Source organism: Bubalus kerabau, chromosome X (assembly GCF_029407905.1).
Source record: "Bubalus kerabau isolate K-KA32 ecotype Philippines breed swamp buffalo chromosome X, PCC_UOA_SB_1v2, whole genome shotgun sequence".
NCBI lineage: Eukaryota > Metazoa > Chordata > Mammalia > Artiodactyla > Bovidae > Bubalus > Bubalus kerabau.
In genome coordinates, this window is record NC_073647.1 from 142931336 (window position 1) to 143370975 (window position 439640).

The 439640-nt window shown below is 42.3% G+C and overlaps 2 protein-coding genes across 18 annotated transcripts; both read left to right on the forward strand.

The window, feature by feature from the left end:
• The first annotated feature begins 5958 nt into the window (after positions 1-5958).
• Positions 5959-61760, forward strand: BCLAF3 (BCLAF1 and THRAP3 family member 3). 11 transcript variants are annotated; one of them, XM_055562900.1, is made up of 14 exons: positions 9725-9896; positions 12089-12241; positions 24373-24447; positions 26871-27440; positions 27813-28469; positions 36691-36866; positions 38381-38495; positions 39235-39298; positions 40762-40877; positions 46636-46750; positions 48643-48735; positions 51135-51290; positions 59906-59934; positions 60722-61760. In XM_055562900.1, the coding sequence occupies exons 3-13, from the start codon at positions 24407-24409 to the stop codon at positions 59909-59911; spliced, it is 2109 nt and encodes a 702-aa protein (XP_055418875.1). In that variant the 5' UTR covers positions 9725-9896; positions 12089-12241; positions 24373-24406; the 3' UTR covers positions 59912-59934; positions 60722-61760. The 11 variants fall into 11 exon arrangements, with proteins under 11 accessions (XP_055418870.1, XP_055418869.1, XP_055418873.1 ...); XM_055562893.1 differs by lacking the exon at positions 59906-59934 and adding an exon at positions 10296-10342 and having other exon boundaries at positions 9726-9896; XM_055562895.1 differs by lacking the exons at positions 9725-9896; positions 59906-59934 and adding an exon at positions 5959-6112.
• A 25675-nt stretch (positions 61761-87435) lies between these two features.
• Positions 87436-423697, forward strand: SH3KBP1 (SH3 domain containing kinase binding protein 1). 7 transcript variants are annotated; one of them, XM_055565562.1, is made up of 20 exons: positions 87436-87793; positions 129499-129656; positions 216505-216628; positions 253565-253668; positions 265207-265336; positions 265874-265933; positions 273472-273546; positions 277122-277327; positions 323216-323291; positions 338356-338450; positions 359804-359911; positions 370690-370741; positions 373416-373496; positions 376283-376442; positions 390507-390592; positions 410126-410235; positions 413645-413773; positions 418464-418732; positions 421579-421642; positions 422646-423697. In XM_055565562.1, exons 1-20 carry the CDS (start codon positions 87790-87792, stop codon positions 422685-422687), a joined length of 2133 nt encoding a protein of 710 aa, XP_055421537.1. In that variant the 5' UTR covers positions 87436-87789; the 3' UTR covers positions 422688-423697. The 7 variants fall into 7 exon arrangements, with proteins under 7 accessions (XP_055421537.1, XP_055421533.1, XP_055421531.1 ...); XM_055565558.1 differs by lacking the exons at positions 265874-265933; positions 273472-273546 and adding an exon at positions 97533-97610 and having other exon boundaries at positions 87438-87793; positions 129499-129630; XM_055565556.1 differs by lacking the exons at positions 265874-265933; positions 273472-273546 and having other exon boundaries at positions 87438-87793.
• Positions 423698-439640: the final 15943 nt, after the last annotated feature.

The following is a 439640-nucleotide window of genomic DNA, read 5'->3' on the forward strand; positions in this document are numbered from 1 at the left end:
TCTAAAAAACTTATTGGAAAAAAATTTTAAATCCCGTGTGGGTGTCCTTTCCCTGTCTAACTCATGAATCCTCTATTACCAGTTCCAACTGAAGCCAACTGTGGAAATAAGCTTCAGTGATGAGCTGTGCCAAGACATGAGGAACTTGTAAGTACAGTAAAGTTGCTCTACTTTCATACCAGTGATGTGAGGGATTTCTAGATGGCTAAGATGCAGTTAACCTTAGTGTAATCTCCAAAAACATTCCACAGAGCAATCTGGCATTTAAACAAAATTATAATGGAAATGATGACCCCTTTTTTCCAGTAAGCTGAAACCCACACCAACTTTTTTGCATCTAAATCATGACTTGTTTACATCCTGGAAGGCAGTTCCAACCAAGACCAGGAGCCGAAGGGCCAGGACTGAAATAGGGATGTTGGATCTTTGTGGTAACTTCTGGGCTGCCATCTCTGAAGCTGAGGGCTCAGTCAGTGAAACTCTCCTTAGTTCTGATGACAGAGCCTCTAGTGAGGGTACAGGAGTGGACATCCTATTTTTTTTCCATGTGCTGGCCTTAGCCTGTGGCATTATAAAGTAGCTTCTGTCATCATGAGGTCTGACCCCAGAGGGTTGTAGTGGTGGCTAGTCATTCCTAAGAGCAATTTCTGTTTTGTGACATTCTAAATCTTTCTTAGTAACTACAGGTTTTCTCTTAGTCAAAGGCTTTCATAATTTTTTTTTTAATTTGGAAAGGAAATGTAAAGAAATAACTTGTTTCTAGAGTTATACCCCGACTCCAGTACTCTTGTCTGGAAAATCCCATGGACGGAGGAGCCTGGTAGGCTGCAGTCCATGGGGTCGTGAAGAGTCGATACGACTGAGGGACTTCACTTTCACTTTTATGCATTGGAGAAGGAAATGGCAACCCACTCCAGTGTTCTTGCCTGGAGAATACCAGGGACAGTGGAGCCTGATGGGCTGCTGTCTATGGAGTCGCACAGAGTCGGATACGACTGAAGCAACTTCCAGCAGTAGAGTTATACCCATTACATTGGGGCACAACGCTGAGTGACATCCATCCCCACTCTTTAGTGTTATTCAGGAAGCACAGTTATGTAAGAAAATGGAGCAAGAGCTCTTAAGAACATTAGAAAAGAGAAGCCTTTACAGGTAGTCTTTTTGCGGGGAGCCCAAATGAAATAACTAGGAAACTCAGGATAGTTGCACGGGGAGCTGACCACTAAGAGAAGAAAAATTGATTGTTTTCTTATACACTAAAAACAGACAGGAAAATAATCCTAACAAAGCTTATAAAATTTCTAGAAAGAACAAACTTTGTCTAAAACTTGGCCAGAGAACATTAGAATAGATGCAAATAGAAAGACATGCCATGTTCCTGAAAGGGAAAGCCTACATACCTGATAAAGACAAATAGGTGACTCACTCTCACATTCGTGTAAATTAAATGAAGTTCTACTCCATGAGATTTCCGTTTTGCAACTTAAAATATAGTGGCACAGGGAACCCCTGAAAGTCCAGTGATTAGACTCAGTGCCTTCTCTGTCAAGAGCTTGAGTTCAATCCCTGGTCAGGAAACTAAGATCCCATAAGCCATGTGGGATCTTAGAAAATGAAAATATAATTTGTACATTTCATGTAAGAAAATGAACACAAAGCTAAGAAATTTATAAAATAAGTCTTTAAAACAGAGACTCCCCCCCCACAATAGACAGTAAAATATATGGTAAAACTTCATAACTAGAATAGTATAATCTAATAGAGAAATATCAATAACCTCAGATATGCAGATGACACCACCCTTATGGCAGAAAGTGAAGAGGAACTCAAAAGCCTCTCGATGAAAGTGAAAGAGGAGAGTGAAAAAGTTGGCTTAAAGCTCAACATTCAGAAAACGAAGATCATGGCATCTGGTCCCATCATTTCATGGGAAATAGATGGGGAAACAGTAGAAACAGTGTCAGACTTTATTTTGGGGGGCTCCAAAATCACTGCAGATGGTGATTGCAGCCATGAAATTAAAAGACACTTACGCCTTGGAAGAAAAGTTATGACCAACCTAGATAGCATATTGAAAAGCAGAGACATTACTTTCCCAACAAAGGTCCATCTAGTCAAGGCTATTTTTTTTCCAGTGGTCATGTATGGATGTGAGAGTTGGACTATGAAGAAAGCTGAGTGCCGTAGAATTGATGCTTTTGAACTCTGGTGTTGGAGAAGACTCCTGAGAGTCCCTTGGACTGCAAGGAGATCCAACCAGTCCATTCTAAAGGAGATCAGCCCTGGGTGTTCTTTGCAAGGAATGATGCTAAAGCTGAAACTCGAGTACTTTGGCCACCTCATTCGAAGAGTTGACTCATTGGAAAAGACTCTGATGCTGGGAGGGATTGGGGGCAGGAGGAGAAGGGGACAACAGAGGATGAGATGGCTGGACGGCATCACTGACTAGATGGACATGAGTCTGAGTGAATTCCGGGAGTTGGTGATGGACAGGGAGGCCTGGCGTACTGCGATTCATGGGGTCGCTAAGAGTCGGATGCGACTGAGCGACTGAACTGAACTGAACTGAATAGAGAAATAGAATTTGAAATAGAAATCAGCAACACACCCAAGAGACATGAGAATTTAGTGCATCATGGGACCAGGGTGGGTGGATGTGACTTAGTGTCTCCTGAAGGTCAATCAAGTTTAGGATCTCTGATGGGGTGGGGATAAGGACCCAGAAGTGAAGAAATGATCAGGTCAGGAGTGGGGTCCAAGGTGTGGGTGTCAGTTATGGTTCAAGGTTTAAGTCGGGAAAATGGAGACAGGCTTGGTACCAACCTCTGTAGACCCAAACTGATGCTTCCCCCAATTTGGGATATGCCATGATCTCAGGAGGTGGGAAGCAGTGGCCTCCATTCACCGTGGCTTAAGCTTCTCCTACAGGAATGGACCAGAACAGTCAGCATATCCCTGCTGTATGAGAGGTGGTCCCAAGACTTGTCAAGGATGTGAGGTAGGTAGGAGAGGGTTACTTTCCCAAGGACACAGCTGGAACTTTGCAGAGCTGGGATTGACCCTGAGTCCCCTGCTTTGGTGCCCCCAGGGGAGTTGGCGGGCTCTCTGACCCGGAGAGCAGCAGAAATGCTTTGCTAGAGCAGGTGCTTATAGCGGAGAAGGGGCAGAAGCCCCATGGGGAGTCATAGTTCTCATTCTTTTTATTAAAAAAACTATTGTGATATCATTCACATACCATAAAAATACCTTCCTTTTAAAGGATATAACTCTGTCTGATTTCTTCACAGTCACACAACCATCACCACTATCTAATTCTAGAACCTTTTCATCTGAGTGTGCTATTCAAGGGTTACTTATCCATCTGTCTACTCACAGTAGCAGAGTTTATCACCAGTTCAAGTTCCTATTGTACCTGGAAGCAAGACCATGGGATTTGAAAATAATATTCCCTGAACCAGTCGTTCCCCCTTTCCCCATAATTTCCAACAGGCCAAATTAGGGTTGTGTTTATGTAAGTCAATTCATGTTGGCTGTTTTGTTTCACATTCTCTGTGCATAAATATTGCATCAGATGCCAAAAGTGGGCTTTCTATCAGATGCCCAGCATGGGCCCTTTAGGCTGATGGGAGACATGGAATGGTGAGCCTGCCTTTAGCTCTGTGGTAAATAAGCAAGAAGCTTCTGTGCAACAGTTAGGAAATGCCAAGTTTGATTCTTCCCGTTGGCCCTGAGAGATGATTGATGTTAGGGGAAAGATTTGAAGTGGCCAGCCTTCTGGACTTCCAAGAAAGTATGAAGGCAGGCTTCCCCCATCTCGCGAGATGCAAAATGTAAGGAATATAGCCCCAAGGAATTAAACTTTTGCTTAAGGGAACTTCCTTTTTCGAATCAGCCCACAGCTCTCTGTTGGCTGCACTTGTCTTTGAATCACATTTTCCTAGTAGTGCGCGCAGGCTCATCTTTGAGAGCCAGAACATTGTCACCATAGAGATGATAGCTAGGGAGGTGCTAGGTTCTGCACTGTAGATGTTGGAAGAGCTTTTGGGGTTGAATGCAGCCCCCGTGGCTGGTCTTCCTGGTTGTTTTAGAACAAATGGGATCCTACTTGCATCACTGAGAGGGAAGAAGCAATTCCATTTGCACAGTAGACCTGGCCTTCTGAAGACTTCTCAGGGGCCACCCCTGTACAGTGACAGCTCCAATGGCTGGTATGAGTTGTTCAATGTTCACTGCTAGTGAGAAATGATGCAGAACGTGGAAATAGGCTGAAAGATAACCGCCCTTACAGAGTCCTGCAAGAGTATGGTTTCAACAAGGCAGCCCAAGGGGCTGCTGAGTCTTGGGGCATGTGACTTTGCATGACTGCCTGTGTGCTGTGTACTAGGACCTCATCTCTGGAGTTACTCACTTGTAGCCAGGAAGTTGTAATGACTTTTGTCCCATAGAAAAGCTAATTCCAAAGCTTACGCCTGTTTGTCCCTGTAGGACACCAAGCAGTTTTGTATCTAACTTTACAGTTTTATCCAGCATTCTTTGTCCATTAAATATATGTATGTTACTGTGTGTACACTTAAATCCAAGGGCATGTCACAATCAGTTCCGTATCTTCCCTGATCAAGTTTCATTATCCTGCTCCTTAATGAGTTAAACACTGTCAGGAGGGAAGAAAACTTAACCGTACCCTTTTTGGTTCTTCTGGCTCATCTAAGAAATCAACGTTGAGACAGACTAACAGGAGATAATCAACTTTAATTTCATACAATGGGAACTCCACATACATGAGAGGGTCAGAGACCCCATGTTTATAAGAGGTTTGGAGACAGGTAAAATGAGGTCTCTGCTGTCTGAGCTGAGGAATGGAATAGGGGCCAGGGGCTTCCAAGGACAAGGGTGTCACCCGAAGGACGATAAGAAGAAAAGCAGATGTTTGGTAATTGGATGTTTGTCCTGCCATGTAGATGGTGCCACGTAGATAAAATTTATTTCTGCTAGTGAGTCTTCTCTGGTTTTAAAAAAAATTCAGTTCTTCTAGATAATCAAAGGAGGGCAGTAGTTTCTCTTGAATATGCAGAGTCTCAAAATAATCCTCATGAGAATGTGGCACGTTTGGGGGTGGCTCATTCTGAACCCTTACAACACAGGTGTAACACATGCTCACTGAACATTTATATCACAATTACGTTTGTAACCTTTGGGAACTTAGACTTTGACAATGAGGACACTAAGCCCTCAGCAGCCTGTGGGAAAGTTTAAGCAGAGGCTCTAATGGCTTTGAAGGTCACATTGGATGCTAGTGTCATGGATGTTGTGGTACACCATCTGGATGGACCTCCCCTTTAGGACCAAGGTGTTTGTCCTTCTGGATGTCTCCTTCCAGATGCTGGAGGTAAGTTGCTGAGGCTTGTTGGTGGAGTTCTTTTCCAAGAATTACCCTTGACGGAAGGAGGCTGCTTCACCAACATTAAATCCTCTCACTTGGGCAGCCTGAGAGGCTGGATCCTGACTGAATTATTTGGGCCTGTGAAGACCCTTGCCTTAAGGTAGGACAACTCAGAAAGGCTGTCCCAGCTTCGGAGCTCCCTGGGAGGAGCATCTGAGGCCTTTGTTGAAAATGTATTGCAGCCCAAATTCTGGCTCCTCCTTCCTTCACTCCCCCTTCCTACCCACCCACCCCCAGCACTCCCTGAGCCCTTCCTCTGTGCTAACTTGTCTCAGAGCCTGTTCCTGGAAGAACCCCACCAGAGCCAGCTAGGCATGGTGCTATTTAAGAAGCAGCTATGGGGTGCCTAACAAATACAGAGTTAAACAAAGCAAATTGATCATGCAAATGAAAGTTCTGAGAGCTTAATGACTGGTGTCTGGGTTGTGTCAGGACACCAGACCTGCTTGTGATAGGAAAAGATAGGTGAACTCAGTTTATCAAGGGTTTGGGGGAAAAAGGCTGCCTTGGTGATCCACGGGTTAAGACTCAGCCCTTCCACTGCAGAGGGGATGGTTTCAATCCCTGGTCGGGGAAGCTAAGATCCTGCATGCCATGAGGTGTGGCCAAAAAAAATTTTTTTTAAGTATTTAGGGGAAGAGCTTCAGGGAGAACTGTAAAGATATAAATAAGGTGAGTAATGAATTTTTAAACAATTATTTTGCATTGAAATTAAGTTTTAAACCTAACTTCACCATTACTTTTTGCCTTGCATCAATGTAGGTAGTTCACATCAATAAAAAAAATTTTTTTTTCACAATAATTGCTGACTTTTGACACACTGTTTGAAAACCACACATATTGTATTGCTTTCAGAGCCAGGGCCAAGCTGCTTCACATATTGCATTACAAAGGAAATAATTTATGGAACCAGAGAGCTGGTAGCGGCTACCAAATCTTGTTTAGGAATTTGTCCTCTATCTCAGTAGGAAAACAGCCATAAAGTCAGTGACTAGAATGAGCAAAAAGAAATCTGCAGCATAAGCCTGTCTAAAATCATTTTCTTCCAAATGTTATAAATCATTTCTGTTTGTGCTCTACTGTTGATGATGCCCTTTAAAAAGTAAAGGTAAAGGACAGTGTCCACCAAAAAAGTGCCTATATCATGGAATGGAAGAAAAAGAGGAGGGATCAGGGCCAGCTGAGCATTCTACATTCAATTTCACTGACAGTGTTAAGGAACGTAACCAAAGCCAGATGGTTAAGGAAAGAGAAAACTTACCTGGTTCTGTCAGTCCTGGGTTATAAGGACCAGAGTAGACTAAAACTGAGAAAAATCTGGGCCAACAGCATTGTCAAGGGATGAGAGAGTGATTTGTCCTACTTCTTCCTAATTACCTTATTCTCACATTAGCATTTAAAAAAGAAAGCTATCCAGAAGGATGGCTGGAGGTACACATCAGGGCAGCTGACAGGTTTGCCCCGAAGCAGTGTTCCTCCAAAAAATGACAATGACAGTTGACACTTGGTCTATGTCAAGAGCCTTGATTCTCTCTCTTTTTAATTTGACTTTTTTTTTCTGGTTTAAGAATCAGTTTAAAAACTAGTGTGAATTTTATCAAGCCTCTGTGTTTATCTGCTGGTTTACAGAAAATGCAAGTAACAGAGAAGTAGTTCTTGGGCTTGAGCATGGTTTAGAATCCCATGGAGGGCTTGTTGAAACTGTGCTGGGTCCCACCCCTAGAATTTCTGATTCGGGTTTAAAGCAGAAGCCTTAAGATCCAATGCATGGTCCCACTCATGGTCCTTTTCTTTGGATTTGACACCAGTAATGTCTCATGTGTGTGTGCTAAGTTGTTTTAGTCGTGTCCGACTCTTTGTGACCCCATGAACCTGATGTAACCCATCAGGTCTCAGATAGAACCAAAGCTGACCTGTGGTGGACTTGAAATATAAGTGAAAAATAAGCATTTGTTGCTATAGGCCACTGAGATCTGGAGATTGTTATCACAGCATAATTTATTCTCACTAATATAGAACTCTTATATTAAGCATACTTGGCATTCTACAGTAGATTTGGCTTGCCTGAAAACCAAAGAAAAACAATATAAATGGAAAGGCAAATAACATTTCACTTCTCTTAGGCTGGTTCTATATATGCGTTCTAGTCATATACACACCAAGAGCTCTGAGACCTTATGCAAACTACTTCTTTGTCCACACAAGCAGCATTAAGGGCAAGGGCCATCTACTTGTGCTTATTATTAATCAGTAATAAGTCTGAACAAAAATCACTTTGTTCAAAGATGAATCAATAGAAATATATATATATATATTAATTTTGTATACTTCATTATATATATACACACATATGTATTTGTGAAGCACACAAAACCTAATCATGGAAAAGAAAGAGCATACTTATGAAAATGACTCACTACTGTATGCCAGACATTCTGCTAAATGCTGGTAATAGTAAGCAACAGATTTGGTCTCTGCCAAATTAGGTTTACAGTGAGGTAGGGAACAGAGAAGGAAATGGCAACCCATTCCAGTATTCTTGCCTAGGGAATCCCGTGGACAGAGGAGCCTGGTGGGCTGCTGTCCATAGGGTCGCACAGAGTTGGACACGACTGGAGCGACTTAGCATGCATGCATGCATGCACTGGAGAAGGAAATGGCAACCCACTCCAGTATTCTTGCCTGGAGAATCCCAGGAACAGAGGAGCCTGGTGGGCTGCCATCTATGGGGTTACACAGAGTCAGACGCAACTGAAGTGATTTAGCAGTAGCAGTAGGGAACACAGATATTTAAAAGTAATAACAAGTGTCATGCAAACATTCTAACATCAAACCACCACCTTGAAACACTCCAGTTATCTGCATTTTCCATTCCTACACCTATGTTTCCAAGCATTGACCAAAAGAGGAGAGCAACTAGAGAGGTAAGTATGAAACACATAATGCAAGGGCTTATACACTCTGCCGGGAAATTCTCTCTGCAAAACAGGAAGCAAAACTCATGTATGAAGAGAGGAAAATGATCATTGATATGGGGCTTAAAGAGAGTGGTAAGGATTAGGAACAGCTATTATGGAAATGAGAGAGGTCACATAAAAGGATTCCTGAGAGGCACCGAGGGGGTCTCCATATTAATATTATAGTTGTGTGGCTTTTTCCTCCCAAGCAGTGTTTGGAAACCTAGGTGTAGGAATGAAAAATGCAGATAACTAGAGTGTTTCAAGTTAGCGATCTAATGTTAGAGTGTATCGAAGGGTGATTCAAGTGTTCTGCTTACAAGGGTGGTTGAAGTCAAAGGCCATGGGCCTGTCAGGGGATGTGAGGGCTCTGTGGATTTTGAAGAACAAGTATATTGGGACTAAGGGAGACACAGGACTGCAAGAATGAGGATTGAGTCCAAATAAATGGGGTTTGTAAACTTAAGGTTTTAGCTACAACAGAGTATGAAGTGATGGATATCTAGATTTTATAGAATGGGTACCTGGGAACGGATGGATTAAGTAGAATAGAGGTCAAGTCATCTGGACTGAGGAAGTTAAGGAAGCATGCCTTAGTCATGGGTGTTGGATTCATCAGGTTGATGGCAGTAATTCAGGTGGAGAGGGAAACTTATGCAGGAAGTAGATGATAGTGGCAAGGCAAGATAAAATGTCCACCTGATGGAGTGGACCCTGAAAGAGAAATCTTGCAAGGGGTAAAAAGAACATCAAAGTGTCAAGTGAGAAAGCTTCAAGAGTGAGGACATACTACCTTTGGGGTGCTGGATGGAGTGTGGAAGGAGGGAAATCAAGAGAGCTGGCAAAAATGAGTCAATATTTTTAATTGCATGGTGGAGAGATAATGGTATCATTAACCTGTTTGGAAGGTCTAGAGGGGAGGTTTTGTTTTTTGGGTAGAAGCTTAATTTAAGGCCATGGCGAATGGTTAGAAATTGAGTAGGCAGGAAAGAGGCCACAGCCATTGCAGGTTCGGGTGGGCTGAAATCCACGGCACCAAGCTCCTGCTTGTGACTGAGGGGTGAGCTCCTACCCCTGACCTTTAACCTCCAGGATCCGCGAACCATTGCACCCATTGTGGTCCTTCCTTCCCAGAGGGAGCGCGGCAGACGGCACATGCGCCCTGGACAGAGCTGCAGAGGTGGGAACGGCCGGCAGAGGGCGCAGGAGCTCAGGCCGGAGCCACTCAGGCGGGGCATCCGTCACCGGGAAAGCGTTGAGAGCAGAGGTCGGTGGGAGAGCGCGCTCAGCACGAGGTACCAGGCAGTGGGCGTGGCCAGGGCGGGGGCGGGGCGAGGCGGTTCCGGAAGGAAGTGGTTCCGGGTCCCGCGGCCCGGCTGAGGTAGCCGTGTTGCCGTTTCTGTGGGAGGCGGCGGCCGTGTGAGGGGCGAGGCCCGAGGGGCCGGCAGCGGCGGCGGCGGCAGTCGCGGCGGCGGCGATAGCGGGAACTTCTCGGTCCGGTGAGCGGCCCTGGGGGGCGGGCGAGTCGAGGAGGCTCCGGGCCGAGGGGAGGGCGTGTCCGTCGCCTTAGAGAACGGTTCTTGTGGTAACGGGTGAGACGGTTGAGGCGGTTGGGAGGACGCGGCGGCCCAGCTTGGGATCCCGGGGGACTGCTCCCTTATCTCTGGACACTAGATCGGTGCCTTATTTTAGACGCGGCGACCCGGGCACCTGCTGCCGGGGCCCTGACCCTCGCCCGTTGTCGGGCAGGCTTCGGCCCCCAGCGGTCATGATCGTCTGTCTTGGGGATGGGCGGGGGGAGGGGGCGGTGCCCAGGGACAGAGCCCTTTCCCAGAGGCGGCTGCCGACGCGTCGCCGGAGGGACCCGAGCTGAGGAGCCCCCGCTTTGTCCTTCTCAGGAGGCTCTCCTGCCGGGAAGCGGCGTCTTCCTCTGCTAACGTCCAGAGTGAGTAGTGAAGGCTGCTCTTTATCCTGCATTGGAAAGTAAAACTTGTCTTTTTAGAAACATATTGAAAATTGAATCTTCTGTGGTTCTCTGAGGTGTATTTAGGAAACTGGGCCGACTCCTGTCAGGTTTGCCCTGTCCGTAGGTCGGGAGGGAAAGAAATCTGAGAGAAACTTACCCTCTCACATATTTTCCTGCCGAGGTGCTTTTCGAGCTGCCTCTTAGGTGATTGCTTTTCTTTTCTGAAACAAACTAAAAACCACAGGTAGAAATCAAGAAGGTCTCTCAGACTTCTGGCCAGGCAACCTTCTTAACGTTTTCCTGAATTTGAAAATAAAAGATTTTGATGTAGAGTCATGATGAGTGTTTTATTTTTCGATGGTGTTTTAATGCTAACGGTGTAGAATGCTTTATTTTTTCACGTGGTATTTTTAAAATGGCTACTAAAGTGTTCTTTTGAAAGCCCTGCTCTTTCACACCCTCCCCAGAAGCCTTTAAAACATTTGATTAGAAATATTTATGTAGCGAAATATTTAATAATATATTTATATATACAATTTCTAAAATATACAGAACCACAGTGAGGAAGATAACTCTTCTTTCACCGTTCAAATAACCGTTGTGAGTGTTTACGCTGGGGATACACCTTCCATCTTTTTTTTTTTTAGAGATGAATATATGAATTATGAAGTAGATTCTCTTTGATAACCAGTTTTTTCGTTTTTTTCCTGACTACATAGCATGCCGTTATTTGGCTGCAGTAATTTACTTAGTTGGTTATTCCCAGTTTGTCACTACTTAAACACTTGGTTGGAGAAATGTAAAATCTGCACATCCATGATTACTGTTTTAGTGTACATTCCTAAGTGATAGAATTGTTGGGTTGTTTTTTTTTTTTAATGTGAATTTCCCTCTGGAAAAGATGTGCTATTTTGCACTCCCACCAACAATCTGTGAGTGTCCTTTTCCCCACCCTAACAAAAGGCAACAGTTAAAGGATTTCTATAGGACCCCTTCAGGGCCATTTATGTTGTTCTGCAATCAAGTACAGGTATCCTCCTCTAGAAGTCCTGTTCTTCCCACCCCGCCCCGCCCCGCCCACATTCCCCATGCCTCTTATTTGTTGATGACATTCTTCGTGCCCGCCCCCCACGCTGCTTATTGGTTGATGGCAATTCTGTTTCTCATCTTCTAGTCTTCCTTCACTAGTTTCCTAAAGAAGGGTTATCTTGGTGAGGCAAAGGCATTATAAAGTGAACAGATTTGAAGTCAGGACTTCCTCGAATTCCAGTATATCTGATTATCTTGAACATGGACAGTTTGCTCAACTCTGAATTGGAGGTTATAGTGCCTTTACCTTGCATTTCTTGCAGGGTGATATTAAGGGTCAAATGAAAGTACATTTAAATATACTTTGTCTCATTGCTAATTTTTTACCATATTGTAAAAATGTCAGAGCACATGAGCATATTGATTTTCTAATGTTAATTTCTGAATTCAGAAAGCTGTTCTGTGATACCCTTTGCCCCCACTCTTTCACCTTTAAATTTGAAGTTTTACACTGATGCCCTAGATTATATTGATAATGATATCAGAGTTATGAAATTGAATGAATGAATCTGCTAATGTTGAAGGAGAAAATAATTAAAAGCACTATATATAAAGCTGAGGGGGACAGATAAAAAGCTAAATAAAACACAGTCCTTGAGATCATGATGAATAAAACATAGTCTTTGTGTCCTACAGGCTACAGAATATCCAGGCAGCTAGAGGACATAAAAGCTGCTTTCCAAATTTAGACGGCAATTTTAGATGTGATGCAGGATGTCAACTATTCTCAAGTGTGCTAAAGTCCAATTCTGCTGACCAGGCAGTCACTTCAGAGTCCTCTTTCTGAAGGTAGGAGTTGCAAGGCGGGGAAGTGTTAATGTTGGGAGTCCCTGGATTCTGATTTTTCATCCTTCTCTTGGGGCAGGTTGGTTAACTTTTCTGAGGCTTGATTTCTTCATCTGTGAAATGGAGGTAATTCTGGCTTCCTCAAAGGCTTATAAGGATTAAATGAGATAGTGTTTGCAAAACAACTTAGTGAACTAGGAAGTACTGGTACCTTGGTGATCCTTCTTATCCAGTGAAGACTGAGCTTCTGCAGTAAAGAAACTGGGTCTCTTCTGACTTTGTATGATTTGCCCCTAGCAGTTGCTAGCAGTGAGTAATATTTGCCAAATTAACATAAAATGTGCCTGCTGATAAAAATTCAGTCTGGACATTTGAAGAAGGTAATATATAAATGTGAAATATTGAGAGAAATTGACTACGTTATTTGGAGTTGATAGTAAGGAATCAAAGGAAACACTGAACTAATTGGACCTAGACAGATTTCTACTATGACTGTCATTCTCCATTATGTCCCCAGTGCCATGCACATAATTTTTCCTTATCAATAATAAACCTGCTCAAATTGCTCCCATTTCAAAACCTCCTGCCTAGACCCCTATCCCTCAACTGCAACCCAGCTTCTCTCCTCCCGTGCCAGACAGACTGTTAGAAAATATTGTTAATAAGTGGCTTTCTCAGCCTCCTTACCTTCCTCAAGCCATATATTCACACTTTTCATTCCTTTTATTGGGTCTTTATATAGCTTTTGCTATGAAAGTCTCTTTTATTGAAACATTCTTCTATGCCAAAGGGTTCCAACCTTCCTTAGAGGATGTTCGTTCTCAGTCTTGGCTGGTTCATCTCCTCAAAAGGTTAATGTTCCTGTAGGCTTGATCCTTATCTCGATATACCAGCTCTGGAATAATTTATAGAGCATTGAGGCAATCTGATGTTTGAAAGTTTGGTAGAATTCCCCTGTGAAACAATCTGGGCCTGCTGCTTTTTCATGTAATGTTTTCTTAATAACTTTCTCTGTTTCTTCTATGGAAACTGGTCTGTTCAAGCTTTTTAATGTGGTCAATTTTAGTAATAATCAGTTTTTCTAGAAAATTATCCGTTTCATCAGGGCTTTCAAATTTATTGGATAGAGGGCTATAAAATAATCTCATGATTTAAAATGTTTCTTCTATTTCATTGGTTATTTCCCCTTTGCTCTTTTTTATTTTTTCTAGTCAAGTTATATTATTTTTCCTAGTCAAGTTATATTATTTAGTGGTTTATCCATTTTAATTTTTCCCAAAACTACAGAATTCTGATTTATTACTTAGATCTACTTTTCTCTTCCTCTACTTTTATCTTTATTTCCTTCCTTGTGCTTTCTTTTGGTTTACTTTGCTGCTTTTAGTTCCTTTTTTTTATCTTGGAAGTAAATGTATTTACTTTTATTCTTTCATTTTTATTGATAAATAAGTTTAGTGCAATGAATTTTTCTTTGATGACTACTTTAAATGCATCCCATAGAATCTGATATGTAGAGCTTTTATTGTCATTATTTCTTTAAAGATCTATGTTAGAGTATCCAGGAGTTGTTTAATAAGAGGTTTTAAAATTTCAAGGTGAAATTTGTTTTTTGTTAGTAAACTAGTTTTATTGCGTTATGATCAGAAAGTTTTGTTTGTAATGTTTCTATTATGTGCAGCTAACTGATGTGTTCTTTGTGACCTAATGTATTTTTGGTGAATGTGATGTGGAAACTTCAGAAGAATATTGTCAAATAGTATCAAAATGTAGAGTTTGATAAATATACTTAAGATTTACCCTGTTGATTTTGCTGTTTAGATCTTCTATCTCATTTTTGTCTTAACACCACTAAGCATGTTATATGAAAGTCTCCTATTGTTAGTGTTTCTATGTCTGCTTGCATCTATTGTAGTTTTTGTTTCATGAAGGTGGTTGCAGTGTTACTTGTTGTAAATATGTGTATTTTTATTTGTTCTGTCTTCATCGAGGATTGTGACTTTTAACATTGAAGTGTCTTTCTTTGACATGATGAATGCTTTGGGACTTGAATTCTGCTTTGCCTGATTCCAGGTTTCCCACCCCTGCTCTCTTTTTATTTCAATTTGCCTTGTATAATTTGGCCATCGTTTTATTTTTAACCTTTCACGACTACTTTGTTTTAGTTGTGAGCCAAATTGAACCTGTTTATTTTAGTAGGTGAGTTAAGCCCATCACATTTACTATTAGGACTGATATGTTTGGTCTATCATAATATTTTATAATCATGTGTATTTTGTTATACTTGCTATTTCTTTATGCCGTGATGTGTAGTTTTTGCTCTTCTGTTTTAAAAAGAGGAAGGTTTTTATTTTTGTCTAATGGTTAACCTTTGTACTTATACCTTTGCTCCCCATTTGTGTGCTAAGTCGCTTCAGTCGTATCTGACTCTCTGCAACCCCATGGACTGTAGCCCTCCATGCTCCTCTATCCATGGGATTCTCCAGGCAGGAATACTGGAGTAGGTTACCATGCCCTCCTCCAGGGGATCTTCCCAACCCAGGATTGAACCCACGTCTCTTATGTCTCCTGCATTGGCAAGTGTGTTCTTTACCACTAGCGCCATCTGAGAAACCCACTCCCCTATTTATTTAACCTTTTTTGTGTGTGAGAGAAATATAACTGTGTCCATGAAATCAGAGTAGAATAATAATAGGCAACGCTGAGGTTCTATATCCACTTCCAGCTCCTCGTTACTGTGAACTGGTGACAGCACCCAACCACTGTAGGAGAATAGACTGTGACCTGTTCTCTTGAGGTCTGACTTCTCTGATCTGATGATTGCCCTCTTGTTCTGTGGGTTCTGAGTTGACCTGGTTCTATGCTGGCAGTGTGGCGTCTTTGTTACAAAGGCTTTCCTGGTCAGTTTTTTTGCATTTGTAAATGCTGAGTTCACATTTAGTATGGAATCTCTGTCAGTTGTTGTTTTTTTGTAACAGCTTTACGGAGTTATAATTAATATACCACACAATTCACCCACTTAAAAGTCTACAATTCAGTGTTTTTTTAATACATTCACAGAGTTGTGTAACCATCATCAGTCTAGTTTTAAAACATACTCATCACACCAAAAAGAGACCCTGTGCCCATTTCCCCCAGTGCCTCCCCTCCCCCTACCACACTCAGGCAACTGCCAGTCTACTTTTTGTTTCTATGGATTTGCCTATTCTGGACCTTTCATATAAATGAATCTTGTGATATGTGGTCTTTTGTGACTGGCTTCTTTCCCTTAGCATAATGATTTCAAGATTCATCCCTGTCTGACTGTGTGTCAGTACCTCGTTCCTTTTTATGGCCAGATAATATTCCATTGTATGGGGGTACCACATTTAGTTTATGCATTCATCTCTCAATGAACATTTGATTTGTTTCTGCATTTTGGCTATTGTGAATAAGGCTGTTATGAGCATTTGTGTATAAATTTTTATGTGGATGCATGGTTTTATTTATTTTGGGTATATACCTAGGATTAGAATTGCTGGGTCATATGGTAACTACTATGTTTAATTTTTTAAGAAACTACCAGACTGTTTGCCAAAGTGACTGAATCATTTCATTTATTTCCCCTGGGGCACCTGGTAATTTATTCTTCCCTTCTGAGATAATTTTTGGGCTTCCCTTGTGGCTTAGTTGGTAAAGAATCCACCTACAATGCAGGACACCTGGGTTCCATCCCTGGGTTGGGAAGATCCCGTGGAGAAGGAAACGGCTACCCACTCCAGTATTCTGGCCTGGAGAACTTCATGGACTGTATAGTCCATGGAGTTGCAAAGAGTCAGACACGACTGAGTGACTTTCACTTCTGAGATAATTCAGCCATTTTCTCCCATTCTTTCCGTTTAGTTCAGTTAATTTTTTTCAGTCATATCACTCTGTTTTTTGATATGTTTCTGTTCTTAGTTTTTAAATTTCTGATTCAAGGTGAGTTTTTAAAATATACATTCCTAAATGCTTTGGGATATATTCTGTTTGGTGTATAAAGTTAAAGTTTGCTTCTGCTTCATGTTTTTTGGAGGACAAATTTTCCTCAGTTGAGAAATTGTCTTTTCCTGCTTTCTTGTAAACATATGGGGGTCATCAGATTAAAAGTTTTTCAGATCTAATGAGTATGAGATGGTACTCCATTGTTTTAATTTTATCTTCCTGAGTAGGTAGTGTTGGGTATCTTTTTGTATGTTTATTGGACAGTTATGTTTCCTCTTTGTTGAAAACTCTTAAGGATGGAGTTGCCATTTATTGAGGTGGGGCAAACCTTGAGCAGATTTTGGAAGAAGGTGTGGAGTTTGCTTTTGGACATGTTTACAGCGTCCAGCAGTCTGTTGGATGTGGAAGGCTGCAACAGAGAGGATAGGTGAGGGCTGGAGATGTCAACTTGGGGTTGTTAGTATATAGGGAGTATTTAAAGCCATGAGATTGAAGAAAAGTGCAGACTGGGAAGAGAGTGTAGACAATGAAAAGTCAAAGACTGAAGTCACTATTTAGAGGAAGACTGGCTTCACTATTTAAGGATCAGGATGGTGAGATAAGGAAAAACCAGTTAAGGAGACAGAAAGCATTGTTAGAGGAATGAGGAAAACCAGGCAAGTGTAGTATTTTGGAATCCAGGTGCAGAAAATGTTTCTGGGAGGAAGGTGTGATTAACCATCTGGTGCTGCAGGTAGATCCAGGAAAAAGAGGGAAAAGAACCATTGGATTTAGCGTGGATTTTGTTAGTGACCTTGACTGGAGCAGTTTGGTGGAGTGGAAAGGTAGATTGGTGAGGGGACAAGTAGAATGGGAGGAGAAGAATGTGAGAATGATTGTGGTATACAGGCAGCCCTTTGAGGATTTTGTTTGTAAACGGAGAGAGAGGTTGTATAGTGATGGAAGGGACCTAATGGGGAAGGGAAGTGATGCTATGGAAGGAGAGAACTGCTGGAGCCGGGCCTTTCAGGCAGGTGAGGGGATGTGTCCAGTTCTGTCCTGGTAGGAATGGCTTTGTTTGGCACCAGCATCCCCTTCAGCATCCTCCTGGGAGTGGATACCCCTGTTGTCCAGTCATCTTTCTAAGTTCAAGGGCACACAGATTCATTCACTGCCCTTAAACAGTTCACTCTGAAGGAACAGTATAAATGAATTTCTCTTTTGTTATTGATACCTCCTTCTCCCCAGTCACAAACCCTGCTGGTGTTTCTTTTTCTTTTTTTCCTCTCCAGTTCTGTCCTTTGCTAGTCACAAGTGTTTTGTTTAGTCACTAAATTGTGTCCGACTCTTTGCGACCTCTGTCTTTGAGGTTTCCCTGGCAAGAATACTGGAGTACATGGGGGAGGGATGGACTGGGAATTTGGGACCAGCACATGCAAACTATCCTGTACAGAATGGATAAACAAGAAAGTCCTACTGTATAGCACAGGGAACTATATTCAATAACCTGTGATAAACTATACAGGAAAAATTTGAAAAAGAATATATATGTATGTATAACTGAGTCATTTTTCTGTACAGCAGAAATTAAACACAACATTGTAAATCAAGTATACTTCAGGAAAATAATTTTTAAAAAAGATTTCTTCATGTCTTTTCATGACTTGATTTAAAAAAAATACTGGAGTGGATTGCCATTTCCTTCTCCAGGGGATATTCCCAACCCAGGAATCAAACCCACGTCTCCTGCATTGGCAGGTGGATTCTTTATCTCTGAGCCACTTGGGAAGCTCAGCAGAGCATGCAAGGACCTGCTGCCCTACCCAGTTTCATTCAGGGATTGGCAGTCTTTTTTGTAAAGGACCAGATTCTTGCCTGGAGAATGCCCATGGACAGAGGAGCCTGGTGGGCTACAGTCCATGGGGTCGCAAAGAGTCAGACACAACTGAGCAGTTAAGCTCAGCAGCAAATAGTAAATATTTTAGACTGTGGGCCACATACAGTCTCTGTTGCATATTCTTCTTCTTTCTAAACAATGCTTTAAAAATGTAAAAACCGTCTTAGCTCTAGAGTTTAAATGAACTCTCTTCTCTTATGCACTAAGTCCCTGAGCCACTACTAATTATTACTAGCTGATGAACCCAAAAAAGCAAATGCAAACAAAGTTACCTTAAAAAAACCTTTATTGAGATATATTTTACAGGTTTAAAATGTACAGTTCATGATTTTTGATAGTATAGTTAGCAGAATTGTGCAATCATCTCCATAATATCTGGTCTAATCTTACAGCACTTTCATCACCCCAAAGCTTTTTTTTTTTTTTTTTTTTTTGCAGCTTTGAGGTATAACTTATATGCAGTAAAATTCACTCATTTTAAGTGAATAGTTTGAATTTTAATAAAGCTAATTTTCATATTGGCAGAGGAAAATATTCTAAGTAATACTTCTTTTTGTCACATAACCAGTAAATCTCACTTGTAAACATTTTCTCCCAAGTGACCTATACCTTAACATTTAAGCCAGTAGTTTTTCTTTTTTTATTAATGAATTTAATTGGAGGATAATTTCTTTACAATATTGTGGTGGTTTTTGCCATACATTGACATGAATCAGCCACAGGTGCACATGTGTCCCCCCATCCTGAACCCTCCTCCCACCTCACTCCCCACCCCATCCCTCTGGGTTGTCCTAGAGCACCAGCTTTGAGTGCCCTGCTTCATGCATCAAACTTGCACTGGTCATCTATTTTGCATATGGTAATATACATGCTTCAGTGCTATTCTCTCAAGTCATCCCACCCTCACCTTCTCCCATATATTCCAAAAGTCTGTTCTTTACATCTGTGTCTCTTTTTCTGCCTTGCATATAGGATTATTGTTACTCTCTTTCTAAATTCCACATGTATGCATTAATATACTGTATTGGTGGTTCTCTTTCTGATTTACTTCGCTCTTTCATCCACCTCATTAGAACTGACTCAAATGTGTTCTTTTTATAGCTGAGTAATATTCCATTGTGTGTATATTACCACAACTTCCTTATCCACTCATCTGCTGATGAATATCGAGGTTGCTTCCATGTCCTAGCTATTGTAAACCATGCTGCAGTGAACACTGGGGTACATGTGTCTCTTTCAGTTTTGGTTTCCTTGGTGTGTATGCCCAGCAGTGGGATTACTGGGTCGTATGGCAGTTCTGTTTCCAGTTTTTTAAGGACTCTCCACAGTGTCCTCCATAGTGGCTGTACCAGTTTGCATTCCCACCAGCAGTATAAGAGGGTTCCCTTTTCTCCACACCCTCTCCAGCATTTATTGTTTGTAGACTTTGTGATGGTGGCCATTCCGACCAGTGTGAGATGGTACCTCATTGTGGTTTTGATTTGTATTTCTCTGATAATGAGTGATGTTGAGCATCTTTTCATGTGTTTGTTAGCCATCTGTATGTCTTCTTTGGAGAAATGTCTGTTTAGTTCTTTGGCCCACTTTTTGACTGGGTCGTTTATTTTTCTGGTATTGAGCTGCATGAATTGCTTGTATATTTTGGAGATTAATTCTTTGTCAGTTGCTTCATTTGCTATTATTTTCTTCCATTCTGAAGGCTGCCTTTTCACCTTGCTTATAATTTCCTTTGTTGTGAAAAAGCTTTGAAGTTTAATTAGGTCCCATTTGTTTATTTTTGGTTTTGTTTCCATTACTCTGGGGGGTTGGAGAAGGCAATGGCAATCCACTCCAATACTCTTGCCTGGAAAATCCCATGGATGGAGGAGTCCATGGGGTCACAAAGAGTCGGACACGACTGAACGACTTCACTTTCATTTTTCACTTTCATGCACTGGAGAAGGAAATGGCAACCCACTCCAGTGTTCTTGCCTGGAGAATCCCAGGGATGGGGGAGCCTGGTGGGCTGCCATCTATGGGGTCGCACAGAGTTGGACATGACTGAAGTGACTTAGCAGCAGCAGCACTCTGCGAGGGGGTGGGTCATAGAAGATTTTGCTGTGATTTATGTCAGAGAGTGTTCTGCCTATGTTTTCCTCTAAGAGTTTTATAGTTTCTGGTCTTACATTTAGATCTTTAATCCATTTTGAGTAAACCAGTAGTTTTATATTCCCCGGACCAGCAGAATCTCCATCACCTGGGAACTTGCTAGAAATAGGGCCCATCCCAGAGGAGGGCTCAGCATTCTGTGTTGTAACTAGCCTTGCAGGTAACTCTTCCTCGAACTAAAGTTGGAGAACCACTGTTCTAAGCTCTATCCCTGAGTGAAATTGCTAGTTCATGGAATATGAGCATGTTGAAGTTTAACGGGTACTGCCAACCACTTCCAAACTGGTTATAAGCAGGTTATATACCTGCTTAGCTGTGTACGACAGTCTCTATCATTCCACAGCCTCACCAACACTGTGAAATATGCAACTTCCATTTTTTTGTGGTCATTCTGACAGGTGTGGAATGGTTATGATCTGAATTGGTATTTACTCAGTTACTAATTGAGGTTGAACATCTCAGATGTCCATAGGTCATTTGAGTTTTGTGTTCTGTGATGTGCCATTTGGACTCTTTTGCCTATTGAGATAAATAGTTATATTAAATAATCACAATGTATTGACAGAATTGTAGAATAAACTCAGAATTCCCAAAAAGAAAGGAACTCAGGGGGAAAAAAAGAAAGTCAGGGAAAGAATTTCAGGGAGATGATGGTCAAAGAGTCCTGAAAGAATAGGGATTTGTCAGGCAGAGTGAGTGAAAGCCATCTATGTGGTATGAACAGAATGGCCTGATCAGGGAAAAGCAAGTCATTTGCTCTGGTGAACTAATAAGATATGTGAAGGAAAAGACATACAAGGCTAGGAGAAAGGTAGGGAGTGACTAGATGTATGTATTTTAAATTTGTTTAATCTTTTATTGACTGTTGGGCATTTGCATTATGATTAGTTTGAGTGGATTTTTTTCTTTCCTATTTTAAATTAAGCTGATATAAACATCTTAGTATATATAGCTGCTTTTTTCTTTTAAATTACTATCTTAGAATAACACATTTAGACAAATTATTAGATTAAAGGAAAGTAGGCATGATTAGTTTCATAATTTCTTACATATTTTGAAGTTACCCGTCATTAGGGAAATGCAAATCAAAACCACAGTGAGGTACCGTTTCACCCTCACTAGGATGACTATAGTGGAACAGACAGACCATAACAAATGTCGATGATGATGTGGAAAAATTGGAACCTTCATACATTGCTGGTGGGAATGTAAAATGATGTAGCTGCTTTGGAAAACTTTGGCAGTTTCCCAAGAAGTTAAACATTGAGTGATTGTATAACCCAGGAGTTCCATGCCTAGGTTTATGCCCAAGAGAATTGAAAAACTGTGTCTACACAAAACTTGTATGCAAATATTCATGGTAGCATTATTCATAATAGCCCCCAAAATAGAAACAACCCAAATATTCATTGAGAGATAAATGAATCACAAGATGTGGTATACCCATAAAGTAAAGTGGGATATTATTCAACTGTGAAAGAATGAAGTACTGATAATAGTAAAACCCTTGAAAACATTATGCTAAAGGAAAGACACCAATCACGAAGAATCACATATTCTAAAATTAGATTGTGGTGGTGGTTACAGATCCCTGTGAATATACTGAAAAACACTGAACTGTACACTTTAAATAGGTGAGTTGTATGATATGTGAATTGTATCTCAATAAATGTTTTACAAAAAATAAAATGGATTAAAAAATTACCCTCTGGGAAAATTATACTTTTTTTATCACAATCAACTGTGTTTGGTGTCTCCCGTACAACCTTTAGGCTTTATTATTTTTGTTCAATTTAATAGGCATGTACTCAAAACTTCTTTAATTAAATTGTAAGTTCCCTCGGTAGAATGTAAGCTCCAAGAGGGCAGGAACTTTCTTCTGTTTCTCTTCACTGCTCTCTACCTTGAACAGTGCCTGGCAAATAATATGTACTCAGTGACATTTGTTAAATGAATACATTTTTATATATATTTTTCTTTTGTTAAACTTTTTATTTTGTATTGGGTTATAGCTGATTAGGGCCTTCCCTGGTGGCTCAGTGGTAAAGAATCTGCTTATAATGCAGGAGACACCGAAGACATGGGTCCAATCCCTGAGTTGGGAAGACCTCCTGGAGGAGGACATGGCAACCCACTCCAGTATTCTTGCCAGGAAAATCCCATGGACAGAGGAGCCCAGTGGGCTACAGTCCATAGGGTCTCAAAGAGTTGGACATGACTAAAGCGACTAAGCACTCATGCATAGCTGATTAACAAACAATGTTATGATGGTTTCAGGTGAACCCTGAAGGGACTCAGCCATACATATATATGTATCCATTCTCCCCTAAACTCCCCTCCCATCCAGGCTGCCACATAACATTGAGCAGAGTTTCATGTACTATATCGTAGGTTCTTGCTGGTTATCCATTTTAAATATAAGCTTTGTGTGCATGTCCATCCCAAACTCCTTAACTATCCCTTCCCCCATCCCCCCCCCATTTTTATATTTTTAGTTACTAGGAAAACACTGGGCTTCCCTGGTGGCTCAGATGGTAAAGCGTCTGCCTGCAATGTGGGAGACCTGGGTTCGATCCCTGGGTTGGGAAGATGCCCTGGAGAAGGAAATGACAACCCACTCCAGTACCCTTGCCTGGAAAATCCCATGGACAGAGGAGCCTGGTAGGCTACAGTCCATGGGGCTGCAAAGAGTCGGACATGACTGAGAAACTTCACTTTCAGAAGAAAACACTTTCTGCTTTAGTGTCTTAATTTCATAGTACATTTTGTTTTGAAAAGAACCAGTGTATAACTGAATTGAATTGAATGTGATTCTGGTGAGTGATCTGGTTCAAGTCCTTTGACCTTACATGCTTTTACTTTCTTCTGAAATTTATTATAGCAATAGTTTGCAAATGTTTGACTATGAGAACTCCATTTGCAAACCTATGTTCACATAGTTAACGGTTGTACTTTTTATATTAGTGATAAAACTTCGTAGTGACAAGAAGTCATTTATATTTTAACAGTGGCTATAGTATCTTCAGAAATTTGCAAAATAGAGGTTCTAATATGTGAGACATACCCTTATTCATTCTGTAGTCCGTTTTTGGTAGCTGTGTGTATTATTCATGGACCCATGGCAATAATTTTGAAAGCCATCAGGGAGTTGGGTCCAGTTAATTGGGCACTACTTAACTACAGTATCAGAACTGAGGAAGATTACTGAAATGGAGAAAGGAACGGCTTCCAGTATTCTGGCCTGGAGAATTCCATGGACTGTATAGTCCATGGGGTCGCAAAGAGTCAGACACGACTGAGTGACTTGTGCTAAAAACAACTTATAAAAGATTATACCCAAATGTGTTTTTTTATAAAAATTCAGTTCCTAAATCTACCAGTTTCTTTTAAAGACTGAAATGTATTTTTAAAACCTAGTTTATATGTTTTCTAAAATTAACTTATTTGACATTATTTGTTTTAGAAAACAGAAGCAAATTAAATGTCTAATCATGCTTAAGTTTTGGTGTATTTATCTGGTGGAAGTTAGGTGATAATTGAGTATGATAATTAGGCATTGTAATTCTTATTATCTAACAATTTTAAAAGTGGGATATATCATCAAGTATTCCTAAATATTTTGACTGTGATTGTATGAACGTAACTGCAGTTATATGTATGTGACCAGTGGTGAAAGGTGGGGAGGAAGAGTAGTGGTTGTGCTCAGAGGAATTCTGGGGGAGTGTTCCCTCTTTTTGAAACACTTATTTAGCAGTTGCTGTGTGCCAGGCAGTATTCTGAGCTTTTTTCATGACTTAATTCAGGGATCATCAAACTACAATGCATTTGGCCTTTGGGGCCTAGTTTTGTGTGGTCCTTGAGCTACGAATGATTTTTATATTTTTTAAAAAAATTTTTTGAAGAAGATAATATGATGAAGACCTTATATGAACTGCAAAATCTGAAATAGTTATGCTCTGGCCTTTTACAGAAAAAACTTTCTTATCTTTGATCTAATTGATTTTATGTTTACAACATTCCAATAAGGTGGGTGCTATAAGGAAATTGAGGCACAGAGGGCTTAAGTTACTTTTTGTCAGTGGCATTCACTGTTTTTGGAGCAGGTTACAGGCCCTTTCTACAAACTTGCTAATCCTGTGTTTCTTTGCAGTGTAAAAAGAGGATAGTGGCTCACGTGTCAAAGGATGGCACGGTCACGCTCTAGATCCCCCAGGTGGAGGCACAGGTGAGCAGTCCTTAGTTAAGCAGAGTAAGCATGGGTTTGGAACGTGCTTCAACAGTTTTCATTTTGTCACTTTCAAGACCAAATTATAATGTGGAAGAGCTTCAGAAAGAAAAGGGAATGCAAAGAAGTAAATGGTTTGAACATGGAGGGCCTCACAGAGGTCATTTGTTTCACCCTTTTGTGGTAGGCTCTGGTGAGGTGGCACAAAAGACCCTGCCAAGCTTAGTGCCTGATTTCTGGGTGCCTTCTCAGAACTCTTTGTCACCAACTCTAAAGGGTCTGCTATCGTTCCCAGCTTGCAAGCTAACAGATTAGCGTGTCACAAGGCACTCTTGGATCAGAGACAAAAGCCTTTATTACTCACGTGCAGCAGGCGGCTGAGCTTCATGTTCCTGTGTTCCCATTACCTCTGGCTTTCAGACAGTAAACAGTCTGCCTGCAGTGTAGGAGACCCGGGTTTGATCCCTGTGTTGGGAAGATCCCCTGGAGAAGGGAATGGCAGCCCACTCCAGTATTCTTGGCTGGGAAATTCCATGGACGGAGGAGCCAGGTGGGCCCCAGTCTATGGGGTTGCAACCATGTAGTCACTCATAACTGAGCGACTAACACACACACACATATTACCTCTAGTCCTCTGAGGGTGGGAGCTGCTGACACAGCTGAGGAACCCAAGCCCCATTAAGGACAGTAGGGAATCCTGCCCGGCCTTTTCCTTGGAGGAGACATTATCTTGTTATCCTGGACAGCAAACACATTGGCTCTCTGCCCCTTAGGGAGGCCCTGTCCCTATCTTTCCAGGGAGTTTGCCTTGAAACAGAAGCTCAGGAGGCGTGCAGAGCACTAGAGACCTATGGAGTCTCCCAACAGACTCCCTGGGTCTCTTTTGTCTCTTTAGGAGAACTGTAAATGATAGCCACTATTTCAGCAGTCTCCTTCAGAAGAAAGGGGCTCTGTGCAATAGAACCCTGATATGAGGTATAACACCAAAGCAGTACTCATTGTGAGGTAAGGATTGAAGTAAGAGATTGAGTATTTCATCAGTTTGGAAGACCTCAGCCTCTGGCTGGCAGCTTTTCTCCTTAGCAGTAGAAAAGATGGAGTGTTCCAGGAAGTCCTCAGGGTCTTCAGTTGCTTCTTCCTGTGAAGAGTTGCAGCCAGCTGGATGACAGAGTCTCTGCTTCAGCTGAATAATGCACTTGCCAGTGCATCTAGCTTGGTGACTCTAGAGGGAGAGATTGTCAAATCCAGTGTATAAGTCATGGTATGTACATGAGGAAGATAAATCAGCCTCCTTTCTTGTAGGGAGAACCCAGACATGTCACCAAATGGAAAGAGTTTTACTTGTGGTTGTTTCAACTCCGTGGCAGCTGCTGCAGAGGGGGGCTGATAACAAAAACTGCAAAGGTAGCTGCTGCATTGGTTAGAAGACATTAAACTCTCAGGGAGGAAGTTGGGAGATTGGACAAGTCAGATGGGAGGAAAGGTCCCCAGGTGCAAATTTGAACCAGATGGTAGTACTTCTCTTCTCTCAGACTGGTTTCCTCAGATACAGAAGGCTTCCTCCTCAGTTGGAATGAAAGGTTCCATGTTGGCAGTGCTCAGGTGTTGAAGAAGGTAGTTACAGAAAGGACATGCTGTCCCTGGAGATCATTAAAGCTGCACTAAAGCACATATTCACAGAAATAAAAGCTCTGATTCAACAGCACTTCCTTCATTTTATATATAAGGGGACAGGTCTGGGAAATAAAACTTATTTATGTCAATAGTAATACTGGAAGGACTAAGCATGAGGTCCACTTCTTAAGGTCCTCTTCCTCCCACCACCTCCACATGCTATTTTAAGATGTAGTTTTTGCTACTTGATATAACCTTAGTAGAGAGAATAGATAATCAGTTAGGGAAAGTGTGGGATCAGTTTGGGGTCTGAGTTTGGATTTGATATGCAACATAAACTCTTAGAATCTATTTTGATTTCAGAGATTATGTTCGGTTTTCCAGAGACTCTCCTGCACACTTAATTGTGTGACTCTAACCCTCTTTCTCCTTATTTCTTACTTGACCATGGAACCTGACGTAAGCTTTGTTGACGGGCCCTTTTGCCAGAACTTTGCTGTGAGCAATCTTCCAAAATGGATCCTGCTGAGTACCTAAGCTGGTCCTCCTCTAGTAGGATGTCTGTGCTCAGCCCATTTTGATATGTACATGGGGTATATCAGTTTAGGTGAAAAGAGTATGCGTGTTGAATTGGGCAGAAGCATAGTCAGGCTCCCAAGTGAACAATTTAGAATACAGATATCAAATACTGATGAATCTGAGTGGAAGAGGCAGGGGAAAGCAAACGTTTTATTTGGATAAGTCACTGTAATACCAACTTAGTGTATTGTCTTTGAATGGACTAAACTTTTCTGTATTTGTTTACATAGGTCTTTATCGCCAGTGCCTAGAAGTTCTGAACACTACAAGCAAAGATATGAGCATTATGGCTACGACTATAGGAAGGATCCCAAAAGACCCATCACTTGGAGAATGGACGATGAGAAATATGGACAGAGTAAACCAAGGATTTCTTCTCATGAAAATATACATTACCGATCTTACGAGCATAGATCACCTTCCCCAAACATAAGAGGAAACTCTTCAGAAAAGTTTTATACTTATAAGCCTCCCCAAGTATATTTACCAGAAAGAGGAGATGATAGTAACAGAAGAGCTCAGTATGTGCCCAGACACTCAGAAGGTATGTTCTACAGAGAGCACCAGAGGAGTTGTTATCCCCAGAAAGCACAAGGAAGATATATTCCTGATGACCGCAGAAATAGAAGAAGTGAAAAAGGAGGGACACCATCTGTGAGATCAACAACAGATTCTTTTAGATTCGAAGGACATTGGCATGAAGATGAACCGAGGTACCAGAGGATACAAGATGAAAAATACTCTCAGTCACTTAGAAGAGGCTCTGAAGATTTTGAGAAAAGGAGCTCTTTTCAGAAGAGGTATAGAAAAATATTAAACTAGCATAATTTGATATAAAGCCTCAAATGAAAAAGTCTGTTTACTTTATGGTTGAAGATAACCTTGAAAATCTTTTTTCTAAAAGATTAAAAGCATTGCAATGTAGTTTTGGTCTACTGATAGTAGTGAAGTGTTTATTTTTAGAGTAAATCATGTAGATGGCTAGAATATATTTTTTTAAAAGATGCTATTTTCTGTAAGTAACCTTGTGCATCTATGAGCTGGCTTAAGGGATTGTAGGTTAACTTTCCACTACATTTTTCATTTAAAGCCATGCTGCCCAACATTCCACACATATAAATTCTCACTTTATTCTTTCTAGTGCAAATGTAAACTGTTTTATGTCAACACAGGTATCCTGAGGATCATGATTTCAGAAAATACGGACACACATCAAAAAGACCTCACGATGTGGAGAGGTATGAAAACAGAGAGCCTGCCAGGAGCCCGCAGTGGAAATCCAGGCATTTTTCTTCTCCTTACCAAGAGAAGAAAGATCAGCGGAACCTTGAAACCCAAACTTATCGATATGCTCCAAGGGAGTTCCCAGAGACCAGTTCAGCAGCCAAGGTATCCTGTGATTCTCGCCACAAATATCGGAAGACCTCAGATGGCGACAAGGACTTTTATGATGGAAGAGCTCAGAAGTACCCTAAGGAGGAAGATAGAAAATTGGGTTCTCAAAAAGGCCCTGTGAACAGAGAGTCCAGTTGTTCTCATGCTGGAAGAGGGAGAGAGACTGAAGGTGGGCAGGTCAGAGAATCTTCTAAGCCATCTAAGAAAGACTGTGCTGCCTTAACCCACTCAGATAAAAGTGATGTTGATTCGAGATCCTGTAAGGACACACGGAAGGACAAAATAAAGAAAGAAAGGGCTGGCAGTAAAGAGAGCAACTCTTCCTGTAACCAACTTGATAATAGTGATTCCGACTTGAAACCTTCATCTGTCTTTCTTAAGGAGAAGTCACTCACAGTTAAAGTAGATGTGAAGCAAGGACAGAATAAATCTAGGTATTATCTTCATTTTTTCTTAATGATGTGTAATAACTGTTTCTGCCACCTTTTTTTAGCTTTGAAAATAGAGTTCATAGTGTGTTTAGAGTTCATCAAGTGAGGGGGTGGGGATTGCCAGATTTTTGAAAAAAGCCCTGTAATGGGGATTAATCCCGTGATTTAGTAATATAGGATGATGTCATGTTTGTTTCCGTGTTTGTATCTGACGATGCTTTTGGGGTGCAGAGCATTCTATGGAGTTGGTCCTCTTCATGAATTTACATGTTTTTATGTTTCCACATTTTCTATACCCACAAATAGGCCAGGTAGTGTTCAAGGAGACCTATTCCTTGCTCAATTTCTCAAAGCCTGTTTTCCCTATTGCATGAAATTCAGAGAATTTTTGGCCTGGAAGGGACCTTTCAGCAGGCCCTGATATTGTAGAGAAAGACCATGAGGCCTTGAGAGATGAAGTGACTTAGATCTGAGTCTGTGCCTGGGGATCAAATCTATATGTCCCCTTGTGTCTCAAGGAGGTGGATGACTTAACGTGGTTCTTGCTACCATCTCAAAAGGAGTGGAGCTCAACCAACTAGCTTCTCCTAGGTAGAGGAATTAGGCTAGAGTCTATAAAGAGGCCAATTTGTAAGACATTTGGTTTAGCGCTTAATGAGACTTTAACAAAAAAGACTACTTTCGTAATAGGTTTTATTCCTCTAAAGTGGATTGCATGCTTTGTTCTATTACCTCTGTTTATGGATTCTGAGAATAATAAGGCACTGACACTTGGATGCATCAGCTAGTTTGTTTGTTGTCTTAATACACTACCAGTATGTGAGTTAAAAAGTGATGGACCATGTTGATTTGGTGATTTATGTTCACAGTTGACTCGTATCTGTATTTGAATAAAAAACTAGAGGGAACAAAATCCAAGGTTAGAATGTAAAAGTGAGGGTGGTAAATCCATAGTCTTTTTTTTTTTTTAAAAACAAAAAACAAAATACATTTGTTTCTTTCTTTAAAGTTAGATTTAACTGTCCCTTTTCCTGATTTTTTTTACGGTCATTATACTTGCAAAAATATCTTAAAATATACATATGTATATTTATATGTACACAGAAAGAATTTATATATATGATTATATTAAAAGAAGTTGGACAAATAGAAGGGAGGGGGAAATCACCCATAATCCTACTACCCTAGGACCATTTTATTAATATTTTGATACAGCTTTTTGGGGCTACTTTTCTATATGGTTGTCATAACTGTATATAACTATATATATGGTTGTCATAACCCACTCCAGTAATCTTGCCTGGGAAATGCCACGGACAAAGGAGCCTGGTGGGCTATAGTCCATGGGGTCGCAAAAGAGTCAGACATGACTTAGTGACTAAACAGCAACATTCTATTTCATATAATATGTCTTAAGTCACTTTGTGCTATATTTCCTACTCGTTCTTAATCTTAAGAGTATAAAGGCTCTGCTGCTGCTGCTGCTGCTAAGTCGCTTCAGTCATGTCCGACTCTGTGTGACCCCAAAGATGGCAGCCCACCAGGCTCCCCTGTACCTGGGATTCTCCAGGCAAGAATACTGGAGTGGGTTGCCATTTCCTTCTCCAATGCATGAAAGTGAAAAGTGAAGGTGAAGTTGCTCAGTCGTGTCTGACTCTTCGCGACCCCATGGACTGCAGCCCACCAGGCTCCTCTGTCCATGGGATTTTCCAGGCAAGAGTACTGGAGTGGGATGTCATTGCCTTCTCCTTAAAAGCTCTACTAGTTCTTAATCTTAAGAGTATAAAGGTTGCTCTGAGCATCAAGTTTAAGGATCTTACCTTAAGATTTTTCTCTTTCTAACCTTATATTATGAAAATGTTCAAACATACAGAAAAGTTGAAACATAATTGAAACATAATTGAAAGTTGAAATAAAACATACAGAACTGTACACTTGACACCTATATACCCACCACCTAGAGTCTACAATTAACATTTTACTCTACTTCTGTAATCACATCTGTTCATCTATCATTCCATCTTAATTTTTCACTGCATTTCAAAGTGAAGATACAAGTACACTCACCTTTACATATTTCAGTATTTAATATTTGTTTACAGTTTTTTTCTTTTGAGGTAAAATTACATGCAATCAAATCACAAAAATCTTGAATTTTTACATAAAAGTAAAATCACAAAAACTTTGAATTTTAAAATGATAGTAAAAGTAATTTAAAAATAAAAGTTAAAATCTTGTATTTTTTAAATATTTAATAAATGTTTTATACTTAAATTAGAATTAATAAATTGGCTGTAACATTTTTAAAGAATGCTAAAAGTAACAATTTTGAAGTATTTTATTTTAGTAGACCTTATTAGAGATAAGGTCCTAAGATAAAAATCTTAAGGTAATATCCTTAAACTTGATGCTTACACTGTTAATTTTATAACTTCACATTGAGAAATAGAAGCTCGCTCTTCATCATGTGTCACAAAAATGAGCTTCCAAAAATTGAGGCTGCTGTACCTTTTGTTTTGAATTTATAAACTGTCTTGTGAATTTCATGGCCCATTAGTGGGACCTGTTAGTACATGTTTGAATTACCTGACAAGGACCTATAGAATGGTTTGTGTAATAAAGAGCTTCACTGTAAGTTCTTTCTAAAGACTTGAAGAATCTTGGTTCTTCATTTTATACATTTGTTTAAAATGTATAAATGGTGGTTCATTTTATACATTCATTTCCTTAGCTTGGGTCAGGTTTTAATACATGTTCTTTGAGTTATCAGTGCAGTTGAAAACAAGCAGATGTCACCTAGTGATTTTTCTTAAATATATGCATCTTTTCAGTATGGCACTGCATCATAATCAACAAAAATCTTTCTCTCTGATTATAATTATTAACTGATGAATGAATGTGGAAGAATTTTGTGGGGTTGAATTTAGTTATGTGTGGACTGATGAAGTGTCCATAAAACAAAGGTATTAATAGTTAATACCCTCAACAGAGCCATGTTCTCAACTCCCAACATAAATTAGATTTTCTTCTGCTTAATAAAACTGAAATAATCATAGAGTGCAGAGAGGTTATTTGTTGGTTAAAATCTAGAGTATCCACTTTTTTTGGAGATACTAATAAGGCAGTTCATTTTATACATTCATTTACTTTCTTAGCTTGGGTCCGGTTTTAATACGTTGTCTTCCAGTTATCAGTGCAATTGAAACCTAGTGATTTTTCTAGGTATTAGTATGTATCTAGAATAGCAGTAGGTGACACTTCCTTGAATGTTCAGTGCATAGTTAATACTTCTGTCAACAAAGTCAATAGAAGTAACAATTTTGAAGGATTTTATTTTAGTAGACCTCATTAGAGATGCTGAACACTGTTAATTTTATAATTTGATGTTGAGAAATAGGAGCCTAGTTGACTTAGTAACCTTCTAGTGACCTACTTTGTCAGAAACTGCATTATCAGAGGTAGAAGTTACATATGAGTCATAACTATGTTTCAGAATGAAGTTAAGAGCGTCACAATATGAAAATCTGTACTAAGGTTGTTATGAACTCCAAACACTCACTGTTGTAGACATCTGAAAGTCATGGGGCAGATGAAGGGAGTTTGGGTTTACTATTGGACAGAATAGGTGAGAGACTGAACCTTGGTCAGGCTAGGAAGATGGTGAGAGGAGGGAAGGAGGGCATGCCAGTCTCCAGAGAAGAGTAAGCTGGGGCAGGTGGGCCTGCACTGAGGCTCCTTTGACTTCCCAGGTGCTGGCACTAGGCATCTAGAATGAGAAGGTTGGCTAGTGAAGGCAATGTTGGACTGACTGCCTCAGCCATATTTGCATTTAATCCTTTTATTTCCCAGTGAAGAGATACAGAGAGGGCATCCCTGACCCTACCCATTTTTCCCCATTCTAAAAGGGGAATGTGGTAGATGATGAGCCCCAGAAAACACTGGAGCCCTGATGCTCTGGGCAAACAGGTGCTGCTTAGGCTGGGGAAGAGTGAAAAACCACAGCTAGGATAGAAGGAAGGTAACCTAATCACACAAGCTTACCTGTGATGGGCACTGTTCAGCTGGAGGCAAAATAAGCTGGATGGAGATGTTTTTGTGATACACAAACCTGCTAACTTGCTGCTAGGTATCACAAAAATCTACACGTTTTTTCCTTCTAATATTTCTCATATATATTTTCTAAACTAAAAAATTAATTGAGAAAAGATTCCCTTTCATTCCTATGTTTCACTCAGTCTTCTCTTAGTACCTCTTGGGGGTCCTAGTATAGGGAGGTAAACTTTCTGTTTGATGTCGGGATGTATAGGTCTTTGCCTTCCAGTAGGTCACTGCGCAGTTCTGTAACATTGGGCAGGTCACCTGGCTATGCCTTTTGGGGCCCAAATTAACTGGGTGTTCCTCTTGGATCTGTGAGTCTGCTTCAGTTGGTCATGTGTTGGTACCTATTGAAGCTGACTTACAGGCTCATCATAGGATTCTCTGAACTTTTGAATATATTTGAGATTTTCTCTTATAAAAAATGAAAAAATTTAAATTTATCTAAATTAAGTTAAAAAAAATTTTGAAGTAAGCCAAGAAAGTTAAAAAACAAAAATTGATCTCAGAATTTTGAAATCTGTCATCTTTTAAAGTGAAACTTACCATTTCATATTGTGCCAGTCGTTTTCCATTTTATCATTTTTTTATTCAGCAGATATTTTTTGAGGACCTACCCTGTGAGACAATCTGTTAAGGAGCCCTGGGACTATGGACCCACATAGGATTAGGTTTCTTCTCCCCTGGTCTTAGAGGCAAGAAGATGATGTTGGTAATACTATGGCACAGTGGAGTGATGTGTGAGGTGGTGTGTGATGTGTGATTCAGATGATCCCAAGCTGGGGGATTCAGGGAAGGCTTCTTTCAGGAGTTGACATGTGAGCTAGGCTTTGAAGGTTGGTGTGTTTTAGACATGTGGAGATGAGATGAAAGACCTTTTACATTTATAGGTTAACAAGGCAGAAAACACACCCAGGAACTTTGAGCTGTGCCATTCTGAGCAATCTAGGGAAAGGAAATAGAAGGGCAGGAGGTGTGAAGGTAAGACTGCCACACTGCCAGCCTGATGTAACAGGATTAGCTGCTGGGAGAGGGCTCAGTTTTGGCCACCTTCTATCAGGTGTCTTGAAAGGGCACTGAGGTTGACAAGGCCAGTTACGGGACTTTTGTGAAAAAGTAATAATGAGATGTTGAATTAAGGGAGTAGCAGTCTCCCTAATCCATTTCCCTCAACTCCAAAAATTCTAAATGTGTTCTTAGGAAGACAAGAACAAACTTATGATTTGGAAAGTGCTTTGTGATAGTTATTAGCTAGAAAAAAACTGAGAAAGGAAAACTTTACATGTGTCATATGAATTTTGTTACCTATTATAAACTTCCAGAGAGCAGGAGATTATCCGTTCATTTTGGTGGTTCGGTTTTTGTTACTGTTGTTTTGCCAGGCAGTTGGTTTTTTAACTGTGGAGAAGAGGAAATTAAGTTTTAATGTAGTTTTTTAAAATGTTTTGTTAGTTGTTATGTGTGACACTCAGATGAACATCAGGGGAAATATCCTTAAATAGAGAAGGAAAACCGGGGTGAAGTGGGGGGAGGAAACAGAGAACCCAGAAGATTTAATAGAATACAGGTGATGGCTATATTTTAATTTTTAAAAGTGTCTAAAATGCATCTCAAATGAGAACATTTGGTCTTTCCAGTTTAACTACTTGTTTTGGGGGTATTTTGTGAAATTGTAAACTTGTTGATCAGTAATGTCATAGGAAATACTAAAATATAAACGAGGAGGTGATTAAATTTGCAAATGAAACTACCTAGAACATTTTGCATTTTGAAGTCTCTAGAAGTTTTTGCTTATAGCAACAGTATAGTTATTTTTAAAAAACAAAATTTCAGGTTATATTCTTTTCATGTATATTTTCTAGAAAGATGGTCACTTTTATATTTTTTATTAAAAATCTTGTGGGGTATCTCTAGAGAAAATTTTTAAACTGGTAAATATCAAGAATTACGTATAGCTTCAAAGTATACCACAGCATTCCTATGAATTGAGAGTTGGACTTGGAGTGGGAAGATAAGAGTTATGACAGTAATCATAAATTACAAGTAAATTTTAATAATTATCTGGTGAAAAACTGGAAGCCTTTATCAGCTGGTTTTGTCTTGGGGGAAACTGAGACTGCAATGAAAACCATTATCAACTGATTTCCCCTTATAGATCATTTTTTTAAAATTTTATTTTATTTTTAGACTTTACATAATTGTATTAGTTTTGCCAAATATCAAAATGAATCATTTTTATTATTCTATTTAAACATCTTATTTTTCTCCTGTAAAAAAAAAATGTAAAGCTGTTATGGGGGTATGGAAGAGCTTTTTGTACCATTAAACCCCTTTGAACAGAAAGCATATGTAATTCTTTTTTTAAATTTATTTTTTATTTAAATTTATTTATTTTAATTGGAGGCTAATTACTTTGTTAGTAGAGGTTGTTACAGGTCCATTCTAGCTTCTAACATTTATCACTAAATGTCTTTTACTAGTTACCAGATATAGAATGAGAAGCTTGGAACAAATTAGGAGGAGAAATGGGCCCTCTAAGAAAAGTCTCTCTGATTAGTCAAGGAAACCATAGCAGTGGCATCAGCCTGTGGCTTAGTCACTCATCCATGTTTCTGCCGTGGTCAACAGGGCTGATTTAAGAGGGAGCATGAAAAATCAGATGGAAGGTTTTCCTCTGAGAAGTTAAAAATAAGCACTTAAAACCATCTTGCTAGAAGAGTTAAAATTTTCAGTTAAGAATATCTTTAAGCCCTTCATAACCTTGGAGCAGTTTTAGATATATGGCTGTTAAGTGATGTCAGTAAATAAATACGTGCATGTGTACACCCACAGCCCCAAATGTATCCATCCGATTGATTTTTGTTGTATGAAGAGATATTTTTTTCTAGTGGTGCGGCTATTATTTAAAATATATTTCAGGTCTCTCTTTTGGATTTATCTTTGGATTCTGAAACATAATCATAAAAAACCCTAGCAGTTGTAAATCTTAATTCTTTGGATAATGAACTTATTTTTTAGGAAGAGCCAGAAGCTATTCAGAGTTAAATGCAGAGGAGTGAGATGGATATAAGCTGGTTAGTGCCGTTTTGGGTCCAAAATGAGGAATAAATATAAATAATGAGGCATTTTCTTTTCTGATGCATAAACTGCCTCCAGATGAAGAATTTGAGTGGTTTTAAGCGGGAGTAGCATTCTTAGAATAAAGTATACTTTCCCATTATGACATTTGGAAGGATTACATGCAAATGAATGCTTAACCTCGGGGATGAAAAGCAAAACAAATGACATCTATTGTCTCAGTATCATGACACCTTCTGCATAGAGGTATTGCAAAGATTAATATTTGTAAGCTCTGAGCCCCTTTGTTTGGCATGAATAATTGTTATATGTCATAATCGTGAAATTATAATGGTACTTGAAGGTCAGGAAAGTGCTTAATGAAAGTTATTAAGATTCAGAAAGTATTAAAATGGTAAGATGGTTGGGGTTATATTATAAATGGTAGTATATCCTTAAGGATATATTTAGGGTGAACAGTATCATTGCTTCTCATGATCATAATTTTGCTAACAACTAAGGCTATTTTCTGAGAGTTCAGTGAGACTTTGTAAGTGATTAAGCTAAACAGAATTTGATTTCAAAATACTAGTTTCAGCTCATTACTGACATAGAGGTTTAAGGATTTTTATGAAGTCAGAAACATTATTATGTTTGATATCAGCTTGTAAAGAATGGTAGTATTTCAAGATAGTGTCAGCTTGCTGGCTTTATAGTTTTATGGACATTTGGGAGTAGAAAATAATCTGATTATATTTTGCATATTGAGTGTCTTCAATGCCATGCTGTATTTTTCGAAGTAAAAATTGTTTAGCTTAGAATTTTGAAGATTTTATTATTAAAGTGGCAAATATTTGACGATCTCTGATTTGAAAAGGAGAACTCAAGACTGTGCCTATAGCTGTTTTCTCCTACTCATTATTGTACATGTTTATGGCATACAATTTAGTGCCTTAATTATAAGAAAAAAATAAACATATTTTTAGTTTTATAGTTATCTTGATTAATTTTAATAAGTTATTTTCTCAGTGAATAGTCTCAAATTTAGTTAAACATTTACAAATTATTCTAGGGTTGCTTCTAGCTATTCCACAGAGAGACAGATGTCACATGATTTGGTTGCTGTTGGCAGGAAAAGTGAAAAGTTTCATCCAGTGTTTGAACATCTTGACTCAACTCAGAATACTGAAAACAAACCTACAGGAGAATTTGCTCAGCAAATCATAACTATAATCCATCAAGTTAAAGGTTGGTATATTTCGCACATACATTAGGGATAACGCAAAAATAATGTACTGACTTTTCACGAGATATAGGTAAATATCTGATATTGTAATAGTAATTAATATTTCATTATAAGTTAAATCATTAATTAGGAAATCTGTTGAAGAAAGTAGCACATATTAATTCAAGCCAGTTGTTCTTTTTATGTAGTTCCAATAATCTGGTGCTTCAGCTCATAGTAGATTACAAATTGAAAATTATAAAAGAAGAGGTTGGCTGCTGCAAAGGACAGGTGTACTGAGAGCAGAAAGAAACAATACCGATAACCCAGTAGAAAGGAGGAAATAACAAAAGCCAGATATGAAACTCAAGAAGCTCGAGAAATCTGGAAGTGTAGGTCATTTGGTCATATTCCTAAAGCCCCCAAGGGTGTTACTGGGACTTTGTGCCATAAGGGTGATGCTAAGTGATCAGTAAAAGACTCCAGTATTATTTGTTTTACTTTATGACGTCAGGGAATTGCATAATTAATATTTTAAAGGTTTTCATTGAGTTGTGTTTTGCTTTTGCTTCTGGCCAGTTTCCATTAATTGGAAAATTTAGTCATGTAGAATAACTTTCTTTTTGATGCTGTATAATTAAGGCAGTTTTGCATATTATAAGCTAGGATCTTTCATGAATTTCAAAATTTTAATTTTATATTTCTTACTAGATGATTGTGTTGATCTTTTTTACTTTCTTAAAACATTTTGCAAATGAATTATTTTCTCTGCAGCCCTCAAACTATGGCATATATTTACTTTAAAGAATGCAGTTTGAAACAGTTCACCTTCTCAATTCCAGCCCCTCTCACCCAGAGGAAGTGTGGTCCTTGGCAAAAAGGAAGCTGGTATTGCAGAAAAACCCAGGAGATTGTCCCAGAACAGGAACAGTACGTTAGGGAAAAGGATTGCTAAAGTAGCTTTCTCATGGGTCAAGTGTATTATCTTACTCTCTATTCTGTTCAAAGCTTGTAGCATAGGCACTTTGAGAATGTCTTCATGAACTTCCGTTAACACTAAGAAAAATGGCATTAGGAAGCCTTCTGTGATATGTAACCATAGCATTTAGCATTTGTTCAGAATTGTTTTGATGTTTTAGGGTTGTTTTTGAAATTATTTTTGCTCTAAGTGAACTGTAGAGCTCTATGCCAGCTTTACTTCCCACATATAGTAACAGTGAGGAAGCTCTTACCTTGGAGAAGAAAGGTCCTCTCTCTGAAAAAGCCAATATTTTTTTTTCCCTCTGGCAAGTAAGCAGGAATGCCAAATAGGAACAGAATCTTTGCATTCATAAATCCATTTACTGTTGCTTGAGCTTGGAAAAAACATGTGAGCACTACACATTAGTCTGTGAAATAAATTTAGGTCCCATATTTTTAAGAGAAAGCAGTTTGAATGTTTTTTTAATAGTCCCTTACTCCTGTGCTTATTGTATATATAACTTTTTAAGTGGAATCAGTTTTACACTGAGATAAAACTTTTTGTTTCCTTTTGCAGCAAATTATTTTCCATCACCTGAAATAACTCTGCATGAGCGTTTCTCAAAAATTCAAGTTAAAAAAGCTGCAGATGTAAATGAAACTAAGTTGAGCTCGGATCCAGAAATTCACAGGTAATGACTGATTATTGTACGCCCATATAACTCATGGGAATAAGCCTCAGAAAAGATGTGGGAACATGCTGCCTGCCTCTTGGGTTTACTGTAGACTCTAGAACAGCATTTCCTGCCTAAAACAGGACTGACCCAAGTAGGTACTAGGCCAGTGCACGTTGATAGACTAGGTTGTATTAAAGCCATGACTGCTGCTGCTAAGTCGCGAAGCCATGACTAGCATTGTTTAAATGTGCAGGACTTTGAAAATATTTACCTATCTAACTTTGATTCTGCTGTGTCTATAGTAATTGCCTACTGAAGTTATCACTGGAAGAATGAAAGACAGTTGTCGAGCCATTGAAATCATGGGTTGCTTCATGTCCTCAGAAATGACTGTTCTGAGGGCAGCCGGATGAAAACATATGTCTTCTTCTGCTGGCACCTGTCCAAGCAGGTGGTGCGCCCTGTCTTGTGAGCTGAGTTGAATCAATGTTAGAATGCAGTAGATCACCGGAGCCAAGTTTAAGGTTACACAGACTAGTGATTTGAGAACTACTAAGGCTTCACTGTGATGTTGTTTACAGGATATGTGTGTCCTGGGAGGCTGCCACATAGATGAAAAACCACCTGGTAGCAGATTTCTTTTTCTTCCTTCAAGACACACCAGCTTTATTTCAAATTCCATTCTGTATTAATGGAATCGAGTTATCAGTGTATAACATAATTATTTAATTGTAATATGCCTTTATTATTTTAGGAGAATAGATATGTCTTTGGCCGAGCTTCAGAGTAAACAAACTATGGTATATGACTCAAAACAGGTAAGTGAATATGGTTTTTGATGGGGGATTATCTTACTGTTGACAAACTAACGGGAAAGGGAACTGGTCATTGGGAGTAAAAAAGGTAAAGTGGGTGAGGAAGGATGATTGAGACCCAGGAATCTGAAATTTACAAAGCTCTCCAAGTGATTAGTTTTCAGCCAGGTTGCAAAGAGAACACTGGCAAAAGACAAAAATATTCCCTAAGAGAGACAGTCCCTAAGGATTTTACAGCTTTGTAAAATTGACATAAAATTATAGTGTTTAATATTCATCCCAAAACTTCACAGTATAAATCTTGCAGAAAGTATGTTTGATACCTTTTTTCCCCAAAGCAGTCATGTGGGATATATTTTAAGTTGTATGTGGAATGCATGCAAAAGAACTTAGTTTCATTTTATACTGCCCTTCTGTTTACTGAAGATTATATGAAAGATTCTATGGAGTATGAACTAACAAAATAATGAAAATAATACTTTTTTGTATTTTTCCCACCCCTGCCACCTCTGCCTACCCTCATTTCATTGCTATTAGAAAAACTATCTTAACTAGCCAAGGAGGAAGAAAACTGGCTCTTGTTTTAGAAAAAGTATATCAAGTTCTAAAAACCCTGCTAATTATTCATTGAGAGTGAAGAGTTTTTGTAGAGGAGAGATTTTAATAAATACATTTGTGATAAAATATGTAAATAATTTTTTTCACATGTATGGTTACAATTTTACTGAATTTATAGAGATAGGTTAGTTTATTGAATTAATGATATTTTCAGGAAATTTCTGTTAATCAAAATACTATAATAAACTTATAGGAAATTTGAGGATTTTTTAAATTACCTTTAATTCACTTAACACAAAATATTATTTGATTGTCTTTCCTTGCAGTCTTATGTCTGAAATTTTAACATAGTCACTGTCACAGTACATGCAATTTTGGATGCTTTTTCTTTTTACATAAGCTATAATAACATTCCTTTTATGTAAAGTCTCTCAACTCCCAATGACCTTTTTATAATTGAGACTTTGCAAGTTTTAGTAAACTTTTCAGTGTTTTTCCATGTTTACTTCCACATAGTCTATATCATCATAATTTAAGTGGTTGTACATTATTCCTATGACTTAAATTTGCCATAAATTTTTCTTCCCTTCTCCTTTAAAATTTTTTCACACTCAAGTTACTTTCATTTTTTTGTTATATTTTAAATAAAACATTTTGAATATACTTGGATAGATAGACTTTTCTTTGGTATAGAGGCCCAGAATTTGGATTCCTGGTTCAGTGTTATGAACTCTTCTGACTGTGTTTTGTCAATTGTGTCTCAAAATACTTCTATCTGTTTATACTACCATTAACAAGATAAGTATAAGATAACTTATTTAGGACTTTAACTTAAGGTTCTTGTTCAATATGGTCTTTGTGCAACTAACAGTAATGTGAATGGTTTGTCTTCTGTCAAAATTCCTCAGACTCTGGTCAAAATAATAGATCCAAGTGACCTACGACATGACATTGAAAGAAGGAGAAAAGAACGGTTACAGAATGAAGATGAGCACATTTTTCACATAGCTAGTGCTGCAGAGAGGTAATCAGTAGATGAAAAACATCCTCTTATCAGAGAGCTTTTGGTTTTAGCATATTTTCCAATTTTGTGTGTGTGATGGTAATTTTCACTTTAGTGTAGGAATTTAATCCTTCAAATCCATGTCATATGTTTATTAAAATGTTTCAGAGTTATTCAGTGGTCATCATGTGCTATTTCACTGAAACAATAAAAATTATGGGGTAGGTGAGTATTTGAGATCTTTGTGATCTAGAGAGAAGTGTAATAGCTTTTTTAATATCAGCAGGAGCAAATACCAGCAAATATATGGACTATTTGGCTCAAGCCGATTGAAACTCTGACACATTCTGCCTTTTAGATTCTGGTATTCTTTGAATATTGCAAGATTTCCTGAGGTTATTGCTATCGTCTTTCAGAACTCTTCATGGGTGTCTGTCCATGAAGCAGAGGCAGGTGCAGTAGATAATGCAGAGGAGACCTGGGTTTGAATCCTACCTCTGCCAGTTTATAAACTGTTTGCTCTTGGGCAAACTTGCTTAGTTTTTGGAGCCTGTTCCTCTATAAAGTGAGAATAACCAATTTATGTTGGACAGGTTAGAAATATCACATGAACTAACACATGTGATGCACTTAATGCCATGAGTGGCACATTGACTGTCAGTAGATCCTTGTTTTTCGTTCCCCACCCTGTACCTCTTTTTAGGGCTTCTGAGTGTTCTAGAGTGGTCGCAGTTAATCTCTAGTTCTGAAAACTATGTAGAACTCATGGCAACTCTGGGACCCCATATGATTATGAGGTGTAATTGAACAGGACAAAATTTCCAGTTCACTCAAGGGTCCTTAAGTTATTTGGATCTCCCAGAAAGTGGGAATGTGTGAATAGAAAAGGCTGGTGCTAATTCTATTTCCACAGTCCTTAGTTTCAAAAATTAATATATTTGACTAGACTTTTAAGTCATGTCTATGGGTAACTAGGTCAAGATACTAGAGCTTGTTTAAAACTGGAATTGATACTGACAGTAAGTTTGGGATTAATTAAAAGATAGCAAAACTGCATGTTGAGGCATATGAAATAATTGAAAATAAAATAGTTAAAATCTTGTCTCTTGGTGGGTGATCTCCAGTTTCCTATATGACATGGCATGACTGCTCTTTAGTGACACAAGCTCTGTCATGCTATTCTTGACTCAGCAAGTGCAAAAAACTCAGGGTACCAAGAAAAAAGGGTTTTAAAACAGATTTTAGATAATCAACATACTATAAAGACCATGTGAGGCTTTAGAATATATCTTTACCCTTTGAGGTGATGAAGAACTTGAGCAATGGAGTTTTACCTGAGTTCAATACCTGGCTCTGTAGATAACCTAGCTGTGTGACTCACCTTGGACAAGTTACTTAATCTCTGTTTTCTTAAGCTGTAAAATAGAGATAAGAATTATACTTACCTCATGGTGGTGGTGAAGATTAAGTAAAGTGATGGATGTAAGCTGCAGAGTAGTTAGTCAGCATTAATGTTAGCTTTGAGGATAGCATTGTGTGCAAAAATGTCTTCCGGCAAGTTGTCTTTTGCTGGATCTGTTAAGCTGTTTTATTTGTATTAGATGGCTAGTGTGTCTTGGTGGAGCCACGAGAATTTTTTTTTAGATATTACTTACCATAAAAGTCACCCTTTCAAAGTGAACAATTCAGTACTTTTTAGTATAATCACAAAGTTGTGCAACTGTCACCACTATCTAATTTCAAAACATTTTCATCACCCCCAGAAGAAACCCTGTACAATTAGTTGTCACTCCCTATTTCTTTGTCCTTCCAGCCCCTGACAGCCATTAATCTACTTTCTATGTGTATGGATTTGCCTATTCTTGACATAATTGCAGTTATATAATATGTGTCCTTTTGTGACTGGCTTCTTTCATGTAGTACAATGTTTTTTATGTTCCTCCATGTTGAGCATGGACTTCCCTGGTGACTCAGTGGTAAAGAATCCACCTGCAATGCAGGAGCTGCAGGTTTGATCCCTGGGTTGGAAAAATCCCCTGGAGGAGGGCATGGTAACCCACTCCAGTATTCTTGCCTGGAGAATTCCATGGACAGAGGAGCCTGGCAGGCTGTAGTCCATAGGGTCACAAAAGAGTCAGACACAACTGAAGTGACTGAACACACACACACACACACACTGAGCATAAATAATCCTTTTCTGGCTGAGTAATGTTCCATTGTATGTATTCACCCCATGTTTATCTATTCACTGGTTGATGGTTATTTGGATTGTTTCCGCTTTCTGACTTTTGTAAATTATGGTGCTGGAACATTTGTATGCAAGTTTTAGTGTGGACATAGGTTTTCACTTCTGTATATACCTAGGATTGGAATTGCTGGTTCATATCATTACTATGTTCAACTTTTTGATGAACTGCCAGTCTATTTCCATAGTGGGTGCACCATTTTACATTCTCACTATCAAGGTGTGAGGGTTCCATTTTCAACACATCCTCACCAACAGCTGTTATTGTTCATCTTTTAAATAAGATAATATAGAACCTTTAATCTCTCATTTTATCCTAATTCAGTTTCCTTGTTAACATAAGAAAAACTTTTTATTTTATCCTTTTATAGAAATTCAGTTTATTGAAATTGACCTCACTTATATTTTTCTATAAGCCTTTTTAATCAAGTCAGTGTATAGATTTCCATAGAAATTTAGAAGAAATGAAATATTACAAAATTATAAGTCATAGGATATAACTGTTTCTCTCCTATGCAGTTTTTTTCCCTTAAAAGTTGTATGTAGGCTCTGCATCTGTGTTTGCTCACCACTGTATCCCCACTGCCCTGGGCTCAGTTCATATTTGTTGAATGAAAGATTTTCCAAAGGTATAGACAGGACAGAGACACTGAAATCATAATGCATTTAGATCTGGATCACTTTTTATTCCCTGATACCTTAAAGTCTTTCCCAAGCAAGCCTCACATCAGGGCATTCTGTCTTATCTCTAAGACCCTGGTGTTCTCTGTCTTTTCCTACTTGCAACTGGCTTCTTACCCTAAAGTCTCTATGTGTCCTTCTGACACACTATTTCTCCCACTTGTCACCAGCATTAATAAATTCCCTACAGTGTCACTGAGGTGCTGTGTTAGAGGGGCGTGGTATGTGTGTGATAATGCAGCTTCTAAATATTATCAGTAGACTTCAAGAGAACATCAAACTGCCTAGATTTTCTTTTTATCTAGGCGGGTTTTAGAAAACATCAGTTTTTATTTTTGCTATTGTAACAGTCTGTATCTACTGAACTAGAGTTAACTTTGTAAAGATCTTTTATTCATATATTCAACAAATATTTATATATTAATGTCTATGTTCTAGTCACTGTTCTGAGCACTGACTTAGAACACTGAATTTTACTGTTTTAAGTATAAGATTCATTGGAATTAAGTACATTCACAGTGTTGTGCAGCCAACACCTCCAGAACTTTTTAATCTTCTCCAACAGAAACTCAATACAAATTAAACAGTGACACCCTATCCCCCCGACTCCTAGCCCCTCATGCCTGTATTGACATCTCTATGAATGTGCCTATTTTGAATACTTCATACATATATAAATAGAATCATGCAATAATATTACCTTTCAGTCTGACTTATTTCACATGGCATAATGTTTTCATCCATGTTGTATCCTGTGCCAGTATTTCATTAAAATAATTTATTCCTTTATAAGGCTGGATAATATTCCATTGTATGGATATGCCACATTTTGTTTATTTTTTGATGAACATGTGTCTGTCTTTTGGCTATTGTAAACCATACTGCTGTGAAGATTGGTATTATCATATTTTTGATTATAGCCATCCTAGTGGGTTTTAGGTAGTTACTTGTGGTTTCGACTTGCATTTCCCTGATGACTAATGTTGTCAAACATTTTTTTCACGTGCTTTTGTGTGTGTCTTCTTTGAAGAAATATCTATTCAAATCCTTTGCCCATCTCTAACGGAGAAGGCAATGGCACCCCACTCCAGTACTCTTGCCTGGAAAATCCCATGGACGGAGGAGCCTGGTAGGCACTGAGGGTCGGACACGACTGAGCGACTTCACTTTCACTTTTCACTTTCATGCATTGGAGAAGGAAATGGCAACCCACTCCAGTGTTCTTGCCTGGAGAATCCCAGGGACGGGGGAGCCTGGTGGGCTGCCGTCTATGGGGTCACACAGAGTCGGACACAACTGAAGTGACTTAGCAGCAGCAGCAGCCCATCTCTAAACTGGATTATCGTATTTTTATTATTGAGGAGTAAATTCTTTTTATATTCTGGGTAATACCCCTTTATCAGATACATGCTTTGTAAAGAGGATTTTTTAAAGTCCATTGTTTTGTTTAAAGTAGTAGTAGTAGTACAGGTATGATTACTGTTAATATTTAGTACATTTCCTGTCATTTTTTTCTGGGCATATACATGTATATTTTAAATAAGTGAAATTATCCTCAGTATTTTACTTCACCCCTTGCTCTTGACTTACTATCATATCGTGAGCATTTTGACAGAATATAAGGTTTCTTGACATTTTAAAAAATCCTATGTGGCTATTTCATGTCAGGTTCTAGGATCAGAGCTGGGACTATAAAACAAGCTATTGGCAGTGTCTCCTCTGAAGAAATTGTACCTTGCTTGGTGAGAAGGCACATCAGTAGTTACAAACGCAAATGATACTTGTGAAGACCCCAAAGTGCTGTATGTGCACAGAGCAGGGACCCCTAGTCCACTGCAGAGGGGACTGGGAAAGCCTTCTTGGAACAGGTTCAAATGGGGCTCACTCTTGAGTTTGATCTGAGTTGGAAGGAAATTGCAGCAGAGGAACCGGATGGGCCAGCGTGTAGAGGCAGACGATTTTGTGGTGTGTTCCAAGGGCCGCGTGGAGCTGATGTTCCCACAGTTTGGTGTGGGTGTTGGGGAGGTTAGGATGAAGCAGCTGGCCGAGGCAGCAAGGGTGTGACCGGAAAGGCCTTGGTGGTCAGTGAGGGGGAGTGTGGATTTTGTCCTTGTGTCAGTGGGGTCCTGTAGCAGAACTGCAGTGAGGCCAAGGCTGTGAGCTCTCTGTTTGCCACAGAGCAGGAAGGGTCTGAGGAGCACTGTGGGAGAGGCAGGATGTGACAGAAAGAGAACCCCTTGAAGGCTCTGGGAATGAGGCAGGGTCAGAGGAAAAGCCAGGGAAGGACCTCCCTCCTGGGTAGAGCTGGTCAGGAATAACCCTTGGGAGCCTCCAGAACTCACTTCAAAAGGAGAGGGGAGCCAGAGTACAGAGGCCCCAGCTCTACCAGTGAGAAGGCCCAAGTTGCTCACCCGCCTCTTCTCTGGAACTTTAGCCACTGAGTCTGTTGGCCCAGGGAGGGCCATACAGTGCTGCCAAAGGCTCAAGAGCCGTGACTGTCTTCCTTCAGAAAACATACAGTCTGTGTATGATTTCAAGAGTTACAGCCCTAGGAAGCCTGTCCTTGGATTCCAGATTAAGAACCCTGGTCCTCAGAATACTATTTTCCCTTGTTGCTAACTTCCAACTTGGCTAAATAACGTTCATAGAAAAATGAAGAAATGAGGGTTTTAGCCCTCGTAACTATTATTTGTAATTTTAGTAGTGATAGATAATTGAGGGGTTTTTTTGTTGTTGTTGTTGTTTACTGTCGTGCTGGTTTGTTTCCGAAGGGTGTAATTTGATTTCTCTTGTTTATTTGTTGGATAAACATAAACTAATAAAAGATTCTTATTTTCTCTTTCATTTTATTAGGAGTGATCAGCATTCCAGTTTTTCAAGGTCAAAGGATACTCATGTTGATGAATTCCAAAAACCTACATCTTTTGAAAAATCAAATTTTAGAAAATTTATTCAGAAACCTTGCTCGGTAAGATTGTATTCCCAACTTTTTTATTTTTGTATGTTCCATTTTCCTTCTCACATGTATCTTTAGGTACATGGACCACCAATGTTTTTCATGTTTGTAATTGTTTATTAATAAGTGTTATGATTCTGTTGTTCAGTGTTAAGATTCTGTTAAGGCTTATAGTTATTATGACCAAAGAAATGATCATCTCATTTGATTTAGCAGGATTTTACTGCATGTATTGTAGAACTAGGTTCCTTAAATTTTTTGTAACAATTTTATTAAGGCTTATTTTACATACCATTAAATTCACCCAGGGAAGGCATACAATTTAATGATCTTTTATTAATTTACCAATATGTGTGCCATCACCATAATCCAGTTTTAGAACATTTTCATCACCCTTATTAGATCCCTCAAGCCTGTTTATTCCTTGTTCCCACCCCCAGCTAACAACTAATCTACTTTCTGTTTTTAAAGATATGCTTTTTCAAAGGGCACCTCACAGAATGGCAGCTGCCTTCCATAAGAGCAAGCAGGTGACAGCTAGAAAGATGGAAGCAGTGTCTATTTGTAACCTAATCTCAGAAGTGATATCCCATCACTTCAACCATACTCCATTTGTAAGAAGCAAGTCACTAGATAGAGCCCATATTCAAAGGCAGTAGCATAGGGGCCTGGATACTGGACTCTGGGGATGATTTGGAGCCTCATCAGAAGCCGCCTGGTATAGTCTTCCCACTGGCCCCTTCATGTACAGAATACGCCTCCTCGCTCTCAAGGTCCCCCACAGTCTCATCTCATTACATGTGTCTTTTTGCACTTATTCAAATATATAGACTTAGTATAAACTCAAGATGACTACTAGGAAAAGGATTTTATATGACTTTTCTTAAACTGGGGAGAGAGATAAAGATGTGAAAGAGGAAAATTTGTGAAAAGTAGACTCCATAGCAAATGGAATAAATAGAAGGTTATAAGACTATTGATTATGGAAAAAGAAATCCATCTTCAGAATGGGCCCATCTTCTATGTTCCCATCAAAGGCTTCAAGTTCTTTGTAGTTGCAGTCTTAATACTCTGCCTTCTGGAGAGGGAAATGGCAACCACTCTAGTATTCTTGCCTGGGAAATCCCATGGACAGAGGAATCTGGTGGGCTACAGTCCATGGTGTTGCGAAAGAGTCAGACACAACTCAGTGACTAAATAACAACTATAAACATTAAAGCAACTCCTAAAATAAAACAAAAAATGTATTGATAATAAGTGGAAAAATAGAGAATATAAAAATCACACACACTCTACACACACACACACACACACACACACACACACACTCTCTGCTTTCTGATACTTTCTTAGTCATGGCAGGAGCATCTACTTAAAGCAGGAGCCTGAGTCAGCAACAACTGCTTCATACAACACTGAGAATTTATGTTCTTGGTCAGTGGGAACTTTAGCAATTCCTAGTAATAATGAGTTTGTTTCTCTTCTGGATGCCTTGAGTAAATACTAGATTTACAGTCCCCTTTTCTAAAAGTCACAGACTGTGTTAATGCAAAAGTGTGTATTTTGTTAACGATTCTCACATTCATGAATTAAACTAGTCCTTCACAAACTAGCATAGGTTACATAAAGGAAGATGTGTGTATGTTCGTACAGCTAAGCTACATGTTCTGTGTTCTTAATCCCATGCATTTAAAAATGTATATTTTGGGGGCCTTCCTGGCTGTCCAGTGATTAAGACTGCACTTCCAGTGTAGGGGGGTGCGGGTTTGATCCCTGGTCAGGGAACTAAGATCTTACATGCCATGGGGCACAGCCAAAAAAAAATTGTGTATTTTTTTAATGTTGAACTTTTAAAAATAAAATTTAAAATATATTAACCCATACTAATAACTTTTTTCATGCAGAGTGATACTATGCAGAAAAAAGATGTCATTACTCACAGACCATTTGTTGAGGAAAACAATCAAAATACAAGAGGCTTTAGAAGACCTTTTAAGGTAGAGTGCTATTTTCCATCTAATTCCTGCTTTAGGTTTTTGCTTTAGAACATAATGTTCTAAGTGCTAGTAAATTAAAAGTTCTTTATGTGATTTTTGAAGTAATAGCTTTAGTATTTCTGGATTATAGTTAACTGTAATCAGTTTCATGATGACCCCTTTCCTCAGAATTTGATTTTCAAATATATTTTACCAGTGGAACCCTTTTTCAGATATTACATGGAAACTCAAATACATAAAACAGATCTAGATGGAGTGGCTCTAGGTGGAGAGGCAGACAAGATCCTGCCCCTTTACCTCTAAGATGTAATCGCATAGTTATAGAACCTTCTCCAGGATTCACCGATTAAGAAACCCTGCCCTTAGACACACAACCCTCACAGGTCTTCCAGATCATCAGAGAAAGTCTCTGGTCCCACATGCTTTGTTAAAACATATTTCATCACATTACAATTACTTGTACAGCTATGTCTGATGTCAGTGTTACTTTTAATCAACTGACATGTTTGTTTTTCAGGAACAATTCATGCCTCAAACATGGAATAAGAATTATAGTGCAAAGTATTATATTTCTCTCTCCTTGCTTTCAGAAGTTGGGGTGCTTTTAAAATCCATTTTGACTGAATTTTGATAAATCCTTTTTTCATATTTTTTCCACTCAACAGTGTCTCTTTCCCCTCCCCTAAAAAAGAAAAGAACCTGAGGTTTTTTTGGTGAAAGTAGCAGGCAGTTTGTCTAGAGCAGTTAGCTCACTAGGAGGAAGTTAGTATGACCAGAAAGGTAGTATAAATGATCTCCAGACCATAGACTAGGAGTGTACTTGAGTGATCTTCTGTTAATACCTTGGCTTCCTAAGTCAAAATTTCTAGATGTCAAATTTTTTTCAGTGGGAGTAACACAATTTGTAGCCATTGCCTAGATAAAATTTTTAACTAATGGTTCATGTACCTAAAAGCATGTGTGACATTAGGTTTTCAAAAATAAAAAATAGGGGACTTCACTGGTGGCCTAGTGGCTAAGACTCCACGCTCCCAATGCAGGGGACCCGAGTTCAATCCCTGGTCAGGGACCTAGATCCCATATGCTGCAACTAAGAATTCTCGTGCCACAACTAAAGATTCCACATGCTGCAACTAAAAAGATCCCACATGCCATAATTAAAAGAACCTGCTTGCCAGCAACAAAGAGTGAAGATCCCGTATGCTGCGACTGAGACCCAGCACAGCCAAATAAATAAATATTAAAAGATAATAGCTAGGGCCATAGAATATATAAACATGTTTCATACCATCTTTTAATCTGTTGAGCAATGAGGTATAAAACTAAAAATGTAATGTCTGCATAACTCAGAGACAGTGTAGGAAGACTTTCAGATTTAAGTGTTTCCTACATGTTGCACTTCTCATTGGTCATATGTACTTGATTGTAGTAATTCTTCTAAGACTTGTAAGATCTTTTTCCTGTTATCCATTCTCCTTAAGGGAAAATTCTTTAACATTAAAAGGAGATGAAATAATCCTTCCTAAGAAAAGGAGCTATTTCATTAAAATTTACTTTTTACAAAAATTGGACTAATTCAGAGTCAGATAGTAATTACCTTATTAGATGTGTAAAAATGGGAATGTAAATCACAAGATTAGCTCTGATGTATCAAGTTATAATTCTGTTTCACCTGAAATTGTTTGTAGCCTTAAGAAAATAATAGGCCTGGCATAAATACTTTTTAATAAACTATTCTTCATTATGCATAATGTACCCATTTGTGAAATCATCGCAGAAAGAGGAATCTACTTAATTTTAAAAATTACTCCTTTGTAAGATACCAGTTGTATATTTCCCACATGAGACATACAAATACTCATTGTCCTCTATGTCTGTTGTAATACTGGACAGTATACAGGCCAGGAAATGTCTTGTTAAGCATAGCTCTTATCTTGGAAATATGTGCAGTAGTGGGATTTTTATGGTAAAGAAAGATTGACTCAAAATTACTGACAAGGATAAAGTTAAGAGAGTTTTTGATTCTCAAGTAGATGTTGATACTTCCTCCACCCATTTGGGATTTGATATATTTCACTATGAATCAGAACAATAATTCTGAAGTTTTTAAAGTTGTGTTTTTCTTAGTATGATAAATTTCAAGAATTTAAAAATTTAACTTAGTAGTTTAAAATATTCATTTTATATAAAATATTTTTAAAATTATTACTACAAAATGAACTAAGAAGTTAATTTGAGGAAAACATACTTTATTACTATCATTAACCTTTTCCCTTTAAATACCTGTAATACCTAGAATTAAGGGCAGCCTAAGTTCCAGACCTTTTGCCCTTTCTTATACTAATAAAGTAGATTTGGAAGCTGTAGTTTTAACATTTAATTATTTTTTTCCTTTACAGACCAACTTTAGAGGTGGCAGATTTCATTTCCAACATAAATCAGACCTAGTACAGAAGAGCTTGTACATTCAGGCTAAATATCAGCGTTTACGGTTCGCTGGTCCAAGGGGATTTATCACTAATAAATTCAGAGAAAGATTACTGAGGGGAAAAAAGGTTAGTTGGATTATTATCATTTAAAAATGTTGAGTGACTTTAGAACTCCTAAAGTATCTATGTTTAATAGATAAATTCAGGTTTTTAAATTAAATTTTGACCTAAGAAGCAGCCTACGTATCAAAGTCTTTATTGCATGATAGTTGAAGAAAAACTTAAAGGAATAATGGTAAAAGATTTGTGAGACCACTTAATTTTAAAATGCCTTGGCTATTATACCTCAAATACTTTAAATATGCCAGCTGTTTGAACAGTTTAGAATTTCTGTCCTATGGTTAATCTTTGAAATGGAAATTTGGGTAAAGACTTAGTATCTGATACATTTTAGCCTAAAACAATGTGAATTTTCTAAGTACCAAAAAATATTGAATTGACTACATAAAAATGGCATATAATTACAAAATACACTAACTTTTCTTTTTCCCCATTCATTTGTTTTTTTGTGATAAAATACATATAACAAAATTTGCCATTTTAACCATTTTTATACAATTCAGTGGCACTACTTATATTCACAGCACTGTGCAACCATCATTACTATATGCTAACTCTTACTATTAATAAAAAGTTTCACTACTTGATAATTTGGATTGTATACTCTTTAGTTGTGGATTGATTTTATTTAAACTTGCCATTTTGGCATTTGAAAATGCAGCATGCTGCTGCTGCTAAGTCGCTTCAGTCGTGTCCGACTCTGTGTGACCCCATAGACGGCAGCCCGCCAGGCTCCCCCGTCCCTGGGATTCGCCAGGCAAGAACACTGGAGTGGGTTGCCACTTCTGTCTCCAATGCATGAAAGTGAAAAGTGAAAGTGAAGTCGCTCAGTCGTCTCCGACTCTTCGCGACCCCCATGGACTGCAGCCTACCAGGCTCCTCCATCCATGGGATTTTCCAGGCAAGAGTACTGGAGTGGGGTGCCCTATATAAAAATAACTTTTGCAAATATTTGAAATGAGAACAATAGCATTTTACTGTTATGTGAGGCATGTTTGTCAATTTTTGACTCGTTTTTGTTAATTATTTGGGGCTAATATTTTCTTTTGAGAAGTAGATGTATATCTAATGTTACTATCAAATAATCTAGTTGTAGCTTTATAAATTTTCTAACCTTCAGTGTTCCCATAAATATTCATGCTGGTAAAGCCTTTACACTGAGCTTACTTAGTGATTTTAGTAAAACTTATTTTTCAAAATAAGTAGACCAGTAGAATGGAGTTAACAATTGTTTTTTTATTGAAGTTTTCGAGTTGAATAGAATATCTTCTGTAACTTCTCCCACCCTTCAATTTTAACTGACTACCTTAAAAGGTTTTTAATTTCACTGTGTCTGTCACTCTTAGTGTTATGAAAGCTATCTCTTGTTTAAAAATGTGAGAGTGACTGAAGTCATTTTCCCCTTTCAAACACTTCCCATATGTTGGATCAAGGTGCTGCTTCTCTTCCTGTCTCATGTGACAAGTTTCTTTGCAGCAGATCTTCTAGGCATGCGTCCCCAGTCAAAGGTGGCAGCCTGGCTGTTCTCAGGGAAGCTGGTCATTGATCCCCACTCGAGAAGGAAGGCTGAGGCAAGCCTTTTCCTCAATTGCAAGGTTGGGTTTCATGTACATAGCATGTGTTTGTCTTTTGTTAGCTCTGTGCAGAACTTTGAGTGTTAGCTTCAATTAGTTCCATTTTTACCTGTGTTTTTTAGATGATTTTGGGCTCCTGAGTGCTCACTTGACTGTTTGCCTCAGCCTGCAGTGTCTGTATGCTCAGTGAATTTGCCCCATTTCCTCATCCTTTTCTTTGCCTCAGCTTGTTTCACTCCTGCTGGCCACCCTGTTCTTCCAGACCACATTGCCTGCCAGCTTTACTTAATAGCCTGTAGAAACCAGATATCAAGCCTTCATCTTAGGACATAACAAGTTTGTCCTGGAAAGAGCCACAACCTGCTATGGGTCTCCAATCTTTAGGGATTAGGCTTTTTGTATTATCTAGGATATAGTGGTTGTAGTTAGGGTCCCAGGCAGATCGTGGCTTTACCTTCTTCTTGCATTTCACTGCCAACTGAGTGCTTTAGAAGTTGTCCCCATACACTAGATTTTTTAATAAAACAGTGTCTACTACTCTTTTTCTCGGGCCTACCATTCTGGGTACTACTTCAAAGATGTTTGTTTAGTAGCTACTTTGACATGAGCTTTTCTAGCCTGGCTACTGTCAATGCCTGCAAGTCATAGCCAGACTTTGTATCAATTTTTGTTTGAACTTATGTCCACCTCTCTGAGCATGGCATGAAATCAAGCACCCTACTATTAGCATCCTTCTTGACAGTTGGGCTCCACACTCTCCTGAACTTTAGGGAAAGGAATGAGGCATCACAAACTGCTCTGTTTCTGTCAGGGTCTGAACTAAGGTACTTAAGACTAACTTCGCCTTAGGGATGTCCTAGTAATATAGTGCTACTCTGGAATCCCACTCCATAGTACCAACTGGTAGTGTAGACCTAGTCTTCCATTTTACCTTGACTTTCATGCCCTACAGAAAAGAAGTGAAGTCCTGGAGTCTTTGATTTCTTCCAGTGTTGCTTCATCCCAAGCTTTAGCATTGGGGGTGGGGGGGGGTACTTTGAAGCTCCTGCCCTGGAGAGAAACCTTAGTCCAGGCAGCATCTGTACCCTGCTTTGGCTTTTTTGACCTACTAAGCAGTTCATTATTTTCATTATTAGACCACCAGCTAGGTTAAGGATGCTTGGTTAATTAATTAATCTAGGTGTCCTGGAGCTTCTTGATTCTGAAATTAGATATGATCCAATGTGTTCACATATGCCTCAAAGTCCACCAGGAAGGTTTACAGTGATCTTGTCTGGATTCCTCACTTTCCGACCATGTTGAATTGTCGAGGCTGATCATTCATAGCTTGACGTTCTTATCATGTTCATCTGTAGTACAGTCTGGTTACTGTGCCATCAGACATGTGCTTCTTGTGTCCAGTACCAAACAGTTTCAGGGAGGAGTAGGGGAGATCCTTGATGTGCTCCTAATATATTTTGTCCATTTACCAGAACTGTCATGGCTTCCCTAAACTACTTTAGCTTCCTAGCTGCCTACAAAGTAGTGAGATTCCAAGGCAGTGTTAGGAACATGCAAAACTAAAATGCTTCCTCCTCATTCATCATGCACTTGTCATATTAACCCAATTCTGGCACCCAAATTCCATTTTATTATGTTTCCTTTGTCTTGGATTCTGTGCTTGGGCTAGAAGATGAGGAGATAGGAGAAGTGTCTGTTACCCCCTGGAAAGAGACTTTTATTCACTGTCATTCATAAGTGCCCCCATGAAATATTCTCTGCTCATCATAAAAAGTTTCCAGAAACTCTTGAGGGTCTGTCTGACTATGTACCAGAGTAGGACGGAGAAGCTATTCAGAATTCATGAAGCCCCCTCTGGGAACATTGCCTCTGAAAAACTGCATTTGGTCAGGAAAACATGCAGCTCCTCAGCGTCCTAGACTCCAGGAGTCCCCAGGTACCTGTCAGCTCAGTGCCTACCAGAGCTCTTCTGAAAATGGATAGGAAGAGGGGAAGGAGAGAGCAGAAAGAAACACTGTGGGGAGGAAGCTAGAGACTGAGATTCATGGGTTTGGGGGTTGGAAAAAAACACAGGGGTCATGAGGTACAAAGATAGAGCAGGAACCAAGATCAGATGAATCAACAAGAACCTATTATGCTCCTGCTGTATCCCTCGAGTTGAAGGATGCTGGGGCACAAAAGAAGTAATGATTGTGATGGTTGCACAACTCTGTGAATACACTAAAAACCATTGATTGTATTTTTAAATGGGTGAACTATATGGTATGTGAATTATATCTCAAGATGTTAAAAGTAAAATCACACTTGCTCTTCTCCCCAGACCACTGATTTCTCCTCAGGGTCCATAGCTCTCACAGCTAGCCAGCCAGGCTAGAAACTTGTCCTCCTCACCCTCCTAATTCTTTGACTACAATTGTCCCAGGTGTTCCTATTTAACTCATCTATTGTTCCAATTCACTGCATGTCATTCCACTCTGTGGATGTCTTATTTACTTCAGTGTTTTTCAAACTTCTTTTGCTTACATACCCTAAAAGTACAAAAAATTATCTACCTCCCTGTACATTTTTAGGTTGGTATCTAATACGTTTTTATCATAATTTTAATTTGTTATATAGGATATAATTTATGGCATATTATAAATAGAGAATCTTAAGTAAAATTGTTACATCATCATTTTAAATCTCTTTGGTGAACCTACACACCACAGGAATTCGATAACTAGCATCCATTTTTTAAAATATGCAGACTTTTTTTACCTTGAATTTGGATCCCATTTTCCCCATAGACTTTTAACTTTGAAAGTCTTTTAGTGCTCAGCAAATAAAATTTGACAGATAATATTAATAGATTTCTATGACTATTAGTTTGGATTGAATTAATAATATAGTTGATCACAATATTATAAATATATTACAGATTTTGTTAAGTAGTGATTAAACAAAAGTTTTATTGGAAATGCATTTCTCTTTTCAATTAGTTTGTGTGTTCATAGATAAATATTACTTATTACTAGTAGAGTGTATAGGATAATATTGTTCAATTATCGATTCTAATGTATTTTTTCTTTTTGTAGATATAAGTCCTGAGAAAACTTGTTTATAGGATTGTATAGCTGGAAATGAAAGGACTTTTATTATAGCAGTGCCACTCAGTTCTTTGGACTCACTCTCAATTATAGGCCAGAAAATCACTTAGTGATCTGTCATCAAAAAGTATTTGAATATTCTTTTACTGACAGGTTGATTTTGTCCTCCTACAATTAAAATAAGGCAAAAAAATGGAAAGCATCTGACTTGCAGAAGTATGATCTTTATTACTAGCTACTAGGGTTGATTCTGGAGAAGGCAATGGCAACCCACTCCAGTACTCTTGCCTGGAAAATCCCATGGGCAGAGGAGCCTGGTAGACTGCAGTCCATGGGGTCTCGAAGAGTCGGACACAACTGAGTGACTTCACTTTCACTTTTCACTTTCATGCATTGGAGGAGGAAATGGCAACTCACTCCAGTGTTCTTGCCTGGAGAATCCCAGGGACGGGGGAGCCTGGTGCGCTGCTGTCTGTGGGGTCGCACAGAGTCGGACATGACTGAAGCGACTTAGCAGCAGCAGCAGGGTTGATTCACTTTCTTTACACCATCACCAGTATTTCCAGGTGCCCCTTTTTTGGGGGAGGGGCCCCAGGTAATGCAAAGTACTAAGATTCAGGATAAGAAGGTGTATCTTTCTAGTATAAAAGTATATCTTTCTAGTATAAAAAGGAAGGGAATCAGCCTTAACCCATTGTACAGGCAGATTAATTATGGAAAGCAAGCATTGAGCATTTGAAGGTCTGGAAATTAATCCCCTCCAAACTATCTGTATCCACATACACTCTGGAAAATCATCATATACCCCTAAGAGTATGTGTTACCCCAGTTTGATGATTGCTGACTTACTTAACCATGCCTCTGTTGATGACTTAAAAAAGTTAAAGTCACTCAGTCATGTCCCACTCTTTGTGACCCCATGGACTATATACAGTCACATGGAATTCTCCAGGCAAGAATACCGGAATGGGTATAGCTGTTTTCTTTCCAGGGAATCTTCCCCACCTAGGAGTCGAACCCAGGTCTCCTGCATTGCAGGCGCAGGATGCATTGTTGCTGTTGATGACTTAGGGATAGTTTACAGGTTTTTTCTTCTGTAAAGCAACTGAGCACATTGACATTTTGGTATCTTGCCATGGCTTCATTTTTCCTCATTTTTGTTTTCACCAAAAGCACATGAAAAGGCCTGTTTACCTATGCCTAGCTAGCACGCCACATTATTAATCTCTATTACCCGTTGTCAGTCTAATAGCAGAAAATAGTTCTCATATGCCTTTCTTCAGTTACTAATGATGTGAACATATTTTTTATGTGTTACTGGTCATTTGTATTTCTTCCCTCAGTTTCTTTATTTCTGTGCTCTACCAGTGTTTCTGTTGAGGGTTGGTACTTTTTCTTACTGCTTTGTGGGAGCTTTTGATTTACTGAGGGCATTAACCTGTCACGCATTTTGCTGCTATTTATTTTATATTTGTCGGCTTTTGTGTGTGTGTGTGTGTGTGTGAAATTTTTTTTTCTTTTTTATTTTATTTTATTTTTTAACTTTACAATATTGTATTGGTTTTGCCATATATCAACATGAATTAGCTTTTATGGTGGCTTTTACATTACCGACCTGGTAAATTTTCATGAATCTATCAGGTTAATCCTGTATCTTTTAGATTTCATATCATGTTTGTGCTTATAAAAAAATACCTTACTGTGTTTCCTTTAAGTAGTTTTATGGTTAATTTTTTCAATATATAAATACTTGTTCCTTTTAGAATTTGTCTTTATGAAACAATATAAGGTCAGGATCTAATTTTTTTCCCAATGGATGGTCAGTTTTTCTAACACTGCTTATTGAGTAGTTTGTCCTCCCCTCCCCAACTAGAAATGCCACCTTTGCTGTGTGTTGCATTCTTAGGTATTCCAGGGCTTTTCAGGGAATCTTTAGAGCCTCCAACTTGCTCTCTCACCTCCTGTGATTTGTTTATTCTGTCCCTTTGCTAGTAACACAGTTAATTGTCCCAAAACACAGCCTGAGTCATATCACTCTTGTGCAAACATCTTCCAAGGATTCTGTTGCCTATTAAAAAAAAGAGACCAGACTTGTTAGCCAGGTCCAGCTCTAAGCTGCCTTTCTAACCACATTTTCCCATGTGCCCTCTGTTTTTTGGAGCATAATATGTTTCATGTATTTTTATCTTTATTCATGCCGGTCTCTTGACTAGAAATTGCCTCCAGATCCCCATTCTTTTCTTATTAAACCCCCTCTTTCCTTTTAAGATCCACTGTAAAGTCTTATGAAAGCCCCCTCTTTAGCTCTTGCTTCATTTGGTCTCTAACCGTTGCTTCTTACCTTTCTATTTCCCCAAATAGTTGATCAACTCCTTGAGGATAGAGGGAACCTCATTAGTGTCATGTCTCCCCCTACTACCTTTCATAGTAGTCTGTCTTTTAAAATGCTTGTTGAATGGAATCTAATCACAACACAGACAAACACATACATATACACATCTATAGCTCTAAAAAGTTAGTGTACAGCAGCAGTTGTGTCAGGGATCCCGAGAACCACCCCAGGTTCAGTGATTCACTAGGAGGAATCAGAGGATGCAGCCTGTGGCGACACTGGTAGCTGTGATGTTCAGCGGATGCCGCACAGCACAGTCAGCACAGAGAGGTGCACAGACGAAGTTCAGAGGACAGTGGGTGCAGGTTTTCAAGAGTCCCATCCCAGTGGAGTCACACAGGATGTGCCTGAGACCCCGAACAGTGAGCTGTTAAGGGGCACGCGTGAAATGTTGCCAAGCAGGGAATCTCGGTAGAGACTCAGGGCCCAATGGTGGTCATGTAGGTAGCCCCCGCCAGGCACATACCACATTCCAGACTCTGAGCTAGAAAGCAGATGTTCAGCATAGACCATGTTGTTTGCACAATTTATGCACTCATCGATGGTGAGAACTTCCCGAAATCTAAGTTCTTAGATGCCAGCCAAAGGCCAGCTTTATAAGCAGGCCTTTCAGAGGATAGCAGTCAGGTATGCTATGTTCACTCTTTTCTGCACAGCCACATTTTTGAAGAGCTTGTTTCCACAGGTGGAAGTGCCTGGAGAGAGGTGGGAAAGATCAGGATGTTAGAAATGGTCAGGGAGTATATGCTAAGTATTGTGATTTCTACTGTCTTTACCGAGGAGGGAAGTTGTAAGCTGAGCCTTGGAGAGCAGGACTTAGAAGCAGTACAGCCAAAGATCCATTTTTGTCAGTAGAATGTAGAGTTGGATAGAGACAGGGGTATGCAAATTATAGAGGACCTGGAAATCTGGGTAGAAAAGAGAGGACATGAGGTGGTAGCAGTAGAACGTCTTCCTAGACTGAGAAGGAGAAAACTGTCTGAGGCTGAGGGCTTGGTGGGCAGGTTCCAGGAGGAGGCAAAATGGAGGAAGACCAAAAAGGAAATACTTGCAGTGACACAAGTGTCAGGTTATGAACACCTCGACGAGGGTGGTTCATCTAGGTCTAACTAACTCATATGTCTAGTTCAGCATTCTACTTAACATAGGTTTTCAAATAATTGGAAGAATGTAGGGATCAATCTGAGAGTGAGTGTAGAAGAAGCCATGTCAGGGGTGAAGGTGATGCAGAATAATTACACATTTTTACAAACAAAATGTTTAAGTTGAAGTTTTTCAGAATTATTACAGTTAATGTTTATTTTTAAAGTTGTTAGTAGGCAACAGATAGTTTATTTGAAGATCAATGTAAATGCTATTTATATTATATAATGAGTAAAGAAATAGGATACAGTGAACTCTGGCTCTATTTAAAGGAATGATGTTGACAAAAATATATATGTATGTATTTTGAACATTTCATTAATCAAAATAGAAAGAATTTTCATCAGTACTGTTTTTGTTTGGAATTAGACGTTTCCATACAAATATAAGTGCCAAAAAATAAATAAACTTTTAAATTTTTTTCAGTTTTAATAATATAAGATCCTAGTTAAAAGGTAAGGCTATATGTATTAATAAGTTTTTTAATGTCCCAGAAAAACATGCCATTCTACCATTTTTGCTCTTTTATTAATTGCATGGTCCTGTGTCCAGTTTGTGGTTGGTAATTTAATATTTTGCATAGCATCACAGTATAGAATTCACATTTGTTAAGTCATAGTCTTATTGTTATTGTGAATTCCTTTTCCTGTGTTTATTGAAACCATACATCTTCGTACAATGTAGGTAACCATCCAAAAGCAAGAAAGCTTTAACCCCTCTAATAGCTTTCTCTGCTGTTATCAGTTAAGCTAGAAGAGTCCATATAGTTTTAGAATTAGATACCATATGATGACAAAGATAAAGGTTGTGTGCGTGTCACATTGGGGTCTGTTTTTGAGAGACTAAGGTTTAAGAGTCTTGATTTTTCTGTCAGGGATGTCCCCAATGAAACTCACCTAAGTAGCAAAATGCTGTTTTCATTAACTTACTAATACTAGCCTATTGAGTGCCATATATTCTTTGTCCTACTGACACCATTTGATAGCTGCTTTGATATGTTTTGTTGTTACTTTCTGTCTTTGGGTATATGTGTGTGTGTGTGTGTGTGTGTGTATGTGTATATATATATATATATATATATATATATATATATATATATATAGCTTTGTGGGGATCTTGAGTACAAGTGGTAATATATTAATTAAAATATTTTGAAAATTGGAGTGTAAACAAAACTCTAGCTCAGATGTTTGAACCGACAATTCTTTTGAAGACCGTATTTCTCCTGTTTTCTCTCAATAGGAATATACAAACATTGACCCAGCAATCTAATCGGAAATTGTTATAAATGGAAACGACACTACAGGACGATATTTGGGAGCATCTTTTTATCAAGAGTTAGAATTGGCACTAAAGCACTAATACTGTAACTTTCTTGATAAAATAATTTTATTTTTCTGTAGTGGAATGCTGCAACTTTTTTACACCTAACAATTGCTTTTAAATTACAGTATTCAATTTAAAAGTTGTATTAACTACAGCTTCTTTTGCAAAAAGTCTCAAAGGGGCATTATTTGTTGATGCATTTTTCTCTGAGCATGGTTTCATAGAGAATTGAGTTATATCCAGACATTTCTATGTTGAAAGTTTTGCTTATGAAATAAAACAAAGTATAAATTGTATAGCGTCTGTACATGAAAGAACTTTAAACAGTGGCCTTACATAGCAATTTTTATATCAGATTTTTCTTTTTCTGATGACATTTTGGCTTACAACTTGAAGTTTTCTTAAGCTTCTGAAGATCGAGGTCTATATACTTCATACATTTCATATTATGACATAAGAAAGCGCAAAAAAGGTGCTTCAAATTTTCCATCAGGTAGTTATGAGTGCACTGAATTTTTAGTAATTGGTTAATTCAATTTTTTTTCCACAACTATTTGTTCTTTTCCAGTTTCAAAATGCTATTGTGAAAAATACATAAAGGTTTTATAATCTATATATTCCATCTTACTTTCCCTCAGGGTAAGCTTGTGCGTATCATATTTTTAAAGGCTTTTAAAAAATTGACAGACAAAAATCTCATATTTGGAAATTGTACTTTACTACAGCATTACACATTTTGCAAGCACATATTATAAAGTTTTCAGTTCAGTTGTATTGAGTACCTACAATGTGTAAGATAACATCGATGGGACTTTCAATGATATTTTAAGTCTCAATACCTTGTTTCTTTGTTTTCTGTGTTCTGCTTAATAATAATATACATTCCCACTTACATTTTTGTCAAATGTTTAATTGTAATGAAATAAAATACTATTGCTCCTTCTGCTTGAAGCAATTACTTGCCAGTTTGTGAGAACATTAATTTCGTATGAGAATTACAGCCCTAGGTATGACCTGTTGATGTTTAAACCACTTCTTTGTACTTAACAAAGACCAAACATAATATACTAAAGGTTGAGAGAGAAATTGGCATTCCTGGTTGAGCATCTCCTGGTCACATTTCTTTCTTACTGGTTTCACAGACCTCAAGAGGCACTATTCTGTTGGTGGTTTTGCTGCTTTTAAAATCTGATGGGTTGGCGAAATCTGGGTAAAGCGTACATAGGATCTCTGGATTATTTCTTATATCTACATGTAAAGTCAATATAAATTTCAGTTTGTAAAAGATCAGCCATAATCTTATCATAGAAAACTACTATAAATATTTTGGAGGATATATTTTTTCAATTAGAAAAACTATTATGTAGATACATAGTACGGACCATATTTTATCCAATAAACCCTACATTTTTCAGTGGTTTTTAGAAAAAGGTTGGGGATAGTTTCAGGTGGAAGGAAGGAGGAAAAAGTAAAGCAGGATCAGAAACTCTCCTTTTCTATTATCTAGCAAACTCAGTGACTGGCAACCACAGATTCTCCAGCAGCAACCAAGCAAGGAAATGGGGAAGATGTCAGTGCAACAGGGCGTGGTGTGACTTGCAGCTCCCCCCACCCCTTGAGTAGTACTGAGCAAAGAAACTGGAGTGATAGGGAGCCCCAGTATGGATGGGGGTACTGATGCTGCGACCAGGTCATGTGGAGGAGACTCAAGGAAAATCCTTGGGAAGGTGAGGGATTTGCTACTGTCTCAGGACCTCAGGGAAAGGGGAAAGATTCACCAGGACAAGGCACTCTCCAGGTTGCAAAGTAGCCTGGGGAAGCCAAAGCCCACAGAGTAAGATACGCCTTTGGGTCCAGTGAGCACCAGTTCTGGACACTTAATGGGAACCCAGACAAGAGAGGATACCAGGTTCCCCAACAAAGTCTTGGCTAAAGGAATGGTTATTATTACTAGCTCTGAATCCAATAAAATACACAACTAAGATTTTAAAACCGAGGAATCAGAGTTGTAGAATAGAATGTTAATGTTATAAATCTTGACAGAAATGAAAGTACATCAATCAGTTTGGACATGGTGGGGGTGGGGTGAGGTGGTGTGGGGGGAAAATGGGATGAAGACTAAGAACCAACCACCTCATCTTTCATGGGCAGGTGTCATGTCAAGTTATGGTATCTAAGATTGTGATATAAAATAGAAAAAAATCTTGTTTTTCAGTCTTTTTCTTGACCTAATGCAGTGGTTCTCAAAGCATCATTCCCCAACCAACAACATCAGCATCACCCATGAACTTGTTAGAAATGCAGATTCCTGGCTGCACTGTCAACCTGCTGGATCAGAAACCTTGGGGATGGCCCAGCAGTCTGAATAACGCCTCTAGGGGCTTTGGATGCTCGCTCAAGTTTGAGAATCACTGACTTAGTGCTTTTAGGAACCTAGCAGCCCTTGTATTTATCAGAAGTTCATCAATACCTTCAGTTTCATTTCTAATTTTTTTTCTGTAGCATTCAAATAATGAAACTTTTAAAAATAGCAATTTTCACCATCAGTCCTGTCTGTGCATGGATAGAGAGAGGTCAGGACACATGCCCACCCACTGTTAACTCAGATGATTTTTGTAAGTGGTGGGATTATGAGTGACTGTGCTTTTCTGTATTCTGGTTGAATACAATGAATGTTGTATCATTTTTATAAAAGGAAGCCATTTTTTTAAGTAGTAATATTTCATCCTATCCATTTTATATCTGTTACTAAAAATTTATGGAAACAGGTTTTACCTCCAAGGGCTACCCTACTTCTCCTTAGTTCAGAGGGGTTTGCTCCCTGTGTCCCTCCCACATCATCAAATGTGGATAAACATATTTATGTGTTGCATTAGCTTTTAATAAATTAATTTATAATATTTGATATAATTATATATAATTTAAATTCATTTAGAATAGTATATAAAAGGAAGAAAAATTCATTCAACAGTCACACTGCTCATATATATTTAGTGTAAACTAACTTTTGCTATTTTTTATTAGTTTTTTTCTGAGCTTTATCATTTTCGTAGTTGAGATAATACTTTATGTATATTCAGCCTTTGTAGATAGTCACACACATATTTAAAATGTGTTTGCAGTTTGTATGACATTCAACTTTACATATTTTAGAGGACAAGGAGAATCCTGTTCCCAGAAAGCAAAAAATGTTTTCTAAAACCCTGAATTATTAACATTAAGAGAGCATGTTTCTTTTGCTGTACATATCATTTATGATATTAAAAGCTAGATTAAATTTTACAGGTAATTTTCTGAAGCAAATTCTTACCTCAAATTCTAATCCCTTCTAATGATACTTAACATAATATTTCATAAAGAAGAAATTGACTCCAATGTAAAGTTCTTGCTGATGAGAATTTTCTACAAAGGACTGCAGAGAATACAGTGTGACTTACTTAATGGTCTCTTAAGGACTATGGTGAAAAATGCCCAGAAGTTCCTCAATAAGCTAGACATGGAATTACCATAGGACGTAGCAGTTTCGCTCTTAGGTATGTATATACCCACGGAAACTGAAAGCAGATACTGAAAAACTACTCACTGGCATTTTTTGCAAAAGCCAAAGGTGGAAACAACCCAAGTATCCATCGACAGATGACTAGATAAACAAAATCTGGTCTATCCAGACCATGGAATCTTATTATACAGCCATAAGAAGGAATAAAGTGTTGATACATGCTACCTCATGCTTGAGTCTTGTCAACATTATGCTTAGTGAATAAGCCACAAAAGAAAAATATGATTCTATTTATATGACATATAGAATAGATAGGAAATAATTTTGCTTTCTATTTTAAAAAATTTCTCCATTGCTTTGGCTCCTACTCCCGCATATGTGAATATTTCTAACCTCCAGGAAATTTAGAATTTTGCCTTTTTTCTCTGTTATTATGAAAGTTATCAATGATGGGTCTTTTCTATGGCTCCTTGTTTATCTGAGCTCCTGCTGAGCTCCTTCTGCCTGGAGACTTAGGTCTTTCCATTCTGTGGTAATTTTCACCTTCCACCATCTCTCTTGAAGCTCTGTCCTTACCTCCGAACCCTCAGGGCAGCACCTGGCAGCATTCTTATTCATTTGGTTTTTTGAATAGGCACAATATTAACATACTTCCACAAATCAAAACTATAAAAAAAAGATACACTAAGTGTCACTGTCTTCCATATTCCTGCAACACTATTCCCTCCCACTCCTTGTAGATAACCAACTTCTGGCTTCTGCCTGTGTTTTTGATAAAGACAAGCAGATACATGTCTGTTTTCTTATTTCCTCTTATGCAGAAGGAAGTATCTTCTATGTCCTCTTCTTCACTTTTGCTCTTTTCACTTAAGAAATCCTAGAAGTCACTCCATGTCATTTTGTAAGGTTGTCCTCTTCCTCCTGTACAGATACACATCCTCCACTTGTCCCTGTGCTCTTATGTTCAGACATTTGGGTAGTTTCTGATATTTGGCAATTACAAATAATGCTGTAATCAATAACCTTGTGCATATTTAGTTTCATTTTGTTGGAGGTGAATCTTCAGGGTAGATTCTAAGAAGTGAGATTGTTGGGCAGAAGGGTAAACTGTATGTGCAGTATTCCTAGATACTGTTGGCTCTTCTCCATAGGAGTTGTACCAGTTGGAATTTCCTCCAGCAGTGCTGGAGACAGCCTCTTTTCCCACTGGCCTGTGGCATGTATTGACAAGGTTTTGAACTTTTGCCAATATGACCCATGGAAAACGCTATATTGGTGTTGTTTTAATTTGCATTTCAACCAGAGATATTTTAATTAATTAGAAATACAGTTGATTTACAATATTAGTTTCAAGTGTGTAGCCTAGTTATTCAATGTTTTTTATAGATTATACTACATTTAAAGTTATTACAAAATAATAGCTTTGTTTCCCTGTGTTGTACAATACATCCTTGTTGCCCATTTATTTTATACGTAGTAGTTTGTATGTATCTCAATCCTCTCCCCATATCTCCCTACTTCCTCTCTCCACTGGTAACCACACTAGTTTGTTCTGTATTTCAGCCTGTTTCTGTTTTGGGGCAGATTTGATCATCAGGTACCAAAACACATTTTACAGATTCTCAATTTGGTATTCTGTAAACCACTTCAGTATACGTGCCTTGAGAACACCATGAACTGTATGAAAAGGCAAAATGATAGGGTACTGAAAGAGGAACTCCCTAGGTCAGTAGGTGCCCAATATGCTACTGGAGATCAGTGGAGAAATAACTCCAGAAAGAATGAAGGGATGGAGCCAAAGCAAAAACAACACCTAGTTGTGGATGTGACTGGTGATGGAAGCAAAGTCCGATGCTGTAAAGAGCAATATTGCATAGGAACCTGGAATGTCAGGTCCATGAATCAAGGCAAATTGAAAGTGGTCAAACAGGAGATGGAAAGAGTGAACGTTGGCATTCTAGGAATCAGCGAACTGAAATGGACTGGAATGGGTGAATTTAACTCAGATGACCATTATATCTACTACTGCGGGCAGGAATCCCTTAGAAGAAAAGGAATCACCATCATAGTCCTAAACGCAGTACTTGGATGCAAGCTCTGAAATGACAGAATGATCTCTGTTCATTTCCAAGGCAAACCATTCAATATCACGGTAATCCAAGTCTATGCCCTGGCCAGTAATGCTGAAGAGCTGAAGTTGAATGGTTCCTAGAAGATCTACAAGACCTTCTAGAACTAACACCCCAAAAAAAAGATGTCCTTTTCATTATAGGGGACTGGAATGCAAAAGTAGGAAGTCAAGAAACACCTGGAGTAACAGGCAAATTTGGCTTTGGAATACAGAATGAAGCAGGGCAAAGACTAATAGAGTTTTGCCAAGAGAATGCACTGGTCATAGCAAACACCCTCTTCCAACAACACAAGAGAAGACTCTACACATGGACATCACCAGATAGCCAACACCAAAATCAGATTGATTATATTCTTTGCAGCCAAAGATAGAGAAGCTCTATACAGTCAGCAAAAACAAGACTGGGAGCTGACTGTGGCTCAGATCATGAACTCCTTATTACCAAATTCAGACTTAAATTGAAGAAAGTGGGGAAAACCACTAGACCATTCAGGTATGACCTAAATCAAATCCGTTATGATTATACAGTGGAAGTGAGAAATAGATTTACGGGACTAGATCTGATAGAGTGCCTGATGGACTATGGATGGAGGTTCATGACATTGTACAGGAGACAGGGGTCAAGACCATCCCCAAGAAAAAGAAATGCAAAAAGGCAAAATGGCTGCCTGGGGAGGCCTTACAAATAGCTGTGAAAAGAAGAGAAGTGAAAAGCAAAGGAGAAAAGGAAAGATATAAGCATCTGAATGCAGAGTTCCAAAGAACAGCAAGGAGAGATAAGAAAGCCTTCCTCAGTGACCAATGCAAAGAAATAGAGGAAAACAATAGAATGGGAAAGACTGGAGATCTGTTCAAGAAAATCAGAGATACCAAGGGAACATTTAATGCAAAGATGGACACAATAAAGGACAGAAATGGTATGGATGTAACAAGCAGAAGATATTAAGAAGAGGTGGCAAGAATACACAGAAGAACTATACAAAAAAGATCTTAATGACCCAGATAACCACGATGGTATAATCACTCACCTAGTGCCAGACATCCTGGAATGTGAAGTCAAATGGGCCTTAGAAAGCATCACTATGCACAAAGCTAGTGGAGGTGATGGAATGTCAGCTGAGCTATTTCAAATCCTGAAAGATGATGCTGTGAAAGTGCTGCACTCAATATGCCAGCAAATTTGGAAAACTCAGCAATGGCCACAGGACTGGAAAAGGTCAGTTTTCATTCCACTCCCAAAGAAAGGCAATGCCAAAGAATGCTCAAACTACTGCACAATTGCACTCATCTCACACGCTAGTAAAGTAACACTCAAAATTCTCCAAGCCAGGCTTCAGCAATATGTGAACTGTGAACTTCCAGATGTTCAAGCTGGTTTTAGAAAAGGCAGAGGAACCAGAAATCAAATTGTCAACATCTGCTCGATCATCAAAAAAAGCAAGAGAGTTCCAGAAAAACATCTATTTTGCTTTATTGACTATGCCAAAGCCTTTGACTGTGTGGATCACAATAAACTGGAAAATTCTGAAAGAGATGGGAATACCAGACCACCTGACCTGCCTCTTGAGAAACCTGTATGCAGGTCAGGAAGCAACGGTTAGAACCGGACATGGAACAACAGACTGGTTCCAAATAGGAAAAGGAGAACGTCAAGGCTGTATATTGGCACCCTGCTTATTTAACTTATATGCAGAGTACATCATGAGAAACACTGGGCTGGAAGAAGCACAAGCTGGAATCAAGATTCCCAGGAGAAATATCACTAACCTCAGATAGGCAGATGATACCACCCTTATGGCAGAAAGTGAAGAGGAACTAAAAAGCCTCTTGATGAAAGTGAATGAGGAGAGTGAAAAAGCTGGGTTAAAGCTCAACATTCAGAAAGCTAAAATGATGGCATCTGGTCCCATCACTTCATGGCAAGTAGATAGGGAAACAGTGGCAACAGTGGCTGACTTTATTTTTCTGGGCTCCAAAATCACTGCAGATGGTGATTGCAGCCATGAAATTAAAAGACGCTTACTCCTTGGAAGGAAAGTTATGACCAACCTAGACAGCATATTAAAAAGCAGAGACGTTATTTTGCCAACAAAGGTCTGTCTAGTCAAGGCTATGGTTTTTCCAGTAGTCATGTGAGAGTTGGACTATAAAGCAAGCAGAGCATGAAGAATTGATGCTTTTGAACTGTGATGTTAGAGAAGACTCTTGAGAGTCCCTTGGACTGCAAGGAGATCCAACCAGTCCATCCTAAAGGAGATCAGTCCTGGGTGTTCACTGAAAGGACTGATGTTGAAGCTGAAACTCCAATACTTTAGCCACCTGATGCAAAGAGCTGATTCATTTGAAAAGACCCTGATGCTGGGAAAGATTGAGGGTGGGAGGAGAAGGGGATGACAGAGGATGAGATGGTTGGATGGCATCACCTACTCAATGGACATGAGTTTGGGTATACTGCTGGAGTTGGTGATGGACAGTGAGGCCTGGCGTGCTGCGGTTCATGGGGTTGCAAAGAGTTGGACACTCTGGGGAAATAGTTTTCATCCTTAAAAAATTTTAGCACACATGCTACCCAAATGGACAGAAATGACTTCGAGCCTTTCTAGTTTTTTTTTTTTTTCATGCAATTTGGTCTCTTTCTGTTCATGTTTTAGCTAGCAGGAACTATTCTAAAGCTTTCTTGCCCCACCTAATGGGCAAGGAAGGAAATTGAGCTGCCTTTTTTTGATTGCTGCCTAGAAACCAGTTGAGATTCAGCACCTCCTATGATGTCCTAGCCTAGCAGTAGTAATGTATGAGTTTTCAGTTGTGTCTGACTCTGACCCCATGGACTGTAGCCCGCCGGTTCTTCTGTCCATGGAATTTCCCAGGCAAGAACTCTGGAGTGGGTTGCTGTTTCCTTCTCCAGGGGAGCAGACCTTAGCACAAAATAAGATTTGAAAGAGAACAAGATACGGAGATTTATAGTCATGGCTTCAACATACTCCTAGAGCATGGATAGCTGCTGCTGCTGCTAAGTCACTTCAGTCATGTCCGACTCTGTGCGACTCCATAGACGGCAGCCCACCAGGCTCCCCCGTCCCTGAGATTCTCCAGGCAAGAACACTGGAGTGGGTTGCCATTTCCTTCTCCAATGTATGAAAGTGAAAAGTGAAAGGGAAGTCGCTCCTAGAGAGTGTTAATTACTAAGGGTGGTTGACATTTTTTCTTAGCCGTGCTATTGCTAGTTGTGTTATCTTTGGTCACTATAGCTGTTGCTATAGTTAGCCTCTGAAGCCTCAGATGCTCATTTTAAAAAGTTATTTATGCAAAATGAAAATAACATTTTTACTGGTTATAAGAGTAATACACACTTGAGGGGATGAAATATCCTAGAAAGTAGGAGAAAACATAAAGAGAAAAATTAAAATTGCATTCCCACCACTCAGTCGTAACCAGAGTTAACAGTTTGGTCTCAATCCTGTGGGCCTTAGGCACATATATACCCACCAAGCATGCACATACACGCTCACACATTCCCATTTTCCCACTCTCTCTCTCCCTATATAAACTCTCACACACACACATATATGTACACATATATATACATAACAAAAATTTTTTGTACACATAATACACTCACACTTTTTAAAAATTCGATAGTTGTGAACTTAACATTTTGTATTTTTTTGTTCACTACAGTCAACATCTTTTTGTATTCATCATAAAGCTCTATAGCATGATAGTTAACTGCTACATAGTAGTCTTTTTATATATGTGTGCATGCTAAGCCACTTTAGTGGTGGTAAACTCTTTGTGGCCCTATGGACTGTAGCCTGCCAGGCTCCACTGTCCATGGGATTCTTCAAGCAAGAATATGCTATGCCCTTCTCAAAATATTGTTCTGGTAAGGAGCCCACCAGGCTCCTGCTTCTGCTGCTCCTGCTGCTGCTAAGTCACTTCAGTCATATCCGACTCTGTACGACCCCATGGACTGCAGCCTATCAGGCTCCTAGGTCCATGGAATTCTCCAGGCAGGAGTACTGGAGTGGGTAGCCATTCCCTTCTCCTGGGAATTTTCCTGACCCAGGATCTAACCCAGGCCTACTGCGTTGCAGTAGGATTCCTTACTGTTCGGTTCAGTTCAGTTCAGTCGCTCAGTCATGCCCAACTCTTTGTGATCCCATGGACTGCAGCACTCCAAGCTTCCCTGTGCATTGGGTACATCTTTACCATTGCTGTACCTTAAATCTTTTTATCATGAAAGTGTATTTTTTATAATTTTTTAGCGTAATGAACAATGTCTGTGAACATAAATTTTTATACACATGACTTTTCCACTAGCATTAATTTCTAGGAGGAGAATTGTTGGGTCAAAGAGTGCATGTTTTAAAAAATATTTTTATTAAAGTAACACAGGCACATTGGGGTAAGCCGAATAAAGCCACGCCACTAACGACATCCACGTCCTCATCCCTGGAACTAGGACTGTGTTCCCTTCCCTTCCCTGGCCAAAGGAATTTTGCAGGTGTGATGAGTGAAGTTGATGCTCTTGCACTAGAGAGAGTGTTCTGGATTACCTAGGTGGGCCCAGCATAATCACAAAGGTTGCAGCAAAATGGGGAGAGAAGATAGTCCCAGAAGGAGCTGAGATGTTGGGAGCAGAATTCAGAGAGATGTAACTGCTGACGGGAAAAGGGCCACAAACTCCCAAACACCCACAGCATCGAGTCTCTAGAACTGGAAAAGTCAGGGAAATAGATTCTCATATAGAGCCTCTGGAGGGAGTTCAGCCCAGTGACATCCATTTTGGACTTCTAACTTCCAGAATGGTAAGATGATTAGTTTGTGTTGCTTTACGCCCCTCCACTCATGGTACTTTGTTACAGGATGACGGGAAAGTGGTATACACATAAACAAGTGTCCTAAATAAAATAAGGCTTCTTGCCTTATTTTGAGAGTTGGGGCAGTGGTCCCCCACTCTCCTCCCTCGTATTCCTGAGTTCCACTCCCCGGGGGGATTCACTTTCAAACTCAACTCTTTCTTCTGGATTTCCCTCCCTATATCTAAATAACATGCCTATAGTGCTATGTCTTGACTTATTAGTTTTAGGCACTACCTCTGGAGCTCCTCTTAGAATCACTTCTGTTATTCTCCCAAACTTCTCTCCCAAAGTCTTCCAGTATATCATATTTTTTTGTTAATATTTATTGCTTTACAGTAAATGACCACTTAAATATTGTTCCAGGTAGTTTATACTATAGATTGTTTTTTCTTCATGCAATTTATTGTTTTTCTTGATGTTAATAGGTGTCTTGATTTTCTTACTTGCTTAGTTCTGAGGCACTCATTCAAATCTTCCTTATTTCCTATTGCTGCTATCATAAGACCAGAAGTCCAAAATGTGTCTCACTGGGCTAATATCAAGGAGTTGGCAGGACCACATTCCTTCTGGAAGCTCTAGGAGAAAAGTTATCCCTTGTTTTTCCAATTTTTAGAGGTTGCCTGCATTCTCTGGCCACTTCCATCTTCCAAGTTTGAAACAGCTGGTCCAGTCTTTCTCTTCTTTCTCTTTCTTGTGCTGCAGCACTCTCTTTTTTTCCTTTTTTTTTTTTTTGCTGCCTCCCTGCTGCATATTTCCCACTCCAGTACTCTTGCCTGGCAAATCCCATGGACGGAGGAGCCTGGTAGGCTGCAGTCCATGGGGTCATGAAGGGTCGGACACGACTGAGAGACTTCACTTTCACTTTTCACTCTCATGCATTGGAGAAGGAAATGGCAACCCACTCCAGTGTTCTTGCCTGGAGAATCCCAGGGACGGGGGAGCCTGGTGGGCTGCTGTCTCTGGGGTTGCACAGAGTCAGACACGACTGAAGTGACTTAGCAGCAGCAGCAGCAGCAGCTGCATATTTAAGGAACTTTGGGATTACACTGGGTTTACATGGATAATCCAGCCTCCTTGCCGCTTCCCAAGGTTGGCTGCAACCTTAATTTCTCTTTTCCATCTAACCTAACATATTCAGAGGTTCCAGGGATTAGGACATGGGCATCTTTGGGGGGGGCATTAATTTGTCCACCATGTCCTCCACCAGGTTTGCTCATGATTATCAATAAGATGTTGCACAAACTCCCTCCTCAAGCTCTCCATGCTGTTTCAGCTAAACTGGTTGCCCTGTGGTCTCGTCACACAGCGTCATCCAGGAACCATCCTGTTGCTGGTGTCTTCAGTGGCACCCCTGGTTTCCTAGGTCTTGTGTCTTCTGTGTTCTTAGTGTACTCCTTTCTCTGCTGGGGCACATCCTCTCGATGCTTCTGAAGGAAGAGTACATGGGAGGCATGCATTTGGAGTCCTCACATGTCTGCAAATGTCATTCTTCACATTCATACTTGATAGATGGTTTGGTTGAGTGAAGAATTCTAGGTTGAGGGTCAATAACTCAGAATTTGGAAGGTATTGTTCCATTATCTTCCAGCTTCTGGAAACCTTATTGAGATGTCTCATACTGTCCTGATCCCCAATCCCTTTGTTAGACAACTTGCTGCTTCTCTGTGGAAGCTTTTAGGATTATCCCTGCTGTTCTGAATGTCATGAGGCTATATCTTTTTGTGAATCTTTTTTTTATTCATTGTCCTGGATACTTGGTGGGCCCTTTCCATGCAGAGACAATTGTCCTTCATTTTAGGGACATTTTCTTGTATTATTAATAATTGCAGTTCTTCCATTTATTTGCTTATTTTCCTGGACTGCTTATAAGTTGGATACTTGACCTTCTGGAATGATCCTCTATATTTCACATCCTTCCTCTTCTGTTTTCCACTTCACTGTCTTTTATTTTACCTCCTGGGAGATATCCTTGACTTTATACAACAGCTCTTTTATTTAGTTTTTAAAATTTTGGCTATCCTATTCTGTATTTCCAAGATCTCTCTCATTCTTTGATTGCAACAACTTTGCTTCCTCTTCTACCCACTTTTTCTCACTCTCTCTTATCTCCCTCTTTGTCTCTGTTTTTATTTGTGACATGGATGCATAGTCTCTTCACATTCTGAAAATTTTTTAGTGTTTGGGTTTTTTTGGTCCTTGTATAGTGTTTATTTTATTTTATTAAAATTCTTAAAATTGAGCTAACAACACTTTATAGCATTACATAAGTTTCATTCATACAGCATTATGTTTTGACTTGTGTATGACCCTGCAGCATGCTCCGTGGGCCACCATAGAGTTGACCCCCTTTACCTATTTCACCCTCCCTCCTCCCACTCTGGTAATCACTCTTCTGTTTTCTGTATCTAAGTGGCTCTTTTGGTTTGGTTTGTTGATTTTTTTTTGTTTTTCTGTTTGTTTTTTAGATTCCACATATGAGTGAAATCAGACTGTATTTGTTTTTCTCTGTCTGATTTATTTCATGTAGCATAATACCCTCAAGGTCCCATCCATGTTGTCACAAAGGGCAAGATTTCATTCTTTATTCGGCTGAATAGTATTCCATTGTGTATATATAACATATCTTCTTTATCCATTCATTTGTTAATGGATACTTAGGTTCTTTCAACGTTTTAGTGTTTGGTTTTTGATGAAGTCTTATTTTGTTCCCTATATGCTTATCTTTTCCCCTTAGTTTCTTTCTTTTTTTTGGTATGTTTTTGTTACTTCCTTCACAATGGAAATATTTCTCAAATGTCTGGTGATCTTTGATGGTTGGTACTGAACACCGAGGCACCTACAAGCCTTTTGGCTGTCCTGTGAGCCTGGTAGGGTCTTTGGTGAGCAGTGATGGAGAGGGGTGTCAGTTGGGGCATGGCAGTAAACATGCTACACTTCAATTGGGCCATTTAGAGGGTTTAATAAGGGATCATTTATGAAGATGTGGGCAGGGTGCAGGGGAAACAGCAAAGATTATATCAGTATGCTGGGGCCCAAAGGGCAGAAAGAGGAAGTCATATTTGGAACTCCATGAGGGTCTCCACACAGGAAGGGCAGGGGTGGGAGCTGAGGTCTTCAGCACAAGGACATAGCCAGTTGGTGACATGGAAGGGAGAGAGTGAAGGGACTTAATCCCCTAACTTCTCTCTCCTCCTGCCATTCACCCCTGCTAGTGCTGTCCGCTGGGTGAACCTGACACGAAGCTGTGCATGCTTCCAGTGCCCAAAGTGGGCTCGAGGAGAACTGAGGGTGGCAAAAGAAGGCCTCCTGCACAGCCTGTCCCAGGCTGGGTCCATCAGAACAGAAGCCGTTCCGCATGTTTCAGGGATAAAAGGTCAAATGTAGAATTAGGGTCTTGGTTGTGGGTAGGAGCAGGCTGGAGGGAGTGGTGAGGTCAGGGTTGCTGCCGAAAAGGTCAGAAGAGCTGATAGTTAAATGCCTTGGTCCAGAGCTCCAGAACTGGATGCTGCGGCAATTCTCAAGAATCTCCAAGAAGATTGTCCCACAAGTCACCCCAGTTTATAGTGGCAAAGTGTTCTCAAAGGCTTCATGGGCAACGGCTGTGAATCCCATCTGCCCGTGTGTCTTGTTCCCAGGGAACTGGTGTTTGGTTTCAGTTTCCTCTCAGCCTCTTTGGTTTTCTAGAGAAGGAGACTCCTAGCCCCCACCCATGGCAGGGAGGATGGCCAGGCTTGGTCACTAGGGTTCTGGGAACTGGATCCTCTTGGGGTTAGTGTCTGACAGAGCAGGGTCAGGAGAGGACCGAGGATCCAGCCACTCAGTATACAGACAGCAACACTGTTCCCCTGATCACAGCCCTGAGCCTCGCCTGAATTTCACTCAGCCAAGGTGCTCGCTTCCTGGGGTTTGCTGCAGACCCCTATTTGCTGGCCTCCTTCTAAGCCTGAGGGCTTCCCTGGTAGCTCAGCTGGTAAAGAATCCACCTGCAATGCAGAAGATCCTGGTTCGATTCCTTGGTCAGGAAGATCTGCTGAAGAAGTGATAGGCTACCCACTCCAGTATTCTCAGGCTTCCCTGGTGGCTCAGATGGTAAAGAATCCGCTTGCAATATGGGAGACCTGGGTTCGAACCCTGGGTTGGGAAGATCCCCTGGAAAAGGGAAAGGCTACCCACTGCAGTATTCTGGCCTGGTGAATTCCATGGATAGAGGAGCTTGAGGGGCTACAGTTCATGGGGTTGCAAAGAGTTAGACACGACTGAGTGACTTTTATTTCACTTTGCTAAGCCTGATACCCTCACCAGGCTGCTATCTGAACCCCAACAGTGCCTTGAAATGCCTGCTGCTGCTGCTGCTAAGTCGCTGCAGTCGTGTCCGATTCTGTGCGACCCCATAGACGGCAGCCCCTTGAAATGCCTAGCCCTGTGCTGTTTCCTCTCCTGTTCTCCTTGTCCTTGTGGGTGGTGAGTGCATGCTAAGTCCCTTCAGTCATGTCGGACTCTTTGTGACCCTATGGACTGTAGCCCGCTAGGCTCCTCTGTCCATGGGATTCTCCAGGCAAGAATAGTGGAGTGGGTTGCCATGCCCTCCTCCAGGGCATCTTCCTGACCCAGGGATCGAACGTGCATCTCTTACGTCTCCAGCACTGGCAGGCAGGCTCTTTACACTGGTGCCAATTGTGGGTGGAGTTCCTCTTTATTCCTTTATCATCATTTTCTTGGGATTTGAGAGGGAAAGATGGTGACACATGTTAGTGTGCTAGGATGGACAGAAGCATGTGTTTAAGACAGTGGCAAATTGTCCAAGTAGATGCTCACTTTACAGTCCTGTGATGATTTTTAAATGTTTGTTTGCTCAGTTATTTGTTGTTATTGTTCAGTCACTAAGTTGTGTCCAACTCTTTGTGACCCCATGGACTGCAGCACACCAGGCTTCTCTGTCCTTCACTACCTCCCGGAGTTTGCCCAGATTCATGTCCATTGAGTCAGTGATGATATCTAACCATCTCATCCTCTCCTGCCCTCTAATCCTTTTGCCTTCCATCTTTCTCAGCATCAGGGTCTTTCCCAGTGAGTTTGCTCTTCGCATCAGGCGGCATTATGACTATATGACTGTAATTACTCAATTATAGTCACTGTTTATTCTAAGGTATTCAATAAGGAAAACATCATCAAGGTATAACAACCTTCAAAAGCAACCTTTTTCATTACTAAAATTATACTCATTCTACAAAATCTGGAACAGTGTCAGACACTGGGCTAAGCACTTGGCAAGCATTAGCCCATTATAGTCTCAGGCCAACCCATTTTCCAGATGAGGAACCTGAGGCATAGAGAGGTTCAGAAAGCTCCCAGTACTGAGAGCCAGTTAGTCCCCGGTGAAGCCTGAATCATTCATTCCCAGGCCAGTGGCTGCACCCCCATCCTCTTCTGGCTCAGAAAATAGAAGGGAAAAGGACCAAATACTGCCATGTGATTCCTAGATGACCTCTTACTCTTTTGGACTATTTACTGCCAGAGTTTTAATGTATTTTCTAAGTTAAAAGGCAATTATAAGTAGAGGACATGTGAAGATATGGATGTATTCTGTGTTTTGTCACTTGCTGTTATGTCATAAGCATTTTGTATATATACAAACTTCATACCAAGCAAAGCACTCTCAAGAATCTATTTACATTTTATAGGAAGGCCATTGCATAGGAATTTTAAACTATGAAAAAAATTGGATCGTTTCATTCAATTTCAGACAACTCTAGTTTCTAATGAAATCAGAAGCTGTCTTTACATTGCCAGACCTCCTTGCTAAGGGACATGAGGCATTTAGCTTCTCTGAACTTGAGTCTCCTCACCTGTAAAGCGGGATAGTAACATCTTACACTGTTGTCCTAAGAATGTAAAAGAGGATAAAAGAGTATCAGCTGCTGCTGCGTGCATGGTTAGTTGTGTCCAACTCTTTGTGACCCCATGGACTGTAGCCTGCCAGGCTCCTCTGTCCATGGGCTTCTCCAGACAAGGATACTGGGGTCGGTTGCCATTTCTTACTCAAGGGGATCTTCCTGACCCAGGGATTGAACCTGCATCTCCTGCATTGGCAGGCAGATTCTTTACCACTGAGTCACCTTGGAAGAGTATCAGAGCTCCCTGCTTCTCCATAAGAGGTAGTGATTATCTTAAGCCAGGTATTCAAGAGGTAGGTAGCGCACTGTGTTTTTGTGTAAGGTTGAAACTTTTTTTAAATTTATTTATTTTAATTGGAGGCTAATTACAATATTGTGGTGGTTTTTGCAAGGTTGAACCTTTTTAATCCTTTATTTGGGGACTGAGAAAGGTCTAGTGTCTATATGATAGGCTACTGGTGGTGTTTACAGTTAGGAGAGACCGAGGCATATATAAAACTTTTCTGAAAATTTAATTATGAACACAAGGAGAAGTTTCAAGATTCCCCTTTTTTCAGGACATTTTCTGGGAAACAACTGGTTAGATAGATGATCATCATTAGATCCTGCGGTGGTGGTGGTTGGGGGGAGAATGTCAGGCTAAAGATTACTAGACTTCTGACCTGAGGTCGGTGGAGAGGGTGGGTGGGCAAGGAGGTAGCTAGTTTCCCCGAAAAGAGCTTTGCTCATTGAAGAGAATCAGAGAATTCCTTAAGCATTTTCATCAGGAATTCTAACTTATTCCCAGAAGGTTATGAAATATGTTCTCAAAAAGTTCTGTTCCAGACAGGTTTAATATTTCACAATCAAATTTATAAGAAAAATAAAAGGTGTTTTGGGACTCATCCAAGAAAAAAGTCCTCCCTTCCCAAGGTTCTCAGTTTCTATCATTAGAGCACTAGAGAGTTACCAACTCAAAAAAAAAAAAAAAAAAAAAAAAAAACAGTTATAGTTTGGGAATTTTCATATATCTTAGTATCATTATATGTTTAGAAAATGCCAAAAGGAACATTCCATCAGAAGGTAAGTGATGATCAATTATCTCCATAGTAACCAATAACTGTGAGCGTATGGAAGATTTTCACCTTCTATACTATATATTTATCACAAAAAATTAAAAAAAAATAATGAACAGGCATTACTCTCATAATGATAAGAAGCACCACATCTCTTTTTCTGGCTCAGAGGTGTGTGTCACTGGTAGCTCCCTTGAGCCCCCTCTCATCTCTAAGAAGCAGTAGTCACGTGACCACACGCGTCATCTGGGCTCCAGGATGCTGAGGTCCAGTGAGGTTCTCAGATTTGAGCTGCAACAAAATTCCCTGGAGGACTGGTTCAAACTCAGATCACTGGGGCCCCTTGGAGTTCCTGATTTGGGAGATCTGGGGAGGTGTCCACGGTGTGCATGGTTAACTTCCCATGTGCCACCACGGCGCTGCTCTGGGAACCACACCTTAAGATGTAAATAGACTTATTTGACATATTTTGTTAGATTTCACATAGAAGTAATACAATATCTGTCTTTGTCTGACATATATATATATATATATATGTACATATATTTAAAATCTAACATCTTATAGCAATTGTCTGTTGATGAGCATTTGGGTTGTTTCCATATTCTGACTATTGTAACTAGTGCTGCTATGAACATTGGGCTGCATATATCTTTTCAAATTAGAGTTTTCCTTTCCAGATATATACTATATACCCAGGAGTTGGATTGCTGGATCTTACAGTAGCTCTATCTTTAGTCTTTTAAGGAACCTCCATACTGTTTTCCTTAGTGACTGCATCAATCCACATTCCCACCAACAGTGTGGCACCTCTACACCCTCTCTAGCATGTATTTTTTGTAGACTTTTTGATGATAGCCATCCTGACCCATGTGAAGTGGCACCTCGTTGTGGTTTTGATTTGCATTTCTCTAATAATTAGTGATGTTGGAGCATCTTTTTATGTGGGGTCTGTATGTCTTCTTTGGAGAAATGTGTGTTTAGTTCTTCTGCCCATTTTTTTGATTCAGTTGTTTTGTTGATATTGAGTTGTATGAGCTGTTTATATATTTTGGAAGTTTGCATTGTTTACAAATATTTTCCCCCATTCCACTGGTTGTCTTTTTGTTTTCTTTTTTTTAAAATTTTATTTTATTTTTAAACTTTACAAAATTGTATTAGTTTTGCCAAATATCAAAATGAATCCACCACAGGTATACATGTGTTCCCCACCCTGAACCCTCCTCCCTTCTCCCTCCCCATACCATCCCTCTGGGTCGTCCCAGTGCACTAGCCCCAAGCATCCAGTATCGTGCATCGAACCTGGACTGGTGACTCGTTTCATACATGATATTTTACATGTTTCAATGCCATTCTCTTTTTGTTTTCTTGATGGTTTTCTTTGCTGTGCCAAAGTTAAGTTTGGTTAGGTCCCATTTGTTTATTTTTGTTTTTATCTCTTCTGCCTTGGGAGGCTGATCTAAGAAATTATTGCTATGATGGAGAATGTTTGCCTATATTGTCTTCTAGGAGTTTTATGGTGTCATGTCTTATATTTAGGTCTTTAAACCATTTTGAGTTTATTTTTGTATGTGGTGCAAGGGGAGTGTTTTAATATCATTGATTTACATGAAGCTGCCTGGCTTTCCCAACATCACTTACAGAAATATACTCACAGATACAGAAAACAAATTTATGGTTACCAAAGGGGAAGGGGAGGTGGGAGGAAGGATAAATTAGAGTAGTATGGGATTAGTAAACTATTGTACTATACATAAAATACATAAACAACAAGGTCTACCACAGAGCACAGAGAATTGTATTCAATATCTTGTAATGACCTGTAATAGAAAATAATCTGAAAAAATACATGTAACTGAATCACTTTGCTGTAAACCCGAAAGTAACATGACACTGTAAATCAAGTATACTTCAATCAAAAAGTGAAAAAAAGAAAAACAGACAAAAAGCCAAGCAAAGATGAACTTGATATACTTCCCACTTTTGCCTCTGGCTGGCCTATAATTATTTTTGAGGAGAGGAACTTGATTTGATGGGCTCTGTATAACAAGAAGTTGTGCCAGAAAAGGGTTTCATGCTACCTTATTACAGGCAGACCTCAGAGATATTGCCATTTGGGTTCCAGACCATAGCAGTAAAGTGAATAGTGTAATCAAATGAGTCACACACATTTTTTTGGTTTCCCAGTGCATATAAAATTATGTTTACACTATCCTGAAGTCTATTAAGTGTGCAATAGCATTATGTCTAAAAAATGTACATAACTTAACTTAAAAATACTTTATTTCTAAAAAATGCTAAACATCATCGAGCTTCCAGCAAGTCCTAGTAACATCAAAGATCACCATAATGAATATAACAATAATGAAAAAGTTTCAGTTATTGTAATGATTTCACAGATGTGACTGCTGCTGCTAAGTCACGTCAGTCGTGTCCGACTCTGTGAGACCCCATGGACTGCAGCCCACCAGGCTCCTCTGTCCATGGGAGTCTCCAGGAAAGAGTACTGGAGTGGGTCGCCAGTGCCTTCTCCAACAGATGTGACACAGAGACATAAAGTGACCAAATGCTGTTGGGAAAATGGGGCCAATAGAGTTGGTTGAGGCAGGGTTGCCAAAAACTGTCAATTTGTAAGAAACACAGTATCTGTGAAGCATAGTAAAGTGCAATAAAGTGAAGTATACCTGTAACTGGGGGCCTAGTTCAGCGACTTTTCCACTAAGTCTTATGGTGTCTGGGGCTTGAAGACCCATCTGGGTTGGCTGTGTGCACTGGGGGCTTGACAACCTGGTGGGTGGCTATGGCTCATCACCCTCAGCTCAGGCCTCTGGATGTGGTTTCTCTGAAGCCTGAAGAAGTGACGCTGAGGGTAATGGGGTAGCAGTTATTGCAGTACTGATGTTCTGTTTGGGAAGCAATGTGGAGTTGTTAATGGACAGGACAAAACACAGGGGGAACCATCCCTATCAGGCTCTACAAATGCAGTAACACTTTCTTTTCTTATTGTGGTAAAATATACATGAAATTTACCATTGTAACCATCTTTAAGTGGACAGTTCAGATGAACAATGTGAATGCACAGCACCTTCACATTGTTCCCTCCATCTCTGGAACTTTTTTCTGTTCCCAAACGGAAACTCTGCCCCCATTATCACTCTTATATATATATAAAACAGTCTTTGTTGGGATATAGTTTATGTACTATCAATTCACCCATTTTAAAGTATATAATCCAACAGTTTTCTATTATCTTTGTAGAGTTTAGTGCAATAATTATAGATGTTGTTTTTGAGTCAATAAGTCGTGACTGACTCTTTGCGACCCCATGGACTACAGCATACCAGGCTTCATGTCCATCACCATCTCCCTGAGTTTGCTCAAACTCATGTCCATTGAGTCGGTGATGCCATCCAACCATCTCATCCTCTGTTTCCCCCTTCTCTTCTTGCCCTCAATCTTTCCCAGCATGAGTCTTTTCCAATGAGAAGGCTCTTCTCAGGAGAGTATTGGCGCTTTAGCTTCAGCACCAGTCCTTCCAATGAATATTCAGGGTTCATTTCCCTTAGGATTGACTGGTTTGATCTCCTTGCTGTCCAAGGGACTCTCAAGAGTCTTCTCCAAAACCACAGTTCAAAAGCATCCATTCTTTGCTGCTCAGCCTGCTTTATGGTCCAACTCTCACACCCATACATGACTACTAGAAAAACCGTAGCTTTGACTAGACAGACCATTGTCGGTAGTGTCTCTGCTTTTTAATATTCTGTCTAGGTTGGTCATAGCTTTTCTTCCAAGGAGTAAGCATCTTTTAATTTCAGGGCTGCAGTTGCCATCTGCAGTGATTTTGGAGCCCAAGAAAATAAAGTCTGTCACTGTATCCATTGTTTCCCCTTCTGTTTGCCATGAAGTGATGGGACTGGATGCCATGATCTTAGTCTTTTGAATGTTGAGTTTCAAACCAGCTTTTTCAGTCTCCTCTTTCACCATCATCAAGAGGCTCTTCACTTTCTGATTCATATCACATCACATCTTCACATCAAGGTTCCTCTTCACTTTCTGCCATTAGGGTGGTATCATCTGCATATCTGAGCTTGTTGATATTTCTCCTGGCAATCTTGATTCCAGCTTCTGATTCATCCAACCTGACATTTCACATGATGTACTCTGCATATAAGCTAAATAAGCAGGGTGACAATATACAGCTTTGTCATACTCCTTTCCCAGCTTTGAACTAGTCTGTTGTTCCATGTACAGTTCTAACTATTGCTTGTTCCGCATACAGGTTTCTCAGGAGGCAGGTAATGTGGTTTGGTATTCCCATCTAAGTCCAACTATGACCACAATCAATTTCAAAACATTTTTGTCACTTCCAAAGGAAACTCTGTACCCATTAGTAGTCACTCCCCAATTCCTCCAGCCCCTCATCATCTTTCTGTCTCTTTAGACTTGCTTGTTCTGGACATTTCTTGTAAATGGAATCACATGATTGTATGTCCTTTTATATCTGACTTCTTTCACTTAGCGTGATGTTTTCAAGGATCACCCATGCTGTAGGGTGGGTGACTGCTTCATTCCCTTTTGTATTCCAATTTGAACTCAGAATCTCCTCCTCATCCCCAATGACTTCCTCCTGCACTTGGCTGATCTTTTCGTCTACTCCAAACCAGCTAACAAAATCTTTCTTTCATATCCTCATCTGTGTTCCCTCTATGTGTGTGTGCTCAGTTGCTCAGTCATGTCTTGACTCTTTTGCAACCCAGTGGACTGTAGCCTGCCAGGCTCCTCTGAACATGGAGTTTCCCAGGCAAGAATATTGGAGTGGGTTGCCATTTCCTCCTCCAGGCGATCTTCACAACCCAGGGATTGAACCTGTGCCTCTTGTGCCTCCTGCACTGGCAGGGGGGTTCTTTACCACTGAGCCACTGGGGAAGCCCCTATTGTTGATTAGCTCCCATTATAAAAAATTGCCCTGTCAGGATGATTTATTCTGATGTCAAACTCCAATTACTCTATTTAAAGTTGTATATATTTATTACAATGTATATTTCACACAAATGATCTTAAATTAATGCCAAGTGCCTTTGGAACTTTTTGGGAATGCCACTTGATTCACTTTTTAATTGTGAAAATGCCCTTCTTTACACAGAACCCCTTGTAATCTTGGGGGAAAGGGGGCCAGGTAGAGTAGGAAGAAAATAGTGGAAACCATATTGTGTGTTAATCTCCTAGGACTGTCTTCCCAATTTGCTATTTTCTTAGACAAAGTGATGCTGTGAAAGGGATGGAAAATGTTCTTGGCAAGTTAGTCTACAATGGGGCTCCTCTTGTGTGTTTCAGATGCAAGTTCCTCTCACTGATCAACTTTGAAGTCAGTTAAGCAGGCATTCTTTGGATCTGTTAACAAGAACACCTATTCCTGTTATAGCCTGATGGGATAGCACATTTCATCTCCTACTTACTTCCTTTGTGTTTCCCTTTACTTTCTTTGTGTATTCCTTTACAAAGCAAGCCTTTCCTACAAACTTTGTAAAAAATAATCATAGTTTAGTTTTTGTTAAAAAATATTTATTTGGCTATGTCGTGTCTTAGTTGTGGTATGCAGGATCTTTAGTTGCAGCATTGCGAATTCTTAGTTGAGGCATGTGGGATCTAGGTCTCTGACCAGGGATTGAACCCAGGCCCCCTGCATTGGGAGTGTGGAGTCTTAGCCAGCGGACCCCAAGGGAAGTTCCAATCATGGTTCAGTTTTATAAATGATCTGCTTCTCTGAGTAGTTTTTATCTTTGTAGAGCTGATAAAACCAATTTTGTTAGATTTGTTGCAAATAATTCAACGAAAAAGATAAAATGGGCAATGAATGGGTCAATCTATGCGTGGTTATCAAGTGGAGTCAGCCACATAGAGAGAGAAGTTATTTCTGTGACTTGATCTGGGCAGGTGACCTTTAACCCAGCGTGCATGATGCAAAGGAAGGTGGGAAAAGCCTACCTCAAAAATGTGAGTGTAGGAAAAAAAAAAGAAAAAAATAACAAAAAAAGAAAAAAAAATGTGAGCACAGAACTCTGACTGCTCGCTTACCGTGCTATCTACAGGGTTCTTTCTTAAACCTGTACCTGCTCTTTTGAGAATTTGAGGGGTGTTGTGTGCACTGTAAATGTTAATGTGGTGTTCTCAATGGTGATTTTCTCTTTCCCTCATTTCTTTCTGTTTATTAACTGGAATTCCTCAGTAAGGAAGATTTGGCCGCTCTCTCTGATGTATTTACTTATTTTGTCTGTTATTTATATCCTTAGGGACTTAAAGATAAGACTTTTATTCTTTGGGTTATAATCCAATAAAATTGTTATTTATTTTGTTACTTGGATTGTTCCAGCTCTGGCCTTTGGGAGCTCTTTCAGAGCCCTTTTGACTTGCCCCATCATTTTTATTGACCACTTCCTATTTTCTGGCACCATGAAGTTTTTACATCTCTCCATAAACCTCATCAGAAGCACAGGATAATGACTGTCTTTTGTAAAGCACTTTGCATGTAAGTTATATTTAATGTAAAGTTGATATTAAAGGTTATCAAAGCAAAGTATCATTCATCACATGCAAATTACAGATGTCAAGTCCAAGAGTGTGAGCAGGACAGGCTGTGAGCACTCCATGGGCAGAGGCTCAATGCCTTCTACTGCACCCAAAATGTTATCACCACCGAGCGACACAATGGGGCCTTTTCAGTCTATGTGTGACAGTTCAGCTACTCCCCATTCCCCCAAATGCATCATCTATCCTGGTAGAAATGGGAGTTCAGTGGGACAAAGATGTGGTATGAAATCTGATTGTATTTCTCTAGTCATCTTCATGGGATGAACTGACATAATTTGAAATAGTGCACTAACTATTCTGTTAAAAAATACTCTTGTAAGAGGGAGGCAGGATGAGAAATTACATATCTACTCTTGTCAGCAGCTGGATTCAAATCTTGATTTTAACTTCCCTTATGCTAATCAGCAAAAGTTTCTCAAAGGAGAAATAAAAGGACAATAGGGACAATTTAGAAGAACCAAACAATAGGTGTGTTTGAAAGGGAAAGTATGTCCATCTTTGTAATTTAGAGCAATTGAAAATGGAAAAAGTCTGTAGTGTTATGGATAGAACTGATACAACTTAGTTTACTTAAGGCATTAAAATTAGAGCACAGCTCAGGAATTTTCAAAAACGTTGTCTTGCTATCAGTTTTTCTTCTGTGATAAAATGACAAATTTGTTCATGCAGGAAACATACCTAGATCAAGGAGTCTGTCTTGACGTACCTAGAACACAGGACTCTGGTTCAAGAAGGCAAACATGTCTTGAAATAGACCAGAACCAAAACAAGCCACAAAAGTTCAGGTCATCTGTCTTTGCCTGTGTGAACCTGGGAGAAGTAAAGACTGTCTTCTCTAAGTAGGACAGAAGTGAATAAAATTAAGCAGGGCATAAGACACACTGCTGTTTTGTTTTTTTTTTTTTTTTTCAGCCCTACAGAGTTCAACCACCAGTTTGCTGTTTAAGGGTAGGGTTCAAGAAAATTCCCAGTAACTGAGTTTTAGCCAGGCTTTATGAGTTTCAGTGTTTTGTCAACTCTAAGATCATATCAAAAGGTCTCATCGCCCTGATATGCCAAGGCATGCAATGAGTGAGATGCCATGGTGCCTGGAGCAGGTCTAATTGAACATTCATCTGTGCCCTCAACACTTCAGATTCTTAACTTCCATGTTCTTTAATCCCTTTCATAGGAGTCTGTCACTGATGTCACTACCACTTCTCAGCAGCTGTGTTGGATGGGTCTTCTCCTTGATTAGTCTCTTGTCTAGATTGCTCTGATATACACAGAAAGTATTAGAAAGATGAAGCTACTGATTTCTTGTTGGTAAGACCCTGACTTTGAAAGGTTTTTTGGTTTGTTTTAAGCTAATGAAACAGTTATAAGTACATCTTTCTGTAGAAATCCCAGGATGTAACCAATTTACAAGAGCATCCCCAACATTATTGTTGAGGCATGAAGACAACTCTGTATTTGGTAAGGGGTCTGTTTTTGTCACTTGTGGATCCACTAGCCCTCGGTCTCCTCCATTTTTCAGTGGTCAATTATTTAGTTTCTTTGAATGTAATTTCTTTATTGTCTTTATTTTCTCTCTTCCTGAATGTCTCCCATCTATTTCACTATCTCTTCCTACCACCAGATGGTGGAAAGGGAAAAGGAAATAACGAGTTGGTAAATGAATGTGGTGGATGTCAGAGTATGGTGAAAGGTGTGGTAGTGAAAGAACTCCAGAAAGAGCTTGTGAGTTACCTGTGAACTAACATAAATCCACTGTTTTCATTTTAGTGCCCACTCAAGGGTAGGCTGCCCTGATCTGGGGACCAGCTCAGTATGGCACAATGTTGCCTGTTGGTGGGGAATTGGCTCAGTGGATTCCTGGGAACATGAGAACCTGGGAACATTGCTGAGCAGTGAATCCCACCTGACTCAGGCAGGGGGTGCTGGGTTAGGAGCCGTATGAGGGTCGGTGTGTGGCGATGCAGCCCTCTGGCTTCACTTCTCTTTCTGCATCTCCATCCCACCACCTCCTACAAGCCGAACTCGCGCCTGGCCTGCCGTTCCCACGCTGCACTGAAGGGAAACAGCGTTTCTCTCCCTCCGTAGGATAAACCCCTTCTCCTTCCCAACAGCCCCCTCTGTGAAGCCTTCTGGGTTGCCGCGACACCCCAGGATTACCTGTCATCACCCTCAGCAGGTGTTCAGCCCCTCACCTGCCCATGGTCTCCCCTCCCCCAACCTGTCCTCCACCTCACGTCGCACCTTTGGGATCGGCTTTTTCCATCTCCTTTCCACGTGCCCCTCCACCTGGACGCCCCCTCCCCTCAGACCCTTCCTCCCCTCCTCTGGTCTCGAGGAGTCTCGCGGCATTTCCCGGGGCGTTAGCGGAGCCGCCAAGGGTGGGGGGCAGCCTCGCAGAGCTGGGTCCCTCCCCAGCAGGCGGTGAGGGGGGTGCCGGAGCGTAGCAGTCACCGAGACGCCCCGGGCGCCAGCCCGGTCCTTCGAAGGCTCCGCCCCACTGGCCCCGCCCCTCCAGCCCCGCCCCCGCCCTGGCGGCCGCGCGTCCCCGGCAGGCGGAGCCGCAGGAGCGGCGGCGGCGGCGGTGGTGAGGAGGAGGGGAGAGCGGGCTGCGCGGCCGCGACTGCTGGGCGCTGGGCTGGGTGGCGCTTTTTTTTTTTTTTTTCGCAATTTCCACTAGCGGGGAGCAGGAAACCCGGCGCAGCCGGGCGCAGCGGGTCGCGATGCAGCAGCAGCAGGAGTCGCCCCGGGGCAGCAGCAGCAGCAGCAGCAGAGGCAGCAGCGGGCGGCTTTGAGCCGCCGCGGCCGCCGCTACAGAGGAAAAAGCCGACCCAGCCGCCCGACCCCCGCGCCCATATACCAGCGCCCCGAATCCCGCGCCCAGGTCCCGGCGCCTTGACCCCCGCGTCCGCCTCCGCTAACTTTCACGCTGCCTCGGCGGCCCGGCCCGGCTCGACGCCAATGGGTGAGTGGGGGGCGAACGGGTGCTCACCGCAGCCTGGGGCGGCGCGCCTGTCCCGGGACCGTGGAGCTGAGGAGGGCGCCCTAGGGGCAGGGCCCCGGCGGGTGACACCGGGGTGGGCACCCTGCCTGCCTCGCGCGCTCCTGTTCACTCCCACTCGCGCCCGCGTCCCTGCCGAGCCCGCCCGGCGCCCACTGGAACCTCGCGGGGGCCTGGGTGGAGGAGCGCGGGGGCCGGCCCGGGGCGGCTGGCGCGGAGGGATGCAGGGGGTGTGGTTGGCTTTTCGGGTGGGCGGGGAGAGTTTTGTCTTGGCCATTTTCTCGCCCCCAGCGCGCCTTCCTTGCGCTGAGGGCGGGGGTACAGGGAGCTGGTGGGCTCCGGCCCTGCGCGCCGCTTGCGGTTCCCGCCTGGCCCCGCTGCAGAGGCGGCGGGGGCCCGGGTGCCTTTGCCGGGGGCTGACGTGGTGGTGGGGGGGGCGGGAAACGCCCCATTACCCGGGCTGGCGTGCAGTCCTAGGGTCTGTAGCGCCTTGACCCGCCTCCCTTGACGTCCCTTTTCCTCCCAGCCCTGACCCCTCTCTGCCAGCCTGACTCCCTCCAGTCTGGCAAGCTCTCTGCTCGGTGATGCTCAAAGGCCACTTCCCACACCCTCTAAGTCTGCAGGGTTGGGGAACTGGAAAGGGTGATATAGTCCTTGATTTACTGGTCAAAGATCAGTTCTAAGTAGCCAACAAACTCTTAGGTCCCCTGGGTCCCATCTGGTATAGACCCCAGAGTATTGAAGCCACGTTGTCCAGATGAACTGGCACTTTATTGGGCAATGGACTTGAGATTGCCAGGGCTATTAAACGTTTGGGCCACCCAGGTAATATTCTTGGTGGTAGGCAGTCTGTTTTTCATGCCTCTGGCACATTACTTTGAGGTGTTTCTAGGCCAAGTATAGGAAGACTGTAGATTTTAATAAATCATAATGAAGTGAGACCTTTCTGGGTTCAGGTCATAGTATTTAGGTAGGTGAGTCAGACAGTGAATGGCCAGTAGTTAGTGGTGAAGACGGATGCACTGGAAAAGGAGAGGTTTAACCCCGGCAGTTGCTGAGAGTTCAAATCCCATTTGTGGTCATTTTCCAGAAATGGGTTTCCTTTTCCAAAGTGATGACGATCTGATGGCTTCTCAACTTCAATGTCACTTTTTTCTTAGTGCCCTTCTCTGATCCCTGCACCACTCCTAGTTTAATTTAGTTCCTTTCTGTTACCCTTTCTCCTATAGCACTTTTTAAAAAATAGCACTATTAGGTATTTATTTGAGTTTAACATTCTGTCCCCTACAGTAAGCTCCATGAACATGGGACGTTGCTGTGTTGTGCCGTTTTGTTAAGCACTGTTTTCTTTGGTGCCTGGCACAGCGTAGTCCCTAAATAAATATTTAATGAATGAATGAATGAATGAGGGGTTAGTGGAAGGCAAAACACTTAGCTTGGCACTCTTGTTTTGCTTTGGCACCTAATAAGATAATTTAGTTCATTAACAAAGTATATACTTGAAACATCACCCATTACTTTCACAACAGATTGGTTTCTCCTGAGGTAACCCCAAATGCTATTTTGATCATCTGTCCTTTTGGGTGGGTCACCTAAAGGATTGCACACACACACACACAAAAAGATGTTTGATCCAAGCATCTTCTTTCATGGCTGGACTGTGTTTTCTGTATCTCAGTGGGAAGAGGACTGAGTTCTTTTTAAGAAACAGACCTGTAATTTATCTTTCAAGTCTGAACTATTTTCATTATCCAGAACCTCCTAAGAAAATAGAAAGTGCTGCTGCAGTTTATAGCCCTTTAAGGCTTAATCTTTTTTACTGTAATCATTACAAAAGGGAGAGGGGGCGCTGAAAGTGATTTTCAGTTATTTCAGGTGTTAATACTTAGCAGTGCTAAGAGTAAAATGGACACTGTCATTTAATTCATTAAAATGTTTAGAGTGAGATTTGAGATGCTGAAAGTACTTTGGGGGTAAAGATCACATGCTGTTTTCTAAAGTTTTTTCAGCAGTGTATTTGTGATGAAGCAGAGTTATTTAACAATTGATGCTGTATGTCTTCTGACGGAACCACCTAACAATGTTGTTTCTGAAGCAGGTGTGTGTACACACAGGCACATCCCCCTTTCCAGTCCCCCATATCACTTTGGTTTTCAGAAGATTTGTCCAGTTTATTAATTTGATACACTTCCATTCTTATCGAGTCTGATAATGATTTTTCCCATGATGGATAACACAATAAAGCTGTATTACATAGTCTTTGATCTGAAAAACAACTGGAAAGCATCAAATCCCAAACCCTGAAATGAAGCCAGGTAGTTGTGAAATGGCCTCTTAAAAAGTGCACTCAGAGTGTGCCATCTGAGTTTGCAGGAAGATGCCTTCAGTAAATGCAGGGAAAGGCTCTTGTAATTACAACTGCACAAATATTATTACAGCCCTAATCTGTGAGTCCTGGAGGATCTGCAAGCCCCGTGAAGGATTTCTGTTTAAAGAATCCCAGAGTAACAACAAAGTGTGGACTGTCGTTAGTGTATTGTATTGGTGTTGGTAGACTGCTTTACGGAGAAGGCAATGGCACCCCACTCCAGTATTCTTGCCTGGAAAATCCCATGGACAGAGGAGCCTGGTGGGCTGCCGTCTATGGGGTCGCACAGAGTCGGACACGACCGAGTGACTTCACTTTCACTTTTCACTTTCATGCATTGGAGAAGGAAATGGCAACCCACTCCAGTGTTCTTGCCTGGAGTATCCCAGGGACGGGGGAGCCTCATGGGCTGCTGTCTATGAGGTCGCACGGAGTCAGACACGACTGAAGTGACTTAGCAGCAGCAGCAGCAGACTGCTTTATGTTAAATCAACTAAAGCTGAAATGAATATAATAAGTTCAATAAATAGGCTCGAGTTAGAGATGGAAGACTCCACCTCTTATCTATAATGACCTTTACTTTATCCTCTTCTAGCCATCACAGCTACCTCCTGGTTGCACAGATCTTGCTTGTTTCTTCTCTGACAGCTCTAGTTCTTACTGTGTTATTGATATTCTCTGGTCACCATTTGTATTTGTAATTGTTTTAAAGCCAGTTGCACACAGTGGTCAGTATTTGTCTATTTATCCATCTATCCCTCCGATATTTATTGACCTCCTGCTTTGTGCCTAGCATTGCGCTAGGAACAGACACACAGCACACAGACCTGCCAGCTTGCGTTTCTCATTCTAGTGGGAGAGGTAGGCTAGAGTCCAACACTTACAGCAATATGTAATTATAAACCCTGGTAGGTCTTGTGAAAGGAGATTAGAGAGGTGGGATCTGAATTAGGTTGTGGAGGGTTAAGGACAGCATCTTTGAGGAGATTGAGTTGAAATCTGAAAGTTGGATGGGAACCATCACTGCCCTCCTCTCCCTCACCCCCCAGGACCACCTGCAGTGAAACAGCCCTGCGCTGTGGGCATGCCAGGGGTATCGCAGTGAGAGAGGTTTCCTCTGGATTAGGAGCTGTTAGGAAGCAGGAGTGAGTCCTGATCGGGTGCCTTAGTAACCTTACTTAGAAGCGGGGAAAACCAGAGTAAGGCTGGGATTGGTGAAGAAGCCAGAGTTGGTCCTAGAAGCCAGGACCCAGGGACATTGGGTGACTTTGGTGGCTTGGACAAGTTCCTGCTTCATCTGTGTTCTCACTTGATTACTGAGTGGTCTTGTCAACTACGTGATGAGTGGGGGCAGGGAGTAGGACTTGGTGGTGGGGAGATAAGAGCCATCTAGGTATATTTGGGGGTGACTTCCTTAATATCAGCCCATCTGGGGGCTGTTGTTTAGCCTTTACAGAGTGGACAACTTGCACACTCCACCTGGAATCATTCCGGGGGGATAGAGCAAACTGCTGAAAACCAAGAAGCAGCACAGCTGTTAATGGGAGAGATGGAATGCAGGAAAGTACTGGAATCCTTTCAATGTGAGAGGAGGAGGATCTCTCATACAATGGTACTCAGAGTGTGGTCCCCCAGTCAGCAGCTTCAGCCTCCTGGGATCCTGTTTGAAATACCAGTTCTCTGGCCCTCACTGAGTCAGGAAGGCGAGAGCATTAATGCATTAATGAGCCCTCCAGGGGTTTTGATGCATGGTCAAGGTCAAGTGTAGAATCTCATTGCCTTGCAGATGAGAAGGCTGAGCTCCAGAGTACATGGGTTTGTGGGCGCTCTGGTCATAAAATAATATGCCATTATAACTGATACAGGACCTCAGAGAAGGAGGAGAATATGCTCCTAGTCTGGAACAAACCTCTCCTGGAGTTATGACTCAGTTTTGAGAAATGAAATCATTCCCCTGCTTTTTCCAGCTTCTAAAGACAGCCTGCATTCCTTGGCTTGTGGCTGCATCACTCTCACCTTTGCTTCTGTCCTCATGTCTCCTCCTCTCTTTCTCTGACCCTCCTGCCTTCATTTTATAAGTACTGTTGTATTATACCATGCCCACCCAGATAACTGAGGATACCCTACCCATCTCAAGATCCTTAACTTAATCACATCTGCCAAGCCCCTTTGCCATGGAAGGTAGCATACTCATGGGTTCTGGGGATTAGGATGTGGACCTCTTTGGTGGAGTATTAGTCAGCCTACCACCCTCTTATTCCTCTTTTGAGGCCTGCTCCAAAGGTTGTTTTACAACACTTCATCTTGTGTTAAGTCTGTTCATCTCTAGCTGGGTGTCCCCAACTGCATCGTCCTGGCTCATTGCCTGGCATAGGGTAAGTGCCATATGTTAGTGAACGAATGAATAAATGAATAACCCTCTCACCCAAGTGCAGCTACTACTTGAAATTCTCTGAGGCTATTGGCTGCCAGGAGTATGTGTGCAGTTCTATAAAATCCCTCAGGCACAGGGTGCTGACAAGGTCTATTTGCTGACAGTTCCCAGTGGCCTGCACAGCAGCGAGTGAAGAACAGTAATGCCGCATGTGTCACATGGCTTCAACAAAGAGCTACAAGTTTAAGATAGCAAGTTCTCTCTGGCAGTGGTTCTCAACTAGGGGCAATTCTGCCCCCAACCCCTGGGGGGACATTTGGCAGTGTCTGGGGGTGGCAGCTGGTGGGGGAAGCCAGCCTGCTGGCATCTGGTGGGCAGAGGCCAGAGATGCTGCTTCACTTCCTGCAGCGCATCACAGTCTCCTCCACACTTATTCGGCCCCAAGTGCTGGGGAGGCCGGCTCTGGGTGTTACACAGATGGTCAAACACTGTTCCCTTCCTTCATCCTAACCGCTCTGGAACCTAAGATTTTCCTCTCTGGCCACAGCCTTTGTTTTATGGATGGACCAAGAAGTCGATGGAGAGCAGGACTCTGGCACTTCGTCACTGTTTTGTCCTTTGAGTGGAAAGTGTCTTCACACAGCTTACCCGCTTCTGTCCTTACCTGGATTGTGAAGTTGTTGAACTTCCCTCTCCCATGTGTGGCTCCTCTGATGTTTTGCCTTCCTGCTGGGATGTTCTTAGATGCCAGGTGACAGATAATGGTCCTGCTGCTGCCCACCTATTGGTGCCTGGTTCTGGAGTGCTGGGGGGGCCTTTGGCAGCCATCGACCACACCATCAGATGATGGAACTGAGGCTCCAGGAGGCAATGTGACCTGGGCCCCCAGGTGCAGAACCCAGCTCTCTTTCACTGAGAGAGAACCAGCCACCTGTATCGGTGCTCAGTAAATATCAGGCTACTGATCTCCCCTCCCCCCAGCCCTGCTGCCCACCCGCCCAGCACTGTGAGGAGCTTTCTACAGCCTGTTTCCTTGAGAAGTTTTTTAAAACAGCTTTATTGAGATATTATTCACATATCATATAGGTCACCCATCTAAAGCATGCAATTCGGTGTCTGTATATCATGTTATTTGTGAAATTATGGTGTAACATATGTAACAGAATTTGCCATTTTAACCATTTGTGAGTGCACAGCTTCATGGCATGAAGTGCATTCATGGCATTGTGCAACCAGTGCTGCTGTCTGTTTCGAAAACTCTTCATCACTCCTCCCTGTAAGTTTGTGACTGGAAGGTTAGAGTCCATGCCCCATCCTCTGGAGGGGTGTTCCTGGACCACGCAGCCGTTTTGGTGGAACACTTGGTAGAAGCCAAGGATCCCAGCTAAGATTCCAAAGAAATACAGGAAAAGAGAAAGTATGGTTTTGTTGTTTTTTATGATGGTTTTTGCTGATATTTTCTTTGGGGGGTGGGGTACTTCAATTTTGCTTTGTCCCTCCAAGCAGCTCCCTTGGATCCATCTCTTTCATCCTTTGGGAGAATTGTGACTTTCCTTCTGTATCCTGAAGCACTTGTGAGTCAGTGGCTTGGGCAACTTCCTTTGCAATTACTGGGGTCCATTAAGAGTATTTCAGTCATGGGAGAATACACTGTAGTGCCACACTGGTCTCTGGAATCCACACGTGAGGGTTTGATGGAATGCCACATTTCTTTGCTTATGTCCCTTCAGCTGGCAAAGGTACACTGGCAACTGGTTGGTGATAAGTGCTTGTTTTTCAACTTGATCATTATTTTATGGATAAATACCTTACAGGCAGTCCTGTAGTTCACATTAGGGGGCACTTAAGCAAAGCAAAATGCAGTTCGTGAGCCTTACCTCACTGGTAAACTATGCTTATAGTTAGGCTCAGGAGGAAAAAACACTGATAACAAAAAAATCCTGGGATATTTGTCCTCCCTGAGCAGTATTCACTTGGCAAGAAAAGCTCTGTAAAGGCCTTCACTTATTTCCTTACAGGGGCCAGGGAAGTGGTGGGGCCACTGCAGGAGGCTGGTCTGTGCCTAGACGCAGGGGATAGAGAGCAAGATGAGTGCTGTTCAGTTCATACTGCTGTTTCTTCCTTAGTGTCTTGGATGAAAGACTATAAATATTTCAGTGCTGATTAATTACTCATTTTGCATAACAAATCTAAGCCCTTAAGCACCCAAGTGTAGCATATATAGACAGTTGAAAATACTGGGTCTTTAAACTTCCACTTCTTAATAGTCAGTGCTCAAACATCAGCCCTGGTGTTTTTGCTGGATTTTTCTGGACTCTTCTAGACTTAGAAAACTTGGGGCCCAGTTCTAGGTCTGGTCCTCTGGGGCTGCACCAGTTTTATCCATCGCACACCCACTCCCCGGGTGAAAAGTCTTTAATTAGCTTAGTGTCCTCTCTAATTATTCCAGCTAGTTCTCCTTTTTGTGCCTGGGGCTAGAAGGAGGTGCTTGAACCTTGTTTTGGGTGAGCACTGGGAAGGTCTGCTCTGGCTTTGCTTTCCCCACTCCGTAGCCAGCTTCTCTGTGGATCTGCATCTTCTGTGGCAGGCCCTTCTGGATGCTGCCTTCTTCTGCTTGGGTAGTTTACGTGCTCGCCCAGTTAAATCCCAATTCCGGGTTCCCACAGGGTGACTCTGAGTCCCTGGAGTTGGTGTCACCCTGGAGACACATGAGTGCATGGTGTGTGCCCACATCTGTGAGGGGAGGGAGTGCCTGGTTCCAGTCCCGTGTGAGTTCTTAAGGAGGGCCTCCTTGGTGCCAGGTGAATGCTGGGTGCTGGGACAGTCCTGACTGGGGTGTAGCCCCGCCCCTGGGATGGGGTGCCTGGGGGCCACTCTTGGGGCAGGTACTATAAATGCAGATGCGCGAAGGTGCCCCATTGACCGCACTTCCTGGCTGTCTTGACCAAGGGACCATGGGCGTGAGGTGTGGTGCCAGAGCCGTCAAAGATGAGCCCGCCCCCCCCACCCCCCTGAGGGACGGCTCCTGGCTTTGCTGGGCACCCTTATGCTTCTGAGTGAGTCACGGCTATTTTTACCTTTTGAGACCCAGAGTTGTCTAACTGAACTTGGTTTCTCCTTTTGAGTTGGCACCACTTAAAAAGTGTGGATGTGACTGGGGGCACTTGGAGGGGTTGATGATAGTGCGCCGTGGGGGCAGGGTGCAGTTGTGACATTGTCTGAGTCTTTTAGGGAACCTGTGGGTTTTTAAATGGAGGAAGAGATGAAGACGTTGTGAAAAGCAGCCACCGCCTGGCCGGGCGAGTTAACCGCCGGAGCCAAGTGATGTCGGGGAAGGGGCAGGGGACTGTGGCTGCTGTGTGCTTGGGCTCCCTCTCTCCACCCTCCCACCCTTTCTCTTCTCTTCCTCTCCTCTCTTGCTCTCCCCCTCACTGGGTTGCCTTCCCTTCTCTCCCCCAGCCCTCCCCACACCTTCTCTGTACCCCACTCTCATCTCTCCCCAGCCTTTCTCTTCCCTTGGCCCTCTCTCTCCCCTCACTGCCCACCCACCCATTCCAGACCCGCCTCCTGCTCATTCCCCGTTTCCCTTCAGGCCTATTTTGTTGCCCCCTCCACTTCTTTCCTTCTCTCTTCCCCACAGCCTCCCCCACTCTGTCCCCCCACCTTGTCTCTCCCATCCCTGGGTCTGTCCCATTCTCCTCCAGGTCCCTCTGTCCACACCTTCTCTCCTCCTAAGGGGACCTCCCCTTACCCTCTGTTTGTGCTTCCCCTTCTTACCCCGCTTCCTTCCTCCTTCTACTCCCTTTCTTCCCACTCTTCAGCCTCCCCGTCCCCTAACTCTCCCCTAACTTTCTCCCCCTCGAACCCTCTCTTCTCTCCCCTCCCCCGTTCTCTCCCGCCACTCTGTGGTCTCCTCCCCTCTCGGCCCACATTCTCTCCCGCAAGCCCCTTTCTCTCCTGAAATCCCGCATGTCTCACGGCCTTCCCGGTTCTTCCCATAAACCTTCCCCATAGGGTACTGCCCCTGCTTCAGCATCTTCAGCTGAGAGCAACACCTCTTTCGTGGATGAAGCCATTGTGTATTTAGTGTCCTCTAAGGTCAAGATGGTCACGTGAGGATGTGTAGAAATGGCTCCCACTCCACCACAGACACTGGGAACCGGTTCGCTGCCAGTGAGGACAGTCGTCTTAAAGGATAACCTCTTCTCCAACAGTGGTGCAGGGGGCTCCATCCCTGACTGAGGGGAGAGGCAGGTTCTAGGATGGATATGTCTTCTTCTAGTTCCAGCATTCTGTAACCCTGAAAAGTTTTTTTGTTATAAATAGTAACTCTATAATAGAGTTCAGAAAATAGGAAGCAGGACAATTTAAATTGAGGGCTCATACAGCACCCCAATACAAGCACTTTCATTGTATCTTTGTGTGTGTCTTTTTAGGGGCTTCCCTGGTGGCTCAGTGGTAAAGCATCCATCTGCCAATGCGGGAGATGTGACTTCGATCCCTAGGTCCGGAAGATGCCCTGGAGAGGGAAATGGCAACCCACTCCAGTATTCTTGCTTGAGAAATCCTGTCAACAGAGGAGCCTGGTGGGCTACAGTCCATGGGGTTGCAAAGAGTCAGACACGACTTAGCTACTAAACAACACCAACATACATATCTTTAGACTTTTTACTATATACTTGTAGATAATATTAATATATGTAGTATATATAATTGTACATCCTGTTTTTTTTTTTTTCTATGCCATAATCATCTCCAAAGCTGGTGTTTGTAGTAGCTGAGTATGTGAGTTCCTGAATCCTAGCTTATGGAACCATTTCCCTACCATTTGAGCATTAGGTAGCTTCCATTATCTTGATATTATAAATAAAGATGGGATGGACACCGTTTTCCTTTTTATCATTTAAGGAAACCAGATTGCAGGCAGGGTGACATTCCACATCCGTTCTTTGTTTCCATAGCCTCCATGTGACTGGAATGGCCCATGCTGATGATAATGACGATACGTCCATGAGGGTCAATTACTGCGCACTGGCAAGGTGCGTGCCATCCCTGTGTTTGCTTTCAATTTTAGTTCAAGAAACTGCTCACGTGGCTTATCACCCCTTCTGTGCCATATGTGCTGTGTGTGTCTGTGAGCGACACAGGGACGGGGAGAGAGGGAGGCGTCTCTGAAGGAGACTGCCGGTGGGACTTTGCTGTTCCACAGCGTGTGCCTGTTGCACTGTGCCATTTGGGGACGATGAATCCTGGTTCAGTGCTCAGGCACGAGAGAACGGGATATACACAGCGAAAGGTAAAACCCTCGGAGACTTGCTTCCTTCTCTACTGTCTCTTTCTTTCCATCCTTCCTCTTGCCCTCCTTCCACTTCACGCCCTGACTGACTTTTTAAAGGGTTTTAGTGTCCCAGAACTGCAGGGGAAACGGGGTCCTGAAGGCACTGGGTCATCAATGGGCCTTCTCTTTTGGCTGGGCTGTGGGTCCAGGTCTCATGCTGACAAGGGAAAGGTTGTGACTGTAACCTGCTGTAACTTCCTAGCTTAGCTTTATGTCATTGTCATATGCTCTCTTGAAAAAATTGGACTTTTAGCTTCAAAGGACATCAGATAAGGGTGGCTAGAACCCCAGGGTCCAGGCTGGATGAACCATCTTGAACTCTGCCTTCTTGATGCATCAGTATGAGTGAGTGGACAGCACTGTGTAAAGCATTTGCTCCCCAGCCACCCAAGTGCATGTCAGATGCTAGCTCGTGGGCGGCCAAAAAGAAGCTGAACATTTATGATGCCCTTTCAAGGCCAAGTGTCCAGTGTCTGTGAAAGTTCTAAACTTCATGATAACGTATTAGGAAGCCTTGATCACTAATGGGTACCAAATCCTTTTTCCCTTTGTTTCATTTTTAAGTTATGAACATAACCAGACTGCACTGCAGGACAGACAAGACAGTTGATTCATTACTGCCATTTATATTGGAATTTGATTAGGTTCTACAAGTCTTTATTTAGTGCCTTTTAGGTGTGAGAGCTGATATAACCAGAGGGACACAGATATCTAAAGTTTCCCTCAATGACACATTTTGGTTAATTCTCATTTCCCTAATTACTTGGGAGATGTGATGTGATCATTTCATGAACCACACAATGAAATAAGCAGTTAAAACTGGACACTGTTAGTTTGAACAAGTTTTGTTTCGCCCCAAAGAAGGAAAGGTGTCCATATGAGGAACGCACATCAAGTTAGAAGACAACTCTTGGAGATAACAGTTGTTAGTTGGTCTCTGAAACTCCCTCCTTGCTGGAGGCTTAGAGAAACCAAATAGAACAGGGTTTCTCAGATGAGTAAGGCTGGAGTTCCTTTCAGGGAGGTATTTCAAGACTCCCTCTTTGCCTTGAACTTTAAAAAATGTTTATTTATTTATTTGGAGTAAAATATATATGACAGAAAATTTACCATCAATTTTTTTTTTATCGTGGTGACATACACGGAATGTGAAATATACCATCTTAACTATTTCTAAGTGGACAGTTCAGTGGCAGAAAGGACCTTGACCTTGTTGTGCAAGTGTCACCACCAGCCATCCACAGAACGCTTTCTTTCTTGTAAAACAGAGACTCCACACCCCTTCAACAGCCACCCCCATTTCCTGCTCCCCCCAGCCCCTGGCAACCAGTGTTCTCCTTTCTGTCTCTGTTGGCTTGACTACTCCAGGGACCTCATTTAAGTGGAATCGTACAACGTTTGCGCTTTTGTATCTGGCTAATTTCAGCTAGTGTGGTGTCGTCAGGGTTCACTCATGTTGTAGCATGTGTCAGAATTTCATTCTTTTTTAATTGTCTAAAACTTTGTAATAACTAGATATATGCTCCTTTTGCTTTTAGCTCATTTGGAAATATAAACCTGCAGTATCAACCTGAAGCTCATTTGGAAGTATAAACTGATTCACAAATGAAGGATGAATTAACCCAATAAAGCTCAATCAACACTAATAGGAGACACAATGACATGTTTCAGAGATGCCATTATTGCTCGCAAGGCGGCTGGGTGCGCACACTTGATGTGGGGTGCAATCTTTTGACTTTACTTGGTCATCTCATCTCTTCCCTCTTCAAACCAATGTGAGAATCCTTCCTTCACACAGTGCTCTCTGAGGCCTTTTCACGGCATGCTGTGCATGAGAACCGATTCTGAAAGTTGAGAGGATATTTGATCCACATAGACCACGTGTGGGTGTGGACAGTGTCAAGCATTGGTAGAAAATAAGTCCTCATAAGCCCATCCCTCAATGTGCACTGTGGCTCCGTCCTGTCCCCCTGCCTTCTTGAGAGGAGATGAACATCAGGAGCCTTTTAAAACATCATATTTCCCTTCTTTTTAAGAACTAGTTTGATCATTTCCATATGTATCTCCTAAAAACATTTTGTCTGGTTTTGCTTGGTTTTAATTTTATGTAACCAGCATGCAAACCACACAGAGACTTGTGACTGGCTGTTTCTCGTTTTGTACTTCATTTCTTTTCCCTGTCTGATCTTCCATTGTTTGAATGTGCCATTGTGGCTTTTTCGTTTTACTTGTGATGGACTTTTGCATTGCTTCCAGTTTTTGCTACTGTGAATGGGTGTCCTGTCACCATTCTGATCATTGTCTCCAGGTGCCCATGTGAAATACGTCCTTGAAAGGTGTATGACGAGGAGTGATTTTGCTGGGTTGCAAGTTGGTGGATTTCCAAAGTGGTTGTACCAGCATGTTCCCAACAAAGGACTGAACAAACAGACTAATAATGAAGGAGAGAACACCGTATTCATTGAAGAGAGGATGTGAGCTTTAGAAGAGAATGCCTAATTGGTTTTCACAATGTGTGTTCCCAGAGTATAAACATTTCTGCAGCTCCCATGTTGCTCAACATTTGGCCACCTCTGTGTCTATCATCACATCTCCTTCTCTATCTCTTGAGCCTCCCTCTTCCATCCTTTAAAGACCCTTGTGATGATGCTGGTCTCCTCCAGATCATCCAGGATAATCCCCTCATCTCAAGATCCCCTCATCTCAAGCTTAATCACATCTGCACAGTCCCTTTTGCTAGGTTAGATCACATACTCACAGGTTCTGGGAATTGGGGAGGGCATTATGATGTCTACCATGGACGGAGGGAAGGGCTCCATTTCTAAAGGAGGAAGGGGATGTTTGGAGATGATAGTCTCTACTGTATCACATGACTGCATTTTTTTCCCATCTCGTGCCCATGGATAGATTTTAAAAGTATTACATTGTCAGAGCTGGTGAACTTGCTGAAGATGGGACTTTGTTTTCTTATACTTTGTGGTTCTTGGGGTTTGCATATCTAAATAATCACAAAAGAAAACTTTTTGAGGTCTACGTCTTCTCTCACAAGTGAGTGTCCTCTGTCCATCTTCTGTTGGCCGCATTCCTTTCCCGAAGGCCACTTCCCTGTTGTTATGCTTGTAGTTTCCTCAGAAAAGCTAACAGCGCCACTAGCATCACTAGGATTAAATGCGTGCTGAATGTTTGTATTGGCACAGAGTAGAGGCTCAGATGAGTTACAAATAGACAACAATAAAAGGCCACACTGGCACACTGCCACAGCCCGCTTGTGTCTGAAGACCCCCTCATCATATACTTTGTGCCCACAGTAGGTGCACTGATCAAATACCTTCCTGGTATCTTTTGCCCCTCACAGATTTTTTGGGCATGTGCTATGAACTGAATGTTGAATGTTTTTGTTACTACAAAATTTGTATGTTGAAACCCTTGATCCCAAATGTGATGGAATTTGGTGGCAGGGCTTTTGGAAGGTTATTAGATCATGGGAGTGGAACCTTCATGGGAAGGCAATGGCACCCCACTCCAGTACTCTTGCCTGGAAAATCCCATGGATGGAGGAGCTTGGTAGGCTGCAGTCCATGGGGTCACTAAGAGTTGGACACGACTGAGCGACTTCACTTTGACTTTTCACTTTCATGCAATGGAGAAGGCAATGGCAACCCACTCCAGTATTCTTGCCTGGAGAATCCCAGGGATGGGGGAGCCTGGTGGGCTGCTGTCTATGGGGTCGCACAGAGTTGGACACGACTGAAGCAACTTAGCAGCAGTAGTAGCAAGAAGAGAGAGAGAGCTTGCTTCCTCTCTCTGTCCCCAACCCCACTCCACCATATGAGGAAACCAGGAAGAGGCTTCTCACCAGAATCTGACATGCTGGCACCGTAATCTTGAACTGTAGCCCTCCAGAACCTTCAGGAATACATGTTTGTTTAAGTAACCTAGTTTATGGTATTCTTCTTCTAGCACCCCAGACTAAGACAGCATCGAGAGGAGGAGGGACCATGAGAACTATGGTGGGATCTATTTACCAGTCCTTGAGTTTGTCTCTCTGGTGGAAAACTGCAAATATTTATATCAGTGTTAAGAGATACACAGACATTTTGGAAAATAACCCAGTTTGAATCATCTGAAATTATAAAATTTATCTTCTGTCAGAATGTGGAAATAACATAAATCAATACTTATCTCTCCAGTGAATTCAGAGCATCTTAAAATGGAGCACTGGACTCAGTCGTGTGGACCGAAAGCAGGGGCTGAGAACACTGGGCTAATGAGTAAGAAGGTTGTGGGAAGGATCCTTGCTGTGGGGGGTGTCCTGGAAATTCAGTGTAGAAAATAATCTCAGGATCTTTGGAGCTGTGAGAGTCATACCAGCTGTCTCAAAGTGCCCTGAGGTGTTTTACAAATCTGGAACCGCTCATGTCATGTTTGAGACTCAGTTTGAGTTTTCTCATGACATTTTAGATCCCCAGCTGCTCTGAAATGCCGGGTCTTGGGGAAACCTTGGCTGCTGTTCTTGTTTTGCTGCAGTCGTGGTACGTCTGTTCAGATGGGCCAGCATGGGGGTTCAGTTTGTCATGTTCCCTACCATGCCCTGTTGCCTCCCAGACACAAGCGGGACTGACAGTCCATTGCTAATCAGGCTTGTGTCTTTGTTCTCATGCTCTTGGGTAGCCTGTCTCCACCCCAGGAGACCACTGAGTGGGCCTTCAAACACCCCCAACCTCAAGAGTTTGAATTCTCTCCTGAAATTACAACCAGATTGTATCTGCTTGATGGGGCAGAAGTACTTTTACAGACAAAGTTGCTAAAACTTTGCAGGTCACCAGGACTTTGAACCTCTAGATGGAACTGCTCTTTAATGATGGACTCCAGGTCACTGTCCTTTGGATGTCCCAGTTACACCCCGCACGATTGATATGTTGGTTTTCATCTGATAACCTTGGGCCCATCGTGTGTTTGCCTGGCCCTCGAGTGAGAAATCCCAATAGTTTCCAATATCCCAGGCTCTCCCTACTCATCAGAGATTTCATTTGAGCACCAAACACTACCAGCGTCTGCTGCACTTTCTTTAGACCATTGTTGACCTTGGCTGCTGACACGTGTGTGTTGGCTCTTGACTGGATGTACCGTGGGAGTCGCTGTTTTAAAATCAGTGGTCCTGTCAAGAGCACCAGGTGGTGGAACTTCCATAGCAGGAAAGGATATTTAAAGGTGCAGCATGACTGGAGAGTTCTGAGTCAACCCTTTTAGGGGTGGGATATAGAGAAGTAAAACCAGGGCCAGTTTGGGGAGTGCTGTGGAAAAGCGAACGTCCTTGCTCCTTGACAAGGTGGGTGAGTGGGGTGCAGGGGGAGGGGCAAGGGGAAGGGTAGGGCCTCATCTGATTTCTGTGTTAGCTCAGGTCCCTGTCTAAAAGTTTTAGGAATCTTCTTTGTTTTCTCTCCTGCCATCAAATGCTTCCTTCTGATAATGGGAGGGGAGTTGCTAAGTCGATAATATGTCAAATTTCTGTGCACCAATTTTGCTATGTGAGGTAGGGAAGACTTTGTGTGGTGCTAGCTGAGGAGCCTGCCAGTCTCATGGCCCCATGAGACTCAGTCTGCTGGCTCCCACAGCACCATTGTGGGCACCTTCCTATCGCCGCCCTGCCCTCCTTGGTCTCTGCTAGGTCTTTGTGTGGTCTCTTCTGTACGTATTGTCCCAGGCGTGGTCCTGGGGAATCTTGGCTCTCAGTCTGGAGCTGATGAGTTCTTGCTTAGGAGGTGAAAGGGAAGAGCACGCTGGGCTGGACTAATCCACGCATGTGCCAGTCAGGAGATCACTTCCCTGGGTTTATAGTTATGAACGGGAAGAAGCTGCCAGTTGGGCATGAGTAATTTATTTTTGAGGAGAGATCATGAGACATCTTATTTATCTTTGCTTTACTTGATCTGGAAAACACAAGGACATCCGATTTGTTGTAGCTAGACATCACCCTCCTTCCCCTTCCTCCCTCCTCCCCACCCCTGACTCAAATATGAATGCTTCTGGATGCGCAGGAGAAGGGTCACCATTTGAGGAGAGGGCACTGGGCATGTGCTGGCTCAGGAGGCCCCACCAAGGACCGCAGGGACCCAATAAATCTTGCTCCGTGGACTGTCATTCCTTCAGTGCCAAGTTGAAGACCATGGCCGTCTCCTCCATGCTGGTATCCCTGCACCTGGCTGTTGTCTCAGCCAGAATGAGCAGTAAAAGAAAAATATCTGTCAAATGACTATAAACAAGGGATGATGTATGACTCTCAGGCCAGAGTCTCGTTTCCCCAAACTGGGCCGGAAATTGATCTTTAACGGCATCGCTTATTCCTGTCTCCTCCGCACATTGCATGTGATCAAGTGCCAGGGAGAGAGTCAGTGCCGCTTAAGAGTCTTCTCTGCCATTGGCCTATTGTTTTGTAAGGTGTATTCATGTTTTTGAAAGCATTTCTCTTTAGAAAGACCTCAAAAAATGGATAATGATGATCTGTGACGTGGTCTCCGTAGAATCTAGCCAGCACGACAGCCCTCAGGCCCAGACCCCTTCAACTGCACACACAGCATGCATCTTCCTGGGGTTCTAGATCAGCCATTAGTAGACACTTGTGTCACAATGAACTTGTCAAGAGAAGACCAGTGGTGGCTCCTGGTGCAGGGCGTGTTCTGTCTTTGGGGCAGCTAGCAGGCTGGCTTGCTCTACTGCTCCTCCGAGGTTCCTTGCCCTGGGTCCACCCCAGCAATTTTCTCCTTGATCTTTCTCAGTTGTGGTCTGCATTCAGGCTTGCCACACTTCCGTCCGGGGACATAATGAAGTGCGTGCAGGTGCCCTGGGCTGTGCAGAGTCGAGCTGCGATAAGGGAGCCTGCAGGCTCATTTCTGCAGGGCTCTCATCCTGCATTTTAGGGAAGTGTCATTGGTCCCCTGTACGCCCTGAGCCACACAGTGTTTTTCTTCTCTTTTCGTCTTGCTGGACTTTATTGTTAGCCTGACCCCAGTCTCTGACTTTTTGCTTCTGGATGCTTTTCTTCCTCCCTAGGGAGTAATTGCTTAGAAAATGCCCTCTTGTCAAAAACATAATATCTCCAATATCATAAATTGGTGGTGAAAACTCCCCTCTCACTTGGCTTGATAGTTTCATCATGGCTAATGGAGAAGAGATGGCAGCATGATTTCCAGTCCCTGTGGAAGCCGAAGGGGTCAAGCGTGAGAACACTCATTGGGGGCCCAACCCACTTTCCGCAGGCACTTTAATCTTTTAATGCGTTCATGCTTTGGAGAATTATAGGGGCCATATGCAGCTTCCCAGGTAACCAAGACTTGCTAAAAATAGAGCTTAAATGGCCTCACTTTTCTGGCATTGGAAATCATGGCTTTTTATTTTTAGGCCAGCTGTTGTTAGTCCTAACTATTGTCAAGCCTGGGGAAGAGGAATCACTGAGCAAGACCATTGCCAGTTGGATGCTGTTAGAGTTTGAGCCCTCACTCCCAGCCAGTTGGAAGGAGGATCCAAATCTATGGAAAGATAGAGACTGACTGCCATGTGGCTTCCCTTCCTTACCCCACCCTCTATTCGGGAGAATTCTGCTTGCATTTAGGGTATTTGTTACAAGAAAAATAGGTTGAAAAGAGTGAATTCTGGCACTTGGTAAATTTATAGCACTGGTTAAACCAAAAACTGGCACAGATGGGAATGCAGCAGTTTTGAGGCCATTGGGAAGCCACACTGAGACTCCCACCCTCGCACTGTGGCATTGGGGTGGTCGCAAATGGAAATTGTTATCACCATACTTAGTTGTGAATTGATGAATTCAGTTATAGGTAAGAATAGGTTTAACTTCCATTGCTCATTTCTTAAGTAATCTCATTTTACTATCCCCATTCTTGCCCACCTTCAGTTACAGAAATAACTCTGAGTGGGTTTTCTTTTTAGAGATCTGTGTCAAGCAGATACCTCATAAAAATGGCACAGGCGAACTGTTCCATTTAGAATGGCCCTGTGACACAGGACCATGTGTGTTTGCCATCCCTGGGCACTGGTTTATTTGGAGGAAAGGTCTAAGAGAATGGAGGCCAGTGGCAGCCAGGGCACGGAGCCAGGCCTTCCAGAGAGGCAACTGGAAAGTGCTGTGGACTTTGCATGGACAGTTTACTTAAGTTTGATAGCCAGTTGTATTTATTTCCTATCGCTGCCATAATAAATTTCCACAAAATTAGTGGCTTAAAGCAACCCAAATTTATCGTCTTACTGTTCTGTAGGTCAGAAGTCTGATGTGGCTCTCACTGGACTAAAATCAGTGTGTTCCCAGTTCCTTTCTGGGAACTCTAGGGGAAATTCCCTTCCCTTGCCTTTTCCAGGATCTAGAGACCACTCCTCTTCTTGGCTCATGGCCCCCTTTCTCCATCTTTAAAGCCTGCAACAGTGGGTCCTGTTCTCCTCATGTTGTGTCACTGTCACCTTCTCTTTGCCCCCAGTTTAGACTTCTAAGGAGCCTCAGGATTATATTCGGTCCACTGGTTAATCTGGGCTACTCTCTGTATTTTAAGGTTAGCTGATTAGGAACCTTAATTCCATCTGCAACTTGAAGGTCCCTCTCAGGTGTTCTCAGGTTCCAGGGATAACAGTGTGAGCGTCCAGGGGGGAGGGTGGGCACTGCTCTGCTGACCACACTGGGTGCATTGTTTTTCCTGATTTCCACATCCGGTCAGGCCAAAGGGCAGTCATTTTGGTGGCAGCCTGTGTGGGAGATGGCTTCCATCTTTGCAGAGTTTGAGGAAGTTGAGAAGGAGATTTCTCTTAGCCTGGCAGGCGGTGAAGGTTCTCAGATACCTTGTTTCTTTGTAGGCCTGCCCTGGAGTCTTGATGATCCAGCTAGGACTGTCACTTAGGGCTACCCTCCCAAGGGTGCAGGGGTCAAGGGTGGCCTCAAAGGCAAGCAGGGAGTTGGGATGGCTGGGAACAACTGGGCTGAGTGAGAAGAGAGTAATGAGGAAGCAGGGGGACGAGGACAGGAAATGACAGACGAGTTTGCCCCTTGGGAGGAAGAAAATAGAAGATGGGGTTGATTACATCTGGCCCGAAAGAAAATAAAAGTTTGGGCTTTTTTGTCATGTGTTTTGTGTTGATTTCACTGTTGAGTCAGCTTGGAGACCTGGGTGACGTTTTGGGCATCCAGTACACTCTAGCCCTGAAACCCCCTAGGGGTTCACTGTGGACACTTGGTGGCCCAGGGGAGGGTTGTCACTGCCCCAAGGGCTCTCTCTGGAGAGCAGAGTGGCCCAGCTCGAGACCCCATCCCAGCGGTGCTCCGCCCTGGGGAGTGTAGACGACCCGGCGCATGTGCAAGGGACCGCAGATGTGTTCTCAGCAATCCTAAGAAATGATCTTAGTTGTAAACTGACCTAGACTGGTTTGGCATTTGAAGACTTGTCAGATTATTTTGGGAAACAGTTTATGGGAACCTTGTGTGTTCTTTCCCACAGTCACATGACTGGGAGGTATGTTACAGGGAGAGCAAGTCTCAGACTGACTTGGGCCGCTCGCGTGGCCGCTTGTCAGCAGGCAGGCTCACAGAAAGCCCGCCTGTCCCTTAGGCTCGAGCTCGCTGGTCAGGCGAGAGACAGTCAAGGCAGATGTCGTGGTCTCCACTGGGAGGACTCCCCCAGTGCACCGGGAGGGGACAGGTCCTTCTTTCATGGGCAGCATGAACCCTGATGGAGTCTTGGCCTCCCTTCCCACAGTGGGTGGACTGTTGGTCTTCCTCAATTCTTATGTGTGGTTCTTGCTAAGGTTCACGTGCCAGCACATTTTCACTCCATCCAGAGAACAGGGAGCTAGTAGTGTTCAGTTCACTTATGTTAATTGGCTAACTCTCAGGTAGATGGAAAATCCTGTGGACGGAGGAGCCTGGTAGGCTGCAGTCCATGGGGTCGCACAGAGTCGGACACGACTGAAGCAACTTAGCAGCAGCAGCAGGTAGACTCTGCTAAGTTTTTCAGGTGCTACCCACCCGTCCCCCACCCCACCACCATCCCTGGAGTGTTCTTTTCTCTTTTTTTTTTTTTGGGTCAGATTTATTGCTGATTTGCAGCTCTGGTTTATTTTTTTTATATAATTTTATTTTTGACTGTGCTGGGTCTTTGTTGTTGTGGGCTTTTCTCTAGCGAGTGAGGGCTGCTTTCTAGTTGCAGTGTGTGGACTTCTCATTGTGGTGGCTTCTCTTGTGGAGCATGGGCATGGGCATGTACGCTTCAGTGGTGGCGGCTCCTGGGCTCTAGAGCACAGGCTCAGTAGTTATGGTGCACGGGCTTAGTTGCCCCGTGGCCTGTGGAATCTTCCTGGACCAGGGATTGAACCCATGCCCCCTCCATTGGCAGGCGGACTTTAATCCACTGTACCACCAGGTAAGTCCTGAAGTATTCTTTTCTGATTTGGGTTCTTCACATAGGAACTGACCACCTTCAGGGTAAGGATTTGTGTCCACACATCTGTATGTTACACTATTTTTTTTTAAATGAGGTATTGATTAAGCAGATTTTTTTTTAACTCCTAATTTCCTTTTAGACTTAAGGAAAGGATACAAAAATAATATGGTTTCCATATACCTCCCACTCAGCTTTCCCTAGTGTTAACACCTTGTATGATACAGTATTGTTATCAGAACCAGGAAATCAACATTGGTGTAATACTGTTAATATTTACTAAAGTTTTATTTAATTTCACCAGTTTCCACTGATGTCCTTTTCTTGGGTTCTAGGATCCTATTCAGGGTCCTACCTTGCCCTGAGTTGTTACTTCTCCTTTGTTTCCTTCAATCTGTTGGCAATTCCTTGGTCTTCCCTCATTTCTCATGACCTTGACAGTTTTGAAGAGTATTGATCAGTATTTTGTTGAACGTCCCTCATAGTGAATTTTCTCGTGATTGGACTGAGGTCATTCTTTTTTATGGTGGCAAAATATCAATAACATAATGATGGCCATTTTAGCCATTTTAAATGTAGAAATCAGTGGCATCAAGTACATCCACAGTGTTTTGCCACCATCCCCATTCTCTATTTCCGTTATTCTCCAGTACCTATCCCCCCAACCCCTGATAACGCCTATTCTACTTTCTGTCTCTATGATTCTGCCTGTTCTAGCTCCCTCGTCTCAGTGGAATCGTATAATAATTGTCCTTTTGTGATTGGTGTCTTTCATTCGCCTAATGTCCACAAGGGGCATCCATGTTTAGTACGTGCCAGAACTTCATTCCTCTGTATAGAGAGACTGCACTTTGCTCATCCATTCACCAGCTGACCGACGCTTGCTTCCACCTTTGGGTGTTGTGAATATCGGTGCTAGAAACATGGGTATTTAAGTCATTGGTTCACATTTTCCAAAGGAATATGGCGAAACTGGAAAAGATACAGCTGGAGCTGGCAGGAGAAGGTACTCTTCTGTTTCTCCTGTGCCCTGTGGGATGAAGGCTTCCACAGGAGAGAGATTGGGATGGGGCTGCGCAGTGAAAGGGCAGGGGACTCAGAGGCAGGTGCTAGAAGGTTGAGAGGCCAGCAAGAGAGAGGAAGCCAAGCTGTCATACTTGGCCAGAGGTGCCACCACTGAGGGATGGCCTAGAAGGTTCCAAGCAGGAGCATTGGACAGAGTCAAAGGCCAAGGGGAAGTGGGGGTAGTTCATTCCTTACCACCTGGATCCAGGCAGGAGGGAACAGGCACAGGCCAGGCTGGAAATTCAGTTCACTTAGTATTTCTTTTGCTCTTTTTCAGATTTTAAAAAATATTTATTTATTTGACTGTCCTGGGTCTTAGTTGCGGCATGTAGGATCTCTGATCTTCGTTGCAGCAGGCAGGATCTTTAGCTCCGGCATGTGAACTCTTAGTTGTGGCATGTGGGATCTAGTTCCCTGACCAGGACTCAAACCCGGGCTCCCTGCATTGGGAGCTTGGAGTCTTAGCCGCTGGACCACCAGGGAAGTTCCTCTTTTTCAGATTTTTGTGACCTTATCTCCCAGTAAGGAATATGTTTTACATTGCAACCTGGTGCACACACTCATCCTTAGTACAATTGAAATACTCATTTCACTGAAAACATTTACTACATGCAATGTTTTCTGATATTTTTTTTCAACACTGTTGCATTAAAAAAAAAAAAAGGCTTATTATGACCTGGTTTGCCCTTGGCTTGAAAACACAGTGCTGTATGAAGCCCCACACACAAAGTTCTTTGTGCCAGTTAGTTTTTCTTTGGGTCCCCCCAGCCCTGCCACCGCTTCTGTGAATACTGTAAACTATATAGTGTGATCGTGTTTCCCTTTTTGATTTGGCTCTTAGAAAACTAAAAGCCAATTGGCTTGACCAAGTGGTTGGTCTCTATATGATAATCATATACCATACCTACTGATACCTTAACTTTTCCTGGCTGTTTACCTTTTAACTGTATTTTTTCTGATCCTAATTATTCAATATATTTTTATTTTACTACATGAATTCTCGAGAGCTGCTCCAACCTATGTGGAATGCATTAGGATATGATGATGGAATACCTAGGAAATCATTGAGAACTTTGAGAAAAGCTTTGGAGGCATCTTCCTCTTTAGAGACTTTTTCAAAGCAAGGTCTGAACTTATTTTCCTTTAGCTCTAAGACTATCTGATTTGTTTTTCAGGCCTTTGATTCTTTGTTTCAGATTATCTAGAAAGCATTTCCACCCCCCTCTCTTTTTTCTTTAAAGAAATTTACTACAGTTACAAAAGTAGAATTCAGGAAGTTTAGTATTGATGTGGAGAAAAGGTGTCATTTTTTTCTTTAAAATGGGAATATTTTTACTTACACTCACATTTCTTAGAATGGTGTGTGTTTATGTAGATGTTTTTATTAGAGATTTTAGCCTCCTCTTTAAATCAGTAAAGTATTATGAACATTTTGTTTCCATTCTTTAAAATAAATTGAAGCGTAATTGATTTACAATGCTGTGTTAGTTTCAGGTGTACAGTGCCGTGACTCAGCTGTGTATTACATATATGCGTGTGTGTGTGTGTGCTCAGTCATGTCCAACTCTAATGACCCTATGGACTGCAGCCTGCCAGACTCCTCTGTCCATGGAATTTTCCAGGGCAGAATTCTGGGGTGGGTTGCCATTTCCTTTTCCAGGGGGTTTTCCTGACCCAGAGATTGAACCTGCATCTCCTGAATTGGCAGCTGGATTCTTTACCACTGTGCCACCTGGGAAGCCTATATATATATATATGTGTGTGTGTGTGTGTGTGTGTGTGTATTTTTTTTTTCTTTTTCAGATTATTTTCCCTTATAGGTTATTACAAAATATCGAGGTCCTTGTTTGTAGACTTTTTTTTAATCCCAGAAATGTCTCTTAATCAAGCACCCTATTCCTGTAGAGATTCCCCTGCCTCCTCTCTGCTCCTTATCCCCCTTCTTGCTTGGCCATCTAACTGGTTTGTCTGCCACCTACAAACTCTGTCCATGGATCCCGCTCCTGCCACAGGTGTCTTCCGAGAACCTTTGTGTATGGTTGTATCTCCCCTCTGCTCCCAAATCTCTGGTCCCTCCCTGGGCTTGCGGATCCCACAGTCTATTGAGCTTGTATCAAGGCTGGAACCCGCCTTACCCCATGAGTAGCAGCATCACTTTCACTGCGGTCCCCTCCACACCCCCAGATCAGAAGGCTTTGAAGGAGGATGAAGCGAGCAGCCCATCTGATGCACCTGGAGCTCTCAAGAGGCTGTGAAAGCAGGGGAGGACGAGTTTGGAGAAGAGTCGGTTCCTGGATGAACTTTTCACTAAGCAGATGAGGGCTGCCCATGCTGAGCTGCTCTTGCCTTTGTTTGAAGTGGTGAAAGGAAGTAAGAACTGTCTTGGCGTGGAAGGTCACTACTGCCAAGAAGAGAGGTCTCAGGCTTTCTGAGACTTGTTTATCATTTCATTCTGAAAAAACATCATTACTTTTTTGCTCTATATATGGAATCTACCTTAACATAATCAAAAGCAGGGGTTTTTTTGAAGGGGGAGTGATATAGTTGATTGAGTATTTGAAATTCCTCAGAAGATGTCTCCTTTCTTTTCTTTCTTTTGGCAGTTATCGATTTAGAAGTGAGCTAGAAGCATCTGACAGGAACTGTCACTAACCCACAGTGAAGTTAATTTTATTTTGGTTACATGTAATTATTTCATGTTTGCTTCTGTGCAGAACAGTGGCAATAGATTTCATCTCCTTCCCCCTCCTCCTCCCGCCCCCGAAAGCTTTCCTTTTAGCTGTGCAAATCTTTCTCTCTCTGTGTTCCTGTGATATGATGAGGGAAACTCTGAATGCTTAAGTGGGCATCTACAGAGAACCTGCCTAAATCCTGCTGCTGCTGCTAAGTCACTTCAGTCGTGTCCGACTCTGTGCGACCCCATAGACGGCAGCCCACCAGGCTCCCCTGTCCCTGGGATTCTCCAGGCAAGAACACTGGAGTGGGTTGCCATTTCCTTCTCCAATGCATGAAAGTGAAAAGTGAAAGTGAAGTCGCTCAGTCGTGTCCGACTCTGTGCGACCCCATGGACTGCAGCCTACCAGGCTCCTCTGTCCATGGGATTTTCCAGGCAAGAGTACTGGAGTGGGGTGCCATTGCCTTCTCCACTAAATCCTGCTACTGATGTCAAATAGCTCATGCAGTGTGCCAGTCTGATTAAGTCACTGGTAGAATGAGGGTATTAAGTCATCTGTAGAAATGACTAGAAGAAAAAAAAAATCTAGCAAAAGAGCAGACTGGGAAAATTAGAAAAAATACTTTCTGGCACATAATTCAGTTAAGTTACTCCTTAGAAATTTATGTTTGGACCATCAGTGTACATGCTTAAATGCCAGAGTCCAGGTGTGATGTGTAGTCCATCGTTCAACATATACTCAAAGGCTTTTTTAGAAAATGTGTCTATTCCTTCCGTGTGTAGCACTGTGCCAGATAGGGACTAAGAGTAAATGAAAATATTTATGCTGGGTCCCTTCCTTATAGGAACTTAAATTTGATTTGAGGTGGCAGGACATACAATTTAAGAGCTAAATTAAAATAACAATCCAAGACAGGGGATGGCAAACTGACCTACAGGCCAGTCTGGCCTGCTGATTCTTCTTGTAAGTAGCTTTATTGGAGCATACCGTGCCCATTCATTTATGTGTTGTTCAAGACTGCTTTCTTGCTGTATTTCACTTGAGTAGTTGGAACAGCATATATGGCTCACAAAGCCTAAAATATTTACTATCTCACTCTTTAAGGAAAAGCTTACCAACCCCCAGTTGAAGACAATATTTCAGAAGATGTTAAAGGCAGTGTCTGATAGACGTGATTTAGGCGGTTAATGTTGCAATTAGTGAGAATATATTGGTATGTATCTCAAGATGGGGCTTGAAGTTGACCTCAGGCCATGAAGATGGAGGATGTTTTGTTTTGTGGAGAGTAAGAAACAGGGTTCATGGGTGAGACTATAGATCATGCCCTCTGGGGAAGAGTGTGTGAGTGATGGCAACCAGGACTGTCCACTTGCGCTTGGGGCTAGGGGTTGGGTATAAATGCATTTGAGCTTGTTAATGTAAAACCTGTGCTACATAGTGGTGGCCTTTGAGTTCTAGAATCAAGGATGGGAGCCTTCCCAGACATCTGCTTTCTTTCAAAGGCAACATTCACTTTCACAATTGATGTTGACTTCAGACCTATGACGTGGTTGGCTCCAAGGGTGTGTTCACATTCATGGAGGCACAGTCCCCTCATGGACTGGTAAATTCAGCTTATTTGTTTTGTGTAGTGCTAGTTCTTGGTGTATTTGGGGAAATAGCTGTCATTTCCAAGAGAGGTTTAACCTTGGGATCCTCTGAAGGCCACTAACACTAGGAGACTTGTATGGATAGACAGTCTCCCATTCCATGGTGACAGTGTTCTGGAGAGTCTTTTGAGAAGGGAATTCTGGAAAGAAATGTTGTGTAGATGAGAGATGTTGGGAGGGGAGAAGTAAGGAGGAGGAGCCCCTATCCTTGGTTACTTCCTTGTCTCTTTCCTTTCGCGCTTCGGCACTGTCTGCCATTTTGCCTGGCTCTGCAGCGCTCCTGCAATGTGTCCTCACAGGCTGTGCACTTTCAGCTTCTGGATCCCCAGCCTTGTGACATCTTCATCTTTCCACTCCCATCATCTTTCCCCCCCAGCCATCATCATCTTTCCACTCGCTGCCATGTCCCCTATTCCATGACCCCCACTCCCAGCCTGGATCCTGCCATCTTGGCTCCTGGTACACACTGAACACCCTCCCCGCCTCCCTCACACACACTTTGCCTCGATTAGTTACTGGAGGCCACTCAGCTCACCTCTGATCCCTTTTCTCCTCCTGGGGCAAGCCCTGGGATGCCCATGCCACGCTTGCCTCTGGCCCTGCCATTGGCTCTGGAGCCACCCAGTCAGTGCTTCCACTGGCCTCTCCCACTCCTTTGTTTTCTTCTGTGAATTAACACACACACACACAGTGCAAAAGAAAATCCCATGTGCATTTTGCACTGAACTCATCCTAGATTGTTTTCTCACGCTCCTCAGATTCCCTCCTCACCTGACCATCACCAACAGATGACCTTAATTCCTGTGTTTCCCACCTTTGAACAGGATATCTGACCTCTCTGGGAACCAGATTCTTCATAAATTTGATACCCCAATAGACACCTCATAGAGTGTGTGTCAGTTACTACTGCTGTGTAACAAACTATTCCAAACTTGGCACCTCCAGACAGCCATTTTATTATGCTCATGGATTTTTGTGGGTCAAGAATTGAGACAAGGCATGGTAGGGATGGCTTATCTCAGCTCCACAGAGTCTGGGGCCTCAGCTGGAAAGACTGGAACACGGGATGACAACACTGGAAAAGCTGGAATCATCTGAAGCCGCTGACAGGTCCATGTTGGCCTGGGCTCGGCTGAGTCAGCAATTCTGTGGTGAATGCCTACATGTAACATGTATGCCTAGGCTTCCTTATAACTTGACCATCTCTTTTCAAGCCAGCAAGTGGCTTGGAAATTGCATATTAGCCTTTTGTCACTCAGCCTTAGAAGTCACACAGCATCATTTTCCTGCACTCGCCTGGTCAAAGTGTTTACAAGCCTGCCCAAATTCAGAGGCCCAGCAATTGAGGTTAGATTTCCCCTGTTGTTGCCTGGGGTCACATTCTGGAAGAGCATGAGGGATGCGAAAGTTTGCTGTAGCCATCTTGGAAAGTATAATCTGCCACAGAGTGGTTGTTATAGTTAAATGATGTGATGAGGACAAAAACAACTGGCACCAAGAGATTGAGTATATTTTCATCCAGCAATTGTTTGTTCTGTTCCTACTATATGCCAGGGGTTAGGCCAGCACTGGATCTCTAGGGGCAGACACAGCCAATGTGCTCTCTGCCCTCCTGTGGCTTGCACTGCAGTAGGGGACACAGGCTGAAATCCAGTGTGATTAGATCTGTGACAGGGACTCGGGATTCCAGCCCCTTTCAGGGAGAGGGACTAGTTGAGCATCTGGATTTGTTTCATTTGACATGAGGATGAAGTGAATTTCCCCTCATGAATGCTGAGGAAGGGCAATCTGCCTGGCATTAATGATCCTGCTCACTCCTATCGTGCTAGTGGCACTTCTGTGGACCTGTAGGCTCGTAGCCCTCAAAGGTACCTCAGAAATCATCAGGCCCAGGGTCTGCCAGCACCCCCTAACCCCACTGTTCAATGTAGACTTATGTTCCGCCTTCCTAAAAGGGGTGTTGAGGAGAGTGGTGGTGTGGAGTCACCTGGGGGACCATCTTCAAACTAGACGTGCCCCCCTGCCCCCAATTCTTATGTGGCCAGGCTGGGAGGAGAGGCAGGGGGAGGCTGCATGGGTGATTCTGACCCCCGGGTGAGGATTCCATGTGGTTTTAAACCAGCACTTCTCAAATGACACTGAGTGTGTCAGTACCCTGGGAATCTCATTACACTGAAGCTTCTGGTTCAGTAGGGCTGGACAAGGCCAGACCTGGCAAGGCTGTGGGCAGTACCAGCAAGGGACAGACAGAGATGCCTATCGAGGCTTTTCCATACCAGGTGAGGGCCAGCTCACAGAGAGAGGGAAACCTCAAGGGCTAGGCAGGTGACCTACCACATTCTGCCATTTTTCAGCACACATTTCTTAAAGATGAGGACTGTATCAAAAACCGTAATCATGTTATCAGTTTTACACCTAAACAACCAAAACCACAGCCTTCTTTATACAAAACCCATCTCAAGAAACCCAAACTCAGAATGTAAATTGGTATAACCACTATTGGAAACACTGTGGAGGGGTCCTCAAAAGATTAAAAATAGAATTATCATGTAATCCAGCAGTTCCACCCCTGGATATGTATCAGAAGGAAATTAAATCATTATCTCATAGAGATATTTGCACCCCAGTATTCATTGCAGCATTATTCACAGTAGCCAAGGGAATAGCTTAGGTGTCTGTCGGCAGGTGAATGAATAAAGAAAATGTAATAGATGTGTACAGTGGAATACGATTCAGCCATGAAAGGGAAATCCCATCATTTGCTACACCATACGTAAACCTCAAGGGCATGTGCTAAATGAAATAAGTTAGACAGTTCAGTTCAGTCGCTCAGTTGTGTCTGACTCTTTGCGACCCCATGAACTGCAGCACGCCAGCCTCCCTGTCCATCACCAACTCCCGGAGTTCACTCAAACTCATGTCCACTAAGTTGGTGATGCCATCCAACCATCTCATCCTCTGTCATCCACTTCTCCTCCTGCCCTCAATCTTTCCCAGCATCAGGGTCTTTTCAAATGAGTCAGCTCTTCGCATCAGGTGGCCAAAGTATTGGAGTTTCAGCTTTAACATCAGTCCTTCCAATGAACACCCAGGACTGATCTCCTTTAGGATGGACTGGTTGGATCTCCTTGCAGTCCAAGGGACTCTCAAGAGTCTTCTCCAACACCACAGTTCAAAAGCATCAATTCTTTGGTGCTCACACAGAGAAAGATAAATACTGTATCATATCACGTTGTGGAATCTGAAAAAGCTTTAGTCAGAAAAAGGGAATAGAATGGTGGTAATCAGGGGCTGGGAATGAGGTGGAGGAAATGAGATGTTGGTCAAAGAGGACAAATTCCCTATAATAAGATAAATAAGTTCTGGAATATCTGGATGACTGTAGTTATGAATACTGAATTATGTACTTTAAAATTGCTAAGAGAGTAGGTCTTAAATGTTCTCCCCACTACCTTACCACCACAAAATGTAATTATGTGAGGAGACAAATATGTTAACTAACCTTACTGTGGGACTCATAGAAGTATATCAAATCATTACCTTAAACTTATACAGTGTTGTATGTCAGTTACGTTTCACTGAAGCTAAAAAAAGACATGACACATGACAGATAAAAATACTTATACCCTTACTCTTCATATGCATCCACATACAAAGCAACCAAAAAAAAAAAAAGATTCAAATTAAGAAAATGTTCCCAGAGGTTGCCTTGAAGCTTTTTCCGGAGGTCCATGCTTGTAGACGTGTGGTATAGAACAAGCATACATTTGATTGTGCTTGTTGCTTATTGTAGTTTTAAAGTAGCTGACAGTGTACCTTAACAAAGCAATTAGGATTAAGCATTGTATGTACACCTTCCAAGGTAAACAGTTTACATCCAAGCTGCCTTGAGATTTCTGTTATAAAGCATGTCTTACAGAGAGATAACCACCAGTTTGGTTATAAATTATTCACAGAGAATAAAGTACAGCACCAAAAAGAGAAAGTACTTTTGGTTTAATTGTTTATTTAAAAATATTTGTAGATACTTAGTGCCCTTCATGGCTTCCCAGATGGCTCAGTGGTAAATAACCCAGCTACCAATGCAGGAGACTCAGGTTTGATCCCTAGGTTGGGAAGATCTCCTAGAGGAGGAAATGGCAACCCACTCCAGTAGTCTTGCCTGGAGAATCCCATGGACAGAGGAGCCTGGCGGGCCACAGTCCATGGGTCACAAAGAGTCAGGCGCAACTGAGCACAGCACACACACAGTGCCATTGATAACAACCTTAGGTACACACACATACACTTTTAGTGACTTGCTGCCTTTGTAACGCCCATCTCCATTTTCAGGTGCCTTGCTGTGTATAACACAGTTAGCTGAATCACTTGTGAAACAACTGATTACACCAGCGTAGATTACGCCATCATTAAGACTTTTATCTTAGGTTTTTCTCTTAGGTTCAGTGTAGAATTCTGTTCTTCTCCATGCATATTTAGAGCATTTTAACAATCCGGAAGTGTTTCAGCATGTATTTCTTAAAGATAATGATTCTTTTCAAAACCATAATCATAATATCATTTTTACATCTACAATAACTAACAGTGTTTTCTTATCATCAGGCATCCAGTCCAAATGGCCAGTTATTACACATAGTTAAAATATTTCAAAAGGCATTTGTTTGAATTTGAAAGGTCTGAACTTTCTAATTGGTTGTTTGTCTCTGAGTCTCTTTTAATCTCTCTCTTTCTGTTTAGTCGCTAAGTCATGTCCAACTGTTGCGACCTCATGGACAGTAGCCTGCCAGGCTCCTTTGTCCATGGGATTCTCCAGACAAGAATACTGGACTGGGTTGCCATTTTCTTCTCCAGGCTCTCTTAATCTAGGCTCTCCCATATCTTTTTTTTCCTTTACAATTTTGTTGTTGTTGTTGAAGAATTTGCTTGTGGAGTTTCCTACAGTCTGGGTTTTGTTGACTGTACTTTCGGGAGCCATTGACCATCTTCCGGTCCTCCCTATCAACTGACAGTAAATCCAGACGCTGATTTGACTTAGGTTCGTTCCCCTCATTGGCAAGCGTGCTTCATGGGACTATGCGTACTTCCATCATGAGGCTCTCAAAGCCTGGTTGTCTCCCTTTTTGTAACATTAGCAGCCGTTAGTGAGCATTGCCCGTGTCCCTGATTACACTACATGTTGCAAAATGTCGATTGTCTAATTCTCTCATTCGTTCTTCATTTATTAGTTAGAATATGCCTGTAAAGAGAAATTTCTCATCAACAATTTAGTTATCCTGAATTCATATGGGCAAAGCAGGATATATGTTTGGTTCTTTCCCTGAATTTACCACTTTTCAGAATAGGAGTTGATTTCCTAGCTTTGATAAAAAAAAAAAAAATCACTCTGAAACATAGATGCACATAACATATATCAGTTTGAGGCATCGAACCTGTTTGATGTGTTTCAGTCCACTGCAGTTCTTACTGATAGTCATGTTGTCTCATCTGTGTCCTTTTCTCATTCAGTTCTGAATCCTTTTGGCATGACTATTAATCTCTGATGGCTTCCTTGATTTGACAAGATGTTTGTCTGATAAGATGTTTTAGGCTTGTCATCTTTCCTGCCCCAGACCTGAAATCAGCTATTTCTCCAAGGTTACCTGGCTTTTTTTTTTTTTTAAATGATATCTAATGACTAAATGTAATTATTTCTGAAAAAAAATTACACATTGGTCTACTCAAGTCATCCTAGAAGTCTGTTGATATGGGGCTGTTGATCCTTTTAGTTTTTTAATTTTTATGAACCTCATGTTTTGGTTTTGGAAAAGGTTTCCATAGTTTTAAACCTCAGTCCAGTTTATTTAGGTATTATTTTGTTTGTCCAGCTTTAATTTATAACCTTCAAAGGAAAGAGAAATGTTGGGTTTTAGCTCTACTTCCGTTTTTTGTTAATCTGTCTAGATGCATACTTACCAAGTGGTTTTCTGATACTGTGACAAAGTATAATTTAGTTGATTAAGAATATTCGCGAATTGGATACTTGACTAGCAACTTCAAGTTCAAATTGTTGCCCTGCTATTAAACATGCCAATCAAAAAGATTTGAAAACTGTTGGTAGTTACTGTTGATAGACTCAGAATTACTGTATAACATCAGGTATGAAACCATGAGATGCAACAGCCCAAGTAACCTACATGTTATGGTGTTATAAATGCTGTGGGTTTTATATCCCGTTTGGCTGTTGGGGAGTTCAAAGTAGTTATGCTTCTGACAGTTTGAAACTCGCGATTGCTTTGAAAAGCTGCTGTTGTGCTGTTATTTTCTGCTCTCAGCCCTGTGCATTTGTCTCAGATCCCATGTTCTTGGATTCTCAGCTTCTTGACAAAATCATCCTGGTAAATTTCTCCCCTCAACAACAAGCATTTCTTGAGTGCCTGGAAGGGCCAAGCAGTCAGCTCAGCGCTTGAGGCAGGAAGATACATTGGGCAGTGTGACTTTTCTTTTAGAAGTCCCACAGCTTCAGCTTTACACTTTTCTTCTGCCTTTTAGGGGCTCTTAGCAGGATTATGATACCTGGGATATAAAGGCCTGAAAAGGAGCACTAAATCTGCTGGGAAGGGAAGCAAAAAAACTGTCTGTGGTTTCCTGTCACCTCTCTACTTTCTCCCTTCCCAGACAGGGCACTTCTTGTTAACAGAGGGCCAGGCAGTGACTCAGTCCTTGTATCCACTCTCCCCACCCCCACCCTCCCGACCACACTGACCATGTGTTTCTCTGGAATCTTCTTCACTTCCCTCCTTTTGACCTTGTTCTCCACTCTTCTAAACATTCTTGCCTCTTAAAGCTGATTCAGCTTAGCTACACTGACATCAGCGGAAAGGCTTCTGCCTTTCTTCTTTCACACGTGTCCAACTTTAAAGCCAGTTTCCCATCTGCCCCATCGTGTATTCTTTTACAGTCCTTACAGAGAATCTTTCACAACAGGGTTCTATGAATTCATTTTTAATAAAAAAGTTTTAAGCAAACCTTTTAGATACCTTATCCATAATGGTGTTTCAACCATCTATGTAGTATCTGTTGAGTAAAATTGGTTCCTGAAATGACTGGGTGTTGGGGGAAAAGCAATATTTTCTAATTATTTTATTTTACAGAATCTCTAATTAAATTAATACATAGTAGAAGCAGACATCTGACCGTTTGTTCTCTTTTACATTTTGATTGGCCTCAAACTTTTGGGATTTTTTTTCACTGAGAAGCATAGGGGATCACCTTCTAATCAGGCACCTAGCTTCGAGTCTCCTTTGAGTCCGAGAACCAGGCTGTCATTATAAAGTCCAGGGAAAAATACCATCTCTACTTATCCTCAAGCCATTTTATTACTTAAAACTTTATAAATATTTATGTAGAGCAATATTCGTGTGCTTTCTCTCTTTTACTTAAAAAAAGGTTCTGTTTTAGGTGACTAAGTCATTTTGACTTAGCTGACTTTTTACTAAATTGGTGCTCTAAGATGCAGTTTATTTTCCCCTCCATAATTGTTACACAGAATCCTTTGTACAGGCTTATCTAACTCTGATCAATTGTATTTAGTCTCCTTTTTTTATTAACCTGCCAAATCATCTGCATACTCTCTCTCTGTTTCCTTTTTCCTTTAAAGAGGCTTTTTCTGTCTAAGGTATTCTTATCCCATCTGTCAAATGCATGTTCTTAAGAGAGCTGTGCATGAGGTTTGCAAGGGTTAATTTTAGTCGGGAAGTGTTTAATAACTCATTGTTCTTAGCTTCTTGGTTGAGGCCCTGGCGAGGTGAAGGCTTCCTAGTGCAGGCTGCAAGGCTTTGTGAAGCACTTCCCCATTGAGGGAACGGCCCTGTACCCCATTCTCAGCTTGAATTCAGTGCCCCTCTACTGTCAGGGGCAGTGGTCCTGTCATGGCAGGGGAGAGCATGAAGTCAAGGTTGATCCCAGTGCACTCGAGAGGCTCAGCCCAGGGCACCATTCCTGTTCTGTGACTGTCCATTCATCCTGATCTTTGACTTTTTCCAGCCTTCTGGCCTAACAACTAGGCTCCCAGTGGCAACTGCATTTCATTGTGCTGAGTGATAAGCTCTGGTTTAGGGGTGACACTTCCTCCAGACGTACTCAATCATCAACATTTGTTGAGCACATAACGTGTGCCAGAGACCAGATAAGGGGAGGGAATGGTCAGATCTGTCCTTTAAGGGCTCCCATTCCAGGGGGCAGACCGGGAAGATGGGCCCAGGAAACCCTCCCAGCATCAGGACCCATAGAACTAGTGGCTGTCGTTCATGGAGCAGCTTCTGTGTACAGGAGTTCACAGGCATCGTCCCCCTGCCTCGAAATGATCTGGTGGAGAGATCATCTCCCAATTTTAAGCACAAAGGAAATGAACTCAAGCAAGGTATCTGGCCTCAAGTCACACAGCTACTGAATGTCCAAGCTGGAATTCACCCCTGGGCATCCCAGACTCCAAATCCTGTGCTTTTTCTCCTCTTCCTCACATCCTCTGTAAAGATGCTTAGGCAGAGGTGACAAGAGCAGGGAGATGGGCTGGGAGGCTGGGGTTCCTCGGACCATCTTAGAAAGCTGCGTGACAGGTGTTCTTAAGGCTGTCTGAGGAAGCCAGTGGTGGCCCTTGGTTTATCTCTCCCACCTGGGTTTCTTCTTTCTCATCTTGTCTTTACCACTCATCTCATCTCTTTACCACTTCCCTGCTGATGCCCAGTTCTGGGAGTTGCTACTGGCTGCAATGGTTCACTGCCCGCTACCTGGGGAGAGAGTTCAAGCCCAGTGGCTCTTGGTTCACTGAGATCTGTGTTCTGAGCATCTCTTCCTTGGGGGAGCTAGTGTGCAATTTGTAAGTTTCAAGGCTTAGGCATGACCCCCTTGTTGGCCTGGTGCCCCTTAGTGGTGTGTTTGTAAAGATACCGAAGGAAAACGTGGCTGGTGTCAAGGTCAGCTTTGTTGGACTTGAAAGTCCCTGCGCTGCCTGAGGTCCTCACCTGGGAAGTGCGGGTCCCCAAACCGTCAGCCCAAATGCTGCCGGGAAAGCATGAGCTGATGAGAACCGGGCCTCATGCATACTTGTGCTGGGAAGAGTCTGTTTATTAAAAACTTGATGCTTGGACTTCCCTGGTGTTCCAGTGGTTAAGACTTCACGCCTCCACTGCAGGGGGCACAGGTTTGATCTCAGCTCAAAGACAATCCCACATGCTGCTTGGGGCAGCAAAAAAGTTTTTTAAAAAGTTGATGCTTGAGTGTACCCATTAGGGTTCTCTGGCTGAAAGCAACAGAAACCAATTCTTCTTTCACTAAAATAGGGAAGAAGATTTACTGGAAGGCCATGGGATGGTTTATAGGGTGGAAGAAAAAACTGGAGGCTCAAGTCTGGGAAAGATGGCAACCAGTCAGCCCTGGAGTCCCCGCCTCATCTAGGGGCCCTGCTGGGGGATCTGCTGCAGCCCGTTCCAGCCTTTGTCACAGCTGCTGTGAGAGGTAGTTGAGTCCTGTGCTGGCAGAGGGCAGGGCCGGCCTGTGGGCGGACGGTCCCATCTAATGGTATCTCCTCGGGGAGGGGAAAGTTCCCCAAATGGCTTCTCCTTCCTGGGTGGGCAGTGGTTTCTCCTTGGGACACACACAGGCAACCACCTTGATGAGCAAATTTCTGCCATTGTAAATTCCAAAACTCACACAGACTGTCTTTTTAAAAACTATGTTGAGGTATTAAATTCTACCCTTTTAAAGTTTACAATTCAGTGAGTTTAATACATTTATAGCATTGTGAAGCTCTCATGAGAATTTAATTTTAGAACATATCTGTCCCCCACTAAAGATGTCTCCTAGCCATTTGCAGTCAGGCCCTGTTCCCACTCCAGCCCTTAGGCAACCACTCATCTGTTTTCTGTATCTGTAGATTTGAACATAGGTTCTCATATGTTCCTGGCTGGTGAAATTTTTTCTGGGTATCCTGTTAACTGTGCTTTAGGTGAAAGAAAGAAAGAAAGAGAAAAGGCCAGTGCTGTGGAAGTGTGTACATTACTGGTCTGTTTTCCCCCTCCCTTTTTTTTTTTACTTTCGATTTTCCCTTCTCTCACCTGGAGAGTAAGGCAGGAGAGCTTAATCCTAGTCTTGATGATGCTGCCATTATTTAGCTCTGTAAGCCTTGGTCACGGAACATTCCGGGCCTCAGTTCCTCATCTGTAAAGTTAAGAAAAGGGTGTGACAAGATGATAACGCGTGTTCTTTCTATCTCTAATGACTGGCAGTTGTGATCTTTTTTGGTGAAAACTTTCTTGGTGAAAAAGTACTTCTTGATCTTTATCTGTTCTCTTCAGTCAGGGCTGGAACACAAGTTGATGCTGGGCAAGGGAGGTGGAGTCCTGAGAAGGAGCAGGGCTTTTCCCAGAGGGAGCTCGCTGTCTGATTGGCGCCAGCCGCCCTCGAATGCTGGCAGGGCGTGGTTAGCACCCACATCGAGTTCAGCGCAGAGGTAGGGAGGGGCCGGCCACAGAGCGGGGCCTCCGAAACCCCACCGCCACCGTGAGAAGTTGGTCGCTGTGAGAAGCTGCTTGGCAGCTGGCTTAGCCAACCGACAGTTAAAAACCACCCATTTCATCTTTGGGGGGAGGAGACATCCCAGCAGGTTTGAAGGCGGAGATGGGGAGGTTTTGCCTTTCGAAGCAGATCTCTTATCTCCTCTGGCTCTGCTTCTGTCTTTCTGTGCACTCAGGTTAACTGTAGATTTGGCTTTTGCAGCGATGGTAGCTTTAGCAGACGTGTGGAGGCTGGCTTTTGGCACCGCAGGCAGCTGGAGAGTGGTGTTTTCTGACAGGGAGACGTCCTTAAGTTTTATAATTTATGGTGTCTTTAAATACAGGATTTTGTTTACTGTTGGCCTAATTATACCTCTGATATATTTTATTTAGCTTAATGTTTTAATTTTGTGCTCATGCTCAGAGGTAGTTTCCCAAAGGGTACTGTTTAAAAAAAAAAAAAACTTAGGTTTTCTCCTAGTGGCAGCTTCCTGAAGACAAGGAAATGGGTTTTAGGGCCACAGATTTTCTCATGGGCTTCTGTGCATATTTTAACTGTGTTTGTGCTCTGTGAGATCTAGAGATCCTGTCTGCCGAGTATTATCCTACACTGAAATATCCTACACTAAAATAGAAATATAATACTGGCTGCGTATGTGATTTTAAATATTCCAGTGGCCACATTCAGAAAAGGGAAAGAAACAAGTGAATTTTATTTGAAAAATACTTGAAATGAAATTGAATAATTTTACCTAGCACATCTAAAATGGTATCATCTCAACATATAATCAATATAAAAATTAGTGAGATATTTTGCATTCTTTTTTTTCTAATAAGTTTTTGCCACTTGCTGTGTATTTTATGGCACATCTCAATTTGGACGAACCACATTTCAAGTATTCAATCCATGTGGCAAGTGACACTTTAGTGGACAGCAAAAGTTCTAAACCTTTCAAAGGCTTTACAAGGGACATTGAAAGAGCCCTTAAAAGGGGTAGGAGAGACATAACCACATGTTTTGTGAGCTCTTAACAAAGCCATACATAGGTTTCCTCCTGTTAGAGAAACTTGATATGTAAAAATTCTTCTTGACAGGAAAGGTAAAGCAGGAAGTGATTATTCATGTTACAAAAGAATTAACCACAGGATCCTTTAAATAGCAAGCTCCCTTCGTGCACCGAAGATCTGACTCAATTTGCAAAAATGTGATTGACACTTGGCATTTTAGTAGCATCTTTGTTGGGCAGAGAACTATCTGCCATTATAAAATGCAAATGCAAGCTGAGCCGTTGGTTTCTCACAGCTTGGTTGAGTACCTACCTACTGTATGTTATGGGTGCTCATAGGGACCACGACAGAACTAAGGGACCTCTGTACCCAGAAGGTATTTAGAGGCTTACTGGGAGGATAAGACACACATGCAGCCGCCACAGCATGGAATTGCCTCAGTGCCAGAGCCCAGGGAGGCTCGGGGGGCCCCATGAACCAGAAAGGGGGCAGCCAGAGTCCGGTTGGGCCCAGAAGGAAGGCAGAGTGCATGAGATTAAGTGTCTGGGAGTTTAAAGGAAGGGTAACTCAGGAAAGACCAGCTCAATAGGATGTTGGGAAGACTTAAAACTTACTCAGTTATGCTTTATAGTTCCCTGAGCCCCCAGTCCATCATTCTCAGCCTTATTCCTAGCAGCCGTTGGTAAAGCTGTGTTCTTTTTGGGCTCCTCATAAGAAGGAGATGGAAGGAAAACCAGGCTATGCTTCTCTCCAGTTTTCAACAGCAGGCAGCAGCTGTTTATTTCTTTGGACTCATCTTCCTGAAGCAGATCCCTTTGTCCTCTTCCAGCTTTACCTTGATAAAGCCAGTGTAGAGAAGGCAGAAAATGAGACTTGCTGTTTAAGAAAGAAGAAGCACAGTTGTGTTCTCGAAGTTGATGGGGTTCTGAGTTCCCCAAAGTACACACCAATTCAATTTAGCATCAAGATGGACCCTTGAGCAGCTTCCTTCCCCTCTACATCAGGCAGGTCCCATGTGTTGCTTCCCCCCAACTCCGCTTTGGGCGATACTCTGTCCCCATCAGAAAAGCTATGAGTGGGAACTTCCCTGGTGGTCCAGTGGTTAAGACTTTGCTTTCCACTGCAGAGGGTGAGGATTTGATCCCTGGTCAGGGAGCTAAGAACTCACATGCCTCATGGCCAACAACCCCAAAACATAAAACAGAAGCAATATTGTAATAAATTTAATAAAGACTTTAAAAATGATCTGCATCAAAAAATTAAAGGAAAAAAAACCATGAGTTTTAATCTGTAAGTACTGCAGTAGGATCAGCCTTGTGGAGCCTAGGTCAGTGTTCTAATCCTGTTCTTGTGAAAAAGAATAATACCTGTTATTTAAAAAATTACTATCTCCATATATGTATTTATTTATAGATTATGTATAAATATATTGGTGTACTTGTTGATTAAGACAACCCCAAAGGAGCTTCTAAACATTTATTATTAGGTTTAATGAACTTTTGGAAAACATAAGACTGACTATTGTATGATTTTAGACATTGGTAAAAAGTGAAGACATTTGTCTTCATGGCTCAGGTACATCATTTTAAATAACTTGCTAATCCCAATAGTTCCATATTATAATTAGGTAACTTAAACCTGTATCAAGAGTAGGAGAAAACCCGAATTACAAATTGTCATGATAACTTGGAGCATGTTGTGGTGATTGGCTGGTCCTTGTCTTCGCCTCCTAACATGGCTGACAAAGAGCTCCCACCTAGGGGCTGAAGTGTCAACACCTCCACATTTGTTTGTTGACATGGTTGTGTGTCAAATATTATCTCCATCCCCTATTTTCTTACAAACTCTTCTCAAGCCTCTCATCCATTTAGTGAGGGTGATTTTAGTTAAAAGGGGTTATAGTCATACAGAGGCTCTACCAAGAGGCCTCTCAGAACTGTGGGGTGCCCGTGAAGCTGAAAGCTGGTGCTGACTCTGGCAGCCGCTCTTGTCAAGGGACACAGCTGTCCTGCAGACTGCTCTGTGCCCTTGGAGCATCCCTGACTGCCTGACCTAGAGGCTGGATGAAGGAGCCAGTGTCAGTCTGCAAATGGAATGTTAGAGATGTTGAATTTTTCTCTTTCTAAAATTAAAAAATGAATGAACTCATTTTTTTTTCATCTTGTCAACTAATTCCTCAAGTAGTGAGTGCATCTCAGTTTGGAGAGCACTGGCTCAGAAAATAAGCTTAACTACTTTGCTAAGCTTCAGGTTCTTTAATTGGGAAGATGGGCATCAGAGGATTAAGTGAGATAATGCAGGAAAAGTGTCTGGGGCATAAACAGTGGTTACTGTACTCTCAGTTCTGATAGCACAGCTTCAATAGATCCTTGTCTAGGTAATTTGAAGAAAGCTGCTTTTTGATCGACCTGGTTCTGATTGTTATGATGGCTCATTTTAACTGCTGGTGTGAGCATACGATACAAGAAAATTGGAGTGTTTCTGCCTTTGTATTTGTCAGGAACCAGGAGAAATCTGAAAAGGTTGCCTTGTTTATGCTCTTACACTTTTCCTTTCTGTTGATAAGTGATGAAAATGGTTCACAGCTCAACTTCAACCTGGGCAGATTTATGACAGCACAGTCAGCCAGCTAATTTTGGAATGAAAAAATAATCTAGGAAAGGAAATTCTGCTTTGAGTTGCTTATGAACTGTCTGGCTTAGCTGATATTGCAAGTGGATGAGATGAGGCACACCAGTCTGGGTGGATGGGCTTGTTTCATCTGCAAACACTTTAGGAATTTATCCCCAATGGATGTATATGCAAAATGTATTTGACAAGGAGCCCATTCACCTACCAGTCTTTTTCCTGGAAAACCTACCGCTTTATATTAAACTTGTAAAAGTCATTTGCGCTTTTTTTGGTATTCTATTGAAGAAATCTTTGCCAAACCCAAGATCACTAAGATTTTCTCCTGTGCTTTCTTATAAAAATGTTATGGTTTTAGTTCTTACATTTAGACCAATGATCCATTTTGAGTTCATTTTTATATATGGGTTCCTTACAGAGCTCATTTAACTTTTCCATTCTTTTTTTTTCTTTTTTAAAAAATTTATTTATTTTTTAATTGAAGGGTAATTGCTTTACAGATTTTTGTTGTTTTCTGTCAAACATCAACATGAATCAGCCATAGGTGTACATATGTTCCACTCTTTTTTAAAAAAATATATTTATTTTTATTTATTTATTTGGCTATGCTGGGTCTTAGTTGCAGCATGCAGGCTCTAGTTCCCTGACCAGGGCTAGAGTCTAGGCCCCCTGCATTGGGAGTATAGAGTCTTAGCCAGTGAACCACCAAAGTCCCTCTTCTATTCTTTTACTGTAATTTCTAAGTTGCTAATTTACCACTTGTGATTTCACCTAATTTTTACTACCCTTGTATTTATTCATTCACCCTTTGTTCATCTGTCTATCCATCCATTTATTCATTCATTCAGATCAAGCTGCAAGTAAAAAAGGCAAAGGACAGGAGACTGAGGTGGGCATGAGGTGAACCCTGAAGAGCAGATGAACTGTTTAATCTGTGTGTGGATAAATTAGTCAACCTCTGGGTTGATTGGCTCTGTTAATTTGCATGGGTACCAGAAGACCTCTCTGCCTCATTTTTTGCCTGCACTTATTACTGTGTGTACAAATCACTGTGGGCTGGGAGAACAGTTGCAAATGGTATTGCTGCTTAAGCTGCCATCTTCTTATTGGTGAGAGGCAGGCATTATCTCCGTAGCATGGGAATGATCATCACCCACATTTTGCACAGTTCAGGCTGGGAGGTTAGCCTCACCTAGTCTTGATGAGAGAGGGGGCACCCGAGAGCCAGACTTGCAACTGCTGTGGCCCGCAGTCTCTGCGCCTGGGGAAATGGTGCTGGGCTGCGTCTGGGGGCAGGGTGGTGCACCAGGGTTGTCTTCCTTCTGTCATTGTGTGTTTCCCCTCTGAAGCCCCCGCTGGTCCTGAGACCTGTAGGTCACTCTGCTGGTGCCTGACCACGGACCAGCACTTTGTGGCTTCTGTGCTACAGGCCTCGGGTTAACCAAAGTCGGGCTGCTGTGGGTGGCCCTGTTATTTTAAGTATCGGTAGAGGGGAAGCCCCTTTAATAGGACTTCCCTGACTGTCCAGTGCTGCTGGCTTCGGATTTCTCCAACATCCGATCTAAAGTGCTCTTCTTCTTTTTTGGTCCCTGTTCCTTCCAGTGGAGGCCATAGTGGAGTTTGACTACCAGGCCCAGCACGACGATGAGCTGACGATCACCGTGGGTGAGATCATCACCAACATCAGGAAGGAGGATGGAGGCTGGTGGGAGGGACAGATCAATGGCAGGAGAGGTTTGTTCCCTGACAACTTTGTAAGAGTGAGTACAAAGTGAAAACCCCTTTTCCTGTCTCCTATGTGGGTTCTACTGGCCAAAGGTGTGGGGGCACTTGAGGAGGAATTTCCTGGGACCCTCCCAGGGGAGGAGTTGACAGCTTGACATCTCATGTGCTGTTGAGAAGAGCACATAGAGCTTGGCCCTTGATATCGGGGGATACTTGTTTTGAATTCACCTTCTTTAAGGCCCAGGATGTTCACTTTCCAAACTGTATCACTTAGACAAGCTAGAAAAATGTAAAGTTTGTCTACTTGCTTTACTTGTTTTACTTTTAATTGTGTGTATGCTCTGATAGTTTCAGACTCTTGCCTTTTTCTGTCCCATCCGAAATGAAGGTGAAACTCAGTTTTGACCACTTAAATCAAGTAGCAAACTAAAGGCAGAATTCCAGTTGTGCCACGTTTCCATCTTTACATCATATTGCTGTTTTGATAGGAACAATGTTATTTTCCTTTCCCCCTTTGTGGTTATGAAGCATTGAGTAAAATCTTTTTTTTTTTTTCCAGTAAGGTTTTGAAAATGATGGCCTTTGCTGAAGGGTTAATTACGAAAAATGTATTGTATAACTCAGTCATGTTGAGAAAGTTCATACCATGCAATTGTAAATAATAGTTGGAATTAGCTTTAAAAATGGATCACCTGCGGGCTGATCCCAGTGGGAAATACCATGTAGGTCTAAAAAGTCCTTGGACCGTAACTTTCCCGCCCAGTGCTGGGCTAGACAGGCCTGTTCTTGGTAGGGAGGGTGGCATGCAGGAGTCCCCAGGGCCCCTGTTGTAGTTCCGGTGGCACCAGACCATGCCTGAGACCTGGGGCCATCGGGAGGCAGGTGGTGTGGGGGATGCTGAGCCCAGAGAAGCAGGTGCCCCCATCAAAGAGCCACGTGAGCGACATGGGAGGAGTTGTTGAGGAAGCACAGTGAGGTGCTCCAGGCTTCACTGCCTGGGCCCTCTATCAGTAACCCCCGCCCCCACCCCCCACCCCAGTGTAGAACAAATGGAAACCCAGGTTCATCTTTGTTCAAGATCTTGCCTCAGAGGATCCTACTAACCTCTCTCGTGCTCTTTCTCCTTGGTGTGCAGAAAGTTGGGGAGAGCTTGGTGGGTTCCAGGCTGATAAGCCTTGCTTGCTCTGAACAGTGTGGGAGGATAGACTTTTTTTCTTGGACTATGGTAGGACCTGGCAGCCCTCTCTCTTCCATTTTAAGACAAGAACAGCTTCACATCTGGGCCCCAGGGGTTGAGTCTATTGATGAGTGAACGAGGGTGAATTCTTTTGCCCTTCCCAGCTAAACCCCAATTTTGGGGCAAGGACCATCCTTAGCATTGAGCCAAATTCTGAGTTGAAAGGGGAACTTTTTTGGATAAAAGAGACAAAGCTTGGCATGAAGATGGAGGAGGAAGGAGTGACAGAGGAGAACCATGGGAAGGAGGGGAGAACCAGGGGAAGGGGGGAGGATCATGGGAAGGAGGGGAGGACCACGGGAAGGAGGGGAGGATCACGGGAAGGAGGGGAGGATCAGGGGAAGGAGGGGAGGATCAGGGGAAGGAGGGGAGGACCAGGGGAAGGAGGGGAGGACCATGGGAAGAAGGGACTCCAGGTCTAGTTTAGAAGATGGGCCCTGTTTTGAGAGCCTTTACTGTGTTCTTTCTTTCTTTCAGTTGCTCAATCATGTCCAACTCTTTGTGACCCTATGAACTGTAGCCCGCCAGGCTTGTCTGTCCATGGGATTCTCCAGACAAAAAGACTGGAGTGGGTAGCCATTCCCTTTTCCAGGGGATCTTCCCAACCCAGGGATCAACCTGGGTCTTCTGGGTCATTGTAGGCCAATTCTTTACCATCTGAACTACCAGGGAAGCCCCTTACTGTGTCCTTGGCATATTCCAAACCACTAATCTACAGACTCAGAAACTTTGAACTTAGCCTTTGCTCAGGGATAGTGGGGCATCATAAGTGTTTGTGGAAGCTAGTGGGCACCAGGGCAAGGAGGGCATGCTCGAGAAGAGCCCCAGGGGTGCTGGGGAGCAGGAGCTCGTCACTGAGATCCTGCTCCCCTGCCAGGGCCTCTGTCTGCCCCTCTGCACCTGCTGGGCCTTGGGCCAGGCCAGCATGGCCCATGGGCTCTGTCTCAGGGGGAGGCTTGTGGGAGATGTCTGAGGCAGAGGGGAGGCCAGCGACATCAGGGCTTATCCTGCTGGCTCCCTGCCCCAGGCTGGCCTGTGTTTGGCTGTGTCCTTCTGCAAGATGGTGGCTGCTCCCACCAAATCGTTTTTCTACATTCCTTTCCCTGCATCATCTCAGCAGACCTGGGGCTCCTTTGTTTCTAGCCCTCAGCTCCTGCCTCGGAGTGTCTCTCTCCTTCACCTACTTTGTAAAAGTCTCTTTATGCCTCCCATTGCAGATTACCTAATCCGAGTGTGCCATCTGTTTTTCGCTCCCTCCTGAGCCTGGCCACCTCGTCAGGGCCCTCTGAGGATTCATGGAGACCATGCGCCAAAGTCACTTAGCATGTGGCCGGCCACCTACCAACACCTGCTGTCCCTGCTGCTGGTGGTGGAAGGGACTGTCTCCCCTGGCCTTGGCCTGAAAGCCCCTGCCCTTGCCTGACACTTGTCTCACCTTAGCTTGAGCACCTCCAGGGAGGGGAAGCCGCATGCTTGGGAGGCGCTTGGTCCACCTGTGCCAGAGAGGATGTGGCAGGAGCGGCTGGGGCCGCACCACTTGTGGCTGTTACATTTGGCAGAAAAAGAAACTTCGCTTCTTTCAGATGGCTGATTCTATTTTCAAGTCTTCACCCACTGGGAATGTTTTAGGCCTATTATTGAAAATCCGGTGGGTGGATGCAGCAGAGCTGAACAATAAAGAACACTGCCATAGAGAGTTCTGGAAGCTGAAAATACATCTTTAGGTAGTAATAATCATATTGGCATAAGTTCAAAGTTTTGAAAGTAGGTTTACACATGCCTTATTTAGCTTAAGAATCATTTTTCCCCACAGAGAATTGAGTAATCTTGTGGTATCCCGTTGTTTAGTTGTGTGCCTTATGCCAATGTAACCATCATTGGAGAGCTTATCTTAAGTGTTTTCTTGATTCATTTATCAGATCCTTAATCAGTGTCCCAGTTGAACCTGCTCCCCTAAAGTGTGGGGATTCAGTATCCACTCTCAACTCTGTATTGTCTCAATTTCTTCAAGGAAAAATACCTGGCAGTCTGACCACTCCAGCATTAAGAAGATGCCTGGTTTGCAATGATAAAATTAAAAACGAAACAAAACACAAAGTTATCTGGGCTTCTCCAGCTCTTGGGCTATTTCTTGGTGCCCATCAGTGTACCCAACCAGGCCCCATGGCCTTTTGGGTTTGTTCCTCTTTTGCTTTTATTTAGTTAGTTCTTATTTAGTTGATTTACTGTACATGTGGAAGAAGAGTCTTTTAGAATCCCTCTTCCCTTTCTTCTCCCCACCTCTCTCCTCACCTACTTCTTTCAGAGTACATTTTTCTTGATCCCTTCTCTTTAAAAAAATTTTATTCATTTTTCAAGATGCAGTTTACATAGACTAAAATGCTGTCCTAATTGTACAGTTTGATTTTTTTATATAAGTGCATGACTCTATAACCATCATCCAGATGACTTTTATTTCTATCTCTCTAGAAAGTTCCATCATGCCATTTCCCAGTCATTCCCCTTCTCATAAGTAATCTGTCATCATAGATTAGTTTTGCCTATACTTGAATTTCATTTAATAGAATCATGCAATATGTACTCTTGTATATATGGCTACTTTCACACAACAAAATGTTGTGCATATCAGCTGTTCTTGCTGTATGGTATCCCATTTTATGAGTATGCTGTAATTTGTTTATCCATTCTCTTATACATGCACATTGGGTTGTTTCCAGTTTGAGTGTTTTGTGGAGACAGGCACTCATTTCTCTAATGTATATACATGTAGGAGTGGAATTGCTGCCCTCCCTCACTTTCAACATATTTGTTTTTCTGTTTAAATCTGTGGCCTCTATGAGGCGGGGATCTGGGGCCTCATTTGTGCCTGAGTCTGGTGGTCTTCATGTAGTTGACCTTTGAGTTTGACTGCTGAAGGGTCCTTAAGCACAGAACTCAATCTCCTAGGGACGATTTGATTGTTGGGTCCATGAACTATCAAAGACTCCTTCTTAGATTGTCAAAAACATGCCAGTAGAGAGCATGTGTCAAAGTTTTACTGAACTCATTTAATGAAAGAACTAGCAGAATAACAAAACTGACTCTGAGGATGTGGGGAACTGATGAAAAAGTCCATGAGAAAAGGAATATTCAAAGAAAATCAAAGCAAAAACAACATTATAAATCAACTATACTTCAATAAAGTTAAAAAAAGAAGATCAAAATGGGTTCATGCGTTTTTTGTCGTTTAGTCACACAGTTGTATCCGACTCCTGCGACCCTATGGACTGGAGCCTGTCAAGCTCCTCTGCCCATGGCATTTCCCAGGCAAGAATACTGGAGTAGGTTGCCAAGTCCTCTGCCAGGGGATCTTCCTGACCCAAGGATCGAATCCATGACTTCTGCATTGGGAGGCTTCTTTATTGCTGAGCCACCAGGGAAGCCCATGTCTCAGAGGACAATAAAATCTTTTTCTGTTTGTTTGTTTAAATGTTTTTATTTTGTATTGGGGTATAGCCAATTAACAATGTTGTGATGGTTTCAGGTGAACAATGAAGGGACTCAGCCATACATACACATGTGTCCATTCTTCCCCAAACTCCCCTTCCATCCAGGCTGCCACATAACATTGGGCAGAGTTCCATATGCTATACAGTAGGTCCTTGCTGGTTATTCATGTTAAATAGAGCAGTGTATACCTGAAGAGAACAATAAAATCTTAACCTCTGGGGTTATCATCTCTATCAGAAAAGAAAAAAAGAAAATGGCGTATCTTACTGTTTTTCTATGTTACCCCAGGAATTTTATAGAATTGTAAAGTACCCTAATAAAGTGTGAGTTAAATTAGGATATATTTTCAGAGAGAATAAGATAACCCCTTCGGCAGGGTCACACTTATTAGAAAATACATCAGCATGACATTAAAAGTTCACACAATGATCATTTTTGGTTTCATTTCCAAGTTTTGGATATTTTGTCTTCACAGACCACAATAGACTGTAATATGAGATATAATGGTAAGAGACACGGATGAAATCCTCATAGTTATTTATTTTTTAAAAATACGGCTGCCCTCCTGAGACCTGAAATGGAAGAGAAATATAGCCACCCATGAGAGGCAGATGTGGGCTCTTTCGTAGGGGTTCATTTCCCCCATGGTGGATTTACTGACCAGTGTCCCCCTTTTTGGAACCTTACATCAGAGCCAGACAACAGTGGATTTGAGTCCAGCAAAAATCTTCTTAGCAGCCTTTTCCTGAATTCTCCTGACATGTATCCACAGACAGACATTTTTTCACAACTGGCAAAAGGACTCTCAAAAGGCAGAGGCCTTGAACCCATGGCTTGGGTCCCCAAGCAGGGTTGGCTTGTTTTAGGGGGTGACCTTAGGTGAAGGGCAGTGGGACCCAGGCTCTCAAGTAGAAAGCAGGAAGCTGCAGCAGGGGTTAAAAGAAGGTGATTGTTGATCTTTAAGTCACTGTGTGTGTGTGTGTGTGTGTGTGTGTGTGAGGAAGTGTGCACTCTCCCTGCCTGTTGGTGGATGTGTGAGCTAGAAGCACACGCTGCCGCAGCCGCAGGCCCCCCTGTCGAAGGCTGAGGTGTGTTTACTTGTAGCTGTAGGTCTTATGCTGAGTGTAACAGTTTTCAGCTCGGTTTCCCGTTGCCCCAGCTTTCATCTGCTAGGTGTTTCCTCTCTCTCTGGTGTATCCAGAGTCTTTTTTGTACTTGGGTGAAGTGGTTGGTGAACATGGTTATTATTTTTTTTTCATCGATGAGGTGGAAGGTGAGGCTTTTGCATGTTTGCACCAGTCTGAGGCAAAGCTTATATTTACTCTGCTTGTCTTGATTTCAGAAAACACACACATTTACTTCAACAAGTGGCATAAAGGAGAGATTTCCAAGTTGCTATTCTATATCAGAAACCCTGAAGTAGATCTCTTTGATCACATTTTTCTTTTTCACCCCAAGGGCCATTGATTTTGTGAGGTCTCTAGAATATTGTCTTCAAGGTACTCACCTCTCTTAGAAAGGTGGCGGGAATTTTCCAGGTGTGTTTCCTAGCGTGCACAGCCTCCTCCTGCTCACAATGCATCATGGTGATGTCCTTGGGTGTGGGGAATCTGCCATACTCCTCAAGGACCCTTTACTGGCAATCTGCAATGGGCCGGGACCAGAGACTGTGAGCACAAAGGAGACACGTGAAATGAAACAATGTATTACTAGGAAGCTTCTTCCTCAGGAGGACAGTGTTAGCTCCTGTTACCTGGCCTTTGGTCATTCTGTACTCTGGAGAGCATATGTTAGACATTGTTCTGAAAAGATGGGCCTGATTAAAATGCCACTTGAGAAGGTTTTGACTAGACTCATCAGGCGGCTCTGTTGCAACACGCTAAATGAACCTACAGTTATCTTTTGGCCCTGATTGCTGGGTTACTTTATGGAATAATGATGACTGTCTTCTCTTTCAGGCTCGCTGGCTGCCTAGCTCTGTGTATATAATCTTGCCCATGTCTATCTGCATGCAAGGACTAAAATTTGTTGAACACTTACACCAAGCAGGAAGGAGGCTAAGCCCTTTACATGATTTTTTTTATTTTAATTATTTTAAATTATGAAAGTATGTTGAAACATTTACAGGAGATTTGGAAAACACAGAACAAGGTTACATATAGTTCAACTATATATTGCAATTATTTTTTTAGGTAGATAAATGAAGATTTTCAGTTGGAGTTTCAATATCAAACTCTTAAGAATTAACAGAATGAATATACAGAGAAGTAGGATATAGTAGGCGATGGCACCCCACTCCAGTACTCTTGCCTGGAAAATCCCATGGACAGAGGAGCCTGGTAGGCTGCAGTCCATGGGGTTGCAAAGAGTCAGACACGACTGAGCGACTTCACTTTCACTTTTCACTTTCCTGCCTTGGAGGAGGAAATGGCAACTCACTCCAGTGTTCTTGCCTGGAGAATCCCAGGGATGGGGGAGCCTGATGGGCTGCTGTCTGTGGGGTCGCACAGAGTCGGACATGACTGAAGTGACTTAGCAGCAGCAGCAGCAGGATATAGTAGACCTGAAAAGCAATCTGAACCAATTCAACATAATTAAGATTTATACAATTTTCACACAATAGTAGGATACAAATTCTATTCAAGTTCCCATAGACTGTAAACTAGGAGACATTGGAACATATCCAAGGACATAGAACAAGGTACAAAAATGTAATGGTCTAAAGGTATTGAAATCATACAGAGACTGTTCTCTTATCACTGTCGAATTATGTTAGAAATCAATATCGAAAGATATTTTCAAATGCACTGTGACATTTACCAAGAGAGATCTTTGACTTAGCCATTGAAAGCCTCAGTAAAATTAAAAGACTGAAAAAACAAAGAGGGTGATTGCAGAGAAGCAAGCCTTTAAATGAGAAATTAGTATCAAAGTGAGAAATTAATATTAATGATACTTTAAACAAAATTCAAGCCCTTTACATGCTTTATATATCATTAAATTCTTAACACCTCCCTATGACATAGGTACCAGTTTTTTTTTAATCATGCTCATTTTTTAGAAGAGATAACTGAGGCATCTTAAGGTTAAAAGAGTTCCAAGCTAGTGAGGAATAGAGAACTTTGGAACCTGAACTCAAGCAGGCAGCCTTATCTGGGTGTCCGAGTTATCCTGGTGGCGTTAAACCCCTCACCATTATTACCCACTGCATCCTGCCTTCCCCAAGTGCCCAGGGAAGTGCACGTTTGTACCACTCTGAGAGAAACCTCTCAGTTACTCTGCCATTCTTGAGTTAAAAAAATTACAGAGTTACTTTACAACAAGTGACATCAAGTAGAGATTTCCAGGTTGCTATTCTATATTCAGAATTGTGGCTGTGAACTTGCTTTCTGCATTTTAAATGATTCTCTTAAGAAATCAGCTACTTCAGCTCAAAAGAACAACCTTTGCCTGGATTTCTGGGCTGGTACTCTCTTTTCCTATGAATTCTGAAAGTAAGGCAATTCAGGAAAATATTTCATTTTACTCGTTTGTAAAGAAGCTTGTTATTTTGCGGTGTTCAGGATATGCTTTTCAGAAGGAGCTTTGTGGTCTTTTCTAAGAATGCTAAATAACCCAGATGTGTGACTGCCTAGTTGTTCCCCATCCATGGAGGCCTTGCACACAACCAGTTCCAACTCAGATTTTTGTTGAAACTTTGAACATGTAGTTTTCTTTTAGAGAACAAAATCTTAAAACTGACAACTGGAGCCTGTTAGATGCTGTTCCGAGAAATGGTACTCCAGGAAGGGTCTGGAGTAATTGAAGACAAATGTGTTACCAGTAAAAGCCACACCAGTTGGCATATTCCTCAGCCTTTGTCACTGTTGCAGCACAGGAAGTGTGTGTGTGTGTGTGTGTGTGTGTGAAGCGATGTCTTGTGACTCAGGGAGAGCAGTCCCCTGACCCAGTTGATCTTTGTGATTATGCATAATGGAGTCTTATTTTCTTAATGACAGGATTATCGAATTTGAGGTTGGAAAGGGACTTTGAAATCATGTGTTTCCTTTTTTTTTTTTTTAATTTTATTTTATTTTTAAACTTTACATAACTGTATTAGTTTTGCCAAATATCAAATTCAACCCCTAGCTTTCTAACCGATCAGAACCTAAACCATGTAAGATATTGCTGTGATCATTACCGGACACTTAAACTTGGGAACTGGGGGGGGTCCCATACAGGACCGTAAACCAGTCAGTCTCCAGTCTGGCACTGCTCCGGGCACACTGTATCGTCAGGAGTTTGGAGCGGGCCGCAGTTGGTATAGGAGCCTTGGAATATTTTTTAAAGTTCAGGTGATTTGCTGCCTGAAAAAGCCTGGGCACTCCTTTTGTACAGTGGAACTGATTGTATTGTTCTCTTCAGTATCTTTTCTCAAGCCCATGGCTTGGTAGCCTGTGAGCTGAAGTTCTACATTTGAAAATACTGTTATTTCTAAAGTACCTTTATGAATACATAAAGAAACATAATCATGCTGGAAATTGTTTTTTTAAAAAGTGTACTACAAATACAAAAACAACACAGAAATATGCAAACAATGCTCTTTGTGAGCCCATTAGAATTAATACGTTCTAATTGCAAGAACTCTGGACTACTGAACCCTGAAGTAAACACTGTCTTCTACCCAGTGGTAGTAAGGTGGGCAGAATTTCTAGGAATGATCCCCAAATTCCACTCCAGAATCTCCAGAACCCATGAATGTGATGAGCTGTCATCCCAGTAGTGAAAGACAGGGAAGTCTGGTGTGCTGCAGTTCATGGGGTCACAAAGAATCGGGCACGACTTAGCGACTGAACAACAACAATCATTCTAGTAGTTGTGTTATGTTATATGGTGCCATTGACTTACCGAAAGAGAGGGATCCAAGTGGGCCTAACTGTAGCATTTGAGCCATTAGAAGCAGAGAGATTTCTCTGTCAAGTGAAAGAAGAGGCAGAAAGATGGAAAACTTGAGAAGTTGTGACTTGGTAGGTGGAGTGGTCACATGAAAAGGAATGTAGGCCACTTTGCTGGAGCAGAGAGCAAACCTTTGCTGGCAGCCAGCCAGGAAATGGAGACCTCAGACCCACTGCTGCAAATAATGGATTCTGCCAACAACCTGAATGAGCTTGGAAGTGGATTGTCCTCCCAAGTCTCCAAATAAGAGTCCAACCTGGTTGGATTCTTGATATTAGCCTTGTGAGACCCTGAGCAGAGAATCTAATTGAGCTGACCTGGACTTCTGACTTAAGAGAAGTGAGAGGTAATAAATGGAGGTTGTTGAGCCATCAAGTATGTGGCTTAAAGTACAGATAGCAAATTGTTTCTGGGGCATTTGGCTCCTTCCCTAGTGGCATGTTGTCAGTGGATACCAGATGGAAAGTCTGGACTGTTACCCCTGCCCTGGGCTCAGCAGTGGTAGGTGACACCTCTCACCCTCTCCACTAGATAGTGGGGAGGATCTTGAAGAAGAGAGAGCTAGAGAAAGGGATTCATATAGGAGATCTTGAGCAAAATCCTGACCAATACATACATGAATCTGACTAGAATTAATGTTCCAGAAAGTTTGAAAAAATAAACTACAGTATGAAATGCTATGTAGGTATTCAGAGTGACCTCTAGGTAACACAAATGAAGACCAGACTAGCACTGCATGGGCTCTGGATACTTAACTGTTGCTAGCATCGTATAGCCCACAAATTAGCCCAGGATCTGCATGCTTAATCTAAATAGGGTTAGTGCCTGCTAAATGTAAATAGGATACAGTCTTATAATAGCTCAAATGCCTCAGATACAATAAAAAGTGACTTGTCATGCCAAGAACCAGGAAAATTAGAACTTCAATGAAAAAATCAACAGACACCAACACTGGGAAGACTAAAATGTTGGAATTACTTGCCAAAGATTTTGAAGCAGCCATCAGAAAAATGCTTTAATAAACAATTGCAAACACTCCGGAAACAAATAAAAAAAATTAGAAAATCTCAGCAAAAAAAAGAGATATTAAAAAATGAAAATTATAGAACTTAAAAATAAATCACCATATTAAGTACACTGGATAAGCTTAATAATGGAAATGACAGAGGGAAGAATCAATGAAGTTGAAGAGAGATCAATAAAACTTAGGGTACCCTGTCTGTCTGTTGTCCAGCCAACAGATGGAAGCTAGTCTTGAAAAAAAAAAAGAACAGAGCCTCAGAGACCTTTGGTACAATAACATTAGGTCTAACATTTGTATCATTGGGGTAGCAGAAGGAGAAGAGAAAACTATAGAAATAAGAAGTATTTGAAGAAATAAGGGTTGAAAACTTCCCCAAATTGGGCAAAGGGATAAGCCATTAGAATCAAGAAGCTGAGCAATACTCAAACAGGATAAACTCAAAGAAATCTATCCCAAGACACAGCATAACCAAACTTCTAAAAACTTTTTTGTCTTTAGACAAAAAGCAGTGAGTGAGAAGCAACATATTACCCATAGCGGAAGAATGATTTGAAAGACAGTGGATTTCTAATATGAAATCATAGAGTTCAGAAGGAAGTGCACAGCATTTTCAAGTGCTGAACAAAAAAGACTATTCACTCCAAGTTCTACATCTAGTGAAAATATCCTTCAGGAATAAAAAGAAAATAAAAACATTCTCAGATGAAGGAAAAGAAAGAAAATTTGTCATCCTTAAATAAGTTATGGCTAAAGAAAATTCTCTAAACAGAAAAGTAAATGATAACAGGGAGGAGGCCTGGGACTATAGAAAGAGGGAAAAGAACAGAAAACAGTGGATGGGTAAAAACAGGAGTTTGTTTAATAGACTGTCTTTATCCTTAATTAACTTTTTAAAGATTTATTAGAGTATAGTTGATTTACAGTGTTGTGTTAGGTATTAGTTTCAGGTGTACAGAAATGTGTCTTATTTATGCTATGCTATGCTAAGTCCCTTCAGTCGTGTCCGACTCTGTGTGACCCCATAGACGGCAGCCCACCAGGCTCCCCCGTCCCTGGGATTCTCCAGGCAAGAACACTGGAGTGGGTTGCCATTTCCTTCTCCAATGCATGAAAGCGAAAAGTCAAAGTGAAGTCACTCAGTCGTGTCTGACTCTTAGCCACCTCATGGACTGCAGCCTACCAGGCTCCTCCGTTCATGGGATTTTCCAGGCAAGAGTACTGGAGTGGGGTGCCATTGCCTTCTCCATCTTATTTATATATACATATATGTGTGTGTGTGTGTCCACTCTTTTTTAGATTCTTTCACCATGTAGGCCATTACAGAGTATTGAGTAGAGTTCCCTGTGCTATATAGTAGGTCCTTATTATCTATAAGTATTGTGTATATGTCAATCGCAATCTCCTGATTTACCCTCTGCTCCCCATATTACCTACCTCCTGGTAACCATAAGTTTTTGTTTTTACATCTGCAGCTCTATTTCTGTTTTGTAGGTAAGTTCATTTGTAGCCTTTTATTTTTCCACGTATAAGTGATATATGATATTTATCTTTCAGTGTCTGACTTACTTCACTCAGTGTGACAATCACTAGGTCTGTCCATGTTGCTGCAAATGCCATTATTTTATTCTTTTTTATGGCTGAGTATTATTTCATTGTATATGTGTCCCACATCTTCTTTATCCATTCCTCTGTCCATGAGCATTTAGATTGCTTACATGTCCTGGCTATTGTAAATAGTGCTACAATGAATGCTGTGTGCATATATCTTTTTGAAGTATGGTTTTCTCCAAACGTAGAGGAATTAGGCCTCTTGACTTCAGACTTCACTACAAAGCTACCAAAGGTACTGGCCCCAAAACAGAAATATAGATAAATGGAATAGGATAGAAAGCCCAGAGATAAATCCACACACATGTGACTACCTTATCTTTGACAAGGAGGCAAGAATATACATTGGAGAAAAGACAGCCTCTTCAATAAGTGGTGCTGGCAAAACTGGACAGCTGCATGCAAAAGAATGAAATTAGAACACTCCCTAACACTATACACAAAAATAAATTCAAAATGGATCAAAGATCTAAATGTAAGACCAGACACTATAAAACTCTTAGAGGAAAACAGAACACTTTTTGACATAAATCACAGCAAGATCTTTTTTGATCCACCTCCTAAAGAGGATAAAAATAAAATAAACAAATGGAATCTAATTAAATTTAAAAGCTTTTGCAAGCAAAAGAACACTTCTCTTGAAATGGGAAAACATTGATACTAGTAGTCATTGATAAGTTCCATATGTATATTGTAATAGCTAAAAAAAAGCAAACCCAAACCACTAAAAAACTAAAAAGTAATAAAAAAACTATACAATGATATATACTCAAAAAGTCTATAAAGAAATGTACAAGTAACTCACGGGAAGATAGGAAAAAGGAAAAAGAATGATAAACAGGAAATAAAGAGGAATTCGTTGACAAACCTAATATCAATAATTATTTAATTGAAAATGGTCTAAATATACCAATTGATAGAGATAACAGAGTGGATAAAAAATGTGACTCAACTGTGTGCTATCATCTACAAGAAACTCACTTCAAATGTATTGATATAGATGCATTAAAAGTAAAAGGGTAGAAAAAGATAAACCATGCAGACATTAACTTTGAAAAAGCAGGAACAGCTATATATAATACCAGATAAAGTAGATGAGAGAGTGAAGAAAATTACCTGAGATAGAGACATTACACAGTGACAAAAATGTCATTATACCAAGAAAACATAACAATCTCAAATATTAGTGAACCAAACAACAGAGCTGCAAAGTACATGAAGCAAAAACTGATAGAACTTAAAGGTAAACACATCCACAATAGTAATACTTGGGAGCTACGGCATCTCTCTCAGAATTGGAAGAATTACTAAATTAGATATCAGGAAGGATATAGAAGAACTGAACAGCATTATCAGCCAAGCAGTTCTAATTAATATTTATAGGACACTTTACTCAAAAACAGCTTAAAACATATCTTTTTCAAGTACTCATGAAACATTCACCAAGTTAGACCATACCCTGGGTCATAAAACTAATCTCAATGTATTTAAAGGAGTGGAAATAATACAGTGTATGTTCTCTGACCATAATACAATCAAACTAGAAATCAATAACAGATAACAGGAAGATCTCCAAACTCTTCAAAATCACATAACACACTTCTGAATAATTCATGAGCCAAAGAGGAAGTCTCAGAGGAAATTTTAAAAATACATCAAGCTGAATGAAAATGAAAATACTACATATTAAAAAGTTTATGGGACATAGCTAAAGTAGTGCTGAGAGGGAAGTTTGTAGCACTAAATTCTTAATTCAAAATGGAGGAAAGATCTGAAATCAATAATCTAAGCTCCCACCTCAAGAAACTAGAAAAGAAAAAGACCCTCGCCCCACCAAAACAAGCAGAATAAAGAAAGTAGTGAAGAGCAGGAATCACTGAACACAGAAAACAACAGAGAAAAATCCATGAAAAACCAATTCTTTAAAAAGATCAGCAAAATGGATAAATCTTTAAGATGACTGAAAATTATTTTTTAAAAAAGAAGACACAAATTTCAATATTAGGGAATCAGAGGCTATCCCTACAGATCCTGCAGCTATTTAAAAAATAGTAAGAGAATATGACAAACAGTTCTGTGCACATACATTTTGATAATTTAGATGAAATGGACCATTGCCTTGAATATCACAAACTACCAAAACTGACCCAAGATGACATAGGTAGTCTTGGCAGTCCTATAACTGTTGAATAAATTAATTGATAATTTAAAAGCTTCTAAGAAAGAAATCTTTAGGACTAGAAGGTTTCACTGGAGATTTCCACTAAACAATTAAAGAAGAACAGGCACCAATTCTACGTAATCTCTTCCAGAAAATAGAACAGGAGAGAATGCCTTCTTATTCATTTCACGAGGTCATTGCAACTTGATTACCAAAACTAGACAGACACTACCAAAAACCTACAGACCAGTATCCCTCAAGAGCATAGACACAAAAATCCTCAACAAAGTGCTAACAAAACAAACCCAGCAGCATATAAAAAGAATTATGTACTGTGACCAAGTGGGGTTTATTCTAGATATGGAAGTCTGCTTCATTGTTTAAAAATCACTTAATGTAATCTGCCATATCAACAGATTACAGGAGGAAAAAATCAGATAATCATATCAGTTGGTGCAGGAAAATCACTTGACAAAATTCAACAAAGATTCATGATGAAAACTCTAAGTAAAGTAGGAATATAGGGGAATTTCCCCAGCTTGATAAGGAGCATCTACAGTTAACATCATACTGAATGGTGAAAGAGTGAATGCTTTCCTCCCTGAGAATAGGAACAAGGCAAAGATCTCTGCTGTCACTAGTCTTATTCAGCACAGTACTGGATATCCTAGTCAGTGCCATTCTGAGAAAAGAAATAAAAGACATACAAATAGGAAAGGAAGAATAAAAACTGTCCCTGTTTGTGGATGACATGATTCTCCATGTAGGAAATCCCCCAAATCAAAAAATAACTCCTGGAATTAATAAGTAAATTCAGCAAGATCACAGGATACAAGATCAATGCACAAAAATTATTTCTGTGTCCTAGAAATGGGCATATGGAAACCCAAATTAAGAGCACAATACCATTTATAATCTATCCTAAAAAAATTAAAATACTTAGGTATAAATCTAAGAAAACATGGACAGGATGTGTGTGTTGGAAAATCAAAGGAATTAGAATAGGTAAAATAATTTAGAGAAAGAAGAACAAAGTAGAAGGCATCTATTCTATTTTATGACGTACTTTAATAGCTAAAGTAATTAAGACTATGTGGAATTGGTGGAGAGATAGATACATAGGTCAATTGAACAGAATAAAGAACCCAGAAATAGACCCACACAGATATGCCCAACTGATCTTTGACAAAGGTACAGAAGCAGTTCAGCAAAGGAAAGAGCCTTTTCATCTCATGGTGCTGGATCAGTTGCACAGCCAGAGGCAAAAAATAAACCTCTACCTAAACCTTACACCTTGTAACAATTATCTCAAAATGGATCATAGATCTAAATGTAAAACATAAAACTATAAAAGTTATAGAATTAAACACAAGAGAAAATCTTTAGGATCTAGGCCTTGGTGAAGAGTTTTTAGACATCACACCAACAGATCATTAAAGATAAAAAATCAATCAATTAGATTTCTTCAGAGTTAAAAACTTTTGTGAAAAACTCTGTGAAGAGGATGAAAAGACAGGTTACAGACTGAGTGAAAATATTTGCTAACCATATGTCTGACAAAGGACTTATATTTAGAATGAATGAAGAACTCTCAAAATGCAATACTAAGTCCAAAAGTCCAATTAAAAATGGGTAAGAGATGTGAAGATACATTTCACTGAAGAGGATATACAGATGGAAAGTAAGCACATGAAAAGGTGTTCAGCATCATTAGCCATTAGAGAAAGGAAAATTAAAAGGACAATGAGACTGTATCTATCGATCTATGTATCAATGATACTAGTACTATTTATCTATTAGAATAAGCATTAGAAGGGCTGCAACAAAAAACAGTAGTAATGCCAAATGCTGGCGTGGGTGTACAGAAAGTGTTCTCTCATACACTGCTGCTGGGGCTGTAAAAGGTTTCAGCCAGTCTGGGAAATAGTTTGGAAGTTTCTTATAAAACTGACTTTGCACTTGCCACATGACCCAGTGATTGTACTCTTGGACATTCATCTCAGATAAATAAAAATTTTATGTCCACGCAAAAACCTGTACAAGACTGTTCATGGCAGCACAGCTTTATTTATAATAGTTCTGAATTATAAATAACTTAAATGTCCTTCAATGGATGGATGGTTAAACACAGTCGAGTCCATTCATATGATGGAATAGTACTCAGCAGTAAAAAGAAATGAATACAGGCAACAACTTGGATGGGTCACAAGAGCATTGTGCTTTGGGAATAAAGCCAGTCTCAAATGTTACATACTGTATTATTATATTACATTGCAAAAAGACAAAATTATAGAGTTGAAGAACAGATGATTAACTGCTAAAGGACAGTGACAGGGTGGGGAGAGGACTGGTAGAACTATGAAATGATAGCACAAGGGGGTTACTTCGTGGAGATGGAACACTTCTGTATCTTGATTGTGATGGTGATTACTCAAATCTGTATGCTGGATCAAACTGTGTAGAGTTATACACTCCTGCTACTGCTGCTAAGTCGTTTCAGTCGTGTCCGACTCTGTGCGACCCCATAGACGACAGCCCACCAGGCTCCTCTGTCCATGGGATTCTCCAGGCAAGAACACTGGAGTGAGTTGCCATTTCCTCCTCCAAGGCAGGAAAGTGAAAAGTCAAAGTGAAGTCGCTCAGTTGTGTCCAACTCTTAGCGACCCCGTGGACTGCAGCCTACCAGGGTCCTCCGTCCATGGGATTTTCCAGGCAAGAGTACTGGAGTGGGGTACCATTGCCTTCTCCAGAGTTATACACACATACACACAAATCAGTACTTGCAAAAACTATGAGAGGTGAATGAGATCTGTAGTGTAGTTATCAGTATTGTACCCACATCAATTTCTTTGTTTTGATATTGTACTGTAGTCATGTGAGATGCCATAACTGGAGGAAGCTGGGTGGAGGGTTCATGGCACTCTGCACCATTTTGTAAGTTTCTGTGAGTACATAATTCAGTTCATTTCAGTTCTGTCGCTCAGTTGTGTCCAACTCTTTATGACCCCATGGACTGCAGCACACCAGGCCTCCATCACCAACTCCCAGAGTTTACTTAAACTCATGTCCATTGAGTTGGTGATGCCATCCAACCATCTCATCCTCTGCCATCCCCTTCTCCTCCCACCTTTAATCTTTCCCAGCATCAGGGTCTTTTCCAATGAGTCAGTTCTTTGCATCAGGTGGCCAAGGTGTTGGAGTTTCAGCTTCAGCATCAGTCCTTCCAATGAATATTCAGGACTGATTTCCTTTAGGATGGACTGGTTGGATCTCCTTGCAGTCCAAGGGACTCTCAAGAGTCTTCTCCAACACCACAGTCAAAAGCATCAATTCTTCAGCACTCAGCTTTCTTTATAGTCCAATTCTCACATCCATACATGACTACTGGAAAAACCATAGCCTTGACTAGATGGAACCTTTGTTGGCAAAGTAATGTTTCTGCTTTTTAATATGCTGTCTAGGTTGGTCATAACTTTTCTTCCAAGGAGTAAGCGTCTTTTAATTTCATTGCTGCAGTCACCATCTGCAGTGATTTTTGGAGCCCCCCCAAAATAAAGTCTGCCACTGTTTCCACTGTTTTCCCATCTATTTGTGATGAAGTGATGGGACCAGATGCCATGATCTTAGTTTTCTGAATATTGAGCTTTAAGCCAGCTTTTTCACTCTCCTCTTTCACTTTCATCAAGAGGCTCTTTAGTTCTTCTTTGCTTTCTGCCATAAGGGTGGTGTCATCTGCATATCTGAGGTTATTGATATTTCTCCTGGCAATCTTGATTCCAGCTTGTGCTTCTTCCAGCCCAGCATTTCTCATGATGTACTCTGCATATAAGTTAAATAAGCAGGGTGCCAATATACAGCCTTGACGTTCTCCTTTTCCTATTTGGAACCAGTCTGTTGTTCCATGTCCAGTTCTAACTGTTGCTTCCTGACCTGCATACAGACTTTTCAAGAGGCAGGTCAGGTGGTCTGGTATTCCCATCTCTTTCAGAATTTTCCAGTTTATTGTGATCCACACAGTCAAAGGATTTGGCATAGTCAATAAAGCAGAAATAGATGTTTTTCTGGAACTCTCTTGCTTTTTGATAATCCAATGGTTGTTGACAATTTGATATCTGGTTCCTCTGCCTTTTCTAAAACCAGCTTGAACATCAGGAAGTTCATGGTCCACGTGCTGTTGAAGACTGTCTTGGAGAATTTTGAGCATTACTTTGCTAGTGAGTGAGATGAGTGCAACTGTGCAGTAGTTTGAGCATTCTTTGGCATTGCCTTTCTTTGGGATTGGAATGAAAATTGACCTTTTCCAGTCCTGTGGCCACTGCTGAGTTTTCCAAATTTGCTGGCATATTAAGTGCAGCACTTTCACAGCATCATGTTTTAGGATTTGAAATAGCTCAGTTGGAATTCCATCATCTCCACTAACTTTGTTCATAGTGATGCTTCCTAAGGCCCACTCGACTTCACATTCCAGAATGTCTGGCTCTAGGTGAGTGATCATACCATCGTGATTATCTGGGTCATGAAGATCTTTTTTGTACAGTTCTGTGTATTCTTGCCACCTCTTCTTAATATCTTCTGCTTCTGTTAGGTCCATACCATTTCTGTCCTTTATCGAGCCCATCTTTGCATGAAATGTTCCCTTGGTATCTCTAATTTTCTTGAAGAGATCTCTAGACTTTCCCATTCTGTTGTTTTCCTCTATTTCTTTGCACTGATTGCTGAGGAAGGCTTTCTCATCTCTCCTTGCTATTCTTTGGAACTCTGCATTCAGATGCTTATATCTTTCCTTTTCTCCTTTGCTTTTCACTTCTCTTCTATTCACAGCTATTTGTAAGGCCTCCTCAGACAGCCATCTTACTTTTTTGCATTTCTTTTTCTTGGGGATGGTCTTGCTCCCTGTCTCCTGTACAATGTCGCAAACCTCTGTCTATAGTTCATCAGGCACTCTGTCTATCAGATCTAATTCCTTGAATCTATTTCTCACTTCCACTGTATAATCGTAAGGGATTTGATTTAGGTCATACCTGAATGGTCTAGTGGTTTTCCGTACTTTCTTCAATTTAAGTCTGAATTTGGCAATAAGGAGTTCATGATCAGAGCCACAGTCAGCTCCTAGTCTTGTTTTTGCTGACTGTATAGAGCTTCTCCATCTTTGGCTGCAAAGAATATAATCAATCTGATTTTGGTGTTGACCATCTGGTGATGTCCATGTGTAGAGTCTTCTCTTGTGTTGTTGGAAGAGGGTGTTTGCTATGACCAGTGTGTTCTCTTGGCAAAACTCTGTTAGCCTTTGCCCTGCTTCATTCTGTACTCCAAGGCCAAATTTGCCTTGGAGTACATAATTATTTCAAAATAAAAAGTTAAAAAATAATATTGCCAGTGGGTTTCCCCTTTGGTTGTACATGAGTATCAGCTGGGGAGCTTTATAAAAACCCCATATTCAGACTGTACCCCAGAGCCATCTGCATCTCTGCTTGTGAGTACTAGTATAGGTATATATTAGGATTCTTAACTCTTGTCCTTGTTTTCCACTAAATTAGAAAAATACAAAAACAAACCAACCCCTTCCCCCCACTTTCCTCATGCTTAGTTCTCTAGCCTGTCCTGGGTATCGCAGGTCTCTCACCCGAGGTCAGATTCTCTTATCAGCGTTGTGTTGTTATGGTCATGGCTGGAATTTAGTGGAGCCCTGCCCACTGTGCAGACACTGGGAGGCATCACTGTTTGATGTCTCTGTGGTTGGTCTGGAGAACAATGAGAGAAGCAGACTGGAAAGAAAGAAGAGTGGAGGAAGACAGCAGTGAGGTGGGCCAGAGGAGGTCGGGGGCCGCAGAGACAGTGCTGATGAAAGGGCCTGGGTCTAGTTCACTGCCTGGGCCACATCTGCTGGAGCAAATGCCTCCCAAGACTCCTTGAACGGCTGTCCTGCTTTTGCCTCACCTTGAGGTTCTACTGACAGTCTTGAAATACAAATCTGATCACACCCTCTTCCCCAGATACTGCACATACTTGAAATATCCTTCTTTGGCTTTTCCTTGGTTTGAGGCTAGAGATTAAGCTCTTGAACGTGGTCCACCCATGGGCTGCAGCTCCCACCCTTCTTTCCAGCTTTGTCTCTCCATTTTCTGCGAGTCTTTGTGGTATGACTTTTGTCTCCTAACATTTGTCACTGTTAACATTTGAAATTTGTTTTTGTGGTTCTTTGACGAATGTCCATCATCCCTGCTGGCCTGAGGGCCTGTGGCCTCTGTGTAGCATTGTGTCTCCATGCCTGGTGCACAGTGATGCTTTTCCATATTTGTTGAGTGAGTGACTATCTTTGTTGCTTGTTTCCTGATGTTTGTGGTTATTGGCACTGTTGGGAACTTAGTTCTTACTCTTTGGATGGTGGAGATCCTAAGCTCCTGGTATGGGAAGTGATATGGCCCGAGGATTGCCAAAGGAACTGATGCTCCTGGCTCTGGGAGATACACCTGAGTCAAATCCAGTGGTGGAGCTAGCAGTCAATTTGAAGATGGCCTGCTGAGAAGTGGTCTTGGGGTTCTAATTCGAATTGATGTTTATGTTCTTTGCTTTTCTTTTTGAAAGTGAAAGTGAAGTCGCTCAGTTGTGTCCGACTCTTTGCGACCCCATGGACTGTAGCCTACCAGGCTCCTCTGTCCATACTAGCTTAGAATTGCATTGCCTGCTGACAGGATACCACATAACCTTAAATTTGGGGGCTGTAAGGATCTGTGGCTTCTCAGGTAGCTCAGTGGTAAAGAATTCTGCCAATGCAGTTGACACATGAGATATGGGTTCGATCCCTGGGTTAGGAAGAGCCCCCGGAGAAGGGAATGGCAACCCACTCTTGTATTCTTGCCTGGGAAATCCTATGAACAGAGGAGCCTGGCAGGCTACAGTCCATGGAATCACAAAAGAGATTGGATATGACTGAGTGAGCATGCACACACAAGGATCTATGCAGTAATATAGAAACTACGTATATGCTATGAGAGAAAAAAAGCAGGCTACATAATTGTATATGCAGCATGTTACACAAACACCAAATCGTGTGTGTAGGGGGAAAATGCTAAATGTTACTAGTGGAGGTTTTGGCTTTTTTGTTTCTAAGATTTTTGAAAGTTGATTTAAAATGAAAAATTATGTATTTTCATCTGACTTGTTTACTTTACCTCAGAGATTGAGGTGCATTCAGTCCTTCGACTTCTTGTGATTGGGAGTAGCTCCCAGATGTATGTTACTTTTTCTGAATTGTTTTTAAATCCCTCCTGTCTTCGGAAAGAATATCAGGAAGCAGCAAATAATGAAAGTAACAAATGAGCTGAGTTAATGGTATGTAACCCTTGCTGTGTAACTTGGTTCAAATTTTTATCAGGTCTGTAGTTATCTGAGTGTGTAGTGATAAAGCATCTTTATTTCATCACAAATGGTGACTCAGCACTAGTTTTGGAGTGAGAGCTGAGCTTTCCCACCTTGGGCAAGTTATTTAAGCTGTCTGAGTTTCATTCATTCATCAAATGTTTATTGAGTGTTTGCTGTGTTATAGTTACTAGGGAAGACACTGAACAAATCAGACAAAAATCCTTGCTCTCGTGGAATTTACATCCTAGTGGGATAGATGGACAATAAGCTATCAACATAATGAACAAGTTACATAATATGTTGGCGGGAAGAAAAGCAGAGGAGGGGGGGTATGGGATGTTGAGCATGGGATTGTAGTTTGTGATAAGGAGACCAGCACAAGCCTCACTGAAAAGGTAACCTTTAAGTCAAGACCTCAGGAAGTGAGGAGGGGAGCCCTGTGGGGGTCTGTGGAGAGAACCTTTCGGTCAGAGGCAATAAAATAAATAGCACGTGCAAAGGCCCTGAGAAAGGAAAGTCTGTGGTGTGTTGGAAGAGCAACAGAGACCAGTATGCTTGAGGGGAGAGACCCAGAGGGGAGCAACAGGGAAAGGGCTTAGAGGTCACGGGGCTGCAGATCTGGTCAGGCTACTCTAAGCCTGGGGACGCTGAGTGAGATGGGAAGTAATCGTGCAAGCAGTGAAGTGGTGTGACTGGGGTGCTCTAACTGGTTCCTTCCGGCTGCAGCATTCAGGACAAACTGCAGGGGACAAAAGGTGGAAGCAGGGAGGGCGGTTTGGAGGCCCATGCAGGAGTCCCGGGGAGACCAGAGAAGAAGTGGTCAGATTCTGGATGCTTCTGAAGGTAGAGCCACCAGGATTTGCGCATAAGGCTGGTTGTGTGTGGTGAGAAAGACGGAGGAGGGAGGGGGGATGGCAAGGTTTTGGTACTGAGTCTCGGGAAGCAGATTGAAGATGTGGGTCTGGATTTCAAGGCTAGAGACAGGAATTTAGGGGTCTTTGAAAGCCCAGACTGGCCGAGATCACCAGGGCAGAGAGTGAGGTCAGAGAAGAGAGGAGTTGTGCCCCTTCCCCCCACTACAGTGTTGAAAGTAAAACCAGAATTGAGACTGATTAGGTAGTGGTCAGAAGGGGAGGAGAAGATTCAGGAAAGTGAATGTTCTGAAAGTAGGAGAAGGTGCTTCAGGCCAGGACAGAGAGTGGTCTCTTGGGCCCAGACTCTCTCCCCAGGTGGCTCCTAGCATGGGGTGTGAACTGCTCATTGTTACTATTGTTATTAATAATGATGAGCACCCGATATAAGGGGAATTTTTAACAGGGGCTTTTCTACCCCTCTCAAGAATGAGTCCAAGTTTGGGCATATAAAGGAAAACTGCTACTATTCTTAACTGTTCAATATAACACTATTCTCTAATGTTCATGCATTTACATACAGAATATCTCTAATATTTAAAAAAAAATCTAATCAGTAGTATTGGAGCTCTTAAATCACATTGTAAGAGTTAGAATTTTTTTAAAAAATTAGTTTTACACACCCGCCAAATGTACAAATTCTTCAAGCTGATAAATTTTGATATGGAAAAAAAAAAAAAAGTTAGTGTCTCCAAAACCAGGAAGCAGAACATTCCAAGTTGATAGCACAAAGTAAATTTGATACGGTGCATAAAATCTTTATTCAAGAAGGCCTTACGGAATGAATGCCATCTTCCAAAGTTTATTGAAGGACATGAAATGGTAGTCGTTTAAAATAAAAATGGTAATTTTTAGAATCAAAGTTTTCATATGTGAACAAGTTGTGTGGTAACTAAACTTCTCCTTTTTTGATTTTCAACTCATCCATTCAACTTTTACTTGATGATGACCTTTTAAAAATCATATTTTCATCTAAGATTTCTTTTTCATGGTGCAGGTAGACAAATCTGCATGAAAGTGTCTATAGTGTGGGTCATATCAAGAAGCCAGTCTTTCCCCTTCCCCATAGTACACACACTGTGTTTGGGAAGAGAGTTTACCATGGCCTTGTCTTTTTACTTGGTCATTTCAGCCTTTTCTACTGTGACCTGTGAGCCTGGTCAGGTCAGCCACGTTCAGCACGTCCTTACTGAGGTCTGTGCCCAGGACTCAGTGTGCTTTGACCAGGAGCAGTCATGCCTGGTGGTCTAGAAGCTGGAATCTGTATTAATTAGCCCTGAGACCTTGGGGAGGCCATTTGATCCTTCTGCCCAGGTGTCCATTTCTTTCTTCTTATGAAAAATGGGAAGGATGACAACGGTATATCTTTTAGTTAGTGTCCTTGGAAGAATGCACGAGAGTACACATGTAAGGCAACTGAGAAGTGTTTGATACTTATTAATCAGTCAGCAAATGTTAGCTGTTAATACAAGTGTTTAGCCATGCTGAGAGATTGGGAAGATACAGAGATGAGAGTTTTCCAGTTGGATGCTGTGGGCAGTGGTGCCGAGATGGAGGTAGGGCTCAGGTGGGGAAGGGGCACAGGGAGCGCCACAGGCTGTGACGCCTTTCATCCCAGTCAGCCTGGCAGGGAGCTTCTGAGCCCAGATGCCCGAGAGAAGAGCAGAAACAGGCAGCAATGGCCAGGTGTTGGCACTGCCCCTACCCCAGGGCAGTGATTAGCAGGAGCTGGTGGGGGGTGGGGTGGGCAGTGTGACCTCAGCTTGAAAGCCACCTAGGGTCTGGGGAGGAGGCTGGAGACACAAGGTCTGTCCTGAAGCTCTATGTGGACAGGACACCTCATGGGCTGCCCAGGAGACATTTGGTTTCACTTTGGTTTCTTAACTCCCAAGGGGATTTGAAATAATGTATCCCCCACCCCCTGACTCCCAGGCTCAGGGGTAAACTTCCTCATCTCTGCCCCTGTGGAAGATGAGACAAGAAGTTCTTGAGGGAGGTTCAGGGAGAGGAAAGGTGGAAAAGTGAATGTGTCTTTAATGAGTGTTCACTGCACGCAGTAACGCAAAAGCCACACACGGATGTGTTCAGCTATTTGTGGAATGAAGTACGTGGCGTTGGGCCCTGTTAGCCCTTGGCTGCCTGTTTTGCTCGTCACGGAGAAAGGAGAGTTTCATTTGTTGTCATCCTTCCTCTGGGACCACCAGGTTTTTTTCAAGAAAAGTGACACAGAGATGATATCCTGTGTCTGGGTGTCCGGGTGGAAAACAACACAGGCTGGCCTGCATTTGTGAGCTGCGAGCTTGTCCGAGCCAAAACACACCCTGCCCTGGCTTTCTTGAGGCAGGTGGTCCCAGATCGAGGCCCAGAGTGAGGAGCCTGCAGTGCCACTGCGTTCCCAGGTGGCGTGGGGACACTCTGGCCACCGCCTCCTCTTGCACCCAGTCTTTCTTCGATTGAGGCAGGACAGCTCCTTGGTGGCGGCCCTGAAGCTCTCAGGGCTGTAATTTTCCTGGCTGTAAAACAAGGCCATGGTCAAGATCTGAGATAACGAGTATCAGTACAGTGGGGGGCCAGGTGACAATGAAAAAGGACTGGTTTTTGCACATTGTGGAAGAAAAAATTCAAATTATCTTTAAAAGACTTACTATAGATGTGCATCTTAGTCATGACTGTAATAAACTATAATTGGCATTGATGATAAAACATGAATGTGGTCTTAGCAAAGCCGTGTGTGTTTGGACAACACCTTATTGTCTGCAGTGTGATGCCAGCTACTGAAGGGTTTGGTCCCTTGGGATTTGTTTTCTGACCACATAGATTCATAGTAAAGAAATGGTATCCGAATCAATAGGTTGGCAGGTTGTAGGTAGAAGATACGTTATGACTGTTTAACATGGTAATTATTATCGAGTTATAGCCGCTAGACCTGTAGTCACACTTAATATTGAGGCCTTCATGGGCACAAATAGAAAAGGAATCAGGTTTATTGCTGGTCATGCTGTATCTGCTCACAGCTTGCCTTGTGTTCAGTCTTTAACTGTTCCTCTTGGCAGCAAAATCATGAGTGTGTGCACAACTTTTCTCTCCCCAAATCTTGAAACTGGAATAATTGTCAACCTGACTACAAAAAAAGTACATCTGCCATATGAAAGTAGCTTCAACTTTTCTGTGTCAAATGAGTAATTATGACATTAGACTCTGATGACACATAATATGAACTTTGAAAAGTATTTGACTATGGAGCATGTCAGGTTTGTGTGGTTTCTTTCAACTGTTGAGAAATTGCTTCTTTGTGCTTATTGATATTTTTTTTTCCAGAGAGTGCTGTGTTATTTGGTTCAAAATGTCACATGACAGATGCTCTCTTTGGTACATATAATCTATGCAATTATAACGCGAGCTTCTCCTGTCAGTGGTGGTTAAAAATCTATATGCCTTTATTCTCTTATAGCCTGTGATATTTTTTATTCAATTTAACTCACCCTTTTATTTTAAAACTTGAGTTTGAATGGAGTCCATTAACAGGTATTTTAAGGTGACCATTAAGACTAGGATGCTTTCAGCTAAACATCGTCCCCAGCCCTTGAGCTGGAGGTGCAGTCTGATTTCGAGCCTATTGCAGTGCAGGAAGGTAAACAGCTGTGGTAACGACACAGCACAGTTGACGAGTGATGGTTCTCAGGCAGGGGAAAGTGTTATTTAGCTGTCTGACTGGTCACCCTGATTGCAGTTCTACCCGGAGTGCATCTAACAGAACCACACATGGTGATTAAAGCTACAGATTCATCATTGGTGGAGTCATCCCATTTAAGGCTCATTACAGCCAAGCTTAGGCCTGTCTTCATTCATTACAAAAAAAGCCGACTGAAGATGCATTCTACTGAAAATGATTTCCTTTGAATTGGCATATACAAGTGAATACTAAGGCATAAAAATAATTAAAAGTCACCTTCTTTGCTAATGAAACTTAACTGGAGGGCCCTTCTTGGTCTGTGCCAGGCATTTGCCATCCCCTGACTGTGGTCACACAGGCTCCTGTCAGCCCTGCAACCCGTCTCAGGGTCTGTCGTGATGGCAGAGATTGGTAGGTTATTCATGTCTGCCCATTTTTCCCCCAGAGTGGCTAGAATGGTTGTAAGTACAGAGAAGAAGTGTGTTAAATATTCATCTAGTTTAATTGAATTGAATATACAATCCTTAAGATTAATCGGAAGTTTTGGAGTCTTTAATGGTTCATTTTTTTCATAGCATATAATTTACTTGCTATTATCTAAGGTAGTGAATTATTTAAGTAAAAAGAGAAGGTTCTTTCCACGAGATGGATCTTACCGAGCCTTTGCTGCTTTCATTCGTATGCAATGAAAGGTTATATTAATTTAGGAATGCAGGTAAGGGGAGACATGGCAGTCTGAGGTTTAAGGTGTGTGATATTAGGTTCCCATGTGTTGCCTGATATACTGCAGCCTGGGACCCAGCACTTGTTGAATGAGCTGTGGTTCACAGGCACATGCATTAGTAACTTCAAATTCTCATGAATGTGAATAGTAATGGTTGGCTATCAGTTTAAAGGACAGTGAATCAATTAACATGTAATATTGTCATGTACTTTGATTTATGAACATGCACAAATAAATTGTTCTCTTTTAAGACATTAATTTTTCTATTTTAGTTTCTTCTTTTACTTTGACACTAAAATTGAATGGTATTGGGGTGATTTAAATTTTTTCATAACAGTTTCTGAGGTGTTGCCAAAAATGATGGTTATTTTTTTAAAATTCAGGAGACTTCTATGTATTGTTGAACAAGAACCAAATGTATACATATCTCAGTCTATTTATATTATAGTACCGTTTCCCACTGTGGCCACCCACACCTTAAACTTGAAATGTTACCGATCTATTAAAATATAGAAGGGCATGAGAATATAAGCAACATCTACCTACCCACCACCTAGTTTTATCAAATGTTACCATTTTGTCATACCTACTTTTGATTCTTTAAAAATCAGTAAAGAGACTTCTGATTTCAGCTCAGAGACATAGAGAATTGCAAAAATGTCCCTCCCACACTTACAAGAAAAAATCTGGACAGACTAGAAATGAACAGAGAACAAGTTTGCAGAGCAAACAGTCATTTCAGAATCTGGAGAGAGAGGAGGGCACTTTCTGAGACACAAGACTTTTGCTTACTCGAGACAGAAGCCACCAGGCACCACAGAAGCAGGTAGAAAGATGGAGCTTGCGTTTTGACAGATTGCTGGAGGCTGAGTGTAGGCTAACACCAGTGTGAAGCTCCTCAGGACAGTGGTGGGGTAGAAGGGAGTCTTACCCCCTGCCAAGAACCCCACCTGGCTCTCACAGCAAAGCCTGGTGAAAATCCAGAGAAAACTCACGGTGTGGGCTGGGGGTACTGTCTCAGGAACCACTGAGAAATCTGCTTAGATCCTTGTCCCTCAAGGAACAGAAGGTTTCTTTTGTGGGGGGAAGGACGCGGTCTGAGCGCGCTGGTGAAATACCATTGCAGCTGGAGGCAGGAATTCCACTCAGCCCCAGCCCCTACCTTGCAGTCTTTCTCTGTGTGGAGAAGGGCCTCAAGGCTGTGGACTGAAGACACTGGAGGACACCCCCTGCAGCTGAGGGAAGGGGTGAGGGGCTCTGCCCCTGAGTGAGGGGCAGAAGCACTTTAAAGGCAAATCCCCAACCCTCAGATGAAGGCCCCATGTGCATTCCAAAGACTGAGGATCAGAATATTTGAGAGCCCATTCTCCCCCAGCATGCTAAGAAGCCTCCAGGAGTTAACAACAGTGGATTTCAACAGGAAGAGCTACTAGAGACAGGTTCTGTCTGAGGAACAATAGAAAGGGAACCCCTAAAGTCAAGGGTGGGGGGCTCACCAGAGGAAGTTCTAAGTTTCTAATGTCCTTGGGACCAATACACGGCAACATAGCCCAACTGTTGACTAAATTAGCATAAATCCCCTAGTAGGGGCTCATTTATCTCAGTAGCTACTGCTGCTGCTGCTGCTAAGTTGCTTCAGTCGTGTCTGACTCTGTGCGACCCCATAGATGGCAGCCCACCAGGCTCCCCCGTCCCTGGGATTCTCCAGGCAAGAATACTGGAGTGGGTTGCCATTTCCTTTTCCAATGCATGAAAGTGAAAAGTGAAAGTGAAGTCACTCAGTCATGTCCGACTCTTAGCGATCCCATGGACTGCAGCCCACCAGACTCCTCCGCTCATGGGATTTTCCAGGCAAGAGTACTGGAGTGGGGTGCCATTGCCTTCTCCGCAGTAGCTACTACCCTATACAAAATGTCTGGCTTTCAATCCCCAAAATACAAGGCATGCCAGAAGGCCACAAAATGCAGTCTGAAGAGGCAAAGCCATCATCGGAACCAGATGCAGATATGACAGAGTGTTGAAACTGTCAAACACATAGATTACCTAGGTCTGTCCACTGAGGCCCTTCATGTGCCAGGTGCCCGTTTTGGAATGCACTTCACAAGGTCTCTGCCCTTAGAGAGTATATATTCTAACAGAGGAAAGAGAACATGATAACAGACAAGCAAAAAAATCACAGATCGTGAAACATGCAGCAGAGAAATACATGAGGGGGAAAGGATCGAGTGACTGGTGGAGTGTGAGCTGTTTCTGTTTCATCCAGAGTCATCAGAGAAGGCCTCGGGGGCAAGGTGACATCGTAGCTCACACCTGAGTGATGAGGGTCCTCTGTGACTAAGGGCCATCTGAGTAGAGAATAGCAAGTGCAAAGGCCCTGAGCCATGAACAACCTTGGATCCCCTCAGCTTTAGAAGGTCACAGCGCTATGGGGATGTTGCTGATGAGAGTGACCCTTGCAGCTGTCACTGTTAAGACTAACCCAGAGAGGAAGTAGTGCATGGGGTTTCTTCCTGCTCTCATTCTTCTGTTTTTTAAACACAGACAGGAATTACTCCTCTCTCCCTACATTTTGAGGGACAGTGAGAGTTTATTATTTAATAAATAATAAACTTTTTAAATAGCCACTCCAGGACCTGACATAGAGGGAAAAGGAACGTGAATTGCTGTTGTGAGTAGAAGTCTTATTCTTTATCCATTAAGGGAGTGTTACTTACTCCTCTTCATAATTGTAGAGAATGTGCATAAATTCAGCTAATCCTCACCCCCAGACCCCACCCCAAATAGTGATTATTCTTCATATTACAAACAGGAAAATTGAAACCAGAGAGGTTATCTAACTTGGTGAAGACTGTAGCTCTTTTAAAGGTCAGCCTTGGTGTCTGAACACCAGTAGCCCTTCTTTGAATGATTGCCTTGTAAGAACTAACTGGAAGGATGGGTATTCTTAAAATAAGCCTCTGGTGAAAAAAAAAATCGTTTAATTCTTATGGTAACTCAGTTTATGGTAGAGTGTTGGCTAGTGAAATTGCCCAGGGAAATGGATTTAATAAATACACTGAATAATCTATCATTTGCTCATTTGTCATGAGTGCTTAAATCAGATGAAGATTGGTAGTTTAAATAGTTTCAATACCCCAATTCCCTCTGCTGTCTTATTACTGCATATATCACAATGTAACATTGATACTGTGAAGACTATATTGCCTGGTAGTTGCCTGCCCTCAGCATTCTGGAAATCAGCATTTGTGATCACAATAACTGCATGTCACTGGTACCAGTCTGCTGTTTTATAGAGTGCATTTTTCACCTGGCATGCATTGGGTCCGTGTAGAGCTCTTTAATACTCAGAAGCTTTGCCGGTCCTGCTGGTGTGCTGGGGTAGGAATTGAATGTGGCTGGTAGCTTTTAAACGTGCGCAGTACCGTGAGTGTTGATGCTGCCAGCACGAGTGGAAAAAAGTGTTAAATACTTTATGTATTTTTTTCTATAATAATGCTTCTTTGTTAAGAATAAATGTCATAATATAAATAAACCATATTAAGTACACGATTTGAGAGGGAGAACTTTATATATTCATTGATTTCTGGTTTATTTATTTATTTTTGCCATTGCCATTAGAAAAATAAACTTTCCCACAGGCACCTTTCTTGACAGAACCATAAGTTTGCTCATGTTAAGTAATGAAATATTCACTGAAGGAAATGTAGTCTGGGTGTAATAATTGAGTGCCTCTTGTGTACATAGTTCTCTTGTCTATACCATTCATGGTACTCTATTGTTGTTGTTGTTCAGTCACTAAGTCATGTCTGACTCTTGCGACCCCATGGACTGTAACCCACAAGACTCCTCTGTCCATGAAATTTCCCAAGCAAGAATACTGGAGTGGGCTGCCATTTCCTTCTCTAGGAGATCTTCCTGATCCAGTGATTGAACCCATGTCTCCTACATTGGCAGGTGGATTCTTTACCACTGAGCCATAAGAAAAGCCCCATGGTATTACGTTCTGGGTAGGAAAAACAGTGAATTCTTACACAACATTTTCCATGGACCAGAGAGGTTAAATAACTTGCCCAGGGGAGAGCAGATAGCGCCAGAGCTGAATTTGAACCTGTGGGTGGTTTATCTTGAATCCATGCTGTCTCACTCCTAATTGTACTATGATACAGGGGTACAAGATTGTCAGTGTGGCTTTGCCTACATTAAAACAGCAACAACACAGATCTTAAGTAGCATGAGGGATTCCCTAATTTGCTGGGTTCTAAGAACCTGCTAGGAATCTTTGCTGAGCTGGGTGTTAGGCTACTGAGAGATTTTGTGTGTGTGCGTGTGTTTAAATACATAGCCACATTTGCTTGGAATCATGACTTCCTGTGAATTTCTTATGAAGTTATTTGAACAAGAGAAATAACCATATGAATTTTTAAAAAGTTTCTTGAAGTATATTGATTTTTAAAAATGGATGCAATTAGTAGTTCTTATGAATCCTAAGAATGATTTATCTTGGCATGCATTGGGTCCGTGTAGAGCTCTTTAATACTCAGAAACTTTGCCGGTCCTGCTGGTGTGCTGGGGTAGGAATTGAATGTGGCTGGTAGCTTTTAAACATGCGCAGTTCCGTGAGTGTTGATGTTGCCAGCACGAGTGGAAAAATGTATTTCTTTAATTGAACAAACAGGTGGTGTTTAGTCTTTTGACTCCCTTTAAATTTAATCTGACTGCTCATAGTTTCTGGGAGGGCGAGAGGGAGGGAGGAGGATTTGGCCCTCTTCTTCATCAGTAAGATCCTGACAAACTGTGGGATGTGGATTCTGAGGTCTGATGGTGACCTCCCGCTGCTGCTTCTCCCACTTGCAAAGGGAAAGCGAAACACGACCTAGGAGATTCTGAAGTCGGATGATGGTGTAGCCTGAATTTCTCAAACTCTGTCATGCCTCCCAGCCTTTGTGATCTGTCCTTTCCCAAGTGCAAGTTTGGGCTCAGGGAGTCTTGGCCGGGTGGGTGGGGAAAGGCTGAGATTGATGCTTCTTTTAGTAGCCAGAGTGTAACTGGCCCTTTTCACCCAGCCCTCTATTTGGGGGCTGTCTTGGCCCCCTGAGTCACTTGGAGAAGTTTGAATACTATGGATTTCCAGACCCCACACCAAACTACTTGGATTAGAGTCACCCTGGCTGAGGCCAGCCAGGTATTTAGGGAGAAAAAAAACCTACTGAAGTGATTTCATGATAAATCTGTCACCTTTGGTTTTATTGTGAGGGGGAGAAGGGGGATAGTGACAGCTTTGAAAACTTCAGTGTTGGAATCAAATTGAGATGTTTAAAGACAAACTTCCTGACATCCTAAGAGCTTCCTGTTTGATCTAAACTATGTGAGAAATCTTAGCATCCCCCCAACACACAAGGGAATCACTTCTTTAAGATTGTGTGCAGACTGCTTTAAATCAGGGCGCATAAAAAAGCAGAGTACTTAATGGTTAGTTTGCTGATCTGCTTAGCATTAGATAATGTCTGTGAGGGCTTGTGGAGTGCATCCAGGGAAGCTGGGGCCCAAATATGGAAAAGAGGAGTCATGATTATGAGGTAGGACTTACAGTTACCATCGCGAATATCTGAAGTGTTGTTTCAGCTCTTTCCTCTGCTCCTGGGTTGGAGTTGCATTTCTGGGACATTTGGAGAGCTGGGACAAGCAGGAGGGCTGGGCCATGTCTTTCTTGTGATGAAGCATCCACTCCACGGTGGGTTTCTGTGGGTCATTCCTTTCACAGAGTGACTTTGTTTTGTTTTGATCATTGAGACTCTCCAGGAACTGGCTTTTTAACATTTCTTAAGTTTTGCTATTAATCTTTTCCCCTGAGATCCTGCAGGCAGATAAGACATTTGGTGGAAATGATCTTGCCAGCATTCCTCCGTTTATTGAGTCCCTTTAAAAATGTTCAGTCTTGCTTTAAAATCTAGTGTTTCCCATTCTAGTTGCATTTGTGACTTTTGGTACCCCAGCTCCTTACCTTGTGTAAGGATTAAAGAAAACAAGGACAACTCCGTAATCAGGGGGAAAAAAAAAGGCATTCCCACTCTTCCTTTTCTGAAAGCTTAGACATGGTGAGGGAGACAACGAGCATTGTCACCATTACTTTCTGTGTCAGGGAGTGTTTGAGCCGAGAAGCTGAAGTGCTCCATGTGGTTGCAGATGAGGGGTTTCTCACAGGGTGGCGTGTACATGTTGGAGGTGCCTGTGTCTCTTGCTGGACCTGAGATCACTCTAGGCAAGTGGGTGTGGATGAGAGCCAGGACACTCGGGACCTCACTGGCTCTCCCACCCCCAATGTCAATGACACAAGTGACCTATAGGAGAAGCTGGTGTCCTTCCCCAAAGAGAAAGAGCAGACCAGTTCAGTGGGTGTCTGCTGAGTGTCTGTTATGTCTGGAGTGCTCTTTTCAGCCCTGGAGTCTAGCCTGAAGAGACAGACCCCCAAACATACTTTTTCAAGCCACCAAGGCAAGCACTCAGTATGCTCAGGGAGCCCAGAGGGATGGGACCTAACAGCCAGTGTAGGATGAGCAGGATGAGATTAGTGAAGAGGAGAGCTGGAGCTAGAGTGAGCAAGAAAGTGGGTGTAGTGTGCTCAGAGGCTGTGGGGAGACAGTTGGATGAGTTTCTGGAAGTGAGCCTTGCCAGCGAGTGAAGTGGGAAGTGGGGAAAGTGAGGCTGGCAGGCAACGGGGACGTCGCATCCCTTTGTAAAGCACTTGGATTCTGCAACGAATTGGGACACACTGAAGGAAGGATTTTAAGCAGGGACATGCTTCCGTCAGCTGTGGATGAAGGTAAAGGCTAAAGGCCTTTCATCCTGGGACTTTTGAATGAGCATCTGTTCCCATGTAGCTTTTTTTTTTTTTTTAACAGCTCTATTGAGATCTAATTTACATACTGTAAAATTCACCCATTAGAAGTGTCCCATTCAGTGGTTTTTAGTATATTTACAGAGTTGCTTAACCATCACCATAGTCTAATTTTTGACCTTGTCCATCACCCCCCACCAAAGAAACCTTGTGCCCTTTTGCAGTCACTTCCATTTCCATGCCCAGCCCTAGGCAACCGCTCATCTTTGTAACTTCTCCCTTTTCTTGAACATTAAGGGGGATGTTTTCTGTGAGTGTTCTTTAACTTTAAGGGAGTCTCTTTTGCCAAATTACAAACTGTTGCTTGGCTCCCCTGACTGTTCTTGTCAGCAGTGCTTTAGCTCATCACCCAAAGGCAGTGTGATCAGCTGCTAAAAGTGACATCAGAGACCTATGTTCTTACTGTCTCTCTTCCACTGTATGCATCTGGCAGTAGCTTCACCCAAGGACTGGTTTCTCTGTGGTCATCAGGCCGTTGTAGGATGACAGGCTTTGGCTATGGGGCCCTCTGCTTCCTTGTTCATAGCTGGTTATGTAGGAGGAGTCCTTTCCTGCAGCCTGATAGGGTGAGCTTACTTCCTGTTGCTCACCCTGAACCAGTGATTGGCTTACAATTAATTAGGCTGCCTCTCTGAAGCTGGGAATGGGCTCTATGGGGGAATAGGTGGACACCTGTGACTAAGAGTGGTACCCGAGCATTTTTGAAGCTGACCCTAGCTTTCGGTCTCTGTGAAAAGTGTCATCAGTTCAGCTCTCACTAATTCAGGAGTTCATCATAGTCTGATCAGGGAGTGCTCTGAAATTTACCTTTGGATGATGTCATAGTGTAGGCAGTAAGGGGGATGGTGGTAACATTAACTTATGTGGGATATTAATGACTTAAGTCTCTTTAGAAAACCTGTTTGCTTTAGGATAGAATTGTTTAAATATGTCACTAGTAATAAATAATAGAAAATCAGTCTTATCTAGTTATTAAGTTAGCTCCTTGGAATCTCTCCTGGAGGAAAAGATAAAGTAAAATCCTGTCCTGGATATGTCAGTGTTTAAGTTACCATATGAACTTGGAATTAACAAAAATTGACTTTCTTTCAAGTATAATCCATGCTTCACTAAGCCAAAAAGACATTCTGCCAGTTATTTGGACTTTATTAAATTTGCTTTATATGTAGTAAAAAATCAGGGTAGGCCTGTGCTTTGCACAGTCACTTATTTGATTATGAGCTACATTTTCAAGTCTATTGTGGAGTGAGGTTTGTCCCCATGTAAGTACTGAGTGTTTGCTGGTGCAGCTCTTAATGGTGAGAACGGATGTTGAAGAAAGCAAACACCATATGCCCTTTGTTCCCCGTGCATGTCCCCTCCTGGAGGCTGGGTGGAGTGTTTCAGCTGTCTCGAATAATCTCCATTTTGCTGTGACTGCAGACTTTGTGGTTCTCCAGCTCTCCTCTCCTATGTTAGTTACAACTTCTTCCTAATTAGGTGGCTCTTCTTCCTCTTTTACCCCCAGGGTCATAAAGGTTCCACACTCTCAAGTGCCAGAGACTGGATTAATTTGGAAAAAGGGTATTTCTCTCAATTTGTGACAGAAATAAGCTCAGAGAGAGAGGAAAAAAAAAAAACCAGCCAGTGTGAATGTGTAGTGGGAGGGGCGGGCGGGCGGGCTGGGTACGGGACAGGATGCTTAGAATAATTCTGCTGCCAAGTGAATCAGAGAGACTTGTAGTTCTCGCCGAGCACAGCACACACTCCTGCCCAGAGTTCAGACACAGTCAGCCCACACTCACCATTTCATACCCCACAGTATGGAGCTTTCCGCAGCCAAAGCCCCGAGCGCTGCTGCCGATGCGTCTGAGATTGTAAGTAGGCCATACATCTGTTTCAATTGTTATTCCGTCTGCATCTTTTGTAGCCTGTTGCCCGACTACTTTGTAGACTGGGAGGGAGGCATGATGGGGAATTTGGTCCTGGCTAAGTCCTTCCACGATGGTGAGCAACACCGCCTTCCATTTGGACCCAGGTGTTTGAGTTTTCTTGTTTATGGAGGAAGGGAATTTCTTCCCCAAGCCCTCCTCTGTGACAGAAGTGACTCTCGGTTGATGGCGGCATCCATAAAGATTTCGAACAGCCCTGTCATCTGGTGGGGTGGCTCTTTCCTTCTCCTGACCACTATCAATGAGTTTTTTCCAGGGAACACGGCATACAAGACAACCCCAGCCAGCCAAGCCCACCCGCGAACCCCCAAGCCTGCAGGTGGCCCTTTCACGGGTGAAGTGTCTCTGGCGAGGGTTGGGAGCAGGTAACATTTCTGAGGTAGCTGGCAGAGTTGGGAGGCTGGGATGAAGGCAGATGTGGAGTCCAGCTTTCCTATAGTGGGAAGAAACGATGGGACAGGAGAGGGGGGAATAAAATGGGGGAAATAGGACAGAAAGAGCAGGGTCTTTTCAGACCACTGGCCTGTTCCTTAGTGCCAACCCAGGTGGCACACGAGGCTCAAGTCCTCACTCAGCTAACTGTAGCCTGGGGCCACTCACAGAAACCTCTTTTAAGTTGTACTTTTCTCATTTGAAAGTTGTGATTGTTGCACTTCATGGAAATGCTGGGGTATTTGGAGTGATGATTGTGAAAGTGCTTGGCACTTGGTAGGCCTTCCCTAAACCATGTATTTTGCCCTCCTTACCCCATCTCCTTCCTTAACGGGATATTAGACCACTGATCCAAGAAGTGTGCTGGACTATGAAGTGCCGCCTGTGTTGCTGTCCCCAGCTCGTTTGGGGGCAGTCATTGTGGCCATTGAGTTCTCGCAATTGGTGTCATAGGCTTATCTTACTCAGCCATTTAGCCTGGTTACCCTCTTATTCATAGGCACATGACTCCCCAGAAAAAGGAGGTCTTGGGGAGAAGTTGTGAGTGGGTCATGCCCATGTGCCACAGATCTGTTTGTGTTACAGACCATGGAGCCTGGGGACCTGAGTGTTGTGAGTCCTAGAGAAAAAGTGACCATTCAGAAGAGTCATTTCTTGTTCAGCTTTGAGTTTCTGAGTTATGAATACCTGTATTCAGCTGGCACAAGGGAGAAGATAAAGAAAAGATAGACCTCAAAGAACACTGCTCAGCAATTCATCTAATTTCGGATTCAGAAGTAGGTGTAGAGCACCGTCGTGTTGACTTGCCACCAGTTGTTTCGGTCAACCTGTTCATGGATTTAGGCAACCTCCATGTGCATGGATCAGTTCTCAATTGCCTTTGCACCATTATGTGTGTTTGCTTGTTTATGGGACTTTCTAGAGCCTGTCTTGTTAATTAGTTTTACTATGTGCTTTATATTTGCTGACTGTGAGCTAATTGTTAGTAATAGTGTTCCCTTGTCCGTTACAAGTTCTCCCATCCCTTTCTCTCCATTGAATTCCATGTATTTTATCTCACATGTAGACTAAAATTCTTTGTCTCTAGCTGGCAAGACTCCTCAATAACTTTATCTGTGAGCTCTGAGACAGTGGTAATTTTTATTATTGATTTTGGAGACATCATATCATAATCTGCACACTTTGTTTTGTGTGCAATGATTTAAGAGTGTGCCTTTCCCCTTAACCATCATCAAAATCATGTGTCACCATGTACCAACTTTCAGTAGCTCTCTCTTGCTCTTCATTGGACTCCATCATCTTGCCATGGCTGGCTGTGCCTTGTGTGGTCTGGCATGTGCCTGTCTCTCCAGCCTCATCGTGGTCACCCTGCCACTTGGCCACTTCCTTCTCCCCTGGGCCCTGGCCACCCCAGCTCTTCCTGAGCCCTTTCCTGCTGCTGGTCTCAGGCGCTCGGGGTGCCGTCTCTGGGGAGCACCCTTCTCTGGCTGCTGCTTGGCTTCCTCTTGCTCCACTTTCAGGTGTTACCTCAGAGAAGCCCTCCTGGGCCATCTTATCTAATGGGACTTCCTCCATCTTAGGTTTCCTTTCTCCTTTCCTGTCACATTGCCATATCTGTTTCTTGCAGAGTGCTTACATCACAGCCTGTAAATCTCTTGTTGCCTCATTGATTTTCTTGGCACTTGCTACCTCCTCCATTGGAATTTCAGCCCTGGTGCGGGCAGAGGTCTTGTCTGTCCTATTCCACTGTATCCCCAACCCCTAACTCCATTCTGGACACTTAGTAGATGCTCAACAAATATTTGTTAAATAGAGGCTTTGGATGAGGGATACAGTGGATGCCTTTTAAGTGGTGTGTTTCTACAACCTGATAAAGTTAGTTCCCGCTTTTCTGTGCTGGACTGTCCCATGTGCCTCCGTCACTGCTCTGGTACTTTGGGAGCACTCCAGACCCTAGGACCCTGTTTCCCTCTCCTGGCAAGCCCATGGCTGGTATCCAGAGTCGCCCTCTAACTGTTGTAAGCATCACTTTTGTTCTCAAAATGAAAACCACCTGTCTTCAAAGTGATTTGCTTAAAACAAATGCTTATTTCTTTACCAAGGCCTTCCTCCCCTTCTGCCTTTCGCCACCTCCTGCCAAGAATAATGGGAAAACCCTCTTATCTTGGAAAGTGGTTTTTTCCTCTGCTCAGAATCCACAGCTGGATGATTTATCACCCAGTGTGCTGGGCAATAGCTTCCCTGCTCTGCCACTCTCAGACATCAGCGGCTTTAAGGGGGTCCCATGATGGGGGCTCAGCCTGGATACTGCCCGTCTTTGTATATTTCCTTCAAGCGTCCTTCCTACAGATAAGGAACCTAGCCCAGGGCACCAAGTAAATGGCGGCAAAATTGGAGACAGTGTCTTAAGTTCCCTGTGGTGGACTGTTAGCCAGATCATTGATCCTTTACACCAACTCCAGGAGGTAAATAATATTACTGCCCGTTTTAGAAATGGTGAGATAGAGGCTCACAGAGGTTATGTAGATTGTAACCAGCCAGGATCAGAACCCAGGTCTCCTGGCTTCCAAATTCTATTGTCAGTGTACTCAGTGTTTCTTAGGCTTTTTTTTCCCACTGTGTCCTGCAGTTTTTTAAAAAAGTCTGACGACCTAGTATACGTGTGCACATATAGTACACATGTGCATATACAGACACATACATGTAGATGCAAAACATCTCCTGAAGCAATAGTTGCTTTCATTGTGTATGATGCACTCTTTTATTCTCTATTCTTTTTAAAGAATGCTGGTCAGGCTATAGCAGGATTCCATTCTTTTTTTAAAGCTGAATAATTTTTCATTGTTTTTATATGCTGTGGTTTCTTGTTCCATTCATCCATAACTGGACAGTGAAGTTGTTGCTATATCTTTGTTGCCATGGGCTGGTGGAGACGGAAGTGGGGAGTTGCTGTTCAGTGGGTAAGAAGTTCCAGTTATGCAAGATGTATATACTGTAAAGTTCTGCTGTACAGCAATACTGTATTGTGCACTTAATTTTTAAGAAGGTAGTTCAAGTGCTTTTACCACCCCGCGCCCACACACAGAATGTTGGTGAGGACCTTCTAAGTTGACTGCATGGCCCACTAATTGACAGCAGTCTGAAGTGTGGAAACGCAAACACTAGTGTAGGTGATGTGTGATATATGCTTACTTTACATAGAGGTTTACGTGATGTAAGCTACTTTCTAAAATGACTGTGAAGTATAGCATAAGAACACATATAAAATGCACATAAGAGTAAGCTGTTTGAAGTTTTGGAAACTGAACATATCTGTGTAACCATCAGATCAAAACACACACCACTGATTTAAGCTTCTTTGATTCAAGACAGGCAGACGTGGAGTACAAGAAACAGATAGGCCCACAATTTGTTCTGAATTATGCACATCCAGCTTACTTGATGGAATTTCTCTTTTTAGATCCATATTTTGTGTTTCTAGTGACGGAACCAGACTGGTATTTTAGATCTAACAGCCACCCAAGAAATGGAACAAGGTTTCTGTAGGGATCATCAGAAACAGGCAGAAAAGGAGGCTGGCTGAACATGGGCCTGGCAAAATATGAATGAGGAAGAGGAGGGAAGGGCAGGACCTCACAGTGGGATATGGAAACTCAAGCATGAGGATTTATGGTGATAATAATTGAGACCAATTTTACTGAAATTGGCGATGGCAAGGAGGGTGTGAGGGAAGGAAGGAAGGGAACTTGTGATTAGAGTCCCAGGCCCCTAGAAGCCAGTGAACTTTTGTGTGAAATAAGGAATGTCTACCTCTCATGGTGAGTGTTGACTTTTAGAGAAAATTGTTTTAGCACACCGAAGCAAACTGCTTATTTCTTGGTGAAAGACATAAATGCATCTCAGTGCAAAAGCAAGCTACGGTTAACACAGCTTTTCAGCTTTCGTAATAAATGTGTTCTGCAAGCTGTCTAGGTGGACAAATTGTACACAGCTCTTTGTAATGGGATGTTCGTAGAAATGAAAGAGAGCAAATACTTTACTGAGCTTTTAAACATTACATGCTCTTACAAAATTGTATTAATCAACACCCTTGGTGAAATGCAGTGATAGCAAATTTTGTCAAACTGTGCAACCATTTCCTTGAATCAGGGTCTTTGGAATAATAATAAAGTCCTTTAGCTTTGTGGATTAGATAAGCTCTTACTCATTGTTCATACTTGTGAAAGAGACTTGGAACTTTTATACATTTGGTATGTGTTTCCTGGCATTCTTGACCTGTGGTGCTCACTGTGGGTTTGTGCTTAATTCTGCAAGTGTTGTGACTGTGTTTGTGCAAGAAAAGTCCTGGGGCTGTAACACACACACACACACACACACACACACACACACACACTCACACACTGTGGCACAGAGGAGGCGCCCCACTGGGGACAGGGAGTGGGTGTGTCTGACTTATTCTTTGCTTGGAGCAGAGTGTCAAGCCAGGGCACTAAGTACTTGCTAGATGAATGGAGGGAGAAAGGAAAAAAAAATCATAGCTAGCATTTACTAGTGTATGCTGTGTGCTTTGCCTTTTTTAGCTGATCTGATCATCAGAACCAGCCTTTGGGAGTGGGCACTGTGAATACCCTTATCTTTAGAGTGACTTCATGTCCCTGTTTGCTGGAGGACTGTCCCAGTATCTGCCTGTTGTCCTGGCATTGACATCAGTAGCATCCTTTTCACTCCGAAATGTCTTGGCTCTGATGATAAATTCTTTCACTCTAAAATTTTCTGGTTTGGATAGACAGAGGAGGAAACTGAGGCACAGAGAAATTGCATCACTTTCCACGGTCACCAGCCAGTTAGCAGTAGTGCTGGGTTTCTTCTAGAAGTCTGACTCCAGATCTTGTTGCTTGACCATAAAGTTCTGCTGCTTCACACCTTAGGCCAAGGAACATGTAGAATAAAAACAACATTTTTGATGGTTCAAATCACCACTATGACATGTGATTCAGGGCAGGAAGAGTGTGCTGGGCGAAGACCCATTGCAATCCTCTGTGCATTCACTGATAAATGTAGACAATGAGTAGCTCAGGGTGATAACACTGTTCCTGTGTGTGTGGTGCTTCGTCATTTACAGAACCCTTTCTCCTCCAGTATTGTGTTGAAACTTCTTGTGCGCTCTGGGGCGTGGGTGGTGGTATTTCCATTTTAGGAAGAAGGATGCAAGATCAGCAGGCTGCTGTGGTCACCTGCCTGAGGTTTTACAGCCAGAAAAGGAGCTGATCCAGGATTCAACTCAGATATTCTGCCTCCATCAGCAGTGCATTTTCCATATGCCAAGCCATGCCTTATGCAGCTATTTGATGGTGCTGCCTTTTAAAATTTTTTTAAATTGAAGTACAGTTGATTTACAGTGTTGTGCCAGTCTCTGCTGTACAGCACAGTGACTCAATTATACACATGTAGACATTCTTTTTAAAAATGTTTTTTCCATTATGTTTTATCACAGGATATTGAATATAGCTCCATGGGCTCTACAGTAGGCCCTTGTTTATCCATCCTGTAAATAATAGTTTACATTTCAAGGGTGCTGTTTTGGAGCATAAACATGTCATCTGAAGATTCATTAACCCCAACACAGGACTTCTCAACCTTGACACTGTTGACATTTTGCGCTATTTAAGGCTATTGTGAGGCTGTCCTGTGCACTGTGGGATGTTTAGCAGCATCTCTGACCTCTCCCCACTAGATGCCAATAGCACACAGCTCCTTTCCTCACCTAGTTGTGACGATGAAAACTGTCTTCAGGCGCTGTCAACATGTACCCTGGGACACAGTTGCCCCTGGTTAGACCTGGCTTTCCCTCTCCCTCTAGTTTCTGAAGCATCAGAAAAACTATTGAAAGCCCCACAAAGGGACAGAAGAAGAGGACAAGCGACACATTTCATGTGGGAATTTGCTTCCATGGAAGAACATTGGGTTCTTATCCCAAGGAAGGAAAAGATAGCCAGCATTTTCGAAATCACACAAAAGTTTTTAAAATAAAAAAGTTAGAATAAAGATGAATTGAAATATGCACATTAAAATCTCCTGTAATCCAACTGCCCAGAGATAACTATAATTTACAGTATGTTCTTGCTCCTCCTAACCTTTTCCAATATATGTGTAAATATGTGTATCATTTTCCAAATAGGGCTGTGCCACAAATGCTGTTAAAATCAGCTTTTTAAAAAATCTTAAATGTGCCACCAACATCTTTCTGTATCTATGCTGTTGAACTGCAGAGCATTTCATTGTATGGCTATGGTATAATTTATTCACTCAGCTTCCTGTTGTGTACATTTGTTTCATTTCCAATTTTGCTTTTGCTGTTACATGCAAAGCTCTAATGAGGATTCATGTGTGTGCATCTAAGCCCTTCACAGCTTTTTCCCTTATAGAAATAAGGAAATTTTAGCATCTAATGAACAAGATACCCAATTCATAATGTGCTGAATTGTATTTTGATTATATTACGTACTTTTGCCCCTTAAAATTATGAAAAGTGCACTGATAAAATTTTAATTATGCACTCAACTTGCAGAATGCAATGTGGAAAGTTCTTTGGTTTTCTGATTAAATGATGACTAATAAGACACCATTTAGATTTCATGCCTTCTTCATGAAAACCACTCTAAACTGTATCAGGCTACTTCCTGAGTAGGAATTACAGCCCATTGACAATCAGTAAGTCTTCTTTTAAGACTCTGTTCACTGCTGAGAACAATTTAGGGCTAAGTTCTCATGAATTCTCACTGCTCATATATTTTTCTTATATGTGTTTAAAATGGGGGAAAAAAAAAAACCACCCCACCTCATGGTTGAAGCACAACAGAAGACCTTAAGTAGATTTCCCTACTTTACTTCCCTCTTGTTTTTTTAATTCTCTCGAATTTTATTGCAACTACAAACAATAAAAACACAATTTAAAAAAAAACCCACAAACTAGACAGTATGCAAGGTCTGATCCAATTGGCTTTTTTTCAATTAATGATTCTTGCTATGTCTGCTCTTATTGTGTATAATTGGTGCCCTATTTGGGATTGTTTCTGGTCTTTCTTTTTTTCCTGCAACAAAGCACCCCCTTTCATGTGAGTCCACCCATAGGATAAATGCCTCACAGTGGAGTTGTTGGGTTAACAGTCTCTCCTTAGGATTTTCATAGATATTGCTAAATTTCCCTTCCACCAATCATATTGCCCTTCCACCTCTCTATATAGGGGGGCTTTCCTGGTGACTCAGATGGTAAAGGTTGGGAAGATCCCCTGGCAGAGGAAATGGCTACCCACTCCAGCATTCTTGCCTGGAGAATTCCATGGACAGAGGAGTTTGTCGGACTACAGTTCATGGGATCGCAGAGTCGGACACGACTGAGTGACTGACACTTCCACTTTCGTGTGTGTGTGTATGTGTATCTCCTGACTTGCTTCCATTGTGTATTTTTTTCTACCTGGCATAAACTATGGATTAATAGACTAGGGACACAATAGTTGAACCTCATCTATAGGGAGGGCCATAATCTAGATTAGGAGGAGACCTCAGTCTCCCTGGGATTGGTTTTTGGCCTTGGGAGCACTTTTTTGTACTGTGCTCAGTCATGCCTGACTCTTTGTGACCCCATGGACTGTAGCCTGCCAGCCTCCTTTGTCCATGGGATTCTCCAGGCAAGAATGCTGGAGTGGGTTGCCATGCCCTCCTTCAGAGGATCTTCCCGACCCAGGGATCCACGTCTCCTGCATTGCAGGCGGATTCTTTACCCACTGAGCCACTGAGGAGGCCTGGGGACACCTGGGGGGATATGTATTCACTGGTTTTCTTCTGGGATTGGCCTGGAACTGGCTTTTTTTCTTGTCAAGTATGGAGTAAGAAGTATACGTGTAAAGTTAGGTGATAATACCCAGGTAGACAACTTTCTGGTGATGTTTGATGACATGTCTCAGTTAGAATTGAAGTGGTTAGAAATGGACATTTGTTAATAAAGAGGTGACAGCATTTACTTCTCACTGGGTCTCTGAAATAGAAGGGCCTATCATTTAGCATTTGGTACAGTGTACCAAATGTAACATGTCAATATAATAAATGTAAATGTAATATGATGCAATCATTTCATAATCGTTTTCACTCCCCTTACGTTTTATGTGAAGTCTTTTCTGATGTTTTTTCCTTCTCTGTCTTTGTCTACTTGTTGGGGATAATTTTTTGTACTGTCCTTTTAAAAAACTGATAATCATGATAAGTACTACATTTTGGGTGTTATGTTGTTTTATTATCTGTGACCAGCTTTGCCTCCCTAATCAAATGTTCACCATCCCTTGCTTTCTCGTCCTCAGAATCCTAGCACGGTGTTTGGGACATATGTATTTGTGTTGGCTGCTCACTTCAGAACTTTCCGTATTTTATGGGGCCTCTGGGCTTGGCGAAAGAGAACCATCCCTGGACAGTCTCCGTTTTTTTGGCCCCCAGAACAATGCTCATTAAGGTCTCTGTTGCCTCACTCTTCAGGGCCTTGCTTTCCTGCCCAGGGGAAGGCACCATAATTTTATTGATGTTGTGTTTGAAGCCGTGGAGGCCGGCTGACATTTGAAGATGGTTCCGTGAACCCTGGTGGGCGCAGCAGCTGCCATGGCTCTGGGTAACAATATGAAGGGCCTGTGTTTTCTGAGAAGTCTGGGGGGTTTCTGATGGGTGCTTCAAATGTTCACTCACTGCAGTCTTGACCAGAAGTTTTTGAGTCGGCCTGGGTAAGCCACCCTGAGGCTGAGGTACAGAGAGGAAAGCAGGGCTGAGGGGACCGACTTCTGTCAGTGAGCTGGCGCCTCTTTGGGTTTGGCCTCCAGCGGGGCTCCTTGGGGGGAGAAGGGACTCTCCTCTGCCTTCTCTTCTGCCCTCCAGGGCTCATACCTGGGGCCTGCTGACACGGCTCTCACGGGAGCTTCCGGAGGCATGGCTGGCTTTGAGCTCAGCAGCAAGCCTTAGAAAAGAAGCCACAGAACTTTATTTTTCTTATTGTTCAAGTAATATATTTTCTTTTAGAGCTAATAAAGAAGACTTTTAGGGCCAGGCAGTGTGATCCAAGGAAAATGGCCTTTGGCACCAAATGGTTCTGGGGTGGACTGTGAGCTCTGCAGATTTCTCCTTAAGGGGCTGTTATGAGCTGAATTGTGTGCCCCCCCCCAATTTTTATGCTGAAGCCCTAACTTCCGGTTCCACAGAATGTGATGATATTTGAAGACAGGGCCTTTTAAAGGGGTAATTGAGTAAAAATGAGGCCAAACTGATTGCTGTCCTTGTAAGAGTAGGGGACTGGGACACAGACACCAGGGATGCACACACCAAGCACAGACCATGTGAGGACGCAGCGAGAAGGTGGCCGTCTGGAAGCTAAGGAGAGAGGCCTCTGAAGAAACCAGACCTGCAAAGACCTTGATTTTGGACTTCTAGTCTCTAGAAGTGAACTGTGGGAAATAAATTTCTGTTATTTAAGCATCTCAGTCTGTGCTATTTGTTACAACAGCCCTGGCACATGAAAATAGGTGCTTTTATTAAGTCAGCTTCTCCAGTTTTGCATCCCCCTTCACTAAAGAGAGGACCAGAGCACCTGCCTGTCAGAGTCTATATGAGGGACAGACATAATCCTGGCTTAGAGCAGATACTCATAACTGGTGCTGGTGGTTTAATAATATAATGGTTAGAAACTACCGCCCTTTCCCCCACCCAGGTTTTCTGGCCTCATCCTGCTATCAGGGTTTTTTTCCTTCCTTCCTTTATTTTTTATTCTTTACTTTTAAGTCCTTTTCAAACAGGGTTGCAAAGAACTCCTGGGATCAGAGGAGTACATACATAAAGTAAATACATAAATACTTTATGTATTTAACAAGCAATGAAACATTTTCTTCTGAGTAATCCTTTTCATCCTTTTAATCTTCTAACATACTGGGGTTCCAGGTACAATTTTATTTAGGACAAGGATTTTGCTGCTAAAGTTGATGGAAAGTGACTTTTGGTGTGGTATGTGTATTTCCTGGACCTAACATCTAGTTTGCTAGGGCTACCATCACCAAGTACCACCAACTAGAGGTACTTACACAACAAAAATTTGTTGCCTCACAGTTCTGGAGCCTGGAAATCCAAGATGATGATGTAAGCAGGGTTGATTCCTTCCGGGGTTCTGAGGGTGAACCCGTTCCAGGCCCTCTCTCACAGCTTCTGGGGCTTTGCTGGCCTTGACTTGTAGATATATCACCTTGATCTTTGCCTTCATCTCTGCATGACGTTCTCTCTGTGTGCACACTGCCATTTCCAAATTTCTCCTTTTTGTAAAGACGTCAGTCATGTTGGATCAGTTCAGTTCAGTTCAGTTCAGTCGCTCAGTCATGTCCGACTCTTTGCGACCCCATGAATCACAGCACGCCAGGCCTCCCTGTCCATCACCATCTCCCGGAGTTCACTCAGACTCACGTCCATCAAGTCAGTGATGCCATCCAGCCATCTCATCCTCTGTCGTTCTCTCTTCCTCCTGCCCCCAATCCCTCCCAGCATCAGAGTCTCTTCCAATGAGTCATCTCTTCGCATGAGGTGGCCAAAGTACTGGAGTTTCAGCTTTAGCATCATTCCTTCCAAAGAAATCCCAGGGCTGATCACCTTTAGAGTGGACTGGTTGGATCTCCTTGCAGTCCAAGGGACTCTCAAGAGTCTTTTCCAACACCACAGTTCAAAAGCATCGGTTCTTCGGCGCTCAGCTTTCTTCACAGTCCAACTCTCACATCCGTACATGACCACTGGAAAAATCATAGCCTTGACTAGACGGACCTTTGTTGGCAAAGTAATGTCTCTGCTTTGCAATATACTATCTAGGTTGGTCATAACTTTCCTTCCAAGGAGTAAGCGTCTTTTAATTTCATGGTTGCAATCACCATCTGCAGTGATTTTGGAGCCCCAAAAGATAAAGTCAGCCACTGTTTCCACTGTTTCCCCATCTATTTCCCATGAAGTGATGGGACCAGATGCCATGATCTTCGTTTTCTGAATGTTAAGCTTTAAGCCAACTTTTTCACTCTCCTCTTTCACTTTCATCAAGAGGCTTTTTAGTTCCTCTTCACTTTCTGCCATAAGGGTGGTGTCATCTGCATATCTGAGGTTATTGATATTTCTCCTGGCAATCTTGATTCCAGCTTGTGCTTCTTCCAGCCCAGCGTTTCTCATGATGTACTCTCCATAGAAGTTAAATAAGCAGGGTGACAATATACAGCCTTGACTTACTCCTTTTCCTATTTGGAACCAGTCTGTTGTTCCATGTCCAGTTCTAACTGTTGCTTCCTGACCTGCATATAGGTTTCTCAAGAGGCAGGTCAGGTGGTCTGGTATTCCCGTCTCTTGAAGAATTTTCCACAGTTTGTGGTGATCCACACAGGCAAAGGCTTTGGCATGGTCAATAAAGCAGAAATAGATGTTTTTCTGGAACTCGCTTACTTTTTCGATGATCCAGCAGATGTTGGCAATTTGATCTCTGGTTCCTCTGCCTTTTCTAAAACCAATTGGATCAAGTCCCAGTTAAATCACCTCATCTTGTTGATTGTCTGCAAAGACCCTATTTCCAAATGCAGTCACATTCACAGGTATTGGAGAGTAAGAATATAACATCTTTTGGTGGATACAATTCAAGTCGTAACAGCAATGATTGGAACCCAATTTGCCATCTGTGTCCCTCTGCCTGCAGCTGGCAGCTTCCCTAGAGGAGTGTCCTCGCCTGGTCTACAGCTCCCATCCATCATGCAGATTTCAGGTCAGAAGTCACCTCCTCAAAGAAGCCTTCTGTAGCTACTCTCAGCATAGACTGATGGAATGAATGAAATAGATTGTGGAGTAAAATTGAACTGTGACTGTGAATGATGCTGCTATTTTGCCCTAAGAGCATGAGGGAGCATCTCTCTCCCCACCATAAATGTTACTTGTAGCTTCTTGTATATCTTGGCTGTGTCACCACCACAGATGCTATTTAAGTATCATTTTGTGCCTGTGAATTAAGATGTCGGGCACCTCCCGAATGCCATGATGTTTCCTGTTCTGTGTGCAGAGCATGCCAAGAGGACTCAATCTGTTGGATTTTAATTTTTTTTTTTGCAGTGAATCACAGCTTGATTATGATTGTACAGTAATTCACACAGCAAAACTGGCTAGAACCCTTCTCTGAAGGACCTCTTGGGTCTAGAAAACCTGCAAGTTGTGAGTAAGGGAGACATTTCCTGATTCCAGTAAATTGGTTATTGTTGATTGAGTATGCTCTATTTGCTAAAACCTTGCTCAGTGCTGTGCAGACCATAGGTAGCAGAGATAAAAGTTACGGCCTCCGGCACCACACAGTTCACATCAGATATTTGAAAAATAAACACCAATCCACACAAAGTTGCATGAGAACGTGTAGTATAGAAACTAAGAAGAAAAGGCTGCTCACTGTGGGCCAGAGAGTCAGGACAGGCTTTGTGGAGGAAGTGAACTTAAGCTTGGGCTGTAGTGAAATGGGGAAAGAGCCAAGAAGAAGAGGGAAAATACTTGTCCAGGATAATAGTAACACACTGGGAATGTATGTAATAGTCCCACTATGTGTATTAAGCAACCTTGTTTTAATAAAATTGACTTTTTTTTTCACAGCATAGATACGATCTAGTTTAGAATAGGAAGATTTGGGAAACAGCTAAACTTCCCATCAACTTGGGAAGAATAAATTAGAGTAATCTCTGTACTATATGGGACACTGTACAGCCAGAAAAAAAGAATGGGAATACTTTTTACTGATATGGAAAGACCTCCCCTCCCCCAAATAGATTGTTGAGTGAGAAAAGCAAAGCTTTGGAGAGCATGAATCATATACTAATGTATGATATTTGCTTAAAGACACTGGAAGATAGCCAAGAAACTAATTACAGTTAGGAGTGATAGTGGTGAACTAGAGGAGTGGGAGCTGGATTGCATGTGTCTCTGTGCTTTATTTCAGAGATTTGAATGATACAAGTGTATCCTATTCAGAAAGGTAAGAAGAAATCTAGGGACGCTGACCTTAGTGTTAGCTCACACTGTCGCTCTGACATTGATTGCAGTGTCTGGGGGCTTCGCCTTGCTGGGACAGAATGAATGAAGATTACCAGTCACACTAGACATTTAAGGGATAAGCCTTTGCATTTGTCCAGAGAAGGAAATTCTCTTAACCATGTTTTCACGTTTATGGGTTATGACTAGAAATGTTTCAAATGTGCGCTAAGTTGAGGAAATAGTATAAGGACCCCCCTTTGTGCCCATCATCCAGTTTCAGCAGTCACCAGCTGCTGGCCAGTCTCATTTCATGGCTTCTCCCTCCTCCTCCTTACTCTCCCTCTCCACCCCAACCTTGATTCTTTTGAAGGCAGTGCCTTTCTGATTGTTTTATTTAGAATTATGACTTGGACCTCCGGGAACCCACATGGCCATGCTTGAGGTGGAAAAAACTTTCTTGAACTGAATTTGACTCATCTCCCTTGGTGTAATTTTAAAAAATCATGGTAAAATACACATAACGTAAAAGTTACCATCGTAATAATTTGTAAGGGTACAGTTCAGTAGTGTTAAGTGTGTTCACATTGCTGTGCAGTTGATCTCCAGAACTCTCTCATCTGGTGATGTAAGAACAATTCCCAACTCGCCCTCCCACCATTCTACCTTCTGTGTCTCTGAATCTGACTACACTAGGTACCTTATACAAGTGGAATCAGACAGTACTTGTACTATTATAACTGGCTTATTTAACTTAGCAGAATGTCCTCAGCGTTGATCTGTGCTGGAGAATGTGTCAGAATTTCCTTCCTTTTTCAGGACAAAGAATATTTCATTGTAGGGATAGACCACATTTTTGTTTGTTCATTCATCTGTCAGCTGACTCTGGGGTGGACTTGACTGTTTGCCCCCTTCTAGAATATAGTGTTTTGCATCTCATAACAATTTCATGCCATGGCACTATGATCCTCCAGTTAAGAGAATAATCCTGAGCAGTTTGAGAATTTTTATGACAAAAACTTGACCTGCAAAGACCAGCAAACCTTCCTCTCTACTCTTGTGACTGAGGACACCTGTTTTTCTTAAAGCTCTGATATTGAATCTTGTCTCTCATTAGAATCGATTATGAATTTAGGGAGAACAGGGCAGAGGTAGGGAGGTATCTTCTTTTGCCCTCTACCTGGCACTGTGCTTGGTACTGGTTGGGTGCTCATGAAATGTTTGTTACAGGGTGAACCCTACTCTGAACAAGTCACATAACCATATCTGTGTGATTAGGGAGTTGAACCCAATGAATTCTAAAGGTCCTTTTGGTTCTAGCACTGTTTGGGTCCATTAAATCTTATGATGAAAAGTTCAAACTCTGAAAGAGAGTCAGGGATGGGGGGAGAGAGATTTTTGGGAAGATCTGTTTTCAGTACCCCTTGAATTATACCCTGGAGACAGTTGCCTACAAATAGAACCACCCCAGGATATAGTATTTCTTAAAATAACATTTTGGATTTGAGATTTCCTCTTTGTGTGGTGGTAACATTCTTCGAATAACAAAAAGCCAGCAGCTAAACAGTTATTTTAAGTTTAGCTTAATTGTGTACCACGTTTTGTAGATATACAAGAATAGAAATGAAACCTACTCTTCACATCATCATCTTTACAAAGAATAATTTTACCATGAGCACAAATCAAGGCAATAGCAACTAAGTAAAAGAAAGCTTCCAGAATTAGAGATCAAAATCTGGTAAGGAACAGTAGCGGGAGATACGATTTGAGTATTGAATCTTGTTGATTTTCTGAACTATGCGCTGGTTTCTACATTTTTGTTTTAAGCCTGGTTTCCAAAAGACTCTTGCTGGCAACCAGATGGTCGTCAGATAATTGATGTATGTTCATTTTAAGCCAATTTGGGGAACGGTGGCCTGGATTTTCCAGTAGAAAGATTTAGTAATTCTGTTGGTCTTTAAATGCCAGCAGGGTTTTTTGGAAGTTGAGTTCTCTAATGTCTTGGAAGTAACCCCTGGAAAATTGGAAGCAATGAATTGATTGCATGATGTACTTAGGATAAAGTTAAGGATATGGATACAGTTATTTCTGTTATAAATATCCACCTTTAGAAGTGGTAAAATTTGTAAAATTGGTTGAGAATTTTTTTTTTAGTGTTTACAGTTTTTTCCCATTTTTTTTCCTGAAACTTGAGTTAATGAATAAGAATAGGCATTTAGAATACACTCATGATTTTATTCCCTGTGATTAGAAAGTTGGTCAAAGTTCTTGGGTCTACTACTTATCATCCTAATGACTGCTTTTCAAAGAGAGAAACTTTTTAAAAAAATAGTGGGGTTTGCAATGAGAAAAGGGGTCATGAGTCAAGATGCTTAACTTAATTACATCTTCAGGTTCTGGGAATGAGGATGTAGACATATCCTTTTTTGGGGGGGGTCACCATTCAACCCAATATAGTGGGAGCACCAAGCCAGGATGGGGCCCTTGTAGGAATCATACTGTGGGCCTCAAGAAGGAAGCAGAGGGAAAGAAACCCTTCTTTGGAAATAGTTAAAAGCAGCTCCTATTTGTATTTTGGTATTTAATTATCATTATTACTTTTATTGTGGTAAATTGTATATAACACAAAATTTGTCATTTTAATCATTTTAAATGTACAGTTCTGCGACATTAAGTATGGTAACATTGTCATGTAGCCATTATCATGATCAATCTCCAGATCTTTTTCATCTTCCCCAAACTGAAATTTTGTACCTATGAAGCATGAACACCCCACTTACCCTTCCCTCAACTTAGTATTTTTTTAAAATTCTTTCAGTGTTTTAAAAAAGTGCTATGTGATCATTTTTTTTATTTTATTTTATTTTTAAACTTTACATAATTGTATTCGTTTTGCCAAATATCAAAATGAATCCGCCACAGGTATACATGTATTCCCCATCCTGAACCCTCCTCCCTCCTCCCTCCCCATTCCATCCCTCTGGGTCCTCCCAGTGCCCCAGCCCCAAGCATCCAGTATCGTGCATCGAACCTGGACTCATTTTTAAAAATCTGCCTGGTCATTTAAAAAAACAGTTAAAGTAATTTAATGGAGGTATATTTTACATATCATATAATTCATTCAAGTATATATTTCAGTGATGTTTTAATAAATGTATATGGTTGTACAACCATTACCATAAAATGCTTTAGAATATTTTCACCACCCCTACAAGACCCTTCATGCCCATTTATAGTTTTCTTTCCTTCTCCCGGTCCTACTGTCTGTCTCTATAGGTCAGCCTTTTCTGGATGTTTCATATAGAGTTTTAGTTAAAACTTAAAAACAATTTTTTTCTGATTGTATAATGTGGAGAAATAGAATCCCATCACCTGGGAACTCATTAGCAATGCAGAATCTCAGTTTCCACCCTAAACCTACTCAATCAGAATCTGTATTGTAACAAGACTTCCAGGGAATTCTTAAGCATAGTAGATTTATGGAAGCACTGAAACATTGTATTTACCATAGTGTTCCTTTGAATTTCTCAAAAATTATTACATGTCTTCTGAGAATAGTAAAGTCCCATTGTAAGAATATACTGCAGTCTTTTTCACCAGCCACTTTAGGGCAGACCTCTTTTTTGCCACTGAAAATAAAATTATGGTGGCCATCTATGTATGTAAATCTTTGTGCCTAGTTTCATATCCACTATGCCAGTAATTCCATTTCTTGGAATTGTCCTAAGTCAATAATTAATAGATGTTGTTGTTCAGTCACTAAGTTGTGTCCGACTCTTTGTGACCCCATGGACTGCATCACGCCAGGCCTCTGTGTTCCTCACTGTCTCCCAGAGTTCACCCAAGTTCATGTCCATTGAGTCGGTGATGCCATCCAACCATCTCATCCTCTGTTGTCCCCTTCTCCTCTTGCTTTCAATCTTTCCCAGCATTAGGGCCTTTTCCAGTGAGTCAGCTGTTCACATCAGGTGGCCAGAGTATTAGAACTTCAGCTTTAGCATCAGTTCTTCCAATGAGTATTCAGGGTTGATTTCCCTTAGAATTGACTGGTTTGATCTCCTTGCTGTCCAAGTATACTGATAAAATTTAGGAAGTGTGTATAAATGGTGCTCAGTGTCGTTGATCATTTAGCACACCATTTTCCTGGAAACGGGACCTCAAGCCAAGCAGATAATGGGAAATCGGGACCCCAGTATCTGATGTTAGAACATCTTTCTAACTCTCACCTCCATCTTCTTGAACTTCAGTTTAACTGTTGAATAAAACGAATCAACAAAAACAGCACCAAAAGGTGAAGTACAGATTATTACTAAGCAGTGGTAAAATAGAATGCGACAAAAACACAGACCTGTGTGTACTTTCTCATCTGTTAGAATCCTATACTCCATTACTCTCCAGCCTCCCTTGATCAGTTATTCCCTTGCAAGCAGTCCAACATGTGCCTCCTGGAAGCCCCTGCTGCCTAAATAGTCTATAACTCACTCCTCCTCCTAGATGGGAGGTGGCTAGAGGGTAGAGCACATCATGGAAGTGCTCATTCCTGAAAGTTCAGAGACATCTCACCACTTCGGAGGGTCGTGGGCCTCCTGGAACCTTGCGGTGGGGCAACCTTTTTTGTTCCTCTGGACAGAGGTTCTCATGCCAGGGTGTGTGTCAGCACTTCTGGGAGGGCTTGGTGGCACATAGGCTCCTGGGCTCCATCTCCATGGTTTCTGATTCAGAAGGTCTGGGGCGATGCTGGAGAATCTGCATTTCTGACAGGTTCCTGGGGGATCCACTGCTCGGGGCCTCCTCTCTTCCCCTGCGATCACATCCAAGTAGGTGAAGCAGGGCGCTGGAGGACCTATGTGTTTAAGGTTCCTGTCACTGGGGATCGTGTCCAGGCATGCAGATGCAGTGCCTTGCTGTGGGGGTGCTTGCTTGCTCAGTTGGTGAAATTTGGCGAATGAGTGAGGCTTTACATAGGCCCTTCTGAGTACAAGGAACAGCAGCTCATTCAGGTTACTTCACATAGCTAGACTGGGATTACTGAGTCATTTAGGGAAATAAGGGACTGAGGGGATATGAACAGGAGCCCCAAGTCTTTAGGGCCTCATGGGAACTCGATCTGAAAAGCCAGGAGCTGCGAGCCCTAGTATTTCCCTTAGCGCAGGGCTGAGCTGAACATGACAACCTTTCAGCCCCAGCTCTTTCGTTCTCTTGACTTCCTCTCCTCCCCATAGGATTTTCCCCTCAGTGGGGCAGGGCAGCTTCTCCTGGCAGGGCCCAAGTGATAGCAGGCTCTTTCCCCACACAGCCCCAGCCCGCTGGTGGTGGCAGCCATGGTCCTTAGCCAAATGGGGAGTGGGCGATGGAGCCTTGAGTTGCATTGTCCTCTGAAGACCTCGAGGGGTTAGCTTTTCCATTTACCCTGAAAGGCTTGAGGACAGTGGATGGGTTAGGGGAGATGGAGGGCACCTTTAGTCACCTTAATCTGGACTCTGTCAGTTGTCTCTTAGTGGGCCTTTGTGGTCTTGGTGGTGGCCGTGTGCTGTTACAGTACAGATCCAGATGGCAGGTGGTGGGCAGGTTGGTATAAACCAGAGATACATTAAAAGAGTCAGGATGGCAGTGGCTCCTGTGAAAACTAAGAGAGGAATTGACTCAAAGGGCCCACTGTCAAGCTAGATTTACACTTAATTCTATTGTCTGTCAGCCCAGGGCCCCTCACTTCCTAGTGGCCACCTCAGCTCGTCACCTACCCTTCTTCCTGGGAGCGTGTGCTCTATAGAGTTGCATCTGTGAGGCAGTGCTGTCCTTCCTCCTCCAGCACCTTCTTACTAGACCACCTGAGCAAGGATCTACACACCCAGGTCAGAAAACATTTCTGTATCAAACTCTCTCCAGCAGTACAGGTGATTCCAGCTGCCCTGTGGAAGAGTGGCCATTTACGTGTGTGGTATTTTGAGAATTCAGACTTTAGATCATTTCTTTTTTAAAAAAAAAAGATTTGATATGGACCATTTTTAAAGTCTTTATTGAATTTGTTACATTATCATTTATGTTTTTTTTGGCCCCGAGGCATGTGGGATCTCAGCTCTGGACCAGGGATCGAACCTGTATGCCCTGCATTGAAAGGCAAAGTCTTAACCACTGGACTTCCAGCGAAGTCCCATGACTTTAGATCATTTTGAAGAGGATATCTTCTGAGGTCTTTATTTTCTCTAAACTGATGGAAGCAGCTAAATCAGTTCTTGGGGACATGAATTCTTGGCCCTTTCTGTCATCCTTTGGGCTAATCATGTTCCTACTAAATATCGACTGAGCTCCCTGTAGGAGAGGGAAACCATCTTATTGTTGCCAGTGTGCAAGGGCTAAATTGGGCTGCAGTGCTTGAGAGTGAAATTATTAAATATCAATGGGGGATAATAAACGTGAAGTAGCTTGCAAATCTTTCGATATTATAGCTATTTCAGTGAAAACACAGCTGCTAAAATACTTTTCTAGATATAATTGAGAAGGTAATTTTCTCTAAGGCCATTTAAGCCAGGTCTCCAGTGCCTTTGGACCATTAAGAAGTACAGATAGGGGTGAGTGGGTCTCTGAGAAGGGTGGCTCAATGTAAAGCTGCTGCTGCTGCTAAGTCGCTTCAGTCATGTCTTACTCTGTGCGACCCCATAGACGGCAGCCCACAAGGCTCCCCCGTCCCTGGGATTCTCCAGGCAAGAACACTGGAGTGGGTTGCCATTTTCTTCTCCAACGCATGAAAGTAAAAAGTGAAAGTGAAGTCGCTCAGCCGTGTCTGACTCTTCGCGACCCCATGGATTGCAGCCTACCAGGCTCCTCCGTCCATGGGATTTTCCAGGCAGGAGTACTGGAGTGGGGTGCCATTGCCTTCTCTGCAATGTGAAGCAGAGATACCTAAAACATAGAATGGTGCCATCGAGGCCCAGGTTTTCCTTACAGACCAAGGACTAATTTGCTGTGTGGTTTATTAATGGACTAGAATTAACACTTGACTAATATAGCTATTTCTTCCTTTTGGAGTTAATTACACTGAATTTCCCCCAGTAATGAATGATTTTGAGTAAGCAGGCATGTCAATTTAAGATATAGTGTGAATATTTCATTAAAAACATTGAATGAGGCATGATGTTTAAATCAGTAGTTGAAAATGTGAGGCAAAACTTTCCCCAAAAGGCTTATAAGCTGAATAAGAGCAGTTAATTGGAAGGAAATCAAGCCCACCCAGTATTTCAATTGTTTAGAAGCCAAGTGAATATGAAAGAAAAGAAACCCTCCTCTGGTTCCATGACATTGTCCCTTTCCTGACATATGGTGGAGCTTTTGCCAGTGGTGTGGTGCTTTACCTCAACCAGGCTGACAGGAATGGAGGGAGCCTGGCTGGGCACAGACTTCAGCTTTTTTGGGGGCTTAGTCGTGAAGACCTGTGAAGAGATTTGCTTCCATTCAGGGTGGACCACTTTTGCCCTGATAAAATCCCCTGATGGCAGGCCTCAGATGGAATTTCCACAGACTGCGCTCTGGGGACTGGTGACAAATTCTTTATGAGAATTCTGTGTGACCCTGAAAGCCTTTTGGGGAGGGGAGTGGGGGAAGTGCTGTTCAGCTGTTGGCTTTACTCACCACCCCCACCCTCAGAAGCCCGGATGGAGCAACACTCAGGCAGCCTCTTGGCAAGTCTGATGTATTTTGAGGTCTAGCTTTGCAAAGTAGGATGGCCCCTGCAATTATTACTTTTTTCTAGTCAGGACTTTTCTGGATTTCTCTAGAATTGAGAATACAGTTTCTAAACTGTAAAGGTGAAAATGCATTCTTTTAGGTTTTAACACATGCTCTCAGTTTATTGGGGAAAACAGTGTGAACTAGAACTTCCTCAGGTTTAAAAGTTAACTGAAGATTACCAAAAGGATATACACTGAAATTTCTTTTCACTTGGCTCAAATGATTGCTGACAAAAGTTAAGATGTAAGACCAAATCACACACTATGGGGTACGAAATTAAATACTTTTATTTATAGTAGAAAATAGGGAAAAGATACCATCAGGGTCAAACCTTTAAAAGACAATAAAAAAAGACCCTACAGTTAGGACTATGGAGAGATTTTTTTTTTTTGAGCTGTGAGGACCGTTTGGAAATCAGGACAGTGACTGATTTCTGAGGATTCTGCTCCTTCAGATTGTGTATCCTTTGTGAATGCTGCTGAATAGCTGCTAACTCTTTCCTACAGAAGGTAGCACTGGGTGACAGAGTGTTCTCAGGAGATGAGCCGTTCCCCAAAGCCGCATGTCTTTCTCAGAGCGGTGCCGTTAGCTGAGACCTAGGGAGGAAACACGGAGCCAGACCCTCTCTGGCTGTTCATTTAGTTGTTCTGAAAATGATGGTTCGCATAGAGGTGTCCGTGCTCGCAAGACAGCAGTTTGCTTGGTGAAATTTGCATTTGAGTTCAGAGAGAGAAGCTGAGATCTGTGACAGCAGCAGTGAATGTGGGTGACTCAGATATGCACATGAACCTGTGGCCTTACAGTTAGAGAAAAGAAACACACATTTTCTGCTCAATTTGAATAATTGGAAATGAGGTAGAATTCCAAGGAGCAAGCTGTGATCTAGGACAAAGGAGCCCCTGGAACAAGTGACCACTTGGTGAGCTAGAGGCAGAGAGCGGAAGGAAACACAGCTCAGTATTAAGGTTACCTTCACGATGGTTCACCTCTGGGGCCTCATGATCTCTTTTTCTGGGTGTCTCTGCTCTCTCTGTGTGTGTGTCTGTATTTCTCTCTGTATGTGTCTGTATGTCTATGCCTGTTTGTGTCTATGTGTGTCCATCTGTACGTGTCTGTGTCCATCTCTGTGTGTATCTATCTGTGTGTGTGTCTGTAGGCCTGCATCTGTCTGTACGTCTATGCCTCTATGTGTCTGTGTCTGTCTGTCTATGTGTGATCTCTCTGTCTCCCCTGAAATAAATAGGCTGCTCCAGGAACTCTTGTCAGGCAGGGTCAGCTGGGCTGAGTTGAAGCCACATCTGGTTTCTGACCACTGCAAAAATGCGACAAGCAGACAAAAATAGGTGACAAAAATAGGTGCGCTTCAAAGCCCCACACAGTGACCAGGTTTCCTCATGGTCATGATATCTGTCATCGGGGTGGGGGAAGGTGAGGAGGAGGAGAGAGCTGCAAGTTTTGGAATTGTGTGTAACTTGGGGCTCATATCCACCGCCCCACCCTTTCCCTGACAGACTACCCCCTCACTTCTCTTTTTGATTACTTTCATCCTCACCCGTCTCCATGGGATATTCCCAGAATTCATAGTGCTTTCTTTGACTTTCTGTTGTGCAGAAACCTTTCCTCCTGGGAGTCATTATTATAGCTCCCGTTAATTTTCATGTTCAGTGTTCGGTATTGCAAAGGAGAGGAAATGAGAGAGGGTGGGTGGTGACTCAGGAAGCTGGGGAAATATCCCTTATTATGTCTAGAATTTTCCCCTTGAATATTTAAAAACTGGCCCCAAGCTGTTCTGGCCTAAATTTTCTGATTGCTATCTTTCCATTGACCTCTCTCCTTCAATTTTTTCCCTCTTACTTCTGCCTTGATGGTCTCAAAGCTTCCCAAAGCTGTTACAGGTTACTGGGAACCCCCTTTATTGAAAGATGCTCTTCAGCTATTTGAATTCACCTCAATCAATGGATTTCTCCTAACACCACTCCTAGAGGCAGAAGGGGCTCTCTTATTGTCGATAATAACTTTGAGTTTAAAAAAGGCCACTGTCATTAACAATAATTTGAATAAATCTCCTGAGCTCTTTTCCCTCTTTTTCTCTTCCAGTTTAATCAATGTTTTGAGTCTCTTTAATTTTCTTACCACCAGCACAGGTATTTTCTTTCTTAATGTACATATTTAAAATTTATAAAATGAAGAAAAGAACATAAGGTGAAAAAAATTTTCATCCCACCTTCTAGAGATAACCATGGTTGAGAGTTCACATTCTGACTTTCCGGTCATTTGTCTTTTTTTTTTTTTTTTCGGTCATTTGTCTTAAACATGGATAAGTGTAATTTTTCTACAAAAATGGGATCATAGTGTAGGTGGTGTTTGCAGCCAATTTTTAAAAAAGTTTTAATTGTGGTAAAATATATACAGTGAAAGTATAATCAATTTTAAAAATATTCAAAACTATTAATGTTTTTATTTTTAGAATAAAACAACTAAGACAAAACCAATGCTTAGCAGAGGAGAAAAATTAAAAATAGTGCACTAAAAAAAATACATTCTTAAAAGAAACAACCTCATTTCACCTGGGTACCAAGTCTTCATTCCAACCAATTTTGAAGTTTAACATAGTATCACTTAGTTTTCTACAACATCAGTAATGTTTTGCAAGCTTTTTGAAGTTGCCGAACCCTCTCCTCAAAAGCAAGACAGATAGAAGCAGAGCCCTACCATCGAGACAGGCGTGGGGAGCCCAGGCTGATCTTCTCAAGGCCCAGGTCCACCTTCCCTGTAGCTTTGGGGGCTTCTAGGCATCCTGGCTACTCTCAGTCATTGACTTTGAAAACACAAAGCCCTACCTCACTGTGTCCCAATTGTTAATAGCTTGCATGCATGCATGCTCAATTGTGTCTCACTCTTTACAGCCCCATGGACTGTAGCCTGCCAGGCTCCTTTGTCCATAGGATTTCCCAGGCAAGAATACTAGAATGGGTTGCCATTTCTTACTCCAGGGGATTTTCCCAACCCAGGGATTGAACCCTCATCCCCTGCATCTCCTGCATCTCCTGCATTGGCAGGCCGATTCTTTACTACTGAGCCACCTGCGAAACCATTGTTAGTATCTCAGATTGCTCTACTTTTCTCACAAAGAGCAAATTGTGCTCCTTTATATACACCTTTGAGTACATCTATGATTACTTCTTTTGGATAAGTGCCTATAAGTCAGGTTACTAGGTTTAGAGTTTATGAGATTTTTTTTTGAAAGACATATGATCCTTGTTGCCAAATGATCTTCCCAAAAGTGTGCCAACTTGGACTGCCACCAGCAGCACTGGAGAAGGCTCCATTCCCCTTCTCTGGTTACAATCTCCCTTACAAATTCAGTGTTTTCTGCAGTGTATCTCATTGTTTGCTGTTTGCATCTCTGGTTACTACTACGTTTATATTTTCATATGTCTGTTGACTATGTGTAGTAGTATTCATAAATTTTGCCCATTTTAACATTTAGATGTTTGTCCATGAATCCCAAGGTTAAGTGGGTGAGGAGGATTGTGGTTTGAAATTCTCAGTCAGATTTCAACATAAGAGCTTGGAAAGGATAACATTCTGGTTTTCAATCTTTGATTTTATGATACTATGTATCTTATCTGCCATTTAGAAATGCTCTATAATATTGATTAGAGAGAAGATTAAAGCCAATAACTGCCTTGTTGGGGGACTTTCCTAGGGGTTTTGCTTATCTTTATTACTCTATTCTCAAATTGTAATGTGAGAGTTCAATCTTTTGATTTATTACAAGCACACACTGAATTGAACATCTTCTACTTGAGAAAGACATGAAGTGTCCCTTGTTAGTTTTGACATTTATGTCATAAGTAACGTCAGCCTTACAAATAGCACTGTGGCTTTGGGGATTTGTGTTTAGAAAGTAGTTAAAACTTTTGTTTCCTTCTGTTTGTTTGCCCAGTGATGCTAAATCAATAATAATATTGATTAGAAAAGGAGCAAAAGCATGCAGTGGCTATTTGTAATGCAAATAAATTATACTGCAGCTTTAAAATTATGTTCAATACAGTCTTATAAGCAATGGAGAGCCTCTTTCTATTTAACAAGAGGTTTATCTACTTTGAAGATAGGAAACTTTACATGGATGTTACTAACTAAAAAACTATGTACTAAACTTGGGCCGACAGGAAAATAAGATGTAAAATGCTGAGTTCTCTCCATCATTTCAACCCAAATGCCTTCAACAGTCACATCTAGGCTTTTGTGGGTGTCAGAAATGTCTGAAAAAATTAATGTTGTACTCATGTGTTGACTCATAAATCAGACCATGGGATTACTCATCAAAAAATGCAGAATTGGGTATCAGTCTTGGAACATGTCGGCTTCATTTTAATTTCCCTATTGTGGACATCTATTTCATTTTGAAAATTTAGCATATTCTATTTCTTCCAAACATAGACACCACAAGTAAGTATTTTGTATCTGTTTCTTTCCTTCAAGGAAAAGAGTTCTTTGCCCAGATTACCTAAGCTTTAAGACAAATAAATACCAGTCACAATTGTTCCATGTGTCCAGGACAGAATGCCCATGATACATGCTGTTTGGTTGTGGGGCTGAGTCAGTTACATTGGGTGGATTTTAGCCTCACTCTGAGTGATTATTGGGGTTGTGGATAACATGTATTTAAATCTCTCATTTATAAGGTGGAATATAAGTTATAAAATGATGTTAATTTTGGTTGAACCCTATATATTACTGTGCACTTTCCCCACCCCTCTCCAACATATCGTAAAGCCTTAAAACAAAGTCACCAGCATGCTCTTTCTGTGTTTAACCTTTTGGAGGTGCCTTTTATTGTTGAGCTGGGATGATTATAGCTGATTGGCCCAAATGATCAGAGAGCAACAAGATGGCTCAGGAGGATAATAAATCCTGCAGATCTATGCATCTGTGTTTGTGGCTGTGTAAAAATCTCAAATTGCAACTGGCATGTGTGTTTTGTGTGTCCATGTGTTTCGTGTTGGATTGCAGTCGATTGGAAAATTGATACTAGTGCGATGCGTTGTTATCAACATGTCTCCTACGTGTGACCTAAAACCACACCACTCGTTTGTTGGACTCCCCAGTGTGCCCTGGGTTCAGAGCAAATTAACCTCCGTGTAAGAAGTGCTGAAGCTGAGCTCCTGTCAGTGGTGGGGGTAGGGAGAAGGTTGATCACGAGAGGACAAGGGCAGTTGAGAAATTGTTCGACATCTCAGCCAGTTAGTTATTGTAGCTCCCCAGCACATATGAAAAGAGAAATGAGAATAACTGCAATAGTGATTATTTTCCTTCATTGCTGCGTCCGCCTGCTATTTACTGTGAACATTCCAGGGAGCAGAGCTGCTAAGCAGAGGCTGGCTTTAAAAACCCAGAGTCTCAGGCATGCTGTGCCTGTTTTTCCAGCATTGAGGGATGAGGGTGGGGCAGGGCTGTCACCAAAGTTTTAGATCTATTTTTAAGCTTAAAGGACAAATTTTATAAATATGAGCTGCTGCTTATCCTTAAAAAAAAAAAAAAACCCTTTCTACTCTAAAAATAGTTTGTTGGGAAAAAGTTTGTGAATTGTTTATTGAAGAAAGATTCAGAAATTCAGCTGAGTGTGTTTTCTAATAAATACATTAAAAAGTATACAGACACACGTTGTTGTTTAGTTGCTAAGTCATGTCTGACTCTTTTGTGACCCCATGGACTGTAGCCCACCAGGCTCTTCTGTCCATGGGATTTCCCAGGCAAGGATACTGGAGTGGGTTGCCATTTCCTTTTCCAGGGCATCTTCTCAACCCAGGGATCGAACCTGTGTCTTCTGCTTTGGCTGGCGGATTTTTTACCACTGAGCCACCAGGCAAACCTATACATATATACACACACATATATATTTATAAATATATATGCATACATAAATATATGTAACACTGTGTAGCTGCTGTCTGAAAGCAGATGTGGCTTCTTGGGAAAGAAATGAGATTTCTACGTTATTAATGCCAATGTAAGAATGTAGAAGAAAGTTCAGAATTTTTTCTCCTGGCATTCCTTTTCAAACCCTCCAAATCCTTCTCATTTCTTATCACCAAATTGGTATGTTATCTCTTTTGAGAAGGCGTTTCATTCTCCCCACACAGAATAAATGGCTCCAACTTCTTTGCTTACCAGTACCCGTGACTCTACTGTAACACTTCGTATGGTTTTGTAATAATCTCTAACGTTTACCAGGACTGTTCTAAGTTCAGTTTATTTTTTTTAGTTGTCATAACAACTCTTGAGTTAGAAACTGCCGATATTCTCATGTAAATGATGAGGTAGGCTGAATAATGGTTCCCCAAAGACCTTTACGCTCCATCCCCAGAACCTGTGAATACGCTACATTATGTGGCAAAAGGAACTTTGCAGCTATGATTAAATTAAGGCTCTTAAGATAGGGAGATTATAAGCACCATGGTTCTTATAGAGGGAAGCATAAAGGCAACAAAAAATATGTTGGGCTACATAAAAATTAAAAACGTCTGTGTATCAAAGGATACAATCAACAGAGTGAAAATAAAATGGAATGGGATAAAATATTGCAAATCTGGTAAGGGATTAATATCCAGAATAATAAAGAACTCTTAAAACTCGACAGCACCCCTCCCCAGTAACCTGATTAAAAATGGCCAAAGGAACTGAATGGACATTTTCCAAAGATTTGCAGTTGGTCAGTAAGCATATGAAAAGATGTTTGATGTCACTAATCATTAGGGAGAGGCATATCAAAACCACAGTGAGGTCACCTCACACCTATTAGAATGACTGCTATACAAAAAGTAACAAGAGCCAGTGACAATGCGGAAAAATTGGAACCCTTGTGATCTGTCGGTGGGAATGTAAAATGGTGCAGTCATTACGGAAAACAGTATAGCAGTTCCTCAAAAAATTAAAAATAGGATTACCTTAGGAGCCAGGAGTTCTACTTCTGGGTGTTTGTCCAAAATTATCAAAAGCCATGTCTCAAAGACATATTGTTTATCCATGTTCATGGTAACATTATTCACAATAGCTGAAAGGTGAAAGCTACTCAAATGTCCATTAATGGATAAATGAATAGCCAAAATGTGATATATCCATATAGTAGAACACTGTTCAGAAGGAGACACATGCTACCGCATGGAGGAACCCTGAGGACATTATGCTTAATGAAGTAAACCAGTCACAGAAAGACAAATATTGTATGATTTCATTTGTATGAGATGTCTAAGGTAGTCCGACTCTTTCAAACAGAAAGTAGAATGGTGATTACCAGAGACTAGGGGGAGAGAAGAGTGCAGAGTTGTTATTTAATGTGTATAGAGTTTCACTTTTGCAAGATGAAAAGTTCTGGAGACTGGTTGCACACCATCTGAATGTACTTAACACTACTGAACTAAACACTTAGAAATGGTTAAAGGTGGTAAATTTTGTTATGTGTAATTGACCACAATTAAAATTTATAAAAGAGAGGGAGGTAGGAGGGTCGGGGTCAGTGATGATGGAAACAGAGATCAGAAAGAGAGCTTTGATGATACTACCCTGTTGGCCCTGAAGACAGAGGAAGGGGCTATAAGCCAAGGAATGCAGGCAACCCTAGAAGCTGAAAAAGACACAGAAATCTTCTCTTTAGAACTTGCAGAAGGAACTCCTTCCAGCACTTTGATTTTAGCTCAGTGGAACAGTTCCTAGGCTTTTGACCTCCAGAACTTGAAGAGAATAAATCCAAATTGTTGGTAAGAAACTAGTATGAGGACTGTTTGGTTCAGGGAGGTTAGTACCTTGTTTGAGGTCACCTGGTGATTAAGAGCTGGTGTGCATGCCCATGCCACTTGGGTTCCAGCCTTGCTAGATGCTGAGGCCTTGGAGATCAGGCACCATCTTGAACCCCACTACATGATGAAATGCCTAGCACATAGCTGGAACTTAATAACTTTGGCAAAAGGATTGACAGTGGTGTTCCATTCCCTTCCTTCTCTTCTCCTTTGCTAATTAAAGAAATGTAGATTAAATATAATTTTCTCTAAATAGATGGGCAGAAATTGCCAAGTTAACCAGCACTCTTTCATGCTATTAAGTGAAAGTTGCTCAGTTGTGTCTGAGTCTTTGTGACCCCCATGGGCTATACAGTCCGTGGAATTCTCTAGGCCAGAATACTGGAGTGGGCAGCCTTTTCCTTCTCCAGGGGATCTACCCAACCTAGGGATCGAACCCAGGTCTCCTGCATTGCAGGAGGCTTCTTTACCAGCTGAGCCACAAGGGAAGCCCAAGAATACTGGAGTGGGTAGCCTATCCCTTCTGCAGCAGATCTTCCCGACCCAGGAATTGAACCAGGGTCTTCTGTATTGCAGGCAGATTCATGCTATTGGTGGTGTGTAATTGAGACAGACTGTTTGGAGGCCAATTTTGCATTATCTGTTAAAAGTAAGGATGCACCAAGTGTTTGACCCAGAGATTTCACTTTCAGGAATTTGTCCCCAATTACACTTGTGCGTGTGTGCAAAGTTACAGGTACAATGATGCTCAGTATAGTGTTGTTTGTCATTGCTGAAGACTTGAGACAACTGCATGGTTTTATGTGGGTTATATCCAGGAGGGAAAAGGACTGTCTTCACCCACCAGGTTCAAATAAGTTATCCATTTAACCAGCCAAGAATACAGAAACTTAGCAGAAGGTGGGGGGGGGGGGTGGACTCGGAGCAGGAGCAGATGAGGTGTATATTGACATGTATTTTATGCTCCAGTCCCAGTGTTGTATGTGGCAGTGGAGTTTCTGTCAGACCTCAGAAACAGCTGAAGTTTGCTTGTCACAAGTCTTTTTCTCCATCAGTGTGCCAGAGAGCCAGTGGTGACAGTGGGTGTACTTCTGTTTATGCTCTAGTGACAAACGTGTGGCTCCCCATGCGTCCTGCTGAGTAGTGGAAGGCAGAGGCAGTGTCCACAAGTCCCCAAGGTGGTGTCTGCACTCTGATTTTCCACCCTCTCATTTCCCCAGGATCCCCACACTCCCAGCTCTGATTTAGCATCCTTTAATCTGGATATTTCTGCTTGGTCAGATTTCCACCATCTGAAATCTCCTGTCCCTCACAGCCAGATCATCTGCTCTGATGCTAGTATACTCCAGAGGTGGATTCTGTGCTGCTTTGACAAAAAACCCACCACATATTGTATGAGTCTATTTGTGTTAAAAACAAATAGGGATGTACCACACGCTCAGACACACACACACATACACAACTTCACATTAACGATTCCTAGGGAGGACGAATGAGATTTTGGCAGGGGGGAAATGGGTATAACTTACTTTTTGCTTTATATCCTCTTTTGCTATTTGGTTTTCTTTGGGTGGACAAGCATGTGTGCCTCTAAAATTGTTACATTTTTAATCAAAGTTACATGGTATATGTAATGTATATGAATAATATGTGTGTGTATGCTTTAAAACTCCCATTTGAGTAAACAGCAGCTCCGAGTCTCTTCTCATGTTATTGCTTTACTTTTAGGATACAAACACGTTTCAGTTCAAGCTGTTGTTTCTAGTATTTGCTGCTCTACTTCTAAATAACAGGCATGTGCTTCTATCTCCTCCTTTGTGACTTCTAGGACATTATCTGTTACCTATGATGATAGTTGCAGAATTTAGTTCATTTACCACCCCCCATCTGCCATCCTCCCTATATGTGGTCATATCTTAGGTTTTGGTTTAATCTCTATGTAATGTTTTTTATTACTATAGAAATGTTGACATTTATTACAGCAAGAGTATACTGTAATTAATTTCCTTATATAACTTTTCATTTTCCCTAGAGATAATAATTTTCTTTTTTGTCTGTTGAGTTGTCCTAGGACATTCGAATCTTCTCAGACCTTTAATGAAACAGTCCTGTGAGACGCCTCTCAGTCTCTCTCTTCCTCCATCTCACTCCATCCCTCTATCCCCCTGCTCCCCTCTCCCACCTGAAATAGTACCAGCAGCTTCCGGCTGAACTGGTCTCTGGAAGCTGCTGCCCCACAGTCAGCCAGGAAGTACCATTACCTCTCCCTCATTACTGCCTACCCCGGGTCCTGGATTCTTCTCTCCTTCGTTTAGTTGTTTAATTTCGTAGAACACACTTTCTAGTAGCTTTCTGAGTGAGTGCATGGAAGTACATGTTTGATACTTCTGCCAGATCTGCCACACTTTAGAGTTGTTGCCTTTGGAAATTTTTCTCTTTTCATACTCCTCACCCCTCCATGCCTGGCCCTGTGTTGGTGGGTGAGGTTCCTGCTCCTGGTGATAATCAGAACCTGACAATGTTGGGACCCAGAGGTGGTGCCTTTACCAACAAGATCTCACTTCATCTTCAAAATATTTTAATCTTTTGTTTGACAGCTAACAAAAGTGAGACAGCAAAGGTTACCCCCTGAGCAGTGTCAGAGCCAAAAGTTGACCTGAAGTGTCAGCTGCTGGAACCAGTGGCTCTGCCTTTCCAAGCCCAGCTGCTTCTTACCGGAAAGAGAAATAGCAGTCGTGGGGCCTGAGTGCCAAATGTATGGTCATGGCTGTAGGCTGAGTCTGTGAGTGCCTGCCTAGGTCTGGTTGTTGATGACTTCAGCTCTACTTAGCCATCCTTTGCTAGAAGTATCTTACAGTCTTATTGACGCATGCACGTGTGTGTATCTATGTATGTGTGTGTGAGAGAAATTGTTTTATAGTTATGCTTCTAGCTGCCTGTGAATTAAAATGCTCCACCTATCATCCCTATAGGTTTGGTATGATTATTTTTATTGCTACAGTATCTGCTTCCAAGCAATGTAAGAATTTCACCCGCCTCTTCCCACTCCTTTTGTAATATGAAATGCCCCATTACTTAACAGTTTTCTGCTGATTGTACAGTTTAGCATTTGATCTTTTTGTTAACCACAGTCAGGTGACCACACACAGGGTAATTAGATTAACCTGCCCCTCCTCTTTACCGAAAGAGTATAAAATCGGGTATTCTGTTGGCACATGCTTTCCTTAGATTAATGATCTTGGAGTTGCTGCATGGAAATCTGCATAGCTCCCTACAGCTCTGAGAAATGAGAATGCCCAGCTGTCTAAAAGCTTTAATCAGGAAATGAGCATGAAATGGCATTGTTTTGTCACAGGCTTGGAGTAATTTATTCTTGACAATCAAATGATCCTAGATGGACATGTGTATAAACAATCTTTCAACAACCAGTAAACAGGTGCTTTTTTGTTGGTGAAAATTCAAGGATTTCTTTACTTGGGAGTGGCTTTCAAATTGTTGGCTTTCACACTAGTCACTTCTGGAAGTTTATTCTATGATCATTTTCCTTGTCTCTCCCCTTTTAAATAGCAGTTTATGAAAGTTGGCCTTTCAGAGTTAGAGAAGGGGGAACATTAGGAATGTACGTTGTTTGTGGGTGTAGCGTGGTGTAACTGTGAGGCTTGCCTACAGAGCTACCCAGCCATCAGCCCTCACTCAGCAACCCCCTCTGGCTTTTAAAAATTGAATAAATTTGATGTGTGACATTGTGTAAGTTTAAGGTGTACAATGTGTTACTTTGACACATTTATCTGTTGTAATATGGTCACCAGTATGGTGATATTTATCATATTACATCATTATAATACAGTATTATTATATGTATTCATTATACTGTGAATTAGATCTCTATGTCTTATTTACTCCTCATTACAAATTTGTGCCCTTCAACACTGTCATTCTTATCACCATCCCTTATACCCTGGCAACCACCATTTTACTCTTTTTATTACAGGTTTAGCTTTTTATTTTTAAATTTATTTTTTATTAAAGTATAGTCAATTTATAGTGTTGTGTTAATTTCTACTGTATAGCAAAGTGACTCAGTTATACACATATATACATTCTTTTTTTCCATTTTTGGAATTCTTATTTAGTTTTAACTAAAATTTTTATTAGAGAATAGTTGATTTAAAATGTGTTAGTTTCTGCTCTACAGCAAAGTGAATCAGTTATACATATGCATATATCCACTCTTTTTAGATTCTTTTACCATATAGATTTATTATAGAGTATTGAGAAGAGTTCCCTGTACTATATTCTTTTCCATTATGGTTTATCCCAGGATATTGAATGTAGTTTTCTGTGCTTTACAGTAGGACCTTGTTGAGTTTCATTTTTTCAGGTTTCACATATAAGTGATACAGTACTTGTTTTTTTCAGACTTGTCTCACTTACCGTCATGTGATCAAGGTCTATCCATGTTGTTGTAAAATGGCAAGGTTGCTTCCCTTTTCATGGCTGAATAATATTCCATTGTGTGTGTGTGTGTGTGTGTGTGTGTGTGTGTGTACCACATTTTTTTAAATCCATATCTACTGATGGACTTTTGGATTGTTTTTGTAATCTTGGCTATTGTGAATAATGCTGTGATACACATGGAAGTGAATATATCTCCTTGAAATACTGTTTTCATTTCCTTTGGGTGTATACCCAGAAGTAGAATTGCTGGATCATATGGTAGATCAGTCTTTAATCTTTTGTGGAACCTGTGTATTGTTTTCTATAGTAGTTGAACCAACTTCAGATTCTCACCAGCAGTGTATGCAAGTCCCCTTTTTACTACATCCTCACCAGTACCTGTTGTCTCTTATCTTCTTGATAATAGCCATTTTGACAGGTGTGAAATGATATTTCATTATGGTTTTGGTTTACGTTTCCCAGATGTTTGGCTTTTTTTTTTTTTTTTTAATGTGTCTGTTGGCCATTTTGATGTTCTCTTTGGAGAATTGTTTATTTAATTCTTTTGCCCATGTTAAAATCAGATTTTTTTTAGTTGAATGAGGTTTTTATATATTTTGGAGATTAACCCCTTATCTGATATATGATTTGCAGAATTTTTCTCCATTCAGTATGTTGTCTTTTGATTTTGTTAATTGTTCCTTTTGCTTTGCATAAGCTTTTGAGTGAACGTGAACGTGAATTCGCTCAGTTGTGTGCGACTCTTTGCGACCCCATGGACTGTAGCCTACCAGGCTCCTCTGTCCATGGGATTTTCCAGGCAATAGTACTGGAGTGGATTGCCATTTCCTTCTCCAAGGGATCTTCCCAACCCAGGGATCGAACCCGGGTCTCCCGCATCGTAGACAGACGCTTTACCGTCTGAGCCACCAGGGAAGTAGTGGTGTCATTTGTTGTTTTCTTTTTTCTTTTGTTATTTATACCCAAATTACTGCCAAGAGCAGCATCAGTGATTTTTTTTCCCCTCCATTTTCTTCTAGAAGTTTTATGGTATCAGGTCTTATGTTTAAGTGTTTGATCCATTTTGAGTTAACTTTTGTGAGTGGTATGAGATGGGTGTCCGGGGAGCCTGGTGGGCTGCTGTCTATGGGGTCGCACAGAGTCGGACACGACTGAAGTGACTTAGCAGCAGCAGCAGCAGCATGCAGTCCTCCAGTTTTCTGGGAATCATTTATTGAAGAAACTATACTTTCCCCACGGGTATTATTGACTCCCTTGTTGAATATTAGTTGGCTCTGTAAGCAGGATTTAATTCTAGGCTCTCTACTTTGTTCCATTGGTCAGTGTGTTTATTTTTGTGCCTGTACCATGCTGTTTTTATTACTATGACTTTGTAGTATACTGTACAATAAGGAAGTGTGATACCTCTGGCTTTGCTCTTTTTTCTCAGAATTTTCTCTCAGCCCTTTTTTGCCTTTGTGCTCATCTCTTCTTGGGACCCACTTCCCCCAACCTGTTAAAGAGAGGTGATAATGCTCCCTACTTCTTACTGTGGCTGTGAACACCCAATGAGTTATACTCCATGTAAACCCTTAGGCCAGTACTTTTCTCCTAATACACTCTTCATAATTGCAAGCTAATTCTATATTTTTTAGAAGATTTAGGAAAATGAAGAATGTATTTGGTTTCCTTTTATATTTAAAAGATCCTAGTGTATTTACATTTTTGAATTGAAGTATAGTTAATTTACAGTGTTGTGTTTCAAGTGTGTAGCAAGTGGTTCAGTTTTATGTATATATATATATATACACACACACACACACACACATACACACACATATATTTGCATTTCTCTAATAATTAACGATATCAAGCATCTTTTCATGTGCCTGTTGGTCATGTGTATGTCTTCTATGGAGAAATGTCTGTTTAAGTCTTCTGCCCATTTTTAAATTAAGCTGTTTGTTATTTTTGAGGTTAAGCTGTATGAGTTGTTTGCATATGTTGGAAATTAAACCCTTGTTGGTAGCATTGTTTTCAAATATTTTTTCCCAGTCCATAGGTTGTCTTTTCATTTTGTTTATGGTTTCCTTTGCTGTGCAAAAGCTTTTAAGTTTATTTTTATTTTATTATTTATTTATTTATTATTATTATTTTTTTTTTACTTTACAATATTGTATTGGTTTTGCCATACATCAACATGCATCCGCCACGGGTGTACACGTGTTCTTCATCCTGAACCCCCTTCCCACCTCCCTCCCCATACCATTCCTCTGGGTCATCCCAGTGTACCAGCCCCAGGCTTCCTGTATCCTGTATCGAACCTGGACTGGCGATTCGTTTCTTAGATGATATTATACATGTTTTAATGCCATTCTCCCAAATCATCCCCCCTCCCCTCCCACAGAGTCCAAAAGACTGTTCTATACATCTGTGTCTCTTTTGCTGTCTTGCATACATACAGCAAAAGCTTTTAAGTTTAATTAGGGTCCATTTGTCTATTTATTTTTGTTTGTTTGTTTTGGCTGCATCATCTGGTATGGGAACTTCCCTCACCAGGGATTGAATCAGCATTCCCTACAATGGAAGCTCAGAGTCTAGTGGTTAAACTAGATCACCAGAAAAGTCATATTTATTTTTGCTTTTATTTCCATTACTCTAGGTGACTTTCCTGAGTTCATTGGTGATCCCTAGTAGTTTTCTGATAACATCTTTATAATTTTCTGTGTATAACATCATGCTATCTGCAAACAGTGATAGTTTTACTTCTTTTCCAGTTTGGATTCCATTTATTTATTTATTTTTTATTCTCTGCTGTGACTAGGACTTCCAAATTGAATAAAAGTGGTGAGCTTGGTCATCCTTGGCCTTTTCCTGATCTTAGAGGAAATGCTTTCAGCTTTTCACCATTGAGTATGATGTTAGCTGTGAGTTTGTCATATATTGCCTTTTTTATGTTGAGGTATGTTCCCTCTGTGCCCAGTTTCTGAAGAGTTTTTAGTCATAAATGGATGATGAATTTTATCAAGAGCCTTTTCTGCATGTTTTGAGATGATCATATGGTTTTTGTTCTTCAGTTTCTTAATGTGATGTATCACATTGATTGATTTGTGGACACTGAGGAATTCTTGTATCCTTGGGATAAATCGCACTTGATCATAATGTATGATCCTTTTGGTGTATTGCTGACGTTGGTTTACTACTACCTTGTTGAGAATTTTTGCATCTATGTTCATCTGTGACATTGGCCTGTAATTTTCTTAGTGTGTATGTATGTGATATTTTTGTCTGGTTTTGATATTAGGGTTATGGTGGCCTTATAGAATGAATTCATAAGTGTGCCTTCCTCTGCAATTTTTAGGAGTAGTTTAGGAAGGATAGGTTTTAACTCTTCTCTAAATATTGGTAGAATTTACCTGTGAAGCCATCTGGTCCTGAACTTTTGCTTGTTGAGAGTTTTAAAATTACTAATTCAATTCAGTACTGATAATTGGTCTGTTCATATTTCCTGTTTATTCCTGGTTCAGTATTGGGAGATTGTATCTTTCTAAGAATTTGTCCATTTCTTCTAGGTTGTTCATTGTATCTGCATATAATAGCTTGTAGTAAGTCGTCGCTTATGATCCTTTGAGTTTCTGTGGTGTTGGTTCTGCATTTTCATTTTTGACTTTATTGATTTGAGCACTTTTCCTTTTTTTCTTGATGAGTCTAGCTAAAGGTTTATGAACTTTGTCTTTTCAAAGAACCAGCTTTTAGTTTCATTGATCTTTTCTATTGTTTTTTAAGTCTCTATTTCATTTATTTCTGCTCTGATCGTTATGATTTCTTTCCTTCTATTAACTTTGGTTTTTGTTTGTTGTTCTTTCTCTAGTTGTTTTAGGTGTAAGTTTAGGTTGTTTATTTGAGATATTTCTTGTTTCCTGAGGTAAGCTTGTATCATTATAGACTTCCCCCTTAAAATTACTTTTGCTGCATCCCATTGAGTTTGGATCATTGTATGTACATTTTCATTTGTCTTTAGGTGTTTTCTGAATTCTATTTGATTTCGTCAGTGATCCATTGGTTGTTTAGTAGCATATTGTTTAGTTTCTACGTGTTTGTGTTTTTTGCAGTTTTTTTTCTTGTAGTTGATTTCTAGTGTTGTGGTCTGAAAAGATGCTTTTGTGCTGATAGAAGCATGCTTTTTTGCTGATAGGATTTCAGTTTTCTTAAATTTACCAAGGCTTGTTTTGTAGCCTAGCATGTGATCTATCCTGGAGAATGTTCCATGTGCATTTGAAAATACTGTGTGTTCTGCTGCTTTTGGATGGAATGCTCTATAAATATTAATTAAGCCCATCTGGTCTAATGTGCCATTTAAGGCCCATGTTTCTCACTGATTTTCTGTCTGGCTCATTATCTTCCATCCTTCTTTGTCTCCTGTAACAGTTTTTAAAGTCTATTTTGTCTGGTATAAGTATTGCTGCTCTTTCTTTTGACTTCTATTTACAAATGATACCTTTTTCCATCCCCTCACTTTCAGTCTGTATGTGCCTCTAGATCTGAAGTGAGTCTCGTGTAGGCAGCAGATATGTGGGTCTTGTTTTTGTATCCATGCAGCCAGTCTGTGTCTTTCAGTTCAAGCAATTAGGCTGTTTACATTTAAGGTAATTATTGATCTGTATATTCCTGTTGCCACTTTGTTAATTGTTTTGAATTTGATTTTGTAGGTCTTACTGCCCCTTTTTTGTTTTGTTCTTTTCTCTTGTGATTTGATGACTATTTTTACTGTTATGTTTAGATACCTTTTTCTGTTTTGTGTGCATATCTGTTATAGATTTTATTTTGGTTACCATGAGGTTTTTATATAGGAGTCTGTATTTATATGTACTGGTTTTAAGTTGCTGATCTCTTAATTTCAGAGACCTTTTAGATACCCTGCATTTTTACTCTCCTCCTCTCACAATTACTATTTTTTATTTTATATTTTACTGTTATTTATATTTACTGTTTTTTGTATCCCTTAACTGCTTATTGTGGATACACATAATTTTACTACTTTTGTCTTTTAACCTAACTATCTTTGTGTGTGGATAATTTCCTATCTTTACTGTATGTTTGCCTTTATCAGTAAACTTTTCCAGTTTGTTACTTTGTTGTTTCTAGTTGTCATCTTTTCTGCCTAGAGAAAATCTTTTAGCATTTGTTGTAAAACTGGTTTGATGGTGTTGAATTCTTTTAGTTTCTGCTTGTCTGTAATGCTTTTGACTTCTCTATCAAATCTGAACAAGAGCCTTTCTGGGTAGGATATTTTTGGTTGTAGGTTTTTCTTTTTCATCACTTTAAATATATTGTGCCACTTCCTTCTGGTCTGCAGAATTTCTGCTGAAAAATCAGCTGTTAGCCTTGTGAGAGTTCCCTTGTGTGTTATTTGTTGCTTTTCCCTTGTTGCTTTCAATATTCTCTCTATCTTCAATTTTTGTCATTTTGATTACAATGTGATGTGGTATATTCCTTGGTGGGTTAATCCTGTATGGAACTCTGTGCTTCCTGGCCTTGGGTAACTGTTTCCTTCCCTAGGTTATGGAAGTTTTCAGCTATTATCTTTTCAAATATTTTCTCAGGCCCTTTCTCTCTTTCTTATCCTTCTGGGACCCCTATAAGGTGAATATTAGTGTGCTTCATGTTGTCCCAGAGGTCTCTTAAATTGTCCTCATTTCTTTCTTTTTTTTCCCTCATTTCTTTTCATTCTTTTTTCTTTTTTGTTTGCCAGCAGTGATTTCCACTACTCTTTCTGTGAGCTCACTGATCTGTTCTTATGCCTTATTTAATCTACTGTTGATTTCTTCTAGTGTATTTTTCATTTCAGTTATTATATTCTTTAATTCTGCTTGGTTGTTCTTTATATTTTTTAATTCTTTGTTAAAAACTTCTAATTTCTTGCTCTGTGCATCCATTCTCTTTAGTTCTTTGATCACCTTTATGATCATTACTTTAAACTTTCTCAAGTAGATTACCTTGTGTTTACATTTTCCCATTAGATTATCAGTCTTAGAAGCAGTTGTGACTGTAAAAATTGACAGTCAGCCAGATACATGCACTGTTTTCATTTCTATCTGACACAAAGTAGGTACTCAAATAATGGTTAAAAGAATGATAGAGGTAATGATAATGGCTAACATTTATTGTGTACCTACTGGCCAACACTTATTGAGTGTCTGGGGATGAAAGATGAGCGAGACCTATTTCTTTCCCCTGAAGTACTTACCGAGTGACTGAGAGACTTCTTAACTCAAGAGTACAGTAGTCAGTGCTGTGACTGGGAACCCAGCAAAGGGTCAGAGAGGCACAGGATTGTAATAATCATCAAAGCTATTTAAAAGATTACAGAAAAAAAAAGAAGAAATGGATATTGGACCATGGATGTCCCTTCTTTTTTTCTCCAAGAGCAATCTGTTTACCTAGCAAAAGACCCAATAGTTTATGTGTTTCAAATAGTATAGCTTCATGAAGTAGGTACGATACTATCAGTAACATTTAAACTTTTCTCAGGAAGAGATTGACAGAGAAAGTGCCCATTCCTTAGGGAGCTCAAATTAAACAATTTGAGATTGTTTAATTAACCTTTTTGAGTGTAGTTAACTAATCCCAAACTGTAGTTAAATAATCCCAAACTATAATCCCCTATAGCTTGCACTCTGGGCACCAAAGCAAAATGTATTCTCCCCATGATAAAAGTACACATAAGATTTAATATTGCCTCTTTATATGCATTTTATTTGTCTTTATCAGTTGTTATCATGCCATTAATTATATTTCCATAATATTGAGTTTTGTATGAAATAATTGAAGAAATAATTGATTATTGGTTCTGTCTTGATTTTCTCCACATTTCAACTTTCCCGTGTCCCCTTCTTGATGAACTATATGTGCCAAAGAGCTTTCTTTTTAAGTTTTGTATTTGTTTATATGTACTGTTCTCACTTTGACTGGTTATGTTGGGATCTTTCAAATTAGCTGTGGAGATAATATAATCCCAACTTAATTCTTGTTTGCAGAAAAAGTAGCGGTCAATAGTCTAATGATTGGAAAATACTAAACACATTTTAGTTATGAATTTTGAAGTCAAGTTAAATTTTGTACAGGCAAGACAGGTGCATGGTACCAATTAAAAGGGACAAATAAGTTTTCCGTCTCTTAACCACCCTGTTTCCCCTTCTGAAGGTCGTCTCAGTTATCCGTTTGTTGTTTTGTATCCATTTGTGTGCACAATGAGGCATGCACACAAATTCAAACAAATGTTTGTATGCATTATTAGGCTTTTTTGCCTAGTAACATGTCTTGGTGTATATCTTTAATGACACTTCTGGACCAGCCTCATTTTTAGAGGGTTGCATGGTGTGGATTCATGGAACCAGTTCGCTACTGAAACATGTTATATTCTTTCATTCTTTTACTAATTTAAGCAGTGCCATAATGGTTAATCTTGTACATATGCCACTTTGAACATGTGCAAGTATATTTGCAGTTTAAATTCCTAGAAGTGGAAATACTGAGTCAAAAGGCGTAGGCATTTACATTTTTGATAGATAATTGCCACATCGCTTCCCACAGAGGTTGTACCAATTTATTCATCAGTTTATACTCTCAGTGGAAAGTATGAGAGGATGTCTTTCTCTATATCATTGCCAATATTATGTTACAATTTTTTGATTGTTTTTGACAAATAAAAACTATCTCATATCAGTAAGACTAAGAAATCCACTGGGTATAAGAGAGAGCCATTGAGAAACTTTATGGTATTTAATATCAAGGGAAAAAGATATCTCATTGTAAGTAAAAAGTTATTTATATCCCTCTCTATCTAGACTGTCACCTTTTGGGGAGTTTTGTGCTTGCCATTTCTGTATCTCTCATACTTATTCTTTGCATGAGTACCAGCTGTATGCCAGGCACTGTGCTACGTGCTATAAAAACCAAGACAATATTCAGAGAGAGTGCACACTCTGTTGAAAATACTTGTGTAAATATTCTAATATAGAAGGTGTAAATTTTACAGTTTTCATATAAGAAAATCGCCAAAAAGATTCAGGGTCCTTCTGGTGGTGAGTACTGTACAGGTATTGTCAAATGAATCTCACTGTAATTTGTATTTCTTTTATGAGTGTGATTAAACATCTTTTCATGTGTTTGTCATTTTTTTCCTATGAATTGTGCTTTCCTATTTTTATTGATCTCTTTGCTGATATTTTGTGGAAAGAGGTCTTTCTATATCACAGGCAATATTCTCCCGCTTTGACTTCTGTCTGTTTTGATAAATTTTCTTTTTTTCTATGCCATATTTATAGTTTTCTGTAATTTATCAACTCTTTCTTTCGTCTTCTGGATTCTGTGTCAGACTTTCAAAGAGTCTTTCCCACTATGAGATTTAAAATCTTTCTCTCATGTTTTCTTCTTGTGTTTTTAAGGTTTCATTTTATATAAGTACATTTATTTTGAATATTCACAGTCTAGAAAGAAATGGCATTGCTTATTTTAAAAAAATGAGGCACAGTGTGAATTTTCTTACTGTATCTTCTTCCTACCACTCTCATGCCAGACCTGCATTCTCTTAGGTGAGGAGTTACTTGTGACCCAGTGAACACCAGTTGTGTCATTGTAAGGATCATACAGGTCTCAGTGTTGTCATAGCTTTGAGCTGAATTGAAAATACTCCCCCTTATCTGTAGATAGCCATCCTGCTTATTACACCCTGCTAGATTGGCCATTCATTTGACAAGTATTTCTTATGTGCTCACTAAATCATGTCCAAACAGTTGGTATTGACACCCTTTGATCCAGTGGTAATAATCTAGCTGTTTAGCAGGGCATGGGCATATATAAAGGCATTGAGTGTCATACAGGTAATTGTGTCATGCATCAGAAAGCTGTGTCATCTCTTCGGAACATGAAATTAGTCAGTTTCATCTTTGTCTGGAATCTAGCACTGGCTGAACTCTTCACAGCATTCATTCCCATCCTGCAGGTCAAGAGCCTCTTGCCCAGGCTTGTGTAATGGGTGATTCTTGGGAGGTAATAGTACAAATATATGATAGATGTCATTTGAAGATTTACATATAGACATAACAGTAGGTTTCCTGCTACTTAAAAAACTTTCCTTCTTAGCTTTTGAGCTGAAAATATCTTAGGTATATTTATGATAGTATGTCAGAGCACTTTTTAAAGTGGCGGTGTATTTTGTAAATATAAGGAGGTCATTGTGGTATGAAACATCAACATGGTTTCACTATGTAATTTTTAAGGGAAATTATGAAATATTTCAAGCATTGGAAAAAGAAACTGAATAATGAGTACCAGTGTACTCACCAGTCTGCTTTATCAAATCCTCATATTTTGCCTTATTTATTTCAGACATTTTATATACATTTTCTTTACAATTCTCTCTAATGAACTTGGTGCATTTTGTGGTTCAGCAGCATGAATACTTCAAAAAATATTGTAATAATGAGATGTATTGTTTTAAAGAAACAGTCTTACAGACAGAGCTGAAGCTCTCTTGGTGTCTGCTATTACTTTCAGGTTACTTGCAGTATCTTCCTGGGTGTTTTAAGACTGATATTGTGAAGGGAGCCAAATGGTAGGAAAGCGGAACGTCTGTAAGCAGGGCATGTTCATGGAGCAGCTTCTTCACAAACTTGCCTTTTTGCATGTGAGGAGGGCAGGAAGATATCATGCGTCTGTGTGTGAGTGGGGGGCACAGCAATGTGCTATTCCAGGGTTCTGTATCTATTCAGAACTCTCTTGATCAGTAGATTTGGGGTAATTTTTAGTGACTTCCTATTAATTTCTGCCAGTGATAATTTTGCAAAAAGATTTTCCATGAACTAGTATGGGGGCACAGCTGTGAACCCACAGCCCCGTCTAGCTCTAAAGGAAACCTTACCCTTCAGAAAGAAACGGACCAAGTTTGAAGGCAGGCTGACAAACAATGCCTCATTTCCCTGCCCTGCTTCAGCCCTGAGCTTTGGGGGACCCTGCCCAGCCTTGCTCTAATGCTGCGAGAAGCCTGGCACCAGCATTTCTGGCTGCTCAGGACAGCACTGAGCTCCCCTGGTGTCAGTGTCACCAGCCTGCTCCATGTGCCTGTATTCTTGATGGCAGGAGAGAAGGAATCATTGTGAGATCTGAGGAAATCAGCTAATGGGGAGAGGAAGTGCCCCTTGGAGGGAGCTGAGCCACTCAGCTGATTATGTCAATTAGATGAGACGCCCCTTGGCTCACCTACTTGGTAGGGTGCATCTGGCATATTCTGACCGTTTATTGTCTTAATGTTGATCCCAGAAGGCTTTTCACTCCCTGAGATGAATATTAAAACACCAAAGCACTAGCTTTTCTGGTTTTTGACTTCCTGGAATGAAATATTAGTGCATTTTGATTGAAGAGAATCTGTCTTCTTCTGGTTTATGTTTTCTTTTACATTGAAATAGCATATAGTGAAGTGCAGAGATCTTAGAAATACAGCCTAATGAATTTTTACATGTGCAAACCATCACCCACGTCAAATTGTCGAACATTTTCATCCTCCCAGCAGGCCATCTTGTACCCCTCCCATTTGGTACCTTCCCAAGGGTAACATCTATTCTGAGATCTCTCACCATTGATTAGTTCTGCCTATTGTCAAACTTCACATAAGTGGAATCATACAGTATGTGATCTCTTGGGTCTGGCTTCTTTCACTCAACATTCTGACTGTAAAAATCCATCCGTGTTCTTAGGTGTAGTTCTTTTTTTTAACTAACACTTGCTATTTAATAATGGCATTAATTATGACAATAAGTAATCAATTTGTATACTGCTCTCCAATTCACTGATCCTGAAGATGTCTCTAATGGTGCCAAAGCATCTAGCATTAAACTGCTTTTGGGGATGATGAAAGAGCCACTTAGAGGCTTTCACTACTGACCCCAAGGTCACCCACCTGCTAAATGATGATGCCAGGACTAGTTTTGGTTTGTTGACAGCATTCTTTCCATCCGGCATGATGTCTCTGTCTTAACTTGTCTCAGAGATTGGTAGAAGACAGAAAGGATGAAAGCAGGGAGGGGCCCCCAACTGGACCTTCATTGATATTTTGCTATGTAGTATTTTGGTTAATTGAAAGAAGTTGAGGTTCAACCGATCTGACCCCCCAGTGCCTGCCTAGTATGTAATGAATGGGGAGGGAGAGGTGAAAATAGAGAGCTGACTTGACTCTGCCACCAGCTACATCCAGGTAGTCCTGCTTATCAGAAAGCAGACTCTGCTAGTTTAACTCCTAGTGGTGTACGAATTATGCCTTTGCCCAGTGAGGCTGCTGTTTGCAGGCTGCTAAATGTGTCACAGAGAATTTTTGCTAGAGTGGCATTATCAGGGCTTCTTGGCTTCCAGTTGTGGATAAACTATCTCAGACTCTGATGAGCATACTGCTTTGGGAAGCAGGAATGGCGTGAATTCCCCTCTCCGTTCACTCAGGAGGTCCTTGCAACACAGTTTGAGTGTCATGGGAACATCGATAGTTTATTGATGGCCTCAATTTTGCTGTCCAAGCAGAGTTTCTGTTGTTAAGGCTTCAGATTTGAGAAGAGAGAAACTGGGTTTCCTTTACCTCCTAAAAACATTTAGGATAGTGGATACCCTGACTATTCTGTTGTGTTTTAAAGCAAGCAGAATCATTGCTGATTTATATTTGTGGGCATGTATGAATTTCTGTAAGCCCCCGTGACCCACAATTTTGACCCAGGGTGTGTTCTCTACCACTGAGAGAGTAGGATCCAGGTTCTCAATAAATGGATTAGTAACTTAGGCCTCGTCATTAGAAAGCTGAGACTGAGGGTTGGGGGCTCGGAATGCTCATACCCAGGAAATCTGGCACCCTCCGACTTGGATCAGAACCTCGGAGAGCTCCAGGTTCAGGAATCCTGGCAGCTGTAGACAAGCAGGGGTTATTCCACTGTCAGTCAGGTCCACCCTCTTCTGCAGCAAAGAACTATTTTGTGTGGATGATAAAGAGTCTTCAAGGATTCCAGCCCTAGTATTAGTGGGCTTAGGGATAAAGCAGTATTAGATTCTTTAGATGTGGAGGAAAGTGAAGTTTTCCACTGGAGCCATGGCTGGGGTGATTTGAGTCTCCCCAGTATAGTCAGGGGGAGAAGGCATTGGCACCCCACTCCAGTACTCTTGCCTGGAAAATCCCATGGACAGAGGAGCCTGGAAGGCTGCAGTCCATGGGGTCGCTGAGGGTCGGATACGACTGAGCAACTTCACTTTCACTTTTCACTTTCATGCATTGGAGAAGGAAATGGCAACCCACTCCAGTGTTCTTGCCTGGAGAATCCCAGGGATGGGGAAGCCTGGTGGGCTGCCGTCTATGGGGTCACACAGAGTCAGACACGACTAAAGTGACTTAGCAATAGCAATAGTATAGTCAGGGAGCTTCCCAGGTGGCACTCATGGTAAGGAATCCACCTGCCAATGCAGGAGACATAAGAGATACCAGTTCGATCCCTGGGTCGGAAAGATCCCCTGGAGGAGTGCATGGCAATCCACTCTAGTATTCTTTTTTTTTTTTTTTTAATTTTATTTTATTTTTAAACTTTACATAATTGTATTAGTTTTGCCAAATATCGAAATGAATCCACCACAGGTATACATGTGTTCCCCATCCTGAACCCTCCTCCCTCCTCCCTCCCCATTCCATCCCTCTGGGTCGTCCCAGTGCACCAGCCCCAAGCATCCAGTATCGTGCATCGAACCTGGACTGGCAACTCGTTTCATACATGATGTTTTACATGTTTCAATGCCATTCTCCCAAATCTTCCCACCCTCTCCCTCTCCCACAGAGTCCATAAGACTGTTCTATACATCAGTGTCTCTTCTGCTGTCTCGTACACAGGGTTATTGTTACCCTCTTTCTAAATTCCATATATATGCGTTAGTCTACTGTATTGGTGTTTTTCTTTCTGGCTTACTTCACTCTGTATAATAGGCTCCAGTTTCATCCACCTCATTAGAACTGATTCAAATGTATTCTTTTTAATGGCTGAGTAATACTCCATTGTGTATATGTACCACAGCTTTCTTATCCATTCATCTGCTGATGGACATCTAGGTTGCTTCCATGTCCTGGCTATTATAAACAGTGCTGCGATGATGTTCATCGCAGCACTCCAGTATTCTTGCTTGGGAAATCCCACGGGCAGAGGAGCCTGGCTGACTACAGTCTATAGGATCTCACAACTGACACAACTTAGCATGCACGCACTGTAGCCAGGACACTGGTTCTTCAGGGGACGTGAGGTGTAGAAGGAGAGGTCTGCCTGGAAGGCCCGAAGCTGGGTTCCACTGCCCTCCCTGCCCCACACTAGCCTCATAGCCTTTTGATGGTCTTGCATCCTCCCTAACTGGGTCTCATGATTCTTGTGTGCAAAAATATATCAGTCTAGAAAAATCAGGATTTTTTTTTCAGTAACAAAATGACAGTGTTATTGTGAGGAGCAAGTGAAAAAAAAAGTTACAGCACTTTAATTTATATAAACCCTTGCCAGTGTAAGGCTGTGTCATTGCCAGCATCGTCACCTATTTTTGGAGCCCCCCCGATAGGGGTGCATGACATCAGACATCTGTGAATGTCAGGGTGTTCAAAGGGTGCACCGCCCCCGCCCTTGCATGTGCCCAGTAGTTGGTGCCTGGGGTCAGCACATACGTCAGATAGGTTGAGCCAGAAGTGAGCACACAGGGACATGTGGCTTGCTGTGCAATTGGAAAAGTTTTTGAAGGCAAGAGCTTTCCCTGTGGTCTTTTGGGAGTAATTGGAGGCTTTGAGGAGGAGAGTGGCAAGAATGAACAGTAGCTTTAGGAGAGCGTCCCTTGGGGCAGTGTGGAGGTGAAGCAGGGAGGGCGGACTGGAGGCAGGCGGCATTTGGGGGAGAGTGGCTAAGAGGCGAGCTCTGAAGCTAGCCATTGAGTTCCAGTTCTGGCATCTCCTTTGACCTCGGACAGGCTTCCCCAGCTCTCTGTGACTTGGCATGCGCATCAGTGAATAGGGCTGTTCTGCATGTTAAAAGTTGCAATCCCGGTGCAGCTCTTAGAGGAAGCTTTGGTACAAGGTAAACTCTCAAATGTAAGATGGTATTCATGTGTATTTTTTATTGTGGGTAAAAAAAAATATAACACAAAAAGTTGCCAGTTTAGCCATTTAGAAGTACAATTCAGTGGCATTCATTGTATTCACAATTTTATGCAACCATCACCACTGTCTGTTTCCAAACTTTCATCACCCCAAACAGAAACTCCATAACTGTGAAACATTAACTCTCGTCCTCCCATCCCATTACTCCCTGGTAACCTCTAGTCAGTTTCTGTCTCCGAGTTTGCCTATTCTAGATGTCCCATATACGTGGAATCAGATCATTTTTGTCCTTTTGTGTCTGGGAAATGGCAACCCCCTCCAGTACTCTTGCCTGGAAAATCCCACGGACCGAGGAGCCTGGTAGGCTACAGTCCATGGGGTCGCAAAGAGTCGGACACGACTAGGAGACTTCAATTTCACTTTCTTTCACTTTCTTTCACTTAGCATGATGTTTTCTAGGTTCATTCATGTTGTAGCATGTATCAAAATTGTATTCCTTTTTAAGGCTGAGCAATATTCTATTGTATGTGCGTGCCAGATCTTGTTTATCTGTTTGCCTGCTGATGGACTCTTGTGTTGTTTCTGCTTTTCAGCTTTTGTGAATAATGCTGCAGCAAACATTGGCATACAAGTATCTGTTTAGGTCCCTGCTTTCAACTCTTTGGGGTATGTTACCTGAAAGTGGAATTGCTGGATCATATGGTAATTTCATGTTTAACTTTTTGAGAAACCACCATACTGTTTTCCACAGTGACTGCTCCATTTTGCATTCTCACCAGCAGTGTACAAGGATTCCAGTTTTTCCACGTCCTCATCAGCACTTGTATTCCTTTAAAAAAAAAAATCTAGCCATCTTGGTAGGAATGAAAGGGTATATCATTTTGGTGTTGATTTAAGTTTTCCTAGTGAATAATGATGTGGAGCATCTTGTCGTGTTCTTATTGGCCATTTGTATATTTTCTTTGGAGAAATGTCTGTTCAAGTTCTTTGCCTGATACTCGTGTTTTTAAGGCAGTATGGGAGGAAGGAGAGAAATAGATTAAGGAAGTAGATAGAGCCCAACTGGGTGGCTGGTTAGATACGAGGGTTAACGCTGAGTCTTCCAGCCTGTGTAAGTGTGCAGATGATGAGCTATCAAGCAGTATAGCTCCTGTTGCTCCCAGAGAAGGGGCAGATTGGAGGGAAGATGTTGGGTTTTGGTGAGGTTACACTGAGCCTGGATGAACCTGGTTGTTGGGCCAATGGAGAGTCTGTAGTATGCACTGCCGTGGTTGCGTGTCTGGTTGGTTTCTTTGGAAAAGGGCAAGGCATATTTTTGGTTTTGTCTCCTTGCTTCCAACTTAAGGAATTGTGTCATCATTAGGCTTATGTATCTGGCAAATGTGAACAGTCATTGGTGTGGGGCACAGAATCTGAAACTTATGAACCAGATCCTCCCCTGTTGCTGGTTTCTCAGCCCTTAAGCACCTGCTTCATCAGATCAGTCCTTCAGAGCTCGTGAGGTGCTGCTCTGAAGCCTTGGGTGTGAACATTCTTGACAACCATGGCTTCTGAGGCTTTCCCCAGTGACCACCCCAATTTTTCAAATGTTTGCAGCCCCTTCATCCTTCCCCAGCTGCATGCCATTAGTGGTTAGTGCTAAGCAAGCACTCAGCATGTCACCCACAGCCCACTGCGTTTCTCTGAATCACTCCTTGGCAAAACTGGATGTTGCACCACTGCATTATGTTGTGTCCAGTTGGGAAATTGGTGTTTGTATGGTCATACCCACCCTACAGTGGAGACTGATGTTTAAGCAACTCTTCTACCCCCAAAGAAGCAGCCACTGGGGAAGAAGACCCCACGGTGGCTGCTTTTCTGTATTTCTAGAGCCATAGCAGGCTGGCAGCCATCACTAAGAAAGCATCCTTTCATGCAACTCAGGCTGGCAGTGTTTGCAGATTGTCCCCTGATGCCATCTGCCTGTGAAGCTGCACAAACCCCCAGCAACTGCTGTTCTAGCAGGTGCCGGGCTGCTGAGGTGGGAGTGTGTATACATGCACGCGCATGCCCACAGCTTTATGCTGTGTTGGCCTGGTGCGCCAGCTGAAACTCTCAACCTAGCAGAGCACCAGCCACAGTTGCTGGTTTCCGGTGGGGCCCTGGTGAGGGAGAAGAGGGCGAGGCTGTTGTGAACAGGGCCAGCAATCGGGGAATTGGATACAGTAACTAACACTTGGGTGTGTAGGAAGCTGCTAGGCAGTGGCTATGTTTTGACAAGCTTTTGTTCTGTTCTTTCTACCTCTGCCCAGGCCAAAGTGTGGCCTCCCACCAAATTTTCCATCTTCCTGTTCATTCATTGAAGGACCCATGCCCAATTCTTGCCCCAGCCTCTTTCTAAAGAACACATCTTTCCTCTTTGAGCCCTTCCTGACACCCAGGTATGCTTTGACTCCAGGTGCTTAGCTTTCCCTTCTTCCCAAGTCAATGTGATCCTGGGTCCAGACAAGCCCAGAACCCCAGCCCAGATCTGCAGCTTGTGAGTTACTATCATTTCTGACTCTTAATGCTTTTGAACATAATTATGTAAATTATTAAGTAATTTGAAATGATTGTATCAGGCATCAGGTTTTAAAAATCCAGATCTTAATGGAGCTTTGATAAGAGACTACCTTGTGTAAACTTTGTGTGTCAGGTATTTTGGGCTTGAATTTCTGTTCCAACTCCTCAACTCTGCTCTTGCAGCATCAGAACAGCCATAGAAAATACCTAAATGAAATGAATGGGCTTGTATTATAATGAAACTTTTATTTACAAAAACACATGGTGGCTTAGTTTGCCAACCTCTGGCTTAGAACGATAGTCTTTATTTTAGTTTGTTATCTCTGTATTTTTCTTGGTTAAGGATTAAAAGGCCAGAGGAACTTGGTAACTGTAAATGAACTTAAGTCTTCTTTTGGGTTTAGTGTAACTGTGAGTGCAGTGGTGATTTTGGAATATACTTCTTTAAACCCCTGTTGGAAGAATAGAAAGCTTTTGAGGGGTGACTGTGCTTGGCCAAAGCTTGTCATTGTTCAAAAAGTAGAACAGGCTGTCCCTTAGAGTTGTATGGTGGCCTTTATGATCACTTGACCATAGTCACAGAAGATTGCGTCACTGTATTGGACATTATTCTGTTTTATAGGACCAGGTGCTTCTCTACTAAATGTAAGGAAAACAAACAACAAACACATAGGAAATGGTGTTTCTAAAATGTTGTGCTGAGTTGAGGTCACTGTAGTGCATTCCAGAAAGCTGAAGCTTAAAATAGAGACATTTGGAAATGTTAAACTACAATCCTGTTTTCCTTTTCTTTATCCTCATAGGAAATAAAGAAGGAAATGAAGAAAGAGCCTCTCTCCAGCAAAGCTCCAGAAAAGCCCATGCACGAAGTGTCCAGTGGAAATGCTTTGCTGTCTTCTGAAACAATTCTAAGAACCAACAAGAGAGGTATGGCAAAGGAGGGAGAGCTCTCTCCCCACACACAAACCCAAACTGATAACTGCTGGGTGAACTGGATCAAAGTCTGAATTGCTGGAAAATTGAATGGCATTGGTTTTTGTATACATTTTGGGTGCACACACACTTATACATGGCAAGTAACGATACCATAACCATACCAAAGGAAACTAATGAAATTTTTTTTTACAGTGGTGAAGTAGACTAAATTTCTAAATGATAATTTTTCTAGGACTTTAGCTTTCTCTTTTGTGTCTGTTTTTATGGATGACAGGTGACTTCAGAGAATGCTATGGTGCTGGCTAAGCCGAGCATGTCTGGCCGTGCTCTCTTCTTAATTTAAGGGCAGACTTCAGCAGGCTCTTTCTCTGACTGCTGGGCTCCCAAACACAGGCCTTGTCTCTCAGTTTAGGAGGCAGGACTTACAGAGATGCAGCTCATTCAGACTTCTGTGTAACCAGAAAACCTTTCACCATCTTGTCTCCACCTTGGTGGATTTTCCAGGTATCAGCTGGTTGGAGTTTTGTTTTCTCCCCTGTCCACGGTTTGTGACCTTGTTGTTTTAAAATGGTAGGAGAGATTCTATAAGATGGCACAGGTGACCTGACTCAATTTTATACTAAAATGGAAACTGATTTGCCTTAGTTTCTCCCATGCCCACCCTCCGCATTGGACCAGCCCAGGCACACACTGATCATACCCGAAGTAACTTAACTTTCAGAGGCAGCCTTTTCAGGGGCTTATTACTTCCTTAAAGAGAAACATAGAACCGGTCAAAAAGCAGGACCCAGAAATGTATTAGCAAAGGGTTCCATTAAAAAGAAAAAAGAAGGCAAGTTTGCATAACCATGGGCAAGAACAGCTAATCTTTCATCAAATGTAGACGTTGTAAGACTTCGTCCAATAAACTGTCCATTGATCATAGTGCTTGAGACCTCAGCTTTGTGTCTCTCTTCCTTCCTGCTTCTTCCTCTACCCTCTCCAGCTGCCCTGGGTTACATTTCCTTTTTTGAATTATTCAGATGAAATATTGGCTGGCAGCCCACACTGGTTAGCAGCTATAGGATTTTTTTTCTTTCCTTTTTTTAAAAAAACCCATCCTGCCAATGGAGATTTCCCGTTGTAAGAATTTGGGCTGTCTAGCTCTAAAACTGTAGCCATAGCCCAGAGCCCATCCTGCGTTCTTGCAAGTAGGTTCCAGAACTCCTGAGGCCTGTGCTCATTGGACTTGGACAGCTAGAGTTCGGTGCATGGGTCTGCACCCCCAAACCTCCCTTGCTCACCTGAGCCCCTCCCATTTCTCCTGATACTGCTTGGGTCGGTGGGCTGAGGAATTGCATACACAGACATCAATGGCAAGGCCCTTCCAGCCAGCTCTGTTTTTGTAAAGTAAATAAGATAATTCAGGTAATTCATTAATTTAAGAAGATAAGGAATTAAGGAACTAAGGTAATTATCCAGATGAATTTGATAAAAATTACCTGAGAACTTTTAAATCAATGAAAGAATCAAACTTTTCAGATAATTGTCTCTTTACAACAAAAATATGACCTTTGAAGTCCCCTACAGAATTTTTCATTAACCAGAAAAGGGCATTTAAAGAACTGGCTTACTGACTTTAATATTCCCTTTTTAAGCCTCCACCTGATTATGACCAACTTTTTATTACTCCTAGGTATTCTATGTAATGAATCTGTCATTGACTCTGAGACCTTAGCACATGGGGGTGTCCTGTAAATATGAAACACACAAGAAACCATCTTCATTCTATCCCAGGCTTCATACTGACCCCCAGGTCACCTGGGCCAAACATAAATTTCCAGTTGAAGGGAAGAATTGTGTACCAGGATCAGGGCTGTCTTTGGCCCTGCCCCCACTCATCAAAGCTAACAGTATCCTACTACTCCTTATAATAAACAGGGAGCTGGATTGATTGGCCTTGTCAGGCCAGATAAATAGTTCATTGTGCTGAGCTCAAAAGCTACATTTTTTCCCACCCCAAATTAATGAAAAACCACTTTTTTTCCCCGTAAAACAAGGATCAGAGGCTAAATCTGTGGGATGATTCTAGTTACTTGTAAACACTTCCGTCCAACTAATTTTTTCAAGTTTTACGAGTTATCGTAAATGACCAGTCTCCTTCCCTTTGTTTCCATCAAGCTTTGTCCCTAGAAATCTCTTGGATGTTTTTGTCCTTTGCTGTTGTTATGGAAGGAAGTTGCCTTCAGAGTGTAGTAACAGGCTACTTGGATTCACTAACTTGGAGTTTTTCTTATAGTATATGAGTCCACCTTGTGGTTCAGCCTTGGACCTTGTGTGAATTTGACAGAATTAAATTCTATATCTATATCCTAAAGATGTGACAGATTCTTTTTCTTCATCTTTATCAAATGTGAGATGATTGTTTACTTTATATGGGCTATATCATTTGATATAGGCTTAGCAATGGTTTAATAAAGATTGAAGTCTATTTCTATGGAAAGTAACCATTTTATTGAGTCCCGAACTTGAGACAGACTGAGCTGAAGAAATATTGTGTCCAGAAGTTTTTGCACTGGGGACGTGCCTCACTTTGCAGCAGGGGCAAATGGGTTGTAGTAGCTCATGGTGTGGGATGAGCTCACTGGCCCCCCACCAAGGCACCTGCAGAAGGTCAAAAGATACTTTACATTTCATGGGAGCTATTCATAGCCTTGAGAAAAGGCCAGGACCATGGAAACATGAGTTTGGGGACTGATTAGTTTCAGTTTTCAGCTTTAACCTTTGCAAAGCTCTACAGAGTTGATTTAGGGAGGTACTGGAATGACTCCCCGGGCTTTTTATTTAAGTAAAAGATGTGACTGAAATTGAGAGAGAGAGAGAGCAAGCAAGTGAGCAAACAGATCATCCCATTGTCCTGGCAACCATTAGCTATATATTCCAGGCATTAGCACTATTAAGGACAGTTGTATCTGCTCTCACCCTTGGCCACTTCTCTGGGCTTTACCTGAGTCACAGTGAGGGAGCTTCCTGGTTAAAATAAACCTTCCCCAAGGCCTGAGAGGTTATTTTTTATGTAAACTTGCAGCATGGATGGTGTATATCAGAAAGTTATCCCAGACTCCAGAATATTAACAAATTACAGTCAGAAAATGTAAAAACTTTTCTTGGAGTAAAATGTCATTCTCATGAACCAGAAAGAAAAAGATTGTTTCCTTCTGAGAATGATTTATTCTTTTGCTTCTTCCATCATAGAACCCATATAGGAAAGTAGTGGGCCCTCCTAAATTTCAACGTTACTACATGGAAGTTTATTTTTTAAAGACACTCACACCTTGAGTTTAAAACCATAACTGAACAGAATGGATGCTTTAACAGTTAACAGCAAATATAATAAATATATCCTTGAAAATAAGCAAGGAGGATTTTGTTCATTTGAATATGGACTCTTCCAGTTGAAGTAGAATATAATTAAAAATCTTTTGGTTTCACCCTTATAAGTGTTTCTCATCGAGGTTTATCCATATGATAGGTTAAATGTCCAGCCTGGAATCAGTACCCTGCTGGCCTCTGTGAGGATCAGCTTCTGTTTCAGGGTTCTTGTTGCCCAGTTTTTGTACCGTTAGCAGCCTCATGGGGAGGCTGCCTCTCTCTGAACCCCTCCTGCTGCCTGTAATTTTGGACATTGTTCTTTACTCACTTTGGGATGGATACCAACAGACATTCCCTAACACATGTTTCCTGTGTGCCTACTATGGTCCTGGCCCCATGCTTTGTGCTGGGACAGAGAGAAAGACTAGAAAAATACCAGCGGGTCCTGCCAGTAAGCAGTTCCAGTCTGTTGTGTCACTTGAGAAATGTTAAGAAAGTGCTGCACATTTCTTATATCTTTTTTTCTGGCACAGTGGGGATATATCTCTTATTTACTTCTGTCATTCTGAATGTGAAGCCACTCTGCATGTTTCTGGTTAGCTTTATATGTCCTTGTTTCTATTTCCAGTTTATCATGAATTCAGTGTTTGGTAAGTCTCTATTGTATTTTGCACATTTATTATTCTTTGCTATTATTATTATTGTTATGCTCTCCTGATATACAATGTATTCTATAATCATCTTTTTAAGTCGCTCTGCTACTTTGGCATCTGCCTTCCGAAAGATAAACTGCTTTTACCATCTTTATTTAAGGTTTGTTATGCATTTGCATTTTACTGCCCCTTCCAGAGATTAATACGGAAAGATCTGAAGGTTTAAAGGATGTTATGTAACAGGTATAGTGCTGATGCTATGAGATAAGATTCAAGATGAGATGGGGGAGGGTTGCTATCCAAGTTGGTAATGTGGCTATGACTTTGAAGCACACGACTGTTTGAAGCTCGTTTCTTGTATATTTAGTCCTTCAGACAGGTTTAATTCAAAAGTGTTCTTTGCCAGAGGGACCAGCAGCTGCTCTGCCTCTGGTGACACACTGTTGCTTTAAAAGTTAGTGCATAAATTCTCCAGAATTCATTTTCTGTGTGGATGGGGCTACATACACGCCCCTCAGAGTAACATGGACCCAGTGTTTGCCTCACAGAAGGTCTCTCCATTTTGGTCTGCTGCCTGGAGTTGTCAGAAGAATTTCACCTTCCGTTTATGCTTCTTCTTCTCAGTTTCAGCACTAGTCATTCTAATCCCTAAACACATTTGGCCATAGTGACCTCCCTCCCGTGACTGTATGAAAGGGGAATGTTTGTTCAAACTTTCATTTCTTGAGCATTTACTTAGCAACTTTGAATAATATCCTTGAGGTATCCATTGGCTTGTTCGTCAGAACGTGAGTGAGTGTGTGCGTGTGTATGTAAATGTGCACATTCTGGTGTGGAACTCTTGTGTTGGCTCAGAGGCAGTGCATGGATCGATTCTTTGTTTGAAATGAAACTGTAAACAAAGAATGGAACAAGTGTGTCCTTAATAAAGAAAATGTTAACTACTTTGGTTTTCAAGTGCCTTGTTGTTTGAGGTAGATATGAGATCTGGGGATTTGTTTCTAGAAGCAAGTCTTTTTCCTTTCAAATTTCTTTTTGGAGAAACAAATATGAGTTACCTCCAGTTAACTAGGAATCAGAAAAATGGGGGGTATTGAGTCAGATTTTTCTTCAAGTTTCCAAATCATCTGTTTTACCTAAATTGCTGGCTTTTAGTGAGGGTTAAGAGAAGGCATTACTATTGTGTGGAAGCTCTTGGCTGTCACTTCACCATGGAGGGACAAAAATAAAGCTGGCCACCTGGCAATGAATGTAGATGAATATCATATATAGTCATGCAGTAATATATATGTCTATCTGAATGTGTCTGTATATGCATTTATGGTCTTTTCTTTTGCCCCAATGGACCTTCATTCTTGAAAGTTTGAGAGTAAAGGGGCCATGGAGAGGTCTAATGCAGTAACTGGTCCCTCGCTGCATTTCTGACATGTTTTATTAGGAGCCCATGTTAGGACCAGTAATTGGTGTTAGAGTATGTTGCTCTTGTCCATTTTGTCATCTTTGTAGTACTGCTTACTGGGCCTAGGGTTAGTGATGAAAAGAGTGGAAAGAAGTCATTCTAGAAGGATGTTGCTATCACATTTTTTCTGTCATTTTTAACGTGTGAGTCATTGACAAAATTATTTTTAGAATTTTTCTTCTATTATAGTTATCTCCTTTTTATCTCTGTGCCTGGGGAATAAAACATTAACAGTGGAGTCATGAGTGTCCCATGGAACAATCAATGGTTGAGACTTCAACCCAAGTCCTTGCAGAGGACCCTCCCTGAAGTGGTTTTGTGGTGGTGGCTCCACCTGCTGGCTCTCCTAGGAAACTCCTCCTCCTCCCCGCCTTTTCTTTCTCCCAGGGAGAGTCTTGAGCAGGATGCCTTTGGTTCCTCTGATTTAGTGTTCTCAGTCTGTGCAATTCCATCTCAGACCCATGGCTTCTCACATTATACACGTGTTCTCTTTGGCTCCTTTCCTTTCTCTTCTAATATTTACTCATTGAACTCATATAATCTATTTCTCTGTCCTTGTTCCATCTCTTATACCCCTACTGACCAGGATAATTGCTGATAAGCATTTTTAAAAAAAAGGACTCCTGTAGGCAAAACTCTAGGTATAGATACTAATTTGGACACAATAAAGAATTACACTAAAATCCATGTGGGTAAGCCATGGTCTCCACCTTCATAGCTCCAAGTACTCCTAACTGCTGCTTCACTTCTTGTTGAACCCAGTTTTACTCAGAGGAGTACTATTTTATTACTGATGTTTTCTTCAGTTGTCAGCAGGTAGTGAAATAAAAAGCCAAGTGAGTTTGCTGGCTTCATTATCATTTGTCAGTTCTCTACAGGAAGTCCCTTCCTGTTTGGGAAGGGGCTGCCCCTCTACGCTCTTCTGGATATACCACTGAGCATAAGTGTTCTTGATAAATAAATCTGTTTCTTCTTTGATTTTATTGTTTTACTTTTTTTACTTGATGACATTGCAGATGTACCTTGTTTTAGCTACATTGTGGGTTAGTCTGGGAACTTAATCACCACTTACGACTTTGTTTCTATGGGAAAAAGCATTTGGAGTTCTAAACACTGCATAGTGCATAACCACTTGTGAATCTCACTTGATTTTTTTTAATTTTGTATTTTACATTGCTGGCATATAGCCTTAGTACCTTTTAAAAGTCAGAGAGTCTATATAAGTGGGAATGACTGAAGTTGTCTCATATTGTAGAGGAGTTTATGATTCACATGGTGCAGAATGCTGGAATTGTATAAGCTTTATGCAACATACCAGGGTCCAAGGACAGTGTTGGGTTCAGCCACATTGCACCATTGTATATAGTACTTATTTTCACAAGTCCTGAGTTGAACCTTGGTGTGCTCAAGTTTGGAGAAGGCAATGGCACCCCACTCCAGTACTCTTGCCTGGAAAATCCCATGGACGGAGGAGCCTAGTAGGCTGCCGTCCATGGGGTCGCTAAGAGTCGGACACGACTGAGTGACTTCACTTTCACTTTTCACTTTCATGCATTTCTTGCCTTGAGAATCCGAGGGACGGGGGAACCTGGTGGGCTGCCGTCTATGGGGTTGCACAGGGTCAGACACGACTGAAGCGACTTAGCAGCAGCAGCAGCAGTGCTCAAGTTTATATTTATAAGGCATGTTGTAAAAGAGGTTGGTGTTGTATGTTTCCATGCACTAGAGAAGAGCCCATGCAAATAAGCTTGAATAGAAAGCAGACCAGCATTTCCCAGCACGTGTTATGCAGAATTGTAGCCCTATAAACTATTCTCAAATGGGGAATGAAGAGAGAGAGATAAGGAGATAAAGAGAGAAAGTTGTCTGTCAGGACAAATGACTTTCAGCCTCAGCTATGCATGTGCTAAGACCCTCTTAGAGACTGATAAACATATTATAATTTTGCAGGCTCTCAGATTTCCTATATAAGGAAACCTGCTTCTCTTTGACCACTGAACCACATTTTACTGGAGACTAGTTAGGATTCCACTTTGAGATGTGCTGGGCTTTAAAATGCAAAGCAAGGACTATCTAAGCATGTCTCACATCATCTTCAGATTCTACCTTGGACAGGTTATGTTAGAATGAGTGAGTGTAGATGGTGATGCTGGCACTGAAAGTAATGACTGATGTTACTTCTCAAACCCGTGGTTGTGAGTAAACAAGTTAGATGATGCTACGAGAACATTCCTGAAATCTAAAATTTGAAAGCTATCCTTTTTGGTTGTTTTTCAAGTGACAAGCTGAAAATTTTTTCTCTTGATCATTTTTTGCATCCTCGTATCTAAGAGTGTCTCCCTGGGCTGGGTTTTGGCAGGAAAAGTGGGCTGAGAGGGCAGAGCCAGTGAACTAAGAGACCAGGTCTACCCGGGACTTGAGTCAGGATGGAACTTGCTCATCCAGTGGTGAATTTTATAATGGTGACTGAATGGTGGTCCCCCATAGTCAAAACATTTCCATTGTCTTTTCTATCCACTTTAGTAGAAATATAGGGAATCTTAGCTTTTCTTGACTCTATTAAAACCTGATTGGACATGAAAAAGAGTTTTATTCATTCTTTCCCACTCCTTGTGAAAGACGTGGGCATTTTGTGTTCAGATAATGAACCCACCTATAGGGCCATGAGAATAAGCCATGTAGCCTGCATGGCTTGTTGTAGAATCATAGAATTCCTGAGGTGGCTGAGGTCCCTGTTAGTGGCCCAGGATTTGGCCTGATTCAGGGATCCATTTGTCAAGATGCCAGGCATGAGGACATGGAGTCTCTGCTCAGCAGACCTGAAAGGACACCCCTCTGATCTGGGATGCTGTGCTTTGCTGAGGCCCACATGGGCTCCTCCTTTCCAAAGGGAGCTTATTCTCAAAAGAGAGCTGATAGGTTAACTGAAAGTAGTTCGTTGGAGGTCTTGTGTTGGGACAGCAGCTGTCCTCACTTGTAGAGAAAGCCCTGGAAAGGGGACCTTTTCTTCAGAAGCTTCCTCATTCTCTTTTAATTACACAGGTTGGTCGTACTGGTCTGTCATCACAGCCTGGTCCCCCGATGCCATCTGCAGCCGCAGTTCAGTCTTTGGACTTGTGGTTTTTTGTGCTTGTGAGGCTCTGGGACTGCTAGGCCCTGAACAATGAGGACGTTTCATGGCCTATCTTCCTAAGCCATGGTCAGACTGACAGCGGGCCCAGCTGCAATGCTGGGTGGGCCACCCTTTTGTCTGCAACTAGAAAGGGAAGGAAAGGACAGCTTGAAGGTTTCCCTGGGTGTGTGTATGTGTGCAGGTGGCGGGGGAAGTGCATTCCAGGGTGACTGAACTTCTTGTTCCATTTATGTTTCTCTGAAGACCTCAGTAAGCTCAGTGACAGCAGGGCCTTGTTACAGGAAGAATGGCTGGGGACAGAGTCCAGAACCCCTTCTGCTACACCCCGGAGTTTCTGTGGGACTTTGGGCAAGTCTCATGCTCTTGTTTTCTAATCTGTAAAATAAGGAGAAGCTACTCTTGTTAATTCCCTTAGGGAAATTATAAGGATAAAAATTAGGAAAGAGAAGTTTGGGGGCAGAGGGTGGTAATAGTAGTGTAGGGCATCACTCACTGAATATAGTAGTAGTTGTTATTCACATGTATACCTGTGGCGGATTCATTTTGATATTTGGCAAAACTAATACAGTTATGTAAAGTTTAAAAATAAAATAAAATTTAAAATTAAAAAAATAAATAAATAAAAAAAATAAAAGTGATAAACTGCTAGTAGGGCCCCAGAGTGGTGGGAAGAAATTATTGATGTCTGAAAAATACTAATAAAGTGTCCATGAAGGGGCCAGTGATCAGATGCACACAGAGCACTCTCTAGTTTAGACTATATGGTAGGCCATAAAATAATTCTTAATAATTTTAAAAGGATTAAAATCATGCAAAGTATATTCTCCAACCACAGTGGAATGAAATTAGAAATCAACAACAGACCTGTGGGAAATTCACAAATGTATGGAAATTAAACAACATACTCCTAAATAACCAGTGGGTCAAAGAAGAATCCACAAGGGAATTTTAAAATACTTCAAAATGAGTAAAAATGAAAACACAGCATTCAAAAATTTATTGCAGACAGCTAAAATAGTGCTTAGAGTGAAATTTATAGCTGCAAATGGCTATATTCACAAAGAAAACATCGCAAATCAATACTTTGTTTTTCCAGCTTCTTTGAGCTATATATAACATTGTGTAAGTTTATGGTGTGCCACATAATGATTTGATATACATACATATTGTGAAATGCTTATCTCAATAAGGTTAGTTAATATATCCTTCACCTCTTAATTACCTTTTTTGTGTGTGTAGTGGTAAGAACATGTAAGATTTGTCTTTCTGTGGCTTACTTCACTTAGCATAATGCCCTCAAGGTTCATTCACATTGCCCTTATTTCTATGGCTGTATAATATTCCTCAGCGTGTTTGCACACCCACACCTGTGTTTGTATCACTTTTAAAAATCCATTGTTCCATCAATGTACACATAGGTCATTTCCATGTCTTGGCTATTGTGAATAATGCTGCAGTGGACATCAGGGTGCAGATATCTCTTAGAGGTAGTGATTTAATTTTCCTTTGAAATAGAAGCTAGAAGTGGGATTGTCAATAACCTGTTTACCCCAAGAAATTAGAAAAAGAAGGGTAAACTAAACTCAAAGCAAGTGGAAAAAAGGAAACAATAAAGCTCAGAGTGGAAATAAATGAATGAGACTAGAAAATCAATACAGAAAATAATTGAAACCAGAAGTTGGCTCTTTGAAATGGTCAACAAAATTGATAAAGTTTAGCTACAGTGATCAAGAAAAAAGAAAGAAGACTTAAACTGCTAATATGAAGAAGTAAAAAAGGGACATCACTATTCATCTTAGATAAATTAAAATAATTATAAGGGAATACTATGAATAACTTATACACTGCTGGTTGGATTATAAAATGGTACCCCTGCTTTGGAAAACAGTGTAGCATTTCTGGAAAATTTTAAGTATGGTTACCATATGACCCAGTATATCACACCCAACGAAAACCACACACAAACATGTATACAAATGTTCATAGTAACATTGTTCCTAATAGCTAAAAATTGGAAACAACCCAGATGCCCATCAACTGATAAATGGATGAACAAAATGTGGTTTAATCTCTACAATAAAATATTATTTGGCAATAAAAAGCATGAAGTACTGATACATACTGCAACATGAATGAGCCTTGAAAACACTGCTAAATGAAGGAAGCCAGATATGAAAGATCACATATTGTATGATTCCATTTATATGTATGTCCAGAATAGACACATCCCTATAGACAGAAGGTAGGTTAGTACTTGCCCAGAGCTGGGTATGGGAACGGAAAGTGACTGCTAATGGGCATGAGGTTTCTTTTTGGGGTGACAAAAATGTGCTAAAATTAGACTGTTATGGTGGTTGCACAATTCTGTAAATACATAAAACCCATCAGACTGCACACTTAAAATGAGTGAATTTTATGGTATGCAAATTAGATCTCAGTAAAACTATTTAAAACAATTGCCCCATAAATTCGTGTTACAATGCGTCATCTGACTGTGTCTGTCTGTCCTCCTTTTCTTTTCCGTCCTCGGCCACTACCCCGGCCCAGCTGAGGGACAAGACGTGTCATTGCATTTATTCACATCTTTACAAATTATATATTTCTCAGTGAAGCTTTATTTTTTCCTCATTCAATCAGTTGCCTAGGAGATAGTGAGTCTGAGGGATCAAAAAGACACTGTTTTGCTAGAGATGACCTAAATATTAGATAATCGATTTGAGAAGGGTAGAGAACTGACTGTGGCATTCTATTGTTCATTTCTTGAGGGGAAAAAAATGAGTTTCCTTGTAAATCAAAAGCCAGACCTCTTATTTTCTAAATTCTGTGCTTCATAGACAGAGCGTTTGCTGGAAAGGAAAGAATCCGTTTATGGTTCCAGCTTTTCTTGCCGTTGTCAGTAACTCTCCGTTGGCTATTTTAGCTCCTAAATCTTCATCTGCAGTGCTGATGATTTCTTTAGTAAAGATTCTTAGATGTGTCATCCCAGACAAAAGCATGTGTATATTTGGGGGGATTTTAAGTTGTTATTGAATCGATTTCTGGAAGGCTTACAGCCAACTTCCACCACCACCAGAAGTGGGGAGAGTGCTTATTAGTGTTTTTAGCTGGAATTTCTTTGATTAATAGAGTACTTCAACCTTTTTTCCCCTCTCTTGTTTGTTGTGTTCTTGGCTCTTATATTGAGATCTGTATACAATTTTTCTTACTGATTAGTGTACTATTACTTTGTCATTCACAGCGGACTGTGCTTCCTGGTTTGTTGGTCTTTCATTTTGTTTGCAATTGGTTTTGATGTACAAAATAGTATATTTATATGTGGATTTGCATATTGATGTTTTCTTTGGAGATTTTTCTGAATAAATTCTCACCTAATTTTTCTTCTTTATACAAGCTTTGGTTTTTAACTTCCAATTTTTAATTGATAAGGAATTTTGATGTAGAGTATGAAGTTGGTGTGCAAATTGATTTTTATTTTGCAATAGCCACTTTGCCAGGACCACTTATTGAATAATCTAGCCCCCCCCATTCATTTGTGATACCTCATTTATCATTTAAATATTTTTGGACTTTCAGTTCTCTACCGTTAGTTTGTCTAACCATTCTTATATCAATATTGTTAACTGTTGGGGCTTTAGAATACATTTGAATATATGATATGGCTTTTGTCCTTCCTGTTATCACTCTTCATTTTCAAATACATTTTAGCCACTCTCACTTGTCCATTGTAAAATCATGTCATCGAGTTAAAAATTCCATTGGTATTTGGATTTGAATTACATTAAATTATATGTCAATTTAGAAAGAATTGACATTTGTTCGACTTTGTTTAAAAACTTTGTATTGTATTATATAAACTGCCTTTATATATAGGTGCTTATATATATTCTTATATACATAAGTGAAACTGTTTTCTCCCCTTCACCTTTTCACCTAAACATCTCAGGGGTCCAGCTCTGGCAAATATATCACCACATTAAAACATATATCCCCTTCTGAATTCTAAATTGTAGTGATCTACTAACATAGGATATCACTCTGTTCATTCAAGTTATGGTTTTATCTATGCTGTCTTACTTACCCCTTTTTCCTACATAGATTTTGGTTATTGTTGGCTTTTGTAAATAGGATCACTTCCCTTTCATATTTTTTTTTCTTATTGCCAGTCCACAGAAGAATTTAACTTTTGAATGTTTCTGTCATAATAGCCATTTGTGGAATACTCTTGCTAATTATTGATGAAAATGTTCCTCTTTGATATAGTACTTATTTGAAGGTGGATGGGTAGAAATTACAGTTTTATTTGAACAAATGACGTTTTTTAAACAAAAACTCATTAACTTTTTTCAGTAAGATTATTTCCTCTCATTAGCTTTAGTTTTATTTTTAAAAATTTTGTTGAAACATAGTTGATTTAAAAATCCCTTGACTTTGATAGAGCTTTACAGTTTATATAGAGACAGACTGAAAGACTCATTCACTTCACCACCATGAAGGGTGGTGAGAGAAACATTATTTTAAATATAAAGAACTGAGGTGGGGAGAGGTGAGAAATGACTTGCCCCACACACCGATAAAGGTAAACACAGAAGGTCTCTTGCTGCCTTCATTGTACAAAAATATATGCAGTAATACAAATAATAGTGTCAGAAAAGCTTTAGTGGATGGCTGATCTTTAATGGTTACTTTTGGATACTTGTGAACTGCATTTCATGCTATCAGTACATTTATATTCTTCTTCTTTGTCTGTGTGTGTATTTCGGTTTTGGTTTTCTTTATTAGATTGTAAACTCCTTGAAGGAAGAAACCATATTGTATTCATGTTGGAATCAACTTTAAATATTGGATGGAAATACACTTGACCCTTGAACAATGTAGATTTGAACTGCCTGGGTCCACTTAATACACACACATCTTTCAATAGTAAAAACTACAGTACCTCGTGGTCCATGGTTGGTTGAATCTGTGGATGTGGAGGAACCGTGGATAGAGCGCTGACTATAAACTATACCCAGATTAGCCCCCATATTGTTCAAGGGTCAACTATATGTAGTTGTTCTCAAACATCCTAACCTTTTTGCAAAATGAGATACCAAAAGGAAACTATCAGGGAGAGAACAAGTGCATTAAGTTGTGTATTTAGGGAGAAGGTGTTGAAATTCTGTGATTCAGAGAAATTATCTGTTACTGAGCACTGAGGAGAAAGGAGACTTATTAAGTGTCTGTTTTGGAAAGTGGATTATGAGAAAAAGGACTGCATCTAGCTCTAGACCTGATAATGTGCCATTAGTAGAGAGTGAGAAAGTGAAGTACATTTCCAAAGGAGGAAATTTGAACCAGATCTTGAGTAACAAGATTGAAAGTAGAATTAAGTCATAAGGGTAAGTGTGTTTGAGGAAAGGCTCCTAAGTGTTTCAGATTTCCTAGGTGAAGTATATCTGGGGCATGAGAAGGTTTAGATTTTATGTCATCATTTTAATCTGTGTTTGATTTTACACCCTTCCCCAAGGTCTTCTAAATGCAAGTGGATAGGGTTCAGTTTATTTCCATCCAACAGTGTACCTGTCTTCCCTCGTTTCTGGGCTCCTTCCTCTCTAATATTTGAGTGCTCAGCGTTACTATCAACAGAGCCGAAGAGGGAAAGTGAAGATACTCATTAAAAGAGATGGCTGGATTATGTGATTATATGTTAATTTTGTTTGTCTGGAACCCCCCATTTATTATGCATTACTGGTGATTAGTATCGTGTTTTCAGATTTCAGTTTAAGTAAAGTCTGTCTGTGTAACCACCTCCTGTTGGCTTGTTGAAGATGCTGCAGCTTTGGATCAGGGAGCTGTCTTCCCCAACTCCCCCTTGGATGGGTTCTTCAGTATTGTCATTGCTTGCAAAGAAAAATCAGATTTCCCAAGGTTTTGTTATTGAGTTTTCCCTTTATTTCTTTTAATCCTTTTTTCTAGGCCCTGGTATTTGACAGAGTAAAGCAAAAAAAAAAGCAAAACAAAAATTCCAACCATATTATAAAAGTTATCTTTTTAAAAAAATGTTGTTTAGGGAAAAAAAAGATACCCGTTGCTTTAAGCTTGACTTTTAAAAAGCTTCAAAGCAACTCTTTAATGCCATTAGAAATAGTTTGTTTCTTCTGAAGAAATTAGCTTTCTTTTGTATAAATCTTTTAGATAAAAAGTAAGATGCTTGAAGTTATATAGAAAGAGAAAAAGTAACCAAGATGCCAACGTGTCTGACACTGTGTAGATAGGGACTAGCAAACCCAGATGAGCCAGGAATGGAAATTCTGATTCCATTTTGTACATATATGTACACCTCACAATATGCTTCATCTTTGCCTCCTGAGCTTGGGCTGTATAGCCCTGACCTTCTTGCACAGAATTAGTGTGTAATTCACAGTCATCTTTAAGAGCCTCCTTCTCGCCTTCTCTCTTTTCCTTTCTTCCTTCTCTCTTTCCACCCTTCCCTCTGTGATGTATTACTCTTTAAGCTGCATCCCATTCTGGATCTAGGCCCAGGCTGTGCATATGTCTGCATATGTTGCATATGTGTTAACAGCTTTTTTTTAAAAAAATTATTTATTTTAATTGGAGGCTAATTACTTTACAATATTGTAGTGGTTTTTGCCATACATTGACATGAATCAGCCGTGGATGTACATGTGTCCTCCTGTCCCGAACTGCCTTCCCACCTCCCTCTCCACCAGCTTTTATTTACATTTGTGCGAGCTTGACTGGAATGACATGGATCGTGGAAATCCAGGTTTGACCTGCAGACAACCTTTTTCAGTTTATTAGAAAGCTTTATGTAGGGTACTATTTCACTTTTCTCACTTCCCATTGATCTGCTCGGGTGGAGATGTTAAATTAAAAAATGACCAACCTAAGTAGCAAGAAGGACGAAAAGAAGAGATGCAAGCCTCAGTTGGGTGGTTCTACAGGATCAATTTCTCCCTCCATCCATATATTCATAAATTATGAACTGTATCGATCTATTCATATTGATGTGTGAACTCATTCTATAAAAAGCCCAAGTTGAAGTGGAAAATGGAAAGTGATCATTTATTAGAGCTGAGGAGTGTCAGCTTTGTATTGAAACCAAACCAAACTACACCAGACAGACTCCAGTGGCCTCCCTTTCAGTCTTTAGATTACATGGTGCCAGATGAGGCTTGGGTAACCAGGAAGGCTTGGTAATGGTTGCCAAATATTCTATCCATTTTCAGTGGCTTAGAACTTGACTGTGAGTGCATTGAGGCTAGAAAACCATTTGTGTTCCTTTTTTTCCCTTATGCTTCTGCCCAGGATGAGTCAGAGACCTTTATTTGAGTACTCAAGAGACATTCATATAGTTCACAGTACTCACAGCCATTAGCCATCTTAGGAAGGTCATTTCACCTTTGAAACATCAGTTTCTTCATCTGCAAATTGGAAGGTTGATTGAGAATTTTCCATTATTCTTTAAATCTGAGAACCCTTTCTGAGTTTTTGACTCTTTAGTTGCTAAATTTCCATATCTTCATTAGCATATAACTAGGTCTTCAGATTAGGGTCATGGTACTGTTTATATATAGTCCTGTGAAGCATTTTAACCTGTGTACCCTCAGTTTGGTCATTAAGCCTTTTAGAATGTTAAAAAGGTGAAAGATCGCAAATGCTTTCCAGGGTCTCCAGGAAGGAATGTGTGTGTGCATGCGCTTAGTTGCTTCAGTCATGTCTGACTCTTTTGTGACCCTATGGACTGTAGCCCTCCAGGCTCCTCCGTCCATGGGATTCTCCAGGCAAGAATATTGGAGTGGGTTGCCATGCCCTCCTGCAGGAGATCTTCCCAACCCAGGAATCAAACCCAGGTCTCCTGGAAGGAATATTGGAATCCATTTTGTATATTCTCAGCAGCCCATTCAAGCTTCTATGGCCAGCAAATGTTTGTTGGATGAATCAGGTTCCGACATGACCTACTGGAAAATTCTGGAGAACTTTAGAGGATTTTGGTTCTTTGCTGAGAAAGCTCCATGGTGGTTTATTGAGCAGTGAATTTAAAACAGTGTTTCTGCCTTTGGTAAACCATCATGCAGGTTTCTTACTCAGCTTGATTGTACAGGGTTGAATGGGTGGTAGGACGTGTGTTCATTTTGTGTTCAGATTAGCATGTTTCAGAATCCTACCTCCCCCAGAGACTTTTTTTGTATCATCTCCGTATTTATTGCAGTGGGTGTGGAATAAAATCACTCGTGGCAAATTGGGTTGATTTGCAAACGTAGGAACCAATCCCATCCCCTCAGCTTTGTCAGATGATGCCTGAAGACTGCTAGCTAAGTGATGTAGATCCTTTACCATGTTTAATATTTCAAAATAAGGTTTTAATAAAGAGACATAAAATCAGATCAAGAAGGGACTTGAACGGGTATTTGTACACCCATGTTCATAGCAGCTAGGAAGAAATTTTGATATATGCTACAACATGGATTAATCTTGAGAACATTATGCTAAGTGAAATAAGCCAATCATAAAAAGGACAAATAGTATATGATCCCACTTGAATGAGGTCCCTGGAGTAATCAAATTTATAGAGATAGAAAGTAGAGTGGTAGTTACCAGGGGCTGGAGGGAGAGGAGATATGGGAAATTTTGTTTAATTGGTATGGAATTTTAGTTAGGGAAGGTGAAAGAAGCTCTGGAGATGACTAGTGGTGATGGTTGGACAGTAATGTGAACGTGCTTAATGCCAGTGAACTGTACCCTATGTTATGTATCTATTACCACAATTTAAGAAAGGATCATGAGTGGAAAATACTCAACACCCTTCTACCCACCAACAGCTAAGAAATTTTAAAAATTAATAATTACCATTGACACATCATATCTGTTACACTACCTAAATTGAATTATGTGTCTTCTGAGGAGTGGAGAATGACTTGGGTGATAGAATTCTGGGATCAGATCAGATCAGATCAGTTGCTCAGTCGTGTCCGACTCTTTGCGACCCCATGAATCGCAGCACGCCAGGCCTCCCTGTCCATCACCAACTCCCGGAGTTCACTCAGACTCACGTCCATTGAGTCAGTGATGCCATCCAGCCATCTCATCCTCTGTCGTCCCCTTCTCCTCTTGCCCCCAATCCCTCCCAGCATCAGAGTCTTTCCCAATGAGTCAACTCTTCGCATGAGGTGGCCAAAGTACTGGAGTTTCAGCTTCAGCATCATTCCTTCCAAAGAAATCCCAGGGCTGATCTCCTTCAGAATGGACTGGTTGGATCTCCTTGCAGTCCAAGGGACTCTCAAGAGTCTTCTCCAACACCACAGTTCAAAAGCATCAATTCTTTGGTGCTCAGTCTTCTTCACAGTCCGACTCTCACACCCATACATGACCACTGGAAAAACCATAGCCTTGACTAGACGAACCTTTGTTGGCAAAATAATGTCTCTGCTTTTGAATATGCTATCTAGGTTGGTCATAACTTTCCTTCCAAGGAGTAAGCGTCTTTTAATTTCATGGCTGCAGTCACCATCTGCAGTGATTTTGGAGCCCAGAAAAATAAAGTCTGACACTGTTTCCACTGTTTCCCCATCTATTTCCCAGGAAGTGATGGGACCAGATGCCGTGATCTTCGTTTTCTGAATGTTGAGCTTTAAGCCAACTTTTTCACTCTCCACTTTCACCTTCATCAGGAGGCTTTTTAGTTCCTCTTCACTTTCTGCCATAAGGGTGGTGTCATCTGCATATCTGAGGTTATTGATATTTCTCCCGGAAATCTTGATTCCAGCTTGTGTTTCTTCCAGTCCAGCGTGTCTCATGATGTACTCTGCATATAAGTTAAATAAGCAGGGTGACAATATACAGCCTTGACGTACTCCTTTTCTTATTTGGAACCAGTCTGTTGTTCCATGTCCAGTTCTAACTGTTGCTTCCTGACCTGCATGCAAATTTCTCAAGAGGCAGGTCAGGTGGTCTGGTATTCCCATCTCTTTCAGAATTTTCCACAGTTTATTGTGATCCACCCAGTCAAAGGCTTTGGCATAGTCAATAAAGCAGAAATAGATGTTTTTCTGGGATAGGAGAACAGAATTCTGGGATGGGAGAAAGTTCCTTCTGCTTTATTTCCCCACTTGCATTTGTTAGCTGGAAACAAACATACTAAACAAGTAGGAAATTAGTAACTTTTTCCTGGCCTTTGAAATGAGTGTTTCTAAAAACCTCTAAAAAGAAATCTTTCTAGAAACTTCTTTTACCCTTTGTGGCTGGGTGAATAGGGCCAAACAGTCAAGGGAAATAACACTTAACTTACCAGCATAGAATGATACAGTGTATTTGCAGCCTTTATCTTTCCTGAGTGTGTATGTGTGTGTGTTTGATTAGAAAACGGATTTATTAAAGGCCCGAGGTTTAAGACCCAGAGAGATAAATATATAACATCACTGTGGAGAAAGGGGCTTCTTTAGGGAAAAGACCTCTGCCACCACTGATGCTGAGAACTGGACATCAGAAATTCCATTACTGCCCCTTCCAAGGAGTGCAGTGCTGGTGGCATGGGCCATGAGGGTGAGGATGCCATGAGAGAGCCAGGCTTCTGCCGAGGAGGGTAGGTTTGAGAAGGGAGCAGAGGCAGAGACTCACATCTTTCAGAAGCATACAGCCCAGCCCTATGTGGGGCCTCCCAGGACTTCAGCCTCTCAGGGGAGCACAGTTACTCTCCTGGGGCCTGTGGTGACCACCACGGGTACTCAGGTGGTCCTCCTCATCCAGGAACTTATTCTGCACATGCCATAAGCAGGTCTTACAGAGCCTGAGCCGGTATTGCAGATGGACCCAATGAGCAGATCCCTGCAGGGACCCGGGTAGGGAGGCTCCAGGCAGAAGGCAGTGAGCCAGGCTTGGGTGGGGCACTGGTTTCATCCCCCTGGGTGCCAGCCACCAGGGTGCCCAGGAGGACAAGAAGGGCTGCAGAGAGGGATACGGCTTATCTTCATGGCCTTGCAGGAGGGCTTCTGAGGACCTACCCTGTGCCAGGCATTGTTGTATCACCTACCAGTGGCCGCAGTCATGCTTCATAATGAACAACCACAAAACCTCAGTGACAAACAACAGTAAGCATCTATTGCTTCTGAATCTGGGGTCAACTGGGAGCTAGTGAGGTAGCTTTTCTGGTTTTGACCAGGCTTCCTCATGTGTCTGGTGACTCAGACAGTAAAGAACCCGCCTGCCAATACAGGAGACCCAGGTTCAATCCCTGGATCGGGAAGATCCCCTGGAGAAGGGAATGGCTACCCATTCCAGTATTCTTGCCTGGAGAATCCAATGGACACAGGAGCCTGGTGGGCTACAGTCCATGGGGTCACACAGAGTTGGACAGGACTGAGTGACTAGCACTTTTTTTCACCTCATGTGTCTGGAGGCCTGCTAGCGTCTGCTTTGGCTTCAGCTGTCCTGTGCTGTGTGTCTCGCATGCTCCAGCAGCTCGTGGGAGCATATTCTCGTGGCAGTAGTAGAGGGCAACAGAGCGAGTATGAACATCGGAGTTCTCTTGAGGCCTGTGCTGCAGATTGGCACGTTGCTACCTACACGTCACTTTGTTTCCTAAAACAGGTCACAGCATGTGGGGAGATCTACTCTGTCTTTAAGGGAGGCACTCCAAAGCCATGTGACAGTCATGTGAGGGGTGAAAGAGTTGGGCCTAAACGTGGTCAGCACCCCCAGCTCTGTGTGATGTCCTAGTAGAAACACCTGGCAGTCCTCTCCACAATCCTGAAGAAGGCGGCATCGTCTTCGTGTGACTGTTGGAAAACTTGAGGCTCAGAGACTTTCTGCTACCCATGGAAGGTTATACTTCTAGTGAGTGGTGTAGACTGGGCTTGGACTCATCTGTGAAACCGCCTCCTCTGTGCTGCCCTGCCCGGCTCCACAGCACTTGGTATTACTGCCTCTCTGAAAACATCTATTTTGCCCTCTGTGTTTTTATCCCTCTCACCCCTGCTCTGCCTCTTTCTCTGTTATATTTTGCCAACGCATCTTCTCCAACTTCTTCAGTGTAACCAGTTTTTATGGTTCTGTCCTAGGCATCTTCGATTTTGGCTACTCATTCCCGGGCTCAGCCACTGCCACAAGGCACACGAACCCTCAGACCTCACCTCTGGGCCAGACCTCCCTCCTTCTCCCCTCACCCTCACCTCAACTTGGCCACCCCAGCTGGTTGCTGGTGTCTCGGCTGCAAGTCACAGACCCCCTGGTTTCACCTGGCTTAGGTTGTAAAGAATTGTCTCTCTTGTACAACAGGAGGTCCAGAGGCAGGGCAGCCTCCTTGGGCTGCAGGTTGTTTCTCCTCCTGCCCTGCCTCTCAGTGAGTTGGCTTTGTGCTATGGCCAGCAGATAGGGCGGTGGGTGGCCCTGCTTATGCCCCATGGGGGAAGGACATGGCTTCTCTACCTTGGGATTGCCAGAGCAGGCCTGTCCCTGTGTCTCTGTGTGCCACCCTGGCTTAGGGCTGCCCAGCCAGCCCTGTGCCCAGGTTCAGTTGTCTGCAGTGGAGTCCCCAGCTGTGCCCACGTGGCTGAGCCAGAGATTCTCCTGTCACACTCCCACTCCTGCTTCCTTCTGCATTTTCATTGGCCGTGTCATCCCAGCCTTCAGTTCTTCCCATCAGCACTTCATGATCATTGGAACTCCTTTTTTAAAATTTTTTTATTGGAGGATAATTGCTTTACAGTATTGTGTTGGTTTCTGCCATATATCAACATGAGTCATCCATGGGTGTGCATGTGTCCCTCCGTCTTGAACCTCCCTTCCACCTCCCACCCCATCCCACCCCTCTAGGCTGTCACAGAGCTCTGGAATATTCAGTTCAGTTCAGTTCAGTTGCTCAGTCGTGTCTGACTCTTTGTGACCCCATGAATCGCAGCACGCCAGGCCTCCCTGTCCATCACCAACTCCCGGAGTTCACTCAGACTCATGTGCATTGAGTCGGTGACACCATCCAGCCATCTCATCCTCTGGTGTCCCCTTCTCCTCCTGCCCCCAATCCCTCCCAGCATCAGGGTCTTTTCCAATGAGTCAACTCTTTGCATGAGGTGGCCAAGGTATTGGAGTTTCAGCTTTAGCAAGAGTCCTTCCAATGAATACCCAGGACTGATCTCCTTTAGGATGGACTGGTTGGATCTGGAATATTACTCAGCTATAAAAAAGAATGCACTTGAGTCAGTTCTAATGAGATGGATGAACCTAGAGCCTATTGTACAGAGTGAAGTAAGTCAGAAAGAGAAAGACAAATATTGTAATTCCTTTTTCCCCCCATCCTCATCTTCATTTGTTGCTCTTTCCTGTTTCCTGTTTTCCTGTTTGTTTCGCTTTTGAGATTATTACTAAAGACTTGTTGAGGGCTGGGGTCTGGGCTAGCCCGTCATAATCCACAAGGAGACCAGCTTAGCAACTGCTCACAGCAGTTTAGGATTTGAGAATTGAAGAGTCCTGGGCAGATGGTCAGTGGGATCAGAATGAAGAGAGTATCCTGCTTTGGGTGCTGTGCTGTCCCATGGCAGTGCCCATGGGGACACCTAATCTTGTCTCAGAAGTTGTCAGGGAAGGTGTCTGAGAAGGGAGTTGCTTCTAAGGTGAAGATTGCACTTTAGCAGTGTTTCCTGCTCTTCCTTAAAAGAAAAATCATACCTGGTCTCTGATTTGGACACTTACCTCCCCTTTATGTAGACCAGAGGTTGGTAAACCCCAACCTCTGGGGTTTATATCTGAGGGTCATATCTGGGGCTGCCTAGTTTGGGAAATAATGTTTTACTGGCATATGGCCACGCCCCTTCATTTACATATTGTGTGTGTGTGCGTGCGCCCTCCAGGAAGTTTCAGCTTGCAAAAGAGACTTCCTTAGGTATATGATATAGAAAACTTTATCATGAAGCCTATTAAGGGAACGATACTAAAGTGTTGAGGCAAGTGCTGGGGACAAAAATCAGTGTCGTTGGAGGAATTCATGTGCATTTATTTCTCTCTGCTTCTCTGCCTCTTGATCTTCTTTTCTCTATTCCACAAAAGAATCTACATTCATTTTCTTGCCTCCAAATTTCTAGGTGGACCCTTTCTATACTTACAATTTCTAAATTTACACTTTTTACAACATTCTATTCCCTCCCTCAGAGGGTGGAATAAAGGTGTAGATTAATGTAGAAAATGAAAAGTCAGAGTGTGAGATACCATTTTTTTAATGCACCTTTGCTACTCTCCTACATTTCCAAGGAAAGTAGGACTTGCTTCAATAAAGGAGAAAATATTTTATTTGCCTTAAACAAAGAGGTATGTATATCAGTAAACTGTTAAGGGGGAAAATTCTGCTTAAAAACCTTTCATACATGTAGCCCAGTCCCTTTATCTGCACTGCTCCTTTGCCTAAAAACCCATCCTTTTCTGAATGACACTCCTCCAGAGGGGCCTTGGCAACAAAGCCCTTTGTAGCCCCTAGAGGAAGCCAGTCATGGGCTTTGTTCTTTCATCACCACAAAATCACCTGCTCTCTAAGGCAGCTTTTGTGCTATAGTGTCTAGGCCTCTACTCTTTTATTAAAATTTAAGTTGTACCTTTTCTTTTAGATTCACCCCAAGTCTTCTTTGTTAGACTTATTATAAAAATCATACATGCTTTGTGTGAAAAATTAATAAAAGAACATCATGGTAATGAAAGTCAAAAAGTAGCTTAAAACCCCTTCCTTCATTCATTTTCCCCAGAGGAGGCCTGGCTTGTGGTTATCTCCTCAGAAGATCTCCACTTGTATCTATTGGGATGAATCATAAGAAATTGCAGAGATTCGACCACAGAAGTGTCAATTTCGAAGGATATGACTTAATCTCAGCACACAGTAATACAGATGTACTGGTATTTTTGAGAAATACAGATGGCATCATGTTGTTTATAGTGTATTGTGATTCGTGATGTTAGATTGAAGAGAATCTTGGAACTCATGCCATAGCAGTTCATTTAAGGCAGTTCCCTGTTGAGGAAGTGGCACCCCACTCCAGTATTCTTGCCTGGAAAATCCCATGGATGGAGGAGCCCGGTAGGCTACAGTCCATGGGGTCGCAAAGAGTTGGACACGACTGAGCCACTTTACTTCACTTCCTGTTGAGTAGTATACCTGTAGATAAACCTCAATTTGAATAACTCATCCTCTCATTTATTAGCTATTTATTGTTGGCTGTGTTGAATCTTAGTAGCAGCATATGGGGTCTTTTGTTGCAGTGCCCAGGCTTACTAGCATAGGGAATTTTAGTTCCCTGACCAGGGATCTAACCCACGTCAACTGCATCCCATGGTGGATTCTTAACTACTGGACCACCAGGGAAGTTCCTCCAGTCCCCTGATTTAAGGAAGTTTAGTATGATTCTGGTTTTTCACTCTTCTGAATAATGGAGCACTGAATATTATGCATGTATCTTTGTACATTTCATGTAAGTTATCTGGAGTATAACTTCCTAAAAAGTGGAAGCGCTGTTTTCTTGATTTTTAAATATTTTGTTTTTAAGAATTTGTCAGATGCCTCTGGTTCTGTTGGACTTGCTGACCTTAGAGTCCTTCATCCTCCAGTGGTACCAGAAAGACGGGACTTTGGTGGAAGCCTGGCAGACCCTCCAGGCAAATTCTGTGCAGTTGTAGACATTGGCACAAACTTCCCTCCCTTCATGAAATATTCGTGCACTGACTGCCCAGAGGGCACTGGAAACACGGACTCAAAGAAGACAGTGCAGCTGATGAGGGGTGGGAGGGAGAGGTGTACCTGGAGCTCTGTGGATGCACAGAAGCCCAGGTGACCTCTTCATCCTGGGGTGGTGGGGGGACCTTGTGATGCTTTCCATAACCTCACTAGTTTGCAGAGGGAGAGGAACACAGGGCCCAGTTGGAGGGGGACATTGAGGCGGCGGCAGGTGTCAGCCTGGGAATTAGTTGTGTTGGCCTTTGTGGAAGGGAGCAATGGGCGTTGAGCTCAGCCGAGCCAAGGTGCCAGATGACAGACCAGGGCTCTTGCCAGCCACTGACCCGGGTAATAAGAGGGCACTTGGCCAGCAGCCACCTGCACACTGTGCCACACGGCCGCTCGTGGGTCAGGACCTGTCAAGTTGCCCAGTGTGAAGCACTACAACAAGCAGAGTCCAAATGCTATGTCTACTGATTTATTTTATATATATAATTCTCCCTCACACTTTGAAATTTCCTTGCAAACCATAAACTTGAAATCAGCAATTAGTAGTTCTTAATGCTGTGGAGCGTTTCTGCCAATCTGGTGAAGCCAATGGACCACTTGTCAGAATAATGTCTGTAAATGAATAAAATCCATAGGATTAGAAAAGAAGCCAGTCATACTCATATACAGGTATCAAAATATTGCAAAAACTTAAGTAATACATATTCCTTTATTGATGTATTAAGCAGCAAGATCCAGCAGTGGGCCTAGAGATACTCATAATTTTGAAGTAGGAATGACTATCAATAATATTTCAAGATCACTGCAATGACCATGATGTGAACTGAAAATATCTATCCCACGTAATAGTCAATAAAATCCACAGATGCTGCTACTCTGTGAACTTCTTGTCTGTATACAGAGTGGAAAGAAAGACTAGGTTTCAGATAGAGAGTAGTGAAAATAAAGACGTAAGTTTCTTCTGGTCCATGTTGAGATGCCCAAAAATCTGTCCACAAAGCCAGTTAAGAATCTCTGCTTTTAAGACGTAGGGAACGGACATGTGGACACAGTGGGGAGTGGGGTGGGGGAGGGCGAGATGAATTGAGAGAGTGGGATTAACATATGTGCACGACCATGTGTAAACTAGACAGCTAGCGGGAAGCTACTGTAGAGCACAGGGAGCGGCGACGACCACGAGGGGTGGGAGGGAGGCTCCAGAGGGAGGGGACGTATGTATACTTATTCACGTTGTTGTACAACAGAGACCAACGCAATATTGTAAAGCAATTATACTCCGATAAAAAAAAAGAATCTCAAGGAGAGTATATAACTCCATTGCTAACACTAGCAAGGGGGTACTCTTTCTGCCCCCTTCTGATGCCTATGTCAGAAGCTTTCTCTATCTCTTTTACACTTTAATAAAACTTTATTACACACACACAAAAGAATCTCTGCTTTTAGATACAAAAGAAGGAATTGGAATGAAAACCCCCATTTGTATCAAGGAAATTTATAAAAACTTACACTTTATTCTGATAGGGATGAGAAAAGAAACTATATTAAAAATGAATCAGAATTTAACAAACATTTTGATTACCTGCAATGAAGATCTTTTCCCTTCTTCCTAAAGAGAAAGATACATGGAATTTTCTGTCATTATCTAAATCTCCCAGGGCTGTTTTTGTTTTTTTTTTTGGTACTGATTTTGAGAACTGGGAAACTCTAGATTTGTTCATGGTGGGTATTTTCCCCTGCAAATTCTCTAGTCATGAGAGATGACCCCAGAAGAAGGTTTCTGGGGCTTGCTAGACCTTTGTTGCAATGCATGTTCCCCATTGCTCCGTCTCTCCTCTTCTTGTTCCCTCTCTGCCTCCCCCCTTCACCATAAAAGTTAGGGGTCAGATGGATCCATTTGTCAGCAGCAAAGTTTGAGAAGGCCTTTAAAAATAGAGATGTTGTTGAGGGGGGCCTGTTCCATAGGAGAAATCTTGTTTATGCTCAACAAATAACTTATATTTAGAATTTCCCTTCAGTTTTTCCTTTGAAATTCTGTATTCTCATTTCACTTGAATGACTCTGCATGGAGCATTTAAAAGTAGATCAAACAAAACTCTATAAATACGTTGAGTTCTTTTGGGCATTTTGCCCAAATCAGCTTTGCTAAAGCGGAGAAAAGCAGTGTGCTTTATGTAGCAGATTTTCTCCTCTGAACATCCAGGCTCCCTCCCCCAGGGGTGCTTTGGAGCCATGTCCCCCAGTGCGGTCTGCTGTGGTTCTGGTCACATGGATTAAGGGGCTATGCAGAAAGGCCAAATCAAGCCCTGGTACCAGCCTAAGGAAAGGGGAAAACCAGAAGGATGTTTAGAGATGTCACTGAGTTTGTTGGCCATTGTGTTTCCTTTATCTCACTCTAATGGGAAGCAAAGGTTGGCAAAAAAAAAAAAAAAAATTGGTTGAACTGGTATAAATAATGAACAAAGGTGTCTTGTAGCAAATTCTTGAATGTTAAAAGAAATGGGAAAAAAGGGCAGGAGTCAGGGGGCAGGAAGCCCTGCTGTAAAGCAAGTCTGCCCTCATCTTTCCAATTGTAACACATGAGAAAACTGAGGCTGGGAGCTCAAGTGGGCTGCATGATGTGCTCACAGTGCTGGGACCACTGGGGTATCTGTCTTTTCGCTGTTATGAGGCCCAGGATTCTCTCAATGTGCCTTAATGCTATGTTGATAACCACGTGTCCATGAGCTGGAAAATCAGAGCTCATGTGTCCTTTCGGACAGCTAATTCACACCAGTTTTATGAGTCAGTTTGAAGTGGAGGCCACTGTGGTTGGAGAAGTTCTTCATGCCCTGTGCACCTGTATTATTAATATATTTTGTGACTTCTATGGAAATATCAGGTGACAATGTTAACATTGAAAATACCCATGTGTAGCTTCTATTTGCAGAAGCTCAGCTTGTGAAATGGATGGCCCCTTTCTGTATTATGCTGGCAGTAGAATCTCAGTGGTTTTTTTTTTTTTTTTTTTTTTTTGATGATAAAACGTTAATTGGCTAACTTTAAGACTGCTTTCAGTGGCTTCTTTAAACAGGGCATTAGACTCTGAAATTTTAGTCCTGAGGGAAGGTCTAGATCAGGGATTTATGTCCCTCCCCCTGTTTCAAGATACCTGCTACCTGGGCTCACATGGTGGTGGTGAGTGGGCATTCATGATGAGATGGCATCCACAGAACCATCATGAGGCACGTGTGGATGTTGGTAAAGGAGTTGCATTTGTTGAAAAACGTGTGCATGAAAGAGCTGAGAGGTGTCAGAGCTGAAGGCATGGAGAAAAACATACACACTGGTGCTCAGAGATATTGCAAATACAGTGGGATGCAGGCAGTGTTAGAGAAAAGCAATAGTTGTCAGAGGAACATAGAGAAGGAACCCTCATGGCAGAGAGTGTGTGTGTCCCTTTCCATACCATCTTCTGTGCCTACACATGGGTATTCATGCACACACGCTCTCCTTCTCTCACTCATTTAATTATTTAGGCTCTCACATATCAGTTGAGTGAAAGAATCCATTTATTGATTAATAAGCATTTGTTGAGTCCATACTCTTGATAGGTTCTGGGTAATAGGAGTAAATAAAAGAGTCCACGATGGGGGTTAAGGAGGGAGGGAGGTGGTGGTCTGCGTGTGTGTGTGTGTGTGTGTGTGTGTTTGCAGTGTTGGGATTGTATAGGTATTATGTAATTTGGTCTTTTAATGTACAATGGGCACCTGTTACACATCAGTACACGTAGAGCTGCTTGTCTGGTTTAACTGGCTGCTGCATTTCCCAAGGCCTTGATAAACCATGATTAATGGAGCTATTCCTTCACAGAAGACATTCAGGATGTTTCCTGTGTGGGTCTCTGTACATGTTAGAAGCAATGCTGCCCTGGACATGCTTACACATATATCTCTGCCTACTGAAAATAAGGATTTCCTGTCTTAAAGAGGACTACATTTAAAATAAAAAAAAATAATAAAATAAAATATACATCATTTCTTGTTCGGATCTAGTCCCTTTCTCCCATTAGGTATAATTGACAGTTGACCATAAACTTGAAAGAAGACAGCAGTTAAGATTATCACAGACACTGTTTAGCATCACAGATGCTTCGGACTACAACACTGGTGGAGAGTGAGACACCTTCAGCACAGTGGCAAGACTACAAGGGTCACCAGAATCTTCTCATCCTCGACACTGGCTTTTTAAAAAATTGGTGAAATGTACATAACATAAAATATACCAACTTAACAATTTTGGAATTGGCTTTTAAACACACATTGGTGGGTGCCCTGCTTAACATCAGGTTGAGTCTTTAACTCTTTCCCTCTACCTTTCTGATCTTGCTTCAGTGCTCCTCTAACTGGGAATTTGTGTTCACAAAACTGACGACTCACAGACAGAACGTGGACTAGTTCATTAGTTCATTCATTCATGAAGAATGGATTGTGTGTCTGCTTGAATAGACACTGAGCTAGGTACTGGAGATCAAAGACGAACAAGAAAGGGTCATTGGACTCCAGAGGGGTCAACAGAGACATACATATCACCTGATGATGATACTGTGTATCATCCTTCCTTTCCTTCCCTGCATATCTGATTCTGCGTGTTTTTCAGACTTTCTCTCTTTGTGTTCTATTGGGCTCCCTGTTTGCTTCTAGGCTCCTTCCCCCAAGCTGTCCTGCATACCCCTGGTACCAGGCACTTCTCCCCAGATCACTGTCCTTCTCACACGTTCTGGTCACTTCTCTGGGCAGGATCTCACAAAATAAAAGTTCTCATCCTTTGCTTGGTGTACAAAGTCCCCCAGAAATACACTCCTGATCTGCCTTCCTGGTAGTCTCTGGGGTTGGTGGAAGAGGAGGCCTGCAGACCACAGCTTATTTTACTCGTGGGCCTCGTACAGTCATCCAGGCGTTCTGTGCCCATCCATCAGGATGGGGCCAGCACCCCATCCCCATAGTGTTGGTGCGAGGACTTGAGGGGATACACATTACATACCTAGCAGGGTCCTTGGCACATAGCAGATACCTAGTCAGGGTTTATTTCCTTCATCTCTGCTAAGATGCAGTTGATTTTCCTTACGTGACTTTTGACTTCACCTCCCAACCCTGTCTCCGTGGCCCAGAGGCCCTAGTCACTGGTTCCCTCTTGGTTCTGCACTTCCCTCCTGCATTCTGGTGAGACTTGGGAGCAAATGAGCACTGGCTTAGCTCTAACCTCTTTTCGGATGAACCTTGCGTTTGAAGGAGTAGGCAATTGGATTTTCTGTTTTCTGCCATGCAAAGATGTTGATTATACACATCCCTTTGAGGATCAAGCAGGCTCATCTCCAGGGACCAAACAGGGCTGGCTGATTAAATACTGTACATTTCCACTGCGACAGTCCAGCCACAGCCAAGAGTCATTTGTAAAGAAAGACCCATGAGCTCCTTTTCTTCTGGCATGCCATCAGCCTCTGAAGTAGCCTTCTCTTCCTCTGAGTTACATTCCACTGGAAACAGGGACATGCGTGGGAATTTTTCCAGGACAAGGTTTGATGCTGGGTCCACAAAGTCAGTCATTCAGTTTTCTCTTCCCTTGCACCCAAAATCCACTGGGTGTCCTGAGTAAAATGGGTGATTCTCCACTTTCATTTATTTCACTTTGTATTGTTTTTCTGTCCTAAAATAGTAAACCTGACCCCTTGCGTAAATTGATGTTTCTGAATCAAAAAACAGCTGCCTCAAGAATCCAGAATGCTGCTCAGTAACTTGGGGAATTGCTGCAACCCTGGCAGTGTTCACTAATTAATTATAGCAGAGACTACCTTCTTTTCCGTCCCCCGGCCCCCAGGAGCACATTTCCAGAGCTAGAAACTGCTTAGTATAATGATCCCAAAGGCCTGTGAAATAGAAACCCAGCACAGCAGCGTTCACCTGGGTTATGTGTTAGGATGACATTGCCAAATAAGTACAATTTTTTTTGTCCTTTTGGGAGAAACTGAATATAGGACCTAAATAGCATGGTCTGGAAGAGTCCCACTGATTTTTTAAAATAGTTTATTTTTGGTTGCTCAAGGTCTTCATTGCTTTGCATGGGCTTTTCTCTAGTTGTGGCGAGCACGGGCTACTCTTCATTGCAGTGTGCGGGCTTCTCATTGATGTGCATTCTCTTGTTGTGGTTTCCAGGCTCTAGAACATAGGGCCAGTAGTTGTGGGGCGTAGACATAGTTTCTCTGTGCATGTGGAGTCTTCCCAGACCAGAGATTGAACCTGTGTCCCCTGCATTGGCAGGTGGATTCTTATCCACTGGACCACCAGGGAATCCCCCGTTGATTTTTTGACAACTGGCCTGTCTAGATGTCTCTAGATCCTGGCTGTATGTTAGAATCACCTAGGGAGTTCCTGAAATTCACATACCCAGGCTGCACCTAGACCAGTGACTTCAGAGAATCTAGGAGTGGGGCCCAGGCATCCTTTTTTTTTCTTTTCCGCCTAAATATTTTATTTAGAAAAATTTCAAATGTACAGGAAAGTTGTAACAATAGTACAATGAACATCCATTTAGAGTCACCATTTGTTAACATTGCCGCATTGGCTTTCTCTCTTTCTCTCACTGTATGTCTGTGCGCATTCATATATGTCTATATGTAAGTGTATACACAAACATGTGCACATCTTTCATTTTTTCCTTAAACAATTTGAAAGTACATTACAAATATCAAGACACTTCATCTCTGAATACTTCAGAACAAGGACTTTCTCCTATGTAATTGCAGTAGAATTAACACTCAGGAAATGTAGCATTAATGTAATGCTATTATCTATTATTAGTCCATATCCAAACTTACCCATTTGTTCCAATAATGTCCTTTATAACCTTTAAAAGAAACCCTGAATCGAGTTAAGAATTGCATTATATTTAGTTGTTAAATCTCTTTACTGTTTCAAAGTCTAGAATAGTCCTCTAACCTTTAAAAAGTTTTATGTGATATTGAACTTGAAAAGATTTTTAAAAAGTAAAACCAGGTCACTTTTGTCAACTGTCCTTCATTTTGGATTTACAGGATTTGAATTTGCATGTTTCTTCACTGTCAGATTTCATCTAAACGTTTTGGGCGGGAGCATTGTGTAGGCAATCTTAAGCCGTTCTTAGCATATCACATAAGGAGGCAGCACCTGGTGTCAATTAGTCCCATCGCTGATGACAGGGACTTTGAGACCTTGTCTTCCAGGTTCCTCCATACTCTGGGGACTATTTCCTTTCATAATCAATGAATCTTTGGGGAGATACTTTGAGACTGTCTAGATATCCTCCTAATCCCCAACAAGATTTCACCCCGTGGTTTTAGAGACCATTGATTATTGTCAGAATCAGTTGTTGCCATGATGGTTATAAGATAGTGATTGTCAGTTCCTGTCATTTCTACATGACAGTTGACATTCTTTTGTAAAGGAGAGCTTTGCCCTCATGGCCCATCCTTACCTGTCTAATCTTACCCATCTGTCTAGCTTTGAACCTAGCTACCTAGTGAATGTATCATGATGGGCTCATGAGTCTTTTTGAACTGAATGAATTCTTCAGTACATGGTGTCATTGTCCCATATTTGGCCAGTAGAAGCCCCATCAAGCTCATCCTTGTGTCCTTTTGAAATTACCCGTCAAGGCTTAGAGTGCTTCATTCATTTTGTCATAGCCACGTATTCCAGTCTTACTTTGTATTTTCTTTGCTCCAGCCCTGGAAGCCCTGGAAGAAGTCATTTTTCTCTGGAGACCTAGTTCCTTAGGGGCTGTTGTTTAGGAAGTTATGGGAAATTTCATAAAACTTGAAACTATGAAACAGGCGATTTTAGGGGACAGCCAAGATTGGGAACTACTGCTTAGCATCCCCCAAAGGGAGAGTGTTTGGTCCCACAAGGTATTTTCCTTTGGTCACCTATAATTGGTGGCTCTGATGCATTGTTGAGGTTTAGATTTTTGTGGGCAGTGTCACTTGCAGAGTTAGGTTTAAATGCAAGCCCTTAGACTCAACCTCAGAGAGTACAGTTCTGTTGGTCTGCCCTGCATGCCGAAGTTTTGATACAGGTGGACCCCAGGCCTTATCTGGAGAAAATGCCAGAAGTGACCATAAGAATTAGGGGCTTCTTATGATGTTTCACTTTGATTTTATAAATGTTGTCTCTTTTGTAAAACAGTGTCAGGATACTGCTGCATTCTCTAGGCATGTGGAGAGGATTCCCTTCATTAAGTTAGTGAGTTTCTTGAAAATATCAAGTGATTTAAACCCTCGTAGTTATACTCTTGTTCTATCAAGGAGGATGTGGCATATAAAAAAAACAGGCTGTATGAGTATTGAAAGTTTTCAGTTGACCCAAAGGCTTTTTTCAACCACTTCACTATTTGTTGTTATATTTTTGTGGTCATTGAATGAACTGACCTAGTAAAGTTTTCACATGTCATAAGACCCTGGAAAGCCCTAAAATATAGATGTGTGTGCTATTTCTGACACTTGGTCTTGGCACCTTTTGTAGTTTCTATTTCATTTTTAGAGAATGTGAATATATGACATTTCCTCCCCATCCAACCAGTTTTATTTCATTAAAATATGGGCCCCAGTTCTCAGCAGCTATAAGGAAATGCTCCTGATTCGTGGTTTGTCACTTCCTGGTTTCACATCCGAACCATGTACCATGTTAGTCCAGTGAGTCCTTTCTGCAATCTCAAGGCTCATGGACAGGGATTCTTCTTAAGAACAGGGGAGGCAGTCTCTGGAGTTGCATATCCTAATTCAAAATCCCAGGCCCTTCTAGCACTTTCTAGCTGTGAGACCTCTGGTAAAATAGTCTCTGTGTGCCTCCTTGGTCTCCTTGTCTGTAAAAGGGAAGGTTCAGGATGTACCCTCAAGGTTCAGTGAGAGGATCAAATGGGCTAATGCATATGAATTGCTTAGTAGTCTCTGGCACACAGTAAGTGCTTAATAAATGTTAGCTGTTACTAATTTTATTAAGCAAAGCTTGTCATGAATGGAAGGTGGTTATGAGATCTAATGAGGGAGTTGAGGGTACCTCCCTTGCTACCTGTGTTTGCCTGTGTTCCTCTAAATGAGTACATGTTCATGCATTTGGATTTTGTGGCCATCATATAATATGGCAGTAAAGTAGAGACATGTCAAGTATGCCTTGTGAAGTCTGCCTTAGTCATAATTTTTTAGTAAGCCGTGTGCCCCCGTACCTTTGCTTGTATGTTCATAAAACTTGTGTTCATTACTTTCAATTATGTATAAAGAGTTAAAAAACACACATGCAGTAGAAGTGTATTAAAACTTGCCTGTGGACCAGGCTGTGAGTGTGGAGGATTCCAAACCACAGCCTTGGGCAAGTCATACATTTTTTCCCCTCCAGTTTCTAGTAGCTATTAAAAGGAGATGACATTGTTGTCTGCATACCTCTTTGAGGAAGGTCAAGACCAACTAGTAAACATTAGTGAAATGCCAGGGAAAGGAAAACATGGCAAATGACATTCTTAAATTTCCTTTAATTTGATATGGACAGAAGCCACTGAGATACAGTGCCTCCGAATGTCAAATATTCCCCCCGAGCTGAGTTTTAGGTTGGGTGGAACTGGCGAACAAGATTGAAACAGTAATTTGCAGAGGCTGAGGAATGGAAAGCAGCCGTGCAGGAGTTGAGGAGTTATCTGTAATGAGAAAGCTGTGGAGAAGCCCTCAGGCTGTGTTATGCAATGTTGTGGGAAGCAGTTAAGTACAGATTGCAGAGAACTTGAGCCGAGATGTGACCTGAATTGGTTCATCCAGCATTGGAGCGAGAGCTCTGAACTCAGGGCAAGGAGACACTGCCACTTGCTAGCTTGGTGACCTTGGGTAAGTCACTGAGCCCCAGCTGCTTCATTTCCAAGATGGTTGCTCAGTCTGGCTCTTTTCTTTTTCACCGCTGTGATTGGTAGGGTAAGTTAGGGTGATGGGTGTCAGAGGTGCTTTAGAAAAGAACAGAAACAATCCCAGTGTCAGAGGGGGTCATTGTTTCAGGGCTCACTTTTCTTGGTCTTGTATGTTGGCAGTGTGCTTTATAGGTCTTTGTGCCACCAGTTGAATAACCTTAGAAGCTTTTAAGAAATATTAAAAAAAAAAAAAAAAGAAATATTGAGTAGCCTGGCAGAGAGAGATTAGTTAGTGTGCTTTTCTTTCTGATTCCAGGTGGGGCTCTACAGATGTCATATGGAAAGATTTGGTTCTCGAGAAATACTATTCTATTCTAGGTCCTGATTGCTGAGTTAGTCTTGTCTCTCCTTCGCCCTTTACGTAGTATTGGGTTAGATGCTACTTTTTACAAAGGATTTGGTGAAGATACGAATTCACATATAACTGAGTTTTATGACTTCAGCTAGCAATAGGTCTTCAGATGTTATTTTAAAGTCACTTTGGTCAGAACTTAGGTGACCTCCGTGGTTATGAGTGTGAGGTGTCAGACAGTTGTCACATTTACTTGTTTCATGCTCAGTTTTCTATCTGCAGAGTTTGCTTTGAACATAACATGAACAAATATAGCTCTTAAAGATGTATAGAACCTCACCTTATGAGATGTAGATGGGGGCAGCGGAGGCACAGGGAGTAGGAGATGATGCCATGATCACTTGGTCATCTGGACTCGTGGCTCGAATGAAACTCTGTATCCTGTATTACAGAGGGCTTGATTCGCCTTCCTTTGTGTTGGAAGCCAGGGAAAGCAGTGGAGTTCTTTTTTAAATTGTTTAATTCTATTTATTTTTGGCTGTGCTGGCTCTTTGTTGCCGCATGGGCTTTTTGCTAGTTGCGGCGAGCAGGAGTTACTCTCTAGTTGCGCTGCATGGGCTTCTCATTGTGGTGGGTTCTCCTGTTGTGGAGCATGGGCTCTAGTAGCATGGGGCTCAATAATTGTGGCTCCCAGGCTCTAGAGCACAGGCTCAGTAGTTGTGGTGTATGAGCTTAGTTGCTCTGCAGCATGTGGGGTCTTCCCAGACCAGGGATTGAACCTGTGTCCCCTGCATTGGCAAGCAGATTCTTAACCACTGCTCCATCAAGGGAGTCACAGCAGTGGAGTTCTTTGTCCTTAAGATGACTCTTGTGGACTTCCCGCCTGGGAAGAGCCATTTGGGTGAGCCCTCTGTTCCTAGGAGAGCTGGGGCTGCCCTCCTCTGTCCACAAACAGTGTACTTGGCACCTGGGAATCAGCTTGAGAGCCATGTGTTGGTACTTATGGAGACCAGGCAGCTTGTGGTTTCTCACGAGGGGGTGGAGTGTTTTCGCGTCATCACCAAAGTCGTGGTTAGGTGACATGCTGGTTCTCAACTTCTGCCCTCTTCCCTTTGTTCAGCTCTGTTCTTCCTTAGTGAGGTTCGGGCAGAAAAAAAATGGAACAGAGAAAACTAGGCCATTGACTTGGGATAAATGTCAATCAGCACATCAGATGTAGCCAAGGCCTCCCCTCTGTATGACATCACATTGCATGGGGGTCTCAGTGTGGCCACTGGTCACTCCTGTGGGAACTGGCTGTTTCAGGGAAGATTAGAAAAGGAAAGGAGTCCCTGTAAGCAGTATCCAAAAATAACATAAGCACTTCTAAATGTGTGGCCTTGAAGTCGTTGATCCCTATGGCGTTTGAGGCCATGTGGCAGCAGGAAGGAATGAGGTGAGGTGGTCAGCCTTGAGCGGTAAGCTTCTGAGCAATGCCGGTCTCAGTGCCCCTCTCCGGTCCACTTCTGTGCAGCTTGGGCCTCCTCCGCTGTCTGTCTCTGCCCACTAAGCCCCATCACACACCCATGTGCATGTTCTGTCTCCCCACAGTGCATGTCTGTGGCGTGGATAGTTGCATCCGGATTTGAACAGCTTTGAACCAGGACCTCCCAGTGGGGCCACACTGGGGGAGTGAGATGCTGTGACTTTGAGTGTCCTTCAGTCAAGCAAAGTGTGGCCCTGGCTTTTCTCTTGATGTTCCTGGATTGGTTCTGTGTAAGCAGCCAGGGATCCTGCTAATGGCTCCCCTGGGACAGAGAGAAGAGGACCGAAGTGGATTTGCTGATCCCCTGTGGGGCATTTGGAATGGTACCAAGAGTAGGCTGAAATCTAATCAGCCTTTGCTTATCAGCCTGAGTTCCAGCATGTTAAAAGGGTGATGATTAGTGAGAGAAAGGCCAGAATACTTTATCTTTTCCTTTGCACATTTGGGAAGAATTTCCTCTGCCTCGCTAGCATTAGAAGCAGACCATTCTTTTCCCTCCACTGTTATCACATCAGCTTTCATTAAAAGTCACCAGCAGCAAATACAAAGCCCTGTCCATGGAAAACCGTTTAAGGCAACACTGTGCTCCAGCGCTTCGGGGTGGGCTTTTGCCTTCTGCACCACCAGATCAGTTTCTCATATCCATGCCTTTCTGACCCAGCAGCTTTTCAAAGACCAAGCAGCATTGCTCTGCTTTCTCCTGCCTCTCTCCCAGAGACCAGAGCTGCCATGCCTCTAGCCATGTCCCAGAGAGCATATTTGAGACAAGTCAGCTTAATTTGCCTGCATGCCTAGGATGCCTCTCTTTAAAATCGATTTTTGAGACCAGAGCTGGATCTGAATATTTTCCTTTTCCTATGCAGGCGAGCGACGGAGGCGTCGGTGCCAGGTGGCATTCAGCTACCTGCCGCAGAACGATGACGAGCTCGAGCTGAAAGTCGGCGACATCATAGAGGTGGTGGGAGAGGTACGTGTGCCAGGCGGGTGGGTGCAGGGCCTCTCACGGACTGTCAGAACCCACCTGTGGCTAGTTGGCCTTGCTGTGGGGGATGTTAGGACTCAAGAGACTGGGGACATCATCCGGTTCAGTCTTCCAGAAGAGATTCTAGAGAGGTGTGCCTCCCAACCCGCTGAGGGCAGATGTGGACCATTTAAAACTGTGGTCTTCTTCACTGCATGCTAGCTAACGCCAACCCAGTACCATAGCTTTCCTCCTCTGCTTCAAGTACTCATAGACTCTCGGTATCCAGAGTGACCACATCCACTTTAAAGGATGGATTCGGTATTTGTCATGGGGAGCACTGAGGATTCAGAGGGAAGGAAACAAGTGACATTGATACAAGACCTAGTATGTGATGGGCATGACAAGATTCTTTACACATTGGTCCATTGACTCTTCATAACCACTTTAGTTTTGTAGATAAAGAAAGAGGCTTGAGAGATGCTATAACAGGCAGGGCTGAGGGTTGAAGCTAGGTCCACCTGGGTGGAGACCTTTGTTCTCTCACTGCCCTACATTACCTTGTCCCTGCGTGGTCCCAGCTGCTTGCAGCCAGGCCTGCTGGTGAGATGTCCCACCAGACCCTGGCATGGGATTTTGGGGCTCCACTCCCTGAGGGCGGGAGCATCCTGGGCTTCGCACTTAGAATCTGATCATTCATCCTGATTCAACATATGTATCTGTGTATAGTGATAGTTTTCCAATTGCTTTCATTTCCTGCATACCATTCAATGTTACAGAAACCCATGATTTATTAAAAACAAAAAAAACTAGGAAGCCAGAAGTCAAGGAGGAGGTTAAGTGAAGTATGACGTGGGTGGGAGTGGCAGGGCTGATGCCAGCAGACAGATTTCTGGACTCTCGTATAAACGTAAAGGGAGCATGCATCAAAGCTTTATTTAACCCATTAATGAGGGCATCTGCAAGATGGTAAGGCTGACTCAAAGAGAATGGTGAAAGAGCAAAGTGTTTATAAATGATTGAAAGAGAAAAACGCTTGAGTAAGATTGCTAAGTTAGATGCGAAACTACATTGCATCCTACAGGGCAGTGAGACGAACCTCTGAGGTCATCTTTTCTAGGGGATGAATCTCTCTCTCTGCTGGTCAGAGGTTATTTTCATGGTTATCTGACAAGACTCATTCACTTTGTTCTTGGTCTTCTAGCAGTTAGCATCTGCACTAACACAGTTGTAAACTCTCCTCATAAAAAGTAAACGGTGTGTCAAGCAAAGATACTTGTCCCTAGAGAATCAATCAGTGTGGTTCCCAGTGTGGGAGGACATGCAGTAACCCGCTTTTTGCCAGTTTCCCAGTTTTGGATCATTTGAATTAGTATGTCGTTCATCATGTTTTATTCCTGGTGCCAAGCACAACACATAGGAGACATTTGTTGAAAGCTGAATGAGTGCAAAATGAATGGACAGCAGAGTAGAACATTTATGCCAATGGTAGACTGGCACAGTTCTTAAGACTGAAACCAGGGAAGAAATTCCAGGGGAAAAAAATAAACGATTGTGACTAATAATAAAAAAAAAAGAGTTAAAATCTTGGTATGATTTGAAGTGAGTTTAGCTAAACAAAGAGGGCAACAAACAGGAAAAAATTTGAAAAAATTTTATATATGTAACATAGGAAAATATATTAGGAAGCTATTATAAGAATGATAAAGGATAGATATGATATAAACACCCATTCCACAAGTAGAAATAAAAATCTGAACCATGAGAAAGTGTTCTAACCTGCTACTAATTAATCTAATTAAGACAATTTGATTGGGTACCTCCTTTTGAAAATCCTAAAAAAATATTTAGTGGTGAGACTTGGCAGTGATTAGAAGAAATGGTGACTTTATGATATATCTTTATGATCCTTGTTTGATGCTGTTTAGCAAGGTGCATCAAGAGCTATAAAAATCTGAATTAATACTCTTTGACTCAGTAATCTTACTCCTAGAAATTTATTCATGGAAAATGGTTACAGAAAAAAATATGTTAAACATGTTAATTGCAGCAATGCTCGTGATAATGAAAAAATCATCAAGAAAGGGAATAGTTGTGTGAATTAAGGTATATTACCCAGCTAGAAGATTGTGAAGCCTTTAAGATGGTAAATACAGAAGCCTTTATATTTATTACAATACTGTGTGTTGTAATTATCTGTTATATTCCACTAACCTGAGAGCTTTTCAACAGCTGGGATCTGGTTTTTCTCTATCTTTATATTCATAGTACATGGAATAGTGCCTGAAACCTAACACATACTTTAATAAATGCTTGCTGAATAAGTAAATGAATACATGGAAGTATGAAAAGTTTTTTTTCAAAATAAATGAATAGATAGTCACAAAATTACATTCACTAGGAGCAGTTGAATATAATTGTCTGAAGTCTATCTCAATGCATGTGATCGAAGACAGAAAGGGCCCCAGAATTGAAAGTGGATCTGCCATAGAAGATGGTTTTCCCTTTAATGTTGTAATAATACTGTAACAAATACAAATCAAGATAAAAGTTCTTAATAAATTTCTGGAATTATTGCTGAGTCTCATCTGTCTGTTGACTCCAGGGGAACCAAGTGAGGGTTGCTAAGGGAGAGGGATGATTGCAGGGCTGGTGTTCTCCTTTCCTGGAAGAAGAGTTTCACCACCCTCTGTGGGCCCAGCCTCTTTACCATCCATGCCCGTTCAGTGCTAGGCTTCGTCCTGGGCTTGCCTCAAGTAGGAAAAGGGAAAACTAACTGGGTAGCCTCTGCTATTTCTGTAAAACAAAGCATAAACGTTTACCTTTTAATCCATATTTTAAAATTATATCACCAAAAGTTAATTTCCCTACTTTTGAAGTTTATTCTAATATTACATTATCTTATAAAGTCTGTCCTTTTCTCCTATAACAGATGTTATATAAATGCCAGTAGGTTTCTACTGTCTAATGCCACTGAATACTAAAAACAAAATAAAAATCCCAAATAAACAAAATCCCTTAAATCACAGGAGCAGGTTATGATAAGACCATAGTAATAGCTTTGCAATACTATAGTATCAATCTGTTTGCCAAGAGAAAGATGTGTATGTGCATATAGATTATATTTTTATTGATAAATTGATTCATAGATTAATTCTACAGTGTTACAAAGCTATACAAACACATGCCCCTACTTCCCCCCTGCCCCTAAGAGACAATTCCTAGGATTTTGAATATATGGACCAGTTCTTGAGAACAGCTGAAGCAGGTAGAGAATCCTAAAAAAATGATATACTTATATCTTAACATGTAGAAGTGAAGTGAAGTGAAGTTGCTCAGTCGTGTCTAACTCTTTGCGACCCCGTGGATTGTAGCCCGCCAGGCTCCTCTGTCCATGGGATTCTCCAGGCAAGAATACTGGAGTGGGTTGCCATTTCCTTCTCCAGGGGATCTTCCCGACCCAGGGATCGAACTCTGGTCTCCCGCATTGGAGGCAGATGCTTTAACCTCTGAGCCACCAGGGAAGTCCATCTTAACATGTAATCTTAGCTTAAAAATGTATAGTCATCCCTCTTAGGGCCAGGGTGTTTTCCTAAACTATGTGTTTGTTGGTTTGAGCTCCACCTTCTCTGCATCCATGATGCATCCTCTACTATTCCCACTGTTTTCTTTAAACTTTTTGGAACTAGGAGTGTTACACTAAGTGGCATATAGGATCCTAGTTCCCCAACCAAGGATCAAACCTGGGCCCCTTGCCTTGGAAGCACAGAGTCTTAAATATTGGACTACCAGGGAAGTCCCACCACTGGTTTCCTTGAAGTGGATTGAGGACAACTTAAGGGAAGCAATGAGCTCCCTTAAGCAATGAGCTGAGTAATAATTCTTCTAAAATTCCACACTGCCTCACCTCCCAAACTTTTAGCTGTCTTTTCTATACCTAATTTGGCACCATGTTTTTAAACCTTCAAATTACATCATATTCCTTCTCACCACTAGCCTTTTGTCTTCAAACCTACGTATTTTGTACTCTTTAACCGTGTTGTGTGCTGGCAGGAAGAGCAGTGAACTGGAGCAGGTCTGGGGGGACATGGCCCTGACCTTTGGTGAGGGGGGCAGCACTTCTGGCTGAAGTTACTGGCTCAGCTCGGATGGGTCTCTGCAGCATGGCCAGAGGAGAAATGGAGAGTGTGGGGCGGTCCAGGGATGAGTGGGGCTGGCAAAGTGAAGGTCACTCAGGAAAGTGCTTCTGCCTCCTGGCTGGGGAGCAGTCAGTGGTCTGCAGGGAGGACAGAAGTTCTTGTGAAGTTAATGGGACTTCACTTTCCAAAAGGAAAGCTAGCAGGCTAAATCCTTGGTAGGCATTTTTAAGTACACAGTTGTGACATTTCTGTCTGGAGTGGGGCAGACTGGTCATTGCAGTCTAGACTAGCCTGTAGACGAGCCTGTAGCTAGTCTCTCTGTGTGTGTTCCAATAAAGCTTTATTTACAAAAGTAAGAGCCAGACTTGCCCCTGATCCCCCAGCAAGAGGTTCCCCACCCTTCATTCTACACTGCAGAGAAGGCCAGTGGGATGGGATGGGGAAGCTGATGTTTATAGGGTATTTACCACATGCCAGGGCACTGTGCTAGTACCTTCATACATGATATTTCATTTGGTCATCACAGAAATCACTGGAAGGTGTGATCAGTATTTGTGTTTTGTAGCTGAGGAAACTGAGGCTCAGAGAGGTTAAGAAACTTGACTGAAGTTGCTCAGCTGTTAACAGGATCTGATATGTAGCTGTTTTGAAGGATAGGACTTTCAAGCATTGCTGAAGGATGTCTGTAAGAGCCGTACCAGAAACCCTTGCCATTGTCAGGAAAATCGTGGCTATATTGCTCTCTCTCATTGGACAGCATTTGCTTAAGTCTTAAATATGTATCATATATATTTTCTTAAGTCATTACCCTATAGGTTTTTTTTTTTTTGAGGAACCCCTCTCATGTGGAATAGGCTTGTTCTCAGAAGAATAAGGGGAGGGGATAAAAATCAACTTCCTCTTGGTATGGTCCTGCCCGGAGAGGTAATCAGACAAAGAGACGTAGCAATTTGGGGAAAATGTTGACTTGGGCATTTAGAACCTAGATAACACATGTTTATAGTTGGCACAACCAGCTTTCCATGTCCCCAGATCAACAAGTATGGTTATTTAAAGCAATGAAAATAGAAAATAATGTAGGTATTTATGGCTTCAGAAAGTGGTTCCCTCAAAAATATTTTTTCCCACCAGTTCCACAAATAGAAAAAATGTTTTCCAGAAACAATTTGTATTTTTTCAGCAGTATTCAAAGGGTAAAACCATGTCTTAGCACATTTACATAAAGTTCTTAGAAAAGGCAAAACCAATCATAGGTGATAGAAGTCAGATTAGTGCTTGCTTGGAGGTAGATTGACTAGGAAGGAACACAAAGAAATTGTTTGTAGCGATAGAAAGGCTCTGTATGTTAATAGAAGTATGGGTTACATGGGTGTATGCATGCATTTATCACAACTGTTTGACTTGTACCATTAAGATCTGTACATTTAAATGAATTATATCTCAATTTAAAAACTTTTTAAAAAGTATCTTGATGCTTTTCTAGCTTGAAAATTTTCTAAAATATTTCCCCATACCTCTCATAGGTAGGAGAAATGACTGTTATTGTAATTCTCATTTAATTATTTCTGAATAATTTTTTTAAATTGAGACATGATTGACATATAACTATACTAATGTTAGGTGTACAGCAAAATGATTTGATATATGTATATATTGCAAAAAGATCTCTCCCGTGAGTTTAGTTAACATCCATTACTACACATAATTACAGTATTTTTCTTGTGATGAAAACATTTAAGATCTCTCCTAGCAATTTTCAAAAACACAATACAGTGTTATTAATTATATCCACTGTGCTGTGCATTGTTTCTCTTATTTCACTTAGCATAAGGCCTTCAAGGAACAAGAAAAAGTATAAGCTATTTCCAGAGTTAGTAGAAGAAAAGAAATAACAAAGATCACCAGAAATAAATGAAGTAGTAGAGTCTAAAAAGACAATAGAGAAGATCAATGGAGCTCAGACCTGGTTTTTTTGAAAGATAAAATAGACAGCTCTTTAGCTAGATTCACGCAGAGAAAAGAACTCCAATAAATCAGAAGTGAAAGAGAAGTTACAACTGATACAACAGAAATATAGATGATCATAAGATGCACATGAGTTTGGGTGAACTCTGGGAGTTGGCGATGGACAGGGAGGCCTGGCGTGCTGCGATTCATGGGGTTGCAAAGAGTCGAACACGACTGAGCAACTGAACTGAATTGAGCTGAACTGAAGAGACTGTTATGAGCAATTATATGCCAACACATTGGCCAAGCTAGAAGAAATGGATACATTCCCAGAAACATAGAAACTACCAAGTATTAATAAGTTTTGACAAAAATTTGAGTGATCTTGAGATGTGGGCCTTTCCTTAGAGCTCAACTTGTAACCATGTTTCTTTCTGGAAAGAATGGCAAAACAGCTCTTGAAACAATGAAACACAAGTACCCATTTGCTGTGAGCCTCGCCCTCCCCCATGCTTCCCTTCTTCACACTCGCCTCTCCAGTGAGTTTTTTAAAAAATTTATTTGGCTGTACCATGTCTTAGTTGTGCACTGGGATCTTCAGTCTTCATTGTGGCATGCAGGATCTTAGTTGCAGCATGCGAGCTCTTGGCTGTGGCATGTGGCATCTAGTTCCCTGACCCGGGCCTCATACATTGGAAGCACAGAGTCTTAGCCACTAGACCACCGGGAAAGTCCCCTCCGGTATACTTCTGACTGAAGTTTGGGTAACAAAGGGCAATTGGATGTGAAAAGCTATAGCAACCCTTAAATGGACCTTTCCTGTCTTGCTGCTTATACCCTGAAGTAGATTTTAGACTTGGCGAATCTGTTGTTCCCCTCCTTGGTACAGTTGAGAGGGAAAACTTCAACAGTGATGTAGGACCTACAGGCATATCTCAGAGACGTTGCAGGTTGGGTTCTAGACCACTGCACTAAAGCAAATATTGCAATAAAGTGAGTTACAGTAATTTTTCAATTTGCAGTACATATGAAAGTTATGTTTATACTATCCTATTTGGAAAAGACCCTGATGCTGGGAGGGATTGGGGGCAGGAGGAGAAGGGGACGACAGAGGATGAGATGGCTGGATGGCATCACTGACTCGATGGATGTGAGTCTGAGTAAACTCCGGGAGTTGGTGATGGACAGGGAGGCCTGGCGTGCTGCGATTCATGGGGTCGCAAAGAGTCGGACACGATTGAGCGACTGATTTGATCTGATCTGATAGTCTATTAAGTATACAATAATATGATGTCTAAATTGCTAAAAAAAAATGCTCACCATCATGTGAGCTTTTGGGTCATTCACTTTTCACTTTCATGCATTGGAGAAGGAAATGGCAACCCACTCCAGTGTTCTTGCCTGGAGAATCCCAGGGATGGGGGAGCCTGGTGGGCTGTCGTCTATGGGGTCGCACAGAGTCGGACACGACTGAAGCGACTTAGCAGCAGTAGTAGCAGTAACATCAAAGATCACCAGAGATCTGTATAACAAATATGATACTACTGAAAAAGTTTGAAATATTCAAAAATTACCAAAATGTCACACAGAGACACAAAGTGAGCAAATTCCGTTGGGAAAATGGTGTCGATAGACTTGATTGAGGCAGGATTGCCACACACCTTCAGTTTGAAAAAATTCTGTATCTGTGAGGCACAGTGAAGCAACATGCAGTAAAATCGATGCACCTGTGTTCTGAGTAACTGGGGTCACCTCTGTATTCCCAGGCATCCCCGTCAGTGCCTTGAAAATGTTGCTAATGTTTGTACGAATTGGAGAGCTAGAGATGGAGGTGTAATTCTCCCAGCCTCTTCTGCAACTTGGAACAGGGCTAAGAGCTGAAAACTACTTCCATGGGCCTTGAACCCACTTAGATGCTGGTGACTGTGAAGGCTTACTAAGTGCACGGCCCACAGACACAATGGTCTAAGTGGTTTTACTGCATCTTTCTTCCTCAAACACTGCCATGTAAAGCTGCCCTGCTCCCAGCTCTGGGACACAGCCGTGGGCTCCAGACCTGGCAGGGTTGGTCTTGGAGGTACAAGGGGTTTGTTCTCAGCCTGGAAGCCCAGGCCTGCAGAAGCCTGCTGATATTTGTGTGTTGGTGCAGAGAAGGTCGGTGTCTGTCCCACCTGAATACTTGCTTTGGGAAAGAAATTATAAGCCCTTGGTAACATCCATAATCCTCACTTTATTACAAATGGATGCATTCCTTTCTCTCTTTAAATATAGAAACATAAGCATAAGCAACCTGATTTCTAAGCAGGTGGTGTGCAGACTCTGCATGTTCCATTCTTGTAGAAGATTCTCAAGGATGGAATCTTTGTTTTGTTCACTGATGAATCTGTCCTGAGGTCCTAGGGCAATGCAAAATAGGTGCTCATTAAATATTGGTGAAATTGGGAGGGGCACACAGGCCTGAGTGTGGTGTTACCTAATTAAGAACAGCGGGCAATATAGTCAGAGTCTCCTGGTCCATTTTGCTTCTCACAGAAGGGAAAATTCCTTTTGTGGAGGAATCAGGGCTTCATAGCCCCCCATGGAGGATTTCTCCTGGGTGATTTCCCTGCCATCCATTCATTTATCCATCCAACCATTCATGAATGACTGTAATCCTCATGGGCTTCAGTGTCCTCATCTTGCTGCAGGAAGTCGAACTGGAATATCGCTGAAGAGGGATCATGTGAGGGTGGGGATCATTTGTCTCCTATCTCCAGCCTGAATCTTGCAACCAGAGCAGTAGTCTGTAGGAGGAAATAGCACTGAGCAGCTCTCTCTGCTGTTGGGTACAGACACACCCTCCATGGCGCCTGTAATGGGAAGTGTACCCCCCTGGGCGATGAGCAGTGGTTTGATTGTCTGCTCCTCTGTGCGCTGCAAGGCTAATGATAGGCGTCTGCCAGTTCCCTTTTGGCCTCTCCTTTCAGACTGTGCTGTGACAGGGCTGCAGGCATATGGGGGTGTGGTGAGGTGAAGACACCCCTGTTTTCCCAGCAGGCAGCCTGCCGAGCCCACACATCAGGAGCACTTCCTTCAGGGATCTCGAGCTGGAGCCGCTTATTACTGGAACGGGAGCATTTTAGATACTGTCAAAGTGAATCAAACAGAATTGGCCCAGCTGCCCTGCACTGTTGGGGATGGCGACAGGAGCTGCTCATTTGCGGTCCATGCCCTTGGTTTCTCCCTCCTGCCCTGCGATTTCTGGGAGAAAGAAGGTCATTTTATGGTTCCTTATTCAGGACAAACACAAAGGACCCCATGCTACAAATTGTGCAACTGTTTATATTCAGGGTAATGACAAAGCCTCCTAACCATTCTAATCCTATAAAAAGCTCCTTGAAAGAATAATACATATCAGTAGAGTTGACATAGAAACATGGAATGAGTTCAGCGGAAATGCTATTAAATGCTGTGATTTGGTATTGAATAGGGACAGTCATGCATAAGTGCTGTTATCTGGATTCTTTCCTGAAGATTCTGTGATCACGCAGATGTAATATCCACTCTGTGAGTCTAGATATCCCAGGAGTTCCCTAACACATGCTTTAAATGCCATTCTGTTTGTCTTCATTCTGAGGCTCTGTCAGCGTTCCCCTGAATATCTCGCACTTACCTTCCCCTACTTATACCTGATATTTCTACTCTTTAAGGCCAACCTTAACTTTGATTCCTTTTTTTCTCCAAGTCTTCCTTTAGCATCCCAGATCTCGATGAGCTCAACTTTGTGTAACACATTTGGTTTGTGCTAGGTCATGGTGTTTTCTTATCTCTTTACCTTGCATTTGCTAGGTTTTTGTCACTCCCATCCTCTGCCATCTTTAAACCACATGCCCTTTCTACCTTGATTGATTGTCACCTTCTTGAGGGGAAAAAAAGAACATGTCCTGTACAGTCCTGTGTCCCTAGCCCCTAGTGTAGAATCATAATACATCTATTTCTAACACATCAAGTGTACCCATCATGCCGTTGTGCAGATAGGAAAGTCAGGGTTCAGTCAGTAGGAAATCTGAACGATCACACAACTGCTAAGTTTCAGAATATGATTTGAACGGGCCTTTGACTCTTAATTTTATTTTCTGTTTTAATTATTTAAGCTTTTAAATTATATTTGTTGATTTGAGTAGGTAATATGTGCACATGGTTAAAATTGTTTTTCAAAGTTTCTAGGTCTCTTTCTAGTATACCATACCATTACTGGGAACTGAATACTTCATAGTGCTCAAAATGCTCTGTTATTTTCTTCCAAGAAGCCAGTTCGCAATTCTCACCTCTGCTCTTCTATTAGTGGCTTCATCACAGAAACTTAGGATGATTTTTTTTTAACCCTTCTCTCACTCAGCTCAGCTAGTTGGTTGCTGCAGACCAGCAGATCCCTCATAGATCCTCAAATCTGTCAATGCCTTGTTCATTGTTGCCCCTCCCCAGATCCAGCCTTCATTCTCCCACCCAGGTCACTGCAGTCTGACTGCCCTCCCTACCTCCCTTCATCCCATATCAGTTCATCTCAGGGTAATCTGAAACCTTCCAGAAACCTGCAGAGGGTCCTTCTACCTTCTGATCAAGTTCTTATTCCATAGATTCTTAAGCAGTTTTTGTTAGGCTGTCTGGTTAGGTTTGGTAATCTAGGAAAGCCATTCTCAGTTTTTAAATACTAGTAACATATGCATAATATAAAACACATATGGCACAGTGGTAAAGAATCCACCTGCCAATGCGGGAGATACAAGAGATGCGAGTTTGATCCCTGAGTCAGGAAGATCCCCTGGAGGAGGAAATGACAACCCACTCCAGTATTCTTGCCTGGGGAATCCCATGGACGGAGGAGCCTGATGGGCTACAGTCCATGGGGTCACAAAGAGTCAGATATTACTGAGCATGCACACACATAAAACACATAGGATTACCAAGGGAGCCATTTTGGTATATTAATCTATGTGTACTTGCTTGTTATAATTTCTTATTAATACATTAAATAACAAGGTCTCCCAGTAGCTGTGATAACTACCACCACTTCAAAGTAGTGATGAGTACAAACGATATCTTGAAATACCCACAGTATCTATGATGCGATATGAAAATAGTATTTGGTTGGTGTCAAATCACAGGTTCTTCTCTTAGTCTGGTATGTTACCTAAATTCCCAAAGGAGATGGCAAATTTCAGTTGGAGGTTATTGAAAATAAAGTGTTAATTCTTTTCCACTTGCGTTTACGGTCCCTGGGTTAAACCCCCTTCCTGTGCCTGAATCTCGAGGCTCTGTGAGGTCTGCCGTCTCATTCCCTGTTCCCCTGGAAGCTTTGGGTCCCGCAGCTCTCCTTGCATGGGCTTTGCACTTGGCCCTATACAGAGGGGACAGAAAACTGGGAAACACCACGTCTAACCTGAGTCCTGCCTCTGTTCTTCTGTTCACATGTGTGCAGGTAGAAGAAGGATGGTGGGAAGGTGTTCTCAATGGAAAGACTGGAATGTTTCCTTCCAACTTCATCAAGGAGCTGTCAGGGGAGTCGGATGACCTCGGCATTTCCCAGGATGATCAGCTCTCCAAGTCAAGTAAGGAAGTCCTCCCACCACACAGGAGGGGGTAGGGGCACCCACGGGTGCCGCTGTAGCCTCCCCTCTGTTCCTTGGCCTTCGCTAAGTGACTGTGACAGAAGCTCATGAGTATTTTCCTGGCTCGGCTGCCTTAACCCACCATGGTTTAGTAGGTGTATCACTGTAAGTGTGTGACATTCACAGACGCACACTATTATTATCTTTGGATAGGTGACTTTCGACCTTCCCACTCCCCCATAGATGGCCCAGGTTGCCGTACCTCTGTATACTTCTCAAGTGTCACTCCCTGCAAGTTGATAATTATTTTTAAGATGAATCAAATGAGATTGTTGATATTTCACAGCATCTCTTGAGGAACTTAGAGAAAACGACACACACACACACACACACACACACACAACATCATTGGTGGGGAGAAGAATGATGTTCAGGACACACGTGGGCCAAGCCAGCTGAGGGTCCAGCCCCACGTCAGGTGAGCACGCATGTCCTACTGCAATGGTGAGAACGAACTCCAGGTCTTTTTCTCTCCAGGGCCTGAAGCTCTCCTCCCTCCAGCTTCTCTGCTGCCCTTTCCAGCTCACGGAGCAAAAGGTCAGGCCCGGGAAGCTTTGTTCTCCCAGTTGCTAACCCAACTTCCTTATGTGAGCGTCTGTGTACCTCTTGTGCCGTCTTGAGCCGCAGTCGTGCGTGTGAATGTCGTAGAGGCGCGACTGTGTCACTGCGCTTTGGCACTGGCGGGGGCTGCAGACGTTCCTTCCTAACAAGAAGAGGACAGCTCAGTCCTGTCAAAATAATTCTTAAATTGCTTTCTTTTCTATTTGGAAAAGTCTGACTTGAGTGGTATTTGCCACTTAGTTGTGTCTCTTTTTATTCAACCAGTGGCATGACTGGGCACATCCCCAGTGTGGAGGTAAAGCCATTTCTGGAGTCGTGCTAGGGCCACCTCCTTCACTTGGTGTTTCAGTGGCATTGACTGATCGGCTCAGTGGCGTCCAAAGTCTGGGGCTCCTACCCCTGAACCTCATTCCATCCTGGGATCTACGATAGGAAAGAGAGGAGCTGATCTGGGGGCAAAGGAAGCATCTTGAGACTCCTACATTCTCTGGTTTGGGATAAGGAAATTCTCTGCTAATGTAGGCCAGCTGATGCTTATGGGCAGGACAGCAGGAAGTGTCCTTGACCCCATGAGACTGGCATTTGCTATGGCTTACAGATTGCACACGAGAGTTCTCAGTGCTGTGCTTCTCCTTTCAGACACTGGAATAGTGTTGTGACTGGGTCCTGTAATACCAATACTGTATCTCAGGGCTATTGTGCATTAGATGGGCTTTCTTGGAGGGAGGACCAAATCAGGTCATCCATCATACCATTATTCCTATGGGTAAGTGTGTTATGAGTTCCCATGGCAAGAATGTATAAAAACCACCTCACCTATAGAAGACCCTCTATAAATGGTCACCTTCATTGTTAATCATGATTAACCCTTGGGACATAGCCTGTTAGTATGTTGAGGCTATTTACACAGCAGTTGGTACTGTGCTCACTGAAGCATTCTCTCTACATTTGGAAATTACTTTGAGATTCTTCTACTGATGCAGAAAAGGAGATTTGGAGAGGTATTGGACCGCATCTTTGGGAGAACCCTGACCTCTTGGTGTCCTGCCATGTTAGGTGTGCTTCCAGAGCTGGAACTCAGAGAAGTAATGCCTCCTGTGTTCTTGGAACTATTGCAATAAACCATCTCCTCTTCCTCCAAGTCAGTAATGTGCATATTTGACCCTGCTTCACTCCTCAGCTCAAAGCACATGGTGCTGGAATTTCTGAGGCAGGAGGTTAGGAGACGGAGTGGAATGGTTCCCCCCATCTCTTAGCCTTTCATCACACGCTCAGAAGGGCTGTTTCTCTCAGAGACTGCTGTCCCCAGCACTCTCAGTCAGTTACGAGTCTGCTGTTTCAGGCCTGGGACAGCCTGATAATTCCAGCAGCCATGTTTAGTTTTCACAGGATCTGTCCCTGGTGAGGGGGTTTGAGGCCTCCAGAGAGGCCTGGTTTCCTAACAAGGATGGATGCTTGTGAAAGAAATGCATGGCTTTTGTAATCTTCCTGTATGTGTACTTAAGGAGAAGAGGGCCTTTCTCTCCATGTCTCTGGCTGTCCATATCCATCCATCCATCACTCCTTCTTGTCTTCTAGTCTTCATTCAACTTTCATTTAGCCCTTGTTGTTACTAAGATGCTGTACAAGGCACTGGAGACATACAGAGACAAATCAGTTAGGGTCCCTGTCTTCAGTCAGCTCACACTGAGGAAAGAGGGTGCACAAACCAGCAGCAGTTGAGAAAAGGTGCGCAGGTGCTCAGCTAGCCAGGTGTGTGAGGAACAGTGAGATACACAGATAGAGAGAGCCCAGTCCCAGAGGGATGTAGGGACAATGGTGGTCATGAAGGGCTTCAGAGGAAAGCAGATGTGATTATCATGTCCCTAGGGCTTGCTAAATTGAGATCATCCCCTGAAAGAGAGAAATACCATCTCTCACTGTTCTGACAGGCTGTTCAGTAGCTCTTTACACTGAGATGGTAAAATACATATAATTAGATCAGATCACATGCAGAGATTATGTATACTGGTAGGATTTGTCTACATGGAAACTTTGGTTTTAGAGTGAATCTGCTTATTGTCTATCTCCAGGGAATGGAGTTAGTTTCAGGGTACTTTACTTCATAAAAGAAACACCGTTTTGTTTTGAAATAATTGTAGGGTCATAGAAAGTTGCCAAAAAACCCCCACTGTACAGGGAGGTCCCGTGAACCCTTTGTGCAGTTTGCCCCAGGGACAATATCTTGAATAGCTGTAATACATGTGTATTTACTTTTATCATAGAACTGAGAAAGACAAATGGAGTTAATGCACAAAAGATATCTAGCTTTTTACTCTAGTATGAGCTGAGCTGTAGTTAATAAAGGTCTTTGTTAGACCAGTTAGTTTTCACAGAGATTGCATAATTAATACATGGTTCTGGGGGAAAGTCAAACTCATAATGTTTTATACCATTTTGGTAATTTTTAGGGACCCTAGTGATGTCATATAAAAATCTTCTCAGTTAAAATGCTAGTAGACATTAGGAGAAGTTTAAAAAATATATATATATATATATATAAAAGACAGGTAAAACCTGTATCCTAGTATATACGAAGAAAACTTTGTGTTCATGTATCCTTATACATCTCTTTGTTATGCACATAGACACACCTGTATGTGCAGAAACTCATTTGATATTTGTACTCTTCACATTTCTACTTCTAGAATGTTTTTAGGGATAGTTACTCAGTTGAGTTTTGTCAACCAATGGATGAGTGCAGTTGAAGAAACATTGCATTATATTTATAAGGAAGTGTGCCAGACAGCTTGACACATGGTAGGTATTCAGTAAATGCTTGCTAAATCCTTTCTGACTCTGTGGAGGCGTTTTTAGCTTCGAATGACATATGCAAATTGCTTGAACTTGCTTTTCTTTAACCCTGGTGTTTTTTCTTTTTGGCCACTCCACATGGCACACAGAACTTCCCTGACCAGAGATCGAACCTGTGCCCCTTGCAGTGAAAGCAGGGAGTCTTAACCGCTGGACCACTGGAGAAGTCCTGCCCCGATGTATTTTTGTATATGATGGTTGGTTATGAAAATCTATAAACTTTCGATCTTTATTCAGGGTAATCTAATTTATCAAGGAAAGAGTTACAGCAATTGTATTGGTTGATATGTTGATTTAAACATTTTATCTTGAATAAGAAAATTAATTGTCAGGTAGTAGCAGAAACTTTGGAGAAGGCAATGGCACCCCACTCCAGTACTCTTGCCTGGAAAATCCCATGGACGGAGGAGCCTGATGGGCTGCAGTCCATGGGGTCGCTAAGAGTTGGACACGACTGAGCGACTTCACTTTCACTTTTCCCTTTCCTGCATTGGAGAAGGAAATGGCAACCCACTCCAGTGTTCTTGCCTGGAGAATCCCAGGGACGGGGGAGCCTGGTGGGCTGCCGTCTATGGAGTCGCACAGAGTCAGACACAACTGAAGTGACTTAGCAGCAGCAGAAACTTTCTGCTGTGTATTTAATTTGAAGGCACCTTTACCTTTCATAGAATTCATGAAACCTTAAAGGTGCCGTTTCAAAAAGATTTTTCTCAACTCTTTATTATAGAAATGTTCTAACATACACAAATTGAGAGAATAGTATGATGAACCCTTGCATACCTGTCACCCAGCTCCAGCAGTTAGCAGGCTGTGGCCAGCTTATTGCAATTACACCACTGTACAATCCTCCCTCATAATTGAAGCAAACCCCAAATATATAATTTCATCCATAAAAATTTCAATGTCAATAAAAGGATATCTTAAATACTGTTATCACTCCTAATAGTAACAATAATAGTTGTAATTCCTCACAATAATTACCTATATGGTCAATATTCACTTTCTCCTAATACTCTTCTATTATTTAACACAATTTGTTTGTTTGAATCTGCACCCAAAGAAAGTACATACAATGTAATTGGTTGGTATGTCTCAAGTCTCTGGATCTCTAGGTTCTTCCTCCATGTCACCTTTTTGTTGAAGTAAGTGGGGTCCTTTGTCCATTAGTTCCCCACAGCTTGCCTTTTGCTGATTTCATGTCTGCTGCGTCCTTTACTTTGTTGTCCTATAAACTGGTAATTAGATCTAGGGCCTTGATTAGATTCAGATCTGAGAGATTTTGGGGGGTAGGGGTAAAAAGCTGCTTCATAGGTGGTGGTGGACAGTGTATTTGGAAGCTCATAATGTCTGGTTCTGTTTCTTTTTGAATATTAGCCACTGATGATTATCACCCAGATCTCTTCTCTCATTAGGGCTTGCAAAATGGTTCCAAACAGGGAGGTTTTTTTTTTTTTTTTTTTTTTGAAGAATGAAATGGGCTCCCGTGTAAGAGATTAACAGTGAAAAAAATTGATTTTAAATTAGATTAGATTAAAAAATTAAATTAGATTTTTAAAAAACAAAACATCTAAGGGTTTACTTGTGTGGGCAAGGTCTTATGTCAGGGATGGAAGGGAATTGAGAGCTCTAACGTGATATCAGTGTGAACACTAAAGCCCAGTGAGATGGAGTCTGGGGTGTGTCCTGGCTTCTGAGGCCACCATATAGGTGAGCCTTCCTGCCTGTACTTTGCATGCACTTTAGTTTTGCCTCTCTTACGGCCTGTAGTTTACCCTTTCACAGAGCATGCAACAAATTTCAAATCTGAGTACAGTTTAACTTATTTCATCTAATTATCACAGATTATGATGAATTAGTTACCTTTTCAGTGACAATTTTGCATATGCAAGTATTGACTAAATGATGTGAAATAGAACTGATTATGAATTATATTGATATTATATTATGGTATTAAATTATAATCAGAAAGTATCTTGATCTATAAGATTTATTTGGATGTAGAGGCAAAGAAATCCAGATATGACTATTGTCCAATTTCAATTTCATGCATACTTTGTTTGCTTCACATTTAAGATATGTGACTTTCCTATTTCTAACATCTTTTTGATATTATTTAATTTCTTAAGAGTATGAAATAATTGTAAAACTAAAAAGCATTCCTGTTTTTCTTTTTAAAGAAAACATTGTTTAGCTACAGAAATGTTTTAAGCTTTTTCCCATAGTTTTTAGAGGGAGAAAGTTTGCATTTTCTTTCTATAACCCTTAATAACCATGATATTTGAGTTTTAATTGGTTTTCTTATTTTCCTGATTCCTTATTTTTGAATTATAAGTTCAGATACTTTAGTGACTTGTCAAGTGAAGACAAAGACGGTGGCCTTTTAAAACTTAGGCCAAACCACCCCCATGATATAGAAATATTTTTTTTCATTAGCTGTGAGAAATGGATTACTTAATGCCCAATGCCTATAAAAACTAAAGCCAGGCTGGTATCCACCATGCTTTGGTATTTGTATACTTTTTTATTTTTAATATTAAATGATATTTGTTTTGTATATGATGTTCTGGTGGCAGGAAGGAGCAATTAGCAAATTGATGAAATAGAGTTTCAGGCAAAATTAGATGCTAGTGTAAGCATATGATTTTGTGTTGAAATTGAAAAATCCTTCCCCTTTACAGAGTTTTCTGCCTTCAAATACTAATATTTAATAGTAGAGTATCCCCCCCACCTCATAAAATAAATAGCACTCATATTCATGGCCTTTCCATGGCCCATCTCTCTTGTTCTTTAGATGGAATGTGTGTGTCCTTGCTCACCCCCAGCCCAGGCTCCTCTTGCAGTCATCTCACTGCCAGTGGATGGGGGGACCTTTACAGAAATGCTTGGCCATTCAGAGACAGAAGCGCCATGTCTACCTCACTGATTCTCAGACTTGGTCCTGGGGAAGAACAAAGGGAGGTTCTCTTGTACTTGGAGGAAATTGAAACACTGAAGTACTTTTTTGAAAATAATTGAAAAATTGTTCATTGAAATACTGATTTCTTTTTCTTTTTGTGACACCAAGAGAACTGCTGCCATTCAGTTCTTGGATGGGGGGAATCTGGCTCACAAGACAGCTGTATTCCTTAGGAGTAATGCTACCTTAATGATTGAAGTTAAGCAGGATGAAAATTCACCCAAATAAAAACCAGCCACTGTTACTTGCTCCGCTTTGTCATCAAGTCCTTAAGAGCTACAAGTCTAACGAGAACATCTAAAACACTTGTTTCTTTGATTCCCCTATGTAGCCAGTGATTTGAATGTCTAAGTTTTTGCTTTTGTTAGTTGGAGCACATCTGTCAAAAAGGGAAGATTTCAAAGCAGTCCACCATGTCTGTAGGACACAGAAATTGGCAATACCTGATTCCATTTAATTTGTTGATCTGATCAGTTACAGTTCCTTTCATGTATTAGGAGTGACATGGCCCAGAAGTTGACATGATGGTCCCTAATGGGGTTTCCCATTTTCCTAGAGTGTTTCTAAAAAGTGAGACAAGTTGCTTTCTGTCACTCAGTTTTCCTCTCTGCCTCTCTGTAAACGTAGCCTACCTTTTCATCCTTCGAACTTATTATCAGGGAGCTATAACAATAACTTCTTATGAGGGAGCTATGTGGCCTCCAGTTCAATATTTAGCTCACAACCATAATAGGATCTGTTTCTTGGATAACTTAGAGTAATGCATATATTGTTTGTCTTTATTAAACCATTTTACCTCCTAATGTAGGGTGTGTGTGTGTGTGTGTGTTCGTCCATTCAGACTGGGGCAGTGTGTGTAGTCTATGTACTTACTCGTGATTCCAGAGAGATTTGGGCTTTAGCCACGTGCCCAGTCTTATGCTATTGTTAACTTCTACTTGTAACAACAAAAAAGGAGATAATTTGACACTGGGTGAGTCCTATGTCCTCATGCTTAAGTGCAGTCTCATGACTGATATGGCAAACCTCAATTAAGGTGGTTTAAGAAAGAGGGTTTTCTGGCATCTTTGGTGCTAAGCAGAAAACCCCTTACATCAACATGGAAGTCACGATTGGTTTCAAACCTCATTGATAAAAACCCTTTTCTAGAATTCTAGTACATTTTCTTGCTTAAAGATACTAAGAATGAAAAATCTTTTAAAAAGGATTCTGTGCCTTGTTTAGATTCTTGGGGTCATGAGTATCAGTTTGTATCATCTTGGGCTCTAGGGGTAGAAGATAAAAGATAATGGACCAAAATCTATATTCTGTTCGAGACGCACTCTGCAGAGAAGACTGAGTTACCTAAGGAACCTGATTGGTTAGATTTCCTCTGGTTAATTGAGATTTTCCTGCTCTTGAGGTGTAATGTGGAAGTGGCTTCCAGGTTTAAATTGGGCATAATCCACAGGCCAGACATCAGAGAGGTGAGCCTCAGTTCTGGGGCTCATTGCCATCATGGTTGCATGGGGACTTTGGGCTCATTCTGTAACATTCTTAAACTCTGCCTTTATGATTTCTAATTAATTTTGTGGATGAAGCTTAAAGTGGATTCATTGAAGACAAGTTCAGTTAAAGACTCTCCCTCTTCCTTCTTTTGCCATCACTTGCTCCCCCTCCCCCCTCTTGTTTTTCTCTCCCCTTCTCTTTTCTCATTCACTGTCAGGAAAGACTACCTTTGAAGGGACAATTCTGTACCGAGCCGCACCGGGAAAGACGGAGGGCCACAGACGCTATTACAGTGAGTGACCTTAACAGCAGGAGGCATTTGTAAAGATAAGATCTGGGTACTTGTGTTTTTTGATGCAGCTGCACTCCCCTGAGCTGCTCATGCTTCTGCCAAGTGTCTGTGAATTTCTCATCCAAGGACATGGGCTTATTTGCCTGAGATAAGTGCCGTCTCCTTGGTGTGTGCTGCAGGAGCATTCCCATCACCAGCCCCCAGCGCTGTCTTGTTTGCTTTGTGCCTCCGTCATGTGTGTGACATGTGTGCATGAACCATGCGTGCAGAGAAGGGATCTGTAACACTGGTCATGGCATATGTATTTGTCCCAGTATCTGCGCCTCTGGAGTGGTGTAAGATGGCTTCTCATGGAGATGTCAGCCCTTCGCGGTTATTGCTTTTACTGAGTGGGTCAATCAGTAAGTCATTGCCTCATTGCGCGGTTCAAAGAAGTAAGAAGTGGGCATGAACAGTCCATGCCAGAAATGATATTTTGCTTTGCTCATTCAGCCAATCACCACACGGCAGACTTCTTTTGGCAGGACCGGGATGTAGCCTTTGGTGCAGTGGAAAGAAAGCTGCCAAAAGTTGAGGGGATGGAGATAAATGAGATTGATGAATGAATCTCGTGAAGTTCTTAGAACGGGCCTGCCACACAGTAAGCACTAGACATGTGAGTGTAAAACTGAAAATAAATAGAAATAGCTCACGGATTTGAATTGATTGGTGCTGGAATAGTAAGGAAATTATGGACAATGACTTTTCTGTAATTCAACCAATTATATGAGTGGCCATATCAAACCTGAGGAAGCTTTGTTCTATTCTCACGGCAATGGAAAATCATCCGCCTTAGTGTGCATATATACATATGTGTACATAAAGACGTATACACATATGTGTGCATAGAGATGTATACACGACTATGAAAGAGAAGGTTCTGGCATGAACTCCAGAGCCAGGCTTCTCAAACTGTCTGCGGCAAAGTGTACTTTTATTTCCATCCCCCTGTGGACAGATAACCTGGTCCTGCTGGGCGTGCCTTCTCTGCGCATGTGCTGCACCTCTTGTGCCTCCCTGCGGGAGCAGACCGACCAAGGCTGGTCTGTGCTCCATTCACATAGACAAGTCTGTGGGCCACACGTCTGGAAGTCACACCAGCACGCACTGCTATAAGTGTTTCTGTGCACAGACACTTTCCGTGCTTGTTACCCAGTGTTCAGTAACGAACCCTTCATGACCTGGCCCCAGTCCACAGACCACACTTTGGGTTTCCTTGCCCTCGGGTGTCATGTGGCATGCCAAGCATGACATAAGGATATTTTCCACAGTAGTGTGTGTTATGAGCACCAGGGACCAAAAGATACAGCACCAAACAGACGTGAGCATGAAAAGCCACCTTTCTTTCCCACCAAAGGGAAGGTACTAGATTTTGAGGTTTTTCATCAATCTAGATATTCAGATATTTAACTTGTATCACACTGGAAAGTGATAGAAGCAGGCTGCCAGAATTTCTGGAAGACAGATCTGCCGTGTGTTTCCTTCCCAGCCCATGCTTGTGTGGTTGAATGACCCTGCAACCTCTCCCTGTGTAACGTAAAGAGTATTTCTCACAGTGATTAATGCAAAATTATCCAGGTGAGTGCGGAAGGTGGCAAATCCCTAAAACCAGAAGCTCAGTGAAATCAGGATGCCAATGGTTGAAAATATTATGTTTCTAGGTAATGAGGAATGATAAAAAGAATCCTTCACGTTCTTTGAGAAACTGTAACAGCCTTGCCCTACTCCCTTTGCCCTGCTGCCTTCTGCTGGTGGTGCTGGTGGTGGTTGGGGGCCGGGGTGGTGGTACGATGATGGTTTCTATTCACTAACCATTTCTTTATTCCACTCTCAAATGCTTCTTTCCAAACCAGAAAAGAATATACAAGCCATTTATCACACAGAAAGAATCCATACGGCAAAATGAGAACATGTTAAAGGGGGAATGACATAATATTTAGACTCCGAAATTATATCTCCAGCAGGGATATTTCCCAAAACAATGAACAGATAAACACATGAATGGATAGCTAATCCAGGGAGGTTCTCCATGTTTGTACACTTGCATCCAGTCCTGTAAATTGCAGCCGACCCCCTTGTTATGGGCTGTTCCTTATTCTTATGCCCTCTGTTCTTGCTCATAAATGCTGTTCTTTAGTTAATTAAAATGTACACCTGGGATCTTCCTCCTTGCCCCCCCCCTTCCTGGCTTATAATTACTGTTTTATTGAAAACAGCAGCAACAACAAACACAGCCATCGTTTAAAAGATTTGATTTTGAAACATGTTAGCGATTTTTAATGACCTTTCTGTATTTTTTTCTGTTTTCATTTAACAGTTTTTTCCTGCACTGACACTTGTGTGTATGAATGACTTCGACATTTTTTGACAGTTTATGCAAGCAGTGATTTGGTGTATCTTTCTTAGGTACTAGGAGGCCACCTTACCTGTAGGAAGATAATGCACAGTGTGGCTAATAGAGAACTAGAGCATCATTGTCATCAGCAGATACATAGTCAATGTTCAGGAGCTATTCTGCACATTTCGAGTCTTTTAGAGACAGGCTTAATGGTAGACTTTTCATAAAATATCCTTTGATTCTTGTCCTTTGATGCCATGACTAATGTACTAGCCATCAAAGTAAGAATGTACACTCAGAGATTAACTAGAAACAAATAGGCTCTTCCTTTTAGGAACATGATTGTGGGCAGAGCCTGGGGAAAAAGGAATCTGGGGAGGTAAGTGTCCACGCTGTCTTGCTGATAATGGTTTGACCACAGGAAGTCCAAGGAAAGGTGTCATGTCCCCAGTGTTCTCTTTGGAAAGGAGTTCAGCTTCAGGGAAACGTTGGTGTTAGGGGAGTGAAGAAGAGCTGGAGGCTTGGGGCATTCTGGCCTCCCACAAGGCAGCTTTCTTTCCTTCTTTAACAAATACAATCATCTTGCCAGGGAAAGTGTTTCAGTGTCAAGTTTGGTTTAGTGCTATCCTAGAGAAGTATGTCTGTGTGCATTTATTCCTTGTAAAGCCATCCAGAAATTTAATTCTTTGGCAGTCATAATTTTGTGTGGTTTCTTTAATTGCTAATTTGTTTAAATGGCTTTTAGCTTTACAGTTTCCCTTTAGGAAATGTTACTTTCGTTGCTAATTGCTAATTGACATGTCATAGAGATAGGAGGTACAGTATGTGGTACTGACTGGGTTGGGAGGCGAGAGGGGGCAGGAAAGGTTGTTACTGCATAGACTGCACCAAAACAAATTTGGCTAAGAACCAGGCTCTGGCTGAAAAGAGGTGACATGTCACATTGACAGAGGCATCTGCTTTGAAATTGGATGTTCTGAAAAGTTTTGATTCGCTTCTTAAAATTCAAGGCTGGGGAGGTGGAACAAAACTCAGAGCCACCTCCCTGCAACATCCTTACACACTAAATGAACAACGGCAATGCAAGTTATCCTGTACCCTATGATACTTGGAGCAGTGGTTCCTGGCTGGCTATGAGGTGCTTCATGGCTGTGGCTGATTTCTGAGCTCTTTCTTTCCCCATCCCCGCTCTTGACAGGTTTAAGGGAAACCACAGGCTCCGAGAGTGACGGGGGTGACTCCAGCAGTACCAAATCTGAGGGTGCCAACGGCACAGTCGCAACAGCTGCCATCCAGCCGAAGAAAGTCAAGGGAGTGGGCTTTGGAGATATTTTCAAAGACAAGCCAATAAAGCTAAGACCAAGGTCGATTGAAGTAGAAAATGACTTTCTGCCAGTGGAAAAGGTATGTTCGAACGTTTCTGTTTTATTTCCACATAATGTCCTGTATCCAAAAGTTACCTCGTAGGGCTTGACATCTAAGATGTCCTATGCCTCTCTTGGGCTCTCATTGTCCTTGTGTGCAGCTCACCTTCTGTATGAGGACAGCTTTTAAAAAGGCTCACGCTCTAGTTTACTGTTGCTTTTCTTACTGATCTCCTATCTACGGAACATTTCTCAGGGTGACTTTTCCCATAGACCAGCCCGTCTCGGTTTTCTCTGGAGAAAAGCCACTCACGCCTGGTCTCAGCTAAACACATGACCTTGATACTTTTCAGGCAGCCACCAGTCTCTCCCCTCTCCTGGAATGTTTCTCTGGTGCTTTGTGCTGGGGCATGTTGACTGCTTCTGCACTAGAGAAAGGGGTTGTGCATTTTTTTCTCAAGGTCTTTCGTGCAAATGATTTCAGACTGCCACAAGGAAGTCTCCTGCGTGCATGAATGGCGGAGATGGCCCTCGCTGTGAGTGCCTGGGTCTTTCCTGTCAGGGAGCTGGCTGTTTTGTCCTGCCCCTGGTTCTGGGTTGGTGAAAGGCAGACAGCGTGCTGCTGCTGACTATTCGGTTGCCACAGCAACACACCCCGAGCCGTCATGCTTGTGGCTGTCAGTGACGTCTACTGTGGTATACTTCTAAGCATCATAGCCTTGCTTAGGATTTGATAGATACTGTGGAATTTTCCAGATTGTAATAAGCTACACTCGTGCTGTGCTTAAGGAATGTTTGTTAATTTGATTTAGTGCTGAAATTTTCTCTTTGACGTTTGTGCCAGCAGGCTTGGGGGATGGGGTATTGGCAACATCGCTACTGCAGGTTTATCCGCAGCTTTTAAGGGTTTTCCATTTTTCAGTGAGATGAATTTTTGAAAGTTGCATCATCTTCTGCAGCTGTAGAACTTCCACCCACCTCCCTCCCTCCATCCATCAGCAACCTAGCCTGGTGTCATCATGCATTAGAAACAACATCTGGAAAGGAAACTTTTTGGACACTTAAACATCCTGAGAAATGTAAGACAGAAAGGACAGACACTTAAAAACAAAAGACTGTTTCATTTAAATTCTTTCGTGGAAACTTCTCTTATGCACCATTGTTTCCTTCAGCAATCAATTTGGTGTTTCTTAAGATCTGAAAACTATTTAATATCCCAGCTTGTGAGCTCATTTCTGTTCAACACAGTCACTTTCAGATTCCGGGAGATATTTACAAAAAAGCAAGTTCCCATCTTGGGAAGGAACAATGAATACAGTTTTTTCTTCATTTTATTCAAGAGGTTGAAATGAACATGATCGTTGACTCTGTCAGTGAACAGTTAATTCGTTCTGTTCGTTTTATGATTCTTGGTCTAATTCTTCTCTGTGTAAAAGCACATCGCGTGTGCGTAATCATTGACAAATATAATATTCCCAGGTTTGTACCTCAGCACATGTCCTCTGAGCCCCACGGCCAGCCACATGTCCAGCTGCTGACTTGAATATCTCCACTTGAAGTTCTTAAATTCTTATTTTTATATAAGATAAATCCTTATATAAGACAATTTTATATAAGATAAATTCTTATCTATCTCAGCCATACATATACATGTATCCATTCTTCCCCAAACTCCCCTCCCATCCTGGCTGCCACATAACATTGAAGACAGTTCGCTGTGCTGTACGGTGGGTACTTGTTGGTTATCCATTTTAAGTATAGCAGTATAACACACCATTTCTGTACAGAGAAATCTTATTAGCTACTGAACTCCTGAAATGCTGGAAAAAAATGTAATTGTATTTTTTTTATTCATGGCCAAGTTTGTGGCAAATTAATAAGAACAACTGAAGGCAGATTGGGAAAAAGTCACTTGCAGTTCTGAAATTCTTATCAGCTTGTCCAGGCCATAACTCATCCTCTTCCCTCTCAAATCACTCTGCCCACAGCCTTCCCATCTCAGTTGAGGGCAGTGGCGCTCCCCCTCCCATCACTTGGGAGAAAAGCACTGGGGTGGTCTCTCACGCCCCTCGTTCCCTCACATCCCATGGCCGATCTATCAGCAGCCCCACCGCGTTGCCTCCTAAGCGTGTCTGGCACCTTCCTCAGCTCCGCTCTCACCATCACTGCGGTGACCTCTAATCGGTCTCCCCTCCCCTACAGCCTAGTGTCAGTGTCGAAGCCAGGGTCATGCCACTCTTTTCAAACACCTGTAGAGGCTTCCCTGTGAACCAAAGTGAGAATCTTCCCCACAGCCCAGGAGCTAGGATGACCTGAAGCCCATGGCCACTTGGACCTCTCTGCTCACTGCTCTTTCCCCGTTTGCTCACTCCCAGCCCTCTGGTTCCTCCTCACACATGCCACGTATGCTCCCGCTTGGGGGGCCTCTGCCTGGACACTCTGTTACCATCTGCACCCCTCTCCAGCTGCCTGCCTTTCTTCCCTGATGCCCCATCATTCAGGAACCTGCCCCCTTAGCCCCTCCTGCACTGCACTTTTTGTTTTCCCTAGCACACGCACCCTTCTGACATAATGTTTATCTTGTATTATGTTTATTCTTTGTTCACTGATGTGTGTAATGTGCTTAGAACAGTGTGTGGCACATGGTAGGTGCTCAGTATTAGTTACAGGAATAATATTAAAACTAGCACTTTAGAGAATCCAGACATCTATGAAATGAGGGGACTGAGTGTGATAAGATAACAGTTATATAGTTGGAAATATAGTAGTTGTATGGTTCGCTGCATCTTTGTGAAACAAGATTTACTGCATCGGTCTTACAGATATGAAATGTTAACTTCATCAGAGTAATACACACACACACACACACATATACAGCGTGTGTGTGCATCTTAATTCATGGTTTGTTTGCAGAATGAAACCATGTGCTGGCAGCTCCCTTAGCCTGCTTCTCATTGTGAAGTCTCTGGGGGAAACGTAAACTTCCCAGCCTGCTTTACTGGCAGCGGACAATTTTTACAGCATCTAAGAGGATGTAAAACTCTCTCCACCCCCTGTTGTTGGCGCCATGAATAGTTCCATAGATTTATGGATCCATTATGTTATTCACAACCTGGCATGGGAGCTCATGAGTGTGATGATGTTTTACTACTGTACAACCTGGTTCTCCTCGCTTTTGAGAGAGTTCTGCATCAGAGATTTATGTTTAAGGAAGAAAGTTTCCTTTGAGAGTTGAGCTCACTGTTTCAGTTTTGCAGAAGCACAGACTGGATCTCATGTGACAGCATCTGTGTTCAGTGAAGCACAAGCGGGTCTTCCACTTAGGCTGGGGCAGTTGACCTTCTGACATGACTGGTTTGATAACTTACATGAGGGGAAAAAAGGACTATGATAATTGTTAACAGCTGCGAGCATTCTAGTGTGCTTTCTGTTCAAGTGTGAGAAGTTCAAAGATCTACTTTTCTGAGTCAGTTGAAAATTCTGTGCTTATTTTACTTGTGCTTTAATCTGTATCACCGTACCTGGAGTGGTTGAATGCTGATGATTAAACACCAGGAGAGAGATACTGGTGTAGCTTTAACACCCACCCATAACAACAAGGAAATAATTCGTATTCTTGCTTCTCTTATTGAACTATAAGGAAGGACCCCAGTTATGAACCTTTTGAACACTACCAGTTGTGAATATGCCTGTGAATGATGTGTTTAATGCACCATTTAACCGAAATATGTATAGATGAAATGATTTAATGTCTGGGATTTGACTTCCAGTAAGTTGGAAGATGGAGGAGTGGGTGAGGCACAGAGGAAACCAGATTGGTTATGAGTTGATAATTGTTGACACTAGGTGGTGCATACACGGGGGTGCAGTATGCTGTGCTCTGTTTTTGTACATGTTGGAAATTTCCTCTGATAAAGGTTAAAAAAAAAAACTTGGGGGAAAATGTACCATTTAAACTCAGCCCAGAGCTAAATATGTGTTATATCAAAAACAGTGGAAAATATGGTGTGGCTAAAGGTGAACTAAGTTGAATATCATAAGATTAGAAAGGTGTGGTACCATTGTCCTAGCTGATTGACCTTTACAAACTGACTTTGCCTTAGTTGGACCATCTGTAAAATGGGAATACTCTTTATACCTATCCTACTTCGTGTGTGTGTGTGTGTGTGTTCAGTTGCTACATGCTGTCCAACTCTTTGTGACCCCCATGGACTGTAGCTCACTAGCTCCTCTGTCCATGGGATTTTCTAAGCAGGAAAACTGGAAGGGATTGCCATATCTTACTCCAGGGGATCTCCCTGGATCAGGGATCAAATCCACATCTCCTGCATTGGCAGGCGAATTCTTTACCATTGCACCACCAGGGAATCATAGGACTTCAAAAAAAATGCTATATAGCTGAAGATACTTGGAAACTGTAAATGTAACTCATTTCAGGTAGTGTTTATTGAGTATTCACTATACGCTCAGCACTGGGGGTACAGTGGTAAATAAGAACAGGTCACTGCCCATCAGGGAGCTGCAGAAAAGTAAACAAGAAGAATAATACAGTGTGGGGAATGCCATGACCAGGATGAGAACATAGTGCTGTGCTGCAGGAAGCCTTGGGCATGGCAGAAAGTGGTGAATGGTTAGGGAGGCTGGAGAGTGTGTATTCGTGTGTGTCTGTGTGTACCTACTTCCTAGAGGAAGTGATGTTTAGGCTGAGAACCATGGGTGCAGTACACATTCATCAGGCAGAGGAGAACAGAGTTGTCAAAGTGGAAAGAGCAACATGTATACTTGCCTTGAAGGGAAAAGAAAACAGCACAGAATGTGTGTCGAGCTTCCAGCAGGAAGTGGGAAAAGATGAGAATGAAGAAGAAAGCCGGGCCCAGATTAGGAAGGGCCTGTTGAGACTTGTTAAGGAGTTTGGATTTGAATTTGAGGGCAGTGGGGAGCAATTCTCAGCAGAGAAGGACATGATCAGATATGCGGTTTAGGGAAAGTATTCCAAGTTGCAATGGGAGGAGTGGATTACAGACGACAGGTAACTGGAATTCAGGAGAGAGGTTAACAGAAACTTATGTTGACTCTACCAGTACATTTCCCTCCTCGTAGGTTCTAAACCAGTTAATGAATAAGGTGAGTCAGTGGATGGAAAATCAGAATATTATTTGTGCTTACTTTTTCAGTATGGATGTCCAGTTGACTCAGCACTGTTTATCAGAAAGATCATCCTTTCTGAAGATCACCTGTTTGTCAAAAAGGTCACCTTTGTCATAATTTAAGTGCCTATGTATGTGTGGGTTCACTTCCATACTCTGTTCTGTTGGTCTGTTTGTCCTTATGGTCATTCTGTACTACTTTAATTACTGTAGCTTTGTAGTCAACCTTGATTTCTGGTACTGTAACTACACAAACTCTATTTCTCTTCTATAAGATTTCCTGGGCTGTTCCATTTCATATAAATTTTCATATAAAATCAGCTTGTTAATCCCTACTCCCCAAAAAACCTTCTGGATTTGGAATGGGATTACTTGAACTCTACAGATACTTTGGGGGGAGGGGGAGAGAATTGACACCTTTCCAATCTATGAACATGGTATATTTATTTACATAGGTCTTATTTTACTTTGTAAAAATTTCTCAGGTTATATATTTATGATCTGTGTCTGTTTCTCTACTTGTGTTATATTACAACGTTGTTATCGATGAAGGAAAATTTGGAGGATATAGATTAGGAGAATCAAATGGGTCTAGCTATTGATCTCCAGAATTAGACAGACTCACTCACCCAGTCTCAGTGATGCTGGACTCAGGCAGACCCATGTGATGTAGAAGAGCCTGCTCCTTGGGGAACAGCAGAGACAGTCAATTTCCAAGAGGAGAAAGAAGAGCTGAGCTAAGCATGCTCGGTTTATTTTTTATAAATTCACATATCAGAGAAGTCATTTCACTCTCCCAGGAAAAGTGAACAGGGAGACAGAGAGTTCCAAGAGTGTTCAGTTCTGCCCAGAGGCCAAGAGTGTCCGGAGAGAATGTCTGTTTGGTCTCCCCTTTACATGGAAGGAAACATCAAGATAAGACAAACAAATTTTCTAACAGCTTTGAACTATTATTATAAGTATTTGGGGGAAATATTTTGGAGATAGAATCAAGAAGTTTGATAGTATGTGGGGGATAAAGGAGAGGAAAGACTTGAAGAGAATGCCTTGGGCAACTGACTTCAGCAGCTGGATGGATGGCAATATCATACCCTGATTAGAGAACACAGGAGGAGAAAGATATTGGGGAAGGAAGGTTATGGGGTCAGTCTTAGACTAGCTGCATTTTGAGGTCCTTGTGGGACCATCAATGGAGGCATCCATCAAGCAGTTGGGTAAATAAGTAATGGGGAGAGAGCTGTGGGTGTGGGTTTTAGAGTCATCCACCTAGAGATCAGGTTGAGAGACTGTAAGAAGGCAACCTAGACAGGACCTTATTCTCATGAACATGGCTTATACCTTATCTCCCACCTGTGGACCAGAGAGAGAACTTCCTCATCAGGCTGCTTCCCTGTGACCCTGCTCTCGTCTCACTCTTTTTCTGAATGCCTTCCCTTTTCACAAGTCACTCAGGTGATCACTCCTGGCCAAATAAGCTCAGAAAGATGTGTCAGGTATTACACCTGGGTAGGTCAATTCCAGATGCACAGGTGAGTCCCAAGACCTACCTAACCTGATGTGTTTTTTTTTTTTTTTTTTTTTGATGTGGGCCATTTTCAAAGTCTTTATTGAATTTGTTACAGTATTGCTTCTGTTTTATGTTTTTGTTTTCTGGCCAAGACAGGCATATGAGATCTTAGCTCCCCATCCAGGAATCAAACCTGCACCCCCTGCATTGGAAGGCCATCCAGGAATCAAACCTGCACCCCCTGCATTGGAAGGCAAAGTCTTAACCACTGGACTGCCAGGGAAGTCCCTGATGTATTTTTCTATAGAATAATTCTGGCTTTTTGGTACCAGCTTATTCCATGCTTAAGTGCCCTAGGTACAGCTAATATTGGCCCCCTAAATTAATGAGAAAAGTAGTCTTTTTGGTCTGGGATCTTCAAATGGCCAGATTGGAAAAAATATTTTTCTAAGTTGGTTGTTTGCCCTATTGGATTCCCTACAAGAAGCTCCATGGTCTTCCCATCTTAGTTGATTTCCATTATGATCTCTCTCTCTCTCTTGAAATGATTGTTTTCTTTCTTTTTTTTCTTCTGTGTTCCACAAACTAGATATTGTGTTTGCATCAGTCTCTTTTTTAACTCTCATCATCTTGAATCTCATTTATAGAATCACAGGCATCCAAATTAATGCCTTAATAATATCAACATTGTAGCTTTTACTTGTAACAGAAAATTAGAATTAAAGTCACATATAAATGAGCTACTAATCAGTTTTTTTAATCAGCTAAATTGCAGGAAGAGAAATTTTAATATCATCATATATATCTCAGGTAGTCTTTTTATCCCTACTAGTAAAAATTCATCAAGCTGTATACTGATGTAAGATTAAAACATGTAAACATCTAAAGTGATTATCTTAGTTGCTTAAAAATGAGAGAGTTATGTCTCTAATCCTTTGAAGACTGTAGCTGTGGGGAATCCCAGGAGCTAATAATACAAACTTTGATTAATGAAACACAACTGGGTCAAACCTTGTCATGATTATCTGACACCTATAGTGTTGAATGTCTTGCACAGTGGTTGAAAGGTAAGATTTTGTGACATCTCTTAAGCAGATGAAAGACCTGTGATTTTTAAAGAGCAGATGGAATTGAGATGCCCACTGGTTGCCTAAGCTGAATGAAGTGTCTGGGATTTTCAGACTTTGCTTTATGTGTTATCTTTACTAATCTAGGAAAGGTAAGAAGATTGGTGATAAGAAAAGGGAACCAGAAGCAGTATACAGGGTTACTCTTGGACATAGTAGGTGCTGTTTAGTATTTTATGTGTGTTTCATGTATACTTTCTAAAACATTCAGATAGTGTATTTTCCGTGAAATGTTTAATAGCAGCCATATGGTCACCAAGAATCACATTCCCAGGAGACCTTAAAATTGTGTTTTTAGGAATGTAGTGGTTATTAAGCATGAAGGTCAGAATTCCCAATGTTCACATCCTAATTCTGCCTCTTCCTGGGACAAATTATTAGTATATCTACAAATTTAGATTCCTCATCTGTAGAATAGAATAGCAAGAAAACCTGGCTCATGTGGTTGGTAGGAAGATTAAGTAACACACACAAAAATGGGTCCAAGTGCCTGGCATAGAATAATCACTGAATTAACGTTAGTAGTTATTGTTACCCTTCTGGTTGTTAGAATAGGAATGCCTATAAATAGCAGTGCAGTCTCCAGGATCATGTCTTTAACTTTTCATTATGGAAATTTTAACACTTGGAGAAGTAGAAATAAATTTTGCTGCATCTGTGGTAGCTGTTTGACGTCACCAAGTCTTCAGTATCGGCCATTGGAAAGTAAATGCTGTGCAGAGGACTTGTGGGGCACTGAAAATACTCTGTACAGCGTGTCTTCCCAGGTGGCTCAGTGGTAGAGAATCCACCTGCAAACGCAGAAGACACAGGTTCGATCCCTGATCTGGGAAGATCCCTGAAGAAGGAAGTGACAGCCCACTCCAGTACTCTTGCCTGGGAAATCCTATGGACAGAGGAGCCTGGTGGGCTATAGTACATAGGGTTGCAAAAGAGTCTGACATGACTTAGTGACTAAACAACAATTCTGTATGATTCCATAATGATAGACACATGTCATTATATTGGGTTGGCCAGAAAGTTCATTCAGGTTTTTCTGAAACATCTTACAGAACGAACTTTTTGGGCAATACAAAACATTTGTCCAGACTCATAGAATTGAAAAGTTAAGAGTGAACCCTAAAGTAAACTAGAGACCCTGGGTGATAAAGAGGTTCATTGGTTGTAACAAATATATCACTCTTGTGTGAAATGTTGATAGCAAGGGAGGCTGAGCATGTGAGGAGGTACAGGGTATGTGGAAATCTCTGCACCTTCCTTTCACTGTTCTGTGAACCTCAAAGTGCTCTAAAAGTAAGTCTAAAAATGAAAGCAAGTCCATTATTTTGGACCCTGTCTTTGTTAGTCACCGTTGTATCTACAGTTCCTTGAAAATCATTGGTAAACTATAGGTGGCCTTCAATAAATATTTGTGACTGGATACATGAATATGTTTTGTCCTAACCCAACCATGAGAATAAAGGAAGACCCATTCTGTTTGTGGTCTGCTGTAGCCTGGTTGTAGATTTACTCTTCCATTTGCTCATTAAGTGGCTCATTCCTTCATTCACTGAAGCTTTACTGAATGTATTTTATGGATCAGCAGTGGCAGCTCTGAAATTTCTAGATAAATGAGCTAAGGAATGGCAATTCATTTGGAAAGGGATTGGCTAGGTAGCATGTCTGGATGCTGTGTTAGCATAATGTGTGCAGACTTTTCACCTGGCAGGTTGTTTGTTGCAGGGGCGAGGGGGAGGGGGTGGGTGGCTCTGGTGTAGTTAACTGGAATGGAGTTCACACTTCCTCCCCCACATCACGCCTTAGATCAGCTGTAACATACAGGCCTCTCATTTAGCGCTTTGGATTGTCCCTACATGAGAGAGAAGTGAGTACATATTTAAAGTCATTCTGATTCAGGGGAAAAGGACTGGCAGAGCTATGTCCAAAGCATTAAAGACATTAGAGAGGAAGGAGCTGCTAACTTGCCTGGAGTCTGCGAGGAGGGAATAGTGTGTAGGGGAGATTTTTCAAGGAAAGTGACATTTGAGCCAAGTGTTAAAAGATACCTGGAGATTCATGGTCCCAGCAGTGTGTACAGGGACCGGGGGAGAGCGTGGTGATGGCCAAGGGCTGGGTCTGGCTGGACAGCAGGGGTCTTGGGGGCAGGAAGTTGCAGGAAAAGTGAAAGTGAAAGTCACTCAGTTGTGTCTGACTCTCTGCGGCCCCATGGACTATACAGCCCATGAAATTCTCCAGACCAGAATACTGGAGTGGGTAGCCATTCCCTCCTCCAGGGGATCTTTCCAACCCAGGGATCGAACCCAGGTCTCCTGGATTGCAGGCAAATTCTTTACCAGCTGAGCCACAAGGGAAGCCTGAGTTGCAGGAAGGCCTGACCCTATTTCCTCAGGTCTGCCAGCCTGCTCACAGGCTGCATCTCTGGGTGGGCTGGCACACTGGTGGAGGGGTTCTGACAGGCAATGTGTTGGTCACATTGGCACTTTGGAGAGAAAACTGGGGAGGTGCTGGGCAGTGTGGACTGAGATGGGACAGGAAGTAGCTGGGAGAGTTGCCAGTCTCAGGGCTCTGTGCTTGATGACTAATTGGCCAGGCACCAGGAACTTCTAGTAGCTCTTGGAAAGGGGCAGATGGGCCCACCTCATGCACGCTCTTTGAGTTGGGCCGCTGTAGACTGGGTTGGCAGCAGAACTGACAGAAGAGCCAAGTTTCCTTTCAAAGAAAACTCTTTTGTGTGTTATGGAAAGCAAAATGCCAGGAGTCCGCATTCGACTATCTGTATCAATAGCTAGGCTTAGGATGAAGAGATAAGAAAGTTAAGCTGAGAAGGCATTAAATACATTTATATACATACATATATATATATATATGCAGATGTATATAGTCAGAACATCATCATGTGTGTCTATAAATCACATATATACATTTGTGTATATATACGTGTACATTCAGCAGGCTTATCTTCCTAATTAATTTTTTAAGAAAATTTTAATTTTAGAATAGTTTTAGATTTATAGAAAAATAGTGAAGATAATACAGAGTTTCCACATATCTCACTGCCAGTTTCCTCTGTTACTAGCATCTTACATGAATATAGTAAGTTTATCATAATTAGTGAACTAATGTTGCCATTAATTAAAGTCCATCCGCTTTTCAGATTTCCTGAGTTTTTACCTAGTCCTTTTTCTTGTCCTGGATCTTGTCCAGGAGACCACATTACATTTGCTTGCCCTGGTCTCCCTAGGCTCCCCTTGGCTGTGACAGTTTCTCAGACTTGCCTTGTTTTTGGTAACCTTGGCAGTTTTACAGAATTTTGTAGGATGAACTCAAGTTGGCATTTGTCTGATGTTTTTCTCGTGATTTGACTGAAATGATGGATTTGGGGGGAGATCCACCTAGGTGGAGTGCCATTCTCATCCCATCAGCCCACATGACTTTTCACTGGTGATGTTGACCTTGGTCTCCCAGCTGAGGGAATGTTTAGCAGTTCTCTCCACTGCAGAGCTGGTCTGTTTTTTCTCCTTTTCCCCATCAACCCTTTGGGAAGAAGTCACTGTACATGCCTTGCTTTTCACGAGTGGGAAGTTGAGCTCATCTGCTTCAGGGTGGAGTATCTACATTAATTATTTGGAATTCTTCTGCAGAGATGATTTGTCTTGTCCCTCCCATCCTAATTAGGTTTTGATAAGGGGATTTCTTATCTGTCCTCTAAATTCAAAATGCTAATTCTGTGGCACATGCATCATACTTGCCATTTTCAGGCAAGTGACATTTCCCACATGTGTTTTCTTGCCTGATACATAAGCAGATCTATGCCTTATTTACTCAAGCAGATTGCAGGTTTCTTGAGGACTGGGACAGCATCTTATTCAAAGCCCTTTACTACTGTAGGTAGTTAATAAATACTGAATAAATGATTTTTGAATGAGCTCAATTTAAAAATTAACCATAGTTAATAACTGAAACCAGTTATCAGAATCTCCATACATGAAAACTGTAGTAAGATGAGGATACTATTGAAGTGAGCTTGAATTTGTAATAGTTGCTCATAGGGTACTTCCTGTGTGCCAGGCACTTTTCTAAGCAGTTTACATATATTACCTACTTAATCTGCCAGATAACCCTGTATCATTGTGCTATTATACCCATTTTATAGATAAGGAAACTGAGGTGAACACAGTCTAAATAAGTTGCTCAAGATCACACAATTAGGAAGTGGCTCAGCTGCATATTTGATCTTAGATGCTCTGGCTATAGAGTTGTGAACTCTTAAGCACTAGGCTCTGAAGTCATCACAATGATAATTAAAATGGTATCTCATTTAGGCAAAAAACAAGATTTCTATTTAAACGCTTTATTCCTATCTGTTAGGATACTCCCGGTGACATGGCTGGCAGAAGTCTTGCTGTATTTTTCCTAAGGGGAGTGTTTCTATAAAGGCATGGCTGCTGCTCCTTCTTCAGATTTTGTCTTTTTTTAATGAGTAATTTGTGTGTTTTACAACTATTTTATTTCTTTAAAATACAGGCACTCTCATGATGGGCATTTCATATACAAACCATATCTTAGACATCTCTCACTCCCAAATCATGTCATCTATTGAAAGATAGTGGGTTTTTTATTTTCTCTCTGACGTTTTTAACCAGAAGTGGTTGCCGAGTCCTGCCAAATAAACGCTCCTTGAGTGTGTTGCTTGTCCCAGTGGTCACACCTGCGGGTCTGAGGAGGCAGCCTAGATTCCTGCGGCAACGTAGGCGAGGGAGGAGGACTTTTCTCGAAGCCACCCAAGCCATGAATCGGCCCTGGCTTCCTGAACCACAAACAAATGGGAGCTTTGTTCTCCCCGTTGCTCATTTGGTCCCAAGTATGACTCAGGGTTAGGCTGGGTCCTTCAGGCTCCGTGCCTTTGGCTGTTGGAAGGAAGTGGGAGGGCTGCAGGGCAGTTCTGGGACCTTTTCAAACTGGAAAGAGGAGGCTGCCTACATGATGGGAGAAGAGGTATTTCTTTCTTTTTTTTTTTTCTTCTTTTTTTCTATTTTCTTTTAGAGATGGAATAAGTTCCCTTAACTTGTATCTTACCTATACTATTCTCTAACAAGCTTTGTGATGAGTTTGCATTAGTAGGTTAAAATGAAGTGTTTGCTAGCTAGGATCCCCTGTGGAGGTGGGAGGGGGGGTTGCTGTGAATGGGTTAAGGAACAACCTATAATGTGGAGGATTATTTTCTACAATCAGATGTGACACTGGAACTATTTAGCTGTTTTAACCACCCCCCACCACTTTGGTCAATTTGGCCATTAATTTTTACAGATGTTTCTAATTTCTCTGTGTCTGGGGTTTTCCTGTGCTCATACTGCAGAGAGTAATTTGGATGGGCAGTCTGCACAAGCAGTAACTGTTACACCATGTCACCAAGATGTTTAGCAATTACAGATGTTTGTGTGGTAAACAAATGAGCTTGCTCTTCAGGTTAGCTTAGGAGAGAAGACCACGTCCACACAGAGTGAGCCAGCCATGGGGCATTTCACTCTGGGGTGGGTGGCATGGACATTGGCGTTTTCCTGGTGAATGAAGAAGCTGTGAGTAGTGACTTCTGGGTGCTGTTGAATTGCTTTTTATTGAGGTAAAAATCTTTGGCTGATTTTGTAGTACTGGACATTTCTATTTGTTTGCTCATATACAGGGTAAAATAGAGACACTAAATTATTTTATTTTCTAAGAGTTTGCAAGTAGTACGTAGTCTGGTTTCTCTCTGTGAGTTGTTCATATTTGTCTACCTAAAAGCAGAAGTCTGTCATTTTCCAAACGCAAAATAAAATTCCCTCAATAAGCCACAGGACAAGTAAGGCTTCCAATGTGTCATATGTCTTCCATATTCCTGTTTCTTGTTGCAAAAAAAATTTTTAAGGGACAAGTTGATGGTATCTATAAAATATATCCCTCTATGTCTTTTTCTGTCAGCTCTAACATAATATTTTCACAATTACATAAAAAGGAAAATAGCCATTAATTTTGGCTATAAAATTTAATTTTGGCTATAATTTGGCTATAAAAAAGAAAACACCATTTTAACACACTATTTTAAGAGTAGGAGGACTTCTTGAAAATTTTTTTGAATGATCTGTTACTTGCCTGGAAGGACATGAGTACAGGCAGCAGTTGGTTAGAATAAAAAATGTATTCATCTGCAATGGCTTGAAAGAATTTTCCTATTGAAAGATATCTTAAATTTGCTGATTATTCTTATCACTGGATGTCACTGATCAGAGTTGTGAAAAGTAAAAATCAGAATTAGGTATTTATATGCAAAATTCAGATGGTGACTCTTCATTTGGGAAATGAGTAAAAGCTTGATGAAGCATAAGTTGGAAAAGTCATGGTGATGGCCTCTCTGGCTCCATCAGATGAGGGCCTGGAGATGGGCCCCTTAAAGGTTAGTGACCTGTACACTACTCTTTGCACTGCTGAGTGCCTCCCAAATCCTTTGCTTACTTGTTTCTCAAAATGGAAATAGCTCTGTTATTCCTCTGCTTAGAGAAGCTCTTTGCCATAATTATTATAATAATAACAACTCAAAGTTAAAGAATATGAAGAAACAAATAGAAATTGTCCTTAATTCTATAATCCAGGGATAACCATAGTCAACATTTTATATGCATCTTCTAGACTTTTATCTGATCCTGAATGTGCATGTAGCACACGTCACTCTTCATACAATAATGAGGTCATATTAAATGTCACCAGTTTTTAAAACTTAATATGAGTTCTCCTTTTCTGTCAGAGAGCTGTGTGATCATTCATTGTCAAGATGCACCACCATCTATTGAACCATTCCTGTGTGATAACCATTTAGGTTGCTTCCAGATTTTTGCTATTAAAAATAACATTTTGTATATGCATCATTGTACCTTCTCTGATTATTTCCTTTGACTGAATTTTTAAAAGAGGAACTTCCAGATTATACTGTGACTTCATTCTGGTTGTTTTTGTTTTAAATGAAAATAACCCAAGTAAGTATATGATTTTAAAAAATTCCAACAGAACAAAACCAAGACTGTCTCAATTCCACACTTTACTTCCCAGTGGAAATCCCCCATAAGAGCTTTCTGTGTACCCTTCTAAAAGTATAAAATCTCTTCATTGTGGTAAAATATATATAACACGACACCACTTTATTCATTTTTGAATGTACAGTTCAGCAGTGTTAAATACATTCACATTGCTATACAACCATCATCACCATCTATCTCCAAAACTTTTACGTCTTCCCAAACTGAAAACTTTGTGCTTATTAAATGCTAACTCCCAATTCCCCCTCCACTTAGCAGTTACCTTTCTACTTTCTTTCTTTTTCTTTGACTACTCATGTGAATGGAGTTATAAAATATTTGTCCATTTGTGGTTTATTTCATTTAGCATAATGTCTTCAAGGTTCATCCATGTGCCTGAATTTCCTTCCTCTTTAAGGCCAAATAATGCTCCATTGTATCGGTAAACCACAGTTGGTTTAACTATCCTTCTGTTGCTTCCCTAGTGGCTCAGAGGGTAAAGAACCTGCCTGCAATGCAGGAGACCCATGTTCGATCCCTGGGTCGGGAAGATCCCCTGGAGAAGGAAATGGCAAGCCACTCCAGTGTTCTTGCCTGGAGAATCCCATGGACAGAGGAGCCTGGCAGGCTACAGTCCATGGGTCACACAGAGTCGGACATGACTGAAGCGACTTAGCACGCGTGCACACACACACACACATACACACACCCTTCCACTGATAAACAGGTTGTTTCCCTCTTTTTACTACTGTGAATAATGCTACAATGAAGACTGCCATACTGATCCCTACTGTCAGTGTTTTGGGGATATATCCCCAGGAGTAGAATCACTGAATCATCTAGTAATTCCCTTTTTAATATTAGAGGGAACCTCCATACCGTTTTCCACAGTGACTGCAGCATTTTACATTCCAACCAGCAATGCACAAGAGTTTCAGTCTCTCCATTTGCTTGCCAACACTTGTGATTTTCTGTTTGTTTTTCTTTTTTAATAATAGCCATCCTATTGGGTATGAAGTAGTGTCTCATTGTGGTTGGGATTGGTGTTTAACGTGTGTTCGTGTTGCCTATCACTAAAAGGAAAGGGTATTATTCTTCTCATCTTAGAATGATGAGTTGAGAAAAAAGTCTTCTGAGAATCCCTATGAACTAGCAGATCAGGTACATGATCTCAAGAGATTGTAAAATTGCTTCAAGGAAGAATTAGTTCCCCCTGTTCCTGTGGCTCCTGCAGAACAGATGAGCAGAGAGTTTTGGTGGTTGCTGAGCTTCAGAGGTTTAAGGGTGACAGGTTTATGAAGAGTGGATTCAAAGCCATTCTTTTGAGAAAAGATGAATTTCTCTTTTGTGCTATTTTAATTCTGTCTAAAAATTTTTATTGGAGTATAGTTTTTTTACAGTGTTGTGTCTCTGCTGTAAAGCAAAGTGAATCAGCCGTATGTGTGTATATACATATACATATATACATACATATATATATATATCGCCTCTCTTTTTTTGGATTTCCTTACCATTTATGTCACCACAGAGCATTAAGTCGAGTTCCCTGTGCTCTACAGTAGGTTCTCGTTAGTTGTCTGTTTTATGTATAGTAGTATATATATGTCAATCCCAATTCATCCCACTCCTCCCCCCCCCATACTATTTTAATTCTAAATGATAGTACTTGTTTCATCTTATGTTGTGGGGAAAGCAGTTTTATGATTGAGTTTTCTCTCTTCACGTTCTGCTCTGGAATTCCTTGGGGACAAGAGATGAAAGTCCTTCCTTTCGCACATCATTTGCCAACATTTGCTTCAGTGGACATTCTTCAGTGGGGTGGGCTGAGGTATCTGTAAGTATTTCATCATGCCCTGTTGTGTTCATGTATTAACAATTATTTCATAATATTTATAGTCCTAGAGTTTGCAGATACTTTTGGTTCCTGAACTTCAAGGTTTTAAAATTTTCTGTGTGGCCGTTAAAATGATCATGCTTCAGTACCTAGCTTGTCTTTTTCTCTCAGAGATTCTCACTAGTTGTTAAATGATGTTCTAAGCAACTAGATTTCAGTGAGATGTATTAAGTGTAATGCTCTCTGAAAGGGCTTCCCTGGTGGCTCGGATAGTAAAGAATCCTCCTGCAATGCAGGAGACCTGGGTTTGATCCCTGGGTTGGGAAAATCCCCTAGAGAAGGAAATGGCTACCCACTCCAGTATTCTTGTCTGGGAAATCCCATGGATAGAGAAGCCTGGTGGGCTACCGTCCATGGGGTCACAAAGAGTTGGACACGACTGAGCAACTAACACTTTCGCTCTGGAGGCTTCTCTGGTGGCTCAGACAGTAAAGAATCTGCCTGCAATGGAGAAGACCCAGGTTCAATCCCTGGGTGCGGAAGATCCCCTGGAAAAGGGAACGGCTAACCACTCCAGTATTCTTGCAACTTTAAAACAACCCATTCAGCTTACTTTGCATGGCGGTCTGTCTTTGCTTACATATAAAGAATTTAGATCACAGAGATCATTCAGTTAGTCAACAAGCTGTTTTGTAGTTTTCTGTGGCATTCAAGGCCATTTAAAAGGTGTGAGATGAAGAAAAAAAAGTATGAGATGACAGCCTTATTCTCAACTCAGGCTCTTCATGTCGGAGGCCAGATCCTAAATAAATACATAACCATAAATGCTCCAGAAACCATGGAAGCATAATTATAATAACCCCTACTTATACCTCTAATAGCGATGTCTCTCTCTCTAAACTTGGGCTACAAAATGAACAATTTACAAATTAAGAGTTTTCCAGTATTGACTTAAAATCCAGTTCTTCATCAAAGGACCATGGTTAAGTCATTTCACAAATGGCCTGTGACTCAGGAGTGTCACCCCAATTAAACTCATCCTTGAATTTTTAGGAAGAAAATAAGCAATATTTGGAAAATTGAAAACAGATATTTGGGGGTCTGTATCATTTAGAAGCTATATTTCTGTTTTGATCATTTAAGCTGAGGCTGTTAGAAGTGATAAAGATGGATTTACTGCCTCATTTTCTTTTTCTTCTTTCACTTACTAAGCATTTTCACCCGCCAGTGATTTTAATATGTTTTGCTCCATTTGTTTTGGTAGCATCTGCTCAGTCTGTTCTTTTTATTTTGATTTCTTCGTTGGATTTCTCATTTTTTCTCTTCACCAGAGGCAGCTTTTCTGAAACTTCTTGGGTACCTTTTCTAGACTGTTAAGAAAAATTGATAAGATATAAAATGTCAAGACTTTAGATCCTAGAATTGTTCAAATATGTCCTCTTGGGACAGTGCCTAGCACTGTCTAGTTACTGCATTGGGAGAGCTGGATACAGTTTATGTCTTATATGTCTCAATTTTAGATTTAGTTTCTTTTGCTTCAAACCCCAGTATCCTCTCTGCATTCAGGTGTTGTTAGTAGCAGAGAAAGTAAACTTGCTCAGAATTTAGAATTCTATTTTTTCAAGTGATGTGAATACAGATACTGCTATTTTTGACTCAGAAGAGGCCGAAATGTTACAAAGATGGTAACTCTGTGCCCATGCATGGGTGTAATCTGCCTAAGCAATGCATGTCATGTTGTTGATTTGCAGCATAGAGGTGAGCAGAGCATAATTAATTCTTACAGTGCTTACAGTCAAGTGTTATAGGATCGCTGACATTTTGGTGTTATTTTTGCATTCATTGCCCAAGAGCTCAAACAATTCCAGGTTTTTCTGACCAGAGCCTTCAGTCTTAGGTCATTAGGCAGGAGAGGAGAAAAGTGGTCCAGGTAAGAGAGGACAAGGGGTCTTGAGAAAATTCATGAGAAACCAAAAGACATACAGCTGGGTCAGGGAGACATCACAGTACTAAAGTGGTTTAATAGGGCCACAGAGCAGTATGTTTGTGTGAAGCCCAAGCCTGACATTAGTCTAAAAATTCTGTGTGAAATGAAGACCTAACATGGGTTGATGATCTTGTCATGAAACTGAATGACTAGAAAGAGGAAGGGGTACTCTAAGAGGCGATGACAGAAAGCAGTGAATGAAGATAGTCAGGAAACTGGAACTCAGGGGATGATTTGGGAGTGTGGAGTAGTGTCAGTCCTTGTGGCAAAGAGAGAAGGATAAACAGAGTTGAAGAATTATGTTGGGGTTAATGGTTGACCATTCTCTGGTCCCATTGATGCATGAAAAAAAGGGAGTCCCCTTTAATTTGAGACATGGTGGCCAGCTTGGAAATAAGAGAGAAGTAGCTTCCCAGGTGGTGCTCGTGGTAAAGAACCCGCCTGCCAATGCAGGAGATGTAAGAGATGTGGGATTGATCCCTGGGTGGGGAAGATCCCCTGGAGAAGGGCATGGCAACCCACTCCAGTATTCTTGCCTGGAGAATCCCATGGACAGAGGAGCCTGACAGGCTGCAGTCCATAGGGTCACAAACAGTCAGACATGACTAAAGCAACTTCGCGTGCATGCACAGCCAACAGTGAGCACTGATCATTCTTCCTTGTCCTATGATGGGAATGGTGTGGAAATCTTCCCCTGAAAGTCCCTGTAGAATTGGATAGATGCTCATCTGAAGACCACCTGTCTGAAAGAGATGAAGTATAATAACTTGGGAGTAGGGAATAGTTTATAAACTCCAGAAGTGCCATCACTGGCCTCTGTCCACCTTTGTCAACATCCTCCGTGAATCTGTATTGTTTTTTTCTGTGCCAAGCCTATAGCGAGTCTTTGTGGAAGGCACAAAGAGGAATTGCTGCTCTCGGGAACTCAAACGTGGAGAGCACTGAAATGAACGTTCTCCATTGTAACAGAAAAGGACAAGGGATTTCTAAAGACCAGAAAATGCATCCGTTGGGTATTTTGCTGTGCACATTGTCTTCCCCACACCCTCATAAAAAAACAAGATATGCCTTTAGAAAATAACGTATAACTGCAAAAAGTGCCGTTTAAGAAAGCACATGATTAAAGTAGGTGATTTCATGGTTTTTTTCCTTCTTTTTAAAATATTTATTCATTTTTAATTGAAGGATAATTGCTTTACAATATTGTGTTGGTTTCTACCATACATCAACATGAATCAGCCATAAGTATACATATGTCCCCTCCCTCTTGAACCTCCCTCCCACCCCATCTCACCCCTCTAAGTTGTCACAGAGCACTTGTTTAAGCTCCCCAAGTCACAGAGCAAATTCCCACTGGCTATCTATTTCACGTATGGTGGTGTATGTGTTTCCATGCTACTCTCTGCATTTGTCTCACCCTCTCCTTCTCTCTCTGTGTCCATAAGTCTGTTCTCTATGTCTGCGTCTCCATTGCTGCCCTGCAAATAGATTCATCAGTACCATTTTCTGGATTCCATATATATGTGTTAATATGTGATATTTGCTTTTCTCTTTCCAACTTATTTCATCATATAATAGACTCTAGGTTCATCTACCTCCTTAGAACTGACTCAAATCCATTCCTTTTTATGGCTGAGTACTTTGTCAACAAAGGTCAGTCTAGTCAAGGTTATGGTTTTTCCAGTAGTCATGTATGGATGTGAGAGTTGGACTATAAAGAAAGATGAACACAGAAGAATTGATGCTTTTGAACTGTGGTGTTGGAGAAGACTCTTGGGAGTCCCTTGGACTGCAAGGAGATCCAACCAGTCCATCCTAAAGGAGATCAGTCCTGGGTGTTCATTGCAAGGACTGATGTTGAAGCTGAAACTCCAATACTTTGGCTACCTGATGTGAAGAACTGACTCATTTGAAAAGACCCTGATGCTGGGAAAGATTGAGGGCAGGAGGAGAAGGGACGACAGAGGATGAGATGGTTGGATGGCATCACCGACTCGATGGACATGGGTTTGGGTGGACTCTGGGAGTTCATGATGGACAGGGAGGCCTGGCGTGCTGCAGTTCATGGGGTCACAAAGAGTTGGACACGATTGAGCTACTAAACTGGACTGAACTGAATATTCTGTTGTATACCACAGCTTCTTTATCCATTCATCTGGTTGATGTACATCTAAGTTGCTTCCATGTCCTAGCTATTGTAAATTGTGCTGCAGTGAACATTGGGGTACATGTGTCTTTTTCGACTGTGGTTTTCTCAGGGTATATGCCCAGTACTAGGATTGTTGGGTCATATGTTAGTTTTATTCCTAGTTTTTTTTTTAAAGAATCTCCATACTGTCCTCTTTAGTGGCTGTGTCAGTTTACATTCCCACAAACAGTATAAGAGGGTTCCCTTTTCTCCACACCTTCTCCAGCATGTATTGTTTGTAGATTTTTTGATGATGGTCATTCTGACCAGTGTGAGGTGATATCTCATTGTAGTTTTTATTTGCATTTCTCTAATAATGAGCAGTGTTGAGTGCATCTTTTCATGTGTTTATTAGCCATTTGTATGTCTTTGGAGAAGTGTCTGTTTAGGTCTTCTGCTCACTTTTTGATGGGTTATTTGTTTTGTCTGATATTGAGTTGCATGAGCTGCTGGTATATTTTGGAGATTAATCATTTGTCAGTGGTTTCATTTGTTATTATTTTCTCCCATTCTGAGGGTTGTCTTATCACATTGTTTATAGATTCATTTCCTGTGCAAAAGCTTTAAAGTTTAATTAGGTTCCATTTGTTGATTTTGGGCTTTATTTCCATTACTCTGGGAAGTGAGTCATAGAGGACCTTGCTGTGATTTATGTCATATGATGTTCTGCCTGTGTTTTTCTCTAAGAATTTTATAGCTTCTGGTCTTACATTTAGGTCTTTAATCCATTTTGAGTTTATCTCTGTGTATGGTGTTAGGAAGTGTTCTAATTTCATTCTTTTACATGTAACTGTCCAGTTTTCCCAGCACCACTTATTGAAGAGACCATCTTTTCTCCATTGTATATTCTTGTCTCCTTTGTCAAAGATAAGGTGCCCATAGGTGTATGGGTTTATCTCTTGGCTTTCTATCTTGTTCCATTGGTCTGTATTTCTGTTTTTGTGCCAGTTCCATATTGTCTTGATGACCGTAGCTTTGTAGTGTAGTCTGAAGTCAGGATGGTTGATTCTTCCCGCTCCATTCTTCTTGCTCATTATTGCTTTGGCTATTCAGGGTCTTTTGTGTTCCCATACGAATTGTGAAATTTTTTGTTCTATGAAAAATGCCATTGATAATTTGATAGGGATTGCATTGAACGTGCAGATTGCTTTTGGTAGTATAGTCATTTTCACAGTGACTATACTATATTGACTCTTCCGACCTAGGAACATGGAATATCTCTCCATCTGTTTATGTCATCTTTGATTTTTTTTCATCAGTGTCTTATAGGTTTCGGTATACAGCTCTTTTGTCTCCTCGTGAGTGTTAGTTGCTCAGTCCTGTCTGACTCTTTGTGACTCCATGGACTGTGGTCTGCCAGGCTCCTCTGTTCATGGGATTCTCCAGGCAAGAATACTGGAGTGGGCAACTATTCCCTTCTGTGGGGGATCTTCCTGACCCAGGGATTGAACCTGGGACTCTTGTATTTTAGGTGGATTCCTTACCATCTGAACCACCAGGGTGGCTTAGGTAGATTTATTCCTAGGTATTTTATTCTTTATGTTGCAGTAACAAATGGGATTAATTCCTTAATTTCTCTTTCTTATTTTTCATTGCTATACATTCCTATATATTCCTAGTGTATAGGAACGCAAATGATTTCTGTGTATTGATTTTGTATCCTGCAACTTTACTAAATTCACTGATCAGCTCTAGTAATTTTCTGATAATATCTGTAGGGTTTTCTATGTATAGTATCATGTTATCTGCAAACAGTGAGAGTTTTACTTCTTCTTTTCAAATCTGAATTCATTTTATTTCTTTTTCGTTTCCAATTGCCATGGCTAGGACTTCCAAAACTATGTTGAATAATAGTGGTAAGAGTGGGCTCCTTTGTCTTATTCCTGATCTTAGAGGAAATGCTTTTAGTTTTTTACCATTGAGAATAGTGTTTGCTGTGGGTTTATCATATATGGCATTTATTATGTTGAAGTAGGTTCCTTCTATGTCCATTTTAAAGAGTTTTTTAATCATAAATGGGGTGCTGAATTTTGTCAAAGCTTTTTCTGCATCTGAGATTATTGTATGGTTTTTATCTTTCAATTTGTTAATATGGTGTATCACATTGATTGATTTGCATATATAGAGGAATCCTGCATCTCCAGGGTAAACCCAATTTGATCATGGTGTATGATATTTTTAATGTGTTTTTGGATTCTGTTAGCTAGAATTTTGTTGAGTATTTTTACATCTATGTTCATCAGTGATATTGGCCTGTAGTTTTCTTTTTGTGTGATGTCCTTATCTGATTTTGGTATCAGGGTAATGGTGGCCTCGTAGAATTGAGTTTAAAAGTGTTCCTTCCTCGGCAGTTTTTTGGAAGAGTTTGAGAAGGATAGGCATTAGCTCGTCTCTAAACATTTGACAGATTTCACCTGTGAAGCCATCTGGTGCTGGGTGTTTGTGATTTGGGAGATTTTTGATCAGTTTCAGTGCTTCTCATTGGCTTGTTCATATTTTCTGCTTCTTCCTGGTTCAGTCTTAGAAGGTTGAACTTTTCTAAGAATCTGTCCATTTCTTCCAGGTTGTCATTTTGTTGGCATATGCAGTTGCTCGTAATAATCTCATACAATCCTTTATATTTCTATGTTGTTTGTTGTAACCTCTCCTTTTTCATTTATAATTTTGTTGATTTGATTCCTCTCCCTTTTTCCTTGATGAGTCTGGCTAATAGTTTGTCAATTTTATCTTCTCAAAGAACCAACTTTTAGTTTTATTAATCTTTATTATTGTTTCCTTCATTTCTTTTTCATTTATTTCTGCTCTGATCTTTACAATTTCTTTCCTTCTACTAACTTTCGGGGGTTTTGTTTTTTTTTTCCATTTGTTTTAGGTGTAAAGTTAGATTGTCTGTTCAATGTTTTTCTTGTTTCTTGAGGTAAGATTGTATTGCTATAAACTTCCCTCCTAGAACTGCTTTTGCTACATCCCATAAGTTTTGAGTCATTGTGTTTTCATTGTCATTTGTTTCTAGGAATTTTTTGATTACCGTTTTTATTTCTTCAGCAACGTGTTGGTTATTTAGAAATGTATTGTTTAATCTCTATGTGTTTGTGTTTTTTTTTTCCTATAGTTTTTTTCTTGTAGTTGATATCTAGTCTCATGGCATTGTGGTCAGAAAAGATGCTTGATATGATTTCAGTTTTCTTATATTTACTGAGGCTTGCTTTGTGACACAATGACAGATGTGGTCTATCTTGGAGAATGTTCCAGGTACACTAGAGAAGAAAGTGTATTCTTCCGCATTTGGATGGAAAGTCCTGAAGGTATCGATTAGGTTCATCTAGTCTAATGTGTCATTTAAGGCTTCTGTTTACTTATTAATTTTCTGTTTTGATGATCTGTCCATTGGTGTTACTGGGATGTTAACGTCCCCTACTATTACCGTGTTACTGTCAATTTCCCTTTTATGTCTGTTAGTGTTGGCCTTATGTATTGAGGTGCTCTTATGTTGGATGCATAAATATTTAAGATTGTTATATTTTCTTCTTGGATTGATCCCTTGATCATTATGTAGTGTCCTTCCTTATCTCATCTAATATTCTTTATCTTAAGGTCTATTTTGTCTGATATAAGAATTGCTACTTTGGCTTACTTTTGATTTCCATTTGCATGGAATATCTTTTTCCATCCTCTCACCTTCATTCCATATGTGTCTCTGGGTTTGAAATGAGTTCTCTTATAGACAGCATATATATGGGTCTTGTTTTTGTATCCATTCAGCCAGTCTGTGTCTTTTGGTTGGAGCATTTAATCAATTTACATTTAAAGGAATTATTGATATATGTGTTCCTATTGGCATTTTCTTAATTGTTTTCGGTTTGTTTTTGTAGGTCTTTTCCTTCTTTGTGTTTCCTGCCTATAGAAATCCCTTCAACACTTGTTGTAAAGCTGGTTTGCTGGTGCTAAATTCTCTTAACTTTTGCTTGTCTGTAAAGCTTTTGATTCCTCCATCAATTTTGAATGAGATTCTTTCTGGGTAGAGTAATCTTGGTTGTAGATTTTTCCCTTTCAGGACTTTAAATATGTCCTGCCATTCCCTTCTGGCCTGCAGGGTTTCTGCTGAAAGATCAGATGTTAATCATATGTGGTTTCTCCTCTGTGTTGCTTGTTGCTTTTCCCTTGCTGCTTTTAGTATTCTTTCTTTGTGTTTAATCTTTGTTCATTTGATTAGTATGTGTCTTGGCATGTTTCTCTTTGGCTTTATCCTGTATTGGAATCTGTGTGCTTCTTGGACTTGATTGACTATTTCTTTTCCCAGGTTAGGGAAGTTTTCAACTATAATCATTTCAAAAATTTTCTCATACGCTTGCTTTTTCTGTTCTTCTTCTGGGACCCCTATAATTTGAATGTTGGTGTGTTTAATTTCCAAGAGTTCTCTGAGACTATCCTGATTTCTTTTCATTCTTTTTCCTTTATTCTTCTCTTCAGCAGTTATTTTCACCATTCTTATTTTCCAGCTCATGTATCCATTCTTCTGTCTCAGTTACTTTGCTATTGATTCCTTCCTGAGTGTTTTTAATTTCAGTAATCGTGTTGTTTGTCTCTGTTTGTTTATTCTTAATTTCTTCTAGGTCCTTGTTAAATGTGTTAATTGATTCTTGCATTTTCTCCATTCTATTTTTGAGGTTTTGAATCATCTTTACTATCATTACTCTGAATTCTTTTTCAGGTAATTTACCTGTTTTCTCTTCATTTATTGGGTTTTGTGAGTTTTTACCTTGTTCCTTCATTTGCACAAAATTTCTCTGTCTTTTCATTTTTTTCTAACTTACTGTGTTTGAGGTCTCCTTTTCCCAGGCTTTAGGGTCATATAACTTCTTCCTTTTGATTTTTGCCCTTGGTGGGTGAGGGTGATCCAATGATTTGTGTCGGTTTCACGTTGGGAGGGACTTGTGCCTGCATTCTGGTGGGAGGAGGAAAGTTTTTTTTTCCCCCTCTGGTGGGCAGTACTATATAAGGCACTATGTTTTGAGGTGGCTGTGGGAAGCCTATCTGCTGATATTTGGGTTTGTGTTTTTGTCTTGCCTGTTGTTTGGTTGAGGCATCCTGCACTGGGTGTTGCCAGCAGTTGGGTGATGCCTGGTCTTGGATACAGGTGGAGGCCTTAGTGGGAGTTCTCACTAATTAATACAACCTAGAAAAACATCTATTTCTGCTTTATTGACTATGCCAAAGCCTTTGACTGTGTGGATCACAATAAACTGTGGAAAATTCTAAAAGAGATGGGAATACCGGACCACCTGACTTGCCTCTTGAGAAACCTATATGCAGGTCAGGAAGCAACAGTTAGAACTGGACATGGAACAACAGACTGGTTCCAAATAGGAAAAGGAGTAGGTCAAGGCTGTATATTGGCACCCTGCTTATTTAACTTATATGCAGAGTACATCATGAGAAACGCTGGACTGGAAGAAGCACAAGCTGGAATCAAGATTGCCGGGAGAAATATCAATAACCTCAGATATGCAGATGACACCACCCTTATGGCAGAAAGCAAAGAACTAAAGAACCTCCTGATGAAAGTGAAAGAGGAGAGTGAAAAAGTTGGCTTAAAGCTCAACATTCAGAAAACTAAGATCATGGCATCTGGTCCTATCACTTCATGGGACATAGATGGGGAAACAGTGGAAACAGTGTCAGACTTTATTTTTCTGGGCTCCAAAATCACTGCAGATGGTGATTGCAGCCATGAAATTAAAAGACGCTTACTCCTTGGAAGGAAAGTTATGACCAACCTAGATAGCGTATTGAAAAGCAGAGACATTACTTTGCCAACAAAGGTCCGTCTAATCAAGGCTATGGTTTTTCCAGTGGTCATGTATGGATGTGAGAGTTGGACTTTGAAGAAAGCTGAGTGCCGAAGAATTGATGCTTTTGAACTGTGACGTTGGAGAAGACTCTTGAGAGTCCCTTGGACTGCAAGGAGATCCAACCAGTCCATCCTAAAGGAGATCAGTCCTGGGTGTTATTTGGAAGGAATGATGCTAAAGCTGAAACTCCAATAATTTGGCCACCTCATGCGAAGAGTTGACTCATTGGAAAAGACTCTGATGCTGGGAGGGATTGGGGCAGGAGGAGAAGGGGACGACAGAGAATGAGATGGCTGGATGGCATCACTGACTCAATGGACATGAGTTTGGGTGAACTCCAGGAGTTGGTGATGGACAGGGAGGCCTGGCGTGCTGCGGTTCATGGGGTTGCAAAGAGTCGGGCGACTCTTTCAGACGACTGAGCGACTGAACTGAACTGAACTGACTGAGGATCAGAAGTTCTCTGAAAGTCTAGTGTCCTGGACTCAGTGCTCCCATTCCAATGGCTCAGGCCTGATCTGTGACCAGGGAACCGAGATTCCACAACCTGTTTGTTATGGCATTAAGGGGATTAAAGCAAACACACAAAAATAAAAAAAGAAACTATAATCAAAAAACAAACTCCAGACAAATGGTAAATACAAGATCAGACAAGTAATACCAAAATCAAAGGAACATACACACACACAAGAAAAACTAAAACAGTACAAAGCAAAAAGAGTACAAGAGTGACCTGGTGAGTGAAGGAAACCAAAAATGATATTGACCAATTAAAAAAAAAAAAACTAACTAAAACTCAAACTGGAATACAATACCAAAGCAGAGTGCCAACTGGGGAATAAAGGAAACAAAACAAAACAAAGTAACAAACATGGTTAAATAAAGAAAAAAAAGGACAAAATTAGAAAAAATAGAAAAACAAAGTTAAATAGGAGTATATTAAAACGGTTTGTATATTAACCTTAAAGAATAGTTAAAGAATAACTACAGCAGGAAAAGAACAGTAAGAAAAATATTTAAAAAAGAAAAAACCCCATAGAACTACAGAAAGCTAATGTAGAAGTAGATTAAAGAGGTATATAAAGGAAATAAAAAGTGTGAGTTTTTTTAAAGTTCTCAAAACTTTAGATAAACTTAATAATAATAGTAATAAAATCAACAGTGACAGAGAAAAAAGAAGAAAAACAGAACAAGTCAAAATATCAGAATAATAATAAATGTTTTTCTTGGACCTCAGCTGTCAGCATCCTTTCCCTCTCTGTGAGTCATAGTCCACCTCTGCCTCCCTAGAAGGCCATCCAGTACTGGGCTGGTCTGTGGACCTGCTGTCAGGACAGCTCAGACTCTAATCTGGCCCTATTTGCTGCATGTTCTTGCCTCCAGTGTCCACAGCTGCCAGAGCGAGAAGGCATTTTCTTTTGTGGAAACTTTCATTGTCCTTTTGCATATTCCATAGACACAGAGTCTGCCTAGTTGATCATGTGGATTTAATTTGCATCTTGTCCAGCTGGTGGAAAAGTTTTTGATCCTCTTCCTTTACCACACTGCCCCTGGAGTTCAATTGTGTTTTTATCTCCACTTCTGCGTGTGGGTCATCCACAGGAGTTTGCTCCTGAGGCTGCCCTAGAGGACTTGGGTCTGCCCCAGTGAGGACCAGGTGTGGCGGTATTGCAGCTGCTTGGATCACAGGGGCCCTGGGAGCATCAGGTACTCAGGGGAGCTGGTGACCATGGGCATAGGAGATATGGCATTATTAAGGTTTTTTCTCCCCTCTGGCAGCTCTGCCCTAGTGAGGATCAAGCATGGAGTTAGCATGGCTGCTTGGATCTCAGGGACCCTGGCAGCGCCAAGTGTGCAGGGATGCCAGTGGCTTCAGGTACAGGAGTTCTGGCACTATTAGAGTCTTTATCTAGCTTCTGGCAGCTAGCCTTACAAAGGCCTCCCTGCCTGGCTGTTCCTTCTCTGTTGCTTGCAGCAGTCAGTTCAGTCACTCAGTTGTGTCTGACTCTTTGCAACCACATGAACCACAGCACACCAGGCTTCCCTGTTCATCACCATCTCCTGGAGCTTGCTCAAACTCATGTCCATTGAGTCGGTGATGCCATCCAACCATCTTATCCTCTGTCGTCCCCTTCTCCTCCCGCCTTCACTCTTTCCCAGCCTCAGGGTCTTTTCTAAGGAGTCAATTCTTCGCATCAGGTGGCCAAAGTACTGGAATTTCAGCTTCAGCATCAGTCCTTCCAATGAATATTCAGGACTGATTTCCTTCAGGATGGACTGGTTGGATCTCCTTGCAGTCCAAGGGACTCTCAAGAGTCTTCTCCAATACCACAGTTCAAAAGCATCAATTCTTCGGCACTCAGCTTTCTTCAAAGTCCAACTCTCACATCAATACATGACCACAGGAAAAACCATAGCCTTGCCTAGACGGACCTTTGTTGGCAAAGTAATGTCTCTGCTTTTCAATACGCTATCTAGGTTGGTCATAACTTTCCTTCCAAGGAGTAAGCGTCTTTTAATTTCATGGCTGCAATCACCATCTGCAGTGATTTTGGAGCCCAGAAAAATAAAGTCTGACACTGTTTCCACTGTTTCCCCATCTATGTCCCATGAAGTGATAGGACCAGATGCCATGATCTTAGTTTTCTGAATGTTGAGCTTTAAGCCAACTTTTTCACTCTCCTCTTTCACTTTCATCAGGAGGTTCTTTAGTTCTTTGCTTTCTGCCATAAGGGTGGTGTCATCTGCATATCTGAGGTTATTGATATTTCTCCCGGCAATCTTGATTCCAGCTTGTGCTTCTTCCAGTCCAGCGTTTCTCATGATGTACTCTGCATATAAGTTAAATAAGCAGGGTGCCAATATACAGCCTTGACCTACTCCTTTTCCTATTTGGAACCAGTCTGTTGTTCCATGTCCAGTTCTAACTGTTGCTTCCTGACCTGCATATAGGTTTCTCAAGAGGCAGGTCAGGTGGTCTGGTATTCCCATCTCTTTCAGAATTTTCCACAGTTTATTGTGATCCACACAGTCAAAGGCTTTGGCATAGTCAATAAAGCAGAAATAGATGTTTTTCTGGAACTCTCTTGCTTTCTATGTTGGTCATAACTTTTCTTCCAAGGACCAAGCGTCTTTTAATTTCCTGGCTGCAGTCACAATCTGCAGTGATTTTAGAGCCCTAGAAAATAAATTCTCTCACTTTTTCCATTGTTTCCCCATCTATTTGCCATGAAGTGATGGGACCGGATGCCATGATCTTAGTTTTCTGAATGTTGAGTTTTAAGCCAACTTTTTCACTCTCCTCTTTCACTTTCATCAAGAGGCTCTTTAGTTTGCTTTCTGCCATAAGGGTGGTGTCATTTGCATATCTGAAGTTATTGATATTTCTACCAGTAGTCTTGATTTCAGCTTGTGCTTCATTCAGCCTGGCATGTCACATCATGCACTCTGCATATAAGTTAAATAAGCAGGGTGACAATATACAACCTTGACATACTCCTTTCCAAATTTGGAACCAGTCTTTTTTTCCATGTCCAGTTCTAACTGTTGCTTCTTGACCTGCATACAGATTTCTCAGGAGGCAGGTAAGGTGGTCTGGTATTCCCGTCTCTTTAAGAATTTCCTGCAGTTTGCTGTGATCCACACAGTCAAAGGCTTTGGCATAGTCAGTAAAGCAGAAGTAGATGTTTTTCTGCAACTCTCTTGCTTTTTTGATGATCCAGCGGATGTTGACACTTTGATCTCTGGTTCCTCTGCCTTTTTAAAATCCAGCTTGAATATCTGGAAGTTCATGGTTCATGTACCGTTGAAGCCTGGGTTGGAGGATTTTGAGCATTACTTTGCTAGCATGTGAGATGAGTGCAAATGTGCAGTAGTTTGAACATCCTTTGGCATTACCTTTCTTTGGGATTGGAATGAAAACTGACCTCTTCCAGTCCTGTGGCCACTGCTGTGTTTTCCAAACTTGCTGGTGTATTGCGTGCAGCACTTTCACAGCATCATCTTTTAGAATTTGAAATAGCTCAACTGGAATTCCGTCATGTCCACTAGCTTTGTTCGTAGACTTAAGAGAAGTGTTTTTCCTCCTGACACTGCTGTGACACTACAGTTTGAATGAATGAATGAATAAAAATGGCAGGTAAGCACAGAGTGAATTGAACTTTTGCTCTAACGGACCAGAAATTTTTCTACAAAAAGATTTCTCTTAAAAGTGTATTTATTCCATCTGTCCACACCCCAAACTTGAATCTCATCTAAAAAAAAAGTCAGGCTTGGTTTTTGAAAGGTAGCAAAATCAAAGTATGTTCACATTACGTGAAGACAGTTGGTAAATAGTTGAGAAAAGAAGATAGCTGTGAAATCTGTGTGATTTTAAGGGTTTGATATACTTAAGTCAGTGGTTCTAAGATCAGGGGGAAAACAACCAAACCTCAAAATCTGGGAACCAGAGTTCAGTCACATTTTGTTTTTCTACCATTTGTGAAACTATTTGTAATAATTACTTTGGTTTGTGTTTAAAAAGAGTTTTTGCTTATGAAGAACTGATAGAAAACTGAGAGCAATTAAGCTGTGGACCCTGTGCAAATAGGTCACACCCCTTAAACCAGTGCTTCTTCAAATACTGGGAAGTGAGAACTTGATAAGGAATCATTCATTAAAAACAGTTACACAGTTAATTCAACTCTTTTCAATCCCTTTCCCGTGTATAAATAGGAATTCATGGGTTTAATTAGAGGAGCAAGAAATATATTTTTTACATTGAAAACATTTGATAAAATGACTTGATACTTTTCATGAAACAACATTAATTGAAAATGACTTTAGATCATCCACTTAGTCACTGATGGATAACTATAAGTAAAGTGTGATGATAAATGGCCAGGGATGCTCTGTATGGGTGGTATCTTGTGAGTTACCATCATGACTCATTTTACATCTGTTCTTAGCATCCTTACTAATGACTTGGAAAAGGAAATATAATGACACACTCATGGAAGCTGCATGTGATTTCTAGTTAGGATGTGTTGCAAACCAAGTCAGACTTTAAGAAAGGCATCAGTAATGTGAAAGGTAGGCCATTCTTTCTACCTATGTTAGTGTGTGCTATTTTCTTAAAACTTTTACTCTAAAAGTAATCACTGGTTTGTAGAAACACTGGATAGTATAAAAATATATAGCCAATGGGAATTTCCCGTATGACTCAGGGATCTCAAACCAGGGCTCTGTAACAACTTAGAGGAGTGGGATGAGGTGGAAGGTGGGAGGGAGGTTCAAGAGGGAGGGGACACATGTATACTGGTTCATGTTGATATGTGTCAGAAACCAATACAATTCTGTAAAGCGATTATCCTTGAATTGAAAAAATTTTAAAAATATAAAAGAAAGTAAAAAGCATTATAATTTAATCACCCTGGGGTCCACACTGTTGACATTATTTTGTATTTGCTTTCACTCCTTTTGCCATGCATTTTTAACTGGTTGAGATCATACCACATGCATAATTTTTTTTCACACACATGATTGTGTATCTTTTCCACTCAGTATTATATATGATTTCCCATGTCATTGCAAACTTTCAGTAGACATCTCTCTAGAAGGCTATGGAATGTTCAGCTTTGAGGCTCTAGTTACCTAGAAGACCTGGGAGATCTGGAATTGGATGGTTGCATTGATTCCTGTCAATATTGTATTTAAATCTCCCATATTATAGCTAAAAACACAACACTGTCTTGAAAACAGAGATAAAAATAACAGAGGAAAGCTGTTTTGCCTTGAGGGATGGGCTGTGTAGCAGTAGGCATTCCACAAATGTTTGCTGAATTTAATGTACTACCTATAGGATCCAAACTGAATACCATTTGTCCCTTCCTTCCTGGTCTTGAAAGAAGCCTTTAAGAGCAGCATTTGGCAGTAAAGCCTGGCCCCTTCCAGGAAGAGGCCTGTGAATCCATCTTTTCATGTGTAAGTATCTGTCAGCAATATCCACTAGCATATTTGGAAATCTGTACCACATGAGTTTATGGTCTCATTCAGCCACTGTTTCTTCACTGCCTTGGGAGGAGTATCAGTTTGGCCTGGCAATTTCAGATTTCTTCATCCATTATTGAATGGTTGCCAAGCTTTGTGAAAGATGGCTTGGGGTGATTTTCAGTGGTGGTGTGTTTACTCCTGAGTATCAAAATGCTCAATAAAAGGCTTTCTGTTCTCTGACAACAGGCCGTTTTCCCTAGACACATGCCTTGTTGTTTTTCCATCGTTAACAGTAGATAACAGTTTGGGAGCAGCCAGAAGCAGTTGGCATGGGCTCGAACTTGGGGGGCTTCTGGCCACTCACTGTTGGGCACCACCTTAACCGAAGCCTTATTGACCTGAATGCTCTGTGGTTTGTCGGCTCTGGTCCTTGTGGTTTCTCCTGTTTGTTCTGTCTGCCTTTCCTTATAGGCAGTGACTATATGGTGATGGCTGTTGCCCTTCTTCCTTGATCTTTTTTCAGAATGATCGCTTTCCTCTGAGCCTGTCTCTGCTGTGTGACTATCTTCTATAAGTTGTTCATGCTCTCCAGTCCCCAAGCAGAGGAGCGGGACAGTTAACCTGCTGTTTTTCAAAGCTGTTGTAATTGAAACAGTCTTCCTTTGTAACTAGATTCATGAAGAGGCATTATGATGATTGATTTTTTTATTTGGTAAAATTCAATAACAGTAATAATGGTTATATACTTTACATATATTTTTCCATTTAATCTTCCTAGAAAATCTATGAGGTACCTATTATCTCCATTTCAGACAAAGCAACTGAGGTTAAGTAAGTTGCCCAGGATCACATAGTTGGTAAGTCTGATCTTAGAGGGGATTCCTATTAATACTAATTCACTCTTAACCACCAGATGCTGTCATGAAAGGGAAAACAGGTTGATTTGTTCCATTCTTACATCCCTTGTACCTAGAAAGTGCATCTTACAGAGGACTTCCCCATAAATCTAAATTTTTTTTATTGTTAATATTTTTTTAAATTTTTTAGCCATGCTGCCCAGCATGTGGAATCTTAGTTCCCTGACCATGGATTGAATGTACACTCCCTGAATTGGAAGCATGGAGTCTTAACCACTGGACTGCCAGAGAAGCCCCAAAATCTAAATGTTTTGGATGGATGTTGAATTTATTGTGGACTGAAGTAAATTACAAAATATTTCGTACCTCCAGTGTGCAAGACACATCACAGAATACAAAGATTACCACAATACAGCCCTTGCCTTCCTGTCTTGCTTATAGTCTCAGTCTGTTAAACAGATACATACATCAGTGGCCATAATTACAAGGCAGAGAGTAGTGAATGCTATTCTAGAGATTCAAAGCAAGTTCAGTAGGAATAGGAAGAAGAGAGAATTCCAACAGTTGGCATCTAGGATATTTTTATGGAAGGCACAGAATTTGGGTTCACCCCTCATTGTTAAATATCTTTTTTTGTTGTTAATATCTTAATAACTAGTTATTAAACTACTCTGAGTTTAATTGGATCTCTTTTTGAGGACCTCCATTCTTGGAGCACCTTGGGGTCATCTTTCTAAGTATTCAGCTCTACATCTAGAAAATGTAAGCAATGTGTACCTGACCTCTGGATGTGCTTAAAAGTCCCTGTTTTGCATAAGTATGTGATGTGAACTCATTCTTTCTAATAAAATATAAAGGTAGTGTCATTGAGTCTTTAAGCTTTGGTGCAGTTTTCTCTTCTGTTCTTCTGTAAAATCGGGGAGCCTAGTTGATTCCAAAAAGGAGTAAGTGTTATTCTTTGGGAATCTGTGGAGCAGCTGATGAACATAAGGAATGAGTCCTACAGGATTTAAGCCAGAGCTAGTAATATTTACATTAGCCAGATTTAGAGATTGTCTTTATGGAGACAGTTGGTTATCTTTCAGAGAAGTGGAAAGAGTCTTTACTGGAAGACTGAGGTGAATTTCTGGATAAAGATGGGTTTGTTCTGTAACTCACCTCACTACATGCTGTCTGCACCCCTAATGATTTTGCGGTTGAATATTAAATAGCAGGATATCACAGCCTCATGAGCAATTTTTTTGCCATTCTAGTCAGTATTCCTTCATAGAGAGAGGCTGGTAGAGAAAGAGCAGTATACCCTAAGCCTTTGTAAAAATTGTAATAAAATATACATAACATAAAACTTACCATTTTAACCATTGTTAAGCGTACAGTTCAGTGACATTAAGTACATTCACATTTTTACACAACTATCACTATCATCTGTCTGTCTCCAGACCTCCTTTCACCTTGCGAAACCAAAACTCTGTACCCAGCAAGTCTCCATTCTTCCTGCCCCGCCCCTGGTGGTCACCACGCTACTTTTGTGTCTCTGTGATTTCTACCATTTTAGGTGTCTCATATGAGAGGGATCATCTAGTATTTATCCTTTTGTGATTGGCTTCTTTCACTTAATGTAATGTCTTCACGGTTCATCCATGCTGTACCATATGTCAGAATTTCCTTTTTTTTTCAAGGCTGGATAATCTTTCATTGTATGCCCTAGCCTTGTAAGTAGCAATTTTACTTGAAAACCAAGCAACAAAACATTGCTCCAAGTATTACCTCTTTTCTTTCTTTTCTTTGATGGGGTGGGGGTGGGGATTTTGAAATGTTTATTTTAGAAATACGTAAAACTAAAATGAGTACTCCAACAGCTTACAGAGAAGAAACAAGAAGCTACATGTTTATAGATTCACGTTTGCATGAATATTCTTACCATGATTCTAGGACCCAGAATACCTAGAATAGAGGACATTACATTTTGATTTGAAAAATACATAATTAAAAAATTTTACATGTACAAAATATGACTAATATCACTTTTAGAACAAAAGCAAGCTGCTTCTAGCTTGTCAGAGTTAAAGGAAACCAGTAGTGCTCATACTGATTGGTTATTAGATCTTTATGCCAGCAATATAAATACATTACAGAGCTTCCAAATGTTTTTAAGGAACTGCCTGAGAAATTAAAAGTGTGTCCTGAAGTACATAGTGAGACCTTATTGGTGACACTGAAAATCAGGTATCAGTTGGTCACAGTTTTCATGATGATGCCCCAAAATATAGGTCAGCTTTCTAAACCAGCTCAGCCTGCTTTGTCATTTATTATGGACTTCATAGCCTATTAACAAGCTTAGCATAGCTTATTAACTTATTGTGACTGAAACTGTTTCATTTCCTTTCCTTCCTCTGAAGGACAGAAAAGCTTGTCCGGAAATTTCTTTTGGGGGAAAGAAATTTCCCATTTTTGTCTCTATCTTAAGACATTTTTGGAGACATACTTGACTAAACTGTTTACTTGAAATTTGTTAGATTAGAAAGATGTTTTTTCATATGTGTCAAGAGCTTATATATTTTTATGTATTTTTTTAATCTTTTCAAATGGTAGATGGGTTGATGTTTTAACAGTAAGCTAACTGTTCAAAACTATCACAGGCCTACTATTTTTTCACTGATGTCACCACACCAGCATCAGAGACTTGAGAAACATATCCACTGTGGTTCTTCTCATTGGGATAGATTTTCCACCATGCTCCTCTGAGCCTCTGTTTCCAGGTTTTTTGCCTCTCTAGTGAGGGTCTGAATTTAACGTTCTTCTTACACCATTGGCACTCAACATCTCTGTCGAATACATACATGTTGACTTAAGAACATAACAGAGTTTGGGTGTTTTCCCATCTGTATACACACCAATTCAGTCGCTGATTTATCCCCGTCATGACTGTGGAGTATAAACATGTTGTCAGTCTATGTGTTTCTCCAACCTCTCTTCTGCATCCTTAGTTTCACTGCCTCAGTTGGATCATTGTGGCAACCTCCTAAAGATCTCCTTGACTTTCACGTGCTCTTTCTTCTTCATTCCTCCCAGTGCCACCAGATCACTGGTCTTAAAGTCACAAATGTAATCAGACCATACCTCTGCTTACTCCTAGTTGCCTTTAAGATACAGCGGATTCGTTTTGATGTTTGGCAAAACTAATACAGTGTTTCAGGTTTAAAAATAAAATAAAATTAAAAAAAAAAAAAGATAAAGCACAGACTGTAACATTGGCCCCATTTATCTTGCTGACCTCCTGGTCCAGGCATCTCCCTCTCCCTTCACCCCACCTGCAGGATCCCCCTTCATCAGCCCCATTCTGTGCTGTGAAGCCCCCTTTCCCTGCTTACCTTCTTACCTTTGCTCCTTCTTTTCTTTAGCCCTAATGCTTTTTCTACCATTTTCTACTGGGCAAATTCCTACTCATCTTTCAGAATTTAACTCCAGCTGCATCACTGCTCTGAGACTTATTTTCCCATGTAGAATTGTTAATGGCTCTTTTTTTCTCTTTTATATATACTTATATTGTCATGTTTATCCCTTTGCACTGTGGTTCTTGGTTAATTAGTATGTCTCCACTGCTAAACTTTGAACTCATTAAAGATCCAGGACTTGGCCCATCTGATTTTTGTAAACCCAGCTTCCAGCATGGATCGTGGCTTATGGTTGTGTTGTTGTGCTCTGTTGCCCAATCCTGTCCAACTATTTGCAGCCCCATGGTCAGTAATCCACCAGGCTCCACTGTCCATGGAATTCTCCAGATGAGAATACTGGAGTGGGTTGCCATTTCCTCCTCCATGGGATCTTGCCAACCCAGACATCAAACCCACGTCTCTTGTGTCTCCAGCATTGGCAAGCGGGTTCTTTACCACTTCACTACCTGGTAAGCCCCTAATGTCCCTGTAATAGTGGTCAAAGTCAAATGTTCACTCATGGTGGTATTTCTAGAAAAGAATGCTGAATAAATGAACACGTGAGTGAGTGAAAGAAAGGAAGGGAGGGAAGAAGGAAGGAAGGGGTGAATGAAGGAAGAGTGATGGAGCACTTTAAAGATAGAAAGGAAGACTGAATAATACTTTGCCCTCAAGTATCTCATACACATAAAAATGTCATGATCACATGTCAGCTGCATGTCAGTAGAATATATTTAGCTAGCTGGACTTTAGTTGCACCTTAGAGGTGAGATGGAATTCAGATATACTAGAGGAAAAGATGCTATCCCAGGTAAGGGGAATAGCCTAGACTATGTTGGGACTGAATAAGTCAAAATACTGTAGAGCTGGGAAGGATCTTGTATGCTCATTGAATTCATACAGCTGCTTTATTAGAAAATTAGGACTTGCTCCATGTATGTGTAGGCAGTTTCTTATTAAAGCCCCGGATAAACATAACTCAAACTGGCCCTGTGATATTCCCTGCTGCCCTACCATCTTTCTACATTCTTCTTAAATTCTCTAAATGCATCTAAAAGGAAGGTATTATTAATCAAAAGATAAAACTAATCCTCTGGTAGAAGAAAGGCATGAGATTCCCTTTTATGTGTCCTAACAGCAGAAGAGAGTCTTTTGAAAGCATAATGGTAAACTGTGTTTTGCCAAAGTAGTATGTGAAATGGAAATTTACTTTGGCTTGTTTATCCTCTTTGAATAAGATGTCCTACAACAAAATAGCATGCAGGCTCCTCTCTCGGGAACAGTGGGGGTAAAATAGAAACAGCATTTTCATATACTGTCAGACGTTTGGAGAGCTACCTTCTATGCTTTTAATGTTGTCTGAATGTACATCCTCCACCTCATTGAGTACTTAAGTAGGTTTTGATTCGTTCTTTAGCACTGCATTTCCCTAGCATGATTGGAAGCCTCTAGTACACCTTCAGAAAGTTATTTTGCTTTGACAAAGAGAAAATCCAACCCATCCCATTAATGCATGTATTGGATGGTTCTTTCCAGTTTTTTTAGGGCATGGTCTCCTGAGGTATTCAAAAAGCAAACAAATGAACCAAATGATCAGATCCTGGCAGAAGTTACAGTGCATGATAAATTCTAGAATTTGGCTCGTATTCTCAGGTACATCTTTCCTGCTGATGCACACATGTGTCTCAGAGAGTGTGTGTGTTTAACATACAAATATAAAACAGACTTCATATAAGCACATTCAGTAAAAGGATAGATACTAACGTTTCTATTGGACAGGTTGACAGAGTAAACCCTGGAAGATCTAATGGAAGCATCTAAGATGGGATTAGGTGTCTTACAGTCAGAGAAAGTTTGCTCTTTGTCTAAGAGCACAAGAGAAAGATGCCAGCCATGGAGAGATCTAGCACGTTGCAGCGATTAGAAGTAAACCCTCAAATTTCTTCAGGACTTTGGGAATTTACATGAATAGCCATTGAGAAACAGTATATATTCTGAGTGTTTTAAGTAGATATAGTAAGGGGTGATGGTGGAGAGTGATTAAAATTTGAGTCTACAGGAGATCCAAAGAAGAGACTTGAATTGGGGAATAGGACCATTGTCTAGAAAACTTTCAAAATAGTCCCTATGATAGAAGCTAAGTCCATAGGCTGGGGTCAAAGAGGAAGGGATGAATCTGAAAGCAGAAACTAGGTGGTGGGTTTGATATGGAAAGGTACAGTAAGAGAGTCAAGAGTGGGTTCCAAGTTGTGAGTCTAGGAGACAGAGAGGATGAAGCAAGAGAATTTAGGAAGCAGAGGTGGTAATGTTCTCACCCAGCAATTCCATAGCTTGCTCATTCTTGTGATGTGTCGACAGGTATCAAAGAAGTGGGGTGTGTTCACATAAATTTAGAAAACTCCAAAATAATGTTAAGGATAAAAGTACACTGTAACTACAGGACTTCTTCAAGCCCAAGTATTCTGTGTTTCCCACATTTACCAGATTGTGACATGAGGTGTTGAGGTGCTGAGTTGGTGTGTTGGTGGAACATCTTGGCAACACTTTTTGGAAAATTATTTCAGAACAAGAGAATGGGGTGTGTGTGTGTACACATACATGAGTGATAGTGACCCCTCCAAGTGAGAGTCCTTTGATCATAATATATAGGAACTTGAGACAATGTGAGGGAGCAAGCAAGGAAGAGTATTTGGAAGTCACAGGCAGAGAGAGGTCCACCAGAAACCTGGCCGAGATTGGGTTCTTCTTTATGGCAACCAATAATTAATAGGAGATTGGAGTCATGTGCATGAGAACAAGGGAGTGAGACAGGGGCCATAGAGGGCCAAGAATAGAATCTGCTGTTATCAGAAACCAGGCTAGAAGAGCTGATATGTGACAGTGACAAACAGCAGGACTCCAAGAGGCGTCTGGATCGTCAAGGAGGACAGCTCCTTTCATGTAGCTCTTGTGATGTGGTAGGATGCTAATGGTAGGGCAAAGGCGGAGGAGATATCGTCCCCAAATTTCTGGCTCCATTCAGTGAATACTTCCTGGCCCTTTACTTTGTGGAGATAAGAGAATAATTAACATCTAGGCTTTGCTCTCAAGGAGGGCACTGTTTCTGAAAAGAAAGAAGGAGAAAAGCAGTTAAACTTCAAATACTTCTAAAGCAGCTGTGAATCTGACAAGGTCTTTAACTCTGGTTGGGCCGGGAGGTTTCATGTAACTTGACTTATCACTAACTTTTCAAGACAGCCAGGGAAATACACATTATGTGAATAATTGCAAGTCTTAAACCCAACATCATAATCAGAAGATTACTTTTTACATTTTATCTTCTCTTATAGCCAAGTTTGAAAGAGATTCACATGAAGCATGTCCCTTTGGAGATGTCAGAATTAACACAGTGGTATGTGAGGTATTTCGAAAGTAACCTCTGTCCCTAGGATGGAGGTCCAAATATATATTTTTCCAACTGCACTATGCATTTGATTTTTAGAATTTTGAGTTGTATTTTATTCTGGCATATCTTCTGTTGAGATCAAGTCATTTAAGCTGAGCCAGTCAAAGGTGGGTGAATTGACAATTGTTAATGTAAATTTCCCAGCGAGTTAAAAAAAAAAATCTTCTATTAAAAGTGCACAGATGCTCTGTTGTGTGGACACTCTTTTGTACTAGTTCTCTTCTGGCTCAGACAGTAGCTGGCTGCTCATAGGGCTTCTGCCCTGCTCCTGCCTCTCCCTGCTGAGCACCGAGAAGACTTCATAATATCATCAGTCATAGATGTTCGTGAAAGGAGCCTGTAAGAATAAATAAAAAAGGTAACAGTGAGTTGAAATAGCAGTTTGTATATCTCTCTGAGTTATGGTGGAAAAGGAAAGCTGACAGGTTGTGGATATGGTCATATAGAGACACTGTTTTGTCTCTATTCTCATTGTGGCCTCCCATGACCTGTATCTTGAACAGGATTTGGGCTGACCATGCAATGGGTGGGCACCCCTCAACACACCACTCTGGAGAACCCAGGGAATTGTTGATTCAGTGTTTGCAGGGACATTCAGCATCCTCTTGCCTTTTCGTCTGCTTCACTGCTTCATGTGTTTTGGATTTAATAAATCTGTACTGAACAGAAAGGGAAAGTGCTGTCAGATACTAGTGTAATAAAATTAATGCCTTCAAAGAGCCATCCTTGATCTTGTATCTCACCAGCTTTTTGAAACGTCATCTCTTGTGTTTGGCTTTGTGTAAACACTTGAATGCTGTCTCCATTTAGCTCCTCAGAAGATCACCTTTTCCTAGAATAGCTGCCAGAAAGCCTAGTCTTCCCACAGTGGGGCTCCACCAACTGCTAGGACGTACAGAGCTCTCTCCCCCCTCCCCTTGCCCCGCCAACCTGGTTGCCTTTGTGATTTCAGTTTTCTGTGATTGTGCTGGAGAAGAGACTTCCAGAGGTGAAACTTAAACTTTCCTCTCCTTAGCATTGTCCTATAACTGGAAATTTTTTTGTACTCAAAGGAGCTTGCATCTGAATTAGAATAAAGTCAGAGGAGTGATTTTTGTGCTTGGTTTGAGCGGGATCCTGGTCTCAGGCTCCAGCAGATGCAAAGAGAAACAGATATTATTAATCATTAGGGAACCGGATTCCACTTGAGTCCAATCCAGTGATTGTGTTTCCTACAAGCATTAGTTTCTTCATTTTGGCACAGAAAAGAAAAAAAAAAATAACTTCACTAACTGAAATCATATGTGAGTTATCTGTTCTGATGGTCTGTTACCAAAATCTTGCTGAGCTGGAAGTGTATATGATGCTCTTACTGTTCACAAAACTCCCCTGAAACTGTGGTTAATACTTTTGTCAAGAGAGCTCACAGGTGAGGGACTTCTGATATTAACTATTCAAAGGACAGAATTTTTTGAATTACTTATTTTTAAAAATCAGTCTTTAATTGGAGTTTAGGGCGTGACAGGAGTGACAGAAGTTGACACCAACTTGGTGATGACTGTGTGTTGAAGATAGTCACCATACGTCAGTTCCAGACATACATCCACTCCCAGACCAGCAGTGGCCTCTGGGTTGGGGGCAGTCAGACCAGAGTCACGTGGATGTGGATCCTGGGAAGTCTTTAGCCACAGCACAGAATAGAGGAGGGCATATGGGCTGAGCTATAGAGGAGGACACATGGGCTGAGCTATGGAGCAGAGCGTGGGAGTCCCTCCTTTGGAAAGTGAAAGTGAAAGTCGCTCAGTCATGTCTGACTCTTTGCAACACCATGGACTGTACAGTCCATGGAATTCTCCAGGCCAGAATACTGGAGTGGGTAGCCTTTCCCTTCTCCAGGGGATCTTCCCAACCCAGGGATCGAACCCAGGTCTCCTGCATTGCAGGCGGATTCTTTACCAGCTGAACCACAAGGGAAGCCCCCCTCCTTTGGAAGGCGCTTGATAAAGTGGGCCCATTTGCAGATCTCTTAGAAGATGGAAGAGCTGCATCCTGAGCAGCATCAGCACAGCCCTGAAGTGTAAGGCCCATACTTGCCCGGGATAAACCATCTTCTTTGTGATACCCAGGAGGGCAGGAACTCTGAACTCAGCTGAGGAGGCCAAAAGTGGAGATCCTGGATGCTCATCCACATCCTCTACCGCCTGCCAAGTGGATGAGAGATGTATAGATACGATTCCCCAGTTTTTCCATCCACATAAACCTGCATGGTGGCTGACCTTCAGTTACATAGGACCCTTGTGTGTACTGGAGCTGGGCATTGCTCTCATGATGTGTGCCCTTTAAAATCTAGGGTTTCCATTCATGTTTAGTCCAGATGTTTTCAGAGGTAGGGGAAGCTAGAAGTCTGGTGAGAAAGAAGTATTTCACTACCTTTTGTCTTTCTTGTATTTAGAGGAAGGGTAAGGGACAGAGGTTCTCAGATGGGGTATTTGGAAAAGGTGTAGGGTGTTTGGGGTGGACACAGTGATGAAGGAGCACTCTAGGCTATTACTGGGCAGGAACAAGGGTTGCTAACTGCCCTTGAGTGTGTGAGAGTCTTGTCCAGTGAAGAAACCTCCCACCCCAAATGCCACTGAAGAGCAGCAGGGCTTGGCCTTCCCTGAAGGTTGGTGCAGTCATGGGGATCTACACACCTGGTCTTCAAGGTAGTCTGAGCCCAGGGAGGCTAGATACAGTCTTCCATTTTTGCTTCAAAGCCATCTTGCTGTCTGTTCATTCATCTGCTGTCTGTTCATTCAGCCTTTCAGTCCTCCTTTGGTGAAGGGTCTCGTGGCCACCTATACTCCCCTGGCCCCCACCACTATATCCTTCAGTGATATTGTCACCTTGTCTGCTCTGTTACACTTCATTTCTTCTCTGAAGTGACTCATTTAGTAGCAATGACAAGTTCTTATGCCAGTAAGACTGGAGAAGGGGAAGGCATTTGGTGGAAGGAGGTAGAGAAGAAAGGAAGAAGAGCAAGCAAGATGTCTTATAAGTTGTCTAGCTTTGAGACTAGGCACCCAAGCTGTTAATCCCAGGAACAGGTAATTGGTTAGTGCTAATGGAATCCTTTTACATCGAGTTTGGTGGTTGTCACACTTGAATGTACATCACGATGCCGTGGAGGGTGTGTTCAGACAGAGACTTCCGGGCACCATCCCCCGGCTTTATGATTGAGAAAGGCTGGGCGGGGCCTGGGAATTGGCCTTCCTGACAGTCTGCAGATGAGGCTGGTGCCACGGGTCTGGGAGGCAAACTTCTCTAGGTCTGGGTCCTAGAGAAAAGAGAGGTTCCTGGAAGACCAGGCTGATCGGGGAGGAGCTGGCATTCCTCTCGACCTTTAGTCAGGGCCCATATGAGGAAGAAGAAAGAAGTTAAGATGTAGCACCCCCAGAAGATGACAGCCACGTCAGCTTCACCACCACCCCAATTCTGGGATCCATGAAGAGGCCAGTGTGCTGTATTTTCTGAAATACAAAGAAAAAAAAATACAGTAATCTTTGCTTTCTTATATCTTTCTGTTCAGAAGTAGGAATATTTAACTGGTGGCCTTTCTTGATGTCCCTTAGCTTGGTAAACTGGGATATCACTGGTAAACCAAGACATCAGAGCTGGAGGGCAACAATTCCTTTCATTACCAAATAAGGGGGAGTCATAAAAATACACAACCTGTGAAGGCTTCTCTAAAGAAAGGCATCTGGCTTAAGGCCCAACCATTGGATGTCTGATTTTTTCAGGAGTGGAAGCCAAGTCAGGATTGGGCATTATGTTTACTGCTCTGTTTTCCTAATTTTCTCTCTCTACTGTCAGCAGTAACTAAAGGATTCATTGTTTTTGTTTTCTTCTTCCTAATTTGTTGACAATAGTGTTGCTTGATTCTGGTCCCCAAAAGGGAAAACCAGAGAAAGGGAGAGAGATTCTGTTGGAAGTGTGAGCAGGAATGCGGCTAACACTCTGAGAGCCTCTATTTTTATTGTCACTTCCTGACTTTTCAAGATAATTCTAAGAACAGTTTTTCATCAAATGTGACCTTATGGCCAAATAACAACCAGCTTTTTTTCTCCTTGACGTTTTGTCAGAATCACACCATGTTATTAGTTTGAGTACTTAGCGGTGGTTGAGGAGCGGCATAATATTTGGGGTTTCACTTTTTATCCAATATAGAAAGCCCCGTGGCACTAAATAAAAATGTCACCGTGTAAAATTTAAAGGCTTTCTGTCACAAATGTTTTTAAAAATTCATGAAGGGCTGAGGATTAGATTTATCTTACCCTCTTTCTGTGATATATTCATATTTAATGTTAGTTTCAGCATTTGAAGCATGAGGAACTTTTTTGAATGAAAAACTGTGGTGAACCAGTTGTATCTGAAGAAGCAGGCCACAGGGTGGTGTTTGAATCGTGCAGTTTACTCCCCTTCATGTGTTCAAGGGGGCAGATATGCTTGGTTTTCCCACTGGCTGGACTTCTGCTGGGAAAAGCCCTCGTTGCTGGAGAGGTTGCCACACGTGGCTACTTGGCTCTGACAGCTGTTTCCCTGTGTCAGGGGCTGTTTTCCTTGGGCATTAATCCCCAGCACACATATGTGATGGCGGAGGAGCAGAGTGGGGCCAGACCTCCTCTTTGGAACTCTTGTTTTTCTTCTTTGTGGCTTTGAGTCCCTGAGTTGCCTGTGTTTGGGGAACTATCTTTAGTCAGAGACAATATCCAGTCTTCCCTGTGGAGGGTCCAGAAATAATGAATGACAATAGAATTAGCTATGAATGAAGAGAAGAAAACGAACTCAAACTCATGTATTTTTAAAAAAATTGCTAAGTAGATGTCTTGGGTCTGCAGCATTGGCCTTACTCAAAACCCTGGAGGGTGTGAAAGCTGGTGAGGAGGAAGGGAGCTGTTGGCCCTGCTTGTTCCACCTTCAGGGCAGACAGACCTACCTTGGAGGACACAAGCATGCTTCCTCTCACCGCAGGTTGGCTCGTAGGTGACTAGAAGGAGACGCGACAAGGCATGTTTGTTGTGGACTGTGGCTTCTGCCTGTCCTTCACCTGTCCATCATCAGTCTGTTCTTCTGTCCCTCTATCCCTCCATTCCTCCCTTTTTTCTGTCCTTTTGTGCTCTCCCTCTTCATGCTTTTCTTCCATGCTGCAAATACTTTTAAGCACCTGCTCTGGGCCATAGATTGAGCCAACTTCTCATAAAATGAGGGGAAATGTACCTGTTTTCTCTGCTGAAAGTAATCAACCTTTTAATAAGAGCCAAGGAAGAATGGCAATAAGAGATATGGCTTGCCTACAAGGATAAAGCCCTTTTGAGCTGATTTTCCCACTTACTTGTCCCTGAGGTCCAGACCTAATTGAAGACAGGCAGCCATTACCTAGAACAGTACCAAAACGTAAGTGTGCGGTTTGGGGGATGAGTTGTGAGCTTTTCGTCATCATGATCTTGATGTTTTTATTCCTTTGTTTAATGCAGAGAATAATCTTGATAAGTAAAAATCATCTTTTCCCCCCTTAGACTATTGGCAAGAAGTTACCTCCAACTGCAGCAACTCCAGATTCATCAAAACCAGAAATGGACAGCCGGACAAAGGGTGAGTTTTCCTTGTTTATCTGTTTTATGTTTGAAAGCAGTGAATGGCTTTATGATCATTGAGCCACTTTTGAAAAATTCTTATATAATCTTAATGGCTTTTTAAATAGCACATTAGGGAAAAAATGCACCCAGATAGGTTTCATTGTGTTCAACCAGTAGGGTGGGTACGAGTTCGATTCAGAACTCCTTGATGGAAGAAGATGCTTTCCTGCCATTTGTTTCTCACCTGCTTGCAGAGCCAGGGCTTATCCATGTATACCTGGATCCATCTGCCAAGTTGAGGAGTCAGGAAGGTTTTAGAAAATGGCAATTCAAGCAGTGTTGAGATTCATAGGCCGTCAAGTCAGAGAGGCTTTATGTTTTAGCCTAACCACTCAACAGACACTCCCAAATCTTGACTCCTCAGCACAGCTCTGTTGTATTCCTATAGTTACAAGTGTCTGTCTTCTGTCGAGCCAGATATGCTCTTCCTGTCATTTTTACCCATCGGTTCTAGTCTCTGGGTCTATATTGATTTTAGCCCATTTTTCTCCTAACAGTCTTTTAAGTATTTGAGGATAATTGCCCCCCCCAACCTTCCCAGTGGTCAGTGCTCCCCATCCTAGAGTTGTCAGATAAAATACAGGGACGCCCAGTTATATTTGAATTTCACATAAACAATGGACAATTTTTTGTCTTTAGCATGTCCCATGCAATATTGGTTATTTATACGAAATTCAAATGTAACTGGGCATCCTGTGTTTGTATTTGCTAAGTCTGGCAGCCCTCCACTTCCTTTAGTCATTCTTCCAATAACTGGAATGTTCTGAACGTGCTCTAGTCAGGAATAAATACTGCAGTTCCTTCTAGGGATTTCACTTATTTTTTTTTTCCAGGTTCAGATTTCCTTATGAGGATAATGTAGACAGACTACTAATCTAGTTTGGAAATCCAAAGATTGAGAGAAGCTCTATCATACATATGTGATTATGATTAATATAAGAACAAGCACAAATGTATTCTTTTAGTTGTGGAAAATATACCAGGAACTCCTTTTTCAGTGCAAAACAGGTAGTTTTGAGAGCCAAGTAAATGTTACTGCCTTAGACATAAAAAATGAATTTATGGGACTGCCAAGCCCCAAATGGTGTTTTAGATAAATACGTTCATGGGTGTTATAGGTGCAGCTGTCTTAATGGTTAAGGTTCAGATGAGGTCGACATGCCTTCAAGGTATTAATGATACAATCAGACTCTGTTTAAGAGGCAGGAAGCTCACTAGACTAACGCTCTAATCCGGCAGGTCCCCAACTTGAGTGTGCCCCAGAGAGCTGGGCCACACCTCCAGAATTTCTGAGGCAGCAGGTCTGGGGTGGGGACAGAAATTGTGCTTTTCCAACAAATTCCCAGTTGCTGGAATGCTAATACTAAATCTCCATTTAAACACTAAAACTTTCAAGATTCTTGAAGAGCATCCTGAAACTTTTTCTTTACACGAATTCAAAGTTAAACCATTTCCATAATGTTTTCTCCGGTTGGACGGTAACCCATCCTTCCTTCCATTCAACTGCTCATTCTGTAGTTCTGGCCATTAACAAGTTTATCAGTGATCCAGGCTATTAGGCAAGTTTGCTGGAATGGCTGGAGTGGAGGATGGGCAGGAAGAGGGGAAGACACAGCAAATCTCAAAGGTAATTGGAGTGGGGTCCCTGGGACAGGCTGTCCTCGTGACAGGTGACAGCCAGTGGCCTTCACCAACCTCAGTCATGTTTGCAGAAATAAGACTCTGAGAAACAGAGAATTTTTTTTAATGGAAAAGAGTTTCAATAGAAGTGAAAGAAAAATGCCCTATAGATTGTTCCTCTCTCTGCAGAGTAAACAGAAGCTAGGGTGACTTGTGAGTTGGTTTGGGGGAGGCAGAGCTGGGGGAATCTGAGTGTCACTTGTAAGATTGTGACACAAATTAGGACAGTCTGCAGGACATGCTTAAGTGACTCATCCTCAGGCCTCAAGAACTCACACTAGAATAAGAGCATATCCTTGATAGATCTTTTTGTCCTCAGTTATGTCTGCAGGCAGGAGACTCAAGTCTTTTTTGGCAGGGTTAGGTGGTGGGTGTGGAAGGAGTTTTAGAGAAGTACTGACCAATAGAAATACTATGTGAGCCACATACAAGATTTTACATTTTCTGGTAGCCACATTAAAAAATAAAAAAAGAAAAGAAACAGGTTAAAAAAGAATTAGGTGAACTCAATTTAAATATATTTTATTTAGCTCAATATATCCCAAGTATTATCCTTTCAACATGTGTAACCCATAAACAATTATTAAATGAGGTATTTTAATTCTCTTTTAATCTGAATCTTGAGAATCCAGCGTGTGTTTTCCATGTATGCCACATCTCATCTTGGCTTAGCCACGTGTTGATTATCAAAAGCCACACATGCCCAGGGGCCACCGTATCAGACAGCGCAGTTTGAAAGTGATTCTGGGATCTAAGATGGGCTTCCTGGGCCTGGATTTTAACACAGTTCAGAATGCTCAACTCCCTTGACCATGTGGGAGAATCCTGACTCTTGCCCACGCCTCTTTCAGTCCCAGAAGTATCTGTTAACGACGTCTGTCTCTAGATGCATCATAGAGTGAGGCTGAGTTGTTAATAACGAGTGGTTTTACACAGTGGCGGGGGTGTTCTGCTGAGACTCAGGAAGCACAGCTTCCGGGACTAGCTCTCTTCTTATAGTCCTGTGTGACCTTGGGCAAATAATTTTGTTTCTCTGGCCTTGCTCTTCATTGTCTGCATTGTCTCTGAAGTCAGAGGGTTGTACTCGAGAGAAGTCGTCAGGTCTCTCCCAGCATCTTCAATATCTGATTCAGTTCCAAAAGCTTTATAATTCAGAGTGAAAGCTTTCTGCATTCCAAGAATTGAACAGCCCTTGGGAGACACAAAAGAAAGATGTGAACAATTGAGTCGGAATATGAGAGGATGTCATTTGGCACAGATGCCATAGAGATAAGTCTGTGTGTAAGTGGTTGGGAAGAATGATCACTGTCAGTGAAGCCTTGGAGAGGTTTTTATTGACAGCCATGTTTTCATGTAGCCAGAGCAAGATTGCTGCAGTTTAATCTCACCCCTCACACACTTTCTGGCTTCCATTGTAAAGAGCGAATTCTGGGGGTAATGGTTCTCCCATGATTTCCACGAGGGCCCCTAGTCCACCAGGTAGCCCACTCCATTTGAAACCTTTTGCTGCTTCTGGATTTTGATGTAGTACCCAAGTTCAGGTGGAAGGACACAGAGGGCTGACCCACTTTTTGAAATGACCCTGAGCTTGGGGAAGAACACAGCCTCCTTCCTCCGGTTGGAAGTCACACCCATAACAACTTGCCCAGCAGTACAGAGGAGAGATGTGCCTTCCCACATAGCTGTCTCCTTAGCACGTTCAGATACTGAGTTAGCCAAAAAGTTTGTTCAGGGGACTTCCCCAGTGGTCCAGTGGCAAAGACTCCGAGCTCCCAGTGCAGGGGGCTGGGGTTCAGTCCCTGGTTAGGGAACTAGATCCCACATGCCACAACAAAGAGTTCATGTGCCACAACCTAAGACTGGGTGCAGCCAAATAAATAGATAAATATTTTTGAAAAGGTTTCTTTGGGTTTTTTGGTAACATTTTACTGAAGAACCCAAGCGGCCTTTTTTGCCAACCCAATACAAGCTCATGTCACGAGTAAGCATTATGATGATTCAAAAAATATTCAGTGTAGATTGGTATCTTCTGAGAGAAAGTGAAACTCAGCTGATCAGGATTTATTTAAACTAACATCATCTCCCCTCCCCCAATAAAGCTTTTATGATGTTGAAATTCATCAGAAACGCATGCTGTGGAACAGATTGCCATAATTTTCATAACAAGAGAAAAGCTGTCTAAATATTCATAAATGTAGTGCCCTGAGGTGCCTCCAGCTCACCACATCTGGAGCTCCCCTCTTTCTGACTACAATTGATGCAGATTTGTGGCCTCTGTGGGATAGAAAAATAGCCTGAAGAAAGAGTTCTTTAGCATCTTCCTGAACAAACAGTTCAGTCTTAGAGATTCAGAGGACCAGTTGAGCAGGTAGGTTAGAGAAAAAATAGTCCTTGACAGAATATGTACAAAGGCAGGTCAGGCTTCTAAACAAACGATGCCTGGGGAGCAAAGGCTAAACTTGCCCTGCTTAACCTCCCCTCACATTATCACTGGACACTTGTACCACCTTTCTGATCACTTTGTTCCTTGACTTGCTGCTTAGGCATTGTCCCTTGTGACGGTGACACGTAGTGCCTTGTGGCTATCATTTATCCCTCATGGCGGGGGCGGTGTCTTCTGCCCACTACCCCCACCATCCAGTCCAGGGAAGTGTCATGGACTCAGTGGACACTGGCAACAATGGTGGTGGAGCAGATGGAGAATTAGAAATGATTTCAATTTACCAGGCTCTGTACCTAACAGAGTCTTGTCAAAGCAGTGTAGTAGCCACAAGTCTCCTTCCCCAAGTTCACAGTCACTGGGAGGGAAAGAACACATTTGTTGACCCTCGAGCTTATTTCAGATTCCTAGGGGGTCAGCAGTGGTTGCTCTGTGGGACTTGACAGATCCTCGTTCTTTCTAGCCTCTGCCAACGCCCAGCCAGCCCAAGAGCTCCTGGTTTAGGCTAGTTTGACAAGGTCACGTTTCTGGGCTCATTGCAACACAGGGACTGCCCAGGAACCCTGTGGAGCATTGCACCAAACAAAATCGAGCAGTTACAGATTTGGAGGAGAGGCGGAAGTGAGTGAAATTTAGATGAAGCAGCAGGGTTTTGATACATTCCAAACAAAACAGGGCTGTGTGAGTGGGGCCACATCACAGCTGGTCTGTGAGCTGAACCCAGGTCCTGTGTCTTTGGGAACCACTGATCCATGAGCAGGGCTGTGTCCAGTACCCCTTACAGGAGGCCCTGTGCTGGTGTGGGGATTCTAGGCTTCTTTTCTGTGTCACGGTGACTTGTTTCCTTCAACAAAGGGTGGAACACGTCATTATTACTAATACGATACATAAAAGCAAAGTTTCTGATCGCCTGTGGTCTTAGAGGACAGACTTTCTCAGGGAGTAAAAAAGCAGTAGTCACTCTCTCAGAGAAGGGGCTTCTGGGACCCTTTGCAGCTGTAGCGTGTGTGCTTGGAAGGAATACTATTTCCAGTTCATGTTGCAGCTGGCTGTATCTGCATTTGTATCCGCATTTGCAGATTTTTACTTTCTCAGTCTGAGCTAATTTTCACTTTCTCGCTACATGTTTGATTAGGAGAAAAAAGGGTCACCTCCCCTTACATTGGGATTTTTCCCAGCCTTGTTGTTGTTGATTCACTAAACTGTTTCCAGCTCTTTGAGATCCCACGGACTGCAGCATGCCAGTCTCCCCTGTCCTTCACTACTAACTCCTGGAGTTTGCTCAGATTCACGTCCATTGAGTCAATGATGCTATCTAACCTTCTCACCCTCTGCCACCCTCTTCTCCTTTTGCCTTCGCCCAGCCTTACCTGTGAACTCGTCATCTCTTTTGCCAGGATAGGTGTTTTTGCTCATTTATCTTCTCCAAAGCTCGCTCACTCTTGGGCCTGGAAATTTGGGCACATTTGATATGAAATGTGTGTCCTACCCATCCCTTTAGCTTCTCCCACAGCTGATGTGTCCTAAAGCCCTCAGGCTCAGTGTCTCAGGGGTCATTGCTCACCTTAGGAAAGCACCTTTCATCAAATGCTCCTAACACAGATTCAGAGTGGGGGTCTTTCTGCAAGGGTGCCCAGCCTACCCGCGCTGCAGATGACCTGGATTTCAAATGCAGTCCTCTTAGAAGACAAAGTGAACTCTCGCTCTGCTGTCCTGATGGATTCCCTTCCTCCCAAAGACTCAGAGTTTCTCCTCACCTGAGCAGGAGAAAGTGTCATTGAGAGGAGCCATTGTCTGTTCCATATTAGAGAACAGAAAGGCTTCCTTTGCCTGTCACATTTTGATTTTTTTTTTCTTTTCAAAGTAAGAGAGTAAAAAGTGGCAGAGTTCATATATATGAAATAATTTGAAAGTCATATTCCTATCAACATGCAAGACCAGAGGGGTCAACTTTTTCGTGACAGAAAGCATTGGGCCAGGGTTGACAATGTAGTGGCAAAGACGTTGTGTTTCATTTCCCCGAGTTTAGATATGGACCAGGTTTTCTCCACTTGGGCCCTGTGAACATTTAGACCACATCAGACTTTGCTGGGGGCTGTCCTGTGTCCATTGTATGGTATTTAGCAGCTTCCCAGCCCCTACGGACTAGATGTCCGTTACCATCTCCCCCCACACTGTGACAACCATAAACATCTAGGGGCTTTGTGGGTGTCTCATGGGAAGGCAAGTCAAGCCAGTTGGGAACCACTGATGTGGACTTATGCCCCAGGAGGGCACCGCTGTATCTTCTGCCGCCAGGCACATGCTGGACACTCAGTATTTTTTGAATAAATGTATTCATCCTACCCCTCCCATGAGTGTTAAAGAGAATAAGTGAAATAAGACTAGTTGTCTGCTTCTTGTCATCAAGAATGGTTGGGAAACACCCCAGCCCACTCTAGTCAAAGGCCTGGAACATTGTCCAGGCAGGGCCAGTGCTATTTTCCTCTTCTAGGAAGGGACCCCAAGTTTCTGCTTTAGGAAGTGATTTCCCCATTTCCAAGCTTCTAAGGCTTTAATCCAAACACATCACTCTGACTCTCTTCCCTGTTGCTTTGTCCAGAGCTCTGCGTATACATGCTTTATTTCCTCTCCTTAATGATAAACTCCTTGAGAATCAGATAACTAGTCTTATTTCAGTTTTCCCCAGAACATGATAGAAGTCAAACCCTTATTGGAATTCCAAAGTACAAAACACTCCTGAAAACTAGAAGGCTTTATCACTTCTTGGGTGATAAAACTTGTTCTGGGCTAATGTGAATGTGGGTATGTGCTAAGTCACTTCAGTAGTGTCCAACTCTGCGACCCCCTGGACTATATAGCCTCCCAGGCTCCTCTGTCCATGGGGATTCTACAGGCAAGAATACTAGAGTGGGTTGTCATGCCCTCCTCCAGGGGATCTTCCCAACCCAGGGATCCAACCCCTGTCTCCTAAGTCTCCTGCATTGGTAGGCCAGTTCTTTACCACTAGCTCATTCATCCCATTTGGGGTGACGAAGCATCCATTTGCTGCAAATTTTTAATGTATTTGATGCTTGGGTATAGCCCCAGATCCCAGCTGGGGATGTTACATATTATATGGTATGTGCAATGTATTTCCTTTCTAAAATCTGAAAAATTCTGTCCCCAGGGCTTCTGAATAAGGGATTATGAACCAGTCGTGTCTCAGATAATATTTGTCAGTTTAATGAAAGAATTTTCAGATTTTGATGTTGGCAAAAGTAGACACCACTGAGTTTGATATTTTTGTTCTGGTGTCCTCAGAAGAAAAGAAATTCTCCGGTTCTAGGCATGACCTGATACTTTCCATCTCTGCTGAAAGTTCTGGAAGGCTTCCGACCAGACATTGTGATACATGGAGTTTTGATCTTCATGTCCTAAGTTGAGCTCAAAGAATTGTCCTAAATTTAATGTTACTTTCTTGGTGTGTGTATGTTTTCTTTGTTGATATGTTTATTCTGTTTTTCCTGCTATTTTTTTTAAGGTGAGGGTATTTTCTTAAGTTTGTTTGCTTTTTGTACAAATAGATTATAAAGGCAGTTGAAAGGTGTCATTGGGTGTGGTCATGTGAATTAAATTCCTTGAACAATCTGTTTTTAATCTCATGTAAATTTCTAGAAATTTAGAGATTGGCATAATGGGGCTTTTTTTGAAAGGGATGTGAATTATGACTGGACTTGGTGTTTCTTGAAATTGCAATGCCAGTCATCACATATAAGGGGCTCTTGATTGGGAACTGGGCAATTTTGACCCTTCTGATACTGTATACCAGATATTGTATAACACATTTTCTCTGTACCTTTGAATGTATCTGTGTGTTTTGGTTTTTTTTTTTTCTTTTCTGGAAAGAGTCATTGCTTTTTATCAGATTCTTAAAGGACTCTGAGACAAAAAAGGCTTAAAAACTGACTTAAGGTTTCAGTCTTATGCTAATTTATTAATATTTTTAAATCTTTCTAAAGAAAAAATAGAGACACAATCGTGTTAATCACTGGATAGATCGTGTCTTTATTTCTTGATGTGCTTGTGTGTATTCATTCCTATTTGATCTTGGACTAATTAAATCCATCTAATTGATGAATAGATGGAAAATGCCTGCCTCCAAAAATTAATTTCAGTTCTTTACTCTCCATCTCTGTCTGCTACTCATTTAAAATTTATAATCTTCCCACGTTCAAAAGGGATTTGGAATTATACCCTTCTTTCAAGACCTATCAAATGCCTGCTCTTTTGTGAACTCTCTCCTGAATATGATCTTGCCTTTCTCTGAAACACCGTGACAATATTCTGTCATGGTGAGTTGATGCTTATTTGTGTATTAGGTTGGACTTCTGTGTGAGGGTGGTTGGACTGACCTGTATATCACAAGCCCAAGAACTGACAGTAACTTTTTCATGTTGTTGTTAGTCACTAAGTGGTGTCACACTCTTTTGTGACCCCATGGACTGTAGCCTGCCAGGCTCCTCTGTCCATGGGATTCTCCAGGCAAGACTATTGGAGTGGATTGCCATTTCCTTCTCCAGGAGATCATCCCAACCCCGGGATTAGATCAAACCTGCATCTCTTGTGTCTCCTGTATTGTCAGGCAGATTCTTTACCACTGAGCCACCAGGGAAGCCCATCTTTTACATGGTGGTAACTCAGTAAATATTTGAATTAAAGTAAGAAATATTTTTATTCCACAGACTAGAAAATTAAAATCATAGTCTCAGTTAATATATTATTTTACATTTGAATTTACTTTTGAATATCTTAAAACCATTGATATAGCCAAACCAGCCTAATGTTCTTATTTCCCAATACTGCTGAGTTAGGGCCTAAATGCCTCAGAATTTTAAAAAAAAAATTCTTATTTTCAAATATATCATAATAACTTAAAATGTGAGGTAAGTAGTTGTCATGTTTGGTCAGGAGTGTTGTGAGTTACGGTGCTCACGACCAGAGCTCTGAACAGGTCAGAGGTGGCTGGGACTTATGTATAGCCCAGTGTGTTCTTTGATGCCTCCATTATTTCACTGAGATATTTCTGAGGAGAAGATGGATGAGCGTCACTCTCTAATTTAACCAGATAGCTCTGTTTTTATTGTTTTATATTAGAGTTCTAGAATATGTTTAAATTGGCTCTAAGAGTCCTGCTAAAGTTAGCTGAGCGCTCCTCTTGGTGCTCTTGGGCCAGCCTCTCTTTCACACCTGAGGACGTGAGGTCCAGAGCAACAGGTGATTGCCTCAAGTTGTGTGCTTGGGAAGGACTGGTTGGGGCCAAACCCAGTCTTGACCATCCTGACTTCTAGCCCAGAATCCTCTCTTCCTGCTTTGCTATCCCATAGTCCTCTACTTTATAGGTGTTGCTAGAGAATCATCAAGAAACACTGAATGGGAGCTATGTCAGGTTCTGGAGATACAAAGATGGGTGAGGTATTGTGTGGGAACCTGCTTTACAGAGAGAGGTAGTTGACGGTAGCCACTGGCACTATTACCTCCTTCTTTTATCTAAAATTGGTGCTTTCTAGGTCATTTTGCGTCTAAGGCTTTACATATTAAACAGCATAGCTACATGTTGAAAGTGTTCTAAAACTGCATTGCAGTGATGGCCACCCAACTCTATAAAAACTCTTCAAACTGTACAACTTACATGTGTGAATTTTATGGTATATAAATCATACATCATTAAAGCTGTTTTTTAAAAAATGACAGAGGAACACCTACCCTCCTTTAGCTCATAAGGAAACTGACCATAAAATGAAATGGCCTCATTAAACATTTTAAAAGCATATTAGTACTTTCTTATAAAAATGTTTTCTCACTTCTGTTGGTTATAAGTCAATTTCATAGTCATTTACTGACCTATTAGGAGGCCAGGTCTTAAGGTAGCAAGGGAAGAGTTGGTGGGGGAGGGTGGGAGAAGGGATGAGAAAGATACATAGGAAGAAGGTTTGGGTGGGGGGGCTGGCAGATTATAGTTAAGTGTTTCAGAAGAGGTTACTGAAAGTGTCCTCTCTTCCCAGTTCCTTCATGTCAGGAAGCCGCCTGCTTTGAGTGATAAATACCTACATCACCACAAAGTGATGATAAGCAATGAAATTTTCTTAAGTCAGATAACAAGAAATCCAAGGACAGGTCCCCTGAAGTTGAATAATTTGACAGACATCTCAACAGTGTCAGGGCTCAAGGTCACTTCCTCTTTGATTTTCTTGGCTTTCCTTTCATGGTTGAAATGTGACTGTGGCAGGACGAAACTGTGTACTGTCTTCCAACAAGGGTGAAACAGTGTTAAATGCAAAAAGGCTGGGGTAACTATTTTTCTCATGTATCTTTTTTTTTTTATTTTTTTAAATTTTATTTTATTTTTAAACTTTACATAATTGTATTAGTTTTGCCAAATATCAAAATGAATCCGCCACAGGTATACATGTGTTCCCCATCCTGAACCCTCCTCCCTCCTCCCTCCCCATTCCATCCCTCTGGGTCGTCCCAGTGCACCAGCCCCAATCATCCAGTATCGTGCATCGAACCTGGACTGGCAACTCGTTTCATACATGATATTTTACATGTTTCAATGCCATTCTCCCAAATCTTCCCACCCTCTCCCTCTCCAACAGAGTCCATAAGACTGTTCTATACATCAGTGTCTCTTCTGCTGTCTCGTACACAGGGTTATTGTTACCATCTTTCTAAATTCCATATATATGCGTTAGTATACTGTATTGGTGTTTTTCTTTCTGGCTTACTTCACTCTGTATAATAGGCTCCAGTTTCATCCACCTCATTAGAACTGATTCAAATGTATTCTTTTTAATGGCTGAGAAATACTCCATTGTGTATATGTACCACTGCTTTCTTATCCATTCATCTGCTGATGGACATCTAGGTTGCTTCCATGTCCTGGCTATTATAAACAGTGCTGCGATGAACATTGGGGTACACGTGTCTCTTTCCCTTCTGGTTTCCTCAGTGTGTATGCCCAGCAGTGGGATTGCTGGATCATAAGGCAGTTCTATTTCCATTTTTTAAGGAATCTCCACACTGTTCTCCATAGTGGCTGTACTAGTTTGCATTCCCACCAACAGTGGAAGAGGGTTTCCTTTTCTCCACACCCTCTCCAGCATTTATTACTTGTAGACTTTTGGATCGCAGCCATTCTGACTGGTGTGAGATGGTACCTCATAGTGGTTTTGATTTGCATTTCTCTGATAATGAGTGATGTTGAGCATCTTTTCATGTGTTTGTTAGCCATCTGTATGTCTTCTTTGGAGAAATGTCTATTTAGTTCTTTGGCCCATTTTTTGATTGGGTCATTTATTTTTCTGGAGTTGAGCTGTAGGAGTTGCTTGTATATTCTCGAGATTAGCTGTTTGTCAGTTGCTTCATTTGCTATTATCTTCTCCCATTCTGAAGGCTGTCTTTTCACCTTGCTAATAGTTTCCTTTGATGTGCAGAAGCTTTTAAGGTTAATTAGGTCCCATTTGTTTATTTTTGCTTTTATTTCCAGTATTCTGGGAGGTGGGTCATAGAGGATCCTGCTGTGATGTATGTCAGAGAGTGTTTTGCCTATGTTCTCCTCTAGGAGTTTTATAGTTTCTGGTCTTACGTTGAGATCTTTAATCCATTTTGAGTTTATTTTTGTGTATGGTGTTAGAAAGTGTTCTAGTTTCATTCTTTTACAAGTGGTTGACCAGTTTTCCCAGCACCACTTGTTAAAGAGATTGTCTTTAATCCACTGTATATTCTTGCCTCCTTTGTCAAAGATAAGGTGTCCATATGTGCGTGGATTTATCTCTGGGCTTTCTATTTTGTTCCATTGATCTATATTTCTGTCTTTGTGCCAGTACCATACTGTCTTAACATGTATCTTTTTTTTTTTTTTATATCTGGGAATAAAATCTAACAGCCTCTCCCCACCCCAGGACATTTCTTCTCACATCTCATTGGCTAGAAGTGGATCACATGCAGACTCCTCAACCAATCACCCGCAAAGGGGAGTGAAATAGATATTATTTGTCTAAAGAGACCTAAATCGACATTTTCCCAAAGAAGATACACAGATGGCCAACAGACATATGAAAAGATGCTCAATGTGACTAATTATTAGAGAAATGCAAATCAAAACTATAATGTGGCATCACCTCACACCAGTCAGAACGGCCATCATTAAAAAGTCTACAAACAGTGCTGGAAAGGATGTGGAGAAAAGGGGACCCTTCTACACTGTTGGTGGGAATGCAAATTGGTACAGCCACTATGGAGACAGTATAGAAGGTCCTTAAAAAACTAACAGTAGAGCTACCATATGATCCAGTAATGTCACTCTTGGGCATATATCCAGAGAAAATCATAATTCAGAAAGATACATGCACCCCAATGTTCATGGCAGCACTATTTACAGTAGCCAGGGCATGGAAGCAACCTACACATCCATCAACAGAGGAATGGATAAAGAAGATGTGGTACATATATACAATGGAATATTACTCAGCCATAGAACGGATGAAATAATGCCATTTGCAGCAACATGGATGGACCTAGAGATTATTATATTAAGTAAATGAGACAAGAACAAATATCATATGATATCACTTATATTTGGAATCTAAAAAATTGATACAAATGAACTTATTGACCAAACAGAAGTGGACTCACAGACAAAGAAAATAAACTTACAAATACCAAATGGAATAGTGGGAAGTGGAGGAAGATAAATTAGGAGTTTGGTATTAACATATACACTACTATATATAAAATAAACAACAAAGACCTACTGTTATAGCACAGGAAACATATTCAATGCCTTGTAATAAATTGTGTGGGAAAAGAATCTGAAAAAGAATACTATATGTGTGTGTGCATAACTGAATCACTTTGCTGTCCACCTGAAACAAACACAGCATTATAAATTAACTATATTTCAATGTAAAAATGGTTATAAAAGTATTATTTGCCTAGACATACTTTACTCATCCCCAGGGCTGTGGGAGGGTTCCCTATTCCTGAAAATAATGCCTGAGCAAATTAGGATTCTATGAACTGAGAAGCGGATGGGGAATAGTGACTGGGTAGTTAACCAGCAATGTCTACCACACTTAATTGACTATTTTTGATGGGTGGAAAGGAATATAAACATGACTTTTTCCTTTTCTTTGTTGGCCACAGATGTCTTATCTTCTAAAACGTTTCCATGATTCTGATCCAACAAATTATTCTTAAAGCAAAGACTGCAGGGCAGTTCTCCAATAATACTGCATTTATTTCAGTGTTGTTCCAAGTTTTGAGGTGGGGTGGTCATATTTCACTAATACCGTCAATAGGAAAATTGGTAAGGAGCTGTCATTATCCAATTTAAAGATGCTTAACTTTCCCCCCTCCCTTTAGAACATTTGGGCCCATTCAGAATTGGGGAGGTTTGCTATAGCTAATTTAAGAGAGATGGCACCATGTGGGCTTAGGAATATTTGGGTGGATTGATGGTGATGGGATTTAGAACTAGTGCCTCTTAGGATGAGTTAAGGAGCAAAAGCCATCAACTTCCCAGAGTACCTAAGACAGAAGGGTTCCCACACTAGGCTAGGGGATATAACTGATATCTTCAAGTCATTGAATGGGAAGCAAAAACATCTGTCAACAAAGTTAGTCCCTCTCTTTCCTCTCTCCCTTCCTCCCTCATCCCCTCCCTACTCTCTGTCATATCCCAACCCTAGACCAGTGTGTCTGTATTATAGATGTTTTATTGCCTTGATTTTATATATCACTCTCTTTGATTGATGTGATATTAACCATAATTTAAAAAAATCCCCACATTTTAGTGATGTAAATTGTACCAAGGATAATATAATTGATACTTATATACCTCTAGGTTGTAATCTGTCTGTAGGAACTGGCCTAATCCTTGGGAAATATCTAAAGCCATTCAAAGTAACTGGGGTTGTTGACTTTGGTGCAGAATAATAAATACCCAGTTGGTGCTAATTCTCTCGAATTTTTCTTTCTACCTTTTGTCCTGAGTCTTTAAACCTCTTTTCAAAGTCTTAATTTCCCCAGTACCTTACAAATATTTTCACTGTCTTCTAAACAGGTGCTTTTGTGGAAATAGTGAAGGTTTTAGTATCAGGTAGACTTTCCAAAGCATATAATTCAGGGCACATTTGAATGGATTTTAACTGGCCTTAGTGTTTTCTCTCTGGGGTGAAAGCTGTTTCCTTACTGTCGAACAACCCCCTTTCTGAGTAGGCAGGTTCCCATAAAGGGACCTTGAAACATATTTGAAAAGTTTGCCCCCACCCCACATGTGTGTGTAAAGAACATTTGGTCAGCATTTGTTGGCCATTTGTGACTGAAACATGATCACAAACAGCTACATTGACCTCTATCTCTTAACAGACCATACTGGAGTCTTTTCCATTGTTTTGAGTACCATTTTATAACATATGCATATGCTTGATTTCTGATTTAGTGATGTGCAGAAGAGAGGGCAAAATTTAAGCTTTTAAGCTCTTTGTAGATTGTGTCTACACAATCCACCTGAAGAAGATATAAAATGGTGTGTAAAATAGTCTATAAAAGGACACCCTGTTTTCTGAGACCAAGGAAACCATTTTGCTTTTCTGTCTGAGAGAAGCAAAGCAGTCAGTGGCTTTTATGACATCACCTAATTTGTGAGGGAAAAGAGTGAGAATAAAAAAATGCATGAACCAAAAATGAGCCATGTTGGGTGGTTTTCTGAGGGTGAACCTTGTTTCTTTATGCAGCAGTTATGTCCTGTTGGTTAAGTGTGCCTTTCTCTGCAGTTAATGTGATAGAGAACATCTCCTCCTGGGACAGCTCATTAGATACAGCATTTTAAAAGTTGTGTTTTCTTTTCTCCTTACAGCCAAGGATTACTGCAAAGTTATATTTCCATATGAGGCACAGAACGACGATGAATTGACAATCAAAGAAGGAGATATAGTCACTCTCATCAATAAGGTAAACAAAGGTTTCCTCCTATCTTCTAAACTCTGAAGTACTTTGAGGTGTTGAGTGGATAGTACGAGCTTTTATTTTAACCTTTGAAATGATTTTCATGATCCTGAATTCCCAAGGAAGAATCTTGCGTCTTTCCTCTCAGTCAGGCTAGGCCAAATGTATCCAAGTGAATGAATGAACTTGAAGCTCAGCTAGATTCCATTTGCATTGGAACCAGCTGCAGATTTGTGTGGCCCCATCCCAGAAAGGCTGACCTGGGGGATGGAGAGTGGCCTGCTTGACTGGCGAGTCCATCCTCCCCAGCAGCCCCGGCTGCAAAGCTCTGTGCCAAGAGGGACCCAAGGAGGGGTTCCAGAAAGGCAAGGTTGTGCTTCACAGGCAGATAAGGCTTAAAGAATGTTTACTGTTCAGATCAAAGACAGGTAGCATGCCTGAGAGAATCTTGCCCATCTTGCTCAGGCTGAGAAGATGGGACGATTTTATGATCACTGCATCTGTGTGAAGTGACACAGCTTAACAGGGCCTGCACCATGGACTTTATGCTTTCATGCAGTGGTACTCATCAAGAAGGTGGTTGAAAGATCTATTATTTAAGTAATTCCCAGAATATGTGGCCTTTTCCCTGAAATACAGGGTTCTTATGGTTGACCATGAGGAAAAGCTGAGCTGTCTTTAGGATGCTTAAGGGTGTGACTGGGGAATCATCACTGCTGCTTTCATTTATGCGGGGCTAGAAAGCTGAAACTCCAGTACTTTGGCCACCTGCTGTGAAGAGCTGACTCATTTGAAAAGACCCTGATGCTGGGAAAGATTGAAGGCAGGAGGAGAAGGGGATGACAGAGGATGAGATGGTTGGATGGCATCACCGACTCAATGGACATGGGTTTGGGTGGACTCCAGCAGTTGGTGATGGACAGGGAGGCCTGGCGTGCTGCGGTTCATGGGGTCGCAAAGAGTCGGACACGACTGAGCGACTGAACTGAACTGAGAAAGCATGGACAGGGTGGAGGGGGCAGAGAAAGGGGAGAGAGGGCAGGGGGTTCAGGTGGGAAGCAGGCCCTGGGTCCTGCTGCCTCTAGCCATCACTGAGAGGGGAGGGATGTGGTATTACCTGCTCCCCTTCCCCCGCCCCCAAATGTGTCTATAGGTGATTTCTAATCAAGGACAGTGACCTTTAAGGAATGGCTGTGGAGGCTGTGTGTTTGAGCCCAAGCCCCAGATGCCAAGGAATGCAGGACCCCAGAGTTTAATTAGCTTGCCCAAGGTCAGATTATTTAGGGAGACAGCTTGCGCTCTCACCTTCTACATGGAAAGCGGCATGCTGGGCAATGCTCAGGTGCCTTTCTGGACCAGCAGAGTGTTCCCTGCTTGCTGAGGGCCCCAGAACATCCATCTTCTCACCTCTAAACTTTTCTCCTGTGAACTTAATTTGATTCACCTCTGTAGGTGCTGACCGTGGCCAGAGGAACCCAGAGGAAGGGAAACAATGCCTTTCTGTTCCTTTCAGCCGAGGAGGCAGAGAGGTTCTCTTTGCCGGACTTGCCCTTATCCTGTGAGCCTCCTCCAGGCTGCATTCCTGGTCACAGGGCATTGCCTATTTTAAATCAGACCCTGAACCAAAGACATGAAGCGACTGTGAAGCAGGAGATAGATACTCCGATAACTGGCCCAGAAACTAGTTTTTATTACCATGGAGGAAGGGGTAGAGCTGTTTCCCTCCCCCCACCCCCAGACGATAAAGAGACCGGAGTTTTAAACAACTGCCATTCTTTGCAATGTGGAGGAGGGGGTCACTTTCCTGTTTTTGTTTGGAGGGGGACACCCTCTTTTCAGTTGAAAACCAGATGTACAATAACGTTTACTAAGGTCTGGGGAAAAGAAAAAACTGCCGCAGATGGTCTCTTGTCTGAACTCATCTATTTCTACCTCAACATCTTCTTATATTCCATCCTTGTCATTTGATTCTATATGATGAGAACTCATTCATCCTGGTGATTTCATTCCTTCCTCCCAGCCTGAAATCCTGCCAGATAAAAGAAAGTGGAGTTTTCTAAAGAGCTTCTTTAGTCAGAGTGGGACTCTCTCTTGGTCCCATCCACCCAGTAGGGAGCAGGGAACCAGGTGGAGGTGGAAGGCTGCTCTCAACAGTGTCCTGAGGGTTGCGACTGCTTTCCCCAGTTCCCTAGCTGAATGTTAAGAAGCAGTTTGGACCTATGAAGCAGCTTACAGATAATTACAACTACACTTGCAAAATGAGCTCTTGGCATCCTCCCTGTCCACGTGATCCCTGCACCTGGCTTCCACATGGAGGGGTGGCACTACTCTCTAGTTGCAGTGCACGGGTTTCTCATAGTGGTGGCTTCTCTTGTGGAGCTCAGCTCTAGGGCATGTGGGCTTCAGTAGTTGTGGATTGTGGGCTCAATAGTTGCTGCTCCTCAGGCTCCAGAGCACAGGCTCAGTAGTCGTGTTGCCGGGCTTAGTTGTTGCAACAGCCCACACTCTGTGGAGTGTTTCTCCCAAGGCCACACTTGCCCTTTGAGACGGATGGCCCACACCCTGTCTATGGAGTGTGTTTCTTTCTAAATAAATCCACTTCTTACCTAAAAAAAAAAAAAAAAAAATCTGCCTGCAATGCAGGGGACACAGGTTCGATCCCTGGGTCAGAAAGATCCTCTGGAGAAGGGAATGGTAACCCACTCCAGTATTCTTGCCTGGGAAATCCCATGGACAGAGGAGCTGGTGGGCTATAGTTCTTGTGGTTGCAGAGAGTCAGACACGACTGAAGCGACTGAGCATGCTTGCTGCAACTAGAGAAAGCCTGAGCAGCAACAAAGACCCAGCACAGCCAAAAATAAATAAAATTATATTTAAAAAAATAATTTTGCAATGGGTGAGATTTCAGCAAGAATCGGAAAGAAAATATGCCAAAAGTACTTTGCCTGCTGAAGATGGGAAGGATGGAGTCTGAGTCTGTCAAGCCTGCTTTATAAAAAAATCTTCCTCTTGCTCCAAGTTGAGGGATCACTCACAAGTTCATTTAGATGACTGTTTGCTTTTCATATTGCAGAATGAATAGTTTCACCATGATTTGTTTAATCTACATTTTGATATGGTTCTTTATTACATTATGAGTTGAATTGAAAGTTCAGAATTGCTGTTCTCTAAGTGTTGATGGCTTTTGCTGTAGATTTTATCAATTTACCCCAAAAGCCAGCTGCAGTCTCATTTTATAGTCAGTTAAACTGATTTCTCTTTGCCCTGCTTTTCTGAGCCGTGGGAGGAGTCACAGGGCAAACATCACCCTCATTTTCAGTCCTAGGTTGTCAGTTCATAGAGCTTGCTAGAAAATGAGTCAGACACCTTTAGTGGGTGCCTGTAAGCGCTCCTCAGTTCCGGAAATAATGTGCACCGGCCCGAACTATTTGTGTGTGTCCCTGGAAACCAGGATGAAATGTGGCAACTCCAGTGGTGTGTTTTTTTTAGTTTATTTATAAAGAATTCTTGTGGATTTGGAAACATTTCCATGGGTGCAGAACACACCTGTGTTTAGCTTTTATTTCCAGTCACTCAAAAATAGCTCCTTCGTCTGCATTCCTGCCGCCCCCATCCTGACCTTCCTGGCTTGTGCTCAGAGCATGATTGAAAGGGTTCAGAAGCCTCTGGGTCTGGTTTCCAACCCGAGAAGCTCCCTGGAGAAAGACTGAGAGCAGCTGGGGGGTCAGGAGGGGCTCGGCTGTGAAGAATGTGTGCGCCCTGGCCGCTGCTGCCTGGGGCAGAACGAGCCCAGCTGTGGAGAGGGCCAATGTCCCTGCCCTTGGCCAACAGCCTCTTGGCCCCAGGATAGTGGTCCCCACTCACCAGGGAGGAAGGGCTTCCCACGTGACTCCTTTAGAACTTGGGTATATCTTATCAAAAGGCTCCCCTGAGTGGCTGTGTCTTTGACCCATTAAAGGCAAACAGACACCCCCATTTCTTCATGGTTATACAGCCTATTTGACAATATCAAGGTAAATATGAAGAAAGGTACTATTATTGACTAAAGTCACAATGTAGTGTAGTTGGAGGAAAGGAGAGGCGGACAGCATTGATGTTTGGGGGAGAAAACTGATACATGCACCTCTCAAGAAAGAAGGAAGCCAGAAGAGTAGCTACAGGTAGGAGTGATTTAAGGTCACCACTGTGAAAAAAATCCCAGCTAGGGATGTCGCCTGTTCTTAGGGGTTTCGCCTGTTTTTAGGGATTTCGCCTGTTCTTGGGGATGCCGCAAACCAGGAGCCCCAAATGCTTGAGGTCACAGCAGTCCTGGGAGTTAGATGGCACCCTGGGTGTTCTGTCCTGGTGACGAAGGAGGAACAGAGAGAGGCCCAGAGCCCGGAAGCGACTTTCCCAAGAGACTCCTAGTCACCAGCAGCCACGCCAGGGCAGAGGCGTCTCCTGACCTTGACTGTGGGGGCTGGTGGGACGGGACTGCTGTTTCCTGTGGGGCTGTGGGTGCTTGCAGTAGGTGGGGCTCGGTCACTCCCTGAGGTAACTCTTGTCTACTGATTGAGTCACGTGTTGTTGCTGGATATATCTAGGGCAAGTGCCTGTGGGATTTTCTTTCTGAATTCATGACATCATCATTATTTTATCAGGAAAACAATATTACGACACCATTCCCCCATCCATTTCTGACATTTTGGTATCCATGGCTGTGACCTCTTAGGGTCAGAATCAATCAGGACTTGCTGATTCCATTGTCGCATCTACAGAAATGGAATCATAGTGCAGAGAACACATTGAGCTCAGCACAGGGCTCATGTTGCTTCATTTTGTGCCTGAAGCTCTCTTCTCCTACTTCTTTCTTCCACTTCTTCCCATGCCCAGCCCATTTCGCTTCTCTCTCTTCTGGATTCTGGTTCGTTTTCTCCTTGCTGTCACCATGAAAAAAGAGAGAAAGAGGAAGAGAGCAGTGAGGGCAAGGGGAAAAGAGAGAAAGAAAAGAAAGTCACCCTGAGCTCCTTCCTAAGTCTTTCTGTTATGATCTTTCCTTTGTTTATTTTAATGTTTATTTTCCCTTCCTGCCTCCCTTCCATTAATTCATTAGTTGAAACATTTATTCATGAGAAAAATGCATCCAGACTCCCTTGCTCCTCTCCCCATGGGAAAGTGACTTTGGAAATCTCAGGAAAGGTTCTCAGCTTGGAAGAAGAAAGCTGATCAGATATATAGATTGCTGGCCTTGACCCTTTCTCTCTCAACTGCTGAAGCTTTTAGCTGAGGTAAAGTGTAGGATTAAATGTGGTTTCAGGGGTGAGGAGTAAATTAGCAGGTGTCACCCTGAAAATGATGACATGCTGACAGACCCATTAGAAGGACGTGTTTTATGAGTGAATGAAGAAGTTAAGCATAGGTCTGGGATCATCTGGGTTTACACACATTTGAAAAATGTCAGTGTTCAGCAAATGAGTCATTTATGGCCTCGGATGTATTTCTCGCGGTATAGCCTGTCTTGTTAGACTGCATATGTCCTGACTGGGTACAGCAGTCACAATATATCTTTTCCTCAGACCACTGGAAAGCCCCAGGAATACAGTTTGCTGCTGTTTTGTCTTGCTAATAAAAGTAACCTGGACTCTGAGACCGTCAGGAAGATTCCTGGCACCAGAAACACATTTGCTCAAAACTCTTCTTCCTGAGCTTGTGTACCATTACAGAGACACAGTTTTAAATTAGATGAAGACGGTAAAAGTAGGACTTTTACCGCTTGCCAGTAGACAGTCAAAACAGTGCCACCTGGAAATTTCGATGATTGCAGATTTCTCATTGACAGATGAGTTGGCAGTTGATGCCGACTCTCAGCTTTGCATGCTTCCTCAAATTATATAAAACTGAACGGACCCTGTGTTTGTTCAACTTAATTATCATCTCTCTCGCAAGTGCTGTACTTAAGTGACAGGACATCAGTCACCCTTGCCCCAGCATCTTGGAATACTTTTTTCCTCCAACACACACATAAAAATCTGCAGGTGTCTTAAGGAATTAGAGAAACTCTTTTTTCTGTTTTCTGTTTCCACCCTTTCTATTTGTATTATTGTTGTAGGATTAAATGAAATGTTGTGACTGAAAATGCTTTAGAAATAAAAAGTAAAATTATAGTTATTGCTGTGATAAGTTATGATAGGAAGAAGAAAAGACGAATGCCCATTGATTGGGAGTTCTCTCTTGGTATATTGAACTCCCCTGCAATTAAGGGCTGTACTTTCCCTGAAATGCCCCTCTATTATTTAACTTTTCTTAGGATGAAACTGATTTATTATAGTTTTATAGCCTCTGTCTTCTTAAAGTATCTCAAAGCTCTTTACATTCACATTTGCATTTTATTAAAATATACTTTTCTGAGATGGAAAGTAGCATGGGGTGCACTTTTAATTTGTTGTTTTTCAGTCGCCCAGTCGTGTCCAACTCTTTGCGACCCCATGGACTGCAGCACTCCAGGCCTCCCTGTCCCTCACCATCTCCCAAAGTTTGCCCAGGTTCATGTCCATTGCATTGGTGAAGCCACTAGCCATCTCATTCTCTGATGCCCTCTTCTACTTAAAAATTAAATAAGTAATACTTACTCTCAGGGAATAAATGAGAACAAGACAGATCAATAGGGAGGCAAGTCAAAATCACCTGTGACCACATCACCTTCAGATATCTCTCTTAATATTTGAGCCATGTTCTTTCAGACTTCACACATACACACACACACAATTACAGTTTTCAAAATAAAAATAAAGTCATATCATGTACACTCTTGTGCACCCTCATTTGTCCCCAGTATATCATGTCTATCTTGGGCAGCAAGGTTAAATGGTTCCTTAACATCCCAACATATGGCGGACCACAGTCCTCTTTTACATTTGCTTGTTTCTGAGTTTTCCCTGTTCTGCACCGTGTTGCCTGTAGTCGCCACCTTATTTGTAGGTCCTCATGTGTGTAAGCATTCCTACCACTTTCTACTACTTGTGTAACCTTGGGCGGGCTACTCAGTCTTTCTGTGCCTTGGTTTTCACATCTGTGAAATGGAGATGATAACAGTAGCTACCTCTTGGTGTAAAGATGAAGCAAGTTAAAGGAGGCAAAGCACTTGAAATCTCTGATAGTAAGTTCTGGATAAATGTTAGCAGTTATTATTTCATGATGATAAATTGCTGTATTGCTGCCTCAGTGCCTTTTCTTTTGGCTGCTCTGGGTCTTCATTGCAGTGCACAGACTCTTCATTGCTGCCATGGTTTTTCTCTAGTTGCAGCGTGCAGGCTTCTCTTGTTGTGGAGCATGGGCTCTAGAGTGCTCGGGCTCAGTAGTTGTGGGGCATAGAGTCTCCAGTTGTGGCACTCAGGCTCTCAAGTTTTGGTGCCCAGGCATAATTGCCCCCCAGCTTGTGGGACCTTTGTTCCCAGACCAGGGATGGAACCCACATCCCCTGCATTGGAAGGCAGATTCCTAACCACTGGACCACCAGGAAAGTCCTGTCTCAGTGCCTTTTAAAGACATTTAAGTGATGTTCTGAAAGATCGCCTCCCAATTAGTCTCCCCCCAGGAGCCAATGAGAATGTTTCCCTATCCTTATCATCCCCTGGTATTGTCATTCTTTGTCATCTCTGCTAATCTGATAAGTGTTTGCATTTTTTTTAATGTTTACTCAAGTAGAAAATTTTGTAATTTTCCAATTGATTTTTATAAAAATACCATATTATTCATGGCATTATCATGTCATCTTTCACATTGCAAATGTTTTTTCTTAGTTTATGACTCATAGAGATATTTAAGAAAATGTCATTAAAAATAAATACCTTTTAGACTTAAAATTTCCCCATTTTGTAGTTAACTACATGTTGCAGTAAAATTCATCCTTTTAAGAATAGTTTTACTTAAAGCTTTTATATTTTAGTCCTAGTTGGAATGGGTAGCTGGCTATTAAATGCTTTCCTTCTCTGCCCTCCTCGGGGCTTTCAGAGGTTCTATTTAAAGCTTCTGTCCTTACAGTATCTTTTTATAATATCATTCAGAGAACCCCTGAGATTATGCATGGATAAGGATTCTCATATCCCAGACCAGGTCTTGGCAAACTTTTTCTGTAAAGGGCCAGAGAGTAAATATTTTAGATTTTATGGGCTATACAATATCTGTGTCAACTATACAAAAGCAGTCATAGGTGTTGATGAATGGGCATGGATGAGTGCCAATAAAACTTTATTTATGGACATGTAAATTTTACTTTCCTGTAATTCTCATATACTTTGAAATACTATTCTTTTGATTTTTAAAAACCATTTGAAAATGTAAAAACTATTCTTAGTTTCAGAGGTGCACAAAAATAGGTAGCAGGCCACATTTGACCCATGGGAGGTAGTTTGCTAGCCCTTGAAATAGAATGTCTAGAAACAGATCCATAAAAATATAGCCAATTAATTTTTTAACAAAGGTACAAAGAAAATTTAAGAAAGAAAGGATAATCTTTTCAAGAAATGGTGTTGGTACAATAAACCATCAATAGGCAAAAAAAAAGAGCCCTAACCTAATCTAACACATTATGCAAAAATTAACTCAAAATGAAGCACAGATCTGCATAGAAAACATAAGACATAAAAAAGTTATTTATGAAAACATAAGAGAAGAGACTTGTTAGGACACAAAAAGCACAATTCATGAAAGAAAAAAACTGATGCATTGGAGTTTGGCAAAATTACAGACTTTTGGTCTGCAAAGGTACTGTTGAGAGAATGTGATTGGTTAGTCTGTTTTTCCTCCAAGGTCATCTGAGCCTCAGTATTTAGTAAATAATTGCTTGATACATAAATTGCCTGAATTTCAAAGAGCTTGGTTTTGTTCTGAGTCTTGCTGGGAATATTCTTTGTAAGACAAGAGACCATGAAGCTCCCATAGCAGAGCTGTTTCATGTACCCCACCTCTGCACTCCTATGCCCCCTTTTCCTCCAGGTGGTAAACGAGTGTAGCTGTAGTCCACTGGTCAGATCTGAACTCGGCTGAGTTGCCTGAGGACTGAGATTGGACCTGGGAATTATATTTTTCACTCACTGCACAGGCCTAGAAGCTAAATTTTCTGTGTATAGAGAAAAGACTCCAAACAAATTTTTATGCCAAGGAATAAGCCTTTCTAAAAAAAAGAAAAGAAATGTACATTTGTCTTATAAATAAAAGGGAGATGGAAAGTAAGAATTTACCATTAGCTGCTGCAGCTGGCTTGGTGTTCTTGACCTTCATAATGATCATGACTATACCCTTCACTTCTTATTCCTTCCTGGTGCTTATTTGGAAAATGAAGATTCCTCCCCCCTCACCCTAACAGCCTTCTTTGTGTCTCTTAGAGGTGATGCAGGAGCTAAGAACATCTCTTAAAACATAATGAAATATGTTTTATAAATGCCAGTGTCTTTGTAATGAAGCAAAATGATTTTTTATTATACCTACTATCCTTTTAATGGAAGAAAAGCATGTATTTGTGTGCAGAATCAATATAGTTCTCTAAACATAAGTGAAATCTCTGCTATAGGATGCACAGCCTTGAGAGGTAAATTATGCCATTAGCCATTTGGATGAGCTGAAGGCGCCATTAGAAACAGCTTCTAAAATTTAGCATCAAGTGGTCCTCTCAATGTAAATGACCTAACAAGTAGAAAATGAGAAGTTTCTATGAAAACATATTGTTATATAATTTCACATGCTTAATTATATTTAAATGGACAAAAAAATGCAAAAGTGCCACCTTGATGATCTGCACTTGATGTAATGCTAGTTCACACGCCCTTATATATTATGTCTCTGATTGTTCTGAAAGCCAGAGTACAAGTAGCCAAGAAAGGCCCTCTCTGCAAACATCCACTTTTCACATGATTACTGATGTTTGAAGTAGAATTAAGAGGGTACAAAGTCTTTCATTCTGCTAGGAAAAAAAAGGACAAAAATATAAACATTTCCTAAGACTTAGGATTGTATAGGCTGCAAATGAAATCAGTTGGCAGTTCATATATATTTGTTGTGATTAACTATATAGCCACGTCTCACAGTTCCAGGAGATGCCCATTGTGAGTGATGACCCTGGAGTTGGGCCAGTATGGTAGCTTCTGTTGGGTGCTATTCTCTGAAGGGCTCCATATAGAAGCATCTTTTTCTAAGAGGCAAACCATCTATGAGCCCAGAGGTGTTTGAGGCTTCTGCTCTGGGCTGTCTCCTGTAAAAGTCTCCCCTAATTCCTGTCTGCCTGCCTCTCATAATGCCTGTGAAAACTCTCTTTTCTTTCTGGGGACTGAGATTTGGTTTCAACTTTTCTCTTATTTCTTAGTGAAATCTGAACTCAAATGTTACTTCTGTCGTATTTCCTCACCCCTGTGCTCTGAGCGGGCTATAGGAGTGATCCTCTCAGTTCTCCTGTGTGGATGCAAAGGGCCTTTGGGGGTGGAACCCCACCCTCTCCTGAGTTGATGGCCTCCAACAATGTCAGGCCTCCAGCAGCATGTCATCAAAATATTAGCATTTTATAGATGTGCTATTACCTAGAAAAGATTGGGTGTCACTAACTTACTGTGTATATTTAACTTTTCCATATAAAAATGGTTAACAGTGACTCGACTTTTCCTTAGGGAATATTCTACCTTCCTTGTTAGAGAAGAGTATATATGAAGAGCAAAGGAAACTCCGGGATAATTAAAAACCCTTATATGTGTCTTCATTTCAGAAATTCTTTCCCTAGACTTCTTTTGGGAATTAGACCTTGAAATAGCTCAGACTTTTAAACATAGAGTTTAAAATTCTATTCTATCTAGAATAAAATAAATTCACTCTGATTAAAGAAACAACATTTTCAAGTGAGAATATAACTTCTGGTTGCAGCCACGATGGAGTAAAGGGTATATTAGATTTACCCTTCCGCCACTTTGGGCTTCCCAGGTGGCACTAGTGCTAAGGAACCCACCCACCAATGCAGGAGACATCAGAGACATGGGTTGGATCCCTGGGTCAGAAAGATCCCCTGGAGGAAGGCATAGCAATTCACTCCAGTTTTCTTGCCTGGAGAATCCCATGGACAGAGGAACCTGGCGGGCTACAGTCCACAGGGTCGCAAAGAGTCAGACATGGCTGAAGCGCCTTAGCATGCATGCCTGCCCCCCACATACAACTTTAAACTTGGACAAAATACATGAATCAGCTGTTTTGAGGCATCAGGCAGTGCACAGCACAAGGATATGATCTTTCAGAGAAACGAAGCATAGAGTTCCATGTAACCCCTGGCTTTTTGCCTGGGAAAAGAAAGAAAGATAGTGCTAAGTCTAAACTGGGGCTTTCCTGGTGGCTTAGCGTAAAGAATCCACCTGCCAATGCAGGAGACAGAAGAGACACGGGTTGGATCCCTGGGTCAGGAAGATCCCCTGGAAGATGAAATGGCAACCCACTCCAGTATTCTTGCCTGGAGAATCCCATGGACATAGGAGCCTGGAGGGCTACAGTCCACGGGATCACAAAAGACTCATACAACTTAGCAACTCAACAACAACAACTTTCTAGTTGTAGTACAGGGCACTGGAGCACAGAGAGCAGAAGACTCATTGGATAGAGGAAACAGAGATTGTAACTGTTTGTAACTCACAACTGCTGAGGTAGATGAAATTTTCAGGGCAGGGAGTTGCAGAAGATTGAGCTGTGCAAAGAGTGAGCTCTGGAAGTTTATACATAGGAGTCCCTTGAATCTTTGGCCATATACTAAGCATGCATCATTAGGGCAAGAGTCTTCCAGGCCCAGCAGAAAATAAGTATGGGAGGGAAGGTGTGGGTGGGCTGTGAGATGAGTGGATATCCTAGAGATATCAGTAATTGGAGATGTTGGAGTTCTGGCCAAGCAGACTAGGAAAACTTCATTGAACACACTTGGCATCCAATTGACAACTCAAAAAGTCAGTCATAGGAATAGCGCTACCCTTGTTGTTGTTTAGTTGCTAAGTCATGTCTGACTCTTTTGCAACCCTATGGACTGTAGCCCACCAGGCTCCTCTGTCCATGGAGTTCTGCAGGCAAGAATACTGGAGTGTTTATGACCAAGAACCTATGCACAATATGAACTATCATTTATTTTTGGTCATGCCAAAAATGTACAACATTTATTTTAATAAACTAAGACATTTTAAAAAAACAACAGAATATTGGAGTGGGCTTCCATTTCCTTCTCCAGGGAATCTTCCCCACCTAGGGATCAAACCAGTGTCTTCTGCTTGGCAGGTGGATTCTTTACCCCTGAGTCACCTGGGAAGCCCAGTGCTACACTAGACCCACCCTGAATGAAGGCTAAAACTAAGCCTTGACAGGTCGAGCTGATTTGCAAATAACATGCCCACCATAATGAAACTCCACAGTCTTGCAGGGAAGACAACAAAATCCAGTCCTTTGATAATGTAGTGTGCAGTGCGTGGTTGTTGAGATTATACAGTCACAGATGACCAGATGTAAGAGGAAGCACAAAAATGTGAGGTATGGTATGGATAGCTTATAAAGGGCATGTAGTTATTTCTGAATACAATTTTCAGGCATCAGGACTTGCTTTAATTAATATTGACATGACTAAAAGGAAGCTTGATTAATGCTGTTTGTGTGTTATTCATCTAATTTTTTGTTACCAGTCATACAATATGTAAAATGAAAAGGTTATAAGTATAGCAAAGCCTGTAAGTTGTTGCCCAATAAAAAGTCAGGATTTTTTCTTTTAGAAGTAGACAATCTCTTTGAGGTCACTACTTCCCAGTATCATAAAACTGTGAATTACTGCCTAAGCCTCACCCATCCTAGGATGTGAACACTTGAAATGTGACATCTTCTTTAGTGGGCTTGTCCCTGGAATGGTCTCCTTGACTTCCCTCATTAACTATGCTCTGATGAGCATTTCTTCTGACACTGAGATAGACATGGTTCTCTTTTTTCCTGTTACCTCATAGACTGTGATGTTGATGAGTCTGCTGGAGTAACTGACTTAGGGGATGTTGGAAATACTGAGCAGAAATCCCAGCCACACAGAATAATTGCATCTCGTGAGAAGGTGTTAACAAGCTGAGGCAGAACAAAGTGCTCCTGGGCTTCGGCTTCCATGAAGTGTCCTTTCAACAGCCCCCCGAAGCTCCATGCAGAAGGCGTTCATTAGTAAATATTAAACAGCACTTTTCATACTGCTGGTGGGGTGCTGAGAGTGTGAGACCCCCTCGAGGCACTCAGAGGCTCACTTGACAGCCACACTGAAATCACATAACACTCACTTTCTCCTCTAATGATATTTCAGTCATCAGAGAAGGTCATGAAAAACAGTCATGCTGGATAACTTCTGGGAAATCAGTACTAGGGAATGTAGGGACAGCTGACCACCAGGGGAGCACTTTTCTTTTTCAAGAGGACCAGCTGGTGAAACCATCATTTTGAAGTTTGCTGGGGTGACATAAGAGCAAACTATATGTCTGAATTATACACTCCTGTCCCAACTCACATAGGCCATGTACAATGTCTTAGAAAACATGACCTCTCTTTGAAAGGTACTTTTTAAATTGTTACAATTATGAACAAATAATTCAGTACAGACCACCAGGGAAGCCTGATTATATAAATGAAGCTTTCTTGTGTAGCTAATCTAGACCTTCCTCTTCCTTGTTCAACTTGACTTCACTTTGGATGTTTGAAAATTGTGAGAAGTGGAATAGTAGTCTGAGAGGAGATTGGGCCATCCATCAGTTCATCCATTCAGCTGACATGTACTCATCATCAGTATTTGCCAGGCACTGTGCTAGGTGTTTGGTGAATACAGAGTATAAAAATAAGATTCTTTGTTTCTATGGAGCTTCCCAACAAAGGTTACTCAAAGTTATCATCCAGTAGCATTGAGATCACTTGGGAACCTGTTAAAATGCTGAATCTCTGACCATCCCCAGACTTATTGAATCCAAATTGTCGTCTTCACACAAGGACAGTATACACATTTGAGAAGGCTTAGTCTAAATCATTGATTCTCAGACTGCACATTGGAAGGACATAGGGACCTTTAAAAGGCACTGATTTCTCAGTCTCAACCCCCACCCCCAGGATTTATAGTTTAATTGGTGTGGGGTATTAGCCCCAAGTGATTCTAAATGTGCAGCCAGCTTAAAGAAACACTGCTCTAAGAGGTTGCTTTGCACTCTGGACCAAATGGAGCCCCACATGAGGTTGCAGCCGGGTTTTACAGTTTACAAGCCAGGTGGCAAGTTGGTCTTTTTTAAACATTTGAAGTTCTTACACAAGAGGCAGACAGAGCAGGGCTCACTGGTGACTCCTGCCGCCAGCTTGGATGTCAGAGAGCACCTCTAAGCTGGTCCCTAGCACGAGAGCTGTGCGCAGTGGTGGTGCTTCCGTGTTCCCCAGGGCCCCTCTGGCAGGGTGGAGTGGACTAATTCCTGACATGGGGGGCCGGGCCAGTCTCCCTCCTCTGCCGGGGTCCAGCCCCTGCTGATCCAGGGTATTCGAAGGAGAGACGACGGCGTAGGCGACCTATTTATTTAAATATTCATCAAAGATATAAAGAGTAATAGAATGAGGATAGCTCAGTGAGGAAATTCAGTGGAGAAAAGAGGCTGAGTAGCTTGGTTTACGCGGGAGACCAATAAAACTTCAAGACAAGAAGTTTGCACCACTTACGTAGGCCGCAGGCGTCCTTCCGTTCTCCCGAAGGAGAGGAGACACTGAGGCCTCCCCGGTTGGATCTTAGAAGCCCAGGCATAATTAGTAAGCATGGCGGGTTCTGCGCTCCAGATGGAGACTCAGCCAGAATTTGAGAGAGAGAGCGACATGGGGATACCAAGTTTCGGTGAACAAGGCCCACACTTTATTTTCCAAAGTAGTTTTTATACCTTAAGTTATGCATAGAGGATAATGGGGGAAGGGGTAGAGTCATGCAGCAAGCCAGGCTTTCTTCCTGAACACTTATCATATGCAAAAGTTTAGGTGATTTGCATCATCTTCTGGCCCGGAGGCCTGTTAACATTTTAAGACCCTTTCTTCAGAAAACTTATTTTTCTCTAAAGGTGATTAGTCAGGTGCCACCCTCCAAAAGCATTAAAGTTGCATTCCTATAGGGCAAAGGTGTGGTGGGCTACAACAAGAAAAAGAATTAACTCAAGGGTCCAAGGTTACAAACATTAAAGCTACTACTTACACCAATTATATTAATCAATACACTACGGGACACAGCAGGTAAGGGATATGGAGACTTAGCAGCAAACATTGGCCCAACAAGTGAAAAACCCTTCACCAATACAATTTCTAATCAATCTTTTAACTGCTCAAAGGACTCTGTATTTAGACAGCTTAGAACATCTCATGCCTCTCACAGTTGGGAGGCTCTGAGCAATCACATGTGGCCGGAAAAACCTATTCAGGCAGGCTAGAGGATTTCCAAAGGAGTTTGTAGGTTAAACACTGTCACACCCAGGAATTATTAACTGGAGCTATAAGCTAACTCTTTTTTCAGAGAGAGGTAGTGGGGGCCAGCCCCCGTAAAGTCAGAGGTGTAGGTGAAAGCACAAAGCAGAAAGTAGGCAGACTCAGGTTTGGGGGGTAGATGCTCGAGAATTTCCAGGGGGACTCCTGAGGCTCGATCCCGCCTTTGCGTATGCCGAGCCTCCTTCCTCATGACCTTTGTCATGGGCAGAGTTCCTCACGCTGGCTCCCAGCAGTGATAGAATTCCAGTTGAGCTATTCCAGATCCTGAAAGATGATGCTGTGGAAAGTGCTGCACTCAATATGCAATATGCTGGCTCCCGGCACTCCTCAGACACACTCTGGGGCCTTAGCCTCCCTCCAAGAGTGTGAGCCGCTGCCAGGGAGTTTCACCGGAAGATGATGCTGAGTCACGTGACAGATGTATTGTATACTTAATCAAGACGCTTTCCTGGGCTCATGATCCCTCGAGGTCTCTAGGACTACCCCCCTGGAATCACAATAAGGATGACACCCACCAGCAGCAGTTCAGCAGTTGTGTTGCTCTTTACACTTCAGACATCTCCTGTGTATCAAGGAACTGAGACCCAGAGTCTTTATCACTGGAGGGCCACTGAAGTATCTGATGGCCCCAATTCACTGTCTTCCTCCTCTCTCTGAGATACCTTGGCTCATGAGATAGATACAGTGCGGAACATAGGTTGGAGTACAGCACACCTAAGGCTCTGTTTATTCATTCCTTAAAAGGAAACATATCATTTGTATTTTACAAGGAAAAATATATTTTACTCTAATATCTGCCTGGGGATGAGGCATACAGAAACCATTTTGAGGACTTAAATCATAAAAGAGTGTATATCCTATGTCAGAAATATAATTCTTTCTATGCTCTTTGATTCATGATAAGGGTCAAGGTCTACTTTCCTATGCTTGCATGTGAATAGATCTTATTTCTAGTCATCATTGTTCTGGAAACTTTCATCTATAATACATGCAGATCTTTTACTCTGTCCCACTGCAAACTTCCACCTCATTTAAAGACCATCCCTTTAGCTGCATACATTGCCCTTTCCTCGTCCTTATTGAAATCTCAAAATTTACTAGTGTAGCCATCGTCTTGGATTATACCTGTGGTATAATTATTAATAGTGTCCTAGATTTGGAAATAAATTATATGGTCACTGTAAAATCTTCCAGTATTTTAACAGCACTACCTCTCTCCTTAGTGGTCAGCTACTGCCTCATTGTTCTCCCTTCATCCACCTCCTGCCATCCTCCTGGGGGACATTTAAAACTCCACCCTGATGATGCTCTGGCCTCATAAGTCATTGATTGTCCATTCTGCCCCCATCACTCATGAGTGCCATCTTGCCTCACCCCTCACATCACTCTTCAGTAGAGGCTGGTTGGCGCTTCCTGGGAGGCAAGCATTGCTTTCATTCTAAGGGCCAATTCTCGAATGTTCTCGTCCATGACCCCAGCTTCCTGCTTTCCCTTTTCCCTTGTTTCACCCTTGGAGACCCCGCCTTTGGCCTTTCTCATGACCTTGATTTTTGCCCTTGTCCTCTCCTTCCAGATGAGGATGAGGCTTCTCTCGGTCCCCCTTGTTGTTGCTGATCCAAACTAGCACTGCTGCCTGGGTCTCAGTGCCATCTTGATTCGCCGTGCCTGCCTCTTTCACTTGGCTCTGAGCTTGGGAGCCCCATAAGGTTACAATGACTTTCTTTCCCCTCTGAATTCCTCTCCTGTCCTGCATGTTTTAGGTCCTAATTAAATAAATTGAATTCGCTGCTGTTTCACACTCCTGGAAGCAGAGCCCTCAGACAAATAATTCTCTCTTCATCTCTGCCACCAAAAGCCTCATTCTTCTGTCTGGTTTGTTGAAGAGGACTTATTTTCACTTCTCAGTTTACTGTCAGAATTTTTCCTGTTTCCCTTAAATTAGCTTCTATTGCTAGGAGGAAAAAAGTCTCAGTTCTGTAAATCTCGCTCCCACTGCAGGCATCTTGACCCTGTGGCTGTTTTCTGTCCTGCAGCAGATGCCCTTTTCATTTTTCTTAGTATTCTAAGTCATGATGTCAATTTTCTGTTTTCAGTGTACTTATCCATGAACCTTGTGTTTGTTCTTATACCGGTCAGAATGGTTAGACACACTGTGTTCCACCTTCATGCTTCCCCTCTCATACCTTGAATTACACAGCAATTAGCACTATTCATGTTTTCCTTAAAAAGCAGAACCCAGATGAGCCATCCGAGCTATTCATCACTGTTGGGAGGTATAATAAATATACTGTCATATGCACTGTTTTTCCCTGTAGGCGTACATAAGTTCTGAAGTTATTCTGAATATGCTTTTGCTTATTAAAATGTTCTTTATTGTTTTTCTGGCATACAAAACCGAAAGCTTCATTACAGTGGTTCTTGGGTTACTGATTGCATAAGACTAATGGGAAGCTTGGATTTGCACCATTTAGAAAGTTAAAAAAAGCCTTCAAAAGAAAGACAGCACTAAACAATATTTAAGTGCCTTTTACAGACCTAAGTCTGTATCAGATGATCTGAGATGAACGTGGAGAAAAATTCAGCCCTCATATAAGCAAACCCTTCACACATGAAAAGATCCAAGATTATTGGAAAAGCTGTTAATGATTTTTTTCTCTTTGGTACCAGAGCTCGTGGTTGATACAGTTATCAAAAAAAGACCTTGTATGTTATGTGAGTGCTAGTGTGCATGTGTGTGTTTCACACACATCTCTAAGCTCCCTGGAGTTAGGGATCATGTTCTTTTGCATGTTTAATGTTCGGTGCCTACAGAATGAACTGACATATATTTTATATGTAATAGTTGTTTGTTAAATGGAATATCATGAAATGCAAATTAACACAGTTCTGAGTGTTAGAGAAAAGATAAAAGCTTTTATTATAGTCACTTTCCTACAGGTGAGTTTCAGGTTGGGTTTTGAAGATGACAAGAACTTGTCCAGAGAAAAACAAGAGAAAAAAATATATGCCAGGCATTTCCTCAGAAACAGAGGCTCTGGATTGAAAGACTTAATTTTTAAGGATTAGGAGTAAAGAATTTCCACCCGTACTCCTTCATAAGTTTTCCTGATACTGTTGAGGACATAATGGTTTCTCAGAGATGGAAGAAACTCACAACCCATCAGATTCTGCTTCCACAACCCCTGTTCATGAATCCATTATTTCAGGACTGATGTTAGATTGCTCAGGGAGTGATGTGACATGGGCAGGACCAAAACACTTAGCTCAGCTTCACATTGTCATTTTCCAAGAAAGATAAGCATTCTTTCAGATTGTAAGTTTTTTGAACCTTGTTTTATTCTGAGTAAATCTGCACTTGATGCTTCAAGTGTCTTTGTCTAAGGATGTTGCTTGGGGTGATGTAGGACCCACTTCCTGAACCTATGTTATCTTCTAAAGAGTTGGTCTAGCCTTGTAACAGTTCTGATCAGATCAGTCGCTCAGTCGTGTCCGACTCTTTGCGACCCCATGAATCGCAGCACGCCAGGCCTCCTTGTCCATCACCAACTCCCGGAGTTCACGCAGACTCACGTCCATCGAGTCAGTGATGCCATCCAGCCATCTCATCCTCTGTCGTCCCCTTCTCCTCCTGCCCCCAATCCCTCCCAGCATCAGAGTCTTTTGCAATGAGTCAACTTTTTGCATGAGGTGGCCAAAGTACTGGAGTTTCAGCTTTAGCATCATTCCTTCCAAAGAAATCCCAGGGCTGATGTCCTTCAGAATGGACTGGTTGGATCTCCTTGCAGTCGAAGGGACTCTCAAGAGTCTTCTCTAACAGTTACCCCTGTGGGAAGAGACAATGGTGAGCATTTACTTCTCACCTGAGGTGGACTCTGCCTTAACTTTATACATAGAATCCTCACAGCTTGGGGAAGATAGAGACTATCTTGTCCTGCAATAATCCTAGTCTTGGACTGAGGGAGATCACAGAATTCGGGATTAGAAAGAGCCTTCATTGATTCCAGAAATAATTATTATATGTGGCATTGGGCTGGGGGTATGATGGTGAAAAATTCAACTGTGTTTCTGTCTTTGCTGGACTGGATGCTCTAGCAAGGCACACATGAGTCACATAAGCCAGGGCCTCCAAGGGCTCAGTGCCAGGCCCGAGGCCAGCTGCACATCTGCTGCTTGAGCCTGCCTGAGCCCTCCCCCAGCCCCACCGGTATCGTGAAGGACCACGAGTGTGTCTCTGTGGGCCCTGAGCAGGAATTCCTCACTTTATCAAGCATTTATTTTAAAAGCATTTCTCTGGGGGAAAGACTTTGCCCATTTGGGTTTTTAGCTGGAAGCTGTCGATCACAGTCTGAGAATTGTCAACGACATGTGCTTGACAGTGGTGCGTATGTTATACATACACAGGGAAGGATTCAATGCCCAAGTGAGGAGGTTGGCAACAGGCCAGTAGGTCTTGGATTGGGTGGGGGAGAAGTGGAATTGGACCCAGAGAACAAATGCGAGATTTATTATCGAACTAGAGAAGATCAAACTCCCCACCCACCGAGGATGGGGAAACCTGCAGGCGGTTCTCTGGCATGAGGCTGAGTGCCTGGGAGTGCCGTGGGGCCATTAGGCTCGGGATGGAAGCTTGTGAAGGCTACACTGAGCTCTGTCCCCAGGACTTGGCACAGAGTAGGCACTCAAATGTTCGACAAAGGTATGAACATAATAGGGGTTATTCCAAGGGAAGCAGGTTTGATCTGGGAGAATGAATAGATTTCTTCTTTCATTTAGTGAGCAAACACTAAGCTCTGGAGGGTGGGGAGAAGGACTTTTCATGATGACTGTGCCCCCTCAACACGGGGAGGAGAAGGCGCATTAATGAGCTTGCACAGGGTGGGATTTTTCTCCCGCTTGGCTGACTGTCACCCAGTGCTTCTTAATTTCAACAAGCTTTGTGACAGGCTAATCAAAGAGAACATTTGTGTGTGTGATGTTTTCTAACCCACATTTGCAGTTAATGAAATAATTTCATTGTGTTAAAATGAAGAAAATATATTTTCTCCTATCTTTAAGAGGGGGAAAAAGATCTTATTGCTCTCAGTCAGTTCAGTCGCTCAGTCGTGCCCGACTCTCTGCGACCCTATGGACTGCAACTCGCCAAGCCTCCTGTCCATTGCTAACTCCCAGAGTTTACTCAAACTCATGTCCATTGAGTCAGTGATGTCATCCAACCATCTGATCCTCTGTCATCCCCTTCTCCTCCCACCTTCAGTCCTTCCCAGCATCAGGGTCTTTTCCACTGAGTTAGTTCTTTTCATCAGGTGGCCAGAGTATTGGAGCTTCAGCTTCAGCATCAGTCCTTCCAATTAATATTCAGGACTGATCTCCTTAGAATGGACTGGTTGGATCTCCTTGCAGTCCAAGGGACTCTCAAGAGTCTTCTGCAACACCACAGTTCAAAAGCATCAGTTCTTTGGCGCTCGGCTTTCTTTATGGTCCAACTTTCACATTCATACATGACTACTGGAAAAACCATACCTTTGACTAGATGGACCTTTGTTGGTAAAGTAATGTCTCTGCTTTTGAATATGCTATCTAGGTTGGTCATAACTTTTCCAAGGAGCAAGTGTCTTTTAATTTCATGGCTGCAGTCACCATCTGCAGGGCCTCTAAAAGCCTCACTGGGTTTCGAGTCCCAGCTGGCAGCTCTAGGACACTGGAGGTTTTGTCCTCCCATTCAACTTTGGGGTTTGTGCTGTTGAGTCTTAGGAACCATTGATGGCTGCCTCAGGGAAAGTACTTCCATCTCTCTAAAAGGGGTATCAGAGCTCTCTGTGAGGCGCTTGCCCCCTTTCTCACTCTGCTCTCCTGTTTCCTAGGACTGCATTGACGTGGGCTGGTGGGAAGGAGAACTGAACGGCAGACGAGGAGTGTTTCCTGACAACTTCGTCAAGTTGCTGCCACCTGACTTTGAGAAGGAGGGAAACGTAAGTCTCTGCGGCTCGGCTCTCAGCACACCGCCTGCTGTCAGAGTTGCGGCCTCCATGACGGGCTGGGGGTGCGGGGTGAGGACATCTGTTGTTAAAGAGCCTCGGCATTTTAGTCTGATGGACTGGCTGCCCCATACCTGATGTGTGTGGACAGGTCCGTTATCTTCCACAAACCCCAGTTTCCTCATCAGAGAGCCTTCTTCTAGGGTCGTTGTATGACTAGACAAGCACTTGGTTTGGTACTTGGAGTGTTTAAGCAACCAAATAAATGACAGAAACCATTGGGGTTTCCATTGGTAAGTGGATGGCCTGTATCCTACATAGTGTGTCCTTGGCTGGTGAAGTGACTAATATGGAAGTGGCTGAAAAGCACATTGTGAAGCTGAGGATACAGGATGAGGCCTACTAATCTTCCCAAGTCTGTGTATCTGTGTACACATATTTGGCCAGGTATACACATGCGTGGGCTTCTTAGTGGCTCAGTAGTAAAGAACCCACCTGCCAATGCAGGGGGCATGGCTTCGATCCCTGGGTTGGGAAGATACCCTGGAGTAGGAAATGGCAGTCAACTCCAGTATTCTTGCCTGGGAAATTCCACGTAGCCTGGTGGGCTACAGTTCATGGGGTCGCAAAGAGTTGGACATGACTTAGCAACTAAACAACAACAAATACACATGCATCCCTATTGTGTGTGTGAGTGTGTGTGTGTGTGTGTGTATCCCTCTGATCTGTACTTTCTCTTTCTTTGTGAGAACCCATTTTTACAATGCTGTGGTTTAAATGAGCCAGTCCATCTTTGCTTGCCTCGTGGCAAGCATGTTGTTTCTCTAATGACACTGTAACAGGAAATGTTGAAAAGTTAGAAGCACTTTACATTCTAAGAGGAATGTAAAGAGGAATTCTACAGTGATTTGGTCTATTTGGTCTTTTCCAAGCTGTTCTTCAGCTCAGAGCTCTTGGCTCAGGCTTTCTCATGCCTTCTGCCCACTTTTTCTGGCCTGTGTTCTCTTCATGCCCATGGGGGCTCTATTACTGGACCATGAACTTTGACCCATCACATTCCCATGGAATTGAGGTTCAGGAAAGGTAGCTACAATACTAGTGGGTTGATTACCAAGGATACTAAACAGCATTGGCGGTGTGTACACTGCTTAGATGGATGGATATGATTGTTCAAGGAGCCAGATGGTGTTTGTACCCACCAAGATTACAGCCCTTAGATTGGTTTGAACAAATGGCTGCACCTTTTAGGCTTTTTGATAGCTGTCTTTCTTGTTTAGCTGAAGGATGCTTGGTTCCACATCTGTATTCTCTCTGGGATTTAAGTTTGAGGTTCAGAGAATTCTGCTTCCCAGTGTTTTCTAGATCCTTGAGACACTGCTGGTCTGGGGACCACACTTTGTCAGCCTTACCTGGAGCTTGTTAGAAATTCTTGAACCTCACCCTAGACCTGTGCATCAGAACCCACATTTTATCAAGATCCTCAGGTGACCTGTTTCCACATTACGATTTGGGAAGCTCTGGTGTAGATGCAGGTGTCTATCTAAGTGATGACAACCCCACCTTCTAGTTTCTAACCATATTTTAGGAGGAGAATAAATTCGTAGAACAGAGAAGGGCTCACCATTCAGTAGATGTCTTACACCAAGCAAAATCATTTGAGCCATTTTTATTGATAATGGTTGTAGTGGTGGGTTATTGGCTAACAGAATTCATCCCTGAGGAAAAAAAGACACTAGCCCTTGGCAGTATCTGTATAGTAAATGTTTAAAGCTATAAGACACAGGAAGGAGGTTTGGCAGACATTTGTAGAACGTGGTTGTGACTCTAGCCTGCAGCATTGAATAGACTTGAACTTGAATCCTGACCCTGTCACTTAATTGTTCTGTTCAAGATCAACTCATTGACTGTTTCCTCAGTATCTCTGGATTCTGCATCTGTGGATTCAATCAACCTTGGGTTGAAAATACTAAACAATAAATTTCAGGAAGTTCCTAAAGGTAAAGCTTGGATGTCTTGAATTTGCTGTGTAGTGACAATTATACACATAGCATTTACAACCATTTATATAGCATTGACTTTGTATTAGGTATTATAAGTAATCTAGAGATGACTTAAAGTATAGGGGAGGATGTGCATAGGTTATTTGCAAATACTCTCCCATCTTATATGAGGGACTTGGACATCTGTGGATTTTGCTCTCTGCAGGGTTCCTGGAACCAATCTCCCATGAATACTGAGTGACAACTGTGTTCTCATCTATTAAATTGCAGGAATAATCACACCGACCTTGTTAAATTGTTGAGAAGATTAACCAAAATGACACATATGAATTCCTTAGCACAGCGCCTGGTCCTTTGCGAATGCCCCATACATATTAACTATTCCAGTCTTTGTAATTACTATTAGCACAAGTGTGAGAAGACTCCAGCTAAAACTGTGCAACAGTGGTAGAAATCTGACTCCAGTTCATCACATCAGCACAGAGTTAGCTTGGTGTCTTGGTGGGCTTCCCTGGGGATCCCAGTGCATCTAAGAACTTTGATAACTAGCCTTTAAAAAGAAATCTAGTGCCTTATGTATGTGTAGAGACAAGCGAGTACAGGATGGCACAATCTTCGTGTCTTTTTGCATATCTGGTGGGCATCTGCTGCCTGGCAGTGATGTTTTATGTTTATTCATTCATCTCTGTATCTATTGGGTTCCTTCCTTGGACAGGCTGCCATACTGGTTGATGGAAGTGAAGAAGACTCACATGGCCGCTGTCCTTGTGAGCTTAGAGTTGGGTAGCAGGGGACCACCCAGACTACCTGTTTGAGCCTGATAAAGGGTGTTCACATCCAAAGCATTTGGATGCCAAGGCCTCCATGGTGACGCCTCTCCCTCTGGCTAAAGGATCTTAGCAAGCTCTCCATCCTACCAGACTTTTGCCACCTTCTTGATTCTGACTGAGGTAGTATGGTTTTGAATGCTGAGGTAAAATCTGGATAAATAGTTTAACAAATGGACAAAGCCTGTGGTTGCCTACCTTGTAGCACCCTGCCTTCTAGTCCCCAGTCATATTTTATGGGGCAATAAATTCGCTCAAGTGGGAGTCCATGGCATACTTTTCTAGAAGCACTGCTCTGTTACATAAAATATTGCAGGAGGACTCCTGCTGAGAGAGTGAAGTTGTCAGTGATGAGTGGACTCGTCTTGGCTTGCTCACTGAGGCATGCGTGCCCTTGGGGCCCATGGGCATCTTTCCCACCCCAGACATGCAGCCACCATCTCTCTGATAGGTCTTTTACCTTTGTTCCTAAGAAGCAGAAAACTCAATTTTAGGGAAACAATAGTTATACCTGTCAGACAAAGTAATACCTACAGCTGAGAAGTGATTGTATAATGTGACATTTAGCTTTTAGAAGATTCAAAGTATTACATCCTTTTCATCCCCTCTGACCTATAAAACCCACCAACCAGCTTTGCACTGGTTGTTACACCAGCCTTTATTACTGCACCCAGAGTGTTGGTGAGTTGGTGACAGCGTGACTGGAGACAGGGCTGTCGTGTGTGGAGTTGACTGTGTAAAGATGATTAGAATCATTAACACAAATGCATGGTGTGAATGACAGAGCCTGCAACATGATTCTGCCATCGGATTCAGCAGATGTCATCTTGTCTTGCCAGTGGCTGGGGTTGCAGTCACTCACCCAGAAAAGAGGACGATGTGCGATGATTAGGGTAGACAGCAGCACACAGCATTTATTCAATGGCAGACCTCTTGAATCAGTAGGCATCAGCAAAGCCTTATGACAAGGCTGGCATATTTTCTTCTGGGGTGTGGATTCCGGTGGTTACTCCCAGGCCTTTTGGAACTCCTGGAGGTCTTTCTTTCAGAGGGTCCTCTCACACCGGGCTTGCAAAGACTCTGGGGCTTTTCCCTAAGACATTTCCGAGAGCACTGGTCAATCTCCGGGTGCAGATTTTAGAGCAATTATATAAGCCGTTTATAAGAGAACCTAGATTCAGTGGCTGCCTGTTTATTTTGAGCCTCAACAGGAAAATTGAAAATTAGAATGGAAAGATTAAATGTTCTGAGAGCTCTGATGAAGGGTCGTGCATGCTCTGTTGTCCGGACTGAGGGAAAGCAGGGAACTTAGACTCTCTGAACTGCAGAAACATCTTCATCATTAAAAATAACAACAATAATAATAATAAAGATAGAACAGGTATCCTGAAAGGTAATGTTTCTGAAAGACAGTGTTTTAAGAAAGTCTCGGGATCCAGTTCTTCTAAGAGAAAATGTTCTGATTACCAGACAATGATACTGTGCTTGTCTGCATGGATTTGGGGGCTCATGAGCTTGTGCCATGTTGAGAATCACGACGTTGCTGAGAGGCCCAGAGGCATTGCCCTAGTGGAGGGTCTGCCTCTTGGCCTCAGGGACACAGAACCCTACCCTTACAGAGTTTGAAGGGTACCTGTGACTGTGACGCAAACTCACATTGCCAGACTCACAGAGACTTACTCAGGGAGCAGACTGGCAGCTTACTAATCATGACAAGAACTGAAATATCAGCCCATCTAGAGCATGTGGGTCTGCCTGCCCTGGGCATTTGCTCCCTGTGGGCCTGATTCCTTAAAATCCAGATTCTATAGGAAACCACATTTGTTTGGTACTTTCCAGGAGAGCACAGAATGAAAGGAAAAGGAGCTAGTTATTTTCACAAAGGGTCTTATAGTTGTAGCTTGAGGTCCCTCAGGCACCAAGGGGTAGGGTGAGCCGAGGGAACTGGAGGTTAAGTTCAGTTCAGCAAAGCCTAGATAATGCTGGTGAGAGCCCCACACCTGTGGCCCCAGCAGCTCTCCATTTCTCTCTGTTTTCATGGCTGATCGGATACTTCCCATCCATCATCCATTTTTGGACACACAGCGGTACAATCAAGTGGGTTTCCCACCTTCTCCATTACAATTGAGTGCCACCCTTAAGATGGTTTGGTGGGAGTTTTGTGGGTTTCAAAGTTTTATAGAAAAGTATCTCTCTTGCTTGATTCACATGATGACTCATCCTCTCTAGGTGACTTTGGTGGTTTAACTTGGACCACATTCTCTTTACCAAGTTCTCAGGAGGCCCCTTACCTTAGCCCCCGTCATCTGATAATCTAATTTACAACACTATCCTTGGCCAGAATTTTCTTTATTCCTAGTCATGAGCTTCATCCTTTTGAGAACCACTATCCTTTCTAATTTCTGAAGTTGCCCAATGAATTCTTTCCTTCTTTTTAGTCTTCCAAAAAGAAATATGTGCGTATTAATAAGCAGCATGATGAATAAAACTTGCCTTTGACATTATTTGTCTGTACATTTGATTTTCTGGGTAATTTTGCCTGCAGAGATGGGGATCATTGAAGTGTTGATGTTGCCGCAGTGATAATGATGGCCTAATGACAGAACACCAGCTGAGTTTCTCTGACATGGCCTGGGTGGCACCCTTCTTCCTTCTCTTTTGGTACTTACAGCTTTTGTTTTTCCAGCTGAGCAGCTCATTCAGTATACTCTTGCCTGAAGTGATTCTTTCTCATCATGCCATCTGAACTATAATCTCTTTGAAGGCAGACCCCATGTCCCAAGCTTCACCTTCATAGGGTCTAACAGTATGTGTCTTAGTCAAGTCAGGTTGCTATAACAGATACCATAGACTAGGTTTATAAACAACAGAAATTCCTTTCTCCCAGTTCTGGAGGCTAGGAAGTCCAAGATTTGGCATCTGTTGAGGGCTCTCTTCCTGGTTCATAGATAACTCTCTTCTTGCTGTGTCCTTGTGTGGTGAAAGGGGTGAGGGAGCTTTCTGGGGTCTACTTTTTAAGGGCACTAATCTCATTCATGAGAGCTCCACCCTCATGACCAATCTCTTCCCAAAGGCCACATCCCCAAATACCACCACACTGGGGGGTAGGTTTCAGCAGAAGAATTTTGTGTTCATTCAATGGGCAAATATTCAGTCCTTAGGAGCATGGTTAATATACATTTGGCACTAAGGAATGCCTTGTCATTTGGTCACTTGGTGACAAGGTGTACCTTCCCTTCCTTTTGCCCCATCGTCCTCCTAGCTGCTCTCCGTGATAGTATGAAAGAGGAGGAAGAGTAGAGGGAGGGTCAGGGAAAGCCAGGTCCCTTGTCAGGTTTCTCTTTTCCATACAAAGCGGGGTCCAGATCCACCATGCAGTTGTGAGGTCTGGCCATGGAATCAAAGCATCACTTTCAAGGTGGGATAGATAGAGTGAGGAGGCAAGCCAAGGGGTTGAATTGAGAGCACCTTAAGGAGAAACCGAACACCAAAGCCTGGGTGACTACCCAGCAGGCCGACAATCTGGATGAGCCCAGCCAAGAGGCAGACTGTGGATATAGGCCACCGGCCCAGAGGCCAAGAAGAGGAAACTCGAGAGAGAGACCCTCCCAAAAGCAGGTTTTGTGGTAGCTCTCGGGGATCTCCTGTAGGGGGAACTCTGTAGGGTACAGAGGGGCATAGCCCCAGATGCACTCTTCAAAGTGTTGTCAATCCACCAGGGAAAGGAGAGGAAAGGGCAGAGTGGAGGCTTCTATGTGTTTCTAGAGCCATGAGGGTTACCCTGATCAGGAGCTGTGTATTTATGTCCCCTGTCCAGCCTTACATGCAGACACCTCCAGAAAACTTTGCTAGGGGCCTGAAGGAGGGCTTCCTTCAGTCTCAAAGTCAGGCTGAAATTGGCTTCCACGACCTTACCATCTCCCGCTGACAAAAGGCCCTGAAGGGCACCCAGCCATCAGGAGTCCACTCCTCTGGTTACTTTCAGCAAGTCATGTGTCTGGGACCAGAACTCTGAAGACAAACTGGCTTGTGACGCATAGTGACAAATCACAGTTCTTGTCCAGGAGGATGGTTGGGACTGGCCAGACTTGCCACACAAAGGCAGAATCAATGATGAAATCCTTCAGCAGGAAGCAAAACTTGCCTTCCTGCTGTCTTCACTCCAGAACACCCAAATCTGTTTCCTTCCTGGTCATAATAGGAAGAAATGAAATCTGGTTCAAATATCCTTTGAAGGATGGTATTTGCTTCTGTGTCCAAGCCACAGATCTCCACACAGGGAGGCACACACACACACGGGCCTGTATGCTCTGCACATATGAAGATCAGGGAAGGCATTCTTCTCTCCTGGAAATTAGAAGATGTTGGCTCATTGACTTTCTGAGGAATATTTTCACGTTGGTTCTTTTTTTAATGAATTGCCACAGTCTGGACAATGAGAGATTTATTTTAACTCCTGTTAACATGGCTGTTAACGTGGCCCCTCTGGGCCTGAGTTTCCTCAGCCTAAAGGAGACCTTCAGATCACTCAGAGCTCTGACATCCTCTGTTCTTAGCACCAACCTGCCAGTTGAGCAGGATGACACCACCTGGGCTTGGAGCTGGAATGTTTTATTTTCACTATGGAGGGAGGAGAATAAATAGAACAAGTGCCTCTAAAAAACTCATGACTTAAAATACTTGACTGAGTTGAAAGGCTGTTTCTGTCTGTGTACCTACAGGAGCTACTTAATGCTGGTAAACTCAATAGAGAAAGCATTGACCTACTGCTTATCCTGGAAAATCAATTATGTGACACGCTTATGTCTTTTGAGAATCATGAACTCTTGTGATGAATTTTCTACTACCACCAATTTACCCACTCTGCTTTCTCAGTTCTCACTGCCCTGTCTTCTTGTGGCATTCAAAGAAAACATTGTTGTCAGCTCATATGAATACTTTATTCATCATTTGGAGGGGCAGTCTAGAGCTACAGGGAACCCTGGTTTTGTTTAGAATTAGCTTCAGAGACATCCCTTTTGAAAAAAATGTGGCATCATTTCTCATGTAAGGAGGCAGGAAGGCTAAGTTTGATGGAATCAGGGAGCGAAGTCAATCAAAGGGGAAAAGAAACAGGACAACTTGTAAACCTCCTCTGCTACTAAGCAAAGCAGGCACCTGGCCAGCGTCAATCAGGCTTGGTGGATACAAGACAGACAGCTCACCAACTGCTCCTTCCTTTCCAAACTGCCCCACCTGCCTCCGCAGCTGCCAGGGTTCCTGATACCACCTTACACCCCTGTCTCCTTCCTCTGCCCTCCGAGCTGGCACTTGGCATGACTTGCTCTCCACACACTGTCAGGGAGCACAGTCCTTCCTGTCTCCTCTCTTGGTGTCCCTCTGCCCTGCCCTGTCACATTTCATGTGTCTGTTCCATGCCAAATCTGACACAACACTAAGGGTTTCTTTTTCATTTGCACAGTAATCTTGGAAAATATGACTTGTAATTGTCTTTTTTTATCTGAGGCCCTGTGGTTTGAGGCCAGGTCACTGGGGGAACGGCTTCAGCAAAAGGAGGCTCATGCGAAATTGGTTAGACAAATGTTCCAACAACTGAGAGTGAGGAAGCCATTCAGGGGGTGGGCATGGTTGGGGCTGGGCTGGGAAGAATTGGGCCAGAGGGTGTTGGCAGTTTCATACATAAGAAATGACTCTGATCCAGAGGTAAAGGAAGGTTAATTGGCAGGGTTTCAATGATAAGTTCATTCGGTAAACACATATCTGTCCCCAGTCTCATTTCTACAGAGACAGAGAAGGAGGGGAAAGGAGCCAGGGTAGAGAACTGGAGGGGGCTGGCAACAGGGGAGAGAGCAGTAAGCCCTGGGAATGGAACACATTGGACTGGTGGAGGGCCTGCCCCCATGTAGAGGGGACCTTGCAGGATCCTTCTTTCTTTATTTTCATAATGAAGTTTGGACGCATGTAGACACTACAGAAAAATATTAAGGAAGCACACATATGCACTCATAATCCTACAAGAGATCAGCATTATAGATTTCTGTCTTTCCAGTCTTTTTCACATTCTGAATGCATTGTAACATAGTTGAGCTCATACTCTAGCTGCAATTCGATACCCCTTTTTCCCTCATTAATGTTAACAAAGGACAGTTCCTTGTGTTTTTGTAAACTCTGTGTAGTTTGTGGCCGTGAGATGGTTTGTCTGTGGATGCCCTCTGGCAGCATGGCCACTGCACAGGGGTTAAGAGCACGCCTACAGGACAGATAGCCCTGGCCTAGACTCTTGGCCCCCTGTCCCGTTTACTAGCCTAGTGACTTTGGGAAATGACGTTATCTCTTGCAGCCTCAATTATATCATCTGAAAAATGGGCATGATAATATCACTCCTTTGAGAGTTGTCATGAGGCTTGGATGAGATGGTGCTTACTGATTCTCTCCATTTGTGAAACCACCTCCTCCTAAGAGGGAAGTAATAATATTATCTCCATTTTACAGATGGGAGCTTTCATCTAGGTGAGGTCACTTGCCCAGGGTCCACAGGTAAAAATGGAAAGAGCCAAGCTGTGTAATGACGGCCACATTCTGAAGCCCTGCCTCTTGCCCACCATGTTATACTCTTACTTGGGGTCACTTGGCCAAATCACCCCACTCATAGAGCAGAGCTGAAATTTCATATCCAGAGCCTGCATGCTGTGATACGCCCTGAGATAGTTCTTTGTGGGTCTCGTATTCTGTAGGTTTTACTGAAAACCATCTCTTCCTGTGCCCTGGTACTGCATCAGGAACCGGGAGGCACAGGTGGGTTGGGCACTTTGGCTGGTCACAGTAGTGCTTTTTCAGCATGCAGAAGAGTCTGTGGAGCTTTTTAAAAATCACAAGTATATGATAGCCAGAGAGGGCCAGGAGAAGTATTAGCAGCAACACGGATCATATGCTCAAACCTTTCCCAAGTCCATCTTTCCTTAATGATGTTTTTTCAAAAACTATTCATTTACTTCTTTATTTGGCTGGTCCAGGTATTGGTTGTGGCAGAATCATTTTAGTTGTCACATGTGGGATCTAGTTCCCTGACCAGAGAGCAAACCTAGGCCCCCTGCTTTGGGAGCATGGAGTCTTAGCCACTGGACCACCAGGGAAGTCTCCCTTAATGACGTTGATAATGAGATGGTTCTCTCCTTGCCTTTGGCTCCCTTCTCCCCTGTCCAAGAATGGCGTCCAAGAATTCTGCCCTGGCTGGACTCTCAGCCCCAGGACATTTGCCAAGTCCAGCCCAACTGCCTCCGTCCTATAGCCAGCCAGTCCTGGGTGAGCCAGGAGATGCCATTGATTGCATTGCTGCTCATCCCCCTCTAGAATGATAGGGTGCGAGAGAAAAATAAATAGCAGCTGATAGGCAAAGAAACTCCATTCCAGTGTCCAGGGTATGAATGGTCTGTGGGGGACCCTAGCAGCCTTGAGGTGAAAAGGGGCAAAAGGCTTAGAACCCTGCCCAGCCACAGGGGCTCCTCAGCCTGCATTTTGTTGCAGGTCCCACAGCCAGAGCCCATCTAATTTAGAGCCATTCCCAGTGACTCTTTCTGAATCGCTTGGTTATTCAGCAGATTAAATCTTAATTGCAAATGCGGTTTCAGCGTAGGAGTACCATTGTGCTTGCTGGTTTCAGGCCATTTTTGCTGAGCCGTGCTTTTCCAGAAGGCTGTTACAAATTTAGAAAGGGGGAAATGGTATTTCATTTGTCCATCAGAGCTTTGTTTTGCAGACTGGATTTATTTTAGTGTTTGTTTAAAGGTGCCAAAACCTGACATCCCTGGAGAGAGAATTGCTCAATTTTTTGGAGAGCTTCTTTGGACTGTCCAAGCTACATCTAGAAAACACTGTCTGTGGTCCTTATGTGAGAGGCCGGGCTTGCCAACAATCTCATGTGGTATCATTTTCATTAATTTTTCAGAGACCCAAGAAGCCACCTCCTCCCTCGGCTCCCGTGATCAAGCAAGGGGCAGGTAATGTACCTCTCGCTTCTGTCAACACACTATCTTTCTGTTTCTGTATGTTTACAGCATCCTGGGTAGAGCTCAAGAGCTTTAGATTCAAAGGCCACAGATGACCAAATTGGGAAGTAATGATTTGGTCTTGACAGGCAGGTTTTAAATACACTCCTGTTTTTCCTAAACAAGCAAATGTGTCATTAAAATGTATCCCCAATACAGCTACAACAGCAACAGAATCTAGCTTTCAAAGAGAATGACTGGAAAGACTTTGTTTTGGAATCAGCCAGCTTTGTTTGCTTTTTTAAAAAAATAAAAATAAACCACTTTTGTGGCCAGAAGAACTAGCTGTGTGCTTTGCCCGTGTCTGCCTGTTGAGGGTCAGCCTGGGAAGAACTGCTTCCCATGGGTCATGGCGTCCCTGTGCATGGATGGCAGTGCTGAATTTTCAGTTTCTGTCCTGTGCGGTTAACCAAAATTTGTACTTACTTCACTTGCCCCCAACAACAAAAAAGTGTTTTTTTCTAGCAATACTTTCCCTCATGACTCTTTTCTCATCTGGAAAAGAGTCCAGTTAATTCACTTTTTCTGTGGGCTTCAGATATTAAGGTTGAATAATATAGGAAGACTTGACGTTGTTCAACACTTGGTAACTCATTGTACACTGACGTCTCATACATAAAGATGAGCATTCCTAGTTCCCAGAAGAACTGCTCTTTAACATGGTTAGAAACACAGTTTAGGGAGAAATTCCTCCATGCATAGCTAGTTAAGTGGCATTTAAAAAAATTAACTCAAACTGAAGAAGAGCAGGGGTATTTTTAATTCTGCAGTTACGATATTCTAATATAGCATTTAAAGTATGAATACATTTCCCGATTGGTTTATTCAACCCATTTGTTAGGAGTGATTTTTTTCTTCTGGCCCATCCTGTTGGGGGTTAAAATCAGCTTGACCTCACATTCCTTTCCCATTCCCTTTGGCATAGTTGAGAATTACAGAGATTAAGCCCCAAAATGGGATGTTAATTGCATCTCCTGCTCAGCCCCCATCCTTGTTTGTGTTGAGCAGTTTAACTTTGCCACCTAGTGGTTCTGGCTGGATAAATATTTTATTTTGCTGAGATGAAAGCAGGCTCTTGATTGGCTTTTTTCTGAAGACCCTTTTCCCTAGATGCCTGAGTGACAGGTTATGGAGACCAAGGAGGTGAGTTGAGTGGTCCCAGGCTCAGGTGGCCTGGAATGTCATTAGGGTTGGATTCTTCATGGCAATAGGACTGTCCATTCCTCCTGTGTCTCTCAGAATGATGCTGAACTTCTTCATTAGCCTTAGGAGACCAGATTGTAGCATGGTAGGCAAATTCTTATCCTTTTAAAACAGTTCTACCAAAGGTTGTACTGGATCTCTAGGGCTAAAGCATGATTGGCGTTTAATCTTTCTCGATGACTACTACTGTTCTTTTATCCTCCTGTATAATCTTGGATGCTGCTTTGTGACAGGGACGTAGATATTCCTCTTTTCTTTCTCATTATATTTCCTTGTGTTTGGTTATTTGACTACAAAAAAATCAGGTACAGAACTGATAGAAATCAGATCCAGTGTTTAATTTGTAGTGAGTCATTAAAGAGATTAGGTAAAGTGTGTGTTCAGGGGACTCATTAAGTTCTTTTGGCCTCTTATGCCGTGTGATTGAAATTTTAGTACCAAGCACCCATCTATAGGGTTGGTCATATAAGGGATTTGTCAATCACTCAACCAAGTCCATAAATCAGAGGAGTACTTGTGATGGGTTTCATGCTTCAGCTATTTTCCAAGTGTTCTTATGAACCTGAGGGCACTGACGATGATGAAGGCCCCAGGCGAGGGAGCAGCTACAGTCCATGTGCGTGAAGAGGAAGTGTAAATTGTCCTGTTTGGGAAAATATGGTACTTGAGGAATTCAGATGCAAAGGACCTAGGGAAAACCACCTATTTTTTTTCGTTATATCCCACCACTTAAAGGGATGTTCAAGAGGTCCAGACAACAGTTATAAAATAAGTCAGAGGGATGTAATATACAGCACAAGGAATATAGTCAATATTTTAATAACATTATATGGGGTGTAGTGAACAAAAATATTAAATCACTATGTTGTACACCTGAAACTATTGGATTGGCCAAAAGATTCATTCAAGTTTTTCCATAAGATGTTACAGGAAAACCCAAACGAACTTTTTGTCCAACCCAATAATATAATATTGTAAGTTAACTAACCTTCAATTTAAAAAAAGAATGCATGTTCTAGTTACCATTGCTGCATAACAAACCGCTCCAAATTTGGTGGCATCAAACAATGATCGTCTTATCCCATGGATTTGTTTATTGATTTATACATATTCCCTACCCATACCACATGGTCTCCTGTGTCTACTTTGATGCTGAAGGAAGTCAGATTTAAACATCAAGAAATAGTAGTGGTGTTCTTGTAAATTAAGAATGTATAGGTAGGCAGAGTTAATGGCATATGCCAAAAGTGGCTTCTGCTCTGTTTCTAAGCAGCTTGTTTTTGCCAGATAACACCAGCCCTCAGATTAGGGGGGGAAAAAATCTGTTGACTTTGCTGTACCTGATAAATATTTTAAATGCTAGTGCATCTAATAAGTGGATAGGAAAACATTTGCTAATAATTGTTATCCTCCCCCTGCCCAGGTACCACTGAAAGAAAACATGAAATTAAAAAGATACCTCCTGAAAGACCGGAAACGCTTCCAAACAGAACAGAAGAGAAAGGTATGAAATCACATCTTCGTTGGCACTTCTGGAACAGCAGGGGACAGAACTGTCTGTCACAGGGCTACTCCAGATTACCCACAGAATTTGCTTTTTCTTTGCAGTATGCAATATGGTGATTATGGTTTTGTTTTGATCATTTTTAAATTTCCTGTGTCTAAGGAAATAGGAGAGAGAGTGATTGTGGTGCTTCTTTGGGCCAGCATTTCTCATCAAATGAAAAACACCCAAATAGTCATTTAACACATTGGGGCTCTTGCATCCCAGTCTTCTTGCAATTACCACCTTCCCCACACCAGACGCTTTTCACTTTCATGCATTGGAGTAGGAAATGGCAACCCACTCCAGTGTTCTTGCCTGGAGGATCCCAGGGACGGGGGAGCCTGCTGGGCTGCCGTCTCTGGGGTCGCACAGAGTCAGACACGATTGAAGTGACTTAGCAGCAGCAGCCACACCAGCAGCAACCTGAAGTCAGGATGCCGAGTGTGAGTCCCCCGAGGGCCCGGATGTACCTGCCACATTTTCTGGCTAGCCTAGTGCCCCAGGCGCTCATTACCTGCTGATGAGTGAGTATGGCTTAGAGAGATTCCCATCCAGACAAACGAAAGCTGTCAGTCATTGCTGGGCTTTTGACTCTGGCTACTGTATTATAGACACACGTCCCTGGTTAGGAATGTTGATGATGGGGCTGGCATGGCCAAACTGGGAGAAGCAGCCCGCTGCCCACAGTCCCCTTAAGGGGGTCAAAAATGATCATGTTCAGGAAAGTACCCTAACCTGTATCACACAGTCAGTTTTATGGCTGGGTTTGACTTCTATAGCCTGAGTGTCCCTCCCAAAGAAATTTGTATGCTGTGGAAGGACTGCTTTTATTAGGTGTCTCAAATTTGATTGATCACACATTTTATGGGAAAAATGTTAGGTTATTATTATTAACAGGAGGCAGAGCAAATTCCATTTTAAAAAGCAGTTATTTGTAAGTCACAAGAGAAATGCTGAATTAATGCACACAATTATTTGTAGGTGCTCCTGGGTGGCCTCATGAAACTTTATTGTGAAATGTAATATTTTATATCAGTGTGCCACAAGTTTTACCAACACTGCAAGTTCTTAAGAAGTTATACGTCTTTCTTTCAGAGTGAAGAGTTAAAACTTGAGTTGTAGAAGCTCACTGTGAAGGCCAGGTCTGCATCACAGATCAGTAAAATTACTCAGCATCCGAATAGTTCTTTGATAGAAGTGTGCATGTTGTGACATAGCTAAACACCGCCTCTGTCCTCATAGAGGACATGTGGCTGCTTTTGGGCTTCTCGCCAGGCTCTGTGTTGAGGACACTGCCTGCTCTGTTCCATGCTGACTAGCATATGGCCTTGGCTTACATGTGAACAGCCACCCCAGTTGGCTGGCCAAATGGCCACACACTTCTGCTTCCTTCCCCTTTCATGATGCCTTGCTCTAGGCCGCAGTGGGTCAGGGTGCAGATGCTCTGGTCCAAAGCCACAGGGAAGCTGGTGAACCAGCCCCACCTTGAGACTCGACCTCCCTAGTAGGTGGGCACGAACCCTCTCTCCCATTCGTTCCGTAGGCTGCCAGAGTGCCCGTCCCTCCCAGCAGGAGGAATCTCTGCTCCTTTGTATTTTAGCAAAGCCCTTCTTCCTCTGGTCCCTGAGGACCAGGAAAAGAGTTCCTAGCAATCCACACTCCCTTACTGAACTTTTGTGGGGCTGAGCACAGTGATGTCTGTATGATACCTGGTGGGCTTTTTAAAGCTTTGCCAGTTGTCCAGGTCGCCCAAACGACGTGAGTTTGTGTCTGCAAGTAACACGTGTTCAGGGTGCCAGCTTCCGAGTGAACACAGCAATGCTGCCAGTCCCCCAACGGGCAGCTCTCTGAAGCCCTGTCTTTACAGAGAAGCACGTGGGTGTGGGCTCTTCATAGCACACACAGGGCAAGGTGAATCTGGGACAGAATACAGGAAGCTGCCACCAAACCCTGCCCAGTTTGGCCACTAGATCTGGCGTAACTTCATTCTAATAGCTATGAAGCCCCAAACCCTCAGAAACTGATTACCTGTGAAGTCCCAGTTTACCTTCCAAGGTGAAACTGTGCACAGAGAGAATCCAGACTCAGTTGTTTTTTTCTGAAATGCTCCCTTGTTATTGGTTCCTGGCACTCTACACAGGCTGACCTGGGAGGAGACAGGCCTTTTTCTTCCCCACACCCTACAGGTCCCGCTGGTCATTGACCAAACCCATCAGCCATTTACCAGGCGCATGTTCAGTGCCAGGCCCCATGCAGGTCCTAGACAGATGCCCTTGGGGGCTGACAGCCTGCCGGCTGGGCCAAGCATACAGACACCCAGAAAGTATTCAAGTGGAGCTTGTTTATAAAGGGCTGTCCTTCATGGCTTAGGAAAGGGAGTAGTAGGAAAGTGTGCCTCTGAGGGTGGGTCCAGCTGTTGAGAAGGGAACATGATGGTGTGACATTGCAGCCTGGGAAAATGTGAGTAGGCCCAGTGAAGTGTGAGTGGGAGTTTTCCAAGGCTGGGCAGGACTGGAAGGACCCTCGGCCAGAGGGACCAGCATGAGTAAAGGCGAGCAGTGGCCTGTGATTCTCTAGGACTTTTTCTAACTTGACCAAGAACAGGTGATGCTCTTTGCTTCCATCCTCACCTTGGCAAACAGCATCAGTGTTTTGTTTTGTTTTTTTTTTTAAGCAAGAAGCACACAGTCTTCGGTACTGTCCCTTACATGAGTTCTCTCTGTCTTCCTTATGCTTCCTTAAAGAAAGACCAGAGAGAGAGCCAAAACTGGATTTACAGAAGCCTTCTGTTCCTGCCATACCACCCAAAAAGCCACGGCCACCCAAGACCAATTCTCTCAGCAGACCAGGCGCGCTACCCCCGAGGAGGCCAGAGCGGCCCGTGGGTCCCCTGACCCACACCAGGTACTGTGCTGCTCTTGATGCCGAGGGTGGGAGTGGGGTGGGGCAACCAGAGGACACTGGACTTTGGCCACTTGGGTCCTTGGTCCTGTTCTTGGGAAGAAGTGGGAGCGAGGCTGGGAGGCGCAGCATGGGTTTCAGGATTACAGATGAGAATCCAGGTCCTGGCATCTTGGCCCTGCTCACGTGTGGGAATTCCCTATGCACCCTTAGAGCAAGGCCAGCTGCCCTTCAGACCGGAAGTGCTAGGGGTGGCCTGCCTTCACCCCTGGAGGTCCTCTCACTGGCTGCTCCATCCCTGAGCCTCTCCCTGCTCTGCGGCGCCTCCCTCTGCAATCCCAGGCTCCCTCTGCCCTTGGCTGCACAGCCATATTGTGGGCCCCAGGACGTAGTCTAGCAAAGATTGCCTTAGTGTCCATGTCTGCAGACTGTGAGACCCTCAAAGGCAAGGGGCATGCTTCATTCAGGCATGAGTTCTGACACGGGCCCGGCAAAACTCAAATGTGTTCTGCTGCTGACTGTTAGTGTTAGTGATATGATGGGATTAGAGTTGGACAGTGTGCCTTCCAGACCCAAGATGCCTACCACAAGGAACAAGGGAGTGTTGCATTCTCTCCACAAGTTCATTGCTGGAACTTTCTACTGTTACTTGCACATTCTACGTGTTGATGTGATATACTGGAGCAGGTTGGTGGCTTAGAGTTCTTTATGTGGACCTGTCAACACATGGTCACTCACCGAATTTTTGTTCTTGTGAGCTAAGTTTGCATGTGGAGAATCTCGTGGGGCTTCGGTGCCCTTGTGCTGAGGTCAGGCAGGCTTCCGGGCCCATGTCATGGGAAGAGGGCAGCCTTAGCAGGTCACTGCCCCTCACCTCTCACTCTCCCTGTCTGTAGATTGCAGGGATCATGGAATGCATCTGAAAGGATGGAAGGATATAATTCCCAAGTATGTAGCCCTAGGGCTGTAAATCAGTTTCACTTCCATTGTCATATTTATGATTGTGTATCAAACTGGAACAAAAATAGCTCACTTTACATTTTAGAAAAAAGGTTTAACTGTGGTAAAATACACACAATACATGATTATCTCAGGTGTGTGAGCCCATTGGAGGAGCGGCTGGTTCACCCATGACATTTGGCAGGTGTCCCCCAAGATCCAGTGAAACAACTGCCCCCTATGATGTCCTGGGGGGAAACTAATGGGACCAGGGCCACTGTTGAGTTGGTCAGCCTCCTACGTGCTGTGTCCTCTTCTGCCGACTGACATGCACACCACGAGGCCACTTGACAGCCACAGTGACCTGAGCAAGGGCCGCTTCAGTAGCGTGGTTGGCCCAGGGCTCACACTTCAGAAGGAAAGGGGTATGTATGTGAACATTAAGTACTTCTGAAGAGAATATGTGCTCCACACCCAGGGAGGGTGGACCAGCAGAGGTCGTACATCACTTTGTGGTGGTGAAAGGAGAACAGAAGCCACGCTCTGCCAAATTCTTACAGCCTTCCAGGGACCACAGGCGTTTCAGTGAAGTCAATAACGATTTCCAGAATACTCCTGCCAGTCTCTCTAATGATCTGATCTGAAGAGAAGTGCAATTCCAGTAGCTTCTGCGCCTTCAAAGGTTGCTCTCAACTGTCTTGTTAGGACATAGGTGTGGGCCTTGTGGGCCATCGATTAGACCTCCAGGGAAAGTGGGCCTGAATGATAACTACCAGTCCTCTGGGCTCACAGAGGCCCCACTTCCCCGCCACCTCTGCTTAGCTCTTCCCTCCCCTACAGCTCTTGCAGCATCCAGTTGTGGGTCAGAAGGACGAGCCACTGAGGAAGATGCATGAGAGGGGTTTAGACAGAGGCTGGTGGGAAGCATAGCTGTTGTTGACCTCATGTGTGAGGTCTGAGCAGCCTGGGAGAGGAAGAGTGGGCAAGCCCCCGACCTCCCAAACCCCCAGGGCACTGGTTTGCAGAAAGGAGGGAGCGTGAGGCAAGCTCCAGGCTTCATTCCTGCCAGCCCCAGCAAGTGACAGAGCTGGACAAGGAGGAGCTGGTACCTGCTCTGGCCCCTTGCTCAGCCAGTTGGAGGGAGAACAGTGCCCACTCCCACTCAGTGGTTCTCAAACTTGAGTGTGCATCAGGGTCACCTGGAGAGCTCATTTGCACACATTGCTGGATGCCACCCCACAGATGCAGTTGGTCTAGGGGAGGTCTGGGAATTGACATCTCTAACAAGCTCCCTGGTGATGCTGACACTGCCAGCCCACATCCACGCTGTGAGAACCTCTGGTCTGCATTCCCCTGGGTTTTTGGTGGCACCTCCTCCCTTCCCTGTCTGCCTCTCCTGCACCCGTTAGTGCTCCCCAGCTGTCCAGTTAGCATGCCCCTCTTCTGGAAGCCTTCCCTCATCCCTCACAGTTGCTCTCTCCTTGAAACGCCTGACACCCCATGTGGAGCCTGGTGCAGGGCCCCCTGCTCTGCCACTTGGGATGTTCACACCCCCGGACTCCTTCCCCAGATTTAAAGCGGATCAAGAGTGTGTTTTGTCATCTCCACATGCTTTACAGGGCTGAGCATATGGTAGTGGCTCATTTAATACACTTGTTGAATGCCCTGGTTCCGGAAAGGGGGGAGGTGCCAGTGCTTTCATTTTGTTCACTTTGGCTCTACTGTACAAGCTCCCTAGCACTCATGTCTGATGTTCCAGGTCACCTTGCATGCCATGGATTTCAACATAACAAAATTTAAGAAGATTGAAGAAAGGCTCACTGTTTCTCAGTATCTCACATGCTTCATATTTTTTGCTAAGCAGTTATGTTAGACAACCAACTCATACTGGTTTATGAACTTGTTTTGCTCTGCCAAATGAGTTGACTCAGGGATGTTCGTGTCAAGTAGTTTTGTGTTGGTGGTCCTCCAGAGAAGGGATATTGTCTGCTGTGCAAACCCAAATCCTTGCCGGGATTTACCTGACGGGATGGGTGGATGGGCGGATGGATGGACGGCTGGGTGAACACATGGATGCACAATCACCATTTGCTGTTCTTACTGGAAGCGAGACATGAGGCGTTGCCTGTCACTCCAGCTGCAGTGTCTGGGCTTAGCTTCTTCTCACCCACCAGAAAGCTCGCCGCCAAATGTGGCTTCCAGAAGAGATCAATTTCCTTCTATTTAAACAGGAACTAGCACCTTTTAGAAAAAGGAATACATAAGTTCGGTAAGAAAGGAGTCATCTTCAGATGCATTCACTTAGCAGAAATGGATTGAAGGGCATCTGTGTGCCTGATCACGGGCTTCAGGAATCTCATCTAAGGGAACTGGAACACTGGCGTGATTTGGAGTCCATCTGAGCAGGTAGCAGCCTTCCATTAACATATTTCTAAACAGTAAATGAAGGTAGAAATGTAACAGAAAAAAGAGACTGTTTCAAAAAAAGTCAATAACAGAGTTAATTTACAAATCGAATGATGACAGGAGATCCCCCTGGGTCCTAAGTGCCTCTTTGTTTGGAAGTCTGTGCTTTGGGGATATGTCAGTTATCTCACAGTGTGAAAACAGTGTCTGCTAGTCTCATCCAGCCCACCATGTAACTAAGGCAGTCATCCAAAGAGCCTTCTGCCTACATCTATCTTCATACCTGAAAAGAGCCTACTTACTTTTTTGATATTTGATCATCAAGGTATTTCAAATGACAGAGTATACCTAAACCTTTTTGTATGTGTGTTGTATACACACAAATGAACATGTAATGTTGTACATCTCACAATGTGTAGTGTCGATTTAATAAAGATAGGGTCAGAAACCCCCATGAGAAGAGGTCTTGAACTTGAGAGAAGGGACCAAAAGGAAGGGAAAAAAAAAAAAAAAGGAAAATCCAAGGAAAAGCTGGAAAGAAGCAGGCTGTCCTGAGCTCTAGCAGTCTGTTGCAGTGGGAGGCAGTGAGCCAGAACCTGAGCAGCAGAGCAGGTGTGTGCCTTCAAAAGAAAATAAACCCCAGAGGGAAAGAGGTAGACGCAGGCTGGATAGACCAGAACAGCTTTGTTAATCTTCCCAAACATGGACACCCCAAGTTGTAATAACCCTTCATTTTCTTCCCAAAGAACAGGCAAGTGGGAGTAAGACCTTTAGTCTGCGTTGCCAGGGAGCTATGCTGGTTGTCTGGGGCAGCACAGGGAATGGGGGGCTGGGGGGACGGAACTTGAGTGATAGGGGCTCTGGGATGGAGGGAAAAGAAGTAAAGCCAAAAGAAGTAAGAGTCTGTGAGATGCGCAGGGATGGAGTGGGAGCTGGAAGTGGAGAGAGTTGATGGTCAGAGGTACTAGAGATGCTGGTCAGAAAGAGGAGATTGGTGTTCACAAATTCAGAGGTGGAGGGGGTCTGAAGATGGACATATCCACAGAGGGAAGGGCCCTGAATGTGGGTGGCTGAGGGTGAATGAAGGTTGTAGGTGCTGAAGGGACCAGGGGAAGGAGGGAGGGAAATGGATCGCCTATATGGCTGTCACAGGCTCAGGAAGATGGCAAGAGCTGAAGTGAGATGAGGCTGATGTTCTCAAAGCCAGTATCCTCCCAGGTGGATGTCAGTGCATTCTGGGAGTTGATGACAGTCAGTCATGAGAAAGTTTCAGTAGTCAGAGTGGTAGCAGGCCATTAAGTCAAGAAGTTTTTAGGTGGCTGGAGTTGGTTACTGTGGCTCAAGCACCGCAGAAGGCACTGTCCCCTGGCTTCAGATGTGGAAGCCTGTGTCAGAGGAGGAATCTGAGTGAGAATACTGGCAGTCAGGTCTTGGACACCAGGCTGTGGGCATGAGGCCTGGTGGTTTCCCAGACCTGTGCTTCTTGGAAATGGTCTATTCCTTTAGGTCTTAAACACACCAGGCGCCTTTCACATGGAAGGCTGAAGGCTGTGTGGAGTCTCCTGGAACAGGGAACAGGTGTGAGGGACCATGGAGTTGTACATTTTTCCCTCATAATGAAGAGGGATCTCTGAATATCAGAGAAACCCTGGGAGATTAGTGACTGTTGAGTCCTGAGACATTTTAGCTTGAGGCAAAGATTAAGTAAACATTTATATGCCAAATATCAACTAAGTACTTAGGGAAGGGCAGATGTCTCTCTGGAGACCAACTTGCCCACACAGAAATTAATTTTTCTTTAGATTTATGCAGGCATCCAGGCTGCTTCAAGCCCCTTGGGATACAAATTAGCCCAAAGTAAGCCGGTCTAGTGGTTCTATGACTTGTGTGGTCCCTGCACCCACCAAAAGAAAGCATTAAAAAGAAAAAAAAAGACCTTTGCTCTTATTAGCTCTAAGATAATCAATCATTTAATTTTTTAAAAAAAGAGGGAAAGAAAGGTAGCCAGAGTGTACCCAAACATTCCCTAAGCAGGCATGTAGAATGTGTACCCAGGTGGCCAGGCCACCATTTTGAGTTTGGATTGCTTGAGTATTCTAAACGTCTTTTCAGAGATTCCTAGGGATACGGCATGTGATGCTTGAGTGTTTCCCTTCTTCTCTACAAGTCAGGACCAAGATATGTCTTTGGGGAATTCAGGAGAGATCTTGGCTAGAAATTACAGAGGTAGGTGTCACTGGCTCGTAGACAGTAGTTACAGGCATGAAATGGCTATAATCACTCCAGGAGATTACAGAGAAGAGGAGCAGTGGGTACAGACAGCAGTGGGGAAAATTGTTACTTACAGGGTGGAGGAAGGATGAGGAGCCGTGGGAAAGGGTGGGTGGGCAGTGTGGCCATGGAAGCTAGGAGAAGGGAGGGTGGACTGGCTACAGGCCAGTGGGTCTCACACTTGAATGTGTGTCTCCATCACCTGCAGGCTTGTTAAAACGCAGGTCGCTGCTCCCCAAGCTTCTAATTTAGGAGATCTGGGTTCAGGCCTGAGAATTTGAATGTCTAGCAAGCTCCTGGGGCTGCTGCTGCCACTGGTTTCCCACACCCACTATGAAAACTGCCACCAAAGTGAGAGCCAGGGAGACTGAAAGGCACTCGTGGTCTTTGGTCACTAGTTGGCCCTTGGTGATCCCAGTCAAGCTGATTCTGTACAAACTCAGGTTGAGTTGAAGAAATAACAGATGGGCAACCGAGCACATGTAGACTTGTCTTGTGAGAAACTCAGCTATGGGGAAAAGATGAAAAATGGGCGCTAGACATGAACTCAGTGATAAGAGAGGAGTGTGTGTGTGTCATTCATTCATTTCAGAAATGTATCAAGTGCCTCCCCTTGACCAGGCCTTCTGGGTGGTAGTTAACTCTGGTAACCAGGCCAGACCTTCTTGCTCACCCATTGCTCCCTGGGCTTTGGAGCCAGCCCCACCAGGGTCAGAAGTCCACCCCTCTGCTTCTTTACCCTGTGGCTTTGGGCACGGTAGCCACCTCCTGAGTCTCCATTTCCATCACTACCCCCAGGGCACCTGGCTCCTCAGCTAGTACTTGTGAGGCCCTCAGTCTATCTTTTTTCCTCGCTGAGAGAGCTCAGTGGGTAACCTTACGGGGAGAGGGGTTGCCATATGGTGATAAGCAGATCAGGCTTGGTAGCCCTGAGGGAATGGGGAAATAGGGACACCCTCAAAACTGCACAACAAGGGGTCTCCAGGGAGTGGAAGCAGAGGGAAGGCTGGGGCCCGAGGGAGGGCGGGTGATGTATGGCGCACAAGAATCCTACAGGATACTAGAGAAACACCTGGTCATCGTGTAGAAATGTCTGTGCAGTATTTGCTGGCCTCATTTCATTTGTATGTATAACTCTCTCCATACATCTTTCTACCCTCACAAAGAATGAATTTTATTCCCTGCAGCAAGATCCAGCAGTAGTGTGGTTTAGCCTTAGTCCAGACTGAGCCACATTGATTTTCCTGCCAGTGATGGCCAGAGGCAGGCAAGGAATCAGCAGCAGATAGTGGCACCCTGCATGGGCACAGTACTACGTGGTTCCTGTGATGCTTTTCCCATGGGCTGTTTCTTTGAACACTCTTCCTCCAAGTGACACCCACCCCCAGACTCTTCTCAGAGTTGCTTGATGATGAGAACTCCCTCCTCCAGGCATCTGAAAAGCCCCTTGCCCCTCTGAGATACCCGGCTGTGGGTCTGCAGATGAGGGCTGTGGGTGTCATCGTTCTTTGGCCTCAGGGGCTATGGGGCTCGTCATGCCCTGGATGGGCTCTGGACGGAGGCCTGTTTCCACACACACTTGCAGAGTCTGCACAGAGAACAGAAATGTGGGGGAGAATTGAGCGGGCAGTGTCCCATCATCTTCCAAAGTGTCTTCACCAACTATAAATAGCCAAGCCTCTCTGTGCTCATCCAAACAGGGACACGGTGCAAGGGGAGAGTTGACAGGAAAACCACTCTCTGGTCCCCGCTTCCTGCACCCCTGGCCTCACTGCTGCCACCATTTTGTCCTTTTCTGAAGGAAAGATTCAACCTCCCCAGGCAGGAGGGGCCCAGGAAGGGCCATTATCACTGCTTTTTTTGTGAGAGAAATAGCTCTAGAAGCATCAAACATATGCATTTTGATTATCACTGCCCCAAGGGTGGTGGGCAAAGATAGGGCTGGGTGTTAAGAAGCTTCTATCGAGTTTCAATGTGGCCATCAATTAACTGCATGATCTTGGGCTCATAGCTCCCAGCCTTGGAGCACAGCTCCCTTGTCCATAAGAAAATGGGGGCTTGAGCTGGGTAATCTCTACTCAGTTTTCATAATCAGAGCCTAAGTCTGAGATGTTATAATAAGGCAGCCCGGAAAGCAGGGGAGAGCATTCACTTCCTCTGACCTCGCATCCTCAGTGCATAGTTGGACCAAGACGAAGGAGGTGAGGAGTAAGATAGGGTGATTTTGCATCAGAAGGGGCTGATAAAACAAGGTTGCAGGGTTGGAGCAAGAGAGAGAGAGAGAATCTGCAGTCGTTTCTCTGGCAACTTCCCATCTGCCATCTGTCATCCCTGTAAGTGGCTAGACTCCCAGGCAGGATCCATCACTGACTCAATGGACATGAGCTTGAGCAAACTCCGAGAGACAGTGAAGGACAGGGAAGTCTGTCACGCTGCAGTCCATGGGGTCGCAAAGAGTCGGACATGACTGAGCAACTGAACAACAACCCAGGCAGGATGAAAGCTGGGGGGGAAATCAAAGATTGAAGGTGCCCCCCAGTGATTTTCTGAGAACAAGGTACAAGGATTTTCTGCTTCTTTTTTCTTTCCTTTCTTTCCCAGCTTTTTTTCCCCCGTAACAATTTTTAGACAGTTAAAACCCAAGCATTTACATGATAGTAATAGATCCTGCTGAGGGTCCAGAGGGGAGACTGACAAAAAGATTCATCGTCTGGACTTGGAGTCTTTCGCTTGGTAGGAATAAGTAGACTCACTGTTTCCCTTCATCCCCACTCCCCTCTAGAAGGGTTGTGGGGTCTTTTGGGTGGATTTTAGCTGCTGCTGTTAGTGCTGCTGCTCATTCATTTATTTATTGTACTTGTTTCCTTGCCTCGGCCTCCTGTGCACTTCAGCATCTTTTCCAGGCCACATGTCTTGGCTTAACTGTCCCAACTTGGGCTAAATTGGGCCAGGCCACTGGCTGAGCTCATGTTCTCAGGGGATGCGCATGGTGCGTCTTCCACATTTCCAACTGTTCATGTGTCCCATCTCATGTCTCGGATCTGAGGGGGAAGAGCAGGCCCCTCTGGGTTCAGGTATGTGATTTTTGTTTATTATTAGCACTTTTTAGCTCAGGGAGCAAAGGCGATGTCCCCAGCCTTTGCAGTGAGCTGCAGTGACACGGGTGGCCAGGCCTCCACCCTGCTACACGGTCTCCAGGACCAGCAGGCTGAGTGAAGCAGCTCTGAGAAGTAGTCAAGAGCTTGCGCTCCAGAGTCAGAGTAGGTTCAAATCCAGATGCCACCACTCTGCTAGTTTTATAACCTTTTGTCGGCAAGTGACTTCCTCTCACTGAGCCTGAGTTTCCTGCTCTATATAATGAAAAGAAGGGCCTCCCAGGTGGGCTTCTCTGGAAAGCAGCCTCTGTGGCAGTGTTTAGAATGCAAGATACGTGTAGGGGTCAGTGCCTGTGGGGAGAGAGAAGGAAGCCATGTTGGGCAGAGGGAGAAAAGTTGTGATGCTGCCTTACCAAAGCTTCGGCCAAGTCCATGGAGCTCTGGGACTAAAACAGCCCCTCTGACTTGTTGATGTTCAGTTGAAATGACTGAGACTTTTTTTTAAATTAATTTTTTAACAACAGAAGCATTTTGTATTAGGGTCTAGGCGACTAACAATGTTGTGAGTTTCAGTTGAAAAGCAAAGGGACTCAGCCATACGTATACATGTATCCATTCTCCCCCAAAACCCCCTCTGAAATGGCTGAGACTTTTATACCATGAAGCGTGGGCCGCCCTTGAAAGGCCGAAGGAGGCTCCCTGCAGCTGAGGCGGTCCCTGGAGGGGCCGGCACCTCTACTAGCAGTGTGGGGGGACCCACTTCACAGAATGGGGCTCTGGGTGGTGCAGCTCTCTGTCTGCCACACAGAGGAGATTCTTCAAGGGACAGTTGGGGCGGTTGAATCTTACATGGAAGGATCTCATCTTCATGCCTGGTTCATGGTAGGCAGCCACTCAAGTGTGGTACTGCTGTTAGTTCTCCGGGATTGTGGGTTCCACTTACTCCTGCCGGCCGGATGTCCTTGGGCTTGTCAGCCCATTCCCTGCGATTTCAGGTCCCTGGCCTGAGCATGGGGACTCTTGGTTGCTAGTTGCCTACCCAAGTCACGTATTTTAAGTGTCCATAATCAAATCCGCTGAAGAAATACAAGAAAAATAACATTATTTTGGTTTAAAAATCAGAGTTGAGTGAGGGTCACATTCCGACATTGTTGGCTATGTGGGGATATGCCTGCTTTCTTCTATTTTCTCCTTTTATTTAACAGCCATGGGCATAGAAACTCACCATAAAAAATAATCCTCATGGGAGCTAGTAAACTACAAAAGGATGAGCTCTTTCCTCTTTTGTTGAATTTAGTAACATCCTTTTTGCCAAAATGGTACCCATGTGTTGGGCAGACTGGAGGAGAACGGGGACCACGGAGGGCTGCAGCCTCATTGGGTGTCAGCCGCTCCAAACATGTGCTTTGGAGAATTTCAGAAATTCTGCTATTTTTCAGAACTGAAATTCATTAGCTTTGTTGTAAGCATCTATAAATACAGTGAAAGGCATTTACAAATAGACATTGTAAAACGCTTCCACACCCACAGTCTGAACACTGTCAAAACACCAGCTGCAGCTTCCCTACTTGGAAGGATCAGCACCTTTTTTAAACTGCACCTACTGTGTTTTCAAAATAGGCTTGCTTCTGGCCCTGTGTAGAAGATAATTTCAACTGAAAGCCTGTGTCTGCTTTTGGCATGAGGGATCAGAGCTCATTTAGAGATGGGGGTGTCCCAGTCTCCTTCCTGTCAGAATATGGCAGGCACTTTAGAATCTGGGGAGGGGTCATTCATGGGCGCTGTTCCCTATTTCTTTGGGCGGACGCGTCTCATCACCTGGCCCTGTCAGTGGAGGCTTTGTAACTCTACTACCCACCCACCCCCGCCACAGCTGGTTCCCAGGTGAGCTCCAGGTGTGGTCACGGGATCACAGAGGCCCCTGGATCGGGGAGATCCTTAAAGGAGAGTTTGTAGGTAGGGGCCAGGCAGTCTTGTCTTTTACCTGGATGATACTATTGGGGAGAAATGGGAGCGAACAGAAGCTGCCTGAATTGTATGCATCTTTTATTGAAAGTGAACTTAAAAAAAAAAAAGAGTGAACTTTCAAAGGAAGGAAAAATTCACCTATAGGCTTATCCTGGAGACAACTGCTATTAACATTTCAAACTGTTTCTTGCCCATCTTTTTCCTATGTATGACTCGGTTTGTTTTCCATCGCTTTTACATAGGTGTGATCATACTGAATGTTGTACAACTTTGTCTTTTGGGGAAAAGTGCGATTCTTATAAATATATAATGCATTCCCATTTCATGAAAAAAAGGCAAATGTTCATTCATTCCACAAGTATTTTTGAGTTCCTGCCATGTACTAGGTGCTGGGCTGGTGCTAGAAATCACCCATCAGAATCCCCAGGAATAGCCATTCTAAATACATGTTCTTCTAGCCTTAAAATAAAAAATCCCTCTTCCTAATATATCAGAAGGGCATGTGGGTGGCTGTGAAGTAAGGTGTATGTCAATTTTAACTCATGTTTTTTAGTTGACATTGTAACATAAGCATTTGTCCCTGTTGTCATGAACTACTTACACATATCATTTTAATGGTTATATCAAAGTCCATCAAATATCATAGTTTTTCAACTGTTCCCCTATTTATGAGAAATTCCAGTTCTTTTCAGTTTTTCTATATTATAGATAATGCTGTGAGAAACATCTTAATCCACAGAACCCATTTGTGTATTTCAGACTATCTCTTTAGCATAGACCCCCAGATGAATGTTTCAAATGCTATGAATATATACCGCATTCTGAAAAATTACTACTTTTTACCCTGCCCTGGTCCCAAAAGGCTTGGAGGTAACTTTCGAAAATGCATATAAAAGAATAAAATAGTTAAAAGGGTGACAGTAAAGTGGAAATAAGGGCAGATAAGTAATACAGCCCAAGATCAGATGAGCACAGTAATGCACATAGAGTGTTCCACAGCCCCTCGGGAGAGGCTCATGTTGGACTGGAAGCTTCCATGTGTCAGACCAAAGAGGGAAATGGTAGCTACAAGATTCACAGTTCCCAAAATGCAAGAATAAGCCACGTGTTCAGAAACAGCTGAGTTGTTCTGACATACACGTGGTTCACTGATGTACAAAGTTCCTCCCCCCACCTGCACCTCCAATACCCCCACCTCTGCCCTGACGGTCTCTGCAGTGTCACCTCCAATCATCCTCCCCTTTGGCCAAAAGAAAAAAAGGCTAGTGGAATTAACTGGACCTTCCTTGCCTGAGTGACGTCTCTCCCCGGACAGAACATGTGTTCTCATAAGTTTTAGTCCTTGGTGTGTTCCCAAAGGACAGAGTTGGCTGGCTGTGAGCACAACTTGAGTTTAGTCCGGGAATCGGGAAGATGACAGCCCTAAATCATTCCAGCTCCATAGCTACCAAGTAACAAGATTAAGAACCCTCAAGAATTTTTAAAAATGAAAGTGCTTTCTTACTAAGAGTAAGAAATGCATTTCTAAAGCATTTCATTCAGAAGGTCACATTTAAATTAGCAGATGCAGGAGCCCTGCCAGTAAAGTGTTTTGAAATAAACGTCCTCAATCCTGCCACTCCAGTTGGCTCAGCGTCTGTCCAGGCGAGTGTGCTTGTGGGACCTGGGCTTCAGTAGCCAGGGGATATGGGGCGGGGGTTACTTGTGGAAACTCAGCCCAGGGGACCCACAACCTTGGGGGTTGAGGCGAGGCAGTCTCCTGCTCTCACACAGTCCTCAAGTTGTCTTTCCTCTTGGTGGGGACCAAGCCATCTAGCCTAGCCCTGGTCCCGTGGAGTTCTCACCTCTGCTCATCTTCTGGCAAAGGCGCTTGAGGTTGAGAGTCAGTCTTGTTCATCTGGGAGCTGAGGGAAGCTGATCTCTTTCTCCTGGGCCTTCTCCGCTGATCACAAGGATATGCGTGTCATGCTGAATTCCACCCCTATCACCTCTTCTTGAGTGAGGAACCCAGAAATCTGCCTCTTACCTCCAGGTTCATGGGTCGCCAGCTTCAGCTTTCTTCTGTCCCCATTGCCTCCGGGACACACCAAACCCCATGGAACTCAGCCCAGCACCATTGACCTTTGCCAACTGACCTTTGCCAACCTTTGTCCTTTCACTCCTTTCTGGGGACCTCAGACTTCAGCCCTGAGACTCCCTGGCCAGATGCCTCCCTCCCAGATGCCTTGGGCCCTTGCTCTGTCATGTCCTTTCTCCCTTTTCCTCCAAGGCCCAACTATAAGGCCACCTTCTCTGTATGCCTATGGCCTGCCCACAGGTATCTGTCCTGACCCAGTTCTTGATTCCCCGAAGACTGAGATGCCCCTGTATCTTACTCAGCCTATGCCATGTGTGCTTGGGGTTCTCTGTCTGTCTCTTTCCCCCATTTAGACCATGAAACACCTCCCCAGAGTGGGTGCCACCTGGCTTGGCCCTCTCATTACCAAGTATCTCTCATTGCTCAATAGCCATCAGTGTGGTGGGTATTTGACAAATGCTCCTGGAGTGAATCTGTTACTTGTTAGTTTGGCTACATGGTGACCACAGGGGTTGTGACAAAAGTCTCTTGCTTTAAGAGCAAAGATCTGCCTGTTTCACTTGCCATCACAGACCTTGGATAATCTAGTTTGTGGCTCATCTCCCTGAAAGGGTCCCAGAACTGCCCATTTTCGGGGGACTTGGAGGAATCTTCTGCCTGTGCATGAGTGGCCTGTTTCTCTCATCATCTTGGAGGCCTGTCCCCATCCTCCCAACGGGCTGCTCCTAGCCCACATACAGAGGAAAGTCTCTTGTGTCCCGACGGGCCTGGGGGCACCCACCCAACAGCTGTCTCATTTTACGGGCCCCCACCCCAGTGCCAGCCGTCAGGCTGCCAGATCTCAACTTGACACCTTGTGCCTGTCAACAGCCTGGCTGATGCCTCAGCTCCAGGCCAGAAACCCTTTTTCTCAAGGTTAAAAGTAGCCGACCTTTGACAAGTGGCACTGGCTAAATTCCTGTCTCCTTAAAAGGGAAGCTCCCGGTTATCGTTCACTGGTGCTTATTTGGCCATGGGGCGGGAGCGGGCCCTGCATCACACCCTGTGGGCCAGCAGGAGGATTTGTGGCTGAAGGTGCCTTGCTGAACACTCGTTATTAAAATAGCCATCTTTGAAAATGTGTGCGGGAGAGGAGGGCTTTCAGTGTATCAGCTGGTTTGCACCAAGGCCCACGTGGTTGGACAGCTTGTCGGCTCCCATTGGCCCCCTCCCAGGAAACAGTGCGACCCACCCCAGGCGCAGCATACCCCTTAAATTGTGTGCAAGAAAGCTGACAAAATGATTATTAAAAGACTTGTGTCTTTAATGTAGGGGTGACGGTGCCAAGATTGACTTGGTGGGCAGCTCGATACCTGGCATGCTGGACAAGGACCTCTCAGATCGCAGCAATGACATTGGTGAGTAAGGAGAGCATTCTTCGTTCTCTTTGTAAAACTTGAAAGGAACTGCAGAGCGCGGTTTGCCCCTTCCAGTGGCCTGATGTCAGCTAACACAACCATTTAAATGCGAAGCTAATGGCCCTCGGTCAGTTTTGATGTTGCAGTTTTCTAAGGAAGGGACGTGAGGATGGTTTCCACATTAAAGTAGAATGCCTGGGATTTTTACTCTCCCTGACCTTAGGAGAAATTCCTTGCGAGGTCTAATGAAAAGAAATGATGGATAAACCTTTTGGAGAAGTGGACATTAGCATTTATATTCATATTTTCCAGCGATTTATGTATTTAGTGTAAAAAGGTGAATGGGTGGACATGCCGTGTGGCAGAATTCACTGTAGATACAGCACTAAGTGTTTTTACTTTGTGTTAAAAATGAGCTTTGGTGGAGTAATTGCCACTTAGTTTGGAACATGAGTTTTCCTAAGGTCAAGATCCCACCATGTGGCAAATGGGAAGGTACCTGGAGCCTGTGGGTAAACAAGTCCGAGGGCTTGAAGCTGGGGGTGTGCGTGGGTGGAGTGTGGTCAGGTGCATGCTGTTTGGGTGATAGCCCTTTGAAGAAGTCTGGGTTCAGGGACTACATTTCTTTCATCTTTACATCTTTATTTGTATCCATAATGGCCAGAAGGATACGTTTTGGAATTAGCCTTTTATAAGTGAAAGTTTTTATTTTGAAATAGAGGTTCACACACAATTATAAGAAACAGTGAAGAGAGATCCACATCCCCTTTGCGCAGTGTCTTCCAGTGGTGACATCTTATGAAACTAGAGTGCACGGTCACAGCGGGATATTGACATCGACACAGCCCACGGGGCTCTTCAGTTGTAGCAGTGCTCATGTGTGTTTAGTTCTCTGCACTTAGGTCACATGTGTAGGTTTGTATATCCACCACCAGAGTCAAGATGCAGAACATTTCTATCACCGCTAGCATCCCTCGTGTGGCCTTTTTATAACTATTAATACTAAGCACACCTCCCGCCCCGCTTCCCTTCCCTAAGCTCTGGCAACCACTATCGGGTTGATTTGAAGTGGAAGGTTCTAGCATGATTTGCCTCAGCTGCTCAATTTAGAAACAAATGGCTGACAGTTAGCAGGCCTTGTAAGAGGTACTGGGGCGCCTATCATGAGCAGTCTCATCACCTGGGGTTACTCTTTTTGGGGTGCTGTTTTATTCTGAACCTACTAATCGAGTTGCATCTTTGCAACTGCTGACCTGCAGTCTGGTCCGGTCTTATGACAGCCTGGGAGTACGATATGTTGTTGTGACCGTAAACACCACAAGTACTTGCCCTGGTTCAGAAACTCTTTTACATCCTCTCATAGCCTTTGAGAAGCCTGGTCAGGAAGTGTGACCAGGAGCTTTTGACAGCTTGGGCTGATGCAACAATAATAGCAGCACTGGCCTGCTGCAGCTTTGGACCTGGTTAAAGGGCAGAAAAGAGCAGAGCGGCCATTGGCTGTGAACGAGAAGGAATCATCAGAATGAGCGTGATTAAGTCCTGGTTTCACTGCTATGGTTCAGCCTTTGGGCCCCGTGCTAAGGCTGGCTGGCCCATTGGCAAAGTGGCAGTGAGGGTCCCATGGGGAGCCCCCAGGAAAGGAGGTGTTACCCACATCCAGGATGCACAGGGCTATGCCCTGCTGTGAAGGGCATTGGCCCTTACGCCTTGTTTCCTTTGGGTCTGGAGATGGCTGAAGTGGCTGTCGCAAAAATAAGAATCCTAGGATTTTCAGTCTGATGATGTAGTTCGGAAATACTGGGGCATTGATGGAGGGCTTGGCCTATGCAAGCTTTTCATACTGTGTATGGATCAGGGAGCCCAGAAAGAGATGCTGATGTTTGGTTCACTCTCATTTTTCCAAGAAGACATTAATCCCAGAAGACTAATTCCTCAAGCTAATAATTTAATGTATATATTATTTGCATTGCCAGAAATAATGATTGGCAGCCTTGTCAACAACCACTAAATACTTGAGTACCTACTCTTCAAGTGCAAGGTTTCAACAGATGCCAGGGTCCTTGTACACAGGCCCCACTTTCCAGGGCCTTTGGGTCTGTTGTGGCCCCCAAGACAGCAAATGGGAAGTGTCACACTGACTATGCTAACTGAGTGTTAGAAAGTAATACTGATAGAGTTGGGGCTGCTCCATGATGTCCAGGATGTCAGGGCAGGCTCTGCAAAGTGGGACAGATGGACCTGAATCTGGAAGTTAAATTCGCTTCAGTCGAGGCAGAGGCAGGCAGGAAAGTCACATGGGGAGTGCTGATCCTGGGCATCAGTCAGCCTGGCGCAGAGCAAGGTGCTGACCCAGAAATGGAAGTCAGGGCTGCTCTGAATTTGGGAGGGATGGATTTGTCATTTTTTCTATAGGCAGTGGGAGCCATGGATGGTTGACACTGAAGTGACATGATCAAGTCTAAAAATTGAGATGATAACTGGTGGAGCTTTGTGGAACCCATCAGATGAAGGGTAGACGGGTGTCAGGGAGTCAGGTTTGTTGATAGTTCACCTGAGAGGTAGTGAGAGAGAGCCAAGAGGCCAGCTGCTCACAGGAGGATTGGAAAGAAGGGGGATAGTTGTGGAGCAGCAATGAGAGAGAATGATCATTGGTCCTCACGAGCAGATCAGATTTGGGAGTGGGGAGGAGGAGAGACTGATTTGTTAGCTCTGAGGGTTTTTAGGGTTGGGGGACTGACCGAGGTGGGGGAGTGACTTGGATTGAAATAAATATATCCAGAGGAGAAACTGGTTTGAGGTAAACATGATGAATTTAAGCATGTTGACATTGAGATGTGGTCAGACATCCCGCATCGGTGCTCCATGTGGATTGAAGGTGGAGGCTGAGGCCAGAGAGGTGGGCAGGGATTGCAGTGGAGATTAGAACCTTCCAGGAGACGAGAAGGCAGGGCTGGGCACCTGAGGACCTGGGATTGAGTGTTGATTGTGCTGCTTCCTGGCTCGGTGACCTTCTGTAATTTATACCAACTCTCTGAGCTTCAACTTGCTTTCTCTGTAAAGACTACTGCTGTCTCTCTCAGCTTCTTCACCTTGTCTTCCAGAATTATGTAAAATCACTTGATGAGCTGCTGAAAGGCAGAGATGCTAATTTTTCATGTTGTTTGCTTAAAAGTGATAGTCAGGAAAATAAGTAAAATCCTTACCATGAGAAAAGACAAAGAAGGACCTAGAGCTGAGGACTAAACCTGGTGCAAAGCCCACACCTAAGGGAAAAGTGGGCTCTTACAGCATCACCAGGGCCAATGGAGGAGAGGATTTTAAGCAGTGTCTTAGGTCCAAATCCAGAAACGTTCTTTGCAGGTGGGTCTGTCAAGATTAGGACATTGCCGAGGGGCTGGATCTCTTCCGGGCTGCTTTTGTATATCTGCTTTTGTAGCATCTGTTCATTGCTTTGAATCAAGAAGGAAATTATCTGTACCAGAATGTTTTGTTAGTGATTCAGACAATTGAAGCTGTCCAAATGTGGGCCGCAGTGAAATCACAGAATACAGCCTTAAAACCCATTAGAAATCATTGTTGGTAGCTATAAATGAATCTGTGTTTCCTCTTAATAAAGCTATAATTTTAAATTATTATAATATTAAATTTGAGAAGGTGGCTTTTTCAGGTCTCGTGTGGGCAGCTACCAGCATCTGTCTGCCCAAGATAATTGGGAATGAAATCAGTTGGTCCAAAGCTGACTTGTTGATGTCAGTTTGAGATATTGTTTGTATCAAACTATGTGGCCATATTTCAAGTAGCATAATAGGAATACATGGATGAGCTCCAAACAGGCCTATGCATGAATAGAAAGGAAAATTAAATTGTCCAGTTTTCTCTTGCTGATGGAAGAATCTCTGTTCCGATTGAGTGGGAGATTATAGGCCGCAAAGTCAAGTGCCATAACATTTACTTTTATTATGCAGTATATTGTAGTTCCCATGGCATGGTGGGATTTCTTGTTACACTTCAATGCTACGGAGATTTTCTGTTCCTCTCCCACTAAAGCACATAGCAACGGGCCTCCAGGTGTGAAGCAGCCTGGGAACTAAGCCATCTAGTTGCAATTAATTGACTTCAAAAAAAGCCTTTCTCATTCCTCTTCAGTTGCTTGACTTCTTTGTTTTGACTCTTGTTTTCCATTCTATTCAAATCTCATCATACTTTTCCCACTTTGGTCTCTTTACATGGATGCCATCCCCTGTTCCCTTGAGGAAGCTGATTTCCCCTGTATTTTTTCAGCGGACCCACAGTTTTCTTAAATTGGGGCCCACTTGGGCATTGGCATAAATACAGGTATGTGATAGAATCATCACAAAGTGTTTGGAAAGCCTAGGAGTGCTTTCTCAGAATCTTTTATAGTAGAACATGCCTTTATAATCTTTTTGATTCTTCTTTGAGGTACAATTTGTGATAGTTTCTTCCAAGTAAAATAGCTATGTGTATAACGTCCTGGTATTAGAATCATTCCTCCAGGGCAATGAAGAGTGTATGCTCGCTCTCTTTATCTCCCTCTGCTGTCATCCTGAGGTTATAGTGGTGAACTCATAGCAATGGGAGTGAGCAAAGGAGAGGAGAAAAGGAGTTAATAGTCGCTGGGTACCTACTAGATGCTTGGTATATTTTATATATTTTTCATCATCATCAACCCTGTGAGGAAGGTGTAATGTCTTGTTTTACAAGGAAGGGACAGGGACTAAAGAAAGTCAAGTGACTTGGGAAAGGTTAACTGCCTGGTAAATAGCAGATTTGGATTTGAACCTAGTTCCCCCTGACCCATAGAGCCCAAATTTTCCTGTGTACGAAGTTGGTCTGTATCAGCAGTTCTCAGCCATTCTCCCCAGGGGACATTTGGCAATGTCTGGAGACAGTTTTGCTTGTTACAACACGGTGGGAGTGGGATGCTACTGGCTTCTAGTGGGTGGAGACCAGGGATGCTGTTAAACGTTCTGCAATGCACAGGGCAACCCCCACAGCAAAGACCAATCTGGTGCCAGGGTCAGTAGCGCCACAGTTGAGAAAGCCAGGTGGTGAGTTGGGAACAGCTGGGCCAAGGACAGTGTCCCCTCAGTTGAGTGCAGCTTTGTGGTCCTGGAATAGCTCATCTTGCTTCTTGGGATTCTTTATAAAACGTCATGTGAAAATGGTTTCAGAGCTTTTGGCACCTGGTGCGTTTAGATATCAAAAATTAAATATATTTAAGTTATTCACCTAAACATGGACCAAGGAAGTTGCCATGACCTTTGAGAAGACACTCATCCTCTTTCTCCTTGCCCTATAAAAAAAATATAATTTGCATTTAATTTTCATACACAAACAGTGTTATATTTGAGACTAGTTACTCTCCAAAGACTTAATACCCAGTGTTTAAATGGACATTAAATAAAAGGACAACAAACATGAAATTTAATCAATGCTAAGTTAGAAATTTGTGTGGTAAAGCTGAAGACTATATATAGTTTAAAGCAGTTTAATAGTGACCAGTAACACAAAGTTTTTGTCAATGTGACCCCAACTCTCTGTAAACAAGTGATGAAAATTTTAACTTACTTGAAATTTCTGCCTTTTACCATAAGAAACCATTTCTTTGGGTTTCTTGGACAGATCTTAGGGGAAGAGTTAGGTCCCCAAGCTTTGGGCTGTTGATTTTTGTGTTCTTTTTTGTTCCCCTTCATATTTTTAATTTCCCCTTTTGGAGCTCCCAGTCCAGTAACTGGATCTTGCAGCATTTCAGGTCATTGAGCAATTTCTTGGGTTTAATAGGACAACATATACTGTATCCTGCCTGCCTTAGAGAACCCCGTAAGTGACATTTGGAGTGTTCCAGAAGGTCTCCTGGCTGAACTTGTGTGTGAGCAAGCCACATCTCTAAGCTTATTCGAAAGCCCCAGCTCACTCTGACAGGCAGTGTCCCTTTACCAGTGACCTTCAGACATGACCTTTGGGATCAGGACAGTGGCCAGCATGACCTGTACAGAGGAAAGGAAGATGTGATGCCTGCTGTGTCACCGTCAACTCTGCACATGAGGCTGTGGGGTCTGCACGTGCGGAGCTCTGCTCCTATCCGGGGACACCAGTGAGGATTAAACTTCAAGTCATATCAGGATAATTTGAGAAGCAAGTGTGATGACAAAAGCAAAAGAGATTGTACTTAGGATCAAACACTTTATACCAAGGAAGGGAAACAGATTGAACTTCTAATTGGTGGGTCTTGAACCTAGTCAGTCCCTCTGACCAGTTTTGGTTTCCACCCCGTGCTTCTGGACTTAGCCTTGGTTCATAAAAGGCTCTCTGTCTGGGTACCCCCTGCATTACCTCTTCCCCTGGTTCCCGACCTCTCATCTAAGATTCTTGGGACTCACAGCCAATCTTAGAGAAGACAGGCTGATGGCAGGCCTTGTCCTTCTCAGCACTTCTACAACTCTGATCCCAGATGTTCCACTGCCAGATCTTCACCGTTAGAAACATCAGTCCAGACCAAAACTGAGGTGCTCACTTCCGCCAGCTTGGCCCTCTCACAGGGCAACCCTGGCCTTTGGCAGTCTGTCGCATTGTTAGGTTTGTGCTTTGATGGGTGCCACAGACTACTTTGACCTCGTGACATCTGATAAGCATGAAAGCAGTAAACATTCACAGTGCTAGTAGGAAAAGCTTCGTGAATACTCTAGAGACACAGGTGGAGGTTAAACAAAGCCAAGTGGGGGTGACGATGATAAACAGTGCATAACCTCCCAGGAACAGGGTATTTGGGAGTGTGAATTATTCTAAAACAGAGAACAAACAGTACCCTCCTGCCTGAGCCACCCACAGCCATCAGCCTGCCCCAAGGAAGAGTGAGTGACTGGTCAGATGAGAGGGGGGAACATTTGGGTGTGCAGCAAGCATCCTTCGGATGGGTCTTGGCTGGAAGAGGGTCACAATGTCCGCTTGCTGTGTGGACTTGTAGCCAGCCCCAGAAGTCCACCTGTGTGCCGGGGCATTATGGCCTCCCCTCCCTCTCTGGACAGGACCTGGCACTCTTCTTTTAGCCCAGCTGCTTCACCGCCTCTGCTTTCACTACATGCTGGGACCATTTTCAGCTTTAAGAATATAAATGCAAAGGGATACCCCGTAGGTTCAAAGTAGTCTATATCACAGCAAAGAGACATATATAGTAACCTCTGTTACATACACAGTGTGCCCACTGAGGCCTCTGCGCTGCGACTGAATGTGCAGGTAAGAAGGGAGCAAGTGACGGTCAGCGCTCAGATTGCACATGGCATTTACTTGGCCTGTGATGGCCCTTCCACCCACTGGCTGTGGATTCATAGACTGGCAGAGCCCTGTCTGGCTTCTGTTTGACTTGTAAATATCCAGAAGGATACACAACTTGCCAGAAAACCATGCTCAAGTACCCCTTTGTCATACTAAAAGCATTCTGGACAAACCACCCTTTATGAAGGAGGAAAGCTGAGTTATCAAACTCCTTCTAGTCATGGACTCTTGGGAAGGCATGGGCTGGGAACTTCAGCCTACTCTGCCTCCCACTGCCTTTGGTTCATTCAGTGACAAAAGTGATGAGCTCTTGTGGAGTAAGCTTGGGGGGCCCATTTGAAGGGAATTGGATCTGTTGGTGACAAGCTAAGGGTGAGGTGTCAGTGAACAGCGAGCCCTAGTTTCAAGTCAGAAGATCTTTATTTAGCTTCCCAATGACCTATCGTGGCACTCTCCACCTCTCCAGGCCTGAGTCCTTTCTCTCGAGGTGGTTTACAATCTTTGGAATTTCACAGACTCATTTACCCCAGTTCCCCCCCAAAGCCTTTTAATTTGAAGGACTGCTCATTTTTATTTGACTAATGAAGCACATTTTAAAAAACAAATGCCATCATCTGGTAGGAGATAATCTCCAATTTAAAAATTGAACATACTTGGCTTACTGGGAGACTCACCACGTTGACCTTCTTTTTCTTGGCACTTGACGTGTGCTTTGGAGACAACTTTGTTGTTATGAATGCATACCAGTTCTTGGGAGTGACCTTGGAAAACTACTGGTCTAGCACAGGTGTGCAGAGATGCGGTGTAGGAGGAGGAAACAGGTGGGGGCAAATGAAAGGCCCCCGACAGAGGCAGGTATTGAAGCTGGGGTAAAAACTCAGCACCCAGAAATGAACAATTAGCTTAATTTTTTATAGAGATATAATTGCCGGTTGTTTTAAAAAAAATCACTCGTGGAATGTCAGAATCGTAAGGGCATTTAAAATACTTAGTACCTCTGTCCTCTGCCTTTGCCCACGACTGGAGTATGGGGGCCTGCCAATCCTTCTAGCAGCTCTGCCCAGCACAGTAGAACAAGTGCTTCAGCCAGGAGGAACTTCCTCCTCGAGTTTTGCTCTCAGCATCATTTTGGCACTTGATGTGCTTTGGACTACATATTCTGGACATTGAGATACTCTTTCACATGTGCATTAGAATTTGCTATTTTGACTGCCCTCCACTCCTCTTTCTCTAACCACTGTTGAAGAAGAAATGCCCTGTTCAAAGAACACGCACCCTCTGCCTGCCTGCGGCTCATCCCACTGAAGTGAGCCATCAGCAGGGTGTCAGCCTCTTAGGAGCTTGTTTTTTTTTTTATCCTTAAACCAGGGGCTTAGAGGAACTGATCGAAGGGGCCCAGTTCAGCCCTGTAGTCTTATTTTTCTGACTCGATCTGTTTATTTTAGCTGAGCGTTCTGGACGTTGAGAAAACTGCTCTGCTGGTAACCGCTGAATCCTCTGTAAGATTAAATAGCTTGTTCTTTCATTTGTCTCTTTGCCTCACTTCCTCTAGTTCTGTTAGTTCCTTAAACCCAGAATTGATAATTTGCTCCTTTCTGAGTTCTCATCCAGGGTTTTCTTTGGCCTAAAGATTTTTGCTTATAAGAGATTTGCTGGCCATCTGGAAATTTAAATTGTTAAGAATTAAGGGCATAACAGTTTAGGCAGAACTTTTTATGAAGTTTAAAAATTCATTCACCTTTAAAATACTCATTATGATTTTTTCACCCAAATTCTTACAGAAAAATGTAAAAGGTGAGATGTTTGTCATCCAAAATAAGTTTGAGTAGCCAGAGAAAACCCTTATATGGAGGCAAGATAATCCCACAGAACCACTGAGGAAAGTGGTGGTGTGTTACATAGACCGTGGGTTTTCAGATAAGGGCACTTGGATTTGAATTCCTAGCTCTGCAATCTGGGTTAAGAGACTCTGAGCTCCTTTTTCCTCTTCTATATGACAGGGTTAGTTACTAATGCCCACCTGCCTCAGAGGGTTGTTGTAGAATTTAGAGCTAATGATGTGATGTGGCTGAAACAAAACAGGTTCTTTCAGAGTGGTAGTTGGTATAGCTGTGGTTCAGTAAGAGAGAACCACATATCACCCTTCATTCTTACCATGACTCCTGTTATCAGAAATTAGGAAAGTTCTTGAACACAAAAATCAGCTGTAATTTTGACAACTGTATCAGAAATCTTTTCATATGTGATTTGCTCAGTTGTCTTTTTATATTAAACAGCTTTTTCCCACCCCACAAAGGGGAAAAGGCACTCACTTAAAAAAATGAAAGAACACAGGAAGTTAGGGAAATTCCCTAGAATCTCAGCCTCTTCCTGAGATAATCACTGTTTACTTGGTGTACACACTTTTAGAAGTCTTTCTGTGATTGGATGGAGGTTTTTAAAATGCTGTCATGTTGCAATACAGTTCTAGTCCTTACTTGTTCTTTTGTACTAAATAATGTGTGTTTGACATCTTTCCGCATAAGTCACATAGACCAACCTTATATTTTTAAAGGCTGCATGATGTTACATTGTGTGATTCTACTGTAACCTGTTCATTAGGGGCAATGTTGCAAAGATCACCTTAGGACATTGATCTGCAAACACGAACCTTGGGGGACCATAGAGATCTCCCAGGCCACAGATAGCACCTTGTCTTCTTATGTACTCTTTTCTTCAGACTCATCTCCTGAGAGTCCTGATGTCACGCTGCTTTTCCTTTCTCACTCCCCTTTCTCATTTGCCCTCTCTCACCTCATGTGGTATAGCCAATCTCTTGCCCACTCCAGGGGTACAAAAACCTCTGGTGAAAACTCAGAGATAATTCTGAGATTGGTGTTAGACTTGATTAAGTTAAAGACTCTATTGACTGGACCGAAAAAACACATCCATTTACAAGCCAGTTGCTTTCTAATCCTTTTGTTTCCATCCAAATTGAAGGGGGTACCCACTGAGTTGTTCATTGATAGATAGTTAAAAATAGTTCTTGATGTTAGCCCACTGTCTGATTTTTGGTATGTAACTTGGAAGGACTTCAAAGAATTAAGTGACATTGTGATAACAAAATTCTTTCCATTCCTGTCTACTTATTTTTGTGTTAACAGAGTTTCTTGGCACTTATATCTATAAAGTGGAAAATAGGAATAGAATCAATATCAAGCTGAATATAAATACACATGAACTGATTGAGGGAGATGCCAAATAAAATTCTACTTGTTATGCTATTAAATTCCTTATCAAAATGTGTATACATATGTTTTGATCATTTTCATAGTAATAATGATAGGTCAATCCAGAAAAAAGTCATTTTTATACCTAGAGCCTTATGATTTCAGGAAATGAAAAAGTTATTTTCAGTTTATATACATGTTCATATGGCAGGAAGAGATGAAAAATTAACAATGGATAAAATTAACAAGAGCATAAAATATACTACATTAGAATAAAATTCAGCAGTGGAAGTATGATGGATATATGAATTCAAAAAGGGAAAGGAATGGTACAGAATTTCCAACCATTAAAGAAGAACTTATTCATGATTTTTTAAATGGATAATGGTGGTTGTTAAATTGGTATGGTATCAGATTTACATTGAATATATTCAAGAGAGCAATAGTTATATTTTAAGATATCAATGTTTATAATATATAAATTATATAATATATATAGTAAATTATATTATAATTTCTATATTATAATATAAATTATGTGACTAAAATTTGTGAAAAATTTAGATGTCAACTTAACCTGTGTGAGGGAGTACATAGATTTTTAACATTATTTTAGGAGGAACACTGGTAAACAGTTTGAATGCCCCGGCCTCATGAATATGTCATTCTACATGTACAGAAACATTGCTATGGGTTAATTTCTAGAAGCAGAATATCTGAGGGTGTACACATTTACATTTTGTGACAGATATTGCCAAACAGCATTAGATAAAGGTTGCGCCAGTTTACATTCTGGCAAATACTAACATAACTACAATTTCTAATAGATACATTATTTCCTAAATCATTTTCAATGACAAATTTGGGCCTGTAGTGAGCAATTTTTAACAGAATGCAAAAGTGAAGTGCTACATCCCCCCTCCCTCCACGTTGCTGGCTATGGATGCACATGAAGCTCTTTACTTCTCTGTGCTAGACTTCAGGAAGATGTACCCTACCCCCTTCCCAGATCCCTTCTGCTGATCTCAATTAGGTCACCAGACTGTCACTGCTAATTTCATCTTATACCTGTCTCTCGTATTAGCTAGCAGAATTTGTAATTATGTCTGTAAAATCCTGTCTCTCTCCAGAGGCTCTAAGCTCCATGGGGTGGGGCCCACGGCTGTTTTGTTCATCGCTGCACACCACCCCCCACCCCACCCCTATGCCTAACCCAGAGCCTGGCTCACAGGTCTCACTTAGGAACTGTGTACTGAATGAAGGAGCTGAGCACATGCGAGAAGAAATAGCACGATGTAGGATCACGTTAGAGATCTTCATTGTTGCTAGCCCCATGTGGCTGTTTAAATTTAATTTAAATCATCACACTTAGCCGTGTTCTGTGTGCTCAGTTAGTCACACGGGGCTAGTGGCACCATATTGGATAGTGCAGATATAGCCAGTTTCCATCATCCCCAGCAAGTTTTAATGGATAGTAGTGTTATAAGTGATTGTCCTTTTATTCTCAGAACTTTCCCTGTGTCTGGCACACAGTAGTTACTTAACAAATGTTTAAGTGAATGAGTAAACAAACTTTATCTCCCTCTTTTATTCTTGAGCTACAAGTTTCCATATAAAAGTTACTCCACACTGAATAGACCAACATTCCCCCTTAACTTGCTCACACCTTATATTTCTTGCCAGAGATTTCTTTAAAGAAGCCAGCCCCCTTTTCAGTCCTTTTAAGAGCACATTTAAATAAAATAGAACAAAGGCAGCTTCTTCTCAGAGCACAGAGTTATTTCTACACACACACAAATTACATTTCCTGGCATCTTGCTCTTGATGGAGGAACAATTCTCAGAATTCACTATCATTTGGATGAGAAGGAAGGTCCAATAGGAACACTGCTGTCTGTCCAGTGCTCTGTAATGGAAAGAATGTCACCAGTGTGAATCTAAGAGTGCACCCTGCCACTTTCTGACTGTGACCTTGATAATGTTGTCTAACCTGTGACCTCTCTGTCTCATTTATGGAATAGAGTATCCTGCTTGGCATGGGTTTTTGGGAGGGCTGGATGAGCACACTCTCATGAAGGGTGGAGTAGTAGGGTGGCTGACCGGTAGCTCACGTTTGTTTACTCCTAGCCGCCTGTATCAGAGAAGGCAATGGCACCCCACTCCAGTACTCTTGCCTGGAAAATCCCATGGATGGAGGAGCTTGGTAGACTGCAGTCCATGGGGTCGCTAAGAGTTGGACATGACTGAGCGATTTCACTTTCACTTTTCACTTTCATGCATTGGAGAAGGAAATGGCAACCCACTCCAGTGTTCTTGCCTGGAGAATCCCAGGGACGGGGGAGCCTGGTGGGCTGCCGTCTATGGGGTTGCACAGAGTCAGACACGACTGAAGCGACTTAGCAGCAGCAGCAGCAGCCGCCGCCACCTGTATCTTGAAAACTTCACCCTGGTTGATAAATGAAAACAAAACAGCAAATCTGCTATATCCATACACATTTTGGAGGGCTTATTTTCCCACAGAATCTAATCATTGCTTAAATGAGAATTTTTCAGTTGGTGACTCAGCTGATGCAGGTGTTCATTGACCCCTCATAACAGGCCTATCTTTGCAGTTTGTACAGGTTTTTCACATGAGTCAAAGGATTTCCACTCAGGGTGAGATTTCCTCCTGACCAGACTACCTTGAGATGCTTCTTCCTTGTAGAGAATATACCTGCGGCCCTGTGGGTTTAGAGTTTTCTCATCTTAAATCTTAAAAAAAGAAAAATCTTGTTTGTGGCTTGGTTTTATTTTTTTAAAAGATTTAGCCTTGCTCTTAAATTTCTGCTCCCAGATCCCACAGCTCCATCACTGGCGTCTGAAAACAAAATTCTACCTGCGTGATCTGAAAGGGTTTTCACATAATTGCTCATTTATTAAAGAATAACCGTGCAGAGCTGATAGCTCAGATAACTGTCTCCTTTTTTTCCCCCCCTCTGGTGGGAAAACCAAAGCCCAGAAAGGTTGTTTGTTCATTTATTCAACAATCATTTATTGAACACTCACTGCAAGCCAGGTATGGTGCTAGGCCTGGGAAGAACAGAGGTAGAAGCCATGGCTTCTTCCTTGGCTGGTGAGGGAGATAGATAGGCCAACAGAGACTGTTAGTTCAGGGTGCTGAACATTGACATTGGAGTGATGAGTCTCTAGGGAGCACTCAGGTCAGTTTAGAGTGCAGTCTGGATTCTTGGAAGAGATCTTAGTTGCCAAGCCAAGCCTTGATGGCCCCAGGGGAAGGGAGGAGAGGAGAGGGGAGCGGAGAGGAGGAAGTCACCTGAGGGACAGAGGTGCATCGGCCACATGAAGGCACCAGGATTTCGTTGGCACTCAGGAAGGACTTGAAGCAGCAAAGGGGCATACTCAGATCTTCACTTTACACATCTCTCTCTGGCAGCAGCTTGTGGGATGGTACAGGACTTGGAGTGAGAAATTCATTTCCATGGTTCCATGCAAGAAGTTCCTGCAGCTTTAATGGTCCTTGACAGGACATGCAGGGATGGTGTGGTTTCCAGAGATATTGGGAGGGAGCAATGCTGCCAAGCTTCAGATGTAGGAAACTTCTATTCCAGGACTCATTCTCGAGTCCAGAGCAGCGAACTACAGTAAGTAAAGAGAGCCACGTAGGAGCTCACAAACATTTCCTTTGGTGCCACTGGCCCGCCTCAGGCTGTTGACTCTCCTCCATGTTTTCAGTGGGTGTGTTTCAGGTTGCCTGTGGTCACTGGTACCATCCCTGCCATCAGTGGAAAATGAACCCACATTTTCTAATTGAACTAAATAGGGTGTGACTGAAACTTATGGAAAATGGGCAACTCCTTGTGCCGTGAAGAGTCCAAAGGCATTTCCAAGCTGACTCCATGTCCAGCATGAATTATCCCCGTATGTCTGCAGAGGGTTCATCTTCCAAGTATCAGAAAAGTGCAGGGCCTCTCATCCTTATGAAACTAACTTTAAAAAAAAATACCCCACCTTTGCCAGTTCCAGAGTTTTGGATTGGCTTATGGGCATTAAAACTATTTTTTATTAAGAGGAAAAATTCCTAGCCAGGCTGAGAAAGCTCATATCAGGTTTCAGCCTGATTCATTTCAAAACCACCATGAAAATTGGGACATTTTCTTCACACCACAATGGGTTAGTCATGGAAATTCTGCCTTAATCTCAGCTCCCCCGGCCACAGTCATGAGAGCATGCTCTGTGCCACTGAAAATTTATGTTACAGTGCTGAAGAGCTGCCCCCTCCATTGTCCGAAAGCAGAAGTGAGTTGAAGTTCAAGGTCTGAGGTTCCCTTTTCAACAAGTGACCTCATCTTTGGTGCATCTTCTTCTTTCTGGCACTTTGGTTTTGTTTGTTATTTCCCCAAAGTGCTTTTTACGAGCTCCAACTGTAGAAAGTTCCACATAGCTGAGTCTGTGTGAGGAGGTTAAGAGTGCAGCTCCCCTGCAGGCCTCAGCCCTGCTTGTATTGTGGAGTGGCAGAGACGAGATGCTCTTCTGGGCCATCTGTCATGGGGATGCTGACTGAGGCTGCTTGCTGAGTGGCCAGGCTTCAGCTTGTGTGGGGCTTTTTTAGTGCAGACCTCAGCCAGTGAAACAGCATGGATGGGCCGGCTGGGCTGTCTCTGCAGCCCCGGCACCAAAGGCTGCCCACCACTCCCCACCACAACCAAGCTGCTCCTCGCAGCCCACCAGCAGCCCCCACTCTATAAGCTGCATGCCTGTAATCAGAGTTCTTTCTTGAGAGAGTTGATTCATCCGTGGGCTTGCTCGTGTGTTCCTTCATCAACCGGACCGCCAGTATGCCTGGCTGAGTGTGAGAGCACGAAGACGGGTCCCTGCCCTCCTGGGGCTCAGTCATGTGCCACACACAGACCAGCCCTCTGAGTCATTTGGAAAGTGTGATTTAGGACAGACCACTGTCTCAAACGGTGTCAAACTCTCAACTCCCCCGGGGCCTTCATTCTTTCAGCAGGCTCGGGAGGGTGGGTTGGGAGCACAGATGGAATCCAACAGAAAATTCCTGGGTGCTGCCTGGTCTGCACACCAGAAGATATTCTGGGTCTGTTCTAAGGAGGGCCCAAGGCCACCTCACCAACTCCCCTTGTCCCCCCTCCTGCCCCGCTCTGCATGCTGGGCTTCTCAAGTGCCTCTCTCTTACCCCAGCTGCCACATTTCTGACTTGTCACCCCTGTGACCACTTTGGTTACCACCTGATCACCTCTGTTGCCCACCCACCAGGTCAGCAGGGGACCCACCCTGTGAGGAGCCTAACTCCCGATGCCTCACTGGACCCTAGAACCTCTGCCACCCCCCTGGTGGCCCTTGGCCCAGTGCCCTCTCCTCTCCTCCGCTTGCTTAAGTCCTGACTCACACCCTACCCTGCCCCCCGCCTCTGCTACTAACATCCTAATAAGCCTGGGGAGACGGGGAGCCTACCTGGCCTAGACTGAAACCCCAGACTAACCCAGTCAGTCCCACAGCGGGAGCCAGGCAGGAGCCTTTTTATTTTTAATTGTCCAGGTGGCTCTTCTCCGCAGCCAAGGTGGAGAACCACAGTCAGCAGGCCTTTGATTGTTCTTTCATGGCTTCAGCCTGCTCCAGTGTTGCCTCCTGAGCTGGCTTCAGTGTCCAGGATGGAGCCATGGTCTAGGTGGTGGCTCTCAGGTCCTGGCAGCGCCCGGCCAAGGCCCTCAGCGCTGGCTTGTTTACTGCAACCTTTACGACCCTGTCCTTCGCCTCCTTCCCTCCTGGCTGCTGCTCAGCATTTGCTTCCCCCACCCAGGCTTTCTGTGCCCTGCAAGTACCTTGTGCCCTCCACACCCCTCACCTCCACCCTTCTGCCAGCAGACCTCCCTGCCCTGGGCCTTAATCCCTTCCTCTAGGGCCCAGTTGAGGAGCTGCCCAGAGAACCTGCTAAATTCACTGGATGTAGAGTGTATGCAAAGATGTTTGTGCAGCGCTCCTCCTTAATAAAACAACAACAGAGAGAGAGGAAATGATTTGAAAACTAATTACCCATTGCTAAGGAATTGATTCAGTAAATCATGAACTGCAGTGCAATGGAAGATTCTACAACAATCAAAATAGACACATGGAATATAATGTTGAGTGAAATAAGCAGAATGCATTACTACATGTAATGTGAACTAGGCAGTCTATTTATAGAAAAAGCCTGAAGGGAAAGCTACCAAAATACTAATAGTGTTGTCCCGGCACAGTAAGGTTATAGTTGACTTTGTTTTGTTGTTATCATTTTATGGCTTTGAAAAATTATACACTGTGCACATATTCCATTTATAATTGGAGAAAACAGCAATTTTTAAAAAATTCAGATATTAGTGTCAGATGATGGCTTTTGGCACCAATCCAAGTGTGTAATTGGGAATTTCAATTTCAGACAACATGGAGCTGGTAGAAGCGAGTCCTGGGGTGGGGACTGAAGGGGATTCTTTTAGGAAAGTAAGATTCTCTTAAAGGTAAGGCCCCTGAGAGGATCAGGCCAGTGAACAGGCTCTAGAGGGACCCACCCCGATCTCCACAGAGCTGGCTGGTGAGTGGGGGCCCTTTTCAGAAGCCTCTCTGTGGCCCTGGGTGCTGATCAGCTCCTCATTGGCCTCAGAGCACTGCTGATGCTTTTCTGGTGCTGTCTCTGCAGAGTTAGCCTTTGGTTACAGTTGCTTTGCCCTGATAAGATGAGTTCATGTTGAGTAATTATTCATTCACCAGGTGCTGGAATAAAGGCATGTCATCTAATCCCAGGGGTAATGTAATGGTTTGTCCTGACCAGTGAGTTGTGCTTGGTTTTGCATATTCCACTCAAGGAAGTAGTTTGCAGACAGCACCTGCCTGCGCATTAATAGAATAACGCTGTCACACGGCCAGACTGCTTATGGTACCCCTCAACAAAGGAGCACTCCCCAAAATAAGGAAGGGAAAAAAACACACATCATTTTTATCTTTTCTGTCCTGAGCCAGCACACTTGCAGTTGTGGCAGTTTAAGATGCTTTCAGTTGCAGAGAAAGAATATCTGACTAAAATTAGCTGACATAAGGGGAGGGTGAGTTTATTTCACATGGTGAGAAGTCAGGACATTGTCATTCCAGGGTTGTCGAGTGGCTCCTTGAGGTGATCAGTCACCCAAGCTCTTTCTGTTTTTCTGCTTTGCTGTCCTGAAGATCTCCAAGAGCATCTCCCTCATGGTTCATAAAAGAGTGTATAGTCATTTGTGCAATGGCAGGAAAAGGACTGAAGACTACTGCCGCAGGAAGGAGCAGGAAGGGACTTCCCTGGCGATCCAGTGGTTAAGACTTATGCTTCCAATGCAGGGGGCATGGGTTCAACCCTTGGTCAGGGAACTGAGGTCCCAAATGTTGTGGGGTGTGGGCAAAAGAAAAAAAGAAGTGACGGGAAGAGACTAGAAACATGCCAGGTACACTGGTGGCTGGTGGTGGAGCCGGGATTTGAACCCAAACAGCTTAGTTCAAAATCCATGCCTGTCTTAGTCTACCAGATCTGCCATGACAGAACTTAAGCAACAGACATCTATTTCTCACAGTTCTGGAGGCGGTGAAGGCCAAGATGATAGCACTAGCAGATGCTGTGTCTGTTGAGTCCCCTCCTCTCGGTTCATGGACTCTGTCTTCTCACTGTGTCTTCAAATAGCAGAGGGATAAGTGGGTCCTGGTGTCTTTCTCTTCTTAGAAGGACATTAAGCCTATCCACAACTCCAGGCATCCTATTCTTGCACAACAACTCCCCAAGTAGGAAGGAAGAGGAGGTTTAGAGGCAGAGAGGAAATCTCCCCCAGAGGCTGTCCATGGACTTCCTTTCCTTTCTCAGTGACCCAAATTGGGCTCCACGGCCACCTTTAAACCAATCACAGGCCATGAGGAGCAGGATCGCCATCACCAGATTAGTCCAAACAAGCTTCCACTGGGCACATTGTCCTAAAACAAAACTGGGGCTCTGTTGGGAGAATGGGGATGGTTTGGGAAGGCAGTGTCAGGCACGGCCAATGAAGCATGGTCTCCCAGTCAGGAAGAGGGGGTATGGTCCCATTCACCAGCAGTAATGAGTCTCAAGGTCTGTCCCTTTCTGCCAGCCATCCCTTTGTCCATCACACAGATATCTACACTTGGTTTATAAATTCCCAGAACTCTGTAGAACCAGAGTTCCCTTTTGCCTGATCTGGTTGAAGGAGGTGACAAAGTAAAGGCAGTGATGATCTGACTGAATGATGTGCCGTTCATCTGAGACATCAGTCCTCGAGATGGGGGCACCCCAAGGATAGGCTAATTTCTACCATGCTCACTGGGTTTGCCTTGGTGTCCAGCTCTGTGTGGGGCACAGAGTCGTTGCTCAGTCATCATGGAGAGATCGAGTGAGCAGACTGGTGACTGAAGATGATATTGTCTCCGCTGGGTGATGCTTCTGGAAACAGACTGGTATGGGGCTCTGTGAGTCATCTGAGGGAACAGAAGCTTGCTGTCTGTTTCCAGGCAGTTAAGAGTCTAACAGTAGGGTGATGGTCCAGCCAGAGGGCAAGGTTGCCCTCGCTTGTCTTCTGGAATCAACGACCAGCGTTCACTTGCCCAGGGATGTGGTACCTTGTGAAGTTCTTATTGTATTGTAACTACACGAATGTTGTATCTACCAAAATGGACTTGGCTTTGCGGAAGAAAGAGGAGTCCTCCTTTATTTCTCTTTCTGTAGCTTTGAAGATTTATGAATATAGCTATTGAAAGTGGGAAGAAAAATCATGGCTCTCTTTCCTCCATGTTAGCTTGTTAAACCGAGGTGGAAATGATTCTTTCATTCAGTTTGAATCACACTGATGAGGTGACCAAAGGATGTAAAACAACCTTCATAAATGATGAAGTATAAACCAGACATAAAGGATGACTATTAATGAAAAGACATGTTTGCAGCATGTTAAAAGAACCTTCCTTTACTCCTACTGATGCACTTTTAAAAATCTGTTGTCCTTTTGTTTTAGACCTAGAAGGTTTTGACTCCGTGGTATCATCTACTGAGAAACTCAGTCACCCAACCACAAGCAGACCAAAAGCCACTGGGAGACGACCTCCATCCCAGTCTCTGACGTCTGTAAGTGTCTCCTCGCTTCCCAAGGCTGGAAGGCAGGAGAGATTGGGGCCTCTGGCCAAGGGCTGTGCTGCGAGTGGCTGACTGGAGGACCCTCTGGGAGAGGGAGGTCTATGAGCTACACTGCTGGCTGGAAGCAATTGGAGAGTCTTCTGGAGTCAGGCAGTGCTTCCTTCTTTTAGTTCTTTGTGCATCTGCCAATGAGGTGGGGACTCCCTCGTGCCACTCTCCTCCTCTGTTCTTCCACGGATTTTTGTTTGAACCTGAAGTGAAATCGGTAAGGGGACAAAAATGTCATGTTTTCTGACGGGAAAGGAGAGTAAGGCTGGGTTGGTCTATAAACAAAAGAGAACTTTTGAGGGGAAGAAAGGGTAAGCTGCTCTCCAGTGCTTGGCAGTGGCCAAGCATTTTTCTCTCAAAGCCCTGTCCTCAGCACCCCTGCACAGAACCCCACGTAGACCTTTAAGAGATGGGTTTCAAACATACCAGACACCTGATCATGCAGGAGAGAACAGGCAGAACACTCCAGATAACCCAAAGAAGTTTTCGTTTGGGTCATTTTGAATAACTTTGTTTCTTATTCAAAACCTGTAATGCATTTATTGTACCACATTTGAAGCACAAAAGGGGTGAAGAAAAAAGTAAGCTCCCTGTAGTCTTGTTCCCAAGAGCTAAGACCTGTTCACCTCCTGTTGTGTATCTTGCATTTCTTCAAAATAGGCCCACAGAGAATACATGGCTCTGGAAGTTGCTTTCCCCTTCCACTGTGCACCTTCTCCCCATCATTGCACCCCCCCATCACGCCACAGTGAGTGTGGCTGCCCCCCGTGCTCTAGCCTGGGAATACGTGGGCGTTTATCTAGCCAGTGCAGTGTCACTGGACATGTATGTTTCCATTCATCCTAAACGCTGAAGTGAAGGTCACTGTAGAAAAATCGTGATGCTTCTGCAAGCAGCATATGTATGTATGTATGTGTGTGGGTCTGTCTGTCTCTATATATTGAGTTGCCTTGTCCTTGCTGGGACTGTGGGACTAAAGCCTTCACCCAGATACCAAAGAATTAACCTTTTTCAGGCTTCTCAGGACACTTTCTAATGATCCCACCTAAGGAGTGGTCATTTAGAAGAAAAAGAATGCCACTTCCTTTGAACCTCGTCTCGCATATCCACTGAGTCCGGAAGTGTGGATTGAGTGGTCCTGTTTTTCCTCATTGTAGGAAGCATATCTAACTGTGTATTGCCATCTTTGGGGAAGAAAGGCTTGAAGACGTGGCTTACTTTTCACTATTACAGAGAGCACTGTGTCAACACCACCTTCCTTCCCTCTCAGCTTTCCACACCCTCCTCAAACACTTCATCAACACACAGACTATTTAATTGCTTCTTAGTATCTCTGTATTTAAATATTTCATTCTACCTCTGATATGTTCTCTATGCATCTTTCACCATTTTTGTTTTCTGTCCAAATTCTTCTCAACTTTTCAAGATCTAGAGGACCCTGAGGTATCAGGATTAAATACAGAGAAGTTTGAGTTTCCACCTGCCCTCCTCCCTGCACCACACTCTTGGTCCCTACAGCTTGTGTCTGGGGGTTCGGATACATTTGGGGGAGACTGGGTAAAGGCATGTCATCTTCACCCCGCCTTTAGATAACATGTTTGTTCATTCACTCATTCCACACATATTGATGGTTATCTGCTGTGGGCTCAGCTCTGTGCCAGGTACCAAGGCTGCAACTGGGAATGAGATAAATATGGTCCCTGTCTGCAGAAAGCTTATGAAATAGTGGCTCGAACTTTGATATATTATATGAAACAATTTTATCTGTGGACTTAAAGCAGCAGGATACATTTGTGCTTTAAAGAAGTACAATTACTGTACTCTTTCCCTTCATGCCTGTCCATTCCTGTTTACCCTTCTTTCCATTAGCACCTTCCCATTAGGTTTTTCATAGCGAGATGGGACTACTGGGTATGGACATATTCCTAAAAGGCAATTGGAGGGAATGATGGAGGAAACACATTAGTCATGTCTCTGTAGCCTGGGGCCTCTCAACCTAGTGTGAGCTTTGTATTGAATTCAAAGAGCCAACATTGATTGACAGCTCATGAATCATAGGTTCTATAGGAGGAAACTGGCTTTTTGAATAAAATCTGAAAATAAGAGGCATTATAAGGTAGTTAAGCTTATAGTAAAAGAAAGCTTGGTTGGGGGGATGTAGGTAATTGGATTTTCAGATTAACTGAAGATTAACAAACAAGACCTTTTCATTTTAAAACATTGCTTAAACATTCCCTCAATGTAATGCGTAGTAAGTAGAGTAAACAGAAGAAAATGAATAGTATTTGCAGGTCTGATTTTTCTATAGTGGAGCCACATGGTGACCCTGAACATGGCTATTTTTCCCACTGCAGAGGTGGAAGGCGCAGAGGCAAGGCTGAATAGGAGCTCACCCAGCAACATGTCTGGAAGATTCCTCCTTGCTGCAGGAACTCTTCTTTTTCTCTGCTTTGTCCTAAAATAAGGAAATTCTAACATAGTCATCTTCTTTGACCAAGTGATTCCAGTGAATTGGTTTTTGTTCATCCAGCTTTTTCAATCTTCACAGCAAGGCAGAAAGGGTAGGAGTGTTTCCCCATATTTCACCAAGAGATGCTGCCATTCTGTAAATACACCTTAGCAGAGATGGAATCCAGAATGGATAATGATCGTCCATGGCCCCGAGGGCAGCGTTTTAGCAGCAGGTAGCAGATTAGACATGAGCATGGTGTGCTGGCAGGCAGGGCGGTTCTCTGGGGCCGCAGATAACACTGCTCACTGGACCCAGGGCTGCTGATTCCTTACTCTCAGAGATGGTTTCCTCTCAGACAAGTCCTTTCAGGCACTTCACTATGCAGTAGATTCGGTGGTTCTGAGAAAGGATCGGGAGGAAAGGGAGGAGAGGCGGGTTAGAGGCAGCTTCCTCTCAACCTGAATGTCCTTCCCCATTGGACTGTCCACCCTGTGAGAGCAGGGGCCGTGTCTGGCATGTCACTGTCAGGTTCAGTACCAAGCTGAGTGCTTGGCACATGGTAGCAAATGTTTACAAAAAAGAGAAGGTCTCTGAGGGATGGAGGGAGCTGGAAAAGATAGATGGATAGGTGGATGCTTGCACAGATGAAATGACCAACAGGCATCAGTGGAAAGATCCCATAGAAAGAAAGATCCCTAGTCAAGGAAATCATCTTAGTCCCAGTTCTGCCACTCTCTCTAGCACACAGATAATAGCACACTTTCTGCCTGGCATTATAATGAGGAGACAAACAAAATATAAGTGTCGAGTGCTTTGAAAAGCGTACTGCATTATGTTAACAAAAGCTATGTCAGCTAAGGTGTAACTCTGACAAAAGCATTTTCTTTTGGCTTTATCCAGTCTTCCCTTTCAAGCCCTGACATCTTTGACTCCCCAAGTCCTGAAGAAGATAAAGAAGAACACGTTTCACTTGCACACAGAGGAGTGGACGCATCCAAGAAAACGTCGAAGACTGTTACCATATCCCAAGTGAGTGGCCAGCCGTGGCGAGGGTATCCTGACAGCACGGGACCCCTGCCTTTTCGTGTCTGCTCTGATGTTGCATCATAAACCAAACAAAGAGAAACAGATGTCTTAGTCATGTGGAGCTGCTGAAACAAAGTGCCACAGATTGGGTGACATAGAAACAACAGAAATTGGTCTCTCCCATTTCTGGAGGCTGGCTGCCTGAGATCAGGATGCTGGCGTGGTTAGCTTCTGCTGAGAGATCTCTTCAGAAGTGCAGACTGATGACTGCGCTTTGTATCTTCATATGGAAGAAAGAGGGTGAGAGAGCTCTTTGAGTCCCTTTTAGAAGGGCAACAACCCATTCATGGGAGCTCCACCCTCATGTCCTAATCACCTTCCAGATATCCCATGTCCCAATACCATCCCAAGGGGAGTTAGGGTTTTCACATAGAAATTTTGGGAAGACACATTCAGTCCATTACAACACACAACACAAATTTTTTGTCATTCTTTGATGACAGTGATGACTTTGGTCATCAGAGTCCCTAAGGAATGTTACAGTCTCCAAAACTGAGCAGAATCCCATGTTTTCTCTTATGGCTTGATCCCCTTTTCATACCGGCAACCACATACACATGCACACACACATATTTTCTCACACACCATCACCATCACAACAACCAAAACAGTTTTACAAAGATTGCATGAAATATGTTAAATGCTGTGCCCTCTGCCTACAGATTGTGACTTTTATGTTCAAAACTGGTGGTGTCACAAATTACAATTGGCAGTTCATGAATTTGAATAACTAATGGGATTTCTTACAGAAAAGCTTATTTGGATTCATTTATTAGGATATATTTATAATCTAAAAACATTTTAATTTCACTGCATGCCCAGGGATAGTATAGCTCTCTTATTATTGGCTTATGAGGCACAAAGAACACATTGTTTAGCAACTGTGTGTGGCTTCTAAAGGTTATCCTAAACAAGTTCCGTTCATCCTGTGATTGTGAAGTATGATTTTAAAATGCCATGTTCTCATGCTGAGAGAAGCCGGTCAATTGAAGTTATTTTCTTTAAACATTAGCAACTGCTTTCTGTCTAAAAACAGAAAGCAGAAGTCATTTTTAAGGCACTCACAGCAGGAATTAACACAAAGAAATCAAAGGTGATGTGTAATTTTCCTTCTCATAGATTTACGGATTTACATGTATAGATTTTCTTAAAAAGCTGATATAGTCAGCAAAAATATGATCCTGTAAAGCAGATCGATTGTAATATTCACAAAACTGAAGCAGTCTGCCTTTATAAAAGGATTCCATTTGCAGAAATTGGATTTAGATCCGTTTTTTCTGGTGACCATAGAAATGCCTAGAGTTGCACTCTCTCCCATGTCCCTAGAGTGTCTCTGTAGCGACATCTACTGGTGGGCATTGGCTCTTCACATTTCTGAGTTTCACTGTTCTGTTCCATTTCTCTTTCCCAGAGTTGTCATTCTTATTTATTGCTTCTAGAAATTCCTCTTGAACTAATTGATCAGGACATTTGGTGGCCTGTACTCTGTGAGGGCTTGTAACAAACACGTGTTAGCTGAAGTGATTTGGGAGGGTGAGTCACATAGGAAATGCAAAGAGAAGCATCGATCCAAGAAATGTCTGAAAGTCACTGTGAGGACATGGGTGGGTTGAGGGATGTATGTGAGAATACAGGGTGGGAAGTGAGGAAGGGCATGAATTTAGGAGTAGAAAAGAAGCAAAGAAAATCAGGCCAGGAGAGAGGACCCTGAGACTCGGGCAGAGGCAGCCCTGGTCACATTACCGAGCCTGAGGGTCCAGCTGATATCATGGGAGGGGATTGAAGCTCAGTTCTGCCACTCCTGAGCTCTGAGATGTGGGGAATTTCTCAACCACATCCCTAAGCCTCAGTTTCCTGCTCCATAAAGCCTGTGTGCCAACTGACCCTCGTTTCAGTTGTCCAGCCAACGTCTGGCATATAATCAGTGCTCTGTAAATGTCAGCCCCTCGCCCCTCTTACTCTAACTCCTACTAACAATCAGCACAGGATGGTGGCACATTCTCTCTGGCAGCAGAAAGCGATTTTCTCAATGATAACTTGGCAGAGAAAAGGCGAGCAGAAAGGCTGGGAACGATGGCCCATCTGCTTCTGGCGGACTCTGCCCAGTTTCTCCCTGCAGCACAGCCTGAGTCCAGGCTCAGCCTCCTCACCATGCCAGCCCAGCCCCATCTTGGCTCCAGCCCTGGGCGCTGGCTGCTGGAGGGAGTCCCGGCTATGTTGCCCAGCCTCACCAGCAGCCTCGACTCCCTCACCTCCCACCATCCTGTCTACTCCCTCCCCACTCCCCCCGCCTATGATCTCACCTCCATAGGCCTGCGGCCTGCCCCTCTTCCCTCCCACCCCTGTTTCTCATGCTCCCTGTGCCCTTCTGGCCCTCTCAGGACGCCTCTCCATCAGACCTCCCTATCTGTATCCTCCATCTTCACCTTGGCTCTTACCTTCAAGAAATCTTCCAGCTCAGGGTCTCCCCTGTCTTTGAAAGCAAATCCAACACTTTCTTGATCCTATTTCCTCCTGAGGCTTCTCTAAGAACTCTCTCTTTCTCCTATCTTCCTTTCTCAGCCGAGTGTTTGGAAAAGGAGTTTTAAAACTGCAGGCCATGCCCCTCACCTCCCATGCAGCTGCCAACCTGCCTTGACCAGAATTCACTCTCCCTTGGCTCCACCGATTGGCTCCCCCCAGTTTTGCTCTCGGCACCTCTGGAAGCTCCTCCAGGGGCCCTCTTCTGGTCTGGCTCCATTCCCTCTCTCACCTCTCCATCTCAGCCCCCAAGAGCCCTCCCCTCTCTTTCTACCTCTTCAATCCTGGGCACCTGTAGGCTCCATCAGTGGGCCTCTTCTCTTCCCGTTCTGTGTCGTCCACCCCCATGGCTTGCACTTCATCTGGTGATTTCTCTGGCCCAATTCACTTTTTCAGTCACTGACTCTGCCCATTGGACTTCCCCTTTGGCTATCCATCAGGCTCCTAAAATTCAGTGTGTCTGAAACTGAGATTGTTCTTTGGGCCTTCGGCCTGTTCTTCCTCCCATGAACAGGTCAGCCTTAGTGCCTCCTTCCGCATCCCCACCCACGGCCCTCGGTCTGTACCTCATCTCACCTGCTGTGGCCTGTCTAGGACCACATCCTCGTGACTGTGGGGTGTCTGCTCCGGGAGGGCAGGGCTGCAGCTCTTGTTTGAATGAACCTGCCATTGCCACATCTCTCTAAACTGTCTTCTCTCTAGACTCCTGGCCATTGCCTGAAGCAAACCCTCACTGTGTCCGGCTTTCACTATATGAGAGTTCCCAGAAAGTGTCTAGATCTCCAAACCCGCCAGCTCTTCGGCCTTTCTGCAGCCATGGTGACCTTTGCTTGGCAGCCGATCTTTTATCCCTTTCCACAAGCCCCCTGTGCCTCCCTAGCCTTAACTGTCCCTGAAGGCACACCCCACCTCTCTCTTGCCCCCTGACATTCTAGCTTCCCCTGACTGCAGTTCACTCTTCGCTCTCTAGGCCTTTGTCTCACACACTGCCCCCTCTCACATCCATACATGATGTGTGTGGTCATGTATGTAGTCATGTATGGATGTTAGAGTTGGACTATAAAGAAAGCTGAGCGCCGAAGAATTGATGCTTTTGAACTGTGGCGTTGGAGAAGACTCTTGAGGGTCCCTTGGACTGCAAGGAGATCAACCAGTCCATCCTAAAGGAGATCAGTCCTGGGTGTTCATTGGAAGGACTGATGCTGAAGCTGAAACTCCAATACTTTGGCTACCTGATGCAAAGAACCGACTCATTGGAAAAGACCCTGATGCTGGGAAAGATTGAAGGTGGGAGGAGAAGGGGATGACAGAGGATGGGATGGTTGGATGGCATCACTGACGTGATGGACAGGAGTTTGAGTAGGCTCTGGGATTTGGTGATGGACAGGGAGGCCTGGCGTGCTGCAGTCCATGGGGTCACAAAGATTTGGACATGACTGAGCGACTCAACTGAACTGAACTGCCCCCTCTAGAACCACCCCCCTTCTGACCATCTCCTGGTCCTCCTCCTCATCCTGGTACCCTCCCTCCAGGAAACTGGGTCTTTCCTGGTTGCTTCCCTTCCTGCCTGTGCACTCCCCCGTCATTTGCAGTGTGTTGGTTGGTCTATCTGCATCTCACTGGGTTCTCAGCCCCTTGAAGGTCAGGAAAATGTTTTACTCACTTCAGAGTTTGAAGAGCCTAGCAGGTCCATGGGCCTCTGGACAAGTACATTAAATCAATTAGGAACTACCTGTTCAGAAAGGTGGCTAAATTTAAAATACATAAAGGGACAAAGGCAAAAGGAGAAGGGGGCAGCAGAGGTTGAGATGGTCGGATGGTATCACTGACTCAATGAACATGAATCTGAGCAAACCCCAGGTGACAGTGGAAGACAGAGGGGCCTGGCATGCTGCAGTCCATGGAGTCGCAAAGAGTCAGAGCAACTGAACAACAACAAGGGGTTGCCTGCAGCAAGCAGGCCCTTGAGGGCACGCAGAGGAAGGAATGAATGGGTGGACCATGTGGAGGGCTTCAGGGCAGGTGATGTAGACGGAGCATCGTAGTAAACAGGGCAGGGCAGTGCCCCACATGCCTCCCTGGCCTGAACCCTGTCTGTCCTGCCTCATTACAGGTCTCCGACAACAAAGCGTCCCTGCCACCGAAGCCGGGGACCATGGCTGCGGGTGGCGGCGGGCCGGCTCCTCTGTCCTCGGCAGCATCCTCCCCTCTGTCATCCTCTTTGGGAACAGTTGGACACAGAGCCAACTCCCCGTCTCTGTTCGGCACGGAAGGCAAACCAAAGATGGAGCCTGTGGCCAGCAGCCAGGCAGCCATGGAGGAGCTGAGGACGCAGGTCCGGGAGCTGAGGAGCATCATCGAGACCATGAAGGACCAGCAGAAGTGAGTGTCTGCAGCCCCTTCTCAAACCACCTCCTGGGGGTGCTTTCCGCAGGTCAGGGATGAGTTCTGCCAGCCTGGGTCCCAGCCTCCCTGGGGATAGGCCAGCCTCCCCCGGGATGATGGCAGCAGGGGCGGGAGTGGGCGGGTGAACCCCGGAGGCTTCAGGTAGCTCAGCTGCACCTGGGACGGGCCCAGGCTGGCCGCACGGTGGACAAGGAGGAGTCAGCCACGGGGACCAATGTGCTGAGCAGGCTGTGAAAAAGATCTTCACATCCCCAGAACACGTGGTATGCGCACGCACCACTGCTTAATCAGCCAGCAGCCTGGCATCAGCGAAATTGCCATTTCTTCAGTTAGCTGCCCTGTGTAGGAACTGGCTTGCATTTAGGGACACAGAGTGGGAAAAAGATGCAGGGACTCTTTCAACCTGAGGCTCGACACTTGGCACACACACCCCACCCAGGACACTGCGTGCAGTGACAAAAATAGTAAAAGGGCTGGGAGTCGGGAGGCACTTACCTGAATAAACTAAGGCGCAGAGAGTTTAGGGGCCCGTTCGCTCTTTCTGGAGGGAACAGGTGAAGCACCTGAAGGAGGTGTTTCCTGAAAGGGTCTCCAAAGGCGACCTAGCACCCCAGCTGGGGAGCAGCATGGCGGCTTCACAGGCACCCGCAGCCACGCCCTGGGGAGGACACCTGAGGCTGAGCACCTGCCTACCACTGAATGTTCATGTTCTTCGGGGAACAATTGGGTTAAACCAAGTTAGTTTCTTCTCTAGAGCACTGCTCAGAGCCTTCACTGTGCCTGGGAAGACAGAGGCTAGTGTATGTGGTGTTTCCCAAATGTACATCACCGTCTTTTCCCCAAATGTACATCATTGTCTTTTCCCCGGAGCATTCTAAGATAAGGCTCCTGTGGAACCCTGAGCCCTGTGGCTGTATCCTGCTTCTGTTCCGCTCAGACTGGAGGTGTCCTATGTCCCCTGCCTGGCAAGGGCTCATCAGACAAATAGGCAGAACTGCAGGATGGGACTAGAGCGGGTCTTGAAGGGCCGGCCAGGCTGCCCCTATTTCCTCCAAGTCCCCAGCTCCTAGCTGTCCCTGCACAGGAGAGCTATGGGTACCCACAGGCCTCATCCATGTCCAGGCAACAGGTGTCCCCTGCCTAGACAGTGACCCCACAACCCCAGTTTGTCCCAGAGCACTGGTTCTCAGCCTTCTGACCAAGATGAATCAGCCACTCCTGGATCCAGGTCTTCCTGCCTTGGGACCCTCCTTCTGGGAAGTGCCTAGAACTTTCTTGCCTGTCTGAAATGCCCTGTGCCTGAGTCCTGAGTGTAGAGTCGCCAGTGCCTGGGGGCTGCTCCACCCCATGTTTCTCTCTCCACTCTGAAGCCTGGGTGTGGTCGGCTGGAATTGTGCTTCCCAGCCAACTTCTTCTCAAATCAGACATCACAGTGGCTCCTCTCCAGGGCCTGGCCTCCACGCCCTGGGGTGCTGGGTCCCCACCAGTCTCCCAGCTTAGCTCTCTGTGTCACTTTTCGTGCAGCATTCAGCTCAAGTCTGTGCTGACTCTCCTCATTCCCAAACCTGAAGTTCTCGCCTCCCTGTTCTGTCCTGGCTCTTCTCCATCAACTCCCCCATTGTCTCCCCTCCTCATAGACACTTTTTCACTAGTTCAAGACGTAGCAACTTCCTTCACACCTCCTTCCCCAATGAACTCCCCCAGCTGGACTCGACTCCCTCCTGGAGTCGTGCCGTGTGATTCAGGCCCCATCTTATACTTCTCTCCTAAACCCTAAGTCGGGCCCACTGAGATCATGGTACACAGCGTGTGCATGAATAAATACACGGACAAAGCGTGACCAGTGCATGTCAGAGAAGCCAGTGCGTCGACCACAGTGCTTGGACACTGGTCCAACTACAAGGACCACATGGCGCACGTCTGCAGTGAGCGGATGCCGTATAAGGCCTCTGCGGGCTTTGCTTTCTAATTTCCCAGTCTAGTTTGCACACCTGCACGTGTAAACTGGAGTGTCTAGTACCCTAAAATGGCGCACAGCTCTCTGACCAGAGTTAGCATGGCTGTAGTGACCTCAGTCTAGAGCCTGGGTTTGTGAGATGATTCGTTTTGTTCTACTTCATTATTTAACGTTAGAAAGGGCACCGGGCTTTGTGTTCTAACTTGTGTCTACTTCGTCTGTGACATAATTACTGTATCCTTAGTTCAGTTCTTTGACCTGCCAGTTTTTAGGTGTTCCTATTTGTAGGATTCTGTGAGAATATCTGAAAACATATTGCTAAGCTTTTAGTAATTTAAAATTCTGTGAAAATAAAGGAAATATATATATATATATATATACATATATATATATATACACACACACACACACATATAGATGTGTATGTATATGGGGAGCGGTAAAATGTCTGCAATGAATATTGTTAATGTAAGTACATGTAAGGACCAGCAATTCTGGAAGAAAGGACTAATTAGAGAGAAGACGACCAAATACAAGCCTGGATACCTAGAGACTAGACCCCGGGCAAATCAGGCCACCCCCCTGAGTCTCAGTTTCCCCTTCTTCTTCTAGAAGAAGCTTACATTAAGGGATTTCCAAGGTCACATCGGACCTATTATTTAATGGCTGCATATTTGGGGAGCCCAGAAATAATGGCCTTTCTACACCAGGCTCTAAGCCTTAGCTGTACAAAGAAAATAGTGTAATGTTCTGTCCACATCTTCTTTGTAAAAGGAACAGATGGATTTTGTAGTGATAAGAGATTTCTTATCTCCTGTTATAGAAGTCTGGGCTTTGTTTAATGTTACTGCCATTTGCTTTCCAGACGAGAGATTAAGCAGTTACTGTCAGAGTTGGATGAAGAGAAGAAAATCCGGCTTCGGTTGCAGGTGGGTCCCTTGGGGTCCTGTTGCCCCATGAGAGGCTCAGTTGAGGGTGGGAGTAAAGTCCGGGCTTTATTTTGAAAATAGATGCGAGTTATTTTTCTACCGATTTAGATGGGCTTCCTGTGACAATTGTCTTAGAATGACACAGCCTTACTCACATCCCCTCCTGGGACCCGGGAAGTCTTGGAGAAGGGAGGCATTAGCAAATGTGCCCCCAGTTGGGTTTCTCATTTGGAATCCATCTCTGTGAAAACTACCCCCAACCCCGCCATTTCCGGAGGCCTCATTGTCATAACTACCAGAGAGTGTGGGACTAGGGAGACACACTGGTATTTCTGTCATGCGGCCATTGAAGCTCAAAGGACCACAGCCGTCCACACTTGGTGCCTGCTCTTTATTTCTCTACTTCTGCCTGACAGCTGTGTCTGTCCTGCAGGGCATCAGAGCTCTGTCCCCCTCTGGCCTCTCTCTGGCCTAACTCAGCCATGACTGAAGGGCAAAGCGTGTAGGAGTTGGAAATGATGGGCTTTCCGCTCTCACGCAGTCAGTTCCTTTGGGGGTGACTGGGATCCATGGTGTTTAAAGGATCAGTAACTGCATGCCATCACTTTGGGGGTGCTCATAGACATCCCCTTGGGCCCAAGCACAGTGGCCTTCCAGCCCTGCCAAGTGGTCCAGTGTGTCAGGACAACCTTCTCCACCCTCTGACCAAGAAACTGGAATTATTGTTGTATTGTTGCTTTTGACAAATTTTGGACACTTGTAGCTGGAGAATTCAAACATCTACCCTCTCCTCGAGCTTCACGTCGATGCGCCTATTCTTTTGGTTTATGTCATTTCTGGGATTGTGATCAACTCTTCATTCAGATACCATTTCACTCATTTCACCTTTCAAACTGTCAGGTTGATTATTTTCTTTCAATCAACCAGGCTGCTTATCTTTCCAGCTTTTATCTAGCCAGCCAATTGATTGTGATTTTGTTCGGCTCTTGTTTTTCCTTTGTAGATGGAAGTTAATGACATAAAGAAAGCTCTTCAATCAAAATGAATACTTGATAAATGAAATGTCGCATTATTCATCCCGAGTCCAAGACTCAAATTTTCTGCCCCAGCCAAAATAACCTTGTGCCAAAAGATTAAAGGTTTGCCTCAACACGTCCCTGTTTGAAAGATTAGCACAAAAGTCTTGATAGCACAACACAAATTCCATCCAAGAGGAGATTCTTCCCCATGGTATAGTCCTGGGTCTGGCACTGGTTGTGACTTAAACAGAGCAAATTGTGCTAAAGGCTTTTTTACTATGAGATCTCACACGAAACGAAAACTCAGGCAGTTTAGTCCGTAGTGGTACTATTTTGATGATATTTTCCATTAATAAAATGTAATTTTAGATTCTTCGTTTACAAGCTTTATAATTTTATGATTTTTTTTTAAATCGTGTTTTGCCACAGATTTCCCCAGTGTTTGTACTACATGCAGTCCGGAGTGAGCATCCCATTCTTTTCGCTTTACGTGAAAAGCTGCCTCGCTCTGTGTCCCCCTCAAGGATTCTATTACATATGCAATTTTAGGTCCAACCTGTCCCTTGTCCTGCCAGCAAACCCCACCACCCTAAGATAAATTTTAGCTTATATATGATGGTATATTTACAAAAAGAGAAAGAGAAAATCTGGTATTTGCAATGATCTGTGCCTTCTTTTTACCACCCTCTTGATTGGAGCTTTTGTGATGCAGCTACCATGATTTAAAAGACACACACACACACACACATTTTTTTTCTAGCCACTTATCAAAGTCCACTAGAGGCCACTGTCTTCAAAGCTTCTCTCGCCTAACCAAAGGTCCTAAGAGGAGACAGCTGTGAAGTTGGGCGCGCTCTTTGGTACCAGCTGTGACTTTTAAGTTCTAGTTTTAGGTTGTTCATGAACTAGAAATGTCACCCCTGCTTGATTTTTCATCAGCCAAGTTAAACCCCTGCTTCCTGTCCTTTGCACCTTTTGAGTGAACAGAATATGCATTATTAAAGCAAAAATAAATAAAAGTAAAAATGAAAACCAAGGGGGGGGAATGTTGTATTCTTTCCTGCACTGGGTCATCGTGTGTGCTGTTGTGGAAACTGTACTCACATAATGTCATTTGCCTTGCTTTCTTGTAACCCTTTCCTCAGGTCCAAGAGAAAGGGGGGAGGCGCTTGTGGAAGTGTAGCCGTTGGCTCGCTCTTGCATTCCTGGAATTGCTTTTTCCGACCCAAGGAAACTGATGTTTGCTTGTCTGCTTTATCTCTGTAGCCAATGAGGAGTTAAGCCTTAGACTCTGTAACTGTTTTCTCATCCTTAGCTGAAAATAAGGGAAGCATACTGTATTGCAAGACTGTTTGGGGATTGGGGTGTGGGGGGTGGCCCTTCATGGCCCCTGAAGATGTTTTATGTGTTTCTAAAAAGCTGCTTTGTCCATTTCCTGAGTTTTAAAGCGAAGCTACTAAACATCAGTAGATTCGCACAATGACAAAGACTGAAAATTGATGAAAATGAAGGAGTGATGAAAAAAAAAACCCAACCACATGTTGATCATCAAAAGTATTACGAATAAATGTCTTTTCCTCTGTCCCTTCCTTCCTCCTCCCTCTCACCTACATACTCACCCAGAGGCAGCTACTTCCTCTAGAGTATTCATAGATCCCTGGACACCCTGGTCTTCCAGGTGGGGTTTCAGGGTGAGGGTGTAGTTAAGGGAAGGGGTGTGTAAGGAAAGAAGCTTCACACCCTTCACTCTCACATCTGAACATGCTGCCTTCCCAGTTACCTTGCCCTTGGTATGCTGGGGGCCAGGAGCACCATGTTTCCGAGAGTGACATAAAATGTCCCTGTGCCCCTTGACTGTTCTAAGAGTTTCTATGTTAAAATTGAAGCCTTCAGAGATTCCCACCACCTAATATAAGAATGAGGATAGGATTCTTTTACATGTGGATATCTCACTTATTATGAAAATCCCTAATGATATAGTTTTATATAATGTGTATACAGACGATTGTGAATAGTTAAATTGAGAGGTTGGAGCACCCTTGTGGGGCATTGGTGACCTGGAATACAAGAGGGATGTTACCTTCTCATAGAGTCACTGGCTTTCAGGAGAAGGAGAAGCAATTCTAGAAGGAGAAGTTGGCATATGCAGCTTCCTTCCTGCCCTATGGGCTAGCCAGCAAGAGGATTCTACAGTCATGGAACTGGACGAGCCACTGCCCAAACAGCCACCATCTTTACAAAATGGACCCATCACGAATATTGAAAAGCTTGGAAGTATCACTTTTGAAAAAATTCTTTTGCATTCAGCATGGACTTGACCAGCATCTATGGAGATTATTTTTTTGCTTCATTTTCTAAAGTTGTATTTAGAAAAGTCTTAAGTATTGTGCTTTGTAAAGAAGATGATTAAAATGAAGTTTTGTGAAAATATTTTTGTTCAAAGTTGTCATGGTCCAAGAGGAATGATATCTTGGAATTCAAGTCATTTTTCTCCATTTTACACAATTTGATTCCTCTCAGATAAATGTCTTCAGAAGACATGGAATATCATGCTCCTCCCTCATCTTCCCCAAGTGAAGAGAAATAATCCATTAAAATCTGTGGCTGTGAATTCCATTTCCAAGTTGTTTGCTTTTACTTTCATATTTAAGTGGGAGATTCAAGTTAGGTCTAAATTCTTTTTAGTGTAAAAATCATTAAATTATTATTCAAATAATTATGTAAAGCCAGTTTTATTTGTACACAGCCCTCTAGACATCATTCTCAAGACACTTGTTTCTCCCATAAAGACAGCCTGTACCTATGATCACGTGTGTGTCTTTGCTTACTAATCACAGGCTTTTTATTTCCTTACATAACCATCTCCTGGATGGGAAAACCACAGGGCATATAATTTATTGCTTACAGTTGCCATGATCTGTATAAAAATAAGCCCCAGGTCCTACAAAGGCCTTTATATTATAACCTGAGGTCATCATGGTCTCCTTTTTTGTGTGTAATATTATGTTTTAATCCTCTAGTTATTTTATCACAAATTAGTTATTTTATCCCAAATTAATGTCAAGATGTTTTAGCACCAAAGGGATTTGGTAAAAAAAGGAAAAAAAGCTTTTCTCTTTGGTTTTGTACAAATGAAAAGTCTAACAAAGCAATGCTTGTGTGGGTGATAGGTGTCCAGTGTGGCTAATTACAGTTTCCAACAGAGCGAAGGCTTGGCTCCTTCGACCCAAGCCAGAGGAAGAAGATGCTATTCCCCAGACTGGCTCTAATGAGGAAACACAATGACCAGGGCAGAGAAAACTCTTTCCTGGCCAGAAGTAAATGGTTGTCAGTGTGGTATGAACAGAGAGGGGGCATGTCTCTTAAGGGTTTGAACCTTTGCTGTCATTCTTAGTTCTGTCCCTAGGTTTTCCCAACATGTGGAACAGAAGGCAGCGTCTGAAGCCAGGGAGAATCCATGGAGCAGCTGCAGATTCCTGAGGTGGTTTTATTTCATGCCTTTTTAAGTGACCTCCAATTGGAGTGGCCGTGGAGCAGCCTCTCCACATAAATGAAAAAGTGTGTGCAAACTATATTTGTGAATTCAGAAGCCCCATTAAAATGGGCTGTTATTCCTTTTTTTCTTGTTGGAGTAATAGGTGATAAGATGTTTCAACAAAACAATAGAACAAGGTAACCTAGTAGGTTGTAACTAGAATTTTCTAAGGAAAAAATAGAGGAAAAAAACTGACTAAAAAAGAAGAGTTGAGTTCTTGGAGAACCAGGTTCATGGGACAGTCTTATTTCAATGGCAACCGATTTAATTAAATTATACAGACAAACAGGGTCATTTAAATCATGAACGCTTCCCTTCCCTCTCACCCCTATAGAATGACTAGTTCTCTAAGAAACTAAGATGTGTTGGCAAACTTTGAGCGCTTTGATGGGAAAGTGCCCTGGAAATGCAAAACTTCATTATAATTTGTGTTAATTTTTTAAAAAGTCTTAAAGGGTTTACAAACCAATTTTTTAAGTAACCAAGCTAATAAAGTGATTCAAAGGTACAGAAGAACCACAAAGAAGTCAATAGCATTTCCAAGATTATTCCCTAAGAGAAAAACAGAAATGTCTTTGGGGAAATGGAGTGGGTTCTCTTGAAAGTTCATGAGTATTTCTTAGTGTGGGGCCTAATCTGAGAGAACAAGGAACTTGACTGGGGCTGGAGCTGTGGTGTTGAATGCTGAAGGGAGGTAGGTGAACAGGAACCCCCACCTATCCCCGCCCTGCCTTGGCCCAAGGAGGCTCTCAAAAAAAAATGTTCTTGTTTGTTCTCAATCAAGGCAGTCTCCATGGAGGAAGTGAATCTGGAATGAAGAGAGAGAGAAGTCTCAAAGGGAACTTCGGGCCTGGAAGGGTAAATGACCTGCTTTTAAAAGGGTGCATCTAGTGCTGAGAATGTGGCAGGGGGTGATGAGGAAGACAAAAGGAGGAGGCAGAGCAGAGTGTGAGACGCTTTGAGATAATAGGGGCCGCCTCGTTCTAAGGTGTCCCATGTCATGCCTGTTGACAAGAATCCTACCAATGAATCTTCTAAGGTTTAGAAGACCAGAGTAGTGACTGTAGGTTCAGATGTGGAATTCAGTCTGTTACCTTGAGTATTTTTAGCTAACTTACTTTTTCTCCGATTCAATGGCACCCCACTCCAGTACTCTTGCCTGGAAAATCCCATGGACGGAGGAACCTGGTAGGCTGCAGTCCATGGGGTCGCGAAGAGTCGGACACGACTGAGCGACTTCACTTTCATGCATTGGAGAAGGAAATGACAACCTACTCCAGTGTTCTTGCCTGGAGAATCCCAGGGACAGAGGAGCCTAGTGGGCTGCCGTCTATGGGGTCGCACAGAGTCAGACACGACTGAAGTGACTTAGCAGCATGAAGCTAATATTATACCCAGAGTAGAAAATAAAAACTGTAAAGAGAAAGGCAGAAAGTATTTCCACATCTCCACCACAGGGACATTGGTAGGATTGTGCCTTCTTGCCTTCTTGGGGTTGGGTGGGGGCAGTTCCTGGCCAATATGGCTGTATGATCTGGGCATTAAAATTATCAGAGCATAAAAAAAGAGATGTGAGAGGCTTTAAATTTAAAAAAAAAAAACAGGTGAAATTGTCCTAATTTTATTCAGATACAGCCTTTAATAATTTTGGTGTCTCCTAATGGAGGTCATTCTGTGTCTGTAGTTTTATAGTTTATACTTAGTTTATCATTTCTTTGCCGTTAACTTTTTTTCAAAAGCATGATTTATAGTGGCTGCCTAATATTCTGTCTCTAGATATGCCAGAGAGCATTTAAGCAACCTTTTCTGGAATGTGTATTGAGTGCTTATGATGTGCCGGACACCATGATAGGTGCTGAATGCAATGTAGAGCCTCTCTTCAGGGAGCTCAAATAAGCTCAGGTAAGCAGGCAAGTGTTCCGCAGTGAGAGAGCGTGACCACAGAGAGAAGTCCAGGGGCTTTGGAACTGCAGAGCAGAGGTGCCCCATGAGCCTCGAGGGTGGAGAGGTCAGGGAAAAGACATTTTTGGTTAATTCTAGTTTTTTTATGTTATAAAGTTATGATGAACACCTTTTGGCATAAATCTATGTCCACATTTCCAGTTTACCCTTAAGACAATTCCTAGAAGTGGAGTGTGAGTTAACCTGAGATTATTTAGCAAGGATAGTTTTTGCCTGAAGATAAACATAGTTGAGGGGCTTCCCCAGTGGCTCAGTGGTAAAGAACCCACCTACCAATGCAGGAGATGCAAGAGAAGTGGGTTCGATCCCTGGATCAGGAAGATTCCCTTGGAGTAGGAAGTGGCAACCTCCTTCAGTATTCTTGCCTGGAAAATTCTATGGACAGAGGAGCCTGGCAGGCCACAGTCTATGGGTTGCAGAGAGTCAGACATGACCAAGTGACAGTACAAACATAGTCAAATTAACAGTATACAAAAGTGACTAGCCACCCCTCTGCCCCTAAAGTTGTAGTCATCTAAACCTCCCTTGGTATCAAGTCTGGATCTCTTCCTTCTGGCTAGTCACTCCTCGAACGTCATCGCATCAGAGAGGCCATCCCTAACCTGCTAAATAAAAGAGCAACAATAGCCTTAGTTCTCCCTCAGATTCTCCCATAGGAGCGTGTGTTTCATTCTGTTTTAATCACACACACACACACACACACACAGTTACTTGTTTTCTGTCTACTCTCCCTAGAATGAAGCCACCATGAGATAGTGACTTTATTTTCTTCACTGCTCTGTCCCTGCCACCTGAAACATTGCCAAGTGCATAGTAAGCACTTGATACATGTTTATTGATTGAATAGATGAATTGGTAATTGTGACTGAGGCCAATTGGGATTTAGTCTATACATTTGAGCAGCCAGTTTTACCTTTACTAAAACTCTTAAGTGTAAAACTGTAGGACTCTGGAGGATTCATGACATAAGAAAACAGTTAATAAAGAAAGCCTTCAGAGGTCCTTGTACCTGAGTCTCAGCCAACACCTGGACCCAAAGGAGTATGCTAACATCACCATGGGTCTAGAACAAGTTCACAGGGTCTGTACACCATCATCTCTAAGACTTTCATCGGCTATTATAAAGCTGTGGCTACCTTTGTTTAAAGACATAAAGTATTATTTTTTACTTAGATTCACTGTGCAGAATGGATTCAAGAGTGAGCATATTCCTGATCCTTAACTGTTGACAGTTCTGTGAAGTCAGCTGAGAACCTAATCGCTGCCCCCCAGGACCGACCATTTACTGTCTAAATGATGGATAAGCAGGACATGTAGATGTGCCCTGAGCCTCTGAGATATGCTATAGGGTTCTTGGGGTGTGATCCCCAAAAGAGCAGTTAGTAGCATCACCAACCAGGTAACTGGTAGAAATGAAAATTTGTGGGCCCTGCCCTCAGCCTTCGGACTCAGAAACTCTGGAGAAGGACCCAGCAATCTGTGTTTTAATGATCTCACTCTCAATGAATTGTGTGTAGAATAACCCTTAGCAATCTTTTTCAGAAATCTCTAGTTAGACTTTGGCTGCAGCAGAACAGGGTGCACTATCCAGAAACTATGCCATGGTCTATTAGGTTAAACCATAAGGAATTGACATTTGTAGGTCAAATATGGTTGAATAAGACTTCCAGTTTCAGTTCAGAGATGTAGAGAGCTGCAGGATGTCCTTCCCATGCTTCCAATAAGAAAGCTAGAGAGACTGGAAAGTAAGAGAGAACTAACTGGGTTTTCAGAACAAACAGCCATTTCAAAATCTGGAGAGACATAAGCACTTTTTTTTTTTTTGAGACATGGGACCTGAGCATTTGCTTACCAGGGACAGAAGCCACCAGATACTATGGAAATGGAAAAGAATATCAAAGTAGAAAATAAAGCAAATTTCTTGAGGCTTAGTGTGGTCTAGCTTGAGAGAAATGGCAACCCACTCCAGTGTTCTTGCCTGGAGAATCCCGGGGACGGGGGAGCCTGGGTGGGCTGCCATCTATGAGGTCGCACAGAGTCAGACACGACTGAAGCAACTTAGCAGCAGCAGCAGCTTGAGAGCATGATGCTCCTGGGGAGAAGGGTTAAAACTTTTTGCAGACATTTCCTCCAAGAACCCCTCTTGGCTCTTACAGAGCAGATCACAGAAAATCCAGAGAAAATTTATGGTGCAGGGTTGAAAGTACTGGCTTAGGAATCACTGAGAATTCCAGTCAGACCCTTCTCCCTTAAAGAGCAAAAGGCTTATTCTGCAGCAGAGAGGACATGTAAAAGGGCACTGGTGATATACCACCACAGTTGAGGAATCAATTCCACTCAGCCTCGATTCTCATCTCGCCTAAAAAAACAAAGATCTAATCTTCAGGGAGAAGGGCCTCAAGGCTGTTGATTGAGAATGCTGTTGGATGCCCACTGTATCTGGGGAAAGAGATGGAGGAGGGGCAGAAGCAAGTGTGATGAAACTGAGGCTTAGATTGTTAGAGACACTCCACCATGCCCCACGAGCACACTAACAAGTCTCTGGAAATAACAACAGTGGATTACAGAAGGGAGAGCTGTAAGAGAGAGACTAGGGAACAGCACAAAAGGAAACCCCAAAACCAAGAGGAGGGACCAAAAAAGATCACTAGAGGAATTTAATATCTCTGATGTCCATAGACACAACAAACTTCAGCATGACCATGATATCTACTGCCTTATGCAAAATGTGTGGCTTTTAACCAGAAATCACAAAGCATGCCAAAAGGCAAGGAAATTCAATCTGAAGAGACAAAGCAATGATCAGAATCAGACTTAGACATGACATGGCTGTTGGAAGTATCAGAGAATGAATTTAGAACGATTATGGTTACTATAAATATGTTAAAGGCTCTAATGTGAAAAAAGTAGATAAGATGCAAGGTCAGATAGGTAATTTCAGCAGAGGTGGAAACTGTAAGAAAGAGTCAAATGGCTAGAAGTCAAAAACAGTAACAGAAATGAAGAATGTCTTTGATGGTTCACCAGCACTTAAATATTTATATTTACTTGAATAAATACCAGGACTGACAAAGATAAGCAGAGAAGGCACAAATCACCAAATCAAAAATAAAACAGGGAACATCATTATGGATCCTGTAGCCATTAAAAGAATAATAAGGGAATACTATGAGCAAGTTTATGATCATAAATACAACATATTAAAAGAAATGGATCAATTTCTCAAAAACCACAAAATATCAAAATTCAACCAAAACAAAATAGACAATCCTAACAATCCTATAACCACTGGGAAAAAGAACTTGTAATATAAAAGCTCTGAAAAAGAAACCCCCAGATTAAAATGGTTTCATTGGAGAATTCTATCAAATATTTAAAGAAGTAACACCAATTTTACACAATCTCTTCTAGGAAATCAAGAAGAACAGAACACTTCCCAAATCATTTTTGAGGCTGGTATTACTCTGATGCCAAATCAAGGCAAATACAGTACCAAAAAATTGAAAACTGCAGGTCAGTGTATCTCATGAACCTAGATGCAAAAACCCTTAATAAAATGTTAGCAGACAAAATCCAGCAATATATAAAGAGAATTACACACCACACCAAGTGGGATTTATTCCAACCACCCAAGTTCAACATTCAAAAATCAGTTCATGTAATCTACCATATCAGTTGGCTAAAGATGAATAAATCATATAATCATATCAATTGATACAGAAAAAGCATTTGAAAAAAATCCAATACCCATGCACAATAAAAAAAATTCTCAGTGAACCTAAAATCGAAGGAAGCTTCTTTAACTGGATAAATAGCATCTACAAAAAACTTATTGCTAATAGCTTACTTAGGGTCAAAGTCCAAATGCTTTCCTTTTAGGACTGGAACAAGGCAAGGACATCCACTCTCACTGTTCTTATTCAACATAAAACTGCAAGTTCTAGCCATAGCAATAAGAGAAGAAAAAGAAATAAAAGGCATAAATATTGGAAAGAAGAAATAAAACTAACCCTTTTTGCGAATTACATGTTTGTTGACATAGAAAATCCCAAGGGAGACAAAACAAGAAACTGTCCTGAACTAATACGTGGGTTCAGCAAAGCCATGTAATAATACAAATGCAATGCACATAAGTGCTTGCATTTCTCCATTTTAACAAATGACCATGCTTGCTTCTAAAAAATTAAATACTTGGATATAAACTTAATAAATATGTGCAAGATCTGGATGCTGAAAATTAGAAAATTCTAATGAAAGACATCAAAGAAGATTGAAATAAATGGAGAGGAATACTGTGTTCATAGATTGGAAGATTCAGCATAATATATTTTCAAATCAATCCATAGGTTTATGTAGTTCCTATCAAAAGCCTAACAAGGTTTTTATAGACAGAGACAAGATTATTCTGAAATTTATATAGAAAAAGGCTCTAATTTAGCTACAACAATCCTGGAAAAGAGAAATATAGTAGTCACTATATACAGTAGTATATACAGTATGTATATGTATGTATATACTATATACAGTAGTCACTCACCCCACAGTAAGGGCTGCTATATAGCCTGCTCAGTAATCAAGGCAATGTGGTATTGGTGGAAGGATAGATACATAGGTCAGTGGAACAGAATATTGAACCCAGAAATAGATGCACACAAATATGCCCAATTGTTTTTTCACAGAAGTGTAAAAGCAATCCAGTGAAGAAAAGAGCCTCTTCATCAAATGGTGCTGGATCAATTGAACATCCAAAGGCAAAAATGAACCTTTATCTAAGCCTCACACCTTATATCAAAATTAACTCAAAAATGGATTTTAAATGTAAAATGTAAAGCTATGAAACTTTTAGGAGAAAAAGAAAATCTTTGAGCCCTAAGTCTAGGGAAATTATTCTTTAACTTGGAATGAAAAGCACCATCCATAAATGAAAAAACTGATAAAGTAGGCCTCATCAAGATTAAAAGCTTTTATCTGCAAAGCAGAAACAGACTCACAGACGTAGAGAACAGGCTTGCCAAGGAGGAGGTGGGGAGGGAGAGTGTTGGATTGGGAGCTTGGGACTAGCCAATACAAACTATTATATATAGAATGGATAAACAAGATCCTATTGTATAGCACGTGCACATGTGCTAAGTTGCTTCAGTCGTGTCCAGCTCTGTGCGAGGCTATGGACCATAGCCCACCAGGCTCCTTTGTTCACGGGATTTCACAGGCAAGAATACTGGAGTGGATTGCCATGCCCTCCTCCAGGGGATCTTCCCAACTCAGGGATCAAACCCGTGTCTCTAACATCTCCTGCATTGGCAGGCAGGTTCTTTACCACTAGCGCCACCTGAAAAGCCTATAGCACAGGGTCTTATATTAAGTATCCTGTAATAAATCATAATTGAAAAGAATATGAAAAAGAATTTTTTAAAAAGATTAAAAGTTTTTTCTCTGTTTGTGAAAGACCCTGTGAGAATTAAAAAACAAGCTACAGACTGGTAGAGAAATATTTGCAACCCACATATCTGAAAAACAACTCCTATCTAGAATATATAGAGAACATTCAAAACTCAACCATAAAAAAAACACAAACATTCCAATTAGAAAATTGGCACAAGATATGAATAAACATTTACCAAGAAAGATAAATGGCAGAAAAGCACATGAAAAAGTGTTAAACATCATTACCCATTGGAAAAATGCATATTAAAACCACAATGAGATTTTACTACACACCTATCAAAATGGCTACAATTTTTTAAAGTGACAACACCAAATACTAGTAAGGATGTGGAGAAACTGAATTATTTATACTTTGCTGCTGGGAATGCAAAATGGTGTAGTCAATCGGGAAGACAACTTGTCCATTTCTTAAAAAGTTAAACAGGCAAATACCATATGACCCAGAATTTGCACTCCTAGGCATTTATCCCAGAGAAACGAAAACTTATGTTCACACAAAAAACCTATATATAAATGTTCATCATAGCTTTTTTTGTAATGGCCCAAGACTGGAAACAAGCCAGGTGTCCTTCAAAAGGCGCATGATTAAAGAAACCATGGTGCGTCTCTACCTTGGAATAGTGCGCAGCAATAAATAGAAAGGACTACTGATGCAACAACTTGGATGAATCCCAAGGTTATATACTGTATAGTTCCACTTATAGAACATTCTTGAAATGACAGAATTATAGAAGTGGAGATCAGATTAATGCCTGCCAGCAGTTAGGGATGGGAGGTGAAAGGGCAGTCAAAGGGCAACAAGAGGGATCCTTGTAGCAATGAAACTGTTCTGTATCTTGACTGTCTTGATGCCGGTATCCTGGTTTTGAGAGCATACTATAGTTTGGCAAGATGTTACCGTTGGGGCAAACTGGTTAAAAGCTACACTCAATCTCTGAAGGATTTCTTGTATATGATAAAAGAATCATCAAGGTGGTGGGTAGCCTGGAAATTACATCATGGAGAAATGACTGAAAGGTGTGGGAGGGGGGAGAAGACCCAAGAGCAGTACTTAGCTGCCATGTGGAAGAAGGATTAAATTAGAATAAATGGGTGGAAGTTATAAGAAAAGATTTTATTTAAATATATGGAAGAACTTTCTAGAAACTAGATCTGTTTAAAAAATGAAATGATGGAATTCTGAATATCTAGAGATTCTGGCCTTGCTGTTGCTTGAGCATGCCAGGATGCCTTAGGGCCTTTGCACTGGCCCTTGCCTCTGTCTGCAGTACTCTTCCTGTACATATCTGCATGGCTAACAGCTTCATCTCTTTCCAGTTCTTCTTCAATGTCCATTTTAAGTTAAATGAGGGCTTTGGTTCGTTATATCATCCTCCTCACTCCAGGCCCTAGGCTGATGAAGCAGGTATCATCTGGAACATTTGTGGTAGCAGAAAGTTGATGGCAGAGAGGAGAGAGTTCTGGAAGGTCTGGTACCAGAAGCAAGATGCTCATTTTCAAAGTGAGGCTGGGAAGTCCCAGAAAAGAGAATTGGAAATTAGAAGAGTATTTTGGAGAGAGATCAGTGTGTTGGTGAGTTCCTCCCTGCCATTGGGCATCTTGGAGGGTTGCCTACTATTCACTAGGAGCCTAGGAAAAGGACTCAAAAGATGGCTTGCTACATATGGCCCAAGAAGTTTTCAGGACCTAGAGGACAAATGTGGAGTGAACGGTATGCATTTTCTCAGGATAAGAAACCCATGAGTGGGGTTGTCTCAGCCCCTCTCCCTACACCTCCATCTTGGAGAGGTGGCTGGTAGGGTAGAAGGTGGAGAAGCCAACACTACGCCTTCTTTTCCTGCCGCAAGGGGGCAGTCTGCAGCAGGCCTAGACTAGAGAAGGGAGAAACGCTTTTCTTTTTAATATTTAAAACTTTAAAAAATTTTATTTATTTATTTAACCTTTGGTTGCACTAGGTCTCATTTCTGCCAGCAGGCTTCTCTCTAGTTGCAGCGAGTGGGAGCTACTCTTCGTTGCAGTGCACAGGCTTCGCATTGCGGTGGCTTCTCTTGTTGTGGAGCATGGGCTCTGGGGCACGCGGGCTTCAGTAGGTGTGGAGAACCGGTGTCCCCTGTATTGGCAGGCAGATTCTTAACCACTGGACCACCAGGGAAGTCTAATGTTAGAACTTTCTCAGTCTCATCTTTAAAAGAATTTTGGACTTTTCCAGAACAAAGGTTGCAAAAAATCATATAAGGAGCACGACACAGGACAGAGATCCTGGAGAAAGGGGGAACAATAGAACCCTGTAATTTCCCAGCTTAGTGGCCTGAGAGAGTTTCTAGGCCATAGAAGAGAGAAAGGGCAGTCTAGGGAACCTCGGGATCATCCAAAGTTGATGGAGCTGGAATGCCAGTGAGGCCACGGAGGCTCCAGTTTGCATTTTGGAGAGGAGAGAGCTACACCAAGTTCTAGAGGTATGTAGATCTGGAATGTTCAGTAGAGTACTGACCAGCGCTTGGGGGTAAAAAAAACATTCAGGGCTGGAGCAAGAATTACCTGAATGGATGAGAGGGAACAGTCCTTGGAGGTCCCACAGGACCCAAATAGTTTGTTTCCACTGGCCAGAATGGAACAACTTCATAAATCATAGGATACCATGTAGAATTAGGAATGGCATTGCCTCAGTAGTGGAGATTAATTAGCCTTAGTCTAAAGTCTGCTCTGTGTGTGTGTGTTAGCCACTCATTTGTGTCCAACTCTGTGCGACCCCATGGACTGTAGCACACCAGGCTCCTCTGTCCATGGGATTCTCCAGGCAAGAATACTGGAGTGGGTAGCCATTCCCTTCTCCAGGGGATCTTCCCGATACAGGGATTGAACCAAGGTCTCCTGCATTGCAGGCGGATTCTTTACCCTCTGAAGCACCAGGGAATCCCCAAAGGCTGCTCTGATCCCTCTTAAAGCTTAAAAACAAGCCTCAAAAAGATCAAACTGTTTTTCCAAGTAGTTGTGTCCCAGGATAAAGCTCAAGAATATTAATGAAAGTAAAAGTAAAGTGAAAGTCATTCAGTCGTGTCCAATTGTTTGTGACCCCATGGACTATACAGTCCATGGAATTCTCTAGGCCTTTCCCTTCTCCAGGGGATCTTCCCAACCCAGGAAATATAAAAGAATATTTATAGGAATATAAAAATGTCTATATATTCCTATATAGGAACATAAGAATATATAGAATATTTATAGCAATATAAAAATACACAGTATTCATTAAAGTAAAATTCAAAGTGTGTAGCATCGAATAAGAAATCACCAGGCATGTGAGGAAGCAGGAAAACATGACCCAGAATGAGGAGAAAAACCAACCAATAGGAAAAGATCCAGTGATAAAACAGATGATAGTATTCATAAACAAGTATGCTGCTGCTGCTGCTAAGTCGCTTCAGTCATGTCCGACTCTTCGCGACCCCATGGACTGCAGCCTTCTAGGCTCCTCCGTCCATGGGATTTTCCAGGCAAGAGTACTGGAGTGGGGTGCCATTGCCTTCTCCGATAAACAAGTATAGTAAAATAGTTTATTATAAATATATTCTGTAAGTTCAAGAAGGTGGAGGGCACATGTAGGACTAAAATGGGACTGTGCCTGGTGTCACCAATGGGTGGTCGATTTAGGGGGTGACTGTCAGTTCAGAGATTGCATGTTCCATGCCTAATGACTTTCCATCCTTATCTATCTGTAAGTGCTACTCTTGTTCCATCATATGTTCCATCTGCAGCATGTTTTAAAGGGAAATAACTTATTATTCTTAATAAATCTTATGAAGTCCACATTTTTCTCATAATCTACTTGTTCACTCATGGTGTATAATTAAAACAAGCTGTGAGTTTCACCTATATTTCATAAACTAATATCTTACACACAATTTACGCTTAATGCTTCATCTATTATGTTTGATTTTTTGTACTTTATGGCGGATTACAATAATCTATCCATACAATATTTATAGCATCCAAACACAGGTATATCTGTCTATAGCCATATCTCTTTATCTATTTATAACATAATGGCAGGGACTTTGGCTGTCTTGTTCACTCTGATAACTTCTGCACCAAGAAAAGTGCCTGACACATAATAGATGCTCAATAAATTTTTGTTGAATTACTGCATATGTTAGAGTTTTTCCAAATACATTTAATATAGTACAAGCTGGTTGTTTCCCTTTTGTCACTATGTACTTGGCCCTCAGGTACAACGTATTTTCTTAGGAGAAAAGGATTAAGATTGCCACTCAAATGGTAACTAATTTCTTTTTTTCTAGAGTCAAGGAACTAACTTGTAGGACTATAGTTGGTATGAATCAGTTCAGTTCAGTCGCTCAGTCGTGTCCGACTCTTTGCACCCCATGGACCGCAGCACACCAGGCCTCCCTGTCCATCACCAACTCCCAGAGTCTACCCAAACCCATGTCCATCGAGTCAGTGATGCCATCCAGCCATCTCATCCTCTGTCGTCCCCTTCTCCTCCTGCCCCCAATCCCTCCCAGCATCAAGAGTCTTTTCCAATGAGTCAACTCTTCACATGAGGTGGCCAAAGTACTGGAGTTTCAGCTTTAGCATCATTCCTTCCAAAGAAATCCCAGGGCTGATCTTCAGAATGGACTGGTTGGATCCCCTTGCAGTCCAAGGGACTCTCAAGAGTCTTCTCCAACACCACAGTTCAAAGGCATCAATTCTTTGGCACTCAGCTTTCTTTATTGGTATGAATAACCAGTCTAAAATAAGATAGAGGAAATGAGAAAAACACCTAGATTTAACCTTTAGCTACAGTGTCTCTACTCTATTCTTCAACTCCCCATTCCAGTCCAAATGACATCTCTCCATTGAGGCAAAGTATTTTCCAGGGTATGTGCTTAGTAAGGGGCAAGGCAGAAGTAAGAACAGAACAATTGTTCAACTAAATGGAAAAGACTAATCCAGAACTTTTCAGTTTTCTCATCAGTGGGGCTGGAGCAGGGGAGGTAGGAAGGACATCAGGAGGAGGGACTCGGGTATGTTTCAAGCATTCAAATTACTGGAGACAATGAGAAGGTGGGCTGTGTGTTCTACCTGTGGGGAAGATGCCTGTTAGCCAGGTCCTTTACTCCACAGGGGTTGCATTTAAAGAAAGATATTATTCAAGCCAGAATTCACAACTCCTATGAGGTTTGCTTAGTCATCAGGGCCCCGTGAGAGCTGGAAGAAACATGGGAAGATTGAAGTGTGGCAACAGCAGGATACTGGCAAGAAATTGTGAAATGGGCATCTCTGCCCTTCTGAAGGCTGTGCCAGTCATTGAAATGATCTCAGATGAACAGGCACATTAGGAAAATTACTATTATTATGCATTGCAAGGTTGCAAAGAAAAGGTGTCCTTTTATAGCATAGTATTTTTAAAAAGTCTTAGAACAGAAATGTTGAAAGTTTTCTCTAGCTTTCCTCTTCCTAATTCTGGTTTTGGTGTTTTTATAGTTTTCCTTGGAGCCCATTTTCCATTCATTGGCCACAAAAGAGGGTGCACACTGACGTCACTTGTGAAATTGCTAATTTCTATCAGGCCAGGAATGAGGATTTCTCCAAAGATTTATGCTGGCAGTTTCTGCTTCCTGTTAGGGGTGAAGTGGAGGAATGGACTATATTATTACTGAAACATGAAGAAAAGGCAAAGTATTATTTTATAAGTCCTATTCTCCTTGTGTCAAAAATGGATTGTGATATGCTGCAAAGGACACTGTCAAGAACATAAAAACATAGCCCATAGAAGAGGAGAAAATATTTGCAAATCACATATCTGATAAGGGACTTGTATCCATAATATATAAAGAGCTTTTGCAACTCAATAATAAACAGATGATTACCTTATTTTTAAAAGGGCAAAGGGTCCAAATGGACTCTTTGTCAAAGAAATTATGCCAATAGAAGATAAGCACATGACAAAATGCTCAACATCATTAGTCTTTAAGAGAAATGCAAATCCAAATCGCAGTGGGCTATCACTTCATTCCCAGTAATCAAAAAGACA

What these genes read in the sequence shown, in the direction of transcription:
- BCLAF3 (XM_055562895.1), top strand. Translation starts at nt 24,407, where the DNA reads ATGGCACGGTCACGCTCTAGATCCCCCAGGTGGAGGCACAG. An exon ending in ATAGCTAGTGCTGCAGAGAG is followed by an intron (nt 40,878 to 46,635) that starts GTAATCAGTAGA and finishes TCATTTTATTAG; the next exon opens with GAGTGATCAGCATTCCAGTT. An exon ending in GATTACTGAGGGGAAAAAAG is followed by an intron (nt 51,291 to 60,721) that starts GTTAGTTGGATT and finishes TTCTCTCAATAG; the next exon opens with GAATATACAAACATTGACCC.
- SH3KBP1 (XM_055565562.1), top strand. An exon ending in TCATAGAGGTGGTGGGAGAG is followed by an intron (nt 253,669 to 265,206) that starts GTACGTGTGCCA and finishes ACATGTGTGCAG; the next exon opens with GTAGAAGAAGGATGGTGGGA. An exon ending in AGATCGCAGCAATGACATTG is followed by an intron (nt 390,593 to 410,125) that starts GTGAGTAAGGAG and finishes CTTTTGTTTTAG; the next exon opens with ACCTAGAAGGTTTTGACTCC.